Source organism: Gambusia affinis, linkage group LG21 (assembly GCF_019740435.1).
Source record: "Gambusia affinis linkage group LG21, SWU_Gaff_1.0, whole genome shotgun sequence".
NCBI classification, from domain to species: domain Eukaryota; kingdom Metazoa; phylum Chordata; class Actinopteri; order Cyprinodontiformes; family Poeciliidae; genus Gambusia; species Gambusia affinis.
The window spans coordinates 20,665,958-21,076,173 of NC_057888.1; the positions used below are offsets into that span (position 1 = coordinate 20,665,958).

The window sequence follows — 410,216 nt, forward strand, 5'->3', positions numbered from 1 at the left end:
AATGAATTGCAGATTACTTGTGTACCAGAACAGCTGCAGCCTGCATAAGGGTTTTGAATGAGAGAATGTCAGGCACTGCTTTTAATCCATCTCAGATTTCATCACCTCTAGTTCAGTCTTCTTTCTTTTTGCTAGTGCCACCACCATCCCCAAATCATGATCCATAATTGTTCACACTATCATTTTGTAACCCTTTGTATTCTCTCCTACAGCTGTGACATGTTACCCTTGACACTGTCGTCCTCTCACTCCACCCTGCCTCCACTGTCTTTTGCTCAGTTTGCCCACTTAAATAGAGAGGAAGCCTCTCTGTTTTCTTCCATCCATCGGGTCACGGTGATAGCAGCCTATAAAGGGAGGCCCAGAATTCCCTCTCCCCAGCCATTTGTTCCAGCTCCTCCAGGGGAATCCCAAGCCGCTCCCAGGCCAGCTGAGAGACATAGTCCCTCCAGTGTGTCCTGGGTCTTCCCCAGTGCCTCCTCCCAGTGGGACGTGCCCGGAACACCTCACCAAGGAGGTGTCCAGGAGGCATCCTGACCAGATGCCTGAGCCACCTCAACTGGCTCCTCTTGATGTGAAGGAGCAGCAGCTCTACGCTGAGTCTCACCCTATTTCTAAGGGAGACACCCTAAGGAGAAAACCCATTTTGGCTGCTTGTATCCGCGACCTCGTTTTTTCGATCATGACCCAAACGTCATGACCACAGATGAGGATAGGAACGTAGATCAAACAGTAAATTGAGAGCTTCGCCTTTTGACTCAGCTCTCACTTCACCATAGCGGTCCGGTACAGTGCCCACTTCACTGCAGATGCTGCGCCAATCCATCTGTTGATCTCCTGCTTCCTTCTTCCCTCATTTGTGAACAAAATCCCAAGATATTTAAACTCCTCCAGTTGGGGCTGGACACCCCCCCATACTCTCCAAGCTTCTCACCTTCCAGAGAAGGCACTCTAGCTTTTTCCGGCTCAAGACCATGGCCTCAGATTTGGAGACACTGAAGGGAGATGAGAGTCAAGTGAAATTGCATAGGAAGGGAATTGCTAGACTATTGGCAACCAATCCAGAATTCAGTTCTTAAAGATCAGTTTTTTGACAATGCAGCATAGAGATCTACCAACTGAACATCGTCCTGATCGCAAGAGCTGTGAAGAACAATCAACTTTGATGATCTGTCTTTTCAATTTCAAAGAAACTACCATAAACCTCAGCTTCTTACAGCTTCAAGGGTTCCACCTCCCTTATATTCATTCATTGACGTTCTCTGTCCTGACAGCTGATTATCATTCTCCATCTGTCCAGAGCATCTTTCCCCCTTTTCTAACACTCTACACCTACAAAGTGGAAGCGATTTGTGATGTTCTCTTAGGCACTCCTACCTTGAACCCATTATCCAATCCTACCACACAGCTCACCATTGTCTCACTTTCCTGTCAGTGTCTTACATCACCATCAACTGTTCTTTTCTGCCACATTAGACATTTCCTCTGTTGGCAGCATTTTATATGTTTTCCCAAAAGCCCTGTCCTCATGTGACTTCCTCTTTAACACATGCTGCAAGCTGTCATTTGACTCAACTTAATTACCTGGCAGACGTTTATATTTGTGATAAAGTTATGCAAACATATCCAGTGTCATCTTACAAATCATTTGGATGTACTTTCATAATGCCAGTGAAGGGCATGTTTGTGCAGCTGACTGCTATACGCAGCGAAATACAGAAAGTGCAGCCCATAAGCAGTCTGCTCCCGTCAGACTGTTGTCAAAGCGATCGCCCACTGGGACGTAACTGAGTAAACAGGCTGCAGAGGTTAAGTTGTTGTCAAGGGGGTTTCAGCTAATTCAACTTTATGATTGTAGCTGTGTGACGTACAGAGGTTTTGTTGGAGAATATTAGAGATCAAACAGCTTCATTCTAAAGTACAAAGGGTATGAATGCTTTGGCTAATGTGATGAAAATTATTTTAATTCTGCTTCTTATGCGATGGCTGTTTGTAGGAACCCTAAGAAAACCCTCCCATGCTTTAAACCCACCATAATGTGTCTAGAAGTGGCCTGTGAATTGTTTTCAATTAATAGCTCGTGCTAACCATGAATGTCTGTCTGAGCACTGTAAATACCTCTAACTACTTAATGGATTTCCTCCAGGTTCTGGTTATATGCGAAGTCCTGTTCCTAAGGTTTCCTGTGTCGGCCTCAGCTGTGTCAGGGAAATTACTGGAGCCAACGCTCTATGGATGGGCTGAATGTGGGTCAGTGATACAGAATGAAAAGAAGCTTTCATTCTTTAGCAGGTCCCCTGCTGATTTGTAACTGTGGCGCTCCTGTCACAGCAGAGAGGGATGGTGGGTCAGCAGGGCGTTTCCTTAGTTAAAAAGTCTCATCAAATCTTAGTTGGGACTGAGGTGCTGCGCGGTATCAAGACAGCTGCCATGTCTATATGTGTGCAGGAGTAAAACAGCTTCACTCTCCTTTAATGACCCTGTATGTTGTGCATGTTGTTATCATCATGCCTACACAGTTCTACAATTTTACAAGCTTATTATAGTGATTAAAATCTTTGTGAAAGTTACCTGAGCTGGTTCATTTCAAGGAGCTATGAGCCTTTAGAACCCGTGTTTTAAATATTTCACCCAAATTCAGTTTTATTTGGATAAAAAGTGCTTTATTTCAAACACTGATTTAATTAGTATCCCAGTACTAATTGTGAGATGGGATTGTGAGTTGCTGTCAGAGACCAGAGCTGATGTTAGTGATTGTAGACGGCGATATTATCGAGGCCCGTTTTGTGCCTGAATGAAGATGGTGCACCGTAACAAGATGCCAAGGCCTGTGCAGAGCCAAAGGGTTGCTGTCATTTTCCCTACAGCAACGTGAGCAGATGGGAACCTCTCCACCTCTGGTATTGCTGTGACCATCTACATGTGAAAAGTGCTGCTCTTGTTAGGACTGCCTTTTTCGAAAACGTTTGAAATGATCTTTTCTGTGTTTTAGTGCAAACATTTAAACTGATTTGTTTGCTTGACTCCTGGTGTGAATGATGGGAAGGAAACTGGTTGTAAAAGTTTTAACATCAGGTTCATGATGCTAAAACCAATTCAGAAACTGCTGGAGTGATGCTGCCATCTAGGGGATTTAACTGTCTTTGCACAATACCTTTTTTCTAACTTCTAGGTATGTTTTTTTCATTTATAAACTTAATTAGATCAATTGCAGCCATCATTATTACAAAGAAATAGCGCTTTGGGTGTGCTAGATTAGAGATGCCAATTATTTAACAATTAGCAGTAAAATCCTAATGAAAACAGGTTTTCTTATATGAAATTAACGTCCTACAGACAGAAAGTGTCTTTATCCAAAAGATGTCAATGTTTATTCAATGTTGGTCATTAAGGTCAATGTTGATGACCTCTGGGCAGTCAGACTCTGCTGAGCTGCTTTCCGTCTTGGAGATCTGTGTGTACGTCATCTCCTGTCTGCCGATATGCATGGAGGAATCAAGAAGTTTAGATTCTCATGTTAAACAGCTTCCTCAGTGGAACTGGCTCACAATTCAAGGCCCAGTTAATCAGTAAATGGAGTCTGTGGGAAGTTAAAAAGGAAAACAGAAACATAAAAAAAAAATCAGATAAGACTGTCATGGTTACCAGCAGGTGATTTTGACTAATTCAAAGAGCATATTGATACATCGTTTGATGATTTATTTTTGTAATCAGGACGGCATAGTACTACACCTAAATTGACTTGTGGTGGGGTTGGAGTTTTGGTCTTTAAAAACCTGGAAGAAATAATAGAACAGTGAGAATAACTCTTGTGTTTCATGATACAAGACAGGAACAAGTTCTGGAATTAGTAGTAAGTGAGTCTGTAGGATGCAGACTTTTTTGGAGCCCAAACTAGATTTTTTTTTACACATAAGAAATTTACAAACATTTGGCTAAATTGAGCCAAAATTCCAGCTTCGCTTGGCACACTGCTTACTAAAACCTCCGTGGAACAAATGCTTCAATGGATTTCTTTGGTAGAATTATTCTCAAATTGTGAAAGCGTGAAATATGAGGTTATTTCAATTATTTATTGGATTTTGTATTGTTCATTTAGAAAAAATTAGATGAGGTAACAAAAAATAAAGAATATTTTCTTTGTTTAATCAAAAATAACTCAGGCATATTAAGTTACAATAGAGGTTCCACTTGAAATGTAATTGTTGCCTTAATTTTATATTTAGACCATATGACGTTGAAGGTATACTTGAATTATTTATTTCAACAATATATATATATTTTAATTTGCACAAAACTATTTTCGCCTTGCGTTCTCATACTGAGGGATTTGTGTGTAGAAATTTTTAGGAAAAAAAACTAATTTAATGCAATCAGGAGTAAGAAAGTATTAAACAAAATGTAGACACAGTTAAGTGCTGGGAATAGTTTGCAGGTGTACAAGTTCACATACTCACCACATGACGACTTTGAGCAGGCAGACAAGTATGAGAATGCTGACTGCTGCAACAACTGAAATCTGAATTTGAGAACTCTCAGCTCCTGGGAAAATAAGAAGCAAAAAAAAACAAACAAAACAAAACAGACGACAGATATTTCTGATGTTAAACATAAAAAAAACCCCATTTCTTTCACCATCGTAAATATGTTACTTGATAACCATATACTTGTATAACAAGGTAAAACATGGCTTGCAAGCAAATAGTTAGCTTTTTGTTGTATAACTACAAACCTCAACAGTTTGCCTTTACTTTGATGTTGAATAGAAAATACGAGAAGTATGGAGCAACTAGAGGCTGACCAAAACTTCATTTAATTGATTGCTTTTTCTTTTTTTGCTGAATCAGACAAAGAAATCTCTTTGACTTCAAGACAGATACCAGATGGGAATAAACCCCCCGCGCCCCCCAAAAAAACAACAACAACAAAAAAGCAACCTAACCAGGGTGTTCGGAGGGGGCTTCGGAAGGAAAGCCAGATACTGATGTGTGTCGACTAAGAAGTTGAGAGACAAAGAGTCTGATGTTTGGCGACAAAGGAGGGTGCCAGTGACGGAGGACCCTGAAGTCCTGAGGTCAGCCTTGTGGTGAAGGAATCCACGAAGAGGATTCAACCAATGGAATGCAGAAAAAGGATCTGGATGACTTCCTTTTGGCCAATGGAACCCAAAGGGTTGACGATCCTATTAGTCAGGAGGCCGGAAGCAGAGGAGGAGCTTGAAAGCTTGGGGGCCAGCATTGGCTAAAGAACTTTAAAGTCATCCCATTGAGACATGGGGATGTCTCTGACCCAATGCTGAAGCCTGGTAGCTGAGGACCCACAACAAAGCACTGGGAATCCATTACAAGGCACTGGGGACAGCGGCGGGTTGACCTCGACCCTCTTGGAGACCGAGTAGCCTGTAACTGAGGAGCTAACTCCACAGAAACTGTTGCTGTGGACATGACTGACACTGGATCTGATGGATCAACTCCTGGTGTATCTCGGGGGCGAGGCACTGGTTTTAAAGTCTTTATGCATGTAGCTAGCTGAGGATCATGTAGATGGTGACACAGACAAGCGGAGCAATGAATGAGGGTCCCATGGAGGCGGGTTGGGCACCGGCCACCTCTGGCCAGGCAGCGGCCCGACCCACTGTGCATCTGTGGCTGCGGTGTTTGGATGGAGACGACAGTGGAACAGGGAAACAGAGGTAGGAGACGGAGAAACCAAAGGTGAAAACTGGGAAAGAGCAACAGGAACTGTGGAGGAGGGAAAAAGGGCAAAAGACTGGGAGTTCTGTGTCAGGTGGAGGTGGCTTGCCAGCCATTTCTGCCAGAGCTGCCTGATGGTGTCCCCCCACAACTCCCATTAAGTTCAGGGCACAAATTATAAATCTGAGGGGAAAGGATGGCAGGGAACAGATGGGAAAAATAATGAGAGTAGACAAGAGGAACCGGCGAGGAGTGATTGAACATAAGGTGCTTTAGTACTGGGAGGTAGAATGCTAAACAAAAGACCTGAGTTGATGAGCTACCTGATTGAAGGTGTGAGGGGAGAGAGCAAAAGGCAGACAGAGGAGAGGGAGATTTAGAAAGGGGGGACATGGCACAGAGGTTATGGGAGAGTGCACAAGGAACTAGGAAATAAATCTAACCCTAAACAATAATTAGACACACGAAATAAACTAGAATCACTAAGAAAGGACTAATCCAGATTAGTCTGAATCTTATTTTGATCCAGCTAGCCTGGATCAAAATAAGAAACTAACAGGAAAAATCATGAAACTAAAATCAAATCGAACTCCAAAACAACTCAACAACCCAGGCTCCTAACAGTGAATGGAAAATTCTTCAAAGAAATAAATGGGTACCTTTTCTTTCAATGGCTTTATGAGTCGGCTCAATCCCTGAATGGAGAAAAATAAAAGCTGAATCAATGTGATTCCTTAAATCTGCTTTCATCTGCAACATTTAAATGACTTGATTTGGTGACTGTAACACAGTAACATCCTTCCATGTTTCTCTATTTACCTTTGTCTTTTACAGTCAGAGAAATCTCCGGAGATGTCTGACTACCAACATCATTCATGGCCGCACAGTAATAAATCCCCTCCTCAGTGACACGGAAGCCATAACTTTCTCCTTCAGCTATTTTCATGGCTCCATCTGAGGTGTTCTTGAACCAGGTGAAGACGCTGATGGGAGGATTGGCCCTGCTGGAGCAACGCAGCTTCACCCAGTTATCTACTGATGAACTGATGAATGCTGAGGTTTCTTTGGGAGCATCTGAGGAAAATGCGGCAAACCTCCAGATTATTGACGAGAACCAGCTGAACCACGACGTTCTGGTGGAATTACTTACAGGAGAAACTGACGGTGAATTTTGTCTTTGCTCCCTTATTGGGACTCTTGTTATGTTTTCCTGCATTCACAGGATATCTGGCAGAGCAGATGATGTTGTAGCCTTCATATCTGTATGACAGAGTGACGTTCTGCTGGATTGTAGTTATAAACGTTCCATCTGTGTTCCTCTCCATCTGTCTGAGAGGGTTTGGTTGGAGGTTCAAGGTGAGTTCAGGAGGTGCTTGTGGACAGGGAGTGGGAGCTGAGCACGTTACGGTGACAGAGTTATTCTCCTTCACGTCACCTGAGATTTGAAGCCTGGGTCTCCAAGGAGAATCTGTGTTTTCACATCACACACACATTTTACACAATGAGATACAGCAGACTGACTCCACTTTAAACACTTGTTGAGCAAAGCAAAGTGACGGTCAGAGCACATTGAAAGATAAAGTTAGATAAACTATCCACTTTGTGTTCATAAACTGCTTCCTTCAACTCAGGGCTCTGATTGTCCAGAAGATGTGTAATTGTGCAGTGAAGAATCAGTTCATGCAGTTTGTTTTACATCAAAAATGCATCATAATTCATTTTCTCTACATCTGAATATCAAATAGTGATGAAGTCAAAAGACTCTCACCTCTAATTATCAGAAGAACAGGATCACAGACAGCAAACGATTTGAGCAGCCCATTCTCAATACTGAAGAAGTAACGGTCTGTATGACTTGGATGTATATTAGAGAACACAGTTGTGCAGTTTTTCTCTCTCAGATTTCCAATCATTTTCATTTCATATTTGTTTTTTGACCAACTGCTGTTGTAAACCACAAGACGTGGATAACTGGCAACCCAGACTGTAGATCTTATCCAAATTCCAGATGTTTTCATTCTGCCGTCAACCTTCATTTCCTTTTGGTCAGTGAAGCTACATGGAATTAGCAAACAGGATCCACTCAGAGCGTTAATATGCTTTGGCGCAGTAATGTTGATTCCCTTGTGGGTCGAATGACATTCAGTCTGAACTCCTGTAAAAGTAGAATAAAGATGGACACAACGTGAAGCAAGAAGAGACGTTTTCTGGCCCTAAACTGCAGCATGCTACATGTGGAGCTTTTAAACAAAATCAGGATCCATTTCTTGGGAGTCGAAAAATATATGCTGACGTTATTGCGCCCTCTACTGCACATGCGGGACACCTTCAGGTTGTTTGCCCATTCACACAGGAGAACACAGACAGGTCGCATATATTTGGAAATGTGAAAAGTCACAACAAAGAAATCCGATTTGACAAAAAAATAAAAATAAAATAATTGGAATTGGGTCACTTCAGGCTGTCGGCATGTGAATGCAGCCTAACAGCTCACCTGGAAGAAGGAAGACACTTATTAAGACGCTGACTGTCAGCACGTTCTCAGACAGGGCTGCCGTCACTCTGTTATATCCCTCCATCAACTCACAGAGACAAGATGAAAGAACACCATCAGTTTACAGAAAAGTGGAGAACCAATTGAAATATCAAGTTATCTCAGACATTTAAAATAAAATGCATAAAAAAAAGAGTAAAACAAAAATATCAAAATTCTGGCATTACACAATTAAAATTAGTAGAATAGTAAGACTGTATATTTTCTGATCATATATCAGTGTTGGACTAATTGATGTCAATAATCCATATAACCAATCTTATCGTTGACATAAATAGCATAAATTTCACATTCAAAGATGATCACACTATTTCTAAATAAAACATTAGTTTCAATCAAAGATTAAAACATACATAATGAAAGAAAAAGTTAAGCTAGTGGTTAAGATCAGTCCAGCAGCTTCTGCCCCTACAGATTAAATAAAAATCTAATAAATAAACATAAACAGTCCCCACTAAAGAGCAATGGCTCCCAATGAGCAGTTGACAGCAGTTAACAGTTGTAAAATTAAACACAGCAAAAAATAACATTAATTATAATAACTGTTAAAAACATATACAAAACTTGACACAAGTACACATGAAACCCTGTATTTAGTTACGTTAGTCTGAAATATAAACACTTGTAAAACACAGAACTGATCCTCATACATACCACAGTTCCAGACGGCAAGAGAAAAAGGGAATGATCCCAGTTACTGGTTACCAAGGTAACCACTAAGTGCCAAGGGCAACATAACTTTTATAGAAGAATAGAATGTACTTTATTGATCTCCAAGGGGAAATTGCTTATTAGTTGACAAGCTACTCCATTAAATATTAATACAAATATAACCATAATAGATAAAAGGAAGGTGATGCAAGTAATTCAATATGACAGAATAAAAATAAATAAATAAACTAACAAGCATGCACATGCAAATATGTTATATCTATGAATGAGTGCAGAGAAAATTAGAGTTAAGTTACTAAGAGTTGGGCGTTGCAAAAACTAATGACATTGAGAAGCAGGCGGTTCAGCCGACACCGTGTGACAAAGTCGTGCAGCAGCCCCGTCCTCAGTCTCATCAAACTCACTGGTACAACCAACCATAGCCGATTCTTCTGAGAACTTCTGAAGATGACAGGACAGACATTTGTCTGTCCTGCCTGCATCAGCGCAGTTAGGAAGAGGTCCAAGGCTCAGCTCGGCTCGCTGCTGCCTCACCACCTGCGCTTCCAAGCATTTCAAGGGGAAATCCTGTGTTCAGACTGAAAATGTGTGCACTTGGATTGTGGCATACAAATTCCACCAACTGAGCGGAGAGCTTGGCAAGCTAAGACTTGCTCCGAGCAGAGAGCGTGAGGAGAAGTTTTGAGTGCAATCATTACAAGTCTCGAAAAGAAAGACAGTAAGTCCTGCTTTTGAAATTGAAATGTAAGCAAAAGTATTAAAAGTTTTGAGAACAAAAGACATGAAATCCAGTTTTCAGACTGAAAATTTGTGCTCTCGGATTATGGCAGAAAAAAACCAATTCCTCCATACCAATGTGACTATAATTATCACAAAGGCCAATGTTTTGGTTGTGATAAAATGAAGCTTCCAATAACAATTAGCAGTGAGACCCTAATGAAACCAGGTTTTCAGACAGGAAGTGTCTTTATCCAAAAGAGGACAATATTTATTCCCTTGTGTGTTGATGACCTCTGGGCAGTCAGACTCTGCTGAGCTGCTTTTTCTTAGAGATCTGGAGATCTGTGTGTACGTCGTCTCCTGTCTGTCTGCCGCTGTGCACGGAGGAAGCTGTTTTATCAAGAAGTTTAGATCCTCATGTTAAACAGCTCCCTCAGTGGAACCGACTCACAATCCAAGGCCCAGTTAGTCAGTAAGTGGAGTCTGTGGGAAGTTAGAAGGAAAAACAGAAATATAAAATAATCAGATTAAACAGTCATGGTTAGCAACAGGTGATCTTGACTAATTTAGGAGCATACTGATACATTGTTTGTTTGGGAAGATTTTCTGTCATGAGAACAGTTTGGAACTACACCTCCACCGAGCCGTTATGGAGTATAGGGTCTCTTCCTGTGAAGCCTGGAAGAAATGACAGAGCAGTCAGAATTATTGCTGTGTTTCGTGATATGGGAGAAGAACCAGTTCTGAAATTAAATGTTTTTGGAGCCATTTTTGGATTAGCTGCAGTTGGGAAAAAAAAATATCTTATACTCAGAAAAGTGAGTATAAGATAACCTACACCATTTATATATTTACAGCCAGGAGGAAGTCTGACCAGACAGGACGAAGCCTCCTAGTACTTCAGCAGAGCCTTTATTTTCTCTTCTTCCAATTAAGAAGTCTAATCGAATTACCATTATGGACAATGGTATATGTTGATGATACACAGTAAATATCATGTCAAAGTTTTAGTTGCAATTTGCACTGTTGATTTAGAAAGGGGGAAAAGGCTATGTAAATATATATAGCCTATATATATATATATATATATATATATATATATATATATATATATATTTTTTTTTTTTCAGACAGTTACAATAAAAGGTTCCACTTGAAAAGTATTTAAGGTTTTACTTTTACACAAGTACCAACATTGTTATATTTAACCCCTATAACTGTGGAGCTAGTCTTGATTTATTTTGCTCTGCATTCACTCATGTGAATACTTTGGGTTTTATTTTTGTTTAACTTTTCAGAACTTGCACAATACGTTTTTTTCGCCCCACATCATCACAATGGGGGATTTCTGTGTAGAATTTTTAGAAACAAAATAATTTAGTCCATTTAGGACTAAGAAAGTACTGAACCAAATGAAGGAACAGTTAAATGCCTGTAATAGGCTCAACTACACTTCTATGTACACGTACTCAAATTCTAATACTCACCAAAGGATGATTTTGAGCACGCAGACAAGCATCACAATCCCTAATACTGTCAGAATTGGAATTTGAACTTCAGCACTCTCAATTCCTGGGAAAATGAGAAATTGAAGAAAAAAAATACTGAATACACAACAACTGATATAACAATAACAAGCCGGACTCAGCCTTCCAGATCAACGGCCTTCACTTATTCTGAGCGGACTGCGACCACCGGAGACCGGGGAGGAGGTCTCTGTATGTACGTGAATGAAGGTTGATGTACGAACTGTGGAATGGTAAAAAGCTGCTGCTCTGAGATGATAAAACTTACGACAGTAAAAAGTCTACCGTATTCTCTGCCTCTGGAGTTTACCGCGATGTTCGTCAACATTGTTTTCATTCCGCAGGTTTCTAACGGCAACAAACCATTGAAGAAACCATTAGGCCACAGCAGATAAAGCACTTTGAGAAGTTTTACGTGGTTGCAGGGGACTTTAATTTAATTTGCCCACAAAATTCAAGGTCACGTCATCACCAACGACCCCTGCCGCATATGGAAGGGCATCAAGTGTATCACATCTACAACAACAGGGATGTACGATCCCCGAGGGACCCCTCACTGCCAGATGCACTCAATACAGTCTATACCTCCTTTGAGGATCCTGACACCTCCCTCAGCATCAAACTAATGGCACCACCTGATGAGAAGGTTCTCTGTGTGACCACAGCAGACGTGAGGAAGCCCCTCCAGGAAATCACCCCCTGTAAGGCTGCAGGTCCCGACAATATCCCAGGGCGTGTACACCAGCTGTGTGAGGTGTTGGCGGACATCTTCAATACCTCACCGTCACTAGCATCTGTACCCACCTGCTTAAAGACTGCCAGTATTGTCCCTGTTCTCAAGCGCTCCACAGTGACTATCAACCTATAGCCTTAACATCGGTATTCATAAAGAGCTTTAAGAGAGCAGTCATGGTCCACATCAAGGACTCCATGGACATCACCGTGAGCCTCCACTGCACAGCCTTTCCTCCACACATCACAATGCAGGAGGAGGGAGCTCCTCATCATGAAGGACTCTACCCATCCTGCACACAGCCTGTTCCAGCCCCTTCCTTCAGGCAGGAGGCTGAGGAGCATCCAAAGCAAGACAACCAGGCTGAGAAACAGTTTCTTCCCTGCAGCTGACAAACTGCTGAACTCAATCTGCACTTAATTCAGCTACATTGTACTTGTTATTTATTTACACACACACACACATATATATACATACATAGTTACTCATTACTAATTGGTTAGACTTCTTGATCTGGGACCCAAGTTCAAATTTTGCACCACAAGCAAAAATTGAGAAATTATACGACGATACAAAATTATTGAGTCCTTACTTCAATGCTGAATCTAAAATCTGCAAATGTAAAAGCTTCGGAAAAGTATGGAGGTACTGTTGGCTCAGCAAAACTTGATTTTCCTTCTAAACTGACAGGCATCATATTTACGTTTTATTTACTTTTTACTTTCCTCGGATAAAGAAAACGAGCTAGTTTACAACAACCAAAAAGAAAAAGTGAGTGCATAGAAAATTCTCTAGAGAAACAGATGAGTACCTTTTCTTCCAAGAACTTCATGCGCGAGCTCAACCGCTGAATGGAGGAAAAACAAAAACTGAATCAATCTGATTGCTTAAATAAGTTTCCATCTGCAACATTCTCAGCCACAGTAACATCCTTCCATATTTCTCTATTTACCCATTGCTGGAAGACCCAGATGAATCTCTGGAGATGCCTGACTACCAACATCATTCGTGGCCACACAGTAATAAGTTCCCTTCTCAGTGACATGGAGTCCATAATGTTCTCCTTCAGCTACTTTCATGGCTCCAATTGAGGTTTTCTCGAACCAGGTGAAGGTGCTGACTGGAGGATTGGCTCTGCTGGAGCAATGCATCTCCACCCATCTACCTTTTATTAGAGTGATGGATACTGAGGTGTTCTTTGGAGAATCTGAGGAAAATGTGACACACCTTAAGATTATTGATGGGAACAAGCTGGACCATGATGACAGGATCATTTACAGCAGTGGTGCCCAAAGTGGGCCCTGGAGGGCCGGCGTCCTTGCATGTTTTAGTTCTCTCGCTCGTGGTAGCAACAACCTTTTCAGCATGTCAACGTTCTCCCTAGGCCTTCTAATGAGCCGTCATTTGATCCAGGTGCATTATACCAGGGAGAGAAGTAAAACATGCAGGATGCCGGCCCTGCAGGACCAACTTTGGCACCACTGACGTACAGGAAACACTGAGAGTCACATCTGTATTTGCTGTCTTGGGTTCCCATCCATTCATAGGATATCTGGCAAAGCAGGTGATGTTGTATCCGTCGTGGATCTCTGACAGAGTGACGTTCTGCTGGATTGTAGTTGTAAACGTTCCATCTGTGTTCCTCTCCATCTGTCTGAGAGGGTTTGGTTGGAGGTTCAAGGTGAGTCCAGGAGGTGATTGTGGACAGGGAGTGGGAGCTGAGCACGTTACGGTGACAGAGTTCTTCTCCTTCATTTCACCTGAGATTTCAACCCTGGGGCTCCAAGCGGAATCTGTGTTTTCACATCACACACACATTTTACTCAGTGAGATACTGCAGACGGACTCCACTTTAAACATGTGGAGCATAACAATATGGCAGATGATAAATATAAAGAAAAATTCACATTGCAAAATAAAATTAGATAAAACATCCACTTTTATATTGACAAGCTGCTTTCTTTAACTCTTGACTCTGATTCTGTTGATGATCCTACACAGCAGCTGTTTAGCTTTACAGTGAAGACTCAGTTCATGGAGTTTGTCATCATAATTCATTTTCTCTTGATAATATCCCATACATAAAAACAAAATGCGCTCACCTTTAATTGTCACTTGAACAGGATCACAGGTAGCAAATGATCTGAACGGCCCGCTTTCAACTCTGAAGAAGTATTTACCGCCATGTTGTTGCATCATTTTAGAAAACACAGTTGTGCAGTTTCTCTCACTTAGACTTCCAATTATGTTGATTCCAGATTTGCTTCCTGACCAACTGCTGTTGTAAACTACATTCCGTGGAAAAGTGACAATGAAGATTGATTTTTTTACCCAGATTCCAAATGTTTTTCTTCTGCTGTCAAACTTCATTAACTTGTCATCAGTGAAGCTACATGGAATTAGCAAACAGGATCCACTCAGAGCAACAACATGCTTTGGCGCAGTAATGTTGATACCCTTGTGAGTCGAATGACAGTCAGTCTGAATTCCTGTAAAACCAGAATAAAGATGTGAAGCGAATTCGCCATGAAGAGAAGTTTCCTGACCAGTAAACTGCAGCTTGTTACAAGTGGAGCAATTAAACAAAACAGGATTTATTTCTTCGGACTAGAAAGATAAACGCTTCCAGTAATGTCTCCAAATGAAAGTGAGAGAAGCGACAGCTCACCTGGAAGAAAAAAGACACTCAGCAACATGCTGACTGTCAGCAGGTTCTCAGACAGGACTGCCATCACTCCCTTACATCCCTCCATCAGCTCACAGAGACAAGACAAAAGAGAAGCTTCAGTTTAAATAAAAGCGGATAATTAAATTGAATTTCAAGTTATGTCAGTTGTGCATGAAAATCTCAGTAGATCAGCAGTTTCTAAAATACTCAGACCAGCTCATCTGGCACCAACAACCACGCCATGCCATGATTTAAGTGACTTTAAGTTGAAAGTCACTTAAATCACCTTTATTCCCCATTCTGATGCTCGGTGTGAACTGCAGCAGATATATTGGCCATGTCTGCATGCCTAAATGCATTGAGTTGCTTCCATATGAATTGGCTGATTTAACAGTCACATCAATGAGTAGCTGGACAGGTGTACCTAATAAAGTGGCCGATGAGTGTACTTAACGTTCAAAGACTATCACACAAATGAAACATTATTTTATACCTAACAGGAAAAAAGGTGAAGTTGGTGGTTCAGCCCAGCAGCGACTGCCCCTAAAGTAAAAATAAATAAAAATTAAATAAATAACCATTAACAGTCCCGACTACAGAACAATGCTTCACTGAACAGCTGACACCAGCTAACATTAAACACAGCAAAAAATAACATTATAGCAGTTAAAGCATAAACAAAACATGGCAAAATTACACATGAATCACAAACTTGTCTAAAATATACTTGTAAAGAAAACAGAGCCGATCCTAGTACGTACCGCAGTTACAGATGTTAAGACAAGGGAATGAGCTGGCAGTTATTGGTTGCTCTGGTAACTACCAACTGTCGAGTAGTATAGGTGACGTTCACACTGAAGTGACCCAATTCCATTTTTTTTTCTTTTTTTTTTTTTTTGTCAAATCGGATTTTCTTGGCGTGTTCATTCTCATTTCCAAATATATGTGACTCCTACGTGATCTCCGGTGTGAACTCTGTCCCGCATGCGCACCAGAGCGCGCAATAACCTCACACGTAGAGAGTGTGCTCAGTGCTTTGTCAACCTACTGATTGATTAGGGAAATAAATGTAGATGGTGACGGTGGGGCTTATCTTAGAATTTCGAAGTTGTTGTTTTACCGGAGCTAGCATACTAACAATTTAACCCCCATTATGGTCCGCCATGGTTGTTTCTGTCTTCTTCTTGTTTGCGCATTTCAGGACGCAGCTGGAATAAAAACAACAACAATGGCGGCTGTTGTAGTGACGTCTGTGGAGTATCAATGGCGTTCAGGTCGGATGAATGTGACCAGGAGGTTGAGAGTCAGGTCACATATGAAAAGATAAGGTACATATCGGATTTAGAACCACATGTCCTAATGGCCAGGGTCGTATTCGAATAATAATAATATTAATAATATTAATAATAATAATAATAATAATAATAATAATAATAATAATAATAATAATAATAATAACAATAATAATAATAATGCAATCTGTGTTGTTGAGACTGTTATGAAAAGACCACACAGGTCGCATTAAGACAAAAAATAAATAAATCAGAATTCGGTCACTTCAGGCTGCATTGTGAAAGTCGCCATAACAAGTCTTATATAGCAATAAATGTAGGGAGAAAATGAAATTTTGGCAAAACAAAATGATTTTTAAGAAAAAGTTTTTATTAGTTGCTGTTGAGAAAATCCAAACAAATCAGATAATTGCTTGCACTGTGATTGGCTGGAGTGCGGCAGGAGAGGGATTTGCCCAGGGCACCATTCCAGCAAGAACCACAGCTGGCAAGCGGATACTTCCTCCGGACTGGATCCTCCAGAGAATCTAAGAGCTCACTGCGGGAGGGATGTCTGTGGAGGACAGAATGATTATTCTCATTGCGGTTTAATATTTGTTTCACCCTTGGGTGTTACGCAGGGTGACATAATGTGGTTTTATCAGTCACGATTCGTGTCTTCTGTTGTAATTGATTAAACCTGCCAGATATTTTCCCCCCCTGCGTTGTCTCTGTAGCACACCAAAGGGTCTCTTCTGCTGCCTCATAATGTATGATTCTGCTGATGTTTATTATCATTCTGTGCTATTTTTTTCTCCTGGAGAATTCTGCTTATTTACAAAACATTTGAGAACAACATGGTTGTCCAAAGTGCTATGTAAAAAGTTACCTGCTCTGTTCATCGTAACAGTTTGTTGTTTCACAGCAGCAGGTCTGATATTCAGAGTGAAAGTTGGTGCCAATTTGCCCTGATTGGTTCATGGGTTAGAGAGGAACCAATCAGGACTCAAGGAAGCCCTATTAGCAGCTGACCTGCAGCGCTGAGCCCTTTCCTGGCTGGTTAATGGACACATGTATTGCTGCTTTACTCTTTGGGGTTTGGGGTACCCTCTACATTCCCATCACATACGTTTCTTTCTGTTAAACACCACTAGGTAAGTAGGTCAGCGACATCCATCTCATGCTTTGGCCTTTCTGTTAGATCAGATTACCAGAGGTTTCTTTTCCTTTATTTTTCACTAGATGATAGTTATGTCCTGATTTGTTTTATTAATTTCTTTGGCACCAGCTAACTGTAAGGACAACTTGTGCAACCTTTAGGGATTTTTGCACAGAAAAATAAATCCCTTTTTTCAAATTTACAAGGACTCAACTTGAGCCCGACTCAAAAGGGTCTGGGAAGGCTGTAGACGTGTTTTAATAACCTGTCCACAAAACTGTAAGAATGAAAAGGAGTGACGTCTTAAACAGTCTATAAAGAATCAATATAAATGTGTTTCACTTCACGACTGGCGATTTAAATAAATGCACTTTTTAAATATTCTAATTCCTTGAAAGTGACTGTAGATTTCCTTTCAAGATTGCATGAAGACTTTTGTTTAAAAAATTGCATAGTTATTTCCAACAGTCCTAAATAATATTGGGCATAAATTTCAAACAGATTAATTGTATCAGATATAACCATTACTACAAAAACAGGCCAGTGTTTTGGTTGTGATTAGAGCTTCAAATCATTTGAACAGTTTTCTGTAAAATCCCAATAAAAGCGTGTTTTCCAACAAGAAACAGACATTCTACCGAAAGAGGACAATATTTATTCCCTTGTGTGTTGATGACCTCTGGGCAGTCAGACTCTGCTGAGCTGCTTTTTCTTAGAGATCTGGAGATCTGTGTGTACGTCGTCTCCTGTCTCTGTCTGCCGCTGCGCATGGAGGAAGCTGTTTTATCAAGAAGTTTAGATCCTCATGTTAAACAGCTCCCTCGGTGGAACTGGCTCACAATCCAAGGCCCAGTTAGTCAGTAAGTGGAGTCTGTGGGAAGTTAGAAGGAAAAACAGAAATATATATATAAAAAAAAACCTGTCATGTTACCAAGAGGTGATTTTGACTCATTTAAGGAGCATATTGATAAATCATTTGTTCATTCTCTATAACGTGAAGAGTCTATTACTGCACTTACATCGGCCTGTTGTAGATTTTTACGTTTGATCCTATGAACCCTGGAAGACATAATAGACATCAAGATATAGATTCATGATACAAGACAAGTTCTGGAATTAGTAGTAAGTGAGTCTGTAGGATGCAGACGTTTTGTCAGCTCAAACTTCAAAGGTGTTTTGTACACATTAAAAGTTCAACTACTAAACTTCTCTGTACACTTCCTCAAATTCTCACACTCACCACATAATGATTTTGAGCAGGCAGACCAGGACGAGGAACGCTGCCCCTGAAAAAAGTGTCGTCTGAATTTGATAAAAGTCAGTTCCTGGAAAAATAAAGAGTGAGAAGAAGCTGAAGATATGCACGGTATTTTTAGAGTTCATATATTTCTGGTTGAGTCTGTTGAGGAAACATCATACGTTTAAAGCAAAGTTCAGCATGGATGGAACGCTAATGACAGCTAACCTTTACTTTGAAGTAGAATATAAAACTTGAAAATTTAATAAGTCTAGAAAAGCATGGAGCAAATGCAGGCTGACCAAAACTTCACCAACCACCCTAACTGATAGGAATAAAATGTTGTTGTTTTTTTTTTTTACTGGAAAAGGACAAAGTAAGTAAGCTAGTTTGAGACAATTTAAAAAATGAGTGAACAGAACATTTTCCAGTAGAATAGATGAGTACCTTTTCTTTCAGCAATTTCATCAGTCGGCTCATACGCTGAATGGAGAAAAACAAAAACTGAATCAATCTGATTGCTTAAATATGTTTCCATCTGCAACTTTCAAATGATCCTGGTGACTCAGCCACAGTGACATCCTCCCATATTTCTCTATTTACCTATTACTGGAGAAATCAGATGAATCTCTGGAGATGCCTGACTACCAACATCATTCGTGGCCACACAGTAATAAGCTCCATCCTCAGTGGCATTGAGTCCATATTTTTCTCCTTCACCTACTTTCATGGCTCCATTTGATGTTTTCTCGTACCAGGTGAAGACGCTGACTGGAGGATTGGCTCTGCTGGAGCAAAGAAGCTCCACCCATCTACCTTTTGTTAGAGTGATGGATACTGAGGTGTTCTTGGGAGAATCTGAGGAAAATGTGACACACCTTAAGATTATTGATGGGAACCAGCTGGACCATGATGCTCTGATGGGATCACTTACAGGAAACACTGAGAGTCACATTTGTATTTGCTGTCTTGTGTTCCCCTTCATCCACAGGATATCTGGCAGAGCAGAAGATGTTGTATCCGTTGTGGATCTCTGACAGAGTGATGTCCTGCTGGATTGTAGTTGTAAACGTTCCATCTGTGTTCCTCCCCATCTGTCTGTGAGGGTTTGGTTGGAGGTTCCAGGTAAGTTCAGGAGGTGATTGTGGACAGGGAGTGGGAGCTGAGCACGTTACGGTGACAGAGTTCTTCTCCTTCATTTCACCTGAGATTTCAATCCTGGGGCTCCAAGCAGAATCTGTGTTTTCACATCACAGACACACACACACACACACACACACGCACACACACATTTTACACAGTGAGATACTGCAGACTGACTCCACTTTAGACACGTGGAGCATAAAAAAACAGAGAATGATAAAGAAGTGAAGGTAAGAATTCATTGAAAAATAAATTGAGATAAAACATCCACTTTGTGCTCACAAACTGCTTTCTTTAACTCTGATCCTGTCTCAGTTAATGGAAATGGATCAGAATTTTTCCCCCCTGTTCAACATTAACATTACACATAAATGAAAACGAAAAGTCTCTAACCTCTGATTGTTATCTGAACGGGATCACAGACAGCCGTGGCTCTGAACGGCCCGCTCTCCATCCTGAAGTAGAATTTCGTCGCTTGAATTGGTTGCATGCTGGTAAAGAGGGTGGAGCAGTTCTTCTCACTCAGGTTCCCAATGACGTTCACTGTGTATCTGTTTTGTGACTGACTGCTGTTGTAAATCACATTTTGCGGAAAGGACTCAACCCCGTGTTCATCTGTTATCCAAACTCCAATCGTTTCTCTCCTGTCGTCAAACTTTTTCAGGTTTCCAGTCGTGTTCATTTCGTGGTCGTCTCCTGGGTGACTGCTGTTGTGAGTCCCATCCTGTGAATCTTGTCCAAAGTCTGGGGAAGTTTGAAGCGCAACTTTAAATTTTTGTCTCTCCTCATCAGACGTTTCTCTTGGTGTCTCCAGAAAACTGCATGGGAGGAGCAAACAGGATCCACTCAGGCCTTCCAGTGTTTTTGGTGCAGTAATACCGAGGGATAAGTTCTTGGAACATCCAGTCTGAACTAATGTAAAAGCAGAGTAAATATTAATACAATGTGAAACAAAAGTATTGCTTAGGATAACTTCTGCAGCCTGTTACATGCAGAGCCTTTAAGAAAATCAGAATCTGTTTCTTGAGATGACAAATCCTGCCAGTAATGTCTAATGAAATTGAGAGAACAAACAGCTCACCTGGAAGAAAGAAGACACTCAGGAAGACGCTGACTGTCAGCACGTTCTCAGTCAGGGCTGCCATCACTCTGTTATATCCCTCCATCGGCTCAAAGAGACAAGATGAAGGAAACATTTAGACTTCTGTTTAAATAAAAGCGGATAACTAATTAAAACGTCAAGTTAATGTCAGAGAAACGTCAAATTCGAAACTGCCAAACAAAATGCGTGAAAAAGGCTCCAACCCAAATATCCAAAATCTGTCATTACACAGTAGGTTAACAAATTTAGTAGAATAATCCTTATTTTTACTGGGACTCTATGGTCTCAGCAGCAAAACAAACCCCACAATCACTCTGGTTTAAAGAACTTCACTTCCTGCTTGTTTCGTTCCAAACAGGAAGTAATTTTTCTGTAAGGTCTTGGGTTTTTCTAGGTATGGGCAGGCAACTCTTCTTTGTTCATCAAAGGTCAGGCAGGTTCACCATATTTGTTTCTAACAAGGACAAACAAAATCAAGTTGGTGATTAACATCAGTTCAGTGACTTCTACCCCAAAGTTGCAGTCAGCAACAGAAAATGGGGCTCTGACTGTGAGCGTATGGTGATGACTGACATAAATTCACATCATTAATCCATTCTTTAACATAAACTGCAATGGATTCATATGTTTTCAGTACAGGAAATAAAATCGCTCATATATTTCAGATTCAAAGACGATCACACAATCAGTAAATGAAACATTATTTTGTATCAAAAATTAAAACATACCCAACAAGAGAAAAAATGAAGTTAGTAGCCAAGATCAGCAGCAGCTTCTGAACCTATAGATATATAAAAATAAAAAAAATCCAATAAATAACCAGATACAGTCCCCACTACAGAGCAATGGCTCCCAATGAACAGTTGACAGCAGTTAACAGTTGAAAATTAAACGCAGCAAAAAATAACAAGATTTTTTTTGATAACTGTTAAAAACATATACAAAACATGACAAAAAATATACATGAAAGCTTGTATTTAGTTAAGTTAGTCTAAAATATATGCTAAAATATAACACTTGTAAAAAAAACACAGAATTGAACCTCATACATACCAGTTTCAGTTTCAGACGGCAACAGAAAAAGGGAATGATCTGTCGGTTACTGGTTGCTATGGTAACAACCCTAGCGTAAAGAATAGAATATTGGTCCTCTATATTAATAATATTGGTTATTAAGTGTTATATTATTAACATATTATTATATTATTAACACTAAATGTTAATTATATTAATAATAGAAATATAATAATAAAAGATAAAATGATTAAAAAATACCTAGAAATAAATCTCTCTCTCTGTCTATCTATCTATATCTATGTGTATATATATATATATATATACACACACACACACACACACGCACACCCACACACACACACACAAATATCTACACACACACGCACCCCCACAAGAGTGATGCAGGTAAATTAATATGACTGATTCGAGTCAGTTTCAACACGGCGGACTCGACAGAGACATCCGCCGGACATGCGCACACAAAGATTAATCTTTATGACCGAATACTCGGTGTCCTACAGTGAGCTGCTCAGCGGAGTACAGTGTTCACGTCGAACCGTTTTGCATGTGACACCGAGCTGATAAGGTCGCGAGTCAGCGCTGCCAGTTGCGAGGACGCGCAGCGTGATTGCTGCTCTCTGTCCCAGACACTGACAGGAGTGTGGAGACTTTCCTGATGAAGAGAAAACAGGGCTGGGCGCCCAAATAGCTCATTAAACCTGCTAGTATCTATTAGGATTGTGGAAAATGAAGGAATTTGTGGTGAGAGAATTATAGGCACTCAGTCAATAAGCTCGACTATGCAGTCTCAACTTTCCACGGACAGTATGGGTAACGGAGTACGGTTAGTGAATCATGTGGGCGCTTCTAGGGGGAAATCCCAGCTGAAGTTGAAAAATTATTCAATAACTTCAAAGACATTACCTTTTATTCAGTTGTCTGCAGATGATGTGAATCCATCAGAGGAATCTGACAGAAAGTAAAGGTCTATTCACCTGAAGAAGAGAATAGTTATCCTCCCATAAAATGTTTGCAGGGCATTGTGGGCAATATTACCAAGTCAAGGTCACTTCAAATTCTTATTACTTCCAACACAGTTCATTTTACATTTGAGTTACGCAGAATAAATGTCACATGGAAATGTTTTAACATTATTTCAGTCAGTCATTTTTTTACTCTTTTGCCTCAAAGACTTTCCAGACACCATTAATTCTGATGCTCCCGTTAAGGTGAAGATGTTCTCTGGCAGGATGGAACCTCCATGGAGTAGTTGTCAAGGACACTATGATATGGCCCAAAATGGAAATGAGTTCACACCCCCGCCCTAAGAGATCAGTCTGCTAAAAAAATAATGTACAAGATTCACTGAGAAGCCGATGTTTTCATGCCAAATTGAGAGTTTATTAAAGCACAGAATACACGTAGAATAGAAGAGCTGACATTAAACAATGTGGGGTGATTCTTTCCGAGGCTGAGCTGTTAGAGACGTATACTTTGCTCTACAAGCATCAGGTAACATCCAAAATATTCCCTGCTCATTTATTGCTGCTAAGTTTTAGCTATAAAAATCTGCCTGCAACATTTAATATCTCACGTAAACACAGCAAGCTAAAACACAGTGAGTCTGACAGCTAGAATATACTGGTCTCCTCATGAAGCTCACATCTCCGTCACTCTGTTGTTGTCATCTGCTTCTTCTGCGTCCTGTAGAAATGAGACAGCAGAAAGGTCCCGGTGTGAATTTACTGGCAGCGACAAACCTAGCCGCTGCAGCAACACGCCTGCAGTACACGAGGTTCCTTCTGTTTCAGCAATGCAATAGAAACAAATAAAACTACAAAGAAGAACGCTCCACCATCTCTAACAGCGAATTTTCTATAAATCATTTTAATGAAAGAACATATTATAGCCTCCAGGGTTACCATCTAAAGACATTAGCAGGAGATTATTTGCTCACCTTCTCTTGTTTGTTGATGAAAACTGATCTAGACCGGCTGATAGAGGAGAAAAGCAGAACACCATGATGTTTAAAACAATTCTCACTGCTGTATGGCAGCAAGTTATGAACTTTTAGAAAGTGTCTCACCACTCTATGATGATCGTCAAACAGCAGAGAGTCACAAGACCCAGGATCTTTACTCCAATGCAGACACGATCCCGAAACTGTCGATTATCTGTAAAAAGAGAAAACATTTTACCTTCTCTGGGGAGGAAAATGTTTTGGTTCTCGACGATCAGAAACTTGTAAATCAAATATCAAGAAATATTCTGACAGAAGCTAAAGAAACACACTGACAGAGCTGATGTTAGCACAGATGAAAGGAGGCAGAAATGAGACAAAGTGAATCAGGTGAAAACATGTCAGAGCATTTCTACATTTATGATTTTTCCATTACTACAGTATCTTGCAAAATTATTCATACCACTAAAGCACTTTTTATATTTCGTCTCAATGCAAACACCAGCTTGTTGAGTTTGTGAAAAATCAACACAAAATTATTAGAAACCGTGAGGAGGAAAGGAAATGTTTCAGGGTTAAAGACATTTTTAGAAATGAAGACGTAAATATTAATACTTGACCCCTGAGATGATACCTTGTTCTTGGTCCAAGTCAAGTCTTTAAGTTTAAATTAATCTTCAACATGCCACATTTTGGCTCTTCCTTATCTCCGCCTTCACCAATCATAACACTGGCAGCGACAAACCTAGCTGTAACATGAATGAGGTTTGTTGAACAGCTAGAAGGAAAACCTCCACCGCAGCTTCACGTCTTTCACAGCCTCTAACAGGATTTAGCTCCACTGAATATCAGCAGGCCCACAGGATAATACTGCCAACACTCTGTGTGTCCCGAGGCCGAAACATCGTCAATGACCCCTCACAACCCCACCATGGACTGTTCTCCCTGCTGCCCTCTGGAAAGAGGTTCTGCAGCATCCAGTGCAGGTCCACCAGGTTCAGAAACAGCTTTTTCCCACTTGTCATCAGAATGCTGAACTCTTAACTGGACTGCACTCAAAAACTGGTCTCCACTTCATAATTTGCACATGTGCATAGTTAAATAACTTCTATTTTACTGTCATTCCTGCACTGAATATTTAATATTTATATTTATATTTTATATTGTGTTTTATTTTATTCTGGAGTAAACTCATAACATTGGAACCTCAAAACATTGTCCTGAGCCGTATGCAACAAAATTTCGTTCTGTATACACACTGTGCATACAAAATGATAATAAAGTCAGTCTAAGTCTAAGTCTACTTTAAACTTCTCCATAACTTTCATCCTGAACTATGTGTTGTGATCCTTGGTCTCCATGGTGATGGTTGTTCATTGCATCACTTTTACACAATATTCTCAAACATCTGAAGCTTTTAAAGGACAAAATACCTTGCAAGGCCTTTGCAAGTATTTCTGCTCTTGTTGTAAGAGCAAAAGAACACAGAATGTTCTTTTGTTCTTACGAAAGAACATTCCGTGTTCCCTGTGTTGTTGAACAGAACATTAAAATTTCTGTTGCTAAATTTTGTAACAGAATGTTGAACAACTATAAATGTTGACCACAAAACCTTAAGGCAACCTTCAGTAGAGAACTTACCAGAGTCCTTATAGCGATCGACTTCTCCCCCATAGACTATTAATCTGACGTCTCCTTTAGTTACTATCCTGGCTTTATATGTACTGTTTTCAACCCAGGTGGAGCAGCTGATGGGAGGATTGACTCTGCTGGAGCAAAGCAGCTCCACCCATCTAGCTGCTGAGGTTTCTTTGGGAGCATCTGAGGAAAATATAACAAACCTTCAGATTATTGATGAGAACCAGCTGAACCATGATGTTCTGACAGGATCACTTACAGAAAACACTGAGAGTCACTTCTGTATTTGCTGTCTTGTGTTCTCCTCCATCCACAGGATATCTGGCAGAGCAGAAGATGTTGTATCCATCGTGGATCTCTGACAGACTGATGTCCTGCTGGATTGTAGTTGTAAACGTTCCATCTGTGTTCCTCTCCATCTGTCTGTGAGGGTTTGGTTGGAGGTTCCAGGTGAGTTCAGGAGGTGATTGTGGACAGGGAGTGAGAGCTGAGCACGTTACGGTGACAGAGTTCTTCTCCTTCATTTCACCTGAGATTTCAATCCTGGGGCTCAGAGCAGAATCTGTGTTTTCACATCACAGACACACACACACACACACACGCCCACACACACACACACACACACACACCCACACACACACACACACACACACACATTTTACACAGTGAGATACAGCAGACTGACTCCACTTTAGACATGTGAAGCATAAAAAAAGAGAATTATGAATATGAAAGTAGGAACTTATTGAAAAATACATTTATTTAAAACATCCACTTTGTGCTCACAAACTGCTTTCTTTAACTCTGGATTCTGATCCTGTTTATGTTTAACTTTACACTAATGATTGAATTCATGGAGTTTGTTGTTTAACACCAAAAAGTTATCATAATTAATTTCTCTCAACAATATTATTACATATAAATAAAAACCAAAGTCTCTCACCTCTAACTGTTATATGAACAGGATCACAGATGGCTGTTGCTCTTAACGGCCCGTTCTCAATCCTGAAGAAGTATTTGTCTGTTTGATGTGAGTTTACATTAGAAAACACACTGGTGCAGTTCTTCTCTTTCAGGTTTCCAGAAATGTTCACTGCATAGCTGTTTTGAGACAGACTGCTGTTGTAAATCACATTTTTCAGATTCTTTCCAAATGCTGGATCACTTTTCATCCAAACTCCAAATATTTCTTTCTTGTTGTCAAACGTTTCTTTTGATTCCTCTGGTATTTCTCTAAAGCTACATGGGATTAACAAACAGGATCCACTCAGAGCTTCTATCTTCTCTGGTGCAGTAATGTTGAGGTTTGTTTTCTCATATCCACATCCAGCCTGAACTCCTGTAAAAGCAGAGTAAAGATGGACACAATGTGGAGCAAAATGTTCCTGAAGAAAAACTTCCTGATCCATGAACTCCAGCTGAGCTGCAGTCTGTTACTTTAAACAAGATCAGACTTTACTTGAGACTAGAAATGCTTCCAGTAATGTCTCCAAATGAAAGTGAGAGAACAAATAACTCACCTGACAGTAAGAAGACACTCAGTAACACACTGACTGTCAGCATATTCTGGGAGAAGGCTGCCATCTCACTGCTACATCCCTCCATCAGTTCTCAGAGGCAAGATGAAGGAAAAACTAAGACTTCAGTTTAAATAAAGGCGGATAATTAATCAAAATATCAAGTTATCTCAGAGAAACGTCACTTTTAAATCTTCCAAACAAAATGCATAAAAAAGTTCTGTTTCCATTAAAGTGGTTTTACAAAACATCAGGTTCCTTTTTAGCATTCAGAAATGTAATTCTTTAAATTTTATTCTTTCACCAAAACCACTGACCCAAAGAAAACTCCAAGCTCATTTTATCAAAGTAAATGTTAAGACTTTAAGGTAACACTTTTGAAAGAGGAAACATTCAAAGTTATGAGTTAATTAAACCTACATTTTAAAATCAGTATAATAAATGTTTTTCTTACCAAATATGTTTGTAGCAAAAATTGTTGGCAACAGTTCAGCCACCAGGAAATCCCTCTGTCTAAAAGCAACTTAATCTACAGAATACGTTCTGCCTTTCACTGGATGAGGAAGTTTATTTTACCCTCTGTGGGTGTGAACATTTGTTCAACTCTAAAAATGTGAGTGAAGAAAAAAGGAAGATAAGAAACAGAACATGAAACAGACTAGAAAACATGAGAGTTTATAAAAAAATATCAAGAGACCAATGACAGAAAATAAAGGACCAACTTCCTCTGCTCTGTGTTTCTCAGTTCTTCACTTCACATCTCACCAAAGTGAGGAGAGAGAAGTTAACAACCAAACAATTGAAAAAGATTAGTAATAATATCTTTTTTCAACATCTCCATTGTGTTTTGAATAAAACAACATTGAAGTGATGTTACAGAAACCAGATTTATTTTTTAAAGCATCACTGAAGCTGAATGAAGTTTTATAGTGTAACCCTGTAAGCTGTGGAAGTGGCCACAGACACAAAGGCTGGTTGAAACACAATAAGATAATGTTGAATGTGTTTAGATGAAGCTGTTTTTTATGTGCTGATTTTTAACCAATTAAAAATCAATGAATGTATCATCAGACTGAATTCACTGGATGAAACACAGAGCTCAAAATAAAAAGAACTTAAATTAAATGGAAACACAGCATTGCTGCAGCCTCAACCTTAACAAAAACTAAAACATCTTTATTGCAATGAGGCCAGCAGCTTCTTGCTGCTTCCTGTGGTGCTTTCACAGCATCAGTTTGAAACCGTCATTGTTGTGAAATAAGGCGATAGCTCTCAACACCTCTCTGTTTTATTTCAGTTACTTTTTGAGTCATATTTTTTTTTATTTTATCTCCGCTGGTTTTTTTGGTTTTTACTTCTGAAAATGTTTGCTCTTCTTCCCTTTTTTTCTCTGAGCTCATTTAAAACAATGATTGATCAAACAGACAGAAAAGGTTCCACTTTTTAACTTTGACCATGGAAACTGAAACATTGAGACTTAACAGGGCTGAGAAAAGAGTTAGTAGATATTATTTTACATCCTGTCATATTGAAATGGATTTCAAGCAAAAACTAACATTTTTTAGAAACATTTTCCAGCCACTCCAGATTAAGATGTTACTTTGCTTGGCCTCAAGTTAACTGACATGTCTTCTATGTAAAGAAAGTTTAAGTCGGGGAATTGTGGAAAGTTAGTGACAAAAATCGCCAAATTTATCAAAATACCTAATTAATTATTCTTTAACACCAATATTAACAACTTTTTTGTATCAGTAACAAACACTTGGAGTGATATCTACACTAAAATGCTTCATATTTAACTTTAACACAATAGGACAGACACTTTCATAGCTTTTTTTTTTTTTTTTTTTAGCTCTTTAGCTCTACATATTCCGTTAGAAGAAAAGGAACATGTAGAATTTAGTACACGGAAACCTTTTAAGGGAAAGTGTCACAACAAATAAGTAGCGTTTTTTTTCTACATTTAAGGATACAATCAATCACGTTAAAGACATCAAAGATCTCTGTTTATACCGAGTTATTCAGGATCTGTGTTTTTCTGTGTGTTTATTTTGAGTTTCTGTGTTTCTGAGTTTCCGTGTTGTTCTGTCTCCCCTTCATTGTTTCCCAGGTGTGTCTCGTTTCTGTGATTACCCTCTGTGTATTTAACCCCACCTGTGTCTTTTGTTCCTCGTCGGGTCCTTGTCTAGCTGTCGTTCATATGTGTCTATTTATTCCTGTCCATTTGTGTAGCCAGTTGCTACCTGTGTTGAGTCCTGGTCTTCTGCTCAGCAGTGCTGCCTGGTTTTATGGACCTTTCTGCATTGTGTTTTGGAGGGTTTTTGTGGACTGTTTATCATTAAACCATCATTATTCATCTCATCTTGGGTCTGCTGCGTTTCCCTCACCATCTTCCACCACCACTTCCTGACAGAGTTATTCAGGAAACCTTTTATAAATGTGATCATCTTGGGGCTTAACTGATCAGCACCAGCTCACATCCAGACCTCTTTAGAGTTAAATGTCATCTAAATGCACACAGACTAATTATAGCTACTGTACACTCTTCCTGCTCTCAACATGTGAAGGAGGAAGTGAAGAGCGCCAGATTCAGATGCATCTAATCAGAGTAAGTCCAGCTGCCATCTATTCAAGCACCTAAAATGGACAAAGACAGCTTCTGAGTCACAACCACGGAAGCTGTGGTTGTGACGATAATGCACTGAAAATCTGTCTTCCTGCTTGGAAGTGTAAATAAAAACCTTTTTTTGTTTTGCACAGAAGAAATATGAACAATCTAATACTGCATTTTAGATTAGAAGCAGTGACTCAAAGAGTAAAAGGTAAGTTGGGGACTGAGAGAGGAAAAGACTTGAAGTTGATCTGAGAATTTTATTGTGTCAAAATCTGCAAAGTGACTATAGAAAAGGTGATATAGATGTCTCAGTTTGTAAGAAAACATCATCTAAAATATCTTCTCACTCTGATTATACCACCAACGTTGTCATGTTGGGTTCATGTCTTTTTACCCACATACAGAACACAATCAGGAAATCAGATGTCGCGCTTTTGGTTTCCAGGGTAACGGAGGCGTTAGTGTAGGTGAAGATACACGACAAAAAAATAGAAAAAACCTCTTGCATGAACTTTACTTCTTTCAGCAACAGATGAATTACAACGACAACCGAGTTGTTCTCATGTAAGAACCGTGTCGCTTCTGGTCTCTAGCTCTGGCACAGTTAGCAATATCAGACAGTGAGCAGTGACAACCATAACAACAACAGAACATAAACATCGAGTCTCGTGATACTCTTTTTCTCTCGAACTGCGTTGCATTTAATGACCTAACTATGCTCGGAAAACTAAAATAAAAACTACGAAACCAAGTTTAAGGTCTAATAAAGTTGAACCTTCTTTACAGTTTATTTTAACAATGATGAAATGTGAAATTGTTTGGTTCTTGTCCCGTGGATGGGAAGCCGGGGTCATCAGAACTCTGAAGGCAGTGGAGAGAGATGGTGATTTGATGGCAAGTTGGACAGGTTGAAGTCTGAGAAATGGGATGATCTGACTTGGTGAAGAGGTTAGTTTCCTCTAGGAGGAGAAGTACTGTGGTCTCTGGGATTGTGGTCTATTATCAGGGGGTCCTTAAGATGATCTAGGTTCCAGTGTGTGGTCTTGACGGAGAGTTTTTTGTAAGTAGATGGAGGAGGCTTGCAGTGGAAAGCAGACGAGAAGTTCTTGCGAGGAGTGATCCGATACCCAGCCAGGAGTCGAAGAACTATCGGAGAATCTTCAGACAAGGAGTAGATGGACTCAGGCAACCATTGGGTAAGATCCAAGGCGCCACAAGGCAGTGTTGTACTCTAGACCGGTCTTGGTCTAGAGACCAGTTTTTGATGGTCTCTGTCTCGTCTCGGACTCGACCGCATTTGGTCTCGGTCTTGGGTTGCTGAGGACTCATTTTATTTTCAACACCGCAACTGTGGAAATATCACTAAACTTACAGCATACTGTCCAGTTTAATTGTTGACATATTTGTTTTCATTGATGCAAAACTCACCGATTAAAATCCAAACAATAATGTGACTTACCAATTTCGTGTTTCTGTTACTCGCCCCACCCTCTCCCCACCTTACACCGCGCTCCAAGACATGGTTTTCTTTGAGCGCCAGAAGATGTCGGTCTAATCGTCAGTAATAGAATTGCGCTGCATAAATCATAGGAAATCCGATGGCGACAGCTAATTCAGCAGCGCTTCGCTTTCACAGATGGTGGGGACTACGTCTAACTTTTTTCGTCACTTAGAAAAGAAGCTCAAAGGAACGTAAGCTCTGTTGACGTGATTTTAGAAAGCTAGCTGTACAGAGACACATAAACAATTTTGATGAAAAAAAGTCATTCACTGCGCTGAATTATTGTGCAGAGGTGTTGACTAACGTGTCGTACTTATGGGACAACACTGTGTCCAAAAGTCTGCAATGTAGTGATATGACATTCACGAAGTCTTCTGAACTTCTCTTTCCTAAGAAGACAGGACTGGAGCCTCACAGAGAGCCGTTATTTGTTCTTGTAATTCTCTACGTACACTGCAGCTATCACTTTATTTAATTATATTTATTGATATTTATTGAATTAGCAAATAAATAAAATACAAGTTTTGTTTTCATTCAAAGTGGCAGCTGTAGGGACTGCCATGATGGCAGACATTATAGCATTGTTCTGCTTGGCTTCATGCAGTGGGAGACAGGGTGAGAACAGTCATGGTGAGCACCTTGTGCTTGGTTACTTCTTGCTTGTTGCGGTTTGGTCTGTGTTCATAGTTGAGCGTTGCTTACTGTCAGGGTATTTCCTCAATTGCCATGTTTAATGGTGCAGATAGTGGCGATTTCTGACATGAATGATACGGGCAAATACTCAGGACATTATCTGTTTAGATAAGCAGAACAAACTCTTTGTTCTGCTTTTAATATTGGTTACATTTAGTATTTAATATCTAGGTGTTTTTATGGGAATGTGAATCTTTCACATCAATTTGATAAGCAATTTTGATCATATTTCACATTTTATTGTGTCATGTAGCACGAGGCGCTGGTCTTGACTCGGTCCTGACTTCCCTCGGTCTTGCTCTTGTCTTGGTCTCGGGTTAGGTAGTCTTGACTACAACACTGCTTAAAGGAAACACCTGAGAATGGAGCACCAGGTAAATGTTACAAACATTAGAAAAAGAAAAATTGGAGGTACACTTAGAAGGGCTCAGAGTACCATAACTGGCAAATACTCAGGTGTCAAAGTGCTGGCAGAAAGCTCCTCTTATACTCCTGGATGAAGAGGTGATTGAAAAGAAGCCCTGTAGTAGATGAAGAGGTCATTGGCATCTAACAGCCAGCATGCTCTCCAGGTAGCAACAGCTTCTTGGCACCATCTGGTGGATGATGAAGGAAGCAGCTTCCTCTGCCCTCTAAGCAGATCATCCTACTGAATTCTTGTTGAGCTGTCTTGCCATCCTGGTTCTGATTTTTCTGCTTCAAAGGATTCTAGACCAGAAATTGAGCCAGTATTTTTGGATCTCTTTGCTGGTTTGCTGGGTTTCCTTGCTTAATAATGTTGTCTCTTGGTCATCCTTCAAAGTTCTTCATTTGGATCTTGGGACCCACAGGTCGTCCTGGAAACTCTAGAACATCCAGGAGCAAGTGTCAAAGTACTCTCCTTGTGTGTTTTTGTTTGGGTCTCTTTTTCTATGGCACCATGTGGTTGCCAAGCTGCAACGAGTTATTTTTCATATAATGCAATGAGAAGTTAATGATAGAGGACGTGGTGTTAATACGGAAGAAATACGTTTCATATCTCAATCTGAGGATGATGTCAGACAGAGGGAAGTTAACCTCACTCATCTAGATATTTGTGACAGGAAAAAAACTCTTAGATGTATATACTGTAGTTATAATTGCATGCTTTTAATTTAAAACGTGAGTATTTCCCTGTTGATTATCCTGGCAAAAACTAGAGTGTGGTGGAAAGGAAAGGATTTAGAGACAAAATCAGGAGGAAAGTAGAGACCCTTCTGGTGTTTTCCTTCTGGAGGAGTTAGCCAGAGCTTGTCAGGCTAATTTCCCACTTGCCAATCTTTGAGTTCTGGTTCTGTCCTGTTCATTGGAGGAGATGCCTGCTGAAGGAGCGAAGCCAGGAAAGAATCAATCATCAATCAATCAATCAATCAGGTTTATTTCTGTAGCACATTTCAGCAACAAGGCCGTTTAAAAATATTTAGCAACATAAAAACACAGAAATACAAAGTCATAGACGACACGGTCAACAATTGAAACACTACATTTTGTCAAGTGCCATGGTTACATGTCAGATTGATGATTAAATTTCCATTGATAATGTTTCAAATGCAATGCTAACCAGATGGTTAAATTTAAAGGAACTAAGTGTTAGCAGTTTTCAGTGTTTGCAGTTTTCTAGAAGTTTGTTCCAAGTCTGGAATAGAAGCTGAATGCTGTTTCTCCATGTTTGATTCTGGTTCTGGAGATGCAGAGCCACAACCAGAAGACCTGAGAGGTTCTGAAAGGTTGATGCAACAGCGGCAGATATTTAATGTATTGTGGTGCTAAACCATTCAGTGATTTATAAACTAACAGTGTTTTAAAGTTTATTCTCTGGGCTACAGGAAGCCAGTGTAAGGATTCCTTTACACTGGAATCCTTACACTGGTTTTCACTTCATTAAAACCATATTCCCTTGTTCAACACAGAACTCCCAGCATGCTCCTCGGAGGACAGATAATATTTTTTCTATAGATTCCTGTATAAATTGACCATTGTGCACAATAATTGAAATGATACTCTATAAAACAAATGTAAAAACTGTATCTAGACACTGCAAATATAGCAGTAATAATATAATATACTGAGTGTGGTTGGAGATATCAAGTCATAGTAATATAATAATATAATAAGTGTAAATATTAAGCGTGCATATATTGAGATAATTGCTGCAGTAAATAATGAAAATAAAATACAACAAAGATCAGAAGATAAATTAAACTACAAAAATCTGCAAAGTATACAGATCACTCTCACACCACATTAATACCAAAACATCCAAACTAAATAAAAAAAAATAAAGAATCAGAAAAAAAAAAACAAGCACATTATTGTTGTGCACTGACTGTGAGTAATAAGAACAGAGTTTCAACCAGGTTTCTGTACCGTAGAGTAGAGAGGATCTGAGCTGTCAGCAGTCTGAGTTGGTCCTTTCTTTGGCTCAGACACTTTGACCTGAGCGTACAGCGTCTCCTGCTGGTCTCTACTGGTACTCTCTGACGCACAGGTAGGTTTCTTTCTGAAGTTCACATCCTCATAGTGAAGTTCTTCTCGCATTTCATTAGATGGTGGTTGAAGAACACCATCTAAAGATGCCAGAACACCAGGCTCCTCAGATGCTTCGGTCTGTCGGAGAATATACAGAAAAACACCTTATTCACCTCTAATCTGAAATCAATCCATATATATATATATATATATATATATATATATATATATATATACTCTTAGTAAATACATGGCCCGTCTATTTTTGGCACCCAAAGTTGTATCGCTTTTCCACCTTGCACATCCAGCTCGGTTTGTCACGGTTCAAGATGTTTAAAGTTTTAGTTGTTGCTTAGAGTGTGGTTGGAGAAATCAAGTCAAAGTTTTCTGGCTTATAACATGTTCTCTTGTGTTTCCCTTTTTGAGGCGACCTCAGGGTAAATAGTTAAATCATATTTATATTCCAGAGAAACAAGAAGTCATGGATTAAAACTCCAACTAGAAACTTTCAGAAATTCACATCATCTTAAAAATGTTACGTTTTAGTCAAGTTATGTAAAACTTTGCATTTTTAGATGAGTCATTGAATCTCACAATGGTGATTTGATTTAAATAGAAAACTTCTTAACATTGGATGTTTTCCAAACTGAATACATAAGTACATAAATCAAAGGCAATGAGACAATTACTTCATGTTTTTCTACACATCTCTATGATCTGTTATTATGTCTTTATGCTGAAATTTAATTTAGAGGATAAAGGAGGATTTTAATGACATGCTTTTCATAAATTGTGTTCAATCCGAACACAGTGCAGGGATAAGATAGCCTGTTATTTACTCACCTGATTGTGTTGTACAGCAGTTCGTCTGGACTTCAAAAACCTAGAAAATATTAAACAGAAGTCAGAATAGTCATATGATACAAGGAACAACATGAAGGCACATGATGAGAGTCAAGGTTGTCCTGCAAGACACATGAACAAAAAAAGGTAAAGTGACGTTTAGGTTAAATATAATAATGAAATGAATTTGTCCTGGCTTGTCCAGGTTTGTTTATTCTGTGTTTGTCTCTTTCTTTGATTAGATTACTTTTTCTGTTTTACCTTAATTTAGACCTTTAACTCTTTTATGTTCCTTATGTCTAGTTATTTGTTAAATTCATTTTCCTATTTACCATTTGTGTTCTCTCTCTCTCTCTCGCCCCTGTGCTATTCTCTCTCTGTCTCTCTTTTATTTTTGCGGGCCCACTTTCTGTGTTGCCCCAAACTCTGCTAACTTCTTTAAAGCCCCGCCTCCAGCGCACAGTTTGAACGTCCTCACCTGTTCCCACTGTGATTGTGGCTTGTTGTTGGCGTCCTCCTCACAAATTGATCCAAATCTTTGAATCTACTGACTAGATATCCTGATGAGTTTGTCATTTGATAGCAGTATTGCTTTTACATATGAAACTTCAGCTTGATGGCTCATTGGATTGTTGTTTTGCCAGAATTGTTGGTGGTGTTTACCTGGAGCGTCGCCAGGATTCTGTCACGGCTCATTGTGCCTAAGCACATATACATTGCTCGGCTCTGGCTCCCTGTGTTCCTTGTGATTTTTTTAAAATTTATTTTTTTGTTCATTTTTGATTAAAACAACAAAATCCACTCACCGCCTCTGACTCTGCATTTGGGTCTTCTCCAACATTTCACACAACCTGACATATACATCACCAGTTTTTCAAAATCTATATATAGTATACATATGATCTTTTGGGTCATGTTTCTAGTATATAACAAGGTTGCAGTGGACAGAGGACAGAGAGAGGAGGACTGCTGGAGCAGGAGAGGCTCCAGCAAACAGCAAGGACAGTTCAGAAATGATTCGGAATGAGAAAAAAACTATTTATGAACAGATTAAATCTTCTTTTAAATTCCCTATTGCTAGCAGATCTATTGTGACTCAAAGAGCAGCTGCTCTGAATGACGGCCTTAGTGCAGCCATTCTCTGATACTTTGTACCGGCGGAGAATCATTTAGCAGGGTGCAGTATCGGACCGCACCGGCTACATTCACCCTGTGTCAGTCTATTCTACATCTTGAAAATACCAACTTTTAATCTCTCACTTTTCAGCTTCTTTTAGACCAGGATGAACTTCTCCAAAACCGGCTTTGTTTCATTTTTTATAGAAGGTTTTGTTCTTCTGACGGAAAGCAAGAAGTTTTTATTTTATTTTATTTATTTATTTATTTATTTATTTATTTATTTATTTATTTATTTATTTATTTATTTATTTTATTTGCAGAATAGTTAACTTTTATCCTTCTTCTTTTGAACAGAGTTTAGCTGAGTAGAAAGAAAAAAAAAAGACTAATTGTCTAACGTGAACAACAAGCTTATGAGAAATTAAATATCAGAATGAATCTTTTTCAAATCTTACTGACAACATGAAGAAAAATGTCAGCTTCAGAATTCAGGTGTGAACTGTTTTTATATATTTTTCACAGAAAAAGTTTGTTTCTGTCTTTTCATTTTCAACTAAATTTTGCTCTGTTGGCTTAGTTTCTCTGTAGGTAAAATAAATTGTAAATAGAATAGTGAGACCATTTTGCAGGAAACAGAACATTGAGAATGTAACAGGTGGCACCATTAGGTGTCACTCTTTCTATTGCTTGAGCCTCCATAAAAGGGAAGCTAGAAGGATGGTGGCAAAGTATCAATTTCCTGTGTGTCAGACCAGCTGTGTGTTGAGTGTTTGCTGGCTGTGGAGTTGATTGCCGATGGTGTTTGATTTGTATCATTACCTGGGCGTTGTTCACGCAGAGGTAGGTTTTATACTTGGTCTTTTTTTAATAAAAAACTAATTGTATGTTTATATATTGTTTTATATTTTTGTCAGGGTTACACCAGATCGGCTACTCCACGGTTTGAGCTGGGAGTGTTGATTTATGCAACACAGGTAGGCAGTGTTTTAATGTGTTTTAGGTTGATTTGATTAAAATGATTTAATAAGAATTTAACAATTTTTGTGTTTTGTTTTACAGTTTTTGCACTGCCTCCTGCTGTCCTTTTAGCGTTTGGTTTTTCTTTGTTGTTAGTCCACCCAGTTATGATTGTTTTCTTTTTGTAGTATTTGTGAGGGCGGGCTAACAACCTTTCATTTATTTTGTTGGTTTTTGTTTAATTGTTTGTTTTTTGGCACTTCCCTGAATTGTTATATCTCGTTTGGCGTGATCCTCATTACCGGGGTTGACAACGACGGATAAAGTTAGCGGGGAATCCGTTTTATCTATGCAACAATAATTAACTTAATTCTGGTTGTTGATTATTGCGCTTTGGCTAATTGAGCCTATAACAAGAAGAACACAGAGCTCTCTATAAACCAAATTTTAACTGAAGCCTCTAAATGGTTTATTGAATCATATTTCATTATGATTCAGTTCCTGATACTCACCATAGAACCAGGAAGACGAGCACAGCCACAATGGTCACTGTAATGAGGGGAATCAGCAGTTTCTTGTTTTTATCTAAAGAAAGAAACAAGAAGACAATGACAAAAATGTCTTGAACTTCAGATCATTCAGGCAGGTTTTTGTGAATTTTAATGTTTCACTTTACTGTAGTAATCTGTAAGATTATATATAACAATGTATAAAAAAAAAACAAATTACTTATCAAAAATCTAAACTAAGTTTCATTTGGATTCCATGTTTAACTACAATATTAACTTCATAATTTAAGACAGAAACATAAACTGTAGATGAAAAGAATAGAGGAAACCTTTAGAGAACATAGAAGAGTCCTCATAGCAGTCGACTTCTCCCCCATAGACTGTTAATTTGACGTCTCCTTTAGTTACTATCCTGGCTTTATATGTGCTGTTTTCAACCCAGGTGGAGCAGCTGATGGAAGGATTGACTCTGCTGGAGCAAAACAGCTCCACCCATCTAGATGCTAAGGTTTCTTTGGGAGCATCTGAGGAAAATATAACAAACCTTCAGATTATTGATGAGAACCAGCTGAACCATGATGTTCTGACAGGATCACTTACAGAAAACACTGAGAGTCACTTCTGTATTTGCTGTCTTGTGTTCTCCTCCATCCACAGGATATCTGGCAGAACAGAAGATGTTGTATCCATCGTGGATCTCTGACAGACTGATGTCCTGCTGGATTGTAGTTGTAAACGTTCCATTTGTGTTCCTCTCCATCTGTCTGTGAGGGTTTGGTTGGAGGTTCCAGGTGAGTTCAGGAGGTGATTGTGGACAGGGAGTGAGAGCTGAGCACGTTACGGTGACAGAGTTCTTCTCCTTCATTTCACCTGAGATTTCAATCCTGGGGCTCCAAGCAGAATCTGTGTTTTCACATCACACACACACACACACACACTTTTTACACAGTGAGATACAGCAGACTGACTCCACTTTAGACATGTGAAGCATAAAAAAAGAGAATTATGAATATGAAAGTAGGAACTCATTGAAAAATACATTTATTTAAAACATCCACTTTGTGCTCACAAACTGCTTTTTTTTTAAAACTCTGGACTCTGATCCTGTTGATGTTTAACTTTACACTAATGATTGAATTCATGGAGTTTGTTGTTTAACACCAAAAAGTCATCATAAATAATTTTCTCTCAACAATATTATTACATATAAATAAAAACCAAAGTCTCTCACCTCTAACTGTTATATGAACAGGATCACAGCTGGCTGTTGCTCTTAACGGCCAGTTCTCAATCCTGAAGAAGTATTTGTCTGTTTGATTTGAGTTTACATTAGAAAACACACTGGTGCAGTTCTTCTCTCTCAGGTTTCCAGAAATGTTCACTGCATATTTGTTTTGAGGCCGACTGCTGTTGTAAATCACATTTTCTGGATGGGTTTCAAATGCTGGATCACTTTTCATCCAAACTCCAAATATTTCTTTCTTGTTGTCAAACGTTTCTTCTGATTTCTCTGGTATTTCTCTAAAACTACATGGGATTAACAAACAGGATCCACTCAGAGCTTCTATCTTCTCTGGTGCAGTAATGTTGAGGTTTGTTTTCTCATATCCACATCCAGCCTGAACTCCTGTAAAAGCAGAGTAAAGATGGACACAATGTGGAGCAAAATGTTCCTGAAGAAAAACTTCCTGATCCATGAACTCCAGCTGAGCTGCAGTCTGTTACTTTAAACAAGATCAGACTTTACTTGAGACTAGAAATGCTTCCAGTAATGTCTCCAAATGAAAGTGAGAGAACAAATAACTCACCTGACAATAAAAAGACACTCAGTAACACACTGACTGTCAGCATATTCTGGGAGAAGGCTGCCATCTCACTGCTACATCCCTCCATCAGTTCTCAGAGGCAAGATGAAGGAAAAACTAAGACTTCAGTTTAAATAAAGGCGGATAATTAATCAAAATATCAAGTTATCTCAGAGAAACGTCACTTTTAAATCTTCCAAACAAAATGCATAAAAAAAGTTCTGTTTCCATTAAAGTGGTTTTACAAAACATCAGGTTCCTTTTTAGCATTCAGAAATGTAATTCTTTAAATTTTATTCTTTCACCAAAACCACTGACCCAAAGAAAACTCCAAGCTAATTTTATCAAAGTAAATGTTAAGACTTTAAGGTAACACTTTTGAAAGAGGAAACATTCAAAGTTATGAGTTAATTAAACCTACATTTTAAAATCAGTATAATAAATGTTTTTCTTACCAAATATGTTTGTAGCAAAAATTGTTGGCAACAGTTCAGCCACCAGGAAATCCCTCTGTCTAAAAGCAACTTAATCTACAGAATACGTTCTGCCTTTCACTGGATGAGGAAGTTTATTTTACCCTCTGTGGGTGTGAACATTTGTTCAACTCTAAAAATGTGAGTGAAGAAAAAAGGAAGATAAGAAACAGAACATGGAACAGACTAGAAAACATGAGAGTTTATAAAAAAATATCAAGAGACCAATGACAGAAAATAAAGGACCAACTTCCTCTGCTCTGTTTTTCTCAGTTCTTCACTTCACATCTCACCGAAGTGAGGAGAGAGAAGTTAACAACCAACCAATTTGTTTTCCTGCAGATAAACTGAAAAATGTTACTAATAGTATCGTTTTTACACATCTCCGTTGTGTTTTGAATAAAACAACATTGAAGTGATGTTACAGAAACCAGATTTATTTTTTTAAAGCATCACTGAAGCTGAATGAAGTTTTATAGTGTAACCCTGTAAGCTGTGGAAGCGGCCACAGACACAAAGGCTGGTTGAAACACATTAAGATAATGTCAAACTTGTTTAGATAAAGCTGTTTTTTATGTGCCGATTTTTAACCAATTAAAAATCAGTGAATGTATCATCAGACTGAATTCACTGGACGAAACACAGAGCTCAAAATAAAAAGAACTTAAATTAAATGGAAACACAGCATTGCTGCAGCCTCAACCTTAACAAAAACTAAAACATCTTTATTGCAATGAGGCCAGCAGCTTCTTGCTGCTTCCTGTGGTGCTTTCACAGCATCAGTTTGAAACCATCATTGTGGTGAAATAAGGCGATAGCTCTCAAAACCTCTCTGTTTTACTTCAATTACTTTTTGAGTCATATTTTTTTTATTTTATCTCCGCTGGTTTTTTTGGTTTTTACTTCTGAAAATGTTTGCTCTTCTTCCCTTTTTTTCTCTGAGCTCATTTAAAACAATGATTGATCAAACAGACAGAAAAGGTTCCACTTTTTAACTTTGACCATGGAAACTGAAACATTGAGACTTAACAGAGCTGAGAAAAGAGTTAGTAGATATTATTTTACATCCTGTCATATTGAAATGGATTTCAAGCAAAAACTAACATTTCTTAGAAACATTTTCCAGCCACTCCAGATTAAGATGTTACTTTGCTTGGCCTCAAATTAACTGACATGTCTTCAATGTAAAGAAAGTTTAAGTCGGGGAATCGTGGAAAGTTAGTGACAAAAATCTCCAAATTTATCAAAATACCTAATTAATTATTCTTTAACACCAATATTAACAACTTTTTTGTATCAGTAACAAACACTTGGAGTGATATCTACACTAAAATGCTTCATATTTAACTTTAACACAATAGGACAGACACTTTCATAGCTTTTTTTTTTTTTTTTTTTTTTTTAGCTCTTTAGCTCTACATATTCCGTTAGAAGAAAAGGAACATGTAGAATTTAGTACACGAAAACCTTTTAAGAGAAAATCTCACAACAAATAAATAGCGATTTTATTATTTTTTTCTACATTTAAGGATACAATCAATCACGTTAAAGACATCCAAGATCTCTGTTTATACCGAGTTATTCAGGATCTGTGTTTTTCTGTGTGTTTATTTTGAGTTTCTGTGTCTCTGAGTCTCCGTGTTGTTCTGTCTCCCCTTCATTGTTTCCCAGGTGTGTCTCGTTTCCGTGATTACCCTCTGTGTATTTAACCCCACCTGTGTCTTTTGTTCCTCGTCGGGTCCTTGTCTAGCTGTCGTTCATATGTGTCTATTTATTCCTGTCCATTTGTGTAGCCAGTTGCTACCTGTGTTGAGTCCTGGTCTTCTGCTCAGCAGTGCTGCCTGGTTTTATGGACCTTTCTGGATTGTGTATTGGAGGGTTTTTGTGGACTGTTTATCATTAAACCATCATTATTCATCTCATCTTGGGTCTGCTGCGTTTCCCTCACCATCTTCCACCACCACTTCCTGACAGAGTTATTCAGGAAACCTTTTATAAATGTGATCATCTTGGGGCTTAACTGATCAGCACCAGCTCACATCCAGACCTCTTTAGAGTTAAATGTCATCTAAATGCACACAGACTAATTATAGCTACTGTACACTCTTCCTGCTCTCAACATGTGAAGGAGGAAGTGAAGAGCGCCAGATTCAGATGCATCTAATCAGAGTAAGTCCAGCTGCCATCTATTCAAGCACCTAAAAAGGACAAAGACAGCTTCTGAGTCACAACCACGGAAGCTGTGGTTGTGACGATAATGCACTGAAAATCTGTCTTCCTGCTTGGAAGTGTAAATAAAAACCTTTTTTTATTTTGCACAGAAGAAATATGAACAATCTAATACTGCATTTTAGATTAGAAGCAGTGACTCAAAGAGTAAACGGTAAGTTGGGGACTGAGAGAGGAAAAGACTTGAAGTTGATCTGAGAATTTTATTGTGTCAAAATCTGCAAAGTGACTATAGAAAAGGTGATATAGATGTCTCAGTTTGTATGAAAACATCATCTAAAATATCTTCTCACTCTGATTATACCACCAACGTTGTCATGTTGGGTTCATGTCTTTTTACCCACACACAGAACACAATCAGGAAATCAGATAGTTTATTTTAACAATGATGAAATGTGAAATTGTTTGGTTCTTGTCCCGTGGATGGGAAGCCGGGGTCATCAGAACTCTGAAGGCAGTGGGAGAGAGATGGTGAGTTGATGGCAAGTTGGACAGGTTGAAGTCTGAGAAATGGGATAATCTGACTTGGTGAAGAGGTTAGTTTCCTCTATTAGGAGAAGTACTGTGGTCTCTGGGATTGTGGTCTATTATCAGGGGGTCCTTAAGATGATTTAGGTTCCAGTGTGTGGTCTTGACGGAGAGTTTTTTGTAAGTAGATGGAAGAGGCTTACAGTGGAAAGCAGACAGGTAAGTTCTTGCGAGGAGTGATCCGATAATCAGCCAGGAGTCGAAGAACTATAGGAGAATCTTCAGACAAGGAGTAGATGGACTCGGGCAACCATTGGGTAAGATCCAAGGCGCCACAAGGCAGTGTTGTACTCTAGACCGGTCTTGGTCTAGAGACCAGTTTTTGATGGTCTCTGTCTCGTCTCGGACTCGACCGCATTTGGTCTCGGTCTTGGGTTGCTGAGGACTCATTTTATTTTCAACACCGCAACTGTGGAAATATCACTAAACTTACAGCATACTGTCCAGTTTAATTGTTAACATATTTGTTTTTCATTGATGCAAAACTCACCGATTAAAATCCAAACAATAACGTGACTTACCAATTACGTGTTTCTGTTACTCGCCCCACCCTCTCCCCACCTTACACCGCGCTCCAAGACATGGTTTTCTTTGAGCGCCAGAAGATGTCTGTCTAATCGTCAGTAATAGAATTGCGCTGCATAAATCATAGGAAATCCGATGGCGACAGCTAATTCAGCAGCGCTTCGCTTTCACAGACGGTGGGGACTACGTCTAACTTTTTTCGTCACTTAGAAAAGAAGCTCAAAGAAACGTAAGCTCCGTTGACGTGATTTTAGAAAGCTAGCTGTACAGAGACACATAAACAATTTTGATGAAAAAAAGTCATTCACTGCGCTGAATTATTGTGCAGAGATGTTGACTAACGTGTCGTACTTATGGGACAACACTGTGTCCAAAAGTCTGCAATGTAGTGATATTACATTCAGGAAGTCTTCTGAACTTCTCTTTCCTAAGAAGACAGGACTGGAGCCTCACAGAGAGCCGTTATTTGTTCTTGTAATTCTCTGCGTACACTGCAGCTATCCTTTTATTTAATTATATTTATTGAAATTTATTGAATTAGCAAATAAATAAAATACAAGTTTTGCTTTCATTCAAAGTGGCAGCTGTAGGGACTGCCATGATGGCAGACATTACAGCATTGTTCTGCTTGGCTTCATGCAGTGGGAGAGAGGGTGAGAACAGTCATGGTGAGCACCTTGTGCTTGGTTACTTCTTGCTTGTTGCAGTTTGGTCTGTGTTCATAGTTGAGCGTTGCTTACTGTCAGGGTATTTCCTCAATCGCCATGTTTAATGGTGCAGATAGTGGCGATTTCTGACATGAATGATATGGGCAAATACTCAGGACATTATCTGTTTAGATAAGCAGAACAAACTCTTTGTTCTGCTTTTAATATTGGGTACATTTAGTATTTAATATCTAGGTGTTTTTATGGGAATGTGAATCTTTCACATCAATTTGATAAGCAATTTTGATCCTATTTCACATTTTATTGTGTCATGTAGCACGAGGCGCTGGTCTTGACTTCCCTCGGTCTTGCTCTTGTCTTGGTCTCGGGTTAGGTAGTCTTGACTACAACATTGCTTAAAGGAAACACCTGAGAATGGAGCACCAGGTAAATGTTACAAACATTAGAAAAAGATAAATTGGAGGTACACTTAGAACAGGTGTGTCAAACTCCAGTCCTCGAGGGCCGCTGTCCTGCAGTTTTTAGATGTGCCACAGGTTCAAAACACTGGAATGAAATGGCTTAATTACCTCCTCCTTGTGTAGATCAGTACTTCAGGGCCTTGCTAATGACCTAATTATTCTGTTCAGGCGTTGTGCAGCAGAGACACATCTAAAAGTTGGAGGACACCGGCCCTCGAGGACTGGAGTTTGACACCCCTGACTTAGAAGGGCTCAGAGTACCATAACTGGCAAATACTCAGGTGTCAAAGTGCTAGCAGAAAGCTCCTCTTATACTCCTGGATGAAGAGGTGATTGAAAAGAAGCCCTGTAGTAGATGAAGAGGTGATTGGCATCTAACAGCCAGCATGCTCTCCAGGTAGCAACAGCTTCTTGGCACCATCTGCTGGATGATGAAGGAAGCAGCTTCCTCTGCCCTCTAAACAGATCATCCTACTGAATTCTTGTTGAGCTGTCTTGCCATCCTGGTTCTGATTTTTCTGCTTCAAAGGATTCTAGACCAGAAATTGAGCCAGTATTTTTGGATCTCTTTGCTGGTTTGCTGGGTTTCCTTGCTTAGTAATGTTGTCTCTTGGTCATCCTTCAAAGTTCCGCATTTGGATCTTGGGACCCACAGGTCATCCTGGAGACTCTAGGACATCCAGGAGCAAGTGTCAAAGTACTCTCCTTGTGTGTTTTTGTTTGGATCTCTTTTTCTAAGGCACCATGTGGTTGCCAAGCTGCAGCGAGTTATTTTTCATATTATGCGATGAGAAGTTAATTATAGAGGACGTGCTGTTAAGATGGAAGAAAGACGTTTCATATCTCAATCTGAGGATGATGTCAGACAGAGGGAAGTTAGCCAGCGCTTGTCAGGCTAATTTTCCACTTGCCAATCTCTGAGTTCTGGTTCTGTCCTGTTCATTGGAGGAGATGCCTGCTGAAGGACCGAAGCCAGGAAGGAATCAATCATCAATCAATCAATCAGGTTTATTTCTGTAGCACATTTCAGCAACAAGGCCGTTCAAAAATATTTAGCAACATAAAAACACAGAAATACAAAGTCATAGACGACATGGTCAGCAATTGAAACACTACATTTTGTCAAGTGCCATGGTTACATGTCAGATTGATGATTAAATTTCCATTGATAATGTTTCAAATGCAATGCTAACCAGGTGGTTAAATTTAAAGGAACTAAGTGTTAGCAGTTTTCAGTGTTTGCAGTTTTCTAGAAGTTTGTTCCAAGTCTGGAATAGAAGCTGAATGTTGTTTCTCCATGTTTGATTCTGGTTCTGGAGATGCAGAGCCACAACCAGAAGACCTGAGAGGTTCTGAAAGGTTGATGCAACAGCGGCAGATATTTAATGTATTGTGGTGCTAAACCATTCAATGATTTATAAACTAACAGTGTTTTAAAGTTTATTCTGTGGGCTACAGGAAGCCAGTGTAAGGATTCCTTTACACTGGAATCCTTACACTGGTTTTCACTTCATTAAAACCATGTTCCCTTGTTCAACACAGAACTCCCAGCATGCTCCTCGGAGGACAGATAATATTTTGTCTATAGATTCCTGTATAAATTGACCATTGTGCACAATAATTGAAATTATACTCTATAAAACAAATGTAAAAACTGTATCTAGACACTGCAAATATTGAAGTAATAATATAATATACTGAGTGTGGTTGGAGATATCAAGTCATAGTAATATAATAATATAATAAGAGCAAATGTTAAGCGTACATATATTGAGATAATTGCTGCAGTAAATAATGAAAATAAAATACAACAAAGATCAGAAGATAAATTAAGCTACAAAAATCTGCAAACTATACAGATCACACATCAGTACCGAAACATCCAAACTAAAAATAATAATAAATAAAGAATCAGAAAAAAAACAAACAAGCACATTATTGTTGTGTTGGGACTCCTGTCACTGACTGTGAATAATAAGAACAGAGTTTCAACCAGGTTTCTGTACCGTAGAGTAGAGAGGATCTGAGCTGTCAGCAGTCTGAGTTGGTCCTTTCTTTGGCTCAGACACTTTGACCTGAGCGTACAGCGTCTCCTGCTGGTCTCTACTGGTACTCTCTGACGCACAGGTAGGTTTCTTTCTGAAGTTCACATCCTCATAGTAAAGCTCTTCTCGTGTTTCATTAGATGGTGGTTGAAGAACACCATCTAAAGATGCAAGAACACCAGGCTCCTCAGGTGCTTCGGTCTGTCGGAGAATATACAGAAAAACACCTTATTCACCTCTAATCTGAAATCAATCCATAATATATATATATATATATATATATATATATATACATTTTCCGCTTCGTTGTCTGCCTCGTTGTTCCAGTAGCCCATTTATCGTCAAGGTGCTCTGGTTCCCCAGCACCTGACGCAGACCTTGTTTGGCCGGGCGACGTCTGAGCCGGCATGTTTCATTGCTTCTTTGTGTCTCTCATGTTATGAGGTAGGCTGTAGCTCGAAGGATCTTGCCTAAGGACCCAGACAGGATAGCACCCTTTTTTCCGGTTTCGACCTGTATTCGAAACCGGGTTGACCGGGTGAAAAACGACACAACCAAGTGGCAGGCATAGTGTACAGAAACATCTGTGCAGAATATGGACTGGAACCCCCAAGATCAAAGTGGGAAACACCCCCGAAGGTAGTGGAGAATGACCGAGCTAAGATCCTGTGGGACTTCCAGATCCAGACAGACAAAATGGTGAGGGCGAACCAACCAGACATAGTCGTGGTGGATAAACAACAGAGGAAAGCCGTTGTGGTGGATGTGGCAATACCAAGTGACTGCAACATCAGGAAAAAGAAGCACGAGAAACTAGAGAAATACCAGGGCCTAAGGGAGGAACTGGAGAGGGCCTGGAAGGTGAAGACCACAGTGGTGCCTGTGGTCATCGGGACCCTCGGGGCAGTCACCCCCAAACTGGAACAGTGGCTACAACAGATCCCAGGAGCAACATCAGACATCTCAGTCCAGAAATGTGCAGTCCTAGGCACAGCCAAGATACTGCGCAGAACCCTCAAGCTCCCAGGCCTCTGGTAGAGGACCCGAGCTAAGAGGAAGAAGAATCACCACCCGCGGTGGGTGAGAAGGGAATTTTATTTTTATATATATATATATATATACTCTTAGTAAATACATGCCCCGTCTATTTTTGGCACCCAAAGTTGAATCGCTTTTCCACCTTGCACATCCAGCTCGGTTTGTCACGGTTCAAGATGTTTAAAGTTTTAGTTGTTGCTTAGAGTGTGGTTGGAGAAATCAAGTCACAGTTTTCTGGCTTATAACATGTTCTCTTGTGTTTCCCTTTTTGAAGCGACCTCAGGGTAAATAGTTAAATCATATTTATATTCCAGAGAAACAAGAAGTCATGGATTAAAACTCCAACTAGAAACTTTCAGAAATTCACATCAGCTTAAAAACGTTACGTTTCAGTCAAGTTATGTAAAACTTTGCATTTTTAGATGAGTCATTGAATCTCACAATGGTGATTTGATTTAAATAGAAAACTTCTTAACATTGGATGTTTTCCACACTGAATACATAAGTACATAAATCAAAGGCAATGAGGCAATTACTTCATGTTTTTCTACACATCTCTATGATCTATTATTATGTCTTTATGCTGAAATTTAATTTAGATGATAAAGGAGGATTTTAATGACGTGCTTTTCATAAATTGTGTTCAATCCGAACACAGTGCAGGGATAAGATAGCCTGTTATTTACTCACCTGATTGTGTTGTACAGCAGTTCGTCTGGACTTCAAAAACCTAGAAAATATTAAACAGAAGTCAGAATAGACATATGATACAAGGAACAACATGAAGGCACATGATGAGAGTTAAGGTTGTCCTGCAAGACACATGAACAAAAAAAGGTAAAGTGACGTTTAGGTTAAATATAATAATGAAATGAATTTGTCCTGGCTTGTCCAGGTTTGTTTATTCTGTGTTTGTCTCTTTCTTTGATTAGATGACTTTTTCTGTTTTACCTTAATTTAGACCTTTAACTCTTTTATGTTCCTTAAGTCTAGTTATTTGTTAAATTCATTTTCCTATTTACCATTTGTGTTCTCTCTCTCTCCCCTGTGCTATTCTCTCTCTGTCTCTCTTTTATTTTTTCGGGCCCACTTCCTGTGTTGCCCCAAACTCTGCTAACTTCTTTAAAGCCCCGCCTCCAGCGCGCAGTTTGAACGTCCTCACCTGTTCCCACTGTGATTGTGGCTTGTTGTTGGCGTCCTCCACACAAATTGATCCAAATCTTTGAATCTACTGACTAGATTGCCTGATGAGTTTGTCATTTGATAGCAGTATTGCTTTTACATATGAAACTTCAGCTTGATGGCTCATTGGATTGTTGTTTTGCCAGAATTGTTGGCGCTGTTTACCTGGAGCGTCGCCAGGATTCTGTCACCGCTCATTGTGCCTAAGCACATATACATTGCTCGGCTCTGGCTCCCTGTGTTCCTTGTGATTTTTTAAAATTTATTTTTTTGTTCATTTTTGATTAAAACAACAAAATCCACTCACTGCCTCTGACTCTGCATTTGGGTCTTCTCCAACATTTCACACAACCTGACATATGCATCACCAGATTTTCAAAATCTATATATAGTATACATATGATCTTTTGGGTCATGTTTCTAGTATATAACAAGATTGCAGTTGACAGAGGACAGAGAGAGGATGTTGGGTTTTCTTGTTCAGTACTCATGTTTGACAATGAACCACACTTCTTTTGTTAGATAGCTGTGTTCACTTTATTGCTAGCGTTCCAGTTATAAACGTCTTCACTTCTTTGTTTATTAGAACAAAGCAGCCTACACACACGAACTTGCTCTCACTGCCCCCAGTGGACAACAGCAGTACAACATGCACATAAACAGAAAGTGACTGTACCTTTCAACGTAAATTAGAATGCATGAACATACAATACAAAATAACTCAAAGACAAGTTAAGATGAGAACATATTCTAACAGAGGAGGATCGCTGGAGCAGGAGAGGCTCCAGCAAACAGCAAGGACAGTTCAGAAATGATTCGGAATGAGAAAAAAGCTATTTATGAACAGATTAAATCTTCTTTTAAATTCCCTATTGCTAGCAGATCTATTGTGACTCAAAGAGCAGCTGCTCTGAATGACGGCCTTAATGCAGCCATTCTCTGATACTTTGTACCGGCGGAGAATCATTTAGCAGGGTGCAGTATCGGACCGCACCGGCTACATTCACCCTGTGTCAGTCTATTCTACATCTTGAAAATACCAACTTTAATCTCTCACTTTTCAGCTTCTTTTAGACCAGGATGAACTTCTTCAAAACAGGCTTTGTTTCTTTTTTGTAGAAGGTTTTGTTCTTCTCACAGAAAGCAAGAAGTTTTTACTTTATTTTTTTTTTTTAATTTGCAGAACACTTAATTTTTATCCTTCTTCTTTTGGACAGAGTTTAGTTGATTAGAAAGAAAAAAATGAATAATTGTCCAACATGTGAACAACAAGCTGCACTTTATGAGAAATTAAATATCAGAATGAATCTTTTTCAAACCTTACTGACAACATGAAGAAAAATGCCAGCTTCAGAATTCAGGTGAGAACAGTTTTTATATATTTTTCACAGAAAAAGTTTGTTTCTGTCTTTTCATTTTCAACTAAAGTCTGCTCTGTTGGCTTAGTTTCTCTGTAGGTAAAATAAATTGTAAATAGAATAGTGAGACCATTTTGCAGGAAACAGAACATTGAGAAGAACACAGAGCTCTCTATAAGCCAAATTTTAACTGAAGCCTCTACATGGTTTATTGAATCATATTTCATTATGATTCAGTTCCTGATACTCACCATAGAACCAGAAAGACGAGCACAGCCACAATGGTCACTGTAATGAGGGGAATCAGCAGTTTCTTGTTTTTATCTAAAGAAAAAAGCAAGAAACAAGAAGACAATGACAAAAATGTCTTGAACTTCAGATCATTAAGGCAGGTTTTTGTGAATTTTAATGTTTCACTTTACTGTAGTAATCTGTAAGGTTATATATATATATAACAATGTATAAAAAAAACAAATTACTTATCAAAAATCTAAACTAAGTTTCACTTGGATTCCATGTTTAACTACAATATTAACTTCATAATTTAAGACAGAAACATAAACTGCAGATGAAAAGAATAGAGGAAACCTTTAGAGAACATAGAAGAGTCCTCATAGCAGTCGACTTCTCCCCCATAGACTGTTAATCTGACGTCTCCTTTAGTTACTATCCTGGCTTTATATGTGCTGTTTTCAACCCAGCAGCTGATGGGAGGATTGACTCTGCTGGAGCAAAACAGCTCCAACCATCTAGCTGCTGAGGTTTCTTTGGGAGCATCTGAGGAAAATATAACAGATTATTGATGAGAACCAGCTGAACCATGATGTTCTGACAGGATCACTTACAGGAAACACTGAGAGTCACTTCTGTATTTGCTGTCTTGTTTTCTCCTCCATCCACAGGATATCTGGCAGAGCAGAAGATGTTGTATCCATCGTGGATCTCTGACAGAGTGATGTCCTGCTGGATTGTAGTTGTAAACGTTCCATCTGTGTTCCTCTCCATCTGTCTGTGAGGGTTTGGTTGGAGGTTCCAGGTGAGTTCAGGAGGTGATTGTGGACAGGGAGTGAGAGCTGAGCACGTTACGGTGACAGAGTTATTCTCCTTCACGTCACCTGAGATTTCAATCCTGGGGCTCCAAGCAGAATCTGTGTTTTCACATCACACACACACACGCACACACACACACACACACACACACACACGCACACACACACATTTTATACAGTGAGATACAGCAGACTGACTCCACTTTAGACATGCGAAGCATAAAAAAAGAGAATTATGAAAATGAAAATAGGAACTCCTTGAAAAATACATTTATTTAAAACATCCACTTTGTGCTCACAAACTGCTTTTTTTAAAACTCTGGATTCTGATCCTGTTGATGTTTAACTTTACACTAATGATTCAATTCATGGAGTTTGTTGTTTAACACCAAAAAGTTATCATAATTAATTTTCTCTCAACAATATTATTACATATAAATAAAAACCAAAGTCTCTCACCTCTAACTGTTATATTAACAGGATCACAGATGGCTGTTGCTCTTAACGGCCCGTTCTCAATCCTGAAGAAGTATTTGTCTGTTTGATGTGAGTTTACATTAGAAAACACACTGGTGCAGTTCTTCTCTCTCAGGTTTCCAGAAATGTTCACTGCATATTTGTTTTGAGACAGACTGCTGTTGTAAATCACATTTTTCAGATTCTTTCCAAATGCTGGATCACTTTTAATCCAAACTCCAAATATTTCTGTCTTGTTATCAAACGTTTCTTCTGATTTCTCTGGTATTTCTCTAAAGCTACATGGGATTAGCAAACAGGATCCACTCAGAGCTTCTATCTTCTTTGGTGCAGTAATGCTGAGGTTTGGGTTCTTATCTTTACATCCAGCCTGAACTCCTGTAAAAGCAGAGTAAAGATGGACACAATGTGGAGCAAAATGTTCCTGAAGAAAAACTTTCTGATCCATGAACTCCAGCTGAGCTGCAGTCTGTTACTTTAAACAAGATCAGACTTTACTTGAGACTAGAAATGCTTCCAGTAATGTCTCCAAATGAAAGTGAGAGAACAAATAACTCACCTGACAGTAAGAAGACACTCAGTAACACACTGACTGTCAGCATATTCTGGGAGAAGGCTGCCATCTCACTGCTACATCCCTCCATCAGTTCTCAGAGGCAAGATGAAGGAAAAACTAAGACTTCAGTTTAAATAAAGGCGGATAATTAATCAAAATATCAAGTTATCTCAGAGAAACATCACTTTTAAATCTTCCAAACAAAATGCATTAAAAAGTTCTGTTTCCATAAAGTGGTTTTACAAAACATCAGGTTCCTTTTTAGCATTCAGAAATGTAATTCTTTAAATTTTATTCTTTCACCAAAACCACTGACCCAAAGAAAACTCCAAGCTCATTTTATGAAAGTCAATTTTAAGACTTTAAGGTAACACTTTTGAAAGAGGAAACATTCAAAGTTATGAGTTAATTAAACCTACATTTTAAAATCAGTATAATAAATGTTTTTCTTACCAAATATGTTTGTAGCAAAAATTGTTGGCAACAGTTCAGCCACCAGGAAATCCCTCTGTCTAAAAGCAACTTAATCTACAGAATACGTTCTGCCTTTCACTGGATGAGGAAGTTTATTTTACCCTCTATGGGTGTGAACATTTGTTCAACTCTTAAAATGTGAGTGAAGAAAAAAGGAAGATAAGAAACAGAACATGGAACAGACTAGAAAACGTGAGAGTTTATAAAAAAATATCAAGAGACCAATGACAGAGAAAATAAAGGACCAACTTCCTCTGCTCTGTTTTTCTCAGTTCTTCACTTCACATCTCACCAAAGTGAGGAGAGAGAAGTTAACAACCAAACAATTGAAAAATTTTAGTAATAGTATCTTTTTTCAACATCTCTGTTGTGTTTTGAATAAAACAACATTAAAGTGATGTTACAGAAACCAGATTTATTTTTTAAAGCATCACTGAAGCTGAATGAAGTTTTATAGTGTAACCCTGTAAGCTGTGGAAGTGGCCACAGACACAAAGGCTGGTTGAAACACATTAAGATAATGTTAAACTTGTTTAGATAAAGCTGTTTTTTATGTGCCGATTTTTAATCAATTAAAAATCAGCGAATGTATCATCAGAATGAATTCAGTGGATGAAACACAGAGCTCAAAATATAAAGAACTTAAATTAAATGGAAACACAGCATTGCTGCAGCCTCAACCTTAACAAAAACCAAAACATCTTCATTGCAATGAGGCCAGCAGCTTCTTGCTGCTTCCTGTGGTGCTTTCACAGCATCAGTTTGAAACCATCATTGTTGTGAAATAAGGCGATGGCTCTCAAAACCTCTCTGTTTTACTTCAGTTACTTTTTGAGTCACATTTTTTTTATTTTATCTCCACTGGTTCTTGTGGTTTTTACTTCTGAAAATGTTTGCTCTTCTTCCCTTTTTCTTCTGAGCTCATTTAAAACAATGATTGATCAAACAGACAGAAAAGGTTCCACTTTTTAACTTTGACCATGGGAACTGAAACATTGAGACTTAACAGAGCTGAGAAAAGAGTTAGTAGATATTATTTTACATCCTGTCATATTTAAATGGATTTCAAGCAAAAACTAACATTTTTTTAGAAACATTTTCCAGCCACTCCAGATTAAGATGTTACTTTACTTGGCCTCAAGTTGACTGACATGTCTTCTATGTAAAGAAAGTTTAAGTCAGGGAATCGTGGAAAGTTAGTGACAAAAATCTCCAAATTTATCAAAATAGCTCATTAATTATTCTTTAACACCAATATTAACAACTTTTTTGTATCAGTAACAAACACTTGGAGTGATGTCTACACTAAAATGCTTCATATTTAACTTTAACACAATAGGACAGACACTTTCATAGCTTTTTTTTTTAGCTCTTTAGCTCTACATATTCCGTTAGAAGAAAAGGAACATGTAGAATTTAGTACACGGAAACCTTTTCAGGGAAAGTGTCACAACAAATAAGTAGTGATTTTTTTCTACATTTAAGGATACAATCAATCACGTTAAAGACATCAAAGATCTCTGTTTATACCGAGTTATTCAGGATCTGGGTTTTTCTGTGTGTTTATTTTGAGTTTCTGTGTCTCTGAGTCTCCGTGTTGTTCTGTCTCCCCTTCATTGTTTCCCAGGTGTGTCTCGTTTCCGTGATTACCCTCTGTGTATTTAACCCCACCTGTGTCTTTTGTTCCTCGTCGGGTCCTTTTCTAGCTGTTGTTCATATGTGTCTATTTATTCCTGTCCATTTGTGTAGCCAGTTGCTACCTGTGTTGAACCCTGGTCTTCTGCTCAGCAGTGCTGCCTGGTTTTATGGACCTTTCTGGATTGTGTTTTGGAGGGTTTTTGTGGACTGTTTATCATTAAACCATCATTATTCATCTCATCCTGGGTCTGGTGCGTTTCCCTCACCATCTTCCACCACCACTTCCTGACAGAGTTATTCAGGAAACCTTTTATAAGTGTGATCATCTTGGGGCTTAACTGATCAGCACCAGCTCACATCCAGACCTCTTTAGAGTTAAATGTCATCTAAATGCACACAGACTAATTATAGCTACTGTACACTCTTCCTGCTCTCAACATGTGAAGGAGGAAGTCAAGAGCACCAGATTCAGATGCATCTAATTAGAGTAAGTCCAGCTGCCATCTAGTCAAGCACCTAAAAAGGACAAAGACAGCTTCTGAGTCACAACCACGGAAGCTGTGGTTGTGACGATAATGCACTGAAAATCTGTCTTCCTGCTTGGAAGTGTAAATAAAAACCTTTTTTTGTTTTGCACAGAAGAAATATTAACAATCTAATACTGCATTTTAGATTAGAAGCAGTGGCTCAAAGAGTAAACGGTAAGTTGGGGACTGAGAGAGGAAAAGACTTGAAGTTGATCTGAGAATTTTATTGTGTCAAAATCTGCAAAGTGACTATAGAAAAGGTGATATAGATGTCTCAGTTTGTAAGAAAACATCATCTAAAATATCTTCTCACTCTGATTATACCACCAACGTTGTCATGTTGGGTTCATGTCTTTTTACCCACATACAGAACACAATCAGGAAATCAGATTTATTTTAACAATGATTAAATGTGAAATTGTTTGGTTCTTGTCCCGTGGATGGGAAGCCGGGGTCATCAGAACTCTGAAGGCAGTGGGAGAGAGATGGTGAGTTGATGGCAAGTTGGACAGGTTGAAGTCTGAGAAATGGGATAATCTGACTTGGTGAAGAGGTTAGTTTCCTCTATTAGGAGAAGTACTGTGGTCTCTGGGATTGTGGTCTATTATCAGGGGGTCCTTAAGATGATTTAGGTTCCAGTGTGTGGTCTTGACGGAGAGTTTTTTGTAAGTAGATGGAAGAGGCTTACAGTGGAAAGCAGACAGGTAAGTTCTTGCGAGGAGTGATCCGATAATCAGCCAGGAGTCGAAGAACTATAGGAGAATCTTCAGACAAGGAGTAGATGGACTCGGGCAACCATTGGGTAAGATCCAAGGCGCCACAAGGCAGTGTTGTACTCTAGACCGGTCTTGGTCTAGAGACCAGTTTTTGATGGTCTCTGTCTCGTCTCGGACTCGACCGCATTTGGTCTCGGTCTTGGGTTACTGAGGACGGTATTTTCAACACCGCAACTGTGGAAATATCACTAAACTTACAGCATACTGTCCAGTTTAATTGTTAACATATTTGTTTTCATTGATGCTAAACTCACCGATTAAAATCCAAACAATAACGTGACTTACCAATTACGTGTTTCTGTTACTCGCCCCACCCTCTCCCCACCTTACACCGCGCTCCAAGACATGGTTTTCTTTGAGCGCTAGAAGATGTCCGTCTAATCGTCAGTAATAGAATTGCGCTGCATAAATCATAGGAAATCCGATGGCGACAGCTAATTCAGCAGCGCTTCGCTTTCACAGATGGTGGGGACTACGTCTAACTTTTTTCGTCACTTAGAAAAGAAGCTCAAAGAAACGTAAGCTCCGTTGACGTGATTTTAGAAAGCTATCTGTACAGAGACACATAAACAATTTTGATGAAAAAAAGTCATTCACTGCGCTGAATTATTGTGCAGAGGTGTTGACTAACCTGTCGTACTTATGGGACAACACTGTGTCCAAAAGTCTGCAATGTAGTGATATGACATTCACGAAGTCTTCTGAACTTCTCTTTCCTAAGAAGACAGGACTGGAGCCTCACAGAGAGCCGTTATTTGTTCTTGTAATTCTCTGCGTACACTGCAGCTATCATTTTATTTAATTATATTTATTGATATTTATTGAATTAGCAAATAAATAAAACACAAGTTTTGTTTTCATTCAAAGTGGCAGCTGTAGGGACTGCCATGATGGCAGACATTACAGCATTGTTCTGCTTGGCTTCATGCAGTGGGAGAGAGGGTGAGAACAGTCATGGTGAGCACCTTGTGCTTGGTTACTTCTTGCTTGTTGCAGTTTGGTCTGTGTTCATAGTTGAGCGTTGCTTACTGTCAGGGTATTTCCTCAATTGCCATGTTTAATGGTGCAGATAGTGGCGATTTCTGACATGAATGATATGGGCAAATGCTCAGGACATTATCTGTTTAGATAAGCAGAACAAACTCTTTGTTCTGCTTTTATTATTGGTTACATTTAGTATTTAATATCTAGGTGTTTTATGGGAATGTGAATCTTTCACATCAATTTGATAAGCAATTTTGATCATATTTCACATTTTATTGTGTCATGTAGCACGAGGCGCTGGTCTTGACTCGGTCCTGACTTCCCTCGGTCTTGCTCTTGTCTTGGTCTCGGGTTAGGTAGTCTTGACTATAACACTGCTTAAAGGAAACACCTGAGAATGGAGCACCAGGTAAATGTTACAAACATTAGAAAAAGAAAAATAGGAGGTACACTTAGAACAGGTGTGTCAAACTCCAGTCCTCGAGGGCCGCTGTCCTGCAGTTTTTAGATGTGCCACAGGTTCAAAACACTGGAATGAAATGGCTTAATTACCTCCTCCTTGTGTAGATCAGTACTTCAGGGCCTTGCTAATGACCTAATTATTCTGTTCAGGTGTTGTGCAGCAGAGACACATCTAAAAGTTGGAGGACACCGGCCCTCGAGGACTGGAGTTTGACACCCCTGACTTAGAAGGGCTCAGAGTACCATAACTGGCAAATACTCAGGTGTCAAAGTGCTGGCAGAAAGCTCCTCTTATACGCCTGGATGAAGAGGTGATTGAAAAGAAGCCCTGTAGTAGATGAAGAGGTGATTGGCATCTAACAGCCAGCATGCTCTCCAGGTAGCAACAGCTTCTTGGCACCATCTGGTGGATGATGAAGGAAGCAGCTTCCTCTGCCCTCTAAACAGATCATCCTACTGAATTCTTGTTGAGCTGTCTTGCCATCCTGGTTCTGATTTTTCTGCTTCAAAGGATTCTAGACCAGAAATTGAGCCAGTATTTTTGGATCTCTTTGCTGGTTTGCTGGGTTTCCTTGCTTAATAATGTTGTCTCTTGGTCATCCTTCAAAGTTCCGCATTTGGATCTTGGGACCCACAGGTCATCCTGGAGACTCTAGGACATCCAGGAGCAAGTGTCAAAGTACTCTCCTTGTGTGTTTTTGTTTGGGTCTCTTTTTCTATGGCACCATGTGGTTGCCAAGCTGCAACGAGTTATTTTTCATATTATGCAATGAGAAGTTAATGATAGAGGAAGTGGTGTTAAGACGGAAGAAAGACGTTTCATATCTCAATCTGAGGATGATGTTAGACAGAGGGAAGTTAACCTCCCTCATCTAGACATTTGTGACAGGAAAAAAACTCTTAGATGTATATACTGTAGTTATAATTGCATGCTTTTAATTTAAAACGTGAGTATTTCCCTGTTGATTATCCTGGCAAAAACTAGAGTGAGGTGGAAAGGAAAGAATTTAGAGACAAAATCAGGAGGAAAGTTTAGACCCTTCTGGTGTTTTCCTTCTGGAGGAGTTAGCCAGAGCTTGTCAGGCTAATTTCCCACTTGCCAATCTTTGAGTTCTGGTTCTGTCCTGTTCATTGGAGGAGATGCCTGCTGAAGGAGCGAAGCCAGGAAGGAATCAATCATCAATCAGGTTTATTTCTGTAGCACAAGGCCGTTTTCAGCAACAAGGCCGTTCCAAAATATTTAGCAACATAAAAACACAGAAATACAAAGTCATAGACGACATGGTCAGCAATTGAAACACTACATTTCGTCAAGTGCCATGATTACATGTCAGATTGATGATTAAATTTCCATTGATAATGTTTCAAATGCAATGCTAACCAGATGGTTAAATTTAAAGGAACTAAGTGTTAGCAGTTTTCAGTGTTTGCAGTTTTCTAGAAGTTTGTTCCAAGTCTGGAATAGAAGCTGAATGCTGTTTCTCCATGTTTGATTCTGGTTCTGGAGATGCAGAGCCACAACCAGAAGACCTGAGAGGTTCTGAAAGGTTGATGCAACAGCGGCAGATATTTAATGTATTGTGGTGCTAAACCATTCAGTGATTTATAAACTAACAGTGTTTTAAAGTTTATTCTCTGGGCTACAGGAAGCCAGTGTAAGGATTCCTGTAGCCTTACACTACAAGGGAGAAACCTGGAGGTTTAGTCTAAATGTGTGCTGCCTGTATTGGACTTTAAGGGTTTCTGAAGGATCCTCAATTGCAGGACTTATTTTATTTTTTACATTTCTTAGTTCCTTTTTTGACCGTATTGTCATTTCATTTCCTTCTTCACTTCATTAAAACCATGTTCCCTTGTTCAACACAGAACTCCCAGCATGCTCCTCGGAGGACAGATAATATTTTGTCTATAGATTTCTGTATAAATTGACCATTGTGCACAATAATTGAAATGATACTCTATAAAACAAATGTAAAAACTGTATCTAGACACTGCAATATATAATATACTGGGTGTGGTTGGAGATATCAAGTCATAGTAATATAATAAGTGCAAATGTTAAGCGTGCATATATTGAGATAATTGCTGCAGTAAATAATGAAAATAAAATACAACAAAGATCAGAAGATAAATTAAACTACAAAAATCTGCAAACTATACAGATCACACATCAGTACCGAAACATCCAAACTAAAAATAATAATAAAAAAAGAATCAGAAAAAAAAAAAAACAAGCACATTATTGTTGTGTTGGGACTCCTGTCACTGACTGTGAATAATAAGAACAGAGTTTCAACCAGGTTTCTGTACCGTAGAGTAGAGAGGATCTGAGCTGTCAGCAGTCTGAGTTGGTCCTTTCTTTGGCTCAGACACTTTGACCTGAGCGTACAGCGTCTCCTGCTGGTCTCTACTGGTACTCTCTGACGCACAGGTAGGTTTCTTTCTGAAGTTCACATCCTCATAGTGAAGTTCTTCTCGCATTTCATTAGATGGTGGTTGAAGAACACCATCTAAAGATGCAAGAGCACCAGGCTCCTCAGGTGCTTCGGTCTGTCGGAGAATATACAGAAAAACACCTTATTCACCTCTAATCTGAAATCAATACATAATATATCTATATATATATATATATATATATATATATATATATATATATATATATATATATATATATATATATATATATATATATATATATATATACTCTTAGTAAATACATGGCCCGTCTATTTTTGGCACCCAAAGTTGAATCGCTTTTCCACCTTGCACATCCAGCTCGGTTTGTCACGGTTCAAGATGTTTAAAGTTTTAGTTGTTGCTTAGAGTGTGGTTGGAGAAATCAAGTCATCATTTTCTGGCTTATAACATGTTCTCTTGTGTTTCCCTTTTTGAAGCGACCTCAGGGTAAATAGTTAAATCATATTTATATGATTTATGATAAAGTCATGGATTAAATCTCCAACTAGAAACTTTCAGAAATTCACATAATCTTAAAAATGTTACGTTTTAGTCAAGTTATGTAAAACTTTGCATTTTTAGATGAGTCATTGTATCTCACAATGGTGATTTGATTTAAATAGAAAACTTCTTAACATTGGATGTTTTCCACACTGAATACATAAGTACATAAATCAAAGGCATTGACGCAATTACTTCATGTTTTTCTACACATCTCTATGATCTATTATTATGTCTTTATGCTGAAATTTAATTTAGAGGATAAAGGAGGATTTTAATGACGTGCTTTTCATAAATTGTGTTCAATCCGAACACAGTGCAGGGATAAGATAGTCTGTTATTTACTCACCTGATTGTGTTGTACAGCAGTTCGTCTGGACTTCAAAAACCTAGAAAATATTAAACAGAAGTCAGAATAGACATATGATACAAGGAACAACATGAAGGCACATGATGAGAGTTAAGGTTGTCCTGCAAGACACATGAACAAAAAAAGGTAAAGTGACGTTTAGGTTAAATATAATAATGAAATGAATTTGTCCTGGCTTGTCCAGGTTTGTTTATGCTGTGTTTGTCTCTTTCTTTGATTAGATGACTTTTTCTGTTTTACCTTAATTTAGACCTTTAACTCTTTTATGTTCCTTAAGTCTAGTTATTTGTTAAATTCATTTTCCTATTTACCATTTGTGTTCTCTCTCTCTCTCTCTCGCCCCTGTGCTATTCTCTCTCTATCTCTCTTTTTTTTTTTCGGGCCCACTTCCTGTGTTGCCCCAAACTCTGCTAACTTCTTTAAAGCCCCGCCTCCAGCGCGCAGTTTGAACGTCCTCACCTGTTCCCACTGTGATTGTGGCTTGTTGTTGGCGTCCTCCACACAAATTGATCCAAATCTTTGAATCTACTGACTAGATTGCCTGATGAGTTTGTCATTTGATAGCAGTATTGCTTTTACATATGAAACTTCAGCTTGATGGCTCATTGGATTGTTGTTTTGCCAGAATTGTTGGCGCTGTTTACCTGGAGCGTCGCCAGGATTCTGTCACCGCTCATTGTGCCTAAGCACATATACATTGCTCGGCTCTGGCTCCCTGTGTTCCTTGTGATTTTTTAAAATTTATTTTTTTGTTCATTTTTGATTAAAACAACAAAATCCACTGATCGCCTCTGACTCTGCATTTGGGTCTTCTCCAACATTTCACACAACCTGACATATGCATCACCAGATTTTCAAAATCTATATATAGTATACATATGATCTTTTGGGTCATGTTTCTAGTATATAACAAGGTTGCAGTGGACAGAGGACAGAGAGAGGAGGATCGCTGGAGCAGGAGAGGCTCCAGCAAACAGCAAGGACAGTTCAGAAATGATTCGGAATGAGAAAAAAGCTATTTATGAACAGATTAAATCTTCTTTTAAATTCCCTATTGCTAGCAGATCTATTGTGACTCAAAGAGCAGCTGCTCTGAATGACGGCCTTAATGCAGCCATTCTCTGATACTTTGTACCAGCGGAGAATCATTTAGCAGGGTGCAGTATCGGACCGCACCGGCTACATTCACCCTGTGTCAGTCTATTCTACATCTTGAAAATACCAACTTTTAATCTCTCAATTTTCAGCTTCTTTTAGACCAGGATGAACTTCTCCAAAACCGGCTTTGTTTCATTTTTTATAGAAGGTTTTGTTCTTCTGACAGAAAGCAAGAAGTTTTTATTTTATTTATTTATTTTTTTTTTAATTTGCAGAACAGTTAATTTTTATCCTTCTTCTTTTGGACAGAGTTTAGTTGATTAGAAAGAAAAAAAATGACTAAATGTCTAAGATGTGAACAACAAGCTGCACTTTATGAGAAATTAAATATCAGAATGAATCTTTTTCAAACCTTACTGACAACATGAAGAAAAATGTCAGCTTCAGAATTCAGGTGAGAACTGTTTTTATATATTTTTCACAGAAAAAGTTTGTTTCTGTCTTTTCATTTTCAACTAAAGTCTGCTCTGTTGGCTTAGTTTCTCTGTAGGTAAAATAAATTGTAAATAGAATAGTGAGACCATTTTGCAGGAAACAGAACATTGAGAAGAACACAGAGCTCTCTATAAACCAAATTTTAACTGAAGCCTCTACATGGTTTATTGAATCATATTTCATTATGATCCAGTTCCTGATACTCACCATAGAACCAGGAAGACGAGCACAGCCACAATGGTCACTGTAATGAGGGGAATCAGCAGTTTCTTGTTTTTATCTAAAGAAAAAAACATCAAACAAGAAGATAATGACAAAACTGTCTTGAACTTCAGATCATTCAGGCAGGTTTTTGTGAATTTTAATGATTCACTTTACTGTAGTAATCTGTAAGGTTATATATATATATATATATATATATATATATATATATGTATATATAAATAACAATGTATTAAAAAAACTAATTACTTATCAAAAATCTAAAGTTTCACTTGGATTCCATGTTTAACTACAATATTAACTTCATAATTTAAGACAGAAACATAAACTGTAGATGAAAAAAATAGAGGAAACCTTTAGAGAACATAGAACAGTCCTCACAGCAATCGACTTCTCCCCCATAGACTGTTAATCTGACGTCTCCTTTAGTTACTATCCTGGCTTTATATGTGCTGTTTTCAACCCAGCAGCTGATGGGAGGATTGACTCTGCTGGAGCAGTTCAGCTCCACCCATCTAGCTGCTGAAGTTTCTTTGGGAGCATCTGAGGAAAATATAACAGATTATTGATGAGAACCAGCTGACATCATTAATCCATTCTTCAACATAAACTGCAATGGATTCATATGTTTTCAGTACAGGAAATAAAATAGCTCATATATTTCAGATTCAAAGACGACCACACAATCAGTAAATGAAACATTATTTTGTATCAAAAATTAAAACATACCCAACAAGAGAAAAAATGAAGTTAGTAGCCAAGATCAGCAGCAGCTTCTGAACCTATAGATATAAAAAAAAAATTAATTATCCAATAAATAACCAGATACAGTCCCCACTACAGAGCAATGGCTCCCAATGAACAGTTGACAGCAGTTAACAGTTGAAAATTAAACGCAGCAAAAAATAACAAGATTTTTTTTGATAACTGTTAAAAACATATACAAAACATACACATATAAAATCAAACACACACACACACACACACACACACACACCCACACACACACACACACACACACGCACCCCCACAAAAGTGATGCAGGTGAATTAATATGACTGATTCGAGTCAGTTTCAACACGGCGGACTCGACAGAGACATCCGCCGGACATGCGCACACAAAGATTAATCTTTATGACCGAATACTCGGTGTCCTACAGTGAGCTGCTCAGTGGAGTACAGTGTTCACGTCGAACCGTTTTGCATGTGACACCGAGCTGATAAGGTCGCGAGTCAGCGCTGCCAGTTGCGAGGACGCGCAGCGTGATTGCTGCTCTCTGTCCCAGACACTGACAGGAGTGTGGAGACTTTCCTGATGAAGAGAAAACAGGGCTGGGCGCCCAAATAGCTCATTAAACCTGCTAGTATCTATTAGGATTGTGGAAAATGAAGGAATTTGTGTTGAGAGAATTATAGGCACTCAGTCAATAAGCTCGACTATGCAGTCTCAACTTTCCACGGACAGTATGGGTAACGGAGTACGGTTAGTGAATCATGTGGGCGCTTCTAGGGGGAAATCCAAGCTAAAGTTGAAAAATTATTCAATAACTTCAAAGACATTACCTTTTATTCAGTTGTCTGCAGATGATGTGAATCCATCAGAGGAATCTGACAGAAAGTAAAGGTCTATTCACCTGAAGAAGAGAATAGTTATCCTCCCATAAAATGTTTGCAGGGCATTGTGGGCAATATTACCAAGCCAAGGTCACTTCAAATTCTTATTACTTCCAACACAGTTCGTTTTACATTTGAGTTACGCAAAATAAATGTCACATGGAAATGTTTTAACATTAACATTATTTCACCATTAATTCTGATGCTCCCGTTAAGGTGAAGATGTTCTCTGGCAGGATGGAACCTCCATGGAGTAGTTGTCAAGGACACTATGATATGGCCCAAAATGGAAATGAGTTCACACCCCCGCCCTAAGAGATCAGTCTGCTAAAAAAATAATGTACAAGATTCACTGAGAAGCCGATGTTTTCATGCCAAATTGAGAGTTTATTAAAGCACAGAATACACGTAGAATAGAAGAGCTGACATTAAACAATGTGGGGTGATTCTTTCCGAGGCTGAGCTGTTAGAGACGTACACTTTGCTCTACAAGCATCAGGTAACATCCAAAATATTCCCTGCTCATTTATTGCTGCTAAGTTTTAGCTATAAAATTCTGCCTGCAACATTTAATATCTCACGTAAACACGGCAAGCTAAAACACAGTGAGTCTGACAGCTAGAATATACTGGTCTCCTCATGAAGCTCACATCTCCGTCACTCTGTTGTTGTCATCTGCTTCTTCTGCGTCCTGTAGAAATGAGACAGCAGAAAGGTTCCGGTGTGAATTTACTGGCCGCGACAAACCTAGCCGCTGCAGCAACACGCCTGCAGTACACGAGGTCCCTTCTGTTTCGGCAATGCAATAAAAACAAATAAAACTACAAAGAAGAACGCTCCACCATCTCTAACAGCAAATTTTCTATAAATCATTTTAATGAAAGAACATATAATAGCCACCAGGGTTAGCATCTAAAGACCTTAGCAGGAGATTATTGGATCACTTTTCCTGCTTTCACACAAGTTAGAATTCTGAATGTTCCTTTTGTACCAGTGAAAACAATAAAAACTGTTGGATTATTTGCTCACCTTCTCTTGTTTGTTGATGAAAACAAATAAAACTACAAAGAAGAACGCTCCACCATCTCAGCTGGTTCGCTCCTCTCTAACAGCGAATTTTCTATAAATCATTTTAATGAAAGAATATATAATAGCCTCCAGGGTTAGCATCTAAAGACATTAGCAGGAGATTATTGGATCACTTTTCCTGCTTTCACACAAGTTAGAATTCTGAATGTTCCTTTTGTACCAGTCAAAAAAATAAAAACTGTTGGATTATTTGCTCACCTTCTCTTGTTTGTTGATGAAAACTGATCTAGACCGGCTGATAGAGGAGAAAAGCAGAACACCATGATGTTTAAAACAATTCTCACTGCTATATGGCAGCAAGTTATGAACTTTTAGAAAGTGTCTCACCACTCTATGATGATCGTCAAACAGCAGAGAGTCACAAGACTCAGGATCTTTACTCCAATGCAGACACGATCCCGAAACTGTCGATTATCTGTAAAAAGAGAAAACATTTTACCCTCTCTGGGGAGGAAAATGTTTTGGTTCTCGACGATCAAAAACTTGTAAATCAAATATCAAGAAATATTCTGACAGAAGCTAAAGAAACACACTGACAGAGCTGATGTTAGCACAGATGAAAGGAGGCAGAAATGAGACAAAGTGAATCAGGTGAAAACATGTCAGAGCATTTCTACATTTATGATTTTTCCATTACTACAGTACCTTGCAAAATTATTCATACTGCTAAAGCACTTTTTATATTTCGTCTCAATGCAAACACCAGCTTGTTGAGTTTGTGAAAAATCAACACAAAATTATTAGAAACCGTGAGGAGGAAAGGAAATGTTTCAGGGTTAAAGACATTTTTAGAAATGAAGACGTAAATATTAATACTTGACCCCTGAGATGATACCTTGTTCTTGGTCCAAGTCAAGTCTTTAAGTTTAAATTAATCTTCAACATGCCACATTTTGGCTCTTCCTTATCTCCGCCTTCACCAATCATAACACTGGCAGCGACAAACCTAGCTGTAACATGAATGAGGTTTGTTGAACAGCTAGAAGGAAAACCTCCACCGCAGCTTCACATCTTTCACAGCCTCTAACAGGATTTAGCTCCACTGAATATCAGCAGGCCCACAGGATAATACTGCCAATACTCTGCGTGTCCCGAGGCCGAAACATCGTCAATGACCCCTCACACCCCCACCATGGACTGTTCTCCCTGCTGCCCTCTGGAAAGAGGTTGTGCAGCATCCAGTGCAGGTCCACCAGGTTCAGAAACAGCTTTTTCCCACTTGTCATCAGACTGCTGAACTCTTAACTGGACTGCACTCAAAAACTGGTCTCCACTTCATAATTTGCACATGTGCATAGTTAAATAACTTCTATTTTACTGTCATTCCTGCACTGAATATTTAATATTTATATTTATATTTTATATTGTATTTTATTTTATTCTGGAGTAAACTCATAACATTGGAACCTCAAAATATTGTCCTGAGCCGTATGCAACGAAATTTCGTTGTGTATACAAAATGATAATAAAGTCAGTCTAAGTCTAAGTCTACTTTAAACTTCTCCATAACTTTCATCCTGAACTATGTGTTGTGATCCTTGGTCTCCATGGTGATGGTTGTTCGTTTCATCACTTTTACACAATATTCTCAAACATCTGAAGCTTTTAAAGGACAAAATACCTTGCAAGGCCTTTGCAAGTATTTCTGCTCTTGTTGTAAGAGCAAAAGAACACAGAATGTTCTTTTGTTCTTACGAAAGAACATTCCGTGTTCCCTGTGTTGTTGAACAGAACATTTAAATTTCTGTTGCTAAATTTTGTAACAGAATGTTGAACAACTATGAATGTTGACCAAAAAACCTTAAGGCAACCTTCAGTAGAGAACTTACCAGAGTCCTTATAGCGATCGACTTCTCCCCCATAGACTATTAATCTGACGTCTCCTTTAGTTACTATCCTGGCTTTATATGTGCTGTTTTCAACCCAGGTGGAGCAGCTGATAGGAGGATTGACTGTGCTGGAGCAAAACAGATCCACCCATCTAGATGCTAAGGTTTCTTTGGGAGCATCTGAGGAAAATATAACAAACCTTCAGATTATTGATGAGAACCAGCTGAACCATGATGTTCTGACAGGATCACTTACAGAAAACACTGAGAGTCACATTTGTATTTGCTGTCTTGTGTTCTCCTCCATCCACAGGATATCTGGCAGAGCAGAAGATGTTGTATCCATCGTGGATCTCTGACAGACTGATGTCCTGCTGGATTGTAGTTGTAAACGTTCCATCTGTGTTCCTCTCCATCTGTCTGTGAAGGTTTGGTTGGAGGTTCCAGGTGAGTTCAGGAGGTGATTGTGGACAGGGAGTGAGAGCTGAGCACGTTACGGTGACAGAGTTCTTCTCCTTCATTTCACCTGAGATTTCAATACTGGGGCTCCAAGCAGAATCTGTGTTTTCACATCACACACACACACACACACACACACACACACACACACACATTTTACACAGTGAGATATAGCAGACTGACTCCACTTTAGACATGTGAAGCATAAAAAAAGAGAATTATGAATATGAAAGTAGGAACTCCTTGAAAAATACGTTTATTTAAAACATTCACTTTGTGCTCACAAACTGCTTTTTTTAAAACTCTGGATTCTGATCCTGTTGATGTTTAACTTTACACTAATGACTGAATTCATGGAGTTTGTTGTTTAACACCAAAAAGTCATCATAAATAATTTTCTTTCAACAATATTATTACATATAAATAAAAACCAAAGTCTCTCACCTCTAACTGTTATATGAACAGGATCACAGATGGCTGTTGCTCTGAACGGCCCGTTCTCAATCCTGAAGAAGTATTTGTCTGTTTGATTTGAGTTTACATTAGAAAACACACTGGTGCAGTTCTTCTCTCTCAGGTTTCCAGAAATGTTCACTGCATATTTGTTTTGAGACCGACTGCTGTTGTAAATCACATTTTCTGGATAGGTTCCAAATGCTGAATCTCTTTTAATCCAAACTCCAAATATTTCTCTCTTGTTGTCAAACGTTTCTTCTGATTTCTCTGGTATTTTTCTAAAGCTACATGGGATTAACAAACAGGATCCACTCAGAGCTTCTATCTTCTTTGGTGCAGTAATGCTGAGGTTTGGGATCTTATATATACATCCAGCCTGAACTCCTGTAAAAGCAGAGTAAAGATGGACACAATGTGGAGCAAAATGTTCCTGAAGAAAAACTTTCTGATCCATGAACTCCAGTTGAGCTGCAGTCTGTTACTTTAAACAAGATCAGACTTTACTTGAGACTAGAAATGCTTCCAGTAATGTCTCCAAATGAAAGTGAGAGAACAAATAACTCACCTGACAGTAAGAAGACACTCAGTAACACACTGACTGTCAGCATATTCTGGGAGAAGGCTGCCATCTCACTGCTACATCCCTCCATCAGTTCTCAGAGGCAAGATGAAGGAAAAACTAAGACTTCAGTTTAAATAAAGGTGGATAATTAATCAAAATATCAAGCTATCTCAGAGAAACATCACTTTTAAATCTTCCAAACAAAATGCATAAAAAAGTTCTGTTTCCATAAAGTGGTTTTACAAAACATCAGGTTCCTTTTTAGCATTCAGAAATGTAATTCTTTAAATTTTATTCTTTCACCAAAACCACTGACCCAAAGAAAACTCCAAGCTCATTTTATCAAAGTAAATTTGAAGACATTAAGGTAACACTTTTGAAAGAGGAAACATTCAAAGTTATGAGTTAATTAAACCTACATTTTAAAATCAGTATAATAAATGTTTTTCTTACCAAATATGTTTGTAGCAAAAATTGTTGGCAACAGTTCAGCCAGCAGGAAATCCCTCTGTCTAAAAGCAACTTAATCTACAGAATACGTTCTGCCTTTCACTGGATGAGGAAGTTTATTTTACCCTCTATGGGTGTGAAAATTTGTTCAACTCTAAAAATGTGAGTGAAGAAAAAAGGAAGATAAGAAACAGAACATGGAACAGACTAGAAAACATGAGAGTTTATAAAAAAATATCAAGAGACCAATGACAGAGAAAATAAAGGACCAACTTCCTCTGCTCTGTTTTTCTCAGTTCTTCACTTCACATCTCACCAAAGTGAGGAGAGAGAAGTTAACAACCAAACAAGTGAAAAATGTTAGTAATAATATCTTTTTTCAACATCTCCATTGTGTTTTGAATAAAACAACATTGAAGTGATGTTACAGAAACCAGATTAATTTTTTAAGCATCACTGAAGCTGAATGAAGTTTTATAGTGTAACCCTGTAAGCTGTGGAAGTGGCCACAGACACAAAGGCTGGTTGAAACACATTAAGATAATGTCAAACTTGTTTAGATAAAGCTGTCTTTTATGTGCTGATTTTTAACCAATTAAAAATCAATGAATGTATCATCAGACTGAAGTCACTGGATGAAACACAGAGCTCAAAATAAAAAGAAATTAAATGGAAACATGTTCCGGGCACGTCCCACCGGGAGAAGGCCCCGGGGAAGACCCAGGACACGCTGGAGGGACTATGTCTCTCGGCTGGCCTGGGAACGCCTTGGGATCCCTCCGGAGCAGCTGGTGGAAGTGGCTGAGAAGAGGGAAGTCTGGACCTCCCTTCTGAAGCTGCTACCCCCGCGACCCGACCCCGGATAAGCGGAAGAAGATGGATGGATGGATGGAAACACAGCATTGCTGCAGCCTCAACCTTAACAAAAACCAAAACATCTTCATTGCAATGAGGCGAGCTGCTTCTTGCTGCTTCCTGTGGTGCTTTCACAGCATCAGTTTGAAACCATCATTGTTGTGAAATAAGGCGATGGCTCTCAAAACCTCTCTGTTTTATTTCAATTACTTTTTGAGTCACATTTTTTTTAATTTGATCTCCACTGGTTCTTTTGGTTTTTACTTCTGAAAATGTTAGCTCTTCTTCCCTTTTTTTCTCTGAGCTCCTTTAAAACAAGGATTGATCAAACAGACAGAAAAGGTTCCACTTTTTAACTTTGACCATGGAAACTGAAACATTGAGACTTAACAGAGCTGAGAAAAGAGTTAGTAGATATTATTTTACATCCTGTCATATTTAAATAGATTTCAAGCAAAAACTAATATTTTTTAGAAACATTTTTTAACTGACATGTCTTCAATGTAAAGAAAGTTTAAGTCGGGGAATCGTGGAAAGTTAGTGACAAAAAATCTCCAAATTTATCAAAATACCTCATTAATTATTCTTTACCACAAATATTAACAACTTTTTTGTATCAGTAACAAACTCTTGGAGTGATGTCTACACTAAAATGCTTCATATTTAACTTTAACACAATAGGACAGACACTTTCATAGCTTTTTTTTTTTTTTTAGCTCTTTAGCTTTACATATTCCTTTAGAAGAAAAGGAACATGTAGAATTTAGTACACGGAAACCTTTTAAGGGAAAGTGTCACAACAAATAAGTAGCGATTTTTTTTCTACATTTAAGGATACAATCAATCACGTTAAAGACATCAAAGATCTCTGTTTATACCGAGTTATTCAGGATCTGTGTTTTTCTGTGTGTTTATTTTGAGTTTCTGTGTCTCTGAGTCTCCGTGTTGTTCTGTCTCCCCTTCATTGTTTCCCAGGTGTGTCTCGTTTCCGTGTTTACCCTCTGTGTATTTAACCCCACCTGTGTCTTTTGTTCCTCGTTGGGTCCTTGTCTAGCTGTTGTTCATATGTGTCTATTTATTCCTGTCCATTTGTGTAGCCAGTTGCTACCTGTGTTGAGTCCTGGTCTTCTGCTCAGCAGTGCTGCCTGGTTTTATGGACCTTTCTGGATTGTGTTTTGGAGGGTTTTTGTGGACTGTTTATCATTAAACCATCATTATTCATCTCATCCTGGGTCTGGTGCGTTTCCCTCACCATCTTCCACCACCACTTCCTGACAGAGTTATTCAGGAAACCTTTTATAAATGTGATCATCTTGGGGCTTAACTGATCAGCACCAGCTCACATCCAGACCTCTTTAGAGTTAAATGTCATCTAAATGCACACAGACTAATTATAGCTACTGTACACTCTTCCTGCTCTCAACATGTGAAGGAGGAAGTGAAGAGCGCCAGATTCAGATGCATCTAATCAGAGTAAGTCCAGCTGCCATCTATTCAAGCACCTAAAAAGGACAAAGACAGCTTCTGAGTCACAACCACGGAAGCTGTGGTTGTGACGATAATGCACTGAAAATCTGTCTTCCTGCTTGGAAGTGTAAATAAAAACCTTTTTTGTTTTGCACAGAAGAAATATGAACAATCTAATACTGCATTTTAGATTAGAATCAGTGGCTCAAAGAGTAAACGGTAAGTTGGGGACTGAGAGAGGAAAAGACTTGAAGTTGATCTGAGAATTTTATTGTCAAAATCTGCAAAGTGACTATAGAAAAAGTGATATAGATGTCTCAGTTTGTAAGAAAACATCATCTAAAATATCTTCTCACTCTGATTATACCACCAACGTTGTCATGTTGGGTTCATGTCTTTTTACCCACATACAGAACACAATCAAGAAATCAGATAGTTTATTTTAACAATGATGAAATGTGAAATTGTTTGGTTCTTGTCCCGTGGATGGGAAGCCGGGGTCATCAGAACTCTGAAGGCAGTGGGAGAGAGATGGTGAGTTGATGGCAAGTTGGAGTTAGTTTCCTCTAGGAGGAGAAGTACTGTGGTCTCTGGGATTGTGGTCTATTATCAGGGGGTCCTTAAGATGATTTAGGTTCCATTGTGTGGTCTTGACGGAGAGTTTTTTGTAAGTAGATGGAAGAGGCTTGCAGTGGAAAGCAGACAGGTAAGTTCTTGCGAGGAGTGATCCGACAGCCAGCCAGGAGTTGAAGAATATCTGAGAATCTTCAGACAAGGAGTAGATGGACTCAGGCAACCATTGGGTAAGATCCAAGGTTGTGTTGTACTCTAGACCGATCTTGGTCTAGAGACCAGTTTTTGATGGTCTCTGTCTCGTCTCGGACTCGACCGCATTTGGTCTCGGTCTTGGGTTGCTGAGGACTCATTTTATTTTCAACACCGCAACTGTGGAAATATCACTAACCTTACAGCATACTGACCAGTTTAATTGTTAACATATTTGTTTTCATTGATGCAAAACTCACCGATTAAAATCCAAACAATAACGTGACTTACCAATTACGTGTTTCTGTTACTCGCCCCACCCTCTCCCCACCTTACACTGCGCTACAAGACATGGTTTTCTTTGAGCGCCAGAAGATGTCCGTCTAATCGTCAGTAATAGAATTGCGCTGCATAAATCATAGGAAATCCGATGGCGACAGCTAATTCAGCAGCGCTTCGCTTTCACAGACGGTGGGGACTACGTCTAACTTTTTTCGTCACTTAGAAAAGAAGCTCAAAGAAACGTAAGCTCCGTTGACGTGATTTTAGAAAGCTAGCTGTACAGAGACACATAAACAATTTTGATGAAAAAAAGTCATTCACTGCGCTGAATTATTGTGCAGAGGTGTTGACTAACGTGTCGTACTTATGGGACAACACTGTGTCCAAAAGTCTGCAATGTAGTGATATGACATTCACGAAGTCTTCTGAACTTCTCTTTCCTAAGAAGACAGGACTGGAGCCTCACAGAGAGCCGTTATTTGTTCTTGTAATTCTCTGCGTACACTGCAGCTATCATTTTATTTAATTATATTTATTGATATTTATTGAATTAGCAAATAAATAAAACACAAGTTTTGTTTTCATTCAAAGTGGCAGCTGTAGGGACTGCCATGATGGCAGACATTACAGCATTGTTCTGCTTGGCTTCATGCAGTGGGAGAGAGGGTGAGAACAGTCATGGTGAGCACCTTGTGCTTGGTTACTTCTTGCTTGTTGCGGTTTGGTCTGTGTTCATAGTTGAGCGTTGCTTACTGTCAGGGTATTTCCTCAATTGCCATGTTTAATGGTGCAGATAGTGGCAATTTCTGACATGAATGATATGGGCAGATGCTCAGGACATTATCTGTTTAGATAAGCAGAACAAACTCTTTGTTCTGCTTTTAATATTGGTTACATTTAGTATTTAATATCTAGGTGTTTTTATGGGAATGTGAATCTTTCACATCAATTTGATAAGCAATTTTGATCATATTTCACATTTTATTGTGTCATGTAGCCCGAGGCTCTGGTCTTGACTCGGTCCTGACTTCCCTCGGTCTTGCTCTTGTCTTGGTCTCGGGTTAGGTAGTCTTGACTACAACACTGCTTAAAGGAAACACCTGAGAATGGAGCACCAGGTAAATGTTACAAACATTAGAAAAAGAAAAATTGGAGGTACACTTAGAAGGGCTCAGAGTACCATAACTGGCAAATACTCAGGTGTCAAAGTGCTGGCAGAAAGCTCCTCATATACGCCTGGATGAAGAGGTGATTGAAAAGAAGCCCTGTAGTGGATGAAGAGGTCATTGGCATCTAACAGCCAGCATGCTCTGGATCCACAGGTTGTCCTGGAGACTCTAGGACATCCAGGAGCAAGTGTCAAAGTACTCTCCTTGTGTGTTTTTGTTTGGGTCTCTTTTTCTATGGCACCAGGTGGTTGCCAAGCTGCAGCGAGTTATTTTTCATATTATGCGATGAGAAGTTAATGATAGAGGAAGTGGTGTTAATATGGAAGAAAGACGTTTCATATCTCAATTTGAGGATGATGTCAGACAGAGGGAAGTTAACCTCCCTCATCTAGACATTTGTGACAGGAAAAAACTCTTAGATGTATATACTGTAGTTATAATTGCATGCTTTTAATTTAAAACGTGAGTATTTCCCTGTTGATTATCCTGGCAAAAACTAGAGTGTGGTGGAAAGGAAAGAATTTAGAGACAAAATCAGGAGGAAAGTAGAGACCCTTCTGGTGTTTTCCTTCTGGAGGAGTTAGCCAGAGCTTGTCAGGCTAATTTCCCACTTGCCAATCTCTGAGTTCTGGTTCTGTCCTGTTCATTGGAGGAGATGCCTGCTGAAGGAGCGAAGCCAGGAAGGAATCAATCATCAATCAATCAATCAATCAGGTTTATTTATGTAGCACATTTCAGCAACAAGGCTGTTCAAAAATATTTAGCAACATAAAAACACAGAAATACAAAGTCATAGACGACATGGTCAGCAATTGAAACACTACATTTTGTCAAGTGCCATGGTTACATGTCAGATTGATGATTAAATTTCCATTGATAATGTTTCAAATGCAATGCTAACCAGGTGGTTAAATTTAAAGGAACTAAGTGTTAGCAGTTTTCAGTGTTTGCAGTTTTCTAGAAGTTTGTTCCAAGTCTGGAATAGAAGCTGAATGCTGTTTCTCCATGTTTGATTCTGGTTCTGGAGATGCAGAGCCACAACCAGAAGACCTGAGAGGTTCTGAAAGGTTGATGCAACAGCGGCAGATATTTAATGTATTGTGGTGCTAAACCATTCAGTGATTTATAAACTAACAGTGTTTTAAAGTTTATTCTCTGGGCTACAGGAAGCCAGTGTAAGGATTCCTGTAGCCTTACACTACAAGGGAGAAACCTGGAGGTTTAGTCTAAATGTTTGCTGCCTGTATTGGACTTTAAGGGTTTCTGAAGGATCCTCAATTGCAGGACTTATTTTATTTTTTACATTTCTTAGTTCCTTTTTTGACCGTATTGTCATCTCATTTCCTTCTTCACTTCATTAAAACCATGTTCCCTTGTTCCACACAGAACTCCCAGCATGCTCCTCGGAGGACAGATAATATTTTGTCTATAGATTCCTGTATAAATTGACCATTGTGCACAATAATTGAAATGATACTCTATAAAACAAATGTAAAAACTGTATCTAGACACTGCAAATATTGAAGTAATAATATAATATACTGGGTGTGGTTGGAGATATCAAGTCATAGTAATATAATAATATAATAAGTGCAAATGTTAAGCGTGCATATATTGAGATAATTGCTGCAGTAAATAATGAAAATAAAATACAACAAAGATCAGAAGATAAATTAAACTACAAAAATCTGCAAAGTATACAGATCACTCTCACACCACATTAATACCAAAACATCCAAACTAAATTAAAAAAATAAAGAATCAGAAAAAAAAAAAAAACTAGCACATTATTGTTGTGCACTGACTGTGAGTAATAAGAACAGAGTTTCAGCCAGGTTTCTGTACCGTAGAGTAGAGAGGATCTGAGCTGTCAGCAGTCTGAGTTGGTCCTTTCTTTGGCTCAGACACTTTGACCTGAGCGTACAGCGTCTCCTGCTGGTCTCTACTGGTACTCTCTGATGCACAGGTAGGTTTCTTTCTGAAGTTCACATCCTCATAGTGAAGCTCTCCCTGCGTTTCATTAGATGGTGGTTGAAGAACACCATCTAAAGATGCAAGAACACCAGGCTCCTCAGGTGCTTCGGTCTGTCGGAGAATATACAGAAAAACACCTTATTCACCTCTAATCTGAAATCAATCCATAATATATATATATATATATATATATATATATATATATATATATATATATATGTATATATATATATATATATATATATATATATATATATATATATATACTCTTAGTAAATACATGGCCCGTCTATTTTTGGCACCCAAAGTTGAATCGCTTTTCCACCTTGCACATCCAGCTCGGTTTGTCACGGTTCAAGATGTTTAAAGTTTTAGTTGTTGCTTAGAGTGTGGTTGGAGAAATCAAGTCACTGTTTTCTGGCGTATAACATGTTCTCTTGTGTTTCCCTTTTTGAAGCGACCTCAGGGTAAATAGTTAAATCATATTTATATGATTTATGATAAAGTCATGGATTAAATCTCCAACTAGAAACTTTCAGAAATTCACATCATCTTAAAAATGTTACGTTTTAGTCAAGTTATGTAAAACTTTGCATTTTTAGATGAGTCATTGAATCTCACAATGGTGATTTGATTTAAATAGAAAACTTCTTAACATTGGATGTTTTCCATTCTGAATACATAAGTACATAAATCAAAGGCAATGAGGCAATTACTTCATGTTTTTCTACACATCTCTATGATCTATTATTATGTCTTTATGCTGAAATTTAATTTAGATGATAAAAGAGGATTTTAATGACGTGCTTTTCATAAATTGTGTTCAATCCGAACACAGTGCAGGGATAAGATAGTCTGTTATTTACTCACCTGATTGTGTTGTACAGCAGTTCGTCTGGACTTCAAAAACCTAGAAAATATTAAACAGAAGTCAGAATAGTCATATGATACAAGGAAAAACATGAAGGCACATGATGAGAGTTAAGGTTGTCCTGCAAGACACATGAACAAAAAAAGATAAAGTGATATTTAGGTTAAATATAATAATGAAATGAATTTGTCCTGGCTTGTCCAGGTTTGTTTATTCTGTGTTTGTCTCTTTCTTTGATTAGATGACTTTTTCTGTTTTACCTTAATTTAGACCTTTAACTCTTTTATGTTCCTTAAGTCTAGTTATTTGTTAAATTCATTTTCCTATTTACCATTTGTGTTCTCTCTCTCTCTCTCTCGCCCCTGTGCTATTCTCTCTCTGTCTCTCTTTTATTTTTTCGGGCCCACTTCCTGTGTTGCCCCAAACTCTGCTAACTTCTTTAAAGCCCCGCCTCCAGCGCGCAGTTTGAACGTCCTCACCTGTTCCCACTGTGATTGTGGCTTGTTGTTGGCGTCCTCCACACAAATTGATCCAAATCTTTGAATCTACTGACTAGATTGCCTGGTGAGTTTGTCATCTGATAGCAGTATTGCTTTTACATATGAAACTTCAGCTTGATGGCTCATTGGATTGTTGTTTTGCCAGAATTGTTGTCGCTGTTTACCTGGAGCGTCGCCAGGATTCTGTCACCGCTCATTGTGCCTAAGCACATATACATTGCTCGGCTCTGGCTCCCTGTGTTCCTTGTGATTTTTTAAAATGTATTTTTTTGTTAATTTTTGACTAAAACAACAAAATCCACTCACCGCCTCTGACTCTGCATTTGGGTCTTCTCCAACATTTCACACAACCTGACATGCATCACCAGATTTTCAAAGTGTATATATAGTATACATATGATCTTTTGGGTCATGTTTCTAGTATATAGCAAGATTGCAGTGGACAGAGGACAGAGAGAGGAGGACTGCTGGAGCAGGAGAGGCTCCAGCAAACAGCAAGGACAGTTCAGAAATGATTCGGAATGAGAAAAAAACTATTTATGAACAGATTAAATCTTTTAAATTCCCTATTGCTAGCAGATCTATTGTGACTCAAAGAGCAGCTGCTCTGAATGACGGCCTTAATGCAGCCATTCTCTGGTACTTTGTACCGGCGGAGAATCATTTAGCAGGGTGCAGTATCGGACCGCACCGGCTACATTCACCCTGTGTCAGTCTATTCTACATCTTGAAAATACCAACTTTTAATCTCTCACTTTTCAGCTTCTTTTAGACCAGGATGAACTTCTCCAAAACAGGCTTTGTTTCTTTTTTGTAGAAGGTTTTGTTCTTCTGACAGAAAGCAAGAAGTTTTTATTTTATTTTTAATTTTTTTTTTAATTTTCAGAACTGTTAACTTTTATCCTTCTTCTTTTGGACAGAGTTTAGTTGATTAGAAAGAAAAAAAATGACTAAATGTCTAACATGTGAACAACAAGCTGCACTTTATGAGAAATTAAATATCAGAATGAATCTTTTTCAAACCTTACTGACAACATGAAGAAAAATGTCAGCCTCAGAATTCAGGTGAGAACAGTTTTTATATATTTTTCACAGAAAAAGTTTGTTTCTGTCTTTTCATTTTCAACTAAAGTTTGCTCTGTTGGCTTAGTTTCTCTGTAGGTAAAATAAATTGTAAATAGAATAGTGAGACCATTTTGCAGGAATCAGAACATTGAGAAGAACACAGAGCTCTCTATAAACCAAATTTTAACTGAAGCCTCTACATGGTTTATTGAATCATATTTCATTATGAGTCAGTTCCTGATACTCACCATAGAACCAGGAAGACGAGCACAGCCACAATGGTCACTGTAATGAGGGGAATCAGCAGTTTCTTGTTTTTATCTAAAGAAAAAAGCAAGAAACAAGAAGACAATGACAAAAATGTCTTGAAGTTCAGATCATTCAGGCAGGTTTTTGTGAATTTTAATGTTTCACTTTACTGTAGTAATCTGTAAGGTTATATATAACAATGTATAAAAAAAACCCAAATTACTTATCAAAAATCTAAACTAAGTTTCACTTGGATACCATGGTTAACTACAATATTAACTTCATAATTTAAGACAGAAACATAAACTGTAGATGAAAAGAATAGAGGAAACCTTTAGAGAACTTACCAGAGTCCTCATAGCAATCGACTTCTCCCCCAAAGACTATTAATTTGACGTCTCCTTTAGTTACTATCCTGGCTTTATATGTACTGTTTTCAACCCAGGTGGAGCAGCTGATGGGAGGATTGACTCTGCTGGAGCAAAGCAGCCCCACCCATCTAGCTGCTAAGGTTTCTTTGGGAGCATCTGAGGAAAATATAACAAACCTTCAGATTATTGATGAGAACCAGCTGAACCATGATGTTCTGACAGGATCACTTACAGAAAACACTGAGAGTCACATCTGTATTTCCTGTCTTGTGTTCTCCTTCATCCACAGGATATCTGGCAGAACAGAAGATGTTGTATCCATCGTGGATCTCTGACAGACTGATGTCCTGCTGGATTGTAGCTGTAAACGTTCCATTTGTGTTCCTCTCCATCTGTCTGGGAGGGTTTGGTTGGAGGTTCCAGGTGAGTTCAGGAGGTGATTGTGGACAGGGAGTGAGAGCTGAGCACGTTACGGTGACAGAGTTCTTCTCCTTCATTTCACTTGAGATTTCAATCCTGGGGCTCCAAGCGGAATCTGTGTTTTCACATCACACACACACGCACATGCACACGCACACACGCACACACACACACACACACATACACACACACACACACACACACACACACACACACACACACACATTTTACACAGTGAGATATAGCAGACTGACTCCACTTTAGACATGTGAAGCATAAAAAAAGAGAATTATGAATATGAAAGTAGGAACTCATTGAAAAATAGATTTATTCAAAACATCCACTTTGTGCTCACAAACTGCTTTTTTAAAAACTCTGGACTCTGATCCTGTTGATGTTTAACTTTACACTAATGATTGAATTCATGTAGTTTGTTGTTTAACACCAAAAAGTTATCATAATAAATTTTCTCTCAACAATATTATTACATATAAATAAAAACCAAAGTCTCTCACCTCTAACTGTTATATGAACAGGATCACATTCAGCTGTTGCTCTTAACGGCCCTTTCTCAATCCTGAAGAAGTATTTGTCTGTTTGATTTGAGTTTACATTAGAAAACACACTGGTGCAGTTCTTCTCTCTCAGGTTTCCAGAAATCTTCACTGCATATTTGTTTTGAGACAGACTGCTGTTGTAAATCACATTTTTCAGATTCTTTCCAAATGCTGGATCACTTTTAATCCAAACTCCAAATATTTCTTTCTTGTTGTCAAACGTTTCTTCTGATTTCTCTGGTATTTCTCTAAAGCTACATGGGATTAACAAACAGGATCCATTCAGAGCTTCTATCTTCTTTGGTGCAGTAATGCTGAGGTTTGTTTTCTTATATCCACATCCAGCCTGAACTCCTGTAAAACAGAGTAAAGATGGACACAATGTGGAGCAAAATGTTCCTGAAGAAAAACTTCCTGATCCATGAACTCCAGCTGAGCTGCAGCCTGTTACTTTAAACAAGATCAGACTTTACTTGAGACTAGAAATGCTTCCAGTAATGTCTCCAAATGAAAGTGAGAGAATAAATAACTCACCTGACAGTAAGAAGACACTCAGTAACACACTGACTGTCAGCATATTCTGGGAGAAGGCTGCCATCTCACTGCTACATCCCTCCATCAGATCTCAGAGGCAAGATGAAGGAAAAACTAAGACTTCAGTTTAAATAAAGGCGGATAACTAATCAAAAATATCAAGTTATCTCAGAGAAACATCACTTTTAAATCTTCCAAACAAAATGCATTAAAAAGTTTTGTTTCCATAAAGTGGTTTTAAAAAATATCAGGTTCCTTTTTAGCATTCAGAAATGTAATTCTTTAAATTTTATTCTTTCACCAAAACCACTGACCCAAAGAAAACTCCAAACTCATTTTATCAAAGTAAATTTTAAGACTTTAAGGTAACACTTTTGAAAGAGGAAACATTCAAAGTTATGAGTTAATTAAACCTACATTTTAAAATCAGTATAATAAATGTTTTTCTTACCAAATATGTTTGTAGCAAAAATTGTTGGCAACAGTTCAGCCACCAGGAAATCCCTCTGTCTAAAAGCAACTTAATCTACAGAATACGTTCTGCCTTTCACTGGATGAGGAAGTTTATTTTACCCTCTATGGGTGTGAACGTTTGTTCAACTCTAAAAATGTGAGTGAAGAAAAAAGGAAGATAAGAAACAGAACATGGAACAGACTAGAAAACATGAGAGTTTATAAAATAAAATATCAAGAGACCAGTGACAGAAAATAAAGTACCAACTTCCTCTGCTCTGTTTTTCTCAGTTCTTCACTTCACATCTCACCAAAGTGAGGAGAGAGAAGTTAACAACCAAACAATCTGTTTTCCTGTAGTTAAACTGAAAAAATTCGTAATAATATCTTTTTTCAACATCTCTGTTGTGTTTTGAATAAAACAACATTGAAGTGATGTTACAGAAACCAGATTTATTTTTTTAAAGCATCACTGAAGCTGAATGAAGTTTTATAGTGTAACCCTGTAAGCTGTGGAAGTGGCCACAGACACAAAGGCTGGTTGAAACACATTAAGATAATGTTAAACTTGTTTAGATAAAGCTGTCTTTTATGTGCTGATTTTTAACCAATTAAAAATCAATGAATGTATCATCAGACTGAATTCACTGGACGAAACACAGAGCTCAAAATAAAAAGAAATTAAATGGAAACATGTTCCGGGCACGTCCCACCGGGAGAAGGCCCCGGGGAAGACCCAGGACACGCTGGAGGGACTATGTCTCTCGGCTGGCCTGGGAACGCCTTGGGATCCCTCCGGAGGAGCTGGTGGAAGTGGCTGAGAAGAGGGAAGTCTGGGCCTCCCTTCTGAAGCTGCTACCCCCGCGACCCGACCCCGGATAAGCGGAAGAAGATGGATGGATGGATGGAAACACAGCATTGCTGCAGCCTCAACCTTAACAAAAACCAAAACATCTTCATTGCAATGAGGCCAGCTGCTTCTTGCTGCTTCCTGTGGTGCTTTCACAGCATCAGTTTGAAACCATCATTGTTGTGAAATAAGGCGATGGCTCTCAAAACCTCTCTGTTTTACTTCAGTTACTTTTTGAGTCACATTTTTTTTATTTTATCTCCACTGGTTCTTTTGGTTTTTACTTCTGAAAATGCTTGCTCTTCTTCCCTTTTTTTCTCTGAGCTCATTTAAAACAATGATTGATCAAACGGACAGAAAAGGTTCCACTTTTTAACTTTGACCATGGAAACTGAAACATTGAGACTTAACAGAGCTGAGAAAAGAGTTAGTAGATATTATTTTACATCCTGTCATATTTAAATAGATTTCAAGCAAAAACTAATATTTTTTAGAAACATTTTTTAACTGACATGTCTTCAATGTAAAGAAAGTTTAAGTCGGGGAATCGTGGAAAGTTAGTGACAAAAATCTCCAAATTTATCAAAATACCTCATTAATTATTCTTTACCACAAATATTAACAACTTTTTTGTATCAGTAACAAACACTTGGAGTGATGTCTACACTAAAATGCTTCATATTTAACTTTAACACAATAGGACAGACACTTTCATAGCTTTTTTTTTTTTTTAGCTCTTTAGCTTTACATATTCCTTTAGAAGAAAAGGAACATGTAGAATTTAGTACACGGAAACCTTTTAAGGGAAAGTGTCACAACAAATAAGTAGCGATTTTTTTTCTACATTTAAGGATACAATCAATCACGTTAAAGACATCAAAGATCTCTGTTTATACCGAGTTATTCAGGATCTGTGTTTTTCTGTGTGTTTATTTTGAGTTTCTGTCTCTCTGAGTTTCCGTGTTGTTCTGTCTCCCCTTCATTGTTTCCCAGGTGTGTCTCGTTTCCGTGTTTACCCTCTGTGTATTTAACCCCACCTGTGTCTTTTGTTCCTCGTTGGGTCCTTGTCTAGCTGTCGTTCATGTGTGTCTATTTATTCCTGTCCATTTGTGTAGCCAGTTGCTACCTGTGTTGAGCCCTGGTCTTCTGTTCAGCAGTGCTGCCTGGTTTTATGGACCTTTCTGGATTGTGTTTTGGAGGGTTTTTGTGGACTGTTTATCATTAAACCATCATTATTCATCTCATCCTGGTTCTACTGCGTTTCCCTCACCATCTTCCACCACCACTTCCTGACAGAGTTATTCAGGAAACCTTTTATAAATGTGATCATCTTGGGGCTTAACTGATCAGCACCAGCTCACATCCAGACCTCTTTAGAGTTAAATGTCATCTAAATGCACACAGACTAATTATAGCTACTGTACACTCTTCCTGCTCTCAACATGTGAAGGAGGAAGTCAAGAGCACCAGATTCAGATGCATCTAATTAGAGTAAGTCCAGCTGCCATCTATTCAAGCACCTAAAAAGGACAAAGACAGCTTCTGAGTCACAGCCACGGAAGCTGTGGTTGTGACGATAATGCACTGAAAATCTGTCTTCCTGCTTGGAAGTGTAAATAAAAACCTTTTTTGTTTTGCACAGAAGAAATATGAACAATCTAATACTGCATTTTAGATTAGAAGCAGTGGCTCAAAGAGTAAACGGTAAGTTGGGGACTGAGAGAGGAAAAGACTTGAAGTTGATCTGAGAATTTTATTGTCAAAATCTGCAAAGTGACGATAGAAAAGGTGATATAGATGTCTCAGTTTGTAAGAAAACATCATCTAAAATATCTTCTCACTCTGATTATACCACCAACGTTGTCATGTTGGGTTCATGTCTTTTTACCCACTTACAGAACACAATCAAGAAATCAGATAGTTTATTTTAACAATGATGAAATGTGAAATTGTTTGGTTCTTGTCCCGTGGATGGGAAGCCGGGGTCATCAGAACTCTGAAGGCAGTGGGAGAGAGATGGTGAGTTGATGGCAAGTTGGAGTTAGTTTCCTCTAGGAGGAGAAGTAGTGTGGTCTCTGGGATTGTGGTCTATTATCAGGGGGTCCTTAAGATGATTTAGGTTCCATTGTGTGGTCTTGACGGAGAGTTTTTTGTAAGTAGATGGAAGAGGCTTGCAGTGGAAAGCAGACAGGTAAGTTCTTGCGAGGAGTGATCCGACAGCCAGCCAGGAGTTGAAGAATATCTGAGAATCTTCAGACAAGGAGTAGATGGACTCAGGCAACCATTGGGTAAGATCCAAGGTTGTGTTGTACTTTAGACCGGTCTTGGTCTAGAGACCAGTTTTTGATGGTCTCTGTCTCGTCTCGGACTCGACCGCATTTGGTCTCGGTCTTGGGTTGCTGAGGACTCATTTTATTTTCAACACCGCAACTGTGGAAATATCACTAACCTTACAGCATACTGACCAGTTTAATTGTTAACATATTTGTTTTCATTGATGCAAAACTCACCGATTAAAATCCAAACAATTACGTGTTTCTGTTACTCGCCCCCCCCTCTCCCCACCTTACACTGCGCTCCAAGACATGGTTTTCTTTGAGCGCCAGAAGATGTCTGTCTAATCGTCAGTAATAGAATTGCGCTGCATAAATCATAGGAAATCCGATGGCGACAGCTAATTCAGCAGCGCTTCGCTTTCACAGACAGTGGGGACTACGTCTAACTTTTTTCGTCACTTAGAAAAGAAGCTCAAAGAAAGGTAAGCTCCGTTGACGTGATTTTAGAAAGCTAGCTGTACAGAGACACATAAACAATTTTGATGAAAAAAAGTCATTCACTGCGCTGAATTATTGTGCAGAGGTGTTGACTAACGTGTCGTACTTATGGGACAACACTGTGTCCAAAAGTCTGCAATGTAGTGATATGACATTCACGAAGTCTTCTGAACTTCTCTTTCCTAAGAAGACAGGACTGGAGCCTCACAGAGAGCCGTTATTTGTTCTTGTAATTCTCTGCGTACACTGCAGCTATCATTTTATTTAATTATATTTATTGATATTTATTGAATTAGCAAATAAATAAAACACAAGTTTTGTTTTCATTCAAAGTGGCAGCTGTAGGGACTGCCATGATGGCAGACATTACAGCATTGTTCTGCTTGGCTTCATGCAGTGGGAGAGAGGGTGAGAACAGTCATGGTGAGCACCTTGTGCTTGGTTACTTCTTGCTTGTTGCGGTTTGGTCTGTGTTCATAGTTGAGCGTTGCTTACTGTCAGGGTATTTCCTCAATTGCCATGTTTAATGGTGCAGATAGTGGCGATTTCTGACATGAATGATATGGGCAGATGCTCAGGACATTATCTGTTTAGATAAGCAGAACAAACTCTTTGTTCTGCTTTTAATATTGGTTACATTTAGTATTTAATATCTAGGTGTTTTTATGGGAATGTGAATCTTTCACATCAATTTGATAAGCAATTTTGATCATATTTCACATTTTATTGTGTCATGTAGCACGAGGCTCTGGTCTTGACTCGGTCCTGACTTCCCTCGGTCTTGCTCTTGTCTTGGTCTCGGGTTAGGTAGTCTTGACTACAACACTGCTTAAAGGAAACACCTGAGAATGGAGCACCAGGTAAATGTTACAAACATTAGAAAAAGAAAAATTGGAGGTACACTTAGAAGGGCTCAGAGTACCATAACTGGCAAATACTCAGGTGTCAAAGTGCTGGCAGAAAGCTCCTCTTATACGCCTGGATGAAGAGGTGATTGAAAAGAAGCCCTGTAGTGGATGAAGAGGTCATTGGCATCTAACAGCCAGCATGCTCTGGATCCACAGGTTGTCCTGGAGACTCTAGGACATCCAGGAGCAAGTGTCAAAGTACTCTCCTTGTGTGTTTTTGTTTGGGTCTCTTTTTCTATGGCACCATGTGGTTGCCAAGCTGCAGCGAGTTATTTTTCATATTATGCGATGAGAAGTTAATGATAGAGGAAGTGGTGTTAATATGGAAGAAAGACGTTTCATATCTCAATCTGAGGATGATGTCAGACAGAGGGAAGTTAACCTCCCTCATCTAGACATTTGTGACAGGAAAAAACTCTTAGATGTATATACTGTAGTTATAATTGCATGCTTTTAATTTAAAACGTGAGTATTTCCCTGTTGATTATCCTGGCAAAAACTAGAGTGAGGTGGAAAGGAAAGTATTTAGAGACAAAATCAGGAGGAAAGTAGAGACCCTTCTGGTGTTTTCCTTCTGGAGGAGTTAACCAGAGCTTGTCAGGCTAATTTCCCACTTGCCAATCTCTGAGTTCTGGTTCTGTCCTGTTCATTGGAGGAGATGCCTGCTGAAGGAGCGAAGCCAGGAAGGAATCAATCATCAATCAATCAATCAATCAGGTTTATTTATGTAGCACATTTCAGCAACAAGGCTGTTCAAAAATATTTAGCAACATAAAAACACAGAAATACAAAGTCATAGACGACATGGTCAGCAATTGAAACACTACATTTTGTCAAGTGCCATGGTTACATGTCAGATTGATGATTAAATTTCCATTGATAATGTTTCAAATGCAATGCTAACCAGGTGGTTAAATTTAAAGGAACTAAGTGTTAGCAGTTTTCAGTGTTTGCAGTTTTCTAGAAGTTTGTTCCATACTTGGAAGTTTGTTCCAAGTCTGGAATAGAAGCTGAATGTTGTTTCTCCATGTTTGATTCTGGTTCTGGAGATGCAGAGCCACAACCAGAAGACCTGAGAGGTTCTGAAAGGTTGATGCAACAGCGGCAGATATTTAATGTATTGTGGTGCTAAACCATTCAGTGATTTATAAACTAACAGTGTTTTAAAGTTTATTCTCTGGGCTACAGGAAGCCAGTGTAAGGATTCCTGTAGCCTTACACTACAAGGGAGAAACCTGGAGGTTTAGTCTAAATGTTTGCTGCCTGTATTGGACTTTAAGGGTTTCTGAAGGATCCTCAATTGCAGGACTTATTTTATTTTTTACATTTCTTAGTTCCTTTTTTGACCGTATTGTCATTTCATTTCCTTCTTCACTTCATTAGAACCATGTTCCCTTGTTCCACACAGAACTCCCAGCATGCTCCTCGGAGGACAGATAATATTTTGTCTATAGATTCCTGTATAAATTGACCATTGTGCACAATAATTGAAATGATACTCTATAAAACAAATGTAAAAACTGTATCTAGACACTGCAAATATTGAAGTAATAATAAAATATACTGGGTGTGGTTGGAGATATCAAGTCATAGTAATATAATAATATAATAAGAGCAAATGTTAAGCGTGCATATATTGAGATAATTGCTGCAGTAAATAATGAAAATAAAATACAACAAAGATCAGAAGATAAATTAAACTACAAAAATCTGCAAAGTATACAGATCAATCTCACACCACATTAATACCAAAACATCCAAACTAAATAAAAAAAATAAAGAATCAGAAAAAAAAAAAACTAGCACATTATTGTTGTGCACTGACTGTGAGTAATAAGAACAGAGTTTCAGCCAGGTTTCTGTACCGTAGAGTAGACAGGATCTGAGCTGTCAGCAGTCTGAGTTGGTCCTTTCTTTGGCTCAGACACTTTGACCTGAGCGTCTCCTGCTGGTCTCTACTGGTACTCTCTGATGCACAGCTACGTTTTTTTCCGAAGTTCACATCCTCATAGTGAAGTTCTTCTCGTGTTTCATTAGATGGTGGTTGAAGAACACCATCTAAAGATGCAAGAACACCAGGCTCCTCAGATGCTTCGGTCTGTCGGAGAAAAACACCTTATTCACCTCTAATCTGAAATCAATCCGTAATATATATATATATATATATATATATATATATATATATATATATATATATATATATATATATATATATATATATATATATAATCTTAGTAAATACATGGCCCGTCTATTTTTGGCACCCAAAGTTGAATCTCTTTTCCACCTTGCACATCCAGCTCGGTTTTTTACGGTTCAAGATGTTTAAAGTTTTAGTTGTTCCTTAGAGTGTGGTTGGAGAAATCAAGTCACTGTTTTCTGGCGTATAACATGTTCTCTTGTGTTTCCCTTTTTGAAGCGACCTCAGGGTAAATAGTTAAATCATATTTATATTCCAGAGAAACAAGAAGTCATGGATTAAAACTCCAACTAGAAACTTTCAGAAATTCACATCAGCTTAAAAACGTTACGTTTTAGTCAAGTTATGTAAAACTTTGCATTTTTAGATGAGTCATTGAATCTCACAATGGTGATTTGATTTAAATAGAAAACTTCTTAACATTGGATGTTTTCCACACTGAATACATAAGTACATAAATCAAAGGCAATGAGGCAATTACTTTATGTTTTTCTACACATCTCTATGATCTATTATTATGTCTTTATGCTAAAATTTATTTTAGAGGATAAAGGAGGATTTTAATGACGTGCTTTTCATAAATTGTGTTCAATCCGAACACAGTGCAGGGATAAGATAGCCTGTTATTTACTCACCTGATTGTGTTGTACAGCAGTTTGTCTGGACTTCAAAAACCTAGAAAATATTAAACAGAAGTCAGAATAGTCATATGATACAAGGAACAACATGAAGGCACATGATGAGAGTTAAGGTTGTCCTGCAAGACACATGAACAAAAAAAGGTAAAGTGACGTTTAGGTTAAATATAATAATGAAATAAATTTGTCCTGGCTTGTCCAGGTTTGTTTATTCTGTGTTTATCTCTTTCTTTGATTAGATGACTTTTTCTGTTTTACCTTAATTTAGACCTTTAACTCTTTTATGTTCCTTAAGTCTAGTTATTTGTTAAATTCATTTTCCTATTTACCATTTGTGTTCTCTCTGTCTCTCTCTCGCCCCTGTGCTATTCTCTCTCTGTCTCTCTTTTATTTTTTCGGGCCCACTTCCTGTTTTGCCCCAAACTCTGCTAACTTCTTTAAAGCCCCGCCTCCAGCGCGCAGTTTGAACGTCCTCACCTGTTCCCACTGTGATTGTGGCTTGTTGTTGGCGTCCTCCTCACAAATTGATCCAAATCTTTGAGTCTACTGACTAGATTGCCTAATGAGTTTGTCATCTGATAGCAGTATTGCTTTTACATATGAAACTTCAGCTTGATGGCTCATTGGATTGTTGTTTTGCCAGAATTGTTGGCGCTGTTTACCTGGAGCGTCGCCAGGATTCTGTCACCGCTCATTGTGCCTAAGCACATATACATTGCTCGGCTCTGGCTCCCTGTGTTCCTTGTGATTTTTTAAAATTTATTTTTTTGTTCATTTTTGATTAAAACAACAAAATCTACTCACCGCCTCTGACTCTGCAATTGGGTCTTCTCCAACATTTCACACAACCTGACATATGCATGACTAGATTTTCAAAGTGTATATATAGCATATATATGATCTTTTGGATCATGTTTCTAGTATATAACAAGGTTGCAGTGGACAGAGGACAGAGAGAGGATGTTGGGTTTTCTTGTTCAGTACTCATGTTTGACAATGAACCACACTTCTTTTGTTAGATAGCTGTTTTCACTTTACAGTATTGCCAGCGTTCCAGTTATCAACGTCTTCACTTCTTTGTTTATTAGAACAATGCAGCCTACACACACGAACTTGCTCTCACTGCCCCCAGTGGACAACAGCAGTACAACATGCACATAAAGAGAAAGTGACAGGATGCAGAACTTACAACTGTACCTTTCAACGTAAATTAGAATGCATGAACATATAATACAAAATAACTCAAAGACAAGTTAAGATGAGAACATATTCTAACAGAGGAGGGTGAGAACAGTCATGGTGAGCACCTTGTGCTTGGTTACTTCTTGCTTGTTGCGGTTTGGTCTGTGTTCATAGTTGAGCGTTGCTTACTGTCAGGGTATTTCCTCAATTGCCATGTTTAATGGTGCAGATAGTGGCGATTTCTGACATGAATGATATGGGCAAATGCTCAGGACATTATCTGTTTAGATAAGCAGAACAAACACTTTGTTCTGCTTTTAATATTGGTTACATTTAGTATTTAATATCTAGGTGTTTTTATGGGAATGTGAATCTTTCACATCAATTTGATAAGCAATTTTGATCATATTTCACATTTTATTGTGTCATGTAGCACGAGGCGCTGGTCTTGACTCGGTCCTGACTTCCCTCGGTCTTGCTCTTGTCTTGGTCTCGGATTAGGTAGTCTTGACTACAACACTGCTTAAAGGAAACACCTGAGAATGGAGCACCAGGTAAATGTTACAAACATTAGAAAAAGAACAATTGGAGGTACACTTAGAAGGGCTCAGAGTACCATAACTGGCAAATACTCAGGTGTCAAAGTGCTGGCAGAAAGCTCCTCTTATACTCCTAGATGAAGAGGTGATTGAAAAGAAGCCCTGTAGTGGATGAAGAGGTCATTGGCATCTAACAGCCAGCAAAAAAAAACTAGCACATTATTGTTGTGCACTGACTGTGAGTAATAAGAACAGAGTTTCAACCAGGTTTCTGTACCGTAGAGTAGAGAGGATCTGAGCTGTCAGCAGTCTGAGTTGGTCCTTTCTTTGGCTCAGACACTTTGACCTGAGCGTACAGCGTCTCCTGCTGGTCTCTACTGGTACTCTCTGATGCACAGCTACGTTTTTTTCTGAAGTTCACATCCTCATAGTGAAGTTCTTCCCGCGTTTCATTAGATGGTGGTTGAAGAACACCATCTAAAGATGCAAGAACACCAGGCTCCTCAGATGCTTTGGTCTGTCGGAGAAAAACACCTTATTCACCTCTAATCTGAAATCCATTCATAATATATATATATATATATATATATATATATATATATATATATATATAGTAAATACATGGCCCGTCTATTTTGGCACCCAAAGTTGAATCGCTTTTCCACCTTGCACATCCAGCCTCGGTTTGTCACGGTTCAAGATGTTTAAAGTTTTAGTTGTTGCTTAGAGTGTGGTTGGAGAAATCAAGTCACTGTTTTCTGGCTTATAACATGTTCTCTTGTGTTTCCCTTTTTGAAGCGACCTCAGGGTAAATAGTTAAATCATATTTATATGATTTATGATAAAGTCATGGATTAAACTCCAACTAGAAACTTTCAGAAATTCACATCATCTTAAAAATGTTATGTTTTAGTCAAGTTATGTAAAACTTTGCATTTTTAGATGAGTCATTGAATCTCACAATGATGATTTGATTTAAATAGAAAACTTCTTAACATTGGATGTTTTCCACTCTGAATACATAAGTACATAAATCAAAGGCAATGAGGCAATTACTTCATGTTTTTCTACACATCTCTATGATCTATTATTATGTCTTTATGCTGAAATTTAATTTAGATGATAAAAGAGGATTTTAATGACGTGCTTTTCATAAATTGTGTTCAATCCGAACACAGTGCAGGGATAAGATAGTCTGTTATTTACTCACCTGATTGTGTTGTACAGCAGTTCGTCTGGACTTCAAAAACCTAGAAAATATTAAACAGAAGTCAGAATAGACATATGATACAAGGAACAACATGAAGGCACATGATGAGAGTTAAGGTTGTCCTGCAAGACACATGAACAAAAAAAGGTAAAGTGACGTTTAGGTTAAATATAATAATGAAATGAATTTGTCCTGGCTTGTCCAGGTTTGTTTATTCTGTGTTTGTCTCTTTCTTTGATTAGATGACTTTTTTTGTTTTACCTTAATTTAGACCTTTAACTCTTTTATGTTCCTTAAGTCTAGTTATTTGTTAAATTCATTTTTCTATTTACCATTTGTGTTCTCTCTCTCTCTCTCGCCCCTGTGCTATTCTCTCTCTATCTCTCTTTTTTTTTTTCGGGCCCACTTCTTGTGTTGCCCCAAACTCTGCTAACTTCTTTAAAGCTCCGCCTCCAGCGCGCAGTTTGAACGTCCTCACCTGTTCCCACTGTGATTGTGGCTTGTTGTTGGCGTCCTCCACACAAATTGATCCAAATCTTTGAGTCTACTGACTAGATTGCCTGATGAGTTTGTCATCTGATAGCAGTATTGCTTTTACATATGAAACTTCAGCTTGATGGCTCATTGGATTGTTGTTTTGCCAGAATTGTTGTCGCTGTTTACCTGGAGCGTCGCCAGGATTCTGTCACCGCTCATTGTGCCTAAGCACATATACATTGCTCGGCTCTGGCTCCCTGTGTTCCTTGTGATTTTTTAAAATTTATTTTTTTGTTCATTTTTGATTAAAACAACAAAATCCACTGATCGCCTCTGACTCTGCATTTGGGTCTTCTCTAACATTTCACACAACCTGACATGTATCACCAGATTTTCAAAATCTATATATAGTATACATATGATCTTTTGGGTCATGTTTCTAGTATATAACAAGATTGCAGTGGACAGAGGACAGAGAGAGGAGGACTGCTGGAGCAGGAGAGGCTCCAGCAAACAGCAAGGACAGTTCAGAAATGATTCGGAATGAGAAAAAAACTATTTATGAACAGATTAAATCTTCTTTTAAATTCCCTATTGCTAGCAGATCTATTGTGACTCAAAGAGCAGCTGCTCTGAATGACGGCCTTAATGCAGCCATTCTCTGATACTTTGTACCGGCGGAGAATCATTTAGCAGGGTGCAGTATCGGACCGCACCGGCTACATTCACCCTGTGTCAGTCTATTCTACATCTTGAAAATACCAACTTTTAATCTCTCACTTTTCAGCTTCTTTTAGACCAGGATGAACTTCTCCAAAACCGGCTTTGTTTCTTTTTTGTAGAATGTTTTGTTCTTCTGACAGAAAGCAAGAAGTTTTTATTTTATTTATTTATTTATTTATTTTTTTAATTTGCAGAACAGTTAATTTTTATCCTTCTTCTTTTGGACAGAGTTTAGTTGATTAGAAAGAAAAAAATGAATAATTGTCCAATATGTGAACAAGAAGCTGCACTTTATGAGAAATTAAATATCAGAATGAATCTTTTTCAAACCTTACTGACAACATGAAGAAAAATGTCAGCTTCAGAATTCAGGTGAGAACTGTTTTTATATATTTTTCACAGAAAAAGTTTGTTACTGTCTTTTCATTTTCAACTAAAGTTTGCTCTGTTGGCTTAGTTTCTCTGTAGGTAAAATAAATTGTAAATAGAATAGTGAGACCATTTTGCAGGAAACAGAACATTGAGAAGAACACAGAGCTCTCTATAAACCAAATTTTAACTGAAGCCTCTACATGGTTTATTGAATCATATTTCATTATGATTCAGTTCCTGATACTCACCATAGAACCAGGAAGACGAGCACAGCCACAATGGTCACTGTAATGAGGGGAATCAGCAGTTTCTTGTTTTTATCTAAAGAAAAAAGCAAGAAACAAGAAGACAATGACAAAAATGTCTTGAACTTCAGATCATTCAGGCAGGTTTTTGTGAATTTTAATGTTTCACTTTACTGTAGTAATCTGTAAGATTATATATAACAATGTATAAAAAAAAACAAATTACTTATCAAAAATCTAAACTAAGTTTCACTTGGATTCCATGTTTAACTACAATATTAATTTCATAATTTAAGACAGAAAAATAAACTGTAGATGAAAAGAATAGAGGAAACCTTTAGAGAACATAGAAGAGTCCTCATAGCGATCGACTTCTCCCCCATAGACTGTTAATCTGACGTCTCCTTTAGTTACTATCCTGGCTTTATATGTGCTGTTTTCAACCCAGGTGGAGCAGCTGATGGGAGGATTGACTCTGCTGGAGCAGTTCAGCTCCATCCATCTAGCTGCTGAAGTTTCTTTGGGAGCATCTGAGGAAAATATAACAAACCTTCAGATTATTGATGAGAACCAGCTGACATCATTAATCCATTCTTCAACATAAACTGCAATGGATTCATATGTTTTCAGTACAGGAAATAAAATCGCTCATATATTTCAGATTCAAAGACGACCACACAATCAGTAAATGAAACATTATTTTGTATCAAAAATTAAAACATACCCAACAAGAGAAAAAATGAAGTTAGTAGCCAAGATCAGCAGCAGCTTCTGAACCTATAGATATATATTAAAAAAAAAAAATCCAATAAATAACCAGATACAGTCCCCACTACAGAGCAATGGCTCCCAATGAACAGTTGACAGCAGTTAACAGTTGAAAATTAAACGCAGCAAAAAATAACAAGATTTTTTTTGATAACTGTTAAAAACATATACAAAACATACACATATAAAATCAAACACACACACACACACACACACACGCACACACACAAATATCTACACACACACACGCACCCCCACAAGAGTGATGCAGGTAAATTAATATGACTGATTCGAGTCAGTTTCAACACGGCAGACTGGACAGAGACATCCGCCGGACATGCGCACACAAAGATTAATCTTTATGACCGAATACTCGGTGTCCTACAGTGAGCTGCTCAGCGGAGTACAGTGTTCACGTCGAACCGTTTTGCATGTGACACCGAGCTGATAAGGTCGCGAGTCAGCGCTGCCAGTTGCGAGGACGCGCAGCGTGATTGCTGCTCTCTGTCCCAGACACTGACAGGAGTGTGGAGACTTTCCTGATGAAGAGAAAACAGGGCTGGGCGCCCAAATAGCTCATTAAACCTGCTAGTATCTATTAGGATTGTGGAAAATGAAGGAATTTGTGTTGAGAGAATTATAGGCACTCAGTCAATAAGCTCGACTATGCAGTCTCAACTTTCCACGGACAGTATGGGTAACGGAGTACGGTTAGTGAATCATGTGGGCGCTTCTAGGGGGAAATCCCAGCTGAAGATGAAAAATTATTCAATAACTTCAAAGACATTACCTTTTATTCAGTTTTCTGCAGATGATGTGAATCCATCAGAGGAATCTGACAGAAAGTAAAGGTCTATTCACCTGAAGAAGAGAATAGTTATCCTCCCATAAAATGTTTGCAGGGCATTGTGGGCAATATTACCAAGTCAAGGTCACTTCAAATTCTTATTACTTCCAACACAGTTCGTTTTACATTTGAGTTACGCAAAATAAATGTCACATGGAAATGTTTTAACATTATTTTAGTCAGTCATTTTTTTACTCTTTTGCCTCAAAGACTTTCCAGACACCATTAATTCTGATGCTCCCGTTAAGGTGAAGATGTTCTCTGGCAGGATGGAACCTCCATGGAGTTCCCAAAATGGAAATGAGTTCACACCCCCGCCCTAAGAGATCAGTCTGCTAAAAAAATTATGTACAAGATTCACTGAGAAGCCGATGTTTTCATGCCAAATTGAGAGTTTATTAAAGCACAGAATACACGTAGAATAGAAGAGCTGACATTAAACAATGTGGGGTGATTCTTTCCGAGGCTGAGCTGTTAGAGACGTATACTTTGTTCTACATGCATCAGGTAACATCCAAAATATTCCCTGCTCATTTATTGCTGCTAAGTTTTAGCTATAAAATTCTGCCTGCAACATTTAATATCTCACGTAAACATGGCAAGCTAAAACACAGTGAGTCTGACAGCTAGAATATACTGGTCTCCTCATGAAGCTCACATCTCCGTCACTCTGTTGTTGTCATCTGCTTCTTCTGCGTCCTGTAGAAATGAGACAGCAGAAAGGTCCCGGTGTGAATTTACTGGCAGCGACAAACCTAGCCGCTGCAGCAACACGCCTGCAGTACACGAGGTCCCTTCTGTTTCGGCAATGCAATAAAAACAAATAAAACTACAAAGAAGAACGCTCCACCATCTCAGCTGGTTCGCTCCTCTCTAACAGGATCCATTTTCTAAAAATCATTTTAATGAAAGAACATATAATAGCCACCAGGGTTAGCATCTAAAGACATTAGCAGGAGATTATTGGATCACTTTTCCTGCTTTCACACAAGTTAGAATTCTGAATGTTCCTTTTGTACCAGTGAAAACAATAAAAACTGTTGGATTATTTGCTCACCTTCTCTTGTTTGTTGATGAAAACTGATCTAGACCGGCTGATAGAGGAGAAAAGCAGAACACCATGATGTTTAAAACAATTCTCACTGCTGTATGGCAGCAAGTTATGAACTTTTAGAAAGTGTCTCACCACTCTATGATGATCGTCAAACAGCAGAGAGTCACAAGACCCAGGATCTTTACTCCAATGCAGACACGATCCCGAAACTGTCGATTATCTGTAAAAAGAGAAAACATTTTACCTTCTCTGGGGAGGAAAATGTTTTGGTTCTCGACGATCAGAAACTTGTAAATCAAATATCAAGAAATATTCTGACAGAAGCTAAAGAAACACACTGACAGAGCTGATGTTAGCACAGATGAAAGGAGGCAGAAATGAGACAAAGTGAATCAGGTGAAAACATGTCAGAGCATTTCTACATTTATGATTTTTCCATTACTACAGTACCTTGCAAAATTATTCATACCGCTAAAGCACTTTTTATATTTCGTCTCAATGCAAACACCAGCTTGTTGAGTTTGTGAAAAATCAACACAAAATTATTAGAAACCGTGAGGAGGAAAGGAAATGTTTCAGGGTTAAAGACATTTTTAGAAATGAAGACGTAAATATTAATACTTGACCCCTGAGATGATAACTTGTTCTTGGTCCAAGTCAAGTCTTTAAGTTTAAATTAATCTTCAACATGCCACATTTTGGCTCTTCCTTATCTCCGCCTTCACCAATCATAACACTGGCAGCGACAAACCTAGCTGTAACATGAATGAGGTTTGTTGAACAGCTAGAAGGAAAACCTCCACCGCAGCTTCACATCTTTCACAGCCTCTAACAGGATTTAGCTCCACTGAATATCAGCAGGCCCACAGGATAATACTGCCAACACTCTGCGTGTCCCGAGGCCGAAACATCGTCAATGACCCCTCACACCCCCACCATGGACTGTTCTCCCTGCTGCCCTCTGGAAAGAGGTTCTGCAGCATCCAGTGCAGGTCCACCAGGTTCAGAAACAGCTTTTTCCCACTTGTCATCAGACTGCTGAACTCTTAACTGGACTGCACTCAAAAACTGGTCTCCACTTCATAATTTGCACATGTGCATAGTTAAATAACTTCTATTTTACTGTCATTCCTGCACTGAATATTTAATATTTATATTTATATTTTATATTGTATTTTATTTTATTCTGGAGTAAACTCATAACATTGGAACCTCAAAATATTGTCCTGAGCCGTATGCAACAAAATTTCGTTGTGTATACAAAATGATAATAAAGTCAGTCTAAGTCTAAGTCTACTTTAAACTTCTCCATAACTTTCATCCTGAACTATGTGTTGTGATCCTTGGTCTCCATGGTGATGGTTGTTCATTGCATCACTTTTACACAATATTCTCAAACATCTGAAGCTTTTAAAGGACAAAATACCTTGCAAGGCCTTTTCAAGTATTTGTGCTCTTGTTGTAAGAGCAAAAGAACACAGAATGTTCTTTTGTTCTTACGAAAGAACATTCCGTGTTCCCTGTGTTGTTGAACAGAACATTTAAATTTCTGTTGCTAAATTTTGTAACAGAATGTTGAACAACTATAAATGTTGACCACAAAACCTTAAGGCAACCTTCAGTAGAGAACTTACCAGAGTCCTTATAGCGATCGACTTCTCCCCCATAGACTATTAATTTGACGTCTCCTTTAGTTACTATCCTGGCTTTATATGTACTGTTTTCAACCCAGCAGCTGATGGGAGGATTGACTCTGCTGGAGCAGTTCAGCTCCACCCATCTAGCTGCTGAAGTTTCTTTGGGAGCATCTGAGGAAAATATAACAGATTATTGATGAGAACCAGCTGAACCATGATGTTCTGACAGGATCACTTACAGGAAACACTGAGAGTCACTTCTGTATTTGCTGTCTTGTTTTCTCCTCCATCCACAGGATATCTGGCAGAACAGAAGATGTTGTATCCATCGTGGATCTCTGACAGACTGATGTCCTGCTGGATTGTAGTTGTAAACGTTCCATTTGTGTTCCTCTCCATCTGTCTGGGAGGGTTTGGTTGGAGGTTCCAGGTGAGTTCAGGAGGTGATTGTGGACAGGGAGTGAGAGCTGAGCACGTTACGGTGACAGAGTTCTTCTCCTTCATTTCACCTGAGATTTCAATACTGGGGCTCCAAGCGGAATCTGTGTTTTCAAATCACACACACACACACATTTTACACAGTGAGATACAGCAGACTGACTCCACTTTAGACATGTGAAGCATAAAAAAACAGAATTATGAATATGAAAGTAGGAACTCATTGAAAAATACATTTATTTAAAACATCCACTTTGTGCTCACAAACTGTTTTCTTTAACTCTGGATTCTGATCCTGTTGATGTTTAACTTTACACTAATGATTCAATTCATGGAGTTTGTTGTTTAACACCAAAAAGTCATCATAATTAATTTTCTCTCAACAATATTATTACATATAAATAAAAACCAAAGTCTCTCACCTCTAACTGTTATATTAACAGGATCACATTCAGCTGTTGCTCTGAACCATCCGTTCTCAATCCTGAAGAAGTATTTGTCTGTTTGATTTGAGTTTACATTAGAAAACACACTGGTGCAGTTCTTCTCTCTCAGGTTTCCAGAAATGTTCACTGCATAGCTGTTTTGAGACAGACTGCTGTTGTAAATCACATTTTTCAGATTCTTTTCAAATGCTGGATCACTTTTAATCCAAATTCCAAATATTTCTTTCTTGTTGTCAAACGTTTCTTCTGGTTTCTCTGGTATTTCTCTAAAGCTACATGGGATTAACAAACAGGATCCACTCAGAGCTTCTATCTTCTTTGGTGCAGTAATGTTGAGGTTTGGGTTCTTATCTTTACATCCAGCTTGAACTCCTGTAAAAGCAGAGTAAAGATGGACACAATGTGGAGCAAAATGTTCCTGAAGAAAAACTTCCTGATCCATGAACTCCAGCTGAGCTGCAGCCTGTTACTTTAAACAAGATCAGACTTTACTTGAGACTAGAAATGCTTCCAGTAATGTCTCCAAATGAAAGTGAGAGAATAAATAACTCACCTGACAGTAAGAAGACACTCAGTAACACACTGACTGTCAGCATATTCTGGGAGAAGGCTGCCATCTCACTGCTACATCCCTCCATCAGTTCTCAGAGGCAAGATGAAGGAAAAACTAAGACTTCAGTTTAAATAAAGGCGGATAATTAATCAAAATATCAAGTTATCTCAGAGAAACATCACTTTTAAATCTTCCAAACAAAATGCATGAAAAAGTTCTGTTTCCATTAAAGTGGTTTTACAAAACATCAGGTTCCTTTTTAGCATTCAGAAATGTAATTCTTTAAATTTTATTCTTTCACCAAAACCACTGACCCAAAGAAAACTCCAAGCTCATTTTATCAAAGTAAATGTTAAGACTTTAAGGTAACACTTTTGAAAGAGGAAACATTCAAAGTTATGAGTTAATTAAACCTACATTTTAAAATTAGTATAATAAATGTTTTTCTTACCAAATATGTTTGTAGCAAAAATTGTTGGCAACAGTTCAGCCACCAGGAAATCCCTCTGTCTAAAAGCAACTTAATCTACAGAATACGTTCTGCCTTTCACTGGATGAGGAAGTTTATTTTACCCTCTATGGGTGTGAACGTTTGTTCAACTCTAAAAATGTGAGTGAAGAAAAAAGGAAGATAAGAAACAAAACATGAAACAGACTAGAAAACATGAGAGATTATAAAAAAATATCAAGAGACCAGTGACAGAAAATAAAGGACCAACTTCCTCTGCTCTGTTTTTCTCAGTTCTTCACTTCACATCTCACCAAAGTGAGGAGAGAGAAGTTAACAACCAAACAATTGAAAAAGATTAGTAATAATATCTTTTTTCAACATCTCCATTGTGTTTTGAATAAAACAACATTGAAGTGATGTTACAGAAACCAGATTTATTTTTTAAAGCATCACTGAAGCTGAATGAAGTTTTATAGTGTAACCCTGTAAGCTGTGGAAGTGGCCACAGACACAAAGGCTGGTTGAAACACAATAAGATAATGTTAAACTTGTTTAGATAAAGCTGTTTTTTATGTGCTGATTTTTAACCAATTAAAAATCAATGAATGTATCATCAGACTGAAGTCACTGGATGAAACACAGAGCTCAAAATAAAAAGAACTTAAATTAAATGGAAACACAGCATTGCTGCAGCCTCAACCTTAACAAGAACCAAAACATCTTCATTGCAATGAGGCCAGCAGCTTCTTGCTGCTTCCTGTGGTGCTTTCACAGCATCAGTTTGAAACCATCATTGTTGTGAAATAAGGCGATGGCTCTCAAAACCTCTCTGTTTTACTTCAGTTACTTTTTGAGTCACATTTTTTTTATTTTATCTCCACTGGTTCTTTTGGTTTTTACTTCTGAAAATGTTTGCTCTTCTTCCCTTTTTCTTCTGAGCTCCTTTAAAACAATGATTGATCAAACAGACAGAAAAGGTTCCACTTTTTAACTTTGACCATGGAAACTGAAACATTGAGACTTAACAGAGCTGAGAAAAAAGTTAGTAGATATTATTTTACATCCTGTCATATTTAAATGGATTTCAAGCAAAAACTAATATTTTTTAGAAACATTTTCCAGCCACTCCAGATTAAGATGTTACTTTGCTTGGCCTCAAGTTAACTGACATGTCTTCTATGTAAAGAAAGTTTAAGTCGGGGAATCGTGGAAAGTTAGTGACAAAAAATCTCCAAATTTATCAAAATACCTCATTAATTATTCTTTAACACCAATATTAACAACTTTTTTGTATCAGTAACAAACACTTGGAGTGATGTCTGCACTAAAATGCTTCATATTTAACTTTAACACAATAGGACAGACACTTTCAAAGCTTTTTTTTTTTTTAGCTCTTTAGCTCTACATATTCCGTTAGAAGAAAAGGAACATGTAGAATTTAGTACACGGAAACCTTTTAAGGGAAAGTGTCACAACAAATAAGTAGCGATTTTTTTCTACATTTAAGGATACAATCAATCACGTTAAAGACATCAAAGATCTCTGTTTATACCGAGTTATTCAGGATCTGTGTTTTTCTGTGTGTTTATTTTGAATTTCTGTCTCTCTGAGTTTCCATGTTGTTCTGTCTCCCCTTCATTGTTTCCCAGGTGTGTCTCGTTTCCGTGATTACCCTCTGTGTATTTAACCCCACCTGTGTCTTTTGTTCCTCGTCGGGTCCTTTTCTAGTTGTCGTTCATGTGTGTCTATTTATTCCTGTTCATTTGTGTAGCCAGTTGCTACCTGTGTTGAGTCCTGGTCTTCTGCTCAGCAGTGCTGCCTGGTTTTATGGACCTTTCTGGATTGTGTTTTGGAGGGTTTTTGTGGACTGTTTATCATTACACCATCATTATTCATCTCATCCTGGGTCTGCTGCGTTTCCCTCACCATCTTCCACCACCACTTCCTGACAGAGTTATTCAGGAAACCTTTTATAAATGTGATCATCTTGGGGCTTAACTGATCAGCACCAGCTCACATCCAGACCTCTTTAGAGTTAAATGTCATCTAAATGCACACAGACTAATTATAGTTACTGTACACTCTTCCTGCTCTCAACATGTGAAGGAGGAAGTCAAGAGCACCAGATTCAGATGCATCTAATTAGAGTAAGTCCAGCTGCCATCTATTCAAGCACCTAAAAAGGACAAAAACAGCTTCTGAGTCACAACCACGGAAGCTGTGGTTGTGACAATAATGCACTGAAAATCTGTCTTCCTGCTTGGAAGTGTAAATTAAAACCTTTTTTGTTTTGCACGGAAAAAATATGAACAATCTAATACTGCATTTTAGATTAGAAGCAGTGGCTCAAAGAGTAAACGGTAAGTTGGGGACTGAGAGAGGAAAAGACTTGAAGTTGATCTGAGAATTTTATTGTCAAAATCTGCAAAGTGACTATAGAAAAGGTGATATAGATGTCTCAGTTTGTAAGAAAACATCATCTAAAATATCTTCTCACTCTGATTATACCACCAACGTTGTCATGTTGGGTTCATGTCTTTTTACCCACATACAGAACACAATCAAGAAATCAGATAGTTTATTTTAACAATGATGAAATGTGAAATTGTTTGGTTCTTGTCCCGTGGATGGGAAGCCGGGGTCATCAGAACTCTGAAGGCAGTGGGAGAGAGATGGTGAGTTGATGGCAAGTTGGAGTTAGTTTCCTCTAGGAGGAGAAGTACTGTGGTCTCTGGGATTGTGGTCTATTATCAGGGGGTCCTTAAGATGATCTAGGTTCCAGTGTGTGGTCTTGACGGAGAGTTTGTTGTAAGTAGATGGAAGAGGCTTGCAGTGGAAAGCAGACAGGTAAGTTCTTGCGAGGAGTGATCCGATACCCAGCCAGGAGTCGAAGAACTATAGGAGAATCTTCAGACAAGGAGTAGATGGACTCAGGGAACCATTGGGTAAGATCCAAGGTTGTGTTGTACTTTAGACCGGTCTTGGTCTAGAGACCAGTTTTTGATGGTCTCTGTCTCGTCTCGGACTCGACCGCATTTGGTCTCGGTCTTGGGTTGCTGAGGACTCATTTTATTTTCAACACCGCAACTGTGGAAATATCACTAAACTTACAGCATACTGTCCAGTTTAATTGTTAACATATTTGTTTTCATTGATGCAAAACTCACCGATTAAAATCCAAACAATAACGTGACTTACCAATTACGTGTTTCTGTTACTCGCCCCACCCTCTCCCCACCTTACACCGCGCTCCAAGACATGGTTTTCTTTGAGCGCCAGAAGATGTCTGTCTAATCGTCAGTAATAGAATTGCGCTGCATAAATCATAGGAAATCCGATGGCGACAGCTAATTCAGCAGCGCTTCGCTTTCACAGACGGTGGGGACTACGTCTAACTTTTTTCGTCACTTAGAAAAGAAGCTCAAAGAACCGTAAGCTCCGTTGACGTGATTTTAGAAAGCTAGCTGTACAGAGACACATAAACAATTTTGATGAAAAAAAGTCATTCACTGCGCTGAATTATTGTGCAGACGTGTTGACTAACGTGTCGTACTAATGGGACAACACTGTGTCCAAAAGTCTGCAATGTAGTGATATGACATTCACGAAGTCTTCTGAACTTCTCTTTCCTAAGAAGACAGGACTGGAGCCTCACAGAGAGCCGTTATTTGTTCTTGTAATTCTCTGCGTACACTGCAGCTATCATTTTATTTAATTATATTTATTGATATTTATTGAATTAGCAAATAAATAAAACACAAGTTTTGTTTTCATTCAAAGTGGCAGCTGTAGGGACTGCCATGATGGCAGACATTACAGCATTGTTCTGCTTGGCTTCATGCAGTGGGAGAGAGGGTGAGAACAGTCATGGTGAGCACCTTGTGCTTGGTTACTCATTGCTTGTTGCAGTTTGGTCTGTGTTCATAGTTGAGCGTTGCTTACTGTCAGGGTATTTCCTCAATTGCCATGTTTAATGGTGCAGATAGTGGCGATTTCTGACATGAATGATATGGACAAATGCTCAGGACATTATCTGTTTAGATAAGCAGAACAAACTCTTTGTTCTGCTTTTAATATTGGTTACATTTAGTATTTAATATCTAGGTGTTTTTATGGGAATGTGAATCTTTCACATCAATTTGATAAGCAATTTTGATCATATTTCACATTTTATTGTGTCATGTAGCACGAGGCTCTGGTCTTGACTCGGTCCTGACTTCCCTCGGTCTTGCTCTTGTCTTGGTCTCGGGTTAGTCTTGACTACAACACTGCTTAAAGGAAACACCTGAGAATGGAGCACCAGGTAAATGTTACAAACATTAGAAAAAGAAAAATTGGAGGTACACTTAGAACAGGTGTGTCAAACTCCAGTCCTCGAGGGCCGCTGTCCTGCAGTTTTTAGATGTGCCACAGGTTCAAAACACTGGAATGAAATGGCTTAATTACCTCCTCCTTGTGTAGATCATTACTTCAGGGCCTTGCTAATGACCTAATTATTCTGTTCAGGTGTTATGCAGCAGAGACACATCTAAAAGTTGTGTCAAACTCCAGTCCCTCGAGGACTGGAGTTTGACACCCCTGACTTAGAAGGGCTCAGAGTACCATAACTGGCAAATACTCAGGTGTCAAAGTGCTGGCAGAAAGCTCCTCTTATACTCCTGGATGAAGAGGTGATTGAAAAGAAGCCCTGTAGTAGATGAAGAGGTGATTGGCAACTAACAGCCAGCATGCTCTCCAGGTAGCAACAGCTTCTTGGCACCATCTGGTGGATGATGAAGGAAGCAGCTTCCTCTGCCCTCTAAACAGATCATCCTACTGAATTCTTGTTGAGCTGTCTTGCCATCCTGGTTCTGATTTTTCTGCTTCAAAGGATTCTAGACCAGAAATTGAGCCAGTATTTTTGGATCTCTTTGCTGGTTTGCTGGGTTTCCTTGCTTAATAATGTTGTCTCTTGGTCATCCTTCAAAGTTCCGCATTTGGATCTTGGGACCCACAGGTCGTCCTGGAGACTCTAGGACATCCAGGAGCAAGTGTCAAAGTACTCTCCTTGTGTGTTTTTGTTTGGGTCTCTTTTTCAAAGGCACCATGTGGTTGCCAAGTTGCAACGAGTTATTTTTCATATAATGCAATGAGAAGTTAATGATAGAGGAAGTGGTGTTAAGACGGAAGAAAGACGTTTCATATCTAAATCTGAGGATGATTTCAGACAGGGGGAAGTTAACCTCCCTCATCTAGACATTTGCGACAGGAAAAAACTCTTAGATGTATATACTGTAGTTATAATTGCATGCTTTTAATTTAAAACGTGAGTATTTCCCTGTTGCCAATCTTTGAGTTCTGGTTCTGTCCTGTTCATTGGAGGAGATGCCTGCTGAAGGAGCGAAGCCAGGAAGGAATCAATCATCAATCAATCAATCAGGTTTATTTCTGTAGCACATTTCAGCAACAAGGCTGATCAAAAATACTTAGCAACATAAAAACACAGAAATACAAAGTCATAGACGACATGGTCAACAATTGAAACACTACATTTTGTCAAGTGCCATGGTTACATGTCAGATTGATGATTAAATTTCCATTGATAATGTTTCAAATGCAATGCTAACCAGATGGTTAAATTGAAAGGAACTAAGTGTTAGCAGTTTTCAGTGTTTGCAGTTTTCTAGAAGTTTGTTCCAAGTCTGGAATAGAAGCTGAATGTTGTTTCTCCATGTTTGATTCTGGTTCTGGAGATGCAGAGCCACAACCAGAAGACCTGAGAGGTTCTGAAAGGTTGATGCAACAGTGGCAGATATTTAATGTATTGTGGTGCTAAACCATTCAGTGATTTATAAACTAACAGTGTTTTAAAGTTTATTCTCTGGGCTACAGGAAGCCAGTGTAAGGATTCCTGTAGCCTTACACTACAAGGGAGGAACCTGGAGGTTTAGTCTAAAAGTTTGCTGCCTGTATTGGACTTTAAGGGTTTCTGAAGGATCCTCAATTGCAGGACTTATTTTATTTTTTACATTTCTTAGTTCCTTTTTTGACCGTATTGTCATTTCATTTCCTTCTTCACTTCATTAAAACCATGTTCCCTTGTTCCACACAGAACTCCCAGCATGCTCCTCGGAGGACAGATAATATTTTGTCTATAGATTCCTGTATAAATTGACCATTGTGCACAATAATTGAAATGATACTCTCTAAAACAAATTTAAAAACTATATCTAGACACTGCAAATATTGAAGTAATAATATAATATACTGAGTGTGGTTGGAGATATCAAGTCATAGTAATATAATAATATAATAAGAGCAAATGTTAAGCGTGCATATATTGAGATAATTGCTGCAGTAAATAATGAAAATAAAATACAACAAAGATCAGAAGATAAATTAAACTACAAACATCTGCAAAGTATACAGATCACTCTCACACAACATTAATACCAAAACATCCAAACTAAATAAAAAAAATAAAGAATCAGAAAACCCCCCCAAAAAATACAAGCACAGTATTGTTGTGCACTGACTGTGAGTAATAAGAACAGAGTTTCAACCAGGTTTCTGTACCGTAGAGTAGAGAGGATCTGAGCTGTCAGCAGTCTGAGTTGGTCCTTTCTTTGGCTCAGACACTTTGACCTGAGCGTACAGCGTCTCCTGCTGGTCTCTACTGGTACTCTCTGACGCACAGGTAGGTTTTTTTCTGAAGTTCACATCCTCATAGTGAAGTTCTTCCCGCGTTTCATTAGATGGTGGTTGAAGAACACCATCTAAAGATGCAAGAACACCAGGCTCCTCAGGTGCTTCGGTCTGTCGGAGAATATACAGAAAAACACCTTATTCACCTCTAATCTGAAATCAATCCATAATATATATATATATATATATATATATATATATATATATATATATATATATATACTCTTAGTAAATACATGGCCCGCCTATTTTTGGCACCCAAAGTTGTATCGCTTTTCCACCTTGCACATCCAGCTCGGTTTTTTACGGTTCAAGATGTTTAAAGTTTTAGTTGTTGCTTAGAGTGTGGTTGGAGAAATCAAGTCACTGTTTTCTGGCGTATAACATGTTCTCTTGTGTTTCCCTTTTTGAAGCGACCTCAGGGTAAATAGTTAAATCATATTTATATGATTTATGATAAAGTCATGGATTAAATCTCCAACTAGAAACTTTCAGAAATTGAGATCATCTTAAAAACGTTACGTTTCAGTCAAGTTATGTAAAACTTTGCATTTTTAGATGAGTCATTGAATCTCACAATGGTGATTTGATTTAAATAGAAAACTTCTTAACATTGGATGTTTTCCACTCTGAATACATAAGTACATAAATCAAAGGCAATGAGGCAATTACTTCATGTTTTTCTACACATCTCTATGATCTATTATTATGTCTTTATGCTGAAATTTAATTTAGAGGATAAAGGAGGATTTTAATGACGTGCTTTTCATAAATTGTGTTCAATCCGAACACAGTGCAGGGATAAGATAGCCTGTTATTTACTCACCTGATTGTGTTGTACAGCAGTTTGTCTGGACTTCAAAAACCTAGAAAATATTAAACAGAAGTCAGAATAGTCATATGATACAAGGAACAACATGAAGGCACATGATGAGAGTTAAGGTTGTCCTGCAAGACACATGAACAAAAAAAGATAAAGTGATATTTAGGTTAAATATAATAATGAAATGAATTTGTCCTGGCTTGTCCAGGTTTGTTTATTCTGTGTTTGTCTCTTTCTTTGATTAGATGACTTTTTCTGTTTTACCTTAATTTAGACCTTTAACTCTTTTATGTTCCTTAAGTCTAGTTATTTGTTAAATTCATTTTCCTATTTACCATTTGTGTTCTCTCTCTCTCTCTCTCGCCCCTGTGCTATTCTCTCTCTGTCTCTCTTTTATTTTTTCGGGCCCACTTCCTGTGTTGCCCCAAACTCTGCTAACTTCTTTAAAGCCCCGCCTCCAGCGCGCAGTTTGAACGTCCTCACCTGTTCCCACTGTGATTGTGGCTTGTTGTTGGCGTCCTCCTCACAAATTGATCCAAATCTTTGAATCTACTGACTAGATTGCCTGGTGAGTTTGTCATCTGATAGCAGTATTGCTTTTACATATGAAACTTCAGCTTGATGGCTCATTGGATTGTTGTTTTGCCAGAATTGTTGGCGCTGTTTACCTGGAGCGTCGCCAGGATTCTGTCACCGCTCATTGTGCCTAAGCACATATACATTGCTCGGCTCTGGCTCCCTGTGTTCCTTGTGATTTTTTAAATTTTATTTTTTTGTTCATTTTTGACTAAAACAACAAAATCCACTCACCGCCTCTGACTCTGCATTTGGGTCTTTTCCAACATTTCACACAACCTGACATATGCATCACCAGATTTTCAAAATCTATATATAGTATACATATGATCTTTTGGGTCATGTTTCTAGTATATAACAAGATTGCAGTGGACAGAGGACAGAGAGCTGGAGCAGGAGAGGCTCCAGCAAACAGCAAGGACAGTTCAGAAATGATTCGGAATGAGAAAAAAGCTATTTATGAACAGATTAAATCTTCTTTTAAATTCTCTATTGCTAGCAGATCTATTGTGACTCAAAGAGCAGCTGCTCTGAATGACGGCCTTAATGCAGCCATTCTCTGGTACTTTGTACCGACGGGAATCATTTAGCAGGGTGCAGTATCGGACCGCACCGGCTACATTAACCCTGTGTCAGTCTATTCTACATCTTGAAAATACCAACTTTTAATCTCTCACTTTTCAGCTTCTTTTAGACCAGGATGAACTTCTTCAAAACAGGCTTTGTTTCTTTTTTGTAGAAGGTTTTGTTCTTCTGACAGAAAGCAAGAAGTTTTTATTTTATTTTTAAATTTTTTAATTTGCAGAACAGTTAATTTTTATCCTTCTTCTTTTGAACAGAGTTTAGGTGAGTAGAAAGAAAAAAATGAATAATTGTCCAACATGTGAACAACAAGCTGCACTTTATGAGAAATTAAATATCAGAATGAATCTTTTTCAAACCTTACTGACAACATGAAGAAAAATGTCAGCTTCAGAATTCAGGTGAGAACTGTTTTTATATATTTTTCACAGAAAAAGTTTGTTTCTGTCTTTTCATTTTCAACTAAAGTTTGCTCTGTTGGCTTAGTTTCTCTGTAGGTAAAATAAATTGTAAATAGAATAGTGAGACCATTTTGCAGGAAACAGAACATTGAGAAGAACACAGAGCTCTCTATAAACCAAATTTTAACTGAAGCCTCTACATGGTTTATTGAATCATATTTCATTATGATTCAGTTCCTGATACTCACCATAGAACCAGGAAGACGAGCACAGCCACAATGGTCACTGTAATGAGGGGAATCAGCAGTTTCTTGTTTTTATCTAAAGAAAAAAGCAAGAAACAAGAAGATAATGACAAAAATGTCAAAAATCTAAACTAAGTTTCACTTGGATTCCATGTTTAACTACAATATTAACTTCATAATTTAAGACAGAAACATAAACTGTAGATGAAAAGAATAGAGGAAACCTTTAGAGAACATAGAACAGTCCTCACAGCAATCGACTTCTCCCCCATAGACTATTAATCTGACGTCTCCTTTAGTTACTATCCTGGCTTTATATGTGCTGTTTTCAACCCAGCAGCTGATGGGAGGATTGACTCTGCTGGAGCAGTTCAGCTCCACCCATCTAGCTGCTGAGGTTTCTTTGGGATCATCTGAGGAAAATATAACAAACCTTCAGATTATTGATGAGAACCAGCTGAACCATGACGTTCTGACAGGATCACTTACAGAAAACACTGAGAGTCACTTCTGTATTTGCTGTCTTGTTTTCTCCTCCATCCACAGGATATCTGGCAGAGCAGAAGATGTTGTATCCATCGTGGATCTCTGACAGACTGATGTCCTGCTGGATTGTAGTTGTAAACGTTCCATCTGTGTTCCTCTCCATCTGTCTGTGAGGGTTTGGTTGGAGGTTCCAGGTGAGTTCAGGAGGTGATTGTGGACAGGGAGTGAGAGCTGAGCACGTTACGGTGACAGAGTTCTTCTCCTTCATTTCACCTGAGATTTCAATACTGGGGCTCCAAGCGGAATCTGTGTTTTCACATCACACACATCACACACACACACACACACACACACACACACACACACACACACATATTTTACACAGTGAGATACAGCAGACTGACTCCACTTTAGACATGTGGAGCATAAAAAAAGAGAATTATGAATATGAAAGTAGGAACTCATTGAAAAATAGATTTATTTAAAACATCCACTTTGTGCTCACAAACTGTTTTCTTTAACTCTGGACTCTGATCCTGTTGATGTTTAACTTTACACTAATGATTCAATTCATGGAGTTTGTTGTTTAACACCAAAAAGTCATCATAAATAATTTTCTCTCAACAATATTATTACATATAAATAAAAACCAAAGTCTCTCACCTCTAACTGTTATATTAACAGGATCACAGCTGGCTGTTGCTCTTAACGGCCTGTTCTCAATCCTGAAGAAGTATTTGTCTGTTTGATTTGAGTTTACATTAGAAAACACACTGGTGCAGTTCTTCTCTCTCAGGTTTCCAGAAATCTTCACTGCATATTTGTTTTGAGACAGACTGCTGTTGTAAATCACATTTTTCAGATTCTTTCCAAATGCTGAATCATTTTTAATCCAAACTCCAAATATTTCTCTCTTGTTGTCAAACGTTTCTTCTGATTTCTCTGGTATTTCTCTAAAGCTACATGGGATTAACAAACAGGATCCACTCAGAGCTTCTATCTTCTTTGGTGCAGTAATGTTGAGGTTTGGGTTCTTATCTTTACATCCAGCTTGAACTCCTGTAAAACAGAGTAAAGATGGACACAATGTGGAGCAAAATGTTCCTGAAGAAAAACTTCCTGATCCATGAACTCCAGCTGAGCTGCAGTCTGTTACTTTAAACAAGATCAGACTTTACTTGAGACTAGAAATGCTTCCAGTAATGTCTCCAAATGAAAGTGAGAGAATAAATAACTCACCTGACAGTAAGAAGACACTCAGTAACACACTGACTGTCAGCATATTCTGGGAGAAGGCTGCCATCTCACTGCTACATCCCTCCATCAGTTCTCAGAGGCAAGATGAAGGAAAAACTAAGACTTCAGTTTAAATAAAGGCGGATAATTAATCAAAATATCAAGTTATCTCAGAGAAACATCACTTTTAAATCTTCCAAACAAAATGCATAAAAAAGTTCTGTTTCCATTAAAGTGGTTTTACAAAACATCAGGTTCCTTTTTAGCATTCAGAAATGTAATTCTTTAAATTGTATTCTTTCACCAAAACCACTGACCCAAAGAAAACTCCAAGCTCATTTTATCAAAGTAAATGTTAAGACTTTAAGGTAACACTTTTGAAAGAGGAAACATTCAAAGTTATGAGTTAATTAAACCTACATTTTAAAATCTGTATAATAAATGTTTTTCTTACCAAATATGTTTGTAGCAAAAATTGTTGGCAACAGTTCAGCCACCAGGAAATCCCTCTGTCTAAAAGCAACTTAATCTACAGAATACGTTCTGCCTTTCACTGGATGAGGAAGTTTATTTTACCCTCTATGGGTGTGAACGTTTGTTCAACTCTAAAAATGTGAGTGAAGAAAAAAGGAAGATAAGAAACAGAACATGGAACAGACTAGAAAACATGAGAGTTTATAAAAAAATATCAAGAGACCAATGACAGAGAAAATAAAGGACCAACTTCCTCTGCTCTGTTTTTCTCAGTTCTTCACTTCACATCTCACCAAAGTGAGGAGAGAGAAGTTAACAACCAAACAATTTGTTTTCCTGTAGTTAAACTGAAAAGATTAGTAATAATATCTTTTTTCAACATCTCCATCGTGTTTTGAATAAAACAACATTGAAGTGATTTTACAGAAACCAGATTTATTTTTTAAAGCATCACTGAAGCTGAATGAAGTTTTATAGTGTAACCCTATAAGCTGTGGAAGTGGCCACAGACACAAAGGCTGGTTGAAACACAATAAGATAATGTTAAACTTGTTTAGATAAAGCTGTTTTTTATGTGCTGATTTTTAACCAATTAAAAATCAATGAATGTATCATCAGACTGAATTCACTGGATGAAACACAGAGCTCAAAATAAAAAGAAATTAAATTAAATGGAAACACAGCATTGCTGCAGCCTCAACCTTAACAAGAACCAAAACTTCTTCATTGCAATGAGGCCAGCAGCTTCTTGCTGCTTCCTGTGGTGCTTTCACAGCATCAGTTTGAAACCACCATTGTTGTGAAATAAGGCGATGGCTCTCAAAACCTCTCTGTTTTATTTCAGTTACTTTTTGAGTCACATTTTTTTATTTTATCTCTGCTGGTTCTTGTGGTTTTTACTTCTGAAAATGTTTGCTCTTCTTCCCTTTTTCTTCTGAGCTCCTTTAAAAGAAGAATTGATCAAACAGACAGAAAAGGTTCCACTTTTTAACTTTGACCATGGGAACTGAAACATTGAGACTTAACAGAGCTGAGAAAAGAGTTAGTAGATATTATTTTACATCCTGTCATATTTAAATGGATTTCAAGAAATAACTAATATTTTTCAGAATCTTTCTTAGAAAAACCCTGCACAGAGAAACACTCACACACTGCAGACACACACAAGAAACTTTTCCCAAACACTCTAGATTAAGATGTTACTTTGCTTGGCCTCAAGTTAACTGACATTTCTTCCATTTAAAGAACGTTTAAGTTGGGGAATCATGGAAAGTTAGTGAGAAAGAATCTCCACATTTATCAAAATACTTCATTAATTATCTTTTAACACCAATGTTAACAACATTTTTGTACCAATAACAAACACTTGGAGTGATGTCTACACTAAAATACTTCATGTTTAACTTTAACACACAGACACTTTCCTAGTGTTTAGGGGTTTTTTTTTATTTTTTTTTAGCACTTCATGCATTCCCCTGTAGATTTATTGTGTTTTTATGATTGTTTTCATTTCCTGGCTATGATTCCCCTTTTTGATTAGTTAAGCACATTCACACATATAGAGGATTGTCTTTATAGGTCCTGTACATACAGCGTATATTAATCTCATAAATGTTTTGTATGTGTCAGTTTCAGTTTTCTGAAGGAACATTGAAAGAGGAAGTTTTGTGCTTCATTTCTTAAAAGTTTTCATTTTGTTAATTGTTCAATTAACTAAATGATGTTTGTTTCTGAAGAGCTGCACTGTCTTCATCCCGTCACCCAGCTGGACTCTCCAGCTCAGCCAGGTTGTCGTCACTCAATGTGAATTTGCACCTTATTTCTTTTTCCTGTATTTTAACCAGAGTGAAATTCAGTTACACAGGGGGTTTCACCTGAGCGTGCTTCACGTTGTGAGACTACTTCCTGATTTAGACCACACACCGCATTTCATCAGAACTCTCTACTGATCATGCACTCTTAAGACTCATGAGTCAAAAACAACCCGAACTGGTTACTTTGCTCACCAAGGCCAAGGTTAATTTAGCAAAGCAAAAAGATGCTATGGGTCGACTCAGCATTCACTACGCTGAGCTCTGACTGGTGCATTAAAGGAGCCTGTCATCATCTTTAGCCATTGTGTAGCAAGGTTCAAAAGTTAAGGACTGTTTTGAAGGTAACTCGTTTTTGATTTAAATAACTTGGCAGGTGTAGTAGTTGTGAAGACAGAGATCCGAAGTTTCAAGCACAAATTCACAAAATGTTCTGATGTGCTTTTTAGAGCAAAGAGATGTAGAGATGCTTTAGGGAAATGGGAGGAGCCAAATAAGAAGATTTCAGCTTCTTATTTTTGGCTCAGTGGTTTGTGTGTTTCTATGTCTAAAACCATTGGTTCCTGAGCTTCACATTACTATTTGTACACAGTTTCTGTAATGCATGATGAGGTTTATATTTCAGTAGTATCTCAGTGTCTTAAAACTCATGTAGATGGAGATTATTATTGTTTTATTCACCTACTGACTTCTCCTTCCAGACCTCACCTTTCAGCAAAGTAAGGGAATTTGACAATATGTCATGTTTATTGGTTTTTCATATTTGGTTACTGTGTTGTGTTTTTTTTTTTTATCATGTAAGGCACTTTGATCTGCTTGTTGCTTAAATGTGCAATATAAACTTGACTTGACATATATCAGATAAAAATCAATGTTTTATGTCTTATATGCCCCATGTTTACCCATATGTCTTATGGGTAAACGTTTGAAATGTAATATTGATCAGGAACACAATGCTAAGTGTTAAAACATATTCAACTGTTTTTGTGTCAAGCCTTTATGATTGAACTTTGGATTTGACAATCTAGGGGACACCTGGCGGCAAAACATGAACACTAGATGGCAGCACCTCTCAGGCTGGAAGCGAAACCTTTTTGAGCTCCAGAGGAGTTTCTCATTCTCCACAAGCTACTGTTCCTCAAATACTAAATGCATTTGTCACATTTATTTTTCTAATGATTGGTGCTTATTTATGTGGTTTGAAGTGAGAAAAAAATACACTCTTTAAGTAGGCAAATAAAGAGAAATCTGATCAGATTTTGAAATAAAAGCAATATTAATGAGATTTCTAATTCGTGATGGCCTGTATAATACTGGAGTCACCAAAACGCCCCACAGAGATGAAAAAAATCTCCCCCTGAGCCTGAATCAATAGAGAAAACCCTGCAGTCCTGAATTTTACGAAAATCTTTCTGACATCAACATCACCGTTGCCGTGGGGATATCTTTTGGAATGACTGTTAGCCTTGTCACCACCATAGCCCCTGTTCTGGTGCAGTCCATCTACAGACAGCTCTCTCTGACTGTTCCCTCTTTTACGGCGCACACTGTAAAACATCAGCACACACTTCTAAAGAAAAAAGAAAAAAAAAAGGTTGTTTGACTGTGAGAAGCTGTTGGGAGGATTCTTTTATTCCAAAGCACAAGATGTTTACTCTTCTCACAATCCAGCTGGCTGCAACAATAACCAATCCAGCACAACCAATTGGATCTGTGTTCTGAAGTATAGAATATCAGCAAAAAAGACCAAGATTTGCCTTGAAATCATATACAAGGTAGTTCAGTTATTTAACATGCAATTAGATCAAGACAGTTTGATTTGTCACCAAAGTACAAAGTTAGGAATACATGCATACATGAGAGGCAGAGCTCTGCACAGTAAAACGTTGGTTTCCAGGGGCAACAGCACAACCATGTGGCATCCTGATGTGTTTGCTTGGAAGCATCCGGAATCGCACTGTTTGCTTTTCAAGCCCTGATGTGTCTCCAGTGAAAACATTCCTGGCATGGGGGCAGGCAGGGTGTCCTCCCTGCCCTCCACCCCCACAGTGGAGGGGGTGGAGGAGGCAGCAGTCTTAACACCAGGCAGGGCGGATGTGGAGGATCCTGAATCCTGGATGCTCACTGTTGCTAAAGCTCATCCATGGAGACCCAATGTGGGATTAGAATGGTTCCCAAATGTCGACTCATAGTATCTTTTATCTTCTTATACCATCAGGTGTGTACCCTACCCTGCCATAGAGTAGAGTACTCAACCCAGCAGTACCTGCCTAACAGTAGGTACACAACCCGTTAAATTCAATTCAAAATAAAGAACACGACAAACATACAAAGAAGGTGTAGATTAAATTCAACATGCAGTGTTCTATCTGTTGTCTACAAATTTGTCGTTGATCAAGTTTTTCTTTTGAAAAACATTTTGTCAAAAATGTGAAACAAAAAATATATATATAAAAAAGGAAATAAAACACGTCTATATGCTTTTCTACTCATACAGCATTATAATTCTGATTCCTGTGTTTTTCCTTCAGCATTGACAAACAGTGTACAGTGTGACACTATGTCGCACTCTACGTTTCTAAACTCCAGCGTAGGTTCCGTTGTAAAAAAATGGCTTGTCTGTCACACAGTGACCTACGACCTCCGGTGTCCACCTCTGAACTTTAGGTTTGCCGTCCTGCCCCGGCCGGACGATGACGGTGCTTTTGGATGCTAGAGAGGGATCTTCATCGAAGAAGTTGAAGGGTCGGAGGAAGAAGCCCACCGCGTTGCCGGGTGTTGCCGTGTTGGGGATGTCTTCTGAATGAGGTACATGTAGGAAGCCCACCGTAACCCAGGCAACCAGATCCTACACACAATGGGGAAAATGCAAGATGTTTTCCTAATAGCCGAGACTATTTCCATTTGCTAATTTCTGAACAAAAAAAAGATATTGTTCTTGAGAAATTTTTACTCTTTTGTTATAACTAAGATAACTGATTTTAAGTAATTTTTGAAATGGACAAGATGGGGGTATGATGTCATGGCTTTGAAAGCTTAGGATATAACATGGTGCAGAAATACTGAAACCAAATCTCAAGAAGAACAAGACTCTGCCTTTAAAGAACATCTTCATGTTTCCACAGCGTTGAATGCATCATGGGAGCAGAATCATTTTGAAGAGGAACAGAAAGTCCATTACCTGGTTGACTATGTTTTCATTGTTGCGGATGTAGTCCTCAAAGGACACTGCAGGCTCCCAGGGGTCATTCTGAGTGAAGATACTGCTGCTGGTGGCTTCACTGTCCCTGTGGCGCGTCACAGCCAGAGGATATCTGGGGAGAGATTATCCAAGATGCACATTTTCTATATATTTCTTATAAGAAATAGGCAGGAATGGGCTGATTAATGTTAGTTACCAACCAGGGCAACCAAGGTTTTAGAAAATTACAAGTTTACAACTTGAGATATATTTTATCACACCCTTCCCTGGAATTAAAGACTTTGTTATGAAATGCCAGAGAAATTGCAGCGCAGAACAAAAGTTGAGTAACAAGAAAGACAAACATATCTGCTTAAAAATACAAGAAGCATATCTAATATGTAGTATCTGTTTTTTTCCAGATGCTTTAGGTCATAAATCTGCACACAGGAGTTAACTATACTTCATAGACCAGTTGCTGGTGCCAGATATTTTACTGTTCATTGCTTTTATGTGTTAGTCATCTATTATGGCCTTATAGTAATAGACTAAAGCAAAAGGTGGCTCATGTAGTTTTGAGATACTCCGTCCGTTATATCAGGAATAAAAACACTTCTCTTGGGGTTTGAGTACTTCGACATGATACCGATACTTTGAGAATAATGTGAGGAAGAATTTGATTCACCTTGACCAACTGATGCCAACTTCCTCTCTCCAGCCTTTAGGAAGGACACTGTGTGCATGGGAATTAAACTGAATTCGATAACCCTTCTGGTGGCCCCACTTGTTTTTCTCACTGGGGTTGTAAAAGTGCACATAGCGAGGGAACTTTTTGCCAAAGCGGAATGCAGCCGATCGCTCCGTCTTGTGCTCCGTCCTGTGAAGTTTGGACTGGACGATGAAATGATTTGGGCTCCACGGATTGGTGAAGTTCACATAGTTCAGGTCTATCGTTTCAAAGCTGTTATCTTGACCTGCATCCCAGAAAAAAAGAAGTTTGAGAAAGTTTTGTGTGTCAGGATATGGTGTCTATTGATAACATTTTGTATTTTACGTGACAAATTAGGAATCAAAATCAGAAAAATGACCTCATATAACCAAATAGAATCAGGTTTTCACTTCAAAAGCACTTATAATGTTCAACAACTGATTTAATCTTCGCAGTGAAAGGCTTCATTTTCATTAACAATGGCTCAGGAAGACTCTGGAGACTTCTGGAGTCCTTTATGGTTTACTGTTGATGAGCTGTATGTCCTAAGCCAAAAATATGTTGGGTTCAGGTACTTAGGAGTTGTATTTTCACATCTGGATTTATCACCTTTAAAACCCCCTGAATGTCATGAGAACATTGGTGTCCTCATGGAGCCATTGACTTACATAAGTGTTTTGGGGGTGACAATTACCAAGTGAGAAAACTTGGGATTTGTTGGAAAATACCAAATAGCATCATTATTCTACCATAACCTGCATAACATCTTGGTGAAAAGTTATCCAAATTTTGTATAATTTGAAAACATCATTGTTTTTGCTATGAATTGTTTAGAACAATATATTGTGTTTGAGACAAATTATGTTGAGTAGAAGAGATATTTTTTCAATGTGGACCTACAATTTCAGAATGATACCTAGACTCCAATAGTTAGTTATTCGGCTGATTTGTCTCCTAATGTCAAATTTGACTACATTAATTGTGTACTTGGATCAATGCACTTGGTGATTGCTTCATAATACTCACCAACAATATCAAGGTCCACTTTGTAGTGGATAAGGTGAGTGTGCAGGTTGCCCAGCACGTAGTCGTACACTTTTGTGCCATAGTGAAGTCCATTAGGTGTGAAGAAAGTGGCATGGATGTATCCGGTAGCACTGACTTTCACCTCCACCACTCCATTGGGGTAAAACAGGAAGTCCCAGATGTAATCATAATTGTAAACTGTTGAAGTTGTTCGCAACACCAGCACAGTGTTCTCCAGACCTCCAAAGAAGTTGTATCCTCCTTGAAAGTTGGAGTTAAAATGCCTCCGGAGGGGCATGGCAGTGGTCATCTCAAAAATACACAGAGCATTCTTGTGGTGCGTGGGTTTGTCTGTGTCAAAGTAATGATAAAGATCGACAAAGGTGGCGATCTCTGGGCAGTCGATTCCAGGTGCCAGTTCGTAGGTTGAGGTTCCCATTGCCCAGCCTGCGTCGATGTACTTTGTTTGCATGGCAGCAGGAGTATCCCCAGCATAGAATGCTATAGCTTCCTGAAGACTGATCTCATAAGCGATCCTCTCTCCATTAAAGCGAAGGTCAAAGACTTGTAGGCCAGCCGATGAGCGAACTCTGTAGGCGAAGGACCACCCAGCGTATTCAACAAAGTTACGATCTATGGCGTAGCGATGTCCCTGGGGCTCAACAAGCTTTGGCCCGTGAACATTAGTTGGTGTGTGACTATGACCTCGAGGTATGTACGTAGAGTAAAGGTCGTCATCGTTGTGATCCGGCAGTTTCAGCTTCTCCACTTCTCCCGATTCATACTTCTCTACCAGTTCCTCGACACTGTCAAAATACATGCTGTTGTACCAGACCTTCTCAACCGTCCACTTTTCTGGATCTAAATCCCGATGGTTGACCAATACTTCAAATCCAATTGGATGAATGAAATAACCTTCTACAAACTTCTGCAGCATGATCCATGTCCTTCTTTCACCTGGAGCAAGGCCTCGGGGAGCGATGTCTGAGAACGTCAGGCAGCGGTTGGAACAGTTTGTGTAAGAAAAGCCTCCTGTAGTCTCAAAAAGAAGCTTATAAGCTTGAGCTCCAATCTTCTGCAGGAGGTTTTCAATATGGTCATACTCTACACCGGTGATTGGCCGGGACTCAAATTGGACCGGTTTATTTCCCTTGAAGGTTCTGACTTCATGAGACCTTGGGTACGGAAGCGGTCCCACAATGTACTCTGTGATGTTCGGTGGGTTCTGGTTCCCAAACTGGACGATCACTCGAGCTTGGCGGGGGGGTTTGGCCTGACCGCGGTCCAGTGATCTCAGGGCCTCGTGTTTCTTTGGTAAGTGGAGTTCCATTAATAGGATACTGTTCTTCTTCAGAGTTTTACTTCGAGCATCTGTCAGTTTCATCTCTGGAATGCTGTGCAGGTAGGATCGGATGGCTTTCATCTCCGGCACGGTGAGGTCGGCAAACATTGGGGCACCGTGGTGAGCCCACTCTCTGGTTCTGGCAGCACTGAAGCCAACCAAACAGGCCAGCTGCAGCATACAGAGAACCTTCATGGCTGAAATACAATAAGAAAATGATATCCTGAATCCATGAACGTCTTGGCATACTCAAAGGTTTAATTGTAGCAGATTTATTTTCACTCACATTCAAATCAGATTATAATTATTGCCTAAATTGCTAACTGCCTAATTTATTTACTTTATTTCAGAATTAGCAGAATCCTTCCCCATTATTTTATCTGGTTTTACTGCTATCAGTCTCAGTCTGCTCCTCTAACAGGACACACACAGTACATATCAGCCAGAGCAATAAAGATGTCACGGCCAACTTTGTCCTTTCTGTTTATCGCAAAGAGCAGCAGGACAACTACTTACTGCACTCTACTATTAAGACTATATGTTTTTTCTCAGTTTTCAAGGTGCAAAACTCCATTCTTAGCAGCTTTGGTCTCAGGATGTACTCATATAATAGCCTTCATGTACCTTTGACATGCAGATATAGAAATATGATGCATGCAATGTTAAAAAAAAATTATATTACCTGCAGTTGTCCCTCAAATGCTTTAGGACAGGTTAGTCCAGTCGTCCAGGTTCAGCAGCACTGTATCACTTCGGAAGTCTGTGGTACAGTTGAGAAGTGAAGCTGTGCTGCTCATTGTCTGTCTACAGCCCTACTTGCTCAAGAGTTCAAGTGATTGGTTGCAGGTGGTTGTAAAATATGACGAAATACTTAGTAAGCGTCCAAAAGGCACCATAAACAAGAAACAATCTTCTTTCAGGAGCAAAAAGGAATATTTGAAAGATGGATGGAAGAAAAAAAAGTAATACTATTAAATTATAAATCAATTCAAAAATACCTTTTTTTTTTTTTATCCCAAATGGAAATTAATTGTCGTTCTGCTTGGGGAAACATGTCCCTAAGCAGATCAGTAATATTTCACTCAAATAGCTTTCTATAAAACCGTAAGATAAGACGGCTGCAGCAACACTAACACATTGAGTTTCGTAGACTATACATGTTTTAAAAACAAACACGTCCTCTATGTGCTTGTCTGCTGTGTTGGAACGTCCTTCAAAAAAGAAATGTGCTTGTGTGCATCTAAAGCCAGTTCTATATAAAACTAAATTACAGATTTTTAATTAGAGCAATCTTCCACACCCTTTTCCCCTCTTTTTTTTTTAAATTTTGATTATTTATGACAAACTATAACAAGAACAAAAACAACACTCAGCATGCAGCATCATGCTGACACATCACAATCCTCAGCAGACCTACAAACCAGACTCAAAAAACAAAGAACACTTGCATGTTTAAGAAAGTCCAGTTATGTTTGCATCTTCATAGACAAATAAGCAATTGTCCATGATCCATTATGTGTGCATCCAGGTTACCAGGTTAGAATTTTCCAGAAAGTAAGTGTGCAAATAATGTTAGATTTACATATGGAGCAAATAGGTTAGATAAACACTTAGGTAAAAAAAAGTTAAGAGTATTTGGATATATAATCTACTATATATTCTCATATCCCTTTCCAAATTATTCTTAATCCAAGCCTACACTTTTGTGACGTGACTGTAGAGGTATCCATTGATACTTGTTCATTGATTTCTAAAGAGAAGTTACTTAGAGATTCCATGAAAAGGCAAAACTAGTTAAACTTCTCGACCTGTACAAAAGCATTTTGATTTCTGAGTATTGGATGTGTGAAAAATGTTTTTCTATTCATCTGGTCATGGCTTTAGATAGGATTTTTGGTGCCACATATTATTAAAGATTTTAGGGGGTATAATTCTCTGAGATTGAAATTGACCTGGTTTTAATATATGTGATTTAATGAGGTTCTTAAAGATGGTGTTAGTTTTCCTTTAATGTATGATTCATGAAGCGTTCCAATAAGACGTGATACAAATTTTCCTGCAAGTTTTTTAATGTAGTTGTATCATGGATGGTTCGTCTGGCCCAGGGGCAAACTGTAGTAACTGAACCTTGACCCATTACCTCCGTTTTATGAGCCTCCAGTAAAAAAAAAAGAAAAAAAAAAAAAAAAAAAGAAAAAGCAAATTTAAGTTAACCATTAAATATTTTTATCTGCAGATATGATAAAGGAATTGTTCAGAACAGGTGAACACCAGCAGATACACTGTACTTTGTCTCTAGCTGATAGTATTTGTCCCTCATAACTGAGACCTCCAACATTTCCATTTTTCATTCTGCATGAAACAACAAATTCATCAGGTACACTGATTCAACTGCTTCTTTAAAAAGTTACTCAGCCAATCACATGGAGGCATCTGAAAGCTTTTAGACTTCTAAAAATGTCTTCTGAAATTGAAATGGAGCACTAAACTGATCAATAGAGCAGATTTACAGTAGGCTGCCGGTTCAAACCTCCACTGAGTCCATCTTAGTGGTCAGAGGGTCCACTGTTCTGGTGCCTAGCTTATGTCAAACTGCTTCAGGGCAGCTACGGCTGCAATGCAGTAGCTCTCCATGACTGCATGAATGACTGAAAGTGGTGTGAAGTGCCTCTGGATTTTCTGGACTTGATGAAGTGATCTACAAGTACGGAGCATTTACCATTGTCATCACTTTCGATGAAAAGATAAAACCTCCCCCAAACCCACCACTTATCAAATGATTAAGAATTTCAAATAGAGAGGTTTAGCCTCTGTGAAGAAAGCTTTCAGTATGGGACAGGACTGCCAACATATGGGCTCGTTGTAACTGAACAGTGCTAAGGAGCTTCTCATGTTTCACAACCAAACCCTGCTGGAGACTTCTTTGGTTTTCATGATGCTGTTGGTACTTTAATAGAAAAAAATCCCAATGAAATACATCGAGGTGTGTTGCAGGACTCTGAAAAAAATTTAAAAAAGTTTTAGAGATAAAAATACATCTTTCAAGGTCAAGTGAAAATTTGCTTATGATTAACTTAGCAAATATCACATCCATATTGGCTATTGTAGTTAAATTCATACTCTACGTGTCTCTCTGTTACAGAACACCTGCATGCCATTAACTGCTAATAGAAGCCAGTTAATCACACACTGATTCCCCTCAGGTGTGTGGCAAGAGGGAAGCACCTAAAACTCTCAGGGCAGTGGTCCCTGAGGGCCAGAGCTGAGTTTGTACGTCTGGTTTGGTCCTCTCAGTGTCTCATCAGAATCAATGCTGAAGAGCACACACTGACTCAGCTCATTATCTTTATCAATATACCGACTGCTGCTGTCTAACAGTGAGATTAGCGTACCGGTACATGTTCACAATCTGCCAGCTCCGTGACAGAACCTCCAGGTAACATCATTACCGCAGCTTCTCTTTTCTTTGGTTACTGTGGTCACAGCTGTGCTTGAGTCTCCTTTCACTCCCATCAGGAGGTCATACTTAGGATACTGCTGATTCTGAAAGCTTTGCACCCTCATCTCTGCTGCCACGTTTGAATAAATTATCCCATCGTCCTTCAAGAAACACCTTTTTTTACGCGATTAAGCTCAGACAAACATCTCTTTGTTCTGCAGCTGAGGCTCCGCCGCCACTCTAGCATCGGCGCCCCCATAGTGTTGGTTGGTGTTAAATCAGAGGCGCTTAGGTCACAGGTTCAGTGTCCAATACCTGTGTTCCCAGCTGTTACCCTGACCCTCGCGTCCAATGGCAGCTGGCTGAAATGCCACTGTACGTCCCATGGGTCACCCCCACACTCAAAACCCCCACGGGTTCAGCTCGGCCACATCTCACTTCTCGAAGTTTTTATTACTCTCAAACCAGGAAGAGGAAGGAAAAGAAAAACAACAGACACATTGACAGCTTTTTTGGGAGAGGTGGACTTTTAAATATTATCCCACATGTGCTCTTTTAGGTGAGTGTTCCTTTTTATGAACGTATGAAGACATGAACTTTTTTGTCGCCTTAGTTGGTGTTATGTATTCTGTCTCCGTATAAAATGAATTGACCTGCCTACAACTCTTCACGAGGCTGTAAACCTTTTTGAATTTTATGGTTTTCTGTCTTGAACTGCATGCGGAATTTGTTTTTGTCTCTTATCTCTGGGAGACGATTAATGTTGTGAAGTTTATAACAGGATGTCAGTTTAAGGATGTAACAACGGAACATGAAAACATGTCATCTTTCCATAGGAGCTGTAAAGTCAAACATTGTGAAGATGAACTGGGAACCAGGACTTGTGGTTCTGCTGGGTCTGCAGCTGGTGGTGGGAGCTGGGTGAGTCCCAGTAGAGCTCCTGCTTCCTGAACCACAAACGTCAACAAACATTTTAACCAATATTCTCAGGCGAGAAATGAGTTGTACAAAAGGTTACGTTATTTTACAAAAACAAATTAGTAACGTAATACTATCCCACTATTTGAACAATTTGAATTCTAAATCTTTAGCTGAAAAATAGCTGATTGTCATTAGACTTTGGAGCTTTTGTTTTTTCTTTTCTTTTGCAACACCTTAAAATACTAATACATACAAATAATGAACCAATAAAATACAAGACAGATGATACATTTTGTTTCTTTTTTTTTCTCAGATTTTTGAACTGGCAGTTCTCCTGACTGAAACTTTTGGCTTTGCTTTTTAATGGCTAAAAATGTACTGATTCTACTGAAGATATGGCATAGCTAAAAACTGTTCACATGTCTTTAAAATTCAGGCTTAAAGTTGTTTGTTAAAGAAATATTTCCTCTGGCTGGAAGGGACGTTGACTCTTGATGTTGCCCCGTTGGGGATTCCTACAGTCTGAGAATGTCTTTGGTGTCGAGAAAGACTTTTCTACTGATTATTGAGAAAAATTCCAAAAATCAAATTTATATAAAAAAAAAGCTTTAATAATAAATAAACGTTTTATAAGTAGGGTACTCCCTTTATATAGCAGTTCTTTAATATTCCAGTCATAAAAAACATTTTTGGTTAGAAGGCAGAACATTTTTTTAAAAATCTGGAAGTCCTGGCTTTGACCCTTTACCTCCCATTGCAGACACTGGTGTGAACGTGTGGTGGAAGACAGAGTGGAGTGGGTTCAGTCCCCACGGCTGCAGCTGGAAGTGGGCTGCTCTGAAGTGTACCAGTACAACACCCAGGGATGGAGGCTGGATGTGGACAGGATGCGCATGGCGCATGGAGGGGACGACGGAATCGCTCAGTATTACAAACAGCAGGGACAGACGGCGTCCTGCTTCCTGTACAAGTAAGCCGAGGAGAAGGTTCTTTAAAACTTCATGTCATGTGAAGATATAATGTTTAAGGGTAACACTTTATTTGATGGGTTGTGAATAAGACATGATCTGACATAAATTTGTTATGAAAGTATTGCTGATTAAACTTTAGCTTTAATAGCCACATCATTTTTTAAAGTTTAATCGGTTTGGTTTGCACATGTTTCTGTCTTCAGACCGCCAGAGATAGAGAGCCACACCGTGAATAAAACAGTGAGGACCTGCTGTGAGGGTTGGGGAGGACCTCACTGCTCTCAGGGTAAGAGAAGAAACCACTAACCTGCTTCTAGAGGACGCCATGACAGCAGTAAATGAAGTCAATAAAAATGTGTTAAGATTCAAACAAACAAACGAACAAAAGAAATACAAAATATCAGTTAAAAGTTGGGTAAAATCTGCTGTCAAAATGACCACAAGGGCCACATGTTCATCTTTCGTTTCCTTTGCCTCTCAGGTGTTGAGGCTCGTGGTCAGTGCTATTCCACGTGGAACTGTGAGAAATTCCCAGGAGTTCATAACTCCTCACTCATGCCGATGGAGCAATGCTGCAGCACCCTGTGGGGACTGAGCTGGAAGAACGCCTCGGACCAAACCTGTTTGACTTGCACCTACACTCTGCTGCCAGGTCTGAAGCAGCTACACAGGAAAGGAATGTCACCAAGTCTTGTGAAGGATGTCTGACATGCATTGCCTCTGTACCTCACCTCCAGACTCCCAGTCCTCTCCTCTGGTACGGAGTGGCCTGCTGGGTACTGCCAGGGTTCCTCTGGGCTCGGCCACATGCATGTCCTGGGGAGGAGCCCACTATCGCACTTTTGACAGGAAGCACTTCCACTTCCAGGGAAGCTGTACGTACCTGCTGGCCTCGTCTACCGATGGCACCTGGGCAGTCTACATCAGTACAATCTGTGACCAGAGAGGAGACTGTAACAAGGTGATCATTCCCTATCAAACCAATCCTGTGGTAGAGGATGTCTTGCATGTCGGCACAAAGCACATCTTTGGACGACATACAAATAATCAAATATCTGTGCGAATATCATTTCAGGCGCTGAGGATGATGCTGGGTCTGGATTTGGTTTCTATTCATCATAAAAATGTAACACTGAACAGCCTGTCTGTTCCAAATGGGGAGCCACTATTTCAAAATGGTAAGAAACCTATTAGAAAATCAATCATTTTCTGGCTCTATGTGGAAAATCTAATCTCCTGAACCTCACAACTGGTTGAGCCACCATCTGCAGTAACAACTCATCGAGCATTCACAGTAAAACCATTTCTGGTTCACTCTTTGAGGTAGAATTCATCCCCACTGGAGTTTGTTCAGGTATGAATGGCTCATTTCATGTCTCAGTATAATATCTCAATCAGATCTAAGTCTGGGAATTACCTCAGCATTTGCAAAGTTTTTTGTTTTTTTTCCTCGACATTCTGGATTCCCTGGCAGAGTGATCCCATTGATCCCAGTAAATCATCCAGGGTCTCATACAGCAGTGCAGTTGAAGACCTTCACACTACGTGTTCTTTTTCTGAAATGCTGCCCAGGTTTTACATAAGATGTACTGGGACAAAACTCCAATAACGCTCCACTTTTCTCTTTGCACACACACACACACACACACACACACACGCACCCACGCCCACACACACACACACACAAAACAGTTTTCTTCATTTCTTAATGATGCCACACATTGGTTAACTGGAGTCCCAGAGCCTTAAAAACAGCTTCAAAACCTTTTCCAGGATCATACAGTATGTGTCTCATTGGGTCTTACATTTATTTAAATCATGATTTGAACCTGTTGCTTTCCAAGATCAGCCTACTTTACATTATCAGGAGACCTATGAATGTTTTTATTCTTCGGCTCTGGGCGCAGTGAGGCCTGGGTGCGGCTAGTAAAGATGATCTCACTTTGTGTGGTTAATCACATGGGGAAGTTACAAACAAACTCTATGACTCTTTCTTCTTAATAAGTGAATTCATCATTTGACGGCTGTTATATCATTTGCTCTTATTTTATCTAACCTAAATTTTTTTTTGGGCCATTTGAAACATGACAAGATAGAAAGAGAAAATGTAAGTAATGGGATACTTGAAACCATTGTAACATCTCTTGCCATAAATAACAAGCAAGTCATTTAGTTTTCTCTGTCATCCAGAGCATTTTGATGAAGGGATGTCGTTCTCAAGACTTTGGAATCAAACAAAAGTTGAGAGCGTCGGCCATGTATGTTAATGTTGACGGAGACACCCTAGTTAACAAGGGTTAATCGTTCAGTTTCCATGGTAGCCAACTGCTGCACTGATGGACAATAGATGAAAGCTGACCTCTCGACCTTTAACCTCTATTCAGACATTGATTAATATGGACGTACAGTTACAAGACCTGTAGATTCAGAGAGTCAGTCAAAACCAAAAATAGCAGTCTATTACTTTGCAGGTGTGTGTGTTTCTACTTGTTTCTCTAAATACTCCATCTTGTTTCTCCTGCTTCATGCAGGTCAGCTGTAAGTCATGACAGGTCAACTGATTTCTATTCTTTCCTCACTTGGTCAGTTTGACTGTTATCTGCTTCCTTTGGTGCAGCTTCATAACATTTATGTTCAAAACAAGTTTTCTAAAATCTAAAGTTTATCCTGATCTATTTTGTAAAATTTTAAGTTGTATCATGTGGTCAGTCTTCCCCTTGGCCTGATTTCCCACCATTCAACCCTGCGTATTGGTTTGTGAAAATGCTTTTATTTTTAAAATAATTTTTAATGTTAATCAAAAGTCATGCATTTGGCTTACATAAAGAGTTTTTCCTCTTTGTCTTCAGGAGTGAGCGTCTATTGGCTTGGGGACTATGTGTTTGTGGAGAGTGGGGTGGGGGTCAGGGTGAAGTTCGACATGGTCAACACGGTGTACGTGACGGTGACCTCGGAGCAGCTGGGAACCACCAGGGGACTCTGTGGAGTCTTTAACAACGACCCTGATGGTAAGAGTAACCACACGCATGTTCACTACGGTGTGCTGCTGTTTTCCACTTCGTGTGGTTTCTCTAAGCTACGTTTGAATTGCTGTCTGGGTAAATGATCACAGATGATTTCACCACGATGGCTGGAGCCGTTTCTTCATACGCTGCCAGTTTTGGCAACTCGTGGAAAATTCCGGACCAGCACAGCGAGGTTCTGTTATTCAAACATTTCTTTTGAGAGTCTTCACCGCTTTCATTTTTCAGTTTAGTGTTTGGCTCTTTCTACAAAATCATGATGCTTTTTGTTAACATTTAAAGTTTTGTTAAGAAATACAGCTATAGTGTCTAAATGCCCTTCATGTGAGAGGCCTCACTGACTGAGGCTTGTTATTGGTCCATCAGGACTGCAGTGACGCAGCTGAGCTCGGCCACAGCTGTGATGTCACAGGAGATCCCGCCCTGCGCCGGCGGGCAGAAGCAGTGTGTGGTCTGCTGCTGGAGAAACCCTTCACACACTGCCACAGCCAGGTCAGAAACTCGGGAAATGAAGTGAAGACACACACACTCATCAGATTGTTGTGGGCTACTTCTAATCTCCAGGTTTCACAAAGCTTGGGCCTGGTGATGTTGTTTTACCCAGTTTAGATTTATCTTTAATAACAATACACACTTCACACAGATCTTGTATTTTATTATCCTGGTTGCTGCTGGATTCTAACTTGAAACAGTCTTTTTTTTATCACTCAATCAACTGTTTTACATCATTACATAAAAGAACCTGGAAACAAACTTAAGAGTTTTCAAAAAACAAAACAAAACCAAAAAATCCGTGGGTCTCCATGGAGATGAGACTGATTGTTGGTGTTGATCACCTAAAAACTTCTACTTCTAAAAAGCTGCCAACATTTCCAAATCCTACATGCTCATCATGATTAAGAGAAATAAGCGTGTTTAACCATTAGTTTTTGTCTAATAAATCCATATATAATGTCAAAACTCTTCAAATGTATTAAATAGGTAGTGGTACAAACAAATCCTTTGTACATGTACAAGAGAAGCTTTTTTTAAGAATGGGTTCTCACGGTCTGAGGCCCAAATAATGAGGTTGTTAGCACGACTCTGGAGAACTTGACTGCACTCAGGAGATGATTCAACTATTTGACTGAAGCTTGTTGAACCTGGGATAGTTGCAGGTCACTGACCCTCGAGGATCTGAATTGCCCACCCCTGCCTTAATCCTTTGCTCTGTCTTCTAACTAGCACTCACTGGGGCTAGTTAGAAGAAACATTTTGGTGAAATTAATAGACTACTTTGAACCTGTTTTATTCAAACCATTGCGGTTTATAGTTAAATGACAAAAGGTTGTGTCTTTAACTCACAGGTGGATCCAGGAGCCTACATGGATGCCTGTCAGTATCTGTACTGCAGCCTCCCACCCAAAGAGAGGCAGGATGCAGTGTGTGACACGCTGGCCAGCTACACCCGGGAGTGTGCTGAACAACACGTCGTCATAATGTGGAGGACCGCAGCACTCTGTGGTGCAGAAATATAGGACTTTAGTGTTTGACTTACAGACAAAAACTGTGAATGTTATTATCCTCCTCCAGTAAGTCTTGCAAAAGCAGCAGTTTGGTTTAACTGTGTTTTTTTCCCCCCAAAATGTCCCTTGTCCCACCAGGTCGTGTTTGCCCCAGAGGACAGGTCTTTTCAGACTGCGTGTCCTCCTGTCCTCCGAGCTGCTCTTCCCCTCGCCCCCCGGGGCCGGCTGCAGCCGTGGGTCAGTGCAGAGAGAAGTGTGTGGGAGGCTGCGAGTGTCCTCCTGATCGCTACCTTTACCAGGGTCTCTGCTTGAACAGAGAAGACTGTCCCTGTTTCCACCGCAGGCGCATCTACCAGCCTGGGGACAGGATACAGATGAGATGCAACACCTGGTGAGAAACGACTCTACTTCTCCTGCAGCAGCATCCCAAAAAGCCTTTTGAATGTTTTTCATTCTGATCCTCCATCATGTCTCCATATTCCCCCAGTGTGTGCAGGGCAGGTCAGTGGGAGTGTACAGGAGAGAAGTGTGCTGGCCATTGCACTCTGATGGGGGCATTGCAGGTGACCACATTCGACAAGAAACGGTATGCACTGTCTGGTGGAGACTGTGCTTTCATCGTGGTGGAGGTAAGACACAAACCACAGTGCAGACAGTGACGCATGCTGAGACGTTTGGGTGGATGCTGACCGCTGTCTGCTCCCGTTTTTGCGTCCAGGACTTTGTGGACAGGAAGCTGGTGGTGGGAGTGCGTTGTGGAGAGTGTACGGCTGGGGACGGGGCAGAGGGACGAGGAACGGGGTGTTTAAAGGAGATAACAGTGACGGCTCTGCACACAACGGTCACCGTTACACACACTGGTGAGTCGGCTAAAAAATTGACAGTTGTTGGCATAAATATGACATGGTGTTGAAAATGTCGACTGAGTAACTGTAAGGAGCTAAATTTGAATAACAGAATTATTCAGTGTTTTATACTTCAGTTAGATTTGGTGTATACTTATTCATTTTTTAAAATATCTTTAAAGTGGGAATAACAAGTAAAAACAATGTATTGATACTAATATACAACGTGACAATGGTGCAAAATTCTTTGCAATGGCTCCTGCATTAAGGTACATGTTCATCCTTTCAGACTGAAAAGGAGGGGAAAAAACTATCTGTAGTAAAACTAGATGTCAGGTCAACACAGGAAACTAATGTTCAAGTTGACTTTAGGAAATAAGTAGAACATCTGGCTTCTTGGAAAGAAAATGTGCAGAAGCAGGGCTGGATGAAGACCTTTGCTCTGTACTTTGTTCACTGGATAAGGCAGCCATAGAGAAACACACAACAATTGTGGTGTGTGATAACAAGATGTTTCACTGATGAACTTTAGTAATTGTGCCAGAGTAGATTCTTATTGAGTCTTTTCATATCTAGGCACATTCAGTTTCTCCATTCACGCAGTTTCATTCTCAGATATCACTCACTAAACAAGCCTTTGTTATCAGATTTGATGCTACTCTAACAAATGTTCTTTTCCAGTTTCTCATTCTCTTGGCTCTGTTCACTCTGTGGAATGTGTGAGAGGCCAAATGAGTAATCCTGCTGTCAGATGGAAAACAAATCCACATGATGTGTGTGTGAGGAGTCTGTTTGTCTTTGGTTTGCTTCCAGTTACACATCCAAAGCCTTGTGACTGCCCCTTACATTGATGTGTCTATTAATGGCTTCCGTCAGGCTTCCGTCAACATCACAGCACTGAAACTGCGCTGGTCAAAATATTCAATGACCTCCGTCTAAACACTGACCGTAATAAAATATCAATATTAGTTTTACTTGACCTCAGTGCTGCCTTTGACACAGTCGATCATGAAATTCTATTATCACGATTAGAAAACTGGGTTGGCATTTCCAGTATAGCACTAAACTGGCTTAAATCCTACCTGTCCAATAGAACCTTCTGTGTGTCCATAGGCAATTTTAAATCCAAACTGAATGAAATTACATATGGAGTTCCCCAAGGCTCCATCCTGGGGCCGCTTCTTTTTAATATCTATATGCTTCCGTTATTTCAAATTATACAAAATAATAAGATAGAATACCACAATTATGCCGACGACACACAGCTGTACATTAATCTTTCACCAGGAGATTACAGTCAAGTTCAAAAACTCACCAAATGTATTGAGCAGATTAATGTCTGGATGGGCCAAAATTTTCTCCAACTAAATAAAAACAAAACTGAAATATTAGTGTTTGGACCAAAAGAGCATAGATTAAGTATAATCCCCCACCTTCAATCCATTGGATTAAAATGCTCTGATGAAGCCAAGAATCTGGGGGTGATCATGGATCCTGATCTGAACTTTAATAATCACATCAAATCTATTATAAAAACATCATACTACCATCTAAAAACATTGCTAAAATTAGACGACTCATGTCCCCACAAGACTCTGAAAAATTAGTTCACGCCTTTGTTTTTAGTAGACTCGATTACTGCAACGCTATTTTTACTGGATTATCAAAAAAAGCAATAAGACAGCTCCAGCTTCTCCAGAATGCCGCTGCAAGAGTCCTGACTAAAACAAAAAGAGATCAGCATATCAGTCCAGTTCTAAGATCCCTGCACTGGCTACCCATTACTCAAAGAATAGACTTTAAAATCTCCTTAATGGTTTATAAAGCACTTCATAATAGAAACCCAGACTACATTTCTGATCTTCTTCAATCATATATACCACTCAGACCTTTAAGATCATCACAATCAAACTTTCTAACTATTCCGAGAGTCAGAACCAAACATGGTGAAGCAGCTTTTAGTTTTCATGCTCCAACACTCTGGAATAAACTTCCTGCTCACTGTAAGACTGCCCCTACCTTGAGTTTATTTAAAACAAGGTTAAAAACCTTCTTATTTGACATTGCCTATTCTTAAATGTTTGTTTTTAAATATATTCAAACTGTAATATTTTATTTTGTACATTTTTAATCTGCTTGGGCTTTAATTTACTTTCTTTCTATTATCTTCTTGTTGTTTTTAACTTGTTTTGTACAAGCACTTTGAATTGTCCTTGGCTGAAAGGTGCTATATAAATAAAGTTGCCTTGCCTTGCCTATTAGCAGGTCAATAATTAGAGTCCATTGCAGAGACCCAATCTTGGTGAGTATGGACGGCGTGAGAGTGTGACAGGTTGCCAGCTCATTACCGGGAAACACAAAGACACACAGGACAAACAACCATTCACACACACTTAGGGACAATTTAGATAGATCAATTATCCTAGCATATATTTTTTACTTGTTGGAGAAAACAGGTACTTGAAGTAAACACACATGTGTCTTGCTCGATGACACAATGTCTTTGACAGACGAAACTGGGGTTTGAACCTGTAACCCACCGGCTACAGAATGGACTCCTACTATCTGAGCCTCCCAAAACCTATGCTTTAGGACAGTATTGTTCTTTTTAGGCACCGTGACTCTGAATGGCCAACGGGAGATGATGCCTGTGGTGACTGGAGACCTGGTGTTGCGCAAGGCCACTTCTTCATTCATCGTCATCCAGACTTTTGGAGCCCAACTTCTATGGTACTTAGATGGCTCCTTTACCCTCATCAGCCTACAGCCTGGTTTTGCCAACAAGGTGATACTGAGACCACATGTGGTTCTTTTCTTAGACATCCACTTTGAGAAAAACAGATTCCTGCATGCTTATTTGGTTACCTGCTTGAAGAAACAAGTCACTTTGTATGCAGTCATTTCTATGTGAATGTTCCGTTAGCAGTGGTGAATGGATGCACGTGTTGTGTTTAAGGTGCGTGGTCTATGTGGAACTCTGACTTGGAGCCAGCATGATGACTTTACCACGCCAGAGGGAGATGTGGAGAACAATGTTTTATCCTTCGCAGAGAAATTCACAAGTGAGCCCTGCACCCTGCCTGGAGGAACTCCAGCTGACCCCTGCTCCACCTACACCCAGAGGAGAATCTACGCCCAAACAGTGTGTGCCGTCATACATAGTCCGGTCTTTCAGGTAAGTGTGTATGAAGAGAGTTTTGTCTTCCTACCTCTCTCTTCTTGAACAAACAATCGTCACACCTCTACCCTGCAGGTGTGTCATGATGTCGTGGACAGGGAGCCATATTTCCGTCTCTGCCTGTCGGAGGTGTGTGGTTGTGTTCCACAGAGGACATCATGTCACTGCACCGTCCTCACTGCCTACGGCCGACACTGCGCTCAGGAGGGCGTCTCAGTCCAGTGGCGCAACCAAACACTCTGCCGTAAGATGGTCCCCGGCCCTCTTATAAAAGATTACTTTTTTATTCACAGTGCAACTTGTCTGGACAAAATACACACAATTAGTACCTCTAAGTTGCCCACCCATTGTTTAAAATAATTGTTTGCCTCCCAGATACACGTATGTTAACAGTAGATCTCTTCCTACCCAGCGGTCCAGTGCACAGGGGGCCAGACGTACCAGGAGTGCGGTCGTGCCTGCGGTGGCTCCTGCTCAGACCAGCGTCAGGGCCGGAGCTGTGACGAGTTCAGCTCTGAATCGGGACGCAGCGTGTGTGTTCCAGGTTGTCAGTGTCCAGCGGGACTTGTACAGGACCAGCAAGGCCAGTGTGTGCCCATCTCTCTGTGCCCCTGCATGGAAGGTGACAAGGTGTATCCAGCAGGCGCTGTGGTCCAGAAAGGCTGCAACACTTGGTATGTAGAGAGGTGAAGGAAATGACACAAATTATGTCAAGTCAGATATTTCTTAACTTATGTCTAAGCCAGAACAACAGTGCTTAATCTTTACATATTGTAGGGTATTCTCCAAGATGAACTTATCTTGTGTTTTACTTTTTTTTAGGAAAATGAATAACACATAAAGATAGAGTTTCCAGTTTCTTTCACACTGTGGTTTTCTTTCTCTTCAAATGGTCAGGACATCTTTAGTAGAGATTTGGAAAGCCTCTGCCAGAAAACCGAAGGTGGTCTGTTATTGGGAAAGAGTCATGATCCAAGAAAAATAGATGTTAGTCAACATCTATTTGACTAACATCTATGTTGCTTTCATCAGAGAGCTCTGATGAAAGCAACCTAGAGATGGTTCACCAGACGCAATATATTTATTCCAGTGTCATCATAGTTCCCAAACCTGCAGTCAACTGAAACTGCAGTTTCTCATTCTCAGATCCATCATTTAGTGTATTTTTTTCCCCAAAAGTGAATAAATGTTAAATGTACATTTAATCCATTTGAACGGATTAAATGAAGCAACTTTAGTTGAACATCACATTTACATTAAGTCTAATACGGGTATTATTTAGCACCCTATTTATGATGACCAATGAACATAGTAGACTAGCTCAATATCAATCTATCAAAGAAAGAGACTATAGATGGCCTGATCACTGTCTGATGTGGTTCTATGTCTGATTTGTAAGAGCAGATCAGAAAATTGACTTTCTGATCTGCTGAGTTTATATGTGCCGCTTTCACTATCTGATGGTGGAGATGAGGTGTGGAAATTTAGCTCTTCAAAGTTACCACAATTAAACATGAAACTAGAATGTGACACCGAAAAGATGTTTTCAAACTAATGTGTTGATAAAAGTGAAACGAAATTATGCAAATGTGTGAAATGTTACCATTAGAGCATCGCTCTCCTTCAGAGAGTCTGAAGACACGTTCTGTCTGAAGAGGAGACGCGGTGGTGAGAGAGCTCTGATGAAATCACTCTATGATCCTGCTCCCTGATCCAGGATAGGTTGATTTCATTGCATTTCTTCACCACATCACAACGCATGCAGTTTCCTCAAACTGCCCTCTTAAAGCCTGTAACGGAGCCGCCTGATCTGATATCTACTCTAAGCTTTATGTGCCGTCGACATTGTCTTTCTAGTGCCGACAGCAATCTGTCTGTTGAGCTGACTCACTGTACTGCGAAATGGCTAATGATTATACAGATAAACAAAACCATATACATTTAGTGCCTCGAGCGACAGTCAAAAGGCAGCAAAAGGATTATGATAAAAGCTGAGCACGTTTTGTTGACATGAATCTTTATGGATGTGTTGTAAACCTGCCTGAGAGAGCAGAAATATAGCAAGCATGAAAGATCAGGAATGCATTTCAATCCACTCAGCAGGTTTATATGGAAACATTTTTCTGTGTCACACACAGGCGTTCCAGTTTTCAGATAACTCTTAAAACTTTTGTGAACAGCTCACATTATTCTCCCTCTCTTTCCAGTGTGTGTGAGCAGGGAGCGTTTAACTGCACCCAGGAGCTCTGTGAGGAGGTACAACAGTGCCCCCACTCTCTGGTCTACTCTCCACGCTCCTGCCTCCTGACCTGCTCCAGTCTGGAGCCTCCTGGCCATCAACCTGTGTCCAGCGTTTCACAGTCCAGCTGCAGGGAGCCGCTGTCTGGCTGTGTCTGTCCTCAGGGAACTGTCTCTCTAGTAGGTGAAAATTCACATTAGCCTTTTCTCAGGGCTAAATGGGAGAGAGATAAGCAGCTGCTCCTGTATCCCCTTGCAAAAGTATGAAAGAAGGCCATTCTAGCAGGATGATACTGCCACCGCCGTGTTCTATTTGATGGATGTTGTAGGGATTATTGTAGTTTCACTTTTTCCCCCACATTCAGGATATTGCATGTCTGAACAAAACAGTTAATTTCAGTGGTTCTTCAGTTCTGATTTGGTATCTGTTCTTATTTTGGTTCAGATCAGTCTGTTTCTGTTTTCCTTTGGTTCAGTACTGTCTTAGTTATTAATCATTATTAATCATGTTTCTTATGTATAGTCATTCTTTAGAGGTAAATTCATTTCCTAGTACCAGTGTACTCTCCCTCGCCCCCATGTACAACTTTCTCTCTCTCTCCTCTCACACCTGCAACCAGTTAGCTAATTAGTCCAGGTCCATTGTTCCACCATTCACTCTCCCAGTAAAAACACCTCTTCTCCTCTCTCTCTGCATATGGCTCCACTTCAACCTGAAAACATCAGTTTTTTTTCTGCTTATGTATCATTTCTATTCCTTTGAACCAGAATGGAATAAACAAGATGCTAAGTCTTCTCTTCACTCAGGCAGACTACTGTAATCCCTCCATTAACTCCTAACATTGAATAGTCTAAATTTAGCTTGAGGCAAATTGGAATAACAGATGAAGCTACTGAAGTTAACGCAATAAAAACTTGTAATGAATAAAGCATATGTAGATCTATTGGTAGAATGGCCCTGGAGACATGGCAGGCAGCCGAGCTCCATGATCTGTGCTCCTAACTCTGGATCTTCACACGTTTCAGGAGGATCGCTGTGTTCCTCCAGAGGAGTGTCCATGTCACCATAACGGTCAACTCTATTACACAAATGAAACCATCACTAAAGACTGCAACACATGGTAACATCCACAGCTGTGGGTTGACATCCCCACCCTGTAACTTTACCAAACAAAGTTTTTTATTTTATTTATTTATTTTTCCTCCCCCCCTACAGTGTGTGTAAGGAGCGGCGCTGGCACTGCACCCACACCGTCTGTGCCGGTGTGTGCGTTGCCACCGGAGATCCACACTACGTGACGTTTGACGGTCGCTGCTACTCGTTCCTGGGTGACTGCCAGTACGTGCTGGCCCGGGAAAACAGCGGCTTGTTCAGCGTGACGGCGGAGAACGTGCCGTGTGGCAGCACCGGCGTCACCTGCACCAAGTCTGTCACCCTCAGCCTCGGAAACACGGTCATACACCTGCTGAGAGGTAACACACACACACACACACACACACACGCACACATGCTGTTTGGGCAAAAACCTGATGAAAGATTGAAAGATTGACGTTGCAGACAACCTGTGGTGATTCTTGCACAGCAGGCAAACAATTAAAGTAAGAAAATGACTTTAAATGATTGACTATTGCTTGGCTAAACAAGCATTAGAAAACTAGTTTGGGCCACAACTTACACAACACTTCTGTTTTTCTTCTATTTCTTATGCCACCCTGGGTAAAGACTAGAGCTGCATCATTGCAGTTTTCTAGCTGATTGCTGATTACCGATCTATAAAATGCTGGACCTGCCGATTCCGATTTTGTCCAATACCAATTTATTTTGTTGCCTGGAATATTGCTAAAAATAGTAAACAAGTTGCTGAGTTGGCATCAGTAGAGTGACTATTGTTAACTGTAAACATGGGGTCATGACCTGGTGGGCTGGTCTATCAGTCAAACATCTGTAATGGGAGAGCAGAAGAGCACAGCAGGTGATTTTTAGACCTATGTTCTCTAGTAATAACTCATATTACCATTCTCAAAAGGAATGACAGCAGCTTTTTCAGTCTGTGTTCATACATTGGTGAAATGACCAATAGTTGTTTGTTTGATTCCAACTTAAACTTGAATTCAAGGATTTCTTAAAGAAACCAGCTTGTAACCTTCAGTGGACAGCTTTTTCTATCACCTTTAAATTTATTTTAGAGGGAAATGTACAGAACATGCATCTTTTTCATCAGAATATGTTTCCTAGGAAGTAGGAAAGTAGTTTGGTGACTTAATTTGTCTCGTCTGTGGTGTTCAGGTAAAGCAGTAACGGTGAATGGAATGCCTATTTCCTTACCAAAGTCCTACAGCGGCAGTGGTCTGGCTCTGGAGAGAGCAGGCATGTTTGTCGCTCTCTCTTCCCGACTAGGAATCACCTTGCTCTGGGATGGAGGTAAGCCACCTTCCAGATCAGGCTTTTCTTTCTCACATTCGGCATGTTGCCTGTAATAGTTCTTGGTGTTTGCTATTGAAGCTAATCCTGTGTTCTTGTTGTTGTTTTCTTTTTTCCACCAGGGATGCGTGTGTATGTGCGCTTGGCGCCCCACCTGCGGGGTCAGGTGGAAGGCCTGTGCGGGAACTTTGACGGAGACACGGAGAACGACTTCACAACACGGCAAGGAATCACGGAGTCCACGCCGGAGCTGTTTGGAAATTCTTGGAAGGTCAGCCCTTCATGCCCCGACGTGGAAAACCAGGACCTCAGAGATCCCTGCGCTGTAAGTTCACCATGGACATCCGTCCGTGTGTTCGTTCTCCCAGTGGAACAAACCACTGGTAATGACGGTTGTTGCCTTTTCAGCTGAATCCCCACAGAGTGACCTGGGCCAGGAAGAGGTGTGCAGTGCTGACTCAGGAGCTGTTTTCACGCTGCCATGCTGAGGTTTCCTTCCAGCAGTATTATGACTGGTGTGTCTTTGATGCATGCGGGTGAGTGACACGACTAATCACAGAGTTTTGGCTTTGAGATCTGCATTGTGCATCTAGTAGCTCTGCTGCCTTGAAAGCAAAAAGAAGCAAAAAAACTAAAAAAAAAAACTGGGTTTGCATTCCAAATTCTTTTATTATTTGGGGAGTTGTTTTTTTTTTTTGCGGTACATATTTTGTAATTCCTTGAAGGTTGAGCATGTGTTTTGTTTGCTCTGTGTTCTGTTCTGTTTTGTCTTCAGCTGTGACTCCGGTGGGGACTGTGAATGTCTCTGCACAGCTGTTGCTTCATATGCAGAGGAGTGCAACCGGAGAGGAGTCTACATCCGCTGGAGGTCTCAGGATCTCTGCCGTACGTCACATTCGCACACCAAACACTCCCCGAATGTCAATCAACACGTATTAAAATGACACAAAAGAAATTAAAATGACATTTTAATAGTATATATTTTTTAAATGGCAATATGGAGAACATGAGACTATGATAAATCATATTCTAACTTTTTCCACTTTAAGTTGAACACAAATCCAACCCTCCAACTCTACCTTGTAGATTTATTTTTCTGCTGATGTTCAGTTGTTCCAACCATCCCAGTATGGTTTTAATTTAGAGCGTAGCGTATTGTTCAATAACGTTTTGGGGGATTTTAGTCTGACCTGAACAATGGAAATGTTTCTCAGCTCTACTTGCTGTTTAATGGCGAAGTGAAGGAAACTGATTGATCACTGTTATTAAGAAATGTCTTCACTGATTGCCGAGTATGTTTTGAAATGTCAGAAATAATTTTTAAAGAGCTTTGAACTAGTAGGAAGAACATGTTTTTCATTTAGTTGCGTAATAATTCTGCACAACATCCAAAAAAATGTCTGGAGTTTTTTTCCAACTGTCATAAGGTCATCTTGATGAACTGCAGCCAAAAATCACTTTGGTTTTGCACAATCAAGTCAATTTTCTGAACTAATATTCATTTCACATGCACTTACCCTTATCAGTGTTAGTCATTATTGTGTATTCTAAAATAATTAATACACTCTGTTAGAAAACCTTTTTTGGATCAGAAATATTAACGGAAATGAGCTGAAAGTGACAAAAATGTCATCAATTTAGTCAGAATATCAGATTTCTGTAAATCAAATTAGACCAAAAACTTGACCTGGTTGAGTGAAATGCATGTCATTTTTGGATTCAGCTGTGCAAAATAGTCCAAATTCTGTTGAGAAAACCTAGACAACTTCCATAAGATATCTTTTTATAACCCAGTGTAGTTGCCCAATAATTGTGCACATATAGATATTCTCCCAAGAAAGTCACAACCTCACTTTTAGTCTCTTACATTCTCATGTTTGAGGCTTATAACCATTTTTGGGTTAACCGAGAGTAATTCTGTACAGGATGAATGTCATGTTAAAGGTAGAAAGAGTTTTAAAATGATTTCTAATGGTCTCATTTTTTGTACTTCACAAACCACTGTTTGGTTAACTTTTCATGTCCGCTGGTGAGCCTGCATTTAAGGAGCTTCTGCTTCCATGCCCTGCAGCTCTTCAGTGTGATAAAGGACAGCTCTATGATCCGTGCGGTCCAGCCTGCACCCCGTCCTGCCCTGGTGTCCAGCAGAGTCCACACTCTCAGTGTGGGCTGCTGTCCTGTGTGGAGGGCTGCTTTTGCCCTGCAGGCACAGTCAGACACGGTAACAAAAAGATGTGCTACGTAAGGTGTAATTATTTACAATACATCCATTAGGGACCTACAAACTACATAGGAGTAGTTTATGCGGATATTCGCAAAAGACCCAGCTTTTATTTTGACAGTCTGATTCTGGTTATCTGCATATAAAATTGCATATATGGCTTGTTAACTAAATATTTTTGCTTTGGCAACCTAAATAAATAGCTTGTTTAATTTGGAGCTAAAGACTTAGTTTGGAATGGTGACGTTTAGAAATGAATGAGAACATTTTACTCTTTTTCTCTCTTATGACAAGCTAAAAAAAAAAATATTGCTTTTAATGTTTTACGGTAACTTTTCAAAACGTATCCTATAAAACTATGCAAAATAGCCAAGGAAAACCTTTAAAAAAAAATTTCAGATAAGGTTTGCAAAGCAGAGCAAACTTGAATATGAAGCAAATTTCAGAACAATATGCTTCATATCGCTCCATAGGTGACAGCTGTATAGAACCCACCCAGTGTCCCTGTGAATGGGAGGGCTCCATGTTTCCACCTGGAAGTGCCATCACCAATCACTGTCAGAACTGGTCTGTCCGTCTAAAACCACGTGAAAAAAACCCTAATCTGTTTTAATGTTAGAGAAACAGATGGCCTGGAAATCTGACCCCTGTTGTCGTTTTGTCCAGTTCCTGTGAAGAGGGTGTGTGGCGCTGTGAGGGCGTGTCTTGCCCTCCTCCCCCGCCTCCTTGCCTGGAGTCAGAGTTTTCCTGTGCCAGCGGACGCTGCATCTCCTCTCAGTGGGTGTGCGACAACGAGGACGACTGTGGAGACGGTTCGGATGAGGTCTGTCCAGCCACCTGCTCCCCGGAGCAGTTCAGATGTGCCAGCAGCCCGAGGTGATTCCTGACCCCCAGCTAAAACAATCCTTCTGACATCAACATGTGAAAACGCAGCCCAGAAAAGGTTGCTTAATAGGAGATTTGTTTTCTTTTTTTTTTTGTTCACAATTTGAACCAGGTCAAGTTAAAACTGCCATATTAAGAGTTCTGGGTGCAGCCAGGCTTGTCACGATGACAAATTCTGCTGGACGATAAATTGCTCCAGACGTTATTGTGATAAACGATTATATTGTTTCTTTTGAGACTATTTTTAAATAATATAACGGTAATGGCAAAATACAAATGCAAGAGTACTTAGCATCCAGCCTTTGGTAGAAAGAGTGAAAAACAGAGATAATTGATAAATCATGCCAATAGAAATGATTGGCTTTGTTTTAATTTATTTCTCAGTAAATCAATAATATCAATAATTTATTTATAATTGTGACAGGCCTAGGTGCAACATATTTACAGATAGATTTTTTTTTAAATTACCTTAATTGAAAAAAATTAGATATTTTTATACTTAATTACTGCTCTGACTGAGTTGTTGCTTCAACAAATGCCTTTTTTGAGTCTGTCTACTCCGGTTAGTGACAAATCGATTACCAAATTAGTCAACAAGTATTTAAATAATCGACTCGTCACGATTAATCCGATTAATGGTTTCAAATGAATCCAACATTTGCTGTCATGACTTGAGTCAGTTTTACAGTCAGTCTTTCTGCAGGACTAAAACTCTTAAAGTGAATTAAGTGAGATAACCCCGACCTTGCAGTGGACCATGTTTGAACCTGGCTCTGCGTTGTGATGGCCACCCAGACTGTGCTGACCAATCGGATGAGGAGTTCTGCGGACCCCTCACCCCGGCGCCTCTGTGTCCTCCAGGAGAGTTTCAGTGTGCCAACGGAAAGTGTCTTCCAGCCAGCCGTGTGTGTGACGGACGGCTGGACTGTGGCTTCGCTGATGGGTCTGATGAGCAAGGTGAACGAACACAGAGAAATACATTTTTAGCTGGTTAATAAATTAACTTCATGGTAAGTTTTATCCATGTTCATCCGGTTTCTTTTCCTCTGTTTGTTGATGGGTTTTTATGAACTGTGTTCTGTGATCTATCACCTGTTCAGACTGCGGTGTGGTCTGTGATGAAGGGGAGTTCCTGTGTCCAGGAGGACGCTGCATCCTCTACATCCACCGCTGTGACGGCCATGATGACTGTGGAGACCTCGGTGATGAAAGGGGGTGTGTTTTCCTTTTATTTTTCTAATTTTTTGAGAATTTAAATACATTTTTAAGCATCTAAGAGACTAAAATTGGTTTCTTTGTTTAGTTTTTCTGCTAGTGATAAATCAGTGCCAATAATGCAAATATTTCAAACGACTCGCAGGGTTTTTTAAGATTTACTGAAAAACATCTTGACGCTACGCAGCTGGCTTCTCCCTTATTGTTTCTGTGACCTCATATTACGGCCATGTCCTTTTAAACAGTTTATTCTGGGCTTTTAAGGATCTCATCCAGACTCCCTGAATTGCAGGTGTGTGTGCTCACCGGGAGAGTTTCAGTGTCCCGACGATCAGTGTGTCCCTGCACACACACTCTGCGATGGACACAGAGACTGCCCTTCAGGAACAGATGAAGCTGTCTGCCCAAGGAAAGGTGAACAGTAACATTCTAATGTCCAGTCTACAGACAGGACAATGCTCAACGCTGGGTGTATGGCAATTAGCTTGCACAAGAAAAAAGATCTGGAATAGATGCAAAACAATGCAGTCAATGCTTGACTAGTTCATATACTTCAGTTTTTAACTTCTCTAATTCTTAAGCTAACTTTTGGCTAACTTGTTTGGAAGCATCAACAAGTCTGAATAAAACAGAAAAGGAACCCCGAACTCTGTCTTAGTGCATCAGCTACCAACCGGACACAGCTGGTTTGGCTTGTTTGATCAAAAGCGTTGAAATAAAGCTTCATTTTTCTCTGTTCTTACCTCATGTCCTTTCAAATGATATATTCTGGTCTCTTCAATTTAAGTGACCCAACATGTCGTGTGTTTTCTTGACGTTGCAGTGACCTGTGCTCCCCATCAGTTTGCCTGCAGCGATGGTTCATGCGTTGACAAAACGAAGCTGTGCGATGGAACGGCGGACTGTCCGGGCCGAGAGGATGAGAACGGAACCAGCTGCTACTCTGGAATCACTCTGTCACCTGTCACGCCATCTTCAGGTAATAAAATGATCTTAAATAAATAACTAAATAAATCAATTAAGTATTACTCTTAAAGGTGTTACCCATCTTTAAGTTTTTAAAGTTCTCCTCGTGTCATCATGTGGTTTGTAGAAAAAGGACAATACCTGATACAATACCTGTTTGTAGAAGCCAATAATTGTTACAATTGTAATTCTATTTTTCTGCATATGTTTAGTGTCTCAACACACGACTGTTGTTTGACTGTGAAGATCTTCCACAGAACTGTTGTTCTCTCTCCTGGCACTGGCCTGAATGTCGATCATACCAACACAGAAAAAAACAATCTCTCAAAATTTAAAGAAGGATAACAGAGTAGAGTTCCAAAACCAAAATACTACCAGTTGTAGGGAGGAGTGACTATCTGAAACCTGCCCTGAAATACTTTTTGTTGGTTCATTCAAGGAGTCCTGGCTCTTTGAAAAGGTTAACTGAAAACTTAATCCAACAGAAAGTGCCATATTTGCAAAGGATCAGACTTCTGTGCATCTCTAAAGTGATCTTACCATGACATCTTCCAAGACAGATGTCAGGTTTTGTCAACGAAAGCTCCCTTGGTGCAGTTTGTAGGTCCTATGAGTTGAGGTGTGCCAGCGGGGGGCAGTGTGTGCCTCAGGCGTGGCGTTGTGACGGGGAAACGGACTGCGTGGACGGCAGTGATGAGCAGGATTGCGCTGCACCCTGTGGACCGGGCCAGGCGCTCTGCCTCAGTGGGGACCAGTGCGTGGATTACCAGCAGCTCTGTGACGGAACCCCCCACTGCAGAGACTCATCTGACGAGAGCATCAACACCTGCGGTGAGTTTGTAGTCATGCTAGTGTGAGCGTATCGGTTCCACAGAGGACATGTTTGAACGTTCTGATTAATTGGAAACGAACCGTCCGTCTCCCAGGCTCCGTTCGGATACCATCCTGTCCGGGAAGCTTCCCGTGTGACAACCGCACCTGTGTGAATGTGACCCAAGTCTGCAATGGCGTCCCAGACTGTCCACGCGGCGAAGATGAGTTGGTGTGTGGTGAGTTCACATTACATGAGGAGAAGAGGGCGATAAAGTGTATAAAGTGGGGAAGAAGAGACAATAGAACATGTTCTTTTGCATTATAGGAACTACCGGATTCAGAGAAACAAGTTAGTTTGGAACCTTAATCATTTGAAAATGAAATTTGACATTGTTGATTCGTTGCAAAAGGATTCAGGAAGCAGAGGAAATCAGGCTATATATGATTTCTTTTTTTTAAGCAGTGCAAGTTGTATAGTATGATCTGTTTTTTTCTTTCTTTTTTGTTTTGTATTGTTTTGTGTCATGTGGTTCACACTCCTTACAGGTTGGTGGCGGTAATGCTCACCTAACGTTTTTGGCCAACCGCCAATAAATTTTGAGAAGAAGAAAAAAGGGGGGCAGGGGAGAAGAAAGAAAGAAAGAGGGCGAGAAATTAAAGAATTTAAAATACAGTGTCTTGCAAAAGTAATACTATTGTTTCTTTTCCATATCCGGTCACCCTACAACCACAAACTTTACTATATTTTATTTGAATGTTATGCAACGAACAACACAAAGTTACATTATACTGGTGAAGAAGTGCCTAATGATTTAGTTGAATAAAAAGTTTAGATTAAAATTCTAAAGTCTGGCATGCATTTCTATTCAGCCCTCCTAGTCAGGACTTGGTAGAGCCAACATTCGTTCTAATCACAGCTACACATCTCTACAGTTATGTTTACCATGGTTGTACATCTTTGAACTGGAATTTTTTACAGGTTTCTCCTTTCAAACTTGATTAAGTTCAGTCAGATTTCTTACCACAGCCTCATTCACAGATTCTTATCTTAGGTCTAAACCTTAGGCCACAATTTTTACTTCTTAGACCAGGACTTTTTTTTTGGCTTCTTGTATTCCTTCTTGCTATTCTTCCAAAATGACCAAATGTGTGGAGTTAACAATTCTGCAGCAACTAGAGTTTCCACTGATCTTTTGGCTGCTTCTCAGATTAATGCTCTTCTTATTCTGCTTGTCAGTTTAGATTAACATAATTGGTTGGTCTTCAGTGTACCATCCTGCATTATCAAATAAAGCAGTGACTGTGGATCATATCATCTGAAAATGGAAGGAGTAAGGTGGAGGGTTTCTAATTTGCAATACTTTGTCTTGCAGTAAATCCTCAGCTTTGTCTCTGATCTGGGTTCTCTGTTCCTTGATCCTTATGAGGCTCTTTGTTCCCTGATGTTCTCTAACAAACTTTTAAACTGTTACAAAACATTTTCATTAATACTGGGATTATTACAGCCAGCTGTACTCTAAATATCAATTATGGGACTTTTGAAGGAGGTTCTTATTGCTTTATTTTTTTTTTTAGGGGTATTTGAGTAATGCTGGTGAAAATATGCACCAGACTTTTTATTGTAAAATCATTTTGTAAATGATGTATTCTTTGTACACTTTGTCGTAGTGATTTGTAAAGTCACAAGAAAATATACTAAAGTTAACGTTCAAGTTTCAGCAGGAGTTGGAAATTTAATTTCGTGCACAATATTTGACACTGGAGAAGCTCAAGAGGAAGAAATATGACAGTTGTAACATCTGTTTGCTAAAACGTTGAACGTGTTCTTGTTCCAAGATCAAACCGTCTCAGCAGCGCCCCCTGGCAGTCGAAACGTCTCTGCGCCCTGCTCTGAGTTCACCTGTATGGATGGAAGCTGCTTACCATTTAACAGGGTGTGTATCTAGCCACCATGTTAATCAGCACTGGCACACAAACTTCTTTAATAAAGTTGGTGATTTGATGAGCAAAATCAGAAAAGAAGATGTTAGAATAATTATGTTTTGTTATCATTCTTACATAAGTAGTTACCAGTTTGCTTTTCATTTAAAGGTTTAGTATTCACACCCCAGAGAGGAAGAATTTGTTAAACCGTGTGAAAGACAAAACTTGTTTTTTCCCTAAACCTTGAAGCTGCAGCTGCTTCTTATCTTGGGATACTCCTTAAACTGCGAGTGTGTAGAATGAAGTTCTTCCTTGTTTCAGAATAGCCCCCTTCTTTTTATTTATCACTCTCCCACATGTCACTCCTGACTCCTTTCTTTCCTCCTGCTTAATAAAAAGACAGGCTCTGCTACAGGGAGTCAGAATGCATGGTAAACACCTTGGAGAAGTGGTTTGATGTGTCTTCTCCTTCTGCAGAAGCTTGGTTGAAAACTCATAAACGTTGTCTGTGGTTGTCTCTTTATGAAGGTTTGAGAAATGCCTATCAGAAGACTTAACCGTCTGTTAAAAATTAAGCATTTTTAGACGTTTCAACATGAAACGTTTTGGATTATGTCAAGAAATTATTGAGAGCGTCTTGATGATGTTTGACCTCGCTCTTCGTCAGGTGTGTAATGGTGTAGCAGAGTGTCCTGACTCTTCACTCACCCCATCTGGAGGGCCCACAGATGAGCACGGATGTAGGACTTGGGGCTCTTGGGGCCCCTGGAGCTCCTGCAGCACCTCCTGTGGATCAGGAGCCATGAGCCGCCGGAGATCCTGCCCCCCTGGTGACCCACTTCACCGCTGCCTGGGCCAACACACGCAGAAGCAGCAATGCTTCAACACCACCTGCCCCAGTAAGCAGATGGAGAACAACTATACTTTAGCTATTTGTTTTTATTAATTAGATTGAGAGTCAGATGTTATATGGTCGTTGTTTTGCTTGTCCTCAGTGGACGGTCAGTGGTTGCCATGGAGCAGCTGGTCCAGCTGTTCCAGTGGTTGCGGTGGGGTGCAGGTGAGGCTCAGAGACTGCAGTCCTCCTCGCTATGGAGGTCGGCGCTGTTCCCAGCTCCCCGGACCTTCTAACATCTCCATGGAGATCAGTAAGGACTCAGCTATCAACGTACAGCTCACAGGACCTATATTTGTGGATGTGATTAAGATTTCCTCTATTATCTTGACGAAAACCACATTTATTAATTCTTGACATCAAATGACAAGATAGTTCTAAGAAGTGTAGACGTTACCAGCTTGTCTTCAAAATGTCTGGTTGAGCTGTAAACTGTTTTGAACTTAGTCTGGATCAAAGTCAGTTATCATTTCAGAGACGTCTGTGCATTTTAAAATGAGTTATATTATTATATGTTTAGTATGCTTTTAGAATGTGTTGCATCATATATGTACTATGTGCAATTCTTCATCTGCTTGGGCCACACTATTCAAAAGACAACCCCTACTCAATCCAAGGGAGCATTTGACTCTAAAAATGTATTGTCCATGTATTTCTGTGTAACATTAAAACATTCAGGGTTTTGAAGAAAGTGTCTAGAGCCAGTATTGCAATAAAAAAAAAAAACACTTGACGGTTGGTTTTATGGTCCTACAATCATGGGATCATAACATTGGTTCCACTTCTTGTTCTCCAGAACCATGTCCTGATGATGGCTGCGCTAACACCACCTGTCCTCCTGGCCTGGTGAGGCGCCGCTGTGCTCCATGTCCCTACTCCTGCGCTCACATCAGCAGTGGGTCGACCTGTGACCCTGCGGCGCCCTGCTTCTCTGGTCGGTTGACACTTTACAGCGCAGGAAGAGTTTAAATTGTGATTTCAAGTAATTACGCCTTCAGCCGACTTGGAAACTGTCGCTGTGAATCGTCACATTTCCCTCTTCGCCTTTAGGCTGCTGGTGCCCCGAAGGCCAAGTGATGAGCCACACACAGCAGTGTGTGTCACCCAGAGAGTGTGTGTGTGAGGTGGCCGGTGTTCGCTACTGGCCGGGCCAGCAGATGAAAGTGGACTGTGACCTCTGTGTGTGTGAGAGGGGAAGGCCTCAGAGGTGTCGGCCCAACCCAGACTGCTCAGGTGTTATACACACACACACCCACCTACACACGCGTTTGTTTTTCTATGTTTGCAGGGATTTGCAATTGACTTCCATTCACTTCTTCATCTGACCACTTACCCTAACCTTAACCCGAACCTTTACCAGTACATGCCTAAACCTAACCAAAAGTCAGTTCACACCTTAGTCCTAAATGTCATGTGTTTTCTTGGCTGGTTTTGGAACCTTGGTCCCAAAACCAGCACTTCCCCTAGTGGGACCAAAGTCTGGTCCCCACAATGTAATATGAGTTAGGAAAATAGTCCCTGAAATGTCTCAAATAGATGGCACACACACAAGCAACGCCTACAGACAGTGGGTAAACACATGAGCCGTTCTGTTCTGATCCCGCATATCTGTCTCTGACCCCCATAGTGCACTGCAGCTGGTCATCATGGTCTGAGTGGGGAGAGTGTTTGGGCCCCTGTGGGGTCCAGAGTGTCCAGTGGTCATTCCGGAGCCCCAATAATCCAACCAAGCATGGGGATGGAAGGGTGTGCAGAGGGATTTACAGAAAGGCTCGCCGGTAGGAACCATCCATTTCGCTTTCTGTTATTTTATATCCTTTGTGTGATGTCTCTATGAATAACACATCAATATCAGAGCCATCACTTTAGGGAAAATAAAGTCGAGTGAAAAGAAACTGTTCTAGGAAGATCACCTTCAATGACCGACACCTCTGCTGGCTGCTTCTTACTGTCCAGCTGGGCATTAATCCGTGGTTCTGGTCCGTCTGTGTGCAGGTGTCAGACAGAACCGTGTGATCAGTGTCGCCATCGGAGTCGATCCCATGTAGTTGGAGAAAGATGGAAGGTGGAGCCCTGTCAGTTATGCCACTGTCTTCCCAACCTCACGGTGCAGTGCGCCCCCTACTGTCCATACGCAGTCACTGGGTGCCCTATGGTGAGAGGACATGTGTCAGAGCTACTCTGTGTTTCACTGTGAGACTGAGCTGAGAATATTAGTTCTAAGCTAAATTGTAAATTGAACATTTCAGCATTAACTAAGAAATAGAACTTATATTTCTTCTACATGCAAACAGGTTCACTTGAGTGAATATTATTTCTTCTTCTTTTTTTATTAACCTTTATGTGAACTTGAGTCACTGACACTGTAATAACAGGATGTTTCTTTCTACTGAAGCTTCTCGCCTGATGCATGCAGTGCTGTGAAAAAGTATTTTCCCTCTTACAGAGTTCCTGTGGTTTTGGTTTGTTGTTTCATTTAAATATTTTAGACCATGAAATATATCTTAAGATCAGCCAAAGATCAGCTATGCAAATGCCAAAATTGGTGATTTCACTTATTTAGGACCAAAAGCCTTTTAAACAAACCAGATGTAAAATCATGGAATAGCTGTGACTTGATTTACTTAACTTCCACCTGACCTGTAGAATCAACAAAACAAACTGTCTGAGAATTTTTGCCTTCTTGGCGGTGTCACACATTTGCAACACATCTTGCGAGCACCAAGCCATTGACGTCTATCTTTAATATTAGGAATTGTTTGATTATCACATTTAGACATAAAAAAAAGAAAAGGAAAAAAATCTAAGAACTTTGAATGGAGACGAATACTTTTTCACAGCAACTTATAAAGTTGTGCATCTTTTTTGTTTTTAAGGGTCTAAAGCTCATCAGTGGAGAGGGGAGCAAGTGCTGCTACTGCCAAGGTAGTTTATCAATATATATATATATATATATATATATATATAAATATATACATATTGAATAGAGAAAATGAATATTTTCATTGTTCTACATGGTTCTGTCTCTTTTTATTCATTTATATTCGGTTTATTTACAGAATTTAGTTAAGTATTGAACATATATTTTTCTCCTTTTTAATATTTCGTATGGTTTTTCTAATATAAAACTCACACATAAGATTTCTGCAACAACTCAGGAAACCTGGTGGAGCGAAGAAAGCAAAGCAACCTAAGACAATTATTAGGAATGGAATAAGAAAGAAAAGGGACAATGACATTAGATCTTAACATTTTCTGTCCTTATGCAGTGACACACTTTAAGACACACACCTTTCATCCCAACACACATGGACTATAAATGAATCATCACAGGCTGCATGCATTCTTCACAGACACGATGTTGGATGTTTCACAAAATGTCCTTCACAGACAGTCCACTTTTAAATGTAACATCGTTGTCAAGAGAACGAACAGTGTGAAATGTTACATCATTTACTGTTTGATTTTAGACCCTTGAACATAATTTGTTTTTAACGATCTGTAGGGGATAATGGGACAGCGATGGTAACAGAAACCCCTGGCATTATGACATCCAAACCCAGGGATGTTACTCCCGTAGTACCTACATATCCATTTCCACCTGGAGGTTGGTGTCTTCTTTTATACACAGCAAATGTTACAGCACGTTACCATTCAGTATATTTAAATAATTCATTCTTCCTGTTAAGATGAGTGTTGGGTTCCTCTGGGTGTCCAGACCCTCCCAGTGTCTAGTTTCAGTGCTTCGTCCCACCAGGACGGCCACCCACCCGAAGCAGCACGTCTTCATGGGTGGGACCCCCGTAGAGATCTCCAGGTACTTCACACATTCTTAGCTTTCTGACACCTAACCTGATCTGGATCATCAATCCAGTCTGTATTTACCTTAATCCTTAAAGTCTTAATAAGCTCTCCTGGAGTAACAAAACATAAATGGTAGGCATTTTATTCACAGTCAGACCAAGTCATAAAACCGACACCGGTTATTTCCTGTTTGCCGTTCACATACAGGGCTGGAGTCCAGAACCAGAGGAGTATAAAGACCTGCCACAGAAGAGACGCGAAGGACAGAGTGTCAACACACAAAGCCCCTACATACAGATCGACTTACTCAAACCTTACAACATCACTGGTAAAGATTCCCACAGGTGCTTTCAAACAACTGGAATTGAAACTGTTGATTCAGTGTCTTGTGTTGAATTCTGTGAACCAACAGCTTTGTTGTGTGATTATCCCTCGTCCATTTATTAAAATATGTGATGACTGATCTGATTCCAGGTGTGCTGACCCAGGGAGGTGGGGTGTTTGGCACGTTTGTGTCCAGCTTCTACCTCGAGTTCAGCCTTGATGGAAAACGTTGGTACACTTACAAGGAGCTTCCTTCCGATGCGCCACCTAGAGCCAAGGTCAAAGATCAAACGACTCAAAAACGTTCAAACAGCTTCCACAGTCAAATCAATGTTTCTCTGCTCTTACTGCAGGTTTTTCTCGGTAACCATGACGATCGAGGTGTGATGGAGAGTAGACTGGAAAGGATGGTGTCGGCTCGGTTTGTTCGACTGTTGCCTCACGACTTCCAGAACGGCATCTACCTTCGGCTGGAGATCATGGGCTGTGATGATGGTCAGCAGATTGATGACAATGGTGTTTTGCCGACCTTGAAGAAAACGGACACATTTTTGTGGAACATTCCTCTTTATCTCCTCTCAAGGTTACCCCAGGTTAACTTTCCCAACCCCTCCTTCACCAGTCACTCTGGGTGAAGGCTGCAGAGAGAGAGAATTCCAGTGTGACAACGGTCGCTGTGTCCCGGCCGGATCTCTGGGAGTTGTCTGTGATGGAGTCAACGACTGTGGGGACGGATCAGATGAGAAGTACTGTGGTGAGTTATCTGCTCTGATTGGTCTGTGTAATTAATTCCCCATAGTGCACTCTCAACCAGAAAAAGGTGGAATGTTCCGTTCGTATTGGGGAAAGCTGGAGGTGTGTTCTTTACATGCGTAGCTTGAGAAATTGTCTTTTGCTAGAGACAAAAGAGAAATCCCACAACTGCTGAAATCTCATGCTACTCCATTGTTGCTTCAATGGTTCTTAGCGTAGCAGCACAACAGTGCAGTGTGAAAGTCAAAATGTAACAAATGCGGTGATTTTGGTATCTAATTGAGCCGTACCGGACTATCCAGTGAAAACACCCTTAGAAACAAGATGAGGAGATCAGTTGTCTTCTGGCAGCTTGGAGTTGAATTGGTGTTTTTTCTACACTTAAGTCGGTTTCTTTTGGATGTTTTCAGACCTACCCAGGGAACCTTAAGACATTCTCAAGCAAATGCAAGGAAGTAAATGTTTTGGGTTCTGTCATCTACTTTATCTCCAATAAGTGGAATACAGTGAATGAATACTTTTAATTATTTGTTTTTGGTTTAATTCACATTATGTCATTATTTCTCTATCTCAGTTTTGCAAAAGTTCTTTTGTAAGCTAAACAAATGAGCGTTACATTTAATGGACAGTCTCCTGTTGTGTGTGTAAAACATCTTTTGCAGGCACTCAACCTTCCTCCACAACCACTGCTCCACGCAGCTGTCCCATTGGTCACTTCTCTTGCCCGCCACCAGGGGGTTGCATTGAGGCAGACAGGCGTTGTGATGGTATCCCTGACTGTCCTAAAGGACAGGATGAAAATGGATGCCACCGACATGACATCACCACACAGTCAGACAGGTAAGGAGCGTACTCTTAATCGGATGCTTATATCTGTTCACCAAAATCGCTCTCATTCCTTTTTGCAATTTTATTTCCCACTTGCAGGCCACACACTCCCACCCCTTCTCCTCTGAAGACCCCATCAATGGCTGCTGTTACTCTCTCTACTGCAACACCGACTGTAAGGAAAATGTTTGATGAACATCTGTTCCAAACTAATTGTATTATATTCCCTGTTCAATGTAAACCAAATATCAAAACCCACAGTTAACAGTTCTGTCTTGAAATTGTATAAGCTTTAAAAAAGTAACATTTTCTCCTCAGTATTAAACTTACATCGTTGTGGCAATCATGCGGCCACTGCTTCAAACTTTAAAAGACAAAAGATTAGAGATGTTGCTGCTGTTTTAGTTTATTATTTGTTCCTTGTTGCTCACACAAATCTGTTCTAATCTGGATGTGTTTATGGAAAGGACGGCGGTCCAGGATACCACGGTAAGTTTCTGCTCTTTCTGAAGAACGTAATTAAATACCTTGAATTTTTCAGTGTTTCCATTAATAAACATCACATCTCACAGGCCTTTGCTCCTCTCCTCTTGGACTGGAGGATGGGAGGATTCACTACGGCCAGCTGTCCTCATCCTCTCAGCGTGAGAACAACCCCGCTGACGCCGGGAGACTAAACATCGTCCCCAACATGTGGGTGATGGCATTCACCTTTGCTTATAGTTTCCTGGTGTTGTTGACATTGGGGGTGCACCAATTGTAGTTTTCTGGCCAGTCACTGACCTTTTGAAAGTCTGTCTTGCTGATTCCGATTTGGTCGATTGGCAACAGTAGGGTGACTATGACCTTGTGTCAGTCAGCTTTCTATCACCGCTAAGCAGAAGGGGACAGTGACTAATTTTCAGACCTCTTTGTACGTAGATAAATGGATACGATTGGATTTTTGTATATTGGCCGGTCCCCAATTTGACGACTAAAAGGTTGATGGACACCTATTTAAATGATCATTTGAAAACAAAGATTCAAGTGATCAAAATTGTGTATTATTATCATCTCTTTCCTGCAGTCCAGTTATGGAGCCTGGCTGGAGCCCCCTACCTGGGGACCCCCAGCCATATTTTCAGGTGGATTTCCTGGAGCCTACTTGGGTGTCAGGAGTGGTGACACAGGGCAATGAGCGCATGTGGGGTTACCTCACCAAATACCGCCTGGCCTTTGCCCCCCAGAGCGCCCTTTTCTCAGACTTCACAGCAAATGGAAAGTTTGACAGCCCTTCCAAGGTGTTGGTTGTTTAATACTATGTAACCTATAAATCAATGAGATAGAACTCAGACTAAGTTTTGTGTAGTACTACATATGATTTTTGTCCTTTAGGTGTTTGAGGTTCGGATGGTGGGCAGGACCCCCGTGACCCGCTGGTTGGGTCGGTTGGTAAGAGCTCGGTACATCAGAATCATCCCTGTGGAGTTCAGGCATACATTCTACCTTCGTGTGGAGATTCTTGGCTGCAGAGGAGGTAAAGGACTTTAATGAGCATACACCGCTATGAAAGTATGATGAACAAAATATTGACAGAGAAAAAGTATAAAAACCCATTTGAACCTTAAGACATTTTGTCACATTTAAGCCACAATGTTCAGTGGTTTTATCTAGATTATATCAGGTCAACACAAACTAGCCCATAAGTATGAAGCGGAAATGATATATCGCTTTTTGATATATTTTTCTAAAACAATAATCTGAAAAGTACGATGTCCATTTCTATTCAACTCTCCTGAGATAATACCTTGCTTTGCAAACAGGAAGAGGATTCATAAAGACAACTGGGATGTATTTAGTCGTGTTGGAGTAAAGGGGATGAATACAAATATGGAAAGTTTCTATTACTATATGTAATTTAGACAGCTTAGTAAAGGGGGCTAAGTGTAAAATTGCTTTAGACGTTCCTTATAGATTCATAAAAACAATGTCTCTCTGACATGTGCAGATGAGTATGTGACCACATCGCCCTCTGCAGTTGGCACAGTGACAGTGCAGCGCTGCAGGCCAGGCCAATTTCTATGCCACCGCAGTGAAGAGTGCATCCCTGTGTCTTTGCTTTGTGACGGTCAGCCAAACTGTAAGGACTACTCTGATGAGACGAACTGTGGTGAGAGTTATGCAAAATTTAGCATTTAACATCAGATCAGTTCTTTGCCTTAAAATTTTCCCTTTGTCCTCTACAGGAACTGCACCCACCAGAGGCTTTCCAGGCCTCCGCAATCAGACCACCTACACTGGAAGACCTGGTATCCATGGTGACAACACAACAGGCGGTCCTGGGCTACACACTACCAAGTCTGAAGATGACTTTCCTGGTGTGGCTTCACCTGCAGTCACACCCAGATCTCAGCCGCCGAGTTCAGGTTACTGTGATTGTCTGATTCTCTTGTGTCGGCTGAATTACTTGTGTGCATGTTTGGTTCTAAACAATCAAGACCATCTTATTACCAGGAGTCACAACAGGCCAACCTGGACTCCATCTTACTTCCTCAGTGCAGCCTGGCGGACCCGGTCTTCAAACCACAGAAGGTGGGACATGATTTCCTCATATGATGTCTCTGGAATTATCTCTTTGCAGCGCAGTCAGAGTATAACCAGCAGGTTCTGTTGATTTACAGCACCGTCAGTCATCACAAGCGCACCAGATACCGGTTTGCCCAGAGTGCTTTGCATGGAGGGCCAGTTCACATGCTGGTCATTTGGCTGTGTGGACTCTGCACGAGTGTGTGACGGAAGGAAGGATTGCTTAGATGGTTCAGATGAAAAACGTTGTGGTATGAAAGATTGCTCTATACTTTCTTATCCGCCAAACCAGGGGTCTTCATGCCCAGGCCTCGATGGCTGGTGTCCTGCAACTTTGAGAAGTCTCTGCTTCAACACACCGAATCAGATATTGAGGCCATTAGAAGGGCTCTGGAGAACTTAACTGCATACTGAGGGGGTAATTCCACCAGTTGATTCATGTGTGTTGGACGTTAGCCTGGTAAAAACCAGCCCCTTGTTCTATACTCTGCTTCAAACATCCATGCGTCCGTCCATTCATTTATTTGTCCATCCATTATCATACACGCTTGTTCCTAGTGGAGTCATGAGTGCTGCTAGTGCCTCTTTCCAGTGTCCAGTGGTCAACGGGCGCGAGGCGGGGTCACCATGGACATGTCGCCAGTCTCTGCTTCAAACAAAGTATAGAAATTGAAAGCGTGGCTAACACAGACTGAATAGCTTTGATTCCAGGCTGATTGGACCAGGGACACATCTAAAAGTTGCAGGACACCAGCCCTTTAGGCCTTGTTTTGAGTAAACCCTGCTCCAAAGTTTTCACTACATTCTGAATGCCAGTCGTACCTCACCATGACCCTTCAGGCACAACAACCAGCCCAGCTGTAACTCCATGGCGCCCCCTGGTGCCCAGACCCTGCTCTCCAAAGCAGTTCTCTTGTGACACCGGCGAGTGTGTTCACAAGGATCGCAGGTGTGACCTGCAGAGGGACTGTATCGATGGATCGGATGAAAAAGACTGTGGTAGGTGTTACATACACTCTTCCAAAGTGGTCATGTGATCAAAGGGCTTGTGTATTTCTTACCTTATATTCTGCTCTCCTGCAGTGGACTGCATAATGTCCCCATGGACAGCCTGGAGTGGCTGCAGTGTGACGTGTGGTCTCGGCTCCTTGTTTCGGCAGAGGGACATTCTAAGAGACGCCCTGCCTGGAGGATCCTGTGGTGGAGCTCAGTTTGACAGTCGAGCCTGCTTTCCTCGAGCATGTCCAGGTTTGTATGCAGGACCTACATCTGACACCTATTAGCGGAGCCATTTGCTCAATACTGTGTTCCTTCTCCCAGTTCATGGTCACTGGTCGGCATGGACAGAGTGGTCAGAGTGTGACGCTCTCTGTGGAGGAGGGGTTAGACAGAGGAGCAGAACCTGCTCGGCTCCTCCTCCTAAAAACGGAGGGCGGGACTGTGAGGGCATGACCCGACAGAGTCAAACCTGCAACATCCAGCCCTGCACCAACGAGACAGGCACACAGACAGGTAAGGGTCAAACGCAACCACCTGTTCTCAAAGGTGAAACGTTTCTTCCAAACATAAGACTATTCAGATGCTTCCAACCAGATTGGTTTGATTCCTTTAGTCGACCAGAATGTGTTGTAACTCCACTAACAACCTGACCAACAGGCTGCGTCCGCGGCATGGTGCTGGTGAAAGAGGAAGATTGCCGTGCAGGACGGGTTGATCCCTGTCCTCCTACCTGCTCAGATCTGAGCATGACCAGCAACTGCTCTGCAACATGTATCATCGGTAAGACTCAGAAGCATGGTGTTTACATTTAATACAAGCTGCACGTGTCTTTGACGTGTATTGATTTTGTCAAGGGTTAACAGGACAAAGAAAGAAAAACATGCATCCGATCCCTCACCAACACCTTCCATCTTACTTTTTGGTGATTCCCAGGACAGGAGGGAAATGTATTCCCTCCAGGGGTTTTTGGATTAGAGCAATTTTTTGCTATAAACGGTGTCTTTCCCCAGGCTGCCGCTGTCCTAATGGGCTGTACCTTCAGGACAGCCGATGTGTGAACTCCAGCCAGTGTGTCTGTCACTGGGATGATGAAACCCTGCAGCCTGGCCAGGTGATCAGCAGAGATCAGTGCACCACGTGGTGAGAGATGCAGGCACATCTTCAAATATTAACGGGAAAAACGTGTAAAAAGAGAATTTAAAAAAAATTGTGAATAACAGTGAATGGATTGTTGGAATGCTTATTTGACCCCAGCATGTGCAGAGAAGGGCAGGTCACCTGTGACACTTCTAGATGTCTGGAGACCTGTCAGTGGTCCGCCTGGTCTGCATGGTCTCCATGTGATGTGACGTGTGGTGTGGGGTTGCAGCAACGCTACAGGTGAGAAAGTTTGTTTCTGTGTAGTTCAGGGTATAAGGCAATGATAGGCCCTTAGAGTATCAGCATTTCACTGTTGTGTTTTAAGAAAATTGTACTTTGGTTTGAATTCACTCTTTACCATCAATTTCCTGCTTCTTCCATCAGATGCAACGTTTTACTCAAAGCACTCTACTCCCATTACTTTTCATTTGCCCTCCTAACGAGAAGATGCTAACAAACTGATCCCAAACTGCAGGACATAATCTGGTTTTCAGCAGGTTCCTAAAAAGTTTATTTCTAACCTGAGTACAAAAACACATCGAAGCCAAAATTAAGAAGTTCTCTATGTGGAAACAGTAGACCGAGACAAATTCAAAGCTGTATGACAATCCCAAATTACCACATCTCCATCGTCATGCTTGATATTTGGTATGAGGTGTTAGGGCTGGTTTTGTTTTTCCGTGTATCTAAACATCTCTACTTTGGTCTCATCTGTCCATCAAACATTGATGTAGAAATCTTGTGGTTTCAGATACAACTTTGACAAACTTTTCAAACAATCCATACTCAATCCATACTCATCCATACTCAGCGTCATTTAGTCTTTTCCTGTTGTGTTAAGAACTATAATATAATAATGCTAAGTGACCCATGTGAAGTCTGAAATACAGCAACTGGGTTTCAGCATTATTTTATCTAGTCCAAACTTGGGGTAAAATCGATGAGATGTTCACTGCTTGAAAGATTTCCAGCTGTCCTTGCTGTCTTCCACCTGTGAATTATGGACTTATTATGGAATTATTTAAGAAATGACCTTTTGCCTTAACCAGATTGTTGGGCAGTAGCACTTTCCTCTCTAAGGTTAATAGCAGAAAATTATGAAGATAAAGATGAATGAGATCTTATCAAAGCTAATTTCCCTCTCTTCAGGTCTGTGCTGACAGCAGCTGGACCAATCAGAGCGCAGCCATGTTCGGGAGACGCCTCTGAGTCCCGACGCTGTTCCATCCCATGTCTCCCTGGTATCTGAGCTCACACTCACTCAATTGAATTGTTTTGTGGCTTGTTTTTTTTTTAACAACTTAATTGTTTCTAGTCTAACAGTTTCACCTTATGTATGAGCTGTATTCCACAGTCTTCTCCGTGTTGCACAGTACTACCAGGTGGAACATGGAGTAGATGGACCAGCTGGTCAGAGTGCACTAAGACATGTTTCAGTGACGTGGATGATGTGGGAATCAGACGCCGATTTCGCAGCTGCAACCAAACACTCTCGGCTTTCAACCGCACGCACACACATCCTGTGTGTGATGGAGACGATGAGGAACTTGAGCCCTGCAACACTGAGCACTGTCCAGGTGCAGAACCCTTCATCCTTCATGCACATAAACAGAATATGCCTTATGCACCGATCAAATAATTGTACACTTCTGTCCTTAAAGAGATAGTTCATGATGTTTGAGGTCAGTTTAGAAGAAAATGAGCAGTTCATGTTTCAGCTGATATGGATGATGCTCCTATTTGGCATACAAATGTGGCCCTGCAGCAAATAGACCTTATGCAGATGGTTACTTTTGAAATTGTTTAGGTGGAATTTTTTTTAATGGTCAGTTTATATCTTCTAAAATGAAAATGCTAACTACAATACAAAGTATTTTTCGTTTATTAGCCTAACCTCCTTTTGAGGTGTGAGTTGCTAACAGTAACAGCTCACTTTGGCGTTGGTCCTTCTTATTCTAGCCTAGTCTTTGCCTCCAGTACCGACTAGTCTGTATTTTTATTAAATTTTACCTGCCTTGGAGTCATCTAAGGCAGGTAAAATTTGAAATGCTTATAACCTTTTGAAAGAATATCACTTCAAAAATTGTGATCTACTCCTTTAACATGCTAACTTTAGCCGTGTTCTTCCAGTGCATGGAGGCTGGTCGCTTTGGTCCCGCTGGTCTCGGTGTTCGTCTGATTGTGACTCTGGCGTCCAGACAAGGGAGAGGCTCTGCAGTTCACCGACGCCACAGCATGGGGGCAGTAACTGCTCTGGGCCTCACATACAAACAAAAGACTGCAACTCCCATCCCTGTTCAGGTACTCTGTCTACACATGCAGGAAACATTGTCCTCACACTCTTTGGTTTGTGTTCTGTGTCAGCAGACTTTGTTTCCCTTTAGGCGTGTGTCCAGAGGGCATGACGTACATGACGTCAGCGGAGTGTGAGGCTCAGGGCGGGGCGTGTCCGAGGGTGTGCATGGACATGACCTCCGCAGACGTTCAGTGCGCCACCTCCTGTTATGACGGCTGCTACTGCGCCGCGGGGTTCTACCTGTTCAACAGCAGCTGTGTTCCTCTGGCGCAGTGCCCCTGTTACCACCAGGGGGAGATGCACCCAGCGGGAGCCACCCTGCCTGCTGATGCCTGCAACAACTGGTATCCCTCTTTAGTAATCCTTTCACTTCAGACCACAACTCCTGTTTCTGTTGAAACACTTTTCATTACAGCTGCAGCATGTAACTTTTATTTAAAAAATGTTTTTTTTTATTTGTTAAAACTGTCACCATGTCATGACAGTTTGTTATGAGACAGATAATCTGTGAAAAAATTGATCTCCCATACCCTTGAGCTGCTGTTGCTGGAAGAAGAAAGCAACCGCTCCCAACCTTAAACAACCAATCAGAGGTAGGGGAAAGGTCTGATCGCTGTCAGTCAGCCTCATGTACTCGATGCTAAATGTGTTACTGGTGGAGAAACAGCTTTACCATTACAGGAAAACGGTAAAGCTGTCATCGGTGGCCATGCTAACTAGCCTTAGCATTTACAAGATGTTCTGCTAGCTGCAGCACAGCAGACAGTGGGATGAGCAGCGCCACATAGAGGATGATTGACAGCAATAAGATCCATCTCGTAGCTTTGATTTGTTGTTTCTAGTTAGTACTGAGAGAATATGGAGGAGCTACATTTTTTTTCACAAACTACTGTCACATAATGAGAGTTTCAACAAATATGTGAAAGAAATATTTTTATAAAGGTTCAATACTGCAGCTTTAACTCCTTTTGTCATGTAAACAGCACCTGCACTGATGGAGAAATGGAGTGTGGGACTACTCCATGCCCAGGTGAGCACTGTGTGATGGACTGGTGTTTTCCTGTTCTCTTTGGGTTTTCTTTATGCTTTATTCTGATTATTATTATTATTATTATTATTATTATTATTATTATTATTATTTGTTTTGTTATTTTGTGTCTAAGTGGACTGTGGTTGGAGCAGCTGGACTCAGTGGAGCGCATGCACTCGGACGTGCGATGTGGGTATCAGACGGCGGTACCGCTCAGGAACCGATCCTCCTCCAGCCTCCGGAGGTCGTCCCTGCAAAGGAGAGAGAGTCGGCGTCGACACCTGCAGCGTCGAGCCCTGCCTGGGTGAGAACAACCAGATCACTGACGGTGTCAAAGTGATGTGGAATGGATGCTTGGGAAAGGTGAAGAATACGGCTGTCGTGATGTGTCCGAAGGTATCAGAGAGCCGTGGAGCTCGTGGTCGAAGTGCTCTGTGACGTGCGGAGGAGGTTACCGGACCCGGACCCGCGGGCCAATCAGGACCCACGGCACAGCCCAGCAGTTTAGCGCCTGTAACCTGCAGCCGTGTGGTAATACTGATCTGATCAGTTATTGTTCCTTCAATAAGTGGGCTCTCATACATACGTAGGTGTAGTTACTACTTAAAAATTTTGTTTTTGCACCAGAGAGAAATGAGGAACCGATTTGATTCGCTACTAATCCTTACACTTTAACTAATACATTTTAGTCTCTAAAACAATACATATGAGTAATCCATTGTGAGTTGTATTTCTTGTTTTTATTTGACTCGTATGCTGTCAGGTGGGGGCAGGTCTTGTCCTCCAGGCCAGCAGTGGACACAGTGCGTGGTGGGACCTGTGACTTGTACTGACCTCACTCTCAACCTGAGCAGGAACTGCACTCCAGGCTGCCAGTGTCCACATGGGACTGCCCTGCAGGTCGGTCATAGAGGTCCTGTCTAACCAACAACAGTTGACCGAAGTCTTCTACAACTCCTCATGAGTCAATCGGATGAAATCGCATAAAGAAGCAGCATCAATTCAATTCAGACAGGTTTAGAAAAATGAATAAAAACGCCGGAGGAATTTGTCACATAGTTTTGGAGCAGCTACTGGAAAAGCCCAGTTTCCTCCATTTTTCAACTTTAGTCTGAAAACATTAAAATCATATTGTTCAGCAGATCATTCAGGTAATGGGGTATCAGTTCATTTTTAAGATTTAAAAATAAGCAGCAAGGAAGTTGTCTTAGAATCAGTCCTAAAACAGAAGCAGCTGCTGCTCCTTTGGGACAGGAGTGATGTGGTGTCACTGGACAAGCTGCAGGCAGATGACCTGTGCTAATCCAGTGTAATGAAGGCCTAACTGACCTTGTCAAGGTCACCAAAATACAGGGACGGCTTCACCCTTGCAATCATTTTTAACTCCCAGTACAGCCTCTGTCTGCTGACGTTCAAGGAGTTATTCAGAATAATCCTCATGTTTCTGGTCAAGGTCAGTTCTTAAAGGATCAAAATCCAGCTGGTCAGAACGTTTAGAAACATAAGTTGGTGTTTTTTTCTTTCTTTCTTTCTTTTTTTAATTTGTGCCATCCATTCCAAACACTGAAATGAGTTCTGACAAAATGCTTTATTGGTTTGTGACTTCTGTGTGTATGCTATGCTTCCTAGAACTCAAAGGGAGCATACAGAGGTTAGAGAGATGAGCACTTTAACATAAAGATAAACTACTAAAAGAAATCTCTCCATTTTGTCTCTGCCATGGGCTTGTGGAAGTTGGCTAAATGACTGCAGTTACTTTTTCTGGTTTACTTCTTTTCCTCAAGTCAGCTGAAGAACTAGGGAATAAAATAAACAGGTTTAAAATGAGGTAAAACCGTTGGGTGAAGGTTATGCGTCATAGCAACAGGCTCCACCACAGCATCATGGTTGAGCCAGGAAAGGAAGGGACACAGACTCAAGGTGATCAAACGCCACCGAGTTAGAAGTTAATGGCTGCTGGAAGCAGACATCTGTTTATACATGCACTTTCAATGTTACTCTGAAAGCTATGAAGCTTTTCTATTTTCAGGACGGTAAGTGTGTGCTTCAGTCGGACTGTCCCTGTGATGCAGATAGAGAGCCATACAAACCTGGAGACACTGTGCCCAACAAATGCAAGAACTGGTAGGAAAATGCAGCACAAGCTAAATCTTAAGTGTGTTAAGGGAGAGTAAAAGTGACAGACATGTTTCTAACGTTCCAGTACCTGTGAAAGAGGAAGGCTCGTAAACTGCTCTCGGATCAGCTGCAACGGTAAGACGCAGGACAAAACTCTAACATGTAGAACCTTCTGATGTTTACACGCCATCGTTGTGTGACGCGTGTCCAGTGGACGGCCAGTGGTCATCATGGACTCCCTGGAGTCTGTGCTCAGTGTCGTGTGGAGCGGGTCTCCAGTCTCGGTATCGGTTCTGCTCCAGTCCCCAGCGGTCAGGCAGTGGACTCCCGTGTCTTGGTCCTCGCCGCGAGGATCAAGTCTGCATCGTCCCCCCATGTGACCGTGAGCAAACCACCTGTTGAGTTGTGGTTCATGAACGTTACCAACAGCACACAAAGTTACATCGGAGTGTTCTGTTGCACTGAATGAACCAATTTAATGCATTTACAGTTGCAGTAAACCAAACGTGCTCATTTAAGTAATTTTTATTTTTTTTTATAATGGCTCGTCTGTAGTTGACGGGGCCTGGGGTCGGTGGAGTGACTGGACGGACTGCTCCAAGTCGTGCGGTGGAGGGATCCAGAGCCGGAGGAGACTCTGTGACTCCCCCAGTCCTGAGGGGGCCGGGAGCTACTGCGAGGGGCTGGGAACAGAAGTCAGAGCCTGTAACACCGACCACTGTCCAGGTAGCCTGGAGGAACTCGGCTCAGGACGTAAATTTAATTTGTCAAGTCAACGTCAAGTTTATTCATACAGCACTTCTAGAAACAGCTTAGAACTGCTCCAAAGGGCCGTACAAAGACAATAACACAGTAGGATCAATTAACGAAGAGAAAATAAAACTGAAAACTCACGACAGGAAAGTTACAGTATGGGGCCTCAATTAAATGCCTGCGAATAAAAATAAGTTTTAAGAAGTGATTTAAAATAATCCAGACAGTAGGCTGATCTAATCTGGAAAGGAAACTTATTCCAGAGAGCAGCAGCAGCAAAAAGAAAGTCTGGTCTCCTCTGAGGGAGATTCAGTAGCAACTTATTATTTGATCTCAAAGTTCTGGATAGAGATTGAAGTTTGAAAAGAGGCCAGCCCATTTAGAATAATATCTTTTTAAAAAAAATCTTCAAATCCATCCAATACAAAACAGTCAGCCAGGGTAAAGAGGGCAATATTGGCCTCAAATGTTCACACTTCCAGACGCCTGTGATTTGTTTGTCTCCACTGTGTTGCATGCATCAAAGAATTGCCTCCCAGTTTTTTCATCTGTTTGCTCTAGTGCCGCCTTGCTCCAAGGTCCCAGGAACCGTCTTCAGCAGCTGTGGGCCGTCCTGCCCTCGATCCTGTGACGACCTGTCCGTAAGTGTAGTCCAGCAGAGTGCTCATCTTTAAGGTGTTTTCTTCTATGTTTGAAAACAAATCCATGTCACACTTCCAACATTTTCATTGAACATTAAAGTTGGGTGGGTGTGACGTGACAAAATGTGAAAAAGTTCAAAGTGTAGTCTTAAAAGCACTGCACTCTGTACTTTCATCCTGTTGACATAAACCGATATCTTTACTCATCTCCCAGCACTGTGAGTGGCACTGTGAGCCGGGGTGCTACTGCACCGAGGGGAAGGTCCTCTCAGCCAATGGGACGGTCTGCGTAGCGAGGGACAGCTGTCCCTGCTTGGACATAAACACCGGGCGTCGTGTGGAGCCAGGAGAGTCCACTGAGGCCCCTGATGGCTGCAACAACTGGTTAGAACGATGGAGACCAAAGGAGCACATTGAGTTTCTGGTGCTTTGTTGATTATAAATCTGCAGAGAAGCGTTAGCTCTGTTTCTCTGTGTTGCAGCACATGTCAGGGTGGCAGGTTCAACTGCACCAGAGAGCCGTGTCCAGGTGGGTAAGGTCACCTTAAAGGTCTGAGCATGTCAGTCAGTCAATCAAGTTTATTTTTTTAGCACATTTTAGAAACAAGTCAGTTCAAAGTGCTTTACACCATAAAAACACAATAAAACTACAAGTGAAAAATTCCCATCAATAAACATATAAATGTTGGTGAGTGTTTCACGTATTGTGGCTCAAAGGCAACTCTAAACAGGTGGGTTTTAGTCTCGATTTAAATGAACTCAGTGTTTTGGTTGTTTTGCAATTTTCCAGAACTTTGTTCCAGATTTGTGGTGCATGCTGGTATTTAGTCAGAAGACCAGCTGCAGCATTCTGGATCAACTGCAGCTGGAGGATTAGAGATAAACCTATAGATGAGTTTGTCTACATCTTGATGAGTCATTAGTTCTTTAATCCTGGAAATGTTCTTCAGATGATAGAAGGCCGACTGTCTTTATGTGTCTCTTAAGATTCAGGTCAGAGTTCATTACTACACCCTCATTAGGGCCTCTACACTAATTTCCAGCTGTAATAAATGAAGCTGTGTGCTGACTCTCAATCGTTCCTCATGAAATGAATTTTTACTTCTAAACTAGCTGGAACTAATTGGTACGTCTCTGTTTCGTAGTGTCAGGCGGGTGGTGTGAGTGGTCAGAGTGGACTCCCTGCTCCAGAACCTGTGGGGCGGAGTCAGTGTCCCGCTACAGGAGCTGCAGCTGTCCTGAGCCTAAAGCTGGGGGAGATCCCTGTCCCGGACAACAGGAAACGCACAACAGGATCGGAGCGCAACTACAGAGACGGCCCTGCCCTGTTGTCACGTTCTGCCCAAGTAAGATCCTGGCAAAAACAGAGGGGAGAAAGACGTTTTAAAAAGCTGTTCGTACAAAAACAGTTTTGGTAAAAAGGTGAGCTGTTTGATCAGGTGAAACGGTCTGCCACTGTTGAGTGGATAAAACAGATAAAACAAGCAGGTTAGAACTGTGACTTTAAAAATAATATGTATTTTTATATTATAATTTTAGACATATTCAGGGTGTTTCTTAAAATGCCCCCAAGGGCACAGGGGCATTTTTTTTTCTCTTGCATTACCTCACAAAACTTTTGCGTTACCTCGCAAAAGTTTTGCAGTGTCAGTGTCAGATTGCAGTTCAATCATAGAGATTGAATTAGACATGAAAACGGCCCTTTATTAATCATTCAGACTACCATCACAGAAAAGACACAGTCAAAACTGTCAGATATAACTTTAGTACCTCATGAAAATAACTCAGAAATAGCCCAAATAGTTTGGATGTATTTTCTCTTTCTTCTTGCGAACAATTTCCTTACATCTTAGAAATGATGGAAAGAGAAGGAAAGTCCATGTTTGACCTGTTTTGCTTTTGCATTTTGCACAGAGGTTTGTGGTGCATTTCTGTTCTCATGAAAAACATATACAACTTCAGATATCTCACAAACCACATATTAACTTATATGAAAAACCTTTCATTAGAGCAGAAAGTATGATTCCCACCGCAAGAAAGACTTTCAGTAAAAAACCTTTGGGTTTCCCAATTTTACTCCCGGTTAGCTGGGCTGCATTGCTAACACTTACTTTTGATTCCACTGTATATTCTTTCACTTTTAGTCCTCTCTGACAGACCTGCTGATAAGTTCATTCATGTCAGTTACTTATTCACTCAGATGCCTGTCTTACAGTTTGTGTGTGTTCCACTGATAGTTCACGGTTCCTGGAGTTCCTGGTCTGCCTGGTCAGAGTGTGATGAGTGCGCCGGCTCGTCTATTCGTAGCAGACAGTGTAACAGTCCCCCTGCCAGGTTTGGTGGCCTCCCCTGTCTGGGCGAGAGCCGGCAGAGCCGCAGATGTCACGACAACGCCACTGTCTGCTCAGGTCAGCCCACTGAGAGGTTTCATTCTGACTGTAACTGTGTTTAAACACAGAGATGCTCACCAACTCTGAGAAGCTGACTCTTCACACGCTGTAGAACCTTCTCCCAGCAGCTTTGTTAAAAGGTAGATTCATTTGTGTTTCTCAGACTGCGGTGGCGGTCAGGAGGAATGGCCGTGTGGGAAGCCTTGCGCTCGCTCCTGTTCAGATCTCCACGACGACACGGACTGCTTGGACTCTCCCCGGTGCATCCGGACCTGCGGTTGTCCAGGCGACATGCTGCTGCAGGACGAAGTGTGCGTGGCCAGACAGGAGTGCCGCTGCAAATACCACAATGGCTCAGCTGCCGGTTCGACACGTCTTCCATTTACTACCTTGAAAGAATCAAAAATGGAAATTTGTTGTTCATGTCAGAAACATAAAACTGTGTATTTCTCTGCCAAGATGGTTTGGGTTCCAGGAACGTGTCATGGGTGTGGCCTGGTGGATATGACTGGCAGTTTGCAAATCCAGGGGATATCATCATCAGTGACTGTAAAAACTGGTAAAGCTGTCTCTCCAACGATTACAATCCCTTCAGAACTTTGGACAGTTCTGTATCGATTCCACATCTTTTTATGCTTTTTTTTTTATTCCTCAGCTCGTGTGAGGGTGGTGTTTTGCAGTGCCAGTCTGTCCCCGGTTGCCATGTGGATGGGGGTTGGAGCCAATGGGGAGCCTGGACCGAGTGCTCCCTTCCTTGTGGCAGAGGCGTGACGTTCAGGAGGCGTCTGTGCGACAACCCGGCCCCTCAGGCCGGCGGCAGAGGCTGCCTGGGTGCAGCGGAGCAGAAGAAGGACTGCAACATGCAAATGTGCACAGGTAGTCATCTAATACACGCTAGCATTTCTACATTTATTCTACCTTCAGTTTAATTCCAAACTTTGCACAGAATATTTAGAGATTTGGTCTTTTTTTTTCTGTTAATTCATCCTGTGAGTTCTGGTCTGCTTTGTGTCCAGACTCGGTGGGTCCTTGGCTGCTCTGGTCTCAGTGGTCTTCTTGCTCAGTGAGCTGCGGTGGAGGGCAGCAGTCCCGTTCTCGTACCTGCACCTCTCCACCTTGCCACGGCGTCAGTCGCCAAAGCAAAATGTGCAACACACAGGTCTGCCTCGGTGGGTCTGACTTTCTGAACCTTATGTGTGATTTCCAACATGACATTCAGTCAGATTTCAATGTCTGCAGGAGTAAAGTCACAGATTGTCTTGTGAGGTTCCTCAAGATCCTACTTTGGACTCTACTCTATTCCAACTCAGTGTAGTCTCAGTAGACTATGTGTCTATGTGCTGATGATATGCAATTGTATTTTTGTTTTGGGGCTTTTGCATTTTGTATTCTGTCCACCTTGACTGGGAGACAGAAATGATGTATTTGCTTCTGAAAACATTACTCGTGTTGTAAGTGAAACCCAGGTATCAAAGATCAGTCTGTTCAGTTAAACTTGTGAAATGTAGTGTGATTTTTTTAAAAAGGTAAAAAGTGATTTTTTTACCTGTGAAAACCTATAGCTCCTTCTCCCAGTGCTCCCAGTACTAATTGCAGAAACACACCACTCATTCAGAAACAACCAATCAGAGAAAGGAGGAAGGTTTTGGTGCTGTCAATCACTGTCCCATGTGAGCTGCTCACATCGTCCCACTTGCTCTGTGCTACACTACACCTGGTTAACCAACATAGCCCATCAGGAATGCTAAGGCTAGTTAGCATAGCTCTGTAACAGTAAGTTGTTTTTTTGCCATTAGCACATTTAGCTTTGCATTCACAAGGGTGACTACCAGCGCTAAGTCCCTCCTCCTGGCTCTGATTGGTTGTTTTTTTTTTTAGAACCACTACAGTAGCACTGAGAGAAGGTGGAGGACTCGATCTTTTCACACTTTATGTCTCATAATGTCGTAGCAGCACACTGTTACGGCATGGTGACAGTTTTAACAAATATGGGAAAAACTGATTTCGTAAAAGTCAAACACTGCAGCTTTTAAAAAATCTACTCATGACAAAGTACTGCAAAAACGAGGAGGAACGCAGTGTGATAAAATGTGTAAAAACATCTGTCATTCTTTGAAAAAAGATCCTACACAAATAAAGTGACTTGCGTGTGTTTTTTGAAGATGTGGGCTGCCCCCCCGGTAAGCTGTACAGGGAGTGTGAGCGTGGAGAGGGCTGTCCCTTCAGCTGCGCTCAGGTCAGTGGCAGAGAGGGCTGCTACTCCGACAGCTGTGAGGAAGGCTGCCACTGCCCCCCGCACACCTACCAGCATCGTGGAACGTGTACACCGGTGGGTCCTGAGCAACTTCAGGCTGGGCAGTTGAGGATGGGTTGAGAGGGAACAAACTGACCCCCTGTGGCCGGTGTGTTTCAGGAGTGTCCGTGTCTGGTGGATGGAGAGTTCCTGGCCCGCCTGCAGAGCGTGTCTGTCACACCCGTATCATCTCTGCTCTCCAACAACGTCTCAGAAGGGGGGGAGCTCATGTCTGGAGATGCACTGACGCATGACTGCAGCACCTGGTGAGTCCAGCGTGTTGTTTAAGTCGGTCTGTTCTGCTGAACAGCTCTACAATTTACCCTGGGATCGGGTTCTGTTTCCTGTAGCGGCTGTGAGCATGGCAGTTGGAACTGTTCCCTGGAGCTCTGCCCCATTGACGGCGGGTTGTCACCCTGGGGCCCCTGGAGCCCCTGCTCACTCTCCTGTGGAGGTCTGGGAGTGAAGACTCGTTCCAGGACCTGCACAGAGCCGGCCCCGGCCAACGGTGGGAGAGACTGTCAGGGGCCCCGCCAGGAGACCACCTATTGCCAGGCCCCTGACTGTCCAGGTGGGGGTTAACCTGAGAGAAAGCTTGTTGATGAAATGATCTGTTCTATGGTTACAAGACTTAATTGATTTGCTTTTTTTCCAGCTCCTGTTGTTCCAACAGTGGAACCAACTGTTCCAGGTAACGTCTTTGCTTTAATTTAAACATTTGTCTTCTTCTTCTTCATTTTTACTGTACATGCTGGTCGATTTCTCTAGAGAGGGTCTGATCTTATTTTTGTAGTTTACACTCATTCTCTGCTTTGACCTACCAACTGCACTTTCAGCTAATTCTAACTTTGCCTTAACAGCTATAAAACTAGAAGAAAAAAATGACATTTGAAAAATTTTCAGCTTACCTACTGACTGTTTTTGTTAGCGCAGAAAAAACACCATGTAAATAAAAATCTCTGTTGAGCTTAGCCTCTTATGTTAGCGATTAGCACTGTTAGCATAACTAACATCACTCAAACTGTCTCTCCTTACTTTAAAGTGTAACTACCCCCAACATAACCATGAGTCCGTGTGAGATGGTTTTATACCCAAAGTAGATGGTACTTTCTAAGTTTGATCTAGATTTCTAAACTGACAGTACCTAAGATAATTATCTAAACAAGTTAACACGAAAATGTCAAAATTCACAGAGAGACTCATATAGAAACCTTGGTAACCTGTTTATATTCATCAGCAAAACAAAAACGTTAACTTGGAGGTTATTTACACTTTAGCTTAACCTTTTTAAGAGGCTGGAACCTTAAAAAGATGAACCACTTTTAGTCTGTCATTCAACCTTCCTGTTATCTGCTGAAAATATCAACCTCGCTTAAGATGGGAAAGACCAAAAGATGCTTCAAAACACTGTAAAAGATGGTTCCCTTTAAATATAGCATTACATTTGTGCTATATAGTTACATGCCTCACCATGACAATGAGAGTGACTTACTTTTTCTTAAAGTGGTAGCACTTTATTGTTGTGTACAGTGATAAAGACCAGACCTTTTTCTTTCCGACGAGCTGGTTAAAGATCAGGATCGCCAAAGTTGATCTCAAGTTGATCTTCAGCGCCTTTTTTACCATTTGTTTAGAGGAGGATTCCGGCTTCTCTTCGTGGTCGCTGTGGAGCTCCTGCACCAAAACCTGCACCGACGTTCAGACCCCTGCTGTAAAGTCTCGTCATCGACTGTGTGCCAGACCTCCCTGCTCTGGAAGCGCTCACCAGGAGAAGGCGTGCAACTTGCCCCAGTGTCCAGGTCTGACTGTCACAGTTCCCTCTCCGGGTCAATTCTGGCAGGTTTCTCTCAGAACAAACCCTACCTTCTATATTTTTTTATTTATTGTGATTTTTAAATGCAGCAATAATTAAGAAACAGCGGGCGTGGTTAGTTCCAAAGAAAACCGACCTGTTTGGTAAAACAGTTACAGAGGCCCTTTTCACTCTTTCTCAAGTAAGAACCACAAACGTTAATATATCTTTGGGAGATTTATGCTACAGACCAACAGAGTAGTTCATATTTGTGAGCTTTTTGTCAGAAGACTGACTCTGCTCATCATCCTGGGCGAAACATGGATTTCTTCAGCTGGTGACCTTGGAGTTGACCTCCCAAAAGAAGATCCAAAAAATATCCGTTGACTTTTAAGTTTGTACTGTGACAAGAGGAGTACAAATTTAAGCTACATTTGGCACTGAACTATATACCAGGAAAGACGTCATATAACGTGTAGTAAGGGTGCACCCAGATTTTGTGTGATCGGCCAATGCTTACATGTGAAATTGATCTTATCAAGCTGACAAAACAGTTATAAAATTTAAAAAATCATCATCGGGCAAAATTGGAATTGCCAGGTCAGGTTTTTTTTTTTTAGAGATCATCAATCAGTAAACTGTAATCGGTGCTCCAGTAGTCGGCGGTATACTGCTGTAGTCTTCATGTTTTCTCAGTCATCATAATCTGAATAAACGAGCAGAAGAAAGAGCATCGTTTAATCATCAGACAATGGGATTGAGCTGCAAAGATTTCTACCGTTTGCGCTACACTCTGTTCTAAACTGCAGGTGAGGTGTGTGTAGGAGCCACCTGCCCTCCAAGGAACTGCTCCTGGATGGAGTGGGGGCCGTGGGGGTCCTGCTCTCGGTCCTGTGGGGTGGGTCACCAGCAGAGGATCCGAACCTTCCTCCAGCCTGCCGGTAACGGTTCCTGGTGTGAGGACATTGTTGGAGGGAACCTGGAGCATCGTTTCTGCAACATCCGGCCCTGCAGAGGTCAGTGCGGCGCCTCGCCCAACCAGTGCGCTTCACGGTGAAGTTTGAGCCAACCGCCTGACGTGTCGCTGTCAAACAGTGGACGGAGGCTGGTCCAGGTGGAGTCCCTGGTCCCGCTGCGACCAGCGCTGCGGCGGCGGTCGCTCCATCCGCACCCGCTCCTGCTCCAGCCCCCCGCCCAAGAACGGGGGCAAGAAGTGCGTGGGGGAGAAGAACCAGGTCAAGCCGTGCAACACCAAACCTTGTGGTGAGGCTGAGCGGAACACGCCATGTGTAGATCACTGTGACCTTTCCACGTCCTCAACCTGCACACAAACAAAGCCTCATTAAGTCAGCGTATGGCCATGTCGGAAAAGTCAGCATCCGTGGGGAGGCATGAGAGGCAGAAACAGAGTCGGCAGCATCCCCAGGACATTCATGACCTTCTGTGTGTGTGTTTGCGTGTGTGCCGTCAGATGATGGAGGCTGTTCGACGGGCCAGGAGTTTGTGTCGTGTGCCAACCAGTGTCCTCAGCGCTGCTCAGATCTCCAGCAGGGCATCGAGTGCCAGGGCAGCGCCGAATGTCAGCCCGGCTGCCGCTGCCCTCAAGGTACTGAACCGGCTCCACGCTCAGTCTCTGTCTTTGTTTGTGTTTGTTTTGTATCACAGGTGATGTTTCCTCGAGGTGTTGGAGAGGCATGAATTATTCCTGCTGCTGTTCACATGGATCAGATTTAAACACGTCTTTAAAGGTTGACGTGATGGCGCGTATAAGTAGACGAAAGCTGGTTTATTAAAATTATTTTGTAGGATATTTTATGGCTTCTTTAATTCACGTTGATTTTTTGTATCATAAATTGTCAAAGCTCTGTCTAAAATCTGCTCTTTATCTTCCCCAGGGATTTTATTTAAATGACTAATATCAGGAAACAAATACTTTATTTAATCAAACCAAAACTAATATTTCTTTTGTTGGATAAAATAACTGCTTGTAATCCAGGATTATACTTGGTTCTTATACAGTTTTATGGTCTATTTACTAATATTTTGTATTGTGACTAGATGCAGATCAGGATCTCCAGCGTGTTGAAACGCCCTGGAACCTGCCCTGTGTGTGTCTGTTCAGGTCGGTTGCAGCAGGACGGTGTGTGTGTGGAGCTGTGGCAGTGCGACTGCGTGGACTCGCTGGGCGACGTGTGGGCGGCCGGCAGCTGGCACCGGGTGAACTGCAACAACTGCAGCTGCTCCGACGGCCGGCTGCTCTGCACCAATCACAGCTGCCTGCCCGCCTGCGCGTGGAGCTCCTGGTCCAGCTGGGCAGCCTGCAGCACTTCCTGTGGGCGGGGCCAGAGAACCAGATACAGGTGAGGTAGTGGGCACTCTGAGTTGGGTTGGCATTTTGCATTACGTGCCAGTTAACCACTTCTGGGTCTGGAGGGGTAAAGAAGGATTCATCCTTTAGGGGCTCACTTGCAGAATAAACTCTTCCAGCAATGACGGATTAGTCTGGTGACTGAAAATGGAAATAGCATACCTCTGCAGGCAGAGAAACGAGAGAGTTTCTCTGCTGAGTCCGTGTCATACGTTGTGTCAGATCCCGCGTCCCAGAGACCGAAGGAGCAGACTGCAACTTTGAGGAGGTTCAGCACAAACCGTGCAACCCTGGACCCTGCCCCCCTCTCTGCCTTCACGGTGAACGGGAACTCAGAGTGGGAGACACCTGGCTGCAGGGAGAGTGTCAGCAATGGTGAGATGGAAGGGGAGGAAAGTTCGGAGCCGGGATCAGCAGAGGGCGTTCCTGCTCAGGCATCAACATTTGTTCACATGTTTCCATCCTCTGTTTTCTTTCTCAGCATTTGTACCCCAGAGGGAATCTACTGCCAAGACATCGACTGCAGAGGTAGACACTAGATTCACTCTAATGATGACATAAAGGTAGGGGAACGGTGACAAATAATAAGGTGCAACCTGGTTGGTCATTGAATTGCATTCATGCTGCGCTGTGGCCAGTTAAGGTTTTACAAATGCCATATTGTGCTACTCAAGCTTTGCTCTAACTGTGCCAGAAAAAGTACAGAAAGTCCAAACTTTAAAACCAGACTCATAAATCTTAAGCTAAAGGGCCCAGTTTGGTCGGGTAGAACTGACTAAATACAGTGGCATGAAGAAAATCACATTATTTTGTTCTCAGCTGCTCGTCGTCCACCTCGTCTTGTCTTACCCCTGCTGGTGAACTTTTCACCTCTTTCTGCTTGTGAAACTATTGTGATTGGTCTGAATGTTAGATAAAATCTGAATGTGTGTCTATAAGCAAAAGCCTTCAGGCAGCAAAGTTTTCTTTCTTTCTGCTGCGAACTTGTGAAGTGGTAAAAGTCGTTCATGATCCATGTGTTTAATATTCAGTTTTTTTGTTCAGTAAAACTCAGTTTTGTGATAAGCGGTACGTGTTTCATTAAAAGTAAAAATAAAAATCTCATGTTGCAACATTGACATCTGCGGGTAGACAAGTACAGTCCAGTTTTATGTTTCACTTTTTCAAAGTTGGTGGGTGTGGCTTATATTTAGGCGCGCTCAATAGTTATGATAGGCAAGCAATAGAAAACATGTTTCAGGTACAATAGGAGGAGCTTTTGGAGTTTGGAGAAGAGGGGTTTTGTTTCTGTCAAAGCAACTTAAGTCAGCTTTCTTTCTCCATTTGTTGTATTTTTCTTTCCGTATACATACGTTTCTCTACAATAGTGTGTGACACCTCCAGATGGAATTGGAGGGAATCCTCTCCCCTATGTCTAAAACTCTGATACCTCAGGAAATGGTGGCAGCCCAGATGCTTTGTGTTTGCAGTTGACGGTGCCTGGACGCCCTGGTCAGTGTGGTCTGACTGCTCAGCGACCTGCAGCCAGGGGACGCGGGTCAGAACCCGAGCCTGCATCAACCCCCCGCCACGAAACAACGGCTCTCACTGCAGCGGAGCGGCCAGAGAAACTCAGCACTGCCAGACGCCGCCGTGTCTGGGTTGGTATACGCCGGGGGGGCGGACAACTTGTCTTCATTTTGGGCCACATGTAGATCACGCAAATCCTTAAAAGGCCGTTTGTGTCAGAATGTGTAGATTAAACTCCCTATAAAATACAGCTTTCTCTTGATAAAGTTTGCAATTCTTAATAAATTTTATATATATATAATTTTATTTTTTTGTGGGCTCTAGTGTCTCTTATATGACAGTAGGCTGACAGGAAAGGAGGATGGATAGGGGGAAGACATGCGGCAAATGTCGTCGGGTTCGGGAAACAAACCCACGACGGCCGCGGCGAGGACTGAAGGCCTCCATATGTGGTTTCGCGCTATCCCCTACGCCACCGCCGCACACCCAAATAAATTATATTTAACATCTTTTCACATCTAAGTCATTTGGCCTCGTGCAAATAATCACTGATTTGGTTTGATTGATAAAATAATACCTAAGCAGACAACAGTTATCCTGAACTTGTGTTTATGTGGCTTTCTGAAGTTTAGAGGGCCACAAAAAATGGATTTGGTGGGCTGGTCCTGGGCCCCGGGCCTCCAGTTTGACCCCTTCCCAAAACCTCTGAGTCTTTGTGAGCAGCTTACTAAAATACACCCTGACACCATGCTGAACCTCTCAACCTGCCGCTGCTTCCTGTTTGGATAACTTCAAATATCCAACCCCCCCACCCCCCTCCACAGCCCCACTCCCACCCTTATCTCTTTGATTTCTTTATTCCCTTCCAGATGACCTTTGCCCATGGTCACCATGGTCACCGTGCTCCCGGAGCTGCGGCGCTGGGTCGGTGTGGCGACGCAGGGCGTGTGTGTGTGAGGAGGGAGGGGACGCGGCGTGCCCCCCTGAGGCCGAGGCGGTGAGGAACAGAGAGGAGACCCAGCTGTGTTACCGCCGACCGTGTCCCGGTACAGAGCCACAAAAACCCACGATAAAACCGTATTGTGATGTCATTAAGCTGCAAAGAAATATTAATTAGTATTATTTTCAAATATTCCAAATGTTATTTAGCTTTTGCTTTGCAATTTTTTATGTTTTGCCACGTTACAAGACACTGAGGAAAACCACGGGCAGAAATAAATGTGTGTAGAAGAACTCCTGATCTGTTTTGTTTTTCCAGAATGTCCCATGTCCGCGTGGAGCGTTTGGTCTCACTGCTCGTGCGAGTCTCAGAGGCAGCAGCGATATCGCGTAGCGCTCACCTCGGCCACCGGGGGGCAGCAGTGCACTCCTGTGGAGACCCAGAGCCAGGCGTGCAGCCTCAGTCAGTGTGACGGTAAGTTAGGTTTTCTGGAGGTTCTCCTGCTTACTGAGCTCTTCCCTTTCAGATTCTTCCCCGCTGTGTCTGATTGAATGATTCTGTTTGTGTGGCACTTTCTATGCTGTGAAGTTTGTGCACAACAATAAAATCCAAGTCTCATATGAATTGTTGTGTCTCCCTGTTTGCAGGCTGCGAAGCCCCGTTTGTTTACTCGGCATGCGGAGCGCCTTGTGAGAAGCAGTGTGCTCTGACGGGCAGAGAAGATCTTTGTCTGGGGGTCAGGGAGTGCACACCTGGCTGCTACTGCCCTCAGGTCAACTTCTGCTCTCTAATCTGATTTCATTCCATTTTATATACAAAATATAAAACTGTATGAAGAAAAACATATGAAACTGTTTTTTAAAAATTCACATCATTTATGTGAATTTAAATGATGTTGAATTAATTTGACCGTAAAATTAATTAGCCTTGAACAAAGGAAACAAATTTACAACAAAAGTTATTGTAGATAGAGGGGAAAAAATATCTGTACATTTCTGCCAAAAAAACTCAGACATTTTGAGATTGACTTGTGAAATTTTCCAGAGTAAAACAAGGACAGTTTTGAGTTTGAAAAGTCAAAAATTTTTGAGATTCTATTTTTGAGATAGAATTTTGAGATATAAAAAAAAAAACAAAAAAACATTTTAAGGTTTTTGACATTTTGGAAAACTTACAAAAATGAAAATGACCCATTTGGAATTGTAGTTTTACCCTTTTTGTATGAAGCCGCCTGAAAGAAAACAAATGGTTCCTGGAGTTACGTTGTCTTTTTCCTTCCAGGACCTGCTGCAGCAGAACGGCAGCTGTGTCCCTCTGCAGCAGTGTGGCTGCATGTACCTGTGGCCCCAGGCTTCAGAGGAACCTCCCACACCCACCATCGTCCCTCAGGGGGCCACGGTCACTATAGACTGCAGCACCTGGTTAGAGCCACATTTTGTTTTGCATTATTTGTTGTGCACAAAGAGCAGAGTGAAGACTGAAGCAACCCAAATTGCACCACTAATATTTCTGCTGCAGCCGAGTGATTTCATTAACCACCTTGTGCCAAAGTTGTTATAGTTAACTAAAAATAAAGAAATAACAAAAACTGAAAATATTTTTTCATTTGCTGAACTAAATAAAAATTAGGACTAACAGGGAAAACTATAACTAACTGAAACTATACTGTGTATTTATAAAATTAACTAAATCATACTGAAATTATATATATATATATATATATATATATATATATATATATATATATATATATATATATATATATATATATATATATATATATATATATATATATATATATATATATATAATATGTTTTTGTTTTTTTGTGTTTCTGGATTTATTTACTTGCTGTTTGAACTTTTTGTGAAATTGATTTATTTTTCCCACACATGCAGTTTACTTACACTAACAGTACTTACATGAATCTGCATAATGGCGGCAGCAGAAGTTAGGAGGAAACACCAGACTGTTGCTTATTTAGCAATAATTGAATAGATTTAGACTAAATTATTTTAGACTAACAAAACTGAATTAGACAAAAAAAGTCACAACGAAATAATGAAAAACCCAAAACTATTTTCACCCTGCAGTTTCTACTAAATCACTTTATCTTTTATTATCTTTTCATCATGTTTTTTCCAGCCTGTGCCATGATGGGACTTTACATTGTGACACGAGAGAGTGTGAAGGTAAGAAAACCGAATGTCTGAACGATCCTCCTCCCATCAACCCACCCGGTGCTCCGTCCGGATCGTTCCTCTTCCAGTGATCCTCAGTGAGTGGTCCCAGTGGACCCCCTGCTCTCCCTGCGCGCCCCTGGCCTCCCAGCAGCTCTCTCCGTCCCTGGAGGCGCTCGTCAATGGCACCAATATGGCCTCCGTCCAGAGACGTTTCCGGGCCTGCCTGGACATCGATTCGGGTCTCCCTGTCAAGAGAGAGGAGGAGAGCCGATGTCCGGGGCCGCTGGTGGAGGACAGGCTCTGTCCGGATGCATCCGTCTGCAGAGGTGATGCCGTTCATTCAGGAGGACGTCTCACATCACAGCCACATGTGGTTTTTTTTTATTTATTTTATTCTGCCAGAGTATTTTTTTGATTGTTTTACTCTACAGTGAGGGAATGTTTGGTTTTGCTGACACTGAGCTCACTTCTAAAGCAGCAGCAGAGTCAGAAGACATGTCAGAGTCTGACAAGCAGAAAAAAAACCCATTTCATCCAGTCGGTGTGGTGATGAAACCCACCTGGTGTGTTAAGAACACATGTAGCCAGGTCACTGATGGCGCCGTCACATAACGACACGCCTTGGGAAGGTCAGTCAGGGACGGTCACCTCTGTTAGGAACACACACCGTACGATGAAACACACAGCTTCGGATTCACAGTTATTCTCTGGGTTGTGTTGGTCACTAAAACACACTGAAGTTTGTGATTCAATGTGATAAAAAGTGTGGCGTGTGAATATTTCAGCAAAGTCGACTTCCCTTCAATTTGCATAAACAAGTTTTATGTCTGAGTTATTAGAATGAAATTATTTAAAATGACCCGTCTTGTTGTTGAAATATTTAAAATGACTCGGCATTGACCAGAGGCTTCCTTTACGCCGGATGCATCTAATAAACAAAAAACCCATGACTTGTATATAAATGTGTTCTCTGAGTGTCTGAACCGTCAGGAGAACGGCCATTAAAACCAACACGTGTTGCTGCAGCAGAGGACGAGCGTTCCATCACTTCCACTTCAGTTATTGTGATCATCACACAGGGTGTGATGAGACAGAGTTCATGGTGGTTGTGCTAACGGCTGTGCTGTTCCAGATCTGTGCCACTGGAGTGTGTGGAGTGTTTGGACAGCGTGCGCACAGCCGTGCAGCGGCGGAGTCAGGCAGCGCTACAGGCGACCCCTGGCCTCCCCGGCGGGGCCCCGCTGCAGGAGCCGGCAGACGCAGAGCCAGAGCTGCAACACTGGACTCTGTCCAGGTACAGCCACTTTATTCCTTCTGTTCCCAAACAAACTGAAAATGTTCTCTAAAGACTCCATAAAAGGTCCAGAAATAAAAAGGATCCAGCCAGACTTCCCAGTGTCTGCCAGCTTAGACACTAATGCTTGTGACTGACTGTATTTCAAGAGAAATGTTAGCATATTAGTCTATAAATGCTTCATATTTATATGACAACTTGCCAAACTAAAGTGATGACCAACTACAAAGATAAAAGTAGCACATTAAAAGGAGTTTTCATAAACAGAACGGAAAAAAATGTGGATCAAATATTCAGTCACTTGAAATGAATACATTACAACAAAGTGCAAAAAGTATGAGAAATATTTGTTTGAACTGTTTGAAAGTTGTTGTTTTTTTCATTTCAGCGACATAAAGTAGAAGAAAATTAAGAAAATGACATGAACATTGTTTTTTTATGTTTCTATTGTTGTCAGTTATTCGTTTAGTTGCGTTCTAAAATCAGATGATCAAAACTTCCTTTAAGTTTAGCTTCCTTTTAATCGCAGCTTATTGGTCACATTGAAAAGCGTAAAGCTGATGCTGAAACTTGAAACTGTGAATCTGTCCCATGTGTTTTAAGTGAAACAACAATCAAATAAATAGATTTTTAAGAACAGTAATTGGGTGCACAGGTTTGAATTTATTGTGGATTTTCTTTAATCCACAAACATTGCTGATGGATACCTGTTATTAGGCAAGCTACACAGAAAAATCACACTTTTGTAGCCATTAACTAACTTCTGCCATAACTCTAACCTTTCAAGTTCCTTTAACAGCTTGAGCTGTTAAAAGTCTGGTCTTGTTGTTGATTATCTATGTCTTACATAGTTTTAAACTTTCAATAATGCCGAAGTCGGAGGAATTTGAGAAGTTCCTCCCTTTCCGAAGTCAGCTCAGATGTGCCAGTCTGTTTTGGCACATCCATCAGTGTCCAAGTTCCAAACATTTGACCAAAACTGGGAACCTCAGAGGAGAAGACATTGGTTAGGATGACCAGGAGTTACTAAGGACGCCGTCATGCACTGAAAACTCCTCAAGTACCAGTGACTCTGTCCACAGAGAAGCCATATTAACAAAGACATGGATTAGAGATTTTGACAACCAAAATCAACACCATCTGCAATAATAATATGTGCATTATGGGTAATTTGAACTCCGGAAAACTTGTGCAACGGTTAAAAAACAGGAGATCTCAACTGCAAAATTAGAAACTCTAAATGAACATGTTAACAGCTGGGAATGGTGCAGTTAGGAGGAAAGATTGAAAGATTTTGAATAAACTGGATCAAAATCAAAGTTTACCAGGATGAATGTGAGCATCTGCACTTCAGCTGCAGTGCAAATCCTATAAATCTGTACTTCCTCCTATAACGATTCTGTTGCATAAAGAAAACCTTTACAAGCACCACCAACATCACCCACATCACTACTGTTCTTAATGTGATAGAACATTTTGATTCAGTTTTTAACACGCAGCATTCATTTTAATCTGTTGCAACAAAATTAAAACAAGACTGGGACATTTTCTGCCTCTGCATCTCATTTAGCAACGAGGAATAATTAAGTTATTCACTATTGTTCATCTTTAAAATATTCCAGAGTAAACATTTCTCTCCTTTGACTTTAAATTTGAGTTTTAGTCTCCTTTTTTTAATAAATAAATAAATAAACTGATAAAGTGCTGAATTACATATATTTGCTTTCTGGAAGAAATTGACAATCCTGCAGTTGTCATGGATACCCTCATTAAAATGAGGCACAGAGCCCAATATGGCCTGTTACAAAATGACAGCAGTTTAGTCATAAATGAAATAACAGAGCAGAGTCACCATGCGACACATTAGCTCACAGCATAATAAGCCTTGTGGCTTCATAGTTCATTACACTGTATGTGCAGTCTGTGTAACTCATGGATTCTTCTTATTGGGATCTAATGTTTATAAAGAATTTTTTTTTTTCCCATTTTGAAACAGTTTTTACATTTTTGCTTGTATAAATGCCTAGAAGCAGCTTCTACTACTCAAAAAGCAACATAAAATTGCAGAAAAATCACTGGACAGCAGCATGTCATTTTGAATATATTTGCTAGATATACGTTTGCACTGCGTTTTTGATAATGGCGGTCAAAGTTAAAATGTCTTTTGCTGGTCACTGGCATTGAAGAAATAAATCATGTCAAGAATTACAATTAGCTAAAAAGCTGATAGATTCTGAGAGAGTCTTCATCATCCTACACATCAGCTTCTGTCAGAAGCTTAGCAGTCTGCTTTGAAGTAATGTTCAGGGCACTGAATGGTGGCTCCTGACCATTCCCACTACTCCCAATTAGCATTTCTGCACTGTGCACGCTTATGTTTTAGCCATGCAAAAAGATATATACCACAACATAAAATACTATCAGTTGCCTTTTGGTTTGTCCAACAGGCAGAACATTTGGTGGGTTTTGTTCGTCACGGAGTCGCTTTGGAGCCAGCAGGCGGAGGTCTAGTGGTAAACAGTTTCTGTCAGACTGTGAGGCAGCTGTTGGCTTCGGCGCAACTCTTCTCCAGCAGGGACAATCCTTATTAGTTTAATTTTTCACAGAATCCTCAATCGAGAGGCTTAATCAGAGATGTACTGATCAAAAGGGAAAACAGAATTGCATCATGAGATGGATTCTGTACATATTGCAGGACGTGAGCAGCTTACAAATCAAGTCTGAATTTAATGTGGGTTATGTTGTAGTGGAAGTGCTCTGGGTAACCCAAACTATATGAGAGACTTTGATGTCTTTTAAAAACTATAATACAAAGAAGTACAAGAGAAGCATTCAGAATATCTTCTGCTGCACCTGCTGAATCAGAGGATATCACACCATGAGTGACAGCTGATGCTTTAAAATAGGGTTTTACTATTTCAAAACTGACACAAAAGTTTACACTTTGACCTTTTTATATTTTAGAGTTACCCAAGTTCAGTCCTCAAGGTCAGCCATCCTGCAACTTTTAGATGTGTCCATTTTCTAACACAGCAGAATCAAGTGAACGGCCTTCAGAGCTGAATAACCTGCTGATGAGGGGATTTGGCCTTTTGATTGGGAAACGGAACATGCAGGATTCTGGGCCTTGAGGACTGACGTTGGTCACCACTAGATCTGGACTGCAGTTTCCTCCAACACGTCTGAATCCAGAGTGTTCCATAACAGCTCAAAGTAATTTGAATCTACTTAAACAAGTGAAACTGGGATCTTCTGGCAGATTTAAAAAGTAACATTTTTGACTCATGAATCATCAATACTTGTCCTTATAAGACTAATACGTTTGATCTACTTCATTTTCTGGAATGGTAAGAGAACCTTGTTCCAATGGATGACCAGGATCTCTGGATGATCACTCGTATGTAAACATAACATATAACATCTAAATCATAACATCCTCACCTGTATCTCAGGTGAGCGCTGTGAGGACAGGCAGCGGATCTTCCAGGAGAGCTGTGCTAATCGGTGTCCTCGCAGCTGTGCAGACTTGTGGGAGCATGTGGAGTGTCTGCAAGGAAGCTGTCACTCAGGTGAACGTCAGAGCTAACTTTACCTCAACATCAGGCTACAATAACACGCTTCATTGTTTCTTGATTCTTTCTTCCCTGGTCAATCTTTTCCGTATCGTCAGGCTGTCGATGTCCTGATGGCCAGTTGCTGCAGGACGGCGGCTGCGTCCCGGTGAGCCAGTGTCGCTGTGGTATCCCATCAGGCAATGGGACTGCGGAGTTCAGCCCTAAAGAGGAACTTGTCGTTGAATGTAACACTTGGTGAGAACAGCTCTCTGTGACGAGGATTCTTGATCTTCAAAGGTCAAACCTGTAACAACGAGATGACTACAGAACCGAATTTATTTGAAGAACCTAGATCCGTACGTTGTGTTTGTATATTTTCTGTGTAAGAAAATGTCCTTAGCCTCTCCTGTCCCTCTCTGTGGGCAGTGTGTGTGAGAACGGCACTCTGGTGTGCACCACGATTCCCTGTCCAGTTTATGAACCTTGGGGCCCGTGGAGCTCCTGCTCGGTGTCCTGTGGACCCGGACAAAGAACCAGGACACGAAGATGCCAGGACACACAGGGCGGTCCCCCATGTGCTGCCACCACCCAGACTGAGAGCTGCAATCTGCCATCTTGTCCAGGTCTGCAGCAGTCTCAAGCTCTCATGATACTCCACCTCCATTTCCCTTTGGAGTTTATCGATCCGACTCCTTCTTTCCCTCAGAGGGTTGTTTGTTAAGTGAGTGGTCATCCTGGAACGAATGCAGCAGCACGTGTGGCGGAGGGGTGTCAACGCGGAACAAGACGATCCTTCAAGAAGCAGAGCCTGGTGGGGCGGCGTGTGTTGGACCACTCAAACAGCAGACCGTCTGTAACACCAACAGCTGCTTACCTGGTAAAGCAAACATACACAGAGAGAGAGAGAGATAAAGATGCAGAAAGTGATCGTCTATGAACTGCTTTGCATCGGTGTTCATATCTGTGGAACTTTTAAAATTCTCATTGTATGACAGAGAAACAGTGTCAGAGTTAAAGATGGAAGGAGAAGCTAAGTGCAGGATACTCACTGACACACTCTATGCAGTCTGACTGAGTTAGAAATATCTTGCACTGAAGAACAGACAAGAATTTAAGTCTATTGATGTGCAAAGAAGGTCCAGCTTTGATAACGGTGTAACGTGGTTCTACAGAAATATTGCCTCATGGGAGTTCAGTACAAATGAACCCCACCTTTCAGATTATGCAGTTCTTTGGGTTGCTTCTAATTCCATACGTATGGGTGTACACAGGTCGTAAAATGAAAAGGAATGATGGATAGTTCTGCAAGGCACATTATCCGACTGCTTGTGACATTGTAAAATTTGCTTTGATGTTAAAGACAAATACATTAAAGGGGCATTCACACCTCTGCTGTTTAGTCTGCTTTAATCCAACTGTAGTTTGTTTGCCTAGAAAGTTGTTTGTGGAGGAAAAATCGAACTCTGATGGAACCAAAAAAAAGTGAACTCTGCTCTGCTTAGCAACATGGGTTTCTGTTTGGTTGAAGTGAACTCTGTTGCCGTTCGAATGTATATGTGAATGCCAAGCAGGTTTGACACTGCTCCAATAGCAGGAAGCTAACAAATGCGTAAATGGAGAAATGTTTTGCGTTCTTCTGCTGAAGATAATAGAGAAATCCCAAGATTAAAATCTGACGCCAGCCCATTTTTGTTTTAACTTGGTAAAGAAGGAAGCTGCGCTCTGTGTCTCCTTCAGAGGTTTATATGTCTTTTCCTTCAGTGGGTCTTGGTGCAGCGCCCCCACAGGCGAGGAGGTGAACAAGTTTTTCAAAGGGTTTGGTTCGTTTGACTCAGTGCAGTGTGGAAGTGAACCACAGCAGCTGAAAACATAACAAATGTTACAGTTTTGGTCCCCAGTCGAACTGAGGCTAGTGAAAACACTGTATGTCTCTGTTTTCATTTCCGGCTGTTGACATATCCCACCTTGTGTGTTGCAGAGTGTCCCAACAGGCAGGTTTACAGCAACTGTTCAGCTTCTTGTCCTTTCACATGTGAGGACCTGTGGCCACACACCCAGTGTTTACCTGTACCCTGTGCCTCCGGCTGTTCTTGTCCTCCTGGACAGGTCTGGACATCCCTTTGTCTCCAAGTGTTTGTGCGTTTTATCCAGCTCCTCTATCGCTGTCAGTAACCATCTCATTCTGTCTTTGCTAGGTGTTGTATGAGGGCTCCTGTGTGCCTCATGCAGACTGTCCCTGTTCATCACTCTCTTTGCCACCTGAATACCAAAGCTGGAACACAAGCGGCGAGGGCTTTACGGAGGTTCTGCTGCAGCCTGGAACAGTTATTCAGCACCGCTGTAACACATGGTAAGAGACGGGCTGAGAGGTGTTGATTACCGTTATGCATCATTTTAGGATATTGATCCAAAAAAATGAAAATTAAGACACCTTCTTAAATATTTAGTTCTTTAAAAAGAAATGTAATGTCTTCTGTTTTTATTTTTAAAAAGATAAGTGATTTAATCTGTAAAAAATAGCTGTTTTATTCATTATTTAAACAATGTCTGAAATGAGATTTTAACCTGAGGGAAAAGTAAATACAGCCACGTCTTTAAAAGCTGGTCTTGTCCCCTTTAGTGGCTTTAGCTAAAATAGCTAAAAATATTTTAGCTTGCTAAAATTAAGCTAGTTTAGCTACTAGTTGCTTTAACTATTTTAGCTAAAATAGCTAAAAAGTGACTATGTTCCTATAAAAACTTTTTTCATCGTTCAAATTTAAAAAACAAACGTTCGACTCACTTGTTTAATAATGGCATGGATGTTAATAAAACAATGAAATAATCAAAAAACTAAAGTCTTGGAAAAAGACGGTAAACTCTTTCAACATCTTTTTAAAAATGTTTTATTTAACCTTTATTTAACCAGGTGACTTAAGATAAAAATGTATATTTCCAATACAACTTTGTCACCTCCATCTTATATTTTATTTGACATTGTTCTGTCTGCTTTATGTTGTGTAAGATGAGTAAATCTTAAAAATGAACAGAATCCGGGATTCTGAGGAGCGTGGTGCTTTTATGTCCGCTTGTGAAAATCTCCAACTTTTCGATTAAACAAATGATTAATTAGTGAGATCTACTCTTCCTGTTTGTTGAGTCACTGATGAGTTTCTCTTCCTTCCAGCGTTTGTCGAAGCGGAGCGTTCAGCTGCACCTCAGAGAGCTGCGACGGTGAGCTGCCAGAACCTTTCCACTAATGAAAACAATAACCATGTCTGGCTGAACTCTCAGCACCATGATGGATTAGATATTTTACTGTATGTATAATTACTGCCAGCTGTTTGAACAGTTGGGCACGATAAAGGAGCTGCAGCCGTATCAATCACAGCTTATGAGAGCCATTACTGGCGCTTTGGTTTTAGAAAAGGATCCTGACGGCTCTTTTAATGTTGTGAAGTTTTAGGACAGCATAAAACCACAGCAACTTTTTACCCGTAAGTCCAACAGCTTTAACTTGCTGCAGGAAGGTAACTGTTGAGAATGTGTAATAAAACCAGCTGTGGGGCTCGATAATTTTTTTTTTTTCCATTTTGTTCCAGCTGGTTTCTATGCAAATTGCATTTGGTGACTAACAAACAGAAGGAAATGTAACAATGAAGTCAGAGGTGACAAACAGTTGCTGGAGTCGTGCAACGTGAAACGGACAGAAAGGATCAAAAAGGATTTCTGCTCCTCTACAGCACCTGACATTTTCATTGATTTGAGGTCCTACTTCACCGTTTTTCCCAGCTGGTGTTGAAGTTGAAGAATGGCTTTAATTTTAGGCGGCTGCGGATCTTTCACTGTAATTGTGCCGGGGCTTTATTTTTTTATGCAAGTAAATTTGCTCAGATGACAGTTCTCATTCATTTGCTGCGGCGGGTAAATTAAAGTCTGAGCGAAGCGGAGGGAAAACACGGTCTCCGTTTGTCACGCCGCGTAAACATGTGGTGCCGAACGATCACCGTGACGCGTTTCACTTTGCAACAATGCGAGTTTACTGGTGGGATTCAAATTAAGGAGGAAAAAGGATGAAGATGCAGACAGGATCAGAAGTCTGTGGAGCGATAATGAATTGGTAGGGAGAAGAAAGAAGAAAGAGAGTGATGGGATGAGGGGGCCGAGGGCCTCACAGCAGGCGAATGCCTTGGCAGACTCAGCAGTGTTTCATCAGGGAAAAGGAAAGTAGCATAAAGAAAAAGTGGTTATTTATCGTTTTATCTCTGTTTCTTGTACAAGATGGGATGAAGAAAATTAGCACATTTTTATATTATTAGTAAAACATTAATTTTTAAGTTTTTAAAGGTGTACGTAGCTCATTAAGGGACTTTAGAATTTTTTTAAATTTCTTTTTAAAGTTGTGAAAAGTTGAATGCTGACATTGAAAGGTTGGACAGCATTTAAAGATGCTTTGAAACCCCTGGGTTATTAAATCCAGGCTTTGTTCTTTGCTAAACAACAATATATGTAACTTTTATGTGAAAAAAACCCTGTTTTTTGCATATTTGCTTAAACTGTCACCATTTTATGACAGTATAATATGAAGCATATAAACTGTTAAAAGAGGGATGTCCTCCATCTTCTCCCTGAGCTGCCATAGCCATCTGATTAAATTCACCGCTCCCGGTTAGAAACAGCCAATCAGAGCGAGGAGGAGGGGCTTAGTGCTGTCAATAATTTTAATGATCTGCTGCCAAATATGCAAATGGCAGAAACAACTCACCATTACAGGATAACATTTTATCTGCTGTCATCACAGGCTATGCTAACTTGATTTAGCATTCATGCCAGACTCTCTCTAGAACAGGGGTGCCCAAAGTCGGTCCTGGAGGGCCGACTTCCTGCATGTTTTATTTCTCTCCCTGGTGGCAGTAACAACTTTTTCAGCATGTGAATGTTCCTCTTAGGTCTTCTAACGAGCCATCATTGGATCCAGGTGTGTTAAACCAGGGAGAGAACTAAAACATGCAGGATGCCGGCCCTCCAGGACCGACTTGGAGCACCACTGATCTTGAAGAAGCTGTAGCATAGCAGAGAACAGGGGAGGGATGATCAGCATAGATAAGCATGATTAACAGTGTTAAGTCCAGCCCCCTGCACTCTGATTGGTTGTTTCTCATTAGTACTGGGTGAAGGCAGAGGAACTTGAGATTTTTTTTTCCCACAAATTTTCTGTCACATATCATACTGTCACAATATGCAGAAAGTTTCAACAAATACTTAGGGAAAAAAAATCTGAAACATTACATGCTACAGATCTAACGACTTCATCTTACATTTAAATATTTGTCAATATACGACCTAAACATACTGCGTGAAGTTGCTCTGACCCGCCTTGCTCTGCCCTCGTCCAGTGGCCTGCCAGTGGTCCAGCTGGTCGCCATGGAGTCCGTGCTCGGCCAGCTGTGGTACCGGCCAGCAAAGCTCCACCAGACGGGTTCTGCAGCCCAGCCTGTACGGCGGAGCCCCGTGTGACGGACTGAACATCAGGAGTACGGCCTGCGCAGCTCCTGACTGTGGTGAGTGTCTGAAGCACAGAGTTAGGAACATCGCCTTACAAAAGCATTCATACTTGTTGAACTTTTCCACATTTTGTCACCACAGGCACGACAAAACCCTTTCACAGCCCAAAATCTGAAAGATGGAGCCTCTATTTATGTTTAGCCCCATTTTATGGAGGGCCAAAATGGACAAAGTTGGACGAATAAATAGATTTTTAATTATTTACTATCAATTCTTTGACTTTATCCACCATCTGTCTGGATGATAATGTCCTGCTTCTTTGTTGTTTGCTAATTGTAAAACCTTTCCAAAGAAAATCCTCCATTACAACAACTGCCAAGATTTTTAAAGAGTAGAAGAGTTCAATGGATCAGTTTAAAAAAGGGCTAATTAATACCAAAGCAGCAGACTGAAGAGTTGTATCTTTGGAAAATGGAATGGAAATTATTGAGCTTGTTTTAATTGATCATGTGATTAATTGTTTGTTGGAACAGGCAACAGCCCTGAAAAAAAATCTTGACCTGAGACCTGGTGGAGTTTTGTCTTCCAGCAAACATGCAGCTAAACATGCAGACTTGGCTGTAGCTGAATACTGGATCAGTCAAAGGCCAGACTGAAATCGAAAGGAATTGGAAGCAAGGCTTAAAAACTGGGGGTTCAATAAATCTGCCACAATTTCCTAAATTTTGGGTGATCAGCTGATACTTACTTGTGAAGCTGATCTTATCCATCTCTCTGAGTTTTTTAGAAAAAAAAAAAAAAAAGATTTCAGACTCTCCATGTCCAAAGCTGGTAGAGATTCATCCAGAAGTGGAACAGCTGGGGGGGATTTACTTCACCTCCCTTTGCCTCCCTGTCACCCTGTGCAGCTTGTCCCAGTGGGGAGCGGTGGAGGCGGAGCCGCCCGGAGGAGGAGGAGGCCCCGCCGTGTGAGAGGAGCTGTGGGGACATTTACTCCACACCCCCCGCCAGCTGCAGCCGCTTGGCCGGGGGCTGCGTGTGTCTGGAGGGGCTGTACCGAAACCCGGAGGGTACCTGCGTCATCCCCGCCCTCTGCCCCTGCCACGACCAGGGTGTCCTGCGAGAGGTACACACACACACACACGCCCACACGCATACACACCATAACCAGACCAGTGAAGGCCTGACGGCCAGTAAAGCTGGCAGCTTGTTCCCGTTTTAACCGTGTGACTGCGGTGTGTGCGTTTCGTCCGCATCGTGGTGTTTACTCATGAAGAAGGAGAAGAAGAGCCTGTTGGAAGATGAGCGATCAGGCTGAGGGGCCACATTACACCACAAGGCCTCTCCGTCGCCGCAGCATCATCCATTATGCAGCGGGGCCCCGTGGAAAGCCTGTTCTCCGGCCGCAACCGGGCAAGCCTGCCAGGAATTATTCATGAAGGAAGGGATATTAGAGCGTTGCTGAATTAATCACACACTGACAAGAGTTCTGCTACCCTCACCTTGATCAGCCTTTCTTCTCTCTCCCCCCCTCTCTTTTCTCACAGGTCGGCTTTATTTCTCTCGTGGAACAGCTGATTCTTTCCCTCTGAGCTTTCTGTCTTTCAGTCTGTATTCCTGCTTTCTGTCACACAGGGTCGACTCATGTTCTTATGAATTTATTTTTGGACCACCAAATGCCTGCTACATGGTACGGCCCAGTGTGAGCAGAAACTTCTAATGAGGGAAACTTTTAATAAATAATGATTAAGATTGAAATGAATGGAACTGGCTCTGATTTTGAGTAAATAACTGGTTTGTATTGAAGTGAATTTGATTATTCTATTAAGACCTGATTAGATTTAACATAATCCATAAAACTGGATCAGGTTCTCATGTAGTGTGGAACTTTTATAAACAATAGTTTTTTTTTAGTTTTTTTTTTTACTTTTACATATTTGTTAAAACTATCACTATGTGGTGACAGTGTAGTATGAGACACATATTCTGTGAAATAAGGAGGTTTCTTTGTGCAGTCAATCATGCTAGTGTATGGTCATTGTGCTAATTGGTTGTGGAGGTGGAGGGGCGCCATTATTATTGTTTTTTTTTCTCACAAGCAGCAGCAGCACATTAGCAAACACACATCTGCCGAGTTCATCACGTGCCACGTGCATACACTCCTAAGAACGACTGTAAACAACACAATGGAGGAGCATTGTTGTGTTTCATTCCCTCCTGAGGCCAATTTCAAGGGATCTAATTGCAAAGTCAATTTGTTTTTATTTGCTATAAAAAGCTGAAGGCAACACAGTTACTTGAGTGTGCTATAAAATAGGAGAAAAATATGCAATAAATAGAAAAGAAATTGCTAAAAGTACTAAAGAACTGTATATAACGGAGCATGTTATGGGTTTGTTTTGTCTTTTCAAATAAAAAAGTCAGGTCAGTACTATTAAATGTCTTACAAAATCCCTCAGGGATCTGCTGAACCACAGCACTTTGTTATATTTGTAAAGTTGAAAAAAAAAACACAAGTTAAACGTAGAACTCTTTTTATTTTCATTGACGATGGTTAGAATGAAAAAAAAGTGGGCTCCAGAAAAATGAAAGCAGAGAAGCTGCGTTTGGGAATGAAAGCGAATTTTGTAGGTTCCTATTTACATGAAACAGCCTTAGAAAAACCTTTTGTCAGGAGAAACAGGGCCGCTTCACCAAACGCCTCAACCAGAGCGCCACAAAAGACTTCAGGCTCCAATTGATGTTAACTAGGCCAGTGCACAATATTAGGTTTTGCAAGTTATGTTCAGGGTCATGTTTCTGTTATGATTTTCACATCGATTATTAATGATTCCACACTAACATTAACCATGAGTGGCAGAAATGTTTATTTTCTATCCTGTCATATAAAATGTCATATAAAAACTTTGATTTTACTAGTGAATGTAATAATGCGTGTGTTTTTTGCTGTGTGTGTGGCAGGCGGGATCGGAGTGGGAAGAGGGCTGTCTTTCATGCAGCTGTGTGAACGGGAGGACGCTGTGCCAGGCGAGGTGTCCTCCACTTTACTGCGAAGAGGTGAGAGCCAGAAATGAATAAAAGCTTTACATAACCAGCTGATGTGCTGCCAACGCTAATATTGCTTCTCCAAAATGTTCACAGTTAGAACCTTAGATTTTCCTTTATATCAGGTATAACACTGGGCTTATGCTAAATATGTCAAAATACAGCCTTTCAACAAACCATTCAGTCATAACAGAGCAGAAACAACATGAATAATTTGTCAATACTAGATCATTTATAGATATTTGAACACTAATTGGCTCAAACAGCAGTGGAAATAACAAACTACATGCTGCCATTCGCTCACCAGGCTGCGGTCTCTGTTTGACCCCACAGCCGCAGATATTTTGTTCCAACATGTTTCTACAATTAAGTCTTGTGGTTCTAAATCTAAATTATGCAGGAACCATAACCAAGTAATGGTTATTTCACACTGACAGATTTTGAAGCCAACTCGCCGCCATCAACTGACCGCAACTGCTGCTGGTTTTTCCCAACTGGGAACGGGAGGAAAAATCAAGCAAAAAATCAAGTTGTGACTCAGAATTTCAGACTCGTTTTTGCTTTAAGACTAGGAAATTATTCAAAACTGTAAACAAGAGCAGATGTTTTGGTAATTCAGCCATTATAAAGTACATTTTATGAAACCAGGGCAAAGACAACAGCAGAGAATAAAACCATTGCAATGGCATAATCTATGCGCTAATCTGCTAAATATGCTCTCATGTATATACGGACTTTCACTCTTATTCAGACAAAACGTGATAAATAAAGCAGAACTCATTCATGTTGATGTAAATTTAATGCAGAGTGCTTATGGTATTGAACAATAAACATGATTTTCTTGTTGAGGATCAACAAACCCAAAATAGGCCATGATTTTATAACAACTGGTTGTCATTACAGTTAGAGAGCAGCTGACATAAAATCACAGACTACACTGACAGCAGGTGGTGTGAGTCAAGATTAGTCAGGAAGTTTGATGACTCAGCAGTTAAAGAAAGCGCTGTCATGGCGACCTCTGTTTAGTTATTTAGGACAAAATGCTTTGAGTAATGGCATTCAGAGGAATTTGCAGTTCATTTTGCTGTGCTCACCAATACTCAGGAGACACGTGGGACAGCTAGCTAAAAAGCTAGTTGTGCTAACCCTTAAGCACTGATCATTAGCTCTGCTAGCACTAACACGCTATTCCATCACAGTATTTAGCAAAAGCTAATGTTAAAACACTGAAGTGCTAAATTTAACCATGGGCTACAACATGGTATATCAACCTCAACAGAATCAAATTTGTCGTTGCACACCTACCTTAGATGAAACAAGGAGAAAATGTAACTTCTCAGGCCTCATAAAAAATTTCCCCTTGGAGAGCAAGTTCAAAATAAGCCACAGCAGGCAAAATCTGCCGTCTCATTCTTGACACTGTGATCTGAATAGGTATTTTTAGCTCATGGTTGCTGTACGTAGGCAGTGATGAAAGTAAATGGGCCAATGCAATGATTCCGCCTGACACTCTCAAATTCCTTCCTGTTTTCTCGGAGTTATGCCTCCGTGAAGTTGCACCTCAGTCAGTACGGAAAGGTCATTTAATGCCTGCTGGTTTCCGTCTCAACACTTCTTTCTGTCAGCATGCAGTTGATTTATGAGTCAGCTTTGAGCTCCTTGTTCTGGGTAGTTTACTCAACATGTTATCAAAGCTGGTGAGAAAACCTGTCAGGAGGTTTTCCTCTCAAACACCGACTCTTTGTCATCCGTTAGATCCAGACACGGATGATTATACAACAAACACATTCGATGAGTTTTCAAAAGACTCAAATGTAAACATACAACCTAAAGAATATTAGGATACTTTAATACTTAGACGTCCCTTAGCAAGATGCAGAAAAACTACAGATTCTTTTGTTGAAATTCACAAGCTGAAAGAACTAATTGCACACATTTTCAATAAAGTTAAGGCCATTCCAGAGTGATGATGTTCCAAAGCCAGTGCTGACGTGTGTTTGGGATCATTGTCTTATCCATTTCTTTTTAATATTCCTTCCTCTTTGTGTAAGGTACCATTATCGACTGCACTGACCGGCCGGTCAACTGAACAAAGAAACAACAAACATGCAGGCAGAGAAGAATGTGAAGTGTTTTGTTTGGGAGACCCAGCAGCTGATTTTAGTTTGGCCTGACTGGAGCGTTGGAAAGCAGATACATTCTTTCCTCTCTGCTATGGCCTGGAAGGGAGCCACCGTATGAAGTTATTAACTTTGTTCTTTTACGACATCAGTCTCATTGTTAGTTAGTAAGTGGCTGAAAGATCTGTAGATTGTTCAATTAAACAGAGGGTTTATAATCTGTTGATGTTGATGTTTTGTTGCCTGTACTGGTGGAACTGGATGTTCATGGCTCTAAGATTGTGAACATATTATATACTGAAAATCTGCATTAATGTTTTTCATATTATTCTTGTTTTAACAAGACATTGTGTGTTGCATAAACCTTTTACGGATAAAAAGGAACAGCTCCAATGCGTTTTTATAAAGGCCAAAAGTAAATAATGATGAGTCTATGTAAAGTCCTGACCGGCATTGTAAGTATTTTACATTAACCTCTACTATTATTCCATTTTCCCCCACGTTTTCCCATATTAAAAACTCCAGAACCTGAAGTGGTCTTGTGGCACAGCGGAGGATAAAAGGGTTTTTGGATGTATGTGTATGTTTAGGTGTCACAGAGCAGAGTAGGATGCTGAGGTGACTTTGGGATGTGGCAGCCACAATGCCAAGGTCTACTCTTAGACTTCCTCAGCAGCTTTTGTCAGCCCTGGGTATCACACAGCACCACACATTTCATTGTCTGCATGGTGACTGTCCTGCATATCTTCTCCTTTGCAGTGTCATTCCTTCACACTCCCTCCTGCGTGTTCCTACAGCCCTGTCTCCTGCGTACTATTTTTAGTCTCCTCATTTGTGTCTTGTTTTTGTCCCTTTTGCCATTTTTCACCCTGGTTTCTCTAGCATAGCTGTCCTGCTACTGGCCCCAGTTGAGAAAACGAAGAAAGCAATATTGTCTTGTAATTCTAAGATATGTCCTAGAAGTTTTCTGAGAAAAGTCAACAATTTTTTTTTTCTTTTTTGTGTACTGTGATCCAAGACCGATTGAGCATCTGCCTATGGAAATATTCTACCAGCTTTGCTCAGTCAACAGTAGCTGCGGTTGACATTTTGAAAATGAATTCTCGTAATGGAAACACGCTGCTTTTGAAAAAAACAAACTTGTTTCTTTGATGGAAAGTTTGGACGAAGTGATTTCTTTGGCCGTATCAACATTGGTTGTTTTTCCAAAATGTTAACAGAAGCACTTTTTTTTTTTCACATCACACGAGTCACATGATCAACAACCAGATGTTACTACAGGCGCAGACCATGAAGAAGATGATTATAGGAAGTAGTTGTAGGAGGATGATGGTACAGCATGTTTTTTTTTAATGACTTATCGTGTGCACAAACTTTGTCCTGTGTGATTCTAATTGCGTTTCTTAATGGAAACACAGCAATTGTGAAATTGTGTTTTTTTTCACTGCTGTCTGCCTCACACAGAAACAAGTAGCCATGCACCCTGACTTTACAACTGATCAAAAATGAACAGCTAATCTAATCCAACCAAACTATTAGAATAATCTAATATGTTTGGAAAGTTAGAGAAAACACTGAACACTCAGATACAAACTTATGCAAGCAGAGGGAATCTCTGGGATCTTCCTAGCTGAAGGTCAAAAAGTTCACCTTTCCAAATCGGGCAAAGTCTTCAGCAGTTTTCCGTCCACTAAAACATCTAAGAAACATGGGACTGAAATTATGGCTGAAAAATCCCACAACAGGAAGAACACTGGCATCAGAGCATCCAAACACATACAGGATGCTGTTGCTGCAAGAAGAAAACCAATGTTGTACGAAGGTAGTTCTCTAAAATACAAGCAGAGGCTCAATATTTTTATTACTTTGATTTTGATGAGATAACGTTTAAGACACGACCAAGAAAAACCTAAAGTAGACTTTTTTTTTTAGTTGGTGGTAGAGTTATAGATTTGAATAAAATGATCTGAAAATGATCAAGTGGAAAAATTATTGGCAGGTTGGAGGGAAGTTAGGTAAAGCTTTTATCCTATTAATTAAAAATATATAATACAAATAACTTCCAAAGTAATTGACATCACTGATGTGGTCCAAATGTGGTGCTGTCACTCTGAACAGAACAAATAACGGGACGTTTGTTGAAGACTTGAAGAATCCTATTCTATTAACTGGATTTCCTTTACCCTTCTGATTAATATTAAAAATGCAAACAACATAAAAAAAACAACTAACAATTCCAACATCAGTGTCTCCCACATTTTGCTTTTAATATATCTATTTATTTGTATGTAGCTGCGTGATATTTCGGTCCCACAATAACAAATTTCTGGATAAATTGTTCCAGAAGTTATTGCGATAAACTAAAATGTTGTTGTTTTGAAACTATATGTAAGTCATATGATGGTTAAAAAAATGTAATAATCATGCAAGAGCAAATACTGACAGATCACTCCACTTTAAATTCTAATGAACATTTAACATTGGAACTGGAAGACTTTTTCAATATACAAAATAAATAAACAAAACAAGTGAAATGAATTTTGAAGTCTTTGTAAACAAAATTCTCCTTCGAAATAAGGGCTAGTTGAGACTAAAGCATAAAACTCAAAACTTTTACCATACAGTTTTCGGTAGAAAGAGGCAAAAAAAGAGATAAATGGAAATTAATGAGTTTGTTTTAAGTTATCATGTGATTAATTGATTAATTGATTTTTGCGACAGGCCTAATAATATTCTGACTTCAACATTTATGATATGGAATATTGATCTTCCTGCCTACTGGATTGACCTCAATTTGCAGTTTTTAAAAGTTACACTGTAAAGAAAAAAAAAAGTCTTCAGTAGACAACTTGAAAACTATGCTAAAGTAATCATCATCTCCTTCTCAGGGGGAAGTGAAAGTGGAGGAACCAGGCAGCTGCTGTCCAGTCTGCAGAAAACAGTTCCCAGGTCAGTGCAACATGCAGGAAGTTAGCGTGTGTCTGGACACGTGAATCATTCTCTTCCTGATGCTCTCATTGTCATGTTAATCTGTCTCTTAATCGGCACGTCAAATACTCTGTCTCATCTTTCAACTCTTTGGGAGTTTATATGGATTAGCAGATGATGCTAATGTGACGCTAACTGTTCTGACAAGCACATATTGAAACAGCCTTTATAGTGATGGCCTCCAAAGCACTTCAGTGGACGTGAATGCTCCATTCTTCATTTTCTAAAAGGGTAAAAACCGAGTGCTGCAGTCTCCAATTAGTGAGAGATTACTTTACTTAGCCTGCACTGGGGCTTTAATCTGTCTCCCTGCGGAAGAAATGTCACATGCTGTGAGGGCAAGGCAATGTCACTGTGCTCTCTGCTCTTCCTTCCCCTCATATCATCCCTCTGTTTCTTCTTTCTATGCAGAAACTAAATGATTCTGTGCTTTTGCTGCGTTTCCTCGTCTTGTCTCTCCGCTGTTCTCGTCCTCGTCTCTGTTTCCACCAGGTGAGCCTGGGGCGGAGTGCAGGCGCTACGTCGAGGTCCGGAACATCACCAAGGGAGACTGTTGGCTTGACAACGTGGAGGTCAGCTTCTGCAGGGGACGCTGTCTGTCCTGGACTGATGTCATCATGGAGGTATGGGGAGATGAGATGAATACACCCACACACACACACACACACACGTATACTGAGAATCTTTCTGTGTGAACAAATGACCGTCATACTCACGACTATAAAATTTTATATTTAAATGTTATATACTGGTGAAACCTGCTATAACCTCAAATTTCTTCATTTGGTCTATAAAGCTTGATCACCTCACGGTTCTTTGTGTGCTTTTATGAAATAAAACAAAGTTTAACACACAGATTTGTCTAAGCACTCTCCCAAGTTCAAACTAAGTTATCTGATTGACTTGGAAGTTACACATGTCTTCCCAACAAAGGTTCATGATTCATTAATGGATAGATGAGCCATGGGAAATGCATGTACTTATCTTGTTTTTCCTTTCTTCTTGTTTTTGTCTTTTCATCCTTTTAAAACAGCAAACTCATCACTATGGTGACTCGAATCTTCCTTGGCATCTACACATTCATTGTTGGGGGGAAAAATAAATAAAAATAGTCCAGGGAGATGAGTAAAAATAAACATCAGCTCTGCCAAATGCATCATAATTTCTCGTTACTGTAGCAACCCGGAGTTTGAAACGGTGACTAGGCAGCACAGAAAAGTTTTATTTTCATTCACCAAGGGCTGAACTGTTGTCTGGTTTGAGGATGTTTTAATTTTTCCATTAAATGGACAACATAAATAAAAGAAGGTGCTGTTAGAGTTTATCTTTTACCAAAACATTGAGTGGTTATTGTTCATTTTAAACAATTAACTTTGACATTAATTTTGCCCTTTCCCACTGACTCAAATTAGACGCCAGCTTTTGACATTTGTTATGTTCCATCCTTTTTACGTCTGAGATTTTAGTATCCACCCCTGTTTATTGAGTGAGCCACAATCACCTGGTGAGGAGAAAATGAATTGTCTGCCTCATGGGTGACATAACTACTTCCAGAACTGGGCCATGTGCAGGACAGATCTGGCATCCATCCATCCATCCATCCATCCATCCATCCATCCATCCATCCATCCATTGGCTGTGGTTCACATCCAGTTTGCCATGCCAGAGGTTTGCCAGATGTGCCAGCAGAATGCCAGATCAGGGCCTGGTCGGTCTGCTACGTGGGTGGCTATGTAGCTTATCTATCTAGCTAACTATCTCGTACTATCTAGCTAGCTAGTTATCTCTTTCTGTCTAGCTAGTGATCTGGCTTGTCTATCTTTCTATTTAACTATATCTAAATTTGCTCTATTTCTTAATGTTTAGAGAATAGTAAAACACATTTTCACTTATGCCACCATTCATAGCAAGAAAAGCCAGCGTGACAGCACTTTTAGCTTCAAAACAAGGGTCCTCTGTTTCAGTCTGGTTCTCATTTTACTACCTCCTTCCTCTCTTCTCTGTTGCTTTTCTCCCTCCTCTCTACATGCAGGAGCCCCACCTCCGCTCAGAGTGCGAGTGCTGCAGCTACAAGCTGGACCTGGTGAAACCGGTCCGCTTCCTCAACCTGCAGTGTGCGAGTGGAGAAAGTGAGCAGGTCTTCCTACCAGTCATTACCAGCTGCGAGTGCACCAGCTGTCATGGTGAGGAACACTGGGGCGGGGGGGCCAGGGAGGTGGGGGGGATTTGCATATCTGTCTCTCATGTCGGTATGAAAATGAGGCATATGCTACGACTGCACACAAAAGACAGATGAGTGCACAGTGCTCACTTCTAGCCAACAACATGCTTTTCAAACAAAGGGAAAGGTCAGAGATGTTTTCTTATAGACCATTGTTCTTCATAAAGCCACATTAATTATGCCTTTTCCTCATCTTTTTGAAGAAAGAGAAATGAAAGCTGTGAGATAAAAAAAAAAAAAAAGAAATTCTTGCATTAGGAAGTTACAAAGAAGCTAGGTAAAATGTCATTTAAAATAAATAAGCTACAATATTGATTTTTCTTTTTAAAACTTTCCAAAGACTTAATTGCTACTCAATAATTATATAACTCCACTCATGTTTTAGTCCAATTATCCAGTCAGTGACTCTGGGCTCAAACATAAACATAGTCACTGGCATTTTCACATATGTAGATGCACATCCACTGAAGTCTCGGTTAAACAGGCGTTAACTTGTGATGCTCCTGAATAATGAAAGCAGAGCTCCGACCTGTGAAGGAGCTGCATGTTGATCCATTAATCAACCTGGTTAATTGCGTTAGTTAATTGGAAAGCATCACTCCCCATCTCCCACTGCTACTCCGCTGCACACATTACACCTGACGGCTTCACTTTTAGGGACAATCCATCTCTAATGCACACACACACACACACACACACCCACGCACGCACACACACACACACTCGCAAAAATGAGAGCACATGTACAGCTCTGGAAAAAATGAAGAGACCAGTTAAAATGATTTTTCTGTGATTTTACTCTTTGTAGGTTTATGTTTAAGTGAAATGAACATTGTTCTTTTATTCTGAACTACTGACAACACGTCTCTGAAGTTTCAAGCAGAAATGCAGTATTTATTTGCAGTAAATGAGAAATGCTCAAAATAACAAAAAAAGTTGCAGTGTTTTCAGACCTCAAATAATGCAAAGGAAACAAGTTCATGTTCAGTTAGAAGCAACAATACTCAGTTTGAACTCAGGAAGAGTTCAGAAATCAGTATTTGGTGGAAGAACCAGGTTTTCAATGAGGTTCAGTGCAGTTTGCAGTGGGCTCCTAACTTTTTCCAGAGTTGTCTATGCTCACACAGACGCCTACACACACAGACACACACACACGCCGACTTGTATCACTATTTGTGTGGACTTGCATTGACTTCCTTTAATTTCTCCAGCCTAACCTTGACCTGAAACTCAAACTTAACCACCGCTTAGTGTAAAACTAACCCAAACCACAATTTATATTTTTCTGTCACCAAAAGGTCCAAGCATCACCAGTTTTAGGCCATATTTTGTTCTTACCACTGCAGCTTCATTTCCGTTTCCTCTCTTCACAGGAGGCGACGTATCCAGACGCTGAGCTGAGTTTGTGGCTCAAGTGTGTGTGTGTGGACGAGTGTGTGTCAGGTAGGGTGGGAACAGTCTGAGCCCCACGCCGAGCGAAGCAGCATTCTGGCAGCCAGCTCTGTGATAAATAGATGTTTCCAGGATGAGCAGATGGATGGACAGACGAGTGAAAGTGGCTCTTGAAGGACACACTGCGCCGCGTAGTTTCAGTCGTAGCTTCAAGTTCTTGCTCTGCAGCTTCTTCTGCCTGTACAGTCTTTTTCTACTGCGTGTTTATAGTTTGATCCAAGTATGACCTGTTTACGCATTAAGAGATGTTTCATGAGTGCCTTATGTCTGCCCTCAGTCTTCTTGTTTCTAACTGTTGAGCTTATCAATAAAAAAATTTTTATTCTGGAAGTTATTCTCCCTGTCGTCTGTTTTTCATCGATTGTCATGACTAGTAACTGACATGAGGAAATCCGAAATATTGAGTGACTCAGCATTTTCTCATCTACTAGTAGGTAGTGTGTCATGGCGCTGTGATGGACTGTAGAGGTGAAGAACACAGACAGACATGAAGCAGGCAGAATTTAAAGACAAAAGAGAAAATTAAAAAAACCCAAAACAAAACAAGAACAACATAAAACAAGAAGAAACCATCATGATGGTGGTAACAGGGAGGAGAGCAGGAAGTAATAGGAGGATCTGACCAATGAGAAGCCAGGTATGTTCGTAACAAAACAGCCTTGTTTTCTTACCGTCTTGCATTAAGTGAGTCTAAACTTCTCCTGCTTTTCATAAATTTGAATTCGCATTACTCCATTCATCCTAACTGAACTGGTTTGAGTTTACAGGCTGTCTTGCTCACATATTGCATAGTGTGAGCTATGCTGCGAAATCAGCAAAGGTTTCTATGCTGATTAGAGACCTATGCTGTTTCTATAGGTTTATTTAGAGCTTAAATTTAGTTTAAGCTCTAAATAAAATTTTTCCATTGAACTGAGAGCAGGGCTTCATGGTGACCGCTGCAAAACATTCACTTTTTTTGTTTGTTTTTTTTTGTTTTTGTTCTTTAGCCACTTTGTAACTAATTTGTTGATGTTCTTGATTAACATCAACAAATGTTAACCATTTGGTTGGAATCTTTCGACATTTTGAAAGCCCCCTGTGTCCCTCCAAACTTCAACTCTCTGGCTAATGTCTTGACATTCTACTTCAAAATTTTGACGTGTTTTTTTTTTTTTGTGCAGAGCTGTTGACGCCCATTAAATCATTTTCCTGTTATTTCCCTCCTGAGATGATCATAACCTCGATCATCCTTGGATTCAGGAGCAACGTAACGTAACACAGTGACATTTGAAGCTGTGAACCCTGAACATAAACCATGGTGTCATCAGCATACAGATGGAATTAATAAAACATGCTCTGAGTGGCTCCATGCGAGGCGATGTGTTAGCGTTTAAACTTTTATTATCATCATGTCATTGTTTATTTCCTCATATCTTACTGGTTCAGTTCATTCTTGTTGTTTGTGTTTTTGATTTGTTTCATTAAATTTGTGTTTTTCTCTGTTTGCTGTTTTTTTAGGTTTATTTCTCATTCTCTTTGCTTGTTATTCTCCTCTCCCTCCCAGCTCCTCCTCAGATCCCCAGCTGCATCCACTCACCTGTAATTAGCTCTTCTGGGTCCTTTTGTACTATCAGCTTCAAAGCTGACACCACCTGATATTTGACAAAATGGCCGTCATGTCCCTGGTTTAAACCTTTATCTGTTTTAGAAGCACTAGATAAGAGAGACTTTAGCAATAAATAAAAGCAAAATCCATCGTTTCTCTTTCTGCATCCTATATTTTTATACAGTCTTTAAAAGATCAAGAACAAAATACATCAGTCGCCTGCCTGAGTCCTATTTTTTCGTCCATTCAGGTTCAACATAATCTGCTATTTTTTTTCTCCACTTATGAAAGTTTAAGAATTTTTATGTGGATAGTGAAATGTTGCAAGAGTACATCAAGGATCTGTGATGAACAAAAAACCCCCCAAAACAAAACAAGCATTACCTTGTTTGAAAATAAACCATATTTTTCTTTTCCTCCTCGTTTTCTCTCTCCTCCTCCATCCTTCCCTCCCTGCTTTTCTCTTTTCCTGACTAAATAAGGGAGTTGGAAGGAGGGGAAGCTGTCCAGCCGGCTCCCGCTCGCTGTAACAAGATCACCGACTGATACATTTTTAATACGCACCAAAATGTCACACTTTGGTGGATGGTCTTTCTGCCTGGCAGCAACTCGTCACGTCACGTCCCGCCAGTCCTTCCGAGTCCGATCACAGGAGTGAAAACGGAACAAACAAAAGGAACAGACTAAGATACGGTCTGTGTGAGAGTTAACATCTCAGTCAAATACACGGTGCACTGAAGGGAACGCAGAACCGTTTCATTCTGTCAACGCGCTTCATCCAAACGCACAGCAATAATGTCCCACTTTACTTGAACGCACCATCTCCAGCATGACGGAAGGGGGGAACCCCGGCGGTGTGACGTAGCTCAGCAGGCTGAGTGGTGAATCCCCGTTCAGCCCCTGATGAAACCAGGTGAAAGCCGCGCCGCATTTCCACAAAACCCGCAATAAAACCACAAAAAGAAAATCTGGCGCAACGGAGAAGGAGACGCTTCGTTTTTGCGCAGGTGCTTTATTATTTTTTTCCTTCATTGTCGTGAACGATAAAAACCATTTTTCCCCCTCTAAATTTGAGAGCATGCATGGCACAGAGCGGAGCAGGGCAGTACAATAGAGGGGAGAAACCGGGGAGGTGGCTCGTGCGTAAACTGCATTTTTTTTTTTTAATATATATATATTTTGTGCGGCTTTAAGAAAGAAGACAGGTGACGCTGCGGAACACCTGGTAACGTCAGGCGTCCGTCTCCAACCTGCTGCTGCAGGTGGTGGAGGAGGAATCCGTCCAATCTGATCTGCCTGGCCGCCGCGCCGCCCCGGGCCTTCAGTCCCACCTGAGCGGGCTTCAGATCCGGCCTCTTTCATGAGAATCATTCCAAAGCTGCATAATGACACGCGAAGGCGGTTATTTTTAAACCATTCAAATGAATTCCTGTTTTTGTTTTGGGGCCTGAAATGCTATCAGGACAGGTGAGCGCGCGAGCGGCTTCGTGTCCCTCACCAAAGGTGTGTGGTGGGCAACGCTCCGATGCGCAAAGGGTTAAAAAAAGAGGCGCAGCTAAACGCCAGGGGAGCTGAAGTCATCCGGCAGCGCGCACAGCGAGGAGGAGGAGAGATCCACAGAACACCTTCTAAAACACACACACACATATATTTATATATATACACACACACATGCAGGACGATTCAAGCTGTCGACCTGCGCGCAGCTGTTTTCCTTTAATGATCACTCCGCTCTTTTTCCCCCCTCTGCAGCCAAACACCAGGAGCTTCAGAGGCAAAACAAAGAGAAGAAAGAGGAGGTGGAGTGAGTGAGAGAGAAATAAATAGAAACGCGCAGCCCAGCGCCTCCAACTATGGCTCCAACGGTGATCATCAGAGAACTCGCCCAGTCCGCCTCCAAGCAGCGGGCTGACGCGCAGCATGAGCGCCGCGCTGCGCTCCTCCGGGTGTGAGAGAAGCATCGGCGGACCAGAGACGGACAGCCGCCCCGCTCCCGGCCTGGAGGCTGGAAGCCACTCGAGCCTCCGCGCGTTACAGCGCGCCTCCTTTCCAGAACTCTCTGATTTTTTTTGGATTTTTTTATTTTATTATATATGTATTTTTTCACTCCTCAAACCTTCAGGAGTCAGAGCCCACCTGAACACCCGGGAAACTTTGCTTCCCTTCTCCCATCCAGATCGGCTGCCAGGGTGGAGTGGAACGCAGTGAGCATCGCGCGCTCAGCGGGGCTTGAAGAGCCAAACTCGGTGTGATCTTATCCAAAGAACCCGGAAAGTCTTTAAAAGTCCCGGCGGCCACCGCTGCGAAGATGCCGGTCCGGAGGGGCCATGTGGCCCCGCAGAACACCTTCCTGGATACTATCATCAGGAAATTTGACAGTCAAAGTAAGAGCAGAGTTTTCGTTTTCTTCTTCTTTCTTTTTTCTCCTTCACGAAAGCACAGAGCTAATCATTTATTAGCTGGTTGTTCCAACATGCTGTTGGCTGATAGAGACTCTGATGAGGCTCCACTGGAGAGAAATCACTGATGAATATATTAAGATTTACATTGACGTGTAAAAAAAGGAAAAAAGACATGAATTCACAAAATAAAAATCACATTTCCTTTAGAGTTGATGACTATTTAAAATGATTGTAGCGCAAATACCTTTAATTAATAATAAATAAAGTAAGTGAATTCATGGATAAGAACGGAAACATCCTGATTTCATAAAACGCTTTTCACAATAATTGCACCTTGAATTCCAAACAGATCTAATCAGTTGATGTGTTCAGGTTCCTTTTGCTGTTCGGTGACTGATAGAGCCTCATGTTGAGCTCTTTCTCCATGCACAGCCAACTTTACAATGGATTAAAACAGGTGCGTGTGCCTGTGTGCGCTCGCGCGCCCGTGTGTCTGAACTTAAGCAGAAATCCTCTGGGTGCGTCGCTGCTTCTCTTCAGCCCGCTGGACCCTTGTTGACTCGTGTTTACCTGATCCCAGTAGTTCACGTTCGGCTTCTCTGGATGAAAAGCTCATTTCCGGTAACCGATTTATTCCAGCTCACTTGGCAAAGTTTATTGCTTTCGATTTCCCGCCCTGACGCGTTAAAGTCATCTGGACTGCTTGCAGGTTTCCCTTCCTCAACAATCCCACTTTGCTCCACAGTTTTAGCTGCAGCTCATGTAAAGCATCAGTTGAATCACCGTCTTTGTTGTGCTGCTTAATAATCTTTTCCATTGTGGCAGCATATATGTGACCTTGTTCAGAGCCCCAGTTTGTTTCAAATTTTAACTGCAGACTGTCTGGAAATTTGGATTTGTTCATGGAAATGTGTCAGAATGACATGTCGCTTATATTTCCCTGTACACAAACTTTTAACTCTAACACAAACTTCTCACGACTTGGTTTAATCTTCTTTTTTTTTGGTTCTTTGACTGATAAAAATAAATTGTTAGAATTTTAAATTCATGTCATTTTAACATGACAGAAGACGCTTAAAGAACTTATTTCAATTTCAACCTAATTTTACCGACTTTGGTCAATTATTTTCAAAATTTGTTACTGTGTTGCTTTGACTCCCTTGCAATAACTAATTTGTTTCATTTTTTTAAAAAAAAGTACAGCACTTTTAAAATGCTTATGAGACACTATACAAGAAAATCCCATTTTAGATTAGAGTTATCAAAATTAATAGTTTGCACCTGGAATACTTTAATACTTAATGAGTAATATTCTTCATCTGTCAGATTCCATTATTCTCACATTGGAGATCACAGATCAGTTTGACTGGATGGAACCGTTTGTCCAACATTCATCTCAACAGTTTTTGTATATATATATTCCACCTTCATATATTTGGCTAAATGTCCCTAAGTTGCCAAGGCATTTACTGCTCTCCAGAATCAAGATTTGATGTGTCTGAGATCGTCGTTCTGTAGGAACATCCATCTGATCTCATGATGTAAAGTTGAAATTCTCTCTCTATTATTCCAACCAATAATCAATGACTTATTTTTACTGGCTGCAAAAGATCCCCACATCATGATGCTACCACTACCATGTTTGACAGCAGAAGCATGGCTTTTGGGTTTGACTGCTGCTCTTCCCGTCATGATGTCCAAACAGCTCGATATGTATTCTACTGACTTTGACTAGTCCACATCAGCACATTCGACCTTAAAGTGTTTTACTTTCTTTTCATGTTGATAATGTTTCTCAATTAGATAAAGTGACTTCCTCCACCGGCATTTTTTTTTTTTTTTTACCCTGATGGTCACTGTTTTGGTCAGGTGGTTGAAACCTTAAAAAAAGTTTGGTTTTCCATTGGGGCAGCAGGCAAATGTTAAACTCTTAGAGTGAGGCACAGCTCCTCCTCAGATCTGCAGCTTCCAAGCCTCTGAGCCTCTGAGCTTCTGTTTCCCCCTTCAGACTAGCCAGTAGTAATTAGCAAACACCTGTTGGAACTGTGCGTCAGTTGAGCTCATTGTAGGAGCTACTTGACAGTAAAAAGTTGTTTAAAAAAGTTGCAAAAGGGCAAATGGAGGAGCCATTTTGTGGTCACTTCCTGAAGGCGGAGTTTCAGAAAGAGCAGGAGTTTCTTAAAGAGACAGTAATGCCAATTTAATTACTTAAATTTAAAATTTAGTGCAAATTTTAAGGCATTAAATTATGAAGTTACATTTCTTTAAAGTCATATTTGATGTCTAGTGCATTTTTATAACAACTGAAGGTAACATATTTGCTCGATAGCATCATTTTATTGCACAACGTGTCTGGAACTTGCACATTTTAAAAAGTGTTATTAATTCAAAAGATCTAAATTAATAGAATATCCATGTGACAATGAATACATAAAACACTATTGCTGCATATGCCTGAGAAAGACAAAGAATATGGTAATTTAATTTTATTTACTGTATTTGAACTGAGAAATTACACAAAAATATAAATATTTTGTTTAGTCTTAGTTTAATGTTTATGTAAAAAAAAAAAAATGAAAAGGAAAAAAGTTAAACGAGTCCAAATATCCTAAGAGACCATTTTTCAGACAGTGTTCAGATGATGACGTTCAGTATTTAGTATCAGTTTTGACCCGACGCCGCGGCTGTGTGTCATGTTACTGTCTTTACTGCTAGTTAAAGAAGCAACCTGCTGAACATTAAAATGCTACCGGGCACAGATTCAATTATTACAGCCTCATTAATTGCATGAAACACTTTTAAGTAACAGACTTTTTCTTCTTTTTTTTTCACGTTTTCTTCACCCTGATAAAAAGATCTATAAGTATCTATATACTTTTCAGAAAGTCCCTGGAGGCGTGGAGTTAAAGGTCGTCTCCGTTTCGGCGTGCACAGGTGTCACCCCTCCTCACGTTCCTGCGGCGTGGATGCAAATTATTCATGCTGTTTCCGTCTCTGGACGTGAGAGCGGACTGGGAACGTGCCGGAGCGGGCCCCGAAGGCACGATTCCTCCATTAGCTCAGCTCATGCAGAAGATGAGGTCAATGAGGGCGACGGCGTCACGGAGGAGAAAGCGAGGCGTGCGCATCAATAAAAGCACATCTAATACAAGTTTTCATGGCCAGGGTCGACGGTGTCGGGGTCCTCTGGATGAAATGTGCGTGATTTGACTGGGACATCTCTAGAAGGAGCCTCCTTTGTGACTGTGGTTGTACTCTAGCAGCTCAGTGGTTGAGCTGTTTAGATTGGGGAGCAATAAGGTGACGCCTCCCTGTGTTAATCAAAGACTCGGCTGCCGAAGAGCTTTCAACAAGGCGTCACAGGCGACAAGCATTCCTTCCGTTTCTTCAAAGCTGCTGCACGAGTGCAGTCAAGTTGAATAATTTACATTAATCCTGCTGTGTTAATATTTCCTTCATACTGAGCGTGGATAGCTCTGTAAAGGTGAACATTTTCTGCTGCTCACTGGAACACTGCGGAGCCACTGAACTGTGATCAGATTTTCAGCAAGAAGGTTTTTCTGTAACAGGTTATTGCTTATTGAGAGCACCACGTTTAATACATCCTGTTTCCAGAAAGAATATTTTGGGGAAAAATAGACAAAAGTGGTCGATGTGACTTGAGGTGCGTTATGACACACCAGTCAGTATCCCAGGTCTAGCCTGGTCATTGCCTTCTTGGTCCATTCAACCCGATTTTAGCCTCCCTTCGTTGCTCTGTTTGGGATTTTTCCCATGGGCTTGAATTCCTCCTGTAGATTTTCTACCAGGCCAATCAGCAGCCAGAAGGAGAAGTTGAGAATGATGACAGTTTTTCTTTAGAGTTGTTGTCTGCCTGTAGTTTTAACAGTGGCAGTTGAGGAAATGAACAAAGCCGTTTGGTCCGGTGTTGGCCACACTGTTGCCTAAATGTCTCCTCAATGTCCGTCAGTCAGGGCTTGACCCACAGCAGGCAACATCGCTCTCTCCCCATTCGGTTCTTAAGGAACTTGTCCGATGAGGCGACCGTCGCTTGCCTTCCTGCAACCAACCGGAGAAATTTGTGCGTGTGAATTTTGGGGCTCATAGAAGTGCACATGCCAGCTTGCGATATGATGCGAGAAAGCTTTTGTCACCAACATCTCATTGGGTTCACCCGAGTGGCGGAGATCTTCGCCTGTTGCTGTCATTCGTTGCTATCCATGTGTTGAGCCCATTTCATAGTGCGTGTCACTGTGGAGGGCACAGTGACGCCACGGCTCAAATCTTTGAAGAGATTTGAATACACATATTCAAATCTCCTCACAGTGTCAAAGTGGAGGTCATGCAATTCTGAGGTCGTTGTTCTCAACCACAAAAAGATGGACTGTTCTATCAACAGGCAATGTCTGAGAAGGTCAAGTATCTAGTTGTTCATGAGTGATGGCAGAACAGAGTGAAACACCAGCAGGTGTTTCTGCTGTAGTGCAGGTGTTCGCTTTGTAACGGACAAAGAACTGAGCCATGACGACTAGAAGAAGACATACACTAACCTGGCTAGAAACCACTTAAATGAGATTAAAACTAGATTAAAATCTGCTCCCAAAATTATCACGTCATTTTGTGTAACCTTCTCAAGGAAAATATTTTCATCACTCAAACCATAGCTTAACGTCCTGTTTTTCATCGTTTCCAAATAAAACAAAAAAAAGTAACTTAAATGTCAAGTTTTTAATTAGAGCATTCTTAGAGCGTGAAGCCGGCCGAGTGTTTTAACAGGAGGCTGTGCTGCTGAACGTGTGTTGATTCAGTTCCTCTCAGGAAAAGATGTACGATGGACTTTAAAGGTCCTTTTTCTCACCGATCACTCACTTTCCAGGCAGATGGCTCATCGAGGAGCAATGAGCTGCACAGAAATAAACAAGAAGCACAACTATCCCTGGTCTGAATCGTATCTGTTTCTAACTAAAAGAAAAGAAAAATAAAATAGTCAGGAAGTAGAGCTTCCAGACTGAAGTTTATTTATTGATTCCCATATCAATGTTGTGGATCTAGTCATGGTGCAGGTAACAAGACTTTCCAACAAATGTATTTTTAATGCATTACACTGCAGCCTCTAGTCTACATGTTGGACTATGTGTTGATGTTGTGGTGAAGTCTGCCGGCGCGCTCAGAGAGACGCTCACTGCTTTAACCCTAAACCCCTACAGATGTCTCTGTGCAGATCGTACATTTAAAGGTTGATTGGTGCAATTGATTGGCAACCAGTTAAATTGATCTTGGGGGTGTTGTTAGTGTGTCTTTTTGTTGGCTCTGTGATGGGTTGGTCAACCCGCCACTATATTTCCTTTATCGAATGGATTCCACTCCCTATGAGACTCTCGGTGTGAAAGGCGAGCACAGGAAATGAGGAAGTGCCTCCTTAGAGGAAAAATGATCATGACAATAACAAAAACCAACAGCACATCACCAACTAAAAGGTTAATGTGTCCGATTGTTCAGAAAACGTCTGTGGTCCAAACGGTCATGTCGCATTTCTCCAACTTTTACGACATCGATGTGAGACGTGTCATAATTCTGACACGGTAAATCCGGATGAATGGATGGCTGAAAATAATAATACAGAAATTATGAAAGAGGTATGTGTTGGCGAAGTGCACTGCAACACAATCCTAACACTGTTGGTTTTGACTTCACGTCCAAACACACTTCTTTACATACGTTACAATCAACAGTTGTGCTTCCATTACAAATGTGCGCAAAACATTAATACCCCAATAATGTTGAAAAACACAATTTCAGAGTTGAGGTGTTGCACCCATTAAATAAGAAACACAATTAAAGTCGCACATAATTAAGTTTGTTCATGTGATAAGTTATTAAAACCATGCAGTGCCAACATCCTCCCTCTACTTCCTGTCATATTCTTCTTTGTGGTTTCCACCAGTGGCAACATCCAACTGCCACAGTTGGAAACAGATTCATTTAAGCAGAAAAAACGTTTTTTATTACAGTTTTGTGAAATAAACCCATTTTTTTATTTTTTCCCCTCCAGGAGGTCTTTTGTGAGCTCTAGTGTCCTTTATTTGAAAGTAGGCTGACAGGAAAGGGGGAAGACGTGTGACAAACGTTGGCCGGGTCCGGGAATCGAACCCGCGACGAGGACTGAAGGCCTCCAAATGTGGGTCGCGCTATCCCCTACGCCACCACAGCACACCCCGAAATAAACACATTTTGATGGCCCTAAAAACACCTCATTCTATTGCCCAAACTTTCTATGAAAAAAATAGGGTTTTTTTAAATTGGCCTCTTCCCATTAAGCAAATTTATTTTTAAAATGCCAAATTGCGCAATTGTATGGTCAATGGACCCACAGTTAATGTTTCACAAAGGTCATTGCTATTAGCCGTGCTTTCTTTTTATTAGCTTCCTTCGTCTTGGTATGATTTTGTGACGATGCAATCAATTTCCATTACTCAACAACGTGCACTTGAGCAGGTTTCTTAGGTTAGGGGTCACAGTTCACCCAGAACTCTTAATGCGGTCACGGAGGGGAAAAAAAAATTATATATATATATATATATATATATATATATATATATATATATATATATATATATATATATTTCAGCCAAAATATTGGAACTGATCATCAAGATCTTAAGTGCGAACATAGGCCTAGTTGTTCCTGAATATACTGATTCATTTCCTTTCACATTATGTTTTAAACGCCACATACGTCTAGTTGGCTCTTCCAACAGTAAAATTATCCAAAGCACCAGTGGCAACATCCAGTTGTTTCTCGTGACTTGTGTGATGTGAAAAAAGTGTTTTTATTACAGTTTTGTGAACTAGTTTTGATACGCCCCAAAACAAAACAAAAAAAACCCTCCTCATCCTAGTGCAAAAACCTTCTATGGAAATATGAGTTTTTTAAAAACTGGCCTGTTTCCATTCAGCAAATTTATTTCAGGAATGTTAAATTGCGTAACAAAATTACTCAGCAATTAACTCATCCCAACAGGTTGAATATATACTTGTGATCCACTCAATTCTCAACCCTACTTAAAATGTATGGACTAGACTCCACAGTATGGTCCCTGTCAGGAATCTAACCAACCAGCTAGATGAGGTGGTTGAAGTACTCCTGCTGGAATACACAGATGAGAGTTGTTCATGTATTTGGTTGTTTTTTTTTTAGAATATGTGTTATAAGTGGTGACAGATGAGTGTGTGAATCTCTCTCATACTTCTCCTGCTTGTCGTTGTGTGATGACCACGGTGCCGGTCCTCAGGCCCAACACGGCCCAAACGCTCCTGATCACATTTCATTGACTAACCTCCTGCTCCGCTGTGACCAGAGGCCAGGCTCTGCGTTGCTCCCCAGTGCTGCTGCATTCTGGGGCGTCGCTCGCCGACGGTGTACCATTTGTTTAAGTGCGTGCTCATTTGAAAGCAGGCCTGACACAGAATGCATAATGCATGTGGGTTGGATGTGTTTACTTCTGGTAGTTTTCGGCTTGCTCCGGATTCTCCGCGATGAAAACAACAATGGATGTAATTGGATATCACTGTTTGAAAGCCAAAACTGGCTGGAGAAGGACAGGAATAGCCTTCCACCTTTCCAGCTCAGCATTGTATATGTTCTATAGACTGACCTGAGAGCGTCTCTGTTTACTGTCCACCGATCCTCTGTGCCGGTATCCCTCTCTGCTCACTGTACTGCAATCCTGAAGTCTGAAACCTATGCCACTTTGTACTGATTAGGTCGTTTCTGCGCCGGATTTAGCAACTCGCTCGACCTCAGGGGGGGAGATGCAAGGATCTTTCGGGGTTGTGTCTTGTTGCCTTGTTCGCTGCTCCTCAGAGAAAGCCTTTGCCCAATTACAAGCCTCAAAGTCGCCATCCTTGAGGGATGATGCTACCATTCTGCATCTGAAGTGCAAATACTTTATCGCCATAGCAACTGCCCCGCTGCTTCTCCACCGACGCACCCGCCCACCCACCTGCGCACACACACGCATACATGCACAGGAAACAGTGGGAAAAGGTAGAGGTGTAATGTTCCTTCGGCAGCTCCAGGTGATTTGACTTTCTTTAGAAGAGATCCATCTCTGTATTGAATATTCAAGCCCGTGTCCCCGGGCTGCAGCTGAGCGACCTTTTTCACAGCGCAAATGTTGGCCTGCCACTGCTGGGGAGGCAAAGGTGAAGCAAATTTAGCTAACAATGTCTCAGCTCCATTAGAAACACCCATTAGCCACAACAGTGAGCAAGACTGTGCAATCTTTTAAAGTCTGGTTCAGCCGCTGCACCGACAGACAAAGTTAAAAAGAAAGAGCCACGTACATGGGGTCTGATTTTAAGAAAGTAATCACGGTGGCTAGAATGACGTACATCTTGTTGATGTTTAGTTCTTGAAAAGTTAATCCAGCTCCTCTAAACTCAGATTTTAGTTCTTTCCTGAATGGAAGTATTCATAATTCTTCAGCTTGGTAGTAATTATGCAGTGAAATTACGACTACATGAATATGGATGGGGGTGATGGTGGTAGGAGTTTTCCTGCACCCGGTGGGTTGCCGGTTTGATTCCCTCTGTCATTGTCCTTCACCCGATCTGACGCGACCATCTCAGGAAGTCTGTGCGGTTATTTTCTCAAAATATACGATCGTTTGCAAAACTGATGCAGAAATATAACTTTAAAAGATGCTCTACATTCCTCATTTTAGTTATTTTTTTAGTACTTTTGTGTCGGAGTTCTTTTGAAATTTCCACTAAATTCACCTAATATTGTGACTCAATGTTGTATGATTTTATTCTCATATTATTATGACCATTTCTTGTAATATTATGACTGTTCTCAAAATTAATATTATTCATTGATTTATCTATTTATTTTTGGTTGGGTCCAAATACTCCATTATACCAATTCACTGATGATGGCAGCGGCATGTTTTTCGGTACGCAGCACCCTGTTGTTCTTATTGTTTGTTTATTTCAAAAGGGACAATAAACATAATATCATCACATAAAAACACTTATCCATAAAGGCTAGTTCCTCCAAGTGCAATCAATAGAAATACAATATATTACAGTGAAATTCAGAAAGTCTTCTTCCAAAAAAGGAGAATAATCGTAAGAATGAACAAAAACATTTTTTTTTTTAATCTGAAACATACATATCAAGTTACAAATTAAAAAATAAAAAGTCCTAACTCCACTATTGTCTGGCTTAAACTGATGATAAAGAGCAGATGAATAGAAAACCTGCACTGGTTGTTAGAAAGCTTCATTTTGCTGACATGATTCCAGTTGAGGACGGATGCTGATGGGTTGATCTAGAATCCAAGGTACTAAGTACAAAGACTGTCAGCTTTTGTCTTTCCAGAGACGTTTGAATTGTGATTGAGATCCTGGAGACCATTGGCTGGTTACTGAGCACAACAACAAGCGAATCCCATTGGTTCCCCATCTTGCAGCTTGAACAAGATCTGAACTCTAATGTTTCAGGGGGGAAAAAAAACTAACATCAACAGAGAACACCATGATAAGCCTATTGGTGTACGAATTTATCATAATTTTGTCATTTCCTCAGCCGCTCATGAGTGTCAGACAGGTAATCCTCCACTTGTTGGCGGCTGGTTCATAAATTAACAGGAAAAGAGCCCTGATGTTCTCAGTGGTGAGATAAAAATCCTCTTTGCTTCCAGAACTGCTGCTCAGTGCCTGCAAAAGCTCCACACATCCCACAGCAGCATACGGTTTGCATGCATGGATGAGGTTCTGATGAGGCATTAGAGGGTACCAACTCTGACACAGACCAAATTACCACAACATGACCATCCCACAAGTCAAATGATCGAGCAAAACTGTTGGCAGAAAGACGTCAGAAGTAGCATCGCACTACTGTGGAGTGAACGCCGCTAAGAGGGTCCTGTCCGGTGGTTGGCTTTATTTCTCCGCTCCATCTGTTTCATCCGGAGGGTGTAAACACAGTAATATAGCCGCTCTGCTGCTGGAGTCAGGAGTGAGTCAGTGCCTCAAGATTGCACTTTGCTGGTGTGAAATCGGTTCCTCTCACCGCCTTGTCTTCCTCCCTCCTCTCCTGTTCATACACTCACGCCCACGCGTGCCATGGAAGGGCCACGCTGGAGAAACACTCGCACCGTTCCCGAGCACGCTGGTGTACTTGTAAACTCGTGGAGCCTGTAAACACTCTCTCGCTGCTCTTTGTCTCATCTGACAACCTGCTTTCTGTCTGCCTCTCGTCTCCCGCTTCTTCTGTGCTCCCAGAGCCCAGCGGATGCCCACCGAGCCGCCATGCCACGCTGCCTTCTGCAGGGTACCGCGTCAGTTAGTGCTTCTGTAACCAGGAAAGACGAGAATATTTCCTTGTTCTAAAATGACCACAAAAGAAATAAAGTCGACCAGCATATTTTTCTCTTTCCGTCTTCGGCCCATTAAATTGGAGTTCAAATGTACACAGACTCGTCAGGATTCATTGCACTGAAACAAGCTTTAAATTGAACCCATTTTTCTTTGCCAGCCTAACATCGGACAGCTTTCTTGAGCCTTCAGCCTGGCAGCCATTGTCGGCTCCAAGCTTTTTCTATCTTTATAACTTCTATTCTCCAAAGAGATACGGTGAAAAAAACTTTGATCTCCAAAGAAGTTTTAAAGAACTTTCTGCCATAACTTGAAGGAGAAGAAAAGGAGAAAGAAAATGAGCACCATGTAACTGTTGGGGAACCCTAGAGACTCGTTTAGGGTAAAGGTTTAGACCCTCATTAAACTTGTTAGAGCCATTTCTTGTTATCAGAGATCTGGCAGATTGTTGGAAAGAGACTGAGTGGCTCTTCCAACCTGGTCCCCATAATTGGCAACCATAAGCCCCGCTGAGCGACTGCTTTGCTCATATACTTAATACTTAAAAAAGCAGTTATATGTATTTCTTATTTGTATAGTTATGTAATTTACAAGTCATTCATTTATTAAACTAGAAGAGAAAGCAGTTATCAACGGGTTCCAAGTCTGACCAAGAGAGTCCGGCTTATGGTTTAGAAATTATTGGCCAAAACACATTTTTCTTTGCAATAGCACCCCTTAGGTATCGAGGGGTACGAATTTTTATTTTTTTATTATTGCCAAAATACCGGTCAAGTTTCTCTACTGAACTGCAATGTCAGATTTTTTCCAGCATTTTCTGGTTCTTTTGCCAACACCGTTTAGTGGAGAATGAAAATAATAAAAGTCCGAACAATTACAATAGTGTTCCCTGCTCTGTCGGAGCAGACAAACAGATCATGCACTGCCTTTTTTGTCGTCTCCATAGGCTTGGAACCCTAATTGGCAAGTCTAGAAAGTTTTTATTTTTTTTTTTTTTTGGTTAAAAGATCACTAAACATCTGAGAAAGGCCAAGGGTGAAATCTGGGTAACTCAAAACATCAAATTCTAGGTACAAACTAAACTGTTTAGGAATTTTGATTAGAGACATCACGAGATCTTGTGATATTAGTACAACACAGCGTTTCTCGTCTCTAGCCATTCCTAGGTCATCTGTAATAGAGAGCTTTGGTCTGTCCGCCAGTAGAATTGTAAGAGTTAATATGAGAAATCCAGCTGCATGACCTGACGTCACACATGGGCTCCGCAATTCAACTTACAGGTTTCGTATGGCGACAACTGAGGGACTATGATCTAAAATGAAACATAAATGAAGTCTCTTTGAGGATCTTCCATCTGCTGTCAGCCATGCTTCATCAGGCTAATAAAGTGCAAGCTGGTTTTTTATTAACCTCTGTTATGAAGCTGAGTGAGTACATGTGTGATGAAGTAAGAAAGCGGTTCTTGAGCTGCCGTCTCGTTTTGACAGAAGCGATCCGCGCAGACTTCTCGTTGGTGCTAGCCAACAACACATCTCAGACTCTCAAAAAGCTTCCAGAACATTTACACCATTTACTGCATGTTGCAGCAGTTTGGGAGGAAAGCGTGACAGCCAAGTTATGATTGATTTGGGAAACCCTGTGGGAACATTGCCACTGGCTGGTGGTTACTTGCTAATGAAGGCGACTGCTTCCATGCTCTCTGCCAGAGTTTATCTACAGGGCTATGTCACCGGTTTTTTTTTAATGATTCTAGTCTGCATTTGACTTTCCTTTTGGAATATTCTATACTGATTTGGCATTAGTCATAAATAGCAACTGAACTCCAACATGCATACTTGTCTAACCTGAGCAGCAATATTCTACAGCCATCACAGCATCTTCAAACCGCAGCTGACTAGTGATCCACCGGTGTTGGTGTTTGGTTTTTTCATTTGTGTTTGTTTTCTGATTGTTTTTTTTTAGTCCCTTGTGGGTTTTCCTCATCAGTTCATATCTCTATGAACTGATGAGATAACTGATGGTACTACTTTGCTCATCCCACAGATTCTCCTGTATGTTTCCATGTTCTTATTGAACACGCTACTCCCTTAGTGTTTGGAGACAAGAACCACAATATGTAAAAATAAAAGGGCTCAAGATACCTTGAGGATACCTTGTTCTCCAGGACATCAGAGCTTTATACAACAAGAGTTAAACCAAAGGTCTTTAATGTAGCTCACTCTGGGCTGAGATGGTATGATCATCTAATAAATGGGTGGATATTTGCTTCAGAAGATCAGTGGGTGGAAGACGGTCAGTGATTTGAGAGAGTTAACTATTCTTCAGATTCATATTCTTCTTCTTGCCTTTGCTGGAACTAACCTTTGTCCTTTATGTACCTTCCTCTGATCCCCTGCCGTTCCCATTCTCTTCCTCCACTTTGGCTGCTTTATTTTCAAACTTCTTTTCATTTGAACAAGAGAAATTCAGACGTCCCACATCCACATCCACTATACAGCAAATATAAAAGCAGAAAAACCTTCATTAAAATCTTGTGGTCTCCAAAGGAGAGGAGACTAAGTTCCATCACTCCGTCACACTTCCAAACCCTGAAGCTGCAGCTGCTGAAATCTTTCTATGATGGATCGATGATGTCATTACTTGTCATTACTGCAGTACCTTGCAAAAATATCCATATGCTTTGAACTGCCTTTACATTTAGTGACACTACAACTGCCTCTCTTTATGTACAACTTTTTACTGGAATCTTATGTGATACGTTGACACGTAGTGGAGACTGGTCTTAAAGTGGAAAGAATTATTATTATTTTTTCTTAATAATGAAAACTCTGATCTCTGTAAGTAAACACCAGAGCAGCCATTTGCCTTCAGAGGTCCAAGTCCACCCATGTGTCATTTTCTTTCTGTCAGATGGAGTTTTTATGGAGGACCAAAGTGCAGAGACGTGTTCAGGGCAGATGCTTTTAACGAAAAAAACCTCAAGATTCCAGGCACACCGTGCAGAGAAGCTGGACATCATTGATGGTGTCCTAATAGCGTGATTGAATTCCCCCTGGCATCAAATTAGACAGGCTGCTCATTGAAACGTGAACCTGTGCTGGTGTGACCTTTGCCCTTCTGGATTATGTATGTGTGAATGTGAATCTTATACTGCATGTGGACATTCTCTATGATGGCAAACAAGCAGAATCATCCCTCTACTGGCACTTCAAAGAAAGATGCAGAACAAATATGCTGGTGTTATTGTATCTGTCTTTCAACTGATGTGGTGCACTTTAATTTCTGATTAAGCTCATCAGCCTGCACACTCGGTCTACTGAGTAAAGCCGAGAGCATGCGGATCCCACGTTGTGAGAACTATGTCTAAAAAAAAGCTGCCGATGACCCGACAGCACTTTCTACAAATGGGCCTTTGTGAAATTTGTCTTCTTAAACTCGAGAGCTGAATATTTGTGGCTGCACAGTAACTGGGGGAGCAGGGGGTGGGGGGAAGGAGCTCCCAATTTGTTTCCTGCTAAGGTCACGTGTTGATGCCCACTCAGTGAGAGTTTTATCTCCCGTCACATCATCAGTTTTTAATTGGCTGTTTCTTTGGAAGAAGAAAAAACATGTGCTGCGATGATGAAAGCATCAAACACTGCCTCTGTGCTCTGTTGATTCATGTTAAGATTAACCGAAGAAAGAAGACTGAAGGCATCAGCAGCACGATGTTGGGTAACACAGAGGGACTGGAAGGCTGCTGGGTTGTATAGAAAAGAAGATCAGATTCTTTCTTGGATCAGAAAACAAGAAGATACAAAGATTTTAATTCCCAACAAAATCACAGATCTTTGAGAATATCCTGCTGATGGGCTGTTTGCTTCTGAGTCTGGCTTTCTGCATTATGTCTTTTTCTAGTCTCTAGGGTGTATAGTATTTAAGACGAGGCTCACCCCTTTAATGAACTACTCTAGTTTGATAAACTTAAATGTCTCAGATCCATCAAGTCATCCCTTGTCTGTTTCCCCTTCTACTTAAAGGGTTGCTTGGGAAAGTCGGTGCCAATCTCCAGTGATTGTCTGACAAGAGGCAGGGTAGAGCATCACAGAGACACACAACCAGTAACTAAAAAACCAATTATGTGTTCAGAGTGTGGAGGGAAGCTGGAGTACATAGAGAAAACCTGGATAATGTTAAAACCAGAGAAAACCAACCAGCTTTCTGCCCAGAATTCCAACCCAGAACTCATTACCACATGCTTCACCGTCTAGCTCCATGTGTGAGATCATCAAACTATTTTTAATATCAAAGATATCCTAGATAAATAGGTTATCATAGTCAAAGATTTCATCTCCAAACTTTGACTTGTCCACTCCAAAACCTTCCCTGTATCTGGCTCCCTGTTGTTCCTTGGATCTTCATCCTTGCGTATAACCCAGGTGTGTTTGTGCTGAAGTCCATCAGCTGATGGCCGGACATTTTCTTCTCAAGGGCAGAATTTATGTTTCCATCAATTACAACAAGTCGTCCAGCTGCTGAAGTCCGGTAGACTCTGTTTGACTGGTGACCAAAACTACAATATTTGTTAAATTTTCATGTGCTGCTGTTTGCCTTCACTGCACTGCGTCAAACAAACCAAACCCTTTGAAAAGCCTGGTTACCGCCTTGCCTGTGGGGGCGCTGCACCAAGAACCAATGAAGAATATGTCATGAAAACCTCTGAAGAAGACACTGAGCGCAGCTTCCTTTGTCACAATATGTGAACAAATATGGAGTGGCGTCAGATATGAGTTGTTCAGGGATATTTTTGTTTCTGGTAGAAGAGCTAGCGCTCGATTTGCGCGTTTCCTTTTTGTTGTATTTTACTAGAATCCCCACAGCCAGGCTGCTTCCTGCTTTTGGACTGGTCTGTGATTCGCTTGCCGTTCACATTCAAACTTCACCAGAGTTCACTTCAACTGAACCGGGGTTTGTAGTCTGCGTCAAGATTCAATTGTGCATTCACTCCTCCCTAAATGAACCAAATTTTCTAGATAAATGAACTAAAGTTCAAGTAAAGTGGACTAATCAAGACTGGTGTGAGTGCAACTCTGATGTTTGATTGCGGTATGATTTTAATTTTTTTATTTTATGAAATACTGTAAGCTTCACAACACAAATCTTCCCAAATTTGACATCTGTCCTTGATGTTTTTCACATCTGTGCTGATCTTTTTGCTACATAATTATTGTCCAAAAGTTTCAATCTCTGCTTAGATCCTTTCAAACCTGCTGCTGCATGCGCTGGCCTGGTGGCAACAAAATGAAGTAGCTCTCTCTGGAGGAGGAAATGGTCTTTTTTGTTGGAGACTCTTGAATATCCAGCCTTTTTTATTATGGCAGACTTCATAGTGACACTGGAAAGTAATAATTGTGAGGGTATCTATCCCACATTTGGAGTCAGCTGTTGTTCAGTTAGATTGATGGAGATAATTTGAGATGGACGTTTTCACCTCTTCACCTGAACTGGTCAGGACTGTACTGAAAGGATGTTATCTGATTATTTGATGCTAAACCTCCCACAGTATTTACCAGCCATTGAGGGACAATGAAGGAACAGATCTAAAGGACAGTGAGGTGAAGTATGATTAAGATGCAAGACGTTTGAGTTATGAAGAATGGATTTTCTGTGCAGGTAAAATGACTCCTATCACTGAGGTCTAAAGTTTTCATGCTTCCTGAACAGTGAAGTCGGTGGAATCTCAGAAGTTTCTGGCAACTCTCCGTATTATCCTGTCAGTCTGCGCTCAGCCTTTGCCTGTGCCTCTATTTGTCACTGTTTTATCTCCAGACAGCTGCCGTTTTCCTCTCATCCCATCATCCATCAAAAGGCCTCCACTCAAACTTCATCGCCTCCCTCGTTTACTCTCACGTTGTTTTCTCTCTCTCTCCTGTATTCTGTGGCCCCCGTTACCCAGCTCCACAGTGAGGGCCTGGGAAAGGTGTGGCTAACGGACTGGAGGCCCCACGAGTCCCCAAGCATCCTGAGGATTAGACCTCATTTACATAAATCTGCATAACCTCGTTAAGGCAGAAGAAGACACTGTGCACACTGTAGCCTGGGACACTTCAGAGCGAAACGGCCCATTAAGGATTGCAGTGATTATGGGATTATCACTCTTAACGACTGTTGTGGACTGAACTGGTTTGTGTTCTCAGAACGGCACCCCGTTCCCGAGCCTTGAGGAGGAAGACTTGTGATTGGAGCCAGCTGACCTTCAGATTGGTTTTGCGACGGATTTGTTCTCGGTTATTATCTTTTTCTGCAAGGACTCCTTCAACAAAGACATGGCAGAGATGATGGGTATTTAAGCATGTAATTAATAAGTGGAGAATAAATTAAGTTCCTTATGTGTACACATTAGGACCAGTTTGGGAGGTTTTGGGTCTAATTGAATATTTGCGGCACATTTCACCGGCAAAGACGACGCCACAAAGATGTGAGTTTAAAGATTTGTTGAAGGAACGGGCTGAGGGAATGGACTGGACTGGGTAGGACGATGGGCCCACTGAGTGTGAGTGTGTGCGTGTGCGTGTGTGTGTGTGCGTGTGTGTGTGTGAGGGGGGGCTGGGGGGGCAGACTTGAGGAAACAGACTTTTCTGGAATTAATTTAGGGCCTCGCACCTGATGGGACCAAGAAAAAAGAAGAGTGGATAGTTGGCCTTGGCGAAAAACTGAAAATAACAGACACCGACATTTATGATGATCATTGACATCATTTTGCCTGTCGGTATTTTCAGTGTCCAAGAAAAAGTAGGGGAAAAAAAGGCTTTTTTCTTTGGCTGTGTTTAGGTAGAGTAGGGCAGGGGTTCCCAGTCTTTTCTATGCCATGGTCCCCCAAAGAACATTGACCTCTGGACCTCGGCCTCTTCTGAAAAGCCACAGACAATGCTACAAAACATAAATATATATATCTTTACATGCAATTATTTTTGATGTGCTAGTATGCTTTGTTTGTGCCAATATGCTGATTTTGTATAAAAGTGACTTTATTTATCGCGTTGTAGCATCTCATCTTGATTAAGTTTTTCAGCACTAAAAATACCTCTACTAATTGTTGTTAATTTAATATTATACTTGTCATATTAACATAATAACATTTGTATTTTAAAAAAATATATATATTTTATGGTTTTATCTGACACATCTGCACATCTAGAGGATTTCTTTTGGGGTTTTTTTTACACATTGCTATAATTTGTACTTATTAATTCAAAGGTTTTTATGGAAACAGACAGAATTTTAAGTGTAATTTGGACGATGCTGGTTCACATGAGTTCTATCTACAGTTGTAATAAAAAAAAAAAGTAGTTTTATTCCAATCCAGCAAAAAAATAAAAATAAAAAAAACAGCAGACCGTATGCTGAGTTGAAAAAAAGGAACAAAACAATAACACATACTTCTTTGGCATGTTCTGCATCAGAGGTCCCTGACTGTAATTTCTCAGGATAAAAATACAGCCAGCGTGAGCTAAGCTCTGCAGCCTCGGCGTCTTTGTTTTGCCGAAGCCTCAGCTCTCCTGACGAAGTGCGGCGTGTCTCCCCTGATAAGGAGCTGACACAGAAAGCTACACAGGTATTTTTGTCGCCACTCCACTGTGAAAGACAGGAGCTGAAATTCATCATTTATAGAAGAGCTTAAAAAAAAAAAAAGCTTTTTAAAAATGCAACAGCCTGAGCGCAGAAACAAATATTGGACTGTCAGAATATGTCAGGACTTCTTTTTTTATTTTTGTTTTTTCCCTCCCATCAGCAGTGAGATAATGATGACATCAGCACTTCTTCATAGTGTCCATCCAGCTTCTCTGATAGAAGAAAATAATAACTACATCTCAGAATAACTGTTTGTTGAGCTGATTTTATTTTCATTGTGCAGAAATGCAACACGTAATCAAAAGCCGAGGAGACCAGTGGGGGGATGAATGTAATACAGCGTGGCATTAGGGCCACTGTAGAAATTTGTATTAGCTTTCAGCTTTTATGACTTTTCGGATCTGTATAAGTGTTGCAAAAGATGTGCATTTTCAGATCTTATACCCATTTTTATTTTTCAAAAGATAAAAGTGAAAATTAAAGATCATAGTGCTTTGGAGCATTCCTCCCATAGATTTCCTTGTTTTGTGCTTAATGTATATTATTACCAGAACACAGATAACCTGAGTAAATTTGAAAACCCTTTGACTAGGCCATTCCGAAACCTTATTTGAGCCTTGCAGAGGTAGAGTTTCTGGCTGTTGATCATTATACTGCTGCAGTATATTTGACTTCAAGGTCAAATATAACATGAGACTTCAATCTGTCTCATGTTGTATTATCAGGACATCGTGACAGTTTTAAAAAGCATGTAGGAAACACATTTTGTATGAAAGTAATAATTTTTGGACACACTTTCTAATTGAGCTCAATTAGAAAGTGTGTCCAAAAGTTTGGTCTGTACTGTACATATAATCCTACATCTTACTTTGTTGAAAAGGTTCCTTTAAACAGATTTATTTGATTCTTTGGGTCTGTTAATAACTGGTCGTGTGTGTGAATAGTGAAATTAGAATCAGTTTCTCAAAAAAAGTTAGTTAGGTAGTTCTCGATCCAACGTCCCTTTTTACCAAATAGGGTTAGGTCGGTAATGTTGAGTGTGTTCCACTTCCCCTTGTATAACTAAGGTTACTTTTCTCTGATGTAAAATTTGCTGGATGAGCTGAAGCATCCGACAGTTTGACGTTTCCGTGCGGCACACTGAGAATTCAGAGACCCAGCCACCACATGCCTCCAGGTATTGTGTGACAGATAATACAACAGAAGGACAGTTTAAGTCACACCTTCTCCATATGTTGATTTATTTATAGACAAGACGGTAAACAGTGGGTTCTTCTAAATAATAGAAAACGGTTTAAAGTTAATGAGCTCTACGTGAAGGTTTTATTCATTCAAGAGCTCTTTGAGAATCACCCCGCTAGTCGGAATTTTCTTTGTTTTGCTTTGCCCGATTGTGTTACCTTTGCTATTCTGGTCACCTTGGCAACCACATCAACCCTTCCAGGTTATTTCATTTCTGATTTAAAATAAAACATTAATACGTTTGAACAGACCTGTGTTTTTGTCTTTTCCGCGTTTTGTCCTGGCCACGGCAGGTTTTGTGTTGCCATGGACACAGTGGTCTGGTGCTCCACTTGATTAAAGTTATTCATTTTCATCATTTATTGGCATCCAGAGCCTTTCCTGCTCTTTCCTGGGTTCTCCTCATCACAAAGTCATGGCAGCTGTCCAGCTACTCCAACACCTGAATAAATCCTGTAAAATGCAAAATAATCTCCTTAAAGCTGCAGTTTATCACTTTTATAAGAATGATCTTCCTGTATTTGATCTAACTCTCATCATGTCATGACGGATCATCTGCAGTTCCTCCTTAAGCTTCTATTGCTGTCTGGTGAAATGCAAACCATTCCTGGTCTGTAACAACCAATCAGAGCCGGGAGGCGGGTCTTAGTGTTGTCAATCAGTGCTGCTAAGTGTGCTAATGGCACAGATGACAAGGAAAACTGTTTATTCGCCTTCATCGGTGCCCATGCTAACTAAGGTTTGTTAGTGATGGAGGATAACTAAGACTAGCCTTATTAGCATTAGTTAGCATCATATCATTAGCCTCAGTTAACACAGTCAGTTATGTTGTGGAGAACCAGCTGTAGTGCAGCAGTGAGCAAGTTGCAGGACTTGTGCACTACCATGATTGACAGTACTAGGACCCTCTTCCTGGCTCTGATTGGCTGTTTGAGACTGGTGAATTTCTGCTGTTAGTACTGGGAGCACTGGGAGAAGGCAGAGTAGCTAGATTTGTTTAAAAACTCACAACAAGATAATTTTAACAAATATATAAAAAACTTATTTTTAAAAGTTCCATATTGCAGTTTTAACATATCAAACTATAAGTGCTCCGGCGTTTGCTGTGTTACAGAGCTTTTCATGTGTCAACTCTTCGGTTTCCATGGCAATTGCACAGAAACTGGGTGAACGAAGACAGGAAATCTTCAGCCTGAAGCAAAAACTACCAAACCCAGTCACATAGACCACCATGAACAACCTGCTGTGTTTTCCTCCTCTGGCCTCCCTACCTGTTTATTCCTCCATCACGTCTCTCTGCCCTCCTGTCCCTCGCATCCTCTCTTCCTGTCCCTGTATCTGAAGCGGCGCTAACACACAGGCTTCCCTCCTCGTCCGCCCACACCGCTTTCTCTGGGAGATTCCAGCCATACACACACGTGCTCACACACACGCCGTCTAACAGACGACAGAGCGCCCAAGGTCTGGTCTTTGTGAATTATTCAGCGTGCGTTGGTGGGTCTGCACATGCATCAAAGGTCTCTTAAGGCTCATAGGAATGCTTCAGAAACTGTTGATTCACATGTTATCACTGAAAATGTGAAATCATGTTTTGATGCAGAGCAGCAGCAGTTAATCAGCGTTCCCAACAGTTCCTCTTCCTTTGGCTTCTAATGCTCCTTGAAGAGGAATGATGGGGAGTTTTACAACTGCAGCCGCTTCAGGACTCCTCAGCGCAGAGGTGCTTCTGTGTAACATAACCAATGTTATCTCTATGCAAAGTAACAATTCAGAAAATACTTTTAAAGAAGATCTTACTTAGTAGTTGAACATTAAAGTGCCTGGCACATATTCTTGACATTTCAACAACAAATTTGCTAAATTTGTAATGAAAAGACTGAAACAATTCAGTCATTTTAGGCAAACTTTAAAGTCTTTTGGTGTTTTTTTTCTTCCTAATCAGTCTTTCTGTTAGTTATGTCTAAACCGCATAGTTACAGTAAGCTCAAATGTTATTGGTCCCAAACAGAGGGATGTGTCCTCACTATGGCAAAGAGAAGTCAGGAATTAATACATGTGCTGCATTTTTCTGACCGTTCTTCCCTAAATTGGACATGGACTGATTAGCTGTAAATAATTTGATTTTGAAGAAATTATATATTTTCCTGAATAATGAAACATTTGTTGAGGAATGGATACTTTGTTTCTTTAAATAATATTAATTTGCCTACATTAGGTTAATACTAAATTTACTCCAACCGAGTCTGTTATGAAATTTTCTTTTTATTTATTTTTTTATATATTTGTGTCATGATTATAATAAAAAAAAAAAGCAGCTCACTCATGAAGGTCGGCACTTGTCAAGCGCAGAAAACATCCCTGCAGGAGGGGAAATCTATTTCCTGTGCTTGGTTTCCTCCCATTCTCCTGGCTTGATTTCAGCTCCCTACCTGCTGCTTCCAAATATTGAATTTCATGTCCGTGAATACCTGAGGAGAAACGGTAGCGTGTGACTCGTCTTCCTGGTGAAATAATGATAATGTTCCTGTACGTCCAGCTGCATCCTGAACCCCGAGGAGACTCAACTCTCAGTTTTCACATTATACCTGCCGTCTTTTCTGCGCTCTAACCAACTTCATTATCTCCACTTATACAGACACATTGCACCGTGACATCACACGCGCAAAACCCCGCCCTGCACCTCAAAAAAAAAATAAAAAAACTTCTCACTGACAATTGCCTGCCATGGGCTTTAACTGTCATGTTGTCAGCATAATACTCTAAATCTTAAATGTACGTGTTGCACATTTAAATGGGACGCAGTGCTTTGCTACAGATTGTCAACACTATATCTAGTGTTGACATAATGTCAATACTACGTTGACACTATAACACTAGACATATCGACATGTCTAGTAATGTCTAGTGTAACATTACTTTTAGTTACTTTTAGAGAAGTAGCTAAAAGTAATGTTACTTTTCACTAACATTTCACAGGTCAGTGAAAAGTTTTCAGTGGGAAAAAAGGAATGAAGAGGGTAGTAACCTAGGTAAGTTATGCTAGCTTGACTGTGAAAACGTTAACATGTAGATGTGCTGCGGACAGAAAAAGAGGAGGTATTTTCCTCAAAAAATATCTGAAATTTTGAGATTAATTCAAGAAGGTTTGTAGAAAAAACTTGGACATTTTTGAATTTCAACGGTCAACTTTTTTTTTTTAGAAAAAAAATCATAAATTTAGCTGTTGTTTTTTTTTCTTTTCAGAAAATTTATGAGATTATTCTCAAAATTCCTGGGTTTTATCTCTCAAATTAATGTTGGGTTTTTTTGGCATATATTTAATCCTGTTTTATTATGTTTTTCCTAAAATGGCCGTCGTAGAATTCTGCATGTTTCAGTTCAGTAAAAAACCAAAAGGCCTTCTGTCTGACAGCTCATCTGTAAAGCAGGTGTTTACATGAGCTAATTAACCACTGCTGTGTTCATATGATCGCTTAATAATCTAAAACAAAAAACAAAAAAACAAAAAAAAAGCCAGAAAACATTATAGTGTAATGCAGTGTTTCCCAACCCTGGTCCTCAAGGCACACTGCTCTACATGTTTTAGAGGTTTCCCTGCTTTAATGTGCCTGATTCAACTGATTGCAGTTCAACAAATGCCTGTTAATCAGTCATCAATTGAAATCAGCTGGACTGAAGCAAGGAAATACCTAAAACATGCAGGGCAGTGTGCCTTGAGGACCAGGGTTGGGAAACACTGGTGTAATGGACTGAATGTCCTTTTTTCTGTGTGTGAAACATTTGCATGTTTTTTGGTGTCGAGTCCTGATATACTAGTGGAGCTGTTGTCAGTCAGTTTCTATGGCAATGGATCTGTGAGCAGCATAGCCAAGACAGAGAGCGGGAAAAAGTAGTAGTGGCTTTGAGTTATTCTTCAACAATTTTTCTAAATTATTTCTCTTTGTCTTTGATAACACCTTCATATCCAGGTTTCATTTTGTTCATAAAATTGTTACAATGCAGCAAGTAAAAGAATCGTCTCTTTGCCCTCCAGTGATGTGTGAACAATAATTCCAGACTGTAAGCTTTGTGTTCTCCATTATTTGTCAGCTTTTGTGGCTTTTATAAACTCCTGCTTCCCTCTCTGACTCGGTGCGTTTCTTCTGACTGTTTACCTTCAGCGTGTGAGGCACGAATGCATCCAGATTGTGTTTTATCTCCTTTCATAGATACAGTCTGAGTAAAGGCTGCCTTTACACATCCGTCTTCTTAAGGGCTTCATCTGGGGAAAAAAAAAATCTTTAGTTATTTTGGCCATAAATACTCATTGAAAACCATTAGTTCACTGACTGGAAAATGAAACATAAGAAGTACACTTGCACACAAACACATTTCCCCTTTAATATAATCTATTCTTCAGTGCGGCCAGACAAAGCCAACAGGCTTTATGAGCCTCTGAGGCCTGCTGCTGCCACTAGTTCACAGAGCCAGCCTATCAGGCATATCCACACAGCGCTCTCCAGTGTTTCCATGAATATGTGAACATCTCCCGCCGCTGGTTTATGTCTCATGTGAGAACAGCCTGTTGAACCTGGAGCAGGAGGCGTTGATAGATGATCTCTTTCCCTTCTGAAGGAAAGAGGCGGAGGCTGTGATAATGTTGTGGGAGAGATGGACACGGACAGTTTCCTCCAGCAGTCCTTCTCCGCCTGACCTCCACTTTGTGCTGGGAAGACGAGCAGAGACGAGATTGATTGATGCAGCGGGAGACTGATTGATTGATGCTCGGTGGGCTGCAGTGTCATGTAAAATGCTATCATGTTATTCCGTGTTCAAAAACAAACGTTGTTAAGGGGCTAATAGAGGAGCCATGTTGTGATGGCTTCCTGACGGGAAGTTTCAGAAAGACAGAGGCCCAATTTTAAGGCGTAAAATCACAAAGTCAAATTTCTTTTAAGTCATGTTTGACGTACACTGCAGTTTAGTTATGTTGGAGCAGGAATAAGTCATCAGAACGTCATGGTGGAGGCAGAGCCACGCACACACACCCACACCCACACACACTCTCAGTTGAAACATTCAAAAAGCTCAAAGATGAAAAATAAACTCACAGGACCTGAATGGGCCGTTAACATGATTGGAATTTTGAATATGCAAGACACCTTTGTAACATAACCATTATGTTTTTGTCCCCCCGCCCCCCGAATAAATATATTAAAAAGTAAATGTATCAAACTGTCGTATAGAGCAGTTGCTGTGATTTCATTGTTAAAAATTATTCCGAATTTCCGCATCACAACATGGCTCCTCTATTAGCCCCTTAACAACGTTTGTTTTTGAACACGGAATAACATGATAGCATTTTACATGACACTGCAGCCCACCGAGCATCAATCAATCATGAATCATTCAGGTGGGTGTGAAATTAGTGATTAAAAAGGGGCGTGTGCGTCGGCGCGAGTAGGCGCAACCGGAGAGGAAGACGCTCACCGTTAGATCTGTGCAGCGGGAGTTTTGACTTGTCCGGACGTTTAAAAACTAGTAAAATCAAAGAAAAGACGTAAAACAGCGATTAAAGTTCGCCCCAGCCCCGCAGATCGTATCTTAGGACCTGGATCGGAGTTTGCTCCCAGAAAACGCCGCCCGGTGCAAGAGGACGCCACCGAGGGGAAAGAAAGACGCTCCCGGTGAGATCTGGACTTTACTTTTCTTTTTGGGGAATTTTGGTGGTAGGCTACCGTTCTCATTTCTTATCTTTTTAGGGAGGGTTCTGACGTTTGGATTTTTCATTTTGGATCGGGACTTTGGATTAAAACGAGGAAATATTTCCAGGACTTTGTTTATTTTTCAGGATATGGAACTTCTTTGTGGACAATAATCTCCTTGAAAAAAGGATGAGAAAATTTTGGACACTTAATTATTGAGGTCTTTGGCTGATTTAAACTGAGTGACCATAATTATTTTTTGAGGGACTTTGGTTATCGATCTGTTTATCAAGATAACTATTATTATTTCGTAGTATTGTAATTATTTTTGAATAAATCATTGTTCCTAAGGATCAGCTAATTTTTCATTTAGTGGTTGGGTATTTATTTATTTATTTATTTTTTTATCAAATTAATGGTGTAGCATATTTTACCTGATTCCTGGGACAGATCCCCCTTGTGTGTAATGTGAGTTCCGCTTTAAGCCGAATTTTACAACTTCATCTTTGAAATCAGCAAAGTACAAACGGTCAGGAGAAAACAAATACTAAAATCTGTTTTTATGAACCTTCCTGTCGATAAAGAGCTCGTGTGTAAGGCCTTTGATTTGCTGCTTGGAGAAAATCTTCTGAAGAGCCTGATGAAACAAAGAAACACTTTGGTTAAATCTGCTGAGGTTTGCCTCATCAGGATGAAAGAACCAGAACCGTTCAGGTAACTTTGATATGCTGGGAAGTTTTCGCGACAACATTCAGAGTGCTTTACACATAGAGGCATTCCTGACCCATTAAAGAATCGTATTCATTCATATTTTTCTGTAAACTACCACCACCATGTTGGACTCTTTGGTTCCAGGTTCTTCTATTAAATGGTGTGAAATGGTTTTCAATGACTTAACGCATAAACAAACTTATTCATGTGTCATTTTTATTCCTGTTTCTTATTTAATGGGAACATAATTGCCTAACTGAGTTGTTCTACGTTAGTGGACAATTGACTAAGTCTTATTCACATTTGAAATGGAAACGCAGCTATTAGAACAAAAATCAGTGTTTGTGGTTAACCGCAATTCTTTTTAACGTTGTTCATTAATGTTTTCACATCATCAGTCAGAGACAGATTGCTCTGATCTCAATACTTGAAATTGTAATTTTAAAAATGTCTTGTGCCAACTCTGGTTATCTGTAAAACTTTGATGATCTGTAACATTTATTTGACAAAAAAAAGAGGAAGTTTAATGAAAGTGCTCAAAATCAGTGGTGCCCCCAGAAAATGTTCATAAGGATGGTCAGACTATGAGGGTGAAAATTTTTACCAAGAAATACAAATGAAAAATAAGCCTTTTTTTTTTTTTTGTCCTGAAGCCCTATGTTACCTGTCTTTGTCTTGCAAACATTTTATTGTTTTGTAGTAATTGTTTAAAATCGTTTTTTGGTAAAACTATCTGAAAATCCAGATTAAAAAAAAAAATCTGTTTTTATCCATCATCCATCGAAGTTTCTATATTTCTGCTTTGTGTTGCATACTGATGAGACTGTAAACACACCCACACACACTCGGTGAGGACAGTGTGATCGTGCATATCCAACTGGCTGATTAACAGCTGACGCAGACACAAAGGGCTTTTACATGTAGGAGTTTACAAATGTATGACATGACACCTGAAACAAACGCAGAATAACTCTTTAAACAAAATCAAAAATAAAATGTTCTAGTGCGACCGGTGAATTCTTGATAAATGGTGGGACGTAAATTCGAACAGATGTGGATAAACTGCTGTTAAAGAGTGAATCCATGAATACTGAACTGACATCTTGACTGAGAACAGAGTCTTGCCTCCCACCTGGCTGTGAAAGTTTATCTGTTCTCCTGAGGACTCTCTGTGATGCAGCTTAATTGAAAACACTTACCCAGGAAACGACCCCAGCATCCAGCCATCTTCAGAATCGTTCCTGCCAAAAGGAGAATGTGTGAAGCTCCAGCACATCGGTGATGCAGAACACACCCGAGGATGGACAATTTAACACTGCGAAAAAAACCGCAAAGCCTTACCTAGAGCAAATATCTTGTCACACTTGGAAAAAAGGCAAAACTAATTTACAAGTAACTTTTTATTACTGTTCAATTGGCAGCACTTTTCTTCTAACTGGGTAAAAAAATGTCTTGTTATAAGTAAAATATTGTTCTTTACATTCAGTCTGAGCCTGAAGCCGACTGCTACAGGTTTCAGTCACTTCCGTCAGGGATCTCTTTTTTTATTTTTATGATCTAAGACATTCAGAACTTTTCATATTTTATTATTATTATTATCTTTGGCTCAACATCTTCAACACCATTCCTTTGTGAGATGAGCTATGGGTGGGCATTTACTGTATCGTTCATTATTTATTATGATAAATTTCTTATCAAATCAAATATTTGATTTATTTGGCAAATCAAATAAATTATGATTTCTTTTTTCCACAATAAATCAAATTTAATGATTAAAACCACCACATAATTGTCTGTGCTGTCAGTTTTTAGTCTTTACTGTTTGTTCAATGGGAGCATCAATAAATATCAATACATTTGAAAATATGTTTAAATGCAGTTTCTGCATGCAGTTTAGTGACGCACTTCTTTTGTGACCGTTGTAGAAAAACACTGGAGCGTTTCTCAACAGCAGTATTTGTGTTTTTGTGGACTTCGTAATGGCTGTGCCCCTTAAAAATACAAGCAATAAATAGTTTTTATTGTTATCACAATAGTACCAAGAAATGTAGTGATAAAACTGTAAGTCCATGTCGGCCATCCCCAAGGCCTCAAAATGTAAAAAGAATCGATTTATTCAAAAACTGTCAAGTAAAAGCGAGGAAAACAAGATTGTTGGCGCTTTACACACAGTGATTGTCATGATGAATTTGAAAATAATTAAATAAAAAGAGAGAGAAAACATTCAGAGGGCCCAGATATATGATTATTATGTTAAAACTTTTATGATTAATATCTTATGACATTTCAAAGGATCAATATTGTGAAACTTTTCAAGGGTGATGATCTGAAAGTTGAGCAGCTCAACTCATGCTACCAATATTAACACCGTGCAACTGTTTTTTTTTATTTTCTCAGGATATTAATACATTGTTCTCATCTATTTAATGTTTTTCCGGTTTATTATAAACAGATGGTAATAAGTGGATTTCAAAAGTTCCACTCAACTTCTTCTAAAGTTTGCAAGACGGGTAACTGTTTCTGATTCATGTGTTCACTCTTCTCTCGAACTACGTAAACAAACCGTAGCGGCTGTTTTGTTTAAATACCAACTCCCCATTAGGAGTTTGTAGTAAAGATTCCTCTCTCCTCCGCTTCAGGTCGGAAGTTCGTCATCGCCAACGCCAGAGTGGAGAACTGCGCCATCATCTTCTGCAATGACGGCTTCTGCCACCTGTGTGGCTACAGCCGAGCCGAGATCATGCAGAAGCCTTGCACGTGTAACTTCCTGTACGGGCCGGACACCAAGAGGCTGGCCATCGCCCAGATGGCGCAGGCCCTGCTGGGCTCCGAGGAGAGGAAAGTGGAGATCAACCTGTACAGGAAAGACGGTAGGAGAAGGAAAAGCTCTTTGTGTCTGTCGGGACTGCAGTTTGTTTTTGTTGGGAGTTCTTTGGGTCTCATTACCTGGAGAAGTTGAATCTGGGGATGAAGTTTGAGTTTTCAAAGTTGAGTTTTTGACAGATTTGGTTTTAGTTTAAAGCTCTTGGTGAGGATGGTTGATTTTAAGTATTAACCTTCCTATGGTGTTAGGGTCCCTACGGACCCGTTTTGATTTTTAGCATGCATAAAAGTACTTCATACATTTGTTTTTTGCATTGAAACTTTTTGACTTTGTCAGGGACTTCCATTTAAACAAAGTAAAATCAAATTTTTCTTTTTCACTAAATTATAAAGTGCTCTGGTGAAAAAAATGACTTTTGTGGTGTTCGGGTCATTTGTGACCCGGTTAAAATTTTCGATTATATTGAATCATTCCAATCCAATCGTGGCAACATCCGTTGGAGCACAGTTCCTCCTGATGTGCATGGAAGGTCAGCTGCTGCAAACATCATCAAAATGACCCCTGGGGTCACGAGGTTTGCTGTGACAAGAGTAAGTGACATCAAGACGTACTTTGATCTTTCTTTTTGCCATTGTCACTAAAAAAAGTCAAAATAGCTATGACAAACCTTGAGGGGAAAAAAGTCCATGGCAACACATGGATAGACATGGATGAGACGTACCTGGATGCCTACATTGGTGTTCTCCTGGCTGGAGTTTACAGATCTAGCAATGAGGCAACTGAGCGTCTCTGGGATGCATCAACGGGCAGAAATATTTTCCGGGCAACAACCTTTCAGATGGTCTCAAGAGTCCTCAGATTTGACAATCGAGACACCAGAGCAAAATCTGACAAGCTTGCTCCCATCACGGATGTTTGGGAGAGATGAGTGCAACTCCTTCCACTGATGTTCAACCCAGGGCCAGAGGTGACAGTGGATGAACGTTTTTTTCTCTTTCCAAGGAAAATGCCCGTTCCGGCAATACATGCCCAGCAAGCCAGGCAAATATGGCATAAAAATCTGGGCAGCCTGTGATGCTAAAACAAGCTATGCGTGGAACCTACAGATTTACACAGGCAAATCTGCAAGCGGCATCCCTAAAAAAAAACAGAAAAACGTGTAGTCCTCGATTTGATAATATTAAAATTAAAATCTTTTTTTTGTTGAACATTTAAGAAATGTGTTTTAATATCTCTCAGTTACACTCAGATAACAGAACAACTGATTATTTTGTTGCCTTCTTCTCTTAAGGTTCATTTGACCACTTTTTAGACATTGAAAACGAGGGCAATGCTGTTAAAACAAAGGCCCAGGGGGCCACAAAAAAATATTAAAACCAATCTTTTCATGGATAAGGGAGCCCAACTAGCTAAACAAGAGTTAAGAAAAACATTGGATGATAAAAGATTGTTTTTAGGGTATTTTATGGCTGATTTAATACACGGGTCCAAAATGACCCGCTAACACTACAGATGGCAGCCGAAAGCTAACACAAGAGGAAGGTTAATAGTTTTGTTTGACATCTTTTTTCTCGGTGTGTAAACTACTTTTTTTTAGTTCCATTAGAAGTATTTCAACAACATCCCACCTCTTCTTTACCTTGTTTGTTTGACAATACGTTTGTGGATGGACAACAAAAGGAGTTCTGAGCTGTGAAAGTAAAAAAGAAAAAAAAAAAATGCTTGAAAAAAAGTTGGAAATTTCGAAAGTCAAAAACATGAAACTCAGTTTGGAAATTTCTCTTTCGAAAGCAAAAATTTCTGAAATTACCAAATTTTCTGCTTTTTTTTCTTCAACTTTTCAAGAACAGAAATTTTTGAGTTTTTTGGTGAAAATTTACTCAATTTTTTTCTGCCCCTAATATGCTGTCATATGCTCGTGTGTAAATAATAATGTAAAAAAAAGAAACAAGAAAGAAAGAAAGAAAGCTTCAAAGAAGTTTTTCATGTATTTCTGGGAACGTAGCAGCTGGATCAGATCCCGATGACAGAATGATGAGTGGCTGTCATGGAAACAAGGAGCCTCTGTGGTTCTTGAGCCACCAAGTCTCTGTGTAAAGGCCAGAGACTCTGCTCGATGTTTTCCACCTGCACACAGACACCAAAGCAGCAGAGAGGAAGGAAATTAAAGGGAAACCATGAAGTGTAGACTAGAAAGAAAGAGGGCAGAGGACATGCAGCCAGTTGTTTTATAGTAGCTCTGCTTATGGGGAGATTTTCTGCCTGTTCAGGTCTGATCTTGGAGAATCTAGTCTTCCAGTGTTTTACAGAAGAGGTGAGATGGGAGTGGTAGATCAGAAACCCTCTAGAAAACAGACGTGGGATCATTTTTGCTGTGCTGGCAAGCGACATGAATGGGAGTCGGCAACATTTCTGTCAGGTGGATAAAGTTTTCACAGTGAGGAGTAAACTAGTTGAGCATTCCTTTCAAACATGTTGGACGGTGATGGAGTATTAATCATAACTCTGATTCTGTTTCCATCCCTGTTCTTCTCTTCAGCCATGGAGTTGACGCGGTTGATGACCGTCATTTTTTTTTCAGGTTGTCCCTCAAAGATGAAGGGGTCGGCATGACGATCTTATCCCATTAAAAATGGCGGAACTTTTTTTAAAATAATTTTATTACGGGAACAAACTTAGTCATGTGTGATTTTAATCACAATTACAAAATAGTTTTTAAAAATTATTATTATTATGAAATATTGACAACATTTTGTGCATATTTGTAATGGAAGCGCAATTGTTAGTTGTTGAACACATTGAATTTGTTAGAAGTTCATAATATAATATGGTCAGAAATATTACAAACCTTTGATCTGTTAAAACAGCTCCGCATATAAAGACTTTTACTGCCTCAAATGTTACAAACTGCCCTTTTCTATACATAACAGAACCTCTCAGTGCTTCCTCACTGTGACCCCAGTGAATCCTCTGTCCCAGTCATCAATAACACACACACACACACACACACACACACACAGGTAACCCCGGCGGGCCACCTGCAGGCCCTCAGAGAGCAGCTGATGGAACGCTGTGGACACGCCTCATCCATAATGCACACTGAGCAGAAACACTACGCTGCCTCCTCCCGTCTCCCCTGCCTTCACGTCTCCAGCCTCTGTTCGCTGCAGCCAAACATGGGAGGAGAAGTAAAGAGAAAGAGAGCTGATAATATCTCTTTACCCACGCCAGGCCACCTGAATATTATGGAAGTATGTTTTGAGTAACGATAGGTACTACGTCGCCACGACCAACAGGTCCAGCAGATACATAAAACCAATGAAAAGAAAAAAAACAAAAACATTAGAAGTCACACACCGCGCACACAGGGACGTTGATCTGAACTCATTCATCTGGGGCCACGTCTGGCCCTGGGCCTTGGTGCTGATGGATCTTCTTTCCTGCTGCTGTGCTCAGATGTCCAAGTCCTGTTGCTCACCAGGTTCATCAGTCAGGCTATCCAAGCTAAATGCAGCAAGGAGGATGCTCGCTCTCTCTCTCTCTCTCTCTCTCACACACACACAGGCACACACTCACGCCCGCACACCAAGAATTAGAACAAAGTTGCTACTCAACAATAATTTGGTACTGGTTACAGTTTGTGGGGTTCTGTGGATCTCTGGGTTTAAACGTAGCTGACGTCATTATAGGTATTTAACTCTTGTAGATGTAACGGTTGGTTGTGCAGGTCTGCCTCCTGACAGGAAGGGGACAGAATGCTCATTTGTGTTCTCTTTGTCCCAGTTTTTTTCTCCTGATCTGACTTCCTGAAACCAGAGTTTTGGAAAGAACAGGAGCTTCTTAAAGAGACAGAGACACGATTTCAGTGAGTTAAATTACAAAGTCAAATTGTTGAAATATGTATATCATTGTTATAACAACTTACGGAAACATAATTACTTGATCGTGCTATAAAACAGTACTGTGTGTCTGTAAAACACATAACACTTCCCCTTTAACGAAAAGGCAGAAGGAAAATGCACTAGCAACAGGGATGTGTGTAGCATGTGATGAGTTTGTAAAAAAAAAACAACAAATGTTTCAGGATGTTGGTGGTGCTGTGTCAACATGTTTGGTTTCCTTGGCCTTTTTCTCCGCTGTCGATTGACACTACCTACACAAGTCCTTGGGGAGACGATCAGAAGATGAACGTACTGGATGCCGTTGTGTATTGACTTACCCATAAGCGTATGAAAAACGGTATTAATGCCAGCTCGAACTGAGACAATTTGATCAATTTGTGTTTGATCAATTCAGTTGCACCCAGCTGGCGACCTGCTCCCCAAGCACAGCGCTGCGAAACGGGGGCTCATCCGGGACATCACAACCACCGCTGCAATCTTAACACACCAGGTTTTTCAGTCTGCTCACCTGATTGCTCTGCTGAGCGCTGTCATGAAGCAACAATCTTAGGAGATGTCAGTCAGTCAGTCAGACTGCGTGAGTGTCCTAAAAGCCCCGTCCTTCGATCATTCAGCACCCAGAGGAGCGGAGAGTCCTGTGTGACATGGTGGCGTGGAGGGGGTGGGGGGTGAATTGCTTAGCAGCCGTAGCTAAGCAAAGCACTTAAGAGAGCAGGAGGCTCTCAGGAGAGGCTGGCGCTCTGCGCCGTGAATGAGCCCACCTCCACCTAAGAGCACATAATGTGCACACAAGCACGCGGAACAGCACAGTTGTCGCCCACTCAACAACAACAACAAGTAACGCCGGGCTTTGGAGCTAAAACCAAATCCGTCCCCCGTTTTCATTCTGCTGATGGAAAGCTGTTGATTTGTTTAAGTGGGGGGAAAAAAAGTGAATAGTGTTGTGAAATTCCACTCAGGCCAGGCTGGATGGGCATATTCTGTGATTCTATATGCTGCTGTTTACACTTGTTCATCACATGAAGCAATAATTGGAGGAAAGCTAAAAAAAATCAGAAATAATCTATGAGTGATGTAGAATAATCCCGTCCACATCTGACTAGTTCGTGTTGCGTTGTTCCTGTCGAATTCCAAGCTCATCATAAAGTACATGAAGTGCTCCTCACTGAGCAGTAGCCCATCTATCGATGTGTTTTTGCTAATTTCTGCTGGCTAGTCTGAAGGAGCTGAGTGAGGGAGTCACAGGAGAAGCTTGGAAACTGCAGCTGTGAGGAGGAGCTTCGTCCTCGAAGGCGGGGCTAAGTCTACCCAGGTGTTTTTGCACAGCTGAATGGTTGCCATGGGAGTTTAAAGGATTTCTCAAACTTTCATGAAAGAGTCAAGGCAACACTCCAGGTTTGTTTGTGATGAGGAAATAACTTTATAACACGATGCAAAGCTCACAAAACTCTACTTCCCTTTTAAAAGGATGTGTTGCGGTTATTTGCTGGCGCTCAGCCTACAGTATAACACCCAAAGGTGACGAAGTTCTGCTAAGATTTACAGAGGAACGACTAAAAGCTATTTTATTCCCCACTTTTCTTCCATGCTGCCAACAGAGTGTCAAACAGGCTTTCAATGCATTTAAAAGGATTTCCACCCAGAATTGTGTAACATCCCAATCATCTCCAGCGTCGGGTTCGGTTCATATCACCTCCTAAACTATGCAGTTGACACAGAATCAGTTTAAGCTGCCAATAATCAGGGAGGTCAGTGATAAATGGGTGAACTATGCATAACAGCTGAATATGTTGTTATCCAGGATGTGTATCAGGTCTGCTTCAGCTGGATCATAACTGGCATGTGGTCATAATATCATCACAGATTGGCATGTGGCATCTGTTTTGTTTTTTTTTTTGTGCTTTTTTTATTTTTTTTATTTTAGAATTTTGACATCTTTAATAACGAATAAATAATTACATTGTTCTTGTAGGTTTAGCTCAAACATAACTGCATCAACAAAGGCTTAATCACAAAATTCAACGTTACAAATACTTAGTTAACAGATAGCTTTACATTATTTATAATATTAATAACAGTTGTGGTTAATAATATTGTGTTAGCAAGCTATCATCAACAACTGTCAGTCATAAGGACGACTTATTACTGGCAGTAATAGTAGTCCGTACTGCTCCTCTCTCATCTTTAACTGGTTTTATCATACTGTTTCTGCTTTGTGAAAGTTTTCAGTCTTCCTTCCTGTGCGGTCTTTGTGCTGTTTTTTTTTTTTTTTCTGAAGACGTTTCTGAGCTTCAGGCTGCAGCTCCTCTGACAAACCACAGAGGTTCAAAGCCTCGCCTTTAATCCCATTTTTTTTTCTTTTCGTCTTCTTCCCCCATTTCTCACCACTTGAATCTGCATTTGGAAAATATGTAAAATATTTTTCTTCCTTTTTTTTTTTCCATGTGTGAACTTTGGAACATGAGAGAGTCGGAGGGAGGAAGAGACTCCAAAATGCTTCAGAGCCTCGGACGGTTTTTCCCTTGATTAGTTTTCTGATTGAGGTTTTCAGGCTCTTTTCAGTTTCAGTTCATGTTTATGATGTTTATCAACAGATGAATGAAGCTGAGCTGCCGTTGGTGTTTATGGTTACACCTGAAATAATAATCCAGTCAGTAGCATAGGATGCATATTAGTGCGTGACTGCTGAGCTTAAACGGAAACAGCTTGGAGTTTCTCCATAACCGTATGTACAGTAGCTCCTTCATATACTAAACACATTTACTCTCCTGCCAACAGTGAGAATCTATAACTTAGCTCTTCATTTTTTCATAATGGTCAAATTAAATTGATTAATGGTCAAAGTTAAATGGATCTATATAACAGATCTATATACTGTTATATAATATATAATACATATATTCATTCTTAACATCCTGTTTTGTTTATTGTTAACTAGCCCCTTTTATTACCAATATCCTGTAATTGCTATTTTATGTTTTCCAGTTAATCTGCCAAAAGTGAATATTTACAAATCATGTCATATTTTTTTCAAAACAGCTGTTTGCAAGCATTGTGTCTTCTTAATTAAATTAGTTACCATTAATGAAGGAATTTCTTGTAGCAGGACATTTCTCCCATGATATAAGTTAAATCATTTTCCAGTAAAACTAGAATTATTTAATCAAAATTAAGACGTTATTTATTTAGAACAAGCTCATTTGTCTTGCTGAATAGTTACTTCTAAGTAAGTTTTGTTTTATTTCAAGTTTTCCACAATATTTGCACTAGAAACCAGTTCAAAAATTCCTGGTGTTTTTGTAGTTTATCTGCAAAAACCCCAAAAATCTAAATGTTGATTTAGGGTTTAGTTACTCTTTAAATTCTGCAACTTGTTAATCAGATTTTTACATCAGGCAATGATAACCAGAGTCAATAAATGAAACAGTTCTCAGTGAATGATTTTATTTGTTAATGAAGACAAACTGAACCAGTCTAGTAATGAGTAGGAAACCACCCTTTATTGTAACTGGCTACATTTTTGTGAAAGCCGAGTTCAAGTCACTGGTCACATTTCTGCCCGATTGATGTCAGACCTGCAGAATCAACAAATCTTGTAAATAAAACCCATCAGACAAAATGAGTTATGGATAAAAGGTCTCGGAAAGTCTCACAGCATGCCCACGTCTGAAGGAAATCCACGGCACAGGAAGTCTCCAACTCTGATTAGGCTTTAAAAGCAATGAACTGCTGTCAGAGACGGTTTCCTCCAACGGAGAAAACACAGAACAGAGATGAACCATAAGAGCAGTGAACAAATCCAACTAACTGTTGGCTTGTTGATGGAAACTAAACATCTCAGCGTAAATGCAGGGAACAGACATAACTCTTTATAAGACATCACATTGTTTTACAGCGGTTTCTTACAAGTTTCATTTAAAAGTGTAGACGGAGTAGTGAGGCCCTAGCTTCAGCTGTTTGTTTGCGTTGTGGGATTGTTTTGTTTTTTTTTGTTTTTTTTGCTTTGTGTGTGTGTGTTGTGATATTTTTCAGCTGAAGTGTGTGGACCCTCTGCTTCCTGTGGTCCAGCCAAAGGAAATGGGTAGAATCATTATCTCTGGTCCTGTCCCGGCTCCTGCCTCTCCTTTGTCCAAGACTATAATGAAAATGGAGTCACATCAGCTTTCCCTCAGGCTCTCCTTCACTCACTCTGTATAGATTTTCCAATCAAGTCCTGTGCTTTAATTCAGTTTGGGTCTCTCTCTCACACACACACACAAAAAACCAACAAAAAAAACCTGGTTTTGTCTTTCTCTTTTTGTTGCTCAAATTCTTCCAATTATTTTATTGTACTGTTTAGAATTGAAAGGCTGAACCGTTAGCCTTTCTTTGTAGCCTCTAAACAGCCGATTTTAGAGTCTTTGAGTCGGTCCAGACGTTGAATGGCTCTACCTCAGCACAGTGTGAGATTAGTTTTTCCAATAAGTTTGGAACTGTTGTCTACGTTGAGTCATTTATCAGTCTGCGTGCTCCCTGGGGTCAGTCTTACTGTTTTTGCTCTGGCAGGATTCACATTTAATGCGGCTGTTCAAAGTGACTGCGTTTTATGAAAGCCTTTATTTTCAGGATGTTGAGAGAGGGCATTATTGGCACTCTGTACCCACATAGGTCTACTCAGCCTTTTTAGCAGTACTCGGTTATTTCTTCTAAATAGTGTGACACATTGAAATAATTAGGCTGTTGTAGTTGGAATAACTTGACTTTTTGGGGGGATCTGTAGGCCTTTATGTGTTTTAAAGGGGAACAGTAGGAAGTGGATGTGGAGTCAGAAATGATCCCAATTCCTACTTCAATAATTTGAGGTAAATATGTTTTAAACGTGTCTTCTAGCAGTGGTTTGAAATCTTGCAATTATGAATTTATCGTTTTGTACAATAAATGGTATACTTTGGAAAAAGTGCCAATCCAACTTCCATAGTGCCCCAACAGAAAGTTTATTACAAAAGCAGAAAAACCTCTTAGTGTTCAATTTAAAGGGGAAGTTTAACGTAAAATTCCCTCATCGCAAACATGCCTCGAATTTATCCCTGATTCTTTCTTGCGTGTCCGAGAAAACCGTTAATCTCCATGGCAACTATTCAGATGTACCAAAAGCCTTTATTTTAAAACTTGAAATAGCTCCCAAAAGTCAAAACACCTGTAGAGCTTCCAGAAGTTAGAAAAAATGTTGCCTGTGGGACAAAATGTGTTTTTTATTACCAATATTTTATAGCTATTTTATGTTTTCCAGTTAATCAGCAAAATGTGCATGCCATATATTTTTTTTCACAACAGCTCTTTACAAATAATGTCTTCTTAATTAAATCACTTAACATTAATGAATGTCTTGTAGAAAGACATTTTCCCATAAGAGCTTCAGCCTCTAAGCTTCTGCGTCACAAAGCAGCAGCCCACCCCTACAACTCCCTATCAGCTCCTTCAGACTAGCCAGCTGCAATTAGCAAACACCTGGAGGAACTGAAGGTGGAGTTTCATAAAGAGACAGAGACCCAATTTCAAGATGTTAAATTACAAAGTCATATTTCTTTCAAGTGATATTTAATATATAAAGCATTTTTTAAATAACATAATTAACATAGTTACTTAATTGTGCTACAACATTGCACTATGTGCCTGGAAAATACAAACATTAATATGTGTGTATGTATGTATCAATACAGTACGTATTGATAGACATAAAAGATGAACGTTGTGCTATTTTGTTGTTATTTCTATTATTATTAGTTACTTGCCGCGAACCCGGCCATGTCGTTGTGCATCGTGTTTGTTTTGCCGGGTTGGTTTTCTGTATGTTTGTGAGCTCATTTCAGAAATGACAGCGATTACGCTGATATCGTTTTACAGAAGCTCTAATGCTTCCTGCAGAACTGTGTAAACCAATCCGGCCGGGAAACCATCCAACTCCATAAAACCAACTACTGAGAGTGAGGACATGCTGAGCCACCGCCTCCCCTCACTTAGGCTTTGACTACAAGCAATCACGTCTGATGTTGTTGTGGTGACATTTATCTGAGCAATTCAGAGGCAGGAACTGAACAGAAAGCACACGACTCCTCCTTCAGTATTATTAAGACTTAATGGAAAGGAAGAGGTCAAGAAAACGCCTCCAACTAGTGAGCTATGCTGAAAAACAACACAACTATTTTTTTATTTTTTTTTTTACTGAACCACAGCATCAAACATTTCTAGTTTTTTTTTTTAACTGTGTTATTGAACCTCCAAACGTGAATAATTGTTGCCTTGAATTGGCCACATGGATTTTAATCAATAAATTGTAGATTATATGTTCAAATGATTTATGTCCAAAGCAGAGTTAGATATATTGATGCTAACTTTCTGAGAAAATTGCTTTGGACAAGAAAATGAGACGAGCATCTCTCAAACCAAACTGAAACCAAACCCTCTGCAAGACATATTAAGAGATTTTACCAACAAAAACACTGAGAGGAATTTAAAAAAAAAATGTTTTATTTTGATTGCACTTTGTCTTAGCAGTTCCAGTTTTTGAGTATTTATTGTTTGTTATTATTTCCAGTTTAATTAAAATTGTATTGTGATTTGTCTAGTTGATGTCTCTCTCTCTCTCTCTCAGGTTTTTCAGTCGGTTATTTTCTCTCTTTTTTAATCCTTTCTTAGTTTCTGGGCTGCTTTTTGCATTTAGTTTTTATTGCCCCAAACTGAGGCTTGGATCTCTTCTAGGCAATCAATTTAACATTTGTAATATGTTCATATCCATGTGCATACAGACTCCTATCAGTCTCCTTTCTGTTGGTTTAATATGATTATATGGATGCATTGTCAGTCCTGGTGTGTTTGCAGGGTCAGAAAGGGAAAACCTTCAGTCTCTAATTGTGCGTGAAATGAGATCCTTTAATGTTCCATCTAAATCAGACGTTTTTATGTTGCAGCTTTTTTATCTGTTCTTCTAATGGTGAATCTGCAAATCACTATAAAAAAGAATTCTTAAAAGGGCAGTATTATAAAAAATGGGCTTTGCTGAGCTTTACATCATGTTATCATGTTATTCCCTTATCAAAAACGTACATGGACTGTTGCTTTCATTCTTTTATGCTTCCTTTGATCTCCATGGCAACTGTTCAGTTGTGCAAAACGCCTGGGTGGACTGAGCGCTGCCTCACAGAGAAGAATTCCCTTGCAACTCTTCAAATGAGCTCCTTCAGACTAGCCAGCAGCATTTAGCAAACACCTGGTGGAACTGCTCATCTGCTCAGCTCATATGAGCCACTACCCAGTGAAAACGTTGTGAAAGAGATAAGAGAGGAGCCATGTTGTGGTGACTTTCTGAAGGCGGAGTTTCAGAAAGAGCAGGAGTTTTTAAAGAAACAGAGGCCCACTTTCAAGGTTTCATGATGTCAAATTTCTTTTAAGTCATAGTTGATATATGCTTGATATATGTTGCGTAGTTACTTGAATGTGGTTTTATTTATTTTCAAAGCAGAGTGGATAAGATTTCATAACAGATTAAAGGAGAATGAATGTGCTTTTGCTTCCAAAGAAGCACATGATTGTGCAAAAAAAATAAATTATGAATGATTCATGATTTACAAAAATACCATTCAGCAGTTCGAAATGACTTTTTGTCTGACTTTTTTTGTGCTTTGGAGCCCCACCTTTCACAGGTTTCAATGTCAACTGAGAAAAATAATTAACATATATTAACATAATTGTAAAGTGATTTAAGTCTCATCCACATCATCTGCCTTACTTTGTGGTTTGCAAAATTTGATTCACAACATTGACTGTGATGACAAACAGACGTTGCTGATTAGTGCAGAACTGAAACTTCTATAGTTGTTATATAAATCAACATAACCTGGAAAAATGAGAAATGGCATAATCAAACCTATTTAGAATGATATTATTTTATACTGTAAAAAAAATGTTGTTGGTTGCTGTGGAGACCAAACAGTTTCTCTGGTAGACCTCTCAAAATTTCACAGTTCCTATTAGAGCTCCGGTTTCCACCACAGCAGATGAGAATATAGATCAGAAATGCCAAAAACATGAGAATATTTTCCAAGTGAGGGAAACAGAAATGAAAAGTGGAGAGCGTCGTGATAATATCGGATGTGGACAAAATGCAAGATGGCTTTAGATAAACCAGAACAAAATGAAAAGAGGGAAACATATTTTTCTAACAATGAACGTAAGGTGGAACAGATAGGTGCCAGATTGATATTTCTCCCAGTTTCTTCTCTCATCTCTGCAGTTTCTCTCCTCAGACCAAGCAGCCTAATGAGGATGGTCGCTCTAACTGCCCTGACCGCCGACCCCTGACCTCTCTTCCTTAACAGTTCTGCATCACAGCTTCACATGGTTAGCTTCACCCGTTCCTTTTTAATCCGTTGTTTTTCCCTCTCTGCCATAGCTCTGGTTTTACCCTCCATGCCCTCTGTTTTTTCTTTTTCTTCTTGTTGCTTGCTGTTCATTTTCTTCCTTTCTTCTGCCCTTCTTTAATATTTTATACTGGACCTTTTGTTGCTAAAGAAATAACTCAGAATAGATGTGTTACTGTTCTGATTAAGGGTTGTTATAGTTAACTAAAAGTAGCAAAAAAAAACAAAAACTGAAATTGTAGGTTAAAAAAATTCTTTGTTTTTCGTGTTTAGGAATCTATTTATTAGCCTTTCGAACTTTTGTGAATACCTAAAAATGAACCCAAGCATGGAACAACTAACTACTATCTCTAAGAAAAACTAACAATATTTAGCTAATAAAAACCAGCAAACCCACTCTAAAAATAAATTAAAACTAACTGAGTTAGCCAAGCAACATGTCACAGCAAAAATAAAACTAAGCTTTTGTAATCCTGATTTAGCCGTTGCTGGAAGAAGCAAATAAATAATTGCAAGTCGACTTTTTTTCCATTGTAACCTAAAGGCACTGGAGTCGGGTGACTAAAATATGCTGCTTAACTGTGCAGGTGTCTGCCACACTGGCCTTTTAAAGAAACTCTGTCAGACATTTTGATCTCATTTCGAACACCTAATGTGCGTGGGTGTGTGAGTGTGTGTGTGTGTGTGTGTGTGTGTGTGTGCGCGTGGACGTGCTTGTGTGTGTGTGTGAATGCCTTTCTGAAGAGACTACAAGCCGTATGATTTGAATAGTGCTGAGAGCATTATCTGTCTTCAGTGTCTCCGAGTGTCAGAAGAGTGACATGTTAAGACGGAGTGAGCGCAGGTAGCATGGTGGTGTGGGTGCCCGGCTGTTCTGTCACCGTGACAACCTCACCAGCCTGGGGGACGGCGATAATGGACGCCTCAGAGTTGGACCCTTTAAATCAGTGCCAGCAGCAGCAGACATTACTCAGCCTCTCTGACGCCTGCGAAATAAATTAGAAAGGCATCAAAGAGCCAAACTCTTAAACAATCCAGTTATGCAGTTTTCCTAATATCTATATCATAAATCATTTAGAAAAATAATCAGAAGACGAATTAAATCAACAAATATGCCAATTCAGGAAAAAAAAAAACTAGCAACAACTTTAGTGTACCAGTAATCATTTGACTGTTAATCTTAGACAAACTCCAAACCTGAAACTGAACTGAAACTTATCATAGAAACTTATTATTACAGCTGGATATAAAGTATAATATTTTAGTCAGTTGTTTGTTTGTCATTGATGCTACCTTTGTTTTCTGGTAAAATTTTAAGTAATGATAGGCCAATGTAGTTGAAATGAAATAGACACTATACCGATGGGCTCACTATTAATGGATTTAGTTCTTATATATATGGGTTATACATGTAATAAAAGATTATGCAGGTGGTTAAGAAGTGGGATTTTTAATAAGTCTATAGAAAAGTTGCTGAAGCACAAGTAAGATGACTGACCTTTTGAATAGATTAGTCGTGTGAATCGCCTTTTCTTCTTTGAAGAGCAGAATCATAAATCGACTCATAAACTCATCCAAGGTGTGCCGACTAGCAGGCAGTGAAAGCTAGTGAACGTTTGTGAAATGAAGTTTTTAAAAGTTTCATAACTGTACACTTGTTTTTCCCCAATGTGTAGTTCTCACAAAGTCCTCAGACACAAATCTATTGTAAAAGTTGTCTAAAAGAAAACAATGTGATGTCAGCCAGTGGTTTGTGAAATGCAATTGAGTCAGTAATAACGTTTTACACTCAGCACTGATGATGCATCAAGTACTTCGTCACTGAATGCTGTCTGTGTCTCAGAAATAATACATTTGAGGAAATTCAGTCTAATATATAATGTAAAAATGGCAGATGGTAATTCCCTCCTGATCCAGCAGGTGACAGCTGCGTTACATCCGGAGATGCACCAATCCACTTTTTTTCACTTCTGATACCAATATGAGAGGTTTAGTATTGCCCAACTCCGATGTGATACAGAAGAACAGCTGAATTGACAAAATATCTGTCTTTATTCAAAACAATCATAAATATACCAAAATACAAATGTATTTGGTAAATCTGCACCAGTACAGCACACTTACCACTTACACATACCAACAGCTTCATAAGCTGGGTCAAACGCAACACAGCTTTAAGTTATTCAGTCACAGCAGTTAGACGTATAACAGCCAATTTAAAATAAATGATAAACTGAACAAAACAACAAGTTGGCTACTTTGGTCAAACATGTAAAAGATAAACCGCAACAAACGTTCTTTTGAATCACCGATACCCGATCTAGAATATTTTTCAATATTGGGACAGATATAGATATTAGTATTGGATCAGAGCATCTCCAATTTTATCTCTGGAGCTGTTCTCTGTTTTTCCAGTAAAAACCAGATCCCTTTTATGGTATTACAACAGTAGGCAATATGATCCCTTTTGCTGCAGGGGGATATTATTGTTATCATATTGGGATATTATTGTAACATATGAAGGAAAAAATCTGACTCTAGAAACGCAACCCAGTTTGTGTTTTTAGAAGATACAGTTTGTTGCTTTAAGTGACTAAATATGCTATGATGGTAAGAAACGATGGTACAAGGAGACAACAACAAAGATTAGGGTGTTCATCCTTCACTCTGGGTTCTAAACTTGGCTAAAAGATACAACTAATTGGTCACAGGCTGTGAGCCGTGGTGAAGATCAGAAGGTTCAGCAATACGGTGGTTTGATGTCGCTGACAGCAGCACCTCTGTGATTTAAGCTAGTCAGTGTTGATGTGTTCAGCTGACAGATAGAGGAGCAGTGTGTGTGTGAGTGTGTCTGCACAGGGACTGTAAAGGTATGCAACAACTGTGATAGATGAATGTTAGTGTGTGTGACTGAAAAGTTTTAATTAGTGGTGGGACTCCGTTCAAATTTGTAAAACGAGTTCTTTGTAGGATCTGTAATTAAGAGTTTTAATCAACAACAACATACCGACAAAATGAGAAATATTTTTAATTCAAAAATCCGATTTGCTGCTAAATTGTTGAATAATTAGACATGTGAGCACAACAGAACAAATATGTGTTTTTATTCTGTTGTCTAGGTTCTTCAACCATCAGACTGGTCCAGAGTTCATCCTTCCAGTGTTTCACGAGCTTCTTTGGAAATGTACATTGGGGACGTCTGAGCTGCTGCTACATGTTTAGCACTCATGCTGTTTTAGGCTTGAATAGCTTCTCTAACAGGCTAACTCCTTTTTGTTCAACTTAAAGACAAAAGTAGTCTTTTCCAGCATCCAATCAGATCGGCTTTAGCAGCAGAATCCCCTGAGGGCCAAGAGTAGCTGCTTCGTCGTCCGCTGCTGCTGTTAGCGGATGTCGCTTGCGCATCAGATTAATGTGCATACCAGAAACTCGCAAACACAAAGGTTCCAGCATGGAACATTTTATTTATATAAAATATAGCATTTGATTATGTAGTTGATCAAGCAAAAACAACATGTTATGATCATTTTTTTTGTCATTTATGAAAGCCGACATTAACAGTATACATATCAAATATCTCAATCTCACGTCATATGGAGCTTTCGATACCAGCACTTTAATTATTTTCTAATAGAAATAAAATATTGTCCAATATGTCCTTCACTGGCCACAGGGACCACTTTAATGTTGCAGGTGTTTTTTCTTATTGTTAATGAATAGTTAGCGTCTTGCTAAGTGATAGTCGATGGTCTGAACCACCTCGTTCTGCTGCAACATGGTGTCTTGACTCCCTCATCTAATCCGTCCTGTCAGCTTGATTCTTCTCGTACCTTTTCTAGAAGGTTGGAGGAATGACGGCACATGCTCTGCAAGCGTTCTGCTCTGCACTCAAGTTAATTGGAAGTGTGGTACTTTTTATTTACCCATCACTTGTTTTCTTTCTGTTCTTTCACTTTGTTGAACCATCGGTATCTGTAGTTGATTAATCTGTCTTCCAGTTAGCAGAGTGGTTTTCAGCCCTGCTGCCCTGAATGTTTTAGGTGTTCCTCTACCTCCACACTGCTGGACTAAATACTGAATGACTTTTCAAAAGTGGACATAAAAAATGTGTTTCTACTGCAGGAATGGCTTTGAGAACCATCCCCCCCCCCAATTCATTCCCACTGCCATAACCAAGCCCAGATCACCTCTATCTGAACTAAAGGTGGAACTCTGTAGGGCAAGGATCAGATCTTTTCTTATTGGTAGAGCGTCGTCTCTTTCACTGGGTCTGCGTTCGAGTACACTGATAAATCCACCAATCTCGGTTGAAATAAACGAGGCACAGATTTTTGCTTCAGGTGTATCCATGGAAACAGAGAGACAAGCTCTGATCAAAGCATTTTGAAAGAGTTTTTACCCCTTAGTTTGTGTCCTATTAAAGATAACCTGTGATGTTTAACTAAACCACCAGCTGCGTTTCCATTATACAATTGAAAAAATTGAATTAAAATTACACATTAATGAACTTCTTCATGCGATGAAAATCACTGAAAATCATGGCAGCGACGGATGTAAACATTTTCAAGAAATATCTTCATATTTCATCAATCAGAGGAGACGTCGGCGTCTTATTCAGGCGTCAAGCCACAACTACTTGGGAGCAGCTACTCGTAACTAGACGCATGCTCACATTTTATTAATGACAAAATCACCCAGGCAATAAGTACTGAGGACTGAAAGCAATGAGAGAGGCGATGGAGTTTGATGGTTTTTCTCCTTCCGATTTCAAATCTAGAGTAGCGCCTCTGGTGGCAGCATGCTGGAATAGCTTCTGATGTGTTGTTTTGTAGATATTTGTTCAAAATCCCCCTGGTTGAGGGATTCCTTGGTTGGACAATTGTTGCCCCTGGTTCTGGGTGAACAGTTGTAATGAGTCGTAGCCATAGTAACAAGTTGTTTTTTACAACTGGAAGCATCCGATTAGCATTTCAAAAAGTCAAATTACAAAACCTGAACTACAATCCCAAAATCGTATTAAAGCCCGCTGAACAATCGTTCACCAACAATAAGTACAGAGAATATGATAAAAAAAATATAATTATGTAAGTAGTGACATTTAGTTTCCCTTTGGGATAAATAAAGTATTTTTTTTGGGTTGACTTTAATATTAATCCTGTCTTAATGGCATAATGACAGCCTAAAATTGGGGATTAAATATTCATTTTGCTTTTGGAAACTCTTCATTCTCCTGTAATAGATCTTCAAAGCGAGGGCTGAATAGATGATCATATTTCTACAGAAACGTCTTTTCGTCAGCATATCACCCTGCCAAACATGAGCTTCTGTTCCCTCCTTGTTGGTATTTCTTTTTCTCTAAAACCCATCCATGGAAAATGGACTTCCTCTTACCACTTAGAGTAAATAAACCATTAGTGTGATTAAATGTCATCTTTATAGGGCATTTGTTTGACTTAGTAAGACAGTTTGGGCTGTTTTACTTTTCTATAACAACATTTAATGTCCATCTAAAATGCTTGATGTCCATCTTTTTTTTATTATAACCTTTAATGTACTTTATGGCCAAGAGTTTACATGGTCCAAGCAATCACTTATCTAGAGAATGACTGTTGGCAGGCTATAGGATAAAGTCTAAATGTATCTGCTGCAATCATTCTTTTTTTCATGTCGGACAGCCAATGCAAAGAATGCACTCAACAAACCGATAGGTCATTTAAACTCAGGTATGGTTTCATTTGGATTACTGCTCTGTTGTTTGGTACAATTCATCATTAAGCAATACTAAAAACCTACAACTGGTGCAAAATAAAGTAGAGCGTGTTGCTCTAAAATGTAGCACCAGGACAAATGTTGCTGAACTGAATCGCATTATTACAATAAAAACACCATCAATGTCTTACCAAAAACTACAAACAAACACATATAAAAACAAAGACAAGATGCCTCAACGAGGTTGTGTTTCACTGCCAGAATGGAAAATTAGTTTAAACCAACACAGAACTCACTACCACTGAACATTAAACAAAACATTGCTCACAGTTTCAAGAGGCAACTGAAAATATCAATAAAGATAATCTTGATTTTTAATAGATGTATTGTAGAGATGTTATCCTATATTTATGTGCTTTATATATAGCACATCAGGCAAAGTAGACTAGAATTTAAATGAAGGTATAGATTTTTATTATATATGGGAAAGCTAAAATATATCCGTCTTAAACTAAAAACTGTCTGTCCGTATTTGTAAAATCAACTTTTTTGAACTTTTATTTGTGTCACAATGTTTTTCCCTCATCCAGAACAAAACTGGAGTGTTGCTTTGATTCATTCATCCATGTTTGAGAAATCCTTTGATCTCCCATGGCAACCAGTCAGTCGGGCAAAATGCTCCTCCTTCAAGGATGAAGCTTACAGAGCCGCCCTCCTCCTCCACTTTCTGAAGGCGGAGTTTCAGGAAAAGCAGGAGCTTCTTAAAGAGACAGAGCCCCAGTTTAAGACACTAAATCCATCCATCCATCCATTTTCTTTACACCCTTCTTCCCTAAATGGGGTCGGGAGGGTTGCTGGTGCCTATCTCCAGCTGCGTCCCGGGCGAGAGGCGGGGTTCACCCTGGACAGGTCGCCAGTCTGTCGCAGGGCAACACAAAGACATACAAGACAAACAACCATTCACACACACACTCACACCTAGGGAGAATTTAGAGAAACCAATTAACCTGACAGTCATGTTTTTGGACTGTGGGAGGAAGCCGGAGAACCCGGAGAGAACCCACCATGCACAGGGAGAACATGCAAACTCCATGCAGAAAGATCCCCGGCCGGGAATCGAACCCAAGACCTTCTTGCTGCAAGGCAACAGCTCTACCAACTGCGCCACTGTGCAGCCCAGGCACTAAATCATGAAGTCAAATTTCTTTTAAGTCATATTTGATGTTTATAGCATTTTTATAACTGAAGTTAACATAGTTACTATAGTGTGTTTTACAGTGCCACTATGTGCTTGGAAAACACCTAATACTGCCCCTTTAAAAGGGACGGAAAATGTAATACTTTATTTTAATACCTCATCTGTGATATGAGGTATTAAATCACAGATTTAATACTTTTTATCTTACAAAAAGACAAATGTAATCTGTCTTTTTTTATGCTCACTCACCTCCATGACCAACAGCTGATGCAGCATGCTGCTGACGCTAACAGGGACAAACATAAACATCCAGACACAGACGTGTGTGAATCAGCTACGTTATTATCTTTCCAACATCGTCTTGTGGTGGTGGGTGGTTTGGCCACAGGGCAGGACACTGACCAGCTTTCAACGTCATTTGACCGTGAAGGTGGCAGCAGTCGGGGTCAAAGGGCAGGACACCTTAAGCTCGCTCGGTGAGGAACAGAGGCCAACATGACCATTGCCTCGGTATGCGGTGTCCAGCTGGTTGCGGTTTGTAATCCATTCTTGTTTTTGAGTGTTGAACAAGTCAGGAAACAAAAGGTGTGAACAGAGAGGCGACGACACGGTGTGGATGTTCCTGCTGACGCACTTTGATCTTTGCTAACCGCCACACCGGCATGCTGCTGCTGTCGGCAGCAACTGTGTTGCCTTGCCTATAACTAGAAAGATAAAATTGATCTTTCTAGTGAATTTGTTTATCATGATAGAATAAAAAACACTGAACACATTATTGTCATAAAATATAAATAAACTGTTGCAATTTTTGTGTTCAAATCCTCGCAAAGGCTCTTTTTAAAATCTTATTACTTCACTTCCTTTCTGTTCATGATTCATGTCTCATCTTCAGGAAATTGTTTTTCGCAAAAAGAACTCTGCATACTCTTTCTGTCGGAGCACACAATGCATTTTGAAAGTGTCAAATAAAGTTCGGCAACGTTATTTGCCAAACTGATGGACATTAAACGTTTTTATTGCTTTATATAAATAAAGCAATAGAGTTGCTTTATTTATATAGAGCAACTTTATTTATATAGCACCTTTCAGCCAAAGACGATTCAAAGTGCTTGTACAAGAAAGTTAAAAAGAACATACAAGAAGATAGTAATGGAAAAAAATCAAGCAGATTAAAAATAGACACAGTAAATGAGTAGAATTAAAAAATTAAGAATAGGCAACTTCAATAAAGAAGGTTATTAACCTTGTTTTAAATAAACTCAAGGTCGGGGCAGTCTTACAATGAGCAGGAAGCTTATTACAGAGTGTTGGAGCATAAAAACTAAAAGCTGCTTCTTTTTTTTTTTGATAATCCAGTAAAAATAGTCTTGCAGTAATCTGGTCTACTAAAAACAAAGGCATGAACTAATTTTTCCGAATCTTGTGGGGACATAAGTCGTTTAATTTTAGTAATATGTTTTAGATGGTTGTATGATGTTTTATGATTAAAAAAAATGGTGCATTTTAGGACACCTGATACATGGACTGAGCTAAAATGGGAGAATGCAAGCAAACACACCCACCCACACCCACGCATCAGAATATGGACATTATACAGAATGACTTCTATTTTCTGATAATGGCGTTCCTTTTCAAATCGACTGCGCCGTGTTGAGCCCATAAGCCGAATATTCCAGAGTGTTTGTTGTGTTATTATGTGGCTGCATGCTGGAGGAGTCAGCCATTCATCCAGCTGTGGCAGCCTGTCAGCCAGCGTCTACTAATGGTGGCCTGGTCATAATCAGGAAGGCCATTACTACGCCTTCATTACTCAATTGATTTGAGATTTTCTCCGTCTCCTCCTCCCTGTCGCGCGCTGCCTAATCGTCCTTCTCTTGTGTTTGCCTGCTGAATGTTAGCTCTGTGGTTTGCTTTTGCACACGTCAGCAAACAACTGAGGCCAACATATAAACACAAAGGAGGCTGATGCTGCAAAATGCTGGGAGGGATGAATTGGAGAGGAGACGGGGTTCCGACATACGAGAGATTTGAAAAGAGCCTTTGATGAAGTGGAAACGTCTTTTCTGCAGCTTTTCTTTCAGATATTGTTTCTTTCTTTTTAGTATTTCTGATTGCTGTTACAGACTTCTGTCCATCATCACCCTCGTCACTGTCCAGTAGCGGTGGGAAATATGATAAAATATGTTTTATCACGATGCTTTGTGGTATTAGTGTGATAACGATGACTGTTTATTACTACTTTATTAGCTATATCTATGATCACACATAGCTCCACACTCACACAAATCTGCTCTTGAAAATATTTGTAATCCACTTCTTCAGGACACCAGTCACATAAAAAAGTGCAAATTATATCACCAGACTGCTCACAGTAATTGCATTTAATAATATTTTCAAATGTATTAATATTTATTGATACTCTGAATGAGGAAACTATGGAGAAAAATTGTATAGCTAACAATTGCAACAATGTAGACAGGTTTTAGGGTTTTTAGACATCATTAATTGAATTTCACGATTCAACAATAAATCGGAATTCTTTAAGGAATTTATCACAATAATTGATAAATGAGAGACAATAAAAGTACGATAAATGCTCACCTGTAAGAACCAGCTCAGTTCTTCTATGACAGATAAACAAATTCAGCTAATCATTATTATTTCTTACTGTCTTCCTCACTTCCAAGGTTGCTCGATTTCTACTCTTTGTGTAAATTGGGAAAGCTCGACACGTTGGCACCAACGTTGGTATCGGTCCGGAAAGTAAAACTGGGTTTGATATTTTCAACCGATGTTTATTTTCCCTTTTGTTGCCCTTTATGTTCACATTATTAAACTTTAAAACTAAGTATCGAAAGCAAATTGTTTGACTATTTTTGGACGCCTGTTGTCTGACTGAAAAATTCCTTAGCAACAATTAGTTTTTTCCCTCTGCTGTTGTTCTGGAGCAGCTGGTAATTAGGACTAAACAGATAATAAACACAATAATCTACTCATGCGTAGAAGATTTCCACATTTAATTTATGGCTCTCTAACACTGAGATTCACTAAATCTTGCAACCCTGGCTCTCCTTAATCAGAGGCAATAATAGGCTCACCAGCGGGAGCCAGCCTCTAAATGATGTGTGTGTTCAGTAAATAAATGGCCGTCTTTCACTGTGGCAGCTTTATTTGGATGGTTGAAGGCGTGATGACGATGCTGTCTGCTATATAGTGGAAACGGGGAAATGAGGCTGCATGGTGAAGGTTTAATCTGCACTGCGTGATTCACGGGCCTCTGAAGAGTTTGGTGAGGGCCTGAAGCATCTTTCAGTAGCGATTCTAAACCATTATGAATGATTTGATTATTTCTGTTTAACATGACTGTGATGTGCAAGATACAGATGAGAGGTATTCCGGATATGTTAGGTGTGAATGTTTAGCACTAAAATATGCCAAACTGTCCTGCATGTAATGAGAAATACACTAAGGGAAGAGGAAACTGTTGTCGCAAATATTGGTGAGATATATTTAATCTACTATTTTTAGTTATGTATTATAATGTTTAGCTGTTTGTTTTTAAGGGAGACCAATTGTGCAAAATTCACATCTTGTATGTTTTTGTGCTTCCATTTTGTTACTGTTTGTAAAAACAGCCAAAACACTTAAAAAAAATAAATAAAAAAAAATCAGTAAGCCATTTTTATTTTTGGCAATAAGTTAGTTTTTTGATGTCTGGAAAATGAGCCATTAAAAAACAAAAAACAAAAACAAAACACAACTCCCGATTGGTGAGTTTCAATCGACAGGAACTACATGGTCACCGAGCAACGTTGACATTAGCGTCTCTAGAGAAGTTTTATTCAGCTAGAATGTGGGGAGCGGCTGCACACCGCTGTGCCACAGGCTGGAAAAGTGTTGGTTCCTGCCGGATGCTCACCCTGCTGACTGCACTGTAACCCCAAACATACAACCAGAGCTTCAGTGGGAAGGTTCAGATGATCATCACAATAGAATCTCTAAAGAAACAGCAGTTTGTGGTTGTAATTTGACGTTTGAACTTTAAGTAACTTTAGATACAGACATTAGCATTCTAGCCTGAGCTGTTGTGCAGAACAGACACAGTCTACAGAGCTAGCTGGTGGAGGCCTGTGAGCCTGAGTTCTGACTGATTATATCAGACTTGCATTTAATAAAGCTGCCACCACAGCCTAATAGACATTGCCTAATTAATAGCATACAGACGTTTCATTCATTCTCATTGCCAGTTTTCCAATAGATGTCTGAGTAATGACTCATTATGGAGGCCAACATAGCAGAGGTTCGACTGAAGGGCTCATCCATCAACAACTTGGCAACAGGAGTACTTCTTTTTGACTTTGACACACCAAATTATCACATTTCCTCCCTCCTCGTTGTGTCCTAAACTTCCTAAGCCAGCGTCCTTTCACTCTGGGAGGCAAAGCTTAGCATCAAGCCCTTATCCAGATGAGGGAAGTGTAGAAGAAGCAGTTGGTTTAGGTGATCAGCCAGAAAGGAGCACAGAACAGTCTTCTCTCTGCGGTGGAAGACGAGCAGCAGGAACTCCAGCACTCGGCTGGCTGTAAACGATAACTGCTCATAAAGACTCCCTTTCTGCTGCATTACTAAATCATGATGTTGTTTTTGGTGACCTGTTGTTGCGTTAATCCACATCTTGCACACATGCATTTGCTTTTGTGAAATCGTCACAGGGAGAGTGCTGATCCGATATTAATATGTCTATCAGTCCCAGTATGGAGAAAAAAAATTTCAATTATTCATTATTTCATTATTTATTTTACATTATATGAAGAATTCCTAATTGCTCTTTCTGAATCATTTGAAAGGTTTATTGCTGTTTATTTTTCACATGTTTGATCAAAGTAGTTAATCTATTGTTTTTGTCTGTTTCAGTTTCTTCATTATTAATCTATGTTTGTGTTTTTTTTATTTTTAAAAAAAAATAAGTCTTCAATACAGTTTTTCTGTGTCGGACCGGTATTGGCCGACACCAAATCTCAAATATTGGTATCAGAAGTGAAAAAATAACTTTTGTATTAGCTATAAAAATATTATTGCACCAATGAGATGTCCTTCTATTAGCAAAAAATAAAACATAAAAATAGGCAGTGGGAGCTGCCAGGGTGTGCAATATCATAATTTTTCTAAAATAATGGGTTGTCATTTTTTGGAGAAAAACAGATCTTTTTGGATCTATAAGGGCTAATAAAACACTTTCATTTCCATACAAGCAGCAAAAAACCTCTTAAGGTGCGACTGATGTATGTTGTTTTGTTGTTGTTGTTTGTCTCTCTGTTACTTTCTAATGCAGACCAGAACTGTTGCTGCTTTCCTGGCCCATATCAGAAAGTGCCACTATTAATTGGAGTGTAGAATAGAATAGAAATCTCCTTTTTTTTGTCCCACAGTGGGGGAATTCTGCACCACAGAAATATTGGTTCCTCACGTTGAGTGTGTGGTGTGTGTGGCATTTGAAACACTGATCTCAGTCTCAGTGGGGTCCGAGTGGGTTTGGAGTGACCGCTTTAACATCTCTCACTGTAGACACACGATTAGTCGTCTTCTGTGTCTCCGTTTACAGATCGCTGTTGGTCGATTGGGGATTGTCAGTGCACCCATTTTTTTGCCTCCATTTTTTTTATCTCTATTATTTTCATCTGAAATGTCAGCTGCTTCTGCCTTGCCATTTCCTCGTGTTTTGTTTTTCTTTTTTTTTTCCTCTGGGTGACTCTCTCTCCCATCTCCTCTTCTCTGTCCTTCTTTCTTTCTGTTTCTCTGTATCTGCTCCTAATTAGCCCAGGACTCATCAGCTTGGTTAAGGTTACAAGTCTGTTCCTCTGTCACAGTTGATGAAAATCTCAGAGGGTTTTATCATCCTGACTGTGGCAGATATCACTTCGTATTCAAAGGTTGTTCTGTTAGCAGATCATTGCTTATCAATAAAGCAGTTTTCCAGTAGAATCAGATCAAATGTGATCTTAAAGGGGAAGTATCATGTATTTTCCAGGCACATAGTTCATAGCATAATCAAGTAACCATGTTTCCTTCTGTCGCTATATATATGTGTCAAATATGACAGAAATTTTACTTCTTAATTTAACACATTGAAACTGGGTTTCTGTCTCCTTAAAAACTCCTGCTCTTTATGAAACTCTGCCTTGAGGAAGTCATCACAACATGGCTCCTCTATTAACCCTTTAACAGCGTTTTTACCGGTGTTGCAATGAGAAGTAGCTCCTATAATGAGCTCAGCAGATGCACTGTTCCACCAGATGTTTACTAATTACTGCTGGCTAGTCTGAAGGAGCTGACTGAGGGAAGGGTGGCTCTGTGAGGCGGAAGCTCAACTGGATCCTGTAGCTTCGTCCATGAAGGCGGAGCTACAGCCACCCAGGCATTTTGACCAGCTGAATGGTTGTCATAAAGACTAAAGGATTTCTCACACATTCATGAATCATAGCAACACTCCACGTATGGATAATAACATTATAATACGATTTATGTCAATTTTAAATAACACTGCCCCTGTAAGTAAAGATTCAAATAACCTTTTACAGTTTCATGAATAATGTTTGTGTTTTGATTTAACTTATCTGCCCATACCCAAATCATTTATATTTGATAGAGACTTAAAGAGCCAGTTGCCCAATTTGCTCATCTCTGGCCATGAGCTTTGAAGCGCCATCGTTGCACTGCAGATGCTTAAATTGCTTTATGAGGCGACGTGACGACTGTCTTGTTGCCTGGCCCTGTGTGATGTCCACATAATGGGCAGCTTCTCACTGCCCCCAGTTTCTACTCTGGATCTCTGAAACCACACCGGGACATGGCCAGTGGGCTGCTTTTTATTAGAGAAGTGATGATCGTCTGCAGTGGCTTTCAAAATCAGGTTAGTGCGAGATGAAAAATGAGTCCCAGAGAAATCTGTCTGGAGAAATGGAGAAGAGAAAAAGGTGCAGTAAACGGGTCGGCTAAGTTGGCATATCCTGAAAACTAGCTTGTTGAGCCACCTTTCAGTTCACCACATCATTTAGTTAACATTCAGCCCAAATATTTTCTCCAACTCCTCTAGTCCACAGCTATTTTTCAGTCAGCCAATCCAAGCGAAGCCAATCCAAACTTTAGTTATTCCTTTGTTGGATGTGTGCTTGTGGTGGAAGCTGACTGCTATTTGGAACGGTTCACATTGTCATCAACTGAACAGCAGTACTTACAGCAGGTTAAAGTAACCCCAAAGCACCAAACTAACTAACCTTTTGAAGTTGTGGCCTAAAATGTTAAAGTTTGTTTTATGAGTTGGCCCACAATTTCTTTAACTTTGAGTCATCGCCGATCGACTGACATGCGAGAAACCGATTTTATCCACCCATCAGTTTGTGTGGAATCCAGCAGAAAAAGCATTTGCCACAAAAAATACAGTAAGAACTATCATGGTAAAAGCATACTGTAACTACTGACACACACAAAACACACTCAATAAAAAGCATTTAAAGGGGCAGTAATATGTATGTTCCAGGCACATAGTGCTTTTTTTGTAGCACAATCATGTAACTTTCAGATGTTATAACAGTGCTATATATATATATATATATATATATATCTATATATATATATATATATATATATATATATATATATATATATATATTCTTTCATTTGATCAAAGCCTGACTCAACAAAAAGTTCTCAGTCTGGAGATTCCTCACTTTAGTCTTGACAAATAAAGACAACAGAAAATCGTTGTTGCATACTGAGCATCGTCTGTATTTGTTGGAATGTCCTGCGGGTTTCCTAAAGAGTAAAACACACTGGCAGTGTGTGACTTGCATCGGAACATCTGACTGTGATAACTTTGTGTAGAGTTGTCTTATTGGCCCTCACCTCTCTGTTAAGCTGAACTGAGTTTTTGTCGGAGGCTGCATGGCCATCCATTACCCGAGCACCGTTTGTCCAGGGTGCCTTTAATTGAATTTGGTTCATTACAAATAGTCTATGTAAATAAATCATGGCCGACAGTGGCTCCAGCAAATAGAGTCAGAGACGGATTTCTAATTGAGTGAACCGTGGTTCTATATTAGTTTCAGAAAGAATATGCTGCTATGGCCCTGATCCAGGAACAGTTTGAGCCTTTGTTTAGGAGACCAGAAGAAAACAGAGTGAGAAATCTTTACTAACAGCCTGAGCAGAAAAATCTGCAGTTTGGACACACAAAGCTGGGAACTGAACCCAGAACCTGGGCTACCGTGTACGCACTGGTATTGTTATTCTTAAAAGCCATTAATGTCATATTAACTCACCTGCTCTTCATCATATTTCATTAGCAGAATAGGAAGTCCACAGTAATATGTCAATGACTTTAATTTTGTTTGCTTTAAATTAGATCTAAATGTAAATGTGGATTAAATTAAAAGTGTTGCCTTTACTGTTTTGTTATAGTACTTGAATTACCAAATGCTGCTCTGTGTGGCTGCACAGTTCACTGAATGTTGCTGAAGGCCTGAACTTTTGTGTCTAACAAGATTCCAAGTCTGGAGGAAATGAATGGAAATGAAAGCAGATTCTTTCTACAGCAGAGTAATTTGTTACTCAGAGTCAAACCAGGGGGAACAATTTTTGACTTCCTTATCTTATTGGAGTTTTTTTATTTTGTTTTGTTTTTTGTTTTTTTTCACTGCAGACAAACAATCCTTTGAATAGAGATCTGGCCACCTTCTAACACTGACACACAACTGTGCTTTTAATACAAATGTGTACAATGTTCGTCTATTGTGCTAATGTTGAAAAACGCAATTTTGGAATTGCAGCGCTTCTGTTAAGTAAGAAATTAAATTAAATAACCGAATAAGCTTTTTCACTCGATAAGTCATTAAAAATCAGGGCAGTGACGGACATAAACGGTTACATGAGATTTATTCATAATTCAGTGATGGCTCTAGTGCTCATCATCTATCAGCCAATCAGAGGAGAGGTTGACGTCTTATTGAGGCATTGGATCAACAAGCCCCGCCTACTTGGGCTACATATGCATTGTTATGGGGAAATTGTAGACTGTATTTCAAAACAGTAATGAATCCAACGTGTTGTAATGACTTTTTATGAACTGTGAGCTCTGCTGCAGCCAGCTGGACACTGTCTGAAAAAACAAAAACAAGCCATCATCCTTCTCCCACTTCCTGTCGTCTTCTTCAGCATTTCCTCTAGCAGTGACATCTGGCTGTTGATCATGTGACTCATGATGTAAAAGTGTTTCGGCTGAAAAACTGTCTCATTCTAGCTTGAAAACTTTTCATCGAAAAACATTAGCATTTTTTTTTTTTCTGTCAAATTTATTTCTGTAAATTTCAGATTAATGGACACACAACCAGTGAGAACTGTAGACACTGAGGTGTTGAGGACAGGTGGAAGTGCTCCTGTCCAGTTAAAGCCTTGTCACAGCTATCTGTCGGTAGAGCTCAGAATCCGGTCCTGGCTGTCCTAATTGGCTGTTTGGTGATGGTGTGTAAACTGTCTGCTGTCAGCGCCGGCTGCTGACTGTTGCCAGTTTATCACGTACCGTTTCTGACTCTGCCTCTGTCCTTGGTGCTTAATTCTCTCACTGGGGACTTCTCCTTTATTCAAACGTCAAGTCAGCTTTGTTCAACACGACCACTTCATCAGCGAGTCGTAGCGCTGTCACTTAAAGAGGAACGTTTACGATCCTCTCGTCATCGGTCGTCCTTTCATTTTTCCCTCCTCCTGCTCAGACCGATGCGGTGCCGGTGGTTCTCATTATGCTTTTACATGGAAGCAGCTGAAGGTCAAACACGCAGCGACACATAGCTCCTGCCCTTAGGGTGCATGTGAGAGGACACGATTCGTATTGCACAGCGGTCTACGGTTTCAAAGAGCCATTGTTTCCACTGCCTGTTATTAGCCGCTCTATACTAAGTAGACGCCAGCTGACGGGCAGAGAAAGAGTTGGATGAGGGAGAGGGAGGAAAAGGAGACAAAAGAATTGGAAGGAGAGTCTGTGTTGTACAATAAAGTTTAATTAGACTGCATTTGACCTCACTGACTTGATTAAGCTTAAGCTGTGTGTGTTTGGTGAGTTGGGTAGATGGTAATGCCATAGGGACGATTTGAAGAGGTATTTTAGAACTTTTAGCAGGAAACAGTATTAATGCAACAGACGTTTCAACTGCAGGGTTTCCCCATTCTTCCCAGTTAAGATCATTGGTGAATATTAATTGCTCCTCTTAGACTTTCAACAAGTTGATAAATTCCTTCACTCTACCAAGGGATGGAGGGCTCAGAAAAGTAGAGGTAGATGCACGAGGTCATAGCTGATTGAAATATTCCAAGGATTCCTCCCGCAGAAGAATGGGGGAAAGTCATTATGACTCCTTACAAACTTAATTCAAAGTGTCAGAATCGGCTCTTGTTGACGTAGTGGCTTCACAAAAATGGCATCACATCGTTTGCATGGAGGACTCATTCTCAACTCCACGTGTTTTTGTGGTGTGTTTTATGCAGAAATGCTCTCCAAAAATGCAGCAACTGGTCCGCTTCAGCTATCCAGTTTTTGTATCCGCACCTGAGATGAACCCTTTTGAGGAAAGCCGATCAGACTTGGTGAGGAATTGCGTACATTTGTACGATTCTCCACAAAATACCTACAAAGGCTGACAATAGGTTCATCTCTGCCACAGTTTCTGCCACTAAGTTTTCGTCTCAGGAAACCGCGGCGTAAACCAAAACATTTACAGCTGTGTTAGCCCTTGTGTACAACCACAATACCTCAGTTCACAGCCAAGAGCAGGAAATGCTGTGTAAAATATCTATCAGTTATCTTCTGTGTCTAATGACCTTAACAGATTATTGGATACGCCACCAATTGCCTTCATCACTGTCACTACCCTTAGGGTGCCACGGCATGTTCCATTTGGTGCCTGTTTTAAAATCACCAACTACCAAAAAATCCAGTTATTTTCACTCCCAACAAATTACATTTGATTCCAACCATTCCTTCCCATAAGTTCTGTCAGTGAGGGTACTGGTAATTAAATCTTACCAGTAATTCTATCAGCTGACGAGTCTGTAATTAGTTCTTTAATAATAATAAACTCAAATTTTTTAATGCAAGATGTTTAGAAATTCACTTCTTTGTACATTTATGGTGAATTTCATATGTTATGAAGGATACATAGAGGACTGAAATGAACTGGACAGAATTATGAAAACTGCTATGATGGTCACAGAATGCAGATCCCTTATCATTATATATATATAAATATTCAAACAAGGATTTTCTGGAAAGTAAGCTACAACAATGTTACTTTTGTTGTAGCATTTTTGAACAGTCAGCATTTTTGTAAAATTTCCTTATACCTAAAAGCCTCTTTACATTTTGTCTTACATTTTTCAAAGGAGATCATAAGCTGTGCATCTCTGTCTGACACCTGGCTTCATCTCCTTCATCATTGTGTCATGTTATTAATTTTCCCTCCTCTGCCTCTCCTTCACCTCACCTCAACTCTCCTTACACTAACCGAGACACTTTGACAAGTTTTGATGAATAAAAGGGAGGCTGGCATTCTGTAAAGGTTACTGTGTATCTGTCAATGTGGGTATATTTGGTTCGTTTCCTTTTCCTGTAAAGACTGCTGATTTGATGTTTCTGTGCTCTTGAAGTGTCCCTAACTCTGAACTCTCCTAATGGACCACGACTCCACTGAAACTCACAAATTCACCACAGTAACACACACACACACACTTGCACACACACGTCAAGGTCTTGTATCTGTCCGTCATTCTGACCCAAGGGCGGGCGGTGATGGTGGGCCCCTGGAAGTATGTCTGGCAGCTTGGAAAATGGCATCTTGGCACACGATCAAACTTCTCAGAGAGAGAGCAGAAACTTGTGAAGGTCAAAGGTAAAAATCTGAACTGCTCCAGCTGACTGTGGTTCGTGTGAGGGTGAGAAGGAAGCTGAAATAAAATGCACACTGGGTGCCGGCTATGTACTACCTGACTTAAGGTCATTTATATTTAGCTTGGGTCTAAAGGGACGTGTTATTTTTTTACAGAAAATTGTCACCACAGTCCTGTTGGTTGTGTATGAAGATATACTGACCAACCACAGCACTGCTTTATAATCCCATCAACGTTCACTATTTTTTATTTTTATTATTTTTTTTGTTCATTAAATTTGCAGCTGGCTCCAGAAGAGCTTTCAGCATCACACAGTTCAGAAAAAGTTGTGTCATTCTGACGTATCACATCCAGAAATTTTCTGTAAAATTGCAGACCACATTTTCGCCAAAGCGCCCCATACGTAGCCGCTCCCAAGTAGGCGGGGCTTGTTGCTCCGACGACTAAATAAAACGCTGACGTCACGGTGATGAGCGCTAGCACCATGACCAATTCGGTTCAGACAACAGCTTTTATAGAATAATGGTGCTTCTCTAATGAAAATCATCTTCTCCAGTCTTTAACACAGTCTGCTGGTAAAGCCCAGATTTTAGCAGACCTGTAATCAGAGGAGAAATTAAAGATTATTTTGAGCTCATCCAGCAACTGCTTGCCGGCAGTTGCATCATTTCATCTTCCTCTCAGTTTACAGGAGCATGTAGTCGTTTAGAGAGGCCACCGGTTACCATAATACACTTAAAGTGCTTACAGCTGTTGGGTCTGAAAGTGACTTTGGCAGGTCCCACTGTGTGGTCCGGGCCTGACAAGAGGAGAACCCCTACCAGCCACACTCAGACATGTATTTCATTTAAGATTCACTGGCAAGAACTGTTCAACTGGCCAAATAAATCTGTCTCACTTTCCACTTGGAGTGTTTTTTTTTTTTGTTTTTTTTCTTGTTGGCACGTATCCCTGTTCAGTTCTAATGGACCTGGACTTAAAGTCAGAGTTCAGAACTCTTCAGAGACCTTAAAAAAAATAAAAATAAAAAGGAAAGTCAACTTTCTGCAAGTCACTGTAAAGACAAACAGTCACACCCAGACAAGAACTAACTGTTGATGACTGACACACACCTGCACAGGGCCTAAATGATGACCACAGAGATAGCATGACAGATGCTATATGGTGGCATGGCAACAGTATCCATGCCGATGCCCAGAGAGATGATACTTTTGTTATTCTTGTCTGTTGCAGGGCCTGAGAATCTGTGTTGAAATCAGGCTGACAGAACAGCAGAGCATTTATTCAGACGACTGAATGAAGTAAAAAATGAACAGTTTGCCTCTTTTCCTTTGGATGTAAAATGACTAGTAAAATGAGTAGTTTATATTTGATTACCATTTATTTTTGGAATTGAGACACAGCATTGTCGGAAGGTGTACAGTTACCCATTTTATTTGGCTGGAAAACTGTTTTTGACTGCATTTATTGCAGAGTCGTTATTTGTTCATTTGTTCTCAGTCCATTTAGTTGTAATTGCACATTGAGTTCTTCTTGAATAAACATTGTTCAAAAAGAAATGATCAGGATCAACTGAGAGATTTCACAGTCATAAATATCACAAGAAGTTGTGTTTGGGCTACGGGCTACAGGAGTCAGTCTTTAGAAAAGAGACAAAAATGTAAAAACTTATGTAATTGTGATTTTTTTTTGTTATTATTAATTTGTAAAACGTATTCATAATGGCATATTTGTGTGTGGAATCTTAAGGAAAGAGGTTAGTTTAGTACATTTGGAATAAAGCTGTAACAATGCAGAATGTGTAAGAAATGAAGCTCTGATGAAACGTTTTGTACCTGGAAAGTACTTCAATAAAATTCCATACTTTCTGCACAAAAACTCATTTGTTGCAGTTATAACAGTATTTACACATGCCCTTATTAACTATGATACATGCGTAATGTCAGGGACATTGCACAGATAACCACTATGTGGTGCTGAAGCACCTGCACTTTTCCCTCTTTGAAACAAATGCTCTTTTGAAATGTGTGTGTGTGTGTGTTTTGTTTGTTTTGTATCATGTTTAATCCAATGTAGCTTTCTGGATTACAAGTCTATATTTTCAGCTCTTCACATTTCTGTATTTTTGTCAAACATGCTGACCGTTCCATTTATTTGCACATGGTCCTCATTTTCCACTCTCCCCGCACCCAGAATGTCTATGCACACCCCTGCATGCTGTAACGGCAACATTAAATTGCTTCTTTTCCTGATAAAAAGTTAAAGCAACAAATTGGTCATAAAGCATGCACAATCACGTCCTGACTAAAGTGACCTGCTGTCTGCAGTGTTATTTTCTTCTTCCTGTTATTAAATTAATTTCAGAGTCTTTATAGTTTGCTTGTGCACATTGCTGGCAACAGGCCCGAGGGCCTGCAAGTCGACTCTTTAAAAAGTTGTTTGGTAAATGCAAGACTTAAGTTCTTAATTTTAAATCTGAGGTGAAATCAGGAGAAGAAAATGGGCAGATAAAATGTGTGAATTCTCCGCAGACTCATTTGGTTTACATGTTGGGCTGGGAGAGATTGACTTGCTGTTGGATCAAAGATGTTTAATCTCTTCGCAGAATGCTGATTAAATTGGCTTCGTGGCTCTGCCTGTGTCTTCCTCTCTTGTTTCTCCTTTAGGCTTTGATTAATCTTGTAAGTCTAATTATAGCTCCTTTCTCCACTGACTGTTTTTCCTTGCGTCTTTGAAAACTCTATTGAAAAACAGAATGCATACCTACTATTTGAGAAAAAAAAGAGATGGAGAAGGTAGAGTGATTGAAATCAATGCTCCTTTTCCATCTTTTTCAGCAGAGTACTCTGTTCTGGTTGTCAGAGGAAGAAACAAGAAACCTGAGCAGAATTAGTTCACATTTGTTTGCCAGCATTTTTAATCCAATTTGTGTCTTTCCTGTCTGATTTATATTGTTTTATATTATATTTTAAATATAATATAAAATTTTAATTTCGATTTAATTAATTATTTTGATTTTTTTTTTTTTTTTAACAAACAAAAGACATTAGGTGGAACCATTTTGCGTATTTTGCGTGTTTCTGGTACACCCCTAAATCTAATGTACTAGCAACTTCTTGACACAACAGCGATGGCCACAAAGCAGCTTTTCTTGGCCCCCTGGTGGTTAACGTCTGCTTCAAAAAACTATCTGATGGGACACTGGAAAAGACTGTTCCATTCGACTTGTGCTAAAAGAAGGTAATTTAGCATCACAGCTATCCAAGCCTAAAATAACATCTCAGTGCTAAACGTGTAGCGGCTAATGCTAATGTCAGCGTCTGAAGACGTTCCATGGTCAGGGATTCCTGAAACACCAGAAATACGATTGGTAAGAATAACACTTTGCACCAATCTGATGTCAATTTATTCAATGTTTTAGCAGCAAAAATGGTTTTTGAATTGAAAATGTTAATTCTCTTAATGTACGGTTTTTGATTTTTGTAATTAAGTTGATTAAAAAAAAAGATTCAAGTCCCATCACTTATTCAAGTCCCATAGTATAATTATATTATACTATTATATAATTATAGTAACAGAACTGTAGATATTATGCATACAAACTGAAGGTTCCCAGGACTCTAACATTTTGAAACATGCAGCAGTGATCCCGTCACCTGGTTCAATCTTGAGAATGACAATTTTTGAAATTACATGTCAGTCCTTCAGCTGACACACAACCCAGATTGACAATGATGAGGACCAGATAAAAATATGCAACACTTCAATACAGTTTTGGAGTGTGGGAAGCCCTCCTGCTGTATGTTTGACCCCATCCTGCTTCTCCATATGACTCTACAGACACTTACGGCCCTGGTGTTGGGCACATGTTTAGTTATTTTAACCAATTAGGGAAAATGTTATACTAAGACTAAAATTCTTCTTTACAGATTTAGACATACGTACCTGGGTATACAAAGGTCATCATGTGCCTGAGTTTCAAGGTCTTCCTAAACCTATGTTTACATGGGTTTTCCTCATGACTCTTAGTTTTAGGTCATAAATCAGTCTTCCTTTACCGCAGAAGACAGGACGGTGTGTGCTTATCATTGCAGTTTTGTTGAAGGTCTGGTTTTAAATGTGAGTTTTGCCTGCACACTCCATTTGCTGTGCGTACAGTCTGTAGAGGTAATTATTGTTTTGCACTTATCGATTTTAATGTACAGTTTTCGGGGAGGAAAACCCTCTAAAATGATTTGAGTAGAGTGCTGCCAGAGTGGCTGTGTGTTTTCTACCAAAACATGGCCTCTCTCTGGAGTTGAACCCTCAACCTTGGCAGCCTGTAGTTCTCCTCACGCTGATTTACACAAGGGCACAACGCGGTCAGGAAGACAAAATGTCCTCGTCCCGGTGCTATATTTCCACCCTCCATTGTAAATGGAACTGTGCGTCTGCTGCCGTAGATCTCAGCTGCCAACCTGAGGGCACTTTCAGTTCCCACCCACCTCACCAGAAGGCCTGCCTTCATCTCAGATTTACGAAGCCCACCCCAGGCCTGACTTATCCCAGTAATGACTCTCCATAATTGAATCAGCTGGGCATTTGGTGGAATACAGTATATATTGACTCCTCTGGGTGGCTCACCAAGTGTACTTACCCCGTCCTTTCTCCTCTCCCTGTGGCACTCTGTCCTTAATGACACTGCTCTATTGGTTTTTATCATCATGGCCAGCGATTTCTTTTTTTTCCCACTCATTCCGACAAACTTTTGATGTTGTTTAATAACCTCTCTGAGCCCTCCACTCTGTTCCCCATCTTCCCTTCTCAGTTGGTTCCTTAAAAGCTCCCACGCCTGCACATTGAAAGGCTTAATGATGAGGCCTGCTTTTCTTAATGTCCATTTTCCTCCGCACACTGGCAATTACCGCTATCTGTCTCCGCGACTTCTCTCCTCTGTGAGCCTTCCGTTTCTGCCCCGTAGCGGCCCACTGCCACTTATCCCCATGAGTCATCATGGGGATCCCGCTGATGGAGAAGCACACACACACACACACACACACATGCAGTCCTGCGCAGCCACAGGGGCCCCTACTCCGTCTGGCGCACACACGCCAGCAAGGAAACCGCCTAAAGAAATGTCATGCTGTCAAATTTGTCTATTAACAGTTGGAGTGTGCTTTCTTAAAATAAACCCATTTGCCTCGCTGTCTGAGCTTTGGTGTCATCTTGAGATGTTTACTTGTTTAATTAGTTCCCTCAAATTTTTATGTTCAAAGACTTGAGACAATGCTTTGGTAACCTCATATGAATTTGATTATTTTTGATACTCCAGTTTCTCTCGCAGGTCAGAAATGTGACAAAGTTAATTGGTCTCTCTGGAGTGTCTCTGGGTGCGAGAACATGCATGGTTGTGTGTCTCTGTTTCCCTGTGGTGAACTTGTGACCTGCCCAAGGTGAACTCTTCCTCTTGTCCAATGACTGCTGGAGTTGGGTTCCAGCTTTCTCCCTCTGAGAACAGATGGGATCGCTTGTCATGCCAGGAACGTTGGAAGCCATCAGGACGGTCAAGGTTCCATTTTTTTTCCATCTGAGATTTAACTGTACCTTTCATCGCCTCATGTTTGGTGTTCTTGTGCAAAATCGAAACGGGCAATTTTGCACTGCTGAAGAAGACGTTATCTTTTGTTCTTAATACTCTTCTCTCACAGATGCTGTCTGATGGTTTTGGGACTGTAGTTGGCGCCAGTGATGAGCTGAATTTGGTTTTGATTGGTCCGTGTCTTGACGAACAACCAGTCAGAGGCCTGGCTTACATAACTCAAGAATCCCACTTTCATTTTTGATCAGCTGATGAACAGCCTATTTCAGTTTGATGGTTGTTTTGCAACAAATTACATCCTCAAATCTCTTTTGTCGCACTTACATTTCTTCCCACGTTTTTAGGCTCTTTTTTAATACCCAACTGTGCAAAATGTGAATTCTTGTCAATTTTCAACTGGGTTTAAAATCAGGAATGTGCACAGAAAACTAAACCAGAAGGTCTGGTGGATGTTAAAAATAGTCCACAAACTCACTTTTGCTTCTTTCTGGTCAGCCATGTTTGTTTATTCTAAGTTCCTGTTTGATCTTGAGAGGTTTTGCTGGAGTCTTCCCGTCTGACGTCTGAATGTTGGTGAGTGAAATCTGTCTGTGTGTCGTGTTGTTTTTCCCTTTTGGCTGAACTCCACACTTGACTTTTAAAGTCTTGTCAAATTAGCCAAAATTAAGGATGAACTCCCCCTAAACTCCAATGTACGTGTTTGGTATTTTTAGGCTTCTTTGCCTTTGACTTTATTTGAAAATAAAAATAATATCACCCATAAATCCCAGTAATTGGAAAAGATGGGAATCAAAATGAGAGTATCTCAAGTCAGTATTTGTACTAGCTCCTTAAGAGCTTTATAAACTTTTCACAAGTTTCTCCATAGAAGCCACTTTACACCAGTGTTGTTTGGATGATCCAGTGGCCGCTGCTGCTTTTCAGGGCCAGACGCACGACGCCTTCATCTCTTTGGAGTATGATTTAAGGGTATGGCAACGCCATCAGCAATAATAAAAGATAAACAGCAACTCTTAAGATCGCAGAGAGGGAGACCACACAAGATGATGCACTCTGGCCCTGGATGAGCCAACACTCATTGAAGGAAGCAGGCAGGGCAGGCTGGATGTGCATGTTTATGCTCCTCTTGACAACAGGCGAGGCCTCCAGAGAGGAGCGCTGGCTCAGGAGAGCGCGCTCACGGCCTTATCTCTCCACTAAAGCTTAATGGGGTAATGGAAACCTCCAGGAGCATTCTGGGAACGCAAAGACAAAGTTACAGGGAACATGAAGCAGAGATGGCTGATATGGCTAAATGCGACAGGATCGTAGGATGGGTTGACTCATTTATGTGATGAAAACTGTACAGGGGGGAAGAAAGTGGATGCTTGTCTGGAAATGCTAAAAGTCCATGTTTTCGAAAACGGCACCTTGTTGTTTTAAACCTTGATGTAGAACTGGGGCTCTATGTGTGGCTCCTTTAAAGGCTTTCATGGGTCTCTTCACATGATTCATGCATGAGAGGATCTCATCCGATTCCTCTCCCTTTTAAAAAGTACCAGGCCCGTATTGTTATTATTGTCAAAGGAGATTATCTTTGACTTTTTCCATAGCTAGATAATTTTTTCTCCTGGAATAGGAGTGTCCGTTTAGAGGCTCTCTCCCAGGTTATGGGTTCCAAATGAGCGGGTTATCGTTCAGCCCCATCGAACAGGCCGCTCTGATTTTTATTTCACCTCGTTTACCACTGCAGGCTCATTTCCAACTCAATTTCACAGCTGTTTGAATCGGACGGATTTGACTTTGTCCGCTGGGAAACCACAGCAGGTCCTCCATCAACCGAGGTTGAGGGCTGACATGTGGGAAAAGGCAAAGAACGAGATGAAGAGACGACTGATCCTGGAAGGTCTGAAGGAGAAAACAAAACAGAGCGTTTTCTGACAGCTTAATGCATAAATATATCAACCCATCAGTCCTATGAAGGATTCTGAGTTTCCCTCTGTGTTGTTAACTCTGTTGAGGGAAAGTTTGGAGTTGATGTTATGCTTGGATCATTCACACCAGCCATGTTTGTTCCACTTTAATCGACTTCTTGTTTGCCAGTTTATGAATGGTGTGAATGCTCTGATCCGCCTACAGAACTAGGTCTCGGTTCGGTTGAAGTGAACTGTGGCGCGGTTCGAATGCCAAGCAGAGACCGCTGCAAAAGCAGGAAGCTCTCTATGGCGCAGGGCATTCTGGGTAAAATACCACAAGAACAAGCAACAGTCCAGCACTACAGGGAGAAATGGATCCTGGTCATTTGCTGGATGAAAGGAAAAATCTCACACCCACTAAAATCTGACGCCACTCCATTCTCATTCACATTTTGTAAAGAAGGAAGTTGTGCTCATGTCTTGTTCAGAGGTTTTAGTGTCGTTTCCTCCAGTGGTTCTTGGTTCAGAGCCACAACAGGTGAGGAGGAACAGGTCTTTCGAAGGGTTTGGTTCATCTGTGCAGTGTGAAACCGAGTGGCTGAAAATGTAACAAATGTTGCAATTTTGGTTTCCAGTGTAACTGAGTCTACTGGACTATCAACTGTGAAAACATCCTAACATTCTGAATGAACCACTGAGATTTTTCTTCTACAAAAAACTAAACATGTTCATGTGTCAGCAAGACTAAATATGAGTCATTTTGCAAATAAATAAGCAGTTTTGCCAGCAGTGAAATGTGGTTCCATAAGGTATTGATAACAGGGGGCTGGATAGACATGCATGCCACACTTTTCAGAATTTCTTTTTTTTTTTTAAGTATTTTTTTTCTCCCTTTACCTCAGTTAGGCAGCAGCCTACTTGTCTTTCTTATTCTACTTTCCTCCAAAGACTTGTAACAGATCATAAATCACACTCCAATATCAGTTTTCATCTCACTTTGTTCTTGGATAGAAAAGCATCAGGCTGGTTGTTTTTTTTGCTCCGAAGTGATCCGGAAGTGAGAACGCCATCGTGGAAACGTGTTGGATTGCAAAGTGGGTTTTTTATTGTGACACATGAAGGAACAGTCGGGGTGTGAAAACTGAAGCAAAGGAAAAGCCTAGCAGACAAGCTGACAACCGGCGCTGCAGTCAGACCTCTGTGAACTTCAGTCTTCCTCCCTGAGCTGGGTGGCCACCCCTTCTTTTATCTCCTGCCCTCCAGAGGAGCGCCCATTCACTCGGCCTCTCTCTGATTTAATTGTACAGTTCAGGATGACTGACTTTCACCTTCCACACGCAGCACATCCCATCTCCATTCAGCCCTCTCCTTTACCTGGAGGAGGGAGGCAGGAGGTCACAGAAGTGCGGCTCCTGGGCTTTTATTGCTTTGTAATGTTTTTGGTTTTGCTTGAAGGGGGGAAAATAATGTGAGAATAGAGACACAGACAGGCAGGGCGAAGTTGTATAAAAATTAGTCAATTGATTAAGAAATGTAATCAGATTAAGCACACGGTGGCTCTGTGATTAATCACTACTAATCACTATGCCTAACATTGCGAGCTTGAAATATGAATATTTATGCAGTTGTGGTTCTTGGAGAAATGTGGCCCCGGGCCCCTCCTTCTGCTGCACTCTGACCAATTACAAAACACGCAATTATCTGTTATTTTTTTATTTTTATTATTTTGTTTAATTTTTTTTGTAGCAGAAAGCAGGTAGATCCCCAGTACTCAACACTAACTAAGGGAACCTTAGTCCACTACACATTTGTACAAGTAGTAGCAAACTACAGAAAACCCCTGTCAGATGAGATATATTGTAGTTCTTTCTGCTCCACCCTTTTCCAATTCTAACCCTGGATAACTGCCCATTTAGCCTATATCAAAAACCACCACTGTTTGATTGTTTTCAAAAACTGTTTTATTATATCAAACCAAACATGTCTGAAGATTGATTTATGAACAAGTTCTAGTTCCACTGACAGATTTTCACTTATAACGAGACATTTTCCCTATAATTAGAACTTTTTCATCAATATGAAGGAATTGTTGACCTAAATAAGCCCCTATATCTTGCTGAAAGTTACTTGCAATTTAGTTTTGTATTATTTCCAGTGTCCTAAGATACAAAGAAAATGCTTGTGTTATTGCAATGTAAAAATCCAAAAAACAGGTGGAAATGATTGGGGATGAGTGGATGAGGAGAGCAATGGAAGTAGAAAAAGTTAATTACCTCCCAAATGAACCCGTGCTCACCTCCACACTGAGAAATGCACACAGAAGATTTTGAACTAAATAAGAGCCGAGACGGCAAAATGAAACAGACCCAGACAGGAGGGGTAGAAGAATGTACTCCTTCCCAAATCCTCATTATTCAGCGCGCTTTCAAAATGTCACCCTGAGCAGGAAGGAAAAGTCGCAAGTCTTGTCTTGGAGAATTCCGTGTTGCTGCTTAATTGCTCCCAGCATCGACCAAACCAGCCCGCTGGCTAGCAGCGAGTCGAGCCCCGAGCCGCTAGCTTCCCCGGCTTAATCATCCCAAACATGACAGCTACTGAAGTCCTTCTCCTCCTCCATTTGACACACATCGAGGGGTTGCCACCTGCTTTCTGTCATCCACTTTGAAAACTTGCCAAAAGCATTCTCATTTGTTTTGTGTGAACACAAAGCAGGAGTCTTTTCTGTGGAAGTGAACTGACGTCACCTCCACCTCTTTGTATTTTTGTAGCAGGTTTCAGGTGTCTGGCTTGTTTTTGCTCTCTCTGTATTTAACATGCACTTCACCCATTCACTGACATGTTCCTAATAATTTGTGGGACTATTATCGTTTTTCCTTTTTCCTCATTGCCACCTTCCCCTGTCTTATTCCAGTCTTAGCAGAGCAGTACTTGTATTCCAAACTGCTTGTCCAACTGGCAAAAAATATTTAAAGTAGGAAGCAGAAGTAACATTGTGCCCGTTTATGTTTCGCTGCAGGAATTTCTGACTTGTAGGTTTTAATTTCTGCTTTAGGAAGTGATAGATTTCTCCTGCTATACCTTTTATTGCTCTATGGGGTTGAAGCAACCTTCCCTGTTTAGCAGAAAGTGAAATAGTTCCATCCCTGTAACGCTTAGCTAACAGAATGCAAAGGTCAGCGTTGCTCAAGATTGATGCTGTGTGTTTGTGTGTGTGTGTGACAAATTTAAGGCTAAAAGACCCGATGACCACTGTAGAGACTCTTTGATCAACACATTCTGGACTTCAGCCCAGAGCTGTTCTGTCAGTAGAGGTGACATTTAAAAAAACAAAACTAACACAGTGATACATGCAACAGATGCGTTTCACCCTTCACAACATGTCGGCCACACATCTCCCACGTACTGTACTTGGTCCGCGAACCATGCCCACTCCACTCTCACCATTCTCAGACAGTTTAGATTTCACAGTAAAGGTTGCCCATTGCCTACATTATGACAAAGTCCTTCATTTCCCACAATTGTAATGGATACTAGCATGTTTGGTGAGCTAGTTTGGTGCTTAGTGCTGTTTCTCTTTCAGTAGGTCAGTCACGCTACGCGTCCCTGCGCCCGGTTGAACCAACTGTCAGTTTGGTATTCCATAGAAAACAGTTGGATGTGAACTCTGTTTCCTGCTGAGCAGTTTTCTGGACCACAACAAGTACGGGCCTTTGAGTCCTGCGGATGTCCACATCGAGTCTGCCTTGAGAACGCGTGGACCTCGGCAGAGTGACGTACGCAGAAGCTTCAACACTCCACACCTTCTTTGGATTTCACAAAGCCGATGTTTGAAAGCTGATGCCTCTGAGAATCAGCAGTTTTATGACGCAACTGTTTTGTAAAAGCCTCTCTTAAGTAGGTTTCTGTTTCCCATCATTAAATCATAGAGACCAGAGAGAAGCTGCTCAATGCTGCTACAGTAATGGACTGTATGGAACGAATTGCTGTGGCTCGGCGCCACAAGAGGTGTCTGTGCCTGACGGACATGCAGCATCAGAGAACACTTGCCTTACCGTCCCTGTTTTTGTTGTCACATGTTTCCACAGCAGAGGCCTCCACATAATGACTCTTGGTCTGTCTTAAGCTCTGCCAGACCACAAAGACGTTCTTTTATTGTGCCAATGTGTTAAACTGCTGTGTGACAAGGATTATTCAGTAATTTAAAATAGCAAGCAGGTCATTACTCCAGAACAAGTTTAGACTCTGTATCTTGATTTTTTTTTATTTTTTTTGGAAAAAGCTTTTATTACTTTTACGGAGGACACTAATTTGCATCAGGCCCATTTTGAACAGGCTGGTGTTCTGCTGCTGACCGTTTCTCCTTTTAGTTAATTTCTCCCCTCAACAAACGATTTAAAGCCAATCCCCCTGAGACTCCTTTCATTATTATGCAAATGAGAGTAATTCACACTATCTTGCTTTGTTGTAAATACATTTCTTAGTAATTAGGGGCGCAATTATTGGCAAAGCAGCCTGAACCACAAAGGAAAATAAAGAGAGGAAGAAAAGTTTCCAACACTGAGCTGAAAACAGTGGAATGGAAAACCTCTAAGAGCCGGAAGCTAGAATAAAAATGAAAACAATTAGGGCTGGCTGTCTTTGTAAAGTACAGTAGATGTTTGAATATAATTAAAACATCTGCTAATGAATACATTAGGTGATGAACTTGTTTCCAGAGTAGAAGGCAGTTCGGTTGTCAGTAGAAACCAGATGTTTCTGGACTTACTTTTGAAGTTAAATTTTTGTAATCTGCTGATAAATATTTGAGCTAATTGTGATGCATCTTGCAAATCTACAAAATGGGAAGAAAAGACATTGAATATATATTTGTCTAATCTTCCTGCTATGAGCAGTGAAATATTTATTTGAAGAGTTTATAGTCAGAGACAAAATGTACTATTTTAAAACAAGACATCTATAAAAAATCTTTAGTTTCTTATTATATTATTACAGTATTATTACAGTTGTGATTAGCCTGGTTAGCCTTGATAATACAGTAGTCTCTGTGTGTGTGTGTGTGTGTGTTACCATGGAAATGTACGTTCTCACCTTAATGGAAACACGTACATTTCGAAAAAGAAAAAACAACAACTTGTGTTTCCATGAAAAGTTTTAACCTTATCCAAATTGGTTTATTTCACAAAACTGCAAAGTCTTTAAAATGTCTTTTGAGTCACATTAGTCACATGATCAACAACCAGATGCTGCTAACCACAAAGAAGAAGACAACAGGAAGTAGATGGATAATGAGGGCGCAGCACGTTTTCAATGACTTATCAAATGATCAAACTTATTCATGTGTGATTTTAATTGTGTTTCTTATTTAATGGAAACACTACAATTGCAAAAATGTGTTTTTCATATATTGGTTAAATTGGTTGACATCAACCAAATTTTGCACACTTTTGTAGAAGAGACACAGGTATTCTGTAAGGTCATTGCATCGGATTCTTCCAGGTATAAATAAATATTGAAACGCAACCAATGAGCAAATGGACATGACAAATGGATAAAATGTCAACATACATGTGGTAACTGACATGTGTCCTAGATTGCATTTGGTGTGCATTAAACCCTGAGTGTGGGTCAGACTCCCCAATAACCATGAAGGCATTACCTAAAAGCCTTCATTCAGTGATCTCTCATGGATGTGTAGAAGTACATTTAAGCCCCTGGCATTAAAAGATATCAGCAGAGTGCTGGTAATTCAGAAAAACAGAGTTTTCATATGAAGCGTTGTGAGAACTCAGGGGACTGTTTTGGTGAACTAAAGGTGAAGTGGTCACAGCAGGAGGAAAAAAGCCTCTGGTGTCTGACTCCCCACTGATATCAAACCTGAAATATTGCTTTCCGGTTGGTTGGTGGAAGCGAGGCATGCATCAGCGGGTTAAGTCAGTGTCCTGTCCTCAAACATTCGCTTGACGTCTGGCAATATAGCAAATGTTTGCATGGCATTTGTTTCCTCAAACAAACGTGTGCAATATTGGCACTGGGTTTTATCACGCAAACAAATATAGTGGCGGACCGCTTGGTAGTATCCTGTATCCTACTCCATCGCCTGTCAGTGTTTTTGTTTTCTCATTTGAAAGCTTTTTACTTGTGGCTCCCTGGTTCCAAACTATTTAAACTCCAGATCCCAGGTGTGTGTGAGTGAGGCGGGCATCTCTGGCTCAACACACATAAAATAATCAGCTTGTCTAAGCCGAATAATTGTTTTTTTGAAGTACAATTTCAGTTTACTGAGATTTTATAATCCATTTATCTACTGTTGCTTAGTTGTCTTGTTTGTTTTGGATGTTCAAAATAATTTCCATTTCTAGTGTAAAATGTTTTTTAGACATTAAAGGCTTTTGTTATCTTTGAGAAAATAATACAATAATATGCATTATTTTTATTTGTTTAAAATGGTCTTAAAATGAAAATATTATCGTTTAGCGCAATAACTTCTGGGTCAATTTATTGTCCAGCAAAATTTGTTATTGTCAAAGGCCTACTGAAGCACACCACAAAGTTCCTCTCTATTTGTCTCTGAATATGTTTTTGGATTGGTCTAGTCAAAGTCTGGAACAAATTTGATTGAGTCGCTCTGGCACGACAATTAACAAGCCACACAGGCTTGAAAGCCCTCAAATGCGCCTTAATTAAAACTGTCCTTCATAGGAGACCAAAAGATCTGAAACACTTAACTGTGACCAAAAAAAAAAAAAAGCAAAAACAATGTTTTTCTCATCTCTGTATGTCAGAGATATCTGGTCTATGATATGAAGACCTTCAGCGCTCATTTTATTATCCAGTCTGTTGAAATTAATTTAAGAATGATTGCCAAAGTTGAACTTACAGCGGGAAAATTGAAAACTTGACATCTGTCTTGGTGGAATAGTCCCTCAGTAGCACAAAGGTAAGAACTCAAGTTCTCTTCAATTCTTATTTCTGTGAAAGAATTTTTAATCTAGATGGAAATTAGATTCAGCCCATTTCAACTCTCTGACTATTTCCCCTCTGCTATAAAACCTTCTGCTTTAACTAAAGAGCCTCTTTTCCATTCCATGCAGCATGCTGCTCAGGCTGACTAGATACACAGATGGACTTTAGAGAATAAAAAAACATGTTTTTCTTTACAAACTGGAGTTATGATATTACAAGGAAAACGTTATACAAGAATAATGGTCTCATCACATTAATAACTCTATCAAAACTTTTTTTCCTCATTAAAAATATGTTTTTCTTGTAATTTTATGACTTTTTATGAAAGTATTATTTATTCTGCCAATGTTATGACTTTATTCTTCTAATAATTTGACTTTCCTCATAAATAAAAAATACTCTGTTGTACAAAGGCCCTACCTGTTTAAATTAAACTGGCATCCCCCTCCCCCCCCCCCCACCCCCATTTAGAAATAAGTCATTAGATAGTATGAATGAAATATTAGACAGATAAATCAATGGTATTTCTAGTGTCTGATTTTCATATCCTCATCCTCTCTGCTCTCCAGCAGACGTGTGTGAGCGGCTCCTGGTTTTCATCGCCAGGACAGCCACTCAGTCATCCATATTTTGACATTTGCACTGTGCCGTTGGGTATCGATGGCCAGGCCACAGTGGAGTTAAATGCTAATGTCCCACAGTAACCTTTGGACAGCCAGCTGGTAAATATAGAGAACCAACACACACAACAATCCTCCTACACCTGCTGCTTTCTTGCTTCTTGTTTTGGTTTCAAACTTTCATGTTGCTTCTCAGTTGGTCTAGTGCAAATATAACAGTTTGGTTTCTGTTACAGCATACTTTTCCCTCAAGAAAATCATTCTATTGTTTTTCTGAATTTGATCAGTGACTCTGACATTCTTTGTTGCTTACCTAACTGACTCCATTAATTGGTGACAAATTTCCTAAATAAGACTGAGTGAGTGTGTGAGAATATGTTAAACATGTTAGAGGGAAGCAGCAGCTCAGTAATGGCCGCAGACAGGAAAGGTTAGCCCTGGATCCTGATGGTCCGGTCAGCCATGAAGTAAACACTCATTAACACACATTCCCTGGGATCAGACAAGACAGGCCTCACACACTCTGTGCACAGCAATAACTCATCGGCCATTACATTATCGTCAACTTACCTCTGTACCATTGTGCACAACATGTCTTCATTGTCAGACACGTTTATTGGCTGATGAACATTATCGATCCACAGAGAGAGGAGGGATTTAAGGTAGGGCAGCAGTCAGCTGCTGCTCGGCGGTGCTTTGAATTTTGAAAAGCCCAATATTGATCCAAAACCACCTTTGTAGCTAAAAGTTGACACAGGATGATTTTGGCAAACACCAGCAAGACATTTTGGGGTTTTACAGATCATTTAAGGTTCTTAGAGTGATTGTTGAGGACTGGTAGAGTTTAACAAAAACCTTGCGGTCTTTGAGATGCAAGTAAAAGTGTGGCTTCTTTGACCTTCTTTGTCCAGGCAAGGTAGGTCACTGAAATGATTGGGTATGTCGAGTCAGTCCCTGAGCTAAGTGTACATGAATTAAACATGGATGTCAGAAAGAGGCAACGGGGATTGAAGTGGAAGTAGAGAATGAGGAAAGAAGCAAGATCAAAGAAAAGGAAGAGAAATCTGACAAGGAAGGCGTGGCATTCGGGACCAGATGTCAGAGTCGGTCACTGTGACTAGATGCGCGATCCGTGACTCCAGGTCACCAATCAGGGTCCAAGATAAATTGTTCCTAACAGTTTCCACCCACATGCTCAGGTATGTGAGGTCATAACGCTGCAGTCAATCAGCCTAAAGTCAATGAGGCAAAGGAGTGAGTGATGGCTCTGGTCCACCCCTGTCAGCCAGTGTAATGGAGGGCTTTACACTTGGCTGCCCACTGACCGACAGCTGCCAGCCGACTTCCTTTGTCAAGAGGACACTGAGTCTGTGTTAGCAGCACACTTACTGTGGTGAGAGATTACAAAGAGATGGCTCACATGGCTACTGCTGATGCATGGCATGCATACACACATGGATCAGTATCCCATGAGGTGACAAGCGGAGGCTGAAAGGCGAGAGGAATATTAGAACCTGCCTTAGTAGTGGAGTCGTGACAATCACGGCATTCTCTAGACTTAAAGAATAAACTCTGATTTCTGACGTTCAGTTTGCTTCTAAATGCAATTTTTTTTTTTTTACTCCAGTGAAGAGTTTGGTCACATTTTTACAATTCCCAACACAAATCTTTGCACAAGGCCTTGAAGCTTCATGATAAACGCTCAAAAAGGTGACGAGGCATGTCGTCTGCAACTGAAAATGCGTTTTCATTACAAGTGTCCGGAAAACTTTGTTGATATTCCGCTAATGTTGAAAAACAAACAGAATTTTGTAATTGTGGTGTTTCCATTGAATAAGAAGCACAATTAAAATCACATGTGAGTAAGTCCCTTCACGCAAAAAGAAAAACACGCGCCGCCACCATCCTTCTACCACTTCCTGTCCTCTTCATCTTTTACGCCAGTGGTAACATACGGCGGCTGATGATGCGATTGGGGTTTCCATTGCAGTTTTGAGGAATTCATTAATTTCAGTACGGATGAAGAACCATCTCATCCTGAAGCTAAAACTTTTTATCAACAAATATGAGTTGGTTTCAAAATTGATGTGTGTCCATTTAGCAAATTTTAATTTTGTAATTCCACTTTGGGCAATTTTATGGTTGATTTAAATGCAGCTTGAAATTCTACAATTAAGACCTTTTTTTCCAGGTTGTGCAATTTGCATGATCTCAGGTCAAAGGTCACATCCTTTAACAGCTTGTAGAACTTTAAAATATCAAGTAAAAAGGCCACCATTGAAGAAACCCCAAATCTAAACTGTGGTTTGCAGTATATTGTATCCATTTTTCATAACGTAACAGAGTAAAACTCTATTAGTTTGAGACAGGAAATTACAGGGAAGGAAATGGGTCTGACTATTATGATTTGATTGTTTCAGGCACAGCAGATGTAATATCAGTTTGAAAATATCTTAAGTAGGCAGAGATAGGAATTAAAAAAGACAGGAGCGAAGAAGTAGAGGGAGGACTCAGGCATGAGGGAGACGCCGGGAACGCTGGTAAACGGGCAGATGAGTGATAGTGACGGCTGGACTCTGGAGAGGAATTGCCTGAGCAGAATTAAAACCAGGACAAAAGGAACAGCGGGTGCAGGCGCACTCCATCTCAGCTTCTTAATTGCTCAGATCAAACTGCTGCCTCACCAAATATCCTGGGACGGTGTGAGCGTGATAGCCTGGATCAAAATCATTGACATCATAATAACGGTTTAATCGCTACGGGTCTGGACTTCATAAAGACGTCAACCTTTCACCTCCTAATGGGTCTCTGATTTTGTCAGAGAGCAGATCTCTTCTTCATAGTGATGTGAGGAAAATAATCTCCCACTGGCATCATCATCATCATCATCATCATTGACTTGTTTCGGGTAGATAGTTGCTCAGTTTACCCTCAGGATAGAAGTCTGTTTGAGGGAATTTGTAGGCTTGCAGCCTGGTTGAAAGGGTGAAAAGCCAATGATGCAGCTGTTCAACTACAAATTCATCATCAACATATAATTTGTAGTGTAAAGAAAACTAATTAGCGAGTCTTGCTTGTGAAAACCTTAGAACAGCTGTAAATTAGCAACAGAAGACGTCTGGTCCTGAGGTGTGGAATCATTTTTTAAAATAATTTCCCTAAAACTCTTTCCTTTCACACAAAGTCTGAATCAGGATTCCCTCTTGGATTTTTAGGGCAAGCTGTCAGCTGTGCAAAAAGAGGCCAAAGCAGGCTAACCCTAACTCTAACCCTAGAACTTTTACCATCAGTGCAGACCTTTAAATCCTTTCTGAGAGGAAGAATTATAAGGGAGAGATGTTTAATTTAAACTTAAAAGCATTTCCTCTCCAACCAGTTTGTGAGGTTTAAATATCCAATCAAACTCAAAAAAGCAAACTCTGGTCCATCTACAAATAAATGGAAGATGGAACCAAACAGTTCAAATGCTATGTGGACGTAGCTGACCAGACACCGCTCCAAAAGCAGGAAGTGAACTACTGCGCAGGGCATTCTGGTGAATACAACCCAAACAAACTCGTAGGTCTAACACTAGAGGGAGAAATGACTGCTGGTCTTTTACCCAAGACAAAAGAGTAATCCTGCAATTGCTACTCATTTCCAAAAAGGAAGGTGTGCTCATGTCTTCTTCAGAGGTTTTTGGATCATTTTCTTCAGTAGTTCTTGGAACGATGCACCCTCAGACAAGGGAGGGAATGGGTTTTTCAATTAGCTTGGATTTTTTTGGCACAGTGCAGTGTGAAAGAGAACCGCTCCAGCTAAAACTGGAAAAAAAACTTTGTGATTTTTGGTACAATTGAGTCTGAAATCTCAACTGTCCATGGACAGAGTCCACATTGTTCACATATTCTGTGATTTAAGGCACTGTGCTGAAGTCAATTCAACAAGACATGACACTGCACCGCACCGAACAGTACTGTTTTTGTAAACTCGCAGCTTTGTGGGTTATCACTACATCCACTTGTGACCAGAGGAAGCTCAGAGGCGGCTCAGTTTCTTGGGTTTTTGTTGAAATTGTTTTTATGAAAGAGGCTTTTCATTCACTCCTTGCCAGGTTCTAATGGTTCCTGTCATGGTTCCGTACTCCTGATCATTTTGTGTTCCACGCCTGGGTCTTTGGTCAGCATTCCTTTTGTTCCCTCTTTTTCCATATTGTAGATCCTGTTTCAGAGTTGAAGCCAGGCTACCAGTGCAGAGCGCTTGGTGTTGGATAATTATCCAGTCGGTAAAATAACATTTACACACTGGAAAAATCTAGGCATTTACATTTAGATTTGGCAAATGGCTTAAAGTTTTGATAACCAGATGGTTTAAAATTCTTCAATTCTTCACGACAGATAATTAGATGCATATTGTATTATTTCATAATGTGGATTCCCTGGGTTGTTCCTGAAGCGAGGTGAAGGCAGCAGCCTCAGACTGTGTAAAAGTCGGCTTGTATTTTTTTTTTTTCCTTTCTGTTTCTATAAATATTGTCTTGTTCTCCCAGGACATGGGATGACAGTATTGCTGCCAGGCCAGGATTAGATCTCAAACGTTTCTTGTGCCGCCATCACGTACATAGACGTAGTGGTTCAGGTATCAAATACTAAACAGAACCTGGAAAGATTCCCACCATCTCCCAACAATGGCTCATTAATAATAAAATGTGTTCTGAAAACCAATGAATTCAGTAACTCAAATGTTTTTTTTTTTTCTTGCATAAAAAAGCTGAACATTAATACTACAGGGGAAAACATTCTGTGTTTAGAGGAAGAAAAGCCTAGATGGAAAGGAAATAAAGAGAACAACATTTCAGTCTGAGAACGAGATTCAGCTGAACCCAAGTTGACTCAAACAAGCAAAATAATTCTTCTGAATAATAAATGATACATCAGTGGAAAACCCGGTTATTATATTAGAGTAAATGACTCTGCATCTGTGAGGAAAATTAATTTGTGGGTTGTTTTCATCAAAGGCATGTTAAGTTATTCTGCTGTCAGTTTCTTAATGTTGTTTATAGAAGAGGATCGTTGACGTTTGAAGAGCGTGTTAGTTATTTAACACTTTATGACTTTAAAGGAAGAATGAGGGAGATATCTTGTATTTTCCAGACACAAAGTGCGATTTTATGCCACAATCCAGTAACTATGTTACCTTCAGTGATTTTGTTGATATATCTTTCTCTCGCACATTGTTTGAGTGTTTCTTTGGTTTCGTTGGTCCTGAAGCCATTTTGTGATGAGCTGGAGTGAGGTGAGGTCATTTTCCACCACGTGGCACAGAATCAATTCATTTAAAAACTCCAAACACACACACACAGATGACCAGAGTGGAAGCATAAAGACCTGCTAAATAATCCAGCTTCTATTACCTGTATTAGCCTGCTGTGGTATTTGTGTAAATAGACTGGAGTATAGTGATGTCTGTCTGGCAGGTTGTGATGGAAACTGAGACCCCTCCCAGCAGACTTCCTCTCTCTCTGCTCCTCCTCGACCTCAGTTTCTCCCTCACTGACTGCAGCGTTAAGCCTCCTGCCTGCCACTCTGCAGCCGGCGCTCCTTTCATCTCACCCCAGCACTCACATCGTCATTCAGGAGCTCATTCACCTCCACTCCCATCCGCACTCTCTCTCTCTCTTTCTCACACTTATTAACACACACAGTCACTCCTCTGCTCACTCCCAAAATGCACCAGCTCTGTAGTTCTGGATCTCTCTTATGATCGTCACTTGCTCTCTAAGCTACACATGAAATCACACATGAATGTATCGTTTAGAAGCTCTGAGAACAGGAAGGTGACAAGAACCACAACATAAACACAGACAAAGTGGGAGAAGCTCAGGAGGAAGGAAAGACCTACATTAAGTAGCTATACATCAGTTATTTCCCATGATGCAAAGCTTTTTCTAAGGGTAAGGCTTGCATCTTGAAACAGAAAAATAAATTACTTTTCAAGCTCGATATCAGTTTCCAGTTTGGATGAGTTTCTTTTTTTTTTTTTTTTTTCAAACTTTACCAAAACCTATGTGAGGTTTCACAATTTAATAGCTCAAACATGACAATAAATGTAAACAGTATGCTGTACTTTGAAAGAGTGGATAGTTTTTTTTTTTTTTTATCTTAGAAAATAAATGGATTATATTATTTTCTAAATTTTCCATGCAAATAACCTTCAACTAACTCCACATAACAACAAACCAACCTGCTGTCTGCTGATTCTTTTAAACATCATGAAAGTGAGAGTTTTCAGATTTGATGCATTCAATGGAAAGAAATAAAACTTTTTGTTTTGTTTTAGTCTAGGGATATTTTTTTTTGTATTTTTATACTATTTTATCTATTTTTTTTTTTTAGGAAATCTGATAGAAATTGGCAATAGATGTTTACTTTCAGTACAGAAATCCTCACATACAGTTTGCCTAAATCAAATTTCTTTCATTTTCAGTTCTGAAAATCAGCTAAGAGAGTTTCCTGACAATTTTTGAGAACTATGGACTTTTGTCAATTTCCAGGTCTGGATAAGTATGGGAAAAATAGCTGATTTTTCCAAACCTTTCCCTTTTTCTATTTCCGAAAGGACAAAACTCTAACAATTCTCTATAATTGTTGTGGCTTTCATATTGATTAATTTTAAATTGGCTTGTTATCCTTGAATTCCCAAATCACACTTTGACTTTACATTTTAGTACAGTCAAATTCTACATTTTATTGTAGAAATTGACTCAATGAATGTTGATTAGCATCATTCATTGAGAATTAGCATCACTGTTAGTGCTGCTAATTCACTGAACAGTGCCTGCATTTTTAATTACTTGTGTACTGTCAACAACAGCACTCCATAAATTTTGAACACTCTGGAATACTGAAATGTTGACCAATTGCTCAAGGTGTAATTTTGTTAGTAAAACTGTTTCATATTTGGCCAGTATTATGACATACGGTATTGAAATCTCAATCCATTTGGGACTTTTACTGGTTATTAAATGCTAAAAATAAATCTAAAAGTAGGGATGCACCAACCCACTTCTCACTTTCCAATACCAATATTTGAGGATTGGTATTGGGCGATACCAATCTGATACAGAAAAACAGCTGAACTGACTTAAAACAGTTTTTTTTTTTCCACATAGACTTAAATGTACAGAATTACAAATTTATCTGCTAACTCTGCACCAGTAGAGAACACTTAAATACACTGGTGGTATGATGAGTCCCCGTGGAGATTCGTTATTTTTCCATCATAAATCTGAGTTTGTGAAAGGCTGATTTGTCTTGCTGGCTGAATATGAAGTGATGCCAACTGGGCTCAGTCTACCATGAGGCCCTTTCCTTGTGATGTTCCACCTGGGAACCTATAAATGTTTCTAAGAGATGGCAGCAGAATGCACTTAGCTAATCAGGAGCACCAGGTAGATCCCTACTGAGTTACCCTCTGCTGCTCTGTAGATGTCCATACAGCAGCCAATCCCTTTTTGTCATTTGCAGGTAAAATATTGACTACTGATAACTACTAAACATTCCCTCTTCAACAAGTATTTAATTTCCCTTAGAATATTTTTTAAACTGAATTTGAATGAACTTTTAATTACAGTATATGATGCAACATGTTCACATTTTCATGTGTGATTGATTTTCTTATTATGGTTATTGTTACAGATGTAACATGGAAGGCATTAAAAATAACATTGTTTTTTCTCTCTCTTGAAACAAATTAGCACAAAGTAATAATTTCTACTGGCTTTACAAGAAAGCTTTATTCATGTTGTCTTTGAGATTGTTTACTTAAAATGATTAGAGCTGTAATGTATTTTTGTGTTTCACCAAAACATGTGTCCAGAAGCTAATAATCAATACTGGAATATATAGGAGAATGCAAGAATATGTTCCATTTAAGCATGTAATTTTCTATATTTTTAGATGAGACAGTTCATGAGTTCAGATGATCAGAAACAGGAAAGGAAAGAGCAAAGATGCAGGCTCTGCTCTGAGGGGACATTATGGATGTGGTGGCTCTGTGTGTGTGTGTGTGTGTGTTGCTGTGCGTCAAACACACACACACTGATGATGAGTTTGTGTGCAAAAGGTAACAGCTGCAACAGACGATCCTCCGGCTCTGTTTTACTCTCTGGTTTCTCTCACAGAGCTTATAAACTGACGACTAGTGACTGTGAGTGATGAAGTGTCTCACACGGCGCTCAACGCTCCGCTTGTAGGTCAGCAGCTCCCCGACCACAAGCTCCACTGAGCGGTTACTGTCCAAAACACGCCTTTGTTTCCTGATTTTTGCCTCACTGTCCCACTTGACATGTTTTCAAACTGGATTAATGAGTTCAAACAGGTGCAATTAATATGTGATGAGTGGAAGGCAGGAGGACTTCTTTAAACTTAAAAAATTTTGAAATCATACAATGTGAGTTGGATTTTATTATTTGTCTCGCAGTTGCAGTGTAGCTTTGATGAAAATCACAGACCTCTTCATTCTTTGGAAGCGGGAGAACCTGAATAATTGCCTATGCATCAAATACTTATATTTCCCACTGTATTACAGCCAACTTGCTCTTTTTTTCCTTTCATTTGTCATGAAACATGGTTAGAAATATGTTCAGTGTTTTGTAGATCTCAGTGATAAAGTAGGGCTTTATGTTTTCTCAGTTTTATTTTACCAGGAAAAGCTTCTTCAGATTCAGGAGTGCCGAGGACACAAGGGACAGCGTAAGGCGCAGCATGTTACAGCAAAGTACACAAGTATATAAATCCTTTTAAGTAATACTAACATGTTTTAGCCTCAAAGTAAAGAATGTTGTGTAGAATAAACACATAGACACGGCTGTTTACATTTGGTCATTCATGTGCTGCTAGCTAACAGCTAACATCAGAAGCTGGTTGCCTTCACATGCCAAAAGTTGTAAAATAACACAAAATGTTTTGACCATGTACAAATAATACAATTATGAATTATTTTGAAGGGAGAGGGAAATAGTTTATAAGGCCCAGTGGTTGGTACACTTCGGCTAACCTGCTATTATGCTAATAGCAAGCTAATTTTTGGGTTCACCCTTTACAAGTTTATTTACTTTGAAAATGTTTAGCTTACCCTAAATTAAATTTTCCAGATAAATTCTACAGCATAATTTACTTGGCTTGTAAACGTTCACTAAATAAATTTCAACATCTGTGTTGGCTGTTAAGAATTCTTCAAGTAGCTGAACGTTTACATTAATGCTCTCATCTTGTAGCGGGTGAAAACTACAGTTTCCTCTCCTCATGTGCTTTCTGTCGTTCCCCCCTCAATATCTTTATTTCATACACAGTACATACCTGAGTAAAATAAAATAAAATATGGACAGTAGGGAACAAGATATAAACAGAAATACAATATAATTATTTCGTTGAAATTAAATTGCTTGTGGATGGTAGTCTTTAAAGGGCAGATATAATTTAAATTGAAGTTAGAGCTTTAGCATTAGCTTCTGCTAAATACCGTGTTGGCGTAGCACTTTAGAATTAGCAACTAGTGTTTGTGAGTATTGCTACAGGGTTAGCGCAGCTATCTTTGATGATCTTTGCCCGTCATGACTGATGGAAGAGATGGCTTCAGCTGCTGCCAGGTGGAAAAAAACAATATCTTGTCGCCACGGTTACTCATCATAACAACTGTACAAACATGAAAAATGAAGAGCAAACATCCAGACAGCCGCACAGCATTCAAAAACAACAAAGAAAATATGATGAAAACTCTGCTAAAAAGAATAAATAAGATCTAAAGAAACAAAGCTACTCCAGTACGCTGTTCGGGAAATGATGCAGCACTTGGTGTTTATCTATCAGTTTGTGGCTGTGACATGATGAAATCAGTTTTAGAAAATGATTGTGACTACTTTAGCAAAAGGTAGTGTATCACATATTCTTCCGAGCAGACGGAGACTTCCTCTCCTGCAGCTTTCTGTGCAGAGATTCACAGAGAGTGTTCAGCTCTTACATAAACACATTTGGAGACGGAGAACAGCGGGAGAGATGGAGAGAGCGATACAGCGGCAGAGAAGTGCACACCAAGGAATAACAACAAAGAAAATTGAAACATACATCTCCAGATGAAAAGGGCTGTTTACACAGATCCTGTATATGAGTCGGTTTGAAATATCCCCCTTTCGCTGTGCATATTTAACCAGACAAGCGCGACTGTAAAGTCGCTGTGTTTCTTGGATCCCACACAACTAACTCGGGTCACGTTTTCCAGCTGCTCAGTCACAGCTCTGATCTTGATCCAGAAGAAGGAAAGACGTGAAGATCCACAAAATTTCCCTTTCAAATGCTCTCCACTCGTCTATGCAAAGCAGTAGAAGTGACCTCCGAGTGCCCTGTTTCCACCACCTGTGTCCCGCCGGTGTTCTGTCTCCAGCACAGCTCCTCGCTTAATTGGTTCTGGAGATGTGGGTCAAAATGGGTTCAAATTCCCCCCCCCAAAAAAAATACTGTAATTATTCATAAAATGTACAAATATGACAAATCATGTTTTGGAAATGTGAACATGATAAGGTGCAGGCTCTCAGTTATTTTTTGTTGTTGTTGTTGTTGAAATTATAATGTTTACTGGACCTGAAATAGAATTTTGTCAATGCAGTCAGGCAAAAAAAAAAAATGTATGCAAAAAAATTTTTTTTAAAGAATCTATTAACAATATTTTTACTTACCACAGGGGAGTTTCTTAGTTATTTTAATTAAGAACAATTAAATACATGTTTTAATTTAATCCATACATTAGAAGTGTATCTGTCTGTAATTAACTCCTGTTCAGTTAATACAAAATAACCAATTTTACATTTAATTGTCAGAATAAACAGTGATAGTTAGAGCTTCACAGAAGCATTTTTACAAAGCAAATATTTAAAACAAAAAAACAACACGTCAAAGTCTCCGTGTTAATACAGAGTGGTTTAATCACCGGTTGTGCATATGAAAGTTTTACATCTGATGCTTAAATTACGTCAGTTAAGTTTTTGAGAAGTTGTTGTGACATTCAGAGATCCCTGCTGGGATTAATCCTCAGAGACACTTGATATGCATTCCTGTCCCAGTAACTTGTATATTCCTATCTGTGTGTCTGAACGGCGGGAGCAGGAATTTCCGACAGACCGGGAGAAGAGAGAATGGGATTCATCATTGTGTTGAATAAGTGCAGTCCTGGACAGGAAATGAACTCTTTAGTTTTTATCTCTCTTGTTCATTCACCTGTCGGCGTGAGGAAGATCCTGTATAGAAGGTTAAAGTCTTCATTGAACTTCTATATGGAGGACAGAAACTGACATTAGTTGCGTAACGGCACAACCTTCTACTCTTAAAGAGTGCAAATCTGGCAGCGAAGCACGGGGTCAGGAGTTCAACGGGGTCGTTGTAATTGCACCATGTTTCAAGTCGAGTTGGTTTCCTTTTGCTGTATAAAATCCATTCTCCATAGTATCTACCTTTACAGACTCTTAAATGATACGCTAGGTTTATGGGAAATACTTCCTTGGCACTTCCCTTTATTCTTTACCATGACTGGTGAGACATGATCTCTGCAAATAATCCTCAGAAATATGTACACATGTATGACATTTGTATTAAAACCATAATCAGTGTTTCAAAAATCAAGGCGAGTTGTAGCCTGTTATATTTTTTGCATGTTCTTTTTAAAATTGGCATGTTACCATTTGCTAAAACAAAAAACATAGACAACCTGCATTTGGCATAGCTAACCAAATATTTTATGTGCCAACATTAAAGCACTGATCATAAACATTAATTCTGCTAGAGCCAAGGCACTAATCATTAAAATTGGTTCTGCTAACACTAAATCACTAACCCTAAATACCAGCTTTGCTAAAGCACTACTCATAGATGTGTTCCCCTAAAGTGCTACACCGACATAATATTTAACAGTAGCTAAAGCGCTAACATCAATTCAAATAATATCCCATTTTGGAAGACCACAATCCCAAAACATACAGAGAAACTCGTAAAACAAGCATATGGAAAAATTCCTATGTTTTAGTTTTACTACTTGGAATGTATTGTGCTCATTATATTCCTTGGTTCTAGTAATTATATGATGTGAAGAAGTCTGCATTACTGATGGATACAGATGCTAAACAACACACATGGATTTTCACTATAATTATGTTGCTAACACCCTGAGAAGGCACTCTAACTTTTCACAGCTCAACACTGTGGTCTTTGAGTTGAATATGTAGAAAAACATCTCCAGTATATATATATATTAAAAAAAAAACTGGAAAAGAAGAAACAAAAAGCATGTGATGGGCATGTTTAGTGGATAAGGTGGGTAAGTAACTGGGGAAAAATTCTGATTTCCTTTTTTCCAAGAGACAGAAATTTATTTTAAACAAAGAGCATCTTTACATTCACATCAACAAGCAGTGACTTCACATATTGGTAGCCTGAATGCAGAGAGGAATACTGCAGAGTGATCATGTCTCCTGGATCGACAACGCAGGCCTGTCCATTGAGCTGGATATATTAACACAAGAAAAATTTGCAAAATTAGTTGCTTGTAGCTTTACTAAAAATTGGTCATTGGAGTGGTCCGAAAGCATTAAATATAGCGAAACATTTCCAAACTTGGCAGCAGTGGTTTCTTACAGAAAATAATTTGAAGCATCAGACACAGAACGTATAACAGGCACAGAAACATAAACATACTTAGATGCAATGGAGGGCACGGCTAGCTAAAAGTTAGCTACACTAAAACGTTGGTTAGTTAAGCTAATGCTATTGTTCTAAAACACTAAATTCAACCATGTTGATACACCTAGAACTTGTTACAACATAATACATCACTCTCAACAGGGTCAAGTTTGTTATTACAAATGTATCTGTATGGTTGTGCTTCTGGAAATGTCACTTTGTTTCAGTTTTATAGTTGATGAATATTGCTAGCTTTGTTGCTAATTTTAACTAATCGACCGCGATAGGGCTTTGTTCTTCAGGATATGAGATTTAAAACTGCTAATTTTTAAAAAAACTGTTATTACTTGTCGAAACCTGAAGAGAGGTTCCTCTTCAAAATAAGAGCATAAATATAAAGGGCTACTGGAAGAATTTTTAAAAGTCCATAATCAAAACATTAACAAGCCGAGGTTTATTGATGAAACTGAAAGTTTGAAAACAGCCAAGCAAATTAACGCTTTAGAATTTATCTGAAAAATAAATTTAGGCAATATATGTGCTAAATGTTTTCAAAGTTAGTGATGAAACAGCTAAACAAAAGATTCACTCTGCTATTAGCGCTTTAGCGGAGTAGCTGAAGTTTGGCCACAACTGCTTATGTGAGTGTTTGTCCTTCTACCTCGTCTCCGATGTGCTCATTGGGCTTCAATGTCAACAGGTGAATCTGGGAGCAGGCATCAAATATGTCCAATATCTCATTTACTCTAGCTTCTACCTCATCAACAGACAAGGATGGATAGAGGGAGAGTTAATGAAAAGCTGTTTCTACATGGTGATCCTATGGAAGAAAGCTTCTCTTCTTTCGAAGAAAGACAAGAGCAATCTTTTGTCATTAATGTGCCAGTTTTTATTGATTTCTTCATAAAGTGAACATTAAAGAACATGAGCTAGGATATAGTGTGCCTTGCCCAGAGAACCAATACCAGTTGGGTGAGAAAGTCCGTTATTGCTTTTATCTTTTTTTCAGTTTATCAGATTGCAGTTGAAATATTTAAAACCCATCACACATCTGTGCTTAGTCATTCATTTCCAGCCATACACACTAGAAGGAAGATGGATTGAAGAAAAATGTAGGAGGCTTGGCAGAAGTGGGTAATATCCTCACCTCCCTCAAGTGCAGAACCTTCAGTCTGGGCTCTTCATTTTTTAAATAGCACTATCATTTATTTAGTAGAGTGCCTTGCAAAGACGAGATCTCATGCTATAGCTGTGACATATTTTTGTAAATTCTTTTACAAATAAGAATCTGATGAATGAGGGATAAATCCTTCTAAGTCAAAACTTTGTGTTTTTGTGCAGCCACCCTTTGCTTAAAGGAAAGTGGTCATTCTTTGCCCCCTTTTGTGTATCTGGAGTGGACATTTATAGATTGCTTAGCACTGATATAGTTAAAGCAATTCAAAAATCAAGGATTCAGTTGTTCAGTGACTAGTACTGAGATGTACTTAATTTTTGTTAGCTAAAACTAATGCAAGTCAAACACTACACTAGAATATGGAATAAACGTAGGTGAATTTAGTTGAAGTCTTTAAGCCAATATACAATTTGTACATAAAATTATCTTAAAAATGGCACAAAAAAAATCAAAACGACTTGGGCCATTAAATTAGTAAAGTAACGACATCTAAAATATTGGAAAGAAAATGCAGCTTGGGTAGCTAAAATACAAAGCCGCAATGCTAATTGACATTGCAAAACAACCAATCTCTGGACACCATTAGTTTTCCTTCACACTGATTGGCTGTGCCAAATAGTCTGTGGGGATGACGATGACGACAGTGGTAGCAGTTATTGTGTCACTGCATGTCTTGCATGCTGGTGGAGGTCAAAGGGTCTAGTGATGGGTCACATCACACTGACCCAGGACAGCTGTGGCTGCGACATAGCATACCACCATCAGTGTGTGAACGCATGAATGTTTCAGGTTCATTGGGGTCCTCCAGATTCGATAAAACACTGTACAAGTACAGACCATTTAGCATTTAACTCAGAGAGTGAAGATCATGTTAGCTTCTGTGATGGTGCCAAGATAACTTTCTCTGTGTTTAAAAATGCATGTTAAGGTATATTTGGTGTTTGAACTAATAAAATAGGCAGTTACATTTGTTCTCGTAGGGATCTCAAGAACTTGCAGATTTTAGCTGTTCACAAGTTGTTTCTGTCTACTGTAACAGGAATGGCCAGTATTCCTTTAGGTTGCTGCTTGGCTTTCAACCAATAGACTATCTGTAAACAATAACCATATGTGACAGAAGAGCGCTGCAGCAGGTAAAGAGAAGGTCTAGCATGGAGCAGGATGGATCCCTACAGATACAGGTCTGTTTGTTGATCTGTCACAGAAATTCTCAATCAGATACTTTGAATTTGTCTTTGTAACGAGAAAAAATAAATGGAAACATTTTAAAGATATGAATAGTTTATGCTACACTGTCCAACTAAAGATATACTCTATTGATTTTCGTTAAGGCCTCAAAGCCAGAAGGAATGGGCCATTTCACATCTCTTCCCTGTCTCCCCAGTCAGGACAGGGGCCCTCTGTGAGGGACGGCTCGTTTATTGGATTCTCTAACCGTCTGCCACTTTGTCAACATGCCAGCCACCTCCATCCTTGCCCCTTGGCCACAATCAATCATGTGATCAACTATAGCGCCATCATTTCTCACCTAAAGAGGGCAGCATTAGTCACCGTGTGTAGAATATGGGGGACAGGAATACACACTTATGACTGGAGCAGGTATCAAGAAAATCCTTTACTGTACAGCTAGCTCTTTGACAGAGAGCTCGCCATCAGGTGATTTATCCCTGTTACAGGTGAGGTGAGGTGGTGAATCTGGATTAGTCCAACCCCCCCACCCCCATCCCACCGCTTCACATTGTGAAACCATGGAGGAAAATGGGAAGGGGTCAACAGGAAGGCAACCGTGCACTGGTGTGTGTCGTCAATGTTGATGGAGTGATGTTGGATCACTTATCGGTGAACAGCTGGTGGCCGTGACCGAAGAGGGAGGGAGGGAGAAGAGACTGCAGCATCAAGCTGCTTGACATTAACACACACACACACACACACAAACACACCGAGGCATAACACACACCAATTTGGTTTTCCATTCTGTCATCCCAGTCGCTGCCCGGTCCTCTGAGAACATCACACCTGTATGAGGCTCCGTACGGCGGTGTAGTATAGCCTTATTAATTCCATGTCTACCTATTTGTAAAGCTGATACTCACAACAAGCGTGTGTGTGTGTGTTGGAGTGTGTTGGGGTATGTTAGTGTGTGTGTTTTGCTCCTTGTGTTCACCACCATTGATGAGCTCCAAAGGAGAAGTAGATTTTCTCTGCCATCTAGTGGTTTGCTTTGAGTTTATCATATTCTGATGAGAATCACTCAGTGTTAATAGTACCATTAAGTGATTACAGCATGAGTTCTCTTTAGCAATCTATTGTAGTGCGATTCAAATCCAATCTCTTTCTTCAACCGAATATTTAATTGATCTTTTCACAAATTTCACAAGTTGCTGAGAGGAAATGGTAGTTATGCTGCTGGCAGCAGTTCAGAGGATCCGATACGATTCCTCTCCTCCTTGGCCAATGTCTGACGCTCGACTGTGTGGCTGAAAGCTGATGTAACATAAAGACACACAGCACCCCCAAACTCAGGGTTGTTGCAACCGGAAACATGATCCGTCGTTTGTGCAGGTGAAGTTCTGTGGGTCGGATTATGTCAGGTTGTCCTGTTTCTTCTGCTTCTGATGTAAAAGAGATTTGGATTTTCAGTGTTCTCTTTCATCCTGCTAAAATGTGATGGAGTGTGGGTTAATTTAAAGATTTGCTCCGCCCCAACTTCCCCTGAGCTTTCTGATGTCATATTTACATCTTGATGCAGTAATAAATACTATGGAAGCACATTTACAGAGGAAACTGGTAGATATGGATTGGTTCTAAAACTGACAGCGACTCCCATCTAGAGTCATACTAACATATTGATTTGGGTCCAAATAGTAAATAGTTTAACAGCTGACGGATACTTCTGTTTTGTTGCAGCTTGTTGCAGGGGCATTTGTTTGGTCACATGACATTGATGCAGCACAAAATTATGAGGTGTTTAATTGAAGCACAGAAACAATGGTGAGGTTGCTTCTACATGTTAGAGAAACATATAATGTATATGTACTATATTCACCACTGATCAATGTTTATCAAAACTAGTGGTTGATATATTGATAAATATAGAATTGGTGACATCTGGTATCACCAGTACTGATAACAGTTATTATTATTGGCCCAAATTTTTCATATGTATGTCCTTCATATTTCACAATGTAGTATACCTATATGCTACTGTTATGTAATCCATTCAATTGCTAATCAAATGTAGCATTTGAGTTGTAATATCCCTATAATAACAATAATAATAATAATAATAATAATAATAATAATAATAATAATAATAATAATAATAATAATAATAATAATAATAATAATAATAATAATAATTGTTTCCATATTGCCTCCCCTCCATGCCAAACACTGAAGGAGATTGCGAGAGTGCGAGTCCAGTCTGTCACTGCTTTATGTTTCTAAACCTTTGCTTTTTGTTAATATTTGTGAACAGTTATCTTGTGGTGATTTAGCAATTAATTCAGTTGGGGTTTTTTTTCTATTTTTGATCAAAAATTTTTCAAATATAGGAAAGTTTGATCTATAAATAAACATTTATAAAAGGGAGTTGAGCAGAATAATTGAACAGATTAAAACCTGCTAGTGTTGAATTTCAGAATGACTCAAAAAAAAAAAAAAGAGGAAAACCTCCTTCTGTCTTTGTAATAACCGAGATAACTCTTGTTTATGTCAGTCTCCATATTACCCACTTTATTATATATTGCAATAAATCTGGTTCGGAGGGTTTTCTACTCCTCATTCTGAGCTGGAGAATTTTAATAATGTTGGGAAAATATTTTCTCTGAATCCAGTCTAGCTGATGGTGGAGTTAACGGATCCGGACCACAACAAACTCCTGCCGTCTCTGAACAAGACAGAGAAACAGAATCACACAGGAAGTTAAGCTGAAGGGCAACCATCACATTAAAATGAAGTATCAAAATCAGCTTTATTGGCCAAGATTGTTGCGCAAACATGGAATTTGACTTCAGTTTTCAAGCATTCACAGTGTACAAACTTTAAATATAGAAACTTTAGATTTAATAAAATCAGAATAAAAGAACAATATGTGCACGTATTTCCCTTTGTTTTTGAAAATACATGCACATATTGTTCCTTTATCCTAATAAAAGGTAACACTGAAACATTCTCAATGCTTGTTTTGTTTTTAAATATGTGAGTTTTTGACATGTCTAATAAGAAACAGGCAATTAAAAATAATACTTCAATTCATGATCAGGAAAATCTAACTAACTGAATAACTCCTCTTTGTTAAACAATGTGTAGAGGCGGTGGTTATCCACTAGATGGAGTAACTGCACGGCTCCAGAAGGTGGTCACAAAGTGGCAGAACGGGAGAAAACATCCAGTTTCCTTTAGTTATTATTTATGTCGAGCAGAAAATAATTTTATGCAAGAGAGAGTCAAACTCTGATTTATGAATGCACTTGTTTAAAAATTTAATCTAGGAGTCCATATTTTCTTTTTCAATTCCACAAAGTTTGTCCTTCCTCAAGTTGATTTGGATTAAAATAAACTCGTTTATAACATGCAGTTGACTTACTGAGAGCATGGAACTACTAATTCATTTTCATACAGTGAAACTCAGGAAAAACTTTGAAAAATAAAGACAGCCATGAACTTAACCAGAGTGGTTCAGATAAAAGCACAATCATGTCTACTGACGGTCCAGTTAAAGTCCAGACACAAATCCCATTGAGAATTTTTGGTAAATTGTGAAAATGATAAATCCTCTTCAGCCAATCTGACTGAGCTGAGCTCATTTGAAAAGACAAATTGATAAAAACATATATTGATCTCTAGTAGAGATGCAGAAAAAAATCTATTCTACAGAGTTTTGTAATTCCTAGTTGTGACATTAAGGAATTGATTCAAACGGCTCAGAAATTGATTTCAGTTTTCTTTTTGTGTTAAATTATATTTTGAATAATCCTTTGAAAAGCCAGCCAGCTAAGCTAACCTCATTCTGCACAAACTTATTTTTGTTTAAATGTAAATGCTGACATTTGTTTTAAATAAATATTCATTATGTTTACACTGGCTTTTCCTTTTCTCAGTCATGTAATTTAAACAGAATCTCTAAGCCGTTTGAATAGAAAAATCGGTTTCTGATTTGAAAATCGTTTCTGAGTCAAATCGTGATCCTAAAAATCAGAATCAAATTGAATCTTTAGGAAACATCAATAGGAAGCAATGTATCATTTTATGTGCGATATAAAGAAGTTCAAGAGAAAGGCTTACAGAGTTCTGTAAAACTTGGACATTCCTTGTTACACATGGGTCAAATCTTCACTGTTCTCTCACCTTTTCCCAGATTCTGAACTTTCAGCTCCTCTATAAAAACTTCTGGGTTTATTTCTATAAAAGCATTTTGTTGTTGTTGTTGTTCTGTGTGTTCTCTGGGCTTTGTGTGTGCTGCTATAATCTCCTCCAGCTTTATAAATCGGTAACGCAGAATCAGATTATCAGCTAGAACATGCAGAATTGGAATACCTCCCTGCAGGGCTTTTAAACGAAATGGCTTTCTAGTCCTCCGCCCCTCGGTGGAGCTCAGTCACTCCAGATGCACTTGGAGAAAATCTTTCACGCCGCGGAGCGCTGGCATGACGGTCAGCAACAAATAGGTCAGAAAATATGTGGGCTTAATCGCAGCTTTTCACCACTCCACAAAATCCAGGACAAGCACTCACACACACACACACACACACACACACGCAGCAGATAAATCTTTATACAAGCGCATGCGTCTGATGCATTGATGAATGAAACTTGGCATTAATGTATTTATTTGGAGAATTACACCCCCCCTCACACACACACAAGTAGAACCACACTGACAGGATGCTCCAGATTTAGAACTTATCCTATTCCTTCTAAATCTACTCAAATCCTCGTTTCTTGACCTTTGACCTGGCATTGTAGTGTTGCGGTGTGCACATGTTGCGTGTCCTTCTGTCCAAACCACATCTGTTGTTCTCAAAGGTCCCGCCCCGCCGTCTTTGTCCAGTTCGAGTGAATGTTTGTGGAATCCCTGGTTTTGGGTTTTGGTGGTCACAGGACTGGTGCAGCTGGTGTGTGTGGTGGGAAACTGTGTTCTGATTGGCACAATATCACAAAAAAAGTAAAAGAGATACTGCATTGTCTGTCCAACGCGTTTAATCTTTTCATTCAATATTTATGAATCTTACAAACCTTCTCTGAGAAGTGATTTTAATTCAATTACACCAACACTTAGCCACATTAGCTAATAGTCACAAGTTCTCACTTGCTTGCTTTGCCATTCAAGTCCTGAAAAGTGAGTTTCATCAGCTACATCAGCGGTAGTGCAATCAGTGAGAGAATCACCAGTGATTGTTTTGCTGCTGACAATAGTGACAATGCTCCTGCAGGAGGAGAAAAGGACATAAAAACTAAGGGAGCGTAAATTACAAGTTTGTTTGTTGTAGAGTTTTATTTAAAACTGAACTGTCTTTAAAGATGCGTTTGTTTTACTGCTCCGACTTTTAAATATCACTGACAAGCGCATTTATTTCACAAACTTTATCCCTTAGTTTAACACAATAAGAAGGTTAGATACTCACATGCGTATGTTTCTAAGGCTTTATTTTCTGTTAGTTACAATTTTCCATGAACATATAATGAAAACATGACAATTAAAATTTTGATATTATATTTGATCAATAAAACATAACCAATAACTGAAAATAAGACTTAGAGAAATATGTGTTTAAAACAACCTTAAATGCCTTTTTCAAAATTTACTTTTAATCGAGAGTCATTGGATGTATATTCTAACTTCTTGAATATTTCAGTAAAACAGGTCAGTGTATGTTGGTCTCACACATTCTTAGTTTTTTAAACCGTTCTAGATGGATGAAGGAGGAAGTACGGTAGGTTTACTCATTTCCAGACATTTCTGCGCAGTGTTGTATAGTTATACAACACTGCGCTCATTGCTCATTGGTCATATTTGTGTGTAATCAAAGTTTTGCAACAATCAACGCTGAACAATCACAAGGAATCATGACAAAAGTAAACAGTGCAGATTAAAAACACATGAAACACCAGAAGACAGTAAAACAGAAGTCGAGTTTGAAACTTAGAGGACGAAGTTAACAACCGCAGAACTGGCCTGCCCGATGTGCCGATGTCTTCTTATGAAGAAACAAATGGCAGCCTGTGTTGATGTTCCTCAGTCAGGTGTCTGCAGCTCTCCGCCTGACTCAGCAACACATCCAGTGATTAAAACAAGTCTGCCAATGCATTTTCACAGCTGCAAAAACCGGGCATGAATGAACATGATCCAGGATGATGAATGGGCTTCAGCTTTGTCCGATGCCCACACGTTTATTAAAGCATGGATGCACGCGGACTGACATGCACAACTGCTGCTGATGGAGGCCAGATGGTTTAATCCTCTAGTTTTCCCAGCATTTCATATTTTTCCCCCCACTGTGTCGGGATTAGAGCTCCTGTCCAATCGGATTTCGTCCCACTCTGCGGTGATGATGCGAGATGTGTGGCAGGCAGGACGGCAGGCGAAGCAGGGTTGCCGTAGATACGCTCTGTGTTGGCCGGTACGGCACACGGGACTGGCTTGAAGCGTTGCCATAACTACTGTGGTGCCATTTGTCTGTCCAGGTAAGAGACTGGACGGGTAAGGGGGGATGGGATGAGATAACAGAAACAAGGATGAGGATTACAGTGAGAAACAAGTTCTGTTTTGTTTTTGGTTTTTTCTGATGGAGTTCTTGGGACTGTAAAGAACTGGACCAGAACACAACAAAGGCTTTTCTCTTCACAAACTCAAAATGCATCCAGGTGAAATTTGAGAGAATTGGTTGGAGACGGTTGTTCCATTTGACATTTGCTTGGTTGTGACTTTTTCAGTTTTATATTATCGTTTGGTCTGTTTATGTGCATTGTGATGATTTCATGGTTTTCATCTGAAAGATAAGACAATAATAGAACCATCGTTTGACTTCCAATTAAGCTCTTTTGTGTTGTGTGTTGAGCTCAGCTACTTATTTCCACCCTCAGTCTAATTTCATGCTTACCTGGCAGGTTTAGCATTCCCAGCAGACTGCAGACTGTGCCTTGTCTCCTGGTGTAACGAGTCAATGAGAGGAAGAGGCACAGATTCACTCTAAAAGCTGCAGAATATAACTTTATATATAGATTTATATACATATATATCTATATATAAATATGTTTTTCACATATTTGTTAAAACTTTCACCAAACTGTGAGCAGTGCATGCCAGAGGGTGATTGACAACATTAAGACCTGCCTCTCACCTGTGATTGGTTGATTTTAGTTGGCACTAGGAGAAGGCAGAAGAGCTTGATCTTTTCACAGATTATCTGTCATAGTGGCAATTAAAAAATATATATAGGTAAAAAAAATACATATATGTATATATTTTCAATTGTGAGCAGAAAATTTGTGTCTCTTCAAGTCTTATTTGTTTGTATTTCAGATGCATGAATTACCTAAAAGTTGTTTTTCTTGATCAATGAACCCCACAGTCAATTTGACCATGAGGTTGGTCAAATCAAGTTGACCAACCAAATGGGTCTGGCTCTGTCTCTGCAGGCCAGTGTTTCCTGTGCATGGTGGACGTAGTGCCGGTGAAGAACGAGGATGGTGTGGTGATCATGTTCATCCTGAACTTCGAGGTCGTGACTGAAGACGCACAGAAGGACCACAAACAGGAGCTGAACCACCGCCTGCCCACCTGGCTTGTTACAGGTCAGTGTTCTCATGCATGCTCTCATTGTCTTCTTTCAGACCAGGAACAAAAAGCCGGGACCTCATACAGTTTCAGTCTTTTTCTATGAGGTTCCCATTCACCCGTTTCTTTTCACACTGTGCCCTTTGGCCGTTCTTCTAGCTGCTGCTATAGGACGTTTTTCAGGCGTAGCGCCGTCGACACTGTCAGACAAGTTGACCCTTCACTTTCCTTACTTAACATTTGGACTCAATCCTAAGCATACAGCCACGTTTTCCTTAGCTCTGACAGACGACTATAAGTTTTCATACGAAACAGTCTCACTTCTTCAGAGATTTCTGATTCATGACATTTATAAAACTATTGGAAAATGAGATAATAACATTTGAACTGAAAGGTCATAATATGTCACTGTTAATGTAACAATAGTTTACAGCTAATTAGCTGGTCGGTATCGTCTCCATTTCCAGATGCGGCACAGGTCCTCCTCAGGTGCGCTACCAGCTGGACCGTGACCAGTAATGCAGGCTGTTTGGCAGCAAACTGCATTCGTTGATTGGACCATGGATTCCTTCTCAAACAACAACATCTCAATTAATCTGTGATGAGACTGTTTTAATATGTGAGGCAGCAAGCTGCAATTTAATAATTCCATGGTCAAACTCTGAGGTCCAAACTTTTTTATCATTTGTGGAACAAGATCGCAGAGAATGTCAACTAGACGAGGCAACCCGCAATGAACAACTATACCTAGACATTTCAGGCAAACTGACTGATGTCATCAGACTGCCGTCCATCACTTCAGGTGTTTCTAAAATGTCCCAACGTTCCTGGTCATGTACACAACTTGGTCAGAACCGAACCAGACACAAAGAGTGAGACTTGACAATAGAGAAGAGGCTTATAGTAACCCATAATAAAATCCATCAAAACCAAAGTCCTTCAAATTTGTAAATTTAATCCCAATGTCATACTGGACATATCAGGTGTATTATCACCCTCAAACACTGAATATTTTCACATCGGTGCAGAAACACTGCAACTGAGGCTTGATTTTAACATTCAGTAGGTTAGAGCCTCATTATCTCCAGCATGTCCGCTCATGTTCATACACAGTTTATGAACATGAAGCAGACATTAGATTTAGACTTTTATTCTTCTGAATTCTAAGTATTGATGTTTATTGGTTTGCAACACAGAGCTTGTATTATGAGTCCACCAAATAATCTTTCAGATTATTTCTGACTGAAACGGCAATCCCATCAATGTCGCCGTCCCACATGTGATCCATCTCCAATCCTCCCTCTCTCCTGCATGAACTCCACCTCTGGTTTTAAATCCACTTGACATACAGCAAGTCGGCAGCCAGCTTTATCCTCCCTCTGCCCAGGTCGCCCACGAGGCTTCAAGCTGCGTCTCCCCCAGCTACGCTCCCTGTCCAACAGCAAGGCATCGCTGGACGACGCGGAGGCCGGCCACATCCCCACAGCCACGCCCCTGCCGCTGCATCCGGACCACAGTCCCGAGTCTCTTGGTCTGGGCGAGTTCCTGCCCCTGCCTCTCTTACCCCCACACCACCAGGAGCAGCTCAGTGGAAGCAGGTACAGTCCTCAGGATTACAGTAGAAACACATATGTGGGGCATGAAGAGATGTTTTATGTACACTTTCTGCTAGCATAAGGTCTGATGTTTAATCTTGTTTGGTTGATTCTAGGTCGGCTCTACAGAAGTGGCCGGAGGATCACCAGGAGGACCAACGCACCCTCCTGTGTTCGGAAGCCCCCATCCCCCTCCCCAGGCTGCCTCCCCAAGTAGCCCACCTGATCGGGCCCCTCAACCAGTCGACCCCCTGCGTCGTGGCCCGCCACCGCCTCAGCCTTAACCCGGACGCCTCGTGCTCCAATTGCTCCCTGACGCACAGCCGCTCGCGGGAAAGCTTCCACAGCATGCGGCGCGCCTCCTCCGTGGACGAGATTGAGGCCCTGAGGTCAGAGTGGGACCGGAAGAACCGGAGGGCCAGCGTCCGGCCGGCCAGCAGCAGCACTGGTGAGTGCAGAGGTGGTGCGATGTCGCAGTGCCCTTTCCTACTGTCTGGAGTCATGAGTTTTGAGAAAGGGCTTAGCCTGACGATTTGAACAAGCAGACCCCATAGGCCCCTCCCACATGCTCTCTGCTACAGCCAAGCTTCCACAGCTCCTCCCCTACAGTGGAACCTGCCAAGAACTCCACCATTGAAAACTCCAACTGTTTCTCCACCATTAGCACAACTGCAGCAATGTTGAAGTTGAACAGCGTTACTTGGTGATTGGTGAAGGGTGTGAGCAGCATGTACACAAGTGTGATTGATACTGCTAAGATGTTCCTCCTGGCTCTGATTGGTTGTATTTCTGCATATGGCAAAACGACTACTAGGTGGAGCCGGAAGAGCTTGACATTTTTTCACATCTTCTGTCTCATATGAAAACCTGGAGACATTTTGTTTGAGACAAAAAAACATTTTCTTAGGAGTTTTTTTGGAAACCTGGATTTTTATACTTCAGTCTTCCAAAGTTAATCTAGTGATTAGTCATAATTAATCACTGATTAGTCATGATTAATCACTGCTTTAGGATGTGATTAATCTGTTTAATTTTTTTCATTCGATTGACAGCACTAGCAAAAAATACATATTTATAAAAGTTACCTCCCGAAGCTTTAATCCTGACCTGGTGTGCTTCTGTACAGGCGCAGTAAATAGCAAGTCTAACATACTGAACTCCACTTCGGACTCGGACCTCATGCGGTACCGTACGATATCCAAAATCCCCCAAATCACCCTCAACTTTGTGGATTTCAAACCGGACCCCCTCATCGCCCTGCCCTCTGGAGAGATGGACATCATAGCCCCCTGCAAGCTCATTGACAGGACTCACAACGTCACAGAGAAGGTCACACAGGTAGGACGTCACAAAGGCACATTGCTGGTTTGAATCAGATGTTTTGATATGGACTGACCATTGTGGTGCAAATAGTTGTAGTGCGTTTGGATGCAAACTTCACATTCCATATACTGTGAAAATGTGTCTGTGTGTTTCCGTTTTGCACCTGCCAGCTGTATCCAATTGCTACCAGAGCAAACAGACAGACTACACTGCTTGTTTCACCTATTGGTATAAATTATTGTGATTGGTTGACCCTTGATGAAATAATCAAAGGCATCTCACTAGGGTTACAGTTACTTAGACTGAGCACAGGAGGATATCTGTAAAAACTTTCATGGAACTACCTGTTGTCAACATCATGACAACTAGATAACAATTTCCAGGAGTCACGTTTTGCATGTGAGGAAAAAGTTGTAATTGAAAAAAACCCCAAAAAACATGTTAACAGGAACGCAGGTCAGCTATGCTAGCCTGACTTTGACAACCTTAATGTCGACATGTGCTGTGGAATTTAGTGTGCTTTGGTTTAGTAAAAACCAAAGAAGAGCTGGTTCGCTCTGCTTCCAGAGCTGATAAAGTCCAAGTAAGATGTTTGAGGACTTATTTCTCATCTGTCTGCAATCCATCTCTCTCACAACCGTTGTCCTGTGTGGACGTGAATGACAGAATCAGGAGTATGGCATGACAAACATGATGCCTTTGTCTTGGTAGTAATAAAACCTCAAACCTGCAGCACACCTTCATGAAGGTTTTTGCATGCATATTTCAACCAACTACTCAATCTTAATATAATTGTTCTTCATTAACATCTTAAAGTATGAAGCTTTTTAATGTAGAGTTTCGAAACTGTTAATCAAAACAATTTGAGAAATGGGGTGAAAACAAGGTTTAATGTCCAGTAACAGAGAACGGACTCTATATGGATGGATTGTGTGGAGATTTTTATTTTTTATTTTTTCCTACAGTGACTTTAACTTCCTGCTGACAGTTATTGGAAATTCTACACATGTTCAGAAGGCTTTATCCTTAATGAAACCTTCATCACGATTATAGCCTTTCCAACTTTGCTACAGCTTATTAAATCTGACACTTGCTACCTAAAAGCCTCGTAAGGCTGGTTATGAGATGTGGTCAATGTCACACACAAGAAGGCTCACTTTTTTATGCAATCGTTCTGCCGTTGAACATTTTATCATCCACATGATCTCACGCACACTCGCACTTTGTCTTTGACTGTTTAGGCATTAGAATGGAGAGGTACATTGGGATTTCAGGTATACGTGCACTGATGAGGGTTTTGTCACAGTTTTCTGATCTGTGGTCTTTTAAAAACTTTTACCTGTTGATACCAATTTTAACCAATTCCAATTTTTCTATAAAGTAAGAAAATAAAAAACCACCATGTCACTCTTGCCTATACCAGTAACTTCTACAATCCTAACTTTGTGACTTGTTGATATCCTTTGAAAAGAAGACCTTAAGTGCTTTTGTCAAAGATTTTTTTTTTTTGTGATTAATTTTGCAGAAATTAATTTGCAAAAACTTTCTCAAGTATCTCCACCCAGCTCTCAATATTAGAAGCATTTATCAGTAAGTAATTGGAGAAAGACTCCCTGTATATCCGGTATTACTGAAGGCAGACGTAAATAATCAGTTTTTCTGTCTTATCTTAGTCAGACATGGACTTTTTAGTATCTCTGGAGTTAATCACGGATCACTGAATACAGTCGTGCCATATAGAATGAGGTTCAGCTGGCAAGGTTAAAGCATAGCCCTCAGTGTGTGCGGGCGCGTGTGTGTATGCATAAATGTGCATTAACTGATGCTGTGTACTGCAGTTGTTATACAGTGCAGATGGGAGGATACAGCACCAGCTGTGACTCCAAATGGACTTCTATTTATAGCAAGCTAATAGGAAGAATGGAGGAAAACAATAAAGAAGTTGCAGCTATGATTTATATATATTTATGCTGATGAATTTATTAGCCTGCCAAATAAATCACACGCATGTATGAAGCTATAATCAGAGAGATATTTTTTTGTCTCCCTCGGTTTTCTGCTTGTTTTCACATTAGAGATGTACTCGTTGGTCCTGTTTAAAAAAGCTTTTTTTTTTTTGTCCTTCTTGAATCAGTACAGATATTTCAATGGAGATCATGCTCCTGCATTACCACTTACGCCCTGCAGAGGGCAACACTGTCACACTGACGCCGCAGCAATCCCTCAGCAGAGCTGTGAAAATGATGTTGTGGCGCAAATAAGGTTGAATAATTTACGTATTTCATAAACTGTTTGAGAGGGGGAGACTGGAACACGTGCAGGGTTTTTTTTCTCATTTTGGAGTGACTCCTGGCGCTGTCCCCCTTTCCCTTCTCTGAACACGGAGTTAGCTTTCCTCCTGCTGCATGTGAGGCTTCGTGACTGAGGCTGCACGCGCTGAGTCTGGCTCCAAAGTGCCGACTGACTCTCCGCTTGGAGGAAATTTCTGGAATCTGAGAGGAACAGCTGCCTTTCAATGTTATTGTTTATTCACAGAAGGCACGTGCAGTGAGAGCGACCGTTACCTTGCCGAACTTTGACCGACCCTTGACCGACCCAGTTCAAGCAGAAGTGGATAGAGTGCCCAAAAATTGCACTCAAGAGTAGCCCTACTTCAACATAATTTTTTAATGAGGTTAAAGTAAAACGTAACTATCAAAAAAATTCTTAAATAAGAGTAAAATAGTATCTGGTTAACAGTTCACTGAAATAATCAGAATCTGATGTAATACTAAAAAGTGATGCCATCAGAGGCCTAAATGTCAGAAATTGGATACAGTTTTACATTGTAAGCCTAAATAATAATAATAATAAAAAAAACATGATTACAAAGATTTAGGCAGCACTGTTCCATATCATAAAAGAAATGTGAATATTTATGTATGTTAGAACTGTCAAATTCTAACAGTGCCAAAAGGCACAGAGAATAAATATTAGAAAAACAAAGCTTATTCGCAAACCAAAAGTCTTACTTTAGCTTAAACTCTCTGTATTTTTTGTTTTTTCTTCATTCAGGCACTCACAGTTTGTAAAATATTCAGACATTCTTTTATATAATAAGTGTGGCAATACTTTATAGAAATTGTACTCAAGTATAAGTAAAAAGTATAGTGTAATAAAACTACTCCTAAAAGTATAATTTTTTTCCCCAAAACAATACTCAAGTAACTGTAACTAGCTACTACTCACCTCAATGGGGACCTGAAGAGCCGCCAAAGAGTGCAGGAACAGAAAGCGGCATTATGCAATGATTAGACTGTTGGTGGTGTTAGTTTGAGGATTGATGCGTTCATTGCTGAATGATTAGAAAAGCCTCTTTTTTTTTACCGTATTGAGACATTGTTCCTGTTTCTAGCTAATGAGTTTTACAGAGTTTCTTATGAATGGTTAATCTTTATACATATTCTAGTTTGGCTTTTAAAGTGCAAGTATTATGTAAAATTGCCTTTTTTGACCTTTACATGTTATGTTATTCTGTCATCAAAAACATGCCTGGAGATTTGCCTTAATTCCTTCAACATGTTTGAGAAACCCTTTAATCTCCCATGGCAACCATTCAGCTCCTACTAAACACCTGGGTGGACCTAGCTACTCATTCGAGGACAAACTTCCTACCCAGAGCTGTAGCTTTTGAGCTTCTGAGCTTCTGCCTCACAGAGTAGCCCTCTCTGAAGATTCTCCCACGCAGCTCCTTCAGACTAGCCAGCAGCAATTAGCAAACACCTGGTACATATGTACACCTACATATCTGCTGAGATCAATATTAAATGAGCTACTTTTCTGTCCAACTCTGGTAAAAATGTCTAAAAAATAGTCTTAATAGAGGAGCCATGTTGAGATGACTTCCTGAAGACAGAGTTACAGAAAGAGTATGAGTTTTTAAAGAGACAGAGGCCCAATTTCAAGACATTAAATCAGGAAATAAAAATTATTTAAAGTCATATTTAATTTAAATAACATTTTTATAACAACTGAAGTTAATATAGTTAATTGATTATGAGGTAAAATGACATGTACCTGGAGAGGACATAATACTCCCCTTCAAAAATTTTGTTTGATTTCTTTTTGGATGTCAAATCAAATCATATTGTCCTTTTATCACCTTGGTAACCTCAATTTCTGTCTGTTTTCAAGTTACATATGTCCAAACGTTCATGATGAAGCTGGTTGTGGTTCTGCTGAAAAACTGATTCCTTATTTGGCAGCAAATGTAAGAACCTGAAGTCTTCATCAGTAAACTATGCTGTTGGCACAGAACAGGACTTGATGTAGCTAAGACGTTTTGTTTGGCTAATCAGTATTCTGTGTGTTTTTCCTGCTGCTTACGGTGAGCTACCTCTGCACTCGTTAACAGGTCAAGGTCACGACTCCCTGGTCTCCCGCCTCGGTTTTCTAACAAAAGATTTTTGAAGCGATTTTACAACCTCTGCTGTGCTGGCGACGGGACTGTGCTGCAGTAAAGTTTTATCTTGTGGCAACAGGTTTTTATCACAAGGTAAACTTTTTAAGCTGATGAAGCTTTTTTAACGATGAATTAATATGCATATCGTAACTCTGCAATAATCCAACACCAACCCAAACTGTCAGCACTAAAACTGAAGCTGCACAGCTGGCAAAATACAGCATTTCTGTCACTGACTGTAAAGTCGGATCACATAAACACAAAAATCTGTTCATTATGAACTATCACTCATTCTGGCAATCTTTTAGAACGTATGATATGCTGCAGAAACACAAAGACAGAGATGAAGTATGTGATGACATTTTCACCAGGTACAGCGTTAAAAACAGTTTCTGTATTTTTCCATTTCTGCAGCTCTTCACATCTGTCACATAGTCGTAATATGGATTAAAAGAATCGTAAGGATTTATTGCCTCAATTTTATTGAGATGATCTTCTCTTGTTGATTCATTACTGTATTGTAATGGAATGTATTTCATTAGGCCAAAGGACTACATGCATCAAAAGATGTCTGGCTTAAAAGAGACGATAAATAGCAGCTGTACAGTCAACATAAAACTCTACGTAACCCCTGCCAGATTAAAATGATCAAATCAATATAAATAGTTTTTGTTTTGTTTTTTTCCATCTGTAATGTGACGGGTACCAAGTATAACTAAAGTACAACACAAACTGGGGAGGAAATAGAAAATAAACAAATGAAGTAGTCATTTTGGTTGATCAACTCCAAATAGTTTAAGTTACTAGTCAAATCTCACACCAAACGTTTCCACCATCAGAGGGACAACTTGAAGCAGAGCTGTTGAAACTGTTTGCGGCCAAATTCAGCACAGGCGGAAGTACTTAGAGACAAAAACGTTTTCCCCAATTAAATAAGGAAATATTTTTCAAGTTTTTTTTTTCTTTTTTTAAATGGCTTAGCTATACATTTAAAATGCAATATTTTAACAAAGCAGAGTTAGAGATAAATTATTGCAGGTCTGAAGAGATGTGATGTTTGCCTTTATAGAAGAAAGTCGAATACTTGCAATTTTGTTGTTCAAGAATTTGCTTTTGAAACTTTTTGACTCAGAAATATCCAAGTTTTATTTTCTTGGAAATTTCTGACATTGATCTCAAATTTCTGACTTTTCAAACTCAAGACATTTCCATGTTTTTCTAGAAAACTTTTGGTGGAAATTTACTCTTCCGTTTTTCTTTTGTCTACAATGTCTTTATTGCGCCGTGGTAGCCGTTAGAGTTTTAACCTTTGAATAGAAAATTACTGTTGATGCTTTTGTTCAACTTTGCAGCAATTACTGTAGTTCAGTTCCTCAATGTGTGTGTGCTATTAAAATCGTCACTCAGTAACACTGGAATTATGCATTCAAGTAAGCTACCAAAAACTTTAAACTATGTAGTGTGAATTGACTGAAACGTCCCCGAGCCGTCAGTCGGGGATCGTCCTCCCTTCCAGCCGCTTCCCCTTCTCATGTTTATTATTTTATTACGGTACAGGAGAGCGGCCAGGCCGCATTATTTCATGAATTGTGTTCCCACCTCGCCCAAATGTGATGATAAATATCTGCATAAGGTCATGAGTATGCATGAGTTCTCCAAGTGGTTTATGATGTGAATGATTCAAAAGCAGGCATTTTTAGCAGTGCCACATGTTTTGCTTTTTTTTTTGCTGTCGTTTCCCCCCCCCCTTCTTACAACCCGCTAGCAGGGCCTGGCTCTAATCTGACACCAAAGTTGTTTTTTTCTTAGTGCCACCTCTGGCAAAGTTCTCCGGCATGTCAGTGGCTGATAAATAGGACATACATTAGCAGAAATGAGTACCATAGTTACCCCAATAAGCAGCGTTCCACCTGGAGGAGAAGGCTTTATTCAGCCCTGTGTGGATTGGGAAGTATTAAAAGCAGCCTGCTGTCCCACACTGACAGAAGGTGACCGTTCTCCTCACATGTGTCATGTGGAAGTTCCTGAGTAGTTCTGGGCATAAAGGAGTTCAGTATTTAGCAGCAGCAGGTTACTGTTAGGGGAAGCTGCCCTCAGAGGGCTGCTGAAAGGGGCACGGCGGTTTGTCTGGAGAAGGATCAACACTTTGTTCGTCCTGTAACTGGTTCGAACGCCTCTTCGTCCGTCTCTGTTACTCCGCCGTTGTGTCACTTGCCCACTCCCGGGGTAACTGTGGCCACCCAAAAACAGTTGCTGTCATATTGTTACGACAAAAAAGGAGACACATGATTTTAAAGGGAAAGTGTAATTTAAAAAAAAAAATCTTTTTTTTGAGCTTGTTCAAAGAAATCGTGCTACATTGATATTCCCTCACCAAGAACATACCTGGAGTGTTGCCTTGATTCTTTCATGCATGATTGAGAAATCCTTCACCCAGCTGTCCAAAACACCTGTGTGGACCTAGCCCCACCTTCAAGGACAAAGCTCCTCCTCAGAGCTGCAGTTTCCAATCTTCCAACTCGCATAGCAGCCCTCCCTCACTCAGCTCCTTCAGACTAGCCAGCAGCATTTAACAAAAACCTGGTGGAACTGTCCATCAGCTGAGCTCATTATAATAGTTACTTTTTAGTGAAATGCTGATAAAAACTAGTGTTTAGGTGTTAATAGATGAACGATGAGGTGACAACTTCCTGAAGAAAAGAATTCAGAAAGAGCAGGAGTTTTTAAAGGGACATAGTTCCAATTTCAAGGCCTTAAATTATGAAGTTAAATTTCTTCTAATGCAGCCTGAGCCAATAGCAGCAAAAGAAGAAATTTAATGTTGAAGTCACATTTTCTTGTATTAGCATTAGTATAAAGTAACTCCCTGCCATTCTTCTTCATGATTGAATAACAAAGCCCAATCTGTTTCTCCCATGTGCTGCGGTGAGCTTTTGTGACCTCTAACCCCCCCCACCTGCTCCCACATTTTCCTTTTATCTGCTCGTCAGAAGATCGAAAACATACCATATGATCTGCATCTGTGGACATGATGTAAACCAGGCTCCCGGCCATCTCAGATGGGCACAGGAATGGCTGATTAAGCAGCTTTTAAGTCGTGGTATATTTTTAGCGCAGCCGTGTCAGTGCGTGTTTCACCACAATCACAACATCAAACCTCCTGCTCTGGAATTTTATCAGCAAAAAGATAACCTGAAGACCCGTTCTGTTTGTGATATTTGAATGTTTTTCAATACTTAGCACAACTTGGGAATATAGCCTTAAGCTGGATGCGTTCTAAGTTTTTCTCAGACAACCACCGGTGTAGTCTTTATTTGCAGTTATTTTTACCTTTTCCAGCACATGGTGTTATAAAACGATGAAAAGAATATTATCTAAATAAAAAACATACTGGGAGTGTTATTCTTCCACATCAGTATCTTTGAGACTCATGTTGAAATGAGAAAAAACTTATTTTAAAAGTAAGTCTCCTAGCTTCTGGCTAGCTTGTAACTAGCTTCTAGCTTTTGAGTTGTCCTGTTGCTTTGGCAGTCAACCAGTAAAGTTTTTTTTTTTTTTGTCCAGCTGACAAAATGCTGAAATAAAAGCCCTGAAGAAGCCTCCAATTGTGTCGTATAGCATATTTGATTTGTTCGTTCTTGATGCAGAACTTAAAACAACTGTTGTGGGTTAGCCATGGTTAACTGTTAGCTACTTAGGATGCTAAAGATAGCTTCTTGTTGGTGCTAAATGAGAAGGATGTTCCCTGTCTTTTCTAAAGGTCTAGATTGCATTTTGTGATTTCCACTTCAAAATCTACATCAACCAAATCTATGCTGAACAGATATACAGATAACATTTAATTTTTTTTAACACAGACACAAAGTTACTGAAACACAAATGTACTTGATACCTCTGCACCAGTACAGCACTTAAATACTCCAATAGCTTCACACAGGCTTTGCTAAACATGCAAAAACAACACAAACACATAAAATAATTAATACTGAAACGGACAAAACCAATAGTTTAACTACCTTATGTAAAATAAATAATAAACATGACGTCGCTCAGAGCTTTAAGCATAGAATTCGACTGATTAGATCCTTATGAATTGGGCACATTGTCACTGATACCTGATCTAGAGATTTTTTCAATATTAGAACCATTACAGATAGTAATGTCAGATCAGTGAATCTCTTCACTCAATTATTTCTCATCTGACCATTGATTCTCATACGATCTCATCAACATTCCCATGTTTTCATTTGAACAACTTGATTTTTTTTAAAAGTTTTTTTTTTGACTCCTGTCAGAAATCCTACAAAGCCTCTGTGGTTTTGTCGCTTTAATAACACTCACTGGAATATTCAGAAGTTTAGAAACACAACAGTAACGATTTGTCATTAGAAGGTTTTGACACAGTGAGTGTTTATTGTGAAGCTATCGTTGCTTTTACCGCTGGTACCACTCTGGTCAGTACTTTGGTTCAGTTAACATTGAACCATTTGATAGTAATCTGCTCATAGAAACAGTTTTCTAATGCTGACCAAATTCAGCTGAGTTCTTGGCTTTCACACCCCTTCTCTCAATTTGTCCAGTGTTTCCTGAAACATCCCATGTCATTACGCATCATTTAATCTGCAGGATAATTACATCTGGTGTACATTTCATGTTAAAAGAAAAACGTTGATGCTTTTGATACATATTTTAATTGCAGGACATTTCCTTTAATTTCCAAAAATGTCCTGTGACAAATACGAGATTGAATATGAAATCTGTTAGTCCAGATCAGCAGCGCCGTCTTTTTGTGTTCTGATGACTTCTAAAGACCCAGTACTGTACCATTTGGATCTGCTCATCGTCTCACAATGGGAAATCGATGGAGAGTTTGATTCTCCATCTTGCTCATAGAGACAGTATCGACATCCCAAATGAGGTGAAAGGGATATTTCCACCTAATTCTACATCATTTATTAAATTGCACTGCATAATCTGATCTTTGTGTAATTTCTTCAACCGGCTCTGGATTCATGAGAACGTCCAGATAGGGTCTCGGTGCTCTCAGACATCTATTAGATGTCTAGTGTCCAGGTGTATGGTGGCTTCTTTCTTTTATAAGAAGCGACCCGTTCTAGTTTTGAGACACAACGTGACTTTGAAAATGTTGTACCTGTTGAACAAACGCACTCATTCCCAGGCAGATAATCCATTTCAGACGGATCTATCTGTTGCTCCTGCTGCCGGCCCGTTCCTGCAACGTTAGGGACATCGATTTGGGTATTTGTAACGCTCTATAAAACCAGAGATGATTTCAAGTAATATCTACTGTGTCCTTAAACCAAATCTAGGACATTTATTCATTAATGGCTACATCAGGCAATGTTTGCTTTTTTTGGTGCGTTTCTGGGGTTTTTTGTGCAGTTCCACTCAGCAGGGACTGGCTAACAGAACGCGTCCGGCTGCAATTCACACCCAGGCAGGAAATCTGTTTGCAGTCTGACTGAAAGCTCCTCACCTCCACTGGCAGCCTGCCTCTGACTTCATCACTCACACACACACACCCACACGCACACACACACAGATATGATCGACGGCAGACTGAGAGGCAGGTGGCATCGCCGCGGAAGCGGGACAGGAGGGTCAGGGGGAACATCCTGGAGAGGAGGACGCAGACAGGCAGAGAAGGGTGAGGAAGACGGGTTGGAGAGCGAAGCAGCGAGAATGTTCTCAAAGACAGAGGATGACAGCTCAAAGTAAAAACGTAACAAATGCAAGAATCTTACTGCATCCAGCCATACAATGCTGAAGTAGATGATGCACCAATCTAGGGCAGCAACTCATTGTTATTTTATCATCGTCGATTATTTGGACGATTGTTCTCCTGATTCTTCAGGTTTTAAGAATGGGCGTCCTTGCAGATTTTTAATTGAGCCACTTAAACTTATGTTATGGTGTCAGAATCAGTTAAAATGTGTAAATGAAGAATAAATAAAAGTCTGTATATTCTAAAGCACAATGAATCGATTATTAAATTAGTTGACGATTATTTCAATTAATCAGTTACTCATGATTAATCAAATAATGGTTTCAGCTCTGTTCGCTTTTGTGGCTGATTGAACCACAGATGCTGTAGAAAGTAGCTTCTTCTGCATCGTTTCTCACATCACTGTCTGTCCTTAGTTTGCTGAAAGCAGATCGTTTTCCATATTTAAATTATCTCTAGTTAATGATGTATCGATTACATCAGTGTCCTCCAGATCATTTTGACGGTGCCTATAACAAAACCCACTGTTAAACTTTTTTCCATCTTGGCTATTGTACAATGCATATAAAAAACATGACTCCAACAAGCTGCTTTAGAACTTTTTAGAATTTTTTTTGTGTCAGTAGACGCCTGTCCACTCACCATAATATCGCACAAATAGGAACTCACTTAATAAAAACACCCCAGTTTTGACAAACAAAAAAATTGAGTTGTTTTCTTTTTTTTTTTCTTTTTTTTAAAGCCATATAAAAATTGGTGTATTTTGCAAAAAGGTGATGTAAAAAAAAAATTTTTGGCTTCACACAAGTCAGTTGAACGACAACCAGATGTCACAACTTGCAAAAATGAAGACAGAAAGCAGTAGGAGGATGATGGCATGATGTGTTGGTTCACATAAACAAACATTTTCATTTTTAACGTGTGATTTTAATTCCTTTGCTTATATAATGGAAACGCAGTAATTGCGAAAGTGCTTCTCTGACATCAGCTGACAAAGTTTGTAATGGAAACGCAGCTTCTGCAGCCCCAATATGTTGCAGCTAATTTCCTTCTGTTCCATCTTCATTTCTCGCCTTCTTTTCTCTCCTTTGCTCTTTCCTTCTCTTTTGACCCACAAGTCTGTACATTATCTCTCTTTTTCTCCTCCCCCCTTTCCTGTGCTTGTGTGACCCATTTCCTTGGTCTTGGCCCCATTAATCACAGTGTTGTGGGCATAGCCTGCCTGCCTCCCTGCCTTTCCTCATCATAACAGGTAATTGAATAAGAAGAGGGCTGAAGGTCTGGACAATAAGCAGCCATTGATTGGCCTGTCCCTTACCCTGTACAAGTCTGACCCAGTTGCTTTTTGGACTCTGTGGCTGGGTATGATGTGACAGCCTGTTTGTGTTGACAGGCCAAGTATCTGCCTGACAAGAAAATACTCAGATGAACAGAAGTGAGTTTGGTAACAGGATGGAAATCTGAATCAGCTGATGGTAACTGTTGTCAACTGACTGTAAGATAATCTAAGATCAGTTGTTTTTTTTTTGGGGGGGGGGGGGTTTATTTCCTTGTCATGTTTGATTATTATTATTTTTTTAAATATTACATTTACACAACTAACCAAAATTCTCATCTTTATGAGTGTACAGTGGACCCCCAGAATTTGCCGCCCACAAATAGCTGTGATTACTCGAGTTCTCCTTTAGAGATTCTTATAACTGGCTAATTTATTAGTCCAAACACCAAACATACTCAAACATGATATTAAGGATGTATTGAAATAAAAATGAGATTTGATACTGCTTTTGTGTCCGATATTTATCAATATCCTATATATTTCATAACTGTTTTGACACCTTGAAAAAAAAATGACCACACTGTTGAATTCACCACCACTTCTTAGTTTCAGTTAAACTACCCACAATGCTGTGCTGCATCACTATCACTGCCACATGACCACTGTACTCCGCTCCCAGTCCCGTAACAAAATTAGACAAATATCTGTTATGGCTCCTACAGCCTGGAATCGGCTCCAGTCTGAACTCAGGATGTCAGAACTGATTTCACTGGATTTATTTTCGAGCGGTTCTTTAAAACAGGCAACGAGATTCTATTAAACAGTGCCACTGCTTCTGAATTGTTTTCTATTGCTTTGTAGTTGTGCATATGTATTAGGTTTTTTTTTCCATTTTGTAACCAGGTTGCTGTGTATTGCAGACTTCTGCCAAGGTCCCTCTTGAAAATGAGATCTAGATCTCAATTAGGTTTAATTGAGGAAAATGAGGGGCACTCCTGGATTGGCTGCTTTCCAAACACCAGCCAACAGCATATCAAGCTGCATTTCTTTTGCATTTAAAGTATGAACTACCTTAAAAAATAATAATAATAATCTCATTCCACAAAAAGTCTAATACTGAACTGCAAATAGTCGAGATTCGCTTTAGTTCTGATTTAATTTTGTGGTCTAACAAAAAAAAACCAGAGATTGCTGTTCCTGGATGTTTTGCCACTTTTTGCAGAACCCATGAGCCACGTTGTGACACAAGGAGGACGGTCCAGCGTTCTTTCATTCAGCGTTAATGCCTTCTATAATTAAATCTGCTGGTAGACCAGTGTGTGAGAGGATAGCATCTAGTCCCGAGCTAGTGAGGCAGCTAGGGACCCACCTCAGGCCGATCCATCAAAGAGCAGGCGGGGGCCGGGCAGCGGAGGAATGGGCTCATAACAGGAGGCGCTGGAGTGAACCAAAGGAGCCACCAACATGCTCTATCTCTGACAAACACAGGCAGCTCGTGGTATTCATGTCTTACAGTGCAGCTGGAGGCTGCTCCTGCTTCTTTTAGACTGGGCAGCATTACTGAGTGTCAACTCCACAACAGCTCTGACGACACGGAAGCAGTTTTAGATCAGTTGAACCCACAGCTCAGAGGAAACTCACCAGATATACCGCTCAGGTCAAAACAGCGTGATTCAGGTTCTGATCTTATAGGTCCTGAGATGACACTCAGTGTTAGGCTACTGAGAACAAGTGACAATGATTTATTTATTTATTTTTTTCACAAATGGATGCCAAGCTTTACAAAAACCCAAACTGTGTTCAACCCAGAGTATTTCTGTTAAGGTTGGACACTTTTTTTAGCTGCAAATCACAACATACATCCTATAGGGGCTCATTTGTCAGAAGGGTTAGCCTTGCCATCACCTTCTTACGCCATTCCAATTCTCATCTCTGTGATTTGTCCTATTGAGTTTGGATTTCTCAGGATCTGTTTCATCCTGGACAATCTTCTGCACTGTTATAGATTTCATTCTGCCTATGGTTGTGGTTTAGCAACGGCAGCGGAGGAAGTGAGCGAATTAACGTAATTAAAGTCGGAGTAAGAGGAATCTTTAAGACATTTGATTGCTGGTAAAGTTGGATGGTCGATGCAGAGCATGTAATTTCCGGTAAGCTTCCTAGCATGGCTTCCTACTCATATTGCATATGTCACAACCAAATGTTAGGATTTTGGTAAAATCACATCCAATATTTTCAAACTTACATCACGCCTCTAGCAAAAAATTGTTTCTCTCCAGACCCTCTGGATGAAGCAAAGCGTAGAACAAGGTCCCGGTTTTAAACCTCGACTTCATATAATTTTTCCAGCTCAACATTTGCATTCCCAGAAGAAACATATACTTGGCAGTTGGACGTTGTATTTCACTGTTACTCAAATCTAGGACACGTGAAAATGTGTTTCTGTTACAACCACAGATGTGAGCTTTTTGTATCATCCCTAAGGTCAACGCTAAAAACGCCCTGAAGGAAATCGATATCCGTCACACAAAGACTCATCCACCTAAAGGGCCCTACAGACCCCTCAGCCTGCTAAACCGCCGCTACAATGGGACATCTCCTTCAGTTGAGACTACAAAACCTCTCCAGAGAGCCTGGCAGTGTCGCCTCCTTACCGACCACAAGGGGAATAAATCAGAGTGTGCCATTTAAACCCAGTCATTATCCGTGACCTCCGTCCTGACCCTGAGCCCTGTGCAAACACCACAGTAAATACCAACAGGACAGCGTGCCAGCAAGCAGATGAACGCGGCGCTTTGCAGTGTGGACAACAACTACTGTAGAGACAGGCGCTAATTGGTTTCCCAGCTGAACATGACACTGGAACAAGACGATCAATTTTTCTCACAGGCTATGTCTACCTGGCCCACCTCGTCCTAACACAGGCGTTAAGCTAGTTCTGCAATTTACTCGCTTGTCAGTTTTAATTGATTTCTCGGTGAGGAGTGATTGGCTGTTATGTTGCTGTGCGAAACAGAAAGCTGAGTGTTTTTTAGCTTCTGGAGGACTCCCAGTTTTTATTGGAAGGCAAACTTAGCATTTCCTTTTTAGCCTTCAGATCTGTGAAAAACATTCCAACATATTTTAATCTATTTTGTGGTTGAGAACACAGTTCCCTACAATTTTTTTTTTTTTCGTGTGTGCATGTGTGCACGCGTGCATACGTGCATGTGTGTGTCTTCTTCTGTCTTTGCCGGAAGGCACACATACACACTTTTGCTTTCTGGTTCATCTCTGCATTAGCAGATGAATGAATGTGCACCTCACACACACACTCGTGTGTGAAGGTTACACAGCTGTAGCCCCATTGACAAATACACACACACACACACGCACGCACCCAAACAAGTGTGAAAACCAGGTTTCCCAGTTTGGTGTGCCATGGTGAGAAATGAGCTCCTGCTGCATTTTATTCAGGTTGGAGAACTGCTTAGCACACAACTTCACCAGCGTGTGTGTGTGTGTGTGTGTGTGTGTGAAGGACTACCCTCCATTGAGCTAGTTTAGCAAAAGCTAATCTATGTATCCTAGTGATTCCAGAAGCTCCTCGCAGCTTTAATGCAACACTTTAACACCCCAGTAAGTGTGTGTGCTGCCAACTATGTCCTGCTACTCACTCCTGCAGTGCATCCTGGGAGATCAGACGGTGTCAGGGGGATTATTGTCAACCTACCTGCTCAGGCTGACTTGTTTTCCAAAAATATAATCCAAATAGAGCTTCATTCCAGTCCAACTGGTCTGTTTTAATTAGTCAATGGTGATATAGTAACATGATTGTGCTGTAAAATGGCACCAAATGACTGGAAAACACTTTATATTCAAGTTTGCAGAACAGCTTAAGCTTGGCCAACAAAGGGGAAAATGTGAATCGTTTTAATGTGTTTGTACTTGATGTTCCATTTAAATCATTTTAAAACCAGCTGTAAAGACCAGTTCATTTTTTTCTTGTCCTCATGTAGAACCGGCAAGGACGAAATCAGTGCACCACGTCTGTCTGAGTGGAGATGTTTCTGCTTACCTCATGCGAAGCAAACATCCTGTTGGACTATTTATCACAGAGGCAGAGCAGGAAAGTCTCTGGTAAATCCCTTGGTGTTAGACGCTAACCGTTAATGTATTTTTACATCAGCTACGAACAGAATAACACTCCATTATTTATGTGCTTCCCCACAACATCATCTCACCAGACTGCTCTTTATGAAGATGAAGAGGATGGATCATTGAGGTGTTCGCCATTAAACTGTAACAATAAATGTATGAAATAAAAGATGGCCGCCAGTCAACTTCCAGTCAGACTGGAAGTTGAGGTTTTAGCTCTGTCGTCTTTCCATCTGGTCATCTGTCATCCTTTACTCCAGTGTCACAATAAACTGAGCAACACTGCACCGAGGAAAAAAAATAAATAAAAAAAATTAAAAAAATAAAAGCGAGAATCGAATAAAAAAAACAAAAAAAAGTGAGAAACCCAGAGAGCACAGCCTTATTGCGGTTTAGATGAAATCAGTTTCTCCCGCGGCGCCGTAGCACCTTTTGTAGCTTCATCAGAGTCCTGACACATCCTGACACCTTAACAAAGTGCTTCTGAGCCGAGTCTGTGTTTGGGTTTAGGCGAAGCACCCAGACAAATGTAGGTTAAAATGTAAAACGGTGTGTGAATATAATCCGAGAGCCGGTGTCACGGCAGTGACAGCCCCGGTTTATTGGAGGCGTCAGGCCGTCCCTCTCGCTGCTACTGTTGCATCCACTGCACACGGCCCAGCTCAGCGCTGGGAGTTAAGCTGCTCTGTAGTTCTCCGTGTCACTTTTCTAAACACTTTTTCTGTGCTTATGTCGAAAGAAGCTCCCATGAATTGATGTTGACACGTTTTGCTGGACGTCACCGACAAACTCATTATGCAGAAGCAACGTAGAACTCCACCAGAAACTGCTGAGCCTGCGCTTCTGCGGCTCAGCGCGAAGTTCTGGAGTAGTGTTTGTTGTGGTGTCTGCTGTATTCTTGACTAACAGAGACAGTTCAATAAAGTTTTGGCATAACTCAGCTGTTGCAGCTCTGAGAACTTCCTCTAAGTACTTACTGGGCCTGTAAGTGCTTAGTGCAAATATTTCACAAACACGAAGATAGAAGCAAAAAGCACCACAAATGTAGCTCCTCTTCTGAAGGGATTACTCAGTTTTTCAGTTTTCTATAACAACCTGCTCCTTTGCAAAAACCTAGTGTCAGGTTATATAACATAATACTGTAAAGCCCCACTGCTTAAACACAACTGCTGCACACCATAGTCATAAAAATAAAAGAGTGCTTCTAACTAAAGGCAGTTGATTTATTGATAGTCATTAGTTTGGCCACCGCTATGAAAGCAAAGACTGCTGCTCTGGAAAATACAGGTGTGTGTGTTAGCCCAGTGCCAAGGAGAAAAACACGTTAGGAATGACCTATTGCTATGCGAAGGCCATAGCAAAACAATTTGTAGTCCGTCATTTTGCTGGGAGAGAAGATTATTAACAAGTGGAACATGTTTAGGAGAGCTGGGGGTCTGGTAGCGTCCCCTTCAGGTTAGAGAGGAACTCCAAATTCCCCATCAGCTACAGTTCAGATTCTACAGATTCTACAGGCTTCAGTTAGCATGTTACATGTTATATACCATGGTAATACACAGAGGACACTTGGCTTTAATGCTAGAGTTGTCAGACAAATTCCCCCTTAATGCGCCGGGACACGTCAGGACAATCTGGAATAACGTCCTTCCCACAAGTAGAGTTTAGATCTACTACCTAACGAGCCTGGTCAGGCCAAAGTGATATGCTTGGTGGTCGGGTCAGGCTCTGATAGCGAAAAAAAAACAACAAAAAAAACTAAATGAGAATGCATAATATAAAGATGTTAATTTACTTAATCTAGTCTAAATAGAGGAAGAGGTAGTTCACCCTGGTGGGGAAAAAAAATAAAGCAAGTTGCAGATGTTAGACTGTAATAAACTAACTAACCTTTCAAAGTCAGAATGTTTATTTTAAAAAAGGAAAGACAGATATTTCAATTTCTTGTCATGAGTCCACTGCAGTCTGACTTCTGTATTTAGATGTTGCTCGTCTCTCATTCTACAAGATGTTTATTCTCACTTTGAAAGTAAGAAAAAATGCTCAAACTCACTAAAACTTGACTCTGCTGCTACCGAGTAATCAGTGTAAGTTTTCCTTGCACATAATGAATATCATACATTAGTTAAACAGCTGAATGGCGTCCATGGTTTTGTTTCTAAAATTCTCTTCATGTGATTGTTTGAGCGTTTTCACGCTACATTTAAAAGAACACTGACTGAACACCCACCACCACAAGCCGCATTGTGAACGAAGAGAGAGTAAAAGTGACCCGAATACGTCCGCTCTGGAAACGGGAGGCAGAGGAATGAAGCTAAATCTCTTTGTGGCGCTAAATTGGCTGTGAGGACCAGCACTTTAGCATCCTGTGGTATTTTCAGAGAATCACGCTTTAGCTGTTCAAAAGAGCAAATCCCTCACGGCCTTCACCGCCCTCAGTGGGGGTCTCCCTCTATTCTTCCTTTCTCTTCACTCTTTTCATACCAAACCACCTCCTCTCTGTGTCTGGCGCTCGTTCGCTGCGTTGCCAGTCGTCTTAAAAGGTCACCCCCACCTGGCGCGGCGCGCGAAGCTAACTGTCAAATCCCATCTGTCTTTTAGTTTTACATTGGTCGTCTGTGTGCACTGAGGTGAGACAATACAAATACAGTAGAGCACACTGTGAGGACGACATGTGAACTGATGAATTTAGTTTGACTAATGAACTAAACAAAAACCTTTAAAATTAATTTCATGCCATCTTCTTTTCTTTTCTTTTTTACTTTGAAGTGCAGGTTAAACTTTCCAAATCAGCTTGTCTTGATGGGGTTTTTTTATATAATATTAAGTGTAATTAAGAGTAAGAATATCTTATAATAAAAACACAAACTTGTCATTTTAGTTTCATTCATTTTTATACTTTGGTACTGCAAATTGAATGAAATGGAATAAAGTGGAAAAAGATCATTTTTTATGTCAACTTTTACTTAGTTGAGGACAGTATGGAAAAATAAGAACTATTCTTTTGTTTTCTATAAGAAACAGAAAATAAAGGGCGGTGGGGAGTTGACTTTTGAAAGAAAGGGTTCAGATGCTAAAATGGAAATGTATAGTTATATAAATACTTTCATAATTCTGAAAGCTTCTCAAAGACCAGCCCCGTTTGTGACACTTCTTACTTTTCAAAAGCATGTTCATGACATCGTAGTTGGTATAATTTATTCTCTCTTTAGTCTAAATCATTTGTGTAAAAATACAGAACAAAAAAAGAATAATGTCACTTTCTTTAGATATAACATTCCAAACCTATGATGAGAGGTTTGCTTAGCAGATTGGACTGAACAACCAGAGGTTAATCAACATACCTTGCTCCTAATTAAGAGTCTTAATTAAGAGTCTTAGATTTGGGTAGAGAGCATTTAGAATACTAAAGAACAATGTGGTGAATTCCTCCTGTTGGGGATTTGAATGTCTGACTGGAGACTTTCTGAGAGTTGCCACACTGCATTACATGACAAAGCCTTGATGGCTGCAAATTCAGCAGGAAGTACAAATACTTGTCAAGCATCGGGGTTGTGAAGCTTGTCATGAGCTGCGTTTGATTTACTGTGGTGCGTCTGAAAGTCACTTTGTTGACCAGAACAACAACACTGTTTACAGTTCTCAGCTGGTCACCTCATTTAACGCTCAGAGAAGAAGAACCACACTACTATGTTGTCCACTACATCACAGCAGCACATAGAAAACAACAACAATAAAGCCGTGTTTGTCAAAATCTGAAGTGTGACGGCTCAGGTGGAAAGACGGCGCCGCTGCATCATTGACTGTCAGAGGAGGACATGTTGCTGAGAGAGGAAAATGGAAACATGAGGGATGCTGCCTCTGCACCATCAACAGTACTATGGCAAACAGTTTGTTTAATCGCAACTTTTGCAGATCACAGCAGAGTTGTCACTCTCACGCGGCTCATTGCAAGTCAAACAATGTGGTTTTAGTTGGTGTTGTTCTAAGCTTTTGTTTTTTTCTTGTTTCTTGTGAGTAGACGGGACTACACCATATTGTGCTTTAACATGCACAGAGATTTCATTATATCCCTAAAGTCCACTTTAAGTAATAATCTTTTTAAAGAATCAGCACAAATTTTTGTCAGTGTTCAAGAAAGTATTTCTTCGTGGACAGATATGGAAGACTAAAGGATCAAAAGATTACTCAAGACTCAAAAATACTGAGACGTACCTTTTTATTCTGTAAGTCTGTGGACTTTAGAATTTAGACATAAAATCTAAAGTTTAGATTTTATGTCGAAGGTCCCATTTTCCCTCATTTTCCACTATCAGAATGAATGCTAGCAAGTTCAATGAGCTGGTTTGACACTTAGCCCCGTTTCCTCTCCAACCGCATACCTGTCAGGGCAGCACAGAGTGGCAGTCACTGCGGTTGACTGGTTGACAACTCTCAACTGACTATTGCTTGCTGGAGCTGCTAGCATTTGGCAGTGACGTAGTTAATGTGCCAGTTCGATGCTATGAAGCTTACCGTAACTTGCGCCTGCCAAAAACGACCATGGCAAGCCAAACAAGATGGCTGTTAATGTTAACTCAACTCAGTGTGTCATTCAAAACAGTTTGAACAGACGAGTTCAACAAATGTCTGAGTTCTCGTCGAATCCATTTCAAGTCCACATGCACCACTATGCGGTGAAGTGTGCCCAGCTACACGAAAATCCAAATGGTTTCATATCGAGCAAGGCTGGATTTTGGTGTGTGTCCCACATCCCGAGAACATGGACGCTTTGATTAATGAGTATCTTTGTGATGTGACAGGATATTATGAGAGACATGGACCCTTCTGTTTAAGGAAGAACAAGATGTCAGTGGACACCTTGGAATACTCTAAAAGTTGAAAAATTTCATTTAAAAAGGTCACACTGCTGTAATTTCAGCTCAGACCTCCAGCTCCAGAGAGAAATGGGGCCATTTCACAAGCTAAACTCCAGGTCTTTGTAATATTAAGTACCGGCAGAATAATGAGGTCTACTTTAGTTAATTAAAGATATTAGTTAAGGTAACTGTGTCATAATTATGGGTGCTTATGATGTCATATTTTAGCTTCAGGGTTTTGTAAAATGGATAAAAAGTTCCAAGAAAAATAGTTAATGAAAGCTAGGTTAATGGAATTGGATTGGAAAGGAAAAACTGATGAATGTTTAGGCGAACATGAGCAGAGTCAACAACTGGTGAGCCATAACAGACCGAACAAGTGTTTTCACGTTGAAAGAATAAAAGATTGTGTGACATACATGAACATTCTCCTGTCTCACTATACTTTCATAGACTTGCATCAATTTCCGGTCATTTCTCAGGTTCAAACTCAGAACTGTGTTTTATCTGAAAGGACAATTCATTTTACAGCAAGTCACAATAAAAACAACAATTAATATCTAACTAAAGGATGTGGCACTAATTTCCACCATTTCAACCAAAGGAGGTTAAAAACACAAAACAAAGATATATATATATATAGGTGCTGCTGTGACATAAAAGGTGAACAATAAATAAACCAATAAAGCAAAATGCTTAAAAAAATATTAAAGTCACTCAATAACGCTGTTTAGACTCAATTGTTAAAACTAACAAAGCATAACCATTTCCATCAACTATAAGACCTACTAACAACTCCTCCCCTTGAATAAATTGAGGGAAAGAGCTCTAGGAATAAATGAATGTTTATGCATTTTACTCCAAGCAGAAGGGAATCTAAAGTGCAATCCTGAGGGTAAAAAGTGAAACCCAGAGTGGAGAAGGTGATCACTGACAGATTTTCCTAACCCTACTCTGAACTCAAGTCGCACCTTAGTTCTAAACCTAACCTCAAAAATTAGTTTTTATATAGTGTGCATAGGGCAAAATTATGGCTATACCGATTTATCAGCCAGCTGATTTATTAGCAAGGATATTCTTAACTGTGACAGATCTATGATTGGCTGATCCTTTCACATGAAGACAATCTTATTCCACGATCTTATCTACCTCAGCAAAGGTCTAAAATCAGCCACTGTCCTCTTCTGCTCTCCTCTCAGAGAGGTTTGACTGACATACCAAGTCATGTCTCGCCCCACTGTTGCCGACTTTCTTGCATTATTTAGCAACATTTCAGACAAAAAAATCTGGTATCGGCCAAAATCAGAATCGGCAGGTCAAGCTTTTCAAATGCAGGTAATCGACGATGTCCTAACATCGCTGATAGTTTGTCAACGGCCTCACAATGACAGCTAAACAAGTACACACATACACACACACACAGGGTTGTTTTGGGTTTTCTAATAATGTTTCAGTTTCTAAAGCTGACCTTCTAACTCTCTATGCAGATTAAAATATGTTTAATTGACAGAAAGCAGTTTGATAAAAGTGATTCCTTAACATGAACCAGATCAGCTCAGGTTTGTTTCCCCCATCTGTTTTGATTTCCCTCTTTGGTTCGCCCACTTCCCTGTCCTGTCTCTGCTCTGCTGTATTTATGTTATTCATCTTGGAAATGTTTCTGTGTGATTTATTCGAGCCGTCTCGTTTTGCTGCCTCTTGAACGTTTGTGGTTTCTCAAAAATCAAATTTAGTTGTTTTCTACTTGTTACAGTCAGCAGTTTCTCTGCTCCTGCCTCATTAGTCATTTCTGCATTGCTCGTTATTTCTGCAACTTATTCTTCTCCACTGTAGGAAAACTCGGCTTATAGGTTTCCAGTCGTGTCCACTCTTTCCTATGGGAGCTGCCCTCTGATGTCTGGTATTTGTACTCATTGCCTCGTGCAGGAACATGACTAATAAAGGGGAGAGATGAAGACATTTTCTTGATTACTTTTATTCTGATTTTCAGTCTGTACCATCCTGCTCCAAGGTTTTTCTTCCTGCGTCATTTTCCAGTACTCCATTGCCAGCAGCCCAACCTCTGACCTCCACCTCTCCTCCCTCTCTCCCTGGAGCTTTCTCCCAAACCAAGGCATCCTCCTTCTGCCGCTCCTTGCTCCCCAGAGATAGCAGAGTCTCCTGTTATCGTGCCCTCCTTTCGTTCTCCTTCTGTAATTGTTGGCCTCGTCCTTCGCCTATCCTTTGGGCATGCTATGCCGAGCATCACACTCGCGTCTCCTGTCAGACACAGGCTGACAACTTCAGGAGGTCTGACTGTCTATTTACGTATTAGCTTATCTCTTGTGCGGTGATAGAGGCGGTGAGTAATGGGGACGGTTTAGGGCCGCTGGACGTTTCCCAAGGCTGAGTGAAACACCAGACTATAACACTGAGTCAGAGCAAAGAGGTCAGGCTGTAGCTTTCAACGTACTGCCAGGGAAATGATCTATGGTTGTTGTCAAGTGTCAACTTTGCGTGTGTCACCTCTTCAAAGAGTTCCACACTATCTATGTGCGCTTACACCGTGTTGTTAAAGACCAGCCCCGTCCTCCTCAGGCACACGAGAGATTCAAAGGTCATGCCTGAAAGTAACAAGAAAAACACACACACACACTTTCTGCTGCTCCCTTGTGACCGGATGAAGAGGATGCCAAATTTTGTATGTTGTGTTTTTGTAAAGAGCGCTAATGGGTTCAAACTTCTCAAGCACACAGGACAAATGGCTAAGACTCATGAATCCACTCATACAAGGCAGTGTAATTTGATCATCCAGAGCTTGGTGTCACAGTGTCACGCATCATGTGAAACGTCATCAGAACCCGGCTGTCAAATTAACAGTCTCTGTTCATGCATGCATACAGATACAGGGCCGCTCACTTTTCAACTTTTTTCTCTAACTGTGCTGGGACTTTCCATGGACTTGCATTCATTTCTACAGCCTGACCTTAAACAAAACTTACTCCAGTGTTGAAAAAACACACTTTTGCAATTGCAGAATAAATAAGAAACACAAATATAGTCACACGTGAATGTTTGTTCATTAAGAAATACGCTGCGCTATCATCACCCTCCAACCACTTCCTGTTATTTGCTGCGTCTTTTCCGCTGGTTGTAACATCCGGCTGTCCATTATGTGACTCGTGTGGAAAAAAAAACTGCTTCCACTCCAGCTTTCTTGAAATACACTGTTTAATCAATCTGAAAAACCACCTCATCCGAGCGCAAAACGTTTTTTAACATGAGTTTTTTTTTTTTATTCTAAATTGACGTGTTTCCATTAAGCGGATTTATTTCTGTACTTCCAGTTTTCCAGTTAAACGACCAACGGAGCCGCAGCTAGTGACACCTGCCTTGGAGAGTGGAGGCCATGGTGTCATTCAGTATTCGAGATAATTGAAAAATAAAGACAAACAGAGCCGTGTGTCATTGTCACTCAGCTGCATGGATGGTATTTCTACATCTGTTAGTGTGGTTTGCACTAACAGGAGTTAATCCTGCCTTTTAATGTAATCTGCATCACACAGACTTTTCTGTTTGCCTCGGCTCAGTGAACTGGATATATGAGGCTCATCCCTCTTCAGCATGTTTTTTTTTTTAATATATATATATATATATATATATATATATATATATATATATATATATATATATATATATATATATATATCTTCCCCTGTTTTAGACGTATTGACACCGCTGCATCGCCCTGATAAGGAAAATGTAATGTTTCTCTTCAGACACACAGGTAGGAATATTCAGAGCGTTCAGCCGCAGGGCTCGGCTCGGTTTGCTCATCACGGTCTGCTCCTGCTGCTGAAGAAGCATCCTCACACACACACACACACACGCACGCACATGCCCCCACACCAACACACACATATCATACTCTCTGCCTTGCAGGATTTGAAATTGTTTACAGCATTCTTACTTCGCCATAATCCATACGTTATCCCCTCTCAGCCTTGGAGATGAAAACATTCATACGATTAGCTTACGCGCTTATGACGGCCTCACATTTCATATTACAGCAGAATGCTGTGAACTGAAAGTTGCACGCCTTTTGATTTTAAGAAGATGTCTTCTTGATAACAGAAATGTGCAATAAATGTAATGGACATGTTTTGTGAAGGCCATAAAATGATCCCAATTTGCTCCAGGAATCATAATATGTCACCTTTAATAGCTAAACCTTACTAGGCAGGTATTCATAAGCAAAATCTGAGAGTGAAAATTGTTTGGTTATTATTCCTTGATCATCAGGTGGTACCTTACCTTGATGATTTAATACAAAATGACCCATTTTCAGCAATTATTAATAGTCATTTAACTCGTTTTGCACAATACTTTTCAGAAGCTTAAAATTCCTGCTTAAAATCACCTTTTTAATTCATCTTGTGTAATAACGCCATTATTGAGATGTACCTGTAAGTCAGCAGACTAGAAGAGAGGTGGGACCTGAAAAAACATGTCACTCCAATGAGCCTTTTTTTTTTTTTTTTTAGGATAATGACTTAGTTATCAAATCCTGGTTAAAAAAAAAAAAACAAACTAAAAAGCTTTGACAATTAAAGAGATGTGAGTTAACTGGAAGGATCCACTTTGCAAAAGCTGCCTGATGACTCAAATTATTAATTAATCAGATTTTCTAACATTTTAAATATTTCACTTTTTTTGAACTGCTTTTGCATGAACTGAACATGTAACTTACAACATCTTGATAACTATACTTCCAATTCTAAATTTCAATCTAGCTCTTGATTAGTGTCCCTTACTTCAGTCCTAAAACATACACAGCTCTGTCCTTATTGGAGCCACAGTCATGATGTCATGGCAACCAGTTAGCACGTCTTTAAAATTATTAACATGGGAGCTGAAATAAAAGTGCCCCTTCTGCAGTAAGCACTGTGAGTATCTCTACCAAACCCAGCCTGATATATTTCCTTAAACAACCTTCCAGATGAAACGTTTGCCCCCCGGCCTCACTTCTTCACTGACAAAATCTAATTTAGGAATGCCCCAATTTGTTTGAGGACAAGATTCCCATTTAATCGATACAAGCCGGGCCTTTTGACACCATAAAGAAAATTGTGCCATAAAACTTTGATGACACTCTGATATAAATCCTACTTCAAGTAATTTCTTTTACGCATTTAATTAAGCTTGGGAGTCCATCCTCCAGCAGGTTTAACCTCACAAAGTCCTTCCATGTTATTTGAAAATAAAAAATTAAAAGAAAGAAATCCCTCCCAGTATTAATTAGTGGGGTTTATCCACTCTGTCGGAGCCTTCGCAGTCGATTTCTACGCCGCAGAAACTTAATTTAGACATAAAAATCATAACTTATTATGGACAGAATGCAGCACTGATGGGATTCTCTGCGACTCCATTACAAATGTGCAAAACTTTCTCAGTATTCCACCGATGTCAAAAAAAAAAAAAAAAAAAAGCACGATTTGTCTATTGCGGTGTTTCCATTAAATTAAAATCACGTGTGAATAACTTTGTTTACGCCACAGTAAACAAACCCACACCGTGATCGTCCAACTACTTCCTGTCGTCGTCTTCTTTGTGGTTTTTGCCGGTGGTTGATCATGTGAGTCGTGTGATGCGCATTAAGTGTTTCTATTTTGGGGAACACACTAATTTCGATAAAGCCAAAAATCCACTTAGTGCTAACGCCAAATCTTTTCATCAAAAAAATGTTTTTTTTGTTTTTTTTTCAAAATTATTTCCATTAAGCAAATCTACTTTTGAAATGCTGAATTCACAGTACACACACACACGTCTAGCTTGAAGCATCAGACGCATTGTTGATGCATGCAGCGCTTCTGGTCTGAACGCACCATTATATAGTCAATGGAAACACTGCTAAACTTGTTATAGATACTAACTGGTTTACAAGTCAGCTGATTTAGAGGAACATGATGAGTGCAGCCAATGCCAGGTCCGTTGACTCCTGGCTCAGCCGCGGTGTGAGGACCAGGTGTGGAGCGCACCGATCCAACACCTGCCTGTCCTTTCCGTCCTCGTTCATGTGTGCTCATATCATCGAAAAGCACACACAGGCAGAGAGCCACCATCCATGGATCCATGACTCCTTTGAATGCACGCTACACACCGTTTGCCCCTCACTGCTCCACCAACACACACACACTCACCATACCTGTCTGGTGGCATGATATTACATTAGTATTTGGATCTCATTTTTCATGATCACCCCCCACCCCCTTCCCAGCCCAACCCCCAGTAGTTTCCACCCAGGAGGCCAATGACAAGCCAACAAGGCCGTCACTGATCTGTCCATTGTGTTTGTTGAAATCAACACTCCTAGCTAATTAAATATGGCAGCCCTGCTTCCGTGTGTAGCAGGACGACGGCGTTGGAGCTGGAAGGGGACGTGCTCCTCCATGCAGACTGCAGCAATTCATCCTGGCTGAATCTGGTCGGAACAAACTGCCAAGCGTGAGAGAGGTTCGCTCCTTCTGAAGCCAAAATCCAATTTACCACAAATAGTGCACACTTTGATGTCGGATGAGCAGGAATGTTCCTTCCAAAAAGCAGTTTGTGTCAACAGTGGGCTCAGATGTGAACGCTGCAAGTCTGTGATTTGATATAGTCTGCTGAGTTTCCTTAGAACAGTTTTTAACCAGTTTGAATAATAAACTGAACTTTTGACTGCGTTGTTTATTAACTAGGATCAGTTTGGGTTGAATGTACTTGACTTGATTGGACTAAACTAACTATTTTCTGGAGACAATGTACAAGTAAACTGAGTTGATTAGATCTAATTCATATAAAAAAGAACTATCTGTCATACTGGTGAGTGGAAAACACAGCAGGCCTCAACAGACCAGCCTATTGGATGGTTACATATTAGCTTAAGCGCTCTTAAATCATCCCACCACGGCTTTTGTTATCATTTCTAACAAACAGGTGCAAATTGTTTGCTTGCATCTGCAGAATTTGATGGTTTGTGTTTCCGTCACATTTATTCACTGCAGTCTGCACTCGCCCTCAACTTACTCCAAGCAGGGAAACCCTGGTGTATAATGTAAAATGTAGTCGCTTACCGGAAATTGACTGCGAAGACTGAAGTGTCGAGCCAAACAAGATGGCTGCTGGATGTTAATTCAGTATTTGGAGGCGTGGAAACACAGACTGACTGGCTTCCTTCACTTTCTCTACTGCCACCGCTAAAACTACTTGAACGGCTACAATTCTAAGACAGCGCAGATAGACGACGTCATGGTTCACCACTTCTCCTTCTGCTCGCTGATTGGCCGTTTTCTGTGGATCAAAACATTGTGCAAGTGGTCCAGTTTGTGTTTTTGAAGAAAACATTCCAGTGTCAACCAGGCCTGAAATCTGACTCTGACTCCAATCTCGGTCTTTTCTGAATGCTTCCACTGAAGCCAAGAGTGGATTGGAACCAAACTAAGACGACCTTTAAAAGGCAGCTTGGGTTCGCGTGTCCCTCTTCTCCTGAAGTTATTATAAACCGTTGCTTTTCAGAAGCCCTTATTTAGTACGAATTGTGAAGGAAGCGTCCAAGTGTTTACATATTGTGATTCAGCTAATGATTTAAAAACATGTCCTCCTTGCTGTGATGCAGGATAAGGCAGGAGTCTGAGCCATGTTGGAACCAGATAGCATTTTTCTTTTGCTTGAATGTGGGAGTCATTGCTTTATTCATCTGAAATACAGAGCAAATGATTTAAAGGGCCATTTCAGCTCATTTTCTCATTGGAGCCAGCTTTGGATAATACAAGTTGAGCACAATTTTTATCTGGTACCTGTAGATGGGCTATTTCTGCTCCATGTGCAAAATGAACATGCAATTAGAATTTTCCTCTCACGTCAAAGCTGATCTACTTTTAACTGCGGCTCTGATTTGGTTCCTGCAGTCTCCTCGCTACATTCTAATTCTGCCAAGATGGCGCTCTGATGGGTAATAAGTCTGCTCTCGGTCCGCGCAAGAGTGATGACCGGGAGGCATCTGAGCACGGTGGCAACGGAGGGCAGGCAGCCACAATAATCTGGGTGATTAAAGATGAATTTATTCTGCTCGGCAACGTGGATGAGAACAAAAGAGCTGCTTTTGCCCCAGGTTTTGTGGAGGAGAAGGAAGAGAAAGAGACGGCAGGATGGAAGTGAAAAGAAGTGCATAATTCAGATGATGAATTATGGCTGTGAGCCAATGATGATGACTAAACGGAGGTAAAGGAAGCTTTGGAGCCGCCTCAGTGTGAGGTGTTAGATCTACTGTTGTCTGCGGAGACGTACATGCAGCTCTCTAGATTGTTCATTTCTACATGTTGCCTTGCAAAAATGTTTCGTACCCCTTTAACGTTGTCAGATTTTGTCACATTACAGTGTGCTTCATAGAAAATTATGTGACAGACCAACATACAGTAGTGCATAACTATGAAACACAAGAAAATAAACTAGTGTCAAATTTTCAAGATTCGGTCAGGAGTGGTTCTACAAAAGACGATCCCTTTTGTACAACGAGGCGTTTTTGACCTCAGAATTTGACTTCAATCGTTAATGTACACAATTCTTTTTTTTTTAAACACATTTATCTACCTTTATTAACACTTTTCGAGTAAATTGCTCGTTTTGTACATAAAGAACAATCATTATATTTAGTTAGATTCAAGAACAAGGGGAAAAGTCTCACTTGTACAAAAACCCTGTTAAATCCTGACAGGGACTGAAGACGCTTTTCTTCTTTTCCTAGAAATGTGTCCCGACCAAAAACTGAACTTTTTATCAGGCTGGGTGAATTTTAAAATGATGAAGAACAGGAGACGTCCTGGCTGCCGGTTCCTCACGACTCAAACAGGCAATGAAAAGCAGCAGCTAAAACATCTCAATTATGTCCAGAGTTGGAAATGTTCTGATGTCTAATTTTCCCCAACTTATGGTCCATAAGATGAGGCGAGGAGACGCTTAAGAGCTCATTTGGACACCAACAGGGTTCCACTTCCCTTAATGCTGAATCACACACTGATTCGCTAAGTGATTTTCAGTAAAGGTAGCAGCTGACGGTAATGTCAGAGTTCACGGTGCACATTTCTAAGAAAGGAATCAGGGTTCTGGAACAGTTCAACAATTCAAACTAAAACCTCCGCTCTTCAAACAAAATTAACTAAACTGGGCCAGTGACTTGTTCAAATTTGTTGCTCCTTGTGAGTGCTGTCAACAATTGGTCTCAAATTGAAGCTGTGAACATTTTACAGTGCAGATACGTTTATTGTGAGCAGTCCTGTGCTGAGTGAAAAACAGTCCAAATCATTACTCAATGTGCCTGCCATTGTGTGGAGAATTTATCTGGTGTTCGGCTTTTTCCAAATTTTTTTATTTAGACCATAATGTGAAAAACCCGGAAAATATAAAATATATTGAAACTAAATTTGAAGCAGACAGTCACTTGCTTTCACTAATTCTGTATCTGTGGGTGTGTGTATCTGTGTGTGTGTGTGACCATGGAAAGCAAAATGAATGTTATTCTCAGTGGCAGCTTATTGGATAAATGACGGTCTTAGTTCATTAAAGACATCATGTGATGGACGGGTTTCAAAGAACAGTTCTGACCTCTTTGTCCTAATCGTAGTGACCTCTAGTGTGTCTGAGGATAAACCAGTTACCCATCAGCACAATAATCATATTTATATCTTTATACTGAGAAAAACACGAGTTTCTTCAAAAAGTACGTCATGGGCTTTAAATAGAAAGTTGAACAAATGGAGTTGTGCTGCTCATTGAGCCAGCATGTCAGAGTTACTGAGGCTCTGATTTGCTCTTCTAGAGATTTTTGCTTTGTTGTGGTTGAAGCATAACTTCTTTGGATAATTATTCCCTCTGATTTCAGATGGTGTGCAGCTTGATGTATTTTTGCTCTTGCTCTTTCACTTTGGAATGGTTGCTATGATGTGGAACTATGTCAAAGAAAAAGAAAGCATTTTTGTTGTTTTTCTGACAACTGACATCACCATTTACAACAAACCTGACAATACTTGGATGATATGAGTTACGACAACATTTAATTTTCGTTTGAGATTTTATAAAAGCCTTTTTGACACAATTAGATTGTCTGAACTGCTACTTTTATATAAATGCTCACACTGCTGATCATCAAGCCAGTCTGATTAGTGGTGCTTTACTACTTTTGTCCTTTCTGCATTTCTTACCTTTTAACACTAAAGAACTCAGCTTTTGTCTAGTTTTACTGAGTAATTAATGACTCTACAATACATCATACATTGTATTTTATTAGTTCCTGGATTTTTTTTCCCCACATTAATTTCAGTTAATTATTTACAGAGATTTTTAATAAGTTAAAAACGTTAACTCGGTTATTTGCTCTTTTTTCACATAAAAAGGATCCCGTCTGAACATTTGTTCATTTGTTTCTGGTACGACCATAAATGTGACGGACAGGCTACGTCCGCTAACAGTGATGGATGATAAAGTTTCCCCTCGTCGCCCACTGGGGTTCATTTCTGCCCTGTTGTGTCCAAGTTGTGCTAAAAGGAGTTAGCTTATCTGCTAAGCTACTCAAGCCTAAAATAACATCTCAGTGCTAAACATGTAGCAGCTAACGCTAGTTCCACAAACGGTCAGGAGTTCATGAAAGGCTGGAAGCTGATGGTTGGAGAAGCTAAATAACAGATTAAAATCAATAAATATTTGAGCTCATGTGTCTATTCAATAACTCAGCAGCCCCAGTACTAATTTTCATATTTGAAGGCAAGAAAATTCAATTCAGTTCTTTTTAATTTTTTTGTGCATCTTCAGTATCCAGGCTGATGTATGACTATTCTCTCTATAAATGTCTTTATGTTTTCCATCTCTTTCTCAAGGAGGAAATAGAGATGTGTCTGTGTTAGAGATTCTGCTCTGGTATTGATCTTCCTCTGGCCAAAGTGTTCAATGTGGGAAGGGGATTATAATGGGACTATAAGTTAAAAACTCTGTCATATAGAAAGAGTTTGCTGCCTTTGTTTGCGCTGTAAGTGAGTCTGCAGTGCTCTAAGCTACAGTAACTGCACTGTGGTCTCCTCATCCAGCCTGGGCAGTGCATTATGAATCGCTCACTGCAGATAATTACCAGAACTTGTCAGTGTCTCAGACTCCGCTCTGCCTGAAACAGTTTGGCTCTGGTAATGAGACTCATTCCTCTCAGAGATTCATCAAGGAATATTTTCAGGTCATTGCAGCTTTTTTTTTTTTTTTTTTTTTCTTCCTTCTGGTTGATTTTTCAGAAAAAAACTAAAAAAGTGTAGCTATAATCCAGTTCAAGATTGTGTGTGTAAATGTCAGAAATAATTTCGTCCATCACTTTAATAAAGTAATGGTCTAGGTAATTTTTTAAAATTTATTTTATTTTTGCCTAAAGTGATGTTTTTCAATTCTTTAAAAACACATGATAAAATTTCTTTAGTAGAGGTGTGTTTGCCTTGGTTTTGATTTGACACCAAGTTAAGGTACTTTGTATCGGTATCAGCAATACCGATACAAATACAGATACTTTTTACTATTTACGTTGGTTTTATCTTCAAATCTCTGATTATTTCCAATTTTTCTTTTGCATTATTTTTGATGAAACCCTGTAGCAGATTTTGAGACAGTTATGTCTCTACAAAATTCTTGTGAAAAACAACACGATAAGCAGAAACAATACAAAAATAAAAACAATTTGTGTACAATTTTCCCTAAATAAAGTGCAAAGAAATTGTACATTGAGGGCAAATTAAAGAACTTTTTCTTTTTTACATAAAGTATTTTTTCTACGAAAATAAAATATATTTAAAGAAGGATTATATCTGATATTAATTCTGATATTTTAGGTCAATCTTGTACTCTTTACTAGATATTATCTTGTTGTAGAACATCATGAGTACTTGAGTTAAACCAAAGTGTTATCTGTCTTTCGAAAATCAACATGAAACACTGTTATTCCTAAATAAATATTGATAAATCTAGTTTCTAAAACACCAAAGCTTGGAATGAGAAAGAGAAACCCAGCGGTACTGATACCGATACCAATACAGATCTTTTTATTTAAGCTTGCTATTTCAACAAATATCTGACCAGTAGGTGTATTTGTGTTTTTTTTTTTCCTTTGAATAATTTTAAAACCTAGAATAATTTTTTGGAAAAAGTTTTATAGGTGTGTACAAAATACTTTAAAAAACATAAACAGAATCAATAGGGAAAAAATACATTTGTGTACATTTATTACAGTATAAAGTGCAAAAAAAAAAAGTCATTTGAGAACAAATCAAACATCTTTTTTTTAGGTATAGTTGAGAAACTACCATAAAAAATAAAATAGATTTCAAGAAGGACGCTGAAACTGAAGTATCAATCCGACAATGATACCGGATTGGTATCAATATCAATATTTTAGACCGATCAACTGCTCTTTAGTGGACATTGTCTTGTTGGAGAACGTCATGAGGAGTTGAGTTACACCAACCAAAACGGTACCTGTAGTTCAGGAATCAACATGAAAGACTGGTATCTCTAAATAACGATTGATAAATGTGTAATTTCTAAAACACTGACATTTGAACAGTTTGAAGTGCCTAATGTGAAACCCAGGGAGAGCGACATTCAGAGGCAGAAAGGGGAGCGGAGAGTGTAAAACATTCACTCCTACAGGCGCTCTAATCCAGCTGCGTGTTTAGTAATGAGAGGCGAACAGAAGGGGATGAGAGGATGGTGACATATTAGGAGGCTGGACGGACGGACCGAGCAAGGAGTGACGTTTGTTATGCAGTGCAGCAATTAGCGCTGGCACACACTGAGATTTAAACTACAGAGGACGGGCGGGGGGAGCAGAGGAGGCGAGTCGCTTAAAGTAGGAACAGGCAACTTTTCTTGGTTTTCGGGACTTGCTCGCTAAATCCTTTTGTCAGCTGTTGGAGCGAATGAGCTCGCTAAATGTTGTTGCTACTATTTATTGCTGCTGCAACAGCAGGCAGAACCAGTACGGTACGTGTAGGAAGTAAAATAGAGATATGGTGCATATCGTCACCCTCCTAAGATTATGGCCTAAGTCTGACCCATTCTTTCTTTCAAAAAGATTTTTTAGGCAAAAGAAAAAAATAACTTTTAGCAAAAAAATGTGACTATGTAGAAATGCAACAATCTTAATTTTGCCACCAGTTTCCAACCTCCACTTTTAAAATATGCCAATTCTTATGACAATAATAGCCCAGTCCAAGTTTCCTTTGAGAGCTACAAGATATTAAAGTAGGTTTGTTAGGAGCAAAGATAATAATACACTGCTGTGAAAGAGAGCAGTCAGTATGTCTGCATGGCATCATATCTAGAACCATGGAGTTCATCTAGTTCTACATCTGTCTAACTTAAGACTGAAAAAATCAAATGTCAAATCAGCATGAGCTCACTTATGTTAACCTCTATTTATTTTGATATTACTCATCATCATCAGTGCTAACAGCAGGTGACCCATATTCAACTTCCTTGTGGAGTCTGAACAGCTCAATTTCAGTATTTTTAATAAAAACAGATGATTTGTGCCACTTCCACATCTGTGCTAAATTAGATATCTGATAGTTTTCAAAGCGTCTGCCGCCTGAACAAAATATTTCATTTTTATCATTTTCAGACTTGTTAAATCCGGACACGAACAAGGGCTTAACATTTTAAGATCTTAATAACTGTTTTAGTGTCGCTGGGTGTAGCTGATAAAGGCTGTTGTAAACATTCAAGACCTGTTTTACAGGTGCTCTGCAGAGCAGAGATCCCGTTGGATAGAGGCTGGAAAGCATTCACAAGCACTGCCACTTATTCAAAACTGCATTAATAATTTAAGTTGGTAACATGAGGGCATCTGTCCGCTGGGAGGCTGGGATAAGTTTGTATGATTTGTGATGGTTCACGGTTTCCATGCACTACTATCCCCCCCCCAAAAAAGGGTCGCAGTTGGATCTGGAGTTGTGGACAAATCAAAGCATTTCGTTTTACAGAACCAGAAAGCGCTCCATCAGAAGATCAGGTTAAGCCAGAATCACTTAGAGCCTTACATTCAAGCCGATGTTTCCAAAACTTTAATAAAACACCAAAATCCAGTTTATTTCAAAATACGCAATTGACGTTTAAAAGGATGAGAGCTCTGATGTACTCAGCCTTTCTGTTGTTGTCTGAAAGTCTTGCTCTTGCTCCCTTTTTCACAGTGCCAATTTATTAAATTAAAACAGACGATTACAGGTATGCTTAGAGCTGTGCCTAGTATTTCATGTCAGCGGTTCGCGCAACTGGCACAACACTGATTTCTTGAAGGCTGTGAGCGTTTTCAAAGCTAGCAGGTTCCATAGCAAACAGAGGCTGAAAGCTCAAGAGGAAGAAACAAAGAACATTTTCTGTTATATATTTTTAGTCTTTATGCTACATAGTGAGAAATTCAGATATCAGCAGCAGTATTAAATGTAATATGCTTTAATATTTGCTTTTGAACCTTGGAAGAAGGAGAAGGAGAAGGAGAAGAAATGTGGATTGACTCACATTTGAAGCTAGCTTTAACTGTATTATGAAGGAATGCACCAATATGAACATTTGGGTCGACACCAATATCCAATATTAATACGGCTGTCGTTGCCGATATTTGCCAGTATATATTTCCTTGTACTTTGAACACTGCGTAAGAATATAGGGACACCGCCTAGTCCAACACCTACATAATCCTGTGCTGCATGTCTAAGCAAATACCACATGGTCATGTGTCCTGCTGGATCACAAACACAAACAGCAACAAGATGGACATAGACATCGGTCATTAATATTGGCCCAGTTTTACTTATTGGACTGACATCTATATCTTCAAAAATGTTGCCACTAATATAAACACCGGTATATTGTGCATTGCTTGTATTATTTCATGTTAGGGCAATAGCCCTGTACCGCAGACCAGCTGTGAAGTTTGCAGAAAACTATGAAATTACAAAAAAAGGAAAGAAAGAACAGAGGGATGTTGAAACAACTAAAGGGAATCCTTCAGAGTCTGAGTCAGATGTGTGAGAGAGAGAGATGGAGAGAGGGAGAGGTGTTGCAAAACGAGAGAGAGATTGTGAGTAGACGAAGAGTGAGAGAGCTCAGCCAGAGAAGCAGAGAGGAACGGAGGGAGGGAAAGAGCTGAGCGGAGGGAAGCAGCAGCAGCAGTTTGCCTGAGCGCTCCGTCAGACCGGCTACAGCTGTGGATCTGATGGGAACCGGCTTTCTCTGGAGACTGAGTCTGACGGAAAATGAATGATGGATGAGAAACGGAGGAAGAGAAGTCCAGAATGACAGACTGATAAAGGTGAGCCACATCTGAAGCAGAAGAAGCAAAGGAACGAGACTTGGGGAGCCGAAACTCTGCAGGAAGAACTGGAGACTGAGAAGTAGCAACGAGGTCCGGGAAGAGGCAGAGGTGGGAAAAGTGACGGTGCCGGCGGTGCCGATCGTGGTGCCGCCTTCGCCCTTTCCGTCTCCGGGCGAGAACGGAGGGGGGAGGACGACCGACGGAGTGGCAGGACGGGGAAGCTTGGATGGCGGCCGGGCACGGGGGGGCAGCTGGGGAGGGATGGGGGACGCCCGGCGGGATGCGGCCGTTCCCCTCGGCCGGAACTCCTGGGCCGATCAGATGAGCGAGATGTCGCTGAGCGGGCGAGACAGCCTCCCCCAGGAGGGGGGGAGGAACGCCAGGGTCCGGAGGGCAGTCCGCATCTCGTCCCTCGTGGCTCAGGAGGTGAGTGGGGGGCCGCAGACTCTGCTCCAGGGGCCGATTACTTGATGAGAACATGACAGTGTGAAATAGAGTGAGTGGAATGTGTGAATGCCTTGGAATGGGGTAAGCAATCAGCGAGGTACATGTGCTCCGTAATGCCGACATGTGTTTGAATTCATTGTCATCCGAGGGCTGGGCTCTGGGACTGGTGACCTTTGACCTCATCTCTGAAGGATTCTTGTCCTGTAAATGTGAAGAAATCAGAAATTAATCAGCTCTGCTTTTTGTTCAACTCCATCCAAAGTCACTTTCTTCCACATTTCATTCACTAGAGGTTAAGGGACAGAGTCACTCCTCCTGAAATGGAACTTAGAAATTGTTTTCTTAAAATTATCTTTTTGAATTTTGTCTGTTATTAAGGTCAAATCATTTCATGGTTAGTTCATCACTAATGTGTAACACGTGTTAGCTGAATATTTTACTGTTAATTGACTGAATCCTACATGCTATCAGCTTAAAACAGAAACTCCCCTCAGTCAGGAGAAGCAGCAGAATAACTTTCCTCCTTATGGTGACTGGATGAAGCTTCTGAACACTCAGTCACACACACACACATCCTCGCAGATCTGCTTGGCTCTCCTTCAAAGGCCAGTACATACTGGTGGTCCTTAATGATTGCAGACAGTCTAGGCATGGACCAGTTACCACTCACCAAGACTTTGACTAGTCATTGAATGACAGCTTCCAGTGTTTCCTTCAGACTGCTGCTAAGAATCAAAGTACTTTTAATGAATAATGCAGAGCTGCTCCTCCCCAACTTGTTGCTCTACACTGCCATTCAACTGGCTCATCCATCCAGCCATCCATCTGTGTATTTTTCCTTCCTTTCTTCCTTCCTTTCTTCCTTCCAGTTATACATCCACCTGTTCATCCATCCATCCATCCAGCTGTTCATCCATAAGATCATTGTACTATGTTGTCACCAATCCATCACAGTTGGCCCAAACCATGACACTTCCACCACCATACCTCCCTAGCGGACATGTTGTCTATTTAACCAACAGTGATGCTCATACACTGTAAAACCGTAATGTCCAGCTGAACCCAGCATGACTCCAGGCTGCCCAGCTAATTAACCAGCTAATGGTTCTGCTTCAGAAGAGTAAAGAGCTGCTAAATGTAGTCATTTGTTCTTTCCTGGGGTTTTGGTGCTCAAGTATGTGTATTAAAATCAAAATATCATAGAAAATAGTTGTATAGTTTTTTTTGTCAACGTTAGCAACTGAAGGAACCATTCTCGTTTTATACGCCTTAATCCATTCTTTGTAAAAAAAAACAAAAAAAACCATTCAACTATGAAACTGTGATATTTCTACTTAAGATTATTACACCTCGAGAGAGACTCATATTAGCCCAGGGGTAAGATAATGTTATTGATTTTTTTTCTATTCATTATATCACTTTTGAGTCACATTTTTATGTAATTATCATTTCCAGGAGTCACGAAGAGATTCTGAAATCACATTCTTGTCTTCGGCTCCTTCTTTCCTCACAGTGAAGCGACAGTCCTCCACCCCTACCTTTGTGTGTGTGTGTGGGTGTGTGTGTGTGTGTTTGCGTGTTCCCTTTTGCTCCCGGGGCAACTCGTGCCTCCATGTGTTTGGCACCATGACCCTCGTCATCTGCGGGGAAAAAGAAAACACATCTGCACGAACGCATCTGGGAACATCGGGTCCAAAAGTGCAATGAACCCAACTCTGATTTCTTTCTTACCGCTTCCTCTTTTCTCAAGTCCGCCCCCCCACTCCTATTCCCTCATTCACCACTGTACGTTCTCTCCTTTATCACCACGGCAGCTGTAGACGCGCTCCAAAATGATTCTAACAGAACATGGTGGAGCAAGACACTCCAGTTTTAGCAGGACAGCCTGGCGTTAGCGCTGGGCTGCTTCACAATGTTGCGTTTAGGTGCTGCTGTTAACAGAGAGCAAGAAAAAAGCACAAGTGCAATAAAATAGTCCCAGTTTTTATCACCGAAATCCTCTGTATCTGATGCATCACAACTGCATGCTGAATGTCAGAAAAATGTCATTTCTCCTGACAGAAAAACAAGACGTTAACACACACACATGGCACAGTGCGTATTGACAGTGTATGTGCGTGCGGCAGCAGCGTGAGGCGAGCTGGGCGCCATCAATACAAACGACTTTGTTTACATAAGGCACAAGCAAAGAACATTAGCCTTCCTGACTGCGTGATTCTGCTCCATACGAGTCGATTGACCCGCTTGAATTTAGGCGCCATTAGATGAGTTCCTGGTAAAACGACGGCTGGCTGCTGTGGCTTCATCTTTATATAATTTGAGATTTGTGCTATTAAAAGTTCATTCAATGAGGGAACCAGTCGTCGTAGATTTATTGACCAAGAAACAAGCAAACAATGCAATTTATTTCCAAGCTGAATTGTTTTGTTTTCAGCTTGATGTTATTTTATAAAGATCTTCGCGGTGATGTCGTCATGGTGATACATCCACCATCCAGGTCACACCAGGCCTAGATTGCAACATTTGTTCCATTTTCAGCTGCTGTCGTTCTCTCACTGAGTCAAACAAACCAAATCCTTTCAACCCCGTTCGCCTGTGGTGGCTCTGCAGGAAGAACCACTGAAGGAAAAACCTCTGAAGAAGACACTGAGCGCAACTTTCTTCTTCACAAAATGGAAACAAAATTGGAGTGGTGTCAGATTTTAGTGATTGGAGGATTTCTCTTTTGTTTTTGGTAAAAGACCACCAGTCGTTTCTCCCTCTAGTGCTAGACAAGCATGTTTGTTTTGCACGTATTTACCCAGAATGCCCTGTGCTATAGTCCACTTCCTGCTTTTGGCGTTCACATATGCATTCGAACCACACCAGAGTTCACTTCAACCGAACTGAGACCGAGGTTTGCTTTCTTTGGTTTGATTACACATTCACATCTCCCCCAAACAAACCAGACATTGTGGGCAAATGAACTGCAGTGGCTGCACTAAAGTCTGCTTTCGATTCATTTATTAAATATAGCTACTTATACCAAAATTAGGTCCAGAAAGTGACCCAAAACCTCATTTTATTACTCATTTATTTTTTGGCTCATTTTCAGGAGGTTAATCCCGGGTTTCTTATGATTTACATTTGGGTGAAATGGCTTTTTCACACAGGGTTTGTTTAGATACTTTTTTGTCTTCCTTGAAAAGAAGAATAACATTAGAATTTGGAAAACTGTCTTGATTTTACTCAGGTTATCTCAAGTCATCTTTTGTGGAAGAATAATCTGCAAAAGGCTTCTTACTTTTCCCAGAATTACAGCGCTATGTAACTTCCATCATCAGAAAAAAAAAAAAAAAAACATTTAAATACCGGTATTCATAAACCATCTCTTTTATGTTTACATGTTGCTCCTGTCTGCTTAAAATAAATAATGATGATCATTTTCATTTTTGTACTTTCTGAGGATTTTAAGACGCTACACAGTGAGCTGTTAGATTTTTAGATAAGCCCTTAAAATATAATGTTTCTATACCAACAGAAAGGAAGTCTTCTTCTAAAATATATCCACTGTGCCATTCAAAGAGTCAAGTCCATCTACCTGCCTGCCAGAGTTCAGTCCTTTCATAAAGGAGAGCTTTGTGTTTCTCTCTGAACCCGACACCATGCAGCTGATCCAGCAGCAGCAGCAGATATCAACATTGTTCAGTAAAATGTTTCAAGTATTTTCCACATTCCTTTTTCTTTCTCAAAGTTGCAGCATCACAAACATCTATTGTTCGCCATTGTGCCATGCTGTTGTTTGGCGTATGATTTGTTGACTGAATGAATTTTTTGGGACGGCTGGTTGCGCTGGTTGTTTGGTCTGTTTGTCTTCTTGCTGGTCTCCATAAATCTCCTATCAGAGATCTAGAGAGGGGAAGAAATGGAGCCCAAGCAATCTCCATCCATCACCATTACCCGCAATGCCCTTGAATGTAGCAATCACTAGGTCTGGACAAATAAATCAAAACTCTTTTCCTTCAGCTTTCAATTGTAACCGCTCACCAACCACACACACACGTACTCATCCACATACACGCACACACCTACACACACAGAGTAGCGATTTCTCATATGCTTTAGCTGGTAAACGATAAAGTGTTGCTGCTGGCCATGAGTGAGTCTCCAGCTTTCCTTTGCCTTCTTTTTGTCCTGTGTTCTGTGTCAGTCTCTGGTATGCTGTGGTGGAAATGGAACTGGCCGTGTACTGAAAGGCTGTCAAAGGCAGTGCTTAGTGCAAATGTCAAGCTGTTTATTGTGAGCGATGTGAGAGGTTGCAAAGCCACGGCAAGAGCAAGACTATGGACGATAACTTCAACTACATTCAAAATTAGAACGAAAAGATGGGCAGAAGAAGCCACCGCTATCATTTGAATTATAATAAATGAACAGGCTTTTTATTACTTCTACTTCTTACAATTCATTTTTGATTTACAGTTTAATAGATTAAAATGAGTTCCAATCAAATTACACGTCCGCTGTAGACCTTCGTTCAGGGTTGTAGTTTGGCCGCCATCCAGCAGAGGGCTCCGCTAGTCAACCTTAAGTGCAGCCATGCTGGTGATACCGGTTTAAAGTGACGGTCCAAACACAGTCAGGTGTGGCATAATGAACTTTATGCGGTTTTGTTTTAAAATATAAACACTCGACAAGCTCCTTAAATTTCACTTCATTAGCACAGTCAGCCGAGCTGAGGTCCGTGGCGGAGCGTCAAGTTCTCAACAAAAATTATTGATGTGCTACGAAGGAGACAAAGTCTGCGGTCCTCCTCACTGAATGTACTTATTAACGTCTCTCTGTTCATGGCATATTAGTGTTTCATATTGTCACCTTCCTAAAATTGGCTCACCTCATTTTTTTGTTTTTGTTTTGCCCAAATCATCTTTGAGCAAGAGTTTTGTTTTTCAAACAATTTCTGACCAAAAAAGACTTCCGCCATTATTTTTTCGCAAAGTTTTATTCTAGGGGAGCCATAATAATGATAATAAATACAGTTTAGTAATGCGTAAATGTTAGCACTTAAACTGAAAACCACACTTTAGTCTACATGCAGAGCTAATTAATTGCAAGGTCTGTAATTAATTTATTTTATTTCAATTAAAAACCTCATGTCTGTAAAATAAGCAAGAATTTCCATTCAAAATCCATTTTTAATGCAAAATTATTGAATGGGCAGACATATGAACTTATTAACAAAGATAATTACAGTTTTATATTATTGTTTATGTTGTGTCTACAGTGGTTTCACTTTGCCACTTTTAGATCACGGATTGAATGGTTTTCTGCGACATGTTCTAATGCAAATTCTCACCACACTTTTCAGATTCCAAACCATGCATCATTTTCCTTCCATTTCACAATTATTGACTACTCTGCTGCAGATCTTTTCTAATACAAGGCTAGCATGCCCCTTTTTTTATCAGTCCAGGTATGTGAGTTCCCTGGTATTGTTGCTCCTCACCCCCCCTCTCTGTGTGCTTCCACCCCACTGCCCACATCCAGCCCACGTTCCCTCCACTCTGTGTGTTTTCCTGTGGAAGGTGACTGCAGGCCTGTTGTGTTCCCTGTTGGCTGAGCCGGCGTGCTCCGGGGACGGCGGGTGACGGGGAAGCCTGTAGACAGACGCTTCAACGCCTAACAACCGCTAAGGACGCTTGTTCTGTGACCTTTTGGGAGGCTTCAGCCAAGTAGGGCGAGCTCTCCGTCTGGTCGGTGATTTGAAATGTTTTCTACAGGGTTTCCAAGGCGAACTTAAACCCTCGCCAGCAACATGTTAATGCAAATCCCAATGTGAATGCTTGGCAGGTTTTTAGAGTTTATTCTAGCACATTTTTTATTCAGTTTCATTATAGACCCGTCGTGAACCTGAACCCATTTTATTAGCTATTAATATTAATAAAACATAATAAATGAGGCTTTTGCTTCTAGATTCGGGGTCGTCATTTTCATGGTGCTGCTTTTACGCGGAGAAATGCTATTGCTTCTGCTCCCGTCTAGTTGAAGAAGTGTATGAAGCAAGAATTGGTGTGTGTGGGGGTGTGTATGTGTGTGTGAGAGAGAGCAGAGATAATAGGAAGTGTCATCTGAGCTGATAATCCACAGTTCTTTTTTTTTTTACGAGTTGTATTTTCTGATTCTGCGCATTTCTAACCTTTGTTCCCACTGGATGAGACTTGACACATGTTCTGTACATCTTCAATTTACAGATACAGCTTCAAACACTTTTTAAAAGCATATATGTATTTATTTTTCAGATCTATTCAAACAAAAAGTTCTGTAATACTTATTCTGTGCCAGTAGGTGGCAACAATGTTACCATTAAGCATTTGTAAAATTTAAAAGAAGATCCTAAACAAAGCTAACGTGTTGCTTGGATTAAGTGTCCATAAAATGTTGATCTGATGTCTGAAACTGCCAGCAGCGTGAATACATTTTTTGGAAGTCACAAAACTGTAAATACTAATTTGTGTTTTTACTAAAACAGTAAAGCACAGGGGTCTGCAGCTCTAGCCCCTTGTGTCCCAGGTCCAACACACCTCAACCCGATGGTTTGATTTCATCCTCAGTGTTCCATCAGGTTCGCCAACGTTCTGCTAATGACCTGATTATTTGACTCGAGTGTTGTGGGTTCTCGGGACTAAAGTTGCAGAGCAATGCAATAAAGGGTTGACAAATCCCAAACAGTATTTCAAAGAGCCTTTGTCTGAAGAGACGCCAACTTTTAGCATTGTTTGTGGCTAACAACTGAACTTTAACATCAGACTATAGACGTTGGAACGGTAGCTGTAGTCAATAAAACCTGTCAGAAGGGAAAACTGTAAAGAAACCATCTCCTGCTCCATAGAGCTCAACAATGTACCCTATAGATGATTAAAGCGATGTTTATATTCATGTGAGAATGCTGCTCTGACACCCTTTTCTGAATTTGCCTTCTAATTTTTTGACATTCAGCACTTTGTTGTTGACTAGTACCTGCAAAACTTCATTGTTGTTCACATTGAGTCATAGGTTGCTCTTTTCAACATGGCAGCATGCTGCTGTACAGAGTAAAAGTCATTATCTTTTTGAGAAACCCAACATCTTGTTTGGGTAGTTTTGTATGGATCAGTGCACCGCTGCTGGCATACCTGCAGAATCTAACGGTTGTTGAACACAACTGTCTGCAGCTAACGCAGAGGTCAAGTCAAGCAATGAAAGCAAACCAAAGCACTGCGTCGCAGCAGTTTCCATGTTAGCAGCTAATATTGTTTGTTATTGCTAATATTGCACATAAACATCCATCCAGCCAATTTCTGTACACATCTGTCCCTAGTGGTGTTGGGAGAGGTGTTGCTTTCCATCTCGTTCCGGGCGAAAGGCAGGGTTCACCCTGGACAGGCCGCCAGTCTGTCACAGGGCAACACAGAAACAAACAACCATGCAAACACACTCACACCTAGGGAGAATTTATAGGAACTAATTAACCTGGCAGTCATGTGGGAGGAAGCCGGAGTACCAGGAGAGAATGCACAGGGAGAACATGCAGACCCCGGGGCGGAAATCGAACCCAGGACCTTCTTGCTGCAAGGAAACAGTGCTGGACATAGATTGCCCATTTTTGAAGTAAGTAGACTAGCATTTTTTATAACCTCTTAGGTTTGCTAGGAGACAATGCAGCTGAGAATGCCTTTCAGAATACAGTCTGTTGCCTAGTTAGTTTTTGCAACTTGGACAAAATAAATTCCAATTTTCAGTGAGAGTTTTTAATCATTGTCAGAAGCTTTTCAGGTGCAGAATTTGACTCTCTTGTAAGTAAATTATTAGTAGTCTTCTTTCAGTCAGCAAGCCAGCAGCAAATGTTATGCAAATCTACACACTTCTGAAGGAACAGTAGGACAAATGATTTTGAATGACTTAAAGGCCTCAGTATACTTTATTACTGATGTCTCAAACATTCCTAGCGTGGAAACAGAAAGGTTAGCATTGACTTGCTTACAAGATGACCACATTACATGGCAAAAAACATCTTAAACTGCTACTAGCCAGCTATGCTAATGCTATCTGGTTATCGCTGTACTCCTTTTTGTCTGGATTTACACTTTGCAGCTTTGGGCTAAATGTTAGAAATTAAATTTCTTTGTAAAAGACTGCTGCTGTGACTATAGCCTGATTATCATCTTCTCAGTGATGAGTTTGAATTCACTCTGCTGAGCACTAAGGCTAGCTACCAGTTAGCATTCATTACTGGACTGATGTCTCCAAGACAGCTTCTAGTAGTATGAGCATCTTACTGGTTGAAAGGTGTTTTTTTATTATTATTATTATTCCGTAATATCTTGCATTTTCTTGCACACCAACTGTAGACCTTATCAAAGCTACAGTTAGCAATATTTTGCATCACACCAAATTTCAGTGGAAGTGAAAAATATGAGAACTCAAAGCATTTCTGGAAGAAACCAGAGAGCCAGAAAATGTAATTGTGGAGTAAAATCAAATGGATACATTTTAAATATTAAATATAAGAAACAACTGTGATTTCTAGTAATGGTTTAAAGTGAGAGAATTTTAAAAACTATGTCGTATGGTTGATTTAAATACAGTGAGGCTTATTTTACACATTCTAACTTTGACTATGGTAGAAACTTTGGTCCAGTTAAAGCCTAAATCCAAACTGGAGGTTAATGGAGTAATGACTGACACAAAAGGGGAAACAGTGGTAAAGAAAACTTTAATTTACTTCAGCACGTTTTAGCCAATCAACCTGTTATTTTTTTATATGATTTATTTGAATGTAGTTAATGTTGTCATCTCCATCTGCTGGTGCATGATTAATATTACAACATTTTTGACTGTAATATTCCCTCAGACAAGCGAAGAACAAAATCTGTATTTTATTTCTTCAAATATATCAATATAAAAATCTGGATTAGTTTAGTTTCTACAAGAAATCAGACAGGTACATAATGTAATTGCAGAGTTATGAAAAGTGTGGTTATATTACCATCTTTTCAGTTTTTATCCGCCATGTCATTTTTTAAAAACATTTCTCTCATGAAGCCTGTAACCACAAAATTGCATCAGTTAACATTAAAGTTATGAGAAAACTGAGTCCCAGGAGGTGAAATAACAGAAAAAAAGACTCAGGGATAAATATCCTGACATTGAAGAATGTATGTTTCTATAATAGTGTTAGATCAAATTAAGCTGGTAAAACTACACCCTTCTCTCCCCCAATAACAGAAATATTCCAGCAGTAGATGGATGGCGTGTTATGAAGTTCTGAACTTTCTGACTCTGATAGTAATTTTGTTGGTTTTTACTCAGTTTCAGTCTTCTTCCCTACCGCGTGTATTTTTCCACCGGAGCCAGCCTGACTGACTCTACTCCTTTGTGGAGATGACACCTCTCTCTCTCTTTCTCTGTGTGGGGCCCCCCATTCATTTTTTATACCCAGAAGCATTAGTGACACAGAGATGATAAATGGAGAAAACTGGTCCAATTCCTCTGCTCTTGGAGCCTGATTCATTCCAGCTCCGTCGATAATGTGACAGAACTTTTATTCCCCCTTCGTTTGACTCTTCTCTGGGGTTTCTTTCTAAAAGGTGTGTGCTGCAAAGTGATAGTCAGCATTATGAGGTATTTCTTTTTCAAGACAAGCCATCTGTATGCATTCATGGTACCTTTTTACTGTGTCACACAAATAACGACCAAAGCGTCCCCAAAGGAGAGGCACATGAACCTCATTAGTGTTCCCCTGTAGCTCTAAACTCCAGCAACTTGCTGTCATTCCTCTTCTTTGAGAACTCAGCCAGAGCAGCGATTCTAAAGAGCCGCACGACGATACATTTTCCTTTTCACAACTTAGCCTTGGGTAATAATTATTTATAAGTTAGAGAGTCCAGTTCCAGTTGGAGCAATGTTTAAAAGTGTAGACTCCAATACCTTCCCAATGACTTTTAAACCGGTTTAAAATTTTGCCATTGAAGCTGCAGTATGTAACTTATATAAAAAAATATTTTTTATACAAACTGTAACCATGTCATAACAATTATGCGACATAATCTGTAAAAAGATTGATCTCCTCCACCTTCCTGATTTACTATTGCAGTTTGATGAACCTCTATTAACTAAAACCATCCAATCAAAGCCAGATGGAGGAGCTTGGCACTGTCTATCAACCTCATTTACTCACTGCTTATTGTTCTAATGGCAGAAAAACAACTTCTCGCTACAGAAAAATAGTTTTTCCGCAGTCCTCAGTGGCCATGTTAATTAGCCTTAGCATTCACAACCCGGCCTGTTAGCTGCAGCGTAGCACATTATAAGGGGGAGAGGAAGGGATGAGCAGCACCACAAGGACTGGTTATTGATAGTGCTAAGACCCTCCCCCTGACTCTGATTGGTTGTTTTTAGACACCACTGGTAGAAGGCAGAGGAGCTCAAAGTTTTCATACCATACTGCCAAAACATAGTGAAAGTTTGAGCACATTTATAAAAATATATATATATTTTCGTAAAAGTTATGTACCGCAGCTTTAAGAGCTGATTTAAGACACTTTCACATTAGCCCTGTTTAGTCCGTCTGCCGAACAGATTTGGAAACTCTTTTGGTTGGTTTGACATAGTGCAGTGTGAACAGCACCAAAAATGGAATAAAAGTTGCAATTTCGGTCCCCAATCAAGCCGGGTCTACCAGATATCAGCTGTGAAAACACCCTGACACGCTGAAGCTGTGAGCTCATGTTAGGCATCCAGAGATGTTTGTGCCCGGACCAAACACACAACGAGCTTTGCGCTCCTTAAATCTGTTGAAAATTTCTGAGTTGTTGCTCTTCTGAATGCATTTCAGCCCAAGGATTCCAGTCAATTCAAACTGTCACCGTCCATCAGCCCCGGAGACAGGTCGTAGCGATTTACCGTTGTGGTTGTCAGCTATCCCACCCTCGTTCATCAAGACGACAAACGACTCGCGGGTGGGCGGAGCCATCCATCAAAGTGATATGCACCTTGGGATTATATTGGGTGTCGTGAAGCTCCAGTAGATTTTACTCCTAAATCAAAAGCATTTTAAAATAAAAATATTACATAGAGGGCAAAATAGCTAAAAATGTGGCTTCAGTTTCAGTGAGCATGATAGAGAGTCTTCTACGACTATTCATAGATTATAAACACACTGAAGTTTTTCTACTAGAATTTTTTAACAAATTAACACAAAGTAAAAGTAAATAAAAATTTAAAAACTGTAGCATAACTTTGTGGAACCACCCTTTGACTCTGACACGCCTGGTGAAACCAGATGTCTTTAAAAGGCAACTTACTGCTAAATTCCAAAGGTGTAGTTAAATCTCTGTGTACATGGTGTTCATTGATTTTGAGATAGGACAAAGTTCTGGATAAGTTTAGAGCTTCTATTGTCTGAAAATAAGGAATTTGACAAGACCTGAGCTTCCACCTAAATGGGCAGATGGGGTTAAAGTTGACATTAATTAGAGAAGTCATTTTGATTTGATTTAATTTGAATTTAATTAGGAATACTAGAGGCAGCAGTTTGATCTTAATAGGTATCGTTGACAATGTTCTCGATTTATTCCGTCTACATCCAAATTTTGTTCTTTGAGCAACATCATGCTTTATTTATTTTACATTACATTAGAATTTCCAATTTGCATTCCTTATCCATTTGAGAGAATGTTGCAGTTTTATTTAGTCAGTTTCTTAATTACTTATTCTGTTATATTCCTAATTGCATTGATTGAACAAATTAAAGTTTTGGTTTTTTTTTACGTTTGGCCCAGCTTGTGAAGCTATGTGTGTGCTACACTGGTGCAGAGTTATCAAATAAATTTGTAATTTACTACATTTCTGTCTGTGTTTTAAAAAAAGAAATGTTTAAAGTCAGATCAGTAAATTTTGTGCATCACATTATGTGCCTACATTACACTTCAGATACCGGATGTGATAAAAATGGATCGGTGCTGTAAGACTACAGTTTTTCCATAAACCTTGCTAGGAAGTTTGAAATGCAGTGTACTCCAATTATGAAGTGAATTATGTTTTCGTTACATTGATAAGTATATGGATGAATTTCGCCATGTAGTTTAGCTTCACTTTATGCTACTTAATCGTGTTTTTGTTGCCCAACATGTTGCATCGTCGTGTTAAAGAAAATGGACAAACACTCTGGTGAAAAGCCATCCACCCACGAGCTTCCATTGCCTAACAGGAGAAATGTGTCATACCACAGCAATGTCCTCCCCTGATTGGCACTACAGCGGTGTGACCCTCTCTGCGCTCTCTCTGGCTCAGTGCAGGTCATTAGAATAAACGACGAGCAGACCTCGTATAAATTATGCGTCATGCGTGTTTTTGTTGCCGGGGATAAAAGAGGCCCGGTTTTTCTCTCGGGCCACTACACGGGAATATAAATTGGAATGAATCATCACTTTTCAGAGGCCGTCTGATAATGTGTTCGGATTTATTTGTTTGTTTTGTGTGTGCTCACTCCGCATGAAGCTGGTTAGCGTGAATCTGAAACATTAAGAGAGAACTCTCCTCTGAATATATGCAGGATGCTGGCAGAGATATTTAATATTTTATGGAATCTTGGTGAGAAAATGTTGCGGCTGCTCGATGTTCAGAACGATGTGGTGGTAAAAAAAAAAAGACTTATTGCATGTTTTTCTAAACGCTGCACTGTTTAAAAAATTGTGCACATCAATAGATGCCATTGATAAGTATTTGTTTTAAAGAAGTTTAACTTTAATATTTAAATTTCACAAGGGATCAGGAATATGTTGGCTGTTGCCTAGGTCCCCTTCAAAGCAAGCCGGTTAGAGATGTAGTGATAATATTCAAAAATCTAACAGCAACCCACAAAACGACAAACCGCAATGACCAATCAGGTCGGACCTTCCCTCTAACCAGAACTCAGAGAGGTCAACTAAAATATCTGCAGACCGCGCATATGCTGGACACAAACTGTTTTTACTTTTACAGAGTGTGTTCAGGTCACAGCAGCTGAATTGTTCATAATTGAAGTGTGGGCATTTAATTTCATTGTTTCTATGGAGTTACTGGGGGAACAGTCCGAGGTTTTTATCACTGCAGAGAAAAAGTAACATGTATCCATCTGCCTGATGTGTGACTGCGCAATATTGATTCTCCCATTGTTCAGCTTATTGGGGCAGGATTATGTAAAATGTACTTTTCATCATGTTATTCCCTCATTTTAAAACATTCTTGGAGTGTTGCTTTGACTCTTTCATGCATGTTTGAGTAATCCTTTAATTTCCATGGCAACTATTCAGCTGTGCCAAACGCCTGAGTAGAGTTAGCTCCGCCTTTGAGATGCAGATCCTCCTCAGAGCTGCACTTTCCAAGCATCTGTCTCACAGAGCATTATTTGTAGATTACATGTACAAATGACTTCCACAACTTCCTCCTCCTGTTAAAAACATTGTTAAAAGGTTAATAGAGGAACCATGTTGTGATGACTTCCTGAAGGTGGCGTTTCAGAAAGAGCAGGGGTTTTTAAAGAGCCGGAGGCCCAATTTTAAGGGGTTAAATTAAGAAGTTTTTTTAAAAAAAATCATATTTGATAGATTTTATTGACATTAACAACTCTGAAAATATGCAATCTAAGCTTTAGTCTTTGCCACTACATTTTAATATGAAACTGAAAACTGAATGAAAACTGGGCTTCCATAAACAAATTCCACCTGCAGCTAACTCTTGTTTTATTCACAGTGGGGCTAAAAGTGAAGCCTGCGTCGGTTTGAAGAGCCTGTTGCCCTTCACTTATTGGACCTGCGTTAGAGACGCTAAACATGAATAAGCCTCATCACACCGCTGATGGATGATTTTGCCTGGCGACTTCACAGTTCGTCCATCAAATTAATGTGAATCTCTACCTCTGACATGACCTAAAGAGGTTACTTACAAGGAGGAGTTCTTGTTGCCGCCATATTATTAACGACTCTCTTAGGCTGCCCTTGTGGCTGAACGGGTCTGTGCAAAGATGTTTCAGCTTTTAGGCCCATCATGTTATATTTATGTCTTTTATAAGCAATGGCAAAGGTTTTAATGCACTTTTTTTTAATCATTCACACTGTCACCACACTTGGCACAAAAACTGCAGGAGTTTTATACTCAAATACAAAAGCCAGTTCATTCTAGTTTTACTTGAAAGAAGCAGCTTGTAGAGAAGTAACTATGTGTAAAGATGTCAGGGAATCCCAGAGAGAGATTTGCTAATTATCCTTAATTCCGTGTTTAAGGATGACAGCGAAAGCTTTGTTGACATATTTCAAAGCTTATCTTCCCCCTGCCTTGGGAGATTTGTAGAAGTACGAAACGTTCCTAAAAGCTCAGAGTAAAATCTCGCTGTAAACACTCATTTTTCTTCATTTGAACCTTTTCTCGTGGATGAGTTGCCAAGCAATCCAATTTGCACTTTGTTGTGTACCAGACTGAACAGACTGCACTCTAAGTGTCCATCATAAGACGGTTATCCTTTACGTATCGCTGTCTGACGTCTGCCACGGTCTTCGTCGCGTGATGGATCGGCTTTTTCCGTCTCATTCCAATCATTCTGTCCAAGCTGGGAAGAACTCCCAGCATCTTTAATGGTTCCTCTGTATCCATTAGTCATTTTAACAAGCCGTCACCACTTCAGATCTGAATCCCAAAGTAGAATCCGTCTGAAGTTCTGTTTCCATTTGTCTGATAACCACAGAGATGGCTCACAGCCCCCAGGCTGGTAGGTAGCTAATCCATGCAGTGTCTAACTAGAGAATTCACTCACAGAATTTAATCCATATTATTAGGATTTCATGTGATCGGCATTCACTCTAATTTAAGCAAATTTCTATTTGTATTTCCTCCACAGGGTCTCTCCCCCCTGAAGCTTTTCTTTCAGGGCAGAGGCATAAATCTGTTCAGGAATCTGTTCCTGAAACATGGTGGTGGCAGCAACATGCTGGGGGACAGGGAATCTTGTCAGAGTTAAGGCGGAGCTTAATACAAGTCAAGTTTATTTCTGTTGCACATTTCAGCAACAAGGCAGTTCCAAGTACTTTCTATAATACAAATATGACACAATAACCAAACATTACATATTGTCAGATTTCTGCCATAAACATTCAGCATATCACATAATAGAATGAGTTAGGGTCAGAGGTCAGCAATGAGCATTTCTTTTTGCCCAAAGCCGTTTGTTTAGAAGCATAAAATTATCTTAAAATTTTCAATAAATAAATAAATATATTTTTTTACAATATATAGTGATATATAATCCATAAAATGTTTTGTGACACCAAAATAAATTGCATTGGTTAAGATTTCTGAATAAGTTTGTACTTTTATGAGGCGACTGGTGTGTTGACCAGTGGAATCCTTCCCATATGTATATTTACCTTTAGAATGGCAGCCGATCAATTTCATAGATGGATGGATAGATAGACAGAAACTTGGCCTGGTACAAAATAAAGATTAATTTGTTGAGGAATCTCTATGCTGATATGAAAATATGGGTCATTATAGATATCCGACGTTATCTATGCTGTTATGGCCGAAAACAGATATTTACTGATACTTTGTATATTGTATACATTTTCCAAGCAATCCACAATCCTGCACTGCATCACTTTCATTGTCACATGACCAGCGCCCTACATTCCCTCTCCATACATTTTAAGGATTAATATTGGGCCAGATTTCTTTAACGGGCCGATACGTTTTAGCCGACACCGATGCTGATGCTGATAAATTTTGCTGAGCTGTTTTGGGGAATAAAAATGGGCAAAGTTTCCTCTCATAGACGTGCAGACTCCGAAAGTCTTGCAGCTGTAGTTACAGGAAGGTGTTTCTGTATAGAACTTACTCAAAGACTCATCACTTCTCAGATATTTTTTTTTCCCAAAAAAATAAATAAATAAAAAGTAGTTTGTATTCTATCACACCCAATTCAATAAAAAAAATACTCTGGAGTTTATGTTTGTAGTGTGGCAAAATATGAAACTTTAAGGTGTGAATGCTTTTTCAAATCCCAGCAGATGAATCTGTGCAATAAGACCCCACGGTCATTAACAAAGCAATCAGTGGCTGGTTTATGTAAGTTGAAGTTGCATAAAGGCTGCTGGAACTCTGCAGGCGTAGTGTATTATCAGGTAGTCCACTTAATGATGAACAAATGGGCTCCCTGTGGAAAAATAGAGCCACAAAGAAAGAGAAGGAGCAGAAAGCCAAGATGGGGATAGAGGAGAAAGTTAATGACGGAATGACATCGGCTCCCTCGGCGATGTCTTCTCATGGTGCGTTGTGATTTCCCGACCAGGGAGGGGAGCTGCTGGCTCCCAGATTGAAACAATCCCAGCAGAGTTCTCTGTTCCGATCCGGCAGCATCACACAGCGCTTCATCTGGAGACTAAAGCTCCTTATCAATGCCCCTATAACCGATATTGATGTGTTGTCTTGCACTTAAACTAACATCTAGCCAAGCACACTGTGTAAAAGTCAGCGTGTTTGGGTGATTACGTTGGCTGTGACTCCTTCCAGAATTTGCAGCCATCTGTGTGAATCTGAGACTTAAGCAATCATCAAACAAGATTTCTTTTTGTTTTCCCACATCCATCATCGACACACACTCCCCCTCGTCTTTATATCTGTTGGCTGTGAGGGCAAACCGCAGCTGAGCAGCTTAAGCCATAAGAGGTTTACTTCTTAACCCCCAGCCTATTTCCTTCATTCCTTTCCTTTATTCTCTTGCGTACTAACGTGTCCAGTGATTGTGTATCCTCCCATGTTTGCTGTCCTCCTCTGGCCTCTTTTATCACACTCCACCCTCATCTGTTTTCCTCTGCCCATTTCTTTCACCTCCTCCCTGCACCACGCTCCAGCCTCTCTCTTTCTCTCCTCCACTCCAGGTTTAAATTTAGATGGGAGTGTCTCTTCGCTGTATCCAGGCAACCTGTTCCCCATATGTAAAGTGCCAGTAGTGTTCAAATCCTCCTCCTGGCCTGATCTCCTTCTCGCTTGTTACCCCATGTCTTATTTTTCTACCTTTTTTGCATCTCTTTTCCCCTTATGCAACTGTGTGTTGTTTTTGTTGCACTATGGGTTAAGTAGTCATGTGGTGTGTGTGTGTGTGCGTGTCGGTGTGTATCTCTGGCCCAGAAAATTGAGAGCATTATTTACCCCCGGAGTTATGAGCTTGTCCTGGGAGAGAAAGGGCAAGCGGAGAAATCTTTGCACACAGCCAGTTCCCAGACCTCAGACATCATCACTACAGCAGTTAGAGAAGTAATTACACCATCAGACAGTTAGTCAGGTGTCCAGGATTTCATTATGCCACTTACATGTATGAAGACGTGCAAGAGTTTCCATCCCTTTTGAACTTTTGAACACTTTGACACGGCACAACAATACTGTTTACCAGATTTTAAAAGAATTACAGTACAAAATTTTGCGTGATGGTGTGGTGGAAGAAAAGGAAATGTTTTCAATACAGTGGACTCCCACCTATTTGTGTTTTTTCACGCTTAACTATTTGGGGAAAACTTGCCTGTTATAACGTGGATCGTTGGAACGGGCTTTGTTCGTGGATCTTTTGAAGAGCAAGTCTAAAATATTCAAAATATTCAAAAGAAAATACAACTTGGGAAGCTGAAATACCCAGACCTAATGCAGCTTCACATGCTCTTAGTGTTTGCAAAGCAGATAATCCAGGAGCATCATTTATTTCACTTGGCGCTAAATGACTATATCCCCAAGTTGTGTAAATGTAAATTATTTATACATTTTACAGTATAATTGAGTTACAGCTCCTAGCCTCAAAACCTAAAGCAATAATGGAGGACGTGGAAGCAATGTTGGATGATCTGCTCAGTCAGTGACTTTCTGACAGACTCTGTTGTGAGTTTTCACAAATAGCACGTTGGATATTGTATGGCAGTCGGTCTTGACACACAACCATCGCCAATCGATGATCGGCAGTCTTCCGTCTTTAGCCCGACTCCACAAATAGGTTTTTAATCAAAAGGGTTGGTACCATGTAACCGTTACTAATGGAAACCCCATTTGAAAAACATAAAGCCAAGATGAACCGTACTAGTATGCACTAGAGGAAGGCCATTCACTTCTGCAGTAGTATTGAAACATTCTACATGATTCCGCATTCTTCCTACTCTGGCTGGATCCGTGTCCGTCCTTGAAGCTCATTTGTTTTGTCTGTGAGATTTCAAGACTCGTTCTGCTGATGGTGGAGATTTCATAGTCAACCGTTCCCATAGCCTAAATTTCTCATGACAAATTCTTTCATTTCCCTCAACCTGAATGGATGCTAGCAAGCTTGATGTTTGCTCATTTGGAAATTGCAGTGACAATTTGGATGTTATTTGAGCCTCTGCTCCCTTATGGAAACAACTGCCTCGTTCCTAGGCCGTTCATCACAATAAGTGGCCACAAATCAAAAGTAGAAGCAATAATCCTTTAAGATTTTAATCCTTTAAAGTGGAAAATAACAACGAAAATGTTAATTTTTTGACAATTACAACTGTTGGAGCCAAAATTGACATTGAACAATCAATTTGATTAGCTATGAGATGTATCACATAACATTTAGGCGGTTATAGTTTGAAATTTTGAATTAGAATTTGACAAAATATTTAAAATTTCACTGAGAATGAATTCTTTTGGAAAGACCTGTAGGTATTTACGCCACACTTGTGAGAACCACAAGACAACACATGATGTTCGACAGGTCTGTTTGTAGAAGACTGATGAAGAGCTTAAAACCATTGACAAGTAATGTGTGTGTTGGCGTGCGCGAATGTGTGTGCAGCCCGGCTTCCAGCTAGACATTAGAGACTTGAGAGAAGTACACGCCTCTGTGTGTGTGTTTGCCTGTTTGTTGTGATACCATTAGGACAGGTGCAGTTCCTATAAGTGGCAATAGCAACCCATCAAATCCACAGCTAGTTCAATTTATCACCAGGCCAGCTGGGTCCTAATTATGAAGCTGCTGTCACACACTCCCACTCTGTTTCTCTCTACCTCTCAGGAACTTCCTCACACACATGTATGTTACAAAACCCAACTGGTTTGTTTAAAAAGCAAAATTTTTCTCGACCAGCCAGAGTTTTTGCCATTAAGAACATTTTACAGTATGAATAATTCGGTTAATAAAAGCCTGTGGCTTAAGAGACGGCCAGCCCAGCGAATCTAAAGCAGAAAGGTTTTGTTCACAGCACTTAAAGGTCTGGCTGTGTGGCGAAAGAACCTGGACAAAAGAGTTTCCTGGGCCTATTTATAGAATATGAGAGAAGAACAGTGAGCTTTCTGGAGCAGCTAAGTCTTCTCTAACCTCAGTAAAACTTTTGTGGAGCATACAGGTGTGTTAACAATGACATAAGAGACCAATGGTTGTTCACTATTAATCTTGAAGGGGTTATAAAGCCATTAATAAACAATTTGTACTCCATCATTCTACAGGGAGAAGGAATACGTTCAAGATTACCAATATGTAAGTAGTAGAAGACCAAAGATACGTATATATTTTTTAGGGATATTAGTAGAAAGCTCTGTTGCTTTAAAGAAAACATAAAATGTATTTATTTAGCCAGACAATATGGTTTATGGGAGCTTCCCAGGTATTGCCTACCCATTCACAGCTGATGCTGGGTAAGTGGAGTTAGTGCAAAGTAATGTAAGTGAACAGTCTTTGTTGATACCCCCTTTTTGCTCATTGATGTATTCTTTAAAATGTCGAGGCCTGTTTCCTCACTAGTCTTTTTTGCAGAGACCCAATGTTCAAATGGCCATATTGTCTTTATTTATTCTTCATCTCAAATGTGTTTGACACAATTGGAAAGCTTAGAGTGAATGAGGTAGAAGACATCTGGATAAAGATTGGACCATTTGAGGGGTCATTTGACTGAGGTGTGCTGAAGCAGAGAGACTTCTAAAAGTTGCAGGACTACTTTAGAGGATCCCCAGGCATGTCCCATTGGGAGCAGACCCAGAACTCCCTCCAGAAACTGTATCCCTTCCAATTTATTTGGATGCTCTGGAATTAGCTTCAGAGTGATGCAGGGAAGAGGGATGTAAGGGTTTCCCAGCCGAACCTAATACCCCCATTAACCCAATATCACATAAGTCAAGGAGAATAGAGGCATGGATGATATGATGTCGAGAAGACTTCTATTACTCAAACCTGTCAGTGTGTTGCCTCACTCAGAGGTGCATTTCTTAGCAAATGAAAATATAAATTCCCAGTAAAACCTCAGTAGAAATGTTGATTCAGCTGCAGGATTATTTTGGCCGCAGTCGGCACTCTTCTTTGACTTGGTTATGTAATATTTCTTTCTGGGCTGTGCTTTACAGAGGATGATCAAGATATTCTAATCGCAGCACACCAGCACCAAAACACTGCATTCACATACTGTAGATACATGCATACTTCACTCTGTTCCCCTCTCACCACTTTTTCTGTATCTCTCTCTTTTCCTTTCTCTCTCACTCAGAACTCCTTCTTTTCTGATTACCCTCAACACGGCATCTCCTCTCTTTTGTGCACAGGCTTGTATTTTTTTCCTCTCATCGAAATACTTCCCTTCTCTCGCTCCTTTTTGCTCTGCCACTCTCTCATTCGCAGTTGTACAAGTAATACCATCAGCAGCCGAACGCCATCGTGGCTCCTTCTCTGTCTAACGGAAACCGACTCTCCTGTTGCCCGCGTCCTCAGTCTCTTTTCTTCTCTTCATCTCCTCTGTTGCGTTCTTTGGGTCTTGAGTGATTCAAAGCCGTTAGCGGCCAAGAAGCAATCCGCCAGAGGGCTGCTGCAGTGGAGGGGGGCAGTTGAAGAAACTCATTGAGTGGAAGAAAATGAAAGTGACACTGTTGGTGGTTTAAGAAGGAACCACGGGTCAGCTGAGGGTTGATCTGAACATTGGAAGAAGAGATCAGAGCTGAGGCTGAAGACGGATGTAGGTATAGCTGGATCAGAGTGGGAGCCGTTTTCTAGAAGACAGGAAGCAGGAGATCGGAATGACCATCCTCCTCTTGTGTGACATGTGACTACCTCGCCAGAGATGAGGCTCGGTCTGCGGCGTTCTACGGCTTCTTTCTCAACTTTGCGCGACAGCCTCTTTGTCGTCAAAACGCCGTGCAGTGAGCTCTCTGAACGGGTCCACGTGGCTGGTGGTCTCCCCAGCCTGAGGGACCGCCCTGACCCTTAACCCTCTGCGATGAGCTGCCGCTGAGGACCATGGTCCTGCCTTCACTCCTCAAGCTCCTTAACGTCTTCCTGCGCCAGTCGACCTTTACAAAAGCCGCCGTCACCGGTCAGCGCTGCTGCCGCCCATCTCGCCGCCCGCCTGCTCTGATGCCGCGCCCGCCCGGCCTGCCGCTCTCTTGCCACCGAGGGTGGGAGGCGAAAGAACAGCCTCGACAACTGTCCGGTGAAGGAAGAGAGGTGAGACAGAACCACAGCACAGTGTAATATCTGAACTTCCGCAGCCTTGTTTAAATGGCAATGTTTCTGTTCTTCAAAGAAACATGTTCTACTAGTTTTCATCTGACAACCTTTCTCCATTCTGTCCGGTCGCGTATTTTTTATAAAAGCTCACACATTAGAGTGGAGGCAGGCCATCTGTCCAGTTTCTGGCAACAATACACTAGATTTGTTAGAACAAAAGGAATATGTGATCTTACGTTCTTTGCAAAGTGGTAGATCAGCTCAACATTCCTTTAGGTAAGTCAATGGCTTAAGAGGAACATTTGACAGTTCTGTTTTTGCTCAAGCATTGAAATCGGTCTTTTCGTGCCGCTGTTGGTTTGTACTTTGGCCCGCATTGTCTTCAGGCAAAACAGAGTCACTCTCCATCATGTCAGCTTAACCAGCTGAATGTCTAGGACCAAATAAAACAAGAAGCCACCGCTCTACATCCAGAGCTTTTATTAAAAATTTGTTGCAATCTCAAGTTTTGCAATAAAACCTATAGTTAAAACAATTTCAGACATGCATGAATATAAGTAGTGTAAAGTCCCCTAAACAAGCTTTGTTGCAGCTTCCACAAGGTTCATTTGAAACAGAACCATCCATCTGACTGAACATCAGTCAGTTCATTCAACCAGTTTATTCAATTTTCTTGAACCCCTCACCCCCTCACTTCCCTCACTGTTAGGGATCAAAATCTGTGTTTCCAAGAAGCCGTCTCATCACTACTATTGCCAAAAAGGAGTTTCATCATTTTTGTGTAATAAAAGAATATCTGAACATGGATTTTGATTATCCTCATAGGAGCCAAAGCCAATCAAGAGCTATTCATATTGGTGCCCCATTCCAAACTGCAACGTTGTTAAAGCAACATTAATCTAGGAGGCAGACATCAGAGCAAAAGTATAAGTTTATTACAGCAATTGCAACTGGAGAAAATCACAGTTAACACACAGCTTGTGTCAAAGGAGTTTCTGAGTCTCTGTCCACTTCGGTCTCCCTCTTATTCTTTGAGCACATAAAAAAAAGAAAAAAGTACAACCTAACAAATGGTTTACAGATGGACCCTCTTCAACACTATGGTGCCAACATTATGCATACATCATTGCAAAGTCGACAGTTTTATTTCCACAGCAGAAGGGAGGAAACTTCATCTATTCTCCTTTGGGCTCAACCTGCAAATCCAAAAGTGTAGGTCAACAGTGTAGGTCACCCCAAAACAAACGCAGCCTTTCAAAGAGCTCAACAGTGGTCAGGCTTTTTCTGCTGCATTCTTCAAGAGGTAGACAATTTGTTACACAGAAACTGCAGTTAGTATCACGGCAAACTATGACCTTTAATGCATTGGATATATAGAATATACACAAGTAAAATAATAAAAGTATTCATACCCTTGATGAAATAACAGTTATTAATAATCCATGTTAACAACGTATACAGATTAAACACCATCATTCGTTTCTTAAAACTAACCACTGTTCAATAATATGAATGTAACTGCTGACATAACACAAGGCTTGTGAAAAAATCAATTTTTCCTGTTTTGCTCCATCCAATGTCAAGCTCTGCACTGGTGGCAACATAATTCTGCTGCACACTCCCCAGGATGAAATGGACCTGGAGCTTTATAATCTTGGAAACAGCAAACAGAAACTCAGATGTTTAATTTTACATACTGAATTTATTCGTAGACCTATGTGCACCCAGTCAATGCACATACAGTACGAATTACCAATGCAACCCAATAAAGTCAGGGGTTCTTACAGCAGTATAAATACGTCCTTCATCTGAAGGGTTTCCTCCTTGTTGGAATGGAGCTCAGTCTCTGATTTGATCTGTTAGCATTTTGCCGCTACACTTCCTGCTTCCTCTCTGTGTCGTGATCAAGCACTGGGCTACATCAAGCTAAAGCCAGAGATCAATTGAACTGCAAGTGATTCTTTAAAGCCCAATAATCAAAGTGGCAGACTACTGTTTGCTTCGTTTGCCATCTATGCTTTGAAGCTCACTGACCAGAAACCATCTGACCACTCGAGCACACACACACACCCGCCCACACACACACACTCTCCCAAGCATAAGCGACAAATGGAGGTTAGATGATTGTACATTCATCCAGTCGTAACAGATCAATGGTCTAATAGGCAGCACATTTTCACCTATTCTGCAGGGCATATAGTCGTGATACAGACTGGCAGCCACATTTCCAGCTTTGGCTCAGTCGTCCTCTCTTTCTCGCTTTCTCTCTTCCTCCTACACAGCTTTCAAACGGGCCCTGTTTGACACCTGAAAGCACCCTTTAGTTTTAAGCTCACCTACTGTCAGTGCTGAAAGTTATGCAAGAGTTTGGCAAGCTCAGAAATAGGATGCAGTACGTGAGTTCTCTTTTTTTATTTTATTGTCATCTATTTTTTCTTCATAGCTTAGTTTGTTTAAATTTGAGAAAGCAATTAACAAGGAAGTCAAGATTTTATTTTACTTTTTTCAGCTGCTGAATTTCTTCCACACTGGTAAACATCTTGGATTTAATCATCCTGCTGCCAGTCATCTTGTTGGGTTTTCAACTAAGTGGTTTCAGTGCTAAGCTAGTGCTAGCTTAGCAATAGCATTAGTTGGCTCCTGGGTAATTTTGGTCAGTCAGCTGCTCCAGGGAGATTTCCCCACAGTTACATGTTTTCTCTACTTGTTAAATGACAACTCTTACTTTAGCCTTACAGATAGCTTTGCTTCCTTTCTGCATTTATGGAAGTATTCCTCTTTGCCTGAGATCTTTTTACTCGACTCGGTTTTGTTTAACAGAGGTTTGTGATTAATCTCAGATAATTAATGAATGTAGTCTTTTACAACATGTTGAGACACCTTTTGAAACAGATCTCAGGTTTAAGTCGCAGTCAGAAGAGTTTCTACTCGCAGGCTGGGCCCAGAATGTTCACTTGTTGAGCTACAGGCAGAGGAAACTCAATCTATTCTGAAGAAGCCTGTTTGGGAATCCCAACAAGCCTGCATAGAAAAATCTATCCCAATTTTACGCTGGTCTTTCTTTGGTAAAGGCGGTTTTCTCTAAGCTAGCTGTATGAAGGTAAAATATAAGAAACGGTGCTTAAATGTTTTATGCAACTTTTGGGAGCACCGGTGCTGCCAAATTTCTCAAACATGCCAAAAAAAATTAATACATACACTTCCACTGTAGAAATACTTTTTTTTTGTCATTTAATCATTTGATCCACAAAGGAAATGGAGAAAAAGAAGAAGCGTGAAACCAAAAGAGACGGAGTAGCAGGACAACGGGTTTGGGATGGGCTGATCATGGAGGAGATAGCGATTACTCCGGCAATCCCAGCCTCCTACACATGTTCTGAACAACACGCCTGAAGCAGTTTGAGAGCTCTTGAAATATGTTCAGTCAGTAGCCGTTTTAGAAGTCCCAGAGCCGGTTTTGGCTAAACAGGCAAACATAAAAATGTTTTCTGCTACTTTAGATGCACTAATTCCCTTATATGTTCCAGCAGTGTGTGCACGTCTGTGCGCACGCTTCAACAGGAGCTTAGCTTTTTGCTAATGTGGAGGTGTTGATACTTGTGAGCCCGACGTCGGAGAAAATTCACACTAATATGCCTCGTGTGTGTTTTTCCTCACTCGGCTCAGCTTGGCTGGGATTAAGAAACCCTGGAGAAGACTTAATACGCACCCTGCCTCCGTCACCCAGCTGTGAGGCGCATTTCCTGGTGACAGGAGGCAGAGAGGAAGCATGGAGAGAAAGTGATTGCTGCTGGGATTATCAAATTCCCCCACTAGGACATATTGCTCGAATGTTGCCCAGATCTGTGCCCTGAAGTGATGTAAGGTAATATCCTGTGTTTTATTGGACTGGCTGAGCTGGAGAGCACCTTCCCTGGTCAGCAGTGGCTGGCAACACAAACAGCTGGTTGCAGCAGTAAAAGGAACAGGGGGAATTATAAAGAAGGGATTTTAGGAAGCCGGAGGGTTTTGTTGTAATGTCACTTGAAAAAGGTCCATAAAACGAGGAGGTAATGACTTTGACCTCTTCCTTCCTTATCCTTCATAAATTGGTTGCTGTCTGTGTATTTTGTGAGTGCACCGAAAGATTTCTCAGCTGATAAATCGGCACTGATTTCCTTAATTTTGGGATATCATTGATTGGCCGATACTTACATGTGAAGCCGATCTTATCCACCGATCTTATCTACGTCAATAAGGGTTTAAAAATCAACCACTGTCCTCCATTGCTCTGCTTTTAGAGAAGTTTGACTGTGAGCCCAGCTCACATCTGCATCCTTGCAGTTTACAATTGTCACCCCATTGTTGCCAAGTCTGACCTTCTTGCTATATTTAATAACATTTCACACAAAAAAAAGTCAATATCGACCAAAATCAGGATTCGGCAGGTAAGGCTTTTTAAAGATTGGCCATCCCACTGAAAGTTGCGATCAGTGCATCCCAAGTTGTTTCTTTTTGTAAACTGAAAACTTCACATCTAATTATGTATGGATAATTTAGTCGGAAACATAAAAAATATATATATATTTTTTTCTTAAACATGCAACACCTAGTCTTGTGGGGGAGCACGCAAAGTCTGGTGGCCCGCCAGGCTTATAACACACCCCGATTTATCTCAGTGGTTTTCATTATTTAACTAGTTTGGTTTGGCTAAAAAAAAAATTTTGTTTGAACATCTTTTATCTTTTACCTCCTGGCTGTGGGAGTTTGTTGCTTCCTCTGTATCTCTGTGGTTATGAAGCAGTTCAGTGCAGTGGCTGCTGCCAGGTTGCTGCTAGCTTGTTGGCTACAGACCAATAACCTGTTGGTTTTTTTGCTTGCAGTGAACTTAGAACGTCTGCAAACCTGTGGAGGAGGAAAGGATTCCAGGCTTCATGGTTGATCACTAATGTTGCTGTACTGCTTGTCAGATGCTCTACTGATAATTTGGGACAAACAACGTTGATTGGAGCCATTGTGCTTTTTCACTGATTAAGGCAGGTTTTATTAGATCATTCATTATTAGATCATTTAAACGAGAGCACAGCTGCTCCATCTTCAGTCTAGTCTCAGAGGCATCACCAGACTTTAATCTCTGGTTTCCATTCTTGCTCATTGATGCTGTGATTTAAATAGGCCATATCACAATCCAATAATGACTACAACACATACGGTCCCAAAGCCTGTGTCTGTATGTGCAGAGGCTTATGTCTTTGTGATGCTTGGTGCCACAGATGATTAGCTGGATATTCACATACAGGGCATCTTCCCACACCGGCTTTAAAAGCCACAGATGATGCTTTGCACAATCCACATTTATCCTCAAACAAAACTCAGTGATGTGGTGATTAGGTGCTTATGTGCTGATGGGATACAGTTCAACAATAAGTTGTAATGTTAATTCAAGCAGCTCTCATATTGATATTGAACCCTTCCACTCATGGAAAGCACTGAGCTGCATTTATTTCACCTTGCCTTCCTCTGTCTTTACCACTGCAACTCACAATTCTCTCAGCGATGCCTCAATAGGAGCAATTGTAGACATTAAGATCAATCAATCAATCAAATTTTATTTGTATAGCACATTTCAGCAGCAAGGCATTTCAAAGTGATTTACATCATAACAAACAAAAACACAAAGACATGCAACATAGAATCAAGAATCAAAACATGACATTAAGTAAAGTTCCATCATTAAATTCGTAATTGATTGCGTTTCAAATACTCTAAACAGGTGGGTTTTTAGTCAAGATTTAAAGGCAGTCTGTGTTTCAGCTGTTTTGCAGTTTTCTGGAAGTTTGTTCCAGATTTGTGATGCATAGATGCTGAATGCTGCTTCTGCTCGTTTGGTTCTGGGGATGCAGAGCAGACCAGAACCAGAAGACCTGAGGGGTCAGGAAGGTTGATACAACAACAGCAAATCTTTACTGTATTGTGGTGCTAAACCATTCAGTGATTTATAAACTAACAACAGTATTTTGTATCAACTGAGAGCAAATTTTTCTATTATCCTCTTGTCTTCCTCTAAGGGCAAATTCTGCCTACCTGCTTAAAGATAGTGGGGTATCGCTCCACACTACAGCTTCTTTCATGAGTATTTTCACAGCTGACAGTCAAGAAGACTCGACTCGATTGGAGACCAAAATTACATTTGTTCCATTTTCAGCTGTTGCTGTTCACTTTCATTCTGCAGTGTGTCAAAGGAACCAAACCCTTTGAAAAACCTATTTCCCCTCCTCACCTGTGGCGGCGCTGCGCCAAGAACCACTGAATGAAATGACATGAAAACCTCTGAAGAAGACACTGAGAGCAACTTCTTTCTTCATGAAATGTGAACAAAAACAGAGTGGTGTCAGGTTTTAGATTTGGAGGATTTCTCCCAAGTTTTTTGGCTGAAGACCACGAGCCATTTCTCTTTCTATGGATTCGAACCCCACCACAGTTCACTTCAACTGAACAGAGATGGAGAGAATTTAAAGTGGATTAAACAGTTCTGATGTGAATCATCTCTGTGCTTCATTTAAACTCAACTCACTTATACTACTTAATGGTAACTTTGAGTCTTCCCTACTCACTGACAACTTCTACATCGAAGATTGTTGGTGTCAGTGCAACATGTTAGTACATGGGTAATGTGTGATGATCAAAGTTGTTTCAAAACTATTATAATCTACAAGTTATCTTACTTCACTGATCTTGTAAGTGGCAGGTTTTGAACACCCCATTGGGAACAGCACGTTAATAATGTCGGTCGGCATAGAGACAGTACACATATAAAAGACCTGTGCTTTGAACAGCAATAATCCACAAATGATTGACTCCTTCTAAAAACACTTAAAACTGTCTATTTTGTATCGTATTTATACTGTATATTTAATTCCAAATATACCTTAATACGCATAAATACGCCAACCTGAAATCGTTTTAGCACTATCGCAGAAGCTAACAGCTGTTAGCTAGCATTGGGTATAGATATTTTAACCGTGTCAATTTCTTTAGAATATTTTATATGAACTCCACAAAAAATGAGTGAATTGACTGGTTTTCCCCCAGTGATTTGGTGTTACGTTCTACAATAAAGTTGGCGAATCGTTAGGTGTCGGCTATGCTAGGCTTCAGCTGTAGATGTATTGACTCTCCTGAATAGAACCAAGTTAAAAAGGAGCGATGAATCGTGATTGTTTAAAATAAAAACATAAAAAATGGATGTACGGTTTTAGCAGGCAGCTGTCCTCTATCACTTGTACTGCTGATGATGGTACGGAAACAACTCAGTGCTGCGGTTGTGAACCTAACAGGGCCCTGTCATACGTTAAACATGAAACAAAGCATTGCATAAATCTTCCACTGAGTGTAATTCTGTCCCTGTGTGGCTTCACACATCATCGTCTTGCTTCCATGTGGCCTTGTTCCGTAGTTTGAACCTAATGCATGGTGGCGTGCTCTGATCACATGCAGCTCCCTTTAAAGTCACATGAAATCCCATCAGTTTTACACAAAGCAAACACTGTTATCAGCGCAGGGTGGTTTAATTCTGTCCAAATGGGAACGTTTTTATCCACAGTGTTTTTCTTAACTTTGAATTTTATTTATTAGGTTCATTTGATAGGGACAGACACACAATAATTTTGACAAACTGTATGTATCATTGTTCTTATAGCATAAGCTAATTTGCAGCACTTTCTGCAAGACCTGTCACAATAAGCAATAAATTAATTAATCGCGTGATAAATGAAGACAAACTCAATCATTTCCATCTGCAAGATTTATTGTTTTTCTCTTTTCTCTTGTTTTACCAAAAACTGGATGATAAGTCTTCAGTTTGTTGCTTCATAATTAAATTTATTTGTTGTTTCTGTTGTTTTGTTAATTTATTTTGGATATTTAAAATGTTTTCTAGTTCCTGTGTCAAATGTTCATTAGAAATTAAATTTTATGTATCTTAGAGATTGTGTTTTTGCATTATTGTGCCATTATCATTATTCAATGTAAAAACAGTCTCAAACAACAATATTATCATTTATGGCAATGACTTATGGGACAATTTATCGTCCAGGTAAATTGGTTATGGTGATAGGCCATTTTGTCCCCAGGTGGCCTTTTCTAACCAGAATATTAAAAAAAACCATTAAGAAGTGAAATGGTAGTAATAATAATGTAAAATAATGAAACATGTTGACAACATATGCAAATGATACTTAAAGCAAAGAAATGAAAAGCATGACAATAAAAAGAAGCGTTAGGTGAGGGTATAATGCTGAGTTTTACAATCTTTTATCATATTGAAGCTGGTTATAGATGTGAAATTAATAAACTTGATCGTTTGTTGACAGAAGAAAGACATAGAGGAAGGATTTCCTCATCAGTAAAGATAAAATCCCTCAGCAAGTTATTGAACAGCAGCTCTGTTTCTTAGGTTGGATGCCAGTAGATTGATGCCGATTTCCGCGTAGATTCACACACAATGGAGAAAGATTTCAAAATTAGGCGTAGATTCGCTTTATGAGTCTTAGAAGCCTCTTTGTGCTGCAGATGAACAAATTCTTGAGCATTTGTGTATGGGTGTGTGTGTGTGCCTGTCCGTGTTTCAGAAGCCCACAGGCACTCTCCTGTCAGCTGCCACATTTATATTCCAAGTCTCCAACATACTGGAAGGAGGCAGAGATGGATGGAGCAGGTATGGATACATGGATGCTGGGAATGATTCAGACCGCAGTTAACAAAACGGAGACGGGACGAGATAAGAGTGCAGGATGAGACATAAGGACACTGAGAAGGGGGGAGTTGCACTGCAATACAGGGAACAGTTTTCCTGAGCAGCTGACGGTGGTGATGAATATTGGAGGAGAAGGCTGAGGTGAGAGGTGGAGAGGCAGAATGCAGGAGGGTGGAGGTGGGGGTCCAGGAAATCAGATCCTTTGTTGTGTCTTAATGGGAACTGTCAAAGCTGAAGAAAAAAGGTCAGCCAGGAGGCCCAACACGGATATCAAAGTGACAAACACACAAAGACACACACAGTATCTCTGAATTATGCTAAATGTTGTCCTCCGACTTCTTCAGTACAAATAAATATTGATGATTGAATCAGCAGATGAGGATTTTTACCTCTACTTAGCAGGAAAACAAGACCTTAGAGATTAAGATAGAGTTTTATTATAAATGTCCTAGTACAAGTAAAACACCAACTTGAAGCCAAGCCAAGCCCATTTCCCCTGAAACTCATTATTCTTTGCTTTCTATTAGAGGCTGGATATTTTGGTATCAATCTGATACCAAGTAAATACAGAGCTAGTATCGCTGATACCAATATTGATATTGATAAATACAGATCTTTGTAGTTTTTCCTTTATTTTGACAGAATTTGGAGAAAATTTCTAAGTTTCTACCAAATTATTTTATAATGTTAACATTAAAAGCAAAAACAACAGGAAAAAAACAGAACAAACCTGTGTGTAATTTTTTCAAAAATGAAGTGCAAAACGTTTTTGAGAGAAAGTCGATGCAAAATAGTTTTGAGGAATAGTTGAAAAACTAGAATATAAACATGAACTAAAACTTCAAGAGGGAATCTGAAACTAAAATATTGATAAACTAGTGTTGATCCAGTACCAACAAAGACTTGATATTGATATTATCGATATTTGAGAGAGATCCACCCACTTCCACAAATAGTTAACAGAAAAACATAGTTCAAGTCACAAAACTCCAATTAACTGTATGTTAAATCTTGGTAATTATCTTGAATGGTGGTTTTTGATATTTTTAATGTTACATAAACTATTTCCAACTTCAATGATAATATTTCTTTAACCATGTACTGGGATGAGCATTCCTGTTTGGTTTTTGTTGCTGAGAGTCACTGTTGGTGATTCTTTCCATTTTGAACGAGGAGCTCATTAGGCATATTCCATTTTCAAATGCATAGGCAGATAAATCCTGTGGACCACTGGCTCGGAAAATCAAGTTTTTCTTTTTCCTCTTTGTGACCAATTCTGTGTTTAAAAACTCCCATATGGCTGTCACTGATATAATGTGTAGAGACAGCTGTAACAAGTAGCAAACACGTCACTGTCTACATTCTGTTAATGAACATGGAGTGTAACTAGGATCTTACGAAAAGATCCTGGTACAAAAAGATCCACTCAGGTAGAAGGGTTGGACAGAAAACTGATAAAATCACAGCAAAGAGTTAAGAGAAGTTTAAAAGACCTTCATAAAGCCTGAAAACCATAAATCAAATAAATGAAATTCACGTTGAGGATCTGGACCGCTCTGGTCGAGCAGCCATTTTACCTCATCCTTTCCTCATTTTTACAACAGGAACCTTTTAGCGAGAGCTGTTATCATTAATTTTACAAGCTGCTGGCTCTCTGTAGGTTTAAAAACACTCAAGTCAGAGTTGGAACACTCTGTTGTATTAATGTTTTGTACATGTAATCGCATTTAGGACATAGAAACCATCCATATTTTACTGAAACATTTGCGTCCAAACCGCAGAGGGTGTTCTATCTGAAAACTTCTGACAAGTCTGTCCGCTGACCGCAAACTTTTCCACAGATGCTGTCCAGCAGGATCACGAATCCATTGGCCCGGGTCAGAGCTTAACACGTGTATTCGTGACTGTTGCAAATGAAAATAACTCACTCAGAACTTCTTTTGAAATGTATTTGCTGTAATGAGGCAAAGAAAAGGTTACCGCTCATCTTATTTAGCTGGAACGTCTTACGACAAGAGAGAGTGGGAGGGAGAAAATGTGTCACAATCACATTTACACAAAGGTTTTGGATGTTTTCTTGGGTTTCTGTGAGAACGTGACGGTTCAGAGTAAATCTGTCACTTCTTTAAGAAACCTGAATATAGGTGGCTTACTTGGTGATACACTGCAGGAAAATATCAATTTTAAAGGATACGATGGAAATACTTTGTAAAAGATGTTTCAAACATTTCCCTCCTTTTGTAGCAGTTTTCTAATGCAGTTAATAGCATTCTATGATAATAAGACATATTTATAGTTACTTGATAACTTTCTGCCTCCGTAATTATACAAAGGTTACTTTGTTTTTGTTTTCATTTGCTTTAAATTGATATTCAATCTGATTATTCTGCTAATTAATTACAAACAGTGTGAATTGTCCATAAGAAAAAAAAAAATTGAAGCTCAAAAGTTTGTGAAGACGATGTGTTTATCGGTGCCAAAACTTTTAGGCAAAGCTTTAGGCTGACTGCTAATATGCATAATTTCCGCACAAAAGCTTTTTTGTATAAATATAGACTGATGACGTAATGCACCAGATGTTGTTACTGTGGTCCCTCTGAGATGGTTAAAAAGGGAAATAGGCTACCAGCATGTTGGGTTTTTGTTGTGTCGTCTAAATTCAGTCTCTGCTAATTGGTACTTCTAACATGACTTGGCCCATATGAACTTTTGACAAGCCAACGTGATTTCGTTTTGCTCATAAAATATTTGTGAAGCAACAATAACAACAGCAACAAAAAAAAACTTGAATTTGAGGGCTCTTAAGTTTTCATCAGCAACTTTATGCTGCTGTTAAAAAGCCTTGCTGTAGATATGTATCTGGGCATGAGCAGCATTGACTGTGTATAAAATATTGACCAGTTTCTCATAGTGAAATATGGATCATGTTTGCTGAAGCTTTCAAAGCCTAAAAGCTGGAATAAATTGAAGAAATGGAATGGAAAGAACCCAGAGTGACTTGACTTGAATTCATTTCTTAACACAGCTATGCTAGGTTAGCATAACATGCTGTGTTAGCTTAGCCTCATCATAACATATCTTCCAGCTTTGTCCCCGATTCACCGTTAGTTATTTTCAGGGTGTATTTTTTTTCTTCATTTTGTTTTTCTCTTTTCTTTTTAACTCCCTTTGGTTATATTTACTTATTTATTTATTAAGCTCACAGTTGCTGTCTTTGTTCCAGAGTGTTTGCTTTGCTACGGGTTTAAAACCACACAGACAAACACACATACGTAACATGAAGTTGAGTGTGCACTTAATTTTGAGACACCTCATTCAGTGAACCAGGTAAATAGAGTAGTTGATCAAATCTGAGCATGTTATTCACAAAGCAAATAGCAATAATAACACACCAGAGCAGAAGTGAGCTAAGCCACTTCTGAATAAACTACTTAGAAATAATCAAAATTTGACGAACATTGTGGTAAGTCATCAACAAACACTTGTCAAGCAACTTTCTAAATTGTGGCATTTAATGCACAGCTTTTATTTGGCTATGGGGATATTTATGATCGTGGCTGACCATTTAGGAAGTGAAAATGTTTTTTTCACCTGACTCATCCCTTCCTATGAATTCAAGTTTTCAGTTTAAAAAAAAACTGTTTCCAAGTGAGAGACTGTTTTTGATGAGTAAGGCGCAATCCATATCTGAGATTCTTGCAAAACTGATATCAGAAGGTAAAAACGCTCACTTTATGCTTTTACTGTGGTGCCAATGAGCAGCTTACATGTTCACCAGATGTCTTCCTTTCAAAAACAGCTATGATTTTCCTTAAGAAACAAATATATTCAGTCTGCAAGTATAAGGAATGATGGAATATTTTCATCCATATAAGGATGTGCTTCCTGTTTTTAGTGTGCAAACCTTATATTGCTTTTTTTTTTTTTACATCATAATGTCGCTATTTGGCTTTGAGGAGCAATAAAAATGTCCATTATGATTCAATTATGTTCCTAGCTCTTAAATATGATAGTATATGCTTCATAAAGAAGCTTTGACTGTGCCTCATTAAATTGTGATATATTGTAAGAATAACAGGAATAAGTGGTTGTTTTCAGACCGATACACAAACTCTTGTTTATTTCTTAGTGTCGAAATCTTAGAAAATGGTTTTCTTTCTCCATCTGAGGCCATTTGTTGTTTGCCCACAGTTTGTTGTTTAGGACATACAGAGCACAGTCTGCTGGATTTGGGTGAATGGGAGTTTCCCAGCATCAATCTCATGGCTGAAAAACTACAGCATTTATCAGATTTAACATTTATTTAGTATTTTTTCATACATATTTTTCTCCCAAATGCTTCGTCTTCCAAATGCAGAAGAAAATGGAAGCTCTCCAGGACCGTCCACTCCCCTGCTGGGCCGATGGACGCCTCACGCTGCTTTAGTGCCTTTTGCTGCCGTTCACAGTCACGTCGTGCAATTCTTCTTTTGTTTGCTGCTCCTGCAAAGTTTTCGACAGGCAGGGTGTCAAGTTTAATAAAAAGCAACCGTGAGGGTACAGAGAAGCTGAACTCCGGCTCTGAGACGACATGATAAAAATCAGATGTAATTTTCTCCGCTGCCTGTCTTGATTAAACGACGTCTGACCAGAAGGACCCTGCACCTGTGCGTTGGCTTTAATCTCGATCGTTGCGCAGAACGCCACTTTGTCTCCATTTCTAGGTGCAGCTCTACTTCTGAACAATCTCTAAGCCTTTGAGTTAAATACTGAAACAACAGACCAGAGCGGAGGGTGCGGATTGTTTGATATTAAGTCATTTGAACGTTGAACAATGAGAGTTGGTCTTATCAGAGTCCTCAAGACCTCCAACTATCTTTTTCATGCACAGGAACCTTTTCTTTTGTCTTTACATCTTTCTGTCAGATTGCTAAAGTCTGGAACAACAGTGTGGCTTTCAGCCAGGTTGTAGATGACTGGATCAGATCATTACCCTCGACGACTTGTTGAGAGGACTAACCTATCAAGTTATTTGAATAACACATTTCAGCAACAAGACACTTCTCCATGGTCGGTTCTTGTTCTGTTCAGAATCAGAAACAGAATCAGAAGACCCGAGGGGTCTGGAAGGTTGATACAACAACAGGAGATCTTTCATGTATTCCAGAACGATCCAGCAGCAGCGATCCAGAAAGGTGGAGTTTAGACCATCCTGGGCTAATGTTCTTGAGTGATATCACACCCTTTCCATGAAATCATAACTGAAAAATGATGTTTCTGGATGGAATTGGCCAAAATCAGATAAGTTGAACTAATTCTATGTTCTGTGATATAAGGTGAGAAACTTTTGACTAAATAGAGTAGAAATGTCCAAAGGAGTCAGCTGATGTTTTTCATCATCAGATAAGGAAACTGGTTTGAGTTACAGACACAAGCTGCTATCATTATGAGAACTTTGGCTACAAGAAAGAAAATAGAAATCTGGCATTGCATCGTCTTCATTCTCCAAGTGCCGACCAACTTCACTGTACATATCTCTCCATCTTCAACGTAGTCTGAAAAAAACCACGCTGCCCTCTACGTGTGTTGTGTGTTATGTGTTGCGGAAAATACTGACCAGACCGCAACAAAGCAAATAGATTGGTTCTGCCAATATGTATATATGTGGATGGATGTTGTCATCTTTCCAGCTCTCATAAAAATATAAAATAGTTTAGTTGCTCAACCCTCTTTGATGCAGAGCCTGTTTCAGTAAATAAAGAGAATAAAACATTTTTCTACTTTTGAGCAGAGCTGCACTCTATGTCTGGTAGGTTTGGATTTACATTTCAGTTGTCCTGTCACCAGTAAGATTTTTCATTCCGTCTTCTTTCTCGTCTCCGTCGGCTCGGTTACGTGAATCAGCTGTGACACTGAAGCAGGGTAACAGTGGGCAGACAGACTTTGGGGCTTGCATCTGAGTTTGACTTCTGATCGAAACTCTTGGTTGTAATATCCGTCGGCCAAAACCTCACAAAGCCTCCAACTGTCCTTCATAATTATCTGTTAAAGGAGTTTTAAGCCAAGAGGCTTAGTGGGACGTTTTAGCGCCGTCGCTCCGACCCAAAGCCAGCGTGTCAGGAGCATTTCCAGCAAATCCTTTTACTTTCGAGGGATAAATGTTAAACCTGCACTAGAGTGGCGTTCTCTGCAGTCAGCTTGAGCAGGGATTCCACTTTCTGCTCGGCGACAGGAACAAACAGCATGCTGTTGGTGGAGTGAGAGAAACATATTGTGTTGACTCTGCGTGAAGCAGGCTCTGTAGACTGCTCCCCCATCACCTCAGGTCTGTTCCCTCCAGTCCTGTTCTCAAATATAACTTTGCCCTATTTGTTCTTAAATGTGTCTTGACATCTGCACTTTTAACGGCCCTCATGGCTGTGATTTGTAGTTTAATACAGATGGCCAGCAGTCACTGGGAGGGGCATTTGACTGAACGGCAGGGTGAATGTGTGTGTGTGCGTGGGTGTGCGTGTGTGTGTGTGTGCTAGTGTGTTTTGGACACCAGGGATATTGTACTGATACAGTAATACTTGATGAGGTTACTGTTCTGTGCCACTAAGATCAGTATTGATGATCACTTGATCAGCTGATAACAGAGTCTTCATCTTCTATGTTAACTGTGGTAAAAGCTGTGCCTTCTTTAAGGCCTTCTAAACAGATTTCGGGGTAAACACAGCTGGCAGGGTGTACTGCCGGCTCTTCTCCGGAAGGTTCTGGCAGCTGCTAACGCCACTCAGCCCCTCAGATATTTGGTTTATTAACTACCACTGACGCACAAAGACTATAAAAAGCCTCATAACATTCATATCTGACAGGCTTTTCGCAAAAATAATGTGACTTTCAGACTTATGCCTGGGAAATGAGAGGAAAGAAAAGTTCATTAATGACAAAAGTTAAGTGGAAATGGAAAAAAAATTTTAAAAAACGCGTTTTTGGTTTATTTTTTGCATCTATGGTAAAGTTTTAATTTTGCGAATCCTAAATTTAGAAATAAAATCGTTTGTGGTCACACAGCGCTGTAGCAAAGTTGAAAATGTTGAACACATGCTGTTGATGTCAACTGGAGAACACATTGCCTTGTGTCTGACCAGGGTCAGAGCGCTCCAGATGTTTTCTCCAGGTCTCGGTCTCAGTCTCAGCTTTGGAACATTCCATCTTAGTCTTTGTCTCAGAAGAATCAGCCGCGACTCCAGGCCTGCTATGACAAATCTTTATTACCCGTTTACTGTTTTTCTTTTTATTTAACTATTGTCTAATGTAAACTTGTGAATTCAGCTTAGAAACTATGTACCAGCACGTGGTTGTATTTAGCAACTTATCTATTAGTTTATAATGCTAAATATTCTAATATCTAATGGTAATGTTTGTCGAGTAGTTAACCGTTTTTTCATTAATGTTTGCATTTTGTGGTGAGCAGAAAGTCATGAAATTATGGTTGAACTCTAAAACTTCAGTCTCAGTTTTGGTCCTGATCTTGGAAGTTCTGGTCTCAGTCTTGGTTTTGGTCGAGACCTTAAAAAAAAAAACATTATTAAATGTACATCTGGTTTGTAAATTATTGATGGATGAAAGGTCATTGTGCAGTTTTTTTTTTTGTTTTTTTTGAAAACAATTTTTGAAAGCTTAATTATTCTGACATTTTCAATACTTTTCTGCATTAATAACATCTTAGAATGAAACAGGTGTGAAAACTCTCCTCTGCACAAACTACAGATATTATGAAAAATGTGACTGGTGAAATCGTTAGTGACAGTTAAATAAAAATAAGTAAATGTATAAAAATGATCAATTTCCTTAAAAAGTATTGTTGATATCAGAATCTCCTTATTTTTTTCATATTACTGTTTCAACTGATTTGTTAATGTAAATCTGATCGAGTATTTTGTATTTACCCTCGGTTTTTGTTCTTTTCTTTCAAACGATTTCATCCCTTTAACAAAGGCCAAAAGATTTCTAAATTTCCACAGCTGAGAGTTAGCTTAGGGAATAATGTAAGTGCTGGTAAATAAGGCATTTGAAGGAGGCCGACTCCCATTGAGCTGGCTAGGACGCGAAACAGATGGTTTCATTTCAGACACGATAAACACTGAATTATTTCTCTCTTATTTTTAATAAATCAAACAGCAGTTGGGTTCTTTTTTCATTTATATTAAACTAAATCTTAAGGAAAGTACAAACGGAATTGGAAATGTCACCTCTTGCTTAGCCAGATGTGGTTTTTCTCATCATTGCATCAATAAATTGAGACACAGGGCCTCCGGGTAAAGAAGCAACCGGCAGTGAAGAAGAGAAAATAGTTTGAACTGCTACCAGATGTATGGAAAATGTGAAGCAGGCAAGAACATGGCAGGAAAAGAAAAAAAAAAAGACCAAACCTGTAGCAGGTCAGGGTGAGGACAGGGAGGAGCAGGTGCAGTAACAAGTACGGTGAAGTGGAATGAAAGCTAAATGTGGAGAAAAACAGCGTTGAAGGGGGAACGGCTGATCATGAGCTTTCATGTTTTATAGAGCGCTCTAAACCTGACACTTTGGCTCGTGTTCTAAGATTCATACTTTCTTTGATGGGTTCACATTCTGCACAGTGTTTCTCAGGGTTAGTGTTAGGTCACAGCACACGTCTACTACTGTTGTCAGTCTCGTTCGACCGTATTTAAAGTGCATCTGGACATTGTTGCACCTGAATCGTATTCTGTCAAATATAAAATGGCTTCCAGGAAGCGTGTACCTTTTTCAAGATGACTTGCAAAATGTTCGCAATGCTTGAAATTTTCACATTTTTGACAGTCTGCAACCAGAAACCTCAGTAGGTTTTAGTGGGAGTTTATGTGACAGACAAACATGAAGTTGTGTTTGATGAAAGGAAAAAGATACATGGATTACAGAATTTTTATGAATAAAAAGATCTGCCAACTGTGATTGCCAAAATTTTGCCCTAAAAACTTTGCTTCTACTGTACAATAGTTATCTTTAAAGGTTAACTGTCTAAGTCAGTATTATGCTTTAAAAGTAAAATATTTGGCCTAAGAAAAATAGTTTTCGCAACATTAACATAAAAATCCCCAACAAAAAAAAGTATGTACCACCAAATTGACAATTTCCAAATTAAAATGTCAGTCCAAGTTTCAAAATACATGTTTACTCTGTTGAACTTCTTTAAAACAGCTGCAAACATAAATGTTTTGCCATTTTAATTTTCAATAGTTTATTCAAATATGACAACTTATTCTTTATAAAACGACTCAAACTGTCAGATCAGATGGACAGCGTCTGCGTGATTCTGCCGCCGCCATTTTTCATACAAGTTTCAGGCTTTTGCATTTGGCACGTGGGCCAAAAAGTTGATATTCTTGGTCTCATCTGACCAGAGCACATCCACCGCCTGTCTTCTACATCGCTTGTGGGAAACAAATTGTACATATATTTACTTACTGCAGCAAACAGTATCTGCTGAGCTCGTCACAGAAGCTGTTTGTGAGTAAAACGCTGGTAAAAACATCAGAGGGTTGTCAAGAGGAGCCATGTTGTGATGACTTCCTGAAGGCGGAGTTTCAGAAAGAGCAGGAGCTTCTTAAAGAAACAGAGGCCCAATTTCAAGGAATTAAATTACAAAGTCAAATTTTTTTAAAGACATTTTTGCATTTTTATAACAACTACAGTTAACATTGTTACTTGATTGTGCTTTAAAATGCCTAGAAGATACATGAAACTAGTAAATGAGACATGAAATCAAATCCACTTTTTTTTTTTTTCTTATAATTAAGCGAGTGTGTTTGTTTTTATCATGTACCAATATATCCACTGTCTTCCTTGTCTCGGTCTTCTATGATTGGGTCAGGACGTTAACAGGCCCAGAAGGGAAACCCAGACGTCTTCTCTACCAGGGTCAGAAAAATGTTTCATAAAATCTGAGTTTGTAGTGACAAAATGTGGAAGCATATGCTTCTCAAACTGTGGCTGTTTGTTCCTTACATTATAGATTAGCTTCCAGAACAGAAGATTGACTCACTTGCTGTCAGAGCCTGCATGCCTCCAGCAGCCGTTGCAGTGATAATCATTGTTTTTACTGTCCCAGATCTGTGCGTAGAATGTGTAACAGCAAATTAAACGTCTCCTTAATCATAATGCGTTCCTACATTCCGCCTGTCTCGAGCTCCTTGATGCCTCCACCTGAAGCGACTGCTGTACATTCAACTCACAGCGCCTCGTTCTTCACATACGGAATTATTCCTACTTTCATCCATGCAAGTGCAATGCAGACAGCGGTGTACATTACTACAAGTAAAGCTACTTAGCATTGCGGCATGAAACCTCAGATTTCTTTTCTGGAGTGTGAGTGTGTGTCAGGGGGAGTGCAGTGGGGAAAAATATGTTTCTGTATGTTCCTCTCGGTTTGGTCAGAGCCATGTCAAAACATCACTGCTGTATTTGTACAGGATTACTGTGTGTTCTTGCCCAAGTTCTTGCTTTTGTGTGTATTTGCGCATGTGATGTGGCTCAATGTGTGTGGGTGTGTGTGTGTGTGTGTGTGTGTGTGTGTGTAAGAAGCTGGCTGCCCAGGAGGATAACCTTAAGAGAGCCAGTGCCTTCAGAACGGTTCTCGTCATCTTCGGTGGGCACGGACGCCATCGCTGTAATTGCAAAGCGCTGTTGTTGTCTCCCCTAAATGCACACTGCAGGGATCCATGTATAGTTAATGAACTCTTTGTATGCGTTCCTGCTCTATGCAGAAATATCTGTAAGCAAAAGTTTCCTAATTATATTCTTTTTACTGTCTTATTTTTTTGGGTCATTCTTTTTTCCCCCTCTCCTTCTCTATCTCCATTATTCCACATCTGATTTCTCCTTTTCTCCCCTCCAACCCTCCTCCCCTCCTCTGTCTACCCAGGTGTTGTCTCTGGGTGCAGATGTGTTGCCAGAGTACAAGCTTCAAGCTCCTCGCATCCACAAGTGGACCGTGTTGCACTACAGTCCCTTCAAGGCTGTGTGGGACTGGCTCATCCTGCTGCTGGTCATCTACACCGCCATCCTGACCCCCTACTCAGCCGCCTTCCTCCTCAACGACCACGTAGGGCCTCACCCGGAGCTCAGTTCACACTGTTCTCTTCACATTTTTTTGTCATGTTACAACCACAAAACTCAAAAGTGCTTTATTGAGGTTTTATAAAAAGTAAATAAGCGCGACCAACTGGCGTCACATTATCAGTAGAGTCCTGCTCTGTTGGCTTCTGTCGTTGTGTCCTTGGGCAAGACTCTTCACTCACCTTGAGGGTTGAAAAGCGTTATATATAAGTCTGAGGTCACATGAAGACCAAGAAAGACAGGAGAAAATGAATGAGTGCAAACCTACCTAACTTACCCCTAGAGGCGTCCTAAGTCTGAGCGAAAAGACGGGACGATGAAATGGCTCATTAGTAGGACGGGGTTTGGGTTGTGTGGGTTTCTGAAATGGATACGTCAGGGTGAGGTTGGGGTTGAATCTCTATTGGTCTACTTCTGTTAATTTTGTGTCGCCTCTTACCCCTGTTGGACCTGTGGTGTCTTAACATCCATCCATCCGTTATCATGCCCTTGTCCCTAGTGAGGTCAGGAGGGGTGCTGGAAACCACCTCCAGTGGTCAACGGGCGAGAGGCGGGGTCACCCTGGACAGTCCATCGCAGGGCTGGTGTCTAACATGACTGCTTCAAATGAAATAATCTTTACAAATGTGTCGTCAAATCTCAATACACAAGTTGACGTTTTAAGATTTTAATGTGACAAAATGTTAGAGTTGTAGGGGTGTGAATCATGCCAGTCGATGCTGTATCACACGTTGTGTCCACGTTTTAACAAAACACAGAAATGCAGAAACTGATCTGTGCTGCTTTTTATCACACACTGACTGTTTCGTTAATATAATCAAAGCTTTGTCCCTTTTCCAAGTCTTGGATCGTGCAGAGCATCCCATGCTTTGTCGTCATACATATGCAAATTCACCTAAAGCCCTTAATGTTAATCCATCTGAAAGATGCATTCTATTTTTAGTGCTTTAGCTCCTAATTCTCCTCCTCTGTTTCCACATGTTTCCCTCTGTCCCTCTCTCCTCTCAGGAAGAGGTAGCCAAGCAGAACTGTGGTTACTCCTGCTCTCCTCTCAATGTGGTGGACCTCATAGTTGACATCATGTTCATCATTGACATCCTGATCAACTTCAGGTGAGAATCTCTGCTGATGTGATGAATGTTTTTGTTTTTTTTTTTTTGTGGGCTCTAGTGTCCCTTATTTGAAAGTAGGTAGGCTGACAGGAAGGGGGCAGGAGAGGGGGGACGACATCCGGCAAACGTTGGCCGGGTCCGGGAATCGAACCCGCGACCGCCGCGTCGAGGACTGAAGGCCTCCAAATGTGGGTCGCGCTATCCCCTACGCCACCACAGCACGCCCCGATGTGATGAATGTTTAACGGGAACTCAGTGTGACTAAAAAAATAGAGATTTGTTGTTTTAGTGTTTGTGCCAGGTATCCTTAATATCACTGACAGGTTTGATCGGCGCTTTTTCTTTTAGGACAACATATGTGAACACTAATGATGAAGTGGTGAGCCACCCGGTACGTATCGCCGTTCACTACTTCAAAGGCTGGTTCCTCATCGACATGGTTGCTGCTATACCCTTTGACCTGCTCATCTACCGCAATGGAGAGGAGGTAAACACACGAGTCATGTACACAATAAATCGAAACAATTTTAGGCTCACAGCTGCATAAAACGACAATAAAAGGCACAAGCAGGTTAGCAGTGTCAAGATACACCAAGGGTTTAGGAAGTTCCGATTTCAAAACCTCACAGTCATGGTGTTACTACGATTTAAACTTCTTTTAATGAGCTGCTGCTGTGCACTGTTGGTCAGCTGGTAAAAGAAAGGCTGTTTGGAAACATTTCCAATTGTGAAAAACCCAGACAGTTATGGAAACTAAACCCTTGTACCCACGTCCTTATAACAATAAATATATCCTCCACATTGTTTAAAAACCAAATCACACACACAGGGTCGGTTCCAGAAAAGTTTTTATCCACATGAGCGTCACAAATCCCCTGAGCGTTGTTTGAAACATGCCTGGCCTATTGATGTATCTCAAATGGAACAATAAAAAACTAAACTAAACATACAATCAACTCAATTTATCAAAGCAAAACAGACTCAACTCCACATTTTCTACTTTTCCCTCCTCTGAGGGGGCAGCGTAGGTCTCAGCTAGAACCTGTGTTAACCAATGTAAACCAATCGGATTGCTTCAAAACAACAATGACTTCCTGTTAAGAATCAAACATGGCGCCAGGAGGTCTGTTTGTGTGCATGGATATAGACGTTGAGCTCCATTTAATTAGCATATTATGCTATTAATATATTATGTAGATATAATGCAGACTGTGATGCAGGGGAGCCTAAATCTCTTCAAGCACTAATTCATGGTTTTCTCAAATCTCCACTTGGGGCAGAGTTTTCATAAATAATTGTTTTTGGTGAAATTGAAGAGAGTTTTTGTAAAAATGCATAAAAATGTATTTGTTGTCCCAGATATCCGGCTACATGTGGACTAGGCTTAAATATCACTTTGAAAAGACACCTAATCAATATCTAAATGATTTGCTGACGTCTAGAATGGCAGAGATAAAAGTGAAAGTTTCTCAGAAATATCTAAAGGTTCATTGGAAGTATAAATGTGTACTTACTTTATCGGACTTTAACAGGCTTGAGCAGAACTCCACTTCAGCGTTTGGGAGAGAATAATAAATAATCATCCGAAATAGGATTTCCATCATCAGTTCAGACATTCGGTGTATTCACACGCAACACATTTGGACTACTTTAAGCAGACAGCTTTAATTTCTTCACATTGGTCCAGACATTTTGAGCAGATGTGAATACAGTGAAACAAACTCTGGAGTGGACCGAACAACTGGACTGAGACCCACTTTTTGAGCTGGTCTAGAAACAAACTCTGGTGTGAACACGATCAGAGCTAAATGCTGGATATATTTGTCTTTTTGGACTTGACAAGCCACCTTTGCTCAGCATCATGGCCAAAATGAGCCTCTCCGTGTCGCTAATGCTAATACTTCAAGTACTGATTGAACTGAAATTATGCTGGTTCTGTTGTTTTCTGCTTAGCAGTGCTGCTGCCAGCATGCTGTTGGTTGCACAAATGAAAACAAAACAAACAAAGAAAATTATATTCCTGGTTTGGGCCAAACAAACCAACCAGAGTACTTTCCTAATTCATTGTTGTAGTTTGCTTCAGCACAGTTACTTCAGGCAGATCCCACAAGAATATCAGTCCAACAATAACTGAACAGCAAGTTGTGACTGTTGTTGTTGTTACACGAGTCGACTGCTGAGAAGAGGGTGAGAAGGAACAGAGGAGGGAGACGGGGACACTCATGTCAGGGAAAGAGAGGCTAAGCATCCGTCTGTGGCAGCAGCGGGACCCACTGCATGATTCTCCTAGAAAAATCTGCTGGATATTTATCGCAGATCATCTTCGGATGTTGGATACAGCTGTCACACTCAACGGCCACAGATTTCCTCTCATGGTGAAGGATTTTGGTTAAGATCAGCCGATAATCGCACCAAGTGAATCAGCCTTATCTGCGTTTAACAAGAGTGAGCTGTCTTGTCTTTTTACCTTTCCATTTAAGTTGTGACTCTCCTAAATCATAAAAAACAAAGTCCTGCTTTGGTTCTGTTAACTCTCATTCAGAAACAATCTGGTAACATCGACACACCCCTGAAGTTCGACTTTAGGAGTGTGTGTGTGTGTGTGTGTGTGTGGGTGTGTGTGTGTGTGTGTAATAGTCCTTTACACTGGTTGAACCTTTTCAGAACTCACCCATTTAAACTGTGTTGGGGTGAAAGTTCTGCATTATTAAGGTCAGGGCTACTTTAAATGAAAACTGTGGTTCTTACCCAGAGGACATCCATGCCCTCAACTTGCTTTGAAACATCCACCATTATCAAAGCAGTAGGCTACAACATGGAGTTCTGAGATTTTATGAGCAATATAATATTTTTTGCCCCATTTAATATTTCATTTTGTCTCATAGGCTTCATTTTCAAATTAGCTGTTAATACAAATAAACCTTTGGCACTGAAAACTAAAAAGTTAGTTGTGCTAAGTGCTAACCTTAAAACACTAATTGCAAACATTAGTTCAGCTAAGGCTAAAGCACTTCAACAAAATGCTATAGCTAATACTAACTCGCTAATTTCAACTCTGATTATATCTACCCTTGAGAGGCTAAACCCCTTGAGCCCCAGTTTAATTTTGACAAAATAATTTACCAGTGATTTGAATAGTTTTAGATGTTATATTTATGTTTGCATCTTGTCCACTGCTGTCCATGTTTGTTGTTTGAAACACGGTTGAAACAATTTGTTGTTTGAAATTGTTAGTGTTGAAAAAGAGAGACAGAGGATTAATATAAAATAAGATGTCAAACAAAACGTTTACAAAACAGTCAAATACATTAACAATTTAGAATTTATTTAAGAAATTTAATTTACGGGAAGTTAAGTGTGATAAATGTTTTCAAAGTTAGCAAAAAGAAAAATTAGCTCCAATATTAGCACATAAGCAGATAAGCATAAGCATTACCACCACTTCTGATAACATATCATAATTAATGATATCATAAGATGTCTAATAAATAGGTCATACATATCCTAATAATTAATCTCTAAACACTTCATAAATCATAGATAAGTGTTTATTATTTAATTAATTAAGGGCAAGAAGGAGACAAAAATTCTTCTGGTTTCTTGCTAAATAATGAACCAAGTCTATTCACTTATATATTTTATCTAGAATTGTTCTGTGAAACATTTTAGACTGCCTTGTAAGGACAGTAAGCATTTGTAAACATAATTTTAACCAGATAATCTCCTTCCCACTCTTAATTAAAGCATAATAGACAGTTACTAAAGATTTATAAAGTGTTTATAAATGAATAAATAACATATCTATAAACTATTTATTAGGGATCTATATGTAAAGTGGTACCAATTAAAGAGACAGTAGTTTGTGTTGAGTGGATCTCTGAGCCACCGAAGAGATAAAGAGATCTTTGGGAGACATAAAACATGTGAATTCATTGAATCAGGTGGGAAATGTTACTACGGTAATCATGCAGTTCATATGGAAAAGAATTGAAATAATTCAGTTGCACAGAAGTTACATTTGGGAAATGGAAAACAAATGGTGCATTTGGGAAACACTTAGCTTAACATCCATTTCACTGATGCTGTCCAGCAGAGCTTTTCTTGACCACAAAGCTCGTATTTACTTTGAAGGCACAGACACACACACACACACGCCCACGCCCACACACACACAGGGAGAGAGAGAGCAGAAGTCGGCGCTCTGCCAGCGCAGTAATCAGCTTCTTATTTATCTGTTGTATGGACACCATGAGGGCTTTCTGAGTACAAGCAGAGAGGCGAGGGAGTTGACACCCCACAGTAATGAATGACAATCAAGATTTAGCACCTCCTCTGCACTGAATCACTGTGGCACAAGGCTGCAGCCACACCGACGCTGCGTGTGTTAGTGGCAGGATGACAGTAGCAGACATATCGTCTCTGTTCTGTTACTTCACTCCTGTGTGATTGTTTTTGTGTCCGACCTCAGACCACCACCCTGATTGGCCTGCTGAAAACCGCTCGTCTCCTGCGATTGGTTCGCGTAGCCAGGAAGTTGGACCGCTACTCAGAGTACGGAGCAGCTGTCCTCTTCCTCCTCATGTGCACCTTCGCCCTCATCGCTCACTGGCTGGCCTGCATCTGGTACGCAGATAGATACCTGGAGGGTTGTCTTGATTATTTCATGCATATTTGAGAAATCCTTTAATCTCCATGGCAACCATTCAGTCATGCAAAACGTCTGAATGGACGTAGCTCCACCTTAGAGGACAAAGCTCCTTCTCTGAGCCGCAATATCCAAGCATCCAAACTCCTGCCTCCCAGAGAAATCCTCCCTGGCGATTTCCCCACTCAGTCCCTTCAGACTAGCCAGCAGCAGTTAGCAAACACCTGGTGGAACATCAGTTGAAGTCATTATGCTACTTTTCAGAGCAGGTCCAATTTCAAGATGTTAACTTACAAAATCAAATGTCTTTTAAGTCATATTTGACATATGTAGCATTTTTATGACAACTGAAGTTCACATAGTTACTTGATTGTGCTATAAAATTTTACTATGTGCCTGGACAACACAAAATACTGCCCCTTTGATATTGATTTATTTAATTACAAACTCCTTGTCATACATGGCTTTATTTTCTTTTTTTATGAATTAAATTTGATTAATAAAGTGATCAATGAAAAATAGAACATTCATATTGTGTGTTGTGTTTTTTTCCCAGGTATGCAATTGGTAGTGTGGAGCGGAACGGTTCTATAGGTTGGCTCCACACCCTGGGGGACCAGTTGGGAAAACACTTCAATGAATCCGTCCCAGGTACTAACAGTCACCATAATAAGATGCCTGCCTGGTAGGAACCAGCGTTGTAATAAGTCAGTTATTCTAGAAAAGACAGTTTGCCTAAAGCTGAAATGTGGATTGTTTGGATCCATATTTCAGACTTTGAAAAATGAACTGTTGTCTAAGATAGAGTTACAGAGTTTTTAATTGAATATATCACAGATATTGGTGAAAATAAAGCAGTAAACTTGTTGGTGTCCATTTTGAGGCCAATTTCTGCATCAATTTCTGTGGGCCGGAAGTGGCCCCAGGGCCACATTTTGGACACCTCTGTGTTAAGCTTTTCTCAAAAATGTTCCTTTCCACAATTTAATTTGGTCGTTTGAAAGAATAATTAATCAATAAAATACAAATTCATATCACCAAATTACCAAAGTTGGGGAATTGATTAAGAATGGTTAGTAGCCAATGTTCAGCTGGAAAAATAAATTCACAAATGGTAATTTCGATGTTCTGTTACTGGTGATAAAATAAAACATCAAATAAAGCAGTAAAACTTCACAGATTAGTTTTAAATTGAAACATGGAAACTGTACAGCTGCATGAGAGACTGAGCTGATGACCTCAAAGCAACAACAACAGATCCTTGTCTCTCTCATATCCCGCTTCTGACTCACTGCCAATGTGGTGCAAATGGAGACAAATAGCTCTTTTCAACGCTGCATGGCGGATTTCAGTCTGTTGCCTAAAAGAGCATGCTATCTCATGTGCAATCTGTTCTTGTTACCCTGTTTCCCCCCGTCCCCTCTCCCCTCCTCCATCAGGTTCAGGACCCTCTATCAAAGACAAGTATGTCACAGCTCTTTACTTCACATTCAGCAGTCTGACCAGTGTGGGTTTTGGAAATGTGTCACCCAACACCAACTCTGAGAAGATCTTCTCCATCTGTGTTATGCTCATCGGATGTAAGTATGGATGGATGGATGGATGGAGAGCAGCTCATTTAACTAGCAAGAAACATCTTTCCTTACAGAAAGTTTAGACTCAGAAGATCCAATATTTTTTTGGTACCGCTCTACAATAATATATGTTATCCATTCATCTATAAAAACCTAATAAATCATTAATATCTACTTATTATTCATGAATAAAGAATGAGAAGGAGACTATGCTACAGACAACATTTGCAATTGCTAATTTTTCTTCTGAGGTAGTCTGAAATGTTTAATATAACAGTATAAAACATATAGGTTGGACTTGGGTCACTATATGGCAAAAAAACCCGCCAGATTTTTTTCCTATTTCTCATCTTTAAATAATGCATAATAAACAGTTATTAATGATTTATAAAGTGTTTAGACATGGATTAATGTCGTATCTATTAACTGTTTATTAGCCATGTGTAAGGTGAGCCTAATTTCAAAGTGGTAACTTTTATTTCATTCAGATTAAAAATGTCCTTCATGTTTTATAATTGTTTTGTTGTATGACCAAAAAATGGCTTTGCTGTGTATATTTTTGAGAGAGGACTATTTGACCACAACACATTGTAACCAAAGTCCAAATAGAAAAACTGAAGCAGTGTTAGTGATTGCTTTGAACCAATTTGCCGTTTAAACATCCTGCAGTTGCTGTGCTTTACATCATTAAAGCAGATTCCCCTCGCTGTCAGTGTGTACTTACTTTCTCTAACCAGAAAAAGCCCCTGACTTTTATATTACTTGACTTCCTAAAAATGTTAAACATATCTTGTGTAAAAAAAAAATTCATGGTATTTTTTTAGGAAAAGAAGTCCTGTAACCATGTAGTCAATGTACAAAAAACAGACAAAATGATGACACAGTTCACATTTGAACTGTCTTTAGTGTCTTCCACCTCTGAATCCTAAGTGTTAGTACCGTATTCATTGCAGAAATCATCAGGCTTGGTGTTTGTTCCCTAGAAAAATTAGCTGAACTCATGTTATTTTTAAAAGGCTCCCAACATTTCCAAATCCAGCATGTTCCCTGACAGAAAGAGGTCGAAACCTCAAAGGATAAAACATGCTGCATTTTATAGCTTTCCTGTTATCTGCTGAAAGCCGTTCACTCTTTCTATTTTTGTAATTTTCTGACGAGTATGTTGCCTGCAAAGTGTTACATGGAGGTTTGCAATCATTTTTAAAATGTAATGAATGCATTTACATAATAACTCTGAAATCAAAGAGCTGCATATTTCTTGGTCCTCTCATGCTGGGTGTTTTGTTATGTTTTAAACTTATACAAAGGGAAATCTTTTAATTAGTTTGGTCTTTCACCTCATTTATTCATCATTGGAGAAGAAATTGATTACTTTTTCATTTTCTACGCTTATCATTCATTAAAGATATTATGAAAACTTGTAAATGAAGTGAAGACACTGTAATATCCTGTCCTGATGCTATCGCTCCAGCTTAATTAGCTCACTTGTCATTTCACTGATCATAAAGCGAAGCACCAACGATCAACCTGCTGTTTCACCTCCATTAGTACTCCAGTCCTGAACACTGGTATCCAGTGGAATAACAATAACAGAGATAACAAGCACACTCTAAAAAAAAAAAAAAGTAACTTCTGTAAATTTGAATTCTTAATTTTCTCCCATCATAAACCAAGCTGAAACTATGTTGAGGTGATTTGTGTGTAAGTTTGATTTTGTGGTTACCTTCCTTGTTTAGACAACCTGGCCATAAGTAAAACTCAATTATTTGCAGCTTTAATACTTGAGTATAATTTGAATTTGCAGGTAAAAACCTTTTCAGACTGAGTGTGTTTTCGGTTCCCCTGCCAAATGTATGTTTAGACTGTTACACGGAGGCTTTGCGGTGTGTTACATAGACAGTGACGGGAGCTGACAGAGGCTTGGAGGTCAGCAGGATCCAACATGACAGCAAGACACTGAGGTTCATCAAGGAGAACTCAAATAACAGTCTGTCCTCTACAGACATAGTCTTTCACATCAAACTTTTCAATGTTTTTCTCCTGTTCAAGACGGCCGTGACTTTGCTCACGGTCGGTTTTCCTCCTTTTAACAACCTACACTACATTTCTACAGCCTCTGCTCATGTCTGTGTTCTCCAGCCCTGATGTACGCCAGCATCTTTGGGAACGTGTCAGCCATCATCCAGCGGCTCTACTCAGGGACGGCCCGCTACCACACACAGATGCTGAGAGTCAGGGAGTTCATCCGCTTCCACCAGATCCCCAACCCTCTCCGGCAGAGGCTGGAGGAGTACTTTCAGCACGCCTGGTCCTACACCAACGGCATCGACATGAACGCCGTGAGTTCCCAGGCTCACCATATCTCTGTCGTCGGGGCGTGGCTCACACCATCTTGACTATTTCCCGATTTAGGGCTTTTCTGGGAATCCACTGATCTGAGATCCACTTGTATGCATGAACATCATGTTGACTTTCAGTTCATTCTCACCATAAGGGATGTGTTTATTTGTTTTAATGTGAGCTAGCGAAGGTGGACACACTTTCTGCTAAGGTGCTAATAACAGAGCTAACTTTTGGTTTTGCGCTTTCGCCAACTTTAATTTTTTACTAATCTTACTAATTTTTCATCCTGTGCTTTCATTAACTGAACATTTGCAATTTTTTTTTTGTTTTGCACTTTTGCCAACTCTGAGCTCTCGCTAATTTTTTGTTTACTGCTTTTGCTAGCTTTGAGAGAGTTTAGCGCACTTAGCTTCTGCTAAGTGAATTTTTCTGGATAAATTCTGACTTGGCTGTTGTTTGAACTTTCAGTTCCATTGAAGTTTTGGTTATCGACTGTTCAAAATTCTGCAAGTAGACATTTACATTCATGCTCTTTTTTTTTTAGTTGGTTCACAACCTTTTACACAGAAGTTCTGTTTCCTCTCCTCACGTTCTGTGTTTTGTTTTTCTCATAAACTTTATTTCAAACAAGGACCATGCAGGACCAAAATTAAACACAAATATCTCGGGGCATTTTAAAGCTTGTCAATTATAATGTTAAAATGTTTGGTGCCAAACCGTTGTTTTCAAGGAAAGTTATGATTGGAACCAAGCCAGTGCTTTAGCATTAGCTTCCACTAAATACCTTTTTTAGTGTAGTTCTTTAGTGTTAGTGGAACTAATGTTTATGATTAGTGCTTTAGGGTTAGCATAGCTAACTTTTTAGTTTGTGGCTCCCATCACTGTACACTGGCTTTATCCCAGATAAAGATATGATGAAAAACGTCTTAAAATATCAAATATTTGTTTTTACATTCATCTTTAGCATCACTTCTGATCAATTTTAACAAGAGAACTCTAAGTTACAATTGTTATTAAGAAATTGTTAAGGGGCACCAATGATTGTAATACACAGATTTAGTTAAAATCTGTTATTTCTTAACATAAAATTTTGAAAAGGTGAATAAATGTGCTCAGTTTCACCTTAGGAAATTATTGTTACTTGTCTAATATTTCACAGTGAAATTAAATAGCTTTCATAAAAGGGGATTTTATTTAAAGAGTAGTCAACATTGCAAGCACAGCAATCGAATGAAAAGAAAATCAGAGTCGTCCAGAATAACTAAAAGCATGTAGAACCACTTGTGCTTTGCTATAGCTGCAACTCAGACACCCACCGGCACAGTGACTCACACCTGTTAATGGACTCAAACACACCATGGAGTGTTTTTACATAAATTTCGTGTGCAGTTGACCTCTTGCTGGATGCTGTGCCACAGTGTCCTGGATGGTGCAACTCAAACCTGCGCAGGTTCTCAGGCAGAGGGTGGAATATCAGAGAACAGAATGTCGAGGCTTACTGATCGCATTGTGTAATTTCCTAGCTTTTTGGACATAAATCGGATGTTAATCCTGTTCAATATAGCCAGGAAGGTACAAAAGGTCTGCAATGGAAGATCTTTTTTTTTTTTTTTTTTTGCATCACACGAGTCATGTGATCGACAATCCAATGTTTTTACTGGGAAAAAGGATGAAAAAGTCAACAGGAAGTGGTAGTAGGATGATGGTTTGTTTTTGGTTTTACAGCATCGCAGCTCATAAAAAGTTTTGTGTCAATCCATCGCTCTTCTGTAAAATCACCAACTACAATTTCCCCAAAATGTCATCCACGTAGCCGCTCCCAAGTAGGCGGAGCTTGTCGCTCCTGAATACGACGCCGACGTCTCCTTTGATAGATGATCAATATCTCATGTAACTCTTTACTTCTGTTGCTGCTATGATTTTTAATGACTTATCACCAGAATATGCTTATTCATGTGTGATTTAATTTTTTTTATTTAATAGACACAATTGTGAAATGTGTTTTTTCAACATTAGCAGAAAACAGAGAAAGATTTGGGCACTTTTGTATTGAAAACGCAGTCAGAGAGGTAGCTAGGCTTTTAGACAACATGCTGTTTACGCCTGGTCTCCGTCTCTCCGGCTCTGACCTCTCGCAGGCGAGACGGGAAGGAAAAATAACGCGGCTGTGATGGGGAAGGCAGAGAGGAAGTGAGCTCTTTCTTAAATCTACCTTAAGGGAGCTTGTTAGATTGCACCGGCCCTCTTCAGACACAAAGGAAGGATTCGGTTCTTTGTGCGCCGCCGTGACCCGCAGTTTGCCTGGAGAAGCGCTGAGGCGGCGCGCCGTGCCCCTCTCATTCAGTCCCTCAGTGGACGACAATTAGAGAATTATCACATTGACTTGTTCCTTTGTAGCTCATCCATGGACCCTCAATAAAACCTTGCTGTACTCAGAGCTCCATTAGTTTATTTATGACTTTAGCAGTCTTTACTCCACTGTAACTCAGGAGGCTTCACTGATGGATGAGCAGCTGATGGAGCCCATGTTTCATCAGATATTCTGTTATTCCTCTACTGCGTATTACCTTCACGGTTTTCAATATGGAATTGATTTAATCCCGTGAGCTGGACTTGATATATGAGGTGTGTTGTGTGAGCACTTATATATCCGTTGGTAATAATGGCACTTATTATATTTCTTTTGCAATTATTTCTCCCTTCCTGCTTTAAAAATAACAAGTTGGAGAATTACTGAAAAGCAATGGTAAGAAAAAGATATTTAAAAATAGGTGGACAGTCACACTTCTATGCCTGTTCAAATGTGTGTGTGTTTTTTTATAAGAAATGTCCAACAGAATACCTGGTGTGGATGCGGTATGTTGGGATTCTACTTGACGTTCCATAATAAACAAGACAGAATACACAGATAAACATAAATAGCTTCAAAGAGTATTTTAGCGCAATTACAAAGAACAGAGGAACTCGGTTACTATGGAATAAATAAATAATCAATTTTCCTTTTTCTTTAACTTCAGGACCACTTTGTGTTGCTCTGTCACATGAGATATCTGTAAATTCCACTGAGGTTTGTAGTTGTGAAGCGACAAAATGTGGAAAAAGTTTCAGGGGTCTGAAGACTTATTTCTTCAGTAACAAAAAGTTTCTAAATATATATTTTTTCAGAACGGTTTCAGTAAACCATTTGTGTACCATTTGTTCTTTACTAACTGTGCAGAGCTAATTTTTCATTTAGCACTTTTGCTAACTTTGAAAACCTTTAGCGCACATGGCTTATTAGCTAAACTTATTCGCTTATTTTTTCTGAAAATTCTAAAACGCTAACTTACTTGGCAGTGTTGAAAACTTTCAGCTGAATAAAGTTCGTCATTTGCGTTGAAGGTTTGGTTACCGACTGGGAAAAATTTTTGAAGTTAGCTGTTGATATTCTTACTCCTACTTAGCAGGTGAAGACTTGTCCTTTTTTCCTCTCTTTCCAATAAACAAGAGACATACAGGGACAAAATAAAACAAACAGTAGAAAGTAAGATGTGAACTTAATACAATATCTAAGAGTATTATAGAACATGAATTGGAATGTCAAAATTAAATTAGTCCTTGAGGGTTGTAGTCTTTCAAGGGCAGATCTAATTTGAATTGAAGTTAGGACTTTAACATTAGCTTTTGCTAAATACCGATTTGGTGTAGCTCTGTAACGTTTAGCGTACTTTTTAGCTAGAGGTTCCCACCACTGTTCTGTAGAGTCACCAAATAAACCATCTAAAGTCACATTTTCGAGGCGAGTTCTCCTGACTGCAGGTTAATGGAGCGTCCAGCTGCTGATTTTCAAGGCTGCTCTTATTATGTTATTTCATGCAGATAAACTGATGTGTCCTTTGCCGCATGTCACCTATTAATCAAACCTTCCCGGTGTGTAATTAATGAGCACTTATAAACGGACAGCTCCTGGGATATTTATCTGCAGACACTTTATCAGTATCTCTCAGGTTACTGGTCTCTATCTCTCCGTAGCAACGTTAGCTCAGGAACTCTGAGCGATGAAGTGGGAGCCAGGAGAACCTGGAATCCAGAACGTACGTTGAAACGGATAGGAACGGGGATAACGGAGAGGGAGAGACTCAGAGTGGGAGTTATAGCAGCAGAGCTTTCCGGCTCTGTGAAGTCAGTGTGAGAGTCAGAATAGAAGCCCAGCGCCTGCTGCTTTAAAAGCCTGGCAGTGAGCTCATTAAAGTTGCACCAATTCTTTATATTAATCACTCTCCAGGCTCGCTGACTCACCCACTGCAATACCGTTTGACTTCATTTTGCAACAAAGCTACAAAAATCAGCTCATAGACTGTTTTTTCAAAGGGTTTTTTTCTGCTTATCTCCTAAAATCAGACCTGTATCATTACATCAATCAATGCCATATCCTTCTTTGTTCTAGTTGTGCTATTTAGTTCACTTTTAGTTTTGTTTACTAAATGCCATAAAAGTAAGAAATTGTTTTTATTTTCTTCTTTTTGCCTTTCAGCCATTTTGAAAAGCTCAGATTAGTAATGTCATAACTTTCTAAGCTTCAGATTTGATGCACATTGTTGGTTAAATGGAGACTCACCAGTTGACGCATATTTAAGCAGCACCTCAAACACGATACAGCTGCGTTTCCATTTACCACAATGTCAGTACTCAGCCAATGTTGTAAACACACAATTCAACAATTGCAATGTTTTTTATTAAATAAGAAACAAAATCAAAATGAATAAGTTTGTCCACATAAGTTATTAAAAAAACATGTGGCGTCATCATTCTGCTGCCTCTTCCTGTTGTCTTCTTCTTTGTGGTTTGCGCCAGTGGCAACATCGGGTTGTTGATCATGTGACTCATATGATGTAAAAAATAAATAAATGTTAACATTGCTGTTTTGCCAAATAAACCAATTTTGATTTCACACACAAAAAAAACAAAAAAAAAAAACGAGAAAAACAACAACAAAAAAACCATCCTAGAGGCAAAGCATTTCAGCAAAAAATTAATTTTTTTGAAATTGTCATGTTTCCATTAAGAGAATATATTTACGAAATGTCAAATTGCTCAACTATATTATCAACAGAAACTTGGCCAGTTAGGAAAAAAAAAAAAAGGTTAAGTATCGTTTTATTATCGATTTATACTTTATATAGACCTAACACTTCAGTTATTACTGTTAGCTTCTGCTACAACTCAGTAAATATTTTCTGTCAGTTCCCTCATTAACTCGCCCCGGCCTCCCCTCCAGGTCCTCAAAGGGTTCCCAGAGTGTCTTCAGGCAGACATCTGCCTCCACCTGAACCGAACGCTGCTGCAGAACTGCAAGGCCTTTAAAGGCTCCACTAAGGGCTGCCTCCGGGCGCTGGCCATGAAGTTTAAGACCACCCACGCCCCGCCCGGCGACACGCTGGTCCACGCCGGGGACGTCCTCACTGCCATCTACTTCATATCCAGGGGGTCCATAGAGATACTGAGAGGAGACGTGGTGGTAGCCATCTTGGGTAAGACACTGATTATTTTCTGAATAGTTTTAGTCTGTCTTAAGTTACATTTGTACTATGTTGATCTTTTTTTTGTTTGTTTTATAGGCGGGGTCAGTATTGCATGGTGCTGATAACTTTGAGCAAATGGCTTCACAATGTGACGGCTATAAATTTGAAACATTACAGTTAAAAGTGAAAACGCATAAATGTATAAATGTAACATTTTCTTACTGATTACATAGCATCACATATTCCTGTAATATAAAATATTACAGTAATGGTCAATGATCATTTTGGTTACATGCACACATGTAGATCACCAACATTATTACAGTTTATTTATGACTATAAACAATAAATGTTGCGATGAAAAGCAGAGTCAGATAAAATACGACAGAATCAGCAGACTGTTTTAAAATGCATGGATATTTGCCAGAATATGTACAGCACATCTGGATGGTATTCACAGTCCCGCCATATTTAGTTATGTTCCAGCCTCATTCCAAGTTCCATTAAATTAATCTCTTCAAAAACTGCAGAGGGATAGAAAGACTCATTAGGAGTTTTGAGAACTAAGAAGAGAATCAGAGTAATTGTGGTTTTGTTGCTTTGGTGGAGCTTTAGTTAGTTTTATACAATAAAGTTCCAGTTAGTTATAGATTTGATTTATTTCAGGTATTTTTTCAACTTAAATTGAGAAAACAACAATGTTTAAAGTTTTTGTTATTTTGTTAGATTTAGTTAAGTTCCCTCCATTTCTGTAGTCGCTAGTTGAAAAAAAAAAAAAAAGTAAAACATGCAGAAATAAAAAAAATTACATTTAAGGTTCATTGTTACGATTCATTCTACAAAGAATTTGCATCCTTGTTGTAAAAGATAACTGAAGAAGAAATCCTCTTTCTGCGTAAAGTGTGCTGTAAATCTGGGACATAATCTGCTTTTTTTCTGAACTCAAACATATTTATCTCTTTAAAGTCTTCCAGGTGTTTACTCGACACACACGCTGTGGAATAAACCTTAAGCTGCAGTGCCATCTACTGGCAAACACTTGATTAACCTTCCTAAAATAATGGCCTAAGTATTTTTTTTCCCAAAAGTGAAATTGGGGTGATGGAGAGTCACCACCTCTTTCTTTCCAAAACCTGTTCTAAAAAAGAAAAAATAAAAAATCTTAGGACATTATTTTAGGAAGGAGATGACATCTGAATTTATCCTGGACAGAGATGCTGTAACTCCACTACAATAAACATCAGAAAAAATATAAAAAAAATAAAATAAATTATCCGTCTCTCTGCAGGGAAGAACGACATATTCGGTGAGCCCATCAACCTGTACCCCCGCCCGGGAAAATCCAACGCTGATGTGAGAGCTCTGACGTACTGCGACCTCCATAAGATCCTGAGGGAAGACGTTCTGGAGGTGCTGGACATGTATCCTGAGTTCGCCGAGCATTTCTGGAACAACCTGGAAATCACCTTCAACCTCAGAGATGTGAGTTTTGCTGGATCTTTTGTTAAACATAAGCGCCGCCTGTCTGGATTCTGTGTTGGGCTCAGAGCTGATGTTTGGTGTTTGGCACCGGTTCCAGACCAACATGATCCCGGGCTCTCCCAGCAGCGACGACTCCACCGGCGGGGGGTTCAACAAACTGCGGCGACGGAAGCTGTCGTTTCGAAGACGCACGGAAAAAGGTGCTTTGCTCTCAACTTCCCTGCTTTTCTCTGCTGGAGAACAAACTTCCAAACACAGAAAATCTGAGGCCTTATGTAAACTTTTATTTCTAATCCTCTTTTTGATGTAAAATGTAAAAAAAAAAAAAAAGAAACCGATCTCAAAACATGTAGCCTGAAGTTCCCTCTGTACTTGTCTTCATTTTTTAAGGTAATGGGGAAACATGCAGGTTTAAAGAAGTCAAAAGCAAATAAAAATGATGAAAATCAGACTCATAAGTGACTTTTTTTTTATTTTTATAAAATCACAACATTTACTTCTGATTGCAAAACTACTCACACTACACTTTTTTTTCCTGGTGAACAGTGATGGATTTTATTGGGATTTCATGTGATGAGCCGCCAAAAGGTCATGAGCTATTGTAAAATGTAATACAAAAATTGAAATATTAAAACAGATTGAAATTTGAATAGTGTGGCATGCATTTGTTCTCGACCCCCAAATATCTGTGCTTTGTAATTGAATTCTTTTCACTGTAACTACAGCTATTTTTAGACAGATTTCTGTTCATTTTCTACGTCCATGTAGTCTTTTCTTTTTTTTTTTTTTTGCTCATTCTTCTTTTTAAAAGCATTTGTGAACAACACATTATCTATTGAATTTAGGACTTGACTTTGACTGGACCTTTGACTGAACATATGAATACTGGCCCGTTCAATAAATTTAATTTATTTCAGTACCTTATGAAACACTTTATTTAATAAATATATAACTACACACACAGATGGACCCTTGAAAGCCTTTATTTCTGGTGATTACTACTTTGTTTAATAGTACAAATTAGCAATTTTGTACTATTAATGAAGCTATGACATTTAAAATGAAAATATTACATCTGACCATTAAAACAACTTTTTAAAACATAAATGTAGCCTTAATGAAAAGTTTGCAAAATACCTGCAGATTGAAAAGTTCTTTTAATCTGAAGAACGAGACTCATCAGGACACATATTCAAATTTATTGAACATGACTGATTCATATGTAAATAAACAGAAACTCAGCTGCCGTTTGATGGCCTTTAATGAAGCAAACAGCTTGAATGATGGACGACCCAAACAGCCCAAATAAAATTAACGACTTAACAGATTGCATGTGGAGAATCGACGTAGGGACTTAAGCCACTGTTGGATCTCCTCTGTGCAGACGACGCTGACGCCGGGGAATATAAAAAATCCCACAAATCATCACGGCGAAGACAGAGGGAGGCGGCCAGCGGCCAGAGGGAGAAGGAGGAGGCAGCCAAGAGGCAGTGGGACGGGCATCGCAGCTCCGTGTCTTCTCACTCCAGCGGCGACGAGGTATCACTCCACTCTGCGTTCGTGGTGGTTTTGGATTGAGCGTGTGCTATGGGCAGACTGTGAGCTGTTGTGGTTCTGCTCTGAAAGGGGGAGGAGCCTGTTTTGACCAGCCTCGCACCCCCGCCCGCGCTGCTGGAGCCCCCGAAGGCTCAGGCCCCGCCCCGGAGCTTCAGTGAGACCACAGAGCCAGAGGGGGACCCTAAGACTGGAAACACCTGCAACGCCCTTTCAGGTAAACCACGCACCCCCCCCCTCACATGCACGCGCACACACACACACGCACACACACACACACACCACCTGTTATCCTTCTGATAACGTCCGTTAACTCCCTTTCCCCCGGCAATCAGGTGCTTTCTCAGGCGTGTCCAACATCTTCAGCTTTTGGGGAGAGAGTCGAGGAGGCGGTCAGTACCAGGAGGTGCCCAGCTGCAGCCTGGCCTCCCCACCGCCTCTCAACACGCCGCTGCACAGCCTGAGCCGCCAGCAGCGCAACCAGCTGGACGCACGTCTGGACCTGCTGCAGAAACAGCTCAACAGGTCAGTTTGCTTTGGCTTCGTGCAAAAACATTTGCGAGACCACAAATGACCAAGCTCATCCTTAAAGGGGCAGTATTGTGTAAAATGGACTATTTTGAGCTTTACATGATGTTATAATGTTATTCCCTCATGACAAAAAGAATCTGGAGTGCTGCGTCAATTCTTTTGTACATGTTTGAGAAATCCTTTAATCTCCATGGCAACCATTGACCTGTGCATAACGCCTGGGTGGACCTAGCTCCGCCTTTGAGGTCAAAGCTCCTCCTTTGATCTGCTGTTTCCAACCTTCCCAGTTTCATCCTCATAGAGTGTTAGTCGCCCTGCTTCAAGTTGCGATGCCAGTCCCACTGCCGTTATTTCCATTGGATTTCTATTCCATTTGTGAAGTTAAGCAGTCAAAAATTACCAGAAATTATTTGTGTTAATTAGTCTATCACAGAACAAAAACGAAAACACAAACTAAATTAATTTATGTTTTCTTTTTTGTTGGTTTGGAGATAAACTTTTAGTTTGTAAGTGAAATGTTTTACTTGCTAAATACCTAGCTTAGAGCTAAGTATTTAGCTACAGGCTAAATATTTAAGTTGCTAACTAAATATGTAACTATGAGCTAAATAATTAGCTTGCTAACTACATATTTAGTTCAGAGTTATATTTATAGCTTGTTGGAGCTATCTTTATAGTTTGAAGTTAAATATATAGTTTCAGGCCAAATATTTAGCTTACTAGCAACATATTTTGTTTGAAACTGTGATAATGGGTAAATAATATGATTACAATATGACTCTGAAAAATAAACCCCAAATATTTAGAGTTCATTTTTGACTTTAAATAAAGCACCGCTTCACTTCACCACTATATTGGCAGTAATATTTTGTCACCCATGGAAGTCCAATTATGTTATAGAATTTACAATTTAGTGGAAATGTGTCCCTCTCTGCGAACAGGTTGGAGAGCCGCATGTCAGCGGACATTGGTGTGATCATGCAGCTCCTGCAGAGGCAGATGGCCCTGGTTCCTCCTGCCTACAGTGCTGTTTCATCGCCTCCTCAGGTAACCACACTGTCACCATTTCAACACGTGTCGAATCCACAAAGGAGTTTCAGTTCTTTTAGTTTTGTCTAAAGACAAATCGTACAAGATGTTTGTGCTCTGCAGCCCTCTCCGTATCCCGGTTCTGGACCAGAAGACAGAGCAGCTCCTGATACAATGGCTTCTCTGTCACAGGTGAGGCTTTTTTAAAATTATTTCTAAAATAATTAGACATTATTAACAATGCTGTTTTGACCCATAAAGTCAGTGCACACGAGTCAAAAGTTTGTTCTCTGAATGACAGAATTTCTGTGATCCTCAACAGAGCATATACAAGTGTTCAAAGGGATCACCAGCTCTGACCAATACACAGGTCTGATTGTATTAATGTTGCATTAATGCATTAATTATTGCATTCATGCATTAATGTCTGGTGCATTAATGTTGTGGTATGAACAACCACGAAAAGATTCCAGCAAAAGAAGAAAAAGAAATCTGGATTGACCTTTTGTGTGAACAGAGCCTTAAGATCAAGCATCAGTTACAAGTAGAGAGAGCGTCAAATATTGGATGATCTAAAGTCTGAGCTGAGATGACTTCATGTGAGCTTTTGATTGAAAGGTTAGGGTGGAAGCGCCGGTACATGTTGGCTAAACTCCTTATCCAAATTCCATCTCCTGTTCTGAAACAAAATGTGAATTTTAAAGAAAGGTCTAATAAACGAGCAGCCAAGCATTCAAGCAAAGGGTCTACAAGACTGGTTCAGACTTGAACTTAGACTTGAACTTAGCTTATTGTCATTGCACAGAGACACAACAGTGAATTTGGCAATGAAATGATGTTGCTTGGCTACTGGAGTACACAGAAAAAATATGGAAAAACCACAAGTGTCACTATAAATACATATAGATATATAAAAATGTTACTGGTCATTGCTTGGCTACTCAAAGACATTTTTTTGCCAAATTCACTGATGTATCTTTGTTCAATGACAATATAGTAAGTCTAAACCCTTCTATTGGACCCTTTGCTTTGATGCTGATTTCCTCTTTCTTGATACTTGGATTTTTAAGAAAGTTTCTGAACCAGAGCTAGGAATTGGTCAACGAGCATCTAACAGCTGTAAGTCAAAGGTTTATGGTATATAAGATACAATGTCACAAATTAGTCCATAGCTACTTCCTGGTGAACTTGAACGACTGTTTTGTTTGACATTAGTGCATGTATGTGTATCCTAATTGATCCCAAAGCCTTACCCTTTGCAGTATTGTTATGACATTCAGAGTTTTTTTCCTTTCAGATCTTGGACTCGCAGAACTTTGAAGACTTTTCAGCCAAGCCTCTTGACTCTATGGAGCCCCACAACTCCTCTCTGATCCCCGCCAACCAGGATCAGCCTGAATCCTCCGCCCTGGGCAGCCCGGGGAAGCATGTGGAGCTGGAGCTCCGGCTTGGCAGCGGGGCTGGAGCCATGGCTGCAGGGACTGCTGCAGATGCGGAGACAAATATAGCAGGAGGATTGGATTTTGTGTCAGTGGAACCGAAGCCGGCTGCAGGGACGGAGGCGTCGCCTATGGACACTGAGACCCAAAGAAGACTTTCACTTCAAGAACCACAGACACCTCTATATTCACGGATACCACAAAGACATGGCTCTGACCCAGCGGGAAGCTAAGAGAATGGGGAGGAAAAGGGAAGAAGAGATAACCATTGTTCCATACTGAGGCACCAGCTGGATCTACCACCTAAACCCTTTCAGGCGCTCACTACTCACCTTTTTGGACAGAGTAAAGCCATGATAGGGGCCAAGTATTGAACCTTTCCCTCTGACACTGGCTTTGTCTTTGAGTCTCTTCTCAAGAAATATCCTGAGCTTTCTGAGCTTCAGAGCGGTACAACCTTTAACCAAAACCACAAGACGAACAGAGGCGACCTCCGTCTCTAACCCAATCAGTCCGGTCTGGAAACCCTCAGTCAGTCACTAAGGATAACGCTTCTTCTCAGTCATTCTGAAAAGATAACTAAGTTATAGAAGAATCCCTTTACTGCTGTGTCCAGTGTTGGATGACTGAAGAGAACAAGACAACATCGGACAAAAGAATGACAAACAAAAAAGTAGCCATTTTACGTCTTGCACTGAAAACCTTGATACGATAATTATTCTTTCTATATATGTCCAAGGCGCTTCCGATAAACTCACTAACTGGTTGTTGAATTGTAGTGTTAGCTGGCCTAACAGGAATCCTGCTGTCCTATTCTGTCATTGGTTCCATCCCCTTGATGTCCCGCCCTCTGCCCCCCAAGAGGTGGAGCTAATGTTCTAATTTATATGATCGAGAGCACACTGGATTGGCTGGTCCACACCTCAGGGGGTGGGAAATGGAGGGTTACAAGCCATGAATTCTCTTGAAGAACATATCAGCTGCCCTATCGTAAACATTGTACCCATTTGCTAGAGCTGAACACGCGTGGCATGCTGGGGTTGTGTCAGTAACAGGTAAACTGGCAAACTTATGTGGTTTCCATAAGAGCAGTATACCAAAACAGCTCCCTAAAGACTTCATCAAGCAACTCCATAAACTTCTATATGAGCTGTGGCCTTATCAAGGGTCACCTGATCATCACCGTACGAGAAGTGACGAAGTCAGCATCGATTTCTGATGCCTGGTTAAAAGCTCATGCGTAGAGGAATTCTAGTTTATCATTGTTGAATTTGCTACCTCAGATTTTATTGCTCTTTACTTTTTTGTTTTCACCTCAAGCACGCGAACCCTGAATATTTCTACCTTGTACATAAGTAAGTATACGAGTTTGCCAGTTTACAACGACCAGCCGAATGCGCCATTATTCAATGTACAGTACAATATGCAAACACTGGCTAGAAGAAGACGATTGCGTGTGCTCTACTGCTGTGTGTGGGCTCGGGTCTGGTCGCAGGCTTTCGGTGTGCGTTTGTTTTTGTCTCATGCAGAGTTTGGCGTGTTTGCTTAAACACATGGTAGAGGCTCACTGGATTCTCTCGTTGGGTATTTTTTCCCCCCCAGACAAAGACAGATGAATGATGCCTTGTTGAAAAAAAGCAAATAGAAGGTTTGCTATGTGAAACACAAACCCCTTACAATGTTGCTTTGCAGAACACATGTCTCAGTTACAGTGGTTTGCCTGCTTTGGCACCATTTTACATGACTGGGTTGAGAGGTGTGGTCAACATCTGCCTGCTGCTTTTTCCCTCATTTTGCATCTCTAGATACCACTTTATTATGGAGCCTAATGTTCTTGGGCATGCACCCTGTTTTTACATACAAAGGGAGAGTTTTCACTTTATGCTTTAAAGAATCTGTAATTTGTGTAGACTATTCTATTCACTGCTTATGGGGAACTGATTGTACAGGTAACACAGTCAAAAATGAACAGCAGTAACTTTTCTTAATGCTGATCATTTAAAAGATAGTTTAAAGATAAACTTTTAAACTAAAAGTTTATTTTTTAGTTTTAGAAACTATAAGTATTTTGCATAGAAGCAAAAATATTTAGCTCAAAGCCAAATATTCAGCTTAAAACTAAATATTTAACTCCAAACTATTTAATTTCAAGCTAGCAAGCTAAATATTCAGCTTCAGACTAAATTCTTTGTTAGTGAGCTAAATATTTAATGTGTAGCTAAATACACAGCTCAGCGCTAATATGCCAATTCACTTGCCAATATAGTGTGCTAATTAAATACTTAGGTTGAAATGGTGACGTTTATAAATGAATGAATAACATTATGAAAATATGTCTTATATAATATGAAACCCCCATTTTTTTCCCTCTCGTGACAGGCTAAAGAACCAAAATAATTGCTGTTCATTTTTGACTGTGTAACTCTACAAATTCTACCTTTTGCCTGCTTGCTACATCCATACACTGCAGTTTCAGGTCTTCTCTTCTAAAGTCTTTCAAAATCCAGAGAAACCTTTAAAATACTCCCCTTTAATGTTTTCACCAATACAGCAGCTGTTTCATAAAACTCACAGTTTTAAAGAATCTCTGTTCATAGAGGTGATCAAACCAATTTAAAAACTGGGCAGTTAAGCACCATTAGCTATTACTATTAGAAGTTGATGCAAGACTTAGCGCATGCTAATGGCTAATGTTTAACCAGTTATGTTCTCATAGTTCTAAGAAATCACTTGTATGTAGTTTTATCACTTTTTTGCCATTTTTTTTCCTTGACTTTGTATCCAGAATGTTCTAACATATACTCTAAATGTGGAGGGAATTGATCTGTTTAATGAAGCAAGCGTTGTCAGCGAGCCTAACAAGAATTCTGTGTTAACACAGTAGAGCAACATGAGGACTACTTCCTTTTTTCTTCAAAATAAGTCTCAGCAACTATTGACCTTTTGCAACTTCGTCAACGTATCACATTGAGGAGAATGACGAAAAGCGGAAGTGAGGATGGGAGTATTGAACTGTGATTGTTTTCTCAAGTTGTCAAGTTAATTTGTCTGTAGAAGTATCAAACCTAGTTGGGTCTCATAGAGTGTTATTTACAAAAGTTGAATGTCTAGCTTAGAAACCGACCCGTATCTTCTCCCTCTTGACGTGTTTATTGATTTGATAAAAACGCAGACTTTGCCTGAATTCACGCCCCATACCACTATGTCATAAACTGCACTTCCCAGCTTGTACAAAAAGTCTAGATGCTAACAAGGTTTTTGGACATGGTAGGCTGGACATGGGGCATTCTCTTCCTGCTTACTAATGGTTAGACACATCCCTTCTTCAAAATGGAATATTAGATAACATCTTTCTAATATTACCTCATCTTTATTAAGTGTATAAACGTTAATCTTCTTACCTCGTAAAAAGTGTTCACTACAAATCCACAGATAAACCAAGGGCTGCCAGTCCTTATGATTGATGGTTGCTATCTATTACTAGTCTCTATTATCAGGTTACCAACTGTCTGTTTTTGACAATCTTTACAGGAATTAACAAGCTCATAGGTTGTTTAAAGTCCGTCATGGTGGAGCGGGTTGCTTTCTGAACAGGGTGACGTCATGTGCAAAGGGTCAATAACACTAACCTTCATACCTGGGTGCCAAAAGAAGCCACCCGAGGACAGTACCTGTATACAAACTTTAATATTGTGAGATGTTGCTTCACCTCTAAGAACCCCATCTTGATAACCTTTAAAATCTTAAACCATTTTACAGATTTATAAAACATAGGCATAATTTGCATGAGGTGTTCTGGCATTTTGATACTTGGTGTTTAGGATGGTCCATTTTAGCTAATGCTAAATCCATTGGCATTAGCTTGTGAAATAAGCTATTTTCTACTTTCTACATTTCTGCTGCAGGTATAACCACTCAACAGAACTCCCAAAAGGCTGTATTGTCCCTTTAAAACATTCTTTTAAGTCCGTCTTGACTCCCTTTTTGAATTTGAGACAAAAAGTGTAGATGCTAACAAGGTTTTTTGTACATGGTAGGCTACCTGAGACAGAGCATTTACTCTGTCTTTAAAGGTATCTCATCTACCCAAAGTGGTCAACACAACAAAGCATATGTTCAGTAAGTATGATGAAGATGACGTGTAGAAAATATTTAAATGTTAGCAGCATCAGGCATATCATTATGACCCTTCGCTGGTTTAGTAAGAATGAAAAACTATCACTGGAGCATCAGACGTTGATGATGACTTATTTTGGATTAAGTTTAGGTGTTTATCCAGACACCTCAACCTTGTGTTGGGGATTACGTAAAATATTCCAACTAAAACGCAAGCTATTGAGTTCTTAGGATGAAGGAAAAATAAACACCTATCTCATCACAGAATTGTCTTCCCTGATCTAAAATCCCACAGATTAAGCTTTGTGTTGCTGTAATATGCTGAAGAGTGAATGAAAAGTGTTGGCGAAGTGCAATAGTCCTTTAAACAGTCCTGACCTGTAGCAGCTTGAGTACGTCTGGAAGAGGAAAAAGAAGAAAAAAAGTTCTGCACTTTATGTTATTGTGCACAGCGCACATGTTTTAATGAAGACTCAGGAATGTGTCAGTCATGTCATGGGTGCACGTTTTCCTTTGAACAACAACTCAAAATCAACCAAACAAGATACTTTAACAGAACTCATTGTTGGCAGAACTCCCCTTTAACGAAGTATTGAGAAGTTGTTACTCTGCTGTTTGTCTAAGTTATTTAATTTATTTGTTGTGGTAGATATATTTGGTTTGCATGTGAATTATGGCTGAAATCATTTTGTCTCGCTGTATGAAGAGCTGGAAGACCTGAATGTTCTTCGTGGAACCCGTTAGGCGCTCTACGTTCTCGTTACTCTATTCATGTTCCTGAAATGTGTACATACGCACCATATTTCTCTATATATAATCAATACTGATGAACAGAGATGATTGATGTGCATATTATTTAATGTCAATATTACTGAATCACTTTGTGAACATCTGTGAGAACCATTTCCCTAAAGGTCGTCGTCCATGTCCACTTGTGCGCAGCTCGTGTTATGCTTTGTAACAGTGCACTTTAGTATTGAACCAAAGCAAGGGAATGCTGTAAAAAACCATCACTGCTGACATTTTAAGCCCACACGTGACTCAGCTGAAGGAGTAAACAAAAAGGAATGGGACAATTTGAATGCAGAGGTCGCAATAACTATACCAGACATGACGAGAAAGACGTGTGAGAATCTGATGGCTCCAGTGTGGAAACTGACTCCAGGTTCTAGTATGTAAATCTGAATGAACACCTCATGGAAGCCCAAAGCTGTCCAAATCTGACTTGTTCTTACTACTGAAGCTAGCTGCTTGATGCTAACTGGTTTACTTTGCTAACACACTCCTCACCACCACCTCATGTACATTAGCGCTTGCTGTGTTTGTTATTTCAATGGCGTCATGGTAAATAAAAACCATGCATTGTTATGCTCAAAAGGTTTTTGATGCATCAGGACATAATAAAAATCATCTGGATTTTTATCACATTCAAAAATGATTTAAATCTAACCTTAGATGTAATTCTACACTGGTATAAAAAAGAAAATTAGTTGTAAAAAACAAAAACAAAATCCACCCCAGATCTTGTAGTGGAGTTTTTGGTTCTTGTGTTGTTTACTGTCATCTGCCCAAAGAATTATTTTTTTTTTTCAAAAGATTTGTGGTTTATTCAGTTTATCTTTGCAAACCAACATTTTCCTTCTCAGTTGAGCTGCTTTCTGCTGATTCAGTCAAACCTGTTCAGTCATTTTTCGTTTTGCTATGAAGTTCAACCAGCAGGGGGCACATGTCAGCTAATCTGCTAGTACAGGAGCAAATTTTTTCATTTAAAGCTTTTGCTAACTTTGAAAACATTAGCATACAAGCCTAGGCTTACTTAGTAAATACTGAACTGTTCAACATTTATTAAGTAAGCCAATGCCTGTGGAGTCTGAGTTAAAGCTCTGGGATGATTTTTATGTAGATTCATAAAAAGAAATTGCGCAGTCTGACTTTGAGCTGAATCTTTGCCTATTGTTGGACTGTCATTGTCTCAAATATTTATTCACTTAGGAACAATTGTAGTAAAACGTAATAGCAACTAATACATTCAAAGAAGACTTTTAATCAAACTGCTTCACGGAGGAAATGGAAAACCTGTCAACATGACGAGAACACAATAAAATCAATAAAGCAGATTATTTAAAAAAAAAAAAAAAAAAAAAAACTATTACGATGACTAGAATAATTACAATAAAAACATTGAGTCAGAATTTACAATCTGAATCTTCCTTACTGGAAAGATCATCTTTCCCCCATTGGACAGATGGAGCTGCTTTTCTAAGGTCATTGCTGATATCTTTCTGACTTGGCGTTGTGTTCAGAACAACTGCTGAAACTCCTGCTTTTCCAGAAGACATCGCTGTCTAATGATCAATTAAACAAGGGCTTTGAACAACAGGACTTCTTTTAAACTGTCACTTAGTTTTTCCTTTTTTAATAGTTTATTTAAACAATGCAGACACTTTATTATGTCCTGATACAAAAATAAACACTTTCCCTCTAAATAGTATACTTTTCCCCACAACGGCACCATTATTCTGTCATGACATGGAGTTTGGTACATATGATTAAGTGTATGGAAATATTTTTAAACACAGATACTGGTCCCCCATAAGTGTAGCTTTCATTTTGTTTAATATTCAATAAGTCACCTAGTGGCCTGAAATGTGTATATTCTCTCTGACCTCCAAACTAGAATGTGGTTGTTTTCCTCTCATGAGGCCTAGAACATGCATGTTTGGAATGCATATTACCACAATGGAATACAATATAAGTAATAATAGATGCTGATCATTCAGCCCACAGAACACTTCTTACACCCTTCTTACCCTCTTGGCTCTTCCGTACCACTGAGCTTTAATTTTCCAGCTCTGGTTGACTTTTTATGAGCTCCGACAGGTTCAGGTCCTGTTTTTGTAGATATTTTGATCACTTCAGTGGGGGTGGGGTGGTGGTTGAGGGCTGGGAGGTTATGGGGTGGGGACAGGGGAGTACACAGCACTGGATCTGCTTTGTCTATTTTTGCCTGTACATACCAATTTCTATTGTAAAAGATTCAGCGGCGCTCATATAGCCGGCACTATGCAGAAACTATGAAGAAGAAGAAAAAAAAAAATCCTTTGGCATGCTCTGAAATGCAGAATCTATTAGGAGAAAACGTAGTAAAGAAATCTTTGCTCTAATTTCTTATCATAAAAAATTACCTGCATTAAAACAAAACAAAACAAAAAAACAACAACAAAGGGCGTCTGTGGTGGATGTTGATGATGAGGATGAAGCTGAAAACTTTTCTTATTGTGCACCTTTTTGATTGCATGCTGCACTGAGAATCATCCGGCGATGTGAAGGGTTGACGCGCAAAGCGGCTAGTTCTTGCTGTATGCTTGCAGACAATTGTAGAAAAAAAACTATATTCTTCCAGGTTGTGGGAGAGTCATATTTATATATACACAAACACTTAAAAAACAAAAACAAAAAAAACTTCTGAATACAATGTTATATTGTATCTTTGGTTTTTCTGAGCAGGATCTGCTGTAGGTGGGTGGATGGACTGGGCGGTTCCTCCAACATGCAGGTGTGCCTGATTCCCTCTTGGCTCTGTCGAAGAGTGAAAAATATTCCAAACAACCCTGGCCCGCTTCTTCCTTTCCTTTTAAAGCATGTGGGTTGTTCAAATCTGTTAGCAATATCAAATTTTAACATGAGGAGGAGGTGAAATATCCCCTGGTAGTTTAATGCAGACTCGTTTTTTTTTTTGTTTTTTTTTTAACTTATGTACACTCCTCTACAGCCCCTGGAATATTGTCTAACCACTGAATGGCCCATGGGGGGCTTCCACAAAGATTTATGTGAACAAGTGAGGAAAGTCGAAGGGGAAAACTGTGACGCTCCAGGTTCTGATTGTGCGATAGCATTATTAACGGTTGAACTTTCTAAGATTTCAAAAAAAAAAAAAAAAACTTTCATTAAACCTCTTTTAAAGCAAATTTGTCTCTTTGGAGTTTGTTTTGTATTATTTAATTGATGTTTAAATGTTGTTTTTTTCCTTCCCTGAAGCATAAACTTTTAGTTCATTTTAGTTTTGAAGGACCAGTTATCACTGCCTGGTATTCAACCTGCACAGGGTGCAGATGGGCACCGATCCCACAACAAGATGGCATAGATCATATGACAGAGTATTAGGGCTATTGCTGATTTTTTTTTTTTTTAATTAAAGAAGGAAAAGTAAATTCGGCCAAAATATCTCAAACTTTCTAGAGAAGACAAGCGAAATTCTTATTTTGAAAATTTGCAAGAAAAAAACCCCTGAAAATTTTCAGATTAAACTAAAAAAAAAAAAAAATTCTTGAGTTTCAAAAATTAAATTTTTTTTTTATCTTTAAAACATTTCCAAATGTTAAAAATGTTTAACAATTATAATCTTATTGTTAAATCTAACCGATTGCTTTGCCCCTTAGAGGAACTTTAATTAGAGGTTAATCAAACAATTCTGTAACATTCGTAAAAAAAAAAATTGATTCCATTTTTTTCATAGTATCAAAGGACAGCACAGTAGCACCAGCCTAATTTAAACCCCTTCATAAATTGATGTTTATGTTCATAATGTTTCTGCCTCATTATGTTGAACACACTGAAAAAAATTATCAGACATAGAAGGCTGACTGTTTGGTTTAATACAGATTTGTTTTGTTTCTGAATCTAGAAATCTGGAAACAAAATATTAGAAGAGTCCTTCTTAATCTGGACAAATAGTACTTAGTCTATTAAAAAAATGAGCAATCCTAGGTTTCTCTTTCAGTAGACAAACTTAAACATAATCCTTGATCTGTTGATCTGTCCATTTCTTCAGCTCTCTGCAGTAAAATCCTCTCTAAACAAAACCCATTCTGTTAAAATGAAAACTATCGCCATCCTTTCAAATGGTAACTAGCTCTACAGTAACTTAAGAAGTGTCAATGTTTTGCATTGATTCTGCCAGTAAAGGTTTACCATATGAGGCGTAAAATCTGTCACAGAAAAACTACAAATCTGGTTGCAAACTAAAACAATTGAAAGGCAGTGACATTAAAAAGAGAAGTTTACTAAAACTCTTTTGCAATGTAAAGACCCCCATCTTATTAATTCACACAGAGTGGCGCGAAAAAGCATGTCTGCTTTGCAAATTTCTTGTTT

General features: G+C 40.0%; 14 protein-coding genes and 2 long non-coding RNA genes across 21 annotated transcripts; 3 read left to right on the top strand and 13 right to left on the bottom strand.

Moving 5' to 3' along the window:
• Positions 1 to 3,344: 3,344 nt before the first annotated feature.
• LOC122824324 (myelin-associated glycoprotein-like) lies at positions 3,345 to 8,985 on the bottom strand. Its single transcript, XM_044104784.1, has 9 exons — positions 8,902 to 8,985; positions 8,188 to 8,275; positions 7,462 to 7,848; positions 6,844 to 7,161; positions 6,513 to 6,767; positions 6,353 to 6,388; positions 4,458 to 4,542; positions 3,733 to 3,776; positions 3,345 to 3,580 (listed from the first exon to the last, which is right to left on the bottom strand). Exons 2-9 carry the CDS (start codon positions 8,270 to 8,272, stop codon positions 3,567 to 3,569), a joined length of 1,224 nt encoding a protein of 407 aa, XP_043960719.1. The 5' UTR covers positions 8,273 to 8,275; positions 8,902 to 8,985; the 3' UTR covers positions 3,345 to 3,566.
• An 896-nt stretch (positions 8,986 to 9,881) lies between these two features.
• Positions 9,882 to 15,442, bottom strand: LOC122824325 (sialic acid-binding Ig-like lectin 7). Of its 4 annotated transcripts, none has more exons than XM_044104787.1 (10): positions 15,328 to 15,440; positions 15,060 to 15,109; positions 14,567 to 14,651; positions 14,001 to 14,387; positions 13,389 to 13,691; positions 12,851 to 13,105; positions 12,710 to 12,745; positions 11,127 to 11,211; positions 10,224 to 10,317; positions 9,882 to 10,122 (listed from the first exon to the last, which is right to left on the bottom strand). In XM_044104787.1, the coding sequence occupies exons 3-9, from the start codon at positions 14,649 to 14,651 to the stop codon at positions 10,287 to 10,289; spliced, it is 1,182 nt and encodes a 393-aa protein (XP_043960722.1). In that variant the 5' UTR covers positions 15,060 to 15,109; positions 15,328 to 15,440; the 3' UTR covers positions 9,882 to 10,122; positions 10,224 to 10,286. The 4 variants fall into 4 exon arrangements, with proteins under 4 accessions (XP_043960722.1, XP_043960720.1, XP_043960721.1 ...); XM_044104785.1 differs by having other exon boundaries at positions 14,567 to 14,654; XM_044104786.1 differs by having other exon boundaries at positions 14,567 to 14,658.
• A 2,189-nt stretch (positions 15,443 to 17,631) lies between these two features.
• Positions 17,632 to 21,561, bottom strand: LOC122824323 (myelin-associated glycoprotein-like). The gene is made up of 9 exons (XM_044104783.1): positions 21,532 to 21,561; positions 20,458 to 20,545; positions 19,770 to 20,288; positions 19,168 to 19,470; positions 18,837 to 19,091; positions 18,681 to 18,716; positions 18,237 to 18,321; positions 18,016 to 18,055; positions 17,632 to 17,867 (listed from the first exon to the last, which is right to left on the bottom strand). Exons 2-9 carry the CDS (start codon positions 20,540 to 20,542, stop codon positions 17,850 to 17,852), a joined length of 1,341 nt encoding a protein of 446 aa, XP_043960718.1. The 5' UTR covers positions 20,543 to 20,545; positions 21,532 to 21,561; the 3' UTR covers positions 17,632 to 17,849.
• Positions 21,562 to 22,888: 1,327 nt separating this feature from the next.
• On the bottom strand, positions 22,889 to 27,143 carry LOC122824183 (myelin-associated glycoprotein-like). The gene is made up of 8 exons (XM_044104477.1): positions 27,065 to 27,143; positions 26,614 to 26,733; positions 26,037 to 26,432; positions 25,353 to 25,655; positions 25,097 to 25,276; positions 23,582 to 23,669; positions 23,453 to 23,489; positions 22,889 to 23,199 (listed from the first exon to the last, which is right to left on the bottom strand). Exons 2-8 carry the CDS (start codon positions 26,696 to 26,698, stop codon positions 23,155 to 23,157), a joined length of 1,134 nt encoding a protein of 377 aa, XP_043960412.1. The 5' UTR covers positions 26,699 to 26,733; positions 27,065 to 27,143; the 3' UTR covers positions 22,889 to 23,154.
• A 5,459-nt stretch (positions 27,144 to 32,602) lies between these two features.
• Positions 32,603 to 38,238, bottom strand: LOC122824090. Its single transcript, XM_044104300.1, has 7 exons — positions 37,934 to 38,238; positions 37,663 to 37,857; positions 37,337 to 37,409; positions 35,555 to 35,599; positions 34,749 to 34,788; positions 33,804 to 34,043; positions 32,603 to 32,758 (listed from the first exon to the last, which is right to left on the bottom strand). Exons 1-7 carry the CDS (start codon positions 38,196 to 38,198, stop codon positions 32,696 to 32,698), a joined length of 921 nt encoding a protein of 306 aa, XP_043960235.1. The 5' UTR covers positions 38,199 to 38,238; the 3' UTR covers positions 32,603 to 32,695.
• Positions 38,239 to 43,924: 5,686 nt separating this feature from the next.
• Positions 43,925 to 52,271, bottom strand: LOC122824089 (myeloid cell surface antigen CD33-like). The gene is made up of 9 exons (XM_044104298.1): positions 52,181 to 52,271; positions 51,731 to 51,850; positions 51,154 to 51,549; positions 50,491 to 50,793; positions 50,234 to 50,422; positions 49,897 to 49,969; positions 47,796 to 47,835; positions 46,029 to 46,268; positions 43,925 to 43,969 (listed from the first exon to the last, which is right to left on the bottom strand). Exons 2-9 carry the CDS (start codon positions 51,813 to 51,815, stop codon positions 43,931 to 43,933), a joined length of 1,365 nt encoding a protein of 454 aa, XP_043960233.1. The 5' UTR covers positions 51,816 to 51,850; positions 52,181 to 52,271; the 3' UTR covers positions 43,925 to 43,930.
• A 6,524-nt stretch (positions 52,272 to 58,795) lies between these two features.
• On the bottom strand, positions 58,796 to 68,234 carry LOC122824092 (myeloid cell surface antigen CD33-like). The gene is made up of 8 exons (XM_044104302.1): positions 68,194 to 68,234; positions 67,744 to 67,863; positions 67,167 to 67,562; positions 66,520 to 66,822; positions 62,086 to 62,274; positions 61,717 to 61,789; positions 59,896 to 59,935; positions 58,796 to 59,138 (listed from the first exon to the last, which is right to left on the bottom strand). Exons 2-8 carry the CDS (start codon positions 67,826 to 67,828, stop codon positions 58,881 to 58,883), a joined length of 1,344 nt encoding a protein of 447 aa, XP_043960237.1. The 5' UTR covers positions 67,829 to 67,863; positions 68,194 to 68,234; the 3' UTR covers positions 58,796 to 58,880.
• A 4,342-nt stretch (positions 68,235 to 72,576) lies between these two features.
• On the bottom strand, positions 72,577 to 79,354 carry LOC122824087 (myelin-associated glycoprotein-like). Its single transcript, XM_044104296.1, has 9 exons — positions 79,270 to 79,354; positions 78,694 to 79,089; positions 77,991 to 78,293; positions 77,735 to 77,914; positions 77,387 to 77,459; positions 76,380 to 76,424; positions 75,573 to 75,612; positions 74,574 to 74,813; positions 72,577 to 72,659 (listed from the first exon to the last, which is right to left on the bottom strand). The coding sequence occupies exons 1-9, from the start codon at positions 79,352 to 79,354 to the stop codon at positions 72,621 to 72,623; spliced, it is 1,401 nt and encodes a 466-aa protein (XP_043960231.1). The 3' UTR covers positions 72,577 to 72,620.
• Positions 79,355 to 88,731: 9,377 nt separating this feature from the next.
• Positions 88,732 to 96,690, bottom strand: LOC122824091. The gene is made up of 7 exons (XM_044104301.1): positions 96,386 to 96,690; positions 96,144 to 96,317; positions 91,844 to 91,916; positions 90,024 to 90,063; positions 89,091 to 89,330; positions 88,891 to 88,975; positions 88,732 to 88,810 (listed from the first exon to the last, which is right to left on the bottom strand). The coding sequence occupies exons 1-6, from the start codon at positions 96,648 to 96,650 to the stop codon at positions 88,907 to 88,909; spliced, it is 861 nt and encodes a 286-aa protein (XP_043960236.1). The 5' UTR covers positions 96,651 to 96,690; the 3' UTR covers positions 88,732 to 88,810; positions 88,891 to 88,906.
• A 154-nt stretch (positions 96,691 to 96,844) lies between these two features.
• LOC122824681 (sialic acid-binding Ig-like lectin 10) lies at positions 96,845 to 97,878 on the bottom strand. Its single transcript, XM_044105541.1, has 3 exons — positions 97,584 to 97,878; positions 97,007 to 97,402; positions 96,845 to 96,879 (listed from the first exon to the last, which is right to left on the bottom strand). The coding sequence occupies exons 1-3, from the start codon at positions 97,666 to 97,668 to the stop codon at positions 96,845 to 96,847; spliced, it is 516 nt and encodes a 171-aa protein (XP_043961476.1). The 5' UTR covers positions 97,669 to 97,878.
• A 5,561-nt stretch (positions 97,879 to 103,439) lies between these two features.
• Positions 103,440 to 109,621, bottom strand: LOC122824088 (myeloid cell surface antigen CD33-like). The gene is made up of 8 exons (XM_044104297.1): positions 109,522 to 109,621; positions 109,071 to 109,190; positions 108,495 to 108,890; positions 107,835 to 108,137; positions 107,570 to 107,758; positions 107,349 to 107,421; positions 105,545 to 105,584; positions 103,440 to 104,829 (listed from the first exon to the last, which is right to left on the bottom strand). The coding sequence occupies exons 2-8, from the start codon at positions 109,153 to 109,155 to the stop codon at positions 104,572 to 104,574; spliced, it is 1,344 nt and encodes a 447-aa protein (XP_043960232.1). The 5' UTR covers positions 109,156 to 109,190; positions 109,522 to 109,621; the 3' UTR covers positions 103,440 to 104,571.
• Positions 109,622 to 112,972: 3,351 nt separating this feature from the next.
• Positions 112,973 to 118,769, bottom strand: aoc1 (amine oxidase copper containing 1). Its single transcript, XM_044104295.1, has 5 exons — positions 118,293 to 118,769; positions 116,269 to 117,807; positions 115,219 to 115,507; positions 114,534 to 114,666; positions 112,973 to 114,200 (listed from the first exon to the last, which is right to left on the bottom strand). Exons 2-5 carry the CDS (start codon positions 117,803 to 117,805, stop codon positions 113,931 to 113,933), a joined length of 2,229 nt encoding a protein of 742 aa, XP_043960230.1. The 5' UTR covers positions 117,806 to 117,807; positions 118,293 to 118,769; the 3' UTR covers positions 112,973 to 113,930.
• Positions 113,568 to 198,288, top strand: sspo (SCO-spondin). Of its 2 annotated transcripts, XM_044104293.1 has the most exons (119): positions 113,568 to 113,628; positions 114,020 to 114,160; positions 121,886 to 121,970; positions 122,731 to 122,940; positions 123,145 to 123,227; positions 123,423 to 123,593; positions 123,679 to 123,902; positions 124,017 to 124,119; positions 125,791 to 125,949; positions 126,054 to 126,139; positions 126,331 to 126,456; positions 127,311 to 127,467; positions 127,608 to 127,860; positions 127,957 to 128,098; positions 128,188 to 128,329; positions 130,927 to 131,099; positions 131,271 to 131,489; positions 131,568 to 131,736; positions 131,905 to 132,166; positions 133,700 to 133,910; positions 134,757 to 134,851; positions 134,947 to 135,203; positions 136,018 to 136,152; positions 136,275 to 136,477; positions 136,561 to 136,688; positions 136,928 to 137,037; positions 138,224 to 138,373; positions 138,847 to 138,940; positions 139,040 to 139,249; positions 140,010 to 140,215; positions 140,359 to 140,473; positions 140,766 to 140,887; positions 141,297 to 141,452; positions 142,037 to 142,270; positions 142,366 to 142,488; positions 144,089 to 144,186; positions 144,843 to 145,074; positions 145,171 to 145,323; positions 145,867 to 146,004; positions 146,121 to 146,303; positions 146,698 to 146,848; positions 147,066 to 147,225; positions 147,947 to 147,995; positions 148,576 to 148,677; positions 148,760 to 148,887; positions 149,082 to 149,202; positions 149,349 to 149,476; positions 149,552 to 149,693; positions 149,782 to 149,952; positions 150,614 to 150,791; positions 150,879 to 150,954; positions 151,247 to 151,268; positions 151,352 to 151,472; positions 151,846 to 152,059; positions 152,154 to 152,295; positions 152,767 to 152,928; positions 153,005 to 153,184; positions 153,273 to 153,350; positions 153,440 to 153,595; positions 154,185 to 154,343; positions 154,428 to 154,592; positions 154,665 to 154,856; positions 155,001 to 155,123; positions 155,354 to 155,483; positions 155,598 to 155,723; positions 156,633 to 156,724; positions 156,857 to 157,060; positions 157,614 to 157,784; positions 157,868 to 158,123; positions 158,763 to 158,809; positions 158,943 to 159,113; positions 159,206 to 159,340; positions 159,573 to 159,709; positions 160,839 to 160,933; positions 161,013 to 161,062; positions 161,139 to 161,309; positions 161,483 to 161,653; positions 162,242 to 162,321; positions 162,536 to 162,705; positions 162,804 to 162,850; positions 163,467 to 163,667; positions 164,559 to 164,729; positions 164,875 to 165,075; positions 165,171 to 165,270; positions 165,367 to 165,587; positions 165,728 to 165,880; positions 166,874 to 167,040; positions 167,125 to 167,270; positions 167,355 to 167,575; positions 167,660 to 167,695; positions 168,639 to 168,803; positions 169,606 to 169,812; positions 169,892 to 170,059; positions 170,268 to 170,402; positions 170,919 to 171,156; positions 171,387 to 171,539; positions 171,646 to 171,692; positions 172,634 to 172,804; positions 173,543 to 173,719; positions 173,932 to 174,087; positions 174,261 to 174,385; positions 174,895 to 175,034; positions 175,759 to 175,805; positions 175,883 to 176,122; positions 176,929 to 177,090; positions 180,543 to 180,659; positions 180,761 to 180,899; positions 181,071 to 181,267; positions 181,351 to 181,521; positions 182,623 to 182,750; positions 182,840 to 182,994; positions 183,811 to 183,857; positions 186,020 to 186,184; positions 187,037 to 187,254; positions 189,090 to 189,185; positions 194,182 to 194,242; positions 194,774 to 194,904; positions 196,314 to 196,464; positions 197,876 to 198,288. In XM_044104293.1, the coding sequence occupies exons 3-119, from the start codon at positions 121,912 to 121,914 to the stop codon at positions 197,896 to 197,898; spliced, it is 17,211 nt and encodes a 5,736-aa protein (XP_043960228.1). In that variant the 5' UTR covers positions 113,568 to 113,628; positions 114,020 to 114,160; positions 121,886 to 121,911; the 3' UTR covers positions 197,899 to 198,288. The 2 variants fall into 2 exon arrangements, with proteins under 2 accessions (XP_043960228.1, XP_043960229.1); XM_044104294.1 differs by lacking the exons at positions 113,568 to 113,628; positions 114,020 to 114,160 and adding an exon at positions 120,879 to 121,608.
• LOC122824093 lies at positions 181,397 to 187,029 on the bottom strand. The gene is made up of 3 exons (XR_006369447.1): positions 186,877 to 187,029; positions 185,977 to 186,192; positions 181,397 to 181,518 (listed from the first exon to the last, which is right to left on the bottom strand). It is a non-coding gene; the product is annotated as an uncharacterized LOC122824093 (long non-coding RNA).
• A 2,141-nt stretch (positions 198,289 to 200,429) lies between the features above and the next one.
• On the top strand, positions 200,430 to 407,183 carry kcnh2b (potassium voltage-gated channel, subfamily H (eag-related), member 2b). Of its 2 annotated transcripts, XM_044104366.1 has the most exons (23): positions 200,430 to 200,549; positions 201,295 to 201,926; positions 230,215 to 230,445; positions 299,113 to 299,268; positions 300,639 to 300,849; positions 300,963 to 301,294; positions 301,973 to 302,184; positions 379,543 to 379,722; positions 380,745 to 380,848; positions 381,197 to 381,335; positions 385,317 to 385,471; positions 386,050 to 386,144; positions 386,933 to 387,073; positions 389,207 to 389,406; positions 394,668 to 394,920; positions 396,200 to 396,393; positions 396,491 to 396,593; positions 397,778 to 397,932; positions 398,020 to 398,164; positions 398,283 to 398,472; positions 399,420 to 399,525; positions 399,631 to 399,699; positions 400,805 to 407,183. In XM_044104366.1, exons 2-23 carry the CDS (start codon positions 201,851 to 201,853, stop codon positions 401,177 to 401,179), a joined length of 3,822 nt encoding a protein of 1,273 aa, XP_043960301.1. In that variant the 5' UTR covers positions 200,430 to 200,549; positions 201,295 to 201,850; the 3' UTR covers positions 401,180 to 407,183. The 2 variants fall into 2 exon arrangements, with proteins under 2 accessions (XP_043960301.1, XP_043960300.1); XM_044104365.1 differs by lacking the exon at positions 200,430 to 200,549 and having other exon boundaries at positions 201,115 to 201,926.
• Positions 306,354 to 320,749, top strand: LOC122824128. The gene is made up of 3 exons (XR_006369450.1): positions 306,354 to 306,418; positions 306,563 to 306,703; positions 317,634 to 320,749. It is a non-coding gene; the product is annotated as an uncharacterized LOC122824128 (long non-coding RNA).
• Positions 407,184 to 410,216: the final 3,033 nt, after the last annotated feature.

Excerpts from the sequence above, each read along its gene's own strand:
- LOC122824092 (XM_044104302.1), bottom strand. The coding sequence starts at position 67,828 with ATGGAGGGATGTAGCAGTGAGATGGCAGCCTTCTCCCAGAATATGCTG. Across the intron at positions 59,936-61,716 it reads CTCGTCTTCCTGGTTCTATG|GTTTTTGAAGTCCAGACGAA; the intron begins GTGAGTATCAGG and ends AATATTTTCTAG. Across the intron at positions 59,139-59,895 it reads CTGCTGTACAACACAATCAG|ACCGAAGCACCTGAGGAGCC; the intron begins GTGAGTAAATAA and ends ATTCTCCGACAG.
- LOC122824087 (XM_044104296.1), bottom strand. The coding sequence starts at position 79,354 with ATGGAGGGATGTAGCAGTGAGATGGCAGCCTTCTCCCAGAATATGCTG. Across the intron at positions 79,090-79,269 it reads GAGTGTCTTCTTACTGTCAG|GAGTTCAGGCTGGATGTGGA; the intron begins GTGAGTTATTTA and ends TCTGTTTTACAG. Across the intron at positions 77,915-77,990 it reads TGTGACTCTCAGTGTTTTCT|ATGCTCCCAAAGAAACCTTA; the intron begins GTAAGTGATCCT and ends TATTTTCCTCAG.
- sspo (XM_044104293.1), top strand. The coding sequence starts at position 121,912 with ATGAACTGGGAACCAGGACTTGTGGTTCTGCTGGGTCTGCAGCTGGTG. Across the intron at positions 158,124-158,762 it reads GCTGATGCCTGCAACAACTG|CACCTGCACTGATGGAGAAA; the intron begins GTATCCCTCTTT and ends TCATGTAAACAG. Across the intron at positions 173,720-173,931 it reads TTACCGCCGACCGTGTCCCG|AATGTCCCATGTCCGCGTGG; the intron begins GTACAGAGCCAC and ends TTGTTTTTCCAG.
- LOC122824183 (XM_044104477.1), bottom strand. The coding sequence starts at position 26,698 with ATGGAGGGATGTAGCAGTGAGATGGCAGCCTTCTCCCAGAATATGCTG. Across the intron at positions 25,656-26,036 it reads TGTTCATATAACAGTTAGAG|ATTCTGCTCTGAGCCCCAGG; the intron begins GTGAGAGACTTT and ends GTGAAAACACAG. Across the intron at positions 23,200-23,452 it reads TCATCAACAAACAAGAGAAG|GACGCAGAAGAAGCAGATGA; the intron begins GTGAGCAAATAA and ends TCATTTCTACAG.
- LOC122824088 (XM_044104297.1), bottom strand. The coding sequence starts at position 109,155 with ATGGAGGGATGTAGCAGTGAGATGGCAGCCTTCTCCCAGAATATGCTG. Across the intron at positions 108,891-109,070 it reads GAGTGTCTTCTTACTGTCAG|GAGTTCAAGCTGGATGTAAA; the intron begins GTGAGTTATTTA and ends TCTGTTTTACAG. Across the intron at positions 107,422-107,569 it reads CTGTTCTATGTTCTCTAAAG|ATAAAAACAAGAAACTGCTG; the intron begins GTTTCCTCTATT and ends TTTTTTCTTTAG.
- aoc1 (XM_044104295.1), bottom strand. The coding sequence starts at position 117,805 with ATGAAGGTTCTCTGTATGCTGCAGCTGGCCTGTTTGGTTGGCTTCAGT. Across the intron at positions 115,508-116,268 it reads AGTGGACCTTGATATTGTTG|GTCAAGATAACAGCTTTGAA; the intron begins GTGAGTATTATG and ends TCTGGGATGCAG. Across the intron at positions 114,667-115,218 it reads GTTGGCATCAGTTGGTCAAG|ATATCCTCTGGCTGTGACGC; the intron begins GTGAATCAAATT and ends ATCTCTCCCCAG.
- LOC122824325 (XM_044104787.1), bottom strand. The coding sequence starts at position 14,651 with ATGGAGGGATGTAAGGGAGTGATGGCAGTCCTGTCTGAGAACCTGCTG. Across the intron at positions 13,692-14,000 it reads TGTTCAAGTGACAATTAAAG|ATTCCGCTTGGAGCCCCAGG; the intron begins GTGAGCGCATTT and ends GTGAAAACACAG. Across the intron at positions 10,318-11,126 it reads GTGCTCAAAATCATCCTTTG|GCTTCACAGGAAGAGACCCT; the intron begins GTGAGTATTAGA and ends CATTTCTTCCAG.
- LOC122824323 (XM_044104783.1), bottom strand. The coding sequence starts at position 20,542 with ATGGAGGGATATAACAGAGTGATGGCAGCCCTGACTGAGAACGTGCTG. Across the intron at positions 19,471-19,769 it reads CGTTCAGATAACAATCAGAG|ATTCTGCTTGGAGCCCCAGG; the intron begins GTTAGAGACTTT and ends GTGAAAACACAG. Across the intron at positions 19,092-19,167 it reads TGTGACTCTCAGTGTTTCCT|ATTCTCCCAAGAACACCTCA; the intron begins GTAAGTGATCCC and ends CATTTTCCTCAG.
- LOC122824090 (XM_044104300.1), bottom strand. The coding sequence starts at position 38,198 with ATGAAGGAGAAGAACTCTGTCACCGTAACGTGCTCAGCTCTCACTCCC. Across the intron at positions 35,600-37,336 it reads CTCGTCTTCCTGGTTCTATG|GTTGTGTGAAATGTTGGAGA; the intron begins GTGAGTATCAGG and ends TGTATATGTCAG. Across the intron at positions 34,789-35,554 it reads CAAATGCAGAGTCAGAGGCG|GTTTTTGAAGTCCAGACGAA; the intron begins GTGAGTGGATTT and ends AATATTTTCTAG.
- LOC122824089 (XM_044104298.1), bottom strand. The coding sequence starts at position 51,815 with ATGGAGGGATGTAGCAGTGAGATGGCAGCCTTCTCCCAGAATATGCTG. Across the intron at positions 50,794-51,153 it reads TGTTAATATAACAGTTAGAG|ATTCTGCTTGGAGCCCCAGG; the intron begins GTGAGAGACTTT and ends GTGAAAACACAG. Across the intron at positions 46,269-47,795 it reads CTGCTGTACAACACAATCAG|ACCGAAGCACCTGAGGAGCC; the intron begins GTGAGTAAATAA and ends ATTCTCCGACAG.
- LOC122824324 (XM_044104784.1), bottom strand. The coding sequence starts at position 8,272 with ATGGAGGGATATAACAGAGTGACGGCAGCCCTGTCTGAGAACGTGCTG. Across the intron at positions 4,543-6,352 it reads TAAAGCCATTGAAAGAAAAG|GAGCTGAGAGTTCTCAAATT; the intron begins GTACCCATTTAT and ends TTATTTTCCCAG. Across the intron at positions 3,777-4,457 it reads CTGCTCAAAGTCGTCATGTG|GTTTTTAAAGACCAAAACTC; the intron begins GTGAGTATGTGA and ends TATTTCTTCCAG.
- LOC122824091 (XM_044104301.1), bottom strand. The coding sequence starts at position 96,650 with ATGAAGGAGAAGAACTCTGTCACCGTAACGTGCTCAGCTCTCACTCCC. Across the intron at positions 96,318-96,385 it reads AGTGACTCTCAGTGTTTCCT|ATGCTCCCAAAGAAACTTCA; the intron begins GTAAGTGATCCT and ends TATTTTCCTCAG. Across the intron at positions 90,064-91,843 it reads CTCGTCTTCCTGGTTCTATG|GTTTTTGAAGTCCAGACGAA; the intron begins GTGAGTATCAGG and ends AATATTTTCTAG.
- LOC122824681 (XM_044105541.1), bottom strand. The coding sequence starts at position 97,668 with ATGGAGGGATGTAGCAGTGAGATGGCAGCCTTCTCCCAGAATATGCTG. Across the intron at positions 97,403-97,583 it reads GAGTGTCTTCTTACTGTCAG|GAGTTCAAGCTGGATGTAAA; the intron begins GTGAGTTATTTA and ends CTGCTTTTACAG. Across the intron at positions 96,880-97,006 it reads TGTTAATATAACAGTTAGAG|GATCAGAATCCAGAGTTAAA; the intron begins GTGAGAGACTTT and ends AAACATCAACAG.
- kcnh2b (XM_044104366.1), top strand. The coding sequence starts at position 201,851 with ATGCCGGTCCGGAGGGGCCATGTGGCCCCGCAGAACACCTTCCTGGAT. Across the intron at positions 302,185-379,542 it reads TCACAGAGAAGGTCACACAG|GTGTTGTCTCTGGGTGCAGA; the intron begins GTAGGACGTCAC and ends CTGTCTACCCAG. Across the intron at positions 397,933-398,019 it reads CTCACTCCAGCGGCGACGAG|GGGGAGGAGCCTGTTTTGAC; the intron begins GTATCACTCCAC and ends CTGCTCTGAAAG.